General features: G+C 42.0%; 2 protein-coding genes, 3 long non-coding RNA genes and 4 pseudogenes across 42 annotated transcripts, besides 47 other annotated features; 5 read left to right on the top strand and 4 right to left on the bottom strand.

The window, feature by feature from the left end:
- NDUFB4P4 (NADH:ubiquinone oxidoreductase subunit B4 pseudogene 4) lies at positions 34,212 to 34,535 on the top strand (annotated as a pseudogene).
- Positions 42,779 to 42,938: a silencer, noted in NCBI's record as "silent region_11264". NCBI's record gives its function as "represses an Ori minimal core promoter by ATAC-STARR-seq in GM12878 lymphoblastoid cells {active_cell/tissue: GM12878}" and the evidence as "EXISTENCE:reporter gene assay evidence [ECO:0000049][PMID:35858748]".
- ASXL2 (ASXL transcriptional regulator 2) lies at positions 42,958 to 187,692 on the top strand. 3 transcript variants are annotated; one of them, NM_018263.6, is made up of 13 exons: positions 42,958 to 43,279; positions 75,882 to 75,964; positions 85,905 to 85,907; positions 115,108 to 115,216; positions 121,910 to 122,060; positions 149,905 to 150,005; positions 152,577 to 152,703; positions 153,719 to 153,862; positions 161,800 to 161,963; positions 165,331 to 165,427; positions 167,806 to 167,911; positions 171,032 to 171,749; positions 176,969 to 187,692. In NM_018263.6, the coding sequence occupies exons 1-13, from the start codon at positions 43,223 to 43,225 to the stop codon at positions 179,414 to 179,416; spliced, it is 4,308 nt and encodes a 1,435-aa protein (NP_060733.4). In that variant the 5' UTR covers positions 42,958 to 43,222; the 3' UTR covers positions 179,417 to 187,692. The 3 variants fall into 3 exon arrangements, with proteins under 3 accessions (NP_060733.4, NP_001356275.1, NP_001356276.1); NM_001369346.1 differs by lacking the exons at positions 42,958 to 43,279; positions 75,882 to 75,964; positions 85,905 to 85,907 and adding an exon at positions 90,544 to 90,634; NM_001369347.1 differs by lacking the exons at positions 42,958 to 43,279; positions 75,882 to 75,964; positions 85,905 to 85,907; positions 115,108 to 115,216; positions 121,910 to 122,060 and adding exons at positions 126,754 to 126,973; positions 134,485 to 134,550.
- Positions 43,849 to 43,898: an enhancer, noted in NCBI's record as "active region_15466". NCBI's record gives its function as "activates an Ori minimal core promoter by ATAC-STARR-seq in GM12878 lymphoblastoid cells {active_cell/tissue: GM12878}" and the evidence as "EXISTENCE:reporter gene assay evidence [ECO:0000049][PMID:35858748]".
- Positions 60,209 to 60,709: an enhancer, noted in NCBI's record as "H3K27ac hESC enhancer chr2:26083605-26084105 (GRCh37/hg19 assembly coordinates)". NCBI's record gives its function as "activates a minimal SCP1, AML or CMV promoter by ChIP-STARR-seq in naive H9 embryonic stem cells {active_cell/tissue: H9 hESC(naive)}" and the evidence as "EXISTENCE:reporter gene assay evidence [ECO:0000049][PMID:30033119]".
- Positions 91,331 to 91,625: a silencer, noted in NCBI's record as "tiled region #10168; HepG2 Repressive DNase matched - State 5:Enh". NCBI's record gives its function as "represses a minimal TATA promoter and a strong SV40 promoter by Sharpr-MPRA in HepG2 cells {active_cell/tissue: HepG2}" and the evidence as "EXISTENCE:reporter gene assay evidence [ECO:0000049][PMID:27701403]".
- On the bottom strand, positions 98,296 to 99,176 carry PTGES3P2 (prostaglandin E synthase 3 pseudogene 2; annotated as a pseudogene).
- Positions 99,012 to 99,071: an enhancer, noted in NCBI's record as "active region_15465". NCBI's record gives its function as "activates an Ori minimal core promoter by ATAC-STARR-seq in GM12878 lymphoblastoid cells {active_cell/tissue: GM12878}" and the evidence as "EXISTENCE:reporter gene assay evidence [ECO:0000049][PMID:35858748]".
- Positions 103,636 to 103,815: an enhancer, noted in NCBI's record as "active region_15464". NCBI's record gives its function as "activates an Ori minimal core promoter by ATAC-STARR-seq in GM12878 lymphoblastoid cells {active_cell/tissue: GM12878}" and the evidence as "EXISTENCE:reporter gene assay evidence [ECO:0000049][PMID:35858748]".
- TPM3P7 (tropomyosin 3 pseudogene 7) lies at positions 110,718 to 112,757 on the top strand (annotated as a pseudogene).
- Positions 152,257 to 152,425, bottom strand: LOC124906191 (uncharacterized; annotated as a pseudogene).
- Positions 177,272 to 177,772: an enhancer, noted in NCBI's record as "H3K4me1 hESC enhancer chr2:25966542-25967042 (GRCh37/hg19 assembly coordinates)". NCBI's record gives its function as "activates a minimal SCP1, AML or CMV promoter by ChIP-STARR-seq in naive H9 embryonic stem cells {active_cell/tissue: H9 hESC(naive)}" and the evidence as "EXISTENCE:reporter gene assay evidence [ECO:0000049][PMID:30033119]".
- On the top strand, positions 195,918 to 197,369 carry LOC105374332 (uncharacterized). The gene is made up of 3 exons (XR_939849.2): positions 195,918 to 196,027; positions 196,569 to 196,759; positions 197,104 to 197,369. It is a non-coding gene; the product is annotated as an uncharacterized LOC105374332 (long non-coding RNA).
- Positions 198,115 to 198,906: an enhancer, noted in NCBI's record as "NANOG-H3K27ac-H3K4me1 hESC enhancer chr2:25945408-25946199 (GRCh37/hg19 assembly coordinates)". NCBI's record gives its function as "activates a minimal SCP1, AML or CMV promoter by ChIP-STARR-seq in naive H9 embryonic stem cells {active_cell/tissue: H9 hESC(naive)}" and the evidence as "EXISTENCE:reporter gene assay evidence [ECO:0000049][PMID:30033119]".
- Positions 231,071 to 231,365: an enhancer, noted in NCBI's record as "tiled region #10860; K562 Activating non-DNase unmatched - State 21:Repr". NCBI's record gives its function as "activates a minimal TATA promoter and a strong SV40 promoter by Sharpr-MPRA in K562 cells {active_cell/tissue: K562}" and the evidence as "EXISTENCE:reporter gene assay evidence [ECO:0000049][PMID:27701403]".
- Positions 245,473 to 245,682: an enhancer, noted in NCBI's record as "active region_15463". NCBI's record gives its function as "activates an Ori minimal core promoter by ATAC-STARR-seq in GM12878 lymphoblastoid cells {active_cell/tissue: GM12878}" and the evidence as "EXISTENCE:reporter gene assay evidence [ECO:0000049][PMID:35858748]".
- Positions 247,490 to 248,419: a silencer, noted in NCBI's record as "silent region_11263". NCBI's record gives its function as "represses an Ori minimal core promoter by ATAC-STARR-seq in GM12878 lymphoblastoid cells {active_cell/tissue: GM12878}" and the evidence as "EXISTENCE:reporter gene assay evidence [ECO:0000049][PMID:35858748]".
- Positions 247,831 to 248,125: a silencer, noted in NCBI's record as "tiled region #7937; HepG2 Repressive non-DNase unmatched - State 1:Tss". NCBI's record gives its function as "represses a minimal TATA promoter and a strong SV40 promoter by Sharpr-MPRA in HepG2 cells {active_cell/tissue: HepG2}" and the evidence as "EXISTENCE:reporter gene assay evidence [ECO:0000049][PMID:27701403]".
- DTNB (dystrobrevin beta) lies at positions 247,868 to 544,202 on the top strand. Of its 31 annotated transcripts, none has more exons than NR_147180.2 (21): positions 247,868 to 248,059; positions 268,784 to 268,851; positions 282,351 to 282,431; positions 293,061 to 293,274; positions 314,124 to 314,209; positions 325,205 to 325,359; positions 340,619 to 340,724; positions 344,441 to 344,607; positions 389,848 to 389,972; positions 438,572 to 438,649; positions 469,810 to 469,897; positions 487,450 to 487,535; positions 488,446 to 488,559; positions 493,814 to 493,910; positions 501,910 to 501,930; positions 533,084 to 533,243; positions 534,067 to 534,156; positions 535,333 to 535,418; positions 537,556 to 537,609; positions 542,122 to 542,155; positions 543,892 to 544,202. NR_147180.2 is itself a non-coding variant. In NM_021907.5 (21 exons), exons 2-20 carry the CDS (start codon positions 268,785 to 268,787, stop codon positions 542,124 to 542,126), a joined length of 1,884 nt encoding a protein of 627 aa, NP_068707.1. In that variant the 5' UTR covers positions 247,868 to 248,059; position 268,784; the 3' UTR covers positions 542,127 to 542,155; positions 543,892 to 544,202. The 31 variants fall into 31 exon arrangements, 30 of the variants coding, with proteins under 30 accessions (NP_068707.1, NP_001338324.1, NP_001307863.1 ...); NM_021907.5 differs by lacking the exon at positions 535,333 to 535,418 and adding an exon at positions 465,951 to 466,040; NM_001351395.2 differs by lacking the exons at positions 501,910 to 501,930; positions 535,333 to 535,418 and adding exons at positions 440,212 to 441,579; positions 465,951 to 466,040.
- Positions 271,160 to 271,304: an enhancer, noted in NCBI's record as "145 bp 2:25873082 sequence used in MPRA reporter constructs". NCBI's record gives its function as "activates a minimal TATA-containing promoter with rs17047116 allelic activity by MPRAs in C283T melanocytes {active_cell/tissue: C283T}" and the evidence as "EXISTENCE:reporter gene assay evidence [ECO:0000049][PMID:36423637]".
- Position 271,232: a transcriptional cis regulatory region, noted in NCBI's record as "rs17047116 or 2:25873082 MPRA-significant variant associated with a GWAS melanoma risk locus at 2p23.3". NCBI's record gives its function as "allelic transcriptional activity by MPRAs in C283T melanocytes {active_cell/tissue: C283T}" and the evidence as "EXISTENCE:reporter gene assay evidence [ECO:0000049][PMID:36423637]".
- Positions 316,634 to 316,867: a silencer, noted in NCBI's record as "fragment chr2:25827447-25827680 (GRCh37/hg19 assembly coordinates)". NCBI's record gives its function as "represses an EF-1alpha promoter that drives an FKBP-Casp9 reporter gene in an ReSE screen in K562 erythroleukemia cells {active_cell/tissue: K562}" and the evidence as "EXISTENCE:reporter gene assay evidence [ECO:0000049][PMID:32094911]".
- Positions 319,019 to 319,068: an enhancer, noted in NCBI's record as "active region_15462". NCBI's record gives its function as "activates an Ori minimal core promoter by ATAC-STARR-seq in GM12878 lymphoblastoid cells {active_cell/tissue: GM12878}" and the evidence as "EXISTENCE:reporter gene assay evidence [ECO:0000049][PMID:35858748]".
- Positions 319,549 to 319,598: a silencer, noted in NCBI's record as "silent region_11262". NCBI's record gives its function as "represses an Ori minimal core promoter by ATAC-STARR-seq in GM12878 lymphoblastoid cells {active_cell/tissue: GM12878}" and the evidence as "EXISTENCE:reporter gene assay evidence [ECO:0000049][PMID:35858748]".
- Positions 356,825 to 356,969: an enhancer, noted in NCBI's record as "145 bp 2:25787416 sequence used in MPRA reporter constructs". NCBI's record gives its function as "activates a minimal TATA-containing promoter with rs58031038 allelic activity by MPRAs in C283T melanocytes {active_cell/tissue: C283T}" and the evidence as "EXISTENCE:reporter gene assay evidence [ECO:0000049][PMID:36423637]".
- Positions 356,886 to 356,897: a transcriptional cis regulatory region, noted in NCBI's record as "rs58031038 or 2:25787416 MPRA-significant variant associated with a GWAS melanoma risk locus at 2p23.3". NCBI's record gives its function as "allelic transcriptional activity by MPRAs in C283T melanocytes {active_cell/tissue: C283T}" and the evidence as "EXISTENCE:reporter gene assay evidence [ECO:0000049][PMID:36423637]".
- Positions 357,697 to 357,841: an enhancer, noted in NCBI's record as "145 bp 2:25786543 sequence used in MPRA reporter constructs". NCBI's record gives its function as "activates a minimal TATA-containing promoter with rs55982007 allelic activity by MPRAs in UACC903 melanoma cells {active_cell/tissue: UACC903}" and the evidence as "EXISTENCE:reporter gene assay evidence [ECO:0000049][PMID:36423637]".
- Positions 357,769 to 357,770: a transcriptional cis regulatory region, noted in NCBI's record as "rs55982007 or 2:25786543 MPRA-significant variant associated with a GWAS melanoma risk locus at 2p23.3". NCBI's record gives its function as "allelic transcriptional activity by MPRAs in UACC903 melanoma cells {active_cell/tissue: UACC903}" and the evidence as "EXISTENCE:reporter gene assay evidence [ECO:0000049][PMID:36423637]".
- Positions 362,578 to 363,273: an enhancer, noted in NCBI's record as "OCT4-NANOG-H3K27ac hESC enhancer chr2:25781041-25781736 (GRCh37/hg19 assembly coordinates)". NCBI's record gives its function as "activates a minimal SCP1, AML or CMV promoter by ChIP-STARR-seq in primed H9 embryonic stem cells {active_cell/tissue: H9 hESC(primed)}" and the evidence as "EXISTENCE:reporter gene assay evidence [ECO:0000049][PMID:30033119]".
- Positions 383,139 to 383,283: an enhancer, noted in NCBI's record as "145 bp 2:25761103 sequence used in MPRA reporter constructs". NCBI's record gives its function as "activates a minimal TATA-containing promoter with rs61671081 allelic activity by MPRAs in C283T melanocytes {active_cell/tissue: C283T}" and the evidence as "EXISTENCE:reporter gene assay evidence [ECO:0000049][PMID:36423637]".
- Position 383,211: a transcriptional cis regulatory region, noted in NCBI's record as "rs61671081 or 2:25761103 MPRA-significant variant associated with a GWAS melanoma risk locus at 2p23.3". NCBI's record gives its function as "allelic transcriptional activity by MPRAs in C283T melanocytes {active_cell/tissue: C283T}" and the evidence as "EXISTENCE:reporter gene assay evidence [ECO:0000049][PMID:36423637]".
- Positions 385,502 to 386,331: an enhancer, noted in NCBI's record as "H3K27ac hESC enhancer chr2:25757983-25758812 (GRCh37/hg19 assembly coordinates)". NCBI's record gives its function as "activates a minimal SCP1, AML or CMV promoter by ChIP-STARR-seq in naive and primed H9 embryonic stem cells {active_cell/tissue: H9 hESC(naive and primed)}" and the evidence as "EXISTENCE:reporter gene assay evidence [ECO:0000049][PMID:30033119]".
- Positions 394,866 to 395,010: an enhancer, noted in NCBI's record as "145 bp 2:25749376 sequence used in MPRA reporter constructs". NCBI's record gives its function as "activates a minimal TATA-containing promoter with rs6546237 allelic activity by MPRAs in UACC903 melanoma cells {active_cell/tissue: UACC903}" and the evidence as "EXISTENCE:reporter gene assay evidence [ECO:0000049][PMID:36423637]".
- Position 394,938: a transcriptional cis regulatory region, noted in NCBI's record as "rs6546237 or 2:25749376 MPRA-significant variant associated with a GWAS melanoma risk locus at 2p23.3". NCBI's record gives its function as "allelic transcriptional activity by MPRAs in UACC903 melanoma cells {active_cell/tissue: UACC903}" and the evidence as "EXISTENCE:reporter gene assay evidence [ECO:0000049][PMID:36423637]".
- Positions 396,655 to 396,734: an enhancer, noted in NCBI's record as "active region_15461". NCBI's record gives its function as "activates an Ori minimal core promoter by ATAC-STARR-seq in GM12878 lymphoblastoid cells {active_cell/tissue: GM12878}" and the evidence as "EXISTENCE:reporter gene assay evidence [ECO:0000049][PMID:35858748]".
- Positions 399,038 to 399,087: an enhancer, noted in NCBI's record as "active region_15460". NCBI's record gives its function as "activates an Ori minimal core promoter by ATAC-STARR-seq in GM12878 lymphoblastoid cells {active_cell/tissue: GM12878}" and the evidence as "EXISTENCE:reporter gene assay evidence [ECO:0000049][PMID:35858748]".
- Positions 403,172 to 403,316: an enhancer, noted in NCBI's record as "145 bp 2:25741070 sequence used in MPRA reporter constructs". NCBI's record gives its function as "activates a minimal TATA-containing promoter with rs144013880 allelic activity by MPRAs in C283T melanocytes {active_cell/tissue: C283T}" and the evidence as "EXISTENCE:reporter gene assay evidence [ECO:0000049][PMID:36423637]".
- Positions 403,242 to 403,244: a transcriptional cis regulatory region, noted in NCBI's record as "rs144013880 or 2:25741070 MPRA-significant variant associated with a GWAS melanoma risk locus at 2p23.3". NCBI's record gives its function as "allelic transcriptional activity by MPRAs in C283T melanocytes {active_cell/tissue: C283T}" and the evidence as "EXISTENCE:reporter gene assay evidence [ECO:0000049][PMID:36423637]".
- Positions 419,807 to 419,909: a silencer, noted in NCBI's record as "fragment chr2:25724405-25724507 (GRCh37/hg19 assembly coordinates)". NCBI's record gives its function as "represses an EF-1alpha promoter that drives an FKBP-Casp9 reporter gene in an ReSE screen in phorbol 12-myristate 13-acetate-treated (for megakaryocytic differentiation) K562 erythroleukemia cells {active_cell/tissue: K562(+PMA)}" and the evidence as "EXISTENCE:reporter gene assay evidence [ECO:0000049][PMID:32094911]".
- Positions 422,191 to 422,335: an enhancer, noted in NCBI's record as "145 bp 2:25722050 sequence used in MPRA reporter constructs". NCBI's record gives its function as "activates a minimal TATA-containing promoter with rs34793068 allelic activity by MPRAs in C283T melanocytes {active_cell/tissue: C283T}" and the evidence as "EXISTENCE:reporter gene assay evidence [ECO:0000049][PMID:36423637]".
- Positions 422,253 to 422,263: a transcriptional cis regulatory region, noted in NCBI's record as "rs34793068 or 2:25722050 MPRA-significant variant associated with a GWAS melanoma risk locus at 2p23.3". NCBI's record gives its function as "allelic transcriptional activity by MPRAs in C283T melanocytes {active_cell/tissue: C283T}" and the evidence as "EXISTENCE:reporter gene assay evidence [ECO:0000049][PMID:36423637]".
- Positions 423,577 to 423,686: an enhancer, noted in NCBI's record as "active region_15459". NCBI's record gives its function as "activates an Ori minimal core promoter by ATAC-STARR-seq in GM12878 lymphoblastoid cells {active_cell/tissue: GM12878}" and the evidence as "EXISTENCE:reporter gene assay evidence [ECO:0000049][PMID:35858748]".
- Positions 423,707 to 423,786: an enhancer, noted in NCBI's record as "active region_15458". NCBI's record gives its function as "activates an Ori minimal core promoter by ATAC-STARR-seq in GM12878 lymphoblastoid cells {active_cell/tissue: GM12878}" and the evidence as "EXISTENCE:reporter gene assay evidence [ECO:0000049][PMID:35858748]".
- Positions 468,193 to 468,252: an enhancer, noted in NCBI's record as "active region_15457". NCBI's record gives its function as "activates an Ori minimal core promoter by ATAC-STARR-seq in GM12878 lymphoblastoid cells {active_cell/tissue: GM12878}" and the evidence as "EXISTENCE:reporter gene assay evidence [ECO:0000049][PMID:35858748]".
- Positions 479,810 to 488,344, bottom strand: LOC124900608 (uncharacterized). Of its 2 annotated transcripts, XR_007086248.1 has the most exons (3): positions 481,289 to 481,379; positions 481,051 to 481,125; positions 479,810 to 480,960 (listed from the first exon to the last, which is right to left on the bottom strand). It is a non-coding gene; the product is annotated as an uncharacterized LOC124900608 (long non-coding RNA). The 2 variants fall into 2 exon arrangements; XR_007086247.1 differs by having other exon boundaries at positions 481,051 to 488,344.
- DTNB-AS1 (DTNB antisense RNA 1) lies at positions 490,525 to 500,352 on the bottom strand. Of its 5 annotated transcripts, NR_183379.1 has the most exons (4): positions 500,312 to 500,352; positions 497,930 to 498,002; positions 494,730 to 494,859; positions 490,525 to 493,978 (listed from the first exon to the last, which is right to left on the bottom strand). It is a non-coding gene; the product is annotated as a DTNB antisense RNA 1 (long non-coding RNA). The 5 variants fall into 5 exon arrangements; NR_183380.1 differs by lacking the exon at positions 494,730 to 494,859 and having other exon boundaries at positions 490,525 to 494,021; positions 500,222 to 500,352; NR_183382.1 differs by lacking the exon at positions 494,730 to 494,859 and having other exon boundaries at positions 500,222 to 500,352.
- Positions 501,420 to 502,099: an enhancer, noted in NCBI's record as "active region_15456". NCBI's record gives its function as "activates an Ori minimal core promoter by ATAC-STARR-seq in GM12878 lymphoblastoid cells {active_cell/tissue: GM12878}" and the evidence as "EXISTENCE:reporter gene assay evidence [ECO:0000049][PMID:35858748]".
- Positions 503,527 to 503,576: a silencer, noted in NCBI's record as "silent region_11261". NCBI's record gives its function as "represses an Ori minimal core promoter by ATAC-STARR-seq in GM12878 lymphoblastoid cells {active_cell/tissue: GM12878}" and the evidence as "EXISTENCE:reporter gene assay evidence [ECO:0000049][PMID:35858748]".
- Positions 510,916 to 511,035: an enhancer, noted in NCBI's record as "active region_15455". NCBI's record gives its function as "activates an Ori minimal core promoter by ATAC-STARR-seq in GM12878 lymphoblastoid cells {active_cell/tissue: GM12878}" and the evidence as "EXISTENCE:reporter gene assay evidence [ECO:0000049][PMID:35858748]".
- Positions 517,496 to 517,665: an enhancer, noted in NCBI's record as "active region_15454". NCBI's record gives its function as "activates an Ori minimal core promoter by ATAC-STARR-seq in GM12878 lymphoblastoid cells {active_cell/tissue: GM12878}" and the evidence as "EXISTENCE:reporter gene assay evidence [ECO:0000049][PMID:35858748]".
- Positions 519,835 to 519,884: an enhancer, noted in NCBI's record as "active region_15453". NCBI's record gives its function as "activates an Ori minimal core promoter by ATAC-STARR-seq in GM12878 lymphoblastoid cells {active_cell/tissue: GM12878}" and the evidence as "EXISTENCE:reporter gene assay evidence [ECO:0000049][PMID:35858748]".
- Positions 532,819 to 533,028: an enhancer, noted in NCBI's record as "active region_15452". NCBI's record gives its function as "activates an Ori minimal core promoter by ATAC-STARR-seq in GM12878 lymphoblastoid cells {active_cell/tissue: GM12878}" and the evidence as "EXISTENCE:reporter gene assay evidence [ECO:0000049][PMID:35858748]".
- Positions 544,174 to 544,223: an enhancer, noted in NCBI's record as "active region_15451". NCBI's record gives its function as "activates an Ori minimal core promoter by ATAC-STARR-seq in GM12878 lymphoblastoid cells {active_cell/tissue: GM12878}" and the evidence as "EXISTENCE:reporter gene assay evidence [ECO:0000049][PMID:35858748]".
- Positions 544,314 to 544,803: a silencer, noted in NCBI's record as "silent region_11260". NCBI's record gives its function as "represses an Ori minimal core promoter by ATAC-STARR-seq in GM12878 lymphoblastoid cells {active_cell/tissue: GM12878}" and the evidence as "EXISTENCE:reporter gene assay evidence [ECO:0000049][PMID:35858748]".
- Positions 547,733 to 547,877: an enhancer, noted in NCBI's record as "145 bp 2:25596509 sequence used in MPRA reporter constructs". NCBI's record gives its function as "activates a minimal TATA-containing promoter with rs732076 allelic activity by MPRAs in C283T melanocytes {active_cell/tissue: C283T}" and the evidence as "EXISTENCE:reporter gene assay evidence [ECO:0000049][PMID:36423637]".
- Position 547,805: a transcriptional cis regulatory region, noted in NCBI's record as "rs732076 or 2:25596509 MPRA-significant variant associated with a GWAS melanoma risk locus at 2p23.3". NCBI's record gives its function as "allelic transcriptional activity by MPRAs in C283T melanocytes {active_cell/tissue: C283T}" and the evidence as "EXISTENCE:reporter gene assay evidence [ECO:0000049][PMID:36423637]".

The raw sequence follows: 552,283 nt of genomic DNA, 5'->3' as shown, positions 1-552,283 counted from the left end.
CCAGTAGCTGGGAGCCGGGCTAATTTTTGTATATTTTTTTAGCAGAGACAGGGTTTCACAATGTTGGCCAGGCTGGTCTCAAACTTCTGACCTCAAAGTGAACTGTCTGCCTCGGCCTCCCAAAGTGCTGGGATTAAAGGCGTGAGCCACCGCAGCAAGCCCCCACCAGATGATTTCTATGAACACTCACTAATGTGTGAGAATCTCAGTCCCAGCCCTTTGTTATTCACAGCCATCCTCACAGCGGACCTGCTTTTCGACAGGCCCAGCGCTGGGGCCGGCTGTTTGTGTGACACCAGGATTGGGCTCCCGGGTAGTAGAGCACAAAGAGGGCACAAAGCCGCTCTAAGGCACCCCAGTGCTCAGCCACTTTTCCCTTCTTCACAACAGGGTGGGGGAGAGGCGGGGTGCTTCCCTCTTTGGGCTAGGAAACCAAAGTGATGATGATGATGATGATGATGATGATGATTGTTATTAATTTTGAGACAAGGTCTCCCTCTGTCACCCAGGCTGGAGTGCAGTGGAGCGATCATAGCTATAACCTCCAACTCCTGGGCTCAAGCGATCCTCCTACCTCAGCCTCCCAAGTAGCTGGGACTGAGGTGCATGCTACCATGCCCAACTAATTTTTGTATTTTTTGTAGAGATGGGGTCTTGCTATGTTGCTCAGGCTGGTCTCAAACTCCTGGCCTCAAGCAATCTCCCCATCTCAGCCTCCCAAAATGCTGGGGTGACAGGCATGATCTACCATGCTGGCCTAAAGTGATTATTTGTTAATATCCAAAGCTTTTATTTTGCAATAAGGAAAAGTAGGCCAAGAAAAGGAAAGTGATTCTGAAAAGTCACACAAATGGTTAGCAGGCGAGATGGGCCTGGAAGGCATGAGGACTGATGAGTCAGACACACTGTTTATGGTTTTTGTTGTGTGTTTATTTTATTTTACTTTATTGTTATTCTTTCTGAGATGAAGTCTTGCTCTGTTGCCCAGGCTGGAGTGCAATGGCGCAATCTCAGCTCACTGCAATTTCCACCTCCCGGGTTCAAGCGATTCTCCTGCCTCAGCTTCCGGAGTAGTTTAGATTACAGGCTCCTGCCACCACACCCAGCTAATTTTTGTATTTTTAGTAGATACTCGGTTTTACCATATTGGCCAGGCTGGTCTCAAACTCCCGACCTCAGGCAATCCACCCGCCTCGGCCTCCCAAAGTGCTAGGATTCCAGGTGTGAGCCACCACGCCTGGCCGGGTGTTTATTTTTAAAATAATTTAAAACTCACAGAACAGGGCTGGGTGCGGTGGCTCATGCCTGTAATCCCAGCACTTTGGGAGGCTGAGGCGGGCGGATCACAAGGTCAAGAGTTCAAGACCAGCCTGGCCAACATGGTGAAACCCCGTCTCTACTAAGAATACACAAATTAGCTGGGCGTGGTGGCGCGTGCCTGTAATCCCAGCTACTCCGGAGACTGAAGCAGGAGAATCGCTTGAACCTGGAGGCGGAGGTTGCAGTGAGCCAAGATCGTGCCACTGTACTCTAGCCTGGGCGACAGAGTGAGACTCCATTTCAAAAACAAATAAATAAATAAATAAAACTCACAGAACAGTTGCAAGAATCATACTGCACTAAGAACTTGCATATACTCTTCATCTAGAGACCTCATTCAAGTTTTGCCAACTATCCTAAGAATGACCTTTACAGCAAAAGGATCCAACTCAGGATCATAGGTTGCACTTAATTGTCATATCTCTTTAGTCTCCTATATAAAGTTCCGCAATACATTCTTCAGTATTACAGGCTAGTTAACCTGTAGACACTCTTTCAATCCAGGTTTGTCTACTGTCTCCTTATGATTAGATTCAGGTGGTGCACAGAACTAATGCTGTGGTCTTTTCACGGTATCCCATCAGGTGCCCGTGATGACATTGCCTTGAACCATTACTGGCAATGTTAACTTTCAGCACTTGATTAAGATGGTGTATGCCAGGATTCCCTATTATACAGTTACTATTTGTCTCTTTTAATTAATAAGCATTTTGTGAGGAGATACTATGAAACTATGTAAATATCCCCACTCATCCTCTGAATTTCACCCACTAGTTTTAACATTCATTGATGTTTCTTGCATGAATTAATTACTGCTATGATGATTGCCAAATGGTGGCTTTTAAATTCCGTTATTTTTTCTACACGTATTCATCGGCATTAACTTGTGAGAAGCAACTTTTTCTTTTCTTTCGTTTTTTTTTTGAGACACAGCCTCCCTCTGTTGCCCAGGCTGGAGTGTAGTGGCACGATCTCTGCTCACTGCAACCTCCGCCTCCTGGTTCAAGCAATTCTCCTGCCTCAGCCTCCCAACTGGCTGGGACTACAGGCACCAGCCACCACACCTGGCTAAGTTTTGCATTTTTAGTAGAGACGGGGTTTGCCATGTTGGCCAGGCTGGTCTTGAACTCCCGGCCTCAGGTGTTCTGCCCACCTCAGCCTCCCAAAGTGTTGGGATTACAGGCATGAGCCACGGCGCCTGGCAACAACTTTCTCTTCTCCTTATTTGTTAAAGAATTTATGGACTGGGCAGGGTGGCTCACATCTGTAATCCCAGCATTTTGGGAGGCCAAAGTGGGCAGATCACCTGAGGTCAGGAGTTTGACACCAGCCTGGCCAACATGGCAAAACCCTGTCTCTACTAAAAATACAAAAATTAGCCAGGCGTGGTGGTACACACCTGTAATCCCAGCTACTTGGGAGACTGAAACAGGAGAATCGCTTGAACCCGGGAGGCAGAGGTTGCAGTGAACCAAGATCGTGCCACTGTACTCTAATCTGAGCAACAGAGCAAGACTCCATCTCAAAATAATAATAATAATAATTTTTTTTTTGAGACGGTGTTTCACTCTTGTTGCCCAGCCTGGAGTGCAATGGCACGATCTTGGCTCACTGCAACCTCCGCCTCCAAGGTTCAAGCGATTCTCTTGCCTCAGCCTCCCGAGTAGCTGGGATTATAGGCATGAGCCACCATGCCCAGCTAATTTTGTATTTTTAGTAGAGATGGGGTTTCTCATATTGGTCAGGGTGGTCTCGAACTCCCAACCTCAGGTGATCCGCCCGCCTCGGCCTCCCAAAGTGCTGGGATTACAGGCATAAGCCATGGCGCCTGGCAATAATAATTTATATCAGTCGGGTGTGGTGGCTCATACCTGTAATCCCAGCACCCAGCACTTTGGGAGGCCGAGGTTGGTGGATCACCTGAGGTCAGGAGTTCAAGACCAGCGTGGTCAACATGGTGAAACCCCATCTCTACTAAAAATAAAAAAATTAGCTGGCTGTGGTGGCACAGGCCTGATATCCCAGCTACTCAGGAGGCTGAGGTGGGAGGATTGCCTCAGCCCATGAGGCCAAGGCTGCAGCAAGCTGTGATAGCACCACTACACTTTAGCCTGTGCCTTCTAGCCACAGCTGTATGCACTGGCCCTGTTCCTGTTCACAGTGCATGCTCTGTATTCCTTAGGCTCTGGTCTCTTTGCAAAGTCCAAGCGTCTCAGCCAGGAGCAGAGCCAAGGTTTGTGGGACTTGGGGGAAGGGGTAGCAGGGAGGGACTCTCATTAAGCTAAAGGATAAAAATTATGAAACAAAATTAGGCATATAACTGAGAAAAGACATGTTTTGAGAAAAAAAATGTAAGAAATATGCAGGCTGGGCATAGTGGCTCACATCTGTAATCTCAGCACTTTGGGAGGCTGAGGCGGGTAGATCACTTGAGACCAGGAGTTTGAGACCAGCCTGGCCAACATGATGAAACATGGTGTGGCGGCACATTCCTGTGGTCCCAGCTACTCAGGAGGCTGACGTGAGAAGATCACTTAAGACCAGAAGTTCGAGGCATCAGTGAGCTAGGATCAAACCACTGCACTCCAGCCTGGGCAACAGAGCGAGAATCTGGTTGTTTTTGTTGTTGTTTTTGTTTTTGTGATGGAGTCTCGCTCTGTTGCCCAAGCTGGAATGCAGTGGCATGATCTCGGTTCACTGCAACCTCCACTTCCCAGGTTCAAGCAATTGTCCTGCCTCAGCCTCCCAAGTAGCTGGGATCACAGGTGCCCGCCACCACGCCCAGCTAATTTTTTGTATTTTTAGTAGAGATGGGGTTTCTCCATGTCGGCCAGACTGGTCTCGCACTCCTGACCTCAGGTGATCCACCCGCCTCAGCCTCCCAAAGTGCTGAGATTACAGGCATGAGCCACTGCACCTGGCCGAGAACCTGTCTCTTAAAAAAAAAAATATATATATATACATATGTGTGTGTGTATATATATATGTGTGTATATATGTGTATATATATGTGTATATATATATATGTGTATATATGTGTGTGTTTGTATATATATATATATATTTTTTTTTATGTATATATAGAGAGAGGGGGGCATAGGCCAGACATGGTGGCTTATGCCTGTAATCCCAGTACTTCCAGAGGATGAGGTGGGCAAATTGCTTGAGCTCAGGAGTTGGAAACTAGCCTGGGCAAGATGGCAATACCCAGTCTCCACAAAAAATACAAAAATTAGCCAGGTGTGGTCGTGTGTCCGGAATTGGTGGGTTCTTGGTCTCACTGACTTCAAGAATGAAGCCGTGGACCCTCGCGGTGAGTGTTACAGTTCTTAAAGGCGGCGTGTTCGCAGTTTGTTCCTTCTGATGTTCGGATGTGTTCGGAGTTTCTTCCTTCTGGTGGGTTTGTGGTTTCGCTGGCTCAGGAGTGAAGCTGCAGACTTTCGCAGTGAGTGTTACAGCACTTAAAGCCGCGCGTCTGGAGTTGTTCGTTCCTCCGGATGGGTTCGTGGTCTCCCTGGCTTCAGGGGTGAAGCTGCAGACTTTCGCGGTGAGTGTTACAGCTCATAAAGGCAGTGTGGACCCAAAGAGTGAGCAGCAGCAAGATTTATTGCAAAGAGAGAAAGAACAAAGCTTCCACAGCATGGAAGGGGGCCCAAGCACTTGCCACTGCTGGCTTGGGCAGCCTGCTTTTATTCTCTTATCTGGCCCCACCACATCCTGCTGATTGGTAGAGCCAAGTAGTCTGTTTTGACAGGGCGCTGATTGGTGCGTTTACAATCCCTGAGCTAGACACAAAAGTTCTCCATGTCCCCACCAGATTAGCTAGATACAGAGTGTGGACACAAAGGTTCTCCAAGTCCCCACCAGAGTAGCTAGATACAGAGTGTGGATTGGTGCATTCACAAACCCTGAGCTAGACACAGGGTGCTGATTGGTGTGTTTACAAACCTTGAGCTAGATACAGAGTGCCGATTGGTGTATTTACAATCCCTGAGCTAGATTTATGTCTACATAAAGGTTCTCCAAGTCCCCACCAGAGTAACTAGATACAGTGTGGATTGGTGCATTCACAAACTCTGAGCTAGACACAGGGTGCTGATTGGTGTGTTTACAAACCTTGAGCTAGATACAGAGTGCCGACTGGTGTATTTACAATCCCTTAGCTAGACATAAAAGTTCTCCACGTCCCCACCAGACCCAGGAGCCCAGCTGGCTTCACCCAGTGGATCCCCCACGGGGGCTGCAGGTGGAGCTGCCTGCCAGTCCCGCGCCGTGTGCCTGCACTCCTCAGCCCTTGGATGGTCGATGGGACTGGGCGCCGTGGAGCAGGAGGCGGCGCTCATCGGGGAGGCTCGGGCCGCACAGGAGCCCACGGAGTGGCGGGGAGGCTCAGGCATGGTGGGCTGCAGGTCCCGAGCCCTGCCCGGCGGGAAGGCAGCTAAGGCCCGGTGAGAAATTGAGCACAGCAGCTGCTGGCCCAGGTGCTAAGCCTCTCATTGCTCGGGCCGGCAGGGCCAGCCGGCCGGCTGCTCTGAGTGCAGGGTCCGCCGGGGCCACGCCCACCCGGAACTCGCGCTGGCCCGCAAGCACCGCGTACAGCCCCGGTTCCCGCCCGCGCCTCTCCCTCCACACCTCCCCGCAAGCTGAGGGTGCTGGCTCCGGCTTTGGCCAGCCCAGAAAGGGGCTCCCACAGTGCAGTGGCGGGCTGAAGGGCTCCTCAAGTGCCGCCAAAGTGGGAGCCCAGGCAGAGGAGGCGCCGAGAGCGAGCGAGGGCTGCGAGGACTGCCAGCACGCTGTCACCTCTCAGTAGCACCCATCTGTGGTCCCAGCTAATTGGGAGGCTGAGGTGGGAGGATCATTTGAGCCTGGGAGGTCGGGCTACAGTGAATCATGATTGTGCCACTGCACTCTAGCCTGGGAAACAGCTAGACCCTGTCTCAATAATAATAATAATAATAATTGTAAGATATGCCAAGTCAAAAATTTTGAAATTAAAAAAAATATACCTATAAATACTAAAAAATATATTAAAACATAGTAAATTAAACAATACCCAGACAAATAATTTCAATATTTTGATTCGTGTATTTTTGGGACTATTAAGAATGGGTAGGCCAGGCGTGGTGCCTGATACCTGTAATCCCAGCACTTTGGGAGGCTGAGGCAGGTGGATCACTTGAGGTCAGGAGTTCAAGATCGGCCTGGCCAACAAGGTGAAACCCTGTCTCTACCAAAATACAAAAATTAGCTGGGCGTGGTGGCATGCGCCTGTAATCCCAGCTACTCGGGAGACTGAGGCAGGAGAATCGCTTGAACCCAGGAGGCAGAGGTTGCAATGAGCTGAGATTGTGCCATTGCACTCCAGCCTGGACAACAAAGCGAAATTCCATTAAAAAAAAAAAGCATAATGGCTGGGCACAGCTGTAATCCCAGCACTTAGATCACTTGAGGTCAGAAGTTCGAGTCCATCCTGGCCAACATGGTGAAACCCCGTCTCTACTAAAAATACAAAAAATTAGGCCAGGCGCGGTGTCTCACGCCTGTAATCCCAGCACTTTGGGAGGCCGAGGTGGGTGGATCACCTGAGGTCAGGAGGTTGACACCAGCCTGACCAACATGGTGAAACCCCCATCTCTACTAAAAATACAAAAATTAGCCGGGCATGGTGGTGTGCGCCTGTAATTCCAGCTACTCAGGAGACTGAGACAGGAGAATCACTTGAACCCGGGAGGCGGAAGTTGCAGTGAGCTGAGATGGTGCCACTGCACTCCACCCCGGGCGACAGAGCAAGACTCCATCTCAAACAACAACAATAACAACAACAAAAATTAGCTGGGCGTGGTGGTGTGCGCCTAATTCTAGCTACTAGGGAGGCTGAGGTGGGAGAATTGCTTGAACCAGGAAGGTGGAGGTTGAAGTGAGCCGAGATCACACCACTGCACTCCAGCCTGGGCAACAGAGCGAGCGAGACTCCATCTCAAAAAAAAAAAAAAACTTCAGTTGTGCAACTTGGCTAGTTTTATATTGTGCTATTTAAGATATATAACGCATACGTATACAAGGGGGAGAGAGAATAAATGGGTTTGCAGGAAAGCGATAAAGAAAGAAAGACATAAGTGAGAAACCTATCCTGAGACATCACCTAGAAAATGGCATTCCGAGGCCGGGCGCGGTGGCTCACTCCTGTAATCCCAGCACTTTGAGAGGCTGAGGCAGGCGGATCACATGAGCCCAGGAGTTTGAGACCAGCCTGGGCAACACGGTAAGACCCCCATCTCTATAAAAACATTAAAGTAAATTAGCCGGACGTGGTGGCACATGCGCCTGTGGTCCCACAGTACTGGACCACCACACTCCAGCCTGGGCAACAGAGCAAGACCCTGTGAAAGAAAGGAAGAAAGAAAGAAAACAGTATTCAGAAAGGAAATGCGCAGGGAGAAATACAGTGGCTGAGAGAGACTGAGAAGAGGCTCAGCAGGAGGCTCATTACACTCCACAGACCTCCAGGGCCCCGGCAGGAAAGCAAGTTAAAACCGACCTTGGAATCCTCTTGGCTGGTGGAAGGATTTCAGTGTCATCTCTGCAAAGAAAAAAGCAGATTTTCTGCTTTTATTATTGTTTAATTTTTGAAACTTGTGCTAAAACAATGGTTTATTTCCCCAGGGGAATTCTAAACATCTTGCTAGCCTTCCACGAGATGACTTGTGTTTGAAATATTTTCTTCCACACCTAACCAGCATCGTCAGTTGAGCAGTGTGACAGCTTCCTTTGATGTGCAAAAGCAGGCTGCTTGGCTCGTCTTTGTTACTGCAGAGATCAGGGCTGTCATCTGCCACAGTTTTGACAATTTACAGTTGTTTGTGGCCCTTTCCCCTTGTCAAATTAAACACATATGTTGATTGCCTTTGGTTGCAGTAGGGATGAAATACCGTGGAAATAATAAAAACACTTCCCTGAAATAGACTTAAAGGAATAACTTGCTTATAGCCCTCAGTGCCCTAGGAAGAGTTGCTCGTCACTCCCAGCACTCACAATTCACCTCTCCCAGCAACCAGAGCCCCTGGAGACCAACCAACCCCTGCCACCTCCCAAGAGAATTTCCGAGCTCTGGAGCCACCCCCACTCAATTTGCTTTACAAAGGGAAAATAACTCTTAGCAAGCCGTTGGAAACCTGCATTGTATCTGGAAAAAAAGGGAAAGGGTAGGAGTGAAATATTTAATAAGTGAGCTAGAGGGTGGAGGGGAATATTATATCCCAAAAAATTCAAGTAACACAGGCACACCCACCCACCCACACCTATACAAAACCACTGTTACCAACGAGACAATGGAATCCAGTTTGGAGAATAATTGACGATATTCTTCACTTTATCAGTAAAGTGAAGGATTATAATCATGCATTTCAGAAAGGAAGGGGGCTTCATTCATTCATTCATTCATTCAATGACTGTTAGCTGAATACCTACAATGTGCAAGATGTTATGCTAAATGTTGTTCTCATTAGCAAGCCCTCACTGCTGCGGAACCGACCATTTCTCACCATGTCCATTGCTACTTCCCCTCCCCTCATCAAATCTTGCCCAGGATACTGCAAGAGCCTCCTAACTGGTCTCTCAGTTTCTCTGGTTGCTTTCACATACACCCTGCCACCCTCAACACCACCATCCTCCATGGTACACTCTCCACACAATAGCCAGAAAGATATTTTATAGCAAATAATTCATATTTAAAATGTAAAATAAAGCCGGGTGTAGTGGCTCATGCCTGTAATCTCAGCACTTTGGAAGGCCGAGGCGGGCGGATCACTTGAGGTCAGGAGTTGGAAATCAGCCTGGCCAACATGGCGAAATCCCATCTCTGCAAAAAATACAAAACTTGGCCAGTTGGGGTGGGGGGGCCTGTAATCCCAGCTACTCAGGAGGTTGAGGCAGGAGAATCACTTGAACCCGGAAGTAGAGGTTGCAGTGAGCTGAGATCGGGCCACTGAACTCCAGCCTGGGCAACAGAGCAAGACTCCGTTTCAAAAAAAAAAAAAAAAGTAAAATAAGAACACAATGGTTCATGCCTGTAATCTGAGCATTTTGGGAGGCCACGGCAGGAGGATTGCTTGAGCCCAGGAGTTCAAGACCAGCCTGGGCAACATGGCGAGACCCTGTCTCTACAAAAAAATACAAAAAATTAGCCAGGCATGGTGGCATGTGCCTGTAGTCCCAGACACTCAGGAGGCTGTGGTGGGAGGATCACTTGAGCCCAGGAGGTAGAGGCTACAGTGAGCTGTGATTATGCCACCCTACTCCAGCCTGGGCAACAGAGCAAGACCTTGCCTCAAAAATAAATTAATAATAAATAAATAAAATGTAAAATAAGGTCATATGTGTGCCCTGCTTAAAACCCTCCAGTGGTCTTACATTGTACCGTAAAAGCTCAATTCTACCTCTACCTCTACCTCTACCTCTACCCCTACCCCTACCCCTACCCCTACCCCTACCCCTACCTCTAGTCTACGTCTACCGCTACCGCTACCTCTACCTCTACCTCTCCCATGCCGAGCCGAAGCTGGACTGTACTGCTGCCATCTCGGCTCACTGCAACCTCCCTGCCTGATTCTCCTGCCTCAGCCTGCCGAGTGCGTGCAATTGCAGGCGCGCGCCGCCACGCCTGACTGGTTTTCGTATTTTTTTGGTGGAGACGGGGTTTCGCTGTGTTGGCCGGGCTGGTCTCCAGCTCCTAACCGCGAGTGATCCGCCAGCCTCGGCCTCCCGGGGTGCCGGGATTGCAGACGGAGTCTGGTTCACTCAGTGCTCAATGGTGCCCAGGCTGGAGTGCAGTGGCGTGATCTCGGCTCCCTACAACCTCCACCTCCCAGCCGCCTGCCTTGGCCTCCTAAAGTGCCGAGATTGCAGCCTCTGCCCGGCTGCCACCCCGTCTGGGAAGTGAGGAGCGTCTCTGCCTGGCCGCCCATCGTCTGGAACGTGAGGAGCCCCTCTGCCTGGCTGCTCAGTCTGGAAAGTGAGGAGCATCTCTGCCCGGCCGCCATCCCATCTAGGAAGTGACGAGCGCCTCTTCCCGGTCGCCATCCCATCTAGGAAGTGAGGAGCGTCTCTGCCCGGCCGCCCATCGTCTGAGATGCGGGGAGAGCCTCTGCCCCGCTGCCCCGCCTGGGATGTGAGGAGCGCCTCTACCCGGCCGCAACCCCGTCTGGGAGGTGAGGAGCGTCTCTGCCCGGCCGCCATCCCATCTAGGAAGTGACGAGCGCCTCTACCCGGCCGCGACCCCGTCTGGGAGGTGAGGAGCGTCTCTGCCCGGCTGCCCCATCTGAGAAGTGAGGAGACCCTCCGCCTGGCAACCGCCCGTCTGAGAAGTGAGGAGCCCCTCCGCCCGGCAGTCACCCCGTCTGGGAAGTGAGGAGCGTCTCCGCCCAGCAGCCACCCCGTCCGGGAGGGAGGTGGGGGTCAGCCCCCGCCAGGCCAGCCGCCCCGTCCGGGAGGGAGGTGGGGGGGTCAGCCCCCCGCCCGGCCAGCCGCCCCGTCCGGGAGGTGAGGGGCGCCTCTGCCCGGCCGCCCCTACTGGGAAGTGAGGAGCCCCTCTGCCCGGCCAGCCGCCCCGTCCGGGAGGGAGGTGGGGGGGTCAGCCCCCCGCCCGGCCAGCCGCCCCATCCAGGAGGGAGGTGGGGGGATCAGCCCCCTGCCCGGCCAGCCGCCCCGTCCGGGAGGGAGGTGGGGGGGTCAGCCCCCTGCCCGGCCAGCCGCCCCGTCTGGGAGGGAGGTGGGGGGGTCAGCCCCCCGCCCGGCCAGCCACCCCGTCTGGGAGGTGAGGGGCGCCTCTGCCCGGCCGCCCCTACTGGGAAGTGAGGAGCCCCTCTGCCCGGCCAGCCGCCCCGTCTGGGAGGTGTACCCAACAGCTCATTGAGAACGGGCCATGATGACAATGGCGGTTTTGTGGAATAGAAAGGGGGGAAAGGTGGGGAAAAGATTGAGAAATCGGATGGTTGCTGTGTCTGTGTAGAAAGAGGTAGACATGGGAGACTTTTCATTTTGTTCTGTACTAAGAAAAATTCTTATCCTGTTGATCTGTGACCTTACCCCCAACCCTGTGCTCTCTGAATCATGTGCTGTGTCCACTCAGGGTTAAATGGATTAAGGGCGGTGCAAGATGTGCTTTGTTAAACAGATGCTTGAAGGCAGCATGCTCGTTAAGGGTCATCACCACTCCCTAATCTCAAGTACCCAGGGACACAAACACTGCGGAAGGCCGCAGGGTCCTCTGCCTAGGAAAACCAGAGACCTTTGTTCACTTGTTTATCTGCTGACCTTCCCTCCACTATTGTCCTATGACCGTGCCAAATCCCCCTCTGTGAGAAACACCCAAGAATAATCAATAAAAATAAATAAATAAATAAACAAACAAATAAATAAATAAAAAGCTCAATTTTTACAGTGGCCTACAAGATTTTCCACGATCAGATTTCTTTCTACTTTTTTTTTTCTTTTTAGACAGGGTCTCACTCTGTCACCCAGGTTGGAGTGCTGTGGTGCAATGATGGCTCACTGCAGCCCCCAACTCCTGGGCTCAAGGAGGCTCCAGTGATCCTCCTGCCTCAGTCCCCAAGTAGCTGGGACTACAGGCACGTGCCATCATACCCAGCTAATTTTTAAATTTTTCTTTTGTAGAGATGGGGTTGCCTCTCTTGAAGGTTGCAGTGAGCTGAGATCGCGCCATTGCACTCCAGCCTGGGCAACAAGAGTGAAACTCCATCTAAAAGAAAAAAAGAGATGGGAGTCTCTCTATGTTGCCCAGGCTGGCTTCAAACTCCTGGCTTCAAGCAACTCTCCTCCCTTGGCCTCCCAAATTGCTAGGATTACAGGTGTCAGCCACGTACCTGGCCCTTTTCTTTTTCTATGACAATCTTGTGTTACCCTTTGCTCTTCAGAATACGGGGCTGGGCGCAGTGGCTCATGCCTGTAATCCCAGCACTTTGGGAGGCCAAGGCGGATGGATCACCTGAGGTCAGATGTTCGAGAACAGCCTGACCAATGTGGTGAAACCCCATCTCTACTAAAAATACAAAATTAGCTAGGTATGGTGGTACATGCCTGTAATCCCAGCTACTTAGGAGGCTGAGGCAGGAGAATTGCTTGAACCCGGGAGGTAGAGGTTGCAGTGAGCCGAGATTGTACCATTGTACTTCAGCCTGGGCAACAAGAGCGAAACTCCATCTCAAAAACAAAACAAAACAAAGCCTCTGCAGCTGTCCTGGCACTTTGAATGTCTTATTTTGTTTCTTAAATATGCTGTGCTTGTTTTCTGCTTACGGCTTTTGCACTTGCTATGTCCTTTCCTTTTTTTTTTTTTTTTTTTTTTTTTGAGATGGAGTCTCACACTGTTGCCCGGGCTGAAGTACAGTGATGAGATCTCAGCTCACTGCAACCTCTGCCTCCCAGGTTCAAGCAATTCTCCTGCCTCAGCCTCCTGAGTAGCTGGGATTACAGGCACCCGCCACCACGCCCAGCTAATTTTTTGTGTTTTTAGTAGAGATGGGGTTTCACTATGTTGGCCAGGCTGGTCTGGAACTCCTGACCTTGTGATCTGCCTGCCTTGGCCTCCCAAAGTGCTGGGATTACAGGTGTGAGCTACTGCACCCAGTCTTTTTTCTTTCTTTCTTTCTTTTTTTTTTTTTTCCTGAGACAGAGTCTCGCTCTGTCATTCAGGCTGGAGTGCAGTGGCATGATCTCAGCTCACTGCAATCTCTGCCTCCTGGGTTTAAGCGATTCTCCTGCCTCGGCCTCCTGAGTAGCTGGGACTACAGGTGTGCACCACCACGCCCAGCTAATTTTTGTATTTTTAGTAGAGATGGGGTTTTGCCATGTTAGCCAGGCTAGTCTCGAACTCCTGGCCTCAGGGGATCTGCCTGCCTCAGCCTCCCAAAGGGTTGAGATTACAGGCGTGAGCCACCGCACCCGGCCACTTGCTATGTCCTTTTCATAGAATGCCCTTCCCTCAGATTTTTAGGTGGCCTGCTCAGATCAAATGTCGCCTCAGAGAGTCTTTCCCTGGCTACCCGACCTAAAGTAGCTATCCACCACCAGATCACTTCCTATTCTGTTACCCTATTTGATTTTCTGAAAGCATAGCACTTACCTGTGTCTGAAGATATTTTACTTACTTGATTGTTTACCTTAGTAGCTCTCAATGTGTGGTCCTGGGACCAGCAGTATTAGCATCACCTGGGAACTTGTTCTAACTGCATATTCTCAGGCCCTACTCTAGACCTATTGAATCAGAAATTGTGAACATGGGATCCAAAGATCTGTGTGTAACAAATTCTCCACATGATGTTGATGAAAATTAAAGTTTGGCAGCCACTGGCACTCTTAGTCCATTTTATTTTTCTTTTCTTTTTTTTCCTTTTTTTTTTGAGACGGAGTCTTACTCGGTCACCCACGCTGGAGTGCAGTGGCGCGATCTCTCTCCCCGCAACCTCTGCCTCCTGGATTCAAGCTATTCTGCCTCAGTCTCCCGAGTGGCTGGGATTATAGGCACACACCACCACGCCCAGCTAATTTTATTTTTTGGGGGGGACAGAGTCTCACTCTGTCACCCAGGCTGGAGTGTAGTGGCACAATCCCAGCTTACTGAAGCTCCGCCTCCCGGGTTCACGCCATTCTCCTGCCTCAGCCTCCCGAGTAGCTGGAACTACATGGTAGCCACCACCATGCCCAGCTAATTTTTTTGTATTTTTAGTAGAGACGGGGTTTCACTGTGTTAGCCAGGATGGTCTCGATCTCCTGACCTCGTGATCTGCCCACCTCGGCTTCCCAAAGTGCTGGGATTACAGGCGTGAGCCACTGTGCCCAGCCTAATTTTTGTATTTTTAGTAGAGATGGGGTTTCACCATATTGGCCATGGCTGGTTTCAATCTCCTGACCTTGTGATCCGCCCACCTCGGCCTCCCCAAGTGCTAGGATTACAGCCATGAGCCACTCTTAGTCCATTTGCTGCTGTGACATCAGAATACCACAGACTGGGTAATTTATAAAAAATAGATGTTTACGTGGCTCAGTTCTAGAGACTGGGAAGTCTAAAAGCATGGCACTGACATTTGAAGAGGGTCACCCCATGGCAGAAGGCAGAAGGGCAAGTGAACATGTGAAACGGACAGTGCAGAAATTGGGCCACACTTTTCCTTTTTATCAAGAGTCCACTCCCATGATAAGTAACCCGCTTCCTCAATAATAGCATTAATTCATGCATGAGGGGAGAGCACTCCTCACCTGATAATCACCTCTGAAAGGCCCTACCTCTTAATATTGTTACAATAATAATTAAGTTTTCAACACATGAACTTCTGGAGGACACATTCAAACCATAGCAGTGGTTTACAGTGATTATTTCTTCTCTCTCTCATGACTGCCCTAGAATGTAAACTCCAAGAAAATTGAAGTCATCTGTCTTGTTCAGTACAGTCCCTCCAACGCCACACAGCAGGCACTCTAAAAATCGTTGTATGGAGGAAAATTGAGAGACTGATGAATGATCGAGCAACTGCTCTGGGATCTGTGTCAGACAGTCCAATAAAACTGAGTCCCAGGGACCTGTCTACCACCTTTCCACCACAGTCTGGCTATGTTGCCTAGGATGGAGTACAATGGTTATTGACAGGCACAAACAGAGTGCACTATAGCCTCAAACTTGAACTCCTGGGCTCAAGCAATCCTCCCACCTTAGCCTGTGAAATAGCAGAGACTAGGCCAGGCGTGGTGGCTCAGACCTGTAATCCCAGCACTTTGGGAGGCCAAGGTGGGCGAATCACCTGAGGTCAGGAGTTCGAGACCAGCCTGGCCAGCATGGTGAAACCCCATCTCTACCAAACACACAAACATTTGTCAGGTGTGGTGGCTCATGCTGGTAATCCCAGCTACTCAGGAGGCTGAGGCAGGAGAATCGCTTGAACCTGGGAGGTGGTGGTTGCAGTGAGCCAAGATGGCGCAACTGCACTCCAGCCTGGATGACAGAGCAAGACTCTGCCTCAAAAAAAAAAAAAAAAAAATAGCAGAGACTACAGGCATGTGCCACTGGCCCCACCAGAGCTTTTATCTGTGTAACAGATTTTCCAGGCAGATAAAACTGAGGAAGGGGTTCTGATGTAAAAGAAACACTTGAAAACTATGATTTAAACTGTTATTAATTAAAGTTTGGAAACTGCAAGCACATTCCAAGGTCCTCCTCAGAGAACCAGAAGGTTTGTGGATTGTATTCAATTAGAGGATAAGGACAATTTTTTTTTTCTTTTAAATTCTGGACAGCTCTTACTACATTAATACCAGAGTGACTGCTGACTGACAAAGTGGCTTTCTCTTTCTCAGTCTTTCTGCTTTATATCAATCCTGGGATCTTAAAAAAGAAAAAAACAACAACAAAAACACCACCTCTGAACCAATTAATTCTGCCTCCAGTGGCTTCTAAAAGCTTTCAGATTGAAAACATTGGGTCAACTCCCAGCTCAAATAGGAAAAGTGGAGACGACATTATCTTTGCAAAAGACATTGAATTTTAGAAAAGGATAAATCAACACCAAGAACAACATAAGAGGCCGTGGGAGCCCCTCCTTAGAAATAATATGTTGGCTTGAAGCAAATAGTGTGGGCCAGGCACCATGCTAGGTACCTGGGGTTCTCAAAGGCCACAAGAATATGGCTCAAGTCTCCAAGGAGCTCACAATCTGGAGAACAGATAAACATATACACAAATACCCAGCGCAGAGTGCAGAGTGCTAGTGCTGTAGGAATGAGTAACTCCTGAGTTTTGCCAGGGAAAGATTCCTGGAGGAGGTGATACTTGAACAGATCTGGAAGGCTGTGTCTTGTCAGTTAGGCATGAACGGAAGGACAATCTAGGCAGAAGGGATGACAAATTGAAAAGCACAGAGATGTAAAAGGGTAAGGATGGGTTCAAAAAATGGTTAAGAGAAGTGATGAATTTATATACACACATACACACATATATATAGTATATATATATATATCTATATAAATACACATTAGGAAAATTTGAATACTGACTGGCTATTTGATGAGATTAAGGAATTATTGTTAGTTTTAAAAGATATGTTAACGACATTGTGGTTATGTTGTAAGAGTCCTTATCTTTTGGAGATACATACTGAAATATTATTTCTGGGTAAAATGATGATTATCTGGAATTTGCTTCAATATAATATGGAGGGGGGCCAGGCATGGTGGCTCACTCCTGTAATCCCAGCAGTCTGGGAGGCTGAGACGGGCAGATCACCTGAGGTCAGGAATTTGAGACCAGCCTGGCCAACATGGTGAACCCCATCTCTACTAAAAATACAAAATTAGCTGGGCGTGCGCCTGTAATCCCAGCTACTTGAGAGGCTGAGGCAGAGAATCACCTGAGCCTAGGAGGTGGAGGCTGCAGTGAGCTGAGATTGAACCACTGTACTCCACCCTGGGCAACGGAGTGAGACTCCATCTAAAAAAAAAAATATATATATATATATATACGCACACACACACATACATACATATATATAATATAGAGGGGGCAGGAGAGGGCAGAGATAAAAATAAAATCAGGGTGGTCATGAATATATGAATACTTGTTGAAACTGGGTAATGCCCTCCAAGTGTGAAGTGACAGCCTTGTGTGTGATCTTTCTGCCTTCCCCAAGTTTGCATTTTTGACATTAAAGTTTACTTTTTAATTAAAAAAAAAAGAAACTGGGTAATGATATATGGGAAGTCATTATACTTTTTTTTTTTTTTTTTTTTTTTTGAGATGGAGTCTCGCCCTTTTGCCCAGGCTGGAGTGTGGTGGTGCAATCTCAGCTCACTGCAACTTCCACCTCCCAGGTTCAAGCAATTCTCCTGCTTCAGCCTCCCGAGTAGCTAGGACTACAGGCGCATGCCACCACACCTGGCTAATTTTTGTATTTTTAGTAGAGATGGGTTGGCCAGGCTGGTCTTGAACTCCTGACCTCAGGTGATCCACCTGCCTTGACCTCCCAAAGTGGTGGGATTAGAGACGTGAGCCACCATGCTTGGCCCATTATACTACTTTTTATACTTCTGTATGTAGTTGGGAATTTTTTTTTTTTTTTTTTTTGAGACGGAGTCTCACTCTGTTGTCCAGGCTGGAGTGCAGTGGTACAGTCTCGGCCCACTGCAACCTCCACCTCCCGGGTTCAGGTGATTCTCCTGCCTCAGCCTCCTGAGTAGCTGAGATTACAGGCGTGCACCACCATTCCCGGCTAATTTTTGTTATTTTTAGTAGAGATAGGATTTCATCATGTTAGCCAGGCTGGTCTCGAACAGCTGACCTCGTGATCCATCTGCCTTGACCTCCCAAAGTGCTGGCATTATAGGCATGAGCCACCGCGCCTGGCCTATATTTGGAACTTTTAATAAGGAAAGGTTGAGAGAGAGAGAAAGAGAAAGAGAAACACTGCCTAGAACAGTAGCTACCATTATAACAAGCATTCATTTTTTTTTCTGGCTTTCTTTGATGTGTCATTAGATTTGATCACCACACCACTCACAGACACAAGCTGGAGGGAAAAGCTGAGTGAGCCACCTGATGCTTTTCCTAGGCTGAGCCCTGCTTCCTGGTGGGTACTGTGTTACCCACAGTTTGAAGCAAAGACACAAGAGTAGCCTTTCACTATGGATTTGCACGGGAGGGGCTCTTGGCCCCCAAAATGTGCGCCGGTTTATCTCCCAGGAATTCTGAAGGCCAGCCTGACAGATGAGATATACTTGATAAGGGCTGAGCTGTGGCTCCAACCCTTAGACTCACAGAGGGCATAAAATTCAGCCTCCTCAGGGTTGACCTTTCTCTGTCTTAGTCTGTTCCTGCTGCTATAATAAAATACCATCAACTGGGTAATTTACAAATAATAGAAATTACTATTTCTATTAATTTCAGGCAACATGGAAAAACCCTATCTCCACAAAAAAATACAAAAGATTAACTGGGCGTGGTGCCGCGTGTGTCTGTAGTCCCAGTTACTCCAGAAGGTGGCTTGAGCCCAGGAAGCGGAGGTTGCAGTAAGCTGAGATAGCACCACTGCACTCCAGCCTGAGTAACAGAGAACCTGTCTCAAATAATGATGATGATGATGATGATGATGATAATAATAATAATAATAGAAATGTAGGCTGGGCACGGTGGCTCACGCCTGTAATCCCAGCACTTTGAGAGGCAGAGGTGGGCGGATCGCCTGAGGTCAGGAGTTCGAGACCAGGCTGACCAACATGGAGAAATCCCATCTCTACTAAAAACACAGAATTAGCTGGGCGTGGTGACACATGTCTGTAATTCCAGCTACTTGGGAGGCTGAGGCAGGAGAATCGTTTGAACCCGAAGGCAGAGGTTGCAGTGAGCTGAGATCACGCCATTGCACTCCAGCCTGGGCAACAAAAGTGAAAGTCCGTCTCAAAAAAAAAAAAAAAAAAAGAAAAGAAATGTATTGCTCACGGTTCTGGAGGCTGGGAAGTCTAAGATGAAGGCCTCCCAAAGTGTTAGCATTAAAGGCGTGAGCCACCATGCCCAGCCATAATGTCTCTTAAATTTGTGTGACATTTGGAAGTTTACAAAACATTTTCATTTGCCTTATCACATGCAGTCCTCATAACAAGCCTCCACATTAGTGATTAGTATTTTTTTCATTCCTCCCCCACCGACCCACCAAGGTCTAATAGCTACTCTGGGGCTTGAACTTAGGCTTTTTAACTCCCAGAATAAAGTTCCTCCCTAAATGTTTCAGTGAAGTATTGCTGTATGACAGGCTACCCCCAAAACTTTATTAGTTCTTATGGTTCTGTAGGTTGCCTAGGTGGTTCTTGTCTTGTCTGGAGTCACTCAGACAACTGCATTCAGCTACATGCTGGGGTGCCTCGCTTCCCCATGGCCTCTGCCTCTGGCTTGCTTGGACTTCCTCACAGCATGGCGATCTTAGGTTAGCTGGACTTCTTACATAGCAGCAGGCTTCCAAGAATGAAACTGGAAGCTATAGAGCCTTTTAAGACCTGGACGTAGGAGTCTCAGAACATCAATTCCACCATGTTCTGTTGGCTAAACCAATTCACAAGGCCAGCTTATATTTAAGCAGCGAGAAAAACAGATTCTCTTTTGATGAGAGGAGGGCAAGATATATTATAAAGAAGTATGAACACAGGGAGCCATTTTTCTCTCTTTTTAAAAAAACTTTAAGGCTGGGTGTGGTGATGAGGCTGAGCTACTTGGGAGGTTGAGGTGTGAGGATCACTTAAGCCCAGGAGTTTGAGTCTAGCCTGAGCAATATAGTGAGACCCATCTCTTGGGACAAAAAAAAGGATATATATCCTTTATATATATATATATATATATATATATATATAATAAATGTATGTATATGTATATATGTATATATAACATACATATATAAAACAGTTTTAGATATTCAGAACAATTGTGCAGATAGTTCAGAGAGTTCCCATATGCCACATTCAGTCCCCCCATATTAACATCTTATATTAGTATGGTGTATCTGTCGCAATGAATTAACCACATTGTGATTAACTAAAGGCCATACTTTATTCAAATTTCCTTAGATTTTACCTAATGTCTTTTTTGTGTTGCAGGATCCCATTCAGAATATTGCATTCCATATAGTTGGCACGCCTCCTTGGGCTCTTTTTGACTGTCACAGTTTCTCAGACTTTCTTTGTTTTTGATGACCTTCACAGTTTTGAGGGGTACTGGCCAGATATCTTTCTGGCCGGGTGTGGTGGCTCACGCCTATAATCTCAGCACTTTGGGAGGCCGAGGCAGGTGAATCACGAGGTCAGGAGTTTGAGACCAACCTGACCAACATGGTGAAACCCCATTTCTACTAAAAATTAGCCGGGCATGGTGGCAGGCGCCTGTAATCCCAGCTACTCAGGAGGCTGAGGCAGGAGAATTGCTTGAACCCAGGACGCAGAGGTTGCAGTGAACTGATATTGTGCCACTGCACTCTACACTGGGGGACAGAGTGAGACATTGTCTCAAAAAATAAATAAATAAATAAGTTGGGGTATTTACTATACACCAACTCCTTTTAGCTATTGGTGGAAAGTTCCTTCTGAGTACATTAACATCATGGTGATTGCAGTCTGCCTCAAGTGTGGGCTAAATATGTACCTATGGCCGGCTGGGTTCAGTGGCTCATGCCTGTAATCCCAACACTTTGGGAGGCTGAGGCGGGTGGATCACCTGAGGTTGGGAGTTGGAGACCAGCCTGACCAACATGGAGAAACCCCATCTCTACAAAAAAGGAAAATCAGCCGGCCATGGGTGGCCCATGCCTGTAATCCCAGCTACTCAGTAGACTGAGGCAGGAGAATCACAGGAGGCGGAGGTTGTGGTGAACCGAGATTGTGCCATTGCACTCCAGCCTGGGCAACAACAGTAAAACTCTGTCTCAAAAAAAAAAAAAAAGTACTTATGGCCACAGAAAGCCACCAGGCAAAGGATTATAGGTGCTGGCAGGAAAAAGGCATGAGAGTAAGGAGTCCTATGCCAAGGGAAGGTGTGCAGGGTACAATATACCTTGTTCCACTCTGATCTACTTGTATCCCACATTAAGTCCATTATGTTACTGACTCTTCAAGGTGGTAGCCAGTGACAATATCTAAACAAAATTAATAGAGGTGAGTTAATGGAAGTAGTCTCCAGGATGATCTTGTGACTTGCTCTGACCAGTAAAAATGGCAGAAGTGATATTGTAACAGCTTTAGAGCCTGGGCCTTGAGATGCCTTGCAGCCTCCACATAAGGATAATGTGCAGATCGCCACATGAGGAAGCAGGACTAGCCTCGTAAAGGATAAAAGGCAATGTGGAGGAATACCAAAGTGGGCCGGGTGTGGTGGCTCACGCCTGTAATCCCAGCACTTTGGGAGGCCAAGGCGGGAGGATCACTTGAGGCCAGGAGTTCAAGATCAGCCTGGCCAACATGGTAAAACCCCATCTCTACTAAAAATACAAAAATTAGCTGGGTGTGATGGCATGTGTCTATAATCCCAGCTACTTGGGAGGCTGAGGCAGGAGAATCATTTGAACCCTGGAGTTAGAGGTTGCTGTGAGCTGAGATTGTGCCACTGCACTCCAGCCTGGGCAACAGAGCGAGACTCCGCTGAAAAAAAAAGAGTCCCAAGCCAACAGCCAGCGTCAACTGCAAGACATGCGAGCAATACCAGCTTGGACCTCTCAGCATAGCCACTCTGCAGTTGAATGCAGCAGCTCCATGAGTGAGCCAAGACAAGACCAAAGGGGAACCACCCAGCCCACCCACAGAATCATGAGAAATAACAAATCGTTGGTGTCTTAAGCCACAGGATTTTGGAGTGGTTTGTTACCAGCAATAGGCAACTGAAATGCATATATTAATAATATACACCAACTCCAGTCAATCATTGTTTGGCAGTCGCTCCTGGGGACGTGAAAACCCTGGCTTTTCTGGTCTGCCCTGCTCATGAGTCAAGCCTGCTCCAGTGATCAGGGAAAACTCCCAGGCAGAGAGTCCCAGACACTTGCAGGAAGAAGCTGTCAGCATATATAGAAACAGCGAGTGCTGGGCGGATACAACAGGGGACAGCAGCATTTGCTACAACGTCAGAACCTTTTTCTCCGATTTATAAATATTATGTGGGGTGGAGGTGGGGGAGATGGAAAGGAGGTTTTTGTGAGGAAGCAAGAATTTTGGAGTGGATGGTGCCTCTGAGAGGCAATACCACCTAGGGGAAGAGTTTGCAGAACACAGAGGTGGGGCTATCAGAGACTCTGAAATTGGGGGCCTACCTTTTTTTTTTTGAGACTGAGTCTCCCTTTGTCACTCAGGCTGGAATGCAGTGGCACAATCTCAGCTCACTGCAACCTCTGCCTCCTGAGTTCAAGCAATTCTTGTGCCTTAGCCTCCTGAGTAGCCAGGATTACTGGCGTGCACCACCACGTGCGGCTAATTTTTGTATTTTTAGTAGACACAGGGTTTCACCATGTTGGTCAGGCTGGTCTTGAACTCCTGGCCTCAGGTGATGTACCCGCCTCGGCCTCCCAAAGTGCTAGGAATTACAGGCGTAAGCCGCCATGCCCAGTGGGGGCCTTCCTTATTCATCTCAACCTTTGGAACTGTCTAAGCGCTGCTGTCAGACTCTGTGCCTAGAATCCCACACATTGCTTGCTCTCGGGTTCCTCGCCATTGCCTGTTGCCCTCTGGTTGGTGTACCCACTTATCCCTTGCTGAACTCCTCACTAGCCTCCTGCCAACCAGTTGTCATTCTCACCTCTCAGCACCTAGCTGTCTCCCAGCCCCTCTTCCCCAGGTCCCCAGTGATAAAACATCCTATCCTTAAGCCTTTCTCCAGATCCTGTTCTGTTCAACTCTCATTCATTCTGCTTTTCTGCTCCATAAGAAGTGCTTTTCTGATATCACAACTATTAAACCTTAAGGAGGTTCAAAAAGGGGTTTGTCTAAAAAGATCTCATCAGTGAGATGAAATTACAGGAAATCTCAGGTGTGATTTTTTCCATTACTGCATTGTGAAGGAGATTATATTTAAAGTTGTAATAGATGTGATATCCTAGGCTGCAGAGTTGTTCCCAGGTACCAAATGTTGTGAATTAACATTTTAAAACATCTTAGAAGTTTACCAGCAGACATCTTTATTTTGTCTGAGCACTGAAAAAGCTAGAGAAGCACATTTCGTGTATATACTAAAATGAAACAAGTTCCTGTATTTGGAATACAAGGAACTAGTTCTACAAAGGACTGATCAAAGAAATTCACTTCCAAGCTGGGTGCAGTGGCTCATGCCTGTAATCCCAGTACTTTGGGAGGCTGAGGTGGGAGGATTCCTTGAGCTCAGGAATTCAAGGCCAGCCTGGGCAACAAAGTAATGCCTTGTCTCTACAAAAATTATAAAAAATTAAGGCCGGGCACGGTGGCTCACGCCTGTAATCCCACCATTTTGGGAGGCCGAGGCGGGTGGATCACAAGGTCAGGAGTTCGAGACCAGCCTGGCCAATATGGTGAAACCCTGTCTCTACTAAAAATACAAAATTTAGCTTGGCGTGGTAGCGGGCGCCAGTAGTCCCAGCTTCTCGGGATGCTGAGGTAGGAGAATTGCTTGAACACGGGAGGCGGAAGTTGCAGTGAGCTGAGATTGTGCCACTGCACTCTAGCTTGGGAGACAAAGCAAGAGTCTGTCTCAAAAAATATATATAAAAAATTAGCAGGCATGGTGGTGCACGACTGTAGTCCCAACTACTCAGGAGGCTGAAGTGGGAGGATCTCTTGAGATTAGGACTTTGAGGTTGTCGTGAGCCAAGGTTACAACACTGCACTCCAGCCTGGGTGACATAGAGAGATCCTATTTCAAAAAAAAAGAAAAAAAAAAGATACTCACTTCCCGTTTATTAAGACCACAAGAACAAAAATCATAGCATTTTGCATTAAGTATGTAAAAACACCCAGGTTAAAAATATCCAGAAGCAGGCAGGGTGCGGTGGCTCACCCCTGTAGTCCCAGCATTTTGGGAGGCTGAAGTGGGTGGACTGCTTGAGGCCAGGAGTTCAAGACCAGCCTGGCCAACATGACAAAAACCTGTCTCTACTAAAAATACAAAAATTACGGCCAGGCGCGGTGGCTCACGCCTGTAATCCCAGCACTTTGGGAGGCCGAGGTGGGCAGATCACGAGGTCAGGAGATCGAGATCATCCTGGCTAACATGGTGAAACCCTGTCTCTACTAAAAATACAAAAAATAGCCGGGCGTGGTGGCAGGCGCCTGTAGTCCCAGCTACTTGGGAGGCTGAGGCAGGAGACTGGCGTGAACCCGGGAGGCGGAGCTTGCAGTGAGCCGAGATTGCGCCACTGCACTCCAGCCTGGGCGACAGCGAGACTCTGTCTCAAAAACAAACAAACAAACAAACAAAAAAACAAAAATTAAGGCCAGGTACAGTGGCTTATGCCTGTAATCCCAGCACTTTGGGAAGCCGAGGCGGGTGGATTACGAGGTCAGGAGTTCGAGACCAGCATGACCAATATGGTGAAACCCCGTCTCTACTAAAAATAAAAAAATTAGCCGGGCATGGTGGCACGCGCCTGTAGTTTCATCTACTCGGGAGGCTGAGGCAGGAGAATCACTTGAATCCGGGTGGTGGAGGTTGCAGTGAGCCGAGATCACACCACTGCACTCCAGCCTGGGCGACAGAGCAAGACTCTGTCTTCAGAAACAAACAACAACAACAAAAAATTAGGCCGGGCGCGGTGGTTCATGCCTGTAATCCCAGCACTTTGGGAGGCCAAGGCGGGTGGATCACAAGGTCAGGAGTTTGAGACAAGCCTGGCTAACATGGTGGAACCCCGTCTCTACTAAAAATACAAAAATTACCCAGGTGTGGTGGCACGTGCCTGTAATCCCAGCTACTCAGGAGGCTGAGGCAGGAAAATTGCTTGAACCCAGGAGGTTCAAGTGAGTGGAGGTTGCAGTGAGCCGAGATCGCGCCATTGCACTCCAGCGCTCCAGCCTGGGTGACAGAGTAAGACTCTGTCTCAAAAATAAATAAATAAATAAATAAATAAATAAATAAATAAATAAATAAGCTGGGTGTGGCGGCGCGTGCCTGTGGTCCCAACTACTTGGGAGGCTGAGGCATGAGAATTGCTTGAACCCAGGAGGCGGAGGTTGCAGTGAGCTGAGATTGCACCACTGCACTCCAGCCTGGGTGACAGAGCAAGATTCTGTAAAAAAAAATCAATAAAATAAAATAAAAATCCAGAAGCAAAAATCTCACTTTAGAAGAAAAAGTTAGTCTTAAATCTAAGATCAGAACACATAGCGTGTTATCTACCTTTCCTGAGTTGCAAATGGTAGCAAAAATAAATGGGTTGGTTTCCTCTCCTTCATTCTAATATTTTCTACATCTTGTGATAGTTAACATTTTTGAGCATCAGCTATGAATCCAAACCTCCCGTTCATTTTACCTAATCCTCAGAACATCTACTATGCCAATTAGTTCTAGTTTAAATTCAGGACCACACCTCTCAAAAGGACTGTCAACGCTGCCAAGCAGTCCCACTACACTTCCCCAATACATTCTTTCCTCCATTCTCCAAAGCAACTTTTTCACACATTCTCTCTCTCTGCAAATCTCCCACCTCCTCCTCCACTTCCTCAGTCCTGCCTACCTCTCCCACATCTTCCCAGATCCCTCTCCACTTCACTCCATTCTAGATCTTTGTTAGGTTCTGTTGACATTCCAAACTCTCTCCTCTGCCTTATGGCTTTTGAAACTCCCCTTCCCTCTCATTGGAATGCTCCACACCCTGATCCTTAGAGGGCTAGTTGCTTTTTGTCTTCCTTACTTCTGTCTCAGCTCAAATATCAAATTCTCAGAGAGGCTTTTCTTGTCATCTAACAATGCCTCCACCCAGTCATTGTCTTTCACATCAGCTTGTTTTACTGTCTTCCTAGAATTTATAAATATCCCATATTGTCTTGTCTATTTATTTCTCTCTCATCTCTACTTGAATAAAGCTCCATGACAGGCTGGGCACAGTGGCTCATGCCTATAATCCTAGCACTTTGGGAGGCCAAGGTGGGGAGGATCACTTGAGCCCAGGAGTTGGAGACCAGCCTGAGCAACAGGGCAATACCCTGTCTCAAAAAAAAAGAAAAAAAAAAAAGCAAGCTCCGTGACAGCAGGGCCTCCCTTACCCGATTTAATTCTGTATTCTCAACACCCAAGTCTGAGTCTGTCACATAATAGGCATACAAGAATAAAGATTTATTGGCCAGGCATGGTGGCTCATGCCTGTAATCCTAGCGCTCTGGGAAGCTGAAGAAGGCGGATCACCTAAGGTCAGGAGGTGGAAACCAGCCTGGTCAACATGGTGAAACCTCCGTCTCTACTAAAAATACAAAAAGTAGCCAGGCATGGTGGCATGTGTTCGTAGTCCCAGCTACTCTGGAAGCTGAAGCACAAGAATTGCCTGACCCTGGGAGGCAGAGGTTGCAGAGGGCGACTCCATCTCAAAAACAAAAAAAAAAGATTTATTAAGTAAATTATTCCCACACTGAAGATCAGAGAATCCAAATAAATTACATAAGTTCACTCAGCTAGTAAATAACAAAGTTGGAATAAACCTAAGTCTATTTAGGACCAGGCTATATCCCCATTTATATAAAAATGGATTTGGCCTCTGAAGAGTATTTGTGAATGTGAAGAGCATGTAAGACAACTTCAGGATGAATAGTCAAATTCCTCAGGCCAAAAACCAAGGAGATGCTGAGGACATCTGGCAGGACAAAGCCCGCAGTAACTAAGGAGCAGCATGGCCTGGCTGTTCCCAGCTTGCTCCTGGCTGGCCTCCAACTCCTCTGCCTTCCCTCCTGTTTCCTGCAGTCTCTGAACCTTTGGCCACGTGCACTACAGTACAGTTTCAGACAGCCTCTGATTTTCCCTTCATGCCCATCAGGCGAACTAGTTCATGTCTGCCAATAGCATTCAATAAGAATGCAGGAGGCCAGGCGTGGTGGCTCACACCTGTAATCCCTGAGCTTTGTTTGGGAGGCTGAGGCAGGCCAACTGCTTGAGCCCAGGAGTTCGAGATCGGCCTGGGCAACATAAGGAGACAAGATTTTTATAAAAAATACAATAATTAGCCCAGCATAGTGATGCACACCTGTAGTCCCAAGCTACCTGGGAGGCTGAGGTGGAAGGGTTGCTTGAACCTGGGAGGTCAAGGCTGCAGTGAGCCAAGATTGCACCACTGCACTACAGCCTGGGCAACAGAGGGAGACCTTGTTTTTTGTTTTTTTGGTTTTTTTTTTTGGGATGGAGTCTCACTCTTGTCATCCAGGCTGAGGTACAGTGGCATGATCTCAGCTCACTCAACCTCCAATTCCCGGGTTCAAGCGATTCTCCAGCCTTAGCCACCCAAGCTGGGATTACAGGTATGCGCCACCATGCTTGGATAATTTTTGTGTTTTTGGTAGAGAAGAGGTTTTGTCTGCTCTGTCACCCAGGCTGGAGAGACAGATCTCAAAAAAAAAAAAAAAAAAAGCAAGTATCACAAGATGCACTGCAAATACAATAATGAACATGGCAGACACTGTCCCTACACCTACTGCTTTGCAGTCTTTTTTTTTTTTTTTTTGAGATGGAGTCTCACTCTGTTGCCCAGACTGGAGTGCAGTGGTACAATCTTGGTTCACTGCAGCCTGCACTTCCCAGGTTCAAGCCATTCTCCTGCCTCAGCCTCCTGAGTAGCTGGGATTATAGGTGTGTGCCACCATGCCTGGCTAATGTTTGTATTTTTAGTAGAGACAGGGTTTCACCATGTTGGTCAGGCTGGTCTTGAACTCCTGACCTCATGATCCGCCCACCTTGGCCTCCCATAGTGCTAGGATTACAGGTGTGCGCCACCGCACCTGGCCACTGCTTTGCAGTCTTATACTCCTTTCTGGTCTTTGGTATTTGGCTTAAGGTTGAAAGATACTAAATTAATCTGTTTAATTGACTTGATTTGATTATTTCAAGGTCATCGTACTAGTTGGGAGAAATTGTCCCTAAAGGAAATGTTTCTTGAGAAGTTCCTCAATTTTCATGTCCTCATATAAATTGTCTGGTATATGCCAGGTAATCAGGAGTTAATTGCTTTCTTCTCTTTTCCTCTAGGCTTCTGCCGGCCAGGTCACCAAGTAAGCTAAATCTTGTTGCATTTAGTACAAAAATGGCCAGGTTTGGTGGCACATGCCTGTAATCTCAGGTATTCAAGAGGCTGAAGCAGGAGCATACTTGGGCCCAGGGGTTTCAGACCAGTCTGGGCAACATAGCAAGACCCCATCTCTAAAAAAGAAAAAAATTAATACAAAATTAAAGAGTAGAGGAATGATAACAGTTTAGTAGAGAAATGCTGACAGCCAGGTATTCAAACATTCTGCAGGAGGGAGGAAGAGAAGGTCTACTTCTGCCTTCTTTACTGTCCATGTATAATATATAAAATACAATAGCAGGCCAGCCGCAGTAGCTCACGTCTGTAATCCCAGCACTTTGGAAGGCCGAGGCAGGCAGATCACCTGAGGTCAAGAGTTTGAGACCAGCCTGGTCATTATGGCAAAACTCCATCTCTACTAAAAATACAAAAATTAGCTGGGCATGGTGGCACTTGCCTGTAATCCAAGCTACTTGGGAGGCTGAGGAACGACAATTGCTTGAACCCAAGAGGCAGAGGTTGCAGTGAGCCGAGACTGCACCACTGCATTCTAGCCTGGGTGACAGAACGAGACTCTGTCTCAAAAAACAAACAAACAACAGCAACCACAACAAAAATACAATAGCGAACATTTATCAATGGCTTACAATATACCAGGCACTATTCCAAACACTTTACATGTACTACCTCATCCAGACATCATCATAAACTTAGCAGAGGAAACCGAGATTTTTTTTTTTTTTTTTTGCCCAGGCTGGAGTGCAATGGCACGATCTTGGCTCACCGCAACCTCCGCCTCCCAGGTTCAAGCGATTCTCCTTCCTCAGCCTCCCTAGTAGCTGGGATTATAGGTATGTGCCACCAGCCCGGCTAATTTTGTAGTTTTAGTAGAGACGGGGTTTCTCCATGTTGGCCAGGCTGGCCTCGAACTCCGGACCTCAGGTGATCCGCCCGCCTCGGCCTTCCAAAGTGCTGGGATTACAAGCGTGAGCTACCGCGCCTGGCTGGAAACTGAGATTTAAAGAAGTTAGGTAAGGCCACGTGTGGTGGCTCATGCCTGTAACCTCAGTACTTTGGGAGGCCAAAATGGGAGGATCACTTGAGCCCAGGAGTTTGAGACCACCCTGGACAACATGATGAGACCTTGTCTCTACAAAAAATTAAAAAATTAGCCAGGTGTGGTAGCATAAACCTGTGGTCACAGCTACTTGGGAGACTGAAGTGGGAGAATTACTTGAGGCCAGGAGGTCGAGGCTGCAGTAAGCTGTGTTCACACCACAGCACTCCAGCCTGGGCAACAGAGTGAGACCCTGTATAAAATAAAATAAAGGAAGAAAGAAGCGGTTTGCCCAAGTTTTCGTAGGTAGAATATACTCACGTGGAGGAATTCCAGTCCAGGCAGTTGGATTCTAGCACCTCTTACTCTGTGTGGTCACTGCTATTGACCCATGGGAGATCAGATACAAGGACTTTGAATGGGGCCCACCTATAGCCTGTCTCCTGGTCATGACATAACTTAAGGCGGAAATGAGATGGTAAACTGGTCAAAGCTAAAGTCTGTGGCCAGGGCAGAGTTAATGAGGGCCTCAGCAGCCCTGTGCTCTGGCATATTCATACTATGCCACTTAATATTGCTTATTTATTTATTATTAAATAGGAGGCTGGTCTCAAACTTCTGAGCTCAAGCAATTCGTCTGCCTAAACCTCCCAAAGTGCTAAGATTACTGGTGTGAGCCATCGCATCCATCTAAATTGCGTTTTTTTCTTTTTTTTTTTCCGAGATGGAGTCTCCCTCTGTTGCCCAGGCTGGAGTGACGCGATCTCGGCTCACTGCAACCTCTGCCTCCCTGGTTCAAGCGATTCTCCTGCCTCAGCTTCCCAAGTAGCTGGGATTACAGGTGCCTGCCACCAGGCTCGGCTAATTTTTGTATTTTTAGTAGAGACAGGGTTTCGCCTTGCTGGCCAGGCTGGTCTCAAACTCCCGACCTCAGGCGATCCGCCCGCCTCGGCCTCCCAAAGTGCTGAGATTACCGGCTTGAGCCACCACGCCCGTCCAATATCGCATTTTTAAAACAATCAATGTCCCCCTGGAATTGATACTGGTTCTACTATCTGTGAGGGTACAGAATTTTCCTTAAAAAAGAAATTGTCTTTGCAATGCCATGAGACAGAATTGGAGAGAGAAGGGGAGAAAAAACAACATATTGTCTTTTGGTCTGAGCTTATGTTCTTCTAACTTTTATTCTAGCTTGTTGCTGTTAAATGTCTTTCCTTTCCTAAAATTATGAAGATCATAGATAGGAGTCAATTTTTTAAAATGTGTTTACTGGCTAGGTGCTGTAGTTCACACCTATAATCCCAGCACTTTGGGAGGTTGAGGCAGGAGGATCACTTGAGGCCACGATTTTGAGACCAGCCTGGGCAACACAGTGAGACCCCATCTCTACAAAAAAATTAGAAAATTAGCTGGGTGTGGTGACATTCACCTGTAGTCCCAGCTACTCGGGAGGCTGAGGTGGGAGGATGACTTGAGCCCAGAAGTTCGAGGCTTCAGTGAGCTCTGATTGTGTCACTGCATTCCAGTCTGGGTGACAGAGTGAGACCCTGTCTCAAAATGAAACAAACCAAACAAAAAATATGCTTACTTATATGTATAAAGAGTTGAACATCTTATGTCAGTCATCTGTTAAAAAAAATTGTGTTTGTGTGTATTTTTTTTTTTTTTTTTAGAGCCAGAGTCTTGCTATGTTGCCTAGGCTAGAGTGCAGTGGCTATTCACAGCCATGATTATAATGCACTACACCCTCAAACTCCCAGCCCCAAGAGATCCTCCCACCTCAGCCTCCTGAGTAGCTGGGCCTCCAGGCACACATCACTACTACTGACTAAAAAAAAAAAAAAAAAAAAAAAAAAGAATTAATTTGTCCATAACATCCAGAAGTTTGTGGACCACTGTGCCAGGTATTCTTCACTGACCTAAAAAGACAACGGTGAGTAATATAGCATCCTAATCTTGAATGCTGGCAATGGATACCAGCCTTGAATCCAAACGGGAGCCAAACTACAGAATAGGTACTGTGCTTCATCTTGATTGTGAATGTGAGAAAATGGACTTCTATGGGAGCTATGTTGCCCTCACAAAATAGGCTCTAAGACTGCCAAGGTCTCAAGTAAGCATTACTAATCACTGATCAAAAAATTGCTCATGGAATGGAAAATAGAATGATATAAGTTACCACGGGCTGAGGAGAGGGGAAGATGGAAAGTTGTTCTTTAATGGATACAGAGTTTCAGTTTTGCAAAATGAAAAACTTCTGGAGATCTATTGTACAACAATGTGAATATACTTCAGGCTATTGAACTGTATACTTAAAAATGTTTAAAAAGGTTTTTGTTGTTGTCGTTGTTGTTGTTGTTTTCAGATGGAGTTTCACTCCTGTTGCCCAGGCTAGAGTACAATGGCACGATCTCAGCTTACCGCAACCTCTGCCTCCCAGTTCAAGTGATTCTCCTGCCTCAGCCTCACTAGTAGCTAGGATTACAGGCATGTGCCACCACGCCTGGCTAATTTTTTGTATTTTTAGTTGAAATGGGGTTTGTCCATGTTGGTCAGGCTGGTCTCGAACTCCTGACCTCAGGTGATCCGCCCGCCTCGGCCTTCCAAAGTGCTGGGATTACAGGCGTGAGCCACTGCGTCCGGCCTTTAAAAAGTTTTTTTTAAAAAAAACCTTTAATTGTGGTAAAAAAGTATATAACAAAATTGACCATCACTGGCGGGTGTGGTGGCTCATGCCTGTAATCCCAGCACTTTGGGAGGCCAAGGTGGGTGGATCACGAGGTCAGGAGTTCAAGATCAACCTGACCAAGATGGTGAAACCCCGCCTCTACTAAAAATACAAAAAAAATTAGCCAGGCGTGGTGGCATGCGCCTGTAGCCCCAGCTACTCGGGAGGCTGAGGCAGAAGAATCACTTGAACTTGGGAGGTGGAGGTTTCAGTGAGCAGAGATTGTGCAACTGCACTCCAGCCTGGGAGACAGAGTGAGACTCCGTCTCAAAAAAAAATAAAGAAAGAGTCTTCTTTTCATAATTCCAAATTCCAGCCCGACTACCCTTAGATACTTACTTTTAACATTATTTTGTGTATCCTTCCAGAAATTTTATTTGTACCCACCAGCATGGTTGCAGAGTACACTAGCATGTGGGAAGTTCATTAGAGGTGCCTTCAGGATCAACACCTGTGGAGGAAGTGAAGGAAGCAGGATTGAGCAGATGGAGAAGGTGGACTCTGCTACACTTTCAGCAAATGTTTCAGCCAACTCCATGGGAGCTCTGAAGCCAGGCTAGCACCTCAGGGTCATCCTGAGTCAAGGTGAGGTGGCCAGGCCTTTATACCCCAACATATTGGATACAAGCTGCCCTCAGAAGTGATCCTGAGCAGAATGGCTCTCTTCAGCTGAGGAAAGTCTCAGAGAAAATTCCCAACAGCTGGGGGAGTAAGTATTTCAGTCCTGAAGGGGAGGATGGGACGTGAATCCGAGTTTTACATATAGTCCACTTGGAACCACTTATTGTGTGGGTTCTGGGAGCAGCTCTTCCTGGATTCTGGTGGGCCTCTTCCCCTGAGAGAAGTTTATAAGGAGAGGAGAGTGGGGGAAAGACAGCCTCCACCACTGCAGTTGATCGCAAGGTTGCAACTCTACTCATTGTCTCCCTCCTCTACTATCCAAATGCAGATTCCTCTTCCCGTTAGTGCCTCTGCTGGTCTAGGCGGCCTACTTGGTGATACAGCCCAGACTTTCATGCCCAAAGGGTCTAAGCACCTGCTAACAATCATGGAGTGCAGTGGCGCGATCTCGGCTCACTGCAACCTCTGCCTCCTGGGCTCAAGCAATTCTCTTGCCTCAGCCTCCCAACTAGCTGGCGCTCGCCACTACGCCCAGCTAATTTTTGTATTTTAAGTAGAGATGGGGTTTCACTAGGTTGGCCAGGCTGGTCTCGAACTCCTGACCTCAAGCAATCCACCCACCTCAGCCTCCCAAAGTGCTGGGATTACAGGTGTGAGCCACCGTGCCTGGTCAACAATCCTTGTTAAAGCTATGGCTGATGTACCATTTACTAACAAAATTGGGTAAGATAGTACTAAGGGACAGCTAAGAGGATCCCTTCAGGGGATCCCTTCAGGACAGCTAACAGGGTCCTTTCAGCTTCCATGGTGTAACATAATCTGAACTTCCTCTTTTGTTGTTTTTTTGTTTTGTTCTGTATTGAGACAGGGTCTTGCTCTGTTGCCCAGGCGGGAGGGCAGTGGCACAATCTCAGCTCACTGCAACCTCTGCCTCCTGTGCTGAAGTGATCCTCCCACCTCAGCCTCCTGAGTAGCTAGGACTACAGGCATGTATCACCACGCTTGGCTAGTTTTTGTATTTTTGGTAGAGATGGGGTTTCACTATGTTGGCCATGAGGTCTTGAACTCCTGACTTCAAGTGATCTGCCCACCTTGGCCTTCCAAAGTTCTGGGATTACATGGATGAGTCACCATGCATGGCCCCTACTTCCTCCTGATGATCAGGATCAATTACCCCGACAACGTGGTGACTTCTCTTTATGTTGTCTGGTCCTTTGACACAGGAGTCTGAAGTGCTCAGGCAGCAACCGTAAAGTTCAGTGGGACTCTTGCTGTGCCTCTTGGTGGAAACAGTCCCCTTGGAAATCAGAATTTCTAAACTCACAGAGCCCAGAGCTGAGGGGATGGGATGCATAAAGCTGAGCCATTTCTTTTTCCACCCCTTTGTTTCCAGACCCACGTATTCTACCTATTAGGGACATAACACCATAGGTTGGTCATTAATTTAGAGCGGCTAAATGTGTTTTTGAGGGTGGTGTCTGTCCTCACAGGGTACATCTCTGCCCTGGTTTCTCAGTGCGCCATGAGTGGGCCATGGCATTGCTCAATCAGGCCAAAAGTTTCTGCGTAGTTAGGATGACAGTAGACTACTGTAAATTCAATTAGTATCTTCAATAGCTATATGACTTGAAGAATTATATACTTTTTGAAAAATAAAGCCTCTGGGACCAGAAGATCCCAAAGTCATGTGTCCACTGCCATATCTTCTTTGTTATAAAATGGGCTCTTTCCCGGCTGAAATGAGAGTACCTGCTTTCAGTACAACGATCCCAGCCGCCGAGGGGTCATCGAAGATCCTGCCTTGATTCGTTGGACCTATCCAAGATCAGCAAATGTCTATCCAAATTTCAGACCCACTCCTAAAAACTCACTCTTGGGAACTCTGTGTGGATTTAGGCCCCTCTTCTTCTGGTATTACATTTTCAAAACTGACAGAGATAGGAAAGAAAAACTTATCCGGGAAGGAAAATTGGATGGAACATTTAACCTTTCATATTAAGTCTGGCAATGATGACTATATGTATTCCTGCCTTAATAGTCTATTAATCATTAATAAATAAATAAATAAATAAATAAATAAAATGGGCTCTTTATGGCCAGGAGCGGTGGCTCACACCTGTAATCCCAGCACTTTGGGAGGCGGATGCAGGCAGATCACCTGAGGTCAGGAGTTTGAGACCAGCCTGGCCAACATAGTGAAACCCTGTCTCTACTAAAAATACAAAAGATTAGCTGAGGATGGTGGCATGCACCTGTAATCCCAGCTATTAGGGAGGCTGAGGCAGGAGAATCGCTTGAACCTTGGAGGCAGAGGTTGCAGTGAGCCGAGATCGTGCCATTGCACTCCAGCCTGGGCAACAAGAGCAAAACTCCGTCTCAAAAAAAAAAAAAAGGGCTCTTTGTTTTGATGCACTGTTATATGAGATCCCTTATCAATGGAGCAAATATTTTGTAAGCTCTTGAAAGTGGTGCTGGCTGAGCACACTTTGAGGCTCTATTAGTAGGAAAGGCAAACTCATACCTGAAATAGATGCATATTCCAGTTAAAATGAATTGCTGCCCCTTGTAAGGTGAAGGGGTCCACTGTAGGCAACTTACCTCCAAGTGGCTGATTGGTGTACTTGAGGGATGGTGTCAAATCAGGGGGTTGGTTTTCATCTTTCTTGCTGGCAGATTGGACATTCAGTAGCAGTAGTAGGTAAAAGTTCAGTGGTGAGTGGGAACCCACGGTGTTGGGTCCATTTGTAGCCTCCATTCCTGCCACCATGTCTACTATGTTCATAGATGAATTATGTACCACCGCAGTGGTCAATGACAGAGTCTGCCTGATGTTAACTGACTGAGTCATTCTGCCTATTTGTTTGCTTAGTGCTTCATGCTTCTTCTATGCTTTTTTTTTTTTTTGAGACAGGGTCTTACTCTGTCAGCCAGGCTGGAATGCAGTGGTGTGATCATGGCTCACTGCAGCCTCACCCTCCTGGGCTCAACTGATCCTCCTGCCTCAGTTTCCTGAGTAGTGGGGACTACAGGCGCATGCCACCATGCCCAGCTAATTTTTAAAATATTATTTTTGGCTGGGCACAGTGGCTCACACCTGTAATCCCAGCACTTTGGGAGGCTGAGGCGGGCGGATCATGAGGTCAAGAGTTTGAGACCAGCCTGATCAATACAGTGAAACCCCGTCTCTACTAAAAATACAAAAATTAGCCAGGCATGGTGGCATGCACCTATAATCCTAGCTACTCAGGAGGTTGAGGCAGGAGAATCGCTTGAACCCAGGGGGCAGAAGTTGCAGTGAGCCAAAATCACGCCATTGCACTCCAGCTTGGGCGACAGAGCGAGACTCCGTCTCAAAGAAAAAAAAAAAGAAAAAAACCACATTATTTTCTGTAGACACAGGGTCTTGCTATGTTGCCCAAGCTGGTCTTAAACTACTGGCATCAAGTGATCCTCCCACCTCAGCCTTTCAAAGAGCCACCATACTCAGCCAATGTTATTCTACGCTTTCTGGTGAGTATTAATATGAGCATTAAACATGAGATCTTCATATTTTGTGTTCATAGGTTCATCCACATATCTCTATCCCAACCTCATTACCTCTGATCTTATAGTCTTTTTTGTTCCATGACCCCGACCACTTGGCTGAGCTCTTCTCCACCTACCATGAATCCGTTTATATTCTGACCTTGGGCCATTTCTCTTTCCACACAAAGTAGATAATCCAGTACACTGCCTGAACTTCTGCACATTGGAAGGCTGTCCCTTCACTCCTGTTGTTCAAAGCTATTCTTGAATGGGACTGTAAGGCTGGTGAAGTCCATTTTCATCTTGCACCTTGTATTAATCTGTTCTTACAGTGCTATAAAGAAATTCCTGAAACTGGGTCATTTATAAAGAAAATTGGTTTAATTGTCTCGTGGTTCCACAGGCTGTACAGGAAGTATGGCTGGGGAGGCCTCAGGAAACTTACAATCAAGGTGGAAGGTGAAAGGGAAGCAGGCACCTCTTACATGGTTGGAGCAGGAGGAAAAGAGAGTGAAGGGGAAGGTGCTATACACTTTTTAAAAGAAATTTAATTTTTTTTATTACACTTTAAGTTCTGGGATACATGTGCAGAATGTGCAGGTTTGTTAGATAGGTATACACATGCCATGGTGGTTTGCTGCACCCATCAACCTGTCATCTACATTAGGTATTTCTCTTAATGGTATCCCTCCCTTAGCCCCCCACCCCCTGGTACTACCTTTTTTTTTTTTTTTTTTTTTTTTAAGAGACGGAGTCTCACTCTGTCATCCAGGCTGGAGTGCAATGACGAGATCTCGGCTCATTGCACCTCCGCCTCCCAGGTTCAAGCAATTCTCCTGCCTCAGCCTCCCGAGTAGCTGGGATTACAGGTGCCTGCCACCACGCACTGCTAATTTTTGTATTTTTAGTAGAGATGGGATTTCACCATGTTGGCCAGGCTGGTCCCAGATCACTCCTGACCTCAAGTGATCCGCCTGCCTCAGCCACCCAAAGTGCTGGGATTACAGGTGTGAGCCACTGTGCCCGGCCAACTACACACTTTTAAACAACCAGATCTCATGAGAACTCACTCACTATCATGAGAACAGCAAGGGGGAAATCCACCTCCATGATCCAATCACGTCCCACAAGGTCCCTCCTCCAACAGTGGGAATTACAATTCAACATGAGATTTTGGTGGGGACACAAATCCAAACCATATCACACCTACATACCAAGATGACCTATCCATGAATCAAGCTTGGCTTTTCTTCTCCTCTGTTAGTTGGTCATAGGAAAATCTCCCATGCAGCCATAACGTGAGCTGAAGGAGAGGTGTCGAGGTGACAGTGGAGCATGAAATGGGAACTGGATCATCTGTTGATGCAGCTTTCTAGTGCTCTCTGGCCTGCTTGTGCACAGTTCCAGATGTACCACTTCCATCTTACAATGGGTTGCTAGTGAGCCCATCTGACCTTATGATTTGGTGGAGATGACTGACAGAAATAAGCTCATGATACAGTTTTCTAGTTGCATGGTCAAGTGCTCCATCTATACTAGGGCTTAATATTATGCCAGGAGCTATTTTCTCCAAAAGTGTATTATTTTTCACCATATGTGGCAACTGAAATTACTAATGAATTCAATTCGAGGTAGTCTACTGTCATCTTTCAGCATCCACTGGGCTTTTGTAGGGGCAAGATGAATGAATTAAACAGAAACATGGTGAGGACTAGACCCCTGAATACTTTAGGTCTTTAGGGATGCCATTTTCCCTGTGTTGGGATCTTGTTTTGATTTACTCTTTTGGCTGCTGCAGGAGAAATAGTTACCAGGTGGACCCAATTGTGGATTCACTATGAGTCAGAGCTGGACCAGGACTCCATATGACCAACATATGCCCCCACTCTAATAAAGCCATGATGACATACTGGGTTTTCAAGAAGCAGACTCTAAAATGAAGGTCAGTGTACAGGAAACTTACTGGAGAGTTCTCTCAGGAGCAACACTTGTGGGGGAAGGAAAGGAAGTAAATTTGGGCAGAAGGGGAATTTGAGGTCTGATGCAGTATCAACAAAGGCCTCATTCTTCTCCACTAGAGCTCTGAACTGGGATGGCTCACTGTTATTGTCCTACAGCGGGGCAGGGGGGCCAGGCCTTTATAGTCTCCATATCCATCAGTCATTGGACACAGGCTGTCACAGGAATGCAGCATGACCTTGGATAAGGTAGTTTTCTTCAACAGTACCCCTAGAAGCTGGGGAAATAAGTCCTTCAGTCTTGAAAGGGCAGCTAGGTGGCACATCACAGCATCAACTACAGATACACATACACACACGTACACACACACACCCCACTCCCCATATATATTATTCCAGGTACTTAGTTGCTAAAGAAAAAAAGACAGATAAAAGAAACCAATTCTGGCTAATTTAAACAGGCAAAAAAAAATTTTTTTTTTAAATCCTAGATGGCTTAGGCTGGGTGCAGTGGCAGCTCACGCTTGTAATCCCAGCACTTTGGGAGGCCGAGGCAGGTGGATCACCTGAGGTCAGGAGTTCGAGACCTGCCTGGCCAACATGGTGAAACTCCATCTTTACTAAAAATACAAAACAACTAGCCAGGCGTGGTGGTGGATGCCTGTAATCCCAGCTACTCAGGAGGCTGAGGCAGGAGAATCACTTGGACCCGGGAGGCAGAGGGAGCGAAACTCTACCTCAAAACAAACAAGAAAAACAAGATCGCTTACAGAATCTGTAGGATATCTAGTGATCCTAGCCTGGAAATTACCACTAACGGTAATAGTGGCCAAAATACCACTGCAGAGCTGGCCTTTTGAAGACTCTGCAACTCGTATCACTGACATCACTGATCCTGAATATCACTAGTGTCCGATTCAATGTCTAGGGCAGAAATAAATGATTGGTGGAGCCTAGGGCATGTTCCTATGCCCTACCCAAAACGGAGGGTAGGTATTTTCAATTTCTATAGTGGGTGGGAAATTTCCAAATATGGGAAGGGGGCTTGGATACTTGTAGCCAAAAAAAGAAAAAAAAAAAGGCTATCTTACTCCCCCATTTTTTTCATCAGAAGGAACCCTATTATACATGTGATTCTATACATTGCCTTTTTCACTTTAATTAATATTCCTTAGATCTCTTTCCACAACTGAGTAGCAATCCTTGTATACAAGGATTATTTATAATAGCACTGAAATGTTAACTATAGGAGACTAGATAAAATTATTGTACATAATCCAAACAATGGAATGCTATGTAACTATTTAAAATTATGCTATATGTTAGAGTTTGAGGGTGTCAACTTGCCCAAGTTTCAGAAAAAATGGAAAGATATCTACAGGAGACAAGCAGATGGAGATAAAAATATCACATTCATAATAAAACTGTTGAAGATAAAACAGCTTCTGTGTGAGGGCCAAATGGGCTTGCTAGCGCTTCCTGTCCCCAACTTTGCCAAGTCTAGACCTGATGATATCTTATCTGAGTGAAAAGTTTGGTTCTACAGAGGAGACATACTTAACGAGGGGCCATTCATGCTCAACCAAGTTGTGAGGCTGAGGCTAGGTTTTCCTTAGCTTCTTCCCTTCTCTCTCTTTTTTTTTTTTTTTTGAATCAGGGTTTCACTCTATTGCCCAGGCTAGAGTGGGGTGGCGTGATCTCGGCTCACCACAACCTCCACCTCCCAGGTTCCAGTGATTCTCCCACCTCAGCCTCCTAAGTATCTGGGACTACTGCCTTGAGCCACCACGCCCGGCTAATTTTTGTATTTTTTGGTAGAGACCGTGTTTCACCATGTTGGCCAGGCTGGTCTCGAACTCCTGACTTCAAGTGATCTGCCCACCTTGGCCTCCCAAAGTGCTGAGATTACAGGCATGAGACACTGCGCCTGGCCAGCTTCTTCCCTTCTCTATGATGCTTCCCTCACACCGTTACAGGTTTCTTCTGAGAGCACTCCAATATATAACTTGCAGAAGGAGTCAAGGCTCAGTCTCTGCTTCCACAGACAAAACGAATATCTGTAGAATTTTTACAATGAGCAGTTTGGTAAAGATGAAAAAAAAGTTAATTTTATTGTGAAAATAAAAATCTCATGTGGATTCCAAGATAAAGCATTTGAAGGGGTTGGGGCTGAATATCTGTAGTCTAAAAATCCTTGATTTCACTTTCTGCAGTACACTAAGCCAAAGTTTGTCAAAGCAGGTCATTCACTTTACCACAAAAGAGTCAGACCTTGATTTGTAGATGTAAAGCATTGTTACACTTAGTAGGGCAGAGGAGTGGGTGGAAGTTGTGAAAGTAGAGATGGTGAGTGTAGGTTACACATTCAAGATATTTATGGGCAAGAAAGAGAGGAAAAATAATTTGATATGGTAGGGTGGTAGGGTAAAGAGACTTCCTTAAGCTGGAAGTGTCTTGAATATGCTTGTAGAAGGAGGGGGAGGGGTATCAGAACTAGAAAATAATGAAAAAAGTGGAGTAACATTCCAAGGCAGATGAGAAGGGATAGTGTCCTGTATACGGTATATTAGAGGAGGGATTAGGCTATGCTAAGGAGGAGGAGGCAGTTAGAATGCGCGGACTTATGGGTAAATTTAGGGGTTGAAGACAAGGTGAGACTGCAACTGGGGGGCCAATAATTTTTACATGATATATGAAGCAATGTCATTAGTTAAATGAAGAGGCGAAAGTAGAGGTGGGGTCTTCAGGGGAGTGGCAAATGCTGATGGAAGTAACCAGAGATACATCAAAGGATGACTAAGTTGATTATAGAAACTGTATCTGTAAAGCTAAGAAACTGTGACTCAATCAAGAGGATATCTTAGGGAGGATATCTTAGTAGGGTAGTGGGTGGAGTTTTAAGAAGATAGATTTGGCATTCCCTGTAGGATGGGCTTGAGTAGGGTGAGAAAAGAAACAGACTATCTAAGGAAATCCAGAAGGAGGGTGGGGATGATGAGAGAGATGCAAATACACATAACAAATTCAATCAATAGACATGGGGACAAAATACTTTTTGGGGAATTATACTTTTATAATAATAATAAACTATCTGTATCTGTGGAAGATTAAGAAGTAGGAACCACAACATCACAATCCCTACCCTTGAAATTCAAACCTGGGGATAGAGCTCCAGAAATGCAAAGTAAGGACCCTAGTAAGGTCTGAAAACCAGTTGGGGCTCCAGGACCAAACAACAGGACTGGATGATAAGCTGTACTCAGCTCAACAGCCAGGGATGGAGAAGACCTTTTTTTCTCTTCTCTCTTTCTCTTTCTTTCTCTCTGTCTCTCTTTCTTTTTTGAGACAGAGTCTTGCTCTGTTGCCCAGGCTGGAGTGTAATGGCGCGATCTCTGGGCTCACTGCAACCTCTGCCTCCCAGGTTCAAGCGATTCTCCTGCCTCAGCCTCCCAAGTAGCTGGGATTACAGGCGCATGCCACCAGGCCCAGCTAATTTTTGTATTTTTAGTAGAGATGGGGTTTCTCCATGTTGGCCAGGCTTGTCTTGAACTCTTGGCCTCAAGTGATCTGACCACCTCAGCCTCCCAAAATGCTGGGATTACAGGCGTGAGCCACCGCACCTGGCGAGAAGGCCTTCTTAGACTACAGACATAAGCTTTGGAGGGAGGTGGTACATACTACCTGTGTAATGCATAAGGCTATGAATTACCAAAGACATTTGGGAAAATATATCCATATCAATTGCTGAAATAGGCTGTTTGATCCATGACTGAACGGAAATATAAGGAAGTATCTAGATACTTCTAGATGGCCTCTCAAACTCCCTTTAATATCTTTTTCTCTTTTTTTTTTGCACAACAGATCCTTTTTGAAAAATGGAGGAAAAGTTATGAATCCTCTTAAAAAATTCACATATAACACACAAAATATAGTTCATAATTTTAGGGAGTCCATGAATTTCTGAAACGCATCCATAAACTTTAAGTATTGCTCTCACCTGTCTTTCCTCCCAAGAGGCAATCCAATCCTCAGTCCTATTTCACACTATAGTAAGTTTACTGGATTGTTTGGAAGCAGCTTCTGGAAGCAGGTGGATTTGGGAGATCAGCAGTTGTTACTACATTCTTCTTACTTTGCAAGGTATCAAGGTGTAGATGATGTAAGAGAAGATGCCACATTCTGGATCTTTCAGAAAGCTGTTACGGATACTACAAATAATGGTCTCTGACCACAGAAATAGGTGAATCATTCAGCAAATATTTACTGGGCGCCTGATATGTACAGGCACTATGCTAGGGACTGAGCTCACCGAAATAAAGAAGACACCATTTCTGTCATTGATGAGTAGCTTCACATGTAAAAGCATGGATGCAGTTACTGGTGGCCTTAAAAACAAAGTCACCTAAGTTTGAGGCATTCTGGGGAGATGGAAAGGGCTCTGAGCTGGCAATTTGATTTTTGGTTTCTCTACATCCCAGACTTATGAGCTTGGCAAGTCACTCAATCTCAGTTGCTTCGCCTATCGAATGGGGTTAATAGGCAGACGAGAATTGTTGCCTATCTTCAAAAAGATAACCTCTGTAAAAATGCAAATAAATGAGAAAACACAAACGCAGGGCTGATCTAAAGTGATAGTTGGCAGAGCCACCCACTGAGGGAAGAGTTCAGCTCCCCAGGTCTACACAGCCTGTGCAGCGCCTCGCAAGAGGCGGGATCCGCTCAGTAAGCTTTCCCGGATGGCACAGGTTCCGCTTCCGCAGGCAGATATTCGCTGTAGGTGTGAGCGCCAGGCGTCAGACTACAGCTACTGCCGGGGCCTCCTTGGCGCGCATGCTCCTGCGGAGAGGCGGAGACCGGAAGGGCGGGGGCGTGGCGAGGTACCGCAGACCGCCGGCTCGATAGCTCAGCGGCCGGGCTTGGGAGGCGGGGGCGCGCCCGCGCTCGTTCGCGCGGCCGGCTGCGTACAGTAGTGACGGCCGCGCGGGAGCGGTCACATGACCGTAGCGGCAGCCTGTACAGTAAGAACCCAATATGGCAGCGGCGGTAGCAGTGGCAACGGCAGCAAGAGGACCGGCCGCCCCATAGACCCCCCCGCGCACCACCCCCGCCGCTTCCTCTGCTTGGGTGCCCCCCCGGTCTGACTTCCCTTTTCTCCCACCTTTCCCGGCACCGCGGGAAAAGCAGCGCAGGGCAGAGCAGGCAGGGAGGGCGGCCGGAGCCCGGACACGGGAGCCTCCCAGTCAGTTCAAGACCCGACATGAGGGAAAAGGGACGTAGGAAGAAGGGCAGGACCTGGGCGGAGGCCGCCAAGACGGTAAGGGGGAGGGAGCGAAGGGGAAGGCCGGGAGGATTTTGTTCCCTTGTCGCCCGCCAGTCGCAGGGAAAGGGAGGTCACTGGCCCAGGGACCCGGCTGAAGGGGCACAAAACCGCGCGGAGAGGGCGGCGGTTAGTGTCGGGGTTGCGATCCCTGTGGGAATGGAGGCGCCCGGCGGAACGTGATAGCCGCGGGGCCGTGGCGTCCCTCGGCGTCTGCGGCGAGTCCTCTCAGTGTTTTGAGGCTGTCTTTTGGGGTCGAGCCGATATCACCTCCGCTCTGTGGTAGCCCTCGCCCCGGCACGGGGAAGTCTGTGGTGCTTGCACGGTAACCGGTTCTTCTCCCTTGTGCGGCTGGAGAGCCCCCATTGGATGCAGATAGGAGAAGGCTTGTGCGTGCATCCAGCCCCGGAAAGGAGAGGGGAGCGCTGGAGCTGGATAGAATTTACCCGTTACAGCGGACGTGCCTGTGACCCCGGGCCCCCTGTTTGTCTGGCTCCCGGAGCAGACGAGAGATCACGAGGCTTTTGTTTTTGTTTGGTGTTGGAGCCGAAAGTGCAGGAGGTGTTTAGAAACGAAGTAACAGGTGGGACTTGTAGAATTTTTTTTTTTCCTGTTTCCGTAGAGACCTACTCTGAACAAGGCAGCAATGCATGGTGGGACGTGTAGTTTACCCGGCCTTCACGTTACCCTAGCCAAAGGGATGGTGCCCTAATGAAGTTGTAATTAGTGGGCAAAACAATTTTCCCCCTAATTGTGTTATGACGAAATTTAGAGGTAGATTTTAAAAAGTGGAATATTGAGGATTAGTGAGAACTTTTACCATATTTTAAGAAGAAAAAATTAAAAGCATGTTGTATGCAGAAATGAAATGGCAGGAGATAGTGAAGTTCATACATCGTTGAGGGTGCAGCAGAAAAGTAATAGGGCATTAAACGGCAGCATTTTAATAGTGGAAAGTGAGAGGTGTTCACCCCTTTAATGGTGATTAATGCCGGTAATACTTCGACAACGTAGCCCTTCTTAGTGAACCCTTATTAGATGCCATATGGTTTATTTTTTAATGAGTTTTTTAAATATAAAAGTAATGTTCACTGTGGGGAAATTTGGAAAATTATAAAAAAGTATAAAGAAGAACATTTAAAAAAAATCACATTTATTTCACCGCTCGGCTGTATCTGCTAACATTTGGTATATTACCGTCTAGTCTCTTTATTTCCCCAAATCTAGGTCATACTGTTTATTCAGTCTTGTGCATTTGTTTCTAAACTTTGTGCATTTGTTTTGTAAACTTTATGCATTAGGAGGTTGATGAGTTTTCAATTTGTATCTCTCTTAGTTGGAAATGTAAAAAAGTTAAGAAATAATAGCACATTTTACTTACTGGGTGTTTTCACTTACAATATGTCTTTGTATATCTTCCTGTGCTAGTAGTTTCCCTCTAAAAGATAAGACTCCTATACTTTTTTTTGAAGGTGTAGAGGTTGCATCCCCACAGAGGGCTGTTTTACTCTCAGTATACCTCAAGACCTCTTTCTGTTAATAAAAGAAGCATGATAAATTTTAATTATAGGTAAGCAGACCTGGACCCTAATTTATGCTAATTAATTTTAAGTTCCTAGGGTCTTTAAAATTGTTTTTTTAATTAAAAATATTTTGTAGAGACAGGGTCTTTCTATGTTGCCCAGGCTAGGCTAGTCTTGAACTCCTGGGCTGAAGCAGTCCTCCTGCCGTTGGCCTCTCAAAGCACTAATATTACACAAGTTTCTAGAATCTTAGGAGTGTTTTTTGAATTATGATCCCTTTGATAAAATAGTCATTGGGAGATTGCGACAAATAGGAAAAATTAGTCTGCATCTACTTAGCTTTTCCTATGTTAGTATATTTGCTCATTTCATGCCCTAGCTAGCTATGTGAAAAATAGTATTTAAAAGATGGAAAGACTACTTTGATCAGTAGAGTTCCTGAGGGTACCAGTATATTAGTAGCTTGGTATTTTTCTTTGATTCTGGCAAATACATGAAGCCCCAGTCTCAGTGAAAATGTGTTTTAGAAAGAGAATGATGACACTAAAGTTTTTCTAGTAGCCAAAATCTAGAAAACACTCTTAATTTTGGGGGGTTATTTTATTACCTATAAGTGAGGGGATTAAACTAAATCTCGGTGTTCAAAATATTTCTGTTTTTGGGATAAATAGATGAAAATAAAAGAAGGACCGGGCAAAGGTACATTTGTAATATTTCAGACTGTAGAATAATGAAATCAGAAAATTAGTGAGTTGACAAATGAAAGTAACTTTGACCTAAATAAGAATGTTAGTATTTAGATCCAGAGGAATAGGAAAAGAAGTTTTAAGGCTTAAACTTATTTCTTAGGCATTAGGATGTCAAGTGTTCGAGGAACAGTTTCATCAAGGAAGCAGGTGTCTGTTTCTTATTTCATGTGTTTTTGATACCTCCATTGTAGAGCTATCATGTTTTAGAGAGTACTATTAAAATAAGGTTGTTTTCCTGACCAATAATATACCAATAGATATATTCAACACATTAAATGTAGATATGTGATACTGGGATGATACGGGGTGTGTGTGTTTATGTGGGAGAGCTACATGGTTTGATGTAAGGTTATTATAAGCAAAATAATAAGATTCATAATTATTATCATTATTATTATAATTGTATTTATTTATTTAGAATCGTTTTGCTATGCTCTCCAGGCTGGAGTGCAGTGGCTTCACAGGTATGATCGTGGTGCACTAAAGCCTTGAACTTCTGGTCTCAAGTGATCATCCTGTCCTAGCTTCCCAAGTAGCTGGGACTATAGGCATGTGCCACTGTGCTTGGCTTCATAATTATTATATAATAGTAGATTATGCCAAAAGGCTGATAAAATGAACTTAAATATATACACTGGCTCCAGTAACTAAGGACACCAGAGAAAGGTGATGGAGCTGCGATTCACCTGATCTTGAATGTGCATTCACTACACTGGACTGCCTCCCTGTTGATCTTATTTAAATATGCTAGTTATAAAAAGCATTCTAGTATTTAGTTAACAGTTTCACATGTTTTACTTTTTCTTTTTTTGAGACAGGATCTTGCTCTGTCGCCCAAGCTGGAGTGCACTGCCACGATGGCGGCTCATGGCAACTCAGCCAACCCCTCAAGTGATCCTCCTGCCTCAGCCTCCTGAGTAGCTGGGAGTGCAGGTGTGCGCCACCATTCCCAGCTAATTAAAAAATTTTTTTTTGTAGAGAGAGGGTCTCCCTATGTTGCTCAGGCTGGTCTCAAACTCCTGGGCTCAAGTGATCCTCCTGCCTCAGCCTGCCAAAGTGCTGATATTATAGGCGTGGTCCACTATACTCAGCTGCATGTTTTAAATTTTAAGGGCAGTAGTGATGGTGGTAATGAATGATTTGAGCGAGAGACAAATAGTGTAGTGTTTAGTACAATTTAAATTTGAAAACTTGTAGCTAACCGGGGATATTGAGAGCCATTACATTGACTTTATTTTTTGAACCAGGGTCTCACTTTGTCACCAAGGCTAAAGTGCAGTCTTGTGATCGTGGCTCACTGCAACTTCCATCTCCTGGGCTCAAGGGCTCCTCCCTCCTTAGCCTGTGGAGTAGCTAGTACCACACACATGTGCCACCATGCCCAGCTAATTTTTTTGTGTGTGAGACGGGGTCTCACTTGGTTGCCCAGGCTGGAATGCAGTGGCGTGATCTTGGCTCACTGCAACTTCTGCCTGCCAGGCTCAAGCAATCCTCCCAGCTCAGCTTCCCAAGTAGCTGGGACTACAGGCATGCGCTGCCATACCTGGCTGATTTTTTAATTTTTTGTAGAGATGGGGTTTCGCCATGTTGCCCAGGCTGGTCTGAAACACCTGGACTCAAGCGATCTGCCCACCTCTGCCTCCCAGTGTGATGGGATTACAGGCATGAGCCACTGTGCGGGGCCCACAGCTAATCTTTAAACTTTTTTTTATAGAGACGGGGTCTCGCCAAGTTTCCCAGGCTGGTCTTGAACTCCTGGACTCAAGTGATCTGCCTGCCTCAGCCTCTCAAAGTGTTAGGATTACGGATGTGGGCCACTGCACCCTGCCTGCATTGACTTTAGAACTATGTTCAAAATTAGGCTCATTAAAAAGATGAATCATCTAAATATTTGATGACATCCTGAGGATTTTAGCAGTTTTTGCAAAGCAGAACTTTGAAAATAGCAGTCTTATTGATCTTGTTTGCCTTTTGACTTTTCTTTCCTTACCCATGGCTAGAAAAGCATTAAAAGGTGAAAGAGTCCCAAAAGGACAAGTGTGTGTGATTGTAGGTGGAAGGGATAGAGAGGCAGACTTTAGAGATTATACACTTAAGGGACATTGGGTGTTTTTTTGGGAGGAAAATGGTAAAAAAAAAAATATGAGAAACAAGGTGTGGGTGTTAGAGATGAGGAACATAACCTGTAGTGTAGATCTTTGGAATATAATTTGTAGACTGAAGAAGTAGTTTTTTTGTTTTTTTTTTTAATATATAGACTTTATTCATTGGTTAATTATTTTGAATGTACACAAGATTTTAGTTTTTGTCACTTAAAACTTTTGTCACTTTTGTCACTGCTAAAATCCTCAGGATGTCATCACATATTAATCATCTTTATTTAACTTTAGAAAATAAGGTGGAAGATAGAAAATTTCTATTAAAGATAGGCTAATTACTTTGATATAGGAAGTGTAGAAAATGGAAATATTATTATTTTTTGAGACAGAGTCTCACTCTGTCGTCAGTCTGGAGAGCAGTGGTGCAATCTCGGCTCACTGCAACCTCTGCCTCCTGGGTTCAAGTGATTCTTCCGCCTCAGCCTTCATAGTAGTTGAGATTACTGCACCTGGCCAATTTTTATAATACAAATTATAGAAAGTAAAACGGTAGATTTTTGGCTCATGGATTACATAAAAATTAGTGAGAAAGCATTGGCATGGGCTAAAACTTGAGAAACACTGACAGCTAAGCTATGAGGATGCAAAGGAATAAGAACAATGGAATGGACTTTGGGGACTCTGGGTGGGGAAAGGGTGGGAGGGTGATGAGAGATAAAAGACTACACATTGGGTACAGTGTACACCGCTCGGGTGATGGGTGCACCAAAATCTCAGAAATCACCACTAAAGAACTTATCCATGTAACCAAACACCACCTTTTCCCCAAAAACTATTGGGGAAAAAAACAAAAAAAGAACTTACAACCTCCCAAGAGCCAATAAATAGAGACTTCTGGGAAAAAAAAAATTCTCCTGAGAAACCGTCTGGGCTAAGTGCTTTTTGGTGAGCTAATTCCTTGATAGTTTTGTCTATTTATTCTGTGGAACTTAGTTTGCTTAAGCGTCCTCTCTCTACTAGGGTCAATTTTAGTAAACTGTTTTCATTAACAGTTATCCATATAATAGAGATTCTCAAATTTATTTGCCTAAAGCTATGGAAAATAATCTCATAGAATTTAAAATTTTTCCTCTCTATAGTTATTTCTCCCTTATCAATGCTTACTTTGTATATTTGTATTACTATCTTCTTTATTAATTTTGCTAGTGATTTATCTGTTTTGTTGGGTGCTTTTGTTTTCCCCTAAGTAAACAGATTTTGTTTATGAATTGTTTTTCTGTTCTCTGACCTTATTAGTTTTCACTTATACCTTTACAATTTTACTCTTAGACTTTGTTTTGGTTTCTTTTGTTATCTTTCTAGCTATTTGAGTTGGGAATTTATTTAAGTTTTAATTTTTTTTTTCTCCTTGAGACAGGGTCTTGCTGTGTTGCCCAGACTGGAGTGCGGTGGTGCGATCTTAGCTCACTGCAGCTTCTGCCTCCCAGGCTCAAGGGATCCTCTTGCCTCAGCCTCCCAAGTAGCTGGGACCACAAGCACGCACTACCACGCCTGGCTAATTTTTGTATTTTTTGTAGAGATGGGGTTTTGCCATGCTGCCCAGCCTGGTCTCAAATTCTTGGGCTCTCGCAATGGACCCAAAGTGTTGGGATTACAGGCGTGAGCCACTGTGCCCTGCTAATTTTTAATTTATGTAGCTCTTTGGGCTTGTGAATTTTCCTCTGATCTCTGCTTTACATTTATCCCATAGATCTGTTATGCAAAATTTTCACTCATTGTTTTTCTGAAATTCTATAATTTATTTCTCCTTTTCACCCAAGAGTTTAATAAAAAGTTCTTTAATTTTTAAAAAAATTGAGGAACTGCTCTGATGCATAATTTTCAAAACAACTGTGTATTTACATTCGTCAAATTACTTTCTGCAAGTCTGTTAGTACAAGGTGACTTGATGTAACACTTTTTGCTTGACTGATCTTTCCTTCTTGCCATATTATTTAAAGTTCTCCTGCATAAATTTTGTGTTAATTTCAAATTAGCCAGGTGTGGGTGGCGCATGCCTGTAATCTCAGCTACTCAGGAGGCTGAGGCAGGAGAATCACTTGAACCCGGGAGGCGGAGGTTGCGGTGAGCCGAGATCGTGCCATTGCACTCCAGCCTGGGCAACAAGAGTGAAACTCTGTCTCAAAAACCAAAATAAATAAAATTTTGTGTTAATTTCATAATTTTTTCTGACCTGTTTTTATTCCTCTATCCTGAAAGCCCACAAGCCTCCTAGTTTGTTGAAGGAGGGGAAAAAAGCAGATTTTTTTTTGAACACTTAAATTAAAAATTTCTATGAAAGGTGCTGCTGCTGCTGCTACTCCTGCATCTCTTGTAGAATTCTGAAAGGCGTTGAGAAAATAACCTCAGGTTTGCAAAAGTCCTTTCTGCTTCCCCATCCACAGATTCTATCTACTCTTGAGAGGCTGGACAATTTTGCTGTGGGACATTTTTCCCCCCCTCTACGAAAGCTGTCTGGAAGGAGGCCAGTGTGGAAGATATAACTAAACTTGCTATCTTTGTCCTGTTTACAAAAGAACTCTGAATACCCCTCTATTTCTGTATTCTTTCTTTTTACATCTCATAGAGGCCATCCTCATAGTTGATATTTTTAAATTTAGTATTTTTAGTACAGTGTGATTTGTTATGTTTTTACTATTGTTAAAAGGTTATTGAATGAGCTAAATTTTAGAACTCTAAATATGATTTAAAAACTGTTACTTGCTTTAAATTTATTTCCTATTCAAGTTATATAGGCTCATTATGTTTTAAAAAAACAAGAAACAAGTAGAAGTATGTAAAGAGTTAATCCTAGATGAGTCAGTATACTGAAAACAGGAATTAAGTGAAAGTCTGCATACTGAAATATTGAAAATATTTACTTACCATACCGAAATTAACTCTGGTTGATAGTTAAATATGGCTTTCTGGATTTTTTTTTACCTCGTATATACAAACAGGTATACCTTTATTTTACATGAAATTCTATAACTTTATTTTATGAATATCATGGATAGCTTGTCGTGTCATTACTTGTGTATTTAATATCTGCCTTATTCTTTTCTTCTTTTTCTTTTTTGAGGTGGGGTCTTGCTCTGTCACTCAGGCTGGAGTGCAGTGGCATTCAATCACGGCTTACTGAAGCCTTGACCTCCTGGGCTCAAACAATCCTCCTGCCTCAGCTTCCTGAGTAGCCAGGACAACAGGGATGTGCCACCAGGCCAGGTTAATTTTTTGTTTTTAAACGGAGCCTGGCGACAGACTGCAGTGGCGCAATCTTGGCTCACTGCAACCTCCGCCTCCTGGGTTCAAGTGATTCTCCTGCCTCAGTCCTCCCGAGTAGCTGGGACTACAGGCACGCACCACCATGCCCAGCTAATTTTTGTATTTTTAGTAGAGATGGGGTTTCACCATGTTGGCCAGGATGGTCTCAATCTCTTGACCTCTTGATCCATCCACCTTGGCCTCCCAAAGTGCTGGGATTACAGGTGTGAGCCACTGCGCCGGCCACCAGGTTATTAATAAAAATTTTTATTTTTTGTACAGATGGGGGCTGACTATGTTCCCCACCCAGGCTGTATTACATCTTCTGAAGATGCATCTGAGTTGTTAGCTTCCATGGTGAACTGTGGCTTGAGTGGAGATTCTGTAATAAAGACCTTCTATAAGTTAACGAATGCTTCTTTCATCATAAAGACTATGTAGTGCACTACAGCATCAAACTCCTGGGCTTAAGCTATCGTCCACCTCAGCCTCCCAAGTGGCTGGGACCACAGACATGCATCACCACGCCAGGCTAATGCCTTATTCTTTTCAATGTTTCTTTCTTTTTTTTTTTTTAGTATTTCATTGTTACTGGATATACCATCATTAAAAAAAATCGGTCCCTGATTATTTAACATACAGGTAATTTATAATTTTTTTCACTTTTTTTTTTGAAACAGGGTCTTGCTCTGTCGCCCAGGCTGGAGTGCAGTGGCGTAATCTTGGCTCACTGCAGCCTCCAGCTCCCAGGTTCAAGCGATTCTCCTGCCTCAGCCTCCCGAGTAGCTGCACTACAGGCGCACGCCACCATGCCTTGCTAATTTTTGTAATTTTAGTAGAGATGGGTGAATATTGGTCAGGCTGGTCTCGAACTCCTGACCTAAGGTGATCCAACCACCTCGACCTCCCAAAGTTCTGGGATTACAGGCATGAGCCACTGCACCCGGCTGTGAAATACTTTTTTTATTGTGGACAAGAAGAAGGAAATTCTGTCTATGCCAGTAAGACTTTGTGCTCCTTTAAGACAGACTTTCTTTTAAAGTGTTTTTACTTGCAGACCTTAACTGAGTTTCTTACATAGGAATGCTAAATCTTTTTTTTTTTGTACCTTTTTAAAATTGGAGATTAAAGAGAACATTCTTTTTCTTTTCTTTTTTTGGAGACAACGTTTTACTCTGTTGCCCAGGCTGGAGTACAGTGGTGGATCTCAGCTGACTGCAGCCTTGACCTCCCAGGCTCAGGTGATCCTCCCACCCCAGCCTCTGGAGAAGCTTGGGACTACAGGCACATGCCACCATGCCTGGCTAATTTTTTTTTTTTTTTGAGATGAGGTCTCGTTCTTGTCCCCCAGGCTGGAGTGCAATGGCGTGATCTCGGCTTACTGCAACCTCCACCTCCAAGGTTCAAGCGATTCTCCTGCCTCAGCCTCCCGAGTAGCTGGGATTACAGGCGTCTGCCACCATGCCTGGCTAATTTTTGTATTTTTAGTAGAGGTGGGGTTTCACCATGTTGGCCAGGCTGGTCTTGAACTCCTGACCTGAGGTGATCCACCCACCTCAGCTTCCCAAGGTGCTGGGATTACAGACGTGAGCCACTGCACCTGGCCAATGTTTTGTATTTTTTATAGAGATGCGGTTTCAGCATGTTGCTCATGCTGGTCTTGAATTCCTGGGCTCAAGCAGTCCTCTCCTATTGGCCTCCTAAAATGCCGGGATTACAGGTGTGAGCCATTGCTGCCAGCCTGTTCTTACTTTTAAGAGAGGATGATTTGCATAAAGCTAGTCAAATATATTAAGTATTGTTTGCCATGAAAACTGGTTGAGTATCTCTTTCTTTGTGAAAGAAAATTATGCTAAGACACACCAAGATATTTGCCTCCAAAGATTCTTTTGAGTTACATTTGGACCTTGGGAAATATCTGTGATAATTCTTAAGTCTGACCTTGCTTGACAGAACTAAAATTGGTTAACGGTAAATGCGAATGTAGTTAGTTCATCTTGGGCATCAGAGAGCATTGTAAAACTTGCTAATTATAGTATCCTCTGAGTAAGCTGATCCATCTTTTGGCAAAAATTATGTTGTGAGAGACTTTTCATTTGAAAATTTCTTGGCTACTGACTTTAATTAGCAGTTGATACTAGAATGGACTTTCATGGCGTTCACAGCCTGGGATGGCCCACGTCATCTTTAACCTTGAACTCACTGATGTTTGAATTATTCAGTAGCTGGCTTAGCCATATTGAATTTCAAATAAGTGTTCAATGGTGTTAGTTACTTATTTCTAAATGGTACACAACATTTTAAATGTTTTGCTATTGATTTATAGTGACTAGTTTCCTGTCTGATTTGAGAGGTTCTGACAAATTTTTTAAGAAATGGATGTAACCATGAAATCCTAAGTAGAGGACCCAGCTAACCTGTACCCACAATCCTGATACACTTGAGACTGTGAGATAAATTTGTGTTGTTTTATTCTGTATGATAATAAAACTTACAAATAAAATGAATCTGTGTTGTTGAAGCTGCATAATAGCAATCTAATAGTAATACTAAAATTTGGGAGTATGATAGAGCAGGGTTGTCTTAAAGAAGGTTTGACTTGGGTATTCTAGGACGATGGATAAAGTATTTACAAGTGAATGATCGGCAAGGGCATTCCAGGCAGAGGGAAGAGCTGAAAAGAGGAAAGACTGAAAAATGCAGCGTATGTTTGATGCATGGCTAATTAACCTGTGAGTGTTGTGTAGCATAATGGAAGACAAAACCAGAAAAGGTCGGTTGGGCCAAAATGTGGAGGGTTATAGAAGCTGGGCTGACAAGTATTTTCTGGGAGTAATAGAGAATTTTTAGGCAGGAGATAATAATGTATCTGTTTTAAGCAGATTGGGGCATTTGTGGGATTTATTATAGAGGGCAGGAAAGACTGGTGGGAGGAGATAAAACTTTCTTTTGTCGTCTTTCACATTTTTCTCATTGCATACCTTTTTTTACCTATACTTATCCCACTTGCAGCTTTTCAACACCTTTACTTAAGATTTTTTTGTTTTGTTTTTTGTAGAGCCTGTGTTGCCCAGGCTGGTCTCAAACTCCAGGCCTCAATCTATCCTTATTCCTTGGCCTCCCAAAACACTGGGATTACAAGTGTGAGCCTCTGCACCTGGCCTTCTACTTTTCTGCGAGCCTCCTGAAGTTTCCACACATAAAAGAGGTCTTGGAATACTCTGTAGCACAATACAATTCTCATTTTTTTTTAGATAGAACCTGTCTCTACTAAAAATACAAAAATTAGTGCCAGGCGCGGTGGCTCACGCCTGTAATCCCAGCTCTTTGGGAGGCCAAGGCGGGCGGATCACCTGAGGTTGGGAGTTCGAGACCAGCCTGACCAGCATGGAGAAACCCCGTCTCTACTAAAAATACAAAATTAGCCAGGCATGGTGGCACATGCCTGTAATCCCAGCTACTTGGGAGGCTGAGGCAGGAGAATCGCTTGAACCTGGGAGGCGGAGGTTGTGGTGAGCTGAGATTGCACCATTGCACTCCAGCCTGGGCAACAAGAGCAAAACACTGTCTCAAAAAAATAAAAAAAAAATTAGCTGGACGTGGTGGCGCGTGCCTGTAATCCCAGCTACTCAGGACGCTGAGGCAGGAGAATCACTTGAACCTGGGAGGTGGAGGTTGCAATGAGCCGAGATCATACCTGTGCACTCCAGCCTGGGCAACAGAGCAAGACTCTATCTCAGATTCTTTTAAAAAAGTAAATATTGATATATTTATTTCTGACAAAAAATTAAGGATACTTTTGCCAGGTGAAAAGCTGTCTTGTTATTGGTTTGGAATATAAAAGTCATACCTTGAGAACAGATGTGGGGGACAAGAGGGGCAACCATTTCCCAGTCTTAGTATTGGATTGCTTCATATGTATTTCTCAGCTCTGTTTTCTAGCAGATAAAAGGTAGTAAATGACAAAGTTTTAATGAAAATGATTTTTCAAACTAGATTTCTTATAGACCTCCCATAGGGAATTTGCTGATTCTGAAAGTTGTCTATGAAAATTGAAGTTTTGTCAGGCGCAGTGGCTCATGCCTGTAATCCCAGCACTTTGGAGGCCAAGGCGGGCGACTCACGAGGTCAAGAGATGGAGACCATCCTGGCCAACATGGTGAAACCTTGTCTCTACTAAAAATACAAAACTTAGCTGGGCGTGGTGGCATGCACCCGTAGTCCCAGCTACTTGGGAGGCTGAGGCAGGAGAATCGCTTGAACCCAGGAGGCAGAGGTTGCAGTGAGCCAAGATGGCGCCACTGCACTCCAGCCTTGCGACAGAGCGAGACTCCACCTCAAAAAAAAAAAAAAAGAAAAAAGAAAATTGAAGTCTTAAGCTTTAATGACAATCTTAAAAATTGTATATTTTTAACTTCCTGTGTGATTTTGGTATCCATATTTAATGGAGTAGGCAGACAATAGGGAAATGATGCGTTTGTACCAAGTAAAGGTCACAGCTGTCATCATGGTGCATTAATGGAATGAAGGTTTCACCATAGTTTGAATAAGAAAATGTGGTTACACGTGTCCACAGAGCACATCTCAGGTCTCATGCAGTTGGAGTTAAGACCATTGTGATGTAGTTAACAGTCCAGCGTTAGTTTAATTTTTACTTAAAATGGAAGCTCATTGTTTTATATTGGATTTTTTTTTTTTTTTTTTTTTTTTTTTTGAGACGGAGTCTTGCTCTGTCACCCAGGCTGGAGTCCAGTGGCGCGATCTCGGCTCACTGCAAGCTCTGCATCCTGGGTTCACGCCATTCTCCTGCCTCAGCCTCCTAAGTAGCTGGGACTACAGGCGCCCGCCACCATGCCTGGCTAATTTTTTTTTTTTTTGTATTTTTAGTAGAGACAGGGTCTCACCGTGTTAGCCAGGATGGTCTCGATCTCCTGACCTCGTTATCCGCCTACCTTGGCCTCCCAAAGTGCTGGGATTACAGGCGTGAGCCACCACGCCCAGCCTATATTTGGATTTAAAAAAAATTTTTATAACATTTTTATTTTTATTTTGTTTCTGAGACAGAGTCTCGCTCTGTCATCCAGGCTGGAGTGCAGTGGCATGATCTCAGCTCACTGCAATCTCTGCCTCCTGGGTTCAAGCAATTTTTGTGCTTCCACCTCCCAAGTAGCTGGGACTTAAAGGTGCGCGCCACCACACCAGGACAATTTTTTGTATTTTAGTGGAGATGGGGTTTTGCCATGTTGGCCAGGCTGGTCTCAAACTCCTGGCCTCAAGTGAGCCACCCACTTCAGCCTCCCAAAGTGCTGACATTACAAGCGTGAGCCACCATGCCTGGCCTAAATTGGATTTAAATTGTAAATTTTAGCCTGGTGCGGTGGCTCACACCTGTAATCTCAGCACTTTTGTAGGCTGAGGTGGGTGGATCACCTGAGGTCAGGAGTTCGAGACCAAGCTGGCCAACATGGCAAAACCCCTTTTCTAATCAAAATACAAAAAATTAGCTAGGTGCGGTGGCAGGCGCCTGTATTCGGGAGGCTGAGGCAGAAGAATCGCTCGAATCCAGGAGGTGGAGATTGCAGTGAGCTGAGATCGCGCTATTGTACTGCAGCCTGGGCAACGAGAGCGAAACTCCGTCTCAAAAAAAAAAAAAAATTGTAAATTGTAAATATGTTTTATTTTTGTAATTGTGTAAGAGCAATAAGCCTAAGAGATTTATACCTAGTATAATTTAGTATCATTTGTGTGTATGTTCATATAAAATGTAAAATGTTGTAACTTAACCTGGTACAGTGTGACCCCTGAGAATTTTTTTTTTTAAATAGTACTAAAGTTTGAGATATACTACTTTGACTTGATGTTTTCTGTGATTAAGTAAAAGATTACCCTGTGCCCAAAACTAAATATAACTTTTCAAAACATGTTCTTCCTTTTATAGTTCATTTTCCTTTCTTTTATCACAATTTAAAAAGCTAGAGTCATCATCTGTGTTTTTAAGGTCACCTGCCACTAAAAGTCTTAATGGATTTTTGAAATCTCTTTTCTCATTTCCATTTCCAATTCCTGTGCCTTAGTTGCTGTAGTTTGCGAAACTGGATTTCATTACCTGTCTATTAAAGCTCTCTCCAATCCATCTGACCACCCTGTTTTTGTTAGAATAATCTTAAAATGTGAGTCTCGTTGTAATGTTTCTTTCTTAGTTTTTTGCTAACTCCTCACCTGCCAGTAAGGTAAATTGAAGGCGTATCGCCTGGCATTAAGAGTGTTTTCTTATGATCTTGCCCTTGCCTCTGTTCAGTTCTCTTTTACTGTTGCTGCTTTTGTGCCCAGTGCTCCACCGTTAACGAGTGGTTCATGAAACATGCCATTTCTTCTGGACATACCTGTTTTGTTGCTTACTTTTTCTGAAATTCCCACACCTTTCTTCACTTAATTGAGTTCACTTCTATTTTTATTTTATTTTATTGTATTTTTTTTTTTTTTGAGATGGAGTCTCGCTCTGTTACCCAGGCTGGCGTGCAGTGGCGTGATCTCAGCTTACTGCAGCCCCCACCTCCCGGGTTCAAGCAGTTGTCCTGCCTCAGCCTTCCGAGTAGCTGGGATTACAGTCACCTGCCACCATACCCAGCTAATTTTTGTACTTTTAGTAGAGATGGAGTTTCACCATGTTGGCCAGGCTGGTCTCGAACTCCCGACCTCAAGTGATCTGCTTGCTTTGGCCTCCCAAAGTGTTGAGATTACAGGTGTGAGCCACGGCACCCGACCTGTTTTTTTGTTTTGTTTTGTTTTTGTTTTTGAGACAGAGTCTTACTCTGTTCCCGAGGCTGGAGTGCAGTGGCGCGATCTCGGCTCTTTGCAAGCTCCGCCTTCTGGATTCAGGCCATTCTCCTGCCTTAGCCTCCCGAGTAGCTGGGACTACAGGTGCCTGCCACCACGCCTGGCTAATTTTTTGTATATTTTAGTAGAGACAGGGTTTCGCCGTGTTAGCCAGGATGGTCTTGATCTGCTGACCTCATGATCTACCCGCCTCGGCCTCCCAAAGTGCTGGGATTACAGGTGTGAGCCACTGTGCCTGGCCCCTGTTTTTATTTTAAGTTCCAGAGAACTCATGTCCGGATAAGTTAATTACTTCCTGCTGTGAGAATTTTTTTTTTTTTTTGGAGATGGAGTCTCGCTCTGTTGCCAGGCTGGAGTGCAGTGGCGCGATCTTGGCTCACTACAACCTCTGCCTCCTGGGTTCAAGCGATTCTCCTGCCTTAGCCTTCTGAGTAGATGGGACTACAGGGGCGTACCACCACGCCCGGCTAATTTTTTGTATTTTTTAGTAGAGATGGGGTTTTACCGTGTTAGCTAGGATGGTCTCGATCTCCTGACCTTGTGATCCACGTGCTTCGGCCTTCCAGAGTGCTGGGATTAAAGGCGTGAGCCACTGTGCCCGGCTGTGAGCTGCTTTAGTTTGCATTTTAAAATTTGGTTGTATTTAAAAATATTGTATTGTAATGAATTTGTCCATCTGTCTTTCCTACCAAAATAAGAGCTTTTTTGAGGGCAAGAATTAATGTCTTCTAAAAATCTTACGTTTTGGCTGGGCGTGATGGCTCACACCTGTAATCCCAGCACTTTGGGAGGCCGAGGCAGGTGGATCACCTGAGGTCAGGAGTTCAAGACCAGCCTAGCCAACATGGTGAAACCCTATGTCTACTGAAAGTAAAAAAAAAAAAATTAGCAGGGCATGGTGGTTTGTACCTGTAATCCCAGCTACTTGGGAGGCTGAGGCAGGAGAATCACTTGAACCTGAGAGGCAGAGGTTGCAGTGAGCTGAGATCATGCCACTGCACTCCAGCCTGGCCGACAGAGCGGGATTCTGTCTCAAAAAACAAACAAACAAACAAAACCACAAATTATTCTTTATCCTTAACACCTGTTGTGTAGTATGCACACAATAGGCATTTAATAAATACTTGTCAAATTAATTTGAAATGTATTTTTTGACTAATTTTTCCCCTTCTTGTGGAACTGGATATTTAGATCTTGGCCGTCTAATGTATTAAAGATGGATTAAGTGGTTGGAGAATGGAATCAGGAATCATATGTACCATCATACTTTTGTAATTGTTTATATCCTGATACATGCCATTGTAATATAAGTGAAGCTCCTTAGTTTTTCGGTGCCTTAAAACACTGTAATTTCTAAATTTCTTTGTTTGGCTTTGTATCAGTTTTAGGTATTTTCTTAATTATATCCAATCAAACATTTTGTTAGCCCTCCTTATTGATGTCCTAGACATACATAGATTTACTTCACTTTAGTGTTTGTGAAACTTGGTTCTAAGTTAGGATTAATGCATTATTTTTTCACTCTATTAATACTGATATTTAAAATTTAGTTAGGAGAATGTGTAACATAAGTTTCCTCCGTTTCACAAAAGTTAAATGAATTTTTTAAATATAGGAATAATATGACATTAAATTAGCTGGAAAATAGAGGAAAATAATCCCTCATCATTCTACCATCTGATACAGTACAGTACTTTGGAATCTGATCTTCCCCAGTCTGCCTGCTATCATTTACTTTGTTAAGTTTGATTTGTTGGGTTTTGTTGAGGATTTTTGCATCTATGTTCATGAGAGATATGGGTCTGTAGTTTGATTTCTTCTAAAACTGGCCTGATAGAATGAGTTAGTAAGTACAGATGCTTCTTGATTTACATAGGGTTATGTCCCAAGAGGCTTATTGTAAATTGAAGATATCCTAAGTTGAAAATACGTGGCTGACTAGGAGCTTGGTTTTGCTGTTGCTGCCCAGCATCACAAGTATGGTTTCTACTGAATGTGTATGGCTTTTGCAGCAACATAAACTTGAAAAATCAAATCACTGTAATTGGGGACATTTTGTATTCCTTCTGTTTCTGTTTTCTGGAAGATATTGTAGAGAATTGATATAGTTCTTTAAGTATTTTGTGGAGTTCACTAGTAAACCCATCTGGGCCTGAGGCTTTCTGTTTTGAAAGGTTATTAATGATTAATTCAGTTTCTTTGATAGATGATAGGCCTATTCAGATTATCTGTTTTTTCTTGTGTGAGTTTTGTCAGATTGTGTCTTTCAAGGAATTGGCCTTTTCTTCTGTGTTATTAAGTATGTGGGCATAGAATTGTTCAAGATTTCTTTATTTTTTCAATGTTCATGGGAACTGTAGTGATATTTCTTCTTTCATTTGTGGTACTACTAATTTGTTTGTGTCTTCTCTCTTTTTTACTTAGCCTGGCTAGAGGCTTATTGATTTTATTGGTCTTTCCAGGAAGCAGCATTTGGTTTTGTTAGTTTTTTCGTATTGATTTCTTGTTTTCAATTTCATTGTTTTCTGTTATAATTTTTGTTTTCTTATTTGTTACTTTGGATTTAATTTGCTTTTCTAGTTTTTAAAAATGGAAGCTTAAGTTTTGATTTTAGTTCTTTTTGTGTTTTGTTTTTTTGGAGGCAGGGTCTAGCTCTCTGTCGCCCAGGCTGGAGTGCAGTGGTGTGATCTCAGCTCACTGCAACCTCTGCCTCCTGGGCTCAAGCAATCCTCCCACCTCAGCCTCCCAAGTAGCTGGGACTACAAGCATGCACCACCATGCCCAATTAATTTTTGTATTTTTTGTAGGGATGGGATTTCGCCATGTTGCCCAGGCTGGTCTTGAACTCCTGAGCTCAAGTGATCACCAGCCTCGGCCTCCGAAAGTGCTGGGATTACAGGCATGAGCACCACACCCAGCATAGATCTTTTTTTTTTCCTCTGAGATGGAGTCTCTCTCTGTCGCCCAGGCTGGAGTGCAGTGGCATGATCTCGGATCACTGCAACCTCTGCCATCCGGGTTCAAGCAATTCTCTTGCCTCAGCCTCCTGAGTAGCTACCATTACAGGCATGTGCCACCACGCCCGGCATTTTTGTATTTTTAGTAGGTACGGGGTTTCACCATGTTGGCCAGGCTGGTCCGGAACTCCTGACCTCATATCCACCTGCCTTGGCTTCCCAAAGTGCTGGGATTACAGGCGTGAGCCACCGCACCCAGCCAGATCTCTTTTTCTAATACATGCATTCAGTCTTTAAATTTCCCTCTAAGCACTGCTTTTGCTATATCCCACAAGCTTTGATGTTATATATATATTTTTTTGTTTCCATTTTTTTTTATTTTTGAGGCGGAGTTTCGCTCTTGTTGCCCAGGCTGGAGTGCAGTGGCGCGACCTCGGCCCACTGCAACCTCTGCCTCCCGGGTTCAAGTGATTCTCCTGCCTTAGCCTCCGGAGTAGCTGGGATTACAGGCATGCGCCACCATGCCCGGTTAATTTTGTATTTTTAGTAGAGATGGGGTTTCTCCATGTTGGTCAGTACTCCCGACGTCAGGTGATCCGGCCGCCTCGGCCTCCCAAAGTGCTGGGATTACAGGTGTGAGCCACCATGCCTGAGCATTTATTTTATTTTATTTTTAAGAGACAATGTTTTGCTATGTTGCCTAGGCTGGTCTCAAACTCCTGAGCTCAAGCAATCTGCACACCTTGGCCTTCCATAGTGCTGGGATTAGAGGTGAGCCGCTGTGCCCGGCAAAATATTTTAAACTTATTTTGAGATTTCTTATTTGACCCATGTGTTATTTAGAAGTGTGCTGTTTAGTTTCCAAATATTTAGGGGTTTTCCAACTATCTTAATGATTTCTGGTTAAATTCCACTGTAGTCTGAGAACAGACATGTATGATTTGTTTCTTTTAATTTGTTAAGGTGTGTTTTATGGCTCAGAATGTAGTCTATCTTGGTGAATATTCCATGTGAGCTTAAGAAAAGTCTGTTTACTTTGCAGAGTCTTTAGCTCCTCTCTGCGTTTTGTCCAGGTTGTATAGCTACATTCAGTGGGAGTGACAGGGTGGAATATGCTTAGTCCATTTTAAGAATTGGAACTCATCCCTATATTTTGAGGTATTTCTTTCGGAGAGATTGGAAATATGGTTACTTGTAATTTGCTTCTTTGATACGTTGCTTTATTTAAGGTATATACCTATTTGTAATGCCACCAGCAATGTATGAAATCACTAGTTTTGCCACATAAGGGATATATTTTAAGGGTAACACTTTTTGCTTAAAAGTTATAAGACAGCTTGGAAGTTCAGCTATAATTAAATAATATTGCCTTAAATGGTTAGAAAAGTATAAAATATAAGTAATTAAATATATATTTCAGTCTGAGGTTTTTCATGTAAAATTCAGGTTTCTTAGCTGGGTGTGGTGGTGTGTGCCTGCAGTCCCAGCTACTTGGGAGGCTAGGTTAGGAGAATCAACTTGAGCCTAGCAATTCAAGGCCAGTCTGGGCAACATAGCAAAACCCTGTCTCAAAAAGAAAAGGCCAGGCGTGGTGGCTCACACCTGTAATCCCAGCGCTTCAGGAGGCCAAGGCAGGCAGATCACCTGAGGTAAGGAGTTTTGAGACCAGCCTGGCCAACATGGTGAAACCCCGTCTCTACTAAAAATACAAAAATTAGCTGGGTGTGGTGGCAGGCGCCTGTAATCCCAGCTACTCGGGAGGCTGAGACAGGAGAATTGCTTGAACCCAGGAGACGGAGGTTCCAGTGAGCCGAGATCACACCACTGCACTCCAGCCTGGGCAATAAAGAGCGAGACTCCATCTCCAAAAAAAAAAAAAAAATTAGATTTCTACTTACGTTCACTTTATTTGTCACCATTTCTTCCCTTTATCAATTTCCCTCTTTATATTAGGCTTTAAATTTTTTTTTTTTGAGGCGGGGTCTCGCTCTGTCGCCAGGCTGGAGTACAGTGGCGTGATCTCAGCTCACTGCAGCCTCCGCCTCCTGGGTTCAAGCAATTCTCCTGCCTCAGCCTCCTGAGTAGCTGGGAGTACAGGTATGTACTACCACGCCCGGCTAATTTTTGTATTTTTAGTAGAGATGGGGTTTCACCATGTTGGCCAGAATGGTCTCCATCTCTTGACCTCATGATCCGCCCACCTCAGCCTCCCAAAGTGCTGGGATTACAGGCGTGAGCCATTGTGCCTGTCCAAAAAAAAATTTTTTTTTTTTTTTGGAATGTAGACACAATGGAGATGAGGAGGACATGGCTGCTATGGAGTAAAGGAAGGCACCAAACTAATATACCCGGTTTGTGATGGAGAGGCCATTTTGTCATTTTGTTCTGAAACCTTTTCTGGCTTTCGCTATATAGGATAAGGGATTTAGGCAGAGACCAAGGGAAATATTATAAATATTATCAATTTAAAAGAATCAGTTGTTTGTATCTGTAAGCTAATGGAGGGAGCAGTTCTTTGGTAATTGTCTTAGGTTCGCTTAGGGTAGGATCAATTTGCAAACACTAAATCTCAGTGTCATATATGTGGAGATTCATTGTATTCAGCATTGAATGTAGTTAAATATTTATTGAGCACTTACTATATGCCAGGCACTGCTCTAGGATCTGTGGATGTAGCAGTGAACAAATGAGGAAAAATAAAATCCCTGCCTACAGAACTGCTTAAACCCAGGAGATAGAGATTGCAGTGAGTTGAGACCGCGCCACTGCACTCCAGCCTGGGTGACAGAGAGAGACTCTGTCTCAAAAATAAATAAAATAAAATAAAGTAAAATAAAAATCCCTGCCTGCATGGAATTTAACAGATTTGTAGGTAGGGGTGAAAGATGGACAACATGGTAAATAAGTAAATTACAGTATATAGTATGTTAGTGGTAAGTGCTGTGGGGAAAGTGAAAGCTGGATGACTGGGGAATGCTGGGCTGGTTTTGAAGTAGTTCGTGATTTAAATAGGATAGTCAGGGAATGCTTCACTGAGAAGTTGACATTTGACCAAACATATGAAGGCAGTGAAGCTTTGCATACATCCAGGAAAAGAGCGTTCTACATTGGTGGAGTAGATGGTGCAAAGATTCTGAAGCAGGAGAGTGCCTGCCTTAGTCTAGGAATGATGAGGTAGCCAGTGTAGCTCCATGATTAATTGGAAGTTTATTCCACGAATGCAAAGCTACTTTGTTATTAGAAAAATATTGATTCATTAAATTACTAGGTCAATGATGAAAACTATATGCAGAGATGGGTACATATAGGTACAATCCTTGTCCCAGCTACCCAGACAAAGATTTTATTTCCTAGACTCTCTTGTGTCTAGATAGTGCCAAGTGACTATTTTTGCAGTAGAATGTGAGCAGAAGTAATACGTGTCACTTCCTAGCCAAGGTACTCAAGAATAGGGTGTGCTTTTTCTCTGTGTTCTCTTTTGGGGTTGGATACAGAAGAACTCCATGGCTCACCACATGGCTCACCACATGGCTTACCACATATTGGAAAGAGCCTTGTTTTTTGAATTGCTTTATTGAGAAAAGCTGCCCATCTCCCCCCCCCCGCCCCCCCCAAAAATCTAACAGCCAATAACACAATGATGATAAATTGCTAGAGACAAGTATATGAAAAAATTAGACATGTGATGAAGAAACTTGCTATCATTACTGTTATTTGGCATTATTCTAGAACTTGTAGCCTATGTAGTATTAAAAATGAGGTATAGGACACTGTCCCAGCTGCCACCTAGACTCGTCTCCATCGAGGACCCCTTTGACCAGAATGACTGGGCCACTTGGACCTCGTTCCTCTCAGGGGTGGACATCCAGATTGTGGGGGATGACCTGACAGTCACCAACCCCAAGAGGATTGCCCAGTCCTTTGAGAAGAAGGTCTGCAGCTGTCTGCTGCTGAAGGTCAACCAGATCGGCTCGGTGACTGAATCGATCCAGGTATGCAAACTGGCTCACTCTAACGGCTGAGGGTTGATGGTGAGCCACCACTCTGGGGAGACTGAGGACATTTTCATTGCTGACCTTGTGGTGGGGCTCTGCACAGGACAGATCAAGACTGGCGCCCCCTACCCCTTGGAGCGTCTGGCGAAATACAACCAACTCATTTGAGGATTGAGGAGGCTCTTGGGGACAAGGCTGTCTTTGCTGGATACAAGTTCCGTAACCCGAAGGCCAAGTGAGAAGCTGGAGACTCCAGGACTCCACTGGACAGACCCAGGTCTTCCAGACCTGCTTCCTGAAATAAACACTGGTGTCAAAAAAAAAAAAAAAAAAAAAGTATAGGCCAGGTGAGCAGTGGCTCATGCCTGTAATCCCAGCACTTTGGGAGGCTGAGGTGGGCGGATCACCTGAGGTTAGGAGTTTGAGACCAGCCTGGCCGACATGGTGAAACCCCATCTCTAATAAAAATACAAAAATTAGCTGGGCATGGTGGTACAGGCCTGTAGTCCCAGCTACTTGGGAGGCTGAGGCAGGAGAATTGCTTGAACCCAGGAGGCGGAGGTTGCAGTGACCCGAGATTGCACTGCTGCACTCCAGCCTGGCGACAAAGTGAGACTCCGTCTCAAAAAACAAAAAACAAAAATTAGGTATGGTGGTGCATGCCTGTAATCCCAGCTACTCGGGAGGCTGAGGTCAGAGAATTGCTTGAACCCGGGAGACGGAGGCTGTGGTGAGCTGAGATCACGCCACTGCACTGCAGCCTGGCCGACAGAGCGAGACTCTGTCTCTAAATAAATAAATAAATAAATAAATAAATGCATTATCAAGATTGTGTTTCTGTCTCTCTCTCTTTTTTTTTTTTTTGAGACGGAGTCTCGCTCTGTCGCCCAGGCTGGAGTGCAGTGGCACGATCTCGGCTCACTGCAACCTCTGCCTCCCGGGATCAAGCAGTCCACTCAGCCTCTTGAGTAGCTGGGACCACAGGTGTGTGCCAGCATGCTCGGCTAATTTTTATATTTTTATTTATTTATTTGAGACAAGAGTCTCACTCTGTCGCCCAGCCTGGAGTGCAGTGGCATGATCTCAGCTCACTGCAACCTCCACCTCCTGGGTTCAAGTGATTCTCCTGCCTCAGCTTCCCAAGTTGAGATTACAGGCATGCACCACCACACCCAGCTCATTTTTGTGTTTTTAGCAGAGACGGGGTTTTGGCATGTTGGCCAGGCTAGTCTCAAACTCCTGACCTCAGGGAATCTGCCCGCCTTGGCCTTCCAAAGTGCTGAGATTACAGGCATGAGCTTAATTTTTATATTTTTAGTAGGGATAGAGTTTCACCATGTTTCCCAGGCTGGTCTCTAACTCCTGGGCTCAAAGCAATCCACCCACCTCGGCCTCCCAAGAAGTGCTGGGATTACAGATGTGAGCCACTGCGCCTGGCCTGTTACCAAGTTACTATCTATAAAGGTGTATCATTTTACCCTCTCCACTGTTTAGTGTGTATGTGCCTGTCTGATTCAACTCTTGAAGAATTTAATATTACCAGTTTAAAAATCTTTGCTATTTTGTTGAGTGATAGATAAACTTTGAGGTATCTGTCAAAAGGAGTAGGGAAGGTATGTCATATACAGAGCAGCATGAGCGAAGGTGGCATGCTGGCAGTGTGTGAGCGGCACTGTCTGCCAGAGCTGAGGAGGTTCTTGAGGGATATGTGTGTTGCAGGACACTGAAAGTTTCTATTTGGATGTGTTTCTTAATGGCTTGTGCTCTACAGTAAGCCTGTTCTTGACATCAGCTCCTCAAGACAGACACTGGCAGCAGTCTCTTAAAATGGCTTACTATAGAGGATGAGTGGAATAGGTCATAGTCTCTGCTGCAGTAGCTGGTTCCAAGGCCGTATTAATATTCATCATCTCCTTCTGCCACTGCCTAGTCTAGATTTCCGTCACTCATGGCCAGACTGCAGCTGATCAAGGTTGCTTGCCTGAAGCCATCATTCCTGAGGAGTCTAAGCCCCTATTTCTCTTTTCCATATCATGCCTTTGCCATATGCTGTACTTGCCTTTTATCATTAGATGTGGAAGCACTGAGGAGCACCTACTAGGTTAAGCTACAAATTGCTGTCACCTTCAGAGCCACCGAAGTGGTTGGCTCTTCTTTTTGAGGAATTATAACAGGGTTCTGAGAGTTGGATTCTGCTGATGACAAGTTGGACAACTCAGCAGCAGCAGTGGCTCTTTTCATTAATTAGCTGACAAAACCTTAGGCAAGTTATTTAATTTCTCTGCACTTCAGTTTTCACATCTGAAAAAAAATGGGCTGATAGTATCTACCTCATAGGTTTATTGTAAAGGTTAAATAAGCTAATATATCTAAATCACTTAGAATAGTGCTTGGCAGTTAAATGCTAGATAAGTATTAACTGTTAGTGTTATTAACTCTAAAGAGTTTGAAGAGAGTTTGGTTGAGAGCTTTTTTTCTTGAACTAGGGAGTGTGTATAACCTCCAGACTTTTTGGATAATTAAAAGAATCCAAGCTAGGAAAGACTAAACCCAAGTGACTTGATAGAGCTGTTCAGAATTGAGGGACCCCTAGGTAAACTATGCCCATGAGCTTACAATGTCAGCTTCTGTAATCTTCTCTGTATATCTGTAGGTGCCTCTCTGTATAGGTTTCGTATTTAAGTATTCTCAGCTACTTTTACACTCAAGTTTCTGCGCCCAAATCTGTAAATTTATTTGCATTTTCCCTCACCTTTTATCCTTTTTTAAAAAGAGGCATTTTTACTAGTGTCTGAAGCTAATCTTGCCACATATGTTCCTAATTCCATCAGCCAACCATTAAGTGTTTTAGATCTGTCATATAATAGGCACTAGTAATACTAGATGAATAAGGCTGGGCATGGTGGTTCACACTTGTAGTCCTAGCTACTTGGGAGGCTGAGGCAGGAGGATTGCTTGAGCCCAGGAGTTCGAGGCTGCAGTGAGCTATGATCATGTACTCCAGCTATAAAACTGCATGCCACCTTGGGCGACAGAGTGAGTCCCTGTCTCAAAAACAAAAAAACGGTGCACTGTGATAAGCAGTACTGGGGATGTATACGGTGCTGCTATAGGAGCATGGCTATTTTTGAAGCCATGGGAGGATGAAAATGTCCAAGGAGAGTAGACACTGAGGAGAAAAGAACCCTGAAGAAGACCAACATTAAAAGACTGTGGAGAATGAGGAAGTTGCTAGTAGAGAGGTAGAGTAGAGTGAACCACAAGAGTCTAGTGTGACAGAAGCTGAACAGAAAAGTGCATCTCAGGACACAGGTAGTGATCAGTAGATAACTGCTAAACAGCCAGGTAAGGACTTTTTCCCTCTTTCCTCCAAAGGCTCTGTTAGATCACATTTCTGTCTAAATACCATGTGTTCCTTGTTACTCTCATGTGTTGAGCTCCTGAACTCAGGTGAGTGAGTGTATAGTGAGTTTGGTAGCTGAGGGAAACCGCATCCTCTGAATTCATTTTGTTCTTGAGTATCAAATCGGAACTAGTACCTCAAGCTCAGATAATGAGGGATTTGTCAAAAACCGTATGTGAAATTACTTGCCACTCATGGTGGAAAGGGGGAAGATGGGATATGCAGGGATATTTGGGTCTCCCTTATGCTGGTTCAGTGCAACTTCATTTGACAAAACAATTATTCCTCAATTCCACATGTTCTGTTTCCTTTATTGTCCTAGAAAGAGTTGTTTTAATCCCCTATTACTACCTTTAGACTCCCAGTCAGTGCTAAATCCCCTCACATCTGATTTCTTCCCTCCGCATTAAGTGGAATCCGAATTTACAAAGCTAATTAAACATCCCTTTGTTGACAAATACAGGGGATACATTTCTGTTGTTATCTCAGCTTCTAGGCAGCATTTGACATTGTTGACCACCTAAACCTTAGAATACTTTTGTCTTTTCTGAAACAGCAGTGTTTTCTGGTTTTCTTCTCATCTCTCTGGTCATTTAGTTTATTTCCTAGTTTTTCTTCTCTGGCTCTTAAACGTTGATATATTGTTCTATAGCAGAAGCCCTCATCTCTTCTCACTCTATATTGGCTGATCTGATTTACTGGTATGGCACAAGTTACCCTAATTAAAGCTTTTGGGCAGTAAATGAGCCTTTTAACACTGATAGAACTTTATATATAGATCACTGTGTTACTTATTTGGACATTTAAAATGTAGCAGTCATATAGATTATACAAAATTCAGACTCTGCACATCTGTATATCTGGAATGAACTCATAATGTAATAGTAATTGAAATATTCCCGTTATTTAGGCTAGAATCAAACTTGAATCTTAGAGGCAACTCAGTTATTCTCGAGTGTTAGAAAATATAATTTTTAAATCCTTTTTATTAACTGAATTGGGAATCTACAAGCTAAGAAGTAAATATATTAAGCACCCTTTAAAAATCTAGCTTTAAATCTATGTAGTGTTGATTTTAGTTATTCTGAGTGGTTATTCATATTGTCATAAAGTAGTTTCTAAAAATTGTACTTTAAAGTTTCCATGAGCAGTTCAGTGGAATGAGGTTTGTTTGATAAACACTGCCCTCCTGTGGTTAACGTAAGCTAACAGTTTTGCAAAACTACTGTAGTCATTTCCGCTTGTGGAAGATAATGTAATGGTTCATACAGCATGTTTGCTCAGTAATATATGTGGCCAAGAAAGGGTTTTTTTCCCTCATTCTCTCCCTCTTGGTTTTTTCCTAGTGTGTCTGCACATTCTTCTCATTTCTATCCATGCACATTTTCTTTCTTTTTTTGGTGGGGGAGGCAGAGTCTCATTGTGTCACCGAGGCTGGAGTCCAGTGGCACGATCTCGGCTCATGGCAACCCCCACCTCCCAGGCTCAAGCGGTTCTCGTGCCTCAGCCTCCCGAGTAGCTGGGATAACAGGCGTGTGCCACCATACCCAGCTAATTTTTGTATCTTTAGTAGAACCAGGGTTTGGTCATGTTGGCCAGGCTGGTCATGACTGAGCCCGGCCCATGCACTTTTTCTTATGTGAATTATAAGAGTTAAATGTAAACGAATACAGAAAAAGTATTAAGCTATCAAAGGGAGGGAAGCTACATTTAAGTGTAAACATGCTTAAAGAAATAGAAAAGACCAGTCAGTTACAATACATAAAATTAATAAAAACTTTAATGGAAAATCAATAGTGATAAAAAGATGAAGAATAAACTGGAAGAAAGGGTTTGTAGTAAATGTGACAGTAAATGTTTCAATATATTTAATGTAAATTAGAGAGCTCTCACAAATGGTATATAAGTGGACAATAGCCAATGAATAGCCAATTCACAAGTGAGGAAATACAGTAATTAAAGCACAAAAGTATATTTAAATCCATAATGCTGCTTTATAAAATGATACTCATATTAATAGTGGTATTTGAAACAGAAATCAAATCACCTTTGGAGCATGCCAGAAAACCAGCTAATTATTCTGAAAACAGTAAATACAAAAATAAGTTACTTATCCTGCCCTTTTCTTTCTTTCTTTTTTTTTTTTTTTGGAGAAGGAGTTTTGCTCTTGTTGCCCAGGCTGGAGTGCAGTGGCACAATGTTGGCTCATTGCAACTTTCGCCTCCCAGGTTCAAGTGATTCTCCTGCCTCCTGCCTCAGCCTTCGGAGTAGCTGGGATTACAGGCATGCGCCCCCACACCTGGCTAATTTTTGTAGTTTTAGTAGAGATGAGGTTTCACCATGTTGGCCAGGCTGGTCTCAAACTCCTGACCTCAGGTGGTCCACCTGCCTTGGCCTGCTGGGATTACAGGCGTGAGCCACCGCATGCAGCCTTATCCTGCTTTTTTAATATGAATTGTACCTCGGGTAACCAAATAGATAGTGGAAAGCATCTATTTTTAGAAGGACTCTGGCTTATAAATGAAAAAGGAACGATAGACTATCAGCACTTTCCAGCCCCTAAATAAAATGATGGAGATAGTGATCATCGGTGGCTGCTAAAACAATTAGATTGAAATGCTGATGGGAAACTTTATAATAAGTGGATCAGATAGACCACATCTATCCCACTGATATATCTTAGCATCTCAAAAAAGAGATCATAGATGTTTTGTGTGTTCTGATGTGGTGTGGTAGGAAGTATACCATAAGCCTATGAAGTTTTCTTGCTAAAATAAAATCTGAATCTGAGCAAGCCTCTAGATTTCGATTCTAATTTTCAGGAAATGCAAGGGACAGAGGACCATACGATTAGCAAAATACAGAATGTGTGTAACTACAATACAGTTTACTAGTTTTTTCTCTAAGTAAATTGGAAGAAAAAGTGAGAGAAACCCATAGATTAAAAGATACTTCAAGACATGTGTTAGCCAAATGCAGTATATGTGGGTCTATTGATTTGAACAAACCAACTGTTTAAAAAAAGTGGTTTTTCCCTGTAAATTTGGGACATTGACTAAATAATTTGATATTAAGGAATTATAGTCATTTTCTGAGGTGTAAAAAAAAAAATTTAAGTCCTTGTTTTCAGAGATATATACTACAATAATAATGAATGAAATGTCTGAGGCTTGCTTCAGAATAACCCAGTTTGTGGACGGAGGGTGTCTGAAGGTATGGAGGAAACAAGATAGGCCATGTGTTGATAATTGTTGAAAATGGGTGATGGGTATGTGGTGGTTCATTGTAATGTTCTCTCTCATTTGGTGAATTTTTTTTAGATTTCCATAATAAAAAGTTTTAAAAGTGTAATATTTAAGTCTTTAATTGAAAAACATTTTTCTTTCTCCCCAAAACTATAGCTTTAAGTAGTCTGAAAAAATTTAGTATAATACTTTTCTAAATTAAAACTAATTTTAGGCCAGGCATGGTAGCTCACATCTGTAATCCTGGCACTTTGGGAGGCTGAGGCAGGTGGAATGTTGAGCCCAGGAATTTGAGACCAGCCTGGACAACATGGCAAAACCCCATCTCTACAAAAAGTACAAAAACCCAGCAGTTCGAGACCGGCCTGGGCAACATGGCAAAACCCTGTCTCTACAAAAAAATACAAAAATTAGCCAGGTGTGGTGGCATATGCCTATAGTCCTAGCTACTCAGGAGACTGAGACAGGAGGATAGCTTGAGCCTGGGAGGCGGAGGTTGCAGTGAGCTGTGATTGCACCACCGCACTCCAGCCTGGGCAATACAGTGAGACCCTGTCTCAAAAAAGACAACAAAAAACTTTTTTTTTTTTTTTTTTTTTGAGTCAGAGTCTCACTCTTTCATCCAGGCTAGAGTACCGTGGCGCTGTCTCGTCTCACTGTAGCCTCTGCCTCCTGGGTTCAAGTGATTCTTGAATTCTTGAACCAGCCTCCTGAGTAACTGGGATTACAGGCGCCCAGCCACCACCACCCCCAGCTAACTTTTTGTGTGTGTTTTTACCAGAGGCAGGGAATCTCCATGTTGGCCAGGCTGGTCTTGAACTTCTGGCCTCAAGTGATCTGCCTTCCTTGGCCTCCCAAAGTGCTGGGATTACAGGTGTGAGCCACTGTTCCTGGCCTAAAAAAAAACTAATTCTAAATGCCTAGCATTTAAAGGAAACTGTGATAAACATTTTTTTAAAAGAAAATAAATATTCCATATATATATATGTAAATTTTTTTTTTTTTTGAGACGGAGTTTCGCTCTTGTCATCCAGGTTGGAGCGCAATGGTGTGATCTCAGCTCACTGCAACCTCCGCCTCCTGGTCCAAGCGGTTTTCCTGCCTCAGCCTCCGTAGTAGCCGGGACTACAGGCACCTGCCACCATGCCCAGTTAATTTTTGTATTTTTAGTAGAGACGGTGTTTCACCACATTGGCCAGGCTGGTCTTGAACTCTTGACTTCTGGTGATCTGCATGCCTTGGCCTCCCAAAGTACTGGGATTACAGGCCTGAGTCACGGTGCCCGGCCTCCTTAAGTAGTTTTAACCAACTGGTTTACTGTGTTTGATTAAAGTACAGAACATCTTGGAAATCAGTGAAATCCTTACTAAAAAGACATAATTTTTGGTCTCCACTTCTATTTATTTATTTATTTGTTTGTTTATTTTTGAGATGGAGTCTTCCTCTTGTCACCCAGGCTGGAGTGCAGTGGCCCAATCTCGGCTCACTGCAAGCTCCGTCTCCAGGGTTCACGCCATTTCCCTGCCTCAGCCTCCCAAGTAGCAGGGACTACAGGCGTCCGCCACCACGCCCAGCTACTTTTTTTGTATTTTTAGTAGAGACAGGGTTTTACCATGTTAGCCAGGATGGTCTCGATCTCCTGACCTTGTGATCCACCTATCTCGGCCTCCCAAAGTGCTGGGATTACAGGTGTGAGCCACCGCGCCCAGCCGGTCTCCACTTCTAATAGCTTAACATCTTATGATGTTTAAAACCCATTAAAATATTAAAATAACTTAATTCCTTGTTTTGCAGAATATATTAGAAAGTATTAATTTTTACCATTAACATGGATAATATAAATATTTTCAGTTCTGAGTGTGGCTCATTCTGATAATGATTTAATAGTCCCCTTTCAGTTAAGATTTGATATGCCAGAGAAATGACACTCTAGAAATATTTATTAATTTCAGTTTTCTGGCTCCTTGGACAGATGTATGTGTGCATACATAGCCATTTCATGGTGTTTATTATTGCCATGTTTTTGCCATTTAAATTGGCAGGAAAAAACCCACATTAAAATGTATTACATTTGATTGCTAGTAAAGTCAAATAATTGTATTTCATTTGCTTCATAAATTTTTATAGGATATTGAATATGTACACAAAAGTGGACAATAGTATAGTGAATATCTTTGTTTATCATTTACCTTCTATAATTATCAATTTATGGCCAATCTTGCTATATTTAAACCTGCAACTTCTTGTATATTTTTTGAAGTCCCAGACATCATATGATTTCATCCGTAAGTACTTCAGTGTGCAAATGCTTTTTCATATGGTTGTGATCCAGTTATATTAACCCTTTTGTGAACTATTTATCCAGGTCCATGGTGTATTTTTGTTTATTTTCAGTACTTTAATACATTTTTAGTATATAAACAATAAATAAATAGAAGTTTTCTGTATGGGCCTTAACTTGGATGAAGGCAGTAAGTTTAACTTTGGACATCTAAAGTTTGAAATGCATGTGGGATATCCAAGTTTTACAAGTTTTTAATAGTTTTTTAACAGACTGCCGCTTCATCAAAACGTGAGTGGTGAAAGCTTGGTGTGGTTAATGTTATTAAGGGAAATTTTGGTGGAGTGAAAAGTAAAAGGGGTAAATGGATGTTTATAAAATATTTGAGGGATGGGCATAGAAAAAGACATCTACAAAGAAAACTGAGAAAAATATTTTGGGGAAAAAGAAGAGTCTAGGAGGTGATGTCTGCGAAGGGAACAGTTTAATAATGTTAGATGTAGCAGAGAGATCAAGGAAGATGATACACAGAAATATGTGTTGGGTTTTATGACTGACCAAATGAGAAAGTAGTTACAAACACTGGACACAGCATGCTATAGTGGTGCAAGACTTGGATTTGAATTTTGGCGCCACTTATCTTGCTGTATTATGTTTGGAAATATTACTGGTTATTGTATTTTTGTTTCATATATAAATGTAAGTGTAAACAACAAAATAAAACATACATGAAATATACGTATATATCTGTTGAGACTCTTAGCTATTTGTTTCAAGAATATTCACCAGACATCTTGAAGCATAGTTATAATAGCTACTTTTGTCTGATAATTCCAACATCTGTGTCACATTGGGTTTATTGTTGTATATAGCTTGTCTTTTGTCTTGTGAGTTGCTGATTTCCTTACTCTTCCTGTGTTGAGTAAGTTTGAATTGTATATTAGACATTATTTCTATTTTTGAGACAGGCTCTGTTGCCCAGGCTGTAGTGCAGGGGCACAATCTCGGCTTACTGCAACCTCTGCCTGCCAGGTTCAAGCTATTCTCACATCTCGGCCTCCCGAGTAGCTAAAATTATAGGCGAGCACCACCATGCCCTGCTAATTTTTTTTTTTCTTTTTTTGAGATGGAGTCTCGCTCTGTTGCCCAGGATGGAGTGCAGTGGCATGATCCCAGCTCACTGCAACCTCTGTCTCCCAGGTTCAAGTGATTCTCCTGCCTCAGCCTCCTGAGTAGCTGGGATTACAGGCACTCACCACCACGCCTGACTAATTTTTGTATTTTCAGTAGAGATGGGGTTTCACCATATTGGCCAGGCTGGTCTTGAACTCCTGACCTCAAGAGTCATCTGTCCGCCTCGGCCTTCCAAAGTGCCGAGATTACAGGCATGAACCACTGTGCCTGGCCAAGATGAATCATGGGAATTCCTCCCATGCTTGTAGGACCCCTTGCAAGGTTAGCCACTGCTGGTATTACCACAGCTGCTCCCATGCGATTGCCTGGGGCAAGGGCGGAGAAAAAGGAAAGGGGGGAAAAACCCAGATAATTTTCTCTCCCTCTATCCAACCTTTAGAAATGCCCTCTTTACTGTGCCTCAGACCAAAAAATATTTTTCTCTTGGAGCACTTTCTGCCTGCACTTAGTCTGCAGTTCCGGGTTTTGGGCTGCCTTTAAGTCCAGGCTCAGGGGAGCTACCAGAGGGAAACAAAATCAGGAAACTCACTGCTGGACTAGTGTGGTACTGCTAGTTGTGCTTTCCTCCCCAGGCCAGGCCACCTGCTACCATTTTCGGAGTCCTCAAATAGCTGCTTCATGCATTCTGTCCAGGTTTTTAGTTGCATTCAGTGGGAGAGACAGAATGGACTTTGCCTACTATGTCTTTACCAGAACCAGAACACAGATATTACTTTAATTTTATTATAATCATATTGTTTACTTGTTTTGGTTAAGAATTTATTGTGCACCTATGATTTAGTAGGCTTTGCTATACATTTACCAGGAAATGGATAATCTTAATGTGCTTGCAGTAGGTCACAGGTAGTGAAGGGATGTGGGGATGGAGGGAGAAAGTAAACAATTGCATATGTATTAGTAGTGAATAATTGGGTTATTAATTTTAGCTTTTAAGACGTAATTATAAGAAATATATATAGAATTATAATAACTTGAAATAAGAAATAATTTATTATTATATACTTGTTTTTCAGGTCTTAGAAAAATACCCCAATACACCCATGAGTCATAAAGAAATTCTTCAAGTTATCCAGAGAGAAGGACTAAAAGAAATCAGGTGAGTTATTTAAATATTTTTAGTAATAATTATAATACTTGATCAGAGTATTTGGTAGTATATAATAGTATACTTTAGTCCTGAAGATTAATTACTTAATAATAAATGCTTTGTTCTGATCAGATGTCAGATCTTTGGCATTTTTTAAGTCATTACATAGTTTTAAAACCAGAAAGTTTTAAACCAGAAGGTTTTAAAACCAATTCTTAGAGGGTAGCTATCTTTAAGCCCATGCACTTTAATTTTTAGGAAGACCTGGAGCCATCTTCAAGCCTTCATCTGTCTCTTTAGGCTTTTTGATTTAATAAACTTGGTCATTAGTGATAAAAATTACTCTCATACAGGGAGAGTCCTAGAGGTAGACAGATAGTCCCAGAAGAAATAATGCTGGCTAAAAAGGATAAAATGAAAAAGAACTGTAAAGCAGTATATATGTCAAATAATAGTCTTAACATGTTCAAATATAATAGACTTGGGCCATTAGTACAGGATCAAAGATAACACAGACTTTAATTTCTAAGAACCTTATTATATTACAATAGCAGGCCAGGCATGGTGGCTCATGCTTGTGATCGCAGCTGTTTGGGAGGCTGAGGTGGGAGGATTGCTCAAGGCCAGGAGTTTGAGACCAGCCTGGCCAACATAGTGAAACCTCATCTCTACGAAAAATTGTATTAACTAGATGTGGTGGTGTGCTCCTATAGTATTTCAGAGGCTGAGTTGGAGGATTGCTTGAGTCCAGGAGTTCGAGGCTGCAGAGTGCTAAGAAGGTGCTATTGTACCCCAGCCTTGGTGACAGAGCAAGAAGCTGTCTTGTAAAAAAAAAAAAAATTACAGTAATACTTAATAGTCAATGTGTGTGTGTGTTTTTTTTTGTTTTGTTTTTTTTGTTTGTTTTTTTTTTTGAGACGGAGTCTGACTTTGTCACCCAGGCTGGAGTGCAGTGGCACGATCTTGGCTCACTGCAACTCTGCCTCCCGGGTTCAAGCATTTCTCCTGCCTCAGCCTCCTGAGTAGCTGGGATTACAGACACGCACCACCATGCCTAATTTTTGTACTTTTAGTAGAGACAGGGTTTCACCATTTTGCCCAGGCTGTTCTCAGACTCCTGAGCTCAGGCAATCTGCCTGCTTTGTCCTCCCAAAGTGCTAGAATTACAGGCATGAGTCACCATGCCTGGCCAATAGTCAGTGTTCTTAATCAAGACTCTCTATCATCAAGAAATGTTAAAATTATATTAAGTATGCTCTGTATATTAAGACAGAAATTTGGGAGTCTATGTTAGATTTTCATTAAGATAGGAAAAGTTTGCAGTGCTTTCAAACTACTGGTTTTCAACTATAGGTGGCATTGTGTAACACTCTTGGAGAAAGAGTTTAGAATTTTGGGGGGCTGTTTTTGAGTATCACAGTGATTGGGGTAGGGGAACACAATGGCATTTAGTGGGCAGGTAACAGGAATGCTAAATTTGCATTGTGTTGGACGTTGCTTCACATTGAATAGTTTTTCATCTCAGGTGCCAATAGTGTTCCCATTGAGAAACAGTAAGCTATGCCCAAATATTTGTAAATAGACAGTGTATTTCTTGATGAATAGCCATTGCATGTTCTAGATTTTATTTCTCATTTTTTCTTTCTTTCTTTCTTTCTTTTTTTTTTTTTTTTTTAAGAGATGGAGTCTCATTATGTTGCCCAGCCTTGAGTGCAGTGGCTGTTCACAGCCATGATCATGGTGTACTGCAGCCTTCAACTCCTGGCCTTAAGTGATTCTCTCATCTCTGCCTCCTGAAGCTGGGACTATGGGCACTCATTTTCTTTTCTCTGACGTGAAATTCTAGTTGAGTTTTTTTATTTGCTCTCCCTTTCTAAAGCAGTTTAAATTCTTTTTTGATTTATAGTCAAACTTCAGTAGGTTGAAATAAGTTAGGTTTGCTTCATTGGTATGAAAAAGTAAAATATATTAGTTTACCTTACTTTATATAACACATCCCTGAAAAATTGAGTGTAAACATTTTAAAATTAAAACATTAAAATGCATTTGAAGGCCAGGTGCAATGGCTCACGCCTGTAATCCCAGCACTTTGGGAGGCCGAGGCAGGCCGATCACCTGAGGTCGGGAGTTTGAGACCAGCCTGGGCAACATGGTAAAACCCCGTCTCTATTTTTTTTTTTTTTTTTTTGAGACGAAGTCTCTCTGTGTCGCCCAGGCTGGAGTGCAGCGGTTCCATCTTGGCTCACTGCAATCTCCGCCTCCCAGGTTCACCCCATTCTCCTGCCTTAGCCTCCCGAGTAGCTGGGACTACAGGCACCTGCCACCATGCCTGGCTAATGTTTTTTGTATTTTTATTAGAGACGTGGTTTCACCGTGTTAGCCAAGATGGTCTTGATCTCCTGACCTTGTGATCCGCCCGCCTTGGCCTCCCAAAGTGCTGGGATTACAGGCGTGAGCCACCGTGCCCAGCCAAAACCCCGTCTCTATTAAAAAAAAAAAAATTAGCCAGGTGTGGTGACGCTTGCGTGTAATCCCAGCTACTTGGATGGCTGATGCAGGAGAATAGCTGGAACCTGGGAGGTGGAGGTTGCAGTGAGCTGAGATTGCACCAGTGCACTCCAGCCTGGGCAACAGAGCGAGACTCTGTCTCAAAAAACAAACAAACAAACAAAAAAAACATATATATATATATATATACACACACACACACACACACACACGTGCACACACGCACACACATACATACATATATATAGATATATACATCTATCTATCTATCTATCTATATATATATATACACACACTTGAAGAATTAGCTTTTAAAAGTACCTTTTGTGGGCTGGGCGCAGTGGCTCATGCCTGTAATCCCAGCACTTTGGGAGGCCGAGGCAGGCAGATCACTTGAGGCCAGGAGGTCTTAATGTCAGTATCATCCAGCTGTAACATAGTAAGGCTCTGGGACTTTAAACTTACCATGATCATTTCCAGGGAGCAAGCAGGAATAGTAAATAAATAAAGATTATTAAAAACAAACAAAAACAGCAGGAAAAAATGGAAGAGTTTTTTTTCAAAAGGTAGTAAAGTGTGAATCATCAGATAGCTTCTGGTTTACATAGTGACAATTGAAAGTAGCTTTTCCTGGTTAAACTATATTGTGGTAATGCAGTTACAGCACAACAAAGCAGTACATGCTGACCACCCTTAGCAGGGAATGTGCTTTCGCTCACCTATTGGACAGTTAAGTCTTTTAGGTCTCCATTTGGATACCTCTTTTTCAGAGACAATTTTGGTTGACTTACTGGTCTTGATCATATCTTCTTATTTTAGTTTGTTGTAGTGTTCTGTGTTCTTTTCTTTTTTTTTTTTCTTTTTTTTTTGAGACAGAGTTTTGCTCTTGTCGCCCAGGCTGGAGTGCAGTGGCGCGATCTCAGCTCATTGCAACCTCTTTCTCCCGGGTTCAAGTGATTTTCCTGCCTCAGCCTCCCGAGTAGCTGGGTCTATAGGCACGTGCCACCATGCCTGGCTAATTTTTTTTTTTTTTTTGAGACAGAGTCTCGCTCTGTCCTCCAGGCTGGAGTGCAGTGACGCCATCTCAGCTCACTGCAAGCTCTGCCTCCCGGGTTCATGCCATTCTCCTGCCTCAGCCTCCCGAGTAGCTGGGACTACAGGTGCCTGCCACCACACCTGGCTAATTTTTTGTATTTGTAGTAGAGATGGGGTTTCACTGTGTTAGCCAGGATGGTCTCGATCTCCTGACCTCGTGATCCACCCTCCTCGGTCTCCCAAAGCTAATTTTTGTATTTTTAGTAGAGACAGGGTTTCACCAAGTTGGCCAGGCTGGTCTCGAACTCCTGACCTCAAATGATCTGCCCTCCTCGGCCTCCCAAAGTACAGGGATTACAGGCATGAGCTACCGTGCCTGGCATGTTCTGTGTTCTTTATAGCACTAAGGTTTGAAATTATATATGTTTGTGGTGGTAAAAAAACATACAATTTCTCTGTACCTTACGTTAAGGTAGCTCCAGAGGCAGTGACATTATCTTTCCCCACTCCTCAGCATATGATGCATAACAAGTATTTAAAACCTACTTGTTAATGAATATATGAGGTATTATTAGTTGGAAGATCATATTCATATATAATTATAGATTATTCTCTCGCTGCCGTGATGTGTCAAATGGCACTTTTTTCTCTGAGGCAGGGTCTCACTCTGTAACCCAGGCTGGAGTGCAGTGGTGCAATCTCAGCTTAATGCAGCCTTGTCCTTTTGGGATCAAGCAGTCCCATGACCTCAGCCTCCTAAGTAGCTGGGTTGAGAGGTGCATGTGCCACCATGCCCAGCTAATTTTCGTATTTTTTGTAGAGGCAAGGGTTTCGCCATCCAGGCCGGTCTCAAACTCTTGGACTCAGGTGATCCTCCTGCCTTGGCCTCCCAAAGTGCTGGGATAACAGGCGTGAGCCACCATGCCTGGCTGGTAGTCTTATACTCTTAAAAGTTTTTAGAAAGATTACAGAATGAAACACGTACTATGCTTCTTAAAGGTGTGTGACTACTTACTGTTTTATTTTCATTCCTCGGACCTTAATACATGACTTTGAGCTCTACTCCCTTTATATTTTTCCTTTGGCTCCCAGATTTTGAAGAATTTTGCCTAGATTCAATACCATTTTTGTTTGATTTTAAAATTTATTAAAGTGGTAACAACTGAAATATTTATGAACAGATTAATGAATAAACAAAATAAGGTATATGCATACAATGGAATATTATTCAGTCTTAAGAAGATATAAAATTCTGATACATGCTACAGTATGGATGAACCTTGAAAACATTATGCTAAGTGAAGTAAGCCAGACCCAAAAAGACAAATATATGACTCCAGTTACATGAGATACCTAAAATAGGTAAGTTCATAGAGAGAAAGTAGAATAGAGGTTACCACAGACTGGAGTAGTGGGGAATAGTGAGTTTCTATTAAATGAGTACAGAATTTCTGTTAGAGACGTTGAAAACGTTCTAAAGATGGATGATGGTGACAGTTGCACAGCATTGTGAATGTACTTAATGCCACTGATTAAAAACGGTTAAAATGGTAACTTTTATGTTATGTGGGTTTTACCGCAACCAACCAATAAAATATTTAAAAAGAAGTGGTTGGCTCCTAGCTGCGAAAGATTCAGGTACTAGCCCCTTTAAGAAGTTAGGTGGTAAGATTGGAAATCATTTATCCAAAGTATGGAACTCTGAGAATTAATTAGAAACGTGAATTCCTTTTTTATTTTTTTATAAAAGCATTACAATATTTAAATTAAATGCCTGTTTATAACTATAAAGCATAGCAGCATTTTAGAAAATAAGAAAAAGGTCCTTAAATTTTTCCCCTCACGAGGATCTGTGACTTTTTGTATTCCATTATGTTGTTTTTATGCATTAATGCACTAATTTTAAAGATAGTTTAAGCTGGGCATGGTGGCTCATGCCTGTAACCGCAACACTTTGGGAAGCTGAGACGAGAGGATTACTTGAGGCCTGGGGTTTGAGACCAGCGTGAACAAGATAGCGAGACCTTGTCTTTACAAAAAAAAGAAAAAAAAAAAAAAGAAAACATGGTAGTGCAAGCCTATAGTCCCATGAATATATGTCCTATGAATATATGAGGTATTATTAGTACCTCGTATATTAATAATAATCACCTCAGGAAGTGTCAGAGGTGATTCAAACTCCAGCCTCCCAAATATGCTGGGAGGCTGAGGCAGGAGGATCACTTGAGCCCAGGAGGTCAAGGCTGCAATGAGCCGTGATCGTGCCACTGCACTCCAGCCCTGGGCAACAAAGCAAGACCCTGCCTCTTAAAAAAAAAAAAAAAAAAAAAAAGATAGAATTTCCCATAGGAGTAATAGGGAAGAAAAAAGACAGAAGTTTGGATGTTTCAGGTGAAATGGGAGGACATGACTTAGGCCAGGAGAGGTTAAGAACTGTTTCTGTTACACTTAGTAGTCAGAGTCAATAGCAAAGGCATTGTGGAGTTCTTTAAATTAGCTTAGTTCTTTTTGTAACAGTTAAAACAAGAAGACATGAAAAGTTATACTATAGATAAATGCTGTAGCTGTGATATCTGGTCATTTGTAAGTAGAGAAGAGTTAATTCCCATACTGTTTACCAATAAACAGTTATTTCATAAAATCAAAAATAGTAAAAAGAATTTTGTTGAGAGATGTCTCACCTCCTTGTTCAATTTTCTGTGGCTAAAATATAACCTAATTTCTGTTTGTTACATAAATACCAATGATAATGTGGCAGTGGTTTCCTAGGGTTGAGCTCTTCAACACAGAATTGCTTGTTCCAAATTTGAAGTACTGTTAGAACCTTTAAAACAATTTTGTAAGCTTTTACTCATTTGTTTTTCTGTAGACAGTTTGCTTTTTAAAAATCTATATTATTCATTGGGTAGAGATTTTGTTTATTGGGTTTGTTTAAGGAACCCCTATTCTCATTATTACAGCTCATGTGTTGATTCTGGATTATACTGTGCATTTGTATGAATCTAAATATTGAAGGAATGGTTAGGTATTTTGTTTCCCTCCTGAGACACTGGAAATAAAACCAAAGATTCAGAGAGATGTGTCCATTTTTGTGTACATTTTGACGGTATACTTCAGTTACTAAGGGAAACGATTCAGAATTTTATTTTACCTTGAATCAAAGTAACAGTTATGGCAAAATGGTTGTCATTAGCCATCAGTATATAAAATAGCCTTTTTAAAAAAGCGCTTTCCTTTTTGTCTGATGATGCTGATTTTACAGTTTGCAGAGAAACAAAGAGCACCTAGTGCCCCAGTTTAAGTTTCTCCCGACTTGTGCCCATATTTCTTCTTGTCATTACAAACTATTTGTCAGGAGTGTCAGAGGTGATTCAAACTCCAGCCTCCCAAATATGCTCACATGGCTACTCCCACACAGCTTAATGGAACTGTTTCTGGGATTTTGGGCATTGATAAGTTAAGAGTTCTGTGTAAGTCTCTGAGCTATACACTTCTATAGTTCTTATGGTCTGATCAGAAGACCAGAAAGTACACAGTAATTTGAACAGGAAAGTTATTAACTGGAACTTATTAACAGATTAACCAGGGATTAACTATTCAAAGGTAAAAAGAAAGCAGGGCTCTAGTTCAGTGGATGGCAAAGTTCATTGGTGCTGCAGCCTGAGGTGGCCACAGGAAACTGCCTACTAGGTACTAAAAGAGCTTAGCTGAAAAGCCCTCTGCTGGGGAATCTGTCCCACCTTTTGGGGAATAAATATTAGCTACTACATATTTATGTAATACATAAAAATATACAGGTACAGCTGAACACATGAGTGAATGTAACTTCTTTCTTTTTCTTTCTTTCTTTTTGAGATAGTCTCACTGTCACCCAGACTGGAGTGCAGTGGCACGATCATGGCTCACCGCAGCCTTGACTTCCTAAGTAGCTGGGACCACAGGCGTGCGCCACCGTGCTTGGCTAATTTTTTGTGTTTTTTTTTTTTTTTTTTTGTAGAGACAGGGTTTTGCCATGTTGCTCAGGCTGGTCTTGAACTCCTGGACTCAAGTGGTCTGCCTGCTTCGGCCTCCCAAAGTGCTGGGTTTACAGGCATGAGCCACTGCACCTGGCCGCCTCTTGGTTTTGTTTTATTTTGTTTTTTAATCACGGCTCACTGCAGCCTCAACCTCCCAGCCTCAAGTGATTCTCCCACCTCAGCCTCCCTAGTAGCTGGAACCACAGGCACACACCACCATGCCTGGCTAATTTTTAAATTTTTTGTAGAGACAAGGTCTCTGTGTTGCACGGGCTGGTCTCAAACTCCTGGGCTTAAGGGATCCTCCCACCTTGGCCTCCCAAACTGCTGGGATTACAGATGTGAGCCACAGTACCTGGCCTGAAGACGCTTTTTTAAAATATAAATTTTTACTTTTCGAAAATTGTAAAAACAAAAGGATACATCCTCCATCATAAACTATAAATAGTATTTACACCCTGGGCTGTTCTGAAATAAATTGCAGTCATTTTATCACATGAATATGTCACTTTATATCTAACAGATAAGAACTTGAGACTAGTTGTATGCAATTTGGATATTCTGGCTTACAAAAAATAGAACAATTAAATCTACACATTAAGCCTACACACTGTTGACAGAATACACGCCCTGAATATTCTTTGAAACCATGCCTATTAATTCTTTACTGTAACTACTCATTACTACTTCTGTGCTTAGGCTAGATATACAATAGGTTTTTCCCTTCCATCAGCTGTGGCTGCCATTAGTGTTTACAGATGTGCTTTTATAGCATTAAGTGTCGGACTTAATGCCTTCCTTCTGAAGTAGCTATTGCCTTTAGTGCTTCCCACGCCCCCCCCCCCCACCCCCCTTTGGAGTTTCCTTAACCTGCTTTGCTCGTCTTATTAACTGTAATATCTTGACTCTTCTATCAGCTAATAGAGAAATAGAGTTTTTAGGAAAGAAGAGAAAAATAGTAAAATATTCAGTTCTTGAGACCCTATTCTCTGACTAGTTTTTCTTGTCTTTCCATTCATGAATAGAAGAGGGGAAATAAATTAGGAAGATTATTTGTTCGTGAATTTATTGTCCACAAATTTGGCATTTTATGAATTAGACCATTCATGAGTGATCCCAAGGGTTCATGATATATAATTAGTAATTGTGGTGAGTTTGAATCTTTCACACTATAAGATTAGTATAGGTGAGTAAGTTATATAGCTAATGAATGAGTGTGGCCAACTGCCTAGATTGTAAAGAACTCTGGGAACCACCCAGCAAAGATTATGCTCAATAAACATTTTAGAGACTGAGATTTTACCTCTGTCTGGGGGAGTCCTAATGACATCTGATTAGTACTAATTTGTTTATGAAGAAAATAATCTCTTTCATACAGTATTTAAGGTTATATGTTTTAGCTTACTTTATACTAAAAACCAATCAGAGCACCTATTTTTTTTCCCATATCTCTCCACATGCAAAAGTGTATATAGCAAGGGAAATAAAGTCAATATTCTCTACTACTTTTCAGCAGAAATCCTTATCCCTGCAGAGTAGATCATTTGATTATTTGCCAAGCTGAATTGCCTTGAAGTGATTTCATTAGAAAGAGCTTAGTTTTAGAATGAAGAACATTATTTGTATTGATAATATATCTAAGGTTGGAGGATTCCTTTGTGGTTAAGCCTGCATCTTCCTCCTCTTTTTCTTTTTAAACATTTTAAAAATATTTTTTGTAGAGATGAGGTCTCACTATGTTGCTCAGGCTCATCTTGAATTCTTGGGCTCAAGCAATCCTGCTTTGGCCTCGGCATGAGGCACTGTGCCCAGCCATCTTCCCTATCTGTTAGTTGCAATCTGCTTTCAAGCCCACAAACCTGGTAGGGATGTCAAGAAGGATTAGTAATGAAAAAAATGACAACAAAATGCTTGGATATTGACAGAAAAGAGTATTCTTATCCATTGTAATTCAGATCCATAAGAGCTCCATTATGTATCACAGGGAAGCTAATAAACCTTAAGTCCACAGCTGATGGCGTTATGATGGCTCCTTGAAATTGAAATGCATGGGAAGAATATTAAAGAATGGGAAGTATTCATTGTATCCACATTTAAATGCCCTAACAGTTTTACTCTGTTACATAATCAAATTACTGCAACTGTTTTCTGAAGTAGTTTAGACTGTTTAGCTAAATTTGTTTATCTTTAGACATTTTGATATGATATTTTTGGCTAATTTATAAATTTTAATGAAGAAATTAATGAGGGGGTTACTAATTTGGGGAATTGTGGATATTGCTGGGATGGGAAGGGACAGTTTAATTTTTGGTTTTATTGTTGCTTTGTAAGAAAAATTAAAAGCTTTTTTTTTCCTTCTTTCATTTTCCTGCACTGCATTCCAACTCCAGAAGGTAAGAAGTATTACTTTATTCTAAAGAAGTATTATGCAATTATAAAGCACACTTTTATAAATTTAATTGAACTTACCTTTGGATGCATGAGTTTTACTTTATAAAACTAAATAATTAGTCCAGAAACTAAGTAATATCGATATTATTATGTTAGTGTTTATTCGTTAAGTGTGCTTTGTTTGGTTCTTGCAGTTTGTAATTATTGTTTGATCATAAGTTTAGAAATCCGATCTACATTAAGGTTTATTAAAATCAACATTTGACTTATAAAAGCGTTGGGATGCCAAGTATTCTGCAGAGTAATAATGAAAGTATTTAGTAGACTGGAAACATGTATATTAACATTTGCTTTATGGCTGTAAGATTGAAAATGTATGTTTGTGCTCTTAATTTAGATAAAATATTGGTAAATCGGCTGGGCATGGTGGCTCACACCTGGTAATCCCAGCACTTTGAGAGGCCGAGGTGGGTGGATCACTTGAGGTCAGGAGTTCGAGACTAGCCTGACCAATATGGTGAAACTGCATCTCTACTAAAAAATCCAAAAATTAGCTGGGTGTGGTGGCCGGCGCCCGTAATCCCAGCTACTCGGGAGGCTGAGACAGGAGAATTGCTTGAACCCACAAGGTGGAGGTTGCAGTGAGCCGAGATCATGCCACTGCACTCTAGCCTGGGCAACACAGCAAGACTCCGTCTAAAAAAAAAAAAATTGGTAAATCCTTTAGGGGCATGATACTTAAAACCAGGGCAGAATGGGTTAAAAATCAGTCTGGATCCTTTACTGAATTGACTTTTTGTGTGTGGGCATGGCCTTTTAGATTCACCTCCACTATAGCAGTTCCCGTGTTACACGCCTGTGAGACCTGAGGGCAACAGTCGTATTGCCTGTGAGACTTGAGGGCAACAGTCATGCCCATGTATTTTCATGTTACTTGGACATGGCATGCTTGGGTTATAATTAGAGCGTAGTTAGTCTTTTTAACTCTAGTTATATTTGTAGTCCATTAAGTTCATTTGTAAGAACCTGTTTATTGTAAGCAAGAGTTTGTGGATGAAAGCTTAATTAAGGTCTTACAAAGTTAAAATTATAATTAAAAAATAAAATAGGTATATTTTGTTTTGTGTTATGTTTGTTTGAAGGGAGCATGTATTTGATTTGTTCTTATTTATTTATTTATTTTTTTGGAGACAGAGTCTCACTCTGTCACCCAAGCTGGAGTGGAGTGGCATGGTCTCGGCTCACTGCAACCTCTGCCTCCCAGGTTCAAGTGATTCTTCTGTTTCAGCCTCCCTTGTAGCTGGGATTACAGGTGCCTGCCACCAACCCCGGCTACTTTTTGTATTTTTAGTAGAGACGGGGTTTTACCATGCTGGCCAGGCTGGTCTTGACTTCCTGACCTCAAGTGATCTGCCCGCCTTGGCCTCCCAAAGTGCTGGGATTACAAGCGTGAGCCACTGCGCCTGGTCATTGATTGGGTTCTTTAAGTGCAAATGATAGGAACCAAATGTGAATAACTTAAGCAAAACAAGATTTATTTAAAGAATATGGGAGCAGAGGCAAGACTCAGACTCAAAGGCAAGAAACGGGCTCTGAAATTAGGAGAAGGAAGGCAGCTTCAGAGATCAGGTAGATAGAACTAATGCATAGTCTCATCAAGACACTGCAGCTGGGCTAAATTAGTCATTGTCTACTCTGCTCAAGGTTAAACTTTAAGGGAAGAGTGAACTTGGTTGGCCCAGTGCCCAGGGATGGTGAGATATCTTGATGGACAGTCTTACCAAGACTATTTCCAGTAGGGGAGGGCATAGTTCCCCAAAGCAAAATTAAGCTTTTTTTTTTTTGAGACAGGGTCTTGCTCTGTTGCCCAGGCTGGAGTGCAGTGGTGCAATCTCAGCTCACTGCAACCTCTGCCTCCTGAGTTCAAACAATTTTCCTGCCTCAGCCACCTGAGTAACTGAGATTACAGGCGCACGCTACCACGCCCAGCTAATTTTTTGTATTTTTAATAGAGATGGGGTTTCACTGTGTTGGTCAGGCCGATCTCAAACTCCTGGCCTCAAGTGATCTGCCCACCTCAGCCTTCCAAAGTGCTGGGATTACAGGCATGAGCCACCATGCCCAGCCAAAATTGAGCATTCTTTGCAGAAGAAGAGGGAATGGATATTGGCCAGGAATAAACAACAGCTGTCCATTGCTCACTATAGAAAATTAAAGTACAACAGAAAAATGTAAGCCATAAGCAGTTGTAGGAAGTAACCTTTTATGCAGATTCTCCTAATGGTAACATTGTACAAAACCATAGTGCAGTGTCACAGCGAGAATATTGTTTCTGATATAATCCACCTGGTTTTACTGGTACCGGGGTGTGTGTATGTGTGTATAGGGTGCTATGTGGTTTTATCACGTGTATAGATTCATGTACCTACCACCACACAAGATACAGAATACTTTCAACAAATATCCCTTGTGTTCCCCTTTTAAAACCACATGTACTTCCCTAGTACCCCTTGCCCCCCTTCCTTATACTAGTCCGTCCTACATTTCTATAATTTTGTCATTTCAAGTGTTTAATGGAATCATAGAGTATGTAACCATCTGGGATTGGCTCCCCCCGCAGCCCCCATTCATTGTATGTCTCTGGAGAGTCCTCCAAGTTATTGTGTTCATAGTTCATTCTTTTTTATTGCCGAGTAGTATTCTTTGACATGGACGTGCGACCGTTTCTAACTGTTTATCCGTTGCATGATATCTGAATTGTTTCCAGGCTTTGGCTATTAAAAATAAAACTTCTATGAACATTTGTGTAAATGTTTTTGTATGGGCATACATTTTCCATTCTCTGGGATAAATGTACAGAAAGTGCTGTTGCTGGGTTGTGTGGTAAGTGCATGTTTAATTTTAAAGACACCTTGAAACTGTAAATGAATTTCTTGTAAACTGCATAGTTTAGAATTTTTTTTTTTTTGGCCCATGCTGCCAATCCTTGCCTTTTAATTTGTGTGTTTACACCATTTATATTTAAAGTAATTGTTGATAGGTGAGTTTGCCTTTTTGTTTTTTTGTTTTCTGTTTCCTCTATTTCTCATTCCTCTGTTTCTCTTTTCTTGACTTCCTCATGGATCATATTTTAGGATTCTGTCTTGATTTATTTATAGTATTGTATTTCTTTGTATGTCTTTACATGCTTTTCTTAACTGTTTCAACTGGGTATTACAATATATACACGTGATTTATCACAGTCTGCTGATAATCATTTTACCACTCTAAGTGAAGTGTGGAAACCGTACTTCCATTTAGATTCTTGAGTATGAGATGGTATTAACATTTGTGTTCCAGTCATGAAATGTGATTTATAAAATTTATGAGAAGCATAGTCTGTGGTATATACCTATTCCTGTTCTTTCTGTTTTTTCTTCCTGGTGCTACAGGATTGCTTCTTTTATCATTTCCATTCTATTGAATGACTTCCTTTAGTCATTCTTTAAGAATAGTTCTACTTCTCTTAGTAAACTACTTTTAGTTTTACTTAGTCTGAAGCTGTTTCATCAGATATAGAATTCACAATTGACAGTTCTTTTCATTCAGCACTAGTGAAATGTCATGCCACTTCCTTCTGGCCTATGTGGTTTTAGGCGAGAAATCTATTGTCATTTGAATTGGTGTTTCCCTGTAGTAATGTGTTGTTTCTCTCTGCTTTCAGGACTTTTTCTTTGGATTTAGTTTTCAGAAGTTTAATTATGATGTATCTTGGTGGACTTATTTAGATTTATCCTATTTAGATTCACTGAGTTTCTTGAATCTGTAGGTTTATTTCTTCATTTTTCTTTATTACTTTTTCTTTTTCTTTTTAAATCCTGTTACATCTTCAGGTTTTTTGTTTTTTGAGACAGGGTCTCATTTTGTTGCCCAGGCTGGAGTGCAGTGGTGCGATCTCAGCTCACTGCAGCATCAGCCTCCTGGGCTCAAGCAATCCTCCCACCTTAGCCTCCTGAGTAGCTGGGACCACAGGTGTGCACCACCATGCCTATCTAATTTTTGCATTTTTTGTAGAGGCAGGGTTTCATCATGTTGCCCAGCGCAATACCTGAGCTCAAACAGTTTGCCTGCCTTGCCCTCCCAAAGTGCTGGGATTACAGGCCTGTGCCATTGTGCCTGGCCTGTGTTTATTTCTTTAACCAAATAAGAGAAGTTTTCAGCTGTTAATTCTTTGAATACTCTTTTTTTTTTTTTTTTTGAGACGGAGTCTCACTGTGTCACCTAGGCTGGAGTGCAGTGATGTGATCTCTGCTCACTGCAACCTCTGCCTCCCAGGATCCAGCAATTCTCCTGCCTCCCGAGTAGCTGGGATTACAGGTGTGTGCCACCAAGCCAGCTAATTTAGTAGAGACAGGGTTTCACTGCATTGGCCAGGCTGGTCTCGAACTCCTGACCTCAAGTGATTCACCCACCTTGGCCTTCCAGAGTGCTGGGATTACAAATGTGAGCTACCGTGCCTGGCCAATTCTTTGAATACTCTTTCTCCCCTACTCTCTTTCTCTTTTCTTTCTGGAATGCTGATGATATGAATGTTGAATCTTCTGTTGTTATCTCACAATGCCTTGAGATTCTGTTAATTTTTTTGGTGTTATTTTTTCCGTCTCTTCACATTGAGTAAATTGTATTGACCTGTTCTTAAGCTCACTGATTCTGTCCTCTGTTGTCTCCACTCTCTTACTGATTTCATCTGGTGAGTTTTTAAATTTCTTAATGTATTTTTTATTTTTATATTTCTATTTGATTTCTTTTTAAAAGTTCTGTCTTTGCTGATATTTTCTATATGTTTGTTTCAAAAGAATTTTAAGTAGTTCTTGAAGCATTTTTATGAGAGCTATTCCAATTTTTATTTATTTATTAATTTTTTTTTTTTTTTTTGAGGCAGAGTCTTGCTCCGTCGCCCAGGCTGGAGAGCAGTGATGCGATCTCGGCTCACTGCATCCTCCACTTCCTGGGTTCAAGCAATTATCCTGCCTCAGCCTCCCAAGTAGCTGGGACTACAGGCATGCGCCACCATGCCCAGCTACTTTTTGTACTAGAGACGGGGTTTCACCATACTGGTCAGGCTGGCCTCAAACTCCTGACCTCAGGTGATATACCTGTCTCGGCCTCCCAAAGTGCTGGGATTACAGGCGTGAGCCGCTGCATTCGGCCTACTCTGAAATTTTTCTTACAATTTTCACATCTGTCTCAGTGTTGGTGTCCTCTAATTGTCTTCTTTGATTCAGATAGCGATTTTCCATTGAACCCTGGATATTTTGGCTATCATGTTAGGGGATGTCCAGTCTTATTTAAGCTGGCATTCACTGTGCTTACTTAGGTTTACCATGCAGGTCCTGGACTGTTTTAGTGGATTGTGGTTCCAATAACAGTTTAATTTTCAGATCCTTTGCAGTGGTATTTGGGTCTGCTTGTTTTATCTGGTGCCACAGAGGCTCCCATTGACCTCTGCTGCTTCTTATTGATCTCTGTTGCTTCTGTTTGAGGCGGTGGGAATTTTCACAGGCTGGGTTGCCTGATGCCTGTAGATGTGGACAAAAGGGAGTCTTCAGCCTGTGGGGACAGACAGGCTTCCTGGCAGGATCCCCTTTGCTTGAGCTACTTGGCTGCTCAGCATCTTGTGAGAGCGGGAGGTGTTGTAGTCTCAGGCCCACAAGGACAAAGAGGCTTCCTGGGCTGGACTATTTTTGTGATCTTCTCCCACTTGCTTGTGCCATTTGGCCTCCCCTAGTCTAGTCTTTATTTTTGAGACTTGAGGGAACATAAACTTGCAACGAAAGTCATTTAATAATCTCCTAAGATCTACCATAACTAAGTTACTTCTCTTAGTTGGGAAATGCCAGGAATTGGTAAAATTAATGGGTCAACCAACTACTTCAAAACTCTGAATCTCAATATAAATGGCTACATCAGGACTGGTAACTCTGGTTCAAAGTAGAAAATAATTGTAATAAGTAGTGTTAGCTGTTTAGATATCCAAGCTCTGTTTGCTAAATCAACAAGAATACCAAGTAGGACAAAGGTATAAAATTGCGAAATTTCTGTCTTTTGGTTTACTTAATTGAATCTGTTGATTTTTATTCTCTCTCTCCAGCTGAGTTCTTTCAGAACCATGCCCATAGTTTATATTCATTCATAAGTATTTTGTTTTCCTCACTAATACTCCTTTTACCTCAGATGATAAACCCTCGTGTGTGTGTGTGTGTGTGTGTGTATGTGTATGTGTCTCCCTTTCTGTGTTTCTGTCTCTGTCTCTCTGTTTGTCTCAGGCAGGAGTGCAGTGGTGTGATCATAGCTCACTGCAGCCTCGACCTTCTGGGCTCAGGTGATTCTCCCACCATAGCTTCTGTAGTAGGTGGTATTACAGGTGTACACTGCCACATCTGGCCTACTTTTTATTTCCTATTCCTCATAAGATTGAAAAGCCTGATGCTGTAATAAACCAGTAGTGAAATGGCCTTGACTAAGATGGGAGTCCATTCACATGGTCTGTTTAATCTTTAATAAGCCTTGTGAGATCATTATCTCATAGATAAACACATAAAATCAGTGAAAAATTACATATCTAATTAGTGATAGAACTTGAACCCACATCTGTGAGTCTAAAATATAAGTGCTGTTTCTGCTGCACTCAGGAGATTGGACAAGGTTGTTGTTTTTTTTTTTTTTTTTTTTTTTTGAGACACAGTCTCACACTGTTGCCTGGGCTGGAGTGCAATGGTGCGATCTCAGCTCACTGCAACTTCTACCTCCAGGGTTCAAGCAGTTCTCCTCCCTCAGCCTCCCCAGTAGCTGGGATTACAGGTGCCTGCCACCACTCCCGGCTAATTTTTTGTATTTTTAGTAGAGATGGGGTTTCACTATGTTAGCCAAGCTGGTCTCAAACTCCTGACCTCGTGATCTGCCCACCTTGGTCTCCCAAGGTGCTGGGATTACAGGCGTGAGCTACTGTGCCCGGCCTGGACAAGGATCTTTTCTTTTTATTTTTTTTTTTTGAAATGGAGTTTTGCTCTTTGTTGCCCAGGGAGGGAGTGCAATGGTGTGATCTTGGCTCACTGCAACCTCCATCTCCCAGGTTCAAGTGAGTCTCTTGCCTCAGCCTCCCGAGTAACTGGGATTACAGGCATGCGCCACCATGCCTGGCTAATTTTTTGTATTTTTAGTGGAGACGGGGTTTCTCCATGTTGGTCAGGCTGGTCTCGAACTCCTGACTCACGTGATCCACCTGCCTCGGCCTCCCAAAGTGCTGGGATTTCAGGCATGAGCCACCGCACCCAGCTGGCCTGGACAAGGATCTTAATGAGCTGTTTCTTATTTCTCTTTAGGTGAAAAGTTAGATTGTTCTCTAAGGCCCTTCTATACCAAGAGTTTGTAATTATCTAATCTAAATAATATTGAACCTTGTTATTTCATTTGTTTACTTAAAAATAGAACATAGAATTACTGGACTCCTTTTTTTTTTTCATTTGAAACTGTTTTGCCCACTTGTTAATGCTAGTGGACAAAGCCATGCTTTTTAGAAGATGTTAGTGGAAGACAATAATGGGATGATAGAGTGAAGGTTTATAGTTAGGTGTTAACGGTAAGGTAAAGCAAACAACAACAAAAAATTTCCAAGGAATCTTTTATTGCTATGACCTCCCTCTCTAGGCGATTCCTAGATCACTCTCATTTGTTCTGTGCCCATCTGCTGCTCTGTTGACCTAGAACCTCTCATTTTGGGGCCACAACTAGATCTACTTACCCCAAGCTGCTTGTTTAAAAGTTTTCCTACACACCCTTTCCCTTATGTCTTTAGTGCTTTTATTCCCATTTGTTTGATGGTGTATTTTGGGGAGGAAAAGAGTATGAAGAAACAAATTGATTGAAGTGTGGATGAATCAAATGTTTACTTTTTAAATCAAAGTTAAAAGCTACATTTATATTATTTCTTTTTAAAAAGCAGATTAGTTGTTAATCCGAATGAATCAATCATGGTGGAATTGCAGGTAATGTGATCAAGGGAAGGAAAAATGTTTTACTGAAGATGTGTAGGAATACAAAAATTTAAATTTAAATCTAAAATCAACCAAGACTATTTATTAATTCAGTAATTTCTAAATTACCAAACGTAATTTAGAAATTTCCAATGTAAGTGTGCTGTTGAGGTCAGTTTTGTTCTGTGTTTTCTGTTTGTAAAGGCATGTAAGTATGCCATAAAATCTATTTTTGGTCTTAAAGTTATGTAGTATTAAATTTCGAGAGTTCATATGTGAATAATGATTGTGGGTGTGTGTTTACAGATATATGTCTAAGTGGATATCATGTGAATGAAAGATTGTAGATACAATGACTATAAATTTATTATATCTTTATATTTAAAATTGACTTTAGGCCAGGTGTGGTGGCTTATGCCTGTAATCACTTTGGGTGGTGAAGCGGGAGGATCGCTTGAGCCCAGGAGTTTGAGACTAGCTTGGGCAACATAGGGAGACCCTATCTCTACCCAAAAAAAAAAAAAAAAAAAAATTATTAGCTGTTCGTGGTGATGCAGACATGTGGTTCAGCTACTCAAGAGGCTGAGGAGGAAGGAGCATTTGAGCTTAGGAATTCAAGGCTGCAGTATGATTGAGCCAGCCTGGGTTACAGAGCAAGACCCTGTCTCTAAATAAATGAACAAATAAATAAAATAAAATCGACTTGAAGTGAGGGCATTTAAGCATCTGGTCTAGATGACTTTTTTTTTTTTTTTTTTTTTTTTTACCTTGAAAGTCTATTATTTAATCCTATTGAAGTTCAAGGGATTGAGCTTTGAAGGATAAATATAGATTGTGTATAGTTCAGCCAGGAATAGGGAAAATGATTAATCATTGTGGCCTTAAGGCCAAGTTTTGACAACTGTATTTTATAGGAAGGAGTACGGAAAAAATGGACAAGAGATTGGGGATTAAAGTAGGAATTAGGCAGTAACTTGTTATTGCAAGGGAGAATATCTCTAGGATCAAATAAGTTGGATTAGTGATGTCCCTTAAACCTGTTTATCAAAGGTTTGAAATGGGGATAACAAATATTGGCAGACACTGATGAATTTTAAGGATGGACGGTACAAGCTTAATGTATTAAAGATTCTTTGGATTGGGTGCAGCATGGAATGCCAGTGAGGAGACCAAAAATAATCTGGAAAGGAGTAGACTTCAGGATTTCATGAAGTCTTAAAATACTTAAACAACTGTCATTGGAATGATAAAGAAATAATGTCAAACTTTTCCAGCCCACTTTCAAAGATAATTTGTTGCAAAATCAGTTTCAAAATTCAAACATTGCAGAGGAAAACAAAGAGCCCCCCAGATTTTCCCAGCATTATACTACTGATTTCCATCATAAAGGTAGACTTATAAATAGACTTATAGGAAGAGTATTTAGCTTAGCTTAAGAAGGAATTTGTGAATAATTGGAAATGCTTGAGGACATAGTGCCCGCCCACCACGTTGTATGCTTGTATAAGACATTGGGTGATTACCTGTTTAGATACCTTAGACGGGGTACAAGTACCTGTAGGTAAATGGTCTAGGTCACCTATGGAGCTCCCTTGTCAACCGATATCTTATCTGATTTTTGTTAGTAGGTGTTGAAAACAGAGAGAGAGTTGTGTAAACTGAGAATTAAGTAAAGAATGATCAAAAGTTGTAGGATTTTATTTTACCCAGCAATTCCTCTTTTGCCTGTATACGCAAAAGAATCGAAAGCAGAGACTTAACAGATAGTTTTAACACTAGTGTTCATAGCAGCGTGATTCACAGTAGCCAAAGGGAAGAAACAACCCAAATATCCATTGATGGGTGGATGGATGGCTGAACAAAATGTAGCATATATATTCAATGGAATATTCAGCTTTAAAAAGAAAGGAAAATGACACCTGCTGCAGCATGGATGAATCTTGAAGACATTGTGCTAAGTGAAATAAGCCAGACAAAAAATAAAAAATACTGTACGATTCCACTTATATGAGATACCTAGAGTAGTCAGATTCATAGAGACAAAGAGAATGGTGGTTGCCAGGAGCTGGTGGGCAGGGGAAGATGGTTGCTGTTTAGTGGGTGTAGAGTTTCCGTTTTGTAAGATGAAAAGGTTGCTCAACAGGGTGACTGTACTTAACACTACTGAACCTGTACACTTAGGTAAGATGGTAAATTTTATGTATATTTTACCACAATAAAAAAGTTCTAGGATTTTGCATTTATTTGAATGGGGCACAATTTAATCTAATGTAGGAGAAACAGCCATCTTGTTATATTAGTAGGAAATAGAGAACATTTGCCTAAGGTAAAGAGAATGAGCAGAGGTATGCCTTTAACTTTTTCAGGAAGGTTAATGTTCATTTTACCTTGTTAAATTTAAAATCTAGACAGTGATGGGTGGTTAAGAAAGTGAAGGATAAGAATGTGATTTTTATTAACTTCTGCTCACAATGCAATGATTCAGAATTGGTAAAACAAGTAAGTTTTAGAGTTTTGGCAAGAGCCTTTAGAATGAGAAGGATTATAGACAAGACAAAGCAAGCTAAAGCTGAGACTTTTAACTTTGAAAGTTGATGGGCCATGTATACTTAATGACCTTTATTCTGGACTTCATTTACATGTGTCTTTGAGCCCCAGAAAGAAACTAAGAATGAAAGAAAGAATAGTGAAAATGTCATGATGCTCAGTGGGGAAATTAGACATCATTAGTTACCGGAAAAGTTACCAGTTAATTTTGGGAAGAGATCTCTTTTTAAAAAAATACATAATTAGGAAACATTAAGAATCATAATTTTGCTACAAGTGCTACTGCATTTACAGTTGAATATACTGTTATTTGTAAACCACGGGGTTGGAGACTGACAAATTAGAAAACAAGCTCTAAACCTGAGTTTCTGATTTTGTTCGATTCTTGAATTGATAGCAAAATTGCAAATATGGCTAACAGTTTTTAGATAGTGTACATTTTAAACTTCTATCTATTTGCTGAATTTTTCTGGAGGCAAATTGTGTGTGTGTGTGTGTGTGTACGTGCACACTAGTAAAGAGACTGTCATTTGGCTCAGCTCAGCTCCAGTTCAGTTATTTTTACATTAAAATGTAAGAATGAGTACTTCTTTCTTATGGAAACTTCCACTTCATCTTTTATACCACCTGCACATACTACCGTGTTGCTATATGATAGGTCCTTTGTAAATATTAAATGAATGAGAAATCAAGACAGCTTCTTTTCCATATTTTTTTTCCTGAGTTTATGGAGTTTTAGTATTATTATTTGATTTTATATTTGTATTTTTTTCTTTTATATTGAAACCTTTAGTTCAAAACAGCATTATAAATGTATCCTTTCAGTACATAAACATAGTTTCAAATTATTAATTTCAGCATAACTACTAATTATTGCTATATATATTTTAGAGGAGGACAACACATTTAGTTTTATTTCAATCAAATCACAACACTTTCTTTTCCAATTGCTGCAAAGTGCATCTACAATATTCTATTACAGATCCACTTTAAAAAGGTTTCCTATGACATTACAGCAAGCCTCTTTTTTCAAACAGAGAAATAATCCCAAATTTTTCCTCAATTAAAAATAAAAACTCCATTCCAGTAAGTGGTAAATACATAAAAATTACAGTAAGCCAGACACTTAAAAGGACAGCCAAGAAGTCTTCCAACAGTTTATTAGAAAGAATGTGGACATCAAGAAAAATCCCCACTGTCATGAACATAAATTGAGGTTTTAAGCCCTGGTATAAGCTGAAAAAAAAAAAAAGAAAGAAATCCAATACTGTATTAAACGTTTTTCACTCATTTGCCATACTGACAGTGCAGATACAAATCTGGTCTAAATGTACAGACTCTTAAACAAACAACAATGTACAGCTTTCTTCATCTTCCGTGCTAAGAGATGTAAAAACACCTAAGGGTCAAACAATACCAAATATACAGGCTTCAAAAACCATCTAAATTAGGGCATTCTCTAGTTTTAGCTAAGATACATGTGAATACTGACAAGTAATCACTTATATAGAATAATGTGAAGTAAATATTTTGAAAAATAAACTTGGAACAATCCTGAAGGATAACACCAGAGGAATAGCAGGTTACCAGTAAGGTGTCAGCCAATTTGTTCCAGCCATTTTTGAATCCATGTTCTATAATCTAAAATTTAGTTCTCTTTCCGTAAGCTGAGAGCTTCCTATCATGTCAGTATCTATGTTATGAAGAAAAGGAGACTTAGGTGGTGAGATGTTTTTATTTATCACAACTGCTGCATCAATTGCCTAGGACCTCACTCAACAGCTTCATGAAAATCTAGGAAATGTTCATGCATAAGGTTATTGCCTTAGCTGACTTAAAATTGCCCCATACAATGGTACATATCAACCCTTAGTGAAGCCTTTTAAAAAAACAAGCAGGCTGAAAAATGGGTCAAAGTAGGCAAATACAGCATCTGCCTTTAGAGCTGTCAACTTAGGAATTCTCTCAATTGTGAAATCTTGCAGAGAAGTTATTTTTCTTTCCCAAAATCCAGGTGATGACAGTATTCCTTACTCCCGATCTGGCATTTTTTCATCATCGCTGTCTTGTGAATCATCACCTGCTCCATCTACTTCTGGTCAATCTGCATCCTCTTCACCACCCATGTTGTTCATCATCTCAGAGAAACGATCAAAATTAGACCTGTCTTCATCTGAACCATCTTCCCAGTGTTTCCAATTACTGAAGTCCACACTAAGCCAATTGAGTTTTGCCCTTCCTTTTGTTAACCTTGGCTATGACTGGCCAGATTCTCCTTTTCGTAAACAACATACAATTGATCTGTCCGTTTTTTTTATGCTTGGAATCATTAGGATCAATACTGTGAAAAAGATCAACTTCATTTAAATACTTAAAATTATCACTTCCTCTGAGACAACTGAATGTTAAGTTTGGATTTTTCAAAATTTACATGAACATCCTTACTGTGTTCACAGAATTCAGTGAAGACATAGTCCCTTCGATAGTACCACTTTGCAGAAGCAGGCTGCATTGTGAACAGGGCAGGGGGACGGGCGAACAGGTGGGCGGCCCTCTGGCGTCGACTGCTGCTAGGGAGTCGACTTCTCTCCGGTGACGACTCTGCGTTTTCTCCCGGTCGCGGCCTCTTCTCGCTTCCCTCAGGCGATGGCGGCAGCGGCGGGCTCCACCTCGGTCCCCAGAATGCACCGCGCAGAAAGAGCGGCCCCTCCGGTCGGGGAGAAGAGAAAAGTGTAGGAAAAGGGGCCCGAGGACTTACTGTTAAATTTTTATGTAGAGAAAACCTTGCAGAGTAAAGAGTTACTTTTACCTTTTATTATCTACAAGTTTCTTTTACCTTTTATTATCATTTTTGGGCTTTCAAAATTTCTGTGTGAAGGTGGAAGATGAATTCTTCTCGCCAACTCAATTTTTAGTATTAATGTTGATAGGCTTCTTGCCAGTGAGATTCAGTCCATTAAATCTTTAGTTCGCCAGATAACCTGAATTACTTGCAACTCATTGCATCATAAGCAGGAGTTGTTCTAGGAGTGTCAGTGGCATTATTGTACTCTTTACATGGTAGATCAGTTTGTGCCATATTGAATCCATTCATTAGTGTCCGTCCATCATAGTGCAGGTCCAGAAACAGCAGAAAGATGAACACTCTAAATAAAGCAGAGAGACATAAGTTGCCCCAGTGTTTTCATTTTCTTGCTGCTTCTTATTTGATAAGTGGATATTTATGGTGTTTGTTTTGGAATGGTTTTCTTTTCCTTTGGTTAGTCAAGTGATCAAGTGCTTTGTTTTCTGGATACATTTTGTTTTATTTGACCCTGGGACCCTGGGAGAATATATACGTGTTCATAGAAAATATGGGAACAGGCCAGGCAGTGGCTCATGTTTCAACGGTGGTTCACCATGTTGGTCAGGCTGGTTTCCAACTCCTGACCTCGAGTGATCTGCTCGCTGTGGCCTCCCAAAGTGCTGGGATTATAGGCGTGAGCCACCACGCCCAGCCCCGCATATTTTTTTAAAAACAACTTTATTGAGGTGTAGTTTACATGCCATAAACTCCAAATTCCACCTCATTTTCCTTTTTTTTTTTCCCTCCTTTCCTTTCCCTTTCCCCTTTTTCTTTCTTTCCTGACAGGGTCTTGCTCTGTCACCCAGGCTGGAGTGCAGTGGTACAGTCATAGCTCACTGCAGCCTTGAACTCCTGGGCACAAGGGATCCTCTCATCTCAGCTTCTGGAGTAGTTGGGACTATGGGAACACACCACCACACCTGGCTATTTATTTATTTTTTTGATTTTTTCTTTTTGAGACGGAGTCTTGCTCTTGTTGCCCAGACTGGAGTGCAGTGGCGCGATCTTGGCTCACTGCAACCTCCATCTCCCGGGTTCAAGCTGTTCTCCTGCCTCAGCCTCCTGAGTAGCTGGGATTATGGGCATGTGCCTCCATGCCCGGCTAATTTTGTGTTTTTAGTAGAGACGGGGTTTCTCCATGGGATTTCTCCATGTTGGTCAGGCTGGTCTCGAACTCCTGACCTCAGGTGATCCGCCCGCCTAGGCCTCCCAGTGTGCTAGGATTACAGGCGTGAGCCACCGCGCCTGGCCTGATTTCTTAATTTTTACATTTTTTGTAGAGACAAGTTCTCCATATGTTTCCCAGGCTGGTCTCAAATTTCCGGGCTCAAGCGATCCTCCCACCTCAGCCTCCCAAAGTGTTAGGATTTTGGGCCAGTCACCACACCAGGCCAGAAACTCCACCTGTTTTCAGTGCACAGTTCAATGGTTTTAAGTAAATTTACTGAGTTGTGCTATTATCACCATAATCCGGTTTTAGAATGTTTTCATCACTCCAGTGAGATCTCTCATACTGGATACGGGTAATGCTGGCTCCTCCTAACAGCCTGTAATCTACTTTCTGTCTCTGTAAGTTTGGCCATATCTGGACATTCATATAAATGGAATCATATAATATGTAATCATAAACTCCAAATTCCATCATGTTTGTAGCATTGATCAGTACTTCTTTCTTTTCATTGGTCCAAATTGTTGTATAGACTTTTCTCATATACTTACTTTTTTAAAAATCATATACATTTATTTAACTTTATATGGTATATTGCAGACTTAGAAAAGTTGCAAAGGTAGTACAAAGAATTCTTATATAAACTTTATCTGGATTCTCCAGATGTTAACATCTGTCTAATTTGTGTTTCTGAGATGTCTGAGGATAAATTGTAGACATAATGCCCCATTCACTTTTAAATACTTCAGAGTAGGCTTGATGCAGTGGTTCACACCTATAATCTCAGCACTTCGGGAGCTGAGGTGGGAGGATTGCTTGAGTGCAGGAGTTCAAGACCAACCTGGGCAACAAAGCGAGCCCGTCTCTATACAATAATAAAATAAAATAATTAGCCAGGTATCGTGGTGCACACTTGTAGTCCCAACTACTCTAGAGGTGGAGGCAGGAGAATTAAATTTGAGCCCAGGAGTTCAAGGCTGCAGTGAGCTATGATTGCACCACTGCACTCTAGCCTGGGGGACAGAGCAAGATCCTGTCTAAAAATAAATAAATAAATAAATAAGTCAGTCAAGCAAGCAAACTTCAGAATATATTTTCTAAAGGCAAGTACATTCTTTAACTACAGGGTAAAATAGTTAATAGGAAATCTACATTGGCACAATATTATCTAATCAGACTTTATCCAGATTTGGTAATTCTCCCACTGATGTCCTAATCCAGGATCACATGTTGTATTTGCATTTAGTTTTCATGTATCTTTACTCTTCTTTAATCTGGAATTGTACTTCAGTCTTTATCTTTCATGACTAGACATTTTTTTTAGTGCAGGCCAGCTGTTTTGCAGATTGTTTCTCAATTTTTATTTCTGCTGTTTAATTATGATTAGATTTAAGTTGTGCAGTTTTGGCAGGAGTGTCACAGGATCGATAGGACATTTTTACCATAATATATCTGGATTCCATGATTTCAGTGTACCACAGTATTAGTGATGGTAACTGTGATTACTTGGTTTATGCAATGTCTACTGTTTCTTCACTGTAAAGATACCATTTTTCCCCTTTGTAATTAGTAAGTATTTTGGGGTGAAGATACTCTGAGACTCTGTAAACATCTTGTTTCTCATTGTACCTTTGCCCACTAATTTTAGCATGTTATTAATCTATTGCTGCTTAACAATATTATCACAGATTTAGCAGCTTAAAACAGTGCATTTATTATCTCAGTTTCTATGTGTCAGGAGTCTGAGCACGGCTTTACCTGATCCTCGGCAATGCAGCAGAGCGTTGGTCAGGGCTGAGTTTTTACCTGAAGACTTGATTGGGGAATGATCAGCTTCCAAGCTCATGTGGTTGTTGGAAAGATTCAATCCTTGTGGGTTATCAGATTGAGGGTCTGGATTCTTAGCTGGCATTTGGCTAGAGGCTGTCCTGAGTTCTGTGGCCTTCCCCAACATGGCCACATGCTTCCTCAAAGCCAGCAAGGAAGAGTCATCAAGCGAGGACACTGCAGTCATATGTGAAATAGTCACTTATGTGAGACCCTTTACCTTTGTTCTTTTTTGATTATTAGAAGCTGATTACAGGCCCTACCCACACTACAGGGGAAGGAATTATGTAGGGCCATGAGTACACAAAGCAGGGATTACTGGAAGCCTTTTTAGGTCTGTCTACCACAGCATCCACTAATCTTACCTGAAACTTCCTATCACTGTTGCCGCATATGGTGATTTTCTAATTCTGTCAATCTTGGTATATATATATATTTTTTGTTGGAATTTTACTGTGAGGAATTCTCCCCCACTCGTTGATTTGTTCATTTATTCTTAGCATGACCTCATGGATTCTTATTCTTTGGGTTATTTCTGCTATAGTCATTTATTGCTTTAGGGTAAGTAGCAATTTAATTCCTCCAAGAACAGCATTTAGAGAAGTCTTTAGCATGGGTTTCTCTTTTTTTGAGATGAGCTCTCACTCAGTCGCCCAGGCTGGAGTACAGTGGCATGATCTCGGCTTACTGCAACCTCTACCTCCCAGGTTCAAGCAGTTCTCCTGCCTCAGCCTCCCGAGTAGCTGGGATTACAGGTGCCCGCCACCATGCCCAGCTAAGTTTTTTGTATTTTTAGTAGAGACGGGGTTTCGCCATTTTGGCCAGGCTGATCTCGATCTCCTGACATCAAGTGATCCACCTGTCTTGGCCTCCCAAAGTGCTGGAATTACAGGCGTGAGCCACTGCGTGGCCCAGCATGGATTTTTAAACAGGATTTGAGGTATAGTAAGTCATTGGTCAAATATACTCTAAATGAAAGATAAATTTTAACAGGTGAGCCATTCTATCATAGGTTTGCAAAGCCTTTGAAATTCTATTTGAAAATATACTTTGATGTAACAGACTTTCAAGTTACCATCAAAATGCTGAAAATGCTTTTATATTAATGTGTTTTAAGTGAAGAGCTAATTTTTCCCCTAAAAATCATTACCATGTAACTTAAATGATTAAAAGTTTTGGTGATATGATCTAAATATACTCATTCTAAAACCACTAGTTTTCTCAGCTTCATCTTTGGCTTGTCTCTTGATCTTTGAATGTTATGTATAGGCATCCCCTTCTTTGTATTTGTGGGCATCTGGGGTTCTCACTCTCTGTCAGTGTATCATCTTGTACTTGGTGAACAAGTACCTTGCTATTCAGTGTGTCTTTTTAAGTGAAAGTCTTTCATTTCCATCTGTATGCAATTTCCCCTCTTACCTGCTGTTCTAGTTTTTGTTTTGTTTTTAATAGCATGCCCTGTGACAAAGTGATTTTCAAAAAGAGCTCTATTGTCTTTCAGAAGTTTCCTTGTTTTAATAGTTTATTTGTATATTTCCGGACTATTTACTTCAATATTTCTTGTAGAAATGATGCCTGATAACCCCCTACCCAAATTAAATTAATCAGTGAAAAAAATGTACACTGAAGAACATATCCTGAAAAACTTTTAAGTAGGAATAACCATTGTTTATTGCATTTAATTGAAGAGACCAAGAAAGTTACTAGGCTTTAGTTTCTTCACTGTGAGGTAATATTAATTCCTAAATGATCTCTGAAGTTGAGGAAAAACAAAATAGAAAAATTCTGAAAGTGTATTGTCATTTTAAAAATGAAAGTTGAAAAAAGTAGAAAACATTTACGTTTCTTATATGTTACCTAATTGCAAATGTATTCCACTTTTTTCCAAAAAATAGTTTCTCCATTCCTTGTTTACTTTGGTGCATTTCTTTTTGGCTGGATTTCATCATCAGCTAGAATTTTTACATTTATGGATGATCTTTTCCCTGAGTTCTTGCGGGCTTAAGAATTTTTTTTTTTGAGACAGAGTCTTGCTCTGCCAACCAGGCTGGAGTGCAGTGCAATCTTGGCTCACTGCAACCTCCGTCTCCTGGGTTCAAGCAATTCTCATGCCTTAGCCTCCCAAATAGCTGGGATTACAGATGCCTACCACCATGCTTGGATAATTTTTGCATTTTTAGTAGAGACTGGGTTTCACCATGTTGGCCAGGCTGGCCTCGAACATCAGACCTCAGGTGATCCGCCAACCTCGGCCTCCCAAAGTGTTGGGATTACAGGCGTGAGCCACCACACCAAGCCAAGAATGTTTTCTATTGCCTCTTTGTTTGAATGCCATCTAGGCTAGATATAAAATTTTTCATTCATACTCTTAAGAACTTTTTTTGCTGTCTTTTGGCAGTGAGTATTGCTAAGAAAGCAAATGTTTCCTTCATTATATAGTGCTTGCTTTATTGGTCAATATTTTGCTGCATAATCTTAAAATTTCAGTGGCTTATAACAACAAATACTTTTTTTCTTCCTCATGTCTTTAGGTTAACTGGGGCTTAGTTATTGTTAGCTAGACTTTGTTGTAGGCTGTGGATTGTTCTCTCCTTCTGCTGGAATCTGGCTCTCATGTCAATCACAGGAGTCAGCCAAACAGGCAAATTTTAGCCTCTGCTTCCGTCATGTCTCTTATTTCATTGATCAAATCAAGCCTTGTGGCCAAGACGAACATCATTGTGGCAGGGAAATATATTTCACTTACTGTAACGTACTGCAAGGTCACACGATGGTGTGAATGATGAAATGGAAACACTAATTCAAGCTGCCACTTTGGCTTTTAACGCCTGGAACCTGGTTTGATTCTTTCTTTATCCTTGACGCTTAAGATTTAGGAAAATATTAACTTTTTTTTTTTTTTTGAGATGGAGGCTCGCTTTGTCGCACAGGCTGGAGTGCAGTGGCTCACTGAAACCTCCGCCTCTTGGATTCAAGTGATCAGCTCACCTTGGTCTTCCAAAGTGCTGGGATTACAGGTGTGAGCCACCGCACCCAGCCAAGATTTAGGAAAAATTTAGATGTTTCTGAGTATCTGAGTACTTGGGGTTAGTCTGTACAGATTTGGGTAGCATCTTACCTCTTACATTATCATGTAATATACATTATTGATGCATAAGGGTAATCTTTTCTCGTTAACAGAAGAGAGTGGTTTACCTGTGAATATTCTCCTGTGTTGTTGTTCTTTTCCCTTTCCTATCTCTGTAAATTTGATTGCTTTTATGTAGGTGCTTTGTATCTATTAAGATACTTCCAGCTGTAAATGACAGGAAACACGATGTAAACTGGCTTAAACATTGAAGGAATCTCATCATTTAATGCAAGTGAAAAAAACAGGCAAAACTTTATCCAAGTTCTCCAGTCAGTTTCATCAGTATCTCAGCTCTGCTTCCTTCAATTTTGTTCCATTCTCAGTAGGCTCATCCATCATAATTGCAAGATGACTGCTCACAGGCCTTAGAGCTGGATATTTTGGGTTGAATTGTAGAAGAGAAGAAAGATTCTACTTTTCAGAGACATTAAAATCACTCATCACTGAGTCTGGCTCGCTTACAGTTGAGTCAGATTTTTTCCTTTCAGTATATGTAGTTATAAATATGTGTTTCAGAGAAGTATAGGATTTATAGAACATAGAAGTGGCTTATTTTAGCAAGAGACATTAAGGCTAAAATCTGAAAAGTTGAATTGGAGGTTGCTAGGAGAAAAGGAGGTGAGGGTTATCATTGCAAGCAGAAGTGTTGGGCCAAGTAGTCAGAAGAATTTTAAATTACCAAATGAAAAGAAAGGTAGAGTAGGCTGGCAGAGAGGGTGTGTAGCAGAATGGTCAAGGTCAGATTATTTTGGTCAAGGTCAGATTATTTTGATAATTTTGTACTTTATACTAAGAACATTATGATATGGATGAATTTTAAGCTGGACAGGAGGTAGTATGATCATATTTATATTTAAAAGGTTACTCTGGCTTCAGAGTGGAGAATAGTTGTATGTGAGGGTGAGATTCCTATCACTTGAGATGGGGAACACTGGAACACTGCCAGACTAGGGTAGGATAGTAAGTTGGTAAAGTAACTGCTGTAGTTACTGAATCTTGACTCTGTGACATATACTTGGTATGTACATTATCTGTGATCTGTACAATCGAGTTACACAGTAGGCAGTATTACCTCTATTTTGCAGATGAGTAAATTAAGGGTGTTTAAAGTGACTTGCCCAGGCTACAGTCAGGTCTGTATTCAGATTGGTATGAATCATTAAATCTGGCTCTTTACCATGCAGTGATGACTCCTTTCATTAATTGCTATATTTGCTTTATCTAAGCAGTACAATGATTGACTTCTGCTCTCTTAGCCCTACTAGCTACTGCTAGCTTTTATTACAGAGAGAACTAAAAAGGGCCATTGGCAATATGATCAAAGTCACTTTAGTTCTTTGGGCCTTATGTACAAAACATATTAGTATGTTTGCTTACATGCTCACCGCATAAAATTATAGCACTGCACTTGTTCCTTTCCTTGACAGAACCCCTACCTCTTCAACCCCAATCTCTTGAGCATGGACAAGAAAAATTAGAAGCTGACTTGTTGTGTGATAGTTACATAATCTTTAAGGTGGTTCTTACTACAGCTGCTTCGGGTGTTAGTACTTACCCTACTGAATTTACTTGAACTTTTAAGTTGGTATTGATCTCAGTACTATGGTTTTATCACCCATGCAGATGATGTCTTATTTCTTCAAGTCGTTCACTTTTATTTAATTATAGAATTCTGGAGCTCTACCTTCCCATGAGGATATATTCCAGCCATCATGGGTAGTGTGTCCTGTTTTGCTTCTCTGCTATTGCTTTATTATTCATAAAAATAAACTGCCCGGATTCTTTGACTTTTTGTATTTTCCTGAGATCATGCCTAAATTTTGTTTTAAATGGTACTGTGTCCTGTATATCTTGTAGGTTTTTCAAAATTTTGTTTCCTTCAAAGAAAATTATATCCAGATTTGCAAGGAAAATATTATGGCAGTTTGTAGTTATTCTTTTTTTTTTATTTTTTATTTTTTGAGACGGAGTCTCGCTCTGTCGCCCAGGCTGGAGTGCAGTGGCACGATTTTGGCTCACTGCAACCTCCGCCTCCTGGGTTCACGCCATTCTCCTGCCTCAGCCTCCCAAGTAGCTGGGACAACAGGCGCCCGCCATCACGCCCGGCTAATTTTTGGTATTTTTAGTAGAGTCAGGGTTTCACCGTGTTAGCCAGGATGGTCTCGATCTCCTGACCTCATGATCCGCCTGCCTTGGCCTCCCAAAGTGCTGGGATTACAGGCGTGAGCCACTGCGCCCGGCCGACAGTTTGTAGTTATTCTTACCACATCTTTTCACCAGATGTGTGTGCCATTTACTTTCATTTTATAGGTTTCACTTTAATGACTGTTTTGTTGTTATTTGTTGTTGTTACTCTTCTAAGTGCTAAGCCAGACTAGACTGATTTTTTTTCTCTCTGACTTAAAGCACTTTATGTACACACTTTACAGTCTCTTACCCATAATTACAGTATCCGCAGTGGTTGAAAAACTAAGTTTCCTCATACATTTAGCACCAAACTCACTTGACAACAACAGTTCTCTTGAACTGACATGAGACTGTATATAATCTTTATTTATCCATCTTAGTGTGAGTATTCATATGTTTCATTGTGTTTGGTTATGGGATGCTGTCCCTAATCTCCATGGCAGTGTCATATCATTTATGGCATATCATGTTACCTTTTTAAAATCCAAAAAATTCTTATGTCTGAAACATTTGGCCTAAGTGTTTTAGATCAGGGACTGTGGACCTGTGTTTATATTAATAGCACTGGTCACAGTGTGGTGTGGCTGTTTACTCCCTTGCCTATCTTCTCTATTAGATTCTAAGCTAAGAAAGCTTCCCTCTGTGGATCCACTAATCCTAGTTTACTGCCCTAAACAGAGTGGGTACTTAATATTGGAACTGAATACCATTAATTGGGGTAAATTTACCAGGTAGCTTATTGAAAATGTTTTTTTTCTTGGTTTTATGTCCTTTTTAAAGTAATCTCTTTCTAGTTCTGTTTCTCTTTTCCTTCTTGTTACTGGAATCTTGACTTCACCATTTATTGATAATATGATCTTGAACAGCTTATTGAAAACTTATAGTTTCTTCATTTGTAAAAACGGTGTAATAATTTTGCTCACCTCATAGATTGTTGTGAGGACTAAACAAAATGCTTCCTGGAACTTAGCACTCTTTTAGCTGCCAACATGGCTGTTGTTGATTTCTATCCTGTTGGTTACTTTATTATCATAGTCAACATTCTCTTCTTAATGGAGTTTGAGGTCATTTTTCAGTGCTTTGATGCTTTCAATGATGGAGTAAATCCTTGCACATTTGTCCTTAAGTCCTTTGGCCTTGGTTTTGTAGGACAGATTCAAGTGGGATTGTTGCATCAGTGGTCCCAAATATATTTAGTTTTAATGGATATTTCCATATTACTTTCCTAAGGCAGAATTGAGTAATGTGGGAAAAGGCAGCAGTTTTCTGTCCTCTCAACAGTCTGTAAGAGTGCCTATTTGCCCATAACCTTGTCAGCAATGGATTTTATCAATCCATTTTTTGTTATTGTTGTTGTTATTTGGAGATTAATTTTCACTGTTGTTGCCCAGGCTGGAGTGCAATGGCGCGGTCTCGGCTCACTGCAACTTCCACCTCCCAGTTTCAAGAGATTCTCCTGCCTCAGCCTTCCGAGTAGCTGGGATTACAGGCGCCCGCCACCATACCCAGCTAATTTTTTATATTTTTAGTAGAAATGGGGTTTCACCATGTTGGCCAGGCTGGTCTTTAATTCCTGACCTTCAGGTAATCCACCTGCCTCGGCTCCCAAAGTGCTGGGATTATAGACGCGAGCCACTGCGGCCAGCCTTTTTTTTTTTTTGAAATAATTATAGACTCACAGGAAATTGCAAAAATAGTACCTAGGGTCCCATGTACAGTTCATCCAGTTTCCTTTAATGGTAATATCTTATGTAAATATAGTACAATATCAGACCAGGCACAGTGGCTGACACCTGTAATCCCAGCACTTTGGGAGGCTGATGCGTGTGGATCACTTGAGGTCAGGAGGAGTTCAAGACCAGCCTAGCCAACATGGTGAAACCCCATCTACTAAAAATACAAAAATTAGCTGGGTGTGGTGGTGTGTGCCTCTAATCCCAGCTACTCAGGAGGCTGAGGCAGGAGAATCGCTTGAACCCGAGAGGCAGAGGTTACAGTAAGCCAAGATCGCACCACTGTACTCCAGCCTTGCTGACAGAGTGAGACTCCATCTCAAAAAAATATAAATAAATACAAATATAAATATAAATACATATTATATCAAACCAGGAAATTGACATTGGCATAAAACTGTTAACTATGGCTTGGGTCATTTTCTTTCTTTCCATCTGACCAATGGCATCTTGATTTAATTTGCCTTTTTATAACCACTATTAAGTTTGAGCTTCTTATTATACATTTTATTGGTAATTTACATTTATGGTTTATGAATCATTTGTTCACGTCCTTTTTTCCATTTTTTTCTAATGAGCTATTTGTTTTCCTAAAGAATATCTTCTTAGGACTATTAATCTTTTGTCTGCCGTATGTTTTGCAGTTAATTATTCTAGCTTCATATATTTTCTGTAGTTTTGTTGCTTTTATTTTTTTCCTGTGTAGAAATTTTTATTTTATACAGTCAATATGTTTCTTTGGTGGTTTTTGGGTTTTTCTCTTTTGTGGAAAGCTTTCTCTGTCTTCTAGGTTATACTGTTTTCTTTTGTTATTTATTTATTTATTTATTTATTTTTTAAGCCATGGTCTCACTCTGTTGCCCAGGCTAGAGTGCAGTGGTGTGATCATGGCTCACTGCAGCCTCAACTTCCTGGGCTCAGGTGATCTTCCCGCCTCAGCCTCCAAAGTAGCTGGTACTACAGGCGTGTGCCACAATGCATGGCTGATTTTGTGTGTGTGTGTGTGTGTGTGTGTGTGTGTGTGTGTGTGTGTGTATTTTTGTATTTTTTGTAGAGACAGGGGTTGCTCAGACTAGACTCAAGAGATCCACCCGCCTCAGCCTCCCAAAGTGCTTGGATTACAGGCATGAGCCACAGTGCCCAGAAGATTATACTGTTTTCTTTTAATCTTTTATATTTTGCCTTTGGCTTTTAATTCATTTGGAATATGTTTTTGTATATACTGTGTGCACATTCCCCCCAGATGTATGAGATATTCTAGCACTACTAAACTGTTTTATTTAGGACTTTTTCAGCTTCTTGTGACTTAAATCTCAACAAAATTCCAAAGGTAGTACTGGCTCAAGGCAAGACTTGATACACTGGTGAGAAGCAGCTGCAACGCTGAGCAGAGGAGGCAGGATCTGGAGTGTGAGCAGTAGCTGGGTGGGCACCATGGCTGGGATCACCACTATTGAGGCAGTGAAGCACAATATCCAGGTTCTGCAGCAGCAGGCAGATGATGCAGAGGAGAGAGCTGAGCACCTCCAGCGAGAAGCTGAAGGAGAAAGGCGCGCCTGGGAACAGGCTGAGGCTGAGGTGGCCTCCTTGAACCATAGGATCCAGCTGGTTGAAGAGGAGCTGGACTGTGCTCAGGAGCACGTGGCCACTGCCCTGCAAAAGCCGGAAGAAGCGGAAAAAGCTACTGATCAGAGTGAGAGAGATATGAAGGTTGTTAAAAACTGGACCTTAAAAGATGGAATTCCAGGAAATCCAACTCAAAGAAGCTAAACACACTGCAGAATAGGCAGATAGGAAGTATGAAGAGGTGGCTCGTAAGTTGGTGGTCATTGAAAGAGACTTGGAACTCACAGAGGAACGAGCTGAGCTGGCAGTGTCCCATTGCCGAGAGATGGATGAGCAGATGAGACTGATGGACCATAACCTGAAGTGTCTGAGTGATGCTGAAGAAAAGTACTCTCAAAAAGAAGACAAACGTGGAAGAGATCAAGATTCTTACTGATAAACTCAAGGAGGTAGAGACCTGTGCTGAGTTTGCTGAGAGATCGGTAGCCAAGCTGGAAAAGACAACTGATGACTTGGAAGATAAACTGAAAATGTACCAAAGAGGGGCACTCTGTACAAAGGATGCTGGACCAGACTCTGCTTGACCTGAATGAGATGTAGAGCACCTCAGTCTCACCCTGCTGCTGCTCCTCCCTCTGACCCTGATTCCATCTGAGGCCAGCCTACCCAAAGCTGACCTTTATAACTGGAAGGCTGCTTTCTCCTTTCGCTGCCCCCACCTCCCCTGTGTCTTTTTCGCTAAACTGTCTCTGCCTCTTCCCAGAGATTCCAGCTGGGCTAGAGGCTGTGCACCTTTGGGAACAACACTTAAGGGAATGTGAACACAATGCATAATGCCTTTAAAAGCATGTTGTGATGTACACATTTTGTAATACCTTTTTTGTTGTTTTATAGCAACCATTTGTAAAACATTCCAAATAATTCCACAGCTCTGAAGCAGCAATCTATTCCTTTTTCACTTTTGGAAGGTGACTTTTCAGCTTAATGCATATTGCCCTTTCCATAGAGAAGAGGAAAAGGTATAGGCCTGCCTTACTGAGAGCCAAACAGAGCCCAGGGAAAGAATCCATTATGGGAAATTTCACTGCTCTGTAAAAAGTACCCCCCAAACCAGAAAGGTGATTCCAGGAGGAGTTAGCCAAACAACAACAAAAACAAAACAAAAATGTGCTTTTCAGGTTTTCAGCTTTAAGATATCTTTGGACAATGTTATTTCTTTTTTTTTTTTCATTAGAAGTGACCAAATTAAAATGGTAAGACCTCTGAAACTAAATTTTTGTCCCAACTCTGCCCCCTCTCAACTGCCTGCAGAATGGATCATGTGCCCCTTATGTTGCAGTGACCACTTAATTGCTATCCTCCCTCCTTGAAAGATTATGTTTTGCCACTGATTTAGCCATGTGAAACTCATCTCATTATCCTTTTCTGGGTTTGAAGCTGCTCTCTCTAAAAGTGCTATCTCATTGTACTTTGTATCAGAGAAATCTTGAATAGCTTATGTACAAAACTTTTAAAGTTTTTTATTATTTTGAAGCTTTGCTTCTTTGGGTTTGTGGCACCCTGGCCACCCTGTCTGGCTGTGACAGCCTATACAGTGTGTGGGCTGGCAGTTTGCTGATCTTTTAAAGTTTCTTTCCCTACCCAATCCCCATTTTCTGGTAAGGTTTCAATGAGGTCTGTTAGGTGTACATCCTGCAGCTTATTGGCTTAAAATGTACACTCCTTTGATGTGGTCTCTTTGGGGCCAACTGGGAGAAAGACAAATCAATAGTGCAACTCTTTTGATACCAAATATTGACACAAGTGTCTTTTTGAAATAAAGAACAGGTCTCTCCAAAAAACAAAACAAAAAAGGCTTGATACAGGCAAAAGTAATACTACTTTAAAAATTTTGGCCAGGCGCAGTGGCTAACACCTGTAATCCGAGCACTCTGGGAGGCTGAGGTGGGCAGATCACCTGAGGTCAGGAGTTCGAGACCAGCCTGGCCAACATGGTGAAACTCCATCTCTACTGAAAATACAAAAATTACCAGGGTGTGGTGGCAGGCATCTGCAATCCCAGCTACATGGGAGGCTGAGCATGAGAATCTCTTGAACCCAGGAGATGAAGGTTGCAGTGAGCCAAGATTGCACCATTGCACTCCAGCCTGGGGGATAGAGTGAGACTCTGTCTCAAAAACAAAAACAAATTTGCTTCCTGACTTTTCTCAGTTCTGCCCTTTTTGGTGTTGGATTTCTCCTTACGATTCATACTGTGTCACTCCTCAGTCTGTCTTGTATGTTGTGCCATTCTAATTCCAGATTTTTCCTTTGTGGTCACACAATGACTGTGAATGTTTTAGGCCTTGCTTCCTAATACCACACAAGGGAAGAGAAAGGATCCCTTTCTGAAGATTCCGTGGAGAACAAGTTTTGGTTGTTTTTTTTCCCCCCCATATACCCAAGTAAATAGCTCCATAGATTTTTGGCCCTAAGTCATGTATCTGTTCTTTGGGGTGGAGAGTGTGTGTGTGTGTGTGTGTGTGTGTGTGTGTGTGTAAAAGCTGATTAATTTAAACCAATTAGGATTTACCCCCGGGCTGGGCATGGGATTCAGTCCCTCTCAACCACATGACTGAAAGTGAGAAAAGTTGTTTCACAGGAAATTTTTGGGTACTGTCTCCAAAGAAGAGGGAACAGAAGCCAGGTAGTCAAACTACAGGGGACTATGGCATGACCTCATGTTTTTCATACTAAACATAAATGATACCTTTTAAATTATTATCTGTTTCTGCATTTTCTGTTTTCTTCCACCAACAGTCTATGAGGGTATTCATTTGGTGATTTTTTTTCTCTCGGAAACATACTACTTCAATAATAGTGGCTAAGAGTACATGTTAATATCTTTTTAAGCAAGTCTCCCATCATTTTTTTTCTGGAAATTTCTTGGCAATTTTTATATATTTATTTGATACAAACTTTGGGATCCTGATTGGAATTACATTATATACATTTTTAACATGGAAATCCAAATCAGATAAACGTAGCTATGGAAATCAACTTGGAAATGCTCAATAGTTTCTTCTGCAAAAGGCTTTTCTTTCCTTTGTTATTATTCACCAATGTTTTGGGGGGATGAAAACCTTCTCTGTATTTTCGACCCTGGACACTTTCACAGTACCAAGAGACAGTGGACTCATGTCCCAGCTCTTCCCAGCAGATAACTCCTTAGATAGACTAAGAATCCAACAGCCTCTTCTAGTAGGCTTATTTTTGGTTATTGAGTAGCATCAACAGAAAACTGAGAGGGAAAAGAGCTGGAAATGTGGGGTTAAACTGCCTTAAACCTCAGGTATTGTGATCAGTTTTTAAAAACCATTTAAGGATGCCACACATCTCCAGAGACTTCAGACCACGGTTTCCATTTAATTGCTTCCATATGAACTATGTGTTTGCTTGCTACCTAATTTTTTTCTTATGTGAAGTATGATATTTTATCTAATGATTTTGTTATTTTCCTTAGATGTAGAAACATTGTCTTCAAGTATTATAGCACTATTTTAAAATATTTGGTTGGTGCAAAATTAACTGTGGTATAATTATTAATTATATTTTATATTTTTCTATAGATTATTATATACCTGAAATTCTAGTAAAGATGATAAATATATATTAGAATTAATAAACATTTAACCAAGTTGCTACATATAAATATTCAGAAGCCTACTTAATAACTTTTTAAGTGATCTCATGATAGGTTTGAATACAAGAGACAATGGCAATGTGTTAGTTTCACAATTAAGATTCAGTCTGGTGCAGCAGTATACAATGGAATTATTACTGTTTATTTGAATCTGTGTGTGTTTGTGTTCTTTTTTCTCATTTTACCTCTGGACATTTGTAAAGCTTGTGCTAAATAGAATGTTTACAAAATATGTTTGTAATACTTCTGTATTTTTCTTGACTTAAATGTTAGATACTGGATCAGCATTAAGGAATTACTATTTTGTAGATACATGGAAATGATTTTTACATCCATTTTCTCCATGGCAGCCCCTTTCTATATTGGTAGACTTCTTATAGTTTATAAGATATGTTTAAGTCAAAGGAGTATTGACTAATTAATTTTATTTTGAGTGTTACATAGGATATTCAGAGACAGAAATTAATTGTTGTGTTCCTTATCACATCTCTTCTTTGTTTTGCAGTGGGACTTCTCCTCTTGCATGCCTGAATGCAATGCTTCACACAAACTCCAGAGGTGAAGAGGGCATCTTCTATAAGGTTCCAGGTAGAATGGGAGTATATACTTTGAAGGTAAATATTTTGTTGGGGAGTCATTTAGAAAGAAAAAACAGGAAGTGACCACATATAAATATTTGACTCGTAGGGACAGAATTCTGTTCTTGAAGAGCTTATTTTCAGGAAGAGGTAATATTTTGAAACCTCTACCCAATACATTTTTTAAAAACTAATCTATAACTAACTATAGGTAGATCAGAGAAGTAACTTTATTTTTTATTCTTGATGATAATCTTATCTAGAAAGAACGAAATTAAAATGACTTATGGCCAGGCGTGGTGGCTCACGCCTGTAATCCCAACATTTTAGGAGGCCGAGGTGGGCAAATTGCCTGAGCTCAGGAGTTTGCGACCAGCCTGGGCAACACAGTGAAACCCCACCTCTACTAAAATGCAAAAAATTAGCCAGGGCGTAGCGGTGTGTGCCTGTAGTCCCAGCCACTCAGGAGGCTAAGGCAAGAGAATTGCTTGAACCCGGGAGGCGGAGGTTGCAGTGAGCCAAAATCACGCCACCGCACTCCAGCCTGGGCGACAGAGTGAGACTTTGTCTCAAAAAATAAAATAAAATAAAATAAAATAAAAAATAAATAAAATGACTTCTAGTGTTTTAAGGAGCCCCACAACATTTGTATAATAATTGTTTCTTTGGAGCATTCTGCTTAGATGCTTTACATTACATTCTCATTTCATTCTCTCTCACAATTCACAGTTGGGGTGAATACCATTTAATAATTTTTTATTGCTGTTTGTTTTGTTAGATAAGTACAAAAAGACAGGAAAAAGAAATATGATTACAATTAGGAAAATGTATATTTTTCTATAGACTATTATATACCTGAAATTCTAGTAAAAATGATAAATATTCCATTTTTATGATGGAGAGCCCCACAACATTTGTATAATAATTGTTTAAGAAGCCTCACAACATTTGTATAATAATTGTTTCTTTGGAGCATTCTGCCTAGATGCTTTACATTACATTCTCATTTTATTCTCTACCACAATTCACAGTTGTGGTTATTATTCCGTTTTTATAATGGAGAAAGTCAAAGTTCAGAAGATTGGATTTTCTTGCCCAGTGTTGCCCATATAGTATCAGAACCGGTATAGGAACCCAGATCTGACTGAATTCCCAAGCCCATATTCTTTCTAACATAACAAGCTTGCTAATTTCTTTCTTTTCTTTCTTTCTTTCTTTTGACAGTCTCGCTCTGTTGCCCAGGCTGGAGTGCAGTGGCACAGTCTTGGTTCGCTACAACCTCCGCTTCCTGGGTTCAAGCGATTCTCCTGTCTCAGCCTCTCAAGAAGCTGGGATTACAGATGCCCACCACCACGCCCAGCTAATTTTTGTATTTTTAGTAGAGATGGGGTTTCACCATATTGGCCAGGCTGGTCTCAAACTCCTGACCTCAGGTAATCCACCCTCCTCGGCCTCCCAAAGTGCTGGGATTACAGGCGTGAGCCACCGTGCCCGGCCTTCAAGCTTGCCAATTTCAAATTCCTGCACTGAGAAGAGACCTTTACTTATCAATAACTTTTCACTTACGAACAGGAAAACCAACTCAAATGAGTTTGAGTAAGACAATTTATTAGCTTATGTAACTGAAAATTCTAAGGAAACCCAGGCTGGATCCAGGAACTCAGTTGACATCATCAGGGTTTGGTGTCTCCACTTCCTTTTGACTTCGCTCTCAGTCAGAGTTTCTCCTCATCATATATAACTTCAGCCCCAACCTGCACTCTGCAAGCTGTAAATCTGAAGAGAGATAAGAACTAAAGCAGGAGCCTCTGACTTTATTCTGATTTGGCTTAATTGGTTTGGCTTCGCCCACATGAGTATACCTGAATTATCACACTTGTCAAATGATTGGCCAGTTGTAGATGTGGTTGAGATTAAGCTTGCTCAAGCCAGGTGAATTGAGGAGAGAGTTTTCCCCAAAGGAAATTTATCAGCTGAAGGGGAATGAATGCTTGGTAGGCAGTGACTGTGTCCATGCATATATGTGTTACCTTTTAGCTTTGAGCTGCAGTCATCACTGTGCCCAATGGTTGTGTAGAGCCTAACATTAGAAAGATCTAACCTACCTACCCACCTGCCTCCTTTTTATATACTTTGTTGAATTTCCTGGGGTTACAGGGCTCTATTCTCACATGGAACTTTCTGTATTTCTTTTTGGTTTTAGCTGTTCTAGACCTTCCATACTGTTTAAAAAATTTATTAAATGCCTATTCTATTGTAGAGATTGGGGGGAAAAAAAAACCAAAGTGTTTTCCCTATTCTCATACACCGTTAAGTACAATACTTCTAACACCAGATGTGTGGAGGTTTCTCCTCACATACCAAGCAATTCTCCAGCAGACATCAGCTGGATGTCCTTTAACAATTAGAGTTCCAGTCTGTGGCCCGTTAGGAACCCGGCTGCACAGCTGGAGGTGATTGGTGGGCAAGCAAGCATGACTGCCTGAGTTCTGCCTCCTGTCGGATCAGTGGCAGCATGAGATTCTTGTAGGAGTGCGTACTCTATTGTGAACTGCACATTTGAGGGATCTAGGTCATGCACTCTGTATGAGAATCTAATGCCTGATGATCTGAGGTGGAACAGTTTCATCTGAAACCATCCCACTCCCTGACCCTTCAGTGAAAAAAATTGTCTTCCACAGCACCAGTCCCTGATGCAGAAAGGTTGGGGACCACTGCTGTAATTCAACTCCATTCTGATGCTATCTATCTATCTGGAGACAGTGTCAGATTCCACAGGTTGAGGGCTCAGTACCCTCCCATCCCCTTCAGATGCCAACTGTCGCAAGTCCCAGGTTGTGACCTGTACTTCTGACTGTCTGGTTATAATTGGGGTTCCCTCCTTGGGTTTGATTAATTTGCTAGAATGACTCACTGAACTCAGGAAAATGCTTTACTTACATTTACCCATTTATTATAAAGGATATTACAAAAGATACAGATGAATGGCCAGATGGATAAGATGCTTAGTGTGAGGTTTGTAGGAAGGTACACAGAGCTTGTGTGCCCTCTCCAGGCTTGCCACCCTCCAGGAACCTCCATGTGATCAGCTAAATCATTCATTCATTCATTCATTCATTCATTCATTCATTTTGAGATGGAGTCTCGCTCTGTCGCCCAGGCTGGATTGCAGCAGTGCAATTTCAGCTCACTGCAACCTCCGCCTCCCGGGTTCAAGCAGTTCTCCTGCCTCAGCCTCCAGAGTAGCTGGGATTATAGGTGCTTGCCACCTCGCCTAACTAATTTTTTGTATTTTTAGTAGAGACAGGGTTTTACCATGTTGGCCAGGCTGGTCTCGAACCCCTGACCTCAGGTGATCTGCCTGCCTTGGCCTACCAAAGTGCTGGGATTGCAGGCATGAGCCACCGCACCCAGCCGTGATCAGCTAAATCTCAAAGCTCTCAGAACCCAATCCATTGGGTTTTTATGAAAGCTTCAGCACATATGACTGATTAAATTATTGGCCGTTGGTGATCAGCTCCACCTTCAGTCTCCTCCCTCCCTGAGATTGGGGAGTGAGTGAAAGTTCCAACCCTCTAGTCACATAGTTGGTTCCCCTGGAAACTAACCCCCATCCTGAGACTATGCAGTAGCTCACCAAGAGGAAGAAAAGATGCTCCTATCACCCAGGAAATTCCAAGGGACATAGGAGCTGTGTCAGATGCTCCTTTTACTCAGGAAATTGCAGAGGTCTTAGGAGCTCTGTGTTGGAAGCTGGGATCAAGGACCAAATAATAGCAAAAGATTCTACTAGTAACACTATTGCTTAGGAAATTATAACAGCTAAAAAGAGCTCTAGGCCAGGAACTGTAGTCAGGAACCAAATATATATTTCATACTATATCACAATATTACCTCTGTGCTGGACACTATAGAGACTGTAAAGAGGGTTAAGCTGTGGCCCCTGAGCTCTTGAAGCTCACATTATAGTTCCTAAAATAATTGCCTGCTCTCAAAATGTTCTTTGCTTTTAAAAAATGTGATAATATAGAGAAATAAGAATTAATTTTGAATAAAGGAATGTAGCCGTTTTTTGTTGTTGTTAACTTGTAAGATTTGAGCTGGACTTTGTCAGATAAGTAGTAAGAAGAAGGGCCTTCCAGGACATAGGAATAGCTTAAGCAAGGGCACAGTTGGAAAGATTCAGAGTGGACTTGAAAGTAGAGTAAATTGGAGTGATTAGACCATAATCTTTGCGTGGACTTAAGTGGTAAAGATTCCAGTGTGGTAAACGTTAGGTAGAGATCAAACATTGGAGGCCTTTGAAAACCTGACTGAGCAGTTTGTGTATGGGTTGTTGGGTGGTAGATGTCACAGGTTTTTCAGGAGAAAAGCATAATCAAATCCAAGTTTAAGAGAATAACTCAAGTAGGATAGATTTAAGAGTGAAGCAGGAAAATTTGTCAGAAAGGTGGTTATGGTTGTTTGGAAGAAATACTCAGGGCCTGAATTAAGAGACTAGTAAAAGAGATGGAGACAAAGGACATTAGAGGAATAAATAGAATATGTAGCATTTGGAGTGGGTAAAAGGGGCTGAAATGATTCTAGAATTTGGGGCATAGGCAGTTGATCCTGTACGGATCACATATTTTAAGAAAAGAAGATAATTATATTTATATTTCAGATACTTGTTGAACCTATATGACAAGATGTCTGGCTGACAACTAACTCTATAAAAGCTGTCCTGCATTTTGAAGGAAATAATAGAAAAATATAGGGTGTGTATTTTAAGAAAGTGTATAACATAAGAGACGGCTCAGAGAGAAATGGCACTAGGACATAAATTTAAATGAAAAATACCTAACTTAACTAGATCAGAGTTTATAGTCTTGGCTATAATGTCATACGGATGTCAGTTTTATGTAGGAGGGTCACATTTTTGTGTCTGTCAGAATTATTTTTTATCTGATTGTTAAAACGATGTGGGAAAATAAAATATTGGAGGTAAAAAGAACCACTGATAGTTTTATAGCTTAGAAATAACATTCACAGGCTAGGCGCAGTGGCACACGCCTGTAATCCCAGCACTTTGGGAGGCTAAGGCAAGAGGATTGCTTAAGCTCAGGAGTTCAAATCCAGGACCAGCCTGGGCAACATAGTAGGACCCCAGCTTTATAAAAAAATTTAAAAAATTAGCCGGGTATGGTGGCACACACCTGTAGTCCCAGCTGCTCCAGAGGCTGAGGTGGGAAGATTGCTTGCGCCTGGGAGGTCGAGGCTACAGTGAGCTGTGATTGCACTACTGCACTCCAGCCTGGGTGACAGAGTGAGACCCTGTCTCCCAAAATAACAAAAAACCACAAACACTCACTAGTGTGTTTAGCCATACATGTGTATTTTTATATATTATGTAAACACATAGTAGCTGATATTTTTTGACCTCTTATGTTGGGCGTGATTCTAAGCATTTTACATTTATTAGCTCATTTAACTTGAGCTAATTGAAGAATGATCTTTTAAGGTAGGTACTATTATCCCCACCTTATAGATGGGGAAACTGAAGCATGAAAGGTTAAGATTTTAACTGCACAATTAGGAGAGGGTAAAGCCAGGAAGTCTTGTTTTCTAGTCTTTGGTCTTGGAACTATCCTGTTATTATATCTCTCACATGCTAAGCTGACGTAGTTATCCTTTCTGATTAGCATTCTCTCTCAGTGCAGAAACCAAAGAGTTTCATATGATTTGTTAAATGATTTCTTTCTTTTTCTTTTTTTCTGTCAGGAAGAACCTTCATTTAAAAAAAGATTTCTTTTTTATTTAATTCTTGCTACTTACTAACCAATATTCAGGAACCAATTAGATTCAAATAATGCACTATCTCTTACTGTCTAGACTCTTACTCTGTAATTGAATTCAGAGTACATAGTGGTACTTACATACACACATGGACATACATATATTTAATGAAATTATTTTATTTAGTTTTTTGAGACAGGATCTCACTCTGTCACCCATGTTGGAGTGCAGTAGTACGATCACAGCTCACTGCAGCCTCAAACTTCCTGGGTTCAGGTGATCCTCCCAACTCAGCCTCCTAAGTAGCTGGGACCACAGGTGCACACCACTATACCTGGCTAATTTTTGTATTTTTTTTTGTAGAGGTGGGGTTTCACCATGTTGCCCAGGTTGGTCTTGAACTCCTGGGCTTAGTCCTCCCACCTTGGCCTCCCAAGTAGCTGTGACTACAGGAGTGTTCGTTCCACCATGCCCAGCTAATTTTTTTTTTTTTTTTGCATTTTTTTTTTGTAGAGACGGGTTTCACCATGTTGCCCAGGCTGGTCTTGAACTCCTGGTCTCAAACATTCTAACTGCCTTAGCCACCCAAAGTGTTAGCATTACAGGTGTGAACCACCACGCCCAGCCAATAAAATTATTATGTAGTTTTTAAAATGTAAGAGTATTTAATCATTTACCTGGACTCATATCTACCCAATTTTTGTCTAATTTAAGCCTGTGTTGTGCCTGCATATGAATGTTGTATATAATTTTTATCTTCGGATATAGTTGGAAACATTAGCTTATTTGCCTCAAAGAGATGACAGGAATTCAGAAAATATTGCTGGTTCTGCTACTGAATCCTATAGTAACAAAAATTAGTGCAATTAAGTTGCAACATTGCATATCAGAAGTTTTAATTTCTGTTTGCTTAAATGGTAATGATTAATCCTAATTGGATGCCTACATTTTCAGAAAGATGTGCCGGATGGGGTGAAAGAGCTGTCAGAAGGTTCAGAAGAAAGCAGTGATGGTCAGTCAGATTCCCAGAGTTCTGAGAACAGCAGCAGCAGCAGTGATGGTGGCAGCAACAAGGAGGGAAAAAAGAGCAGGTGGAAAAGGAAAGGTAAATCCACCTGATCCTTCAATAAAGTACTAAATGCTGTAGGACAAATGCCCTTGTTAGTAGTTCCTCTTTTCCCAGACTCCAGGTCAGTCAGTCACTTTCCCTTACCCTCTATAACAGTCCTGTCAAGGAGAGTTTTCTGCAATGATGGAGATGTTTATATCTTTACTGTCCAGCACAACACAGTAGCCAGTAGCTACATGGGCCTATTGAATACTTGAAATATGGTTATTATGACCAAGGAATTTAAAAAATAAAAATGCTTTCTTTTTTAGAGCTGTTTCAGGTTCACAATAAAATTGAGAGGAAGGTACAGAGATTTCCCATGTACCCCTCCCCCGCCACATGCACAGCCTTCCCCACTAGCCACATTCTCCACCAGAGTGCTATATTTGTTACAGCTGATGAACCTACATTGGCACATCATCACCCAGAGTCCATGGTTTACGTTAGAATTTACTGTTGGGAGAGTACATCCTATGGCTTTGAACAAATGTATAACGATGTGTATTCACCATTATAGTATCAAACAGAATAGTTTCATTGCCCTCAAATCTTCTGTGCTCCAGCTCTTCATCCCTTCCTGCCTCCTAACCCCTGACAACCACTGACTTTTTTTTGAGACGGAGTTCCACTCTTGTGGCCCTGGCTGGAGTGCAATGGCGTGATCTCAGCTCATTGCAACTTCTGCCTCCTGGGTTCAAGCAATTACCCTGACTCAGCCTCCTAAGTAGCTGGGATTACAGGTGCCTGCCACCAAGCCCAGCTAATTTTTGTATTTTTAGTAGAGATGGGGTTTCACCATGTTGGTCAGGCTGGTCTCGAACCCCTGACCTCAGGTGATCTACCTGCCTCGGCCTCCCAAAATGCTGGGATTACAGGCGTGAGCTACTGTGCCTGGCCTGACAACCATTGATTTTTTAATGTTTCCATAGTTTGACCTTTTCCAAAATGTCATATAGTTGGAACCTTTTCAGATTGGCTTTCCTTAAGTAATATGCATTTAAGGTTCCTCTGTGTCTTCATGGGTTGATAAGTCATTTCTTTCTTTTTTGTTTGAACTTTTAAGTTCAGGGGTACAGGTGCAGGTTTGTTCCGTAAGTAAACTTGTGCCATGGGTGTTTGTTGTGCAGACGATTTCATCACCCAGGAATTAAGCCTAGTACCCACTAGTTATTTTTCCTGATTCTCTCCCTCCTCCCCCACACCACCCTCTGAAAGGCCCCAGTGTGTGTTGTTCCCCTCTGTGTGTCATGTATTCTCATCATTTAGCTCCCACTTATAAGTGAGAACATGCGGTATTTGGTTTTCTGTTCTGGTATTCATTTGCAATAGGTCATTTCTTTCCATTGTCTGGGTGTGCCACAGTTTGTTTATACATTCACCTACTGAAGGACATCTTGGTTGCTTCCAAGTTTTGGCAATTATGAATAAAGCTGCTTTAAACATCTATGTGCAGATTTTGTATGTGCATAAGTTTTCAGCACCTTTGGGTAAATGCTAAGGAGTGTGATTGCTGGATCATATGATTAAGAGTATGTTTGGTTTTATAGAAACTTCCAGTCTACCAAAGTGACTGTATCATTTTGCATTTTGCATTTGCACCAGCAGTGGATGAGAGTTCCTGTTGCTTCATGTCCTCGTCAGCATTTAGTGTGGTTATTGTTGTGGATTTTGGCCTGATAGGTGTGTAGTAGTATCTCGTTGTTTTAATTTGCATTTCCCTAATGACATATGTTGTGGAGCACCTTTTCATTTACTTGTTTGCCATCTACATATCTTCTTTCGTGAGATGTCTCATCAGTTCTTTGACTTATTTTAAAATCAGGTTGTGTGTTTTCTTATTGTTGAGCTTTAAGAGTTCTTTGTATATTTTGAGTAACAATCCTTTATCATATGTCTTTTGCAAATATTTTCTGTGTCTTGTCTTTTTTTGTTTTGAGACATAGTCTCACACTGTTGCCCAGGCTGGAGTACAGTGGAGCGATCTCGGCTCACTGCAACCTCCGCCTTCTGGGTTCAAAGGATTCTCCTGCCTTGGCCTCCCGAGTAGCTGGGATTACAGGCGCCCGCCACCACACCCAACTAATTTTTGTATTTTTAGTAGAGGTGGGGTTTCACCATGTTGGCCAGGCTGGTCTTGAACTCCTGACCTCGTGATCCACCCGCCTTGGCCTCCCAAAGTGCTGGGATTACAGGTGTGAGCCACTGCGCCCATCCAGCCCGCCGCACCTGTCTTGTCTTTGTATTTTCTTGGCAGTTTCTTTCTCAGATCAGAAATGTTTAATGAAGTCTAGTGTATCACATTTTTTCTTTTGTGAACTGTGTCTTTGGTCTTGTATCTAAAAGTCATCATAAAACCCCTAGATTTTCTTCAATGTTATGTTATGTTCTGGGAGTTTTAGAAATTTTCATTTTTGTTTAGGTCTGTGATCCATTTTGAGTTAATTTTTTGTGAAGCGTGTGAGACCTGTATCTGGATTTCTTTTCTTTTTGACATGTGGAGTTCTAGTTAGGAATTTAATTTTGATTTTATTTTAACTTTAAATAGCCACATGAGGATAGTGGCTACCACACCAGACAACATTCTAGGTTTTACCTGGATTTGTTCTTAAGGTCTTAAGTCATCCATAGCCTTTTAGGATGCTTTTATTTTACTTGCCTAAACTTTGAGCACTTAATGCTCTAACAACCCTCCTTAGGAAAAGAATGCTTTTCATTTCTACTAGCAAACACTGAATTTAGTCTGCTGGTCTTTGCTCTTATTCCGTTTGGTGTCTACTTCATAACTCACCTGAAAAGCTTTCGTTAGGGAATAATGTCTGTTGCTGCAGCTTCCCTGGAATGGATTTTCCAGTTAAGGATATGAATTATTGCCTAATTACTGCTAATTATTCTGTAGCTTCTTGTCAGAGTCTATTCAAAGAGGGCAAATCTTGTTTATCCCAATATTTATAATTTAGCTGTACATGGCAAGGCAAATTTTAAACCAACTCTTGATGATTCCTTTACAAGGACTGACATGTTCCAGAGCAAAACAGACATTCAAGATTTTTTCTAGCTTGAATATCCTTTTAGATTTGAGTGATGATAGGTGAGTTGTCTTTGGAGCTAGAAGCTCAGGTTATGTTGGAATACTAGACTCATTCATTTAAGTCCCTTCAGAATGGTTACTATGCCTATATTAGAAAAATAGTTATAATTCACTACCATCCCTCTGTTAATGTTTTTGCTACTCCTGGAGAGAATTGAGATAATTGATGGCCTCATCTGTTCTCTGCTATAGCTACTACATACATAATTTGAGCGAACTTTGTAATCAGAGAATCTTAGCTTTAAGTTGATAACCACTTAGAGAGCTACCCAGACCTCAATTGTTAGGAATAAATGGAATGAAAGCAAGACAAAGAGGGTGCTTCTGACTAGTTAATTGTTGATGTGTGGTTTTAAATTAATCCCTGTCAGTAGTGAAAAGAGGTGTAGTCCAGGGCCCTCCATTCCCTGGGGTCCACTAAGCACGTATTTTTGAAAAAGTGAAGCCAAAAGTGTAAAGGGCTGTCTCTATCCCCTGCTTCTCCTCATTTTATTTTTTTTTATTTTAATTTTTTCGCTTCTTTTCACAAGTGTTGATTCTCCTCATTTTAAGCTTTTCCTTTTAAGTTTGGAATTGTAGATCTAAGATTAGGAGCCAAGCCAGGTCATCAAGTAAGGGAAGCAATTAGCAAGATTCATGTTTTCTGGATGGGATTGGGACAGGGAAATCAATATTAAAGAAAGTCTTGTAAAATGGGAATATACTTGGGGCCCTTGCTTTTCAAGAGCCACATATGCTGCTCTTTGAATAGTGGCTGTTGTATCTGTGTTTCTTTTGCTTATAACTAACGGTTATTAATGGCTGTCTCTAAGAATTTGAGGTGAATGTGTTAAGATGTAGGAAGATCCAAGAATTAACCATAGAACCCTATTGTCAGTAGCCGAATAGGTAGATATGAATAACATAACCTTGCTCCACACTCTGCATAATAATAGAAGACATGAACAATAAGGTAATATCAAATTGAATATTGGGTCCAATTGTTTTTGAGCTGCTTTTCATTTATTCCTTTTCTAGAAATTATTATAATATTGATTATTTGTCCTCAGTTTACAGTAAGATGAGATGCTCTATAAAGCTCTTTTCTGGTTGCAGGTAGTCTATAATAAAGCCTAGAGGAAAATGGGCGGTGTGTGGTATCTAGAAGGTGAGGTGAGAGGTGCGCATGATGTCACATGTGATTCATGTTTAAGCAGCTCTGATATTCTCAAGAAATGAATGCCAAGCTACCAATTATGAAGAATGATTTAGTCTCTCATAGAATATGCATCTGTCTTTCATGGGTCATACATGTGATATAGATACCATATAATTTGTAGGTATATATTATATATTTGTGGATGTTTTTGTAGTCCAGTGCAAATTAAAGTGACAGACATGTAGCCAGCAGTGAGTATACAGCAAAGCAGTTCTAAATCTTAGTTATCAATAAAGGTAAAGCAAGCTAATTGTGCCTATTACTTTTTCTTATTTCGGGCCTTTACTCTCAATCTGACATCACTTTATTTCAAATGCATTGTAAGACAGGAAGAACACTGAGATAGTATCAAAACCCACTTCCTTTTATGTACAAAAATAAAGAGCTCTGACAGCAAAACTGATACTTCTAGTTGAAAATCGATAGAAACTTTCTTGATATATGTATACCTTTCAGCCAAATAGGAACAGAGAATAGAACTTTGAAATTCAGTCCAATATTAAAACTAGTTTATTGATTTCTGTGTAAAGTGGAAGACTTAAAAGTTTGTAGTTTTGGTTGCTAGTTTTCAGACAGGATACACAATGTTCAGAGAAGAGTTTTATGGAATTCCAAATAAAGGTAAGGTGGAATAATAACTTCAGAAAAATGAATACGAAAATCACTATTTATATTGCTTTTTTATGATCATAGCTAAGTGAAGTCTCTGCCTTTTCCCCAAAATAAAATATTGCATTATGAAGCAACTGTAGGACTATTATTTTTATCTTCTGATAGAAAAAGTTTTGTTTAGATTTTGGTCTGCTTTTAAAGTGTCTTAAGAATGAAATTAATTACATAAAGTATACCTTTTCTCTGTAAGGAATCACTGTTTCCTCTAGTGTGAACTAATGTTAATTTTACTGCTTGTTCAGAACTACTTTAAATCAGGAATTTGATATATATTGTGTCTGGAGTTATTTAAAATACCATAAACCTATCTACCTTCTAACATTTACATGTGTGTTAAGTTACTGAATGGGTATGATTATGTCTCCTTTTAAAAGTATACTGGAGGCAAAACTTTTTTTGGCAAGTTAACTTAGATGGAGAGAGACCTTTAGGAGATTTTCTCTTTTCCTCTGAGGTTATTATTGGTGGCTGAATTGGAGGTTTTAGCACTGTGTTGTGTTAAAGATGGCTACACTGTTAGGGCTTTGGATAGTTAGACTACCCAGAAGCAAGGAAAGTGTTGAGGTGTGGCCTTTCCCATTTAGGCCAGGGGACTCTGAATATAATCAGGAAACACCGCCTGCCTAGTTTGGAGTAGATTGCACTTGGTGTTGGAGGAAGGGACTTAGAACTAAAAAGGATCCATTACCTCTAAAGAAAGACCTGTTAGAATAAAAACTCTCCCTCAAGAGAAACATAACTGTTTCTAAAGATCAAAATCATTTCGGAAACTTCGATTATTATCAGTGCTTCAACAATCAATTCTTCAACTATATATAGTTCTTAAGTTTCAATTTTGTTACCAATCCTTCAGTGTCTGATCTCTCCCTAATACTTCATAGGGGCCCATTAAATGTCTTTGGGAGAAAATAAAAATTTAAGTCAGAGATTATTTACTTAAGCTTTTAACTCAAATGCATCTACTATTAATAGTCTGTATCTTTTTGACCTTGTTCGACATTATAATCATCCATTGAAATGGAAAATTCTCAATGCTGTAATAATGTATGTATGTACCTTTTGACTTAAACTCAGTGAGCAGTATGTAAATATCCAGCAACGAGAAGCTACTGCAGTGAACTATGTAAAACTGACTGATAAGCCTCAAGTTCCAAAATTTGTTTTGTTATATTTATTTTATTTATTTTTTGAGACAGAAACTTGCTCTGTCACCCAGGCTGGAGTGCAGTGGCATGATCTCAGATCACTGCAACCTCGCCTCCCGGGTTCAAGCGATTCTCCTGCCACAGCCTCCCCAGTAGCTGGGACTACAGGCGTGCACCACCATACCAGTAGAGCCAGAATTTCTCCATGTTGGGCAGGCTGGTCTCAAACTCCTGGCCTCAAGTGATCTGCCCGCCTCAGCTTCCCAAAGTGCTGGGATTACAGGTGTGAGCCGCCACGCCCGGCCTAAAATTTGTTTTAAATGTTTTTCTGAAAACACTTAATATTAAGCTTTAAAAAAAAAAATTTATCAGCCGAGTGCGGTGGCTCACGCCTGTAATCCCAGTACTTTGGGAAGCCGAGGAGGGCAGATCACGTGAGTTAAGGAGTTCAAGACCAGCCTGGTCAACATGGTGAAACCCCTTCTCTACTAAAAATACAAAAATTAGCTGGGTGTGGTGGCGCACACCTGTAATCCCAGCTACTCGGGAGGCTGAGGCAAGAGAATCACTTGAACCCAGGAGGCCTCGGAGGCTGCAGTGAGCCAAGATCACGCCACTCCACTCTAGCCTGGGCGACAAAGTGAGACACTGTTTCAAGAAAAAAAAAGAAAAAAATTATTTACTAGATTACTCTTTGGGTTTCTTTTATGTAATGATTTTTGTTTTTTTGTTTTTAATCAAATAATAGTAACTCGATCTTTTGATCAGAATTTGTTAATCTTTTATTTCTATATGTTTATGTAGAAGCAAGCATTTTTGTTTCTAATTAGACAAAAAAATGTGTTGTTAAGAATTGTTTTAATCTGTTGAGCAGTCCACATTGGAGGATAAAGTTATAATCCTAAAAAGTGTTGTTTAAGCCATTAGTTTATTGATAACAACCAAAGTAATATCTCCGTTTAAACTACTTGTTAGGCAGGCTGTGGTGGCTCACACCTATAATCCCAGCACTTTGGGAGGCCAAGGTGGGAGGATCACTTGAGCCCAGGAGTTTGAGGCCAGCCTGGGCAATATAGTGAGACTCCTGTCTCTACAAAAAATAAAAAGTAAAATTAGCCGAATGTGGTGGTGTGTGCCTGTAGTCCCAGCTACTTGGTAGACTGAGGCAGGAGGATTGCTTGAGCCCGGGAGTTCAAGGCTACAGTGTTCTATAATGGGACCACTGCATTCCAGCCTAGGTGACAGAGCGAGACCCTGTCTCAAGAAATGAATGAATAAACAAGCAAAGAAACTACTTGTTACACTCATGCCTTCTCCAGTCTGTATTATTTGCCAGGTATTTGGGAAACAAATTTGAATGAGGTGTCAACCCCACCCTTAAAGTTGTCTCAGCATATCTAGAGGGATAGAAAAATAAGTAGATAATTAGCACATGACTTCATAAATCACATGTGTTTATATTTATCATGTTATGACAGCATTAGAGAAGGGATACTAAGTTAACTTTGCCTGGGTTACTAAGTATTAGCTATAAAAGTTCTAAGATACTATTCTTCTCTGGAGAGTTTAATCACTAGGGAAGACAGGATGTGTTATGGAAAGAAAACATATATAAAGGCAAGAAGATGAGAATGTATATAGTGTTTTCAGGAAGCCGTAAGAAGATAAATGTGGCTGGGAGAGGGGATTTGTGGAGGGAAAGAAATTTGGATCATATGGTTAACCTTTAGTGATAGTCTTATTATTTACAAGATATTTGTTGTACAAAGTTCCTTTTTTTTTTTTTTTGAGACGGAGTCTTGCTCTTGTCGCCCAGGCTGGAGTGCAATGGCATGATCTCGGCTCACTGCAACCTCCCCATCGTGGGTTCAAGCTATTCTCCTGCCTCAGCCTCCTGAGTAGCTGGGATTATAGGCGCCCGCCACCACACCTGGCTAATTTTTATATTTTTAGTAGAGACGGGGTTTTGCCATGTTGGCCAGACTGGTCTCGAACTCCTGACCTTGTGATCTGCTTGCCTCGGGCTCCCAAAGGGCTGGGATTACAGGTGTAGGCCTCCACGCCCGGCCTCACAAAGTTTCTTAGGAAAATTAAGGTATAGATAAGAGAGAGAATGGAGACACTGATGACTCTTCCAAATTTTCATAGCCAGACACCAGGAAGATCAAGACTGTTTATAGGCTGGGTGTGGTGGCTCACACCTGTAATCCCATTACTTTGGGAGGCCGAGGCAGGAGTATGACTTGAGCCCCGTAGTTCAAGACCACCTTGGGCAACATGGTGAGACCTTGTCTCTAAATAAAAAACAGCTGGTTTTGGTGGTGCACACCCGTAGTCCCAGCACTTTGGGAGGCCAAGGTGGGAGGATCACTTAAGCCTAGAAGTTTGAGACCACAGTGAGCTATGATGATGCCACTGTATTCCAGCCTGAGTGACAGAGAGAGACCCTGTCTCAAAAAAAAAAAAAAAAAAAAAGACAAAAAACTGTTTATTGACTCTTTTTTTGTTTGTTTCATATTTTTGTTCATTAAGTTTCTGAGTTAATAAACTAGCGTCTTTTGTTTTTCTGCTCACTAGTGTTTAAGTTAGCTCTGTTTCTCATCACTGGTATATAAGCTAAAATTTATTTTTGTTTTGCTTTTGAAAACCATTTGTTGTAGGTAGAATACTTCCTTGGTGTAGGATGACGTTAATTGGTGACATTAATTGGTTTCATTTGAAGTAAAACTGGTAATAGAGAAGTATAAGGGATTATTTTTCTATAAGTACCACTTTGTGAGAAAAGACTATAAACAGGGTCTTGATATAGTTAAAATAAAGCTTTAATTTTTTTCCTTTTTTTATGTTTTTTTTTAACCAAGGTCTTATTTTTAATAGTTCTGTTTTTGTTTTTTTTTTTAAGATGTAGTCCTAGGAAACCTTGCTCATGCGCTTCTCACACCCCCCCCACCCCCACCCCGCAACTGCGACTCATATCACCACCACCTCAGTTAGCTAGTTTATTCTCAAATTATTCATCATCAAGGACCAATTTTTTTCCTCTAGTCCATTGTGGACTCAGAATGACCCAGCAATGTCAAATTTCTATGAAAGTACCTAAATGTTCTTGCTTTCATGCTTATCTTGTCACAGACCAGTCTGTGGACATTTGAACAGCAATAGTTTAGATGATTTTTCAGCTTTACTTTAAAAAAGGGGGAGAGGGTGCCAAATTTTATCTTTAAAGGAGAAACTATATGAAATGATCTTGTCCCTTTTTTAAAAAATTCAGAACAGAAAATAACCCCCATCTCCCTAGTAAATAATTAACTATTACGATGCTTCATCAGCATTGTGAAAACATCCTGTCATCTCCAAATCGCTACTGGTCCTTTCTCAAAAGTAACCACCGTCCTGATTTCTGTCAGTTTGGGTCACTTGCCTATTTTTAAAATTTTAAATTAGATTATAATATATATGGATGAAGTACTATTTCTCTGAAATGCTTGGAACCAGAAGTGTTTTGGAGTTTGGATTTTTTCAGATTTTGAAACATTTGCATTATTTGGGTTGGGCATCCCAAATTCAGAAAGTTCAAAATCCAGAATGCTCCAATGAACATTTCCTTTGAGCATCGTGTTGGCACTCAAAAATTTTCTGATTTTGGGCATTTCATGTTTTCTGATTTGGAATGATCAGCTTGTATTCATTAAAGTACACGTAAGTATACAGCTTGTTGGATTTTCACAAACAGAACAGTACTATGAACTATCAACCAGATTAAGGAGCAAAATATTGCCCTAGTATCTCTCCCTGAGCTCTCTTCTGGTCACACCCATTGCTCCAAAATAACCACTCTAACAACTTCCAATAGCATAAACAAGACATGTCTAGAACAGAATAATGTCCAGAGAAATTTTTAAACTTACATAATCAAGTCATACTTAAATAATTTTTTGCTATTACATTATTTGCATGTGTGTAAGAATCATTCACCTTCTGGTGTGTAGAAATACATCAGATTCTTAAAACTATATAGAGTGGTTATTTTGGGGCAATGGGTATGACCAGAAGGGAGCTCAGAAAAACCCATAGCATTAATAAAAAAAATTGAACTGCAGAAAATGCAGTAATATATTTTTTAAAAAGTCAGTAGAACTAAAATGGATCTATAGATTCAATGGAATCCTAACCAAAATCATAGTAGGTTGATGGGAGAGGGGACATGTGGAAACTGACAAGCTGCTTCTAAAATTTACATGAAGATGAGATCAATCAGAAAAGCCAAGAAAATATTAAAGAACAAAATGGAAAGAATTAAACTATTAAATATCAGGATTAATCATAAAGCTAGGTAATTTTCTAAAGAAAAAAACATACTGGGTACATTAAGAAGTTGCATTCATCAAAACGTAACTTTAAGAGAGTGAAAAGGCAAGCCACAGAGAAGTTATTTGGAATAAATATATGCAACAAAGGAATATATGAGGAACTCCTACAAGTTAGTAAGAAAAAGAGAATTCATAGAAAAATGGGCAAAGACTAGAACAAGCATTGCACAAAGAAGATATCAAAATGATTAATAATGAAAAGGAGTCCAATTCCGTTAGTGACCACAGAAAGGCAACTTATAACCACATGCGATACTATTACACACCCACCAAAGTCCAAAATTAAAAAGACTGATGGTACCAACTGCTAGTGATCATGTGAAATAACGGGATTCTTATACACTGGTGGTAAGAATTTAAACTAGTACAACTAGTACAACTACTTTGGAAAACTGCTTGTCTGTCCATAGTATAGCTAATTCTACTCTGGTGTATATACCCAACAGAAAGGAGTACAAAAAGAAATTTTTTTAAAAAGTAGAATTAATTGTAATAGGCAAAAAATAAAAATAACCTAAATGTTCATCAAAGATAGGATAAATGAATTTGGGTACTGGTGGATGTTTATGCAATGAAAATACTATATACACACAGAGAGGAAACTGTCTTCCTGTATATGCATGTGCGTGTGCACATTTTAATGATAACTTTATTCTTTTATCTTTTACATTTAGATCTATAAACCATGTGGAATTTTTTTGTATTATGTGAGATGAGGATCATCATTTTATTCCTTTCACCCCGTAGGGATATCTTAATTACCTAGCACCCTTTTTTGAAGACTTCTTTCATTTACTTTATTGCAGTGTTCTCTGTCATAAGTCAATTGACCATATAGTTATGGTTTGGTTTCTGGACTTTGCTTTGTTCTGTTGTGTTTTGTCTTTCCTTGTAACAGTACCACCCTGTTTTAATTACTTTAGCTTTATTATTAATCCTGATATCTAATAGTTTAATTCTTTCCATTTTGTTCTTTAATATTTTCTTGGCTTTTCTGACTGATCTCATCTTCATGTAAATTTTAGAAGCAGCTTGTTAGTTTCCACATGTCCCCTCTCCCCTCAACCTGCTATGATTTTGGTTAGGATTGCATTGAATCTATAGATCAGTTTTAGTTCTATTGACTTTTTAAAAACTATATTACTGCATTTTCTGCAGTTCAGTTTTGTTCATTAATGCTATGGATTTTTCTGTCTTACAGGTCTTTGCACACTTCTTATCAGATTTATTCCTTGACATTTTTTATTCTGTTGTGAATGGCTTTAACTTTTTTTACTTTATAATTGTGTGTTGCTGATATATAGAAATACAGTTTTTATAAATTGACTGTGTCTTTGAAGTGTCTAGGATTTTACCTGATTTGTAAGTAAACAAAGCGATTAGCCTCTCATGGATTTTAACAGAAGAAACAAGAATCCTGGGTCATAGAAAAAGTACTGTATTACCCATGATAGAGTAAGCAATATGGCTACCAGCATACTTTTCGTGTCAGCTTTCCCTTACCCCAAGACTCACAGGTGATGAGATACAGGCCCAGGTGTATCCTATTCCTGCAGTGGGTTTGCATCTCAGCCAAGAAACATTAGTTTGAGGGATTCACTGCTTTTAGCAGAAGCAAGCATATTTTGCCTGGGAAGAGACATTGCCTCATCTCATGGTTGCTCTGCAACTGCAAACATAACCCTGAAAGATGGCTCAGGTAAAGAGTGTTCTGGGACTTAAAACATTGTTTGCATTCCTCGTGTGTATACACAACAGCACTCGGGGCCTGTGGTGGATTTCCTCTCTGAATATTGACACTGGATGTAACAACATTGCAAAATTAATTTTTAAAATATATTAGTTTATACATAGTTTTATGATTGTCTACTTATACAAATATGTAATTTATGAATAATGGCAATTTTCTTTTTCTTTTTTTTTTTTGCCATTTTGTACCAGCCAGGACTTACAGAAAATAGTGGAACAGACATGGTACTATCAATTATCCTTTTCATTCTCTACCTTTAAGGTAAAGCTTTTAATATTATAATTTTTGTTTGTTTGTTTTTGAGACAGGGTCTCTCTCTGTCACCTAGGCTGGAGTGCAGTGGTGTGATCTCGGCTCACTGCAACCTCCACCTCCAGGGTTCAAGCAAATTCTCATGCCTTGGCCTCCTGAGTAGCTGCGATTACAGGTGTGTGCCACCACACCCAGCTCATTTTTGTATTTTTAGTAGAGATAGGGTTTCACCATTTTGGTCAGGCTGGTCTCAAACTCCTGGCCTCAAGTGATCCACCTGCCTTAGCCTCTCAAAGTGCTGGGATTACAGGCGTGAGCCACCAATACCCAGCCTTTTAATATTATAATGTTTTAAGAATGATGTGGGCCGGGCGTGGTGGCTCACGCCTGTATTCCCAGCACTTCAGGAGGCCAAGACAGGCGTATCACAAGGTCAGGAGATCGAGACCATCCTGGCTAACACGGTGAAACCACATCTCTACTAAAAATACAAAAATTAGCCGGGCGTGGTGGCATGCGCCTGTAGTCCCAGCTACCTGGGAGGCTGAGGCAGGAGAATCACTTGAACCTGGGAGGCGGAGGTTCCAGTGAGCCAAAATTGCACTACTGCACTCCAGCCTGGTGACAGAGCAAGACTCCATCTCAAAAAAAAAAAAAAAAGAATGATGTGGAGTAGTAGGTTGTTTGTAGATACTTTTTAGTAGATGAAGTTAGTTTCCTTTTATTTGTAATTTGCTAAGAGATTTTCTAATACACAGATGTTGAATTTTATCAGTTGCTTTTCCTTCATGTACATAATTCCTGTAGTGAATTATATTGATTTTACGTATTAAATGTTAAACCAACCTTGTGTTCCTTGGATAAACCAACTTGGTTGTGATATATTATTAATCATCTGTATCATAGATTTTATTTGCTCATAGTTTGCGTTTAACTCTAAGGTTTGCCTGCATGTTTTCCCCATATAATGTCCCTGTTAAAATTTGGTATCATAAAAAAGTTGGTAATTGGTTTTTGGTTCTCTGAAATAATTTGTATAAGATTGTTGTTTTTGTAGGCCAGGTGCAGTGGCTGACACCTATAATCCCAGCACTTTGGGAGGCTGAGGTGGGTGGATCACCTAAGGTTATGAATTTGAGACTCAGCCTGGCCAACATGGTGAAGTCCCATCTCTACTAAAATTACAAAAGTGAGCCAGGCGTGGTGGTGGGCACCTGTAATCCCAGCTACTTGGGAGGCTGAGGCAGGAGAATTGCTTGAACCTGGGAGGTGGAGGTTGCAGTGAGCCAAGATTGCATCATTGCACTCCAGCCAGGGGACGGAATGAGACTCTGTCTCAGAAAAAATAAAGATTGTTTTTCTTCCTTAAAAGGTTTGGGGGGTGGGCACAGTGACTCACTCCTGTAATCCCAGCACTTTGGGAAATGGAGGTGGGCCAATCACTTGAGGTCAGGAGTTTGAGACCAGCCTGGCCACCATGGTGAAACCCCATCTCTACTAAAAATAAAGAAATCGGCCTGACATGGAGGCGGGTGCCTGTAATCCCAGCTACTCCAGAGGCAAGGCACGAGAATCACTTGAAGCTGGGAGGCGCAGGTTGCAGTGAGCTGAGATTGTGCCACTGTCCTCCAGCCAGGGAGACAGAGCGAGACTCTGTCTCAAAAAATAAACAAACAAACAAATAAATAAATAAGTTTGGGAGAATTTCCTGATAGAAACCTGGGCTGAAATGTTCCTTTTTAGGGATATTTTACTTTTAATTAAATTCATCATAAATATGGTAAAACATACAGATCACAAGTCTATAATTCACCTACATGAATGGGAATATGAGTTAGAATAAATGAGAATACTTATAATTCCTTGACTTGGGGAAAAATTCTATTAGCCTGGGCAGCACTATAATAGCTTATATTCAATGAATGACAGTGTTAAGTTCACACCATCTGTATAGCTCTGGAAAATAGGCTAAATAAAAACAAGTGTTATGCTTCAAATTGTGTCCCCTTCAAAAAGATATATTGAAATCATAACCTCTGGTACACCAGAATGTGTGCTTATTGGGAAACAGAGCTGTTGTAGAGTTAATTAGTTAAGATGAAGTCATACTGTAGTAGGGTGGGTCATTAGTCCACTAAGACTAGTGTCTTTATAAGATGGGTCATATGAAGACATGGAGACATGAAGAGAGTGCCGTGTGACGATGGAGACGAGGTTGAAGTGATGCTGCTATAACCCAAGGAATGCCAAAGATTGCTGGATGTTACCAGAAACTAAGAGAAAGGGACGGAATAGCTTATCTCACAGAAGGAACCATCCTTGCTGACACATCAGTTTTGGATTTTCAGCCTCCAGAACTGTGAAGGAATAAGTGTCTTGTTTTATACCACCTAGGTTATGTACTTTTTAAAATGACAGGTCTGGGGAATTAACATAGGGAGTAAAGTTCATTCTTCATTATACAATGTATTCAGTATGTTATATTCCCATGAAATCTTTTAAAATATTGTATAGTCATCATCTCTGCTGCCATAATCTTTCTGTTAACATTTTAATTATCTTCCTTAAGTGAGACTTGCAGCCAAAGCTGAAGGAGGCTTACATATACAAGGGTTTGGTGCCACCTACTTTCTTAATTTCTTTTTTTAGTTGGGAGACAGGGTCTTACTCTGTCACCCAGGCTGGAGGCAGTGGCGTGATCACAACTCAAGTGCAGTCTCAACTTCTTAGGCTCAGGTCATCCTCCTGCCTCAGCCCCCCAAGTAGCTGGGACTACAGCACGCCACCGCACCTGGCTAACTTTATATTTATTTATTTATTTATTTATTTATTTATTTATTTATTTATTTAGAGATGGAGTTTCACTCTTTCGCCCAGGCTGGAGTGCAGTGGTGTGATCTCAGCTCACTGCAACCTCCGCCTTCCGATTTCAAGCAATTTTCCTGCCTCAGCCTCCCAAGTAGCTGGGATTACAGGCATGTGCCACCACGCCCGACTAATTTTTGTATTTGTAGTAGAGTCGGGGTTTCACCATGTTGGCCAGGCTGGTCTTGAACTCTTGACCTCGTGATCCTCCCACCTCAGCCCCACAAAGTGCTGGCATTACAGTCGTGAGCCACCGCACCCGGCCATGTATTTTTTTTTTACATAGACAAGATTTTGCCACGTTGCCCAGGCTGGTCTCGAACTCAAGTGATCCCACCCGCTTTGGCCTCCCAAAGTACTGGGATTACAGGTGTGAGCCACTGTGTCCAGTCTGGAAGGCAGTTTATAATACTGAATACCTCCTGTCAATAAGGACAAACTAAAAGAAGCAAACTACTCTAAAAATTAGAAAAAAAAGAATAATAAAGTAAACTAATAGATAGCTGAAGAAAATAATTTATAATAAAAAAAATGGTGGAAATTACTAAATTAGAAGAGAAAAATGGTAGAAAAGGTTGGTTTTTAAATGAATCAATATAATAGACAAACTTTGTTAACCTCCTTTTTTTTTTTTAAAGGAAAAAACCATGAGTATATAAATTCAGGTTGAAATTTCAAAACAATTAAAAAACCATCAGACTTTTTCACAGTACTTTGTAGATGAAATGGGATACTTTTCTAGGAAAATACAGTACACAAAAATTGAACCCAGTAGAGATAGAAAGTATAAATAGAGTTTCATAGAAGTAGACCTGTGTTAGAACTCCCCTTCAAAAGAACACTGTACCCACATGTTCAGAGAAATTCAATCATATTTTTATTTTTTAATTTTTATTTATTTATTTATTTTGAGACAGAGTCTCATTCTGTCCCCCAGGCTGGAGTGCAGTGGTACGATCTTGGCTCACTGCAGCCTCCGCCTCCTGGATTCAAGCGATTCTCCTGCCTCAGCCTGCCGAGTGGCTGGGATTACAGGTGTGCACCACCATGCCCGGCTAATTTTTTGTATTTTTAGTAGATATGGGGTTTCACCATGTTGGCCAGGTTGGTCTCAAGCTCCTGACCTCAAGTGATCCGCCCACCTTGGCTTCCCAAAGTGCTGGGGTTACAGGCGTGAGCCACCATGCCCAGCCAGAATGCAACCATATGTTTAAAGATAATAATCTTAATGTTTTAAACACTGTTACAGAGCTAGAATAAAAAACATAACTTCTATGCTTGCTGAAAAGGTCTTTGAATAAATTTTATGCTCAATAAAATTGAGAATTGGTGGATTTCTCTTTAACGTTATAACTGAGTTGAGAAACCAGTGTCTTAAGGGGGAACACTAGTGGCTTATCCTTTAGCCAGAATGAGTCAAGAACAAGATGTCCACTATCTCCATTCTTATTTAACATTATGTTAGAGGTGTTTTGTTTTGTTTTGTTTTTTCTGAGATGGAGTCTTCCTCTGTTGCCCAGGCTAGAGAGCAGTGGCACTGTCTCGGCTCACTGCAACCTCCATCTCCTGGGTTCAAGCAATTCTCCTGCCTCAGCTTCCTGAGTAGTTGGGATTACAGGCGCATGTCACCACGCCCGGCTAATTTTCTATATTTTTAGTAGAGATGGGGCTTCACCATGTTGGCCTGGCTGGTCTGAAACTCCTGACCTCAGATGATCCACCCATCTCAGCCTCCCAAAGTGCTGGGATTACAGGCATGAGCCACCGCGCCTGGCCTAGAGTTGTTTATATCAACACAGGTAAGCAAGAGAAAGCAGTTTGAGTAACCGGCGACAAGAATCAGAAAGGATTAGGTAAAACTACTTTGTTTTTTCAGATGATACGATTTTGCGTCTGACAAACACAAAAGAATCAGTGGAGATAAATATTGATTAAAAAGAACTGTTGGCCCATGCTTGTAGTCCCAGCACTTCGGGAGGGTAGGGCAGGAGGATCACTTGAGGCCAGGAGTTTGAGACCAACCTGGACAAACATAGCGAGACTCTGTCTCTACAAAAAAAAAAAAAAAAAAAGAAAAAAGCCCGGGCGGTGGCTCACGCCTGTTATCCTAGCACTTTGGGAGGCCAAAGAGGGCAGATCACGAGGTCAGGAGTTCAAGAACAGCCTGGCCGATATGGCAAAACCCCGTCTCTACTAAAAATAAATAGCTGGGCATGGTGGCACGCGCCTGTAGTCCCAGCTGCTCGGGAGGCTGAAGCAGAAGAATCGCTTGAACCCAGGAGGCGGAGGCTGCGTGAGCCGAGATAGTGCCACTGCACTCCAGCCTAGGCAACAGAGCAATGACTCTGTCTCAAAAAAAAAAAAAAAAGCCAGGTGTGTACCTGTAGTCCCAGCTACTTAGGAGACAGGGGGATACCTTGAGCCCAGGAATTCAAGGCTGGGTGACAGAGTGAGACCCTGTGTCTTAAAAAAAAAAAAAAAAGAATTTGAGATTGTAAATAAATAGATGTAAATAAAATTAATATGTAATAATCAGCCACCATGTACATAAATAATAATGAAAAAGAATATATTTGCGGTAACAACATCAACAACAAAAAAATTCTGAGCATCACTGTTTTTTTTCTTTTCTTTTCTTTTTGAGACAGTTTTGCTCTCGTTGCCCAGGCTGGAGTGCAGTAGCACCATCACGGCTCACTGCAACCTCTGCCTCTCGGGTTCAAACGATTCTCCTCCTGCGACCTCCCAAAGTGTTGGGATTACAGGCGTGAGCCACCGTGCCTGGCCAAGCATTACTTTTTTAAGATATGTGCAAAATGTTGAAACAACTCAATACCCAAAAAGATAAAATTGCATTCATTTCTCACACTCCAGGACAAATTCCAAAGAAATTAAAGTTATAATAAATGTAAAATATGAAACCAAGTACTACAGGAAAACATGGGTGAATTAATTTCTTTTCTTTTTTTTTTTTTTTTTGGAGATGGAGTGCAGTGGCATGATCTCGGCTCACTGTAAGCTCCTCCTTCTGGGTTCACACCATTCTCCTGCCTCAGCTTCCCAAGTAGCTGGGACTACAGGCGTCCGCCACCACCTCAGGCTATTTTGTATTTTTAGTAGAGACGGGGTTTCACCGTGTTAGCTAGGATGGTCTCGATCTCCTGACCTCGTGATCCGCCCACCTCGGCCTCCCAAAGTGCTGGGACTACAGGCATGAGCCACCACGCCCGGCCAAACATGGGTGAATTTCTTTTAAAACCTGAAAATAAAGAATTTTTTTTCTCTGATGCTTCTTGAAGTGTACATGTTTATCTTTTAGTCTGGCAAACTCACTTCTAAGAATTAACCTCAGAGATAAGCTGTCAAAAATACAAAATGGCAGAGATTAAGAACAATGATTCTCAGACTCGAGCTTGCGTCAGAATCACCTACAGGACGTATGGTGCAGATTCCTGGGCCTCACTTCAGAGTATCTGATTCAGTAGATCTGGGCTTCCACCCAATAATTTTCATTTCTAATAGATTTTTAGGTAGTAATGATGTTGTTCTGGGTACCACATCTTAGAACCACTGGTTAAGATGTAGTCATGAGAACAAAAGACCAGAAACAACCCAAAAAAATACCCATCAACAAAATCTGGTGGAAGAAATCACGATCGATATACACAATGGAATTCTATGCAACTATTAAAAGGAATGCAGAAGAGTTCCATGTTCTGTTCTAGGATATCCTCCAGGATGCATTGAGTTTTTTCACTTAAATCAAAGTGGCTCCCGCCTGGGCAACAGAGTAAGACCTTGTCTTAAAAAAAAAAAAAAAATCAAAGTGCTAGACAGTTGGTGGTATATGATCTTTTGTTTAAAGAAATAAGTAAAATTATTAAAATGGGCCAGGCATGTTGGCTCATGCCTGTAATCCCAGCAGTTTGGAAGGCCAGTGTGGGCAAATCACCTGAGATCAGGATGGCCAACATGGTGAAACCCCATCTCTACTAAAAATACAATTAGCTGGGCATGGTGGTGGGCACCTGTAATCCCAGCTACTCAGGAGGCTGAGGCAGGAGAATTGCTTGAACCTGGGAGGCAGAGGTTGCAGCAAGCCAAGATCGTGCCATTGCACTCCAGCCTTGGCAACAAGAACAAAACTGTCTTAAAAAGGAAAAAAAAAGTATTAAAACATATATACTGTTGTATTTTCACAAAATGAAAAATATGAATAAAAATGAAAGGACAAACAAGAACCTATTAAAATGATTTTCTATAGAGTAATATAGTTAAGGAAGAGAGCTAGACTTATATGAAAGTAATATGTTTTGTAACGTTACATAATTTAAAATTTTTAATGTACTTCCTAGAAATAAGAAAGCAAACAAGTATGTCAAATTTGTGGCATAATGACGTAGACAAGTTATTGTGAGATGTAGCTTAGGTATGGGAGACAAGACATAAACCCTTTTCCCCCCTTTTTACAGATGTTGAAGGAGACAAATCTTAAACTGCATTCAGTAGTCTTAATTTCAATAATTATATTGGTATGGTTTCTTTGAAACTATATAGTACTAAGCAAATCAATAATTATAGTAATATTATTAGGAACCAGAAATGTTAGGCGGGAAGAAACGGGATAAAAATACAAAATCAGGCTGGGCATGGTGGCTCATGTCTGTAATCCCAGCACTTTGGGAGGCTGAAGCAGGTGGATTACTTGAGATCTGGAGTTCAAGACCAGCCTGGCCAACATGGCAAAACCTCGTCTCTACTAAAAATACAAAAAATTAGGTAGGCATGGTGGTGGGCGCCTGTAATCCCAGATACTCGGGAGGCTGAGACAGGAGAATTGATTGAACCCAATCAAGTGGAGGCAGAGGTTGCAGTGAGCCAAGATCGCACCACTGCACTCCAGCCTGAGCAACAGGAGGAGACTCCATCTCAAAAAAAAAAAAAAAAAAAAAAATCAGAAAAAAGTGACAGCTCTGTGATCTTCAATTCAAATTTGGTATCCAAGCATGAATTTCATTTTCTCTTTCTAAATGATGACTTCTTTTCTTGTTCTAGCCACTGAAAAGTTCTAGAACTAGTGGTAACCTATTGACAGTGAGCACTCCTAGTGTGGTGTGCACACTGTAGTCTTTTAATACCATTTCCAATTTAAATTTAATTTCCATTTAATATCATTTCCAATTTAAAGATGTCAGAGCTTGTTGGAGAAGTAGTTGATCCAGGTCTGGGCCAAAAGTTATGTAAGATTTGCCTGGGACAACTTTCTGTGACAGGTTGTAAAAAAGCTGTCACATATGGGTGGAGCCATGTTCCCAAGACAGTTTACAACTTGAAGGAGCTCCCACTAGGTCAAAATGGGACGATTTGGGTGCTAAGTATATATTTTTAAAACATTATATGTAGTTTGAGGTACAGTATCAAATCTTTGATAATTGCATTTTATTTAAATATTTCACATATATAAATATCTGTGAGAACTTATTGGTTTTAGGTATTGTATGAGTTTTCTGAAGTTGCAGGTTATCACACAGTGAGCGGCTTAAGCAAACAAATTTATTCTCAGTTCTGAATGCCAGAAGTCTGAAAGCAAGATGTTGGCGTGTCTGCACTCCCTACAGAGGCTCTGGGGGGAATCTGCTCCTTGCTTTCTCTAACCTTTTTCTTGCTGACTTCCTTGCCTTATGAACACATTACTCCAGTCTCTGCCTCTGTCTTCACATTGCCTTCTCATCTGTATCTGTCTTCCCTTATGCATCTCTTATGAAGAGACTTGTCTTTGGCTTTAGGATCCATTTGGATAATCCAGGATGATCTTGTCTGAAGATCCTTAACTGAGTTACACCTACCAAGGCTCTTTTCCCAAATAAAGTAACATTCACAGATTCTGGAGCTTACAATGTGGACATATCTTTTTGGTTGCCACCATTATCAGCCAGCTATAGGTTACCTATTCATTACTCTGAAAATGAAGTTCAAATCTTGGCTGTGCTCCTTACTGGCTATATATCTTTTGGCAAACTAATTAAATTTCCTGATATGTAAAACTTAGATAATACCATCATAATACGCAGATGAAGATGTATCTTTGAAATTTATTTTTGTATATAAATATATATAGCCTTAAAATCTTTGTATTTTTATTTGCATAGAAAAATATCATAAGGATGCCAATCAAACTGTCTTATTTAGTTATTTCTAGAAGTATAATTTGAGGAGTTTAGGTAGGAGTAGAAAGAAAACTACCCTAAGAGAGAGTAATTATGAGAGTTCAATGAACTCCTGTTAAAATGAACTAGTACAGTGTTAGGCACATAGAAGATACTTGTCTGCTGTTATTAATAATAAAATTATATGTCTTTGAAGGTACTCAGTGTAGTCACTAAAAGGAATTATAAGACAGAAGTTTCTCAACAGAGATAAGTTTAAATCTTTAAGTCTCTTTTTTTTTTTATTAAACGATAGGGTCTCATACTGTCACCCCCTAGGCTGGAGTGCAACCTCCCAAGTAGCTGGGACTACAAGTTTATGCCACCATGTCCAGCTAATTAAAAAATTTTTTTTTCTAGAGACAGGGTTTCATTATGTTGCCTAGGCTGGTGTCGAACTCCTGGCCTCAAGTGATCCTCCCACCTCAGACTCCCAAAATGCCGGGATTATAGGTGTGAGCCATGTGCCAGGCCTGTGTTTAAGTCTTATTTGCTGCTTGTAATACTGAGTCTTTAAAAGTTAGAACAAGCCTGGACAACATAGCAAGACCCCATCTTTTAAAAAAAAAACTTAAAAATTACCTGGATGTGATAACACATACCTGTGGTCCCAGCTACTCAGGAGGCGAAGGTAGGAGATTGCTTGAGCCTCGGAGGTCAAGGCTGCAGTGGGGTGCGATCATGTCACTGCACTCCAGCCTGGGCAACAGAGTGAGACCCTGTCTCAAAAATAACATATAATAATTTTAAAAGTTAGAGTAGTAGTTAAGTTTCATAGAGCAGTACTTAGCATTAAGTCAACTCTGGGAAATGTTTATACTGGTGGGTCCTGTAATTTTCATGATTTATTTTGGTTGGCTTAGTTAAATGCTGTGGTTTAATTTGTTAAAAAGGGTGTTTGGCTTAAAGGTAAACATTCTAAGCAGTTTGTCCTGGTAATTGCAGATAGCTTTATTGTCACTTTTCTGGGCTGCAGAGTAGAATTATTATATTTTCTAGTGGAGTTATTCTGGCTTTTTGTTTTCTGTTTGTAATCAGGCAGTATTTGGGGTAGGCGAGGAAATGTATAGTCTTGAGATTTCTGCAAGACGTTGTTAAGAAAATATTAATAGTTTTAACTTTTACTTTTGTCTCTTTAAAAACATTGGCCAAGTAAAAAAGACAGACAATAATAAGCATTGGCAAGGATATAAAGAAAGTGGCCTTGTACATTCCTGGTGGAATTGTAAAAATAGTGCATCCATTTTGGAAAACAGCTTGGCAATTCCTCAAGTTAAACATAGAGTTACAGTAAGACCCAGCAATTCCACTCATAGGAATGAACCCAAGAGACTAAAAGCACATACATAAAACATCTGCACACAAATGTTCTTCATAACATTGTTCATAATAGCCAGAAAGTAGAAACAATCCAAATGTTCATCAGCTGATCTATAGACAAAACGTGACATAAGCATGCAATGGAATATTATTTTACGATAAAGAATAAAGTATTTATACATATTGAAACATGGATGAGCCTTCAAAAGTAAGCACTTTGTTGAAAAAGTCATTCACAAACGAGCACTAATGTATGATTTCATTATATGAAATATCCCTAAGAGGCAAATTTATAGAGACAAAAAGTAGATTACTGGTTACCTAGGACCACGGACATAGATGGGGTAAAAGATGAGTAACGGTTAACATGTATGGTGTTTTTTGAGGGGTGATGATTGTACAACTTGGTGAATATACTGAAAGCCATTGAATTTTATGCTTTTTTCCCCAACATTTTCAAAATAAATTTAATTTTGTTAGCTTACTAGGGAAAATTAAATCACTAGTCACACAACAAATTGACTCTGAATGGATTGCAAAACCAAAGTTTAAACCTAAATCCTGATGCTTTTAAAAGAAAACAGAGAATAACATCTTTGTGGTCTTAAGATAGAGAATGATTCCTTAAATAAAACAAAAGATATTTAATATAGTGGGGAAATAACAAATGAGATTATTTAAATATATTTTAAGTATTTCTCAGACAGAAAGAGGAGGAGACTGAGAGAGGGTGTATTAGGTTGTTTTCACACTGCTATAAATACCTGAGACTGGGTAATTTATAAAGGAAAAAGGTTTAGTTGACTCATAGTTAGTTCCACATGGCTGGGGAGGCCTCAGGAAACAACAATCATGGCAGAAGGCGAAGGGGAAGCAACCAACTTCACATGGTGGCAGGAGAGAGAAGCGAGAAAGAGCAGGGAAAACTGCCTTTAAAAACCATCAGATCTCATGAGAACTCACTATCACGAGAACAACGTGGGGGAAGCTGCCCCCATGATCCAGTCACCTTCCTACTTCAACAAGCGGGTGATTACAGGTCACTCCGCTGACACGTGGGGATTACAATTCAAGATGAGATTTGGGGCCCAGCGAAGTGGCTCGTGCCTGTAATCCCAGCACTTTGGGAGGCTGAGGTGGGTGGATCACCTGAGGTCAGGAGTTTGAGACCAGCCTGGCCAACATGGTGAAACCCCGTCTCTACTAAAAATACAAAAATTAGCTGGGCGTGGTGGTGGGCACCTGTAATCCTAGCTACTCAGGAGGCTGAGGCAGGAGAATCACTTGAACCTGAGAAGCAGAGGTTGCAGTGAGCTGAGATTGTGCCATTGCACTCCAGTCTGGGTGACAAGAGCGAAACTCCATCTCAAAAAAACAAAAAAAAGATGAGATTTGAGTGGGGACACAGAGCCAAACCATATCAGAAGACTAACTAAAAAAGGACATCTATCTAGCATACATAAAAAACTACCACAAGTCAACAAGAAAAAGACAGCTATTAATAAAACCACGAGAAGACAGGCAAAATGAAATAACAGTCTTCAAAATAGAGGTTATTCAGTGACTAAAAAAATGTTAACAAGTGTTCAGCTTTCTTAGCAATCTGAGAAAGCCTGATATAAACACAGCAACCAGGAGATTGAAATGAAAATGACAGAGAATACCAAGTGTTGGCAAGGATGTAGAAAACTTATACACTGCTAGTGGCTTCAAAATTTTGTACAAACATTTTGGAAAACTGGCAGTATCACCTAAAACTGAAGAGATGTAAACATAAAACACAATTCCGCTACTACATATATACCCCCAAATCTTTATGTGTTACCAATGCATTTTCTAGAATTTAGATACTAGTACTATTCCTAATATTCCCAGATGAAAAACACTCACATGTACATAAGCAGTGGAATAATTGTGTGATATTTTCACAACAGAATTCAATGCTATTAAATGATTCACAACATGGAAAACTACATATAAATTCAAAACAGCCTACAGAATGTAAAAAGACATGTACAAAAGAGTTCCTGCTGCACAATATTTATATAAAGTATAAAAGAGGTAAAAGTAACCTCTGCTATTAGATGTCAATGTAGTGCTCATCCTTGAAGATTGTGACCGGCTGGGATCACAAAAAGATAGCTGTGGGCTTAAAATATCCTTTTTTAAAAAATTTAAATATAAAAAGCTTCAGTGTGCTACCCACTTGTGATCTGTGTACATATGTTTAAATATTTTAATTTTTTTAACTTTTGTTTTAGGTTCGGGGTACATGTGCAGGTTGTTTGTATAAGTAAATTATATGTCATGGGGGCTTGGTGTACAGAATACTTTGTCACCCAGGAAATAAGCATAGTACCTAATAGGTAGTTTTTTTATCCTCACCCTCCTTCCACCTCCACCCTCAAGTAGGCCTCAAATTTTATACTTTAGGCAAGATGTATAGTATATGAATTATATATATATATATTATTTTTTCTTCTGTGATGGAGTCTCACTGTGTTGCCCAGGCTAGAGTACAGTGGCGTGATCTCAGCTTACTGCAACCTCCGCCTCCCAGGTTCAAGTGATTCTCCTGCCTCAGCCTCCTGAGTAGCTGTGACTACAGGTGTCTGCCACCACACCCAGCTAATTTTTGTATTTTAGTAGAGGCGGGGTTTCACCATGTTGGCCAGGCTGGTCTTGAACTCCTAACCTCAAGTGTTCCACCTGCCTCGGCTCCCTTTGGGATTATAGGTGTGAGCCGCCGTGCCCAGCTGCATAGTATAAATTTTATCTTAAGCTATTTTTTAAAAATTGGTCAGTATCAAAGTATACTGAGGCTATGATTTTTGTTTTTTTTTTTTTGAGATGGAGTCTCTCTCTGTCGCCCAGGCTGGAGTGCAGTGGCGTAATCTCGGCTCACTGCAAGCTCTGCCTCCCAGGTTCATGCCATTCTCCTGCTTCAGTCTCCTGAGTAGCTGGGACTACAAGCGCCCGCCACCACACCCAGCTAATTTTTTTGTATTTTTAGTAGAGATGGGGTTTCACCGTGTTAGCCAGGATGGTCTCAATCTCCTGACCTTGTGATCCGCCCGCCTTGGCCTCCCAAAGTGCTGGGATTACAGGCGTGAGCCACCGCGCCTGGCCAAGGCTATGATTTCTTTTTGCAGCTGAACTGTCTTGAATTATTCAACTCCATTTTTAAACATCAAGCTTTTTGTACATCAGCTCTTTTCCATATATAAATTATATACTTTTTCATAAAGGTTGGGATACAGAACTAAACTAAGTATGACGATAAGTCAGCATCTTTTTTTTTTTTTGAGATGGACTCTCGCTCTGTCACCCAGGCTGGAGTGCAACGGTGCGATCTCGGCTCACTGCAACCTCCGCCTCCAGGGTTCAAGGGATTCTCCTGCTCAGCCTCCTGAGTGCCTGGGATTACAGGCATGTGCCACCACACCCGGCTAATTTTTGTATTTTTAGTAGAGATGGGGTTTCACCATATTGGTCAGGCTGGTCTTGAACTCCTGACTTCAGTCGATCCGCCTGCCTCAGCCTCCCAAAGTACTGGGATTACAGGCGTTAGCCACCACGCCCGGCCAAGTCATCATCTTAATTGTTTGATGCTATCTTCTTTAAATGCATCTGCTGTGCATTCCTTTCTTAGGACATCTAAGTAAATTGAAATACTATAGTCCAAAACTTGCATACTCCAATGAGCTATGCTTCTACATTTTTATGTCCGGTAGCTAGCTACAGAACGTATGTACCTTTTTTTTTTTTTTTTTTTTTTTTTTTGAGACCAAGTTTCGCTCTTGTTGCCCAGGCTGGAGTGCGGTGGCATGATCTCCTCACCACAACTTCCGCCTCCCAGGTTCAAGCGATTCTCTTCCCTCAGCCTCCTGAGTAGCTGGGATTACAGGCATACACCACCACACCTGGCTAATTTTGTATTTTTAGTAGAGATAGGGTTTCTCCATGTTGGTCAGGCTGTTCTTGAACTCCGACCTCAGGTCATCCACCCACCTTGGCCTCCCAAAGTGCTGGGATTGGAGGCATGAGCCACCGCACACGGTCTTGTGTGTACTTTTATGACATCTTAAAGCTTATTGCCCTTACCATGGGATATCATTTTGCTATTTGGGCCTTTTCAGTCCAACTACTATGAATAGGGGAAGACTTTAGTAAACATTCATTCTTCAAGAGTCATCACTAGCAGTAGTGATTATAATTTTTTTTTAATAAGGGTACTGAATCAGCAATTTCTGTATTTATCGTAAACACTACTCACATATTGTTTAATTTTATAGAACATAAATATCTACTTGCTGTTTAAGAGGTATAGATTCTTAAAGAACCCTTGTTCGCATAAGACCCACTCAGATCTGGCTAAACTCTGCCAGGCAATATAAAACAGCTAGTGATGAAGTAGAGAGTGGTTACATCTTATGCAAATTCAAATTGCTTCCATTAGAGACATCTTAAAATGCCCTCTCACGTTGGTAAGCCTGTAACTGTTGATTTAAAGGATGAAGGAATGTAAGGATTAAAACTGTGGTAGAGTTTTGAGGTCGAATGGCCTTAATGTCTTTATTTTAAACTGCCAACCCAAGGCCCTTCCACTGTATCGTGTTGTCATTAGATTTACTGTGAGACCATAGATACTGTCTTAAAGGCCCTAGAATCTTTCCTAAGTTTTATCTGATTTGATGAGTCATTCTTCAGTCAATTCTATTGAAAAAGTAATAAATGAAAAGTAATGAATACTAACACTCATCCCTTCCCTATCCTATCATCCTTCATTAGAACTTTCTGAGGAAAAAAACTGAAAAGGGAGGCTGTTTGCAGTAAAACTCCAAAAAGTACATCGTTCCCAAAAGTGTTTGGTCATAGTTCTTACTCCAGGTAGCAGCATATGATTGGGGAAGGAATGGTGCTTGGTATCTCTGTTAACAAAAATCTTTTATTGTCACTTTTTTTTCCCTAGTATCGTCGTCCTCCCCGCAGTCAGGCTGCCCATCACCCACCATTCCAGCAGGTAAAGTCATTTCTCCATCACAGAAGCACAGCAAGAAGGCACTAAAGCAGGTAAGCATTGCTAGTCTGTATTTATCAAGTAGAATTTCCTGTATTTAAAACGCACACCTCTGGCAGTCATCGGATATTTTTTGAAAATTTTTTACATTGGGCCCTTGCCAGTGGAACTTTCATGCAGTAGCCCAATGTGGTTTTAGTAATTTATGCACCTCTTTGTAACACATGTTACATACGTTTTTGGTAGATACTTTGTTTTTCTGAGACAGAGTCTCAGTTGCCAGGCTGGAGTACAGTGGGTGCAATCTCAGCTCACTGCAACGTCTGCTTCCCAGGTTCAAGCAATTCTCCTGCCTCAGCCTCCCAAGTAGCTGGGACTACAGGCACCTGCCACCACGCCCAGCTAATTTTTGTATTTTTAGTAGAGACAGGGTTTCACCATGTTGGCCAGGATGGTCTCAATCTCTTGACCTTGTGATCTGCCCACCTTGGCCTCCCAAGGTGCTGGGATTACAGGCGTGTGCCACCGCACCTGGCCGGTAGATACTCTTTTTATCACATTTTTTAAAGTGTCTAATTTGTTCGTAGTTTGCTCAGAATCTTTTGTTTGTTTGTATATGTGTTTTAAAATCATGAATAGGTATTGAATTTTTCAGGTTTGTTTTCTTTGGGATTTATTGAGATGATCACATAGATTTTTCTCTTTTAATCTACTAACACAGAGAATTACACACAGCTAGATTTTCTTTTCTTTCTTTTTGTCTTTTTTGAGACGGAGTTTCGCTCTTGTTGCCTAGTGCAACCTCCGCCTCCCGGGTTCAAGCAATTCTCCTGCCTCAGCCTTCCAAGTAGCTGGGATTACAGGCACCCATCACCACGCCTGGCTAATTTTTGTGTTTTTAGTAGAGACAGGGTTTCACCACGTTGGTCAGGCTGGTCTTGAACTGCTGACCTCAAGTGATTCAACTGCCTCGACCTTCCAAAGTGCTGAGATTACAGGCGTGAGCCACCGCACCTGGCCTAGATTTTTTAATATTACACTGTACATAACTTGGTTGGGTGCAGTGACTCACGCCTGTAATCCTAGCACTTCGGGAGGCCAAGGCAGGCGGATCACCTGAGGTCAGGAGTTCAGAGACCTCCTGTAATCCCAGCTACTTTGGAGGATGAGATGAGAGAATCATTTGAACCCAGGACGTGGAGATTACAGTGAGCCGAGATCGTGCCACTGCACTCCAGCCTGGGCAACAGAGCAAGACCCCGTCTGAAAAAAAAAATTAAATAATAAAAAATAAATGAATGTACATGATCACAGCAGAAATAGATGCAATCAAGTGGTTCTAATAAATTTTACGTTAACCTGAAATTACATGTGTCCTGTGAGGAGCAAGGAATGAATACTGGTGACTGCACTTGCAGGAATTTATGAACATCTTCTGATCTAATTGCAAAGAATGAGAGAATAAGCGATAATCAATGGTCAGTCAATACTGCCATTTTATGTACTTTGTGCTTCTGCCTCACCTATTATAAATGTAGGTGAGGCTAAGCGAGACATAGAGCTCTCTCAGTTGCTTTTCTGCATTGGCAACTTAGAGTGAGGAGATCATTTGTTGCCACTGTGCCTATAGCATAGCCAGAGATACGTGTGAAATGTTAAGCAGGAGGAAACTATTGGGAAAAGAAAATAGGAAACCAGAAGTAGCCAGTTACTCCACACTTTGCTACATGACAGTCTTAAAAGCTTGAAAATGGCAACCTAGCAAAGTCAAACTTCAGTTTTTTTCCTGAAATTACTTTCTTCGTTTCTTTTTCTTTTTTTTTTTTTAAAGAAAACCTTAAGTTAAAAGTTGCCTTCATAATGTTTTTGTGATTAAAATTTGGGTATTTCTTGTTTTTTTCTGTTCATTTTAAATAGCATTATCAAGTATATTTTATAAATTAAGAACCTCATAGAAATCAAAATATTCTGAAGTAGACAGAAGGAACCACACTGTTGTTAGAACCAGTATTGTCTAGTCTTCCCCCTCTGTTTACTGCTTTGCTGTAAATTGCTGAAATTTGATAATTGGGACAAATCTCATTGCTGTCACCCAAGACAACTGATGTAGTTATTTACAAACTTCTGTAAAAATATTGTATCTCTGAAGCCTGCGTAAACTGAATATTTACATTTCTACATAGGTTTGATGCAGATAGGGCTCTTTTTGTTATAAGGCTTAGAATTTCATTTCTAGAAATGATTGAAAACGTACTGTCTCTGCTTTACAAGACTGGGAAGTTTTTGGCTTACCTAGTGATTTTTTTAAGTTCCAAAAAATGCTAATGACTTTTTCACATTTATATAAAGGAATGATACTGGCAAAAACTATCCAAACTCTAAGAATCATTTAGGCCTTGTGTTTAGTTGGCTTAATTTAAATTGATAAGAACAGATACTACACTTGATCTTAGCCAAAAGGCCAAGAAGCGAGAGTTAGCTTAATTTAGGTTTTTGTTTGCTTTGATAGATTTCAAAGAAATTGAACGATCAGCATGCTTCTTGCCATTTAAAAAAGAAGTAATTTATATTATTACTAAAAAACTGATTGGTTTTGTTTCTTATAGTCTGTTTTATCTTTATAGGCGCTAAAGCAGCAACAGCAGAAGAAGCAGCAGCAGCAATGCAGGCCAAGCATATCCATCTCCTCCAACCAGCATCTCTCACTAAAGACTGTCAAAGCAGCCAGTGACTCTGTACCTGCCAAACCTGGTAGGCAGTTTGGGCAGTTTTTCAATGGAAGTTTCTTTTTCCTAGTATTTTTATGTTGGTTTTCCTGATTTGTTTATGACATCATTTATTTTTAAATTATATTTACTTACACAATCCTTGTACTGCCAAAACATCAATATAAATCCAGGATAAATGGGAAAAGTTGTGTGCAAAATAATCATGCAGTTATTAAAAAATAACTCAGAGCCCAGGAGTTCAAGACCAGCCTGGGCAAAATAGTGAGACCCTGTCTCAACAACAACACAGAAAATTAGCCGGGTGTGGTGGGGCACACCTGTAGCCCCAGCTACTCGGGAAGCTGAGGTGGGAGGATTGGTTGAGCTCGGGAAGTCAAGACTGCCATTAGCCCTGATCTCACCACTGCACTGCAGCCTGAATGACAGAGCGAGACACTGTTTCCAAAAAAAAATGTTAGCACTGGGATTTGCATATAAGAAGGAAATAAATGACTGACTTTAAAGATGGTCTAATCTAATAAATATTTGGAAACCTCTAATCAGCAACCTTAAAATCTGATGTTTCCAAGAGGCTCAAACTAAACTCTTAGCCAGTTTTCTGTAAAAATAACAGGGTTTCCTAAGAATACATACAACCTTTGAGTTTCTTTTGGACATGTCTGTAAGGCCTTTGGATCTTTTGTTGTGGTTGCTTGTTTGTTTCTACTCTAAACTTTCTAGACACAGACTCTGTATTGTATTACATAATTCAGTTTGATACCATAAGCTGATTCTATGGGCCTGCCAGACTCAATCTGAATCTTACAGAACTGCATTTTTATGAGAAAGGAAATTTACCACTAGAAGCAAATAGTATGCTGGGAGGAAAAACAGGGTTTTATTTTACTCTTTGACTTTAATTTTCAAACTCAAAACACATTAGGGAGGGTCACATTGCCTCATACATAACTTCATTTAGTGAATGTTGAATGATTGATTAATTGATTCTGTCTATAATCTCAGTGCTACCAGTCTTTATACGTATTTTTTTCTCCTAGCAACATGGGAAGGAAAGCAATCTGATGGACAGACAGGCAGCCCTCAAAACTCAAACTCCAGCTTTTCTTCCTCAGTTAAAGTGGAAAATACTTTACTAGGCTTGGGGAAGAAGTCATTCCAGAGATCTGAGAGACTCCATACCAGTAAGTTTGCTTACAAAGACTTCAGTTTTCATTGCCATGATTTATCAGCTACATGTTTGAAATTCATCAGCTACCTGGCTTAGGTACTTATAACTTAGATTTGAGTTACATAGCAAAGATTAGACATAAGTTTTTTTTGTTGCTAACATAATTACTGTTAAGAAATGAAAAGTAACAGGAACGGAATTGATTTAGTATGTCTTTCTCCTGCTATCCCCTGTTTACCTTTGAGCTCTTGACTATGTTCATGTTCTTCCTGTCTTCCTCTTAACAAACTTTATTTCAGAGAAAGATCTATTATCAGTCATTTTGTGGTTTATTTCCCTTTCTGCCAATAGGTTGCTTTGTCCAGCATTATTCATGTTTTATTTCTGTGTAAAGAAAGATAGAAGGGCGTATGATTAAATATATATGACAGACTGAAATTTCTTCTCTCTATTCCTTTTGAAATCCCACTGAAATGATAATATAGAAATACAAAAGATCAAATCCATACAGGTGAAGAAAACAAGGAGACCACAGCTGGGCAAGAGATGTCAGCAAATTTTGAGAGATGAAAACTGGATAGAATTTTTCACTGAGCTGAAGAGCAGTTGCCAGGGATAAAGCAGCCACATAAGGTTGCAGAACACCGGGAAGGCTCAAGAATTGGAGATACAATGTATTACAGAAGAGAAGGGGGGAATTTTGTTTGAAAGTTAGTAAGAAGCAGTTTGATGCCTTACCCCAGCAGGAGACAGGAGGTTTATTTTGAAGTGAAATTTCAACCAGAGAAACTCCACATTCAGGGATATCAAACATAGCTGGGGGCAGATGAGGAGGCACTGTACTGAAATCTGGAAAATCAAGTAAAATGTAAATACTGTAAATACTGAATAGGGATTCTCCTCCTTGGCTTCCAAAATGCTACTAACAAGGCATATTTCTAACACCACTACTTCCTTCTTCCTCCCATCGTGTTCGAGCTTGAGATTGGTGGATTGGTACCTAAAGACATTGAATAGTCTTAGAAAAAAGTCTGCAGGCAAATGTATAGGTTCCCAGATAAGCAGAGATCATCTTGATAATGTTTCAGTAAAGTTGAAGAAATTTCTTAGAAAAATCTGTCAAAGTTAAAAAGAGGTTCAGTAGGAGAGAAAAAGTAAGAAACTTGGAACACCAATCTAGGTCGTACAATGTCTCACATAGTAGGACTATCAGAAAGGAAGAACAGAGTGTGATAAAAAACAATATAAGAACATTATTTAGAATAAAAAGCCACAGAATTCCAGATTAAAAATGTGTAATAGGCATTAAGAAACATGAGTGAAAAGAAACCTATGCCAAGGCATGTTTTTTTTTAAAGATCTCGAAACATATGGGGTCATGAAAAGGTAACAAAAAGCCTCCAGAAAGAAGAAAAATACTTCACATAGAAAGATTCAAGAATTGGGAGTACAGATATCCTTAGCAGCAACATGGAAACTAAAAGTGCAGCAGTGCTGACACATTCTGAGGGAAATTTATTCTGTATTCATTTACATATTCCAGACTGATCTAATGAGAACAGAATTAACAATAATTTAAACAATGCTTTGTAAAAAATAAAAAATAAAAAAACCTTAGTTTGATTCTAGAGGGGATTGTACATTTTTCTTAATGTAGTATATCACATATTTAAACCGAATGTGCCCTTTGATCATCAGTTTCACTGCTAAGAATAAAAATATTTATTAAATATCTATGGAAGAAATGCTAATAAGCCAAACACAGATTTAGAGTCCTAGGGCTATGATGATGAACAGAGCAATATTTCTTCCTCATGGAGCGCATATTCTACTTAAAATCAGTTAAAATTGAAAATTTTAGTAAATTGCAAAAGAAATGTAGAGGTACAAAATTGAGAAATTATGGACCAGGAATTTTTAACTTTCATGGAAAACTAGGAAAAATTAACCATAAAAAAAGAAAGCACCATTTCCGTTTATTTAAGTTTGACCTAATGGCTGAGAAGTAAGCAGAAGTCCATCTTCTTTCAAGCAAATGAGCGTAAAGGGAAATAGTGTGGAAATTTTTGTAACATAGCCACAATGACTATTTTCTTTTTTTTTTTCTTTTTTTGAGAGGGAGTCGCGCTCTGTTGCCCAGGGAGTGCAGTGGCCCGATCTCGGCTCACTGCAAGCTCTGCCTCCCGTGTTCATGCCATTCTCCTGCCTCAGCCTCCTGGGTAGCTGGGACGACAGGTGCCCGCCACCACGCCCGGCTAATTTTTTTGTATTTTCAGTAGAGACGGGGTTTCACTGTGTTAGCCAGGATGGTCTTGATCTCCTGACCTCGTGATCTGCCCGCCTTGGCCTCCTAAAGTGCTGGGATTACAGGCATGAGCCACCGCCCCCAGCCACACAATGACTATTTTCAAAACACGTGGAAGAAGTTGTGTAAAACATAAATGATAAAACTAAATTAGCTAATTTATATAAAATACTTTCTAGCTGACATTGGTATCATTTTTATTAACTTCAGTAAAATTGATAATAAATATTTTTACATCCCAGATTCAGTCAGAAGACTAAACATACCTCAGATTTCAAGTATAATATAATAGATTAAGTCAACCTAAATTGAAAAAACTTGGGTAAGTCATCTTTACTAAAATTAGAGGACTTAAACTGACCACTTTGAGGCACAAAAGTATCTTCAGGGAACACAGTTCAGTCAGTAGTAGAAAATAATTCACAACTACTTCCCAGTCTTTTAAGAAGTGAACATTTTAACTGAAGTTTGACTGCGATGTGCAGGTACAATGAATGCATAAATAGTAAAAATTTTTCAAGGAAGGTTGACAGTCCAATTCCATTAATTATATGGGAAAAGCAAACAAAGCTGTTGCTTCTCAAAAGTTTATAGAGGCATTGCAACATTGTTTATATTAATACAAATATTGTTTATATTAATACAAACATTGTTTATATTAAACAAAAAACTGGTAGCCACCTACCTTTATCATCAGTGGTATTCCATTTAAATTCATCATGGTATATAGCAAGTTTGCCCAACCCACCACAGGCTGCATGTGGCCCAGGATGGCTTTGAATGCTGCTCAACACAAATTTATAAGCTTTCTTAAAACATTATGAGATTTTTTTTGGTGATTTTTATTTATTTATCTTTTTGTTATAGCTCATTAGTTAGTGTTAGTGTATTTTATGTGTGGCCCACAACAGTTCTTCTCCTTCCAATGTGGCCCAGGGAAGCCAGAAAATTGGACACCCCTGGTGTATACATTGGAATGTGATGCAGCTTTTTTTAAAAGAAAGAAGATGAATTTGTAGGTGGTAATTTGAAAAATGTCCCAAGATATTTAGTGAAATTAAAAACCAAATATGATTAACATGTACATTGTGATTTCATGTTATCCAATTTAAAATGTCATTTCTGGCAGGAAGGTTGGGTTTGAATGTAGAAACCTTTGTTTTTATTTTGTATCTTTAGGTACTATTTGAATTTATAGACAACATTTACCTCTTAGACACTGTTTTTATTATTCACTTTGAAAAGATTTAAAATTTTATTGTAATTTATTCTTTGTCCCAGGAGTTATTTTGAAGTTTTTTTGGTTTGTTGTTGTTAATTTCCAAATATATAGGGATTTTTGTTTATCTTTTTGTTATGAAGCCTCTGGTCAGATATCATGGACTGTGTGATGCTTATGCCTGTGTGGCATTGTGATGAACAACAGACTTGAAAATCAAATCGCCTGGGTTTAAATTCCTACAGTAACTTAATAATGTGACTTGGGCAAGTTATATCTGGGCCTCACTTTCTTCATCTGTGAAATGGGGTGATAATAGTTACCTACTTCATAGGGTTGTGTGAAAAATAAATGAGTGAATATATGTAAATGCTTAGAACAGTGTCTGGCACTTAGGAAGCCCTATGTAAGTTGCTGCTGCTGCTGTTGCTCTTACTGCACTACTATTACTCAAAATTTACTGAGACCTCCTTTTTTTGACCTAATGATACTGAATTTAGAAATATACTCTAGTTGTTCAACACAGAATTCTGTGCTTGTTAGATCAAGCTTGTTAATCTGAAATCAGCTTTTTTTTTTTTTAACATGGAGTCTTGATCTGTCACCCAGGCTGGAGTGCAGTGGCGTGATCTTGGCTCACTGCAACCTCCGCCTCCCAGGTTCAAGCGATTCTCCTGCCTCAGCCTCCTGAGTAGCTGGGATTACAGGCACACGTCACCACTCCTGGCTAATTTTTGTATTTTTAGTAGAGACAGGGTTTCATCATGTTGGTCAGGCTAGTCTCCAACTCCTGACCTCGTGATACCGCCCGCCTCAGCCTCCTAAAGTGCTGAGCTGGGATTACAGGCATGAGCCACTGCGCCCAGCCTGAAATCAGCTTTTTTAGTGAGTGATAGCTCCTTCTGGTTTGCTTGATTTATTAATAATGGAGAGAGATGTGTTGAAATCTCCTATCCAAATGGTGGGTTTGTCCAGTTCTCCCTGTTCTTTCAGTTTTTATTTCACATGTTTTGAAGTTTCTTTATATTGGATGTTTTCATGTTTAAAATCTTTCTGATGGATTGAATATTTATTTACCTTATCGATCATCAAGTCTTTTTACTAAAAGTATCTTTCATTCGATGTTAATAAATGTATAACAGCTCCCCTATGGTTAGTTTTTGCCTGGTGTGTAACTTCATTTCTGTGTCCTTGTGCTTTACATAATCTCTCTCTAAATAGCATATAACTAGCTGAAATTTCTTTGTTTTGGTTTCAACCCAATGACAGGCTCCCATTTGATGAGTTTTATTTATTTACATTTACTGTGTTTGTTAATATTTGGACTTGTTTCTCAGTCATAGTTTTTTATCCTATGGCTGTTTCTTGTTTCCTTCTTATTCTTTTTTTTTTTTTTTTTTTTTTTTCGAGAAAGAGTCTCGCTCTGTCACCCAGGCTGGAGTACAGTGGTGCGATCTCGGGTCACTGCAACCTCTGCCTCCCAGGTTCAAGTGATTCTTCTGCCTCAGCCTCCTGAGTAGCTGGGATTACAGGGACCCGCCACCACGCCCGGCTAATTTTTTACTTTTAGTAGAAATGGGTTTTCACCATGTTGGCCAGGCTGGTCCTGAGCTCCTGCCCTCAAGTGGTTCACCTGCCTTGGCCTCCCAAAGTGCTGGGATTATAGGCATGGGCCACGACTCCCAGCCTCTTTCTTACTCTTCTTTTAAACTTCTGAAAAGGTTTTTTGGCTTTACTGATTTTTTTTTTTTTTTTTTTGGTGTGTTCATATTAATTCTCTTGTAGCCTTTTTTTTCTCTCTACTGAGTTTGGTATGCACTCAATTTCTCTTTTAGTGGTTAGTGATTCCTTAAATGGTACCACACTTCTAAAAAATTGATATATCATACTTCTATATATTTTTTAGTTACATGTGATATGTCTTTAATTCTTAAAAGTAACCATCTTGATTTTCCTCCAGAACAGTGGAAATACAACAATTCAGTGCTAATCTTTTCTATCTAGACTTAAATAAATATTATTGTCTTTTTTTTGTATTTTGTTTTTAACCTCACAAATCAGACACTAGAATACTATTATTTTATATAAATAATGTGGACATATATTTATCTACATGTTTACCTTTCTGTATTGTATTTCAACCCATTCTGCAATGATTTTCTTTCCTGAAGTACAATAAGAACTGTATTTATATCAGGTTTCTGAGTAGTGAACGCCTTCAGTTTTTGTTTATAAATGTCCTTTCCTGTTCATTTTTGAAGGATAGTTTGGTGGACATGCCTTTATAGATTAGTGGTTATTTTCTGTCAGCATTTTACAGATATTATCTACCTTATTCCAAATTTCATTTTAAGAAGTTTACTGCTGTTCTTAAATTCCTTTTTTTTTTTTTTTTTTTTGAGACGGAGTCTGGCTCTGTTGCCCAGGCTGGAGTGCAGTGGTGCGATCTCGGCTCACTGCAAGCTCCGCCTCCCGGGTTCACGCCATTCTCCTGCCTCAGCCTCCCGAGTAGCTGGGATTACAGGCGCGCACCACCAAGCCCGGCTGATTTTTCTATTTTTAGTAGAGACGATGTTTCACCGTGTTAGCCAGGATGGTCTCGATCTCCTGACCTTGTGATCTGCCTGCCTCGGCCTCCCAGAGTGCTGCGATTACAGGCATGAGCCACCTTGCCCAGCCTCTTTCATTCCTTTTTATGTGATCGTTCCCTTCCTCGTGGATGCTTTCAAGTTATTCTCTTTGTCTTTGATAAACACTCTTACTATGCTGGGTCTATGCATGGATTTCTTTCTGTCCTCTTTGGAATACGTTCCACTTCTAGAGCTTTAGTTTTGTAGTTTTCATCAGTTGCTGCAAATGTACAACTGTCAGTTCTTTGAATATTGCCTTTTTTCCATTCTCATCATTTTCTCATTCTTGAGCTTCAGTCAGGTATTTGTTAGACCCTCATTCTGTCATTTATGTTTTTGCTAAACCTCTAAAAATATTTTGTCTTCTCTCTCATATTCTGAGAGTATAAATTGGGTAAATTGAGGGTAAATTGTTTGGCTATATAGTGTAGACCCTCTTTAATATTGTGAAACTACTGTTTAATCGATTTCATCAATTTTTATTCTACATTTCTAGATGTCCCATTTTCTTAAGTCTATTAATTCCTAATTATTTTGTCCTTATTTTTGTAATTACATTATTTCCTTAAACATTTTGTACATAGCAATTCTGTATTCTGTATATCTGATAGCTTCAGTACTTCTAGGTCTCCATCTGTTATTTCTAGTCTCTAATGATTCTCTCTTGTAGTGGCATAACTTCTCATTTGTTGGGTAATCTTTCTGAAGTAGTAATGCCAGATTTTAATTTGTAGGAATCCAGTGGGATTAATTTGAGGGAAATCCTTTCTTTTTGTTTATGCTTCCGCCAGGAGGCAGAGGGTGTACCCACATCAAAGATTGTATAGCTTTGTGAAAGCAATTCAAAATGTAGAATTTCTGGATCCTGTAGTTTTATGTATATTAACATTTTGCTAGATATTGTTAGATTTTCTAAGATTATGCTGATTCAGCCCCATCAGCAGCATTTGAAAGTGCTTTTTGCTTTTTCCCCCTGCATAGTCCCATTACCATATTACAATATTTTGCCATTTTCATAGACAAATATGTTCAGTGGTTTAATTTGCATTTTTAAAAATATTAATATTTTAGCATCTACTTAAGGTTAGTGGACTGAATTACCTTTTAATTTCCTTTGCTCATTTTTCTCTTGGTGGTATTTGTCTTTTTCTTATTGATGTGTAATTGCTGTTTTCATATGAAGAAGAGCAACCTTTTGTCATGGCTTCCAAATATTTTTTCCAGGTTGGTCTTTTATATATATATAAATTTTTATTTACATTTTAATCCTTTGTGTACTCAGTTTTTTGAAAGATTGTAACCTTCTGGTTGTGGACAGATTTCCTGAAACTGCTAGGCTATTAAATCATAATATTTTTAGCCAATGTAAATTAAAATCAGTGAAAAAAAAAGTCATGAGAAGAGGCAAAGGAAGTCAGTATGATTTGTAGATTTGGGTTTTCTTTCTTAGACATTCTTCATATCATTTATCATAAACTTTCTCAGTTTTTTGGGGGAAATAATCTAGTCTCAAACATAAAATGCAGTTTTAGTATGGTAGAAGACCCATTTTTACAGACTTTATTCTATTTATGCAGAGAAGGTAGATACATTGTATTCTTTTATCCTCTATAAATGAACAAAACTTGTTTTGTTAGTCTTAGAAGAAAATTCTAAGATCTTAAGTGTTACCTTCTTCGTAGTGTGATATTTAAATGCTTACAATTGTGGATTTTTTATACTGCACAGAAAGCTACAGTTTATATAGAAACAGGACTTGTGAGGGAGGCCCAAACGATTCTTCTCTGTTTTTGTAGGACAAATGAAAAGAACTAAATGTGCTGACATTGACGTTGAGACACCGGACTCCATTCTGGTTAATACAAATCTGCGAGCACTGATCAACAAGCACACATTTTCAGTCCTTCCTGGAGATTGCCAGCAACGACTGCTTTTACTACTCCCAGAGGTAGATCGACAGGTGCGTCATTGAACTCCTTAAGATTTTAAAAATAGCTGTTTATGTATACTTGTAAAGTGGTATTAATGGTACTAAGTGAGAAGTAAGAATATTTTTACATAAGTTTCTTAATAGGCAGGTTTTTTTAAGGCTTAGGAAAAAAAAATTCTCCTACCAGAATTTCAAGATGACAGAATTATTTTGACTGTATTAGGATGTAAGCATCCATAGAATGAAGGTGAGGAGGAAGCCAGACATGGTGGCTCACACCTGTAATCCCAGCACTTTGGGCAGCCAAGGAGGGCAGATCACCTGAGGTCAGGAGTTCAAGACCAGCCTGGCCAACATGGCAAAACCCTGTCTCTACTAAAAATACAAAAATTAGCCAGGCGTGGTGGTGGGCGCCTGTAATCCCAGCTACTCGGGAGGCTGAGCCAGGAGAATCGCTTGAACCTGGGAGGCAGAGATTGCAGTGAGCCAAGATAGTGCCACTGGACGCCAGCCTGAGTGACAGAGTGAAACTCCATCTCAAAAAAAAAAAGAATACATAAACTTCAGGAGGAAGAGTTGTCTTGGTCCAGTATCAACAGGATGTGGGCCAGTGCTTCAGTGGAGTGGGAAATGTCAGGAATAAGCCAAAAACATGGGTCCAGATAAATAAATAGATCTGGAAAGACAATACAACATGGTATGAACAGTGGTGGACTTGGGAATGTTTGCAGTTTGCATTCTTTTGTTACATTTTGCTAAGAGAAACATTTATTACTTTCATAGTAAAGAACTTAAAACCCAATGTAAATTATACTTAAAAAAAAAAAAAAACAAAAGTAGCAAAAAGAAATGCCAAAGGTTTGGCAAGCGTCAAGGCAGGGACCAGAGAGCTTTAGTGATTTACCTTGGTCAGGAATAAAGAAAAGGTCTGAGACTTTGGCTTTCATCAAGGAAAACAGTGTACCCAGTCACTCCCCCTTCTGATCTTCTGTTTCCTCCCTCTGTAAAAGGAAGATAGAACAATTACAATTTTTTAAGCTTTCTTCACTTCTGAGATTTTTAAAAATCTCAGCTGTGTTCTAAGTAATGTGATAGGTCTCCCCAACCCCCAACTTTTAAGAATGTTTATTAAAATGATGAGAGGGAGATGTTTTCCTTAGTTTACACAGTAAAAGAACTGGTTATACTCTCTTGTTCGTAGTAAGAGGATAACAGAGAATGAGTAAGCTACAGAATTCATTATTAGCTAATTGACTTACTGAAATAAAACTAAATCTTTCTAATTCTGAAAATAATCTTTCTACTAGACTGCATTGATATCAGTTTCATAGTGTTGTGAATCAGAACATGTCAAAGGAGTTCAGAGTCCATTGTCCAGAGAGCCCAAATAAATGAGGTATTCTTACAGCAGTGGGGACAAAGAAGTAAAACCGGTCCTTCTTGGTAACTGCTCTCCCTACATAACTCTTGGAGAAATTATAGCTTTGAGGATGCCAGTTCTTGGTTAGAACAAGTTAGGAGACTGAAGTTTCAGCAGTTTTAAGAGAACCTCTTGGAGATTGCTCTCATCTTTTTTTTTTTTTTTTTTTTGTTAAAGACTCAGGGTTGTTAGGCTGGGAATACTAGTACAGGATGTAACTGAGGGCCTGTTTATGGAATTCTAATGCTGGTTCCTCAGAACTATCTTTTGACTAATGTTCTTTATCAAGTTCTAAATCTGGAGGATTGCCACATACAATTTTAGAATTAAAAGGGATCTTAGAGGTTATCTAGTTCATTTTCCCATAGAGTGCAATCCTGGGGGGTATTCTTTTTTTTTTTTTTTTTTTTTTTTTTTGAGATGGAGTCTCCCTCTGTCGCCTGAGCTGGAGTGCATTGGCTCGATCTCGGCTCACTGCAACCTCCGCCTCCTGGGTTCAAGGAATTCTCCTGCCTCAGCCTCCTGAGTGGCTGGGATTACAGGCGTGTGCCACCATGCCCGGCTAGTTTTTGTGTGTGTGTGTGTGTTTTCTTTTTCTTTCTTTTTTTTTTTTTTTTAGTAGAGACGGGGTTTCACCATGTTAGCCAGGGTGCTTTCGATCTCCTGACCTCGTGATCCACCTGCCTCGGCCTCCCAAAGTGCTGGGATTACAGATGTGAGCCACCGCGCCCAGCCAGGGTATTCTTAATAGGAGGTTACTTGGCTAGTCTTTTCCAGTTGTTAACATGGTTGGAGCCCACAGTAATCTGAGTAACATTGTCCTTATGTGTAGAGAATATAGAATTTCGATTAAGTGGAATACAAACTACTGTCAGATGAAATTTAGAGTGTTTAAAGAATGAAAAGTTGGAAGCCATACTTGACTGTGTGGAGTATCCAGCAATGAGTAGAAAAATATTTAGACCAGAGAAAAACATAGGTTTGGATCAAAACCCTCTCCTTCAATATATTAGAAGGCCCATGATATGGAAGAGGTATACTTTGTTATACAGAAAGCAGATTTGGGGTTAAAAAAGCTTTTTCACAGTTGGAGGATTAAACTGCAGAATAGATTGGCTTATAGTGGAGTAACTTGCTTATCACTGTAATACTCAAGTAGAGACTGGATAAACTGCTCTTATATAGAACACTATTACCCTCGTACCAGTTCTCTAGAGTATGAATCAGCAGTCAGCAAACTACAGCCCACTAGGCAATTTCCAGCTGACTGCCTAATTAATAAAGTTTTGTTGACTTAAAGCCACTCCTGTTAGTTTTCGTATTGTCCGTAACTACTTTTGTGCTACAGTGGCAGAGTTGAGTAGCTGAAATCAAGCCATATGGCCTGCAAAGTTAAAGTATTTGTGGTCTAGCCCTTTACAGAAGGTTTACCAATTTCTGCTGTAGAGCCAGGGGGAAATGATGTCAACCCACATACGTTTGGAAAGTAAAGTGGGTTAAGAAGAGTTCCTCAATCTCAAGGATGTCCAAATCATTTTCTTAATTTTCTTCAAAAAACTGTTTTTGACTTAAAATTTACATTTAGATTTTTAGTCCATCCTTCTTTTTTTTTTTTCTTTTTTTTTTCTTTTTTTTTTTGTCATTATCTGAATCTGGGATTCAGCTTTATTTTCTACTGGGTGGATAGCCAGTTGTTCCAGCACTATATGTGTGGTTCTGTGAGTAGATTTTTAATTATTAGGGAATGGATGTGAATGGAGAGAAAGGAGTGAGGAGAGGTAAACAGGAAAGCAATGTTTTAGAACAAAGTGATATTACATTAAATAACAGAGTTGGATAAGCACATAGTATGAGATAGTTATATTTCTATTAAAATAAATATATATACATTCTTTTATAAAATGAAAGGAAGGTCAAATACGACGTGATACCTTTCACTTTCTTTGTAAGCTTTCCTTGGCTTATTCTTTGACCCAGGTTGGTCCAGATGGTTTAATGAAGTTAAATGGCTCAGCCCTTAACAATGAATTCTTCACTTCAGCAGCCCAAGGCTGGAAGGAAAGACTCTCAGAAGGTAAGTGCTCTACTTAATGTGTCTCCCAGGTGGTGTGTGCACTCAGAGCACCTCTCTTCCTCATCAGGTAATTACGCAGTTTTGGAAGGTAAAGGACAGGATGTTTCCATAGGATAGAATTAACCATCATGTGTGGAACACGTTGTTAAACTTTTATCTAGAGCCTATGTTACCAGGTTAACACCACATGGAATCTAGCAATATGTTTCTTTAATGATATAAAGCTTCCAAGAAATTAAAAAATACAGATTTTTGGGCCCTGCTCCTAAAGATTCTGATTCAGCAATTCTACATTAATGCCTAGGAATTGAAATTGTATTAGGCTCCCTAATAAAAGTATAGAATTAGTCACTTTATGGTGCTCTGCATCCCAGTTTGGTAAGCAGTGAGATAATCTGTTTATTACTGCCTAGCCTCAATAAAACTAACAGTAAAAGCAATCAGTGAGAGCTTTTTAAAAGATCACTTCATTAAGGTATATTTCATATAATATAAAATTCAGCCATTTGAAATGGACAGTTAATTGGCAGTCAGAACATTGTAGTAAGTATGGATCATGACCAAGAATTACTGACTGTGATCACTGGTCTGCCATGTGTGCCATGCTTCTAGTGACTGATTGTGTGTGGGCACTGCATATAGTATCTGTCAGTACTAGCAGTTCTTCACCTCTACAGCTGAAAAACACCTGTGGTGTTTTTAAAAATACTGATGTGCAAACACCAGTGTCAATGATTTTGTTTTTATTGCTCTGGGTTAGTGTCAGAGCTTTATTGGTTTTGTTTGTTTGTTTCAAAGTTTTCCCAAACGATTCTAATATGCAGACATAAGTAAAACCACTGGCTGAATTATTTTTATTACATCTGTTTTTCAGTATACATGGAATAAAAAATAGCACTTGAAAAGTCGTATACCAAAGAATAGCCTAAAACAAGTATGAGAGACTTTAAAATATATACATTTGTAAGGAACGCATTAGGAATGCTCTTCATTGTTTATTTTCTGTCAGATCCCTACCAGTTAAAGTGAACAGCTAATATATAATCTAGATTGTTTCTTGAAATTGTTGACTTTTCCCATCCTCTTCTTTTAGAAGAAATTCTATGTAGAAGGGATCTCTTGCTCTGATTACTTTGTCCTTTCTCTTTCCTACAGATATTTTTGGGCAGAGACCCCTTTTTTTTTTTCTCAGAAAGATTAAAACATACCAGTTCTACCGGTACCTTTCTTTAAGAATAAATTGGTAAAGGATTTACTTCCTCAGCCCCCACTTTTTTGTAACTAGGTACTGTCAGCAATGATACTGCGATTATTATTATCAGTGTTACTTTTTTTTTTAACATGCAAGCAAGTGACTGCTGTACCTATAGTCATGTGATCATATTTTATGAACAACAACTTGGAACACTGTATATATGTGAACAGAGTCCAGTACATTTTATTCCTCATTTTCAGATACACAGTAGACTCAATAGCAGGAGTTCTGGGTTGGATTCTGACAGCCAAATCTCTCTTTTCCCAATCCTTTGCCCACGACTGTGATGTCCACGGTCCTCTAACACTTTTCCTCTCCTTCTTCTCACCCCCAGGAGGTCTTAAACTTCAAATTCTGCCATTTCTACCTCTTATTCCTTGATGTCCTGGGTATTAGAGTATAAAAGAGAGCAGTCTATCTGAGCCACAAGTTTGAAGATGGCCTACCAAGCACATTCACTGTTCTCTGCTGATGGAGTGGGAAGGATTGAGGTGGTTGGTAGTATATGCAAATAAATGGCATATTCAGAGCAGCTGGGTCTTTGGCATGTTGAGTATCTTCTTGCTAGAGCATTAGCCTGGTACAATTTGTGGAACAATTAGAAAACTGACAACTCCAGAATAACTCCCTACCTTTTTACTGGAATCTCGAATGCTAGGGCCATAGCTTTTCTTTATGCAGTTAGAGGTAAAAAGCCTAAAATTAACTTGCCTTGGAGAAACTGATCTTTAAAATAGTAAAAATGCCCAGTGGCATAGTTTATTGAAAGCACATCACTTTTTCTTTTAGTGGAAAATAAATTGGAAGTTCTAGGTAAGAGATAAAATAAATCTGTATGGAGTGTGATGCTTGGAGCGTGAGGAAGGTACCACAGGGAAGCCCAGCGAAAAGGCTTTGTCAGCCTCAGCTGAGTACTGAAAGCTACCTGGAGTGGTGTGCAAACATATTTTTATTTCACCTAATGGCATTTAGGTCCTCCTTTACAGTGAGGAGGTTTGAGGAGTTTCTGTTACTTTCACATGGTAGTATTCCAATTCCTGCGTGAGTCTTTCATGATTTATAAATAGTTACATGTTGCAAATAGCATTTTTCTATTGAATATCCTTTTTTGGGTACATTGCAGGTGAGTTTACACCTGAGATGCAGGTGAGAATTCGACAAGAGATTGAGAAGGAGAAAAAAGTGGAGCCATGGAAAGAACAATTCTTTGAAAGCTACTATGGGCAGAGGTAATATTAGGACAGGTTCTATAAACCAAATGTTAATTCCTACATATAAGTCATGTAGTGCTTTATCTCATTACCTTCTCAGAAAATCTAGGCCCCAGTTTCCTTCTGTTTTGTTTTATTTTGTTTTTTTTTTTGTCTCACTGATTCTTCTTTAGGAAGAAGTTTTTTTCTTATTATGAATCACGGGTTCACAGAATTAGATTACTCATCATACTTTACCCTTAAAACTGTCATTGTAGGTGAAATGGCTTCTTTAAAAACAAATTTTTTAGCTGGGCGCAGTGGCTCACACTATAACCCCAGCACTTTGGGAGGCCGAGGCGAACTCCTGAGGTCAGGAGTTCGAGACCAGCCTGACCAACATGGTGAAACCCCGTCTCTACTTAAAAAAATACAAAATTAGTTGGGCGTGGTGGTGCATGCCTGTGATCCCAGCTACTTGGGAGGCTGAGGCAGGAGAATCGCTTGAACCTGTGAGGCAGAGGTTGTGGTGAGCCAAGATGGTGCCATTGCACTCCAGCCTGGGCAAAAAGAGCAAAATTCCATCTCAAAAAAAAAAAAATACATTTCTAAAAAAACTTTGAATTAAGAGTCCCTTTCTTTGAAAAGATTGGTTTTTCTTCTGGTTACTTTATAAGATAGAAGAATATTGAAGTTCTTTAGTTCTTTTTTTTTTTTTTCTTTTTTTGAGACAGAGTTTCACTCTTGTCGCCCAGGCTGGAGTACAGTGGCGCAATCTCAGACTCACTGCAACCTGTGCCTTCTGGTTTCAAGCAATTCTGCCTCAGCCTCCTGAGTAGCTGGGATTACAGGCGTGTACCACCACACCTGGCAAATTTTGTATTTTTAGTGGAGTTGGGGTTTCACCATGTTGGCCAGGCTGGTCTCGAACTCCTGACTTCAGGTGATCTGCCCTCCTCGGCCTCCCAAAGTGCTGGGATTACAGGTATGAGCCACCACTCCGAGCCAGAATACTGAGGTTCTGTCCACTTTTTATAGTAGTTAATTATCCCAAAATGTAGCTATCCAGAATCACTAAGGAATCTTAGGAATTTTGTAATGTGGACTATTAGAACCAACCTGTAATTAAAGAGCCTCTCCTCTGTAAAAGGCACTCTGGGAGATGTACATAGCTGAATCAAGATATAAATTCTGTTTAAAAGAGGCTGTAGCCTAAATCAGTTTTTCCCCCCCAACAAAAGATCCAACAGTGAAATTATAATGGGACATTTAAATAGATGGTAATGGAGATGTTCTGTTTGAAATAGGATTGAACACTTGGACTCCTACTTGTTAGTCTCCCTTCCTTCCTTCTGCACACCAATGGCAGCCCTTAAGAAGACCCGTAACCACAGCTTGAAAACTAAGTTCTCCTTTTCCTTGTCTCCAAGTAGTATTTATCCATCTCCTTCACAGTCATTTAGGAAATATTCCTATTGAGATTAAGAGTTCCATAAACTGCGGCCAGTTGCGGTGGCTCACACCTGTAATCTCAGTGCTTTGGGAGGCTGAGGTGGGCGGATCACTTGAGCCCAGGAATTCGAGACCAACTTGGGCAACATGGCAAAACCACATCTCTAAAAAAAATACCAAAAAATTAGCTGGGTGTAGTGGTGCGTACCTGTAGACCCAGGCTCAGGTGGAAGAATCGTTTAAACCTGGGAGGCGGAGGTTGCAGTGACCAAGATTACGCCATTGCACTCCAGCCTGGGCGACGAAGTGAGACCTTGTCTCAAAAAAAAAAAGAGTTCTATAAACTGATTTTTCTATATTTTTGGTATGAGCATTGAGCTATAGAAGTGATGTTTGGTACATTTAGACCATTATTGCAGGTAGCAGTAATTCTACAAATATTTGTTCATTCCCTCCTTTTTTTTCTCTTTTTCTTTTTTTTTTTTCAAAGACAGGGTCCCACTCTGTCCCTCAGGCTGGAGTGCAGTGGCACAATCACGGTTCACTGTAGCCTTAATCTCCCGGGCTTAGGCAGTCCTTCCACCTCAGCCTCCTGAGTAGCTGGGACTCCAGGTGCATGCCACCACACCCAGCTAATTATTGTATTTTTTGTAGGAGTGGGGTTTTGCCCTGTTGCACAGGCTGGTTTCAAACCCCTGTGCTCAAGCGATCTGCCCACCTCCCAAAGTGCTGGGATTACAGGCATGAGCCACTGTGCCTGGCCCATTCCCTCCTTCTTAAGCAGATAGAGGATTACAACAGTTCGTGGGTCTTTCTATTTTCAACTATTACTTTTTGTCAGCTTTTATAGAAAGACTGTTTTTGATTATTGCCCAGTTTTGTCCCTAACCATTCCATCTCAGAAGCACAGTACTGACTCTTTGAAGTCACCAAAGAAGGCTCATTGATTTTACATGTTGTACAGTATTCTAAAACATTAAGAAGAGTCACTAATGACCTTTACAGATTAGCCTAGCTTTTAGCCAAGCCACATTATGGATATCTCAATGGAACTATACCCTCAGAATAGCTTAGAGACACTCGATCTCAGAATTTTAGAGCTAAACCAAGTGGGATTTAAATGGGCTTTCCAAAACTCAGCTATAATTCTCAGCCTCTATAGAACATTGACAGCCAGCTGTCTCCTCAGGTCCTCTTAGATTTTTTGGGCCTGGGTTTGCACAGATATTGCAGAGAAGAGTTGACCACAATCACAGGGTGGAAGGGTCTTGGGCTTCCTTCAGTTCCCTTGCAGGTAGTCTGTGATGCATGCGTCCAGACAATGTGGCCCCTCTATAAGCAGAAGTAATAATAACTACTATTACTGAACTTTCATTATGTGTTAGGCAAGTACTTTATATGGATTAACTTAATTATCATAGCAACACTATGAAGTAATTAAACCTAGTGTACAATTGAAGAAACTGAAGTAAAGAAGGCTAGTCATTTACTTAATATCACACGGACGGTAGGTATCAGAGCCAGAATTTGAATCCAGGCACTCTGACTCCAGAACTTTCACTACTACTAATAGTGAAGATAATACATGAATACCTGCTGTGTCAGGGGTTCTCCTAGGCATTGTCATCTTCCATTATCTCTATTAATGAATGCTTTCGCAACATGGGCTATTTTTCAACTGGAATATTTCTTTTTTCCCCTTTTTAGTTCTGGCCTGAGCCTTGAAGATTCTAAGAAATTGACAGCTTCTCCCAGTGATCCCAAAGTAAAGAAAACCCCAGCTGAACAACCAAAATCCATGCCTGTGTCAGAGGCCTCTCTTATCAGAATAGTTCCAGTAGTCTCCCAGTCAGAGTGTAAAGAAGAAGCATTGCAAATGTCATCACCAGGCAGAAAAGAAGAGTGTGAAAGCCAAGGTGAAGTGCAGCCGAACTTCTCCACATCTTCAGAGCCCCTGCTTTCCTCAGCTCTCAATACACATGAGCTTAGCAGCATTCTTCCCATCAAGTGCCCAAAGGATGAGGATCTCTTGGAGCAGAAGCCAGTCACCTCTGCTGAACAGGAATCTGAGAAGAACCATCTCACCACAGCTTCTAATTATAACAAAAGTGAAAGCCAAGAATCTTTAGTTACATCGCCAAGCAAACCCAAGAGTCCTGGGGTTGAAAAACCAATAGTGAAGCCCACAGCAGGAGCGGGTCCACAGGAGACTAATATGAAAGAACCTCTAGCAACTCTTGTTGATCAGAGCCCAGAAAGCCTCAAGAGGAAGTCTTCCCTCACCCAAGAAGAGGCCCCTGTGAGCTGGGAGAAGAGGCCACGTGTCACTGAGAATCGCCAGCACCAGCAGCCATTTCAGGTCTCACCACAGCCCTTTCTCAATAGAGGGGACAGAATCCAGGTGCGAAAAGTACCACCTCTCAAGGTAAGAGAATGGAGAGAATTAGAAAAGCAGAGATCGTCTGAACCCTATGTTTTTGGTCATACCTACTAAATTTCAAGTAAATTGTGGTAGTTCTTAATGCAGAAGCAGTTGGATATATTTGATAAATATGTAACTATGGTCTTACACAAATAAAATGATAGATGGGCATTTAGAACTGCAGTCCTACATACAGGTCTTTACTGATGTTTGCATAAGGAAGGTACCTGGGCATCTAATGTAAACCACCCCTGTGCTCACTACTTGAGCTCAGAGGCACCTGATCTCAGACTCTTAGACCAAATATAATTTAAATGGACTTCCAAAAACTTAGTTATAATTCTCAGCCTCTGTAGAACATTGACAGCCAACTGTCCTACTGTCTCCTCAGGACCTCTTAGATTTTTTGGGCCAGGGTTCACGCAGATATTGCAGAGAAGAGTTGATCACAATCCCAGGGTGGAAGAGTCTTGGGCTTCCTTCGGTTCCCCTACAGGTAGTCTGTAATGCATGCTTCCAGACCATCATGAAAATTATTGACAAAATAAGAAATGTGAGACTAAGCATGAGGAGACTATTGGTGTAATCAAAGGATCCTATCTTTGTACCAAGAGCCATGGTATTTGAGTTTACCCTTTTCTTGCTACCATAACTGACTTGATGTTCTGTGAATCAGGAACTACCTTTAGCTCCCTCCTATTAAAGGAAATATGTGTAGCTGTCTTCTGTCACTACTGGTTACTTGAGGGACACTAGTAACATGGAATAGTCTTGGTAAGCTCTGCTGCTTAGCATGTGATTAACTTCCAGTTAGCCTTGTATTGCTGCATGTCAAATCTTTCAAATTCTTCTAGGTAGTATCTTTGACTGTCTTAATATACAATGCCTTTTAAAACCCAAACACATTTTTACTTCTGATCTTAAAGGTTTATTAATACTTGGGCTTGTGCTTAATATCAGCTTGCAGTTCATTCATTTAATAAATAGTGTTTATTTTTCTTACCAAGGAATTTAAGAGGCAACGCACTGAATATTACTCATTAGGATATAAATGGAAAAATAAGACTAGTAAAAGTACTTTTTCCCCCTTTTTATTTAACTGAGGTGAACCAAAATTAGTTCTGTCAGGAAGTATTCCTTGGAAAGATTCACTTACCAGAACTTGACCCATTCTCATTGTATTTTTTTTTTTTTTAACGGAGTCTCGTTCTGTTGTCCAGGCTGGAGTGCAGTGGCACAATCTTGGCTCACTGCAGTCTCCACCTCCCAGGTTCAAGCGATTCTCCTGCCTCAGCCTCCTGAGTAGCTGGGATTACAGGCATGCACCACCATACCTGGCTAATTTTTGTAATTTTATTTTTTAGTAGAGATGGGGTTTCACCATGTTGGCCAGGCTGGTCCCAAACTCCTGACCTCAAGTCATCTGCCCTCCTCTGCCTCCCAAAGTGCTGGGATTACAGGCGTGGGCCACCGTCTGTACTTCCTATTACTTTTTTATTCATTGCTTGTTTTTTGCCCCCCAAGATGGAGTCTTGCACTGTCGTCCAGGCTGGAATGCAGTGATGCAATCTTGGCTCACTGCAGCCTCCACCTCCCGGATTCAAGGGATTCTCCTGTCTCAGCCTCCCAAGTAGCTAGGATTATAGGCATTAAGCCACGACGCCTGGCTAATTTTTGTATGTTTACAAATAATTATTTGTAAAGGGGTCTCACCGTGTTGGCCAGGCTGGTCTTGAACTCCTGACTTCAAGATCCACCTGCCTCGGCCTCCCAAAGTGCTAGGGTTATAGGTGTGAGCCACCACGCCTGGCCAATTCATTGCTCTTTAAAATTGGTGATTTTAGCACTTACGAATCTATGGGGGTTTTTTCTTATTTTTTTTTCTACCATTAACATGCATCGCCAGAGATTCTGATTTTTATTATAATCACTTTTACTATTCTTTCTTATAAAAATATTAGAAACTTTTCTTCAATGTCATTCACAGCTTATCTCCAGACCTGAGAGCTGAGTAACTGTTTAGGTTTTGCTATAAATGTTGCTAAGACCCATCATTTCTATTTTCTCACCTGTAAACAGGCTGGGTTACATCATATTCTGTCTGCTTTCTGCTAGTCCAAAGGGATTACACAGAAACTTTAATCCACTGTGACCAAGTTAATATAATTTTACTTTTTTCAGTTCTTTTCCTTTCTTCTCCCTCATCTCCCTCAAAAAAGACTTCTCCAGAAGTGTCTTTAGTAACTCTCTTCTCTTAGACCCTATCTCAAATACTGCTTTCTTAGACAAAGTTTAATGTAATTTATAACAGAACAAAACCTTTTAAACAAAATTTAAGTAGAAAACAAAATTCACAATGTAGTAGTAGAAAACAAAATTCACAATGTAGTATAAATGTTATAACTTAGTTACAACTTTTATATATATACAAATGTATATAAAAACTATATATACACACATGCACATTATATGTTTTACATTCCCTATACAGTCAGCCCTCTGTATCAGCAAGTTCCACATCCTCAAGGTTAATGCAGTATTTTCAACCAACCACCTATCGCAATATTTGGAAAAGAAAATTAAATACAAATGTAAAAATACAGTATAACAATTTATATAGCATTTACATTATGTTAGGTGTTATAAATAATCTAGAGATGACTTAAAATATATGGGAAGATATGTGGAGGTTATCTGCAAATACTACGCCATTTTATATAAAGGACTTGAGCATCCTCAGATTTTGATATCCTCTGGGGTCCTAGAACCAATCCCCCATGGATACCAAGGGATGACTGTACACTTAAAAAGAAAAGGATTGAATCTCTCTGCTCTCCCGGGGTAGGGCTTCTCAGTAAATTAAATTGTTATCAATGCCTGGACAGCTTTGGTTTTGTACTTAAAAAGAAATATGATTTATTTTGCATAATCAGGTAATAGGGCTATTTACGTAAGTAACTGAAACTTATTTTTAGGTATCGAAACCTTTCATTTTAACCACTTATAATGGTTGTTCTTATTTGATTTCAACATGTTATTAATGATTGTGTTATTATGATAGATATGATGTATTATGTTAGGTATAGAGTTACTCTCACGAGTATTCTTATGTAAAGTTGTTTGTCCCTATATAAATTCCCCTAAACACCTTTCTTGTATTTACTTTTTTAGTTTTATCTTTTTTTTTTTTTTCATTTTTTCCCCTGCAGTTTCTTTCATATGATATAAATAAGGGACAATAACTGCTTCTTTCTTACTGTAGGCAGCCTCTAAAATGCTATGTGATGAGTAAATATACTATCTAGGCTTGTTCGAATTGGATGTGAAATAGATTTAGCTCTTAGAGAGATTAAATAGGTTTCCTGATGTAAAATATATACTCTGTGACACCTGTTATGAAGTCCCATGGCTCTAACTTCGGAATTAGAGAATCAGTTTTTGAGGACTACTGACCTTTTGAGAAATGAGTATTGCAAATAATGAAAAATGTTTAGTGACTTTATTATTCTTAATTTAAAAACATTAAGAAAAATGGCATGCATTTTCTTAGGGTTTAGTGGGTTAATTTTTTTTTAATTAAATGCTTTAGAACATCTTAACAGTTATTTGCTCCTTTAAACTCAACCAGTTACTAGAAGAGTCCACATCTTGTTGAATTATTAGTAACTCTAATAGCTTTCAAAGTATTGTTCAGGACAGAAGGCAGATTTGTTTCAGACATGATGATTTTATGGTATGAAAATCATTGGTTTCAGCCAGGCGTGGTGGCTCACGCCTGTAATCCCAGCACTTTGGGAGGCCGAGGTGGGTGGATCACTTGAAGTCAGGAGTTCGAGACCATCCTGGCCAACATGGTGAAACCCCATCTTTACTAAAAATACAAAAAAATTAGCTGGGTGTGGTGGCAGGCACCTGTAATCCCAGCTACTCGGGAGGCTGAGCCACAAGAATCACTTGAACCCAGGAGGCAGAGGTTACAGTGAGCTGAGATTCTGCCACTGCACTCCAGCCTGGGTGACAGAGTGAGACTGTCTCAAAAAAAAAAAAAAAAAAAAAAGAAGGAAATCAATGGTTTCAAACCTGATAGACATCAGAATCTCACAAGTAGCTTTTTAGAAACTTTTTTTTTTTTTTTTTTTGAGCTGGAGGCTCCCTCTGGAGTCACTGTGTTGGCCAGGCTTTTTCAGGCTGGGTGCTGTGGCTCATGCCTGTAATCCCAGCACTTTGGGAGGCCGAGGCAGGTATATCACAAGAGGTCAGGAGTTCAAGACTAGCCTAGCCAACATGGTGAAACCCCATCTCTACTAAAAATACAAAAGTTAGCCAGACGTGGTGACCCACACCTGTAATCCCAGCTACTCGGGTGGCAGACGCACAAGAATCACTTGAACCCAGGAGACTGAGGTTGCAGTGAGCCGAGATCACACCACTACACTCCAGCCTGGGAGACAGAGCAAGACCCTATCTAAAAAAAAAAAAAAAGACTTCCTAGGGTCTTGGGGGTTCTGATTTGTAATTTTTTGGGATAGGACCCAGAGCATATATATTTTAAAATTGCGCAAGTAAATATAATACCAGCCAGAGATGAGAATGGCTGGCAAACATTATGTACATACTCCTTTATGTGTATGGGCATGGTGGGGGCTCCTATAGATCACACATTGTCTTCCTTCCAGTGCTGTCTAGAAGCCTGTGTAATTTGAGATAATCCAGCCCAAGTGTGTGTGTGTGTGTGTGTGTGTGTGTGTGTGTGTGTGTGTGTGGAACAGAGAAGAGCAAGTATTTTCCCCTGGACCTTGGTAGTAAAGCTAAGAACTAAAAGACAGTAGTGGTATGGGTGGCTGGCTTGCTTGCTTTTCTCTTCTTTCTCAAACATAAATACACTTTTTAAAAATGCAAATACCATAGAAAACTTTGTATCATAATAAGCACTTGTAATAGTGGCATTAGGAGGGAGTTGAGATAGGAAAAGAGGTGTGGGGATTTGGGGTGAGAGTGGAAGCAGTCGTCTTTGGCACCAATAGAAAAAGTGGATGCAAGGACCCTAGAGACAAACTAGTATTGCTGTCTCCAAGGTTTGGCCTCTCGGCCATAGACCACCCATGTTTGTCACAGGTACTGTAGTGTTCATCTGTTTTTAAAATGTGAGGGCTAATGAAGTTTTGTTATTCTTACAAATGAAAACTAAGCTCTGTTGTTTTTTTCCCCTCTACTTCTTTCAGATCCCGGTCTCCAGAATCTCCCCCATGCCGTTTCATCCATCGCAGGTCTCTCCCAGGGCTCGTTTTCCAGTCTCCATCACTAGTCCTAACAGAACAGGAGCCAGAACTCTTGCAGACATCAAAGCAAAAGCCCAACTGGTCAAAGCACAGAGGGCAGCAGCTGCCGCTGCCGCCGCAGCTGCTGCAGCCGCCTCAGTTGGAGGGACCATTCCAGGACCTGGCCCAGGGGGTGGACAAGGTCCAGGAGAGGGTGGTGAAGGGCAGACTGCTAGAGGAGGCAGTCCAGGCTCAGACAGAGTCAGTGAAACTGGAAAGGGCCCCACACTGGAACTGGCAGGAACTGGAAGCAGGGGAGGTACGAGAGAGCTTTTACCCTGTGGTCCAGAGACTCAGCCCCAGTCTGAGACCAAGACCACCCCAAGCCAGGCACAGCCTCATAGTGTCTCTGGAGCACAACTACAGCAAACCCCCCCAGTGCCTCCAACACCTGCCGTCAGTGGAGCATGCACAAGTGTCCCATCACCAGCCCACATAGAGAAATTGGATAATGAAAAACTGAACCCCACCAGAGCAACAGCCACAGTGGCCTCTGTCAGCCATCCACAAGGGCCCAGTAGTTGCAGACAGGAGAAAGCACCTTCTCCAACAGGTCCTGCTCTAATCTCAGGTGCCTCACCTGTTCATTGTGCAGCTGATGGCACAGTTGAGCTCAAAGCAGGTCCTAGTAAGAATATACCTAACCCTTCAGCCTCATCAAAGACAGATGCTAGTGTGCCAGTGGCTGTAACTCCCTCCCCTTTAACATCTTTATTGACCACAGCCACTTTAGAAAAGCTTCCTGTACCCCAGGTCAGTGCAACTACAGCACCTGCTGGATCAGCTCCACCCTCGAGCACTTTGCCAGCAGCTTCTAGCCTTAAAACCCCAGGAACTTCTTTAAACATGAATGGACCCACTTTAAGACCAACCTCTAGTATCCCTGCTAATAATCCTTTAGTGACTCAGCTGCTTCAAGGCAAAGATGTTCCCATGGAGCAAATTCTGCCTAAACCTCTCACCAAAGTTGAAATGAAAACGGTTCCACTGACTGCAAAAGAGGAAAGGGGGATGGGAGCGCTCATAGCTACCAACACAACAGAAAATAGCACCAGAGAGGAAGTTAATGAGAGACAGTCCCATCCAGCTACGCAGCAGCAGCTGGGCAAAACCTTGCAAAGTAAGCAGCTCCCCCAGGTTCCAAGGCCCCTTCAGCTCTTTTCAGCTAAGGAGCTGAGGGACTCCAGCATTGACACACACCAATACCACGAAGGACTAAGTAAAGCAACCCAAGATCAGATCCTTCAGACTCTCATTCAGAGGGTTCGGAGGCAGAATCTTCTCTCAGTTGTGCCGCCCTCACAGTTCAACTTCGCTCACTCAGGTTTCCAGCTGGAAGACATCTCCACAAGCCAGAGGTTCATGCTGGGTTTTGCTGGCAGAAGGACATCCAAACCTGCAATGGCAGGGCACTACTTACTGAATATTTCTACCTACGGCCGGGGCTCAGAGAGCTTTAGGAGGACCCATTCTGTAAACCCTGAAGATCGTTTTTGTCTAAGCAGCCCCACTGAAGCCTTGAAAATGGGATATACAGACTGTAAAAATGCAACAGGAGAGAGTAGCAGCAGCAAAGAAGATGACACTGATGAGGAAAGTACTGGTGATGAGCAGGAATCTGTCACAGTGAAAGAGGAGCCCCAGGTTTCCCAGAGTGCTGGCAAGGGTGACACAAGTTCAGGACCTCACAGCAGGGAAACTCTATCTACCAGTGATTGCTTAGCTAGCAAGAATGTGAAGGCTGAGATACCATTGAATGAGCAAACCACTTTAAGTAAGGAGAATTACCTGTTCACTAGAGGCCAAACATTTGATGAAAAGACCCTAGCCAGAGATTTAATTCAGGCAGCACAGAAGCAGATGGCTCATGCAGTGAGAGGTAAGGCAATCCGTAGCAGCCCCGAGCTTTTCAGTTCTACTGTTCTTCCTCTGCCTGCAGACAGCCCCACCCACCAGCCCCTACTCCTTCCACCCCTGCAAACCCCGAAGTTGTATGGAAGCCCCACCCAGATAGGGCCAAGCTATAGAGGCATGATCAATGTCTCCACCTCATCTGACATGGACCATAACTCTGCTGTACCAGGTAGCCAGGTATCTAGCAATGTAGGTGATGTCATGTCATTTTCAGTGACTGTCACTACCATCCCTGCTAGCCAAGCTATGAATCCCAGCAGCCATGGCCAGACCATTCCTGTTCAGGCGTTCTCCGAAGAGAACAGCATAGAGGGCACGCCTTCGAAATGTTACTGCCGCTTGAAAGCCATGATCATGTGCAAAGGCTGTGGCGCTTTCTGCCATGATGATTGCATCGGCCCCTCCAAACTGTGCGTCTCCTGCCTTGTCGTTCGGTAATGAGACTAGAAAGAGATACACTGTAAAGGAGGGGGAAGGGAAGGGTTGACCAGTTGGGTTTTTTGCGTCCTTTTGGAATCACAGAAATAAACAAGTAGGTTTCAGTTGTCTTCAGAGACAAATGTTACTTAATCAGGAATACAAAGTACAGATTTTTTACATTTTAGAGGAAGAGCACCTTGTATAGTAAGTCTAAGTCAAGCAAGACTTTGTGAATTTGTGACAAGTTTGCACTTACAAAATCATGTAAATATGTCACATTTTGTTTAACATTATTTTTCCAAGTGTTTAGGTAATAATGTATTACTTTGAATTCAGATTAATGTTCTACTACTTGTGACTGAGAAAAGTTTAATGCCGGCATGGTAAAAGGAAGCTGTCTCCCTTCTGACATTTCCTAGGAAGCTAGGAAAAGGAAAGTGAAGGAATGGTCTAAAGAAATGACCATTCACACTGATTTTGTCTGGACAGTCTGGCCGCAGGTTATTCATAGATTATTCAGCCTTTGCAGGACTTGGATTCAGGGTTTTACTCAGTCCCTTTACCTTAGGTGGAATCTTCTTAAATTGAAATTTTTGGTAAGGAATTCATTTCACAGGTAGTGTTTCAGACTCTGAAAGCCCTGACTTGGTTCTTGGCTTCTACTGTACTAGTTACTAGTTACTGGTACTGTTGCCAAGCAATCTGCTTGGAATTTGTGGATCCCTGCTGTTCCCTAATCCCACCCCCTGCCCTGAGACAGTGAATGTAGTCCGTGAAGGGAGTGCCTCTCTGGGACCCCCTGTGTTGTTACAGGCTGTGCAGTGCAACAATTCCAGCAAAAATACCCTATCCCCGCACTTAGTCATTCGTGGTAACTAACAATTTTGAAATACTCATATAAAATGAACAGGAAAGTGTTAGTGATTGGGTGATTTGAGCTACATCTTGTTGAGCAAGGGGAGTGAAACCACAGAAACTGTTAAATTGAACGTAAATAACTTTGGAAAACAGTTTTGACACTAGAACAAGGTCGCTTCTCTTTTCCTCTTCTCTCCCAACCTGTTAACCTAGTGCTAGATAGTCAGCTGCTGTTGCAGGTAGAAAAGCTCACCAATGCCACATTTGTTCATTCTGTTCAACCTGTTTTGACCTCCCAGGCATCTGAACAGGATGACATCATCTTATTATATCTTACTTTACACATACGTGTATGTACACACACACACACAATACAAGACATTTTTCCTGTTTTAGAAAATATAGCCCTTGTTTGGATTACTGCTGTCTGAGCACTAGAAATTTCTAATGGAAAGAGGCCTCTGAATGGCTAAGGGAACATCTGGAAAGGAAGGAAAATGAGCCCTAAAGGTTTTTTGGTTGCTTGTTTTTGTTTCTTTTTCTTTCTTGTTTCCTTTTTTGTTTTTAAATCCTTCTCTAGTGACTGAAGAAATTGTGAGTACATAATATTTAGGTCATGGTTAAGGAACATTAAAATAAACCTGCAGTTTAACAGAATTTTGTATTAAATGGGGGAGTGTCAATTTGCATCATTTGCATATTGATTTCAAGTCTCCTAATTTGGAATGGGTAAAGTACAAATGTTAATGCAACATAGTACAGTTGTATTTGTCCTTCATATTCAGGATGTGATATTTACAAAATGCAGAACAGTTTAAACTTGTTAAGTCACATTCCAGATTAGGAGAAAATGGGCAATAATCATCTCTGTTTTGCCCCCATTCTACTACCCACCACTGCCCACCCCACCCCCACATCACACACTCTTCGATGCTTTCCCACAGCCCCTGCTCCGCTCCTCTCCGTAAGAAACTCACTTCACTGTTTTTCACTTTTCACTTCTGGCTTTTTTGTGGCCCAAGGCCAATATAGGATTAATATCTGTGTTCCAGCTTCAGCCAGAACGATATGTCTGTCCATCTTTCTCCTTTCTTCCAGCACACACAGCTAAGAGATAAGAAGGCTGCAAGGATTGGGGATAAGGAGTATATTTTCAAGCCAAGAACCAGTAGAAAACAGAAATAATGGTGCTCCCAAATATTCAGTACCTTGGGCAATCCAGGAAGGGTTTAAAGAGACCTGTTGCTGCATAGAACTCTCCCTGCCCTACCCCTTAACTCCACCTTAGTGCCAGGGCCGAGGGCTGGTCTGCATGCTGGAAGAGGTTGAGAGTTTTGGAATTGATTCCATGCTAAATGTCAGTTACCAGTTTGGATTGATGAAAGTGATTTTTCTGCTTTACCTTTTTCCTGTCAGAAAGGTTTTCCTCTGTGCTACCCTTAACTTAGGGATGAACAGACTATAACTAGGAAAGGAGGAAAGGTATCAGGGATTTTTAAGTCCGTTTAGAGAGCAAACCATATTGTGCCTCTTCATCTTGACCCAGGCTCTTATAGATAGGTCCTAAACATTGCTGTTCACTAGATTATCTTAACAAATAATACTCAGCTAAATATTTGCATTTAGGAATACTCCTAAAACAGATATTGCCAACTAGATACACTGCCTCAATCTTGACCAGACAAGAGAACAGTTAAGTTCTCTCAGTTGGGTAGTAACTTGAATACCAGTCTATTTATCAGTTGGTTTCAACACAGAGGTTTCAAGTGGAAAGCCATTCATCTTAAAAGCTGAACAGAAAAATTAAAAAAAAAAAAAACACATTACAATCTGGCCTTTTAGAAAATGAAGCAGTAGAAACAAAACCTTTATTAGTATGGTATTCCAGCAGCACCTTTAAAGCAATCTTTACCTTAGTTTTTTGAGTTGTTTTACCTTTCATCCCAATCTGAAAAGTTTTAATAAATGCTGAGCTTATTCTTAGGGTATGACCTGGCATTATTTCCAGTGACTAGTCAGGCATTATGCCTGATGCATACGCCTCCCGTGCACCCCTATCTAGCCTTCAGATGTCCTCCACTGCAGGTCACCCCAGGAGATAGCATCAATAATATAGTCTCAGTCTTGTTTATAAAGATTCTAAGTTGTCTAGTAAATAAGTCTCCCTGAATCTTAAATAATTTTGGAGAATTAGAATTCTCCATCCTATTAAACAGAAAGTAAAGCCAAATAGCCTGGAGTTGTTTGTCCTACTTGTTCCATAACCCCTATGCTCAAGATACTGAAGCTATCTGTGGTATTTCATGTAACATTTCTAAGAATAAGAGCTGGCAAATGGGAAACTTGGGGTGGAGAGAGCATACTTATTGGGCTGTGAAGGCATACGGATGTACATGTTTTAGAGCTTATCTCAGATTTAAATAGCCAAAGGAAGACCTCATTGCCTTCCAGGTGAAGGTGCAAAGTCATACATATTAATGACCTGACAGTTAACATTCTGTTGTTTATTATTGCCTTTCTCCACCTTAGAGAGCCATAAATAACTCTCTGGTGAAGTGATTTGCTATAATGGGGGTGAGGAGTGGGGAGACTTCTCTGGTCATTACACTGCTATTTATTTCTAGAACTCACTATCAGTGAGCAGTGCCAGAGTGTTTTCTCTTTGACCTAGAGGTTTCACATCATAGCAAGGAGGGAAAAGTCTCCCCATCTCCTTACAACTGTGTGCTAAGTAAGTAACTTGGCCAAGGGTAGTTTTCAGCTCAATTTATAGAATAGTCCAAAGAGACTTTGAGAAACATGGTGATAGGCAGGGGCCTTTCCTACCATGTTTCAATACCTACAAACCTATTGAAAGAGAACAGTAGGTAAAACATTTCCTAAAGTTGAAGCAATAGCTTCGTAGATTCTTGGTTACTTTATTTTTTTTAATGCTTTACATTTGATACAACTATTGAAGATCAATTTTAAAAATAGCTTTCCAGTAATATATTTTAAGTAATATATATTTTAATATCTGTAAAAAGTGACAGTGGAAGACTTTGAATTTCTCATATATGGTATGTTTGATGTAGGACCTCACTGTTAAGGCACAAATTATTTCAAAGGAAGTTACTCTAAAGACACTCAGATTATTTCAGAAAAATGCAATAAGGGGAATAGTTTTGGGGTTTATTTTTTATTTTAAAAGAAAATTGACTTATTTACCACAAGCTATTTTTTTCCCTTCTGGCTGTAAGGTTTGTACAGACTGGTTTGGTAAATGCTAAACTTTTGTGTCTTTTGCCTTTTTAAAGGAATTGTTAACATTGGAATTGAGGGTATGTACAGAGAAGTTGGTGTCAACACCATTTAAAAAGTCATATTTTTTCACAAATATAGAAAATCATTTTACATAAGAATTTTAAGTATTTGCAATAAATATATGTATATAGATTGTATGTATTCCTATATTCTTATTTTTCATTTTATTATTAAGTAAAAGATCATTAAAAGTGAAAATAAAAACCTTGGAGTTTTTTGGTGAATCTTGAGGTTTAACATACATCTGAGAGTGGCGTGGGTAAGAGTCCTCAGTTACTGCCTTATACTCCTATGGGATGGTTCCCACAGATTGTATGGAAGAGAGTAAAATGAGGAACTTGGTGATAAATCAGGGTAGTGTATTTCTTTTGGAATTTAAGTAAAACTGATTAAATTTTCCTTATCTGTCTGTCTCCATGTTTTCTCCCTTAATCTGTTTTGTCTCCTAACCCCCTAACATTACTGGAAAAGTGAAGAAATGCGGTGCAGCCTCTTTATTAATGTGCCCATTGTTTGCTCCTAAATCAAAGAATGGTAAGGAAATATCTCGGGGGAAAAAATAGGTTTTCCTTTCTCCACAGTGGTTGACATTTACTGCCACCACTTTCCAGGCCTTAGGGGAGTGTGAAGAAATAGTTTCTTGAAGATGATAGAAATTTTTTTTTTTCCGTTTCCCAGTTCTCTCAGAAGTGAGTTTCATAGCCAGTCATGTCCTTCCTGCCCGTCTAATCTGGAGAGGTCAAAGAGCAAGGAAAATAATGTGAAGAGAAACACCTGTGCCTTGATTAGGTTCTATTTCAGCATTTGACACTTGAATTTTGAACTCCTCTGGGTCAGGAAGGGTAGCTATGGAAATGAGGTCTGAGCCAGTTGGTAGGAGAGGTTGTCTATGTTCCCATACCGAGATTGCTGTCTAATCCACGAGAACTCATTTTGTGGCTGCAAAGTAAATACTTGATTTTAGGATATGATAGGAGCAAAATGGTGCCTACATCGTCTTTATAAAGAAAAGTATATAGCCCATTTTTTAACAAATGAATAATATATCGAATCATTGATGACCTAAAAGAAAAATTGTTAAGGTCAGATTTTCGAGAGTGTATCTTGATGACCCATAAAACTGACTTTTTATTGTAGTTCACTAGTTCCCATAATTGCCCAGCTGTGGTTACTTTCACTGAAAAGAAAAAATATATTTTGGAAGTTAATGTAAGGATACATTGGCTTTTTTTTTTTTTCTTTACATTGGCTTTTTAAAAGACAGTTTTTATTTTTCAGATACTGGAATGTCAAGTATCTGGGTTGTCCCAAGACGTTGGAGATAATTCAGCCTTCCAAGAGAACAGCAGTCTAGATCTTAGCTGAAAATGTGCTGTTTCTAAAGGAAGCTTCTTAAGTCTCAGGGGACATTAGCATCTTCATAATTTCCATATATAATAAGAATGAAGGTAAAATATTTAAATGTGTATAAACTAATCCATAATGACCATTTACAAAGATTGACTCCCCATTTCTGGTACATATTTATCATTATTTAGATGGGTCTCCTATCTTGTGGGAAGATAAATTTATATTCAGGTGATGACATGGGTGCCTGCAAGTAGAGTTGGTCTGCAGCTGAGGGAGAAGGCAACATACCAGAAGACAAGGCAGCTTCAACCTGGATCCCCAGCTACCCTTTATTTACTTCACTGAGTCAGAAACCCGTGTTCATTGCTTCTGAGACTACTTGACCTCAGCTGGTCTTTAGAAGTCTGGTAACTTTTTATGTACAAATCATGTTATTTACTAATTCAAGTATTTATAGAGCACCTACTGTGCACTAAGCACTAAAGTGCTGGTTATGCAAAGGTAAGCAAAAATAGTCATGTAAGTTGCAGAAAGGTTTTCCTAAAGTAGTGACTATACAGCATGTTTTTAGTTCTAGGCTCAAGGAGTAATACTACCTTTTTCCCAAGATAGGTTGAAAATTTAAATGAGTTATGAAATGGAAGTGTTTGAGACACTGGACACAGTAGTGGCAAATACATGAAGAAAGAAGGTCCCTAGATGAAAAAAGTGTGGAAATGAGGAGCCATATTAATAAAATGCACCTTTTTTGAGAACTATTGTTGGAATAGCTAAAGTTGTCTATAGAAATTTCAAGAAATCTCTTAACATCTAAATTAGAAGCAGGCCAACAGCAATCTCTGTCAGTAGTTAATTTAGGTCAGTAAGTTAGTGTTTTGTTAAACTAACCCTTTCAAACACAGTTGGGTAAATAATGCAGCTTTCCTGTCACTGTTCAAACCTAAAAGAAGCTAAAGGGAATTTTTCTTAAAACATGATTTTCATCTTATAGATGATAAGTAACTGTATCTCTTCATTTGGAATTGTTGCATCCCAGTTTTTCTCCATAATGGATAAAATTACTTTTGTGTCCTTTTCTATTCTAATGTAGAAGTGGCTTTTCCTTTTTTCTCTTGAGTCACAACTTGAATTAAAAAGGGCTTCAGCAGGACTCTAGCGCTTTTTAAAGAAGAATTTGGTGTATTCCACTATGTAACGTAGTCTCTGTCCAGGAACCAGGAGGATGAGTGTCCTCAGTTTTCCTAATACTTGGTAACATTTAATAATAGATTGAGTTTTGCTTTTGTTTTTCATAGAGACTGTATAGACTCTGTACTTCCATGTAACTTTCTGCCTTAACCTAAAAAGGCATTCCCTGGAAGGAGATCTTGTAACAGGAAGAAAAAGCGAAACCAGGAAAAGAGCCAGAAAGGATCAACTTGGAGATGGGCTGTGGCTAAATAGTGGGTTTTCCTGAAAAGTAACTGCAACCTTGCTTTTCGTGCTTCTTCAAACCCAAAAGAACCTAAAGGGAATTTTTAAAAATCCTGATTTTCTTCTTAATTGTAAAACCTAGAGGATGCCTTAGGGAGAAGAAAGATAACCTGGAATTTGGTTTTAAATGGATTTAAGTAAACTTTGAATTAAGTAGCTTATTCCATTTTTGAGAGATTTCTTTTTAAGATTTTAGATTCACTTAATGTAATGTTGAATTGCCATGAATGTAACCTGGAGTTTGATTTGAGACATTCTGTGGGATAAGGAATAGTTTTCTATTGAACTGTGGTGGCTTTTGCCACTAATCAGGATTTAGGGCTGTGCACCTCCATCTGTTAAGTGAAATGGAACTTGGCTTCCTAAACACTATATTAGACCAACTTGAGTCAATACTTTTATTAAGTTTAATCAGGGATTCTCAAAATATTTAGGATTCAAATTAGCCCAATTAGAAAGCAGTGCATTAAATGTTACCAAAATATCTGAAGATACTTTAGAACTATTTTACACAAAGCTTATGTCTTTCCTATGGAAAGTATCATACATAAAATTTTACATTCTTTTAAAAAACAGAATCTAATGTCTTCAGATACCTAGAGCTTGGAAATTATAATAGAGTTGGGCTTTGACCCGAAGTCAGCAGTTCTTTTCATTTTAGATTTTCAGGCAAGTTTCAGTAGTTTGGAGACTTCTTCAGTAGTGACCCCAGCTTAACCTACATATAATCACTTTGCACACATTTTAAGTTAATCAGATGCTTCCAGAGTCTTGGATTTGGTTACCCCTTTGTTAGATAAGGAGACAGATTCTAGGTTGGGACAAACATCTTAATTTATTCTCTAATAATAAAGTACTGATTAAAGAGCAAGTTCTCAGAGAATTCACAAAATTTCTAGAATCCATGAAAGATCTAGAGAACATAACAAATGAAACTCTAGAAATTTGAAAGAAAAAAAAACACTTAGCTGTAAGTGCTTTGACCTATTTTTTTTAAAAAAAAAAAACCTGTCTTAATTCTGTGACTGCATTGCACCCTTCACCAGCACTAAGAGAAGTCGGAATGGAAGAAATTACCGTATGTAATTCTTATTCACTTAAAATCTTTGTGCGCATAGGCCTTAGCACTTTGACAAATAAACTCTGCCTTTTAGCTCCTCACTATTGTCTTCTTTCCTGTCACTTTTAGGCTGTTTCATTGGTCGTATAAAAACAACCTTCTTCGAAGTTGAATGTATGTTTCTGCACATAGACAAACCATATTTTACTGACTCATTCTATGTTGAATAAAGGCATACAGTTTTACCCTAGCGACTATGCCTTTTCTTTTCCAAAGAAAGCAGACACCATGTGGAATGGCTTACCTGCTTGTTATCTAGTCCTCTGTGCACAGCTGTCCCTGGGTCCTAACTAAAGTTGGTATTACAGAGAGTGCTAATCTTGTCAGAAAACAAAGGGGGTTTAAGAACTCAACACGAGCCAGACAGTGTGTATCTTTCAGAAATGAAAAGGAAACCCATACTACAAAGCTGCAGTAATCACAAAGGTGTGGTCCTGGCATAAAGACAGACATATAAACCAATGGAATACAATAGCCCATTAATAACTGCTCACATACATGGTCAAGTGATTTTCAACATGAGCGCCAAGCTCAGTCAATGGGGAAGGGGCAGTCTTCAACAAGTGCTGTTGGGAAAATGTGATATCCACATGAAAAAGAATGAAGTTGGACCCTTACACAATATACAAAAATTAACTCGGGGAAAATTATGAAAGTCTTAGAAGAAAACGGAGAGTTTCACAATTGGATTTGACAATGATTTCTTGAATGTTATGCCAAAAGCATGGACAGCAAAAGAAAAATAAAACGGTTTTTAAATTGTGCTTCAAAGGACATTTCACAGAATGGGAGGATATATATATTTGCAAGTCATTTATCTGATAATATTGAAAATACATAAAGAACTCAAAAACAAAAAATGGGCAAAAGACTGGAATTGCACAAAGGGCCTTGTGCATTGCTGGTGAAAATGTTAAATACAGCCATTTTGGATAACAGTATGGTGGTTAAACCATACTCAAAAAATTAATTATGTGATCCAGCAATTCCATTTCTAGGTATACACCTCAAAGAAGTGGAAGCAGGGACGTGAACACATTTGTATGTCAATGTTTTTAGCATTGTTCACAGTCATAAGGTAGAAGCAACTCAAATGTTCATTGACAAATGGATAAACAAAATGTGAATATTAGCCTTATAAAAAAGAAAATGCTGTCATGCTACAACATGGATAAGCCTTGAAGACATGCTAAGTGAAATAGAGAAAAGGACAAACATTGTATGATTCCATTTATATCAGGTATCTAGCCAAATTCTTGGAGACACTAGAATGCTGGTTATCAGGGGCTGGGGAGTCAGGAAGGATTGGGGAGTTAATGTTTAATGAGTACAGAATTTCCATTGGGAAAGATGAAGAAGTTCTGGAGACGGACAGTGGTGATGGATGCACAACATTGTGAATGTACTTAATGCCACAGACCTGTATGCTTTAAAAATTGTTAATAAGTTTAATGTATATTTTACCACTTTTTTTTTTAAAGAAAACCAAGTGGATAGAGAAAACATTTTCTTCTCTGAACAAGCTGAAAAGGCTAAATTAAAAGCAGTTTGTTTAAGGAAATAACCAGCAGTTAAGAAAAAGTCTAGAGAAACTAGTAGTGATGTAAAAACCAGCCATCTGTCTTCGAAGGAAGCAAGGCTCTTAGAGACCATTTTGCAGTGACTTGGAAAAGTGTCATTGGACCTAAGAAGCTGCAGCCGAAAATGGAACCAACTAGAACATCCAGTACAACCAGGAACCCAGAATGTGGGATCTGACCCACAAGGTGGGATTGTGTGAGACCAGGAGTTCAAGACCAGCCTAGGGAACACAGACCCCATCTCTACAAAAATAAGAAATCATCCAGGCATAGTGGTGCACACCTATAGTCCCAGCTATCTGGGAGGCTAAGGCAGGAAGATCTTTTCAGCCTAGGAATTCAAGGATACAGTGAGCTATCACTGACCCACTGTACTCCAGCCTGGGTGACACAGCAAGACCTTGTCTCCAGTAAAAAAGCCCATTAGCCTACACAAAAGTTATAAAGACATCTAACCCCCTTTCTTTTCCTAAGTGTTCTGTGGTTTAATTTTTAACAGTTAAAAGTGCAATTGATTTTGGCCTGGGCACGGTGGCTCACACCTATAATCTCAGCACTTTGGGAGGCCGAGGCGGGTGGATTACCTGAGGTCAGGAGTTCAAGACCAGCCTGGCCAATACGGTGAAACTCATCTCTACTAAAAGTACAAAAAAATTAGCTAGGTGTGGTGGTGGGCACTGTGATCCCAGCTACTTGGGAGGCTGAGGCAGGAGAATCACTTGAACCTGGGAGGTGGAGGTTGCAGTGCGCTGAGATCACGCCATTGCACTCCAGCTTGGGTGACGAGAGCAACACTCCATTTCAAAAAAGTGTACTTGATTTTGAACAAACTGTACATAAAGTGTACAATATGATAAATATTGCCACGTTTCACCACCACAATCATGATAACATATCCACCACCCGCCGAAGTGTCCTGTTTCCTCCTGACCCTCCCTCACACCATCCCAGGCAGCCATTGATCTCTCTGTCACTATAAGTTTGCATTTTCTAAAATGTTATATAAATGGAATCCTACAGTATGTGCTCTTTTATTGGTTGGAGGGGCTGGCTTCTTTCACTCAGATCAATTACTTTGACATTCATCTGTGTTGTCACATGTATGAATGGTTCATTCCTTTGTGTTGCTGAGTAGTGGTGTATGGATATACCACAGTTCATCTGTTGATGGACACGAGTTATTTCTAGTCGTTCATCATTACAAATAAAGCTGCTTTGCACAAGATTTCGTATGGAAATATGCTTTCATATCTCTTGGTGAAATACCTAAGAGTAGAATGGCTGGATATAGGTAGGTATATGCTTAACTTTTTAGGAAACGGCTAAACTATTTTCCAAAGTTGTACTATTTTACATTCCCACAAACGGTATGGGAGATCCAGTCCTTCCATTTCCTTGTCAACATGGGGGTCAGTGTTTTAGCCACTTTAACGGGACTGTGGTGGTATCTCCTTGGTGACTAATGTTGCTGAACATCTTTTCACGTGCTTATTTGCTATCCATATATCTTCTTTCACGAAGTGTTCATGAGTTTTTGTATATGGTAAGAGAGACAGATCAAAGTTCTTTGCATGTTAATATCCAATTGTTCTATCACATTTAAAAAGACTATGATTTTTCCACTGAATGACTTCCACATCTCTGTTGAAAATCAGTTTTGTATATGTGTGTGTGTCTATTTTTGGACTCTTCTGGTCCACCGATACATTTGTGTATCGTTGTTGTTGTTTTGAGACAGAGTCTCCCTCTGTAACCCAGGCTGGAGTGCAGGGCGCGATCTCAGCTCACTGCAACCTCCACCTCCCAGGTCCCGGTTAAAGCAATTCTCCTGCCTCAGCCTCCCAAATAACGGATTACAGGCACGCGCCACCATGCCTGGCTAATTTTTGTATTTTTAGTAGAGACGGGGTTTCACCATGTTGGCCAGGCTATTCTTGAATTCCTGAACCCGTGATCCGTCCACCTTGGCCTCCCAAAGTGCTGGGATTACAGATGTGAGCCACCACACCGTCCATATTTGTATATCTTTGAACCATCACCACATTGTCTTAATTACTGTAGCTTTATAAATAAATCTTAAAATTAGGTAGTGTTAGTCCTCCAACTTTGTTCTTCATTTACAAAATTGGTTAGGCTATGTTAAGTCTTTGCAGCTTATCAGTCGCTACAAAAATGTAATTTCGATTGGGATTATTTTTACACAATACATCAATTGGGGACAATTGAGATCTGAGCAATATTGTTCAATCCATCCATCTTTGTATATGCTTTAATTTCTCTAAGCAATGTCATAGGTTTCAGTGAATAGGTCTTACACATCTTTTGTGAGATTTAACTCTACATTTTAATATTTTAAATGATGCTATAAAATTTTTTTTAATTTCAATTTTAAAATTTAACACTCATTTTCTGAATGTTAATTGGTATAAACAATCAATTTATATTCTTGTACTTATTTTGTATCCTACTACGTCGCTAAACTCACGTATTGGATTTACTGGCTTCTTTGAACATTCCATTGGATTTTCTACACAGATAACAGTGTCATCTCCAAAGACAGTTTTATTCTGGATAACTTTTCTCCTTCTGCCTTACTGCTCTGGCTATAACCTCCAGTACTATGTTGAAAAGATGTGGAGAGAGTGGGCATCCTTGTTCTGATCTTATGGAGAAAGCATTTAGTATTTCATGTTAAGTGTGATGTTTAGCCGTAGGTTTTTCCTAGATGCCCTTTATCAGGCTGCGGAAGTTTTTGTTCTATTATGTGCTGAGTTTTTTACTGTTTTTTAATCAGGAAGGGATGTTGGATTTTGTCAGCTGCTTTTTCTGCATCTGTTGATACGATATGGTTTACTTTTTCAGTCTGTTACTATGATGAATTACATGGATTGACTTCAGGATATTAAACCAGCTTTGGATTCACTGATTTTCTGTATTGGTTTTCTGTATTGGTTTCCTGTTTTCTGTTCCACTGATTTTCACTCTGATACTCACTGTGTTTCATTTATTTTGCTTACCTTAGGTTTAATTCTTCTTTGTCCAGTGTTTAATTTGGAAGCTGATGTTATTAATTCGAGGCCTTTCTTCTTTTCTAATATAGGTGCTTAGTACTATAAATTTTCCCCCAAGTACTGCTTTCACAGCATCTCAACAATTCTCAGATGCTGTTGCTTCATTTCTTTTCAGTTCAAAATATGTTGTAAGTTCCATTTTAAAATGGTTTATTAGAATAAACATTTTTTTAAAATCTGCTAAATCTCTTTTATTTTTATTTATTTGTTTATTTATTTGAGACGGAGTCTCACTCTGTTGTCCAGGCTGGAGTGCAGTGGCACGATCTCAGCTCACTGCAAGCTCCGCCTCCCGATTTCACGCCATTCTCCTGCCTCAGCCTCCCGAGTAGCTGGGAATACAGGCGCCCACAACCACGCCCGGCTAATTTTTTGTATTTTCAGTAGAGAGAGGGTTTCACCATGTTAGCCAGGATGGTCTTGATCTTCTGACTTCGTGATCCGCCCACCTCAGCCTCCCAAAGTGCTGGGATTACAAGCGTGAGCTACCGCACCCAGCCAAAATGTGCTAAGTCTCAACCCCACTTCCTGTCATTTCTGTATGTATGACAAAATGGGGAGTTCATACATAAAACACTCTCACTGCATATTAAGGTATAGTAACAGAAAAAGTATTTGTGTGATTGAATCATGAGCTGAGCTAGTGCTTTTTTCATGGAACACTGCTTAAGAGAAGGACTGACTATGGTTGTTCAGATTTGGGGATTTCCTGGAAAATGAACAAAGTGAGCCTGTCACTTAAGAACAATTGACTGTCCAGGTGTGGTGGCTCACGCCTGTAATCCCAGCACTTTGGAAGGCCGAGGCAGGTGGATCACCTGAGGTCAGGAGTTCTAGACCAGCCTGGCCAACATGGTGAAACCCCGTTTCTACTAAAAAAATACAAAAAATTAGCTGGGTGTGGTGGCACATGCCTGTAATCCCAGCTACTTGGGAGGCTGAGGTAGGAGAATCACTCGAATCCGGGAGGCAGAGGTTGCAGTGAGCCAAGATCGCACCACTGCACTCCAGCCTGGGCAACAGAGTGAGACTCCGCCTCAAAAAAAAAACAAAACAAAAAAAAACAGCAATTGACAGTATTTGTTGGCAATGTTAAAATTTGAGCTTTAAAGTAAAACATTGGGGGGAACTATATATCCACCACCATGAGCTAGACAGTTTCCCAACACTTTAAGACTTTTTGAGGAATCAAAAATACTGAAATTACAGATACACACACACACACACACACACACACACACACACACACATATATATATTTGATATTGTATCCCGAATCCAAAAACCATTCCCTAGAGAAACAGGCTCAGTAGACACTTAGTCTGCCTTCTTGAGACCAGAAAGTTTGAGAACGCTGCTCTACCCTGCTCTGGATTATAAAGTATTTGATGGGGCTACACTCCAGGCCCACCTGCTGAGGCACCTCTCTCAGCCATTGCTACTCTGTCAGTCCAATACCACAGTTTATCTGAGCCTTGCAATTAGTATCCCCACACTGAGTGTGGGGAATAAGGACACTAGCCTTGATATTCTTGGATCAACCCATACTCATGTGAGTATTTCACTATTGCAGTTTTGACACAGGTCAGCCAAGAGACCTTGCACCTAAATTCCTGCCCTTCTCTTTTTTTGTCCCCAGATCCTTTCCTGTCTGGTGGAAGGGCTTTCTCCTCCATGCGTGGCACAAATCTATGCTTCCTACTCTCTCTGGTTTATTCTTTATTATAAGTCCTCTAAGAGGCTTTATTTCTTCATATGTAGAAACCCAGCTTTAGGGTTTCTAAGAAATAGCTCTATCTTTCTCAAAAAAACCTAGCTTTCAAGACAATTGTCTCACTATGGACTTTAAAAAAGTCTGGTTGACACATGCACACGTATGTTTATTGCGGTACTATTCACAATAGCAAAAACTTGGAACCAACCCAAATGTCCCTCAATGATAGACTGGGATAAGAAAATGTGGCACATATACACCGTGGAATACTATGCAGCCATAAAAAAAGATGAGTTCATGTCCTTTGCAGGGACATGGATGAAGCTGGAAACCATCATTCTCAGCAAACTATCACAAGGACAGAAAACTAAACACTGCATGTTCTCACTCATAGGTGGGAATTGAACAATGAGAACACTTGGACACAGGGCAGGGAACATCACACACCGGGACCTGTTGGGGTCGGGGGCAGAGGGAGGGGTATCATTAGGAGAAATACCTAATGTAAATGATGAGTTAATGGGTGCAGCAAACCAACATGGCACATGTATACCTATATATCAAACCTGCACGTTGTGTACATGTACCCTAGAACTTAAAGTATAATGAAAAGAAAAAAAAAGTCTGGTTGAAGCACGAAGCTGAGCCATAATGTCTTTGTTTTAGCTAATGTCCATCCTCTTTCCTTGGGACAGTAAGCTTCGACCTCATTGTTTGACTGAAAGGTTTGGCAGGGTGCAGGACGAATCACTGAGAAGGAAAAGCACCTTATTACCTCAGCTGGATCGGCAGTGTTAAGGATGTTAAAGGAAATGTTTAAAATGCTGAGAGCCTTGGTAATGAATGCTTCTGAATGTGTATGTTGTCACTGGAGTATTATGACAAGGATGAGTTGGAGGGGAAAACCCATATGTTTCAATCATCTTTTTTTAGTTCTGCATACTAGGGGTTCAGTAAATATATGTCTAATTCAATATAATTCATTTGTAATTTTCAAATTCTTTTTTTTTACATTTGAGGGGTGGGGAAACAGGACAAACAGAATTCAAGAAGGGGAAGGAAGTCATCTCAGAGAGGGAAAAGTTAAATACTTTAATGTCAAATTATATTAAAATGATTAAATTCATAAACTTATAGCTGAGCAGATAAAGGCATATCAATGTTATATTCTTTTAGGCGTTCCTATTGTGAATGAAAAAAATGCTTTTCTAAACATTACCTCTTCTCAATTTATTTGCAAGTATGTACATTTAAACAATTCAGTATACTATTGCTATGGTCTGCATGTGTGCCCCCAAATTCATGTGTTGGAAATGTATTCCCCACTACAACAATGGTTGGGAGGTAGGGGCTTTTAGGGTGTTGTTAGGTTATGAAGGCTCCACCCTTGTGAATGGATAAATGCTGCTTTATTATAAAAATGGGGCCTGGCATGCTGGCTCATGCCTGTAATCCCAGCACTTTAGGAGGCCAAGGTGAGAGAATTGGTTGAGGCCAGGAGTTTGAAACCAGCCGGGGCAACATAGTGAGACCCCATCTCCACACACACACACACACAAAATATTGGAAATGTAGCTGGGGATGGTGGCACACACCTATAGTCCTAGCTACTCCTGAGGCGGAAGCAGGAGGATTGCCTGAGCCCAGAAGTTTGAGGATACAGTGAGCTATGATGGCGCCACTGCACTCCAGTCTGGGTGACAGAGGAAGACCTTGCGTCCTGAAAAAAATAAAAGTTAAAAAGGGTGAGGCTTGTGGGAGGGGGTTTGCTCTCTCTTGCCCTTCTGCTTTCCGCCACGTGAGGACACAGCCGGAAGACCCATACTAGATGGTGGTGCCTTGACCTCGGGCTTCCCAGATCCCAGGAGTGTGAGAAGTAAGTTTCTTTCCTTTATTAATTACCCAGGCTCAGGCATTTTGTTATCGCAGCACAAAATGGACTAACACAACACTGTGTCTCTTCTCTTTGCTGAATCAATACTTCTATTTTAATTGCAAATAGTAATACTGGCAATCACTTTTTTTTTTTTTTTTTTTTTTTTAGCATTAACCATGTGCTTAAGGGTTGGAAACAGTGGTCTCAGGAGGAGGAAGGGAGCGAAGGTGATGGCAGACTCTCCTCTTAAGTGTGACAGAGCCTCACATGTCAAGGTTAAACAGGTACTGGCCCTTTGAGAAGAAGGGGGAAATCTGGGTTTTTCTGTTATTTATGGCAGTCCACCCACATTTATGTCACACAGCTGCAATTCACAAAGCACTTGGCAAAAGTTACCACATTTCATCCGCATTACTCTCCTGTGAGGTAGAGATTATCATGCTTATTGAACATACAAAACACCGAGGTTCAGAGGGGATCGGGGGTCCTCAGTTACACAGCTAGCCAGTGGCAGAGTTGGGGGTTGAACCCCATTTTCTGCATCCTGGACACAAGCTGAGCTGCCCTAGCCCCACCTCCCTCCTGAGAAGGGGAGAGTATGCCCCGCTATGGCTGCGGCCGGCCTGCTTGATATTGTTCTCTTTTGGGCACTACCATCCACCAGGGAGAGATCCAAGGCTCCTCCAGGGGAAAGAAAGCTCTGCAATTAGACTAAATATAGTCTGGGAGAGGCTGCACCTCATTTGGACTAATTATCCTGTCACCCATTAGAAGAACAAAGAGTGAAGAATTTTCAAGCCTCATCATTTCCATTCCTCTCACTAGCTTGGACTTCTATATAATTGACCTGACCCCTCGGGCCTGGAGATAAATGTTAACAGAGCATACATGCTGACTGAGAAACGTCTGAGCTGCTGAGGAAGACCATGGCGATAATTCTCCTTCACTTTCCAGCACAATCCAGACTCCATCAGAATTGGAGGGACACTGGCCTGATGAGAGATTCCTCAGTCCTGGTAATGCTCAGATGAGGGCAGGGAACAAGAAAAGGCCATCGGTGGAAACCCAGTTGACAGTCAGTTGCATAAAGTATTGATATTCCATTTTGCAAAACCCTTCTTGTTGTTCTAACAAACACTGAACACATACTATGTGCAAGGCAGTGGGCAGTTTATTAAATATGTTTGAAGGAAGCCAGGAGAAACTCAATGGATCCCTAAGAGTTGAATTCAAAACCAAAGTTAGAGAAATTCAAGAGAAGGCAAGGTACTTTGGTCAAGATGTGTGCATAGCCGTTAAGGTTTGGGATAAAATGAAATATTGTTTCAGGATGGTTTTATTAAATTCTTGTTTCTTTTAGGGAAGACCTGCAGAACACTTGGCATCAACCAGCAAAAACATTTTTAAAAAGAGTAGTGCTTCATAGAACACAGATAAAATCCTATTAACCACAGATACTACAAATGACTTTTATGAACTTGTGACTTTCCATTGTGGATGATTTTCTTATGCAGGCATAACATCTGTTGATGGCCTCAGAAATCGTTCTATCCCCCTCTCCCCTCTCCCTTGCCGAAGCTGGACGGTACTGCTGCCATCTCAGCTCACTGCAACCTCCCTGCCTGATTCTCCTGCCTCAGCTTGCCGAGTGCCTGCTATTGCAGGCGCGCGCCGCCACGCCTGACTGGTTTTCGTATTTTTTTGGTGGAGACGGGGTTTCGCTGTGTTGGCCGGGCTGGTCTCCAGCTCCTAACCGCGAGTGATCCGCCAGCCTCGGCCTCCCGAGGTGCCGGGATTGCAGACGGAGTCTCGTTCACTCAGTGCTCAATGGTGCCCAGGCTGGAGTGCAGTGGCGTGATCTCGGCTCGCTACAACCTCCACCTCCCAGCAGCCTGCCTTGGCCCCCCAAAGTGCCGAGATTGCAGCCTCTGCCCGGCCGCCACCCCGTCTGGGAAGTGAGGAGCGTCTCCGCCTGGCCGCCCATCGTCCGGGATGTGAGGAGCCCCTCTGCCTGGCTGCCCAGTCTGGAAAGTGAGGAGCGTCTCTGCCCGGCCGCCATCCCATCTAGGAAGTGAGGAGCGCCTCTTCCCGGCCGCCATCACATCTGGGAAGTGAGGAGCCTCTCTGCCCGGTCGCCCATCGTCTGAGATGTGGGGAGCACCTCTGCCCTGCCGCCCCGTCCGGGATGTGAGGAGCGTCTCTGCCCGGCTGCCCCGTCTGAGAAGTGAGGAGACCCTCTGCCTGGCAACCGCCCGGTCTGAGAAGTGAGGAGCGTCTCCGCCCAGCAGCCACCTCGTCCGGGAGGGAGGTGGGGGGGTCAGCCCCCCGCCCGACCAGCTGCCCTGTCCGGCAGGTGAGGGGTGCCTCTGCCCGGCCGCCCCTACTGGGAAGTGAGGAGCCCCTCTGCCCGGCCAGCCGCCCCGTCCAGGAGGGAGGTGGGGGGGTCAGCCCCCCACCCGGCCAGCCGCCCCGTCCGGGAGGTGAGGGGCCCCTCTGCCCGGCCGCCCCTACTGGGAAGTGAGGAGCCCCTCTGCCCGGCCACCACCCCGTCTGGGAGGTGTACCCAACAGCTCAATGAGAACGGGCCAGGATGACAATGGCGGTTTTGTGGAATAGAAAGGGGGGAAAGATTGAGAAATCGGATGGTTGCCGTGTCTGTGTAGAAAGAGGTAGACATGGGAGACTTTTCATTTTGTTCTGTACTAAGAAAAATTCTTCTGCCTTGGGATCCTGTTGATTGGTGACCTTACCCCCAACCCTGTGCTCTCTGAAACATGTGCTGTGTCCACTCAGGGTTGAATGGATTAAGGGCAGTGCAAGATGTGCTTTGTTAAACAGATGCTTGAAGGCAGCATGCTCCTTAAGAGTCATCACCACTCCCTAATCTCAAGTACCCAGGGACACAAACACTGCGGAAGGCCGCAGGGTCCTCTGCCTAGGAAAACCAGAGACCTTTGTTCACTTGTTTATCTGCTGACCTTCCCTCCACTATTGTCCTGTGACCCTGCCAAATCCCCCTCTGCGAGAAACAGCCAAGAATGATCAATTTAAAAAAAAAAAAAATTGTTCTATCTGTAATATAATAAGATTCTGTAATACCACATTTGACATCTGCAACAAGTTCCAAGTAAAAGACTGCAATAGAAAAAAATGTTTTGCACATTTCAGATCAGATGTTGCATATTTAAAAATCAAATCTCATTTCTAAGAAAAGGATGTAGCTTGTTTTGCCAACAGGGCACAAAATAGAGTTCAAAAGGTTCATGTCACAGTTTGAATCACCATCCAACCAAAGTGTGGAGAGACGATTCATACATCTTGTGTCTGGCACTAACTAGTGGCTATCCAAGCTTCATCAACAACAATAACAGTACATATTTGCTGATAATCCCCTATGATAAAGTGAGCATGCCAAAATTATTAGGTTAGTGCAAAAATAATTGTGGTTTTTGCCATTTTTAACGGCAAAAACCGCAATTACTTTTGCACGAACCTAATATCATGAATTTTATATACACCTCCTCGCTTTCCTTCAGAGGGGAATGCTGCTACAAGACAGGATTCTGCTTCAGAACCCAGCTATGAGAGAGGCACTCTCCCACTACCCAGAAGGTAGAAGAGAGGAAGTAGGCTCAAATCCACCGAAGTGCTTCTGGGAAGCGGAGCAGGAGGCAAAGAAGTAAGTCGAGGTGGGGAACCAGGGTGCATGAAGCTGAGCAGAGGACTGGCCATTCTGGTGGTTTTGATTTTTCTGTGTTGGTTAGTTCCCTGCTTCTTTGGTGTCCTCTCTCTCTCTCTCCCTCTCTCTGTGCTACATGCACCCCTTCCTGATGTTGTTCTATTTTGCTTCACTCTTCCTCATCCTCTGCTTTGTCCAAAATCTGATTGCCCTGCTGCACATGTGTGCCCTGAACCCCATTACTCTGAAATCTGGGCTGCCCCAAAGACCAAATTGGATTAATTATGCCCAAGCAAACTTTGAAAACACTTTAAAAAGAAAAGAAAGAAGGCCAAATGAGCTGAAGACAGGTTCAGTGACCTGGAGATGATGTGGTTCATTTGCATATCTTGGTAGGGTTTTCAAAGGGTAAAGAAGGCAAGATCTTTTCCAGGAGCTTTTTGTTTGAACAACTTATTTATATAAGAGAATCAGTTAAATATCACCTTCACCAAAAGAATTATGTTGGAGTGCTGAAAACTCTGAAGCAATCACTCGCAGGTCAATTTTCTCTGCCCTGAGAGGAATGTGTTTCTGAATCCAGAAGTTAGGATAGCTTTGTCCACCCTCTCCTCGAACATGGGCAAGTGTCATGGAACACAGAATATAAAAGCCAGGCTTTCTAAGACTTTAAGAGTAAAAGGTGTTTCTCTGCCTTGGCAGCCAAAAATAAATGACTGTGGACTAAGCACGTACCTTCTAGACCACGGTTTCTCAGCCTTGACACTTGAAACTTTGGGTCAGGTAAGTCTTTGTTGTAGGGGCTGACCTGGGCATTGCAGGATGTTTAGCAGCATCGCTGGCCTCCACTCAACTAGATGCCAGGAGTGCACGTCCACACACACACATATGCAACTTATGACTATAAAAAATGTCTCTAGACATCGCCAAATGTCCCCTGGGAGATGAAAATCAACCCCTCTTGAGAACCACTGCTTTAGAGAAGGGGGTGAAGTATTCTGTTCCAAAACATACATATAAGACCTTAAGTGTTTTCAAGTATTTAGGGAAAAATGGTGTTTTAGAAAAAAATATAGTGATAGCTTAACCTTCACAGGTTCCAGGGCACTGCTCCAAGCTGTGACTTCTGCTAAACTATTGTGCTTCAAAAGAGAAGGAACAATATGTGTCACAGTCACTGCTATGGTTATTACACCCAGTATAGTGCCCAGGGCTCAGTACGTGCTTAAAAACATTTGTGACATTATTACCATTTAATGAGCAAATACTATGTGCTAAGCACTATGACATGTTCATATATCATCCTTAATCTTTACAACAACACTAATAGGATAGGCATTAAAGTAAGACTCTTCAATAAAGCAAATCCAGATAGTCATGCAATTGTTATTTGATTCCCAGTTCCTTGCCTTCCCCCAGCTTCTATGGGAATGAGCTAAAATTTCTACCAACACGAAGGGGGAGGACTGCAACTCACTTTTGGGGAGAGGAGAAGCAGAGTGAGTCCCCATTTCCTCTGCATTTGCTCAGCCACATTTCCCTGGATCCAAAAAACAAGGTGGCAGGTAACTAGGAGATTCCTGGAATAATTCCTCTGCTGTCCTGGGCACTTTAGTCAGCCACAGGACCCATGCTTGTTGCCATCAATATTTAAACTGGAGTAAACAATGCCCAGGTGGCTGTAAACCACAGCTGAGCCTGGGAAGGATTTAACTTGCATAGCCAGAACCCTGGAAACCCAAATCATGACATACATTTCTCACTAATGCACCCTTGCATTTTATAAGATTGACCGCTCCTGCCCACTCATCACGCCATGCTGGAGTTTTACTGTATCATCTCTATGGTACAAATGAGGAAACTGAGGCCCTATGAGGTTGCATGATTTGTTCAAATCACAAAGCTGCTCTATGGTGTCCTGAGATTTGAAACATGCAAGGTTAGGCTGACTCCATAGTCTTTCCACACATATCTTCCAGAGTGGAGCTGGTGATTGCCATTCCTGCATCCCATGTGTCCTAATCCCCTGAATGGTTTTGAGTCGGGGGATCATATTCTCTATTGTGTGGGCTTGGGAGGGGCAGATGAACAGGACCTGGTCCAGAGCCAACAGGCTTCAAGCTCTGCCAAGCAAGTGTGTAGCAGGAATACCAGGACGAATAGCAGGCAGGACTGGACTGGCCAGGTAAGAACAGGCAGAGGCAAAACAGGCAGCCTTTATTATGAGATTGAACAAGATGAGGCAGAACCCATAATCCAGCACTTGCTCACCGCTCCTGCTGTAGACGGGACCACCGAGTGAATCCCTGCCTCCCAGAGAGGCCTGGGCAGGATGCCTGGCATCAGATAAGCCAGAGGTCTTGGCAGACTGCCCAGACCCCACCCAGGGAAGGTGCAGTGTTGGGGAGCATGCATGCTAAATACATACACACACACACACACACACACACACACACACACACACACACAAATGTATGAGGCAGAAGGCTAGCTGGGTATAGGAGTAAGCTGTGTTTTTTACATATATTTATCACGTAGGACTCTTCAATTCTTTAAAAAAGTTTTGCTTTGGGCAGTTGTGTGGTCACCAACCTGGTTGTTGGTGTAAGTCAGTGAGTGCTGCCAGGCAGCACAGACCAGGAGTCCAGCTAGTTAGGAAAGCCAAGCACATAACCATTTCTAGCAGAGATGGTTGAAACCAAGATGCTTTAATTCAAAGAGGAGCCGCGGGGCACAGTGACACCATTTCCCTTAACTGGGAACACCACTACAGGGAGGAAACTAGGTCTGCTGTGGAGGTGTAAGCTGAACAAAAGGAAACAGAACAGAAACAAGGTTCAAATAAGCGGGTGGTGTCAGCACCCCCACAACCCACACCAGGTGTAAGCCTGGGTGGGTGGTTCCTCCTGGACAAGGGAGCTGGCTTACTTGAGGTGAGGAGATCAGGATGGCATCTCACAGAAAGGACATGGGACAGGTTTGCCTCACCCCTCCGTCTAGGTACAACTGTTGTTTAAGAGGTGATACACTGGCCTGCCAAGATGCAAATCTGTGTACTCATAACCTTCATGTCAAATTCTGTTCTTAATTCTGCAGGGAAAATGATAGTGAACAATCGCACCTATGACATCCCTTCCCTTCATCGTGTGAACTCATGTCATACATTGCATATGTTACAGCTTAAAATTATTTTCTATTATTTTGCTAATCAAATTCTATTGATGTAGATGAACTCAAATGCTTGGTCCTTCCTTCTCATTTCTTTTTTAATGCATGGAAAATTAGTTGTATAGTAGTAGTTAGAAAGTTAGTAGCTTATACTTTTTAAAAATGTAGGCCAGGTACAGTGGCTCACTCCTGTAATCCTAGCACTTTGGGAGGCCGAGGTGGGTGTATCACCTGAGCCCAGGAGTTTGAGACCGGCCTCTCTACTAAAAATAGAGAGTAGAGACCCCATCTCTACTAAAAACACACACACAAAAAAAAAACTAGCCAGGTGTGGTGACACACACCTGTAGTCCCAGCTACTAGGGAGGCTGAAGTGGGAGGATCGATTGCTTGAGCCCAGGAAATCGAGCCTGCAGTGAACCGTGATCACGCCACTGCACTCCAGCCTGGGTGACAGGAATGAGACCCTGTCTCAAAAAATAAAAAATAAAAGTGTAGACCAGGCGCAGTGGCTCACGCCTGTAATCCCAGCACTTTGGGAGGCCAAGGCAGGTGGGTCACAAGATCAAGAGATTGAGACCATCCTGGCCAACATGGTGAAACCCTCTCTACTAAAAATCCAAAAAAAAAAAAAAAATTAGCTGGGCGTGGAGGTGCATGCCTGTAAGGGAGGCTGAGGCAGGAGAATTACTTGAACCCGGGGGGCAGAGCTTGCAGTGAGCTGAGATTGCACCACTGCTCTCCAGCCTGATGACAGAGCAAGACTTCATCTCAAATAAAATAAAATAAAATAAAAATGTATTCAGATATTTACTGAACTACTATTTGGCTACTACTAGCACCTAGTAGGCTTTTTCAAGACCCTGGGGGACATAAGACACATATAGTTCCTGCTCTCATGGTGCTGACATTCTGTTGGGGGGGATAATAGTGGGAAAGAAATGTCCATGTAGATAATATAATTCCAAATAGGGATAAGCACATTAACTAAGACAACGCATTATCGTTCCTAAATTATTGCATTTATTGTTCTATGTAACACTCAGAAGCTCACTCCAAGTGATCTTCTCCCTTCTCCTCAGTGTCCTTATAGAGCATGAGCCTATTTGCATGTGTTCCTTCTGTCAGCAGGGGCACTTAGCTCAGCTATTGTTTTCAGTGGGCTAGTATGTGTCATATTTTTTTTTTTTGAGACGGAGTTTCGCTCTGTTGCCCAGGCTGGAGTGCAACGGCGTAATCTCGGCTCACTGCAACCTCCACTTTCTGGGTTCAAGTGATTCTCCCACCTCAGCCTCCCAAGTAGCTGGGATTACAGGTGCATGCCACCACGCCTGGCTAATGTTTTTTTTTTTGTATTTTTAGTAGAGATGGGGTTTTACCATGTTGCCCAGGCTGGTCTTGAACTCCTGGGTGCAAGCGACCCACCTGCCTCAGCCTCCCAAAGCGCTGGGATTACAGGCATGAGCCACTGCGCCCGGCCACCGGCCATGTTTTCATCTAGACTCCACCATAAGACAAGGTATGAATCCTTCTTCTCATTCTGCTTCCATCTCTTCTGTCTAGTTGCTGAGCAGATCTCAAGATGGGAAGCTAGAAAGAATGACAGGACTGTCTAGAGAAGGAAGGTCATGTAAGAATGGAATCTGATCTCCTTTTTTCCTAGATGCTAACATTATATCCTCTGCCTCCTGCCTTATTTTTAAGTCTTTTCTCAAGAAACATAAACAAGAGTCCTGTTTGCTTCCCTATGCTCCCAGTTCAGAGATGCTGCATTGAACTGGACAGGTTAGACTGATCTGGAGAGTCCAGATGGAATAGTCCCAAAACTTATTCCCTAGCAGGCAATTAAGGAATCTGTAAGGAATAAATGAGTCAATGAATCTACAATGAATCTACAAGGGATCCAATCAGTCATCAAGCCTTTATCACGCACCTATAATTTGCCAGGCACTATATTGATATTTGACAGACAAAAATAATTAAGCACACTCCTGACATGGAGGAAAGAAGGCATGTCCACAGTTAATTTTAGAACAATACATAAAATTCCATAACAGCAGGATCAAAAGTACCACAGGAACACAGGGCAGGGATCCAGTCTGACTAGCAGATTGGAGGTGGCTCTGTGTATGAAATATCATCTGATCTGGTCTTTGAAGGAGGTGTGAAAATTTCAGAGAGGAAAGGCTACACGTTTCAGGCAGAGGAGAAAGGGCCTGGCAATGCATTGTTTAGTAGCCTGAGTGCTACATCTTTAATCCCCTTCCTTACCCTACAGTGCCTCTTCCCCTCACATGGCTCCATTAAAAAAGTAACATTGGCTGGGCGCGGTGGCTCACGCCTGTAATCCCAGCACTTTGGGAGGCCGAGGTGGGCAGATCATGAGGTCAGGAGTTCAAGACCAGTCTGGCCAATATGGTGAAACCCTGTTTCTACTAAAAACACAAAAATTAGCCAGCCATGATGGCAGGCACCTGTAATCCAAGCTACTCAGGAGGCTGAGACGGGAGAATCATTTGAACCTGGGAGGCAGAGGTTGCAGTGAGTGAAGATCACACCATTGCACTCCAGCCTGGGTGACAGAGCGAGACTCTGTCTACAATAAATAAATAAATAAATAATTTTTTAAAATAACATTAAGCTTCACAGAGAAAGAACTTGGGTAGGAGCCATGCATAAAGTACAGTGGAAACTAGAAATCAATAATGTATGTTAAGGAACAATGTCCTTCTAAACATAGAATTGCTGGCTTCAAATTAGCTGCCACTCGGCCTTCATTTAGTTCTTCTAGCCACCATTTAAGCCTTATTCCCTGTTAATATACTACCCTATGATAGTTGAACATTTCTCCTCTTTTTTTGGGGTGGGGGACAGAGTCCCCAAAGTGCTGGGATTACAGGCGTGAGCCACCATACCCGGCTGGGGTCTTTCCAGTTTTTTATGCTTCTTTTTTTTTTTTGAAACTGAGTTTCACTCTTGTCGCCCAAGCTGGAGTGCAATAGCGCAATCTCGGCTCACTGCAACCTCTGCCTCCCAGGTTCAAGGGATCCTCCTGTCTCAGCCTCCCAAGTACCTTGGACTACAGATGCACGCCACCATGCCCAGCTAATTTTTGTATTTTTAGTAGAGACAGGGTTTCACCATGTTGGCCAGGCTGGTCTCAAACTCCTGACCTCAAGTGATCCTCCCACCTCGGCCTCCTGAAATGCTGAAATTACAGGCGTGAGCCACCGCTGTTGGTCTATGCTTGTTGACAGAGCTACAGTGAACATGTCACAGAGCTACAGTGAACACATATCACAGTTCTTTCTCCTTTAAAAGGTATGCTGAGTTTTGAACCCTTGTTATATTGCTGCCACATTCCTCTCTGGTTAAAGTGTCACCAGCTGTGCTTCAGGGGTCTATTTTCCCACAGCCCCCCCAAACTGGGTTTTATTTTTATTTATTTTGGCTTGTGTCGTGGTAGCATTAAATGATTTAATTGGTATTTTAAAATTGCTAATGCGGTTTTGTGAGGATTAAATTAGAAAATATATCTACAAAGGCGTGGCACATAGTAAGCTATTATTATTATTATTACTCCTAGCAGTTATTGAATGAAAAGTTAGATACTGTAGTGACCTTATATATTTGTGTTTTGTTCTTATGTTTTTGTGCAGAGGGGCTCTTTCTCTTCATCCACACGGGAGCTCCTGCTCAGTCCTTTCTCTTTTCTATCCTCACTCTGTGAGTGACTTCATTTAGTCTCAAGTCTTTAATGCCATCTGCATGCTGGCAGCACTGAAGTTCATGTCTCTGGTGTGGACCTCTCTGCTGTACTCCAGCATGTTTAACAGCCTGAATTCATGTCTCTGGTGTGGACCTCTCTGCTCTACTCCAGCATATCTAACTGCCTATTCAACTTCTCCGCCTGGAGGTGGCATCTCACACTTAACTGTGCAGACTGAACTTCAATTCCTTGCAGATGTTGCTCCTCCCATTGCCTTTCCCATCTCAGTGAAAACACCTCCTTCCAGGCTCTCAAGCTGAAACCTTTGAGTATTTCTTTTCTTTTTTCTTTTTCTTTTTTTTTTTGGAGACAAGGTCTTGCTCAGGCTGGAGTGCAATGGTGCAACCACAGCTCACTGCAGCCTCAGCATCCCAGGTTCAAGAGATCCTCCCACGTCAGCCTCCCAAGTAGCTGGGACCACAGGTGTGCGCCACCACGCCTGCCTAACTTTTTGTTTGTTTTTAGAAATGGTGTCCCACTATGTTGCCCAGGTTGGTCTCAAACTCATGGACTCAAGTGATCCTCCTGCCTCGGCTTCCCAAAGTGCTAGGATTACAGGTATGAGGCACCACCCCCATCCAGTATTTCTTAACTCATGTTTTTCTCTTACACTCTGCATCCAGCCTCTAAATCCTTTAAACACTTTCTTCAAAATATATACTATACAAAACACTATCTTCGAAATATTCCAGCATCTTCCCACCACCTCCATCTTCACCACGCTGGCCAAGACACCATCTTTCACCTGGATCTCTCACCTGTAAAACCTTCCAACTGGTTTTCCTACCTGTACATATCCATCTTCATGACCTCAGATTTTACCTTGGGTCTCCTCCTGATCATGAGAAGCTACTACAGTCCCAGCTGCAAGGTGAGACGTGACAGTGTGCAGTGGAAGAAGAAGATATCTCTTATGAAGAGGGAGAAAATCATTGCCAGAAGCTCACCAGCAGGGTCCCCTCACTTGCCCATCCCTAAGCCAGTCTTTGGCAAAAGGAAGGTGATTGCCAGGCTGACAGGGTCTAGTCAGGATTACCATTGAGCTAAGGAGGGGGTCATCTTCTCTTGCAAGTAGACTCCTAAGCAAAACTGGAGCTCCATTTATTGGAGAAGAAATGGGGGTAGATTTGGGTAAACATCCAAACAGAATCTGTCACAGACCGGTTGCGGTGGCTCATAGCCTGAGGTCAGAAGTTTGAGACCATCCTGGCCAACGTGGTAAAACCCCATCTCTACTAAAAATACAATTTACCAGAACAAATTACCACTAACGGGTTGGCCTAAGACAGCAGAAATTCATTTTCCCACAGTTCTAGAGGCTGGCAGTCTGAAATCAAGGTGTTGGCAGGGCCACATTCTCTCAAAACTCTAGTGGAGAATTTCTTGCATGCCTTTTCTTAGCTTCTGGTGTTGCTTTTTTTTTTTTTTTTTTTTTTTTTTGAGACAAAGTCTCGCTCTTGTCCCCCAAGCTGGAGTGCAATAGCGTGATCTTAGCTCACTGCAACATCCGCCTCTCGGGCTGAAGTGATTCTCCTGCCTCAGCCTCCTGAGTAGCTGGGACTACAGGCGCCTACCACCAAGCCTGGATAATTTTTGTATTTTTAGTAGAGACGGGGTTTCACCATGTTGGCCAGGCTGGTCTCGAACTCCTGACCTCAGGTGATCCACCCGCCTTGGCCTCTCAAAGTGCTGGGATTATAGGCGTGAGCCACCGCACCTGGCCTGGTGTTGCTCTTTAGTTTGTGGGTGGATCACTCCAATCTCTGCCTCCTTTATCACATGGCATTCTCACTGTATGTCTTCTCCTCTTCTTCTTCTTCTTCTTTTTTTTTTCCTTCTTTTTGAGACAGAGTCTTGCTCTGTCGCCCAGGCTGGAGTACAGTGGCACCATCTCAGCTCACTGCAACCCCCACCTCCTGTGTTCAAGCAATTTTCCTGCCTCAGCCTCTCAAGTAGCTGGGATTACAGGTACCCACCACCACACCCGGCTATTTTTTGTATTCTTAGTAGAGACGGGGTTTCACCATGTTGACCAGGCTGGTCTCCAACTCTTGACCTCAGGTGATCTGGCTGCCTTGGCCTCCCAAAGTGTTGGGATTGCAGGCGTGAGCCACCACGCCTAGCCATCTTCTCCTCTTCTTATAAGGATAGTCATACTGGATTAAGGACCACTCTACTCCCGCATGACCTCATCTTAACTAATTACATCTGCAATGACCCTATTTCCGAATAAGGTCAGAGTCTTAGGTACTGGGGGTTAGGACCTCAGGACTTCAACGTATCTTTTGTGGGACACAGTTCATTCATTCCATAACACCTATATTGAGAATATAATTTAGAATGTAAATTTTCTTGACTTCCTCCTTTCCAATCTGGACGCCTTTTCTTTCATTTTCTTGCCTAACTGCCCCGGCTAGAACTCAGTTCAATATTGAACGGAAGTGGCTAGAACAGACATCCTTGTCTTGTTCCTGATCTTAGCGGGAAAGCATTCCATCTTTCACCATTAAGTCTGATGTTAACTGTGGGTTTTTCACAGATGGCCTTTATCAGCTTGAAAAAGTTCTTTCTTATTTCTAGTTTACCAAGATTTTATCATCAATAATGGATTTTGTATAATACATTTTCTGCATCTATTAAGATGATCATATGGTTTTTGTCTTTTATCTTATTGATATGATGTATTACATTAGTTGATTTTTGGATGTTAAACCAACCTTGTATTAGGAATAAATCCTACTTGGTTGTGGTGTATAATATTGAGGAGAGAAGCCATTTCTCTGACTGTCTCCTGTCTCTGAAGAGGAGGAGGAAGTAAAAGTTGAAAAACAACAGGAATGAAGTCAGTGGCAAGACCAGCCGGTGCCACTGATGACCTGACCTGAGGTTAAAAGATTAACTCCCCCACTCTAACCACATGTGCTCTCAATCAATCACGACCCTTTCACGTGGAACTCCTTAGAGTTGTAAGCCCTTAAAAGGGCCAGGAACTCTGTCTTCAGGGAGCTCGGCTCTTAAACGACGCGAGTCTGCCAACGCTCCTGGCCGAATAAAAAACCTCTTCCTTCTTTAATCCGGTGTCTGAGGAGTTGTGTCTGCGGCTCGTCCTGCTACAATATATGTATTTATTTATATATTTTTGGCTGCTTCTGCAGAGCAGGGCTACTCCCTAGGCAGAGTAGCCTGGTGTATAATCCCTTTAATATGCAGCTGAATTTGGTTTACTAGTACTTTGTGTCCATATGGCTGAGAGATATTGATCTGTATTTCCTTTTTTGTGATACCTTTGTCTGGTTTCAGTATCAAGGTACTACTGGTCTGTTTGCTATTGCTTGGTAGGACTCACCAGGAAAGCTAGCTGGACTTCAGCTTTTCTTTGTGGGGTGTTTTTTTGTTTTTTTGTTTTTTCTGAGACGGAGTCTTGCTTTGTCACCCAGGCTGGAGTGCAGTGGTGCAATCTCGGCTCACTGCAATCTCTGCCTCCCCGGTTCAAGCGATTCTCCTGCCTCAGCCTCCCAAGTAGCTGGGATTACAGGTGCCCACCACCACCCTCGGCTAATTTTTGTATTTTTAGTAGAGATGGGGTTTCACCATGTTGGCCAGGCTGGTCTCGAACTCCTGACCTCAGGTGATCCACCCACCCCAGCCTCCCAAAGTGCACCCAGCCTGTGGGGTGTTTTTTGATTACTAATTAAATCTCAGAGCCAGGTACAGTGGCTCACGCCTGTATTCCCAACATTTTGAGAGGTTGAGGCAGAAGGATCACTTGAGGCCAGGCATTAGAGACCAGCCTGGGCAACATAGGGAGACCCCCGTCTCTACAGAAATAATTAAAACTTGGCCAGATATAGTAGTGCACACCTGTAGTCCCAGATACTCAGGAGGCTAAGGTAGGAGGGTCACTTGAGCCCAGGAGTTTCAGGTTGCAGTGAGCTCTGATCACACCACTGCACTCCAGCCTGGGTGAGAGTGAGACCCTGTCTCAATATATATATATATAATTACTTGTTCTAGGTCTCTTTAGATTTTTATGTGAGTCCATTTTGGTAGTTTTGGTAGTTGTCTTTCTAGGAATCTGTTCCTTTCCTCTCAGTGATCGAATGTGTTGGTGTACGGTTATTCATAGTGTTCCCTATGATCCTTTCTACTTCAGCAAGGTCGGTAGTCATGACCCCTCTTTCATTTCTGAATTTAGTAATTTGAGTCTTGTCTTTTTCTTGGTTATTCTAGCTGAAAGTTTGTTAATTTTGTTCATCTTTTTAAAAAAACAGCTTTTGGTTTCATTGATGTTCTCTGTTATTTTCTTTTCTCTATTTTTTTTTCTATTTTCTTTGTTTGTTTGAGACAGGCTCTCACTCTGTTGCCCAGGCTGGAGTGCAGTGGCACAATCATGGCTCACCGCAGTCTCGAGCTCCTATGCTCGAGTGATCCTCCCCGCTCAGCCTCCCAAGTAGCTGGGACGACAGGCGCACATCACAACACTTGGCTGTTTTGTGGTTTTTTGCTTGTTTGTTTGTTTGTTTTTGAGACAGAGTCTCACTCTGTTGCCCAGGCTAAAGTACAGTGGCACAATCTCGGCTCACTGCAACCTCAGCCTTCCAGGTTCAAGCAATTTTCAGCCTCCTGAGTAGCTGAGATTACAGGTGTATGCCACCACGCCCAGCTAATTTTTTGTATTTTTAGTAGAGACAAGGTTTCACTATGTTGGCCAGGCTGGTCTCCAACTCCTGGCCTCAAGTGATCCGCCTGTCTCAGCCTCCCAAAGTGCTGGGATTACAGGCATGAGCCACTGCACCGGACCACACCTAGCTAATTTTTAATTTTTTTTGTAGAAACAGGATCTCACCATGTTGCCCAGGCTGGTCTCTAATACCTGGACTCAAGCGATCCTCCCACCTTGGCTTCCCAAAGTGTTGCAATTACAGGAACGAGCTACTGCGACTGGCCTTTTTCTACCTTTTTTTTGTTTGTTTGTTTTTGAGATGGAGTCTCGCTCTGTCGCCCAGGCTGGAGTGCTGTGGCGCAATCTCAGCTCACTGCAAGCTCCGCCTCCTGAGTTCAAGCGATTCTCCTGCCTCAGCCTTCCAGAGTAGCTGGGACTACAGGCTCCCCCGCCACCACGCCCGGCTAATTGTTTTGTATTTTTAGTAGAGACGGGGTTTCACCATGTTGGCCAGGATGGTCTCCATCTCCTGACCTCGTGATTCACCCGCCTTGGCCTCCCAAAGTGCTGGGACTACAGGCGTGAGCCACTGCGCCCAGCCCGTTTTTCTATGTTCGATTGCATTAATCTCCATTCTAATCTTTATTTTTTCTTCTGCTGCTTGTTTTAGGTTTACTTCACTCTTCTTTTTTCTCTGTTTTAAGGGGGAAGGTTAAGTTATTGGTTTGAGCTTGTTCTTTTTTAATGGAGGCATTTATAGCTATAAATTTCCATCTAAGCACCGCACTAGCTGCATCTCATATTTTGGTATGTTGTGCTAAATTTTTAAGTAAACTATTGTATGTTAAGTTATTGACTTGCATTTATGTGGGTACTAGTCACTGAAATTTTGAAGATAAAAACGTATAAAATGTATTACTCACCTTTAAGGAGTGAGAGTAACTTACTGAATAATTTCATGAAATAGTAGCTATGGATTAAGAATTACAGCATGTATAGAGTGTAAAGGTATTATGTATTAATTTCCTTCTCTTTTTTTTTTCCTTTTAGTTATTCATAACTAGGTATGTCTTACCATGGAGGCAGCAGGGCCAAATCTTGACCCCATTACATGTTTCCTGTAAGTTACCCGAATCACAGACATTGTGCTTAGGAGGAAACAGCCTTGATAGCCCTTATAAACTGAAGACCTGCTGTGTGAAATTTGCATCTTTCACTTCAGTGCATCACTGGTTCAAGTTTTTTGTTGTTGTTGCTGTTTTTGTTTTTTTGAGACAGAGTCTCGCTCTGTCGCCCAGGCCACAGTGCAATGGCACGATCTCGGCTCACTGCAACCTCTACCTCCCAGGTTCAAGCGATTCTCCTGCCCCAGCCCCCCGAGTAGCTGCAAATACAGGTGTGCGCCACCATGCCTGGCTAATTTTTTATTTTTAGTAGAGACAAGGTTTTGCCATGTTGGCCAGGCCGGTCTCGAACTCCTGACCTCAGGTGATCTTCCTGCCTCAGCCTCCCAAAGTGCTAGGCATGAAACACCACGCCCAGTGTCACTTCTATTTTTACAGAACCATTTTTAAGACCCATGGGTGGGATTAGCTCAATGATAAAGTATGTCCTTACATTTCCTAGGGATTGGAAAAACCAAAGGCTAAAAAGGGAAGCACTACAGTGAGCCTGTACCTCCTATGTTTCCCTCTGAAAAAGATACTTTTCTTTACCTTCTCCCAATTCCTTCTCTTACCGTACCCAACATCATTGTAGTACTAACCTTCTCTCGGTACCCAAGAATTCCCCTGCATTGCATGTTGGTCTCCTCTTTCCAGCAAAATCCTCCAAATTTCTCTTTATGTCTTGGGAGCTGGCACTCCCTCCTACTACCCTCTTCCCCCAAGGGAAGCTGACTTCACTGCCTCATTGAATTCACTGTAGGAAAACTTGACATTCAGGCTAATATTTCTCTGAGTACGTTTCCTTGCATAGCAACACTGCTTACTTACACACTTTTGCCGAGGAGTAGCCAGCCCTGGCATCTCCACCCTGGGGTATTTAGAGGCTGTTATCACAGCTCCCCTGGTTCACAGGCTGTGAAGGGAGTTGGGCACATTTCAGACTCGCTTCTCCCTCCATCCATGTACAGGCAGAGGCTGGAATCTGCCACTGTAGAGCAAAGCACAGGACAAGACACCAATCGATTCAAAGTACAGCTCAACCAGAAACTGTCCACACACCGAGCTGGAGTTTGAGCTATTCACACCCCTTAGCCCTAGTGCCACCCCCTCATCCTGTCCAGCCTGCTGCTTGCACAGCTGCAAAGGGGTTGCTCCTCCTCTCCCATGTCTGCTTCAGGCCATTAGTGAGATGCTTCAGGCCCTGGCTGCTGACAACAGGCCACCTTTGAGCTACCAGCCAGTGTATCTATTGTAGACTTAATTGGGGAACATTTTTTGACCTTTCAAAGTTAGTCATACCTTGAAGAGATTGCAGGTTTGGTTCTAGACCACTGCAATAAAGCAAATATTGCAGTAAAGTGAGTCACACAAATTTTTTGGTTTCCCAGTGCATATAAAAGTTATGCGGCGAGGTGCAGTGGCTCACACCTGTAATCCCAGCACTTTGGGAGGCCGAGGTGGGTGGATCACGAGGTCAGGAGTTCGAGACCAGCCTGGCCAATATGGTAAAACCCCGTCTCTACTGAAAATACAAAAATTAGCTGGGTGTGGTGGCGCGCGCCTGTAGTCCCAGCTGCTGGGGAGGCTGAGGCAGGAGAATCGCTTGAACCCGGGAGGCGGAAGTTGCAGTGAGCCGAGATCACGCCACTACACTCCAGCCTAGGCGACAGAGCAAGACTCTATCTCAAAAAAAAAAAAAAAGTTATGGGCTGGACACGGTGGCTCATGCCTGTAATCCCAGCACTTTGGGAGGCCGAGGCAGGCAGATCACCAGAGATCAGGAGTTTGAGACCAGCCTGGCCAACATGGTAAAACCCCACCTCTACTAAAAATACAAAAATTAGCCAGGTGTGGCGGTGCACCTGTAATCCCAGCTACTCGAGAGGCTGAGGCCTGAGAATTGCTTGAACCTGGGAGGCGGAGGTTGCAGTGAGCCGAGATCATGCCACTGCACTCCAGCCTGGGCAACAGAGCAAGACTCTTGTCGCAAAAAAAAAAAAAAAAAGTTATATTTCCCCACACATACAAAAAGCTGGGCACAGTGGCATGCACCTGTAGTTCCAGCTACTTAGGAGGCTGAGGCAGGAGGATCACTTGAGCCCAGGAGTTCAAGGCCATAGTGTACTTGACTGTGCCTGTGAATAGCTACTGCACTCCCAGCCTGGGCAACATAGTGAGACTTTGTCTCAAAAAAATGTTTTATTGGCTGAGTGCGGTGGCTCACGCCTGTAATCCCAGCACTTTGGGAGGCCGAGTCGGGTGGAACACGAGGTCAGGAGATCAAGATCATCCTGGCTAGCACGGTGAAACCCTGTCTCTACTAAAAATACAAAACATTAGTCGGGCGTGGTGGCGGGTGCCTGTAGTCCCAGCTACTCGGGAGGCTGAGGCAGGAGAATGGTGAGAACCCAGGAGGCGCAGCTTGCAGTGAGCTGAGATTGCGCCACTGTACTCCAGCCTGGGTGACAGAGCAAGACTCTGTCTCAAAAAAAAAAAAAAAAAAAGAACCCTAGGACTTTCAGAACAGTAAATGAGCGTTGGCTTCAACTTTAAGTCACCAGCTGCATTAGTTCCTAACAAGAAAGTCAGCCTGTCCTTTAAAACTTTGAAGCCAAGCGTTGACTTCTCTCTGGCCTTGGAGATACCTAGATGGCATCTTCTTCCAATAGAAGCCTGTTTCATCTATATTAGAAATGTGTTGTTTAGGGTAGCCACCTTCATCAGTTATCTGAGCTAGATCTTCTGAATCAGTTGATACAGCTTCTCCATCAGCACTTGCTGCTTCGCCTTGCACTTTTTTTTTTTTTTAATTGATCATTCTTGGGTGTTTCTCACAGAGGGGGATTTGGCAGGGTCATAGGACAATAGTGGAGGGAAGGTCAGCAGATAAACAAGTGAACAAAGGTCTCTGGTTTTCCTAGGCAGAGGACCCTGCGGCCTTCCGCAGTGTTTGTGTCCCTGGGTACTTGAGATTAGGGAGTGGTGATGACTCTTAAGGAGCATGCTGCCTTCAAGCATCTGTTTAACAAAGCACATCTTGCACTGCCCTTAATCCATTTAACCGTGAGTGGACACAGCACATGTTTCAGAGAGCACCGGGTTGGGGGTAAGGTCATAGATCAATAGCATCCCAAGGCAGAAGAATTTTTCTTAGTACAGAACAAAATGGAGTCTCCCATGTCTACTTCTTTCTACACAGACACAGCAACAATCTGATTTCTCTATCTTTTCCCCACATTTCCCCCTTTTCTATTCGACAAAACCGCCATCGTCATCATGGCCCGTTCTCAATGAGCTGTTGGGTACACCTCCCAGATGGGGTGGCCGCCGGGCAGAGGGGCTCCTCACTTCCCAGAAGGGGCGGCCGGGCCGAGGCGCCCCCCACCTCCCTCCCGGACGGGGCGGCTGCCGGGCGGAGGGGCTCCTCACTTCTCAGACGGGGCGGCTGCAGGGCAGAGGTGCTCCTCACTTCTCAGACGGGGCGGCTGCCGGGCGGAGGGGCTCTTCACTTCTCAGATGGGGCGGCCGGGCAGAGACGCTCCTCACCTCCCAGACAGGGCGGCGGGGCAGAAGCGCTCCCCACATCTCAGACAATGGGCGGCCGGGCAGAGACGCTCCTCACTTCCTAGACGGGATGGCGGCCGGGAAGAGGCGCTCCTCACTTCCCAGACTGGGCGGCCGGGAAGAGGGGCTCCTCACATCCCAGACAATGGGCGGCCAGGCAGAGACGCTCCTCACTTCCCAGACGGGGTGGCGGCCGGGCAGAGGCTGCAATCTCGGCACTTTGGGAGGCCAAGGCAGGCGGCTGGGAGGTGGAGGTTGTAGCGAGCCGAGATCACGCCACTGCACTCCAGCCTGGGCAACATTGAGCACTGAGTGAACGAGACTCCGTCTGCAATCCCGGCACCTCGGGAGGCTGAGGCTGGCAGATCACTCACGGTTAGGAGCTGGAGACCAGCCCGGCCAACACAGCGAAACCCCGTCTCCACCAAAAAAATACGAAAACCAGTCAGGCGTGGCAGCGCGCGCCTGCAATGGCAGGCGCTGGGCAGGCTGAGGCAGGAGAATCAGGCAGGGAGGTTGCAGTGAGTGGAGATGGCAGCAGTACAGTCCAGCTTTGGCTCAGCATCAGAGGGAGACCGTGGGGAGAGGGAGACCGTGGGGAGAGGGAGACCATGGGGAGAGGGAGAGGGAGAGGGAGAGCTTTGCCTTGCACTTTTATGTTATAGAGACGGTTCTTTACTTAAACCTCATGAACCAACCTCTGTTAGCTTCTAGCTTTTCTGCTGGAGCTTCCTTACCTCTGTTAGCCTTCAAAGAATTGAACAGGGTTAGGGCCTTGGTCTGGATTAGGCTTTGGCTAAAGGGAATGCTATGGCTGGTTTGATCTTCTATCTAGACCACTGAAACTTTCTCCATATCAGCAATAAGGCTGTTTTGCTCTCTTATCATTCTGTGTTCACTGGAGCAGCACTTTAAATGTCCTTCAAGAACTTTTCCTGGCCGGGCGCGGTGGCTCACACCTGTAATCCTAGCACTTTAGGCCGAGGCGGGTGGATCACAAGGTCAGGAGTTCGAGAGCAGCCTGGCCAATGTGGTAAAACCCTGTCTCTACTAAAAATACAAAAATTAGCTGGATGTGGGGGCGGGTACCTGTAGTCCCAGCTATTGGGAGGCTGAGGCAGGAGAATCGCTTGAACCCCAGAGGCAGAGGTTGTAGTGAGCTGAGATCGTGCCACTGCACTCCAGCCTGGGCAACAGAGCGAGACTCTGTCTTAAAAAAAAAAAAAAAGGCTGGGCGCAGTGGCTCACACCTGTAATCCCAGCACTTTGGGAGGCCGAGGCAGGCAGATCATGAGGTCAAGAGATCGAAATCATCCTGGCCAACATGGTGAAACCCTGTTTTTACTAAAAATACAAAAATTAGCTGGGCGTGGTGGCAGGCACCTGTAGTCCCAGCTACTTGGGAGGCTAAGGTGGGCGAATTGCTTGAACCCAGAAGGCGGAGTTTGCAGTGAGCCAAAATTGCACCACTGCACTCCAGCCTGGTGACACAGTGAGACTCCGTCTCAAAAAATAAAAAATAAAAAATAAATAAAACTTTTCCTTTGCTTTCACTTGGCTGTTTGGCACAAGAGACCTAGCTTTTGGCCTATCTTGGCATTCACCATGCCTTCCTTGCTAAGCTTAATCACTTCTAGCTTTTGATTTAAAGTGAGAGACCTGTGACTTATTTCACTTGAACACTTAGAAGCTATTGTAGGGTTATTAATTGGCCTAATTTCAATATTGTTGTATGTCAGGGAATAGGGAGGCCCAAGGAGCGGGGAAGAGATGGGGGAACTGTCAGTTGGTGGAGCAGTCAGAACACACACAACATTTATAGTTCCCTGTTTTTTGTGGGCTTTTATGCTCATGACACCTGCAAACAATTATAATAGTAACATCAAAGATTACTGAGCACAGATCACTAAAACAGATATAATGATAATGAAAAAGTTGGAAATATTGCAAGAATTACCAAAATGTGACACAGAGACATGAAGTGAGCCCATGCTGTTGGAAAAATGGCACCAATAGACTTTCCAGACTAACAGGGTTACCACAAACCTTCAATTTGTCAACAATGCAATATCTTTGAAGGACAATAAAGCAAAGTGCTATAAAATGGGCTATAACTATATACAGTTCTGTTATTATAGGTTTCAGTCCTGAGTATGGGTTATTCTGTAATTCAGGGAAGAAAAGAGACAGTAGAAAGATCAATAAGTGTAACACTAACACATTTTTTAACGTTTTTTTTTTTTTTTTTTTCTTGAGATGGAGTTTCACTCTTGTCACCCAGGCTGGAGTGCGGTGGCAGGATCTAAACTCACCACAACCTCCGCTTCCTGGGGTTAAGTGATTCTCCTGCCTCAGCTTCCCAAGTAGCTTGGACTACAGGTGCTTGCCACCATGCCCAGCTAATTTTTGTATTTTTAGTAGAGACAAGGTTTCACCATGTTGGCCAGGCTGGTCTTGAACTCCTGACCTCAAGTGATCCACCCGCCTCAGCCTCCCAAAGTGCTGGGATTACAGGCATGAGCCATCACGACCAGCCTAAAAGTTTTTAAGGAACAAAGATTACTTGACATAATTCTCACAAACATTATTTTTTGGCATATTGCTTTGTCATATTTGTAGATATTTTCTATTCTTGAAAAATATATATTTTTACACTCCTTTCCTGCATGCTGATATAGTTGAAAATATATATTTAATATTATAAATATTTCCCTAAGTTTCTATATAATCTGTATAAGAAATTTAAAGATTTCTTCATTTAAAGAAATGACTGCCTCGTTCATTGAGTCAGCATGTATAACAGATGTCATACCATTTCCTTGTTGCATGTTAAGTTTTTGCTGGCAAAATCATTAGGGTAGAGAGGGTGCCAATGAACACAGTGCTCCAAAGGGGGGTGGTCAGGGTGCCACAGTGCAGGCTGCTGGTGCCCACTGCCAGGTGAGGGCTGGAGTATGATGCTCCACACAAGCCACTCACCTGCCTTATCAGAGACCTACCCTGGTTCTATGTACATCAACTCACGCTTCATCCTCAAGAAAAAAAAAAAAACTCAAGGAAAGAAAAAAATGTTGAGGCTTGTGTCATCTGTAGTATTGGATGAATCAAATGGTGCCCTCCCAGGGTACAAGAGCCAGAGCCCACTGGTCGCCAAATGATGAAACTTCTACTGGGACCCAGGAAGAGCATGGCTGTGGCAGGCGTTTCTGAGAGGGGACTGGGGAGTGGACTGTGCTGGGGACTGACCTGGGTCATGTGATGACCTCCTGCTCCCCCAGTTCTTTATGTCATAGCTGCAGCCACGTGCCCCTGGCATCCCCCTACTGCTGATCACGGGGGAGTTCGTGAGCCTTCAGTCTGTGATTCTCAAACTCCATGTGGTAGGAGCTTCCTTGGGGAGGGGCACTGAAAGTATAGATTCTCAGTCCTGGCCCTTGGATGGGTAGGTCTGGGATGGAGCCAGGACAAATACACCAATTTTCCTGATACAATGATCAAGCAGGTGTGAGACGCTGCCTTGGGACCTAGCTCAGGGACTTGTAACAAGACAATTTTCAGGCTGGAAGCGGCTCCTGAGGTTACAGCTGGGTTTCTACCAGTGGACTCTGCCTAGTTCCCAAGAAATGGGGATCTGCTTAACTCCCTCTGCCCTCCCAAATCCCAGCTGGGCCCAACTGCCGGCTCAGAGACCTCCATGATACCATCTGCTCGAATGTGGGACACAGCCTTGCCACAGAAGCCGTCATTATTCTGCCGGGCCACTGGGGAGCCCACCAGGTGACAGTCACCCATCTGCCTCCTCTTCTATCTTCTAAGCCCCTCTTCCCACCCCCACCCCACACACCCTGAGTCCTGTAGAGGACCTTCTCGCCCCTGCTGGATGCACTCGCGCTGCCTCCTCCATGCTGCCCCCGTGCTTGTCTTACCTCTGCATGCCAATTCCTCTCAGCTGGGCCCACTCTGCCTCTGAGAGAGCTGCTCTCCAGTGAGAACCCAAAACAGCCAGGCCTGGAGCTATAGCGAGGGCCCTGTTTGGCAGCTGCTGGGTCTACTTCCAGCTCCTGTTTTGTCAGCCTTTCTAAGGAACAGCATTGGGGCCTTCATGGATCACCTCCAAAATTACACCTTTCCAGATCTGTGCTTTTTTTTTTTTTTTTTTTTGAGACAGAGTCTCACTCTGTTGCGCAGACTGAAGTGCAGTGGCAGGATCTCGGCTCACTACAGCCTCTGCCTCCTGGCTCAAGTGATCCTCCCACTTCAGCCTCCCGACTAGCTGGGACTACAGGTGCTGGCCACCACGTCCAGCGAGTTGCTTTTTTTGTTTGGTGATGGCGTTTCACCATGTTGCCCAGGCTGGTCTCAAACTCCTGGAATCAAGCGACCTGCCTGCCTCAGCCTCCCAAAGTCTTGGGATTACAGGTGTCAGCTACCGTGCCCACCCTGTGCTTTTTTTTTTTTTTTTTTTAAAGAATCAGGGTCTCACTCTGTCACCCAGGCTGGAGTGCAGTGGTGCAACTATAGCTCACCGAAGTCTCAAACTCCAGGACTCAAGCAATCCTTGCCCCCAGCCTCCTGAGTAGCTAAGACTACAGACAAACCCCCAAACCAGCTAATTAAAAAAAAATTTTTTTGGCTGGGTGTGGTGGCTCATGCCTATAATCCCAGCACTTTGGGAGGCAGAGAGGTGGGTGGATCACCTGAGGTCAGGACTTCAACACCAGCCTGGCCAACATAGTGAAACGCCATCTCTACTGAACATACAGAAATTAGCTGGGTGTGCTGGTGCATGCCTATAGTCCCAGCTTCTCAGGAGGCTGAGGCAGGAGGATCTCTTGAACCTGGGAGACAGAGGTTGCAGTGAGCCAAGATTGTGCCACTGCATTCCAGCCTGGGTGACAGAGCAAGATTCTGTCTCAAAAAAAAAAAATTTTTTTTTTTTTTAGGCAGAGTCTCACTATGTTGCCCAGGATGGTCTCAAACTCGTGCCTCAGCTTCCTGGTGCTCTTGTTTGTGTTCCTGCCCAGGGTATTAGGATATCTCTGGGCTGAAGACATTCAGGCCACACTACCCAGCGGTCTCTTGCTGTCTTCAGTCATCCACCCTTCAACATTTACAAACAGATGAACACTAGGCTAAATATACAGTTAGTGTTACCGTCAGGCAAAGCAAATGAATACCAGCCATTTAATGATGCCTTCTTTTCGTTCTGCTATATGGTATTTAATAAGCTCTAGTTACAGTGATATATTGCTGGTGACTCAGATACTTATTTGTAAATTAGCCCTGACCCCTGATTCATAAACCAATAAAATATGAACTTGTAATTTATTGTATGTACCCGCAGTGAGCCTGTTTCACCACTAGAAGGCAAAGGTGCGGTGTTTCTGCCTTTTTCTTTTTCTGGGTAGTTTAAAGCTAATGCGCCAGTGAGCAGAGGAGTCCCAGGTTCCTGGAGTCTGAAAGGGCATGGGAGGCAAAGAAATGGGCGGTTATTATTCAAGGGATACAACATTTCATCTGCGGATGATGGAAAAGTTCTGGGGATGGATGGTGGTGATGGCTGCACAGCAATATGAATCTAATTCATGCCACTGAACTGCACACATAAAAATGGTTACAATGATAAATTTTATGTATATATATTTTACCACAATTTTTTTTTTTTGAGATGGAGTCTCGCTCTGTCACCCAGGCTGGAGTGCGGTGGCATGATCTCGGCTCACTGCAAGCTCCACCTCCCGGATTCACACCATTCTCCTGCCTCAGCTTCCCGAGTAGCTGGGACTACAGGCGCCCGCCACCACGCCTGGCTAATTTTTTGTATTTTTACTAGAGACGGGGTTTCACCGTGTTAGCCAGGATGGTCTCGATCTCCTGACCTCGTGATCCGCCCACCTCGGCCTCCCAAAGTGCTAGGATTACAGGCGTAAGCCACCGCGCCCGGCCTATTTTACCACAATTTTTAAAAATTAAAGCATATTTATCGCTGAAAATCTCAGCTCCGGGTTGTTAACGTCTTGTCTTTTAAAACAGCTGTCTGCTCACTGATACCCGCCCAAGAAGCCCACTCCCGGGCATAGGGACAGCCCTGCTGTCTGGCTTGGCAAGCAGGAGACCTCAGAAAAGGCTAGCTGTCTCCAGCATGTCCTTGAAAACTCCTAAGAGCCCTCATGTCCCAACCTTCCATTACCGTCACCGTGTGGGTCTCCAGCCTGGATAATCACCATCGTATGCTGCCTCAGCCTGACACCGCCAGCATTGATGGGGAGAAGCAACGTGCCAGCTGGCTCTGCTGTGGCCTCAGTGCTATGGCGCCCAGCAGGGACCTCTCTGTTGCTTGGCGAGCCTATTTTTCCCAGCTCAGGTGGAATCAGTAGCTCATTTTTCACTGTGACTCTTCCAAAGTTTTCTGCTTTAAGCTTTCACTTTTCAATATCCCCATCATGCCCACAGCAAAATATCTCCTTTCCTATTTCTCTTACCTCATCATGTTCTTATCCATCTTGTCTCCATCCACCCTTTTTGTTTTTCTTTGAGCTGATGCCCCAGGGCAACAACAGCCTTCTACAACCCCCTCCATTCCCTATTTCCACTCAGCATCAGTGATGTTATATATTGGGATTCTGAATACAGTTTGTCTGAAAGTTTCTGTTGCTTAAAAACATTTTTTTCATGGTATTGCCTTGGAGCCTCAAGTGTGTGTCTCCTGAGGAAGCTGACTCACCAATGCCCCAGTCCCCTTTCCTGCAAACACTGATTATGTGATGCTGACATAATCTTTATCCACCAACCTCTTACCTGCAAACATACTCAGAGGCACACACCCTAAAAAACACTTCCCTTGATCTTGCTAAGGCATTTAGCTTGCCATCCCAGCTCTCCTCTCCCTATCATCAAACTTAATGAAAAACTGTCCCCACTTTGTGGCTGTGCTCTCAACTCCTTATGCCCTGGCTTCTGCCCCACCCCAAACCTTTCTTCTGAGGACCCGTCCCCACCCCAGCTGCCCTACCCAGCTGCACTCCCTGCACCCCCCACAGCCGACATTCTCTTTGTCCCAGGCTTTAGGGCGCTGGTCTCCTCTGACCCCTGTCACCATCACCGGTTTTGCCAACATTTGTTCTCCTTCTAACACCTGAACATCCTTCTTGAAGTTTCTGCCTTCAGTATTCTTAGACACTTCTACCTTTTCAGCTGCAGCCTGTTCAGTGAATAGCTCCCAAATCTAACCCTGACTGCTCCCCCAAGCTCACGTCTAAACTTCAGCTGCTTGTAGGACATGGTCGCTTGCATTTAACTCACTGCATTCCAAGCCCCTTCCTTCTGGATTTTCTGTTCCCATCGTCAGCATCACTAGTGCTCTGTCTCCCAGGCTTTAAGCCCGGGAAAAGTGAGTTAGTGAATCCTACCGATCCTGCCCCTGCGGTGCTGCTCACGCCTGTCTTTTCCTTTCCGTTCAGCTGCTGAAATCCGAGCCCAATCAAACTCTCATCACTTCTGTGCCTTGCTTCCTGGCCTCATGTCTTCCCTGCTCTGGTTCTTCTTCCTGCTCCTGGTACTGTGCATTATTCTAAAGCACAGCCAGGCAGACCATTCACAGTGTGGGCCCTCCCGGCCCCAGCCTCCCTCTCCTCCTGCGTCTCTTACTGTGCTCTCTGGCTCGGCTCAGCTGAACCGCTCACCACTGCCTAAGTGCACCGTGGCTCTCCCACCTTTGCTTTTTGGCTTACACTGGCTACTCAGCTTGAACTGCCTTCCGCAGGCAGCATCTCTGTCTGACAAAACCCTTCAAGACCCATTGCAAGTGACCCTTCCAGCTGGACATGATCTCTTCCTGCCTTTGGTAGCACTGGTTTCCCACCTTAAATGTCCTGACTTGTAGCATAGCCTCTCTGCCCCTCCCCTCCCACCGAGTTGCAAGCTCCCTGCCGCAACAACCGCATCTTACTCATTTTTGTTATCCTCTTCAGGGTCTTATACAAAGTGGTTGCTCATTAATGTCAACCGGTTTGAATGGAAATGATCTTCACTGTTGATGGGAGGATGAGGTGATATCTCTTTTCTTGGTGCCTCTCTCTGGTTTCCAGCAACAAAAACACTTTGGTCAGGTGTTCTCTGGTCAGCGCAGGTTCCATTTTGTCAGATCTCCTGCCAGAACTATTGTGAGTAAAAGGTGGGTGCCTGAGGGCCTCTGAATTGCCTCGTTACTGTCTCCCTGGCTCCCCTCTGTGATGTGGCTCTGGGTGGCATTAATGACCCTGACTGGGCAGGGACTCCTGGTCAGCCCCTCTTGGTCCCCAGTGGGGCTCTTGGATGCTACCGGAGAGGCTCATGTCTGTGTTGGGGATCCTGCCAGCTTGGGCTCCAGGCCAAGCCCAGACCTGCTGTGCAGTGGTGCTGGGGCTATGGGCAAGGGCTTTCTTATTCTCCCACAGGAACACCTGGTCAGTCACTACAGCGGAAGACACAGAGACGTTAGAGGGTCTTTTGAAAGACTTATTATAGGCTGGTCCAAAGGCAGCTAGTTATCTCAGCTGATTGTTCACAGTCAGTCACGGATCGAAGTCTTTGTTGAACTCTTTCCCTCCTTCTCATTACTGTACTTGACCAGTCTAAAAATAATAAAAAGCCTGGTTGGCTGTGGTGGCTCATCCCTGTAATCCCAGGACTTTGGAAGCTGAAGTGGGAGGGTCGCTTGAAGTCAGGAGTTGGATACCAGCCTCAGCAACATGGCAAGACCCTATCTCTTTAAAAAAAAAAAAAAAAAAAAAAACACTAGCCAGGTGTGGTGGCATGCACCTATAGTCCCAGCTACTTGGGAGGCTGAGGTGGGGGGATCTCTTGAGCCTACGAGTTTTAGGCTGTACTGAGCTATGATCGCTTCACTGCACTCCAGTCTCAATGACAGAGACCCTGTCTCTTAAAACAATAAATTTTAAAAAGCCTTATTATAAGGATAACCTAATAAGAGCCTTAAGGAAAATAATGTGTTTTTAAAAACCCTTCAATATAATCTCATCTCTTTTTTCTTTTTTTTTTTAGACAGAGTCTTACTCTGTCACCCAGGCTGGAGTGCAGTGGCACAATATCAGCTCACTGCAACCTCCACCTCCCAGGTTTTCAAGCAGTTCTCCTGCCTCAGCCTCCTGAGTAGCTGGGACTGCAGGTGTGCACCACCACGTCCAGCTAATTTTTTTTGTATTTTAGTAGAGAAAGGATTTCACCATGTTGGTCAGGCTGGTCTCAAACTCCTGACCTCAGGTGATCCGCCTGCCCTGGCCTTCCGAAGTGCTGGGATTACAGGTGTGAGCCACCGTGCCTGGCCTCAGCTCTTTTATTCAGCTATTTTCATATTTGCATGTTCCCTTCTAACCTTTGCCCCTATGCATTTTCTATTTTCAGATAGGCCTAGAAATAGTATAGGATAATATTTTGCTTTCTTCATTTATTATGAAATCACAAACACTCACCCATGATTTTACAGCTTTCATAATAATCCTTAATGGCTGTATAATATTGCACAGGGGATAATTTATTCTTTTTATTAGACATTTAGATTGTTTCTAATTTTTTACCTTAGAGGTGATGCAGGTAACTTTTATCTTATGTTTTATTACTTCTCTGGGATTACAAAGTCACCAGATGAATGTTTTTATGACTCTTGATTCTTATCCCTACCTGCTTTTTATAGGGTTGTACTGATTTATAGATAATAGTATTTCAGTGCTCCCATTATCCATTGTATTGCTAATGCCTATTCAGATTCAACAAATATTTGATTTCTTATTATGTGGAAGTCACTTTCATATTTAATTGTGCATTAAAATCTTTTTCTAGAACCTAGCTGGGTGTGGTGGCTTACACCTGTACTCCCAGCACTTTGGGAGGTTAAGGCGGAAGGATCGCTAGAGCCTAGGAATTCCAGACCAGCCTAGGCAACATGGTGAGATCCTGTCTCTACAAAAAATGTTTAAAAATTGGGCATGGTGGTGCTCTCCTGTAGTCCCAGCTACTCAGGAGGCTGAGATGGGAGGATTGCTTGAGCCCAGGAGGCTGAGGCTGCAGTGAGCCATGATTGCGCCACTGCACTCCAGGCTGGGTGACAGCATGAGACTCTGTCTCAAACAACCAAACAAAAATAGAATCTTAGGCCGGGCACAATGTCTCATGCCTGCAGTCCCAGCACTTTGGAAGGCCGAGGCTGGTGGATCACTTGAGGTCAGGAGTTCGAGACCAGCCCGGCCAACATGGTGAAATCCCACCTCTACTAAAAATACAAAAATTATCCAGGCATGGTGGCAGGCACCTTAATTCCAGCTAGTCGGGAGGCTGAGGCAGGAGAATTGCTTGAACCTGAGAGGCAGAGGTTGCAGTGAGCTGAGATCACACCATTGCACTCCAGCCTGGGTAACAAGAGTGAGACTCTGCCTCAAAAAAAAAAAAAAAAAAAAATAGAATCTTAGACTGTCAGAATTGAAGGACATCTGCTCATTTTACAAATAAGGTGAGACCCAGATAAATTATGTACTTTATTCATTGTTTGAAAACAATAGCACATATATAGTAAATGTAAATTTCTGGACCTTGAGCCTCGCACTTGCTACCACACTCAGCTGTTACAGTTTTGGTGTTTCTTTATATTCTGTAATATGTGCAGCGAGAATGACAGCACGTGTTTGTCCTCTGGCCAGCACCCCTCTGAGAGTCTCCTCCATGGCATATGTTTGGGCAGTAGAGGTGGAATTGCTCTGGATCTTTTTTTTTGAGACGGAGTCTCGCTCTGTCACCCAGGCTGGAGTGCAGTGGCGCGATCTCAGCTCACTGCAGCCTCCACCTCCCAGGTTCAAGTGATTCTCCTGACTCAGCCTCCCAAGTAGCTGGGATTACAGGTGTGTGCCACCACGCCTGGATAATTTTTGTATTTTTAGTAGAGGCGGGGTTTCACCATGTTGGCCAGGCTGGTCCTGAACTTCTGGCCTCAGGTGATCTGCCTGTCTCGGCCTCCCAAAGTGCTGGGATTCCAGGTATGAGCCACTGTGCCCGGCCTGCTCTGGATCTTTAAGACCCCACGGTTAAGTTAAGACCTCTATTAAATAATGAAAGACTTGGCCAGGCGCTGTGGCTCACACCTATAATCCCAGCACTTTGGGGGGCTGAGGCGGGTGGCTCACCTGAGGTCAGGAGTTCGAGACCAGCCTGACCAACATGGCAAAACCACGTCTCTACTAAAAATACACAAATTAGCTTGGCATGCTGGTGGGTTCTTGTAATCCCAGCTACTCAGGAGGCTGGAGCAGAAGAATCGCTTGAACCCAGGAGGTGGAGGTTGCAGTGAGCCAAGATCGCGCCATTGCACTTAAGCCTGGGTGACAAGAGCGAGACTATGTCTCAAAAAAAAAAAAAAGGAAGACTTAATGGTACTGCCTTCTAAAAGGGGCCATCGCTGTTCCTCCTTGACATAGTCCCTGCAGACTGTCATAAGTGTCAAGTGGCCTCAATGCCGTCTGTCCCCCATGCCTTTTCTTTTCTTTTTTTTTTTTTTTTGAGATGGAGTCTCGCTCTGTCGCCCAGGCTGGAGTGCAGTGGCGCGATCTCAGCTCACTGCAAGCTCCGCCTCCCGGGTTCACACCATTCTCCTGTCTCAGCCTTCCCAGTAGCTGGGACTACAGGCGCCCGCCACCACGCCCGGCTAATTTTTTGTATTTTTAGTAGAGACGGGGTTTCACCGTGTTAGCCAGGATGGTCTCGATCTCCTGACCTCGTGATCCGCCTGCCTCGGCCTCCCAAAGTGCTGGGATTACAGGTGTGAGCCACCACGCCCGGCCCCCCCTTGCCTTTTCTTATGTCTCTACCTTCTCTTGCGATGCCAGGAATGCCCTTTCTCTACCTCCCCGTGTGCTAACCCTCTCTGATCCTTAAGCACTAGCTCCACCAAGAAGGCTTTTTTTGTCTTTTCTTTATTTTTTTTAAACGGGGTCTCACTCTGTTGCCCAGGTTGGAGAGCAGCATACAATCATGGCTCACTGCAGCCTCAGCTTCCCAAGCTCAGGTGATCCTCCCACCTCAGCCTCCCTAGTAGCTGAGACTACAGGAATGTGCCACCATGCTTGGCTAATTTTTGTATTCTTTATAGAATTTGCCATATTGTCCAGGCTGGTCTCAAACTCCTGGGCTCAAGCAATCCACCTACCTCGGCCTCCCAAAGTGCTGGGATTACAGGTGTGAGCCACCGCGCCCAGACAAGAAGGCTTTTTCAGTCTTCCTGTGTATTGGTTATCTATTGCTGTCTAACAAAACCATCCTGAAACTTTTTACCTCACTAACAAGGATCTATAATGATTTATAATTTGATATGATTCTGTGGATTGGCTGAATGTGCCTGAAAACAGTCATTCACCATAGGGTAACCCCATCTAATGGTCCAAGATATCTATCTAGCAGTTGTTGCTGGCTGCCACCAGGGGTACCTCGGTTTTCCTAAATGTGGCATCTCCTCCTCCAGTGGACCAGACTGGCTTACCTTCATGGCAGTCTCAGGACAATGTTCCAAGAGGACAAGACCCACTGTGCAAGTGCTTGCAAGTGTCTGGTTGTGTGATGTGTGCCATTCTCCCTCAGCCAAAGCAAATCACAAGGCCAAGGTCAGATCCATGGGAGAGGCTTATCCATGATTCATTGGACCATTACTCGAACAATCAACTACAGTTCTCCCTGGGTCACAAATGGCTCACATCCCTCCCACATGCTAAACACACTCACTGTTTACAGATCGCTTGTGATCTCATCCAATCATGGCCCCAGGTTCAAAGTGTAGGGTCTCATGATCTGTACCAGGCTCAGATGTGGCCCTGGTGCTCAGGTGCAGTTCCTTAGATGGCTCCTCTTGATCTAAAAGACAAAGCCTGGGTGATAGAGTGAAAGCCTGTCTCAGAAAAAAAGACTACCAGCCGGACGCGGTGGTTCGCGCATGTAATCCCAGGGCTTCAGGAGGCCAACGTGGGCAGATCACAAAGTCAGGAGATCGAGACCATCCTGGCCAACATGGTAAAACTCCATCTCTACTAAAAATACAAAAATTAGCTGGGTGTGGTGGTGCGTGCCTGTAATCCCAGCTACTTGCAAGGCTGAGGCAGGAGAATCGCTTGAACCTGGGGGATCTGACATTGCAGTGAGTTGAGATGGCGCCACTGCACTCCAGCCTGGTGACAGGGAGAGAGTGCATCTCAAAAAAAAAAAAAAAAAAAAGAGTGAAAGTATCCCCTCCCTCATGCACTCAGCACACAATGGTGAGACAGGCATGGGAAAACCTCAGTAAATACTCAACATTCACAACGGGGAGGAATGGGGGTGCATAGGAATTCTGCAAATCTGAAATGAACAGGACTCATTGTCAAGGCCTTCCGCCTTGGAGCTGAGGACTGCTTTTGAGTGACCGCCCTGTTAGCTCCTGGGAAATGATTTCTTAGTCCATTGTTGTCTTTGGCCCTTAGCTTTGCCCTCTGGGCTTTTGGCTCCATCTTCTGAGATGTACTTCCTTTTCTATAAGAATTGGCTTGTGTCAGTAGCAGCTTTCTCAACCTGTTTTCTTTTGCCCTTAGAAAATTTGGGACCCAGATGTCTTTTTCATTTTGAACTGTCTCTGTCCCACAACTCCCTTAACACTTTGTCAGCTTTTTATGTATCAGAAAATAGTCCACTCGGCCAGGCATGGTGGCTCACGCCTGTAATCCCAACACTTTGGGAGACCGCGGTGACCGGATCACTTGAGGTCAGGAGTTCAAGATCAGCCTGGCCAACATGGTGAAACCCCATCTCTACTAAAAAAAAATACAAAAGTAGCTGGGTGTGGTGGTGGGTGCCTGTAATCACAGCTGCTCGGGAGGCGAGGCAGGAGAATTGTTTGAACCTGGGAGGCAGAAGTTGCAGTGAGCTGAGATAGCGCTACCGCACTCCAGCCTGGGCGATGGAGTGAGACTCTGTCTCAGTAAATAAACAAATAAATAAATAAATAAATAAACGAATGAATAAATAAAATAGAAAAGAAAGAAAATAGTCCACTCAATTAGACAAAAGCCATAGCCACGATTATTTTAGAGCTGGTCCTCCCTCTACTTTGGGCAGCATGTCAGACAGCTGTGGGACAATGACTTTAAGATTCTTAGAAACACCTTTTTCTAGCTGATGGGGCTATTTGGCACCATCTTAAATCTCTTTGAGGTCTTAAAGAGTCTTACAGCCTCAAACTTAATTTGATCTTTACCCTAAAGCTATTTCTTTGCAACCGTTTTGTGTAGTAGAGAGACTAGAAATCTGACATTTTATTTTACAACCCAGCACATCCCAGCCCCTCTGTGTGTTTCTTTTAAATTCTGTTTGCAAACTGAATAGTTCCTCCTTTGGAAGCTTATGGTTAAAGCTTCTTAAAAAAGACAATTTACCATTCTACCTGGAAATTTCTTTAGCTGGATTAACAAGTTAATTAGGTATGTTTCCTTATTTATTTATTTATTTTTTTGAGACGGAGTCTCTCTCTATTGCCCAGGCTGGAGTGCAGTGGCACAATCTCACTTCACTGCAACCTCCACTTCCCAGGTTCAAGCAATTCCCCTGCCACCCGAGCAGCTGGGATTATGGCATGCACCACCTCACCCAGCTAATTTTTGTATTTTTAGTAGAGACAGGGTTTCACAGGCTGGTCTCGAACTCCTGACCTCAAGTGATCCGCCCACCTCAGCCTCCCCAAGTGCTGGGATTACAGGTTTGAGCCACGGTGCCAGGCCCACTAGGTATGTTTCCGATCGGTGACTACAGATGACAGTTTTGCAGCACTACTTCCACTACTCCAATTCTCCCCTCCACTCATTGTTTCAGTGCTGCGACACACAACGCTGCGACGCACAAGCCACTGTCCCTCCAGCCTCCGGCAGCCGTTGCCTCCTGGACCCTCTGGACTGCACCAACAACCTCCTTGCCACCCTTCTAGCCTCCGTTTGCCACGTAGTCCAAAGCCAAATCTGCATGCTTTGTTTTATTACAGCACTCTCTTCTCCTGGGTACCAACTGCTGTCTGTAATCTATTGCTGCATAACACATCACCCCAAAACTTTTAGTCTTAAAATAATATCAGTTTATTGTTTCTCTCAATTCCATAGGTCAGCTGGAAGGTCCTCTGCTGGCATCACCAGGGCCCAGAGAAGTGGCTGCAATTAACGATAAGGTCAGCTGGCCTGGAACACCCAAGATGGTCTCATTCCCATGCCTGACAGTAGGTGCTGCCTAGCAGCAGGAGTGCCTCAGTTTCCCTCCACAAGGCCTTTCATATTCCATTAAGCTAGACTGGCTTCCTTACAAGGCAGTCCCAAGGCAGTGTGCCAAGAGAGCAAGCCTTAATGGGTAAGTATTTATCCAGTCTTTGCTTGTGTCGTGTGTGCATTGCTTTAAGTCACATGGCAGAGTCAGAGTCCCTGTGGGAGGGGAACACAGAAGAGCATGCATACCAAGAGGTGTGACTCATTGGGGACCATCACTGTGACAGTCTACCATACCAGGGCTCCACATAGAATGGGTCTTTTCTTCCTTTGGGCTCCCATAACTCTCTGAAGCTCTATTAAAAAGCACTCAACAGTCAGGCATGGTGGCTCACACCTGTAATCCCGCACTCTGGGAGGTAGGGGCAGGAGGATTGCTTGAGCCCAGGAGTTCAAGCCTGGGCAAAACAGTGAGACCCTGTCTATACAAAAAATATTTAACAATTAGCCAGACATGGTGGTGCACACCTGTGATCCCAGCTACATGGGAGGCTGAGGTGACAGAATTGCTTGAACTCAGAAGGTCAAGGCTGCAGTGAACTGTGTTCGCTCCACTGCACTCCAGCCTGGGTGAAGAGTGAGACCCTGTCTCCAAAAAAAAAAAAACAAAAAAAAACATAGTCTCTTGAAAATTATCAGTTCCATATAACTCACTTGCCATCTTTAAGCTGCTGCTTTTTTTTTTTTTTTTGAGACAAGGTCTTGCTCTGTCACCCAGGCTGGAGTACAGTGGCACAATCATGGCTTATTGCAACCTCAAACTCCTAGCTCATGTGATCCTCCTGCCTCATCCTCCCAAGTGGCTGGGACTACAGGCGCATGCAACCGCACCTGGCTAATTTATTTTTATATTTATTTTGTAGAGACAGGGTTTCATCATGTTGCCCATGCTGGTCTCAAACTCCTGGCCTCAAGCGATCTTCCCACCTGAGCCTCCCAAAGTGCTGGGATTGCAGGCGTGAGCCACCATGCCTGGCCTTTAAGCTTCTTTAAGCAGAAATGTCCAGGTCTATTTTTAATCCTATCTTCTATTTCATAGCCTAGTATGGGGCAGATATTCATACAATTTTTTTTTTCTTTTGAGATGGAGTCTTGCTCTGTCACCAGGCTGTGAGTGCAGTGGCGTGATCTCGGCTGACTGCGACCTCCGACTCCCTGGTTCAAGCGATTTTCCTGCCTCAGTCTCCCAAGTAGCTGGGATTACAGGCACACGCCACCACACCCAGCTAATTTTTTTTTTTTTTTTTTTTTTTTGTATTTTTAGTGGAGACAGGGTTTCACCATGCTGGCCAGGCTGGTCTGGAACTCCTGACCTCGTGATCCACCCGTCTCGGCATCCCAAAGTGCTGGGATTACAGGTGTGAGCCACCACGCTCGGCATATTCATTCAATTATCAACTGCTAGTGAAAGAGTACTAGCAACACAGTGCAGGGCATTGGTGTTTGTGTAGGGTTTGCAAGGGGTTCCTTCTTGGTGTTTCTCACCAGATATTCAAAGTACTGCACAGGTTCTGAATCTCCTTGGCTCTATGACTGTCCCAGCTTCCTGAAAAGTCGTGAAAGGCTGGCCGGCTGCGGTGGCTCATGCCTGTAATCCCAGCACTTTGGGAGGCCGAGGTGGGCGGATCACGAGGTCAGGAGATCGAGACCATCCTGGCTAACACGGTGAAACCCCATCTCTACTAAAAATACAAAAAATTAGCTGGGCGAGGCGGCGGGCGCCTGTAGACCCAGCTACTCAGGAGGCTGAGGCAAGAGAATGGAGTGAACCCCAGGGGGCGGAGCCTGCAGTGAGCGGAGATCACGCCACTGCACTCCAGCCTGGGTGACAGCAAGACTCCGTCTCAAAAAAAAAAAAAAAAAGTCGTGAAAGGCTGTTGGCTGGCAGAAATATGGTTTCAGCTATGTTAGTCTACAAGCAGAAAAAGCCTGGTTCATCATAATCACAATTAACACCTGCACTGCAGCCAGGTGCAGACCCTGTAAGGCCCAATCAGAAAGCCCACACCTGCCTCTCATCACTCACAGCCACAGCTCTTCGACTTATTTATGTCTTCTGACCATGATTCCTGGGTTTTGAAGAACTTGAAGTTGTCCAGGCATGGTGGCTTATGCCTGTAATCCCAGGACTTTGGGAGGCCAAGCTGGGAGGATGACCTGAGGTCAAGAGTTCGAGACCAGCCTGACCAACATGGTGAAACCCCATCTCTACTAAAAATACAAAATTAGCCAGGCGTGGTGGTGCATGCCTGTAATCCCAGCTACTTGACGGGGCTGAGGCAGGAGAATCACTTGAACAGGGAGGCGGAGGTTGGAGTGAGCCAAGATGGCACCATTGCACTCCAGCCTGGGCAACAAGAGCAAAACTCCATCTCAAAAAAAAAAAAAAAAAGAGAGAGAGAACTTGAAATCTAGGTCAGGAAACAGAATGGGCATATGTGAAACAACACCAAACTGCTTATGAAGCAACATGACAACAAATGCAAACATCAGTACATCTCAACTATGTCTAAACACAAACGGGATAAAACATAGATGTGATCAGAGTAGAGTGAAGTTAACACTAAGAAAGCTGTCTTCTCTGAGAAGTGATGTTTGAGTTGGGTCTTGAGATGGGTTACGGACAGATATTGAAGGAGACAATAGGTGCTCTAGGTGGAAATGGTGTCTATGGAAGTATGAAGCCAAGTGGGTGAGGCAGGAGATCAACACTTGATGTGTGGAAGGGGGCAAAGCACATCCTAGAGGTAAACAACAAGAAGGGATGAAGCTGGTGGGGACATAAGCAAGGCGACAGAGGAAACAGAATGCCTGGAAAAGTCTTGGCGGACTAAATTGAACTGCACCCAGCGGGTATCTGGGGACCTGAAATGGCCTTTCTACATGAAGCTGCTTTCTTTCTTTCTTTTTTTTTTTTTTAAAGAGACTGGGCCTCTCTCTGTCACCCAGGCCAGAGTGCAGGGATATGATCATAGCTCACAGCAGCCTCGAGCTGCTAGCTTCAGGCAATCCTCCTGCCTCAGCCTCCTGAGTATCTGGGACTATAGGTGCATGCCACCACACCTGGCTAATTTTTATATTTTTTGTAGTGATGGAGTCTCACTATGTTGTCCAGGCTGGTTTCAAACTCCTGGGCTCAAAGGATCCTCCCCAAGTTGGCATCCCAAAGTGTTGGGATTCCAAGCGTGAGCCACCGTGCCTGGCCTGAAGTTTCTTTCTGGAGAGTTCCTCACATTACAGCGAAGTAATTCTGCTTTTTAAGTAGCTGAAGAGCTAGTGTTGTATAAGGGAGCCATATGCCCCAAAAGGAGCCCAGAATGGATGTGGTGTCAGAAAGTTCGCCCAAAGCTGCAGGACATGGGTCTCCCTGTGTGCCGACTGGGAATCTGGACAGGAACTGGTGGCACTTTTCCTTTTTGCAGTCTGGGCTTTTTGATCCTACATCTTTGCAAAAGACAGGAACATTTCAATGGGAGAGAAAGGAGTTTTCTAGACAAACAGTGGCTCTGATGCATATTGGAAGACCTTTCCTATGACATGCAATGAAGCCACAGAGGCCCCTGAGTAGACCTAGGGAAGCACTCCTTTCCCCAGGAACTGGCCTTATGGAGTTTGCCTTAAAAAGGTAATGATTTGGGCATGGTGGCTCACGCCTGTAATCCCAGCACTTTGGAAGGCCGAGGTGGGGGGATCACTTGAGGCCAGGAGTTTGAGACCAGCTGGGCCAACATGGTGAAACCTGATCTTTACTAAAAATACAAAAATTAGCTGAGCGTGGTGGTGCCCGCCTGTAATCCCAGCTGCTCGGGAGGCTGAGGCAGGAGAATCACTTGAACCCAGGAGGTTGCAGTGAGTGAAGATTGCGCCACTGCACTCCAGCTTGAGTGACAGAGTGAGACTCTGTCTTAAAAATAAATAAATAAAAAATAAACCAGCTGAGCCTCCCCTCCCTCCCCCACCACCATGCAGGGGCAGCCTGGACGTATTTCAGACCTCGTGCGCTGAGCCGGCGGAATGGTCTTTGCTTCTATCCCAGCTTGTCTCCAGTGCCCTTTGCCCTCTTCCTACAGCCAGGACCCCTTCAAGTAATTAGCTTTATCAAGTGGAGATGCTCAGTGCTTCTCTACTCCGGCTGCACATTATACCACTTGGGGTCACTTAAAAAAATTCCGGCCAGGCACAGTGGCTCATGCCTGTGATCCTAGTGCTTTGGGAGGCTGAGGCCAGAGGATTTCTTGAGCCTAAGAGTTTGAGGCCGCAATGAGCTATGGTTGTGCCACTGCACTCCAAAGCCTGGGTGACAGAGCAAGACTGTGTCTCTTAAAAAAAAAAATTAGCTCATCTAGATGAACTGTGGGGCCCAGATGTATTTTCTCAAAAGCACACCAGGTGATAGGTATGTGAGAACACCTTGAATGACCCTTGAGCCAGTTTAGAAAGTTTTGTCAACATAGAATTTGTTGACATTTTCAGGTGTCTGACAACACTACATAAATAAATAGCCTTTGGTAAACTAACAAAACCTGTAATACACTCTTCCTTGGATACTCTGGCCTCTGGATTGCCTTTTGGAGTAATTCTTGGGGATATTTTGGGGTGCCATCTAGCCTCTGGCCTCATGAGCTTTGCACGGTGTGGCAGAATGATAGCTACTCACACCTGTGATCCTAGCACCCAGAAAATACTACAATAGAAGTCTCGCTAGCTATCCAGTCCAGTCCAAACTTCAGCTTGACACCTAAGGACGGTTTTATTGAAGAACACAACTGCTGTTCACAAGATAAATCTTAGAAAGTTTTGTCTTGAAAGGTTTTCCATGTGATTTGTCACAGGCTCTCATAATCCACAGGTTAATACAGAGAGTAAAGACCAACACCACCGTCCAGCACTGCCTCTCTTCCCAGCCCTCCGAATCCCACCCAGAGGCCCACGAGCTGGTCTTCTGTGCCATCTTCATTCCACATTTGGACAAGACGGAGGACTCATGTGTCAGCCTCTGGGGGTAAGGATATCCACGTTATCTGCCACGCAAAATAGCAGTTCCTATTCATTTCTTCCAAATCTGCCTCTGTCAACCACTGATGGCGCGCTATCCTGTACTGCTGGTACTGTGAGATTCGGCACCATTGTCTGTGTTCTGACTGTGCACACCTTTGGCGTGTCACGGCCAAGCTCTCACTTTCCGCTGAAGGATGGAGTTTGGTTTTTTTTGCCTCCTGTGAAGGACCCGCTTTCTGCTAATCATTTTAATTACTCTCTCCTGGAGCCCTTCCAGTCCTGTCACGCCATCTGTAAATGGCAGAGAACAGAACGACACACATTATGGTGTCAATTTATAATAATTTGGTACCAAGATGCAATCATGATGTTTTGTTTTTAGTATTGCTATCTGCATGTTCTTGATTTTTTTGGCGGGGTGGGGGTGGGGGTGGGAGGAGGAGGCTGGAAGCCAGGGCAGGCTGGATGGTGGATTTACAACTTTAAGTAATGGTTTTCAGTTCATTAAATTGTTTTCCTTCAGCTGTTATTACCTTCCTCTTGCCCACACTGACACTCAGCGGGCAGGTGTCTGCCCTCCCACGCAGCTCGGTCACATCCCACGCAGCCTCCTTTCTGCCACTCTCAGCTCACTACCTGGCACATGACCTTGGAGATTCCACTGCGCACCTCTTCCCCCAGATCATTTATCACTATGGTAATTAAGACTTAGATGTTCAGACTGTGGAATGAAAATAGAACAGATTCTAGCGCAGATTTTTAAAAATATTTTTCTTCCTGCCTCCAAAAAAGTACATGTTCATTTAAGACAATTTTGAAAATACAAACAAATGCAAAGAAAATTAAAATAATTCTTAATCCTATTACCCAGAGACAACTTCTTCTAATATTTTGGTTTATATTCACCCAGTCTTATTCAAGGAACACAACAAACACACACTCTTTCCCTTTATCTTTGAAAAATATGATATTTGATACATACAAAGAATATATGTAACATTACACCCCCTGCCCCAAAAATCAAAACATTATAAATCATGGCAATAATTGTCATTTACCTATGTGCACCCCTTGGTCTTGCACTTCCTCTCATGGAGTGGGAGTATCATCCTCTTGCCTTATTAAAGTAATTTTAAAAATTGTTTGTGTTTATTTGATTTTAAGCCTTGTAAAAATGGTGACATGCGATGAGTCATATGTTTCTTGCTTTCTTCACTAAGAAAAATGTTGGTTCAATTTATCCATGTTGTGTTATGCAAATGCTCTTTTATTTTTGCTGCTGTTTAATATTTCCGCTGTGGAGATATACACATTTATGCATTCTTTCTTCTCTTGCTGGCCATTTGGATTGTTTTTATAAGTACTAAGAACAGGCTGGGCGTGGTGGCTCACGCCTGTAATCCCAGCACTTTGGGAAGCTGAGGTGGGCAGATTGCCTGAGCTCAGGAGTTCAAGACCAGCCTGGGCAACATGGCAAAACCCTGTCTCTATGAAAAATACAAAAATTAGCCAGGCATGGTGGTGCACACTTGTGATCCCAGCTACCCTGGATGCTGAGGCATAAGAATTGCTTGAACCTGGGAGGCGGAGGTTGCAGTGAGACCAGATTGTGCCACTTCACTCCAGCCTGGGTGACAGAGCAAGACTGTCTCCAAAAAATAAAAATAAATAAATAAATAAGTACCAAGAAGAGTGCAGTGATTGTGTATTCCTCTTGGTGCATGCATGAAGAGTGTCTTTGGGGTTGAATAGCTAGATATAAGGTATATAGAATTTCAACTTTGTTAAGCATTGCCAAAATGGTTGTACTGATTTATACTCTCAGCATTACTGTATAAGAGTTTCCAATTGATTAGGCTTTTTTCCAGCATTTGGAATTGTGAAACTTTAAATCTTGCCATTCTAGTAGGTGTATGACTTTGTAGTATTAATTTGCATTTTCCTGAATACTAATGAATTGAGGATCTTTTTCTATGTTTATTGGCCATGTGTTTTCTCTTCCATAAAATATCTATTTACATGCTTGCCCCTCTTTCTATTGTGTTGTCTCACACTTTTTTTTTTTTTTTAAAGACAAGGTCTCACTCTGTCACCCAGGCTGGAGTGCAATGATGCGATCTTGGCTCACAGCAACCTCCACCTCCGGGGTTCAAGCAATTCTCCTGCCTCAGACTCCTGAGTAGCTGGGACTACAGGCATGCACCACCACGCCCGGCTAATTTTTTTTTTTTTTGTATTTTTAGTAGAGACGGGGTTTTACCATGTTGCCAGGCTGCTCTGGAACTCCTGACCTCTGGTGATCCACCCGCCTCAGCCTTCCAAAATGCTGGGATTACAGATGTGAGCCACTTCTCCCAGCCCTCACATATATTTTTAAACAAAATTTGAGTCACACTACATATACCATTTTACATCATCTAAAACATTCTTTTACAGTGTTATTTTAATGATTTGGGACTCTTCTATCTCATAATTTAATCAGAGCCCTGTAAGTATTTTTTTAATTTTGGTTTTTAGAAATAACTCTTGAAAGATATTTTATTGCATACATTTAATTACACATCACTGAATGTTTTCATACAATAAGTTCTAAGAATTGAGATTTCTGAGCCTGGGAAACATGGTGAAACCCTGTCTCTACAAGAAAATGCAAAAATTAGCTGGGCATAGTGGCATGTACCTGTAGTCTCAGCTACTCGGGAGGCTGAGGTGGGGGGACTATCGGAGCCTAGGGAAGTCCAGGCTGCAGTGAGATATGATTGCACCACTGCACTCCAGCCTTGATGACAGAGCAAGATCCTGTCTCAAAACAAAACAAAACCAAAAAACCCAATAATATATCTTGGAAATGACTACATATCAGTCAGTAAAGATCTTCTTCATTCCTTTTGATGGCTTCCTAGTATCCCATTGTATTTAAGTACCATAATGTATTCAACTAATCTTTTATGTTTGGGTATTTAGGTAGTTTCCTATGCAAATACAAATATTTTTCCAAATTATGGTGCAATGAAGAAACTTACATATGTAAGTATGCCTATGTATTTCGGAGGTATCTTTAGCATAAATTCCTAGAAGTGGGAGTGCTAGGCTGAAATGTAAATGTACAAATCGTTTCATTAAATCTTACCAAATGCTTCTCCATAAGGGCTATACTATTTTTTATTTCTTACAGCAATGTGTTTTTCCATAATCTCACGACAGAGCACAAATATTCAATTGCTCCAACACCATTTTTTTGTTTTCTTTGAGGAGTCTCACTCTGTTTCCCAGGCTGGAGTACAATGGCGGTGATCTTGGCTTACTGCAACCTCCGCCTCCTGGGTTCAAGCGATTCTCCTGCCTCAGCCTCCTGAGTAGCTGGGATTATGGGCGCCCACCACCACGCCCGGCTAATTTTTGTATGTTTTAGTAGAGACAGGGTTTCACCATGTTGGCCAGGCTGGTCTTGAACTCCTAACCTGAAGTGATCTGCCTGCCTCGGCCTCCCAAAGTGCTGGGATTACAGGCATGAGCCACTGCATGCAGACTCCCAACACCATTTATTAAAAAGCCCATCTTTGCCTCAGCCATTTGACTGTTTATTATCTACTGGATTTTCCTAAGCAGTAAGTTAATTTCTGAACTTTCTATTTGATTTCATTGGTCTGCCTATTCATGTGCCAGAACCACACTGTTTTCATTAAAAAAACTATATAGCATGTTTTAATATTTGCTAGGGCTAGTCTCCTCTCATACCTCTTTCTTTTCTGTGTCTTACTAGTTATCCTTGAGTGTTTATTTTTCCACATAAACTTTGATATCAACTTGTATAGCTACAGAAAAAATTGTTTATATTTTTTGGAGAATCATATTAAATTTATAAATTAACATAAGGAGAATTGTTATCTTAATAATGTTAGGATATTTTAAACAAAACCAAGTGATGTCTTGTTCAAGCATACACATACATCTTTGAGGAGGGTTTTATCGTTTTATTTTTTGATAAAAGCAGCTGGTGGCTGGGTGCTGTGGCTCACGCCTGTAATCCCAGCACTTTGGGAGGCCGAGGCAGGCGGATCACGAGGTCAGGAGATCGAGACCATCCTAGCTAACATGGTGAAACCCCGTCTCTACTAAAAATACAAAAAAAATTAGCCGGGCGTGGTGGTGGGCGCCTGTAGTCCCAGCAACTGGGGAGGCTGAGGCAGGAGAATGGCGTGAACCAGGGAGGCGGAGCTTGCAGTCAGCCAAGATCGGGCCACTGCACTCCAGCCTGGGAGACAGAGTGAGACTCCATCTCAAAAAAACAAAAAACAAACAACCAAACAAACAAAAAACAGCTGGCTGGGTGCAGTGGCACATACCTATAATTCCAGCACTTTGGGAGGCCAAGGCGGGAAGATGACTTGGGCCCAGCATTTCAAGATCAGCTTAGACAACATTGTGAGATCTTGTCCCTACAAAAAAAGTAAAAAATTAGCTGGGTGCAGTGGTGCACACCTGTGGTCCCAGCTACTTGGGAGAGAGGCTAAAGTGGGAGGATTGCTTCAACCTGGGAGGTCGAGGCTGCAGTGAGCTGGGTGACACTGTACTCCAGCCTGGGCAACAGAGTAAGACCCTGTCTGAAACAACAACAGCAACAACAACAACAAAGAAAAAAAAAACAACTTTTTTAGATAAAATTTACAAACCTTATAATTCACCCATGTAAAGTTTACAATTAAATGGTTTTTAGTATATTAACAAGAGTTGTGCAACCATCACCACGATCAACTTAAGAACATCCTCATCACTTCCAAAAGCAATCCCATACCCACTGGCAGCTACTCCTCACTCCCTCCAACCTCTCCAGCCCCATGCATCCACTAATATCCTTTCTGTCTCTACAGATTTGCCTATCCTAGACATTTCATAAAATGGAATCAGGCTGGGTGTGGTGGCTCATGCCTGTAATCCCAGAACTTTGGGAGGCCGAGGCGGGCAGATCACGAAGTCAGGAGTTCGAGACCAGTCTGACCAACATAGTGGAAACCCCGTCTCTATTAAAAAAATACAAAAATTAGCTGGGCGTGGTGGTGGGCGCCTGTAATCCCAGCTGCTCGGGAGGCTGAGGCAGAAGAATCGTGTGAACCCAGGAGGCAGAGGTTGCAGTGAGCCAAGATCGTGCCACTGCACTCCATCCTGGGCGACAGAGTGAGACTACATCTCAAAAAATAAATAAAATAAAATAAAATGGAATCATACGATATGTAGTCTTCAGTGACTGGCTTCTTTCACTTAGCATATAATGTTTTCAGGGTTTATCTATGTGGCAGCATGTATCAACACTCCATTCTTTTTTTTATTGTCCAGTAACAGTCATCTGGTGGGATGAAGTGGTATCTCATTGTGTTTTTGATTTGCATATCCCTAATAGTTAATCAAGTCAAGCATCTTTCTGTGTGCTTATTGTTCTTCTGTATATCTTCTTTGGAGAAATGTCTGATCAAATATTTTGCCCATTTTGCAATTGGGTGATTTGTTTTATAATTGTTGTGTCTATTCCTTATATATTTTGGATATAAGTCCCTTATTACATATATTATCTGGAAATATTTTTGCCCATTCTGTTGGCTGTCGTTTCATCTTCTTGACAGTATATTTTGACGTACAAAAGTTTTAAATTTTGATAACGTCTAATGTATTTATATTTTCTTTTGTCATTTGCCTTTACCAGCCCCAAGGTAATGAAGATTTACAGCTCTGTTTTCTTCTAAGAGTTTCTTAGCTTTTACATTTAGGTTGTTGAAGTCCTAATCCCCGGTACCCCAGAATGTAACTATATTTGGAGATAGGATCTTTAAAGAGGTAATTAAGTTACATGAGGTTATTAGAGGTGGGTCCTACTTCAATAGGACTAGCGTCCTTATAAGAAGAGGAGGTAGGCCTGGCGCAGTGGTTCACGCCTGTAATCCCAGCACTTTGGGAGGCCGACACAGGCGGATCACTAGGTCAGGAGATCGAGACCATCCTGGCTAACATGGTGTGAACCTGGGAGGCGGTGCTTGCAGTGAGCCGAGATCACGCCACTGCACTCCAGCCTGGGTGACAGAGCGAGACTCCATCTCAAAAAAAAAAAACCAATTTTTTTTTTTTGCAGTGGCCAGGCATGGTGGCTCACTCCTGTAATCCCAGCACTTTGTGAGGCTGAGGCGGGAGAATCACCCGAGGTCAGGAGTTTGAGACCAACTCCGTCTCTACTAAAAATAAAACAAAAATTAGCCGGGTGAGGTGGCATGCACCTGTAATCCCAGTTACTTGGAAATCGAGGCAGGATAATCGCTTAAACCTGGGAGGCGGAGGTTGCAGTGAGCCGAGATCACACCACTGCACTCCAGCCTGGGTGACAGAGCATGACTGTCTTAAAAAAAGAAAAAAAAAATTTTCTTTTTTTTAGACGTGGGGTCTTACCATGTTGCCCAGCCTGGTCTTGAACTGATAGGCTCAAGCAAACTTTCCTCCTCTGCTTCCCAAAGTGTTGAGATTACAAGCATAAGCCACCATGCCCCACCCTTGCCAACATCTTGACCTAGGACTTGTAGCCTCCAGAACTATGAAAAGATGAATTTCTGTTCTTTAAGCCAACCAGTCTGAATACTTTGTGATGGCAGCTCTAGCAGACTAATACATAAACCCCACTTGGATCATGGTATATTATTTTCTTAAATCATACAGGCCTTGTGTTTTGTGATGTGCTTACTTGATAAATTTATTCCTTTTCGTCTAGTATAGGGGTGGCAAACTGTAGCTCATGGGCCAAATCCAGCTCCAAGTCTGTTTTTGTAAATATAATTTTATTGGAACATAGCCACGCCCACTTATTGACATATCATGTATGGTTGCTTATGTGCTACAGTAGCAGGCTGGTGTAGTTAGACTACCAAACCTAAAATGTTTACTATCAGATGCTTTAGAAAAATTTGCTGACCCTGCTCTACTAGATGCTTAAGATGGGCTTGCATGTGCAGTATTCTTTGAGTTGTGCATTTTGTAAACAGTTCTTTTTTATCGACTAGATGTTTTAAAAACAGCATGAATGGATGGATATAAAATCCTTGGCTTGCATCTTTGTTCCTTAAGTTTCCAGAAAATGCTGAAAATGCTGTATCACTACTGCCTTGCTTGTTTGTTGTTCTTGAGACGGGTGATGCCAACTATTTTGGCTACCAGACTCCATAATAAACCACCTACCCTAAAAAGAATGGCTTCAAGTAAGAACCATTTTAATTATAATTTCACAGTCTTTGGAGTTAGGAATTTGGGTAGGGCTTGGCTGGATGATTCTTCTGTTCCCTGTGGCTTCAACTGAGGTCACTCAGTGGTATTCTGCTGATGTAGGGCTTTCATGACGATTTCACTCATACCAGCAAGAATCAGCTAGGTCCTCTCCTTCTCCATGTAGGACCTTTCTGGGGAGTTACATATTTTACATAGCAGCTTGGGGCTTTAAGAATAAGTGTTCTGGCCAGGCACGGTGGCTCACGCCTGTAATCTCAGCACCTTTGGAGGCTGAGGCGGGTGGCATGAGGTCAGGAGTTCAAGACCAGCCTGGCCAATATGGTGAAACCCCGTCTCTACTAAAAATACAAAAATTAGCCAGGTGTGGTGGTGGGTACCTGTAGTCCCAGCTACTCGGGAGGCGGAGGCAGGAGAATCGCTTGAAACCGGAAGGCAGAGGTTGCAGTGAGCAGAGATCGTGCCACTGCACTCCAGCCTGGGTGAAAGAGTGAAAGTCCATCTCAAAAAAAAAAAAAAAAAAAAAAAAAAAGTGTTCCCAAAGACCAAAGACCCAAACTCAAGTGGACACTTAAAGACTTTTTGTGAACTGGGATTAGAAATCCCAGAATATTGCATGTTCTATTGGCCGAGCAATTCAGTAAGGCCATCCTGGATGGAGAGGAATGATAAAAAAAAAAATTGGCAGCCACGTTTAAAGTCCCGCAGCCCAATTTTCTTTTCTTTCTTTTTTTTTTTTTTTGAGGCAGATTTTCGCTCTTGTTGCCCAAGCTGGAGTGCAATGGCGCAATATCGGCTCACTGCAACCTCCGCCTCCCGGGTTCAAGCGATTCTCCTGCCTCAGCCTCCCGAGTAGCTGGGATCACAGGCGTGCACCACCACACCCGGCTAATTTTGTGCATTTTTAGGAGAAACAGGGTTTCACCATGTTAGCCAGGCTGGTCTCGAACTCCTGACCTCAGGTGATCTGCCCACCTCAGCCTCCCAAAGTGCTGGGATTACAGGTTTGAGCCACCGCACCTGGCCTGCAGTCCAATTTTCTTACCCTTTTAAACAATTTGAACTTTGTACCTGCAGACCTTGAAGATTATTATTATTATCAGTTTAACACTGTAAATAGCATAGCTCTCAGAGTTCAGCCTCTGGCAATTTTCCCAGGTAAATGTAGGCCTTATAGGTTTATATCTTATTTTCAGAAAGATTCTTAGATTATAGCTTCGACATATGTAGCACCCCAGTGACACATATGTTGGATATTCTTTGCTTGTATTCAAATGACATTCCAAAAAGAGACAGAAACAAGCACAAAGGTGTGGAGCCAAGGGGAAGTGGAAACATTCCAGGAGTTTGTATGGTGTGTGTGGAGGAAGCAATAGACGATGGATTGGAGAGAATGGGCAAGGGCTAGATTAAGGGAAGTGCTAGACAGTGACACCAGGGGTGGTAAATTTTTGAAAGCTTTCTCTAATCTGCAGCATGGAAGATGGATTGGAAGCAGCAAGACTGGCAGGGAGACCACATAAAAAGCTGCTGCATGGCCAGGCGCAGTGGCTCACGCCTGTAATCCCAGTACTTTGGGAGGCCAAGGCAGGTGGGGATCACTTGAGGCCAGGAGTTTGAGACCAGGCTGGTCCACATGGTGAAACCCCGTCTCTAACTAAAAATATAAAAATTAGCCAGGCATGATGATGGGCATCTGTAATCCCAGCTACTCAGGAGGCTGAGGCAGGAGAATCGCGTGAACCTGGGAGGCGGAGGTTGCAGTGAGCCAAGATCGTGCCACTGCACTCCAGCCTGGGTGACAGAGCGAGACTCCGTCCCAGAACAAACAAACAAAGCTGCTGCATTAGTTTAGGGGAGGTGGGCTAAGAGGGAAAGATTCTAGTTATTTATTTATGAGGAAGCATCAATGGGACTTAGTGGTTGTTGGGTATGGAGTCAGGGCAGAGGGGTGGTGGGAGAAGAAGGAATCAAGAATGGCCCCCCAGTTTCTGAATTGGTCAACTGGGTGGACAGTAGTTTAGACATGTAGAACGTGGGGTACCTCTAGGACACCCAGGTGGAGAAGTCTGGCGGGCTTTTGTGAATAAGGAACCCAGATGAGTGGCCTGAGCTAGAGAGAGTGCACTTGGGAGTTGCTGATATGCGGTAGATAAAGAAGCGGAGTGGATGGAATGGTCCAGGGAGAATGTGTGGCGTGAGACCAGCTGAGGAGAGAATCTGTGAAACTGAGAAGTGGTCACAGGGGTTAAGACAGGAGTCATGCCATGACACCAAGGGAGTTTCAGAAAGAGTGGGCTACTCTGTTCAATGTCACTGAGAGTTCTAACAATATGAGGACTCAGAGATGGCTTGTGGTATTTAGGATCCAACAAGCCATTCATGACTGAGAGCAATGCAGTGATGTGGTGTGGACAGAAACTACATAGGTTTGAGGAGCTGAGGAGCTGCTGAGGAGGTAGAGATGAGGGTAGATGACTTTCAAGATATTTATGAAGGAAAACTCAGAGAGGGACTAGTAACTGAAGCAGAATCTAGAGGGACAGCGAAAGGGTTTCTTCCTTTTTCTTGAGGACAGGAAAAGCTTAAACATGAATAGATGATGAAGGAAAGAGACAAGTAAAGAGAAGTTGGTAATTTTGGAGTGAGAGGGGGAGAATGATTGAAAGGTGTTTGAAAAGTTTTCTGAGGATGTGGGAGGTGAAGAAATAGAGAACAGAGATGGAGAGATGCCAATACAGTGTCCTTGAAGTATTTAATTCCCTTATGGTTTAGGATTGTCTAGTCCACATATTGAAATTACCTTGGTTTCAATCAATAAACCGAACATATCAAGCGATATTTACACATTTATTTTATATTATTTACACATCTTTTCTCCAAAGAACAGAATCAATGTTTTACCCCTCTCAATGCCTTCCACATAGGGGGTGCTCAAAAAGGGCAAATAAAGAAGCTAGAGGTCTCTTACCTGTATTCTGAGTATCTTAATATGTACAAAACATAGCCAAGACCGTGCCTACAAGAGATAAGTCTCCTCAAGCATGAAAATATTCACACACTTCATATATGTAAGGTAAAAGGTAAAATGTCCATCTTTATTTATTTATTTTGAGACGGAGTCTCACTCTCTTGCCCAGACTTGGAGTACAGTGGTGCGATCTCGACTCACTGCAACCTCTGCCTCCTAGGTTCAGGCGATTCTCCTGCCTCAGCCTCCCAAGTAGCTGGGATTACGGCGTACACCACCACGCCCGGCTAATTTTTGTATTTTTAGTAGAGACAGAGTTTCGCCATGTTGGCCAGGCTGGTCTCGAACCCCTGACCTCAAGTGATCCGTCTGCCTCAGCCTCCCAAAGTGCTGGGATTACAGGCGTGAGCCTCCGCGGCAGGCCAGAAAATGCTCATCTTTTGAGGAACCTATTTGTTCCCATTTAACAAAGTTGGTTATCAGCATTTCCTTCACCATAGGAGTTTAAAAATAAAAAGAGGAGAGGAGGAGGAAGAGGGTGTTCTAAAGGCAGGCAGGCAGGCAGGCAGGCAGCAGCAGGAGGTGGCACGATCTGCCTTACCGTAAGGTGCCAAAAAGCAGTGAAAACCATACTCCCAGCATGCAGGCCTGGGGTCGCTTAGCTCTGGAGCTTACAGCCTTCATCATTGACCAATAGCCCCCAAAGGACGTTGCTGTTTTGAGTCTTAAGTAACGTTGAGAATGACCATTTGAACCATTCAAAAAGTCCTTGCTATATTCTAATTTGGCACCATCTCCTGTATTTCACAGTTTGGAAAGAATTCTATAAAAGATGGATAACAGTAAAACACAAAAAAGCTGGTGCTGAGATGGTAAACCTGGCTGCCCCGGCTCCTTTGCCCAAACTGTTTTCCCAGCCCTAATGTCCTCCCTTTTTCCTCCTAGGACTTCTTTTTCTTCCTTCGAGGTTGACCATAAATGCCGCCTCTAGCCCTCTGCGGCGTCCAAGCAGAAGTCGTCTCTAGCTTCTGTGCCAGCATCGCACCGTGGCTTGGCTCTGCACGGGTCATCGGACTTGGTTGTGTACATGGCTGTTTTCCCCGCTAAGTTTGGGGCGCCTCGAGCCCAGGCGCCGTGACCGTGATCGTGCGCCCACAGGCACCTGGTGCAGCGCGGGGCGCACGCCGCGGCTGGGCTAGCTTGCGGAGTTCACGGGGGTCACTCGGGCACAGGCTTGTGACCCAGGCGCGGAGAATGATTCACGGGGTGGCTCTTTGCATTCTTTGTCGGGTAGTCACGTCGGGCCGGGCACCCCGCCGACGGATACCTGCGGATGGAAAGACACCCGGCCCGACGCCAGCGAGCGGGAGAAGCCTGGATGGAGCCAGCTTCCCGCCTGCCCGGAACCCGCCGGCGACCGGTGGGCGGGGCGCGGCCGCGGGGGCGGGGTGGAGGGGGGTTGCTCGGCCGCTCCCGCCCCCTCCCCGCGCGCGGAAGCCACGCCCCCGGCCGCGCGCTCGCGCTGGGCGCGCGCCCGCCCATCCGCCCTCCGCCCTCCGCCCTCGCGCCCTCGCGCCGGGGGCGGGCGCTGCGCGTGCCGGGCGGAGAAGCGGCGCGAGCCGGGCGCTGCGAACGTTCGCCGCGGGGGTGGCTCCGGGGCCTGAGTAGGCGCTGCCGCTGCCTCAGCCGAGGGGGCTGGGCCGGAGCGTGCGGAGGAGTGAGGCCGCAGGAGACCTTCCCGACGACCCCTGCTCCGGCGGGGAAGTGAGCAAGGTGGGGGTCTGCGGCCGCCGCCGGGGCTGTGGGGAGACGAGCTGGGCTGGAGCCTCGCGCCCGCGAGGTGCGGGACGGCAGCTCGCGCTGCGCCGGGACTGGGGACCCGGGAGCCTGCGGGTGCGGCGCTGCAGGAGTCGGGGAGGGCGCGGGGAGCCGGGGCCGCTGCACCGCGCGCGGCTGCGAGGTGGGACGGCGCGGCTAGCCCCGGAGGGACAGGCAGAGGGGATGCGGCGGATCCCGGGCCGGGAGGGGTATCGGGGTCCGGAACGCGCCGGGGCACGGGCGCGAGCGGGGGCCCGGCGCCGGGCTGATGCTGCCCGAGCCCGGCTCGCCTGGAGGCGGCTCTGCGTTAGGTGCTGAAGGGGCGAGTGAGGCAGGTCCTGGCAGAGGGCAGGTGAGGCGGGCAGGCCCTGGCAGAGGGAAGGGTATTTATTTCAGATCACCCCAAATCACTGTTTCCCGAGGCGCCTAATAGCGAACCTGTCCAGGAGGTCACCCTGGACAGGAAAGAAGTGTCCCGAGACGAGGATGCCGGTGACGAATACTTGCCCTTAAATTCCTGTGCCAGGCCTTGGGATTAGGAAGACCTTCCAGCTACCGTAGGTAGAGACCCGTAGTCAGCACTGGGGCCACGAAATAGTATGGAACACCGTCATGTTATTGAGGTGCTGACAGTGTGGCTGTGAAGATATGCACATGAAATACAAAGGAGCGTCGAATTTTATGTCGCATGCCCTATTTACTTTCGGTCTCTTTTGTCTTTTCCCAGTATTGGGAAATTGGAGCCATAAATTGCGTGGTTTTGGGGATAAAGCAGAAAGGTCAAAAGAAGCCTATGGGAGAAATTTGGGAGAGTTTTGAAGGCTCCTACGGGTAACATTTAAAGGGGGCTCTTAGATGGGGAAAAAAGACGTTTGGAAAGAAAGGAAGTTTCCTTCCTTCCCATCTAGAAATAAGCTCCATGACTATTGACTGCTAAATCTTCAGAATGTTGCCTGGCTCACAGCGGTTGAGCCATAAGTGTCTATTGCATGAATGAATGGACAAGCAAGGTTTGGCCACATTTGCCATGGAGCAGTGTCAGTCACTCTAGTGTTAGGGAAGGTTGCTGGATTTCTCCTGTTCCACAAGTTCTCTCTCTCTGCCTCTTTTTTTTTTTTTTTTTTTTTTTTTTTTTTTGCTATGCGAGGCAACCCCGGTTCTGAGGTCTGGGCACGTTAAAGCAATGGCTAAGGCGGCGAGGTCTTGGTTTCTGTGGCCATGCTACCACTTTCCCATGTGTCTTTCATGTTGGCCTTCAAGAGCTTGCTCCTTGGCCTGTTGCTTGAGATCATCCCATTTTGTTCCTTCTCCCATTGGCTTTTTCTATTACTTGAGAAGGAAGAGGGTAGTGTTGTCTAGAGAACACTTTTTCATTTTGGTCCTGGTTCTTGGGTCTTAGACCTGTAGTGCGAGGCTGTTGGTGCCTCTGCTTTTCTGTAAGGGCTGGAATTCTACCTGTGCTCTGCCTTGGTTGAATCTCTGAACTCTGGAGCTCCAGGCTGCTGTTTCAGTAACCTGGGTTGCAGTGCCTGTTGGGTTACTTTGTCTGCCAAATTAAAACTTGACCTTTTATGAGTTCTCTAAGGATTTTTATCATGCATAAGTGGAATTGCCTTTGAAAGGGGTTGTGCAGTCAAGGTAGTGCTGGCAGAGTTTTTGGATGTCCACTATGCCCGAGAGACAAATTTCTACCTATGGTTAGAAAATTAGACTCAGAACCAAGAGAATTTCAACTTATTGTTTATTTTATGTCTTTATGTTACTCTCTCAGGGCCTTAGTTTCTTCGTGTGAAAAATAAGTAATAATCAAAATCTGGCATTGTATAGGAAGCCTTGAAGAAGTAAATTTATTTCTCCTGTTTCAGGGCTGTACAGCCAGCAGGTCTCTTGTTGAGAGGTGCCTAGGTTCTACAATATTGGGTGCCTTATTCCAGGCTCTCTCAATGATATTTTGTTTATGTATTTATTTTAAAACCAACTTTTTGACGTATAGTTGACAAAATAAAATGCACAGATTTCCCGTGTGCGGTTGGATGAGTTTTGGAAAAATGTGTACAGTAGTCCCCCCATTAGCCTCAGGGATATGTTCCAAGAGCACCAGTGGATGCCTGAAGCCACAGTTAATTCCAAACCCTATATAGACTGTTTTTTCCCTATACTTAAGTATCTATGATAAAGTTTTAACTTATAAATTAGTTGCCATGAGAGATTAATGACTTCTCTTAGGCATATGTTTGGCTTCTCTGTGGCATATCCCAATTGCCAGCATCACTACTCTTGCACTTTATTATTAAGTAAAACAGTGGTCACTTGAACACAAGCACTGTGATACCATGACAGTCAATCTGATCATTGAGACAGCTACTAAGTGAGTAACCAGAAGGTGGCTTATGCAGTGTGGATATGCTGGAGAAAGGGATAGTTCATATCCCAGGTGGGACAGAGTGGGATGGCACAAAATTTCGTCACGCTATTCAGAATGGTACACAACTTAAAACTTACAAATTGTTTATTTCTGAGGGGAGACTGCTGTATACTTTGTAACCACCATTCCAATCAAGAAATTTCCATCACCCCAGAATGTTCCCTTATGCTGGTTTGCAGTCCATTCTCTATCTTCCCTACTCCCTTTTATTGATTTCGAATTACACGAGCATCAGAGCTGTGGCACCTAGTTGTGTAGATTGTATTCTGCCCAGCTTTAGGGAGCACCATTCACATTGGAGTCCTTGTGCCTGGCAGCTGCTGGAGTTGTGTAGTGCACACTCTGTGTGACTGTGTGCTGCAACTCTGCAGGTGGCTCAGAACACACACTCACTTGTCAGATACTCAAACAGTACAGACAGAATAAAGGCCCCCTTGACCTACTCACGGAAACAAGTTATCAGTTTTTGTGGTCTTTCCAGACTATTCTCTATGTATTTTCATGTATATATAGGGAACACAAACTCATCTGATACTCAAAACAGTATAGACAGAATAAAGGCCCCCTTGACCTACTCACAGAAACAGAAGTTATCAGTTTTTGTGGTCTTTCCAGGCTATTCTCTATGTATTTTCATGTATATATAGGTAATACAGAATAAAAAAAGAGCAGAGTTTTTTCTCCTCTGCATTAATGACATCATACCATACACATTGTTCTGCAGTTTTTTCCCCTAACAGAATGATTTTGAGATTTTTTCATGTTGGAACACAGGAATCAACCTGAGTCTTCTTAACTACTACACAATCTCTTATGTAGTATGTATCGTAGTTTATTTAGTATTCTCATTAAGGACCGTTGCTGCAGTGAATGAAAAACTACAGTTGCTGGGTCAGAGGTATGCGTTTTACTTCATAACTGATGGGGCTATAACCATGTTGCTGCTTGTGGATTTAATCCATTTATTTTCAACTGCTTAGTGTATTCAGTTGTAGGCTTTTTTTTTTTTTTGAGATAGGGTCTTCCTCTGTCGCCCAGACTGGAGTGCAGTGGCACTCCAGGGCTCAAGTGATTCTCCCAAGTAGCTGGGACTACACTTGCGTGCCACCATTTAAAATTTTTTGTAGAGATGCAGTCTCGCCATGTTGCTCAGGCTGGCAAGTGATCCTCCCAAAGCGTTGGGATTACAGGCATGAGCCCCTGCACCTGGCCCGGTTGTGGACTTACATCACAGCGCACGTGTCCTTTTACTCACTGAGGAACAGTTGGGTTCCTTTAGATGCTGATTCTTCAGTGGGTCTGTGTGTTGCAAATGCATCCTGCCAGCCCTAGGCTTTTCTTTCCCTTTGTTAACAATGTATTTGGTTGTATATACCATTTAAGTTTAATGTCATATTTATGAAAAATTTCCCTTAAATGGCTTGTCTTTTTTTGGGTGTGTATCTGGTTTAAGAAAATTTTCTGTCTCTCATGGTGTTAATGATATATTCTTAGAGTTTCTTCCAAAAGTTTAAAAAAGTTTTGCTTTCCAGATGGAATTTATTTCTATGTATGGTATAATGAAAAGATACAATTTTTTTTTCAATTTGGATGACCAGTTTTTCAGCACTCTAACTTTTTTTATTATAGTAAAATACACATAACATAAAAATAACAATTTTAACCATTGTAAGTGTACAGTTCTGTAGCATGAAATACATTCACATTGTTGCACAGCCATCACCACTGTCTCCAGAGCTTTTTCATCATCCCCAACTGAAACTCTGTACCCCTTAAACACCAGCTCCCCATTCTTCCCTCAGCGCCTGGCAACCACCATTCTACTTTCTGTCTCTATGAATTCGACTACTCTAGGTACCTCATATGAATGGAATCATTACAATATTTGCCCTTTTGTATCTGGCTGATTTCACTTAGTATAATGTCCTTAAAGTTCATTCATATTGTAGCATGTGTGAAAATTTCCTTTTTAAGGCTGAATAATATTCCATGGTATGAATATACCACATTTTGTTTATTCATTCATTGATGGACATTTGGGTTGTTTCCCCGTTTTGGCCATTACAAGGAGTGCTGCTATGAACATTGGTATCTGTATGTCTGTTTAAGTCTCTGTTTCCATTTCTTTTGTGTATGTACTCAAGTGCAATTGTCAGTAATACAGTTTTTAAAACAATATACATAATGGAATAAAAATAGATTAACACAATTTTGACCAATGTGGCTGAATAGTATGGAGTTTCCATATACCCACTCTTTCCCATATGGTTTCTCCTATTATTAACATCTTGCATTAGTATGCTACATTTATTATAATTGATAAACTAATATTGATACATTGTTGTTAAAGTTCATGATTTAGAGTTCACTCTTTGTATTGTATAGTTCTATGGGTTTTGACAAGTGCGTAATGTCATGTATCATTTACATGGCATGACTGCATGCTACAACCCTGCAAGGGGCTCACTTGTAAAATACTCAACAGTACAGACAGAATAAATGTCATTACATGGCTATAGTTTTACCTTTTCCAGAGTTGGAAATGTCATAGATTTGGAATCATGTAGTATGGAGCCTACTCAGATTGGCTTCTTTTGCTTAGCAGTATGCATTTAAGTTTCCTCTAAGTCTTTTTTGCGACTTGATAGCTCATTTCTTTTTTTTATTTTTATTTTTTGAGACTGAGTCTCACTCTGTGGCCCAGGCTGGAGTGCAGTGGCGCGATCTCGGCTCACTGCGAGCTCTGCCTCCCGGATTCACACCATTCTCCTGCCTCAGCCTCCCGAGTAGCTGGGACTACAGGCGTCCGCCACCATGCCTGGCTAATTTTTTGTATTTTTAGTAGAGACGGGGTTTCACCATGTTAACCAGGATGGTCTCGATCTCCTGACCTCATGATCCGCCTGCCTTGGCCTCCCAAAGTGCTGGGATTACATGCGTGAGCCACCGCGTCCGGCCAGCTCATTTCTTTTTAGCGCCGAATGATAATATTCCTTTTTATGGAAGCACCACAGTTTGTTTATTCGTTCACCTACTGAAGGACATCTTGGTTGCTTCTAGTTTTTGGCAATTTTTGAATAAAACTGCTATAAACATCCGTGTGCAGGTTTTTGTGTAGACATTAAATTTGTAACTCACTTGGGAAAATACCTAGGAGAGTGATTGCTGGGTCGAATGGTAAGAATATATCAAGCTTTGTAGGAAACTATTAAACTATCTTTCAAAGTGACTGTATCATTTGCATTCCCAATAATTTTTAAAATTTATGTCCAAGTACCCTAAATGTACTTATATAATAAGTATGTCAGACTGTTCTGTAAAGTTAAACTTCACCTGGAATAATATTTAGTCATTGGTTTTGTTGGCTGTCTTTCTTGCAGTGTATCTCTTCATGTGTTTTGAAGTACAGACTTTTTTTTTTGAGATGGAGTCTGGCTCTGTCGCCTAGGGTGGAATACAGTGGCATGATCTCAGCTCACTGCAGCCTCTGCCTCTACCTCCCAGGTTCAAGCGATTCTCCTGCCTCAGCCTCCCGAGTAGCTGGGATTATAGGCACCCGCCACCACGCCTGGCTAATTTTTGTATTTTTAGTAGAGACAGGGTTTCACCATGTTGGCCAGGCTGGTCTCAAACTCCTGACCTCAAGTGATTCGCCTGCCACAGCCTCCCAAAGTGTTGGGATTAAAGACGTGAGCCACCACACCCAGCCAAATTACAGACCCATTTTCAGAGTGAGTGCTTTTGATTTTGTTTTCTTTTCTTTTTTTTTTTTTTAATTTTGTTTTCTTCTGTGCCCACTGTCCTCTGTGTGGTGATATTTCAGGTGCTTCAGCTGACCTACTGGGCCTCAGTCTAGAATCAGATATGATAATTGTGGGTCAAGGGTCCTGCCCTTTGAGTTAATTGGGCTATTTTCGATCCTCTCATAGAGTATGGTCCTGAGGCTGTTTATATCTTCCCACTTATCTAAGCCTAGAGTATTAGATAAACTGTAGTTCTAGGCAGAGATTGGCAGCAGTATTTTTTAGCTTCCTTTCAGCTCCAGCATCATTGCTGGCCTTGAGCAGTGGGTCTGGCCCAGATATCTCCGTTTCTTCATCCTCCTTTGCTTTCTGTCATTACTACCTGCAGGAAGTGCACACCTGGTCTAGACTCCGGATCCAGCAAGCCTAGAGCTTCAGTCCTGCTTGCAACTTTGTGTATCTATTCTGTTTCTCCAAATAGAGGTTTATCTTGTTTTTGAGCCTAATTAAAAAAAATTGTTAAAAAATATTTTATCCATTATTGTGTATTTAGAGCAGAGAGGATGCATCAAAGAATGTACTTACTGGCCACTTTCTAGAAGATTTAATTAGCCAAGCTCCTTTCTCAACTTTATACAAAGACTTTTTTCTTTGTTATGGCATTGCCTAGGCCTTCCAGTACAAGAATAAGTATAATAATGGGCATTTTAATCTTTTTCCTGAGTGGTAATGTTTCCAGTGTTTCACTGTTAGATATGATGTTTACTGTTGGTTTTTGGAAGATGTCTTTTGTCAATTTAAGGAAGTTTTCTTCTGTTCTTGGTAAATATTTTTAATTGGGTGTTGAATTTTATGGAGGCCTTTTTTTGGGGCATTTCTTGAAATTATTTTTTCCCTTCTTTAACATGTCAAGAATAGGACAGATCTCTCTGAGTTGTAGGTAACTGAGAGAAACAGATGTATATGATTTACTTGTTAATTCACTTTTAACAAAAAACCTCACAACCTTTAAAGAAAACACATTTTAAACTTGAATTTTTGTATACTAACATTATATATAAGTTAAAATAGGGCTGAAATGCTGTAGTAATCAGGTTTGGACTAAATATCATCGTAACTTCACTATATTTGAATAGTACCTAATAATATCAATAATAGTAGCTAACATTTATTGGGCTCTTACTGGATGCCATTGTGCTAAATGCTTTACATGATATTGATTTAAGAGTTACCACAGCCCCGTGAGGTTATTTAGCTACTCAGAACTCTTTGTTGTAGTGGAGTGCAGTTACTGAATTTTTTTATTGGAACCTAGAGAACTCTCTCAGATTTGTAAAAAGCAAATCTTTAAGGTTTTATGAACATTTATTTTCCCTGGCCTTTTTTTTTTTTTTTTAAATCTGAAAGAGAAGAGAAAAGAAGTATTAAAGGAAGAATATTTGAGAATTTTTCTGAAATAAGCAAGGAAGTTCTCTTTCAATAAAGTTTGGCTTGTTGTAACTAAGTGTTAATGAGAGTCTTAGTCATCACTAACTTTTTTTTTTTTTGAGACGGAGTCTTGCTCTGTCATCCAGGCTGGAGTGCAGTGGCACGATCTCAGCTCATTGTAACCTCTACCTCCTGGGTTCAAGGGATTCTCTTGCCTCAGCCTCCCAAGTAGCTGGGACTATAGGCGCATGTCACCATATCTGGCTATTTTTTTCTATTTTTATTAGAGACTGGGTTTCATTGTGTTAGCCAGGATGGTCTCCATCTCCTGACCTCGTGATCCACCCGCCTCAGCCTCCCAAGGTGCTGGGATTACAGGCATGAGCCACCGCGCCTGGCCCCTCACTGACTTCTTAATTAAATGGACATCCAAAGAAAAACTGACAGGGAGATGGTGGGAGGTGGTGAACTTACATAAGAAATTTCAATACTTGGATGCTTTGACGTAGCTGAGAGCTGGCAGGGTTAAGAAATTAACAAAAAGATGGAAAGGAAATAAAGGCTATTTAACACAAAGGCATGTACAGAGACATCCTGGAGACACTTCCAAAGCCTTCTCTCCTTTTCCTTTAGTCTTTACTGTGGGAGTTACGTAACTTCTGCGTGTAGACGTAGTCCAGGTGTGAAACACTCTATTTTCTATGAATAGAACAGAGTGTAAGAACTAACAAGGATCCAAACTTTTTGCTGCACTCTCTTCAGATCCTACTTAGCTCCATGATTTAAGGTCTGATCCAGCACCACAGTTTTGGGACCTGTGTTCTTTCCTTATTCCTTGAGGCCTCATGTTGCCCTGGAGGGGGCGATGTGACACAATAGAAAGAAAATGGGCTCTAGCGCTTTAGCATCGTCATGGTCAACTCCGCAGATTCCTAGCTTTGCAACTTCAGGCCAAGTTACCTGACCACTTAGACTTTAGTTTCCTCTCTACTTCTAACACCCCTAATCCTGAAAATCTCCTCAAGCTCAGCACGGTCTTGTCTTCTCACCTACTTTTAAAAAGAGCAATAGTCTCCAAAGTGGGAGGTATGTAAAATGATCCTCTAGGCAGGGTGTTACAAGAAAATATGAGCAATCAAGTTTTACCAGTATTTGACCCATAGGTTGACACTTTACTTCATCTGTGTGTCTGATGATGTCTGTCACGTACGGTAAGCTAGGGAACCCCACCGCCTGGAGGGGCTGATACTGTGATCCTCCTTATTTACCTGCTTATATTGTTTTAGCACATGTTTTAGTTCACCTCTGCTGGGTTTAGTGGTCTTTCAGATCATATTACCTGATTTGAATAAAATGAACTTTGCTAAATAGACAGATGGCTCACAAAGATTCCTGCAAAGAAAATGCAGATTGAAGTTTCAGAGTCAGCAGAAGATTGAAGTAATAATACAAATACACGTGAACAGCCAGAAAGAAACAGAGTGGATACTTCTATTTATATTATGAACTTGTCAGTCAAATGCATAATATAAAAACAATGGTGATCTCATCAGATTGATGAAAAAGCAGTAATAAAAAATAGCTTAGAATTACTAAAAATACTATTTAAAATATGGACTTATATACACTGTTGAGTACATTGTACCTGAAGGTATTTACTAATGATATTATGGGCTAATCTTATAAATTGAGATATTTAAAAACTAAATATTCAGAATATAAAGACAGACTTATTGATGTTTTTCAGTGATTGTCAGTCATAATCCAGTACCTTAAAATTTTATTAAGGTTAATAATACATTTTTAGAAGTTCCTTTTGAGGTTTAGGAATAAAAGACAAAAAGTCATAAACTCTTGTTCTTCTTGTTTGGTAACAGTGGCTGAAATGATATATAGATAAATAATTTGAGTTTGGTGTAAAACTGAAAAGTATCCTGTATTAGCAACTGTTGTTGAGATACTGGTAGAACACGTTGCTGAAGATTTTGAAATGATGGCTATTGTACCAAATTTTAGAGTTCATGGGAGTTCATGTATATTTGGATAAAAGTACAGAGCTTATGGTATTTGGTATACTCTGTTTCAATAATAAAATATATGGAAATATATGGAGAACTGTGCTCCCCACCCCCGCTAAAACACTCAGGATAAGACTTACCAGAGAATTTACTAAAAGTAGATGATCTAAAATGTTATAAAGAAATAGTACATATAAAGCATAAAGAATAATATATTGTTCAACCATTGTGGAAGATGGTGTGGGGATTCCTCGAGGATCTAGAACCAGAAATAACGTTTGACCCAGCAATCCCATTACTGGGTATATACCCAAAGGGTTATAAATCATTCTCCTATAAAGACACATGCACATTGTGTTTATTGCAGCACTATTTACAATAGCGAAGACTTGGAACCAACCCAAATGCCCATTAATAATAGAACGGATAAAGAAAATATGGCACATACACACCATCGAATGCTGTGCAGCCATAAAAAAAGAATGAGTTCATGTCCTTGCAGGGACATGGATGAAGCTGGAAGCCATCATTCTCAGCAGACCAACACAGGAACAGAAAACAGAATACCGCATGTTCTCACTCATAAGTGGGAGTTGAACAGTGAGAACACATGGATACAGGGAAGGGAACAACACACACAGGGGCCTGTTGGGGGGTGGGGGCCAAGGGGAGGGAGAGCATTAGGACAAATACCTAATGCATGCAGGGCTTAAAACTTAGATGGCGGGTCAATAGGTGCAGCAGACCACCATGGCACATGTATACCCATGTAACAAGCCTGCACGTTCTGCACATGTATCGCAGAACTTAAAGTAAAATTAAAAAAATATGTTTCCACTTAAGTAAATGGAGCACAAAAAAAGAAGACTATATTGTACCTAGAACCCAGCCTAAGAAAGAAAATATAGCCAGTGGAGTTGGTATACCTCTGCGGTCATAATTCTGTTTCCATCCCCAGAGATACTCTCTTTTCTGAATTTGATGATTACCATTTCCATATACTTCTTTATACTTTTGCTGTGTGTGTGTGTGTGTGTGTGTGTGTTTGTGTGTGTGTGTGTGTGTGTGTGTGTGTATTTGTATATTTGTATGTTATATTCAGGGCCAGGGCCAGGGTGAGATGAGGAGGCACCTAGGTCCCCAATGTAAGGAGCCCCTCAGCCATGGGCTTGCATGACCCCCAGGGTGATGCTTCCTTAAATTTTGTGCCCCAGGTACCTCGTTCACATCACCATAGTCCCAGTCCTGCTTCTGTTAATATGCATGTTTTTAAGCTTTATGGAAATAATATTATTTTTTATGTATTCTCTTGTAACTTTTTTCACTTAATATTGTGAAATTGATCCATCTCGATAAATGTAGCCCTGCTTTATTCTGTTGTGCGATTGACTATACTATAATTTTATTTTCCCATGCTTCTGTTGATGGACATTTAGGTTGTTTCTGATTTTGTGTTTAGAAACAATATCATCATAAGCATTCTTGTATGTGTCTCCTCAGGACATAGTTGTAAAAAGGGAATTTCTGGGTAATTAGATACATCCATTTGTTTTTTTTGTTTTTTTTTTTTTGAGACGGAGTCTCGCTCTGTCACCCAGGCTGGCGTGCAGTGACACAATCTCAGCTCCTTGCAGCCTCCACCTCCTGGGTTCAAGCAGTTCTCCTGCCTCAGCCTCCCGAGTAGCTGGGACTACAGGCGCCCACGACCATGCCCAGCTAATTTTTTGTATTTTTAGTAGAGACGGGGTTTCACCATGTAGGGCAGGCTGGTCTCCAACTCCTGACCTTAGGTAATCCACCTGCCTCAGCCTCCCAAAATACTGGGATTACAGGTGGGAGCCACTGCGCCTGGCCTATATCCATTTTTAATATTACTAGATACTGCTTTTGCTGTTATATTTATGCTTTCACCAGCAATATATGAGAATTCATGTCACCTCATATTTTTGCCAATATAAATGGTATTTTCAGACTCATTTTTTTCATTTGATGTGTGTGATGGGTAAATTATATTTTTGTAAATTTTGTGTTGCAGAATTAAACAGATACTAAAAAAATCATAGCTTAGTGAATTATTGTAGAGCAAACGCTTCTGTCATCTTCACCCAGGTGAAGAAATAGAATTCTGCCAGCCCTATTAGAAGCTCCTCCATGTACCTCATCCCAGTCATAGCCCCTTCCTTTCCCCCCAAAGCAATCGCTGTCCTGATTTGTATAGTAATCCCTTCCTTGGATTCCTTTATGGTTTTCTACCCCAACTGTGGATCCTTAGATATTATAGTTTAGTCTTGAGTTATTATGTGCAACTTTTTATGTATTTGTTTTCCATTTTTGTTGTCTCTTCTGTGAATCGCCTGCTTATATCTTAGGTCAGATTTTCTTACCGGTTTGTACAAATTCTGTGCATATCGTGGATACCAGTTGTTGGTTATAAGCATTGCCGATCTCTTTTCCCAGTTAGTGACTTGTCTTTTCATCTTTCTCATGAGTTTTGATACTTAGATTTAAGTGTAGTTTAACTTAGGCAAACTTTTGCTTAGAAAGTCCTTCCTTATGTTGAGATTAAAAGATATTTTGAGACTACTGTAACAAAAGCTTAATTGCAAAAGACATAAACAGGCACCTCACAGAAAAGGAAACACATATGACCAGTAAACATATTAGAGATGGGTACCTTCATTAGTGATCAAAGAAATACCAATCAAGACCACAATGAGATGATATCATATACCCATGCTGTTGGCAAAATTTGAAAAGCCTGGTGGATCTAGTGTTGGAGAGATTGTGAATTCACAGGATCTCTGATATATCACTGACAGGAATGTACTTTGTTGCACTTTAAAAAACATTTTGGCAATTCCTTTTTTAGATACACACCCAAGATAAACTCTTGACCTTGTGCAGCAAGAGACAGGTACAACGTTTTGTAGCAACACTGTCCACGATAGAAAAAAACAAAACTAGAAACAACTCAGATTTCCATCAGTAGGAGAGTAGATTAAAATGCAGTTTTGGAATTATACAGCGTTAAAAAAAATGAACAACAGGGTGAATCTTAGCAATATAATATTTAGTGAAAACGATTACCTTAGGGTTATGCATAGTAAGATATCTTTTTTCTGTTTAACTTATTTGAGATATAATCCACATACCATATAATTCAACCTACAGTTCAGTGGTTTTTAGTATATTTCTAGAGTTGTGCAACCATCACTATTAATTTCAGAACATTTGCATCATCCCTAAAAAGAACCCTGTACTCATTAGCAGTTACTCCCTATTCACCTTCCCCCGTCAACCCTCCACAAACCCCTGGAAACCAATGATTAATTTTCTGTTGCTATGGATTTACCTATTCTGGACATTTCATAGAACTGGAATCATATAATACATGGTCTTCTATGACTGGCTTCTTTCATTTAGCATAGTGTTTTCAAGGTTCATCCATGTTGTAGCATGCTTCAGTACTTCATTCCTTTTTATGGCTGAACAATATTCCATTGTATGTATATGCCACAATTAGTATGAATATACTGCAGTTTCATTCCAGCACCACTTGTTGAAAAGACTGTCCTTTCTCTCTTGAATTGTCTTGGTACCTGTGTTGAAAATCAGATGACCATAAGTGTAAGGATATATTTCTGGACTCCCAGTCTGTTCCATTGATTCCTATTGCTATCCTTGTGCCAGTACTACACTGTTTTTTTTATTACTGTGGTTTTGTAGTAAGTTTTCATACGTTCATGGACTTCATTTGCTAATATTTCGTTGAAGACTTTTGCAGTGAAAATGAACAATGTTCATGAACATTGGTTGGTAGTTTTCCTTTTTTTCTGCCTTTGTTGGGTTTTGTTATCTAGGTAATGCTGGCTACAAAATGAGTAGGTAAGTGTTTCCTTGTCTTTTGTTTTCTGGAAGGGTTCTTGTAGAATTGGGCTTGCAGATTCCTTTCACAGAAGGTTTTTTTTTAAACTACAAATTCAATCTCTTTAGTAATTATAGGGTTATTCTGGTTATCTGTTTCACCCTGGGCGAGTTCTGGCAATTTGTAGCTTTTGAGGAATTGGTCAGTTTTATCTGAGTTGTTATATGTATAGATTAGAATTGTTCATAATATTTCTATGGTGTTTCTTTTAATGTTCATGTGTTCTGTAGTGATAACTTCCCCTCTTTCATTAGTAATATTGATAATTTATGCCCTCTTTTTTTTGTTGCTCTGTTTTGCTAGAGGTTTATCAATTTTATTGATCTTTTCAAAGAACTAGCTTTTAGTTTCATTGACTTCTCTTTCTTTTAGTGAATTCTAGTTTCAATGCATTATGGTCAGATAACATACTCTGTATGATTTTAATTCTTTTGAATTTGTTACTGTTTGTTTTATGGCCCAAGCTCTGGTCTTTGTTGGTACATGTTTCATGTGCACCTAAAAAGAATGTACATTTCATTATTGTTGGTAGAGTGTTCCATAGATGTCAATTAGCTCTGGTTGGTTGATAGTGTTGCTCAGTCCTTCCACTACCTTATCACTACCTTTTCCCCCACCCTCTTCAGTGAGGTCATTTCATACATATATAATACTGTTGGATTGCTTTATCACATTCTGCTTTTCATTCTGGGATCCTCTGATTTTTTTTTTAATTGCATGCATTAAGGTTCACTCTTTGTGGCTGGTGTGGTGGCTCACTCCTGTAGTCCCGAAACTTAGAGAAGCAGGGGTGGGACGATTGCTTGAGCCCAGGAGTTCGAGACCAGCCTGGACAACAATAATGAGACCCTGTCTGTACAAAATACATAAATAAAAAGTTAAAAGATTAAAAAAATAAAGATTCACTCTTTGTGTTGTAAAGTTCTGTCGGTGTTGACAAACACATAGTGTCATGTTTCCACCATTACAGAATCATACAGAATATTTCTCTGCCCTAAAAATTGCCCCGTGCTTCACCTACTCAGTTCACTGCCTGCTTTCCCCAAACTCTGGCAACCACTGATCATTTTCCTGTTTCTATAGTTCTGTTTTATCTAGAAGGTCATAAAATTGGAGTCATACAGTATGTAGCCTTTTCACACTGGCTTTTTTCACTTAGCATTATGCATTTAAGGTTCCCCCATGTCTTTTGATGGCTTGATACTTTGTTCTTTTTATTGCTGAACAATATTCCATTTATGAAGTATTGCAGTTTATTTATGCATTCACCTATTGAAGGGCATCATCATTGCTTCCAGCTTTTGGCAATCAAGAATAAAGCTGTAAACATTTGGGTGCAGGTTTTGTGTGGACATAAATTTTCAACTCAATTGAGCAAACACCTAGCAGTGCAATTATTGGATCGTATGGTAAGACTGATTAGCTTTATAAGAAACTGCCAGGTTTCTCACATCGTGACTGCTTGTGCATTCCCATCAGCAATGATGAGAGTTCCTGCTGCCTCTGCATCCTTGTTAGCATTTTTTTTTCTTTTTTTTTTTTTTTGAGATGGAGTCTCACTCTGTTGCCCAGGCTGGAGTGCAATGGTGCGATTTCAGCACACTGCAACCTCCGCCTCCCAGGTTCAACCAATTCTCCTGCCTCAGCCTCCTGAGTAGCTGGGACTACAGGTGTGTGCCACCACGCCCAGATCATTTTTGTACTTTTAGTAGAGACAGGGTTTCGCCATGTTAGCCAGGCTGGTCTCGAACTCCTGACCTCAGATGATCCACCCACCTCGGCCTCCCAAAGTGCTGGGATTACGGGTGTGAGCCACTGCACCCGGCCCTTGTCAGCATTTGATGTTGTCAGTTGTTTTTTATTTTAACTATTCTGGTAGGTATGTAGTGTTATTTTGTTGTTTTAATTTGTAATTTCCGAATAGATTTTCCAACAAAAGGTGTTGTTGAACACCTTTTCATATGCTTATTTACCATCTGTGTATCTTCTTTGGTAAGATTTCTGTTCAGAGCTTTTGATTGTTTTTGATTAAGCTGTTGTTTTGTTACTGAGTTTTATGAGTTTTGTTTGTTTGTTTGTTTGAGACAGGGTTTTGCTCCGTCACCCAGGCTGGAGTGCAGTAGTGTGATCACAGTTCACTGCAGCCATGAACTCCTGGGCACAAGCGATCCTTCCCACCTCAGCCTCCTGAGTAGCCAGGAATACAGGTGTGCACCAGCCTGCCTGGCAGTTTTTGTATTTTTCTTGTAGAGATGAGCTTTTGCCATGTTGCCCAGGCTGGTCTTGAACTACTGGGCTGAAGTGATCTGCCCACCTCAGCCTTCCACATCCTGTTGGGATTACAGGTGTGAGTCACCGTGCCCAGTGTTCTTTATATAATTTGTATACAAGTACTTCATCAGATACGTGTTTTGAAAATATTTTCTGTCACTCAGTTGCCTGTCTTTTCATTCACTTAATAGTATCTTTTGTGGGGCAGTTAATTTTGATAAAATCTAACTATTTTTTTTTTTATTTCATGGGTTGTGCTTTCCAAACCCATTCATTTGGTTTTGCTTTGGGCTGAGGATATTAAACAGCCTTTTCTAGGAACTTTCAGTTTCAACCCTTTCATTTATTTATTTTTGAGACGGAGTCTCACTCTGTTACCCAGGCTGGAGTGCAGTGGCATGATCTCGGCTCAGTGCAACCTCTGGCTCCTGAATTTAAAAGATTCACCTGCCTCAGCCTCCCAATTAGCTGGCATTACAGGCATGCACCACCACACCCAGTTAATTTTTTTTGTATTTTAGTAGAGACTGGGTTTCACCATGTTGGCCAGGCTGGTCTTGAACTCCTGACCTCAAGTGATCTGCCTGCCTCGGCCTCCCAACGTGCTGGGATTACAGGCGTGAGCCACTGCACCTGGCCAAGTTTCAACCCTTTTAGATTTAAGAAACTTCTCTTACATTTGCATAGCTAGGACCCTGGTCTTTATAGACTGAAGATGTGTTCTGGTTCTTTAAATTGGGTGAAATGAAGCAGTGATTCGGACCCACTGAAGATCAGAGATGTTTCAATAAACGTGCCTACTGGATTTCTCTGTATGCCCACAGGATGAACCATAGGAAGACAGGGGTGGAGAGTTCTGAGATCACAAGGTCATAGAATTTTATTTGTGCATTAGTGTGGACAAAGATTTTGGCAGTTGAAATGGGAAAAGAGGGTGGATATGAGCGTGATTATGAGGAAGGAAATGGCAGGGTTTGAAATTAGAGTTAGTGTGAAGGTAATGATATTGGTTATCTCTAGATTGTGTGGCTAAGAAAAGGCAGAGTGCTAGGAGTTCAAGTGGAAGGAAGTAGAGAGATGTACTTACATTCATGGTAGCATTGGTCTTCAAGATTATATCAGAATGGCAAGGGTATCTCATCAGCTGTGGTATTGGAGTAGATAATACCCTTCTTAGGTATGGAACTGTTAAAAGCATAATTACAAAGATACAGGCATTAGTGTACTTAAAGCACTGGCATGGAGTCACCTTTGACTGGGCCTAGGGAAATGGTTTATAGTAATCTCAGTTTTTGTGTATCCCATTAATTTGGATTTTATGTACCCTGAATTATAAGATTGCTTGAAATGAAACTACTTAATGCCTTAATTCTCCCAGTAGCTGACTTGTAGACAAGGATTTAAATGCAAGTATTTTATTTTGGAGGTTATCCTTGGAAAAGCCAGTGGGGGAGTGGGAAGTGAGATAGGAGAGGGAAGATAGCAAAGATTGCAAATACGAGATTTGTTTTCAAGCCAGGTACTGATTTTTTTCACAGTATTCCCACTGAGAAACTCCAGGAGCGAATGTAAAACTTGTGTCTTAGAGTTATAGTCCTTCAGGGGAAAGGTAGTTGGAGTATTTATATACCATCTCTTTCAGTTATTGGTTAAGATTGTTTTCAGGAGGTGGTAGATCTACCTGACAGGCGTGTATGTCAGGCGTGCCATGCCGGGAACAAAATGGACTCGAGGTTAGAGAAAGCTCTCAGGTGCTGTCAGGCCAGTGTACCTGGTAGGGGATAGGGGATATACAGACTCTCTTTTGACTCCTTCCTTAATACCTTGCCATGCAGTTCCGGGATTTTCAATTTATTTCCTTTAAGACATCATTGGAAACATTTATTTCCACCTTAAATGAGCCATTCTAGTAGCATGTTAGGACTGGCTCCAGATGCCCTTTTTGGAACATTAAATTGTGAGTCATGGAAGAGTGGCCCATATCAACAGACGTTTCCTTGCCAGTCTTATACTTGACCACCAAGTTCAGTAGTCTCAAGATCCAGGTATGTTCTTCCAGTTCTTGCCAGTACATCTCATCATATCATACTGTGTTGGTGAATCAATGCTTTCATCAAAAGGAAGGCCAGTACCTCCCTATTCTGACAATGCCTGGTTGTTAGCCTAGAAGCAATGAGGGAGGTAGGCACATATCTCCAGGAGGGTAGGCATCTTTGGAGGCATGCATCCCAGCTAAGACCTCTGCATAGTTTTTAGTCAGGGGAGACCGCCCTCTTGTAGTAAGAGGAAGAAAGCCGCTTCTGGCCTAGAAGGTTCAGAAGAATCTTGTCAGGACTGTGAATTCAATCTTTGTAATTTGCCTGCTTTCACAGTCGAAACTTGGGTCTAATTTTTAGCACAGTCTGTCTTCAGGCAAAGAAATGCAGATGCTGGCAACTAGAAACTGGACAGTTAGACCTTAGCGTAGCCTGGTGATAGAATGAAGGCAGGGTCTGCTGCACCTGTTCAGTCAACAGATGATGTCAGTGTTATGGCTCCTGTTGAGTAACAGACTTTTCTTAGCATCAATTTGGTGTGCTGGTCCATTCTAACACTTAGGGAACACTGACTGTGTGCTGGGAACTGTTCTAGGCATTTGCTGTGAGTCCTCACAACAATCCATGAGGAAGGTACTCGTGATCATCACAGTTTTACACATGATGAATCCGAGATTCAGAAGGATTAAGTAATTTTTCCAGGGTCCAAGTGTTGGAGCTAGTGTTTGAAATTTAGTTTAATTCACTAAAACACTCATTCTTTTGTTATTCCACATTGCTTCCCAAAACGTATCCCCATTATGTCCATTTGACAAATGATGAATTTGAGATGCAGAAATTGAGTGACAAGATGAGTTTCAAGGCTAGTTAAAGAAAACTATTGTTAGAATTCAGGATGTCAACTGTTTTGCTGTTGAATATCATATTGAACAAGTGGCTAAATTTAATACTGGCTGTTTTCGAATGTTTACCGTTTTTAAAATTTCGTTACGTGGTCTGTCTCAGGGTTTCTCAGCCTCAGCACTATGGCTGTTTTGGACTGGATGATTCTTTATTGTGAATACTCTCCTGTGCATTGTAGAATGTTTAGCAGTGTCCCTGACCTCTGTTTACTAGATGCCAGTAGCACCCTCCCAGTTGTGACAACCAAAACTGACTGTAGATATTGCTAAATGTCCCATGGGGGCAAAATTGTCCCTGGTTGAGAACCAGGCCAATCTCTAAAGGTGGTTGTGTTATGACAGAGCTCACCTAGAGTAATTCAGAAGTTTGTTTTGTGAGCAGGGAGTTATATTGCTTTAAAGTGGAAGGAGTACAGTGTGGTGGAAAGAACACGAGCTTTGGAATCTCTTGGCCCTGCTGCTTATCAGTCCCTGTAGCCTTGATTAAGTAATTTGTCTTTTTTGAACTTTTGTTTCCTCATTTGTAAAATGGGCATTATATCTACCGGGTAGGGTTTTGGTGATTAAGCTGGAGGATGATACATGTGGAAGGATGAGGGGAAAAAAGGAGAAAAATGATCTGTAGTAGAAGAAAGTGAAGGAAAGATACAGAAGGCAGTTATCAAGAGCGGGAGTAAAAGGCACATTGGGAAGGTCTAAGACAGCAGGTGAACGAACGGCATCTTCCCTCTTCCCACACTCCAGTCCCAGGTCACTGAGTCTGGAAGAAAGCTCTGAACAGGGCTGAGCGTGGTGGCTCATGCCTGTAATCTCAGCACTTTGGGAGGCTGAGGCAGGCAGATCACTTGAGACTGGGAGTTCGAGACCAGCCTGGCTAACATGGTGAAACCCCATCTCTACTAAAAATACAAAAATTAGCCAGGCGTGGTGGTGCGTGCCTGTAATCCCAGCTACTCAGGAGGCTGAGGCACAAGAATTGCTTGAACCCGGGAGTCGGAGGTTGCAGCAAGCTGAGATCGCACCACTGCACTCCAGCCTGGACTACAGAGTGAGACTGTCAAAAAAAAAAAAAAAAAAGAAAGAAAGAAAGAAAGAAAGAAAGAAAGAAAGAAAGCAAGCTCTGAACAGTTTTCTTTTCCTTCTTTCTTTTTTTTTTTTTTAAAAAAAAAACGTTTAATTGGACTTACAGTGCCACATGGCTGAAGAGGCCTCAGAATCATGGTGGGAGGTGAAAGGCACTTTTTACATGGCAGCAGCAAGAGAAAATGTAGAAAAAGCAAAAGCGGAAACCCCTGATAAACCCATCAGATTTCACGAGACTTATTAACTGTCACGAGAATAGCACGGGAAAGACCGGCCCCCATGATTCAATTACCTCTCTCCCACAACACATGGACATTCTGGGAGATACAATTCAAGTTGAGAATTGGATGGGGACACAGCCAAACCGTATCAGGGATTAATACCTGATTTCTTTAATATGAAATTGAATATTCATGTATATTTTATGTATAAGCTAACTGTTCTTATGTCCTTTATTACAGCCTTTCATTACATTTATTTTCTAAATTATATTTAGTAACATGTTTATCCATATAAAACAGTAGAGATATGGGAAGTTACCTCAACTAATCCAGGACTCTGCAGAGAAAATAATCAAAGTTAGAAGTAAGTCAGCCCCATATTTTTAGCACAGTAAGCAAGTGTATGAGCTCATACAAGTATTGATTTACTAATATTTTAGAAGCTATCAAATAAAAGGATGGCAGTTTATCTTTTTCTGAATCAGGCTTCCAGTTTATTTTTACTGATACTGTCTTAAAATGTGCATTTGCAACTTGGTTTCCGGTCCCTCTTCACAATAGAATGATTAGCACTTGATTGAATTGTCGAATTATACAGTGGTTTATTGTATCTTTCTTTGTCTCTAGGATGATTGAGGAAAGTGGGAACAAGCGGAAGACCATGGCAGAGAAGAGGCAGCTGTTCATAGAAATGCGTGAGTCTTGAGTCCTTGTTCATATGTGCGGGAATGTTTGTGTGGTTTTTTTTTTTTTTTTAGATCAAGTCATAGCTTTAATCAGTTACAACTTTTATGTTATAAGCTTTGCAGAGGGAAGAATGGGAGTTAAAGAATCATGGAGTTGAAGGACCCCAAGCCAAAGCATATATTTGAATAGAATTGACTTGCTTTCTTAGACAAGGCCATAAATAAATAGGCAGAAATGTTACCTAGAATGTCTGTGATTTTGTACCATGCCAGTCAATTTAGATCTCTTGCTGTAACTCCATTGTTACCATGAACTTTGCAGGTGGTGACTAATGATTAATACATTATATAAATTACCTTCCACTAGATGACAGTTCTGAGACAGAGAGGACTCAGTGTTAGGGCAACACCTAGAGCTGTTGGAAAACTAAAAAGAGTGAATGTGTATTTTGATATATTTTTAACTTTAAATATTCTGTTAAAATTTACATTGTTGTATACAGTTCAAACAGAGAGAAGAAGATGGCTGAGAGAAGTTGGGTGGTTCCCAATCCTTGCAGGATTGTTTTGCTCTGTGACTACTTGTCTATGTGACCATGACCATGTGACCTTGACCAACTCAAGGTTGCATTTGCTGGACCTCAAATTCCTTTGTCATGAAATACGGGTAATTGGTCTGGACCAGAGATTAGGAAACCTTTCAAAAGTACTGTACTCTTTTTTTCCCCCAGTGAAATCTTACAAGGACCCTTAACATAAGAGTATGATAAGATTGGTAGTGCTTGGTTGAAGCAGGAGAGGGGAGCCAGCCTGGGATAGCCTCTGAGGTCCTTGCAGAATTCTAGAATTCTGCATATCGCAATATGAAAATCAGTGGGTAAAAGTCTCAGAAGACCCAACTCTCGACATATTTGACACCTTTAGGGTCTTGGTAATGGTAAGCAGAGTTTGACTCAGCTCAGCCATGTGTTGTCCTGTCAGTCATAGGCTGGATAACTATTTGTTAGGGGTGATAAAGAAGAAATTTTGGCATTGGATAGGCAGTCCAACTGGGTGATCATTAAGGACTTTTGTAGTTCGGAGCTTCTAATGGCTAGTAATCCAAGCCAGACACCTTGGAGTCACTTCCCTCCACCTCACCTTCTACCTCCAAAGAAATCAGAAGGCATCTGAGTTTTACTATGTACATGAGTTTGAATCTGTTCGTCACGCCACAGCAGCTTTGAGTCCAGCTTTGCAGTTAGACTGCTTAGTTTGGATCTTGGCTGCCTCACTTCCTGACTGAATAACCTTAGGCAAGTTAACTTAATCTCTCTGGGCCTCTGTTTCCTCATCCATAAAGCAGGAATGGCATTGACTTCATAGAATTGTTGTGAAGATTAAATGAGATAATGTGAATAAAGCACTTGGCACAGTGCCTGGCACTCACATACTTAAGTATGAAGTAAGTAGTACATACTTAATATGGATGGTTGTGTTTATTACTAATTTTTTTTAATCACTGGTACTTTTCTGAACCAAAGCAATAATTTCCTGATCCCTTCTTCCAGTCTTGACCCTCTCAAATCTGCTGTCTATGATCAGCTACCAGATTGAACTATTTAAATCTGTGCTACTTATTATTATTATTTTTTTTTTTTTTGAGAGGGAGTCTCACTCAGCCGCCCAGGCGGGAGTGCAGTGGCGCCATCTCGGCTGACTGCAACCTCCACCTCCTGGGTTCAAGTGATTCTCATGCTTCAGCCTCGTGAGTAGCTGGGATTACAGGTGCCTGCCACCGCGCCTGGCTAATTTTTGTATTTTTAGTAGAGATGGGGTTTCACCATGTTGGCCGGGCTGGTCTCAAACTCCTGACCTCAAGTGATCCGCCTGTCTTGGCCTCCCAAAATGCTGGGATTACAGGCCTGAGCCACTGTGCCTGGCCTAAATCTGTGCTACTTCTTTGCTTACATTCCTTTACTTGCTTCTCATCACTTTAATGGGAAAGACCCCACTCCTAAGAATGCCAAACAAGGCCCTTCTGGCCCCTTTTTTGCTCTGCCCACTAGTTCCCAATTTTTCCATCACATGCCTTGCGTGTTACTTCCCAGCAATACTGAATTGGCTTTCCTGCAGATCATGTGGTTTCATGCCTTTCCGCCTTTGCACAATACTGTTGCCTCCACCACCCGTCATACTGCTTCTGCCTACCCTTCAAAACTCAGCATAGGGGTCATCTTTTCCTTTCAACTTTTAGTGCATTTATTGAGGATCTGCTATGCTCCAGGCACTATTCTGGGTGCTAGGGCTACAGAGGAGAACAAAACACAGTCCCTGACTTCACTTCATGAAACTTCCATGTTAGTAAAGGGAAGCAGACAAAATAGGAAACCAAATACACAAACACAGTAATTCCTGATACTAAGAAGAGGCTGGGGTGCCTTAAGTAATACGCATGCAGGCGTTGATGGGGTAGAGATCTGAAGTAGTCCTGCCAAGAACTGGGTTTACTTCTTTGTGAATGTTACTACTCTTACACAGAAACCTCATATGAATTATCATCCTCTGACTTAAGGATAACAGTCAGTCTGGGAGACGTTTGGTAAGTATGACTTCTTGAGTCTCCTATATTTCTTCACAGGAAGAATTGCATGGGTGACTATAGTGTCTGCTGCTGGAAGCCCCACCCCCTCATTTCCAGCAACGTCAACCAGAAACTCCAGCATAACTACTTTCTATGGATGCCAGAATCACCTTTTTCCAGCCATTATTCAGTTGTATCATTTAGTATGTTGATTTTAGTATGTCAGTTTTGAATCCAGTACTCTTTCTCAACTCTTATTAGTCTTAATGGTTATAGATTCCTACTTAGGTAGGTAACTATACAATTTTTTTCTTTTTCTTTGAGACTGTGTCTTGCTCTGTCACTCAGGCTGGAGTGCAGTGGTATGATCACGGCTCACTGCAGACTCAACCTCCAGGGCTCAATTGATCCTCCCGCCTCAGCCTTCTGAGTATCTGGGACTACAGGCGTGTGCCAGCAGGCCTGGCTAATTTTCTTGTTTTTCGTAGTGATGGGTTCACACTATGGTGCCCAGGCTGGCTGGTCTCGAACTCCTGGGCTCAAGTGATCCTCCCACCTCTACCTCCCAAAACGCTGGGATTACAGGTATGAACTACCGTGCCTGGCCAGTAACTATACCATTTTTAAAGAAAGACAATTTTGACTCTTCCTTTTGTAATTGTAATCCTTATACCTTTTTCTTGACCTAGTGTACTGGTTAGGGCCGCAGAGGTTATATTGAAAAGTAGGAAGGATGGCCAGGTGTGGTGGCTCACGCCTATAATGCCAGCACTTTCGGAGGCCAAGGCAGGCGGGTCGTGAGATCAGGAGATTGAGACCATCCTGGCTAACATGGTGAAACCCCGTCTCTACTAAAAATACAAAAAAATTAGCTGGGCGTGCTGGCAGGCACCTGTAGTCCCAGCTACTTGGGAGGCTGAGGCAGGAGAATGGCGTGAACCTGGGAGGCGGAGCTTGCAGTGAGCCAAGATCGCGCCACTGCACTCCAGCCTGGGCGACAGAGCGAGACTCCGTCTCAAAAAAAAAAAAAAAAAAAAAAAAAAAAAGGTAGGAAGGATAGCGTCTTGTTTTTGATTTTCATGGGAATATTTCTAATATTTCTATTCTTTCTATATTTCTAATATTTCACTGTTAAGAGTGATGATTGGTACAGGTTAACCAGATAAAGGTGAAAGAACTGATATGTCCTAATTTGCCAGGAATCATTATCATTATTTTCTTAAGTCATAACTGAATATTGAATTTTATCAGATGTTTTCTGCTTCCCTTGAGATGAATGTCTTTCCTCTTTACTCTGTTAATATAGTGCTGGGGCCAGCCATCTTTTTCTTAAAGAGCCAGAAAGTAAATATTTTAGGATTTGCAGGCTGTATGATGAGGTCTTTGTCACACTACTCAACTCTGCCATTGTAGCATAAAAGCAGTCATAATAATTTAATAATTTAAATAGTTTTTTTTTAACCTTAGTTTTCAGAATATTTCCTTTTGGAGCTCTTTTTAAAAAAATAATTGTAACTTTTAGATTCAGGGGGTACATGTGCAGGTTTGTTACATAGTTTGTATTTTTCAACCTTGTGTTACCTTTACTATTATGACTTTATATAATATCCTTAAGCCTTTATGTTTTTAGACAGTAGTTTTTACATTTTCTGTTATGAACACAGCGATGAAATTAGCTTATTCTTTCTTTGCTTAATATTTTATCTTGTAGACTCTAAGCATTATGAGAATAAGTATCACATCTGTTTATCATGATGGTGCCTCGATAAATATTTATTAAAAGAAGAATGGAATATATTACATAGAAATAAATGGGTAGTTTATGATTCTTACATGATATAAAATCACCAAGAAAAGTGAAAGGTGACAGGTGAGAAGAGTAATCCTCAACTCTGGTGCCAAAATGAAAGCTCTCCAGTTGATTGTACAAAGTGCTTGATACCAGGCCTCCATGCTCAGAGATTCTGATTTTATTTTGTCTTTTCTAAAGTTTGCCAATTTTATTGGACTGACTTTTGGCTTTATTGGTCCTCTTTGTGTATCTTTGTTCTCTGCCTCATTTGTGCTGTGTATTTTCCTCTTCCTATTTAGGCAATTCTGTTATTTTTCTAACAACTTATGTTGGGTTACTAAGGCCATTTGTTTTCAGCCTTTTTTTTCTTATGTAAGCATTTAAGAATAAACTTTCCTGTGATTTTTTTTTTTGCATCCCAAGTGTTCTGATATTTACTATTTTTCATAATCAGTTCTCTATTTCCTCTAATTTTTATTATTAATTACTTAAAAATATCTTTTTATTGATCAGTTGGTTGGTTGATTGGCTGATTGATAGAGACAGGGTATTGCTCTGTTGCCCAGGCTGGTCTTGAACTCCAAGGCTCAAGCGATCCTCCCACCTCGGCTTCCCAAAGTGCTGGGATTACAAGCGTGGGCCACCGCACCTGGCTGGAGTATCTTTTTAAATTTGAAAGTAAATGTTTTAGTTAAAAAAACCTGTATAGCTTAATTGGGTTTTGGGTCAGGAAATGTGAGAAGATCTAGAATCTTTGAATTTGTTAATTTATGTTTTGTGTTTTTCCAAATATTCCATGAGTACTTGAAAATAATGTGTATGATTTATGCATTATTTAGATCAAGCTTTTTGCATATTTCATTAAAATCTTTTTTGTCCTTGGTGATTTGATTGCTTGATCTTAATCACTGAAAGATGTTAAATATTTCTGCTTTGATCAAGAGTATTAATTTTTTCCCTGTACTTCTGTTAGCTTTTAGAACTTTAATTCTTGGATGCATGTACCTTTAAAATGTTATGTCTATCTAGGAAAGTGAATCCTTTGTCATTGTGTAGTTACCCTCTTTTTCTAGTAATGCTTTTGATGCTTTGAAGTCTATTTTGTAGCATATTGATAGAGCTAATGCTGGCTTTCTTTCAGTTAGCATACTTAGTACAGTATGCATCTTTTCATTCTTTTACTTAAATTTCTTAATTCTTATGTTTTTGTCTCTTGTAAGTAGCATAAGCTAGAATATTTAGAAAAAAACTAATATGGCAGTCTTTGCCTTGTCACTGAAGAGTTTATTTTGTCTAGCCTTTTTAATGAATACACATATATTTCATATTTTCTGTTGACAAAAAGAGTCAAATTCTGTAAAATATTTGAAGAGATTTATTCGAAGCTAAATATGAGTGACCATGGCCCGTGACACAGCCCTCAGGAGGTCCTGAGAACATGTGCCCAAGGTAGTCGGGATGCAGCTTGGTTTTATACATCTTAAGGAGGCATGAGACTAAAATCACATACATTTAAGAAACATATTGGTTTGGTCCAGAAAGGCAGAACAACTTGAAGGGATGAGGTGGGGGGCCTTCTAGCTTATAGGTAGATTTAAAAGTATTCTGGTTAAAAATTGATTGAGTTTATCCAAAGACCTGGGATCAATAGAAAGGAATGTCTGGGTTGCAATAAGAGGTTGTGGAGACTAGCGTTTTCTCATACAGATGAAGCCTCCAGGTAGCAGGCTGAAGAGAGAATAGGTTGTAATAAGTTTCTTGTATCTTTTTTTTTTTGAGATGGAGTCTCAGTCTGTCACCCAGGCTGGAGTGCAATGGCATGATCTCGGCTCACTGCAATCTCCGCCTCCCTGGTTCAAGCGATTCTCCTGTCTCAGCCTCCCAAGTAGCTGGGATTACAGGCGCCTGCCACTACGCCTGGCTAATTTTTTTTTAGTAGAGATGGGGTTTCACCATGTTGGTCAGGCTGGTCTCAAACTCCTGACCTCAGGTGATCCGCCCACCTCGACCTCCCAAAGTGTTGGGATTACAGGCGTGAGCCACCATGCCTGGCCAATATGTTTCTTATTAGGCTTAAAGTCTGTGTTGTTATTAATGCCCGAGAGGTACGGTGAGGCATGTTTGATCCCAACTTCCTATCATGGCCTGAAACAGTCTCTCAGGTTAAATTTTAAAAGAGCCCTGGCTGAGAAGGAAGTCCATTCAGATGGTTGGGGGGCCTTAGAGTTATTTTTGGTTTACATTTCCATCATATTTTGTGCTTCAATTTTGTCCTTTCTTTCCCCTTCTTAGAGGAACTGAGCTTGCTTTCTTCCTTCCATCCCATTGTTTCCCTCTACTTGGTTGTGAGTTGTATATTTTTCTTTTCTTTACCCTAGAAATATTAACATCAATTAAAATATAGCTTATCAATATTTGTAACTTTTTTCAAATATGAGGGTATTGGAATATTTTAGGGTACCCCCTTAATGAAATTTATACCATTTTTAGTATTATCTTTTTTTAAGGACCAGGTGCAGTGGCTCATGCCTGTAATTCCAGCACTTTGGGAGGCTGAGGCAGGTGGATTGCTTGAGCCTAGGAGTTTGAGACCAGCCTGGGCAACATGGTGAAACCTTGTCTCTAGAAAAATACAAAAATTAGCCAGGTGTGGTGGCATGTTTTTGTAGTCCCAGCTACTAAGGAGGCTGAGAGGTGGAAGGATTGCTTGAGCCTGGGAAGTCAACGTTACAGTGAGCTGAGATTGTGAAACTGCACTTCAATGCCTGGGTGAGTGAGACCCTGTTAAAAAAAAAATCTCTTTTTTACCCCACAGATTAGATTTTGTTATTATTTTTTGTAATCCAGTCCATTTAGTTATTACTTTCTTTTTTTTTCTTTTTTTTTTTTTGTGATGGAGTCTTGCTCTGTCACCCAGGCTGGAGTGCAATGGCTCAATCTCAGCTCAAGCAGTTCTCATGCCTCACCCTCTCAAGTAGCTGGGATTACAGGCGTGCACCACCACACCCAGCTAATTTTTGTATTTCTAGTAGTGACGGGGTTTTGCCCAGTTGGCCAGCCAGGTCTCAAACTCCTGAACTCAAGTGATCTGCCTGCCTCAGCCTCCCAACGTGCTGGGATTACAGGCATGAGCCACTGCACCCAGCCATTTAGTTACCACTTTCTTTGCTTGCTATTATTCTTATTTTTGTTAAATTCAGATAAATTTAAGTCTAAATCAAGGTGGACAAAGGCTTGTGTCCCCAGCATTTCCCTTTGTGGGATGCTTTCTCTTTTTTTCCTAGTTCACCCACTGAGAGAGTCATCCTTACAGTATTCAGTGGTCTTGGTTGTATTTGTATCTTCCTCTCTGGTGGGACCTCTGGCCTCATCTCTGTCCCCCAGGGTTTTTATTCTTATTGCAAAGAAAAAGATAAGGAAGTCATTTGTGTTAGTTATTTGAACTAATAATCTGTTGAAAAATTTCTTATTTCTCATTTTTTTATTTTTGATGCAGAATCTCGCTTTGTCACCCAGGCTGGAGTGCAGTGGCACAATCTCGGCCCACTGAAGCCTCCGCCTTCGCCTCCAGGGTTCAAGTCATTATCCTGTCTCAGCCTCTGGAGTAGCTGGGATTTCAGGTGCTCACCACCATGCCCAGCTAATTTTTGTATTTTTAGTAGGGATAGGGTTTCACCATGTTGGCCAGGCTGTCTCAAACTCCTGATCAGGTGATTCAGCTGCCTTGGGCTCCCAAAGTGCTGGGATTACAGGCATGAACAACCACACCCAGCCAAAAATTTTTTCAATCATAAATGGTTGTGAAAAATTTCAGACAATTTAGCATTATATTATGCTTACATCTTCTAGCTCTATATCTCTTCTCCCTTCTTCCTTTTTTCCTCCTCTCCCCATTTGCATTGCATTTTAAACACAATACACTTACTTCCTGTATCTTCCATGGGTTTGTTACAGGAAAGGGGTCCCGATCCAGATCCCAAGAGAAGGCTCTTGGATCTCACGCAAGAAAGAATTCTCAGTGCGTCCGTAAAGTGAAAGCAAGCTTATTAAGAAAGTAGAGGAATAAAAGAATGGCTACTCCATAGACAGAGTAGCCACAAGGGCTGCTGGTTGCCCATTTTTATGGTTATTTCTTAATGATATGCTAAACAAGAGGTGGATTATTCATGCCTCCCCTTTTTAGACCATCTAGGGTAACTTCCTGATGTTGTCATGGCATCTGAAAACTGTCATGGCCCTGGTGGGAGTATAGCAGTGAGGACCACCAGAGGTTACTCTTGTCACCATCTTGGTTTTGGTGGGTTTTAGGTGGCTTCTTTACTGCAACCCGTTTTATCAGCAAGGTCTTTATGACCTGTATCTTGGGCTGACCTCCTATCTCATCCTGTGACTTACAATGCCTTAACTGTCTAGGAATGCAGCCCAGTTGGTCTTGGCCTCATTTTACCAAGCCCCTAGGTAGGGTGGGGTTGCTCTGGTTCAAATACCTCTGACAGATTAGATTGGCTGAGCACCTCCCTCAAAACCCATGGCTTCCTGGAACGCAGTGTGGAGTCCTCTGCCCTACTTGAATAATACTAAAAGCATGAGCGTGTAATACACAGAATACTAAAAGGAGGTGGCTTCCCCTCTACTTTGATTGTCCTCCTCTGTCAGCTTTTCTTTGCTAATGTCCAAAATTCTATCTACAGTTTGTCTAACTTTTTGATTTTGTATGTTTTTAGGAGAAAGTAGATCAGAGTTTTTTGCACTAGCAACACAACTTCCCAATTTTAACGTGTTTATTCACTCAATAACTATTTCAGGTGCTAGTTTTATTGTGTTCTAGTTAGCATTGAACAGTGAACAGAAACAACAACAAATGGTCTTTGCCTTCATGTAACTTCGTTTCCTGGAAATGACAGTGCAGTAGGAGCCACATGGGGGAAGCACTGGGGTTCAGAAGGGATCTGGGAGAAGCCATGCCCAGGATGAGTTGGTCTGAGGAGGTGAAGGAAGGGCTGGGGCGGTAGCACTTGTGAAGGCCCCGAGATGAGAGGACTGGGTGCAGTTGGGTGATTCTGTGCAGTCCAGACTGATTGGAGTTGGGTGTGAGGTGAAATTTGAAGAGTGTGCCTGAGCCATACCTTTTAGTTGAGCTGGGTAGTACTGTGTTGTGTTTCTTGAACCTAACTTGATTATAAAACTCTACTGGGGCCGGGCGCGGTGGCTCACACCTGTAATCCCAGCACTTTGCGAGGCTGAGGTGGGCACGATTGCTTGAGGTCAGGAGTTTGAGACCAGCCTGACCAACATGGTGAAACCCCGTCTCTACTAAAAATACAAAATTAGTCAGGCATGGTGGCACACGCCTGTAGTCCCAGCTACTCAGGAGGCTGAGGCAGGAGAATTGCTTGAACCTGGGAGGCAGAAGTTGCAGTGAGCTGAGATCGCGCCACTGCACTCTAGCCTGGGTGACAGAGCGAGACTCTATCTCAAAACAAAAACAAAACCCAAAAACACTCTACTGGGGCACTTGTTAAAAATGAAGATTCCAGGCCAGGCATGGTGGCTCATGCCTATAATCTCAGCACTTTGGAAGGGCAAGGGAGGCAAATCCATTGAGCTCGGGAGTTCAAGACCAGCCTGGGCAACATAGTGAAACCCCATCTCTGTAAAAAATACAAAAAATTAGCTGGGTGTGGTGGCACACACCTGTGGTCCCAGCTACTCAGGAGGCTGAGGTGAATCACCTGAGCCCGAGAGGTCAAGGCTGCAGTGAACCGAGATTGCACCACTGCATTCCAGCTTGGGCAACATAGTGAGACCCTGTCTAAAAAAAAAAAAATAGTGTCCCAGGGTTTCTCACTGGAGATTTTGTTTCAGGAAGTTGATCTGCAGTGGGACCTGGAATTTTATACATTGAGCATAGTGCCAGGCAATGCTTATGATCAGATGATACTAATTAACCCCTGGCATCATATGATCTTCACTGTGATTGGAGTTAGAAGATTTAGCTTCATATCCTGCCTTCTCCTATCAACACACACACATACACATATACACACACACGTGCACAGGCATGCCAAATTGGCTGTTACTTATCTCACTTGTATTATTTATATCTTTTTACTCATAAAAAGACTTTGGGCTGGGTGTGGTGGCTCATGCCTGTAATCCCAGCACTTTGGGAGGCTGAGGCGGGTGGATCATGAGGTCAGGAGATCGAGATCATCCTGGCTAACATGGTGAAACTCTGTCTCTACTAAAAATACAAAAAATTAGTTGGGCGTGGTTGTGGGTGCCTGTTGTCCCAGCTACTCGGGAGGCTGAGGCAGGAGAATGGCGTGAACCCGGGAGGCAGAGCTTGCAGTAAGCCGAGACCGTGCTACTGCACTCCAGCCTGGGTGACAGAGCGAGACTCCGTCCAAACAAACAAAAAAGACTTTGAAGTTGATCTGGCTTCTACATTTGTCATTTTTCTAAAACTCTTCCCTTGTCTGGAAATCAAAGGTGTTTGCAGTGCACTAAAATCTCATCTGAGGTTGCATTTTTCTTCAACATGTTAACAGAGTAGAACTGTATCCTTTTTCACGAAAGCACAGTTACACAAAATATAGGAAGCTGTCAGTGGGAATCAGCTTTGGGCCAATATCTCAAATAAGAAATATTTGGAAGTAGTTGTGGAGTTTTGCAAGGAGTAGTTGCCAGGCATGGTGGGCTTATGCCTGTAATTCCAGCTACTCAGGATGCTGAAGTGGGAGGGTCACTTGAGCTCAGGAGCTTGAGACCATCCTGGGCAAAAAAATAAAATAAAATAAAATATCCTTTGAGGTAATGGATGAGGACTTTCCTTCTAAGAAACCAGGAAAGATGATTGCTCCAGAAAAAGGCAGACATATGGGAGGTTTTAGAATCTGATTAGTAGAATGTTGGCACAATATGATTTTAATAAGATTCTAAGGCTATTGTTTGCATCTAACTCTTTACAAATTATTTTGGGATTTGGAGTGTTATTAGATTTCTAAAATGCTGTTGTGGCACGGCTCCCTAGAGTTTCTGAATTGTGTGCCATCCTACTAATCTCTGTACCCTTTTTCCACTGGGCTTTATGGTGATGCATGTTCATAAGGAACAATGGCAAAGGAAAGCAGAGTGACCCTTGATTCGTGACTGTACCTGAAACTTCAGTGTAGAGATCTCTGGCAAACTTGGCTGGAGCGTATGGAGCTTATCATTTTCCGAAAGTATTATAGTTATCTTTGGACTTTTGTGATACTTGCTGTATTTTATCTTTTGTGGTACCCAAATCTTGGCTCACTGCAAGCTCCGCCTCCCGGGTTCGTGCCATTCTCCTGCCTCAGCCTCCCGAGTAGCTGGGACTACAGGCGCCCACCACCTCACCCGGCTAATTTTTTGTATTTTTAGTAGAGACGGGGTTTCACCATGTTAGTCAGGATGGTCTTGATCTCCTGACCTTGTGATCCGCCCGCCTCAGCCTCCCAAAGTGCTGGGATTACAGGCATGAGCCACCGCGCCTGGCCAAAAAAAGGCTGGTTTTAAACTGCTGGGCTCAACTGATCCTCCTACCTCAGCCCCCCAAAGTACTGAGATTACAGGTGTGAGCTACTGCATCTGGACTTTGAATTATATTTTAATAAAGCTTTTATATTTAAAAAGAGAAAGTGGGACTGTATAATACAGAGAGAGAGAGGGATAAATATTTTGTGAGAACCAGGTATCCCCTGAGGAAATAATTTTAATCATGACATCAGGAGGAAGGTTGATTGAAGTCAGACTAAGATAAACCTTCACTTTTTGTTCAGTATACAAAAACCAAAAACCTGGAAAAATCCTTCCTTTAACCCCCTCCACCCCCCGCCTCCATACCGTGTAATGAAGACAAATGAGAGATGCCTATAAATACTGATACAAGATAATTTGTGCCAGTTCTCTGTCCCCTTATTGAGTCAAAACTTGCTGCCAAATTTTATAAAGGAAGGATAGGTGAAATCTCACATTGGGGGCCAATCCTATCTACAGTGGTCTTAAAATTCAAGGAGACTTCATTTGCAGCAATTAAAATGAGAACAAAATGTGATTTATAGACTCATGTATAATTTTAGGCTTTGTTCTAGTTACTCTGGCCATATATCGCTTACCCCTCAAACAGTCATTCTATTTATGCGTTTTGTGGGTCTAGACTCAGAACAGCGTTCAGTGCTGACATCTTGACTTTGCTTCATGATGCCTGAGGTCTCAGCAGAAGACTCAAAGGCTTAGGGCTTGAATCATTTGAAGGCTCGCTCGCCTGCGCGTTTGGCAGTCGATGCTGGTTTGGTTGGTGGACTCAGTTCTTCTTCGTACGATCTTCTCACTGTGGCCTCTCCACATCAGTCTGGGCTTTCTCACGGTATGGCATCTGGGCTCCCAGCACAAGCATCCCGGAAGAGCAAGAGCAGAGCAAGCTATGCCGTCTGTTATCATCTATCTCCAGAAGTCCCGCACTGTACTTCTGCCGCATTCTGTGCCGCGAGGCCGTCACAGTGTCCTGGTCAGATTCACATGGAAGGAAAGAATCTCTAGACCTTGATGGAGAGGGACAACATACTAGAAGTACATAAAATACTGTTCTGAAAATATTGTTGTGGCTTTTTTTTTTTTTTGGAAAATACAGGCTGCCACAGACTGGAAGGGGACCTTTCAGGCAACCGGTCCGTTCCCTCATTTCCCAAATGAGGACACTTATGTGCAGAGGCACGCCGCATGGCCACAGCCACGGGGCATGGCCACAGTCGTATTCTGTGGTTGGTCAGGCTGGGACAGGAATGCAGCTTTTCTGACTCTAGGCTTGGGTCTTTCTCACGATGCTGCCCTACTCCCCTTTCCTAATCATAGTTCACTCACTCACCTCATAAGTGTTCCTCCCCCTGGAGTTTTCTCCGATGAGCAGACAGGATATCAGGAGCTAGACTAGCAGAGTTCCTGCACATACTGGAGATGCACGTGTTTCCTATCCTTTTCTCCCTCTGTTGTTGTTTTAATTGACCCACCGTTTTTAAGAAGTCCTAGCTGACTGGTATACTATGACAATACAATAGAATGGAGTCATTTCCTAGCGTTTGGAAACTAAATGGTAAATCTAGTTGAGCATTTCTGTTTGCCTTTTTTCAGGTGCTCAGAATTTTGATGTCATACGACTATCAACTTACAGAACAGCCTGCAAATTACGATTTGTACAAAAACGATGCAACCGTGAGTCATTTCTACTCATTTCTGTGATAGCTGGATAGAGTTCTCAATATTAGAAAAGACTTTAACATCTTTTAGTTGTATTGTAATGTTAATTGAATTATTTTTGTCTTAAGTATTTATTAGTATGTAAGCTTTGTAATGGAAGAACTTGTCATTTTACTTCTTTGTCCTTCAAAATGTTTAACAAACTCAGTCATGTAACTAGTTTTGAGGCTGTTGTAGTATTAATGTTCTTTAAATGGGAGAATGGATTTCTCTGTCACTTTTATTAAGGAAATGCTTTATGTAAAATTAATACAATTTATCAGCTGCTGGAGGAAAAGAAAAACAATGTTTTTGATAAAGGTATAATTGGAATTGATTTTCTTCATTAAGCTTAATGTAACATGAATCAACCTTTTCTATAAATAATTGCTACCATGTGGATCATAAAATAAAGTGTGTGTGTGTCTGTATATATGTATATGTATGTCTGTGTGTGTATATACTTAATCTTTCTTCTCTTTATTTCCATGAAGATGAACTAGCTCGTGACAGAATTATTGTACTTTTCTCGTGTTTGTGTGTATCAGTGGAAAAAGTATTTTATACAATGGAAAGAGCATTAACCTTAGAATTGAAAAACCTTGGTTTTAGTTTTTATTTATTTATTTTTTATTATACTTTAAGTTCTAGGGTACATGTGCACAACGTGCAGGTTTGTTACATATGTATACATGTGCCATGTTGGTGTGCTGCACCCATTAACTCGTCATTTACATTAGGTATATCTCCTAATGCTATCCCTCCCCCTCCTGCCATCCCATGACAGGCCCCGGTGTGTGATATTCCCCTTCCTGTGTCCAAGTGTTCTCATTGTTCAATTCCCACCAGTGAGTGAGAACATGTGGTGTTCACTTTTCTGTCCTTGCGATAGTTTGCTGAGAATGATGACTTCCAGCTTCATCCATGTCCCTACAAAGGACATGAACTCATCCTTTTTTATGGCTGCATAGTATTCCATGGTGTATATGTGCCACATTTTCTTAATCCAGTCTATCATTGATGGGCATTTGAGTTGGTTCCAAGTCTTTGCTGTTGTGAATAGTGCTGCAATAAACATACGTGTGCATGTGTCTTTATAGCAGCCTGATTTATAATCCTTTGGGTATATACCCAGTAATGGGATTGCTGGGTCAAATGGTATTTCTAGTTCTAGATCCTTGAGGAATCGCCACACTGTCTTCCACAATGGTTGAACTAGTTTACAGTCCCACCAGCAGCGTAAAAGTGTTCCTATTTCTCCACATCCTCTCCAGCACCTGTTGTTTCCTGACTTTTTAATGATTGCCATTCTAACTGGCATGAGATGGTATCTCATTGTGGTTTTGATTTGCATTTCTCTCATGGCCAGTGATGATGAGCATTTTTTCATGTGTCTGTTGGCTGCATAAATGTTTTCTTTTGAGAAGTGTCTGTTCATATCCTTCGCCCACTTTTTGATGGGGTTGTTTGATTTTTTCTTGTAAATTTGTTTAAGTTCTTTGTAGATTCTGGATATTAGCCCTTTGTCAGATGGGTAGGTGGCAAAAATTTTCTCCCATTCCGTAGATTGCCTGTTCACTCTGATGGTAGCTTCTTTTGCTGTGCAGAAGCTCTTTAGTTTAATTAGATCCCATTTGTCAATTTTGGATTTTGTTGCCATTGCTTTTGGTGTTTTAGACATGAAGTTCTTGCCCATGCCTGTGTCCTGAATGGTATTGCCTAGGTTTTCTTCTAGGGTTTTTATGGTTTTAGGTCTAACATTTAAGTCTTTAATCCATCTTGAATTAATTTTTGTATAAGGTGTAAGGAAGGGATCCAGTTTCAGCTTTTGACATATGGCTAACCAGTTTTCCCAGTACCATTTATTAAATAGGGAATCCTTTCCCCATTTCTTGTTTTCGTCAGGTTTGTCAAAGATCAGATGGTTGTAGATGTGTGCTATTATTTCTGAGGGCTCTGTTAGACCTGGTTTTGCCATTTATTATAAACAAATAATCTTGGGCAAATCACGTTACAGCTGATAAATTCTACTCTACTTTAAGTCTTACTCACAAATCTTAACTTAAAATTCTCTCCGAAGAGTTTATCATGCCATCCTAGATCGAAGTGATGTTTCTTTCTCCAGTGGTTTCTCAAAGCATTATTTTTTACATTGTGAGTTGTTACCCATTAATGCTTCATGAAATCATTTTGATGGGCTGTAGCCAGAATTAAAAACATATAATAGGAAAAAAAAGGAAGAAAAATAAAATATTAGAATGCAACTTATGTGGTAAGGCTAAATGTGTTCTGATATCTGGATGTATCTATGTGTTTGTGTGTGTACATGATGATTTAAATATATTTCTGTGATGATTTAAATATATTTATATATCTAGATATATGTATGTGTTTGTGTGTATATGTGTGTATGTGATGATTTAAATATATTTCTGTGCTCGTGGTCAAAAAGTTCGAAAACCACTGCCTTAGAACAACTCTCGTTTTTATAATTCCTGCCATAATTATTCTTGGGAAACAGTAGTCTACGTGTGGAGTGTTGAGAGCCTGACTAGGCTAGTGGCATTAGTAATATAAAGTAAAAGATGCATTGTTCTAAAGGTTTTATTTTGTTACCTTTCACGTAGGATTCTAGAGTTGATCTGAAAAAAATTTTGAGACTGTACAGGATAAGTAGTAGTCAGTTTTCAAGTTTTTCCATATGTATGTTCAGTTGTTCCTTTACTTTTTGTTGAAAGGGTCAATAAACAGAAGAAAATAAACAATTTTCTTCAATGCTGAAGAGTCTTCTCATGCTTATTCATTGAATATGAATATATTCATGAATCTGTACAAGTTTTTCCATATGTATTTTCAGTTGTTCCTTCACTTTTTATTGAAAGGGTCACTAAACAGTCAATAAACAGAAGAAAATAAACAATTTTCTTTACTGCTAAAGAGTCTTCCCATATTCATTCATTGAATATGAACATATTCATGAATCTGTACAAGAATGTTCATGGCAGTGTCCATATATGAGAAGGTCTGCTTTTTGACCCTCTTGTGTTCCCTGGTCTGTTTGTCTATCCTTCTACCAATACCAGACTGTTCTAATACTGCACTTTCTTGTAGCAGTAACCACTATTAGAATTTAGTAAATCTAGATGTCAGGCAAGGCAAGTCTTCCTACTTTGCTCGGCTTTTCTTTTTAAGATTCTCTGGGACAGTCTTGTCTTTTTAACATTCATTTTCATATAAACTTTAGAATCTGCTTGCCAATTTCTACTAAAACCAACAAAACAACTCTCCTGTGTTTTTTTTATTCATTTCTTTTTTCAAGTATAATTTACACACAGTAAAATTCCTCTTTTACTGTACAGTCCTGCAGAGATTTTGATTGGGATTCTGTTGAATCTGTAAATCAAGTTGGGGAGAATTGACATATTGCCAATGTTGAGATTTCCTCCTGTGAACGTGGTATATGGTCATCCCTAGAACTATTTAGGTCTTTAATTTCTTTGTAGAGATGTTGCACATCCTTCATTGGATGTTTTTTATTTTTTAAATTTTTATTTATTTATGTTTTGAATCAGAGTCGCTCTATCGCTCAGGCTGGAGTGCAGTGGCGCAATCTTGGCTCACTGCAACCTCCGCCTCCTAGGTTTGATTCTCCTGCCCCAGCTTCCCCAGTAGCTGGAACTACAGGCGCCCGCCACCATACCCAGCTAACTTTTGTATTTTTAGTAGAGACAGTTTCGCCATGTTGTCCAGGCTGGTCTCGAACTCCTGGCCTCAAGTGATCCACCTGTCTTGGCCTCCCAAAGTGCTGGGATTACAGATGTGAGCCACCACTCCCAGCCTCTTCATTGGATTTATTCCTAGGTCTTCAGTGACATGATACTATTATTTTAAAATTTCTTTTTTTTTTTTTCTTTTTTTATTTTTTTATTTTTTTTTATTGATCATTCTTGGGTGTTTCTCGCAGAGGGGGATTTGGCAGGGTCATAGGACAATAGTGGAGGGAAGGTCAGCAGATAAACAAGTGAACAAAGGTCTCTGGTTTTCCTAGGCAGAGGACCCTGCGGCCTTCCGCAGTGTTTGTGTCCCGGGGTACTTGAGATTAGGGAGTGGTGATGACTTTTAACGAGCATGCTGCCTTCAAGCATCTGTTTAACAAAGCACATCTTGCACCGCCCTTAATCCATTTAACCCTGAGTGGACACAGCACATGTTTCAGAGAGCACAGGGTTGGGGGTAAGGTCACCAATCAACAGGATCCCAAGGCAGAATAATTTTTCATAGTACAGAACAAAATGAGAAGTCTCCCATGTCTACCTCTTTCTACACAGACACGGCAACCATCCAACCTCTCAATCTTTTCCCCACCTTTCCCCCCTTTCTATTCCACAAAACCGCCATTGTCATCCTGGCCCGTTCTCAATGAGCTGCTGGGCACACCTCCCAGACGGGGTGGTGGCCGGGCAGAGGGGCTCCTCACTTCCCAGTAGGGGCAGCCGGGCAGAGGCGCCCCTCACCTCCCCGACGGGGCGACTGGCCGGGCGGGGGGCTGACCCCCCCACCTCCCTCCCGGACGGGGCGGGTGGCCGGGCGGGGGGGCTGACCCCCCCACCTCCCTCCCGGACGGGGCGGCTGGCCGGGCGGGGGGCTGACCCCCCCACCTCCCTCCCGGACGGGGCGGCTGGCCGGGCGGGGGGCTGACCCCCCCACCTCCCTCCCGGACGGGGCGGCTGGCCGGGCGGGGGGCTGACCCCCCCACCTCCCTCCCGGACAGGGCGGCTGGCCGGGCAGAGGGGCCCCTCACTTCCCAGTAGGGGCGGCCGGGCAGAGGCGCCCTTCACCTCCCGGATGGGGCGGCTGGCCGGGCAGGGGGCTGACTCGCCCACCTCCCTCCCGGACGGGGCGGCTGGCTGACCCCCCCACCTCCCTCCTGGCTGCCGGGCGTAGACGCTCCTAACTTCCCAGACGGGGTGGCTGCCGGGCGGAGGGGCTCCTCACTTCTCTGACGGGGCGGCTGCCGGGTGGAGGGGCTCCTCACTTCTCAGACGGGGCGGTTGCCAGGCGGAGGGTCTCCTCACTTCTCAGACGGTGCGGCCGGGCAGAGACGCTCCTCACCTCCCAGACGGGGTCGCGGCCGGGTAGAGGCGCTCCTCACATCCCAGACGGGGTGGCGGGGCAGAGGCGCTCCCCACATCTCAGACGATGAGCGGCCGGGCAGAGACGCTCCTCACTTCCTCACTTCCTAGATGGGATGGCGGTCGGGAAGAGGCGCTCCTCACTTCCTAGATGGGATAGCGGCCGGGCAGAGACGCTCCTCATTTTCCAGACTGGGCAGCCAGGCAGAGGGGCTCCTCACATCCCAGACGATGGGCGGCTAGGCAGAGACGCTCCTCACTTCCCAGACGGGGTGGCGGCCGGGCAGAGGCTGCAATCTTGGCACTTTGGGGGGCCAAGGCAGGCGGCTGGGAGGTGGAGGTTGTAGCGAGCCGAGATCACGCCACTGCACTCCAGCCTGGGCACCATTGAGCGCTGAGTGAACCAGACTCCGTCTGCAATCCCGGCACCTCGAGAGGCCGAGGCTGGCGGATCACTCGCGGTTAGGAGCTGGAGACCAGCCCGGCCAACACAGCGAAACCCCGTCTCCACCAAAAAAATACGAAAACCAGTCAGGCGTGGCGGCGCGCGCCTGCAATGGCAGGCGCTGGGCAGGCTGAGGCAGGAGAATCAGGCAGGGAGGTTGCAGTGAGCCGAGATGGCAGCAGTACAGTCCAGCTTCGGCTCGGCATCAGAGGGAGACCGTGGAAAGAGAGGGAGAGGGAGAGGGAGAGGGAGAGCTATTTTAAAATTTCATTGTTATGTTGCTGATGTACAGAAATACAGTGATCTTGATCTTGATCTTATTTCTAGCAATTGTTCTCGACTCATATTAATTTATCTGTAGAATCTTTGATTTCTATGTACATAGTTTTGTTATTTCTGAATAATGACAGTTTCAGTTACTCATTTCCAATACACTGATTATTTCTTTATCTGAATATTTGTATTGGTTTGGCCTCAAGTACTACAGAAATGATGATAGTGGGCATTTTTTATCTCATTCCCATTATCAGAGCAAAACCTTTCATTTTACTATTAAGTAATATGTTTGTGGCAAGTCCTTTGTAGATAACATTTGTCTTAGCCTGTTTTCTGTTGCTTATAAGAGAGTACCTGAAACTGGGTGATTTAAAAAGAAAGGAATTTATTTTGTACAGATACGGAGGCTGGGAAGTCTAAGATTGAGGGGCCATATATGTTGAAAACCATCTTGCTGCTGGGGACTCTCTGCAGAGTCTGGAGGCCATGCACACCATCCCATGGTGAGGAGGCTGAGTGTGCTAGTGCAGGTCTCTCTTCCTCTTTTTATAAAGCCACCAGTCCTACTCCCATGATAACTCATTAATTAGTCCGTTAATCCATGGGTGGATGAAGGCAGAGCCCTCATGACTCAATGACCTCTTAAAGCCCACCTCTCAGTACTGCCACACTGGGGATTAGATTACATTTCAACATCATTTTTGCAGAGGACAAATATTCAAACCATGACAACCTTAATCAGATTAAGAAAGTTTCCTGATAGTGTATTTCTTCATTTCTAAAAATAAGGTTTCCTTTAAAAGTTGTCTTTTGATTATGATTTCTAACTTAATTTCATTTTGATCAGAGAGCATGGTTCATATGATTTTAATCCTTTAACATTTATTGAGATTTGCTTTATGGCTCAGGATATGGTCAATTTCTTTTTTTTTTTTTTTTTTTTTGAGACAGAGTCACGTTCTGTGGCCCAGGCTGGAGTGCAGGGCTGAGATTTCAGCTTACTGCACTTCGCCTCCCAGGTTCAAGCGATTCTCCTGTCTTGGCCTCCCGAGTAGTTGTGATTAGAGGTATGAGCCACCACACCTGGCTAATTTTTGTATTTTTAGTAGAGATGGGGTTTCACCATGTTGGCCAGGCTGGTCTTGAACTCCTGACCTCAAGTGATCCACCCACCTCGGCCTCCCAAAGTGCTGGGATTACAGGCTTGAGCCACTGTGCCCGGCCAAGGATGTGGTCAATTTTTATATGTATCTTTGCGTACTTGAAAATAAAACATATTCTCTCATCAGTGGAGGCTGTACTTTATATAGTGCTCATTATGCCTACTTTGTTAGTTGTGAAGTTTAATTGTCTGTATCTGTACTTTTTGAGTGTGTATTTGCACTATCACTTATTAAGAGAGGTGAGTTAATATCTCCCACTAAGCTTCTGAATTCCTTTGTGTCCCTTTGAGGTTATGTTTATTTTTGTTTTATATGTTTTGAGACTATTCTGTTAGATGTAAATAAATATAAAGTTCCTGTATCTTTCTTTATTTTCTTTTTTCTTTCTTTTTTTTTTTTTGACCACAGGGTCTCACTTCGTCACTCAGGTTGAAGTGCAGTGACACAATCATAGCTAAATGCAGCCTTCAACTCCTGGGCTTAGGCAATCCTCCTGCTGTAGCCTCCCCAATAGCTAAGACTACAGGGATGTGTCACTATGCCTAGCTAATTAAAAAAAATTTTTTGTGGAGATGGGATTCCACTATGTTCTCCAGGCTGGTCATGAACTCCTGGCTTCAAGCTAAGCCAGGAGTGGGATTACAGACATGAGCCGCTGCACCAAGCCTCTGATATCTTTCTTATGAATTAAAACTTTTATCATTATTCGCTGACCCTCTTTAACAATATGTTTTGTCCCACCATTAAAAATTACATAAAATTCATATACTATAAAATTCACCCTTTTAGAGTGTACAGTCTTTTCACTGATTTTTAGTATATCCACAAAGTCGTACAACCATCATCATTATCTAATTCTAGAACATCTTCATCACCCCAGAAACAAACCACATACCCATTAACAGTCACTCCACATTCCCTTCATCTCCCAGCTCTGGCAGCTACTAATATACTTTTTTTTAATGGATTTGCCTATGTGGACATTTCATATATATAGAACCTTAGAATATTTGGTATCTTTTATTTTTAACTGTCTGGTATCTTTTACTTAGAATAATGTTTTAAGGGTTTATCCATATTGCAGAATGCATCAGCACTTCATCCCCTTTTTTTTTTTTTTTTTTTTTTTGGGACGGAGTTTCACTCTTGTTGCCCAGGCTGGAGTGCAGTGGTGTAATCTTGGCTCACTGCAAGCTCCGCCTCCCAGGTTTAAGCGATTTTCCTGCCTCAGCCTCCTGAGTAGCTGGGATTACAGGCGTGTGCCACCACACCTGGCTAATTTTGTATTTTTAGTAGAGATGGGGTTTCTCCATGTTGGCCAGGCTGGTCTCGAACTCCCAACCTCAAGTGATCCACCCGCCTCGGCCTCCCAAAGTGCTGGGATTACAGGCATGAGCCACCGTCACCGTGCCTGGCCACTTCATCCCTTTTTTTGGTCAAATAGTATTCCATTATATGCATATGCCACATTTTATTTATCCGTGTATCTATATTGATGGACATTTGGGTTGTTTTCACTTTTGGCTTTTATGAATAATGCACCTATGAACATTTGTACAAGATTTTGTGTAGACATATGTTTTCAATTCTGTAGGAGTGGAATTGCTGGGTCGTATGGGACCTGTGTGTAACTTCTTAAGGAACTCCTAAATTGTTTTCCAAAGCAGCTGCATGCTTTTGCATTTGCACCAGCAGTTTATGAGAATTTCAACTTCTCTACATCCTCGCTGACCCTTGTTTTCCATTTAAATAAAAAGTCTAGCTATTCTGGCTGGTGTGAAGTGGTATGTTATCGTAGTTTTCTTTTGCATTTCCCTAAATGACTAATGATGTTGAGCATCTTTTCATGTGCTTGTTGGCCATTTGTATATCTTCTTTGGATAAATATCTATTTAAATTATTTTCCCATTTTTAAATTGGGTTATCTTTTTTTAATTGTTGAATTGTAAGAGTTTTTATGTGTCTGGATCCCAGACCCTTAATGGATGCATGGTTTACAAATATTTTTTTCCATTCTTTGGGTTGCCTTTTCACTTTCTTGATAGTATCCTTTGAAACACAGACTTTTAAAATTTAAATAAAATGCAGCGTATCTCTTTTTTGCTGCCTGTACTTGAAGTGTCTTGTTCCTGATCTTGAGGGGAGAGCTTTCAGTCTTCCCTGATTAAGTATGATGTTGGCATTGGGATTTGTTGTAGATGCCCTTTATCAGGTTGAGGAAGTTTTCTTCTGTTTTTAGTTTGTTGTGTTTTTATTATGAAAGGGTATTTGATTTTTCCAAATGCTACTTCTATGTCTATTGAGTTGATCATATGGTTTTCCAAGCTCCGCCCTCCCCCCTTTTTTTCCTGTTACGAATAAAGTTACATCACCTTTGTTTTGGTTGAAAATTGTCATCCACTTATATTTAAATCTTTTTTATGTCCTTTTGTTTTAGACATATCCCTTACAAACAGCGTATAATTTGGTTATTTAAAAAATTGTGAATTTGTCAGTCTTTGTCTTGTAAGTGGTACGTTAGTGTGTTTATAGTCACTGCAGTTAACTGACATATTTGGGTCCGCACCAGCCATCTTTTCTTGTGCTATTTTTGCTGCTTGTTCTGTGTTTCTTGCCTTCTTTTGAATAGTTGTGTTTTCCTAATTTCAGTTCTTCCCCTAGTTTTTCAGCGTTGGAAAGTATACTTTCAGATTTCCTTTACTTGAAAATGTCTTTATTGAACCTTTTTTCTTGAAAGTTTTTTTATACTAGGTGTAGAATTTTGTTGGTGGTTTTGATTTCTTTTCAACACATTAAAATTATTTTGCAGTCTTCTGCTTCCTTTGTTGCTTGAAGTCAGGCATCATTCTTAATTATTTTTCTTTCAAGGAAATGTCTCTTTTCTGTGTAGTTGAGTATTGTTTACTTTTTTTGTGCACTTAAGAAGTTTTTATATTCCATCCAGGAATTTTTGTCGTTTTCAAGAAGAGTGTAGACCCAGCTACCGCGCCTACTTTATTACTGGAAATGGAATTTAAAAGAAAGTCAGCCTCTTAAATAATGGAGGAAATATGCAGTAGATAAATTTATTTTTGGCTGAGCTATGAGTTGTTCAGAGCTCTGAGTAGCCTCTAAAGCATATTAATATTTTACTTAATGCAGTTGTATTTGTCTCTCTCTTTAGGGTCATACAGTAAAGTTTCAGTTGTAAAATGTTGCTTTAGTTGCTCGGCTAAAGTAATACAGTAAAGCTGACTCAAGGTAATACAGCAAATTTTCAAAAAGACTAGAAGTTCTTAGGAGTAGTTCTTGATCTTTTTATCAAGTTATCCATTGTTAGGAATTGCATGGGTCACTATTTGCAGAGACGTGAAATACTCGCTATTTAAATGTGAAGGCTGGAAGTAGTCCTTCCCATACCGCTGTGGTGGCTCCTTGATGTTGTCTGGGACTGATGTTCTTTATTTGACCACAGAATGTTTTCCTCATTGTTGGCTAAAGAGTTTCTTCTCTTTAAACTTAAGAACTAGTTGATAAATTTTAGATTCCTATTGTGAAGGGTAGTACCACACTTTAAAATTGTTGACAGTTTATTTTCTTTGTCTTTTAGTTCATCTTGTTGATATCTGGAACATGATTGAAGCCTTCCGAGACAATGGCCTTAATACACTGGACCATACCACCGAGATCAGTGTGTCCCGCCTCGAAACTGTCATCTCCTCCATCTACTATCAGTTGAACAAGCGCCTTCCTTCTACTCACCAAATTAGTGTGGAACAATCTATCAGCCTCCTCCTCAACTTTATGATTGCTGCATATGACAGGCTAGTAGTACCTTACCTTACACGCTTACTTCATTTTAAGAACACCTGTCTCTGAATCATTCTTCTTCCATACTGCCGTGCTAAGTTGCCTTGCTAAGCTGGCAACTTAGAATCATGATTAAAAGGGAAATTATTGGCTGGGCACGGTAGCTCACAGCTGTAGTCCCAGCACTTTGGGAGGCCAAGGAGGGCAAATCACAAGGTCAGGAGATGGAGACCATCCCGGCTAACACGGTGAAACCCCGTCTCTACTAAAAATACAAAAAATTAGCCGGGCGTGGTGGTGGGCGCCTGTAGTCTCAGCTACTTAGGAGGCTGAGGCAGGAGAATTGCTTGAACCCAGGAGGCAGAGGTTGCAGTGAGCAGAGATTGCACCACTGCACTCCAGCCTGGGCGACAGAGCGAGACATTGTCTTAAAAAAAAAAAAAAAAAAGGAAAATTATTCGGTGTAAGCCCCTCTAGAAACTGGTTCACAGTGACTTACTGTCCTAGAGTATGTCATATATTAAACTCTGGAATATTGTGGAGAATCACATTTGAGATGTATTGTTTGGGAAAATTATAGATACCTTAATACAGCTGTCCTCCAGCTCATGAAAAACACTAAGTTTTGAATTTGATTATGGGGCTTTCTATTTGACTTCTAAGTCTCCTCTTTCTTTTTTCTTCTATGCCTAGTTTGTTCAGAAGGCTAATCTTTACTCTGTAACATCAAATATTGGACTATAGTAACTGATTTTCTCTCTTTTTTTTTTGAGATGGAGTTTCTCTCTTGTTGCCCAGGCTGGAGTGCAATGGTGTGCAAGCTCGGCTCACCACTACCTCCACCCCCCGGGTTCAAGCGATTCTCCTGCCTCAGCCTTCCAAGTAGCTGGGATTACAGACATGCGCCACCACGCCCAGCTAATTTTGTATTTTTAGTAGAGACAGGGTTTCTCCATGTTGGTCAGGCTGGTCTCAAACTCCCGACCTCAGGTGATCCGCCCACCTTGGCTTCCCAAACTGCTGGGATTACAGGTGTGAGCCACCACACCTGGCCAAACAGATTTTCTCTTTATGTCTAGGAACCTATTTTAAATTTTTTCATTGCAGAACATAGTTTAGTAGATCTTGAAACAAAAGAAGAAAACTATTTAAATGTACTCCAATTAAAACGGAAATGATTTGCTGCACTTATATTCGTAGAGAATTGAGTTGGTATTGTAAAGAATGAAACAACAAAATTGTAAAGCACAGATTTATGATTGTGGAAGTACAGAGGTTAAATGGTGATGTTCTGTGAACCAAGAGTTCCAGTTTCTGCTATACTCTTGGCCATCTGATTTGAATGGATTGTCTCTGCTTCATTTTTTGCTGTCTGTAGACCTTCTTTGAGTTCATACATTTGTAAAATGCTATTAGTTATATCTTATAATAGGGAGGAGTCTGTGAATTAGTGGTAACACTATGGAAATGTCAAAGCCAAGTCATAATTTAAGCACTCACTAAATTCACACCATTTTTATAAGCCGTTATCAGATTAGACATTGTATCCGTTTAATAGAAAATTATTAAAGAAATTTACTTATTTTTTTGAGATGGGGTCTTGCTGTGTTTCCCAGGCTGGTCTAACTACTGGGCTCAAACAGTCTTCCCTCCCCAGCCTCTCTAGTAGCTGGCATTACAGGTGTGTACCACTGTGCCCGGCAGAAATCTGAATTTTAAAAATAAGAGTGTGTAAGTGTCATAAGTCCCAGAATTCTAATGCCATTTTTTAGTAATTTTAGTTAGTGACTCCATAGGTTAATTTTTTCCTGCTCAGGAACTGTCTTTTTGTTTCAAAACCCTTAGTAAAAATTGTTATTCTGTAATAAGTAAGCAGCACCTTATCATGACACTGACTCACTCAGTAAACCAATTCATGGGTCACACAACACAAATTAACTCAAGAAACAATATTTTTTAAAGTCAGAAATTAAAACCATCTTACTGTCTAAAAATGGTCAAGCAGAGATTAAAATCTTGGATTCCATAATCATGTCAAGTAAGTTAAATACTATGGCGCTTTAGTCTACTGGGCTGCTCTAACAAAATGCCATGAACTGGACTCTCTATAAACAACACAGATTTATTTCTTACAATTCTGGAGGCTGGGAAGTTCAAGATCAAGGTAGATTCTGTGTGTGGGGAGGGCCTCCTTTCTGGCTCCTAGACGGCACCTTTTTGTGGTATCCTCACATGACAAAGGGGCAAAGGAGTTCTCGGGAACCTCTTTTATAAGGGCACTAATCCCGTTCATGAGGACCCCCTCGTGACCTAATTATCTTCAGAAGGTCCCACCTTCTAATACCGTACCTTGGGGGTTAGGATTTCAACATGTGAATTTTGGGGAACACAGGCATTCAGGTTATAGCATATGGCTAAAGAAGGGAGAGGAAGGAAGAGGGCAGAGATGGCAAAAGGGAGAATGGGAGGACCAAACTCAGAAGCAGAAGGTACAAGGATATCCTGGGCCATATTCCGAGAAAGCTAGACACATACAGAGAGACGAGAATAAGTGGACAGTGAATCAGTTGAAGGCAGATGTGTAGAAACACACACCGAAAATAACTAGCAAAAAAAAAAAAAAAAAAAAAAAATGAGTGAGTTAAGAAGAGTAAGGGGTATAGTATGTTATTAGTGAGTTGGGTAATTTTTACTTTGATGTGTTTAAAACATAGACCATGGTATCAGAATAAATGATCACATCTTTACTAACTTTGATACCTTTATATAATAGAGCTTATTTGGCTATCTGGAAGCTTAAAATTGACCTTCTTGTGTTGGAAAAAAAGAAAGAATCTGGTTATCAGAATGTTAATTTTGAAAACCAGGGCATTTTGTCGTTAAATACTTCAAATGTTAGTCTTTTTATTGATTGGCCGCTTTATTACTTAGGCTGGAGAGTTCCTTTTATACATAGACAACCTAGTTATTTATTTTAATTGAGGCTTCCAGCCTTTGTATTTCATAATTCCATAAGGTTAAAGTTTGAAAGCAAAAATTATTTAATCTTCTCTCACCTCCAAATTTATAGTCCCTGTGTTTGGCCAGATGATTTCTGATCATTATAATAAGAGAGTATAAGACCCTACAACAACGGTCAGGAACAAATAGGATCTAAGACTTTTCCTTAAGTATTTTCTTAAGACCTAATTTTTTTTAATACTGAGAGTTCTGAATATGTTATATTTTGATAATTAAAAACATTGAAAAGCACAGAGACCAATATTCACAAAACACCTGGGTGTAGAATCTTAGTGAAAGCCACAAGGAGTTGTGAAAACACTGATAGCTGCATTTTTTTCCTCTCAGTTTCTCCGGTACAATGTTATTGGTAGTCATACAGTCTGGTGCAAAGGTACAACAAAGGTGCTTTAACCAATATAATAACGATATCCAAATTCCCAGCATGAGATAGAGGAGGTCTTCCTTACTCTTCTATAGCTGAGCCAGTTTCACACTTTAAGGTTTGTTACTTAAAAATCCCCTTTCTATTTCCAACCTTTGTGTTAGTCCAGTGTCTTTAGCTGTAAAAAGCCTACCCACATGGCCTTTTCATAACAACATGTGTATAGGCTGACAAACTGAGGGGTCCAGAGGCAGGCCAGCCCCTCATCTTGGTTGCATCAGAGCTCTGGCTTTATTTCTTTGCGCGGCTTTGCCCCCTTCTTGTATCAGCTCCATCCTTAGGCTGACTTCACAAAATCCCTGTGAGCAGCTTCTACTAAATGCCTCCTCTTTGAAGTTGAGGTTAAGGAAGAGTTGGCTTCTTTGAACACCGAGCAGAAGTACCCATCTTTTAGACACCCATGACACAGCCTCAGGAGGTCCTGACAATGTGTGCCCAAGGTGGTCAGAGCACAGCTTGCTTTTATACATTTTAGGAAGACATGAGACATCAATCAGATACGCTTAAGATTTACATTGGTTTGATCTGGAAGGGTGGGACAACTTGAAGAGGGACAGGGAGCTTCCAGGTCATAGGTAGATTTAAACATATTCTGATTGGCAGTTGGTTGAAAGAGTTATGATAAAGAGTTGTGGAGAGCTAGGTTTTATCACACAGATGAAGCCTGCAAATAGTAGGCTCTAGAGAGAATAGACTGTAGATGTTTCTTCTCAGACTTAAGGTCTGTGTTGATGTTAACACTGGAGGGTATCATGAGGCATGTCCATCCCCAGCTTCCCATCATGGCCTTAACCAGTCTTTCTGGTTAAATTTCAGAGTGCCCTGGCCCAGGAGGGAGTCCACTCAGATGGTTGCAGGGGGCCTTTGAATTTTATTTTTGGTTTACACTTACAATCTAATATCTAGATTTCCTGTGGTTCTTTTTGTACTGTTTGTTGTTTCTGGTTTTCATTAATGATGTTTTATTTCCTATTTGCTTTGTTATTTTTTATTATAGGCTGAACATTATATAGCAAAATTATTTTTATTATATACCAAACATTATATTGCAGAATTATTTGCAGGGATAATTTGAGGCCTAGGATGATGTTTTCTTCAAGAAAGGATGTGTGTTTGCTTCTTCCAGGTGCCTGGAGACCTTAACAATCCAGGATCACGTCAATTCAGTTTCTTAATCAGTACATGTGAGGACCTGTTTACTTCTGGACACGATTACCTTTAGGTGAAGCCTTTGGGCTCTGAGCCCAAACTAATAGGAGAGTAGGGTAAGCAGGACCACGTGTCCTGCCAAGGGACCCCTTCTGCCTTGGCAAGTCCAAGCCTCCATGTCTTTCTCCTTGTCCCCAGTACCATCAAAAAGTTACTCTATACTTCAGCAATTTTGCTTCCCCCTCTGGAATCAAATCACTTACATGGAAAAAGTGATTTCATCCATTGCACTCACCTCCCTGGACATCCAGCCTCTCCTGCATTTGGTAACTTCAGTTGTTAGTTCTCAACAATTTATATTCAAGGAGATTTTTTAAAACTTTCCCCATCTTTTCTTTTTTGCTCAGAGGAAGAGTTGATCAGAATCACCTAGGGTGCTATTACCAGAAGCTCATTATTTCTTCAAATATTTCCTCTGTTTTTGTTTTCTCGTTTTCTGATTGTTGGCATTTCTACTTCTTTCCTCTTTATCTATTAGTGTTCCTCACATATGGTTTAATTTCTTTAACTTTGTTTCCTTTTGGAAGAGTTTATTGATCTGCCTTTCTGCTCATTAATTTGTTCTTCCTCTGGAGCCATCCTACTGTTTATTCCATCTGTTATTTCTTTAGCTATTATATTTTCTATATGTAATATATCTGATTTTTCTTTTTTGGGATTTGTGGTTCTTGTTTCGTATTGTCTTTTTAAACATGTTTATTCTTAGTTTTAAATTCTTGGTCCATTTGTTCTAGGACTTATGCTTCCAAACCTGGTGTATGTTGTTCTGTTTTGTTTTGTTTTTCTAAGTAGTTGTATCCCTGTGTCTAAGGACTAGCCAAGGAGTGGATGTTTGCTGAGAATGTGGGCAGAACTTGGACATGTGGGCTAGAGTGTTCACATGCATGCATAGTCCTTTCAAGCATGGGATGTGCTGGAGGTGGGAAGAAAAGGGGATCAGGTTCTTCCCACGTAGGAGTATGGGGTGCCTTACAGTTCTAAATTTGAACATGACATTTCTGGCCATTATAAAGGTATGTTAGTCAAGGTACAAAGATGGAAATAAATACATATATTTATTTATTTTTCTGTCGTCCAGGCTCTAGTGCAGTGGCACAATCTTGGCTCACTGCAACCTCCACCTCCTGGATTCAAGCGATTCTCATGCCTCATCCTCCTATTTGGGACTACAGGCATACGCCACCACGCCTGGCTAATTTTTATATGTTCAGTAGAGACGGGGTTTTGCCATGTTGGCTAGGCTGGTCTCAAACTCCTGGCCTCAAGTGATCCACCCGACTTGGCCTCCCAAAGTGCTGGGATTGAATACAGCCATAAGCCACTGCACCCGGCCAGATTGCTCTTATACTTTATTTCTGACTGTTGAATCTTATTTTTTCCTCTGATATATTTCATCCATTTATGTTTTACAAATGAGTCTGTGGCCTTTACCAAAAGTGTTGGTTCAGAAATAGAATGAAATTTCACCTTAAAAATGGAATAAACTGGTAAAAAAAAAAAATGATGTATCTAATGAAACTAGTTTGGACAAAGTCTGTAAAATACATCTAAATCTTAAAAAATACAAAATACGGTATTGAACACATCATTTAAAGGCCTAGGGTTATTGTTTACCATCTACAATAACACTCAGTAGAAAACATTCTTGCTAATTTGAACAATCGAAAGATTCCTTTGGTGTAAAGATACTTATATAATTTATAATAGAGTTATATGAAAAAATTCCTGTGTAGTTTGCAAATGTGGCTAACAACCATTTAAAAATGTTGGTTTAGGCTGGGTGCAGTGGCTCATGCCTGTAATCCCAGCACTTTGGGAGGCTGAGACAGGCGGATCACCTGAGGTCGGGAGTTCAAGACCAGCCTGACTAACATGGAGAAACCCCATCTCTACTAAAAAAAAAAAAAAAAAAAAAAAAAAATTAGCCAGGCATGGTGGTGGTGCATGCCTGTAATCCTAGGGAGGCTGAGGCAGGAGAATCGCTTGAACCCGGGAGGCGGAAGTTGCGGTGAGCTGAGATCACACCACTGCACTTCAGCCTGGGCAATAAGAGCAAAACTCCGTCTCAAAAAAAAAAAAAAAAAGTTGATTTAGCAGTTTAATTTGAATCCATTTAAAAAGTTATATTGTTCCCCCTTAATACTGAATGTTTAAAACAAAACAATACAAAACAAAGCAGAAACAAACCAGTCCATTTCAAATAAAAGCAAATGTCTTCCATAAATTCTTAATCTGCCCAGCCTAGCATGTTATGGAATGGATGTTGCTGATAAAAGATAATATTAGGTTACAGTCTTCTTCATTAGTGATTTTTAAACAAAACTGTAATTTCCTGGGAGGCACAGACATTTCATATGTTGGTGTACAGTATTTATTTACATCCCTGCTTGTTTTTAGAAGGATTCAGGATCATAAGAAAAAAGCCAGCCAAGTAAGATCAGAGTCCTATGCTGAGTGGGAAGATTTTCCACCGTTGTAGCACATTTAAATTTTCTTTTTTTTAAGAGACAAGGTCTTGCTCTGCTGCCCAGGCTGGAGTGCAGTGGCATGATCATAGCTCACTGCAACTTTGAACTCCTGGGCTCAAGCAGTTCTCCTGCTTCAGCCTCCGGAGTGGCTGGGACTGTTGGGTGCGTGCCATCATGCCTGGCTATTTTCTTTTGCTTTTTAAAATTTCAGAGCTGTTTCTCAGTGTGAACAGGCTATTTATTTTATTTTTTATTTTTTGTAGAGACAGGGTTTTGCTTTGTTGCCCAGAGTGGTCTTGAACTCTTGGCTTCAAGGGATTCTCCAGCCTCGGCCTTCCAGAGTCTTGGCTTACAAGCATGAGCCACCACACCTGGCCATCCATCACTTACTTACTCTTTATCTTGTAGCTTTTCTTCCAACAGAAGTCATGAGTTTGTGCTAATTTACAAATAAGAATCTTCTGAATTCAGAATATGCAGACTTGCAAAGGGTTTTACCATTAACTAATCTTTCAGAAAATTTTTTTTGTTTATTCTTTTGTGCTTTTCATTTATTTTTTTAAAAGAAAGGGCAGGAGGAATGCTTTATTCTGAGTGTGTTTCTTTTTCCTTGCCTTTGTTTTCTTCTGAAACAGAGAGAAGTAGTAACAAGTCCAGAGAGACTTCTCCTGTCCATTCAGTACCTCACTTCGAAATTAATCTGATCAAGACACTGTTTCATCATGTAACTTCCCACTTCAGAAACCTTCAGAGAATCCCTGTGGTTTTGAATTAAGCTCACACTCCTCCGTTGGTTTAATGATAACACTGCTTACCTCCCTGCCCACACCAACCTCTAATTACGCTCCTGGAGACGCTCTTCTTTTCCAATATGACATGCTCATTTTCCCCAGACAGATGCCATGCGTTTTGTTCCCCCTCAGCTCCCACATCTGTCTGGGATTACCCAGTCTCCTTTTGTTCTGTCCAAATCTTTTCTATTTCTGAGAATTCAACCCAGATTTTTTTTTTATTATTTTTTTTGAGACAGAGTCTCACTCTGTCGCCCAGGCTGGAGTGCAGTGGCGCGATCTCAGCTCACTGCAACCTCCGCCTCCCGGGTTCAAGTGATTCTTCTGCCTCAGCCTCCTGAGTAGCTGGGATTACAGGTGTGTACCACCACGCCTGGCTAATTTTTGTATTTTTAGTAGAGATGGGGTTTCACCATGTTGGTCAGGCTGGTCTCAAACTCCTGACCTCCTGATCTGCCCACCTCGGCCTCTCAAAGTGCTAGGATTACAGGCTTGAGCCACTGCACCCGGCCTCAACCCAAGTTTTTACCTACCATGTAGCCTGCCTTATTATCACCAATCCCATTTTCATCCTTTTGATGACTTACAGTTCTTGTTTATATTATTATTTTGGCCTTTAATTACATAAGGTTGTAAACTGCTTCATAAGTGTTCAAAATGGAATGGATGTCCGTGAGAGCAGAGATTCTGCTTTATATTTCTTTCATTCCTCAATTAGTATAATGCTAGATTATTTATAAATGTTTATAAGATTGAAATGAAAAGCAGCAGGCATTCTGATTGTGATAAAATTGAATAATATTCTAAGTTGATTTTACTTGATTAAAGCTGTTTGACATTTGCCAAATGGATTCTTGATTTGCAGTTGATTATTGCAACATCCATTCACTGTGAAGTTTTGTAAATTAAGATTAATTGGCAGAATGCGAGTTTTTGAAAATCAAAGAGAGATGCTCTTATTACGTTTAGCTACATATGATAATCGGACTGGTAATAGTGTTTCTGAAGTTGAAGTTTGTTTCCGTGTGAGAAATTTGTGGTTGGCAGCATCCACAATCATTTGCTAAAGAGATAGAAACAGCTTGTGTTAAGTACAAAATACTACCCGTAGTCTTGTTTTCAAAAGTATTAATTTGAATAGCAAACTCCTACTAGATAGTGTAAAGCTAGAAACGTCATCCAGATTTGGTTAGTTTTAAATATTGAAAGACAGAATTTGAGACCTTATTGAACTGAAACGAATGATTTCCCATCCACAGGGAACAGGTGGGGACTTCAGAGGCTTCAGAAGGTACCTGCATGTTAAAACATAACAGCGTTTATTCAGGGTGACTCATTGTCTGCTTAGCTTGGCACAGAGCTAATAATGGTGTTTTCTCAGTGTTGGATAATAACTCTTTTTAGAAGTCATATGCATAGTTTATTGTCAGACTGTAAAATGATAGGGCTATGGAAATGAATCATGCAGAGAAGGCTGAGAAAGGGATCATCATGTCCCTTACTGAAGGAGGACATTCCCTGGAGGGCTTCTATTTGAGTGGGGTTAAAATCACAAGTTTCTTCTGTCTTATCATCTCAACAAATATTACCTGTTTATCTTTTCATCTTAGTGTCTTGATAGAGGGGTTCGTATTCACTGTTAATGGCGTTATATTTCAAATGTTGACCTACCAATCAACTCTGTAGCTATCATAGGCCAGATTTGAAGTGAGTAACATTATTTGTGATGAAACCAGGTTAAATATCATTTCCAAATCTTGTTTGAAGAGAATTGATTCTGGTATAAACTTGGACTTTACATTGGAAGTAGTGAAAACATGGACATTGGTGAGGACATGTGCTGTGGCCACTGGCAGCTAATTATTCAGTTTCAACTTGACCAGTGTATACAGAATAATTTCAGATGTCTCGTGGGAAGGATCAAGAATGAGTTCTTCCAAGAAGAAGGAATCAGTTAGATAAAGAACAAAGTCGGGCGGTATCAGGGTGCTGAGGAGCTGCAGTTTTCTCTCTGCTTGCCTCTAGTTGTAGAGGAAGAATGCTGGGGCTCTAAAGAAACATTAGAAAAGCAAAAGTAATGCTTCCTCTTGGCCTTGTTTAGAGGCAGTTGTAGGAAGTTAGGCTTAAAGTAGACTGAGGGGTTTCAGTGCCAAGAAAAGCATTCTGTGCAGAGGAGTCACTGCTGATGTTTGGCCTGCAAAGCAAACAATTGAGAGAAAAGAGCTAAGTTTTTTTTCTTTTTGAAGGGAAAAATATAAGTAACGTGATTTGTGGAAGTAAGGATGTTGAGACTACCCCTTCATTAATTTTATCGGATAACTATTTCTTTATGCCAAGTTATACTGGAATTTTAAAGTAGGTATCTTTAATAAGTTTCTTTTTAAATTTTTTATTGAGACAGGGTCTTGCTCTGTTGCCCATGCCAAAGAGCAGTGGCGTGATCTTGGCTCACTGCAACCTCCACCTCATGGGTTCAAGCGATTCTCCTACCTCAGCCTCCCATGTAGCTGGAACTACAGGCGCGTATCACCACACCTGGCTAATTTTTGTATTTTTATTAATACAGTTTGAGGCTGGTCTCAAACTCTTGGTCTCAAGTGATCCACCTGCATTAGCCTCCCAAAGTGCTGGGATTGCAGGCGTGAACCACGACGCCTGGCTTCTTTAATAAGTTTCTATAACTGTATTTAAATATACAATTATAACTTTTGTGTATATTTTTGTTTATATTAATATTTCCTTTTGAAGAGTGTATAAACCTTTTGATAGCACTAACTGTGAACCTAAAGTGGTAAATGAAAAGTGATTTGAATGGGGAAGAAGGGTTAATAATTAACACCTCGAGCCCACTGCCCCATTCTCAGGATGCATACTTAACTTATGAATGTATTCTTAAACATAAAGGTTCACTAAGTATTTTCGCCAAATCTCTCCTGTCTGTAAATTCATCCCGCTCACATTTACTATGATCCTTAATCTCAGATTCCTCTACTTTTACCTGAACTTAAAACTCCTTCCACTGTGCTTATACAGTCTGTTTATCCTGTTGAGTTACAGATTGACACTTTGGTGCATATCCCCTGACCCTTAATAAAGCCTGTGATGTTAAGCACGCATACATTTGTTCACCTGAAAGTGCATACAGGTGGAGGGAAGAGAAGATTCGTAGTTTGTTGGGTGGGAGATTATGTGTGGAGATTTCTACGTGGCTGTTGTGAATAAGAAAAATGGTTAAACAGTGGATCTCAGAGATGGTATGTTAAGGGACCACACATTACTGGCAATACTTAATTGAGGGGTTAATGAGTCTTTTTTTTCCTTTTTTTTTTTTTTTTTTTTTGAGACGGGGTCTTGCTCTGTCGCCCAGGCTGGAGTGCAGTGGCGCGATCTCGGCTCACTGCAAGCTCCGCCTCCTGGGTTCACGCCATTCTCCTGCCTCAGCCTCCTGAGTAGCTGGGACTACAGGCCCCTGCCACCACGCCCGGCTAATTTTTTGTATTTTTAGTAGAGATGGGGTTTCACCGTGTTAGCCAGGATGGTCTCGATCTCTTGACCTCGTGATCCACCAGCTTTGGCCTCCCAAAGTGCTGGGATTAGAGGCATGAGCCACTGCGCCCGGCCAAGTCTTTTTTTTTTTTTTTACTATAAATAGCCTGATCTAGATTATTCTGTAAATTAACAGATTCTTTCATCGGAGACCAGCCATTGAGACTAATAATAATCTTAATGAATGGAAAAATACAAGTGTTTTAGTGCTGATCCAGGTTAATTGAGAATTATATCTGTTATTCTGTATTTGAATATGAGAGTCTCTGAATCTAGGACTAATATTTACAACAGGGTTGAGTCAAAGGATATTTTGAATAAGGATGCAAAGTGTTGTAAAATATTAGTGTTTCTAAAAACATTTTGAAGATTAAGAAAATGTTGTACAAGTGCTAATTATTATAATATATAGAAGTAAAGATATCATAGTACCCATGAAGATCCATTGTGTAATGTTTATGGATGGGTATTAATGAGGTAAGTCTCTTCTCAGGAAGAGTTGCAAGTGTGACCTGGCTCTCTTGCTAGTGTGCTGGACTCTGCCACACTTTCCTGTCTGTCTGCATAGATAGCAACAGTTTCTTTTCTGCAGCAAGGAATAGATACAGTTTTGTCTCTTTGAAGGAGGAGAGATTTGGAGCCAGAAAGATTTACACAACTGCAGTGTGATTAATTTTCTGTAATCTTTTATTATGTCCTTTGATTTATCACTGCCAACAAAATAAAAGCTAAAGTCTTACTCTTGCATTCAAAGCTCTATGTTGGTGGTTCTCAGCTCTGGATGCATATGAAAATAGCACAAGGGACTTTTTCAACATAAGAACAGGATGGGGTTTAGGCATCTGAATAGTATCTTTATTCTCATACCTTATTGAGGATTTGTATGGGTTTAGAACTCTAAAAATACACAAGAAATGATCCTGTTGATTTCTACGGAAATACCCTTTTGTGAATTCAATTGGGATTTGCGAAATAATAAGAAATATACATGTTGGTCTGCCCTCAGTCCCTGGCACAGAGCCCCTGAGACCCTTGTAATTTCCTGAGTGATAGGGGTTGTAGGAGAATCTTTTGTTCTAACGTTTGATCGCTGCCCGGGTTCCTGAGACAGAGCTCCTGATACCCCCTTGTAGATAGGTGGTAGAATCTTTTGTTCTAGTATTTGGACTTTGACCGCAGTTCTTTACACTGAACTCCTAATACCTTTGTAACTTCCTGAGTGATAGGAGCATCTTTTGTCCTAAGGAGGCCACTCTTAGGATATAGACTGTTTGCCAGGGGAGCTAATCATGTGATTGATTAGAGAGTTGGGACTTTAAGCCCCACTCCTTAACCTCCAAGAAGGAAGAGGGGCTGAAGGCAGATCACCAGTGGCCAAAGATATAATCAGTCACCCCTAGGTAATGAAGCCTCTATTAAAAACCCAAAAGGACTAGGTTTGGAGAGCTTCCAGATAGCTGAGCAGGTGGAAGTTCCTGGAGTGTAGCACACCTCGGGAAGGCATGGAAGCTGTGTGCCCCTTCCCGTAAAACACACCCTATGCATCTCCTCCATCTGACTGTTCATCTGTATCTTTTATAATATCCTTCATAAATAAGTGGTTAAATATAGGTGTTTTCCTGAGTTCTGTGAGCCAGTCTAGCAAACTAATCAGTCCAAGGAAGGGTCATGGGAACCGCAATTTTATAGTTCGTTGGTCAGAAGTATAGGTGACAGCCTACTACTTGCTACTGATATCTGAAGTGGGGAGCAGTCTTGCGGGAATGAGCCCTCAGCCTGTGGGATCTGATGCTATCTCCAGGTAAATGGTGTCGGACTTGAATCAGATTATAGACATCCAGCTGTTATCTGCTGGAGAATTGCTTGCTTGGTGTGTGGGGAAATAACTCCCGAGGCATCTGGTGTCAGAGTGAATTGCTGTGTAAGAGAGTAGGAAAAACAGTTTTGTTTTGTTTTGTTTTTCCCCGCCTCCATCTCCTTAGAGGATTGCATTGAATCGCAACGGGATTCTGAGCAGTTTAGAGAAAATTGGCATTTAAATTACACTGAACCTTCCATTTTATGAACATAGTATATCTCTCTAAATCTTTTTTGATTTCTTTCATTTGTATTTTGTAGTTTTCAGCATACAGATCTTGAACATGCTTTTAAAAAATATTATTTAATTATTTATATTTTTGTTGCTGTTGTATTTCCAATAGTCTTCTGCTAGTTTAGAGAAATAAAATTGAATTTTTTATGTTGACCTTACATTCTGCAATGTTGTTAAACTCACTTATTATAGTGTTGTTAGTAGTTCTATAGCTTTCTACATATGATCATATTGCCTGGAATGGACACAGTTTTATTTCTTTACTTCTAATGTGTTTTTTGTTTATTTTTCTTGTCTTATTTCACCAGCTGGGTTCTGCAGTGTGAGGTTGACAAGGAGTGGTGGGAGCAGTCCTCTTGATTTGTTCTTAATCTTAGGGGACAAGCACTCAGTCTTTCTTCACTGAGTATGATGGTCACCATGATTATTTTTAAAGATGCCCATTGTCACATGGAAGAAATTCTCTTTTTTTCCTGAGTTTTCTGAGAGTGTCAGGAATTGATGTTGAATTTTGTCATCTCTGCATCTATTCAAATGGTCGTATCGCCTTTCTCTCTTTTTGGTCTGTTGAGATAGTGAATTATATTGATTGGTTTTCATATGTCAAAATAGCCTTATATTCTTGGGATAAAGCTCCCTGGGTTGTGATTTTTGTCCTTATTTATTTATTTATTTAGAGACGGAGTCTTGCTGTGTCGCCCAGGCTGGAGTGCAGTGGCATGATCTCAGCTCACTGCAACCTCCACTTCCTGGGTTCAAGCAATTCTCCTGCCTCAGCCTCCTGAGTAGCCGGGATTACTGGTGAGCGCCACCACGCCCGGCTAATTTTTGTATTTTTAGTAGAGACAAGGTTTCACCATGTTGGCCAGGATAGTCTCAAACGCCTGACCTCATGATCCGCCCACCTTGGCCTCCCAACGTGTTGCGATTACAGGCGTGAGCCACTGCACCCGGCCTGTCCCTTTTTTTTTTTTTCCTACATTTGATTTGCTCATTTTGTTCAAGATTTTTGTAACTATGTTCATTAGAGATACTGACTTGTTGTCTTTTATTGTAATGTCTTTGTTTTTAGTGTCAGAATAATGCTGGCCTTACCCTTATCCTAAACAAATTAATGCAGGAACAGAAAACCAAATACCGACATGTTCTCATTTATAAGTGGGAGCTAAACATAGGGTACTCATGGACATAAACATGGGAACAGTAGACACAGGGGACTGCTAGAGTGGGGACAGAGGGAGGGGGCAAGGGTTGAAAAACTAACTGTTGAGTACTGTGCTCACTACCTGGGTGATAGGATTATTCATACCCCAAACCTCAGCATCACGCAATATACGCATGTAATAAACCTGCACGTGTATTCCCTCAATCTAAAATAAAAATTGGTCTGGGCATAGTGGCTCATGCCTGTAATCCAAGCACTTTGGGAGGCTAGAGCAGGAGGACCACTTGAGTTTAGGAGTTCGAGACCAGCCTGGGCAACATTATGGGGCCCTGTCTCTACAAATAAATAAATAAATGAATAAAATAAAAGTTGAAATTATTAAAAAAAGAATAATACTGACCTTATAAAAAGAGTTGGGAAGTGTTTCTTCCCTTTTTTTATTACCTGGAAGAGTGAGTAGAAATGCAGTTTTTCTTCTTTAAATGTTTAGAGATCTCCAGTACAGCCTTCAGAATGAGGAGCTTTCTTTTTTGGAAGACTTTAAAATGTAGATTCAATTTGTAATGGATATGGGTCTATTCAGTTTATCTGTTTCTCTTGAGTGAGCTTTGGTGGTTTGTGTTTTTCAAGGAGTAGTCTGTATATATCTAGTTCATTCAAGTTGTTGAATTCATGGACATAAAGGTTTTTAAATAATCTTTATTATTTCTGCAATGTCTGTAGAACCTGTGGTGATATCCCCTCTTAATATTGGTAATTTGTGTCTTCTTTTTTTTCTTAGTCAGTCTGGCAAGAGATTTCTATTGTTATTGATCCATTCAAAGAAGCAGCTTTTGGTTTTATTGATATTTTTCTCTATTTTTCTGTTTTCAGCATCATTAATTTCTGCTCTTATTTATAGTATTTTTCACCTTTTTCTTGTTTTGAGTTTAATTTTCTGTTCTTTTTCTAGTGTCTTAAGTTGGAGGGTTAGATTTGAGAACCTTCTTCTTTTCTAGTATAAGCATTTTTAATACTTACAATGTGAAATTACCCACCATTTCATTCCTCTCTCTAGGCTGTCTTCTTCCCACCCTGGCGGCAACCAGTGTTGTTATTTTCTCAATATCCTGTCACATATAGTTTATACATATGCAAACAAATATATTATTTTTCTCTCTCTTTTTTAACATAGTTGTTAGATAACCTTCTAACAATTATTTTGTTCTATACCTTGCTTTTTTCCCCTTAGTCTGCCTTGCATATGATTCTGTCTTTCATATATAATTTCTTATTCTTTTTGTGATAGCAGTCTTCACTATTAATGGACATTTTGGTTATTTCCAGTCTTTTGCCATTAGAAACATGCTGCAAAAAATGACTATGAATATGCACATTCAAAAACATCATTTTAGGCTTCTCGAGTGTGTAAATTCCATGTGAAAAGAATGGAACAGTTTTCTACCCCCTTTATTTCTCTCCTTTTTCTGTGTTTAGATAATGTGCTGTCTCTTGATAAAGGGCCTACTTGGTATAGAGAGAAAGAAAGAATTACATTAATTCTTCTGCTTGGTCTATCCAAATAACTCCAGGGATATTCAGACTTATTTTCTTAATAATTCCTTTATTAAGTATTAGACCAACATTAATCACTTTATTTTAGTGTATTATTTTTCTATTTAGAGATGAGGTCTGACTGTATTGCCCAGGCTGGTCCCAAACCCCTGGACTTAAGTGATCCTCCTGCTTCAGCCTCCTGAGTAGCTGGTACTACAGGCATGCGCCACAGTTCCCAGATATAATCACTTTAGAAGTCGATAGGATCCTAAGGACGGACTTCTTCTTGAAGGCATTTCCAAGGTGCTGTGCTTTTCCCTCTAGATTATTTTCAAACTCCTCAGCATTGCCAGTACCCTTGGCCCTCTGTATCTGCAGATTCCCATGTGTGGATTCAGACACCCATGGATATGGAGGGCCAACTCTAGAGGGGACTTGAATATCCGTGGATTTTGGTATCTGCAGGGGTCCTGGAAACAATTGCCCATGAATACTGAGGGCTGATTGTATATAATCCTTAGAATGTTATCAGTTCTTGTGCCACTGGTTTCACTTTTACCCACAAGCAGCTTTTTTTTCTTTCTTTTAGTAAGGAATATCAATAAGTCAACAAGTATTTATTTGTACCTATAGTATAGGCAGTGACTCATGTTTTGTTTGTCCTGCTCATCGAATAGTTTAAAATATAGAGTTTGAAAATATCCCTCAGTAAGAGAATGGATAAAATGCAGTATATTCATACAACAGAATGCTGCATAGCAGGATGAACTAATATATGTAACAACATAAAAAATCTTGTAGATATTTTGTTGAGTGAAAGAAGCCAGACACAAAAGAGTGCATACTGTAAGATTCCATTTGTATGAAGTTCAATTGCTGCCAAATCTGACCTATGATACTAGAAGTCAGGATAGATGTTACTGGGCTGGGTGCAGTGGCTCACGCCTGCAATCCCAGCACTTTGGGAGGCCGAGGTGGGTGGATCACCTGAAGTCAGGAGTTCTAAACCAGCCTGGCCAACATCGTGAAACCCTGTATCTACTAAAAATAAAAAGATTATCTGGGCATGGTGGTGTGCACCTGTAATCCCAGCTACTCGGGAGGCTAAGGCACGAGAATCACTTGAACCCAAGAGGTGGAAGTTACAGTGAGCCAAGATCACACCACTGCACTCCAGCCTGGGCAACAGAGAGAGATTCTGTCTCAAAAAAAAAAAAGGATAGAAGTTACCACGGTGGGAAGTGGGTTTAGGAAAGAGGTGCTTCTGGGTGCTAGTAATGTTCTGTCTTTTGACCTGAGTGCTGGTTAGTTACCTGGGTATTTATTTTGTGAAAGTTCATTCAGTGAACTTTAAATGTTCATGAGGGAACATTTTGTGAAAGTTCATTCATGAATTATGCACTTTTCTATAGGTTCATTATACTTTAATGAAAAGTTAAAAAGGATACCATACAGAATTAACTAAAGGCATAATCGTTGATCATGGTTAGAGCTTAAAATTATATAAAACCAGAGAGATTACTTACTTTTTCCTGGCACATATACTCTCTCTCTCTTTAAAGTGATCATTTAAAAAGTAATCAATTATGAAAGTGATAAATATTACATTACAAAATAAAAGGAAGTGTAGCTAAACTATTTCTTTAAAAATCTTTCAAGCCAGGTGTGGTGGCATGTGCCTGTGGTCCCAGCTACTCAGGAGGCGAAGGTGGGAGGATTGTTTGAGCCCAGGAGGTTGAGGCTGCAGTGTGCTGTGATCACGCCACTGTATTTCAGCCTGGGCGACAGAGGGAGACCCTGTCTCAAAACAAAACAAGACAACAACAAAAAAAATATAGTTCACCTAAGTCAGACTTCACACTGCTTAGACTGAGGACAGTCTTTGGAAACAGTAACTTATGACATCTACAAAATTTATCTCATTATTTTTGAGATTTCTGTTCCTTTTATTATTAATTAAGGTCAGTGTCTTTTCATGCACTTAATAGTCATTTGTATTTCTTCCATGTCTATTTTGTGTATGTGAATGCAGCTTCCCTTTTTCTCTTGTGTCTTTTTTTCTTTTCTTTTTATAAAGTTGATTTGTTTTGGGTCAGTGGTTCTCAATTCTGGCTGTTTTGAATCACTTGGGGAACTCCTAAGAATTACCAGTGTCAACGCCCCACCCTAGGCCAAATAATTAGGATCTCTAAGGGTTGGGCCTAAGCCTTGGTATTTTTAATTTTGTGTGTGTGTGTGTGTGTGTGTGTGTGTGTGTGTGTGTGTGTGTGTGTGTACATTCTATTATGGAAATGTTTATGCATAGCAACATATATAACAAGTTTTTTTTTTTTTTTTGAAAGAGTTTCGCTCTTGTTGCCCAGGCAACAAGAGATGATGCTATCTCAGCTCACTGCAACCTCCGCCTCCTGGGTTCAAGCAATTTTCCTGCCTCAGCCTTCTGAGTAGCTGGGATTACAGGCATGCGCCACCACACCTGGCTAATTTTGTATTTTTAGTAGAGACGGAGTTTCTTCATGTTGGTCAGGCTGGTCTTGAACTCCCGACCTCAGGTGATCTGCCTGCCTCGGCCTCCCAAAGTGCTGGGATTACAGGCGTGAGCCACTGTACCCGGCCCATCAGGCATTCTTAATCCCACTCTGGACTTCAGCAATAGTTTCTTTTGTTGCTTCATCTTTGTGGGCCACTTTACTTCAGGTTAGAAGCTGTATCCATCAGAGTTCTTAGTTGTAAGTAATAGATACCATCTCTGGCTAATTAATTAAAAGGGTGACCCACAGATTCTGTAAGTAGGTTGGGAAAGTAGGCTTGAAAACTACACTGCTAGGAACATAGTGCAAAATGATTGCACAGAACTCTCATGAAGACACCTCTCTGGCCACAGACCTTGCTGCTTGTGCTCCAAACACCACTGATGCTGGGCTCTGGGTGCTGCCCCAAGAATCATTATCTCTGCTGCCCCAGAACACTGAATGTAGCTGCCCCTACTGCTGCCATCCCCACTAGGTGGATTCTTCTGGAGTTCCTGCTTCTCCAAGTTAATATTTACCCCCTTGAAATCTAGCATAGTGCATTTTATTGGTGGAGCTCTGTTATGTGCCCCTATCCTAGTTTCAGAGAAAGATGAGAAAGCAAATATATGTTTTTTTTTCCTTCTTTGTACTTTAGTAGTGGAAAGTCTACTTGTCCCATAAGGTAGGGTGTGCTTAAATGTAGACTCAGCTTTCAAGTGCTTGGTGTCAAAAAAGAAAGTCCACTGTAAAAGCTCTGTATCAGTCTTAGAAACCCATTCCTTTTAACCTAATGATCTATCTTATAACCACTAGCTTTTCTTACATAATGCAGTAGATATTTGATGCAGGAATATGCCTTATTTATGGGTGCCATATTGCTTTGTACATGGAGCTGTATCTTTATTTCTGAAGAACAATATATTTTAAAAACCCCATTCTAATTTTAGCTAGTTGCAGTCATTCCTATTTTGTTTTATGAATAAACTCAAGGAGATGTTATAGTTAAAAGCTCAACTGTAACAAATATTGATATTTCCTGGTGGTGTTTTCACAGATAATTTTCTAGCGTATAGGCTATTTGCCTTTTTTCAGGTGTGATCTTTCTGTATATAAAGACAGTGTGGAAAATGGGAAACACTGTATTAGAACCATTGTGGATATAAATAGGATGATACATTCTTTTTCTAAACAAAGAAGGTATAGCTCTCATTATTGCAAAAGTGTTTTACTCTAAGTTACAATGAAACATTGTGAACACAAGCTTTTAAAAATTAACACAAAAAGCACATTCTTGGCTTACCTGTGATAACTTTAACAACCAACTAGTGAAGTTTTTATCTGCTGTGAAACCAGGGCATAGTTGAGTGAATGAAGCCGTGGACACTTTGGGTCAGGGGCCTCGGTGATATTGTCTTGGTTCTGCTGGTGGTGTGCAGCATTACCTTAGGTGATTCATTTATGTTCTTCTACATTTCGTCTTTCCAGTTCCTAAAGAAGAATTAATGTTACTATCCCTTCCTCTTCACTTTTCTTACAGTGGTGTATTAGAAGATCTGAGACAGGTGTGATTGAGCTTCTTAGAATAAACACGTGGTAACATAAAGGTTGTTACAGTAAAAACAAAGATGAATGTACTATAAAATCTTCATAGTAAGATGCACCCTGTTGTTTAGTATGTAACAAGAAACCATTGTTGTAATATCCTGATGTAAGGTTATGTTTCTGAATTATATTCAAACCAGGTGGCCCCTCAGTTTTGAATACTTAAGAACTACAGCTGTGGATTTAATGGGTTTAATTAATAGGAAATTCACTTCAGGTTCATCCATTTGACCTCTGCTACATAGCCAACAGAAATTACATAGAATGTTTCTAAAACTTCCAGAAAATTCAGGCTAGCTTTAGCATTCTTCACCTAGCATAGGTGAAGTCTTAATTCTACAAATGAAAAAAAAAAAATCCAGGGTTTCTAAATGTGGTAAAATTGTAACAGACAAGGTCAGGAATCAACTTACTGGGTTGCTCAGTATTTAGTGATACATTCGAGTCCTTTTGTGGTTTCAGATAGCAATTATTTCTAATATAATTTATTTTGCAGTGAGGGCCGAGGCAAGTTGACGGTATTTTCAGTTAAAGCTATGTTAGCAACCATGTGTGGTGGAAAAATGCTGGACAAATTGAGATGTAAGTATTTTCATATTATTTGAAAAATGCCATTTTCAAATTAGGACTTTTAAATGAATATTGTCAGAATTTTGAATGATGTTATATTGAGCTTTTAAAAAAATTACCATGTCACTCACGCTGCAGCAGCTGGCTCACAGTAGGTGAGTTATGCCACCTACTGTTCAGATGGAAAAGTTGGTTAATTTAATTTATTGTTAGTCCTTTTTAGTGAGAAAATGGAAAAGACTCAGAATCATAATGCTGACATTTAAAAACTTATTTTAGAAATGTTTTCCACATTATTAAAATTATGCTTGAAAATGATTATATTGAGAACTTTTAGTTAAAGTAAATTTGATTGCTTTTACTGAGTTCGGTCTGGTTTAGCTCTTAATAACTCCATTCTTCATCAGGTGATGTTTGCTGTGATTACATTATTCCTTACTACTCTAGAGTCAGCCACAGTTATTTAGAAGCTGATGACCTGTTTTTTTAAAAAAATTCCTGTTATCTTTGCTAATTTTTTTTTAACCATTAGTCATTTTGGCATTTTACCATTCATTAGATACTATAAGAAGGTGATTAGATGAAATCAAAAGAGATGAAATTCACAACTATTTAATTTTGCTGCTTATGGTTTTTATTTATTCAGTTATTAGTTATTAACTCCCTAAGATATGCCAAGAATTGTGCTAGGTGCTTTACATGTATTTTCTCATGGAATCCTTAAAATTCCTTTGAGCAGCAGGTGATATTTTCTTCATTTTATCGATGAGTTAACCAAGGGGGCAAAGCTGGGGTTTTAACTCAGATGTCAGAGCCCTGTTCTGAGCTATGTGATTGTGCTCCCCTGTGCTAGTGCTGTAGCAGGAGACACACGTGTAATTTCAGTACAGTGTTCAGAGTGCCATAAAGCAGTAGCCACAGAGTAGGAAACTGGATGCCAGCTTTCAAGGGATGAGACTGAAGTCTTAATGAGGTAGTGTGGTAGTGTGGTACCCTGTGAGCCCGGATTTGGATGACTGAGTCCTTGCAATATTCCTCCATGCCCTTTTTTTTTTTAAATTGAAAGATACAGAGGTTTGATCAGATTCAAGTATTAATACAAGTTTTTCGGCAAGATTACTTCATAGGTGTATTTGTTTTTTGTGCTTTTTCTTACTTTACCATGACACTGAAAGTTGGAAAGCTAGATGGCCCATTAGATATAGATTTAGATATTCCAAAGAAAGATCTTAATGTATTTGGTCAACTGTTATCCAGTTTATCTTCATTTCAAAGTTAGCTGCAATATAGAACATGTTTTTGGTAATAAGAATTATGGTTTTATTTAAATATTCTTCTGAGGTTTTTCACATGGTATATCCCAAAATATTCTTTGGGCTGAAATTCCTTTTATATTTTTGTAAAATATAAAAATATGTTTTTCTGAGGAAGATAATATGTATGAAAGTATATTTCATCAAACACAAAGAAAAGTTGTAGTCTTGTCTAATTTTTAATGATGCTGATACCAGATAAAGAATATATATACCATCTTTATTAATATTGGGGAGACTGGTTGAAAAATACAGTAGTAGAAAAATACATTAGCAGAAAATTAACTGTATTCTAGATGACTCTGGAATCTTTAAATTTCTTTAAAGTCTACTATATTTACATAGAGCCAGCTCACCTGGCATATGGTAAATACTTAAAATTTTGTCAAATGTAAATTGTTGATTGAATAATAAAATTACTCCAGTTCTGCGTTATAACTGTTAGTGAAAAGGCGCAAATTCTAGTTCTCGGTTTGGAAGGGATCCAGGTGATAGCAGTTTTTTTGATGTGGCTTCTGAACTTTTTGGAGGAACACGAAGTGACCAAGATTGAAGTGGTGCAAAAGCCCACGGGCCAAGCCAAAGGTGACATGTCAGCATGCTCAGGACCCCAAGTCATTGCAATAGTGTTTGGATGGCTGTGATACAGACTGTGCTGGGTTACCAATCACTGTGTTTATCTGATTCAAGTAGATTTCAAGTGTGGTTTATCTTTTCCTTGCTAAAAATTATAGTTTCTCTGCTAGTTGTAGGTCTGTTTCATTATTTTTGTTGTACTGTAATTATCTTGGCTTGGGCTTGAGATGTTCAACATAAGTAAAATACTTGGGTAGGGAAGCCTATCTCTACTTTTTAATCTTCCAAGGTGGAAAACACTTTAAAATGTGGCTTGCCCCTTCCATTTTAAACAGAACTTGGCTGGGTGCAGTGGCTCATGCCTGTCATCCCAGCACTTTGGGAGGCTGAGGTGGGAGGATCACTTGAGGCCAGGAGTTTGAGACCAGCCTGGGCAACGTAGTGAGACTGTGTATCTATAAAAGCAATTTTAAGGCCGGGTGCAGTGGCTCCCGCCTGTAATCCCAGCACTTTGGGAGGTTGGGGTGGATCACCTGAGGCCAGGAGTTTGAGACCAGCCTGGCCAACATGGTGAAACCTTGTCTCTACTAAAAATACAAAAATTAGCTGGGCATGGTGGCACATGCCTATAATCCCAGCTACTCGGGAGGCTGAGGCAGAATTGCTTGAGCCCAGGAGATGGAGGTTGTAGTGAGCCAAGAGCATGCCACTGCACTCTAGCCTGGCCGACGGAGTGAGACTGTCTCAAAAAAATAAATAAATAAAAATAAAAGTAATTTAAAAAGTTAGTTTGGCATGGCAGTACATACCTGAGGTCCCAGCTCCTCAGGAAGCTGAGCCAGGAGGATCACTTGAGGCTAGAAGTTCGAGGCTGCAGTGAGCTATGGTCATGTCACTGCACTGCAGCCTGGGTAGTGGAGTGAGACTGTCTCAAGAAAAGAAAGAGAGAGAGAGAGAGAAAGAAGGGAGAGAGAGAAAAAAAAGAAAAGAAAGAAACGAGAACTCACTGATTATACTTTTAACATTTTCATCTCTTAAGGATGCCATTTTCTGATGCATTTAGGATTTAGGGCTGATTGTGAAGCTTGGTTTGTCTACTCCTCCTATTTTGAGACTATTATGCTTTTTCAGTTCTTGAGTTTTTTGTTGTTGTTGGTGGTGGTGGTGGTGGTGGCGGCAGTGGTTTGTGTATGTCCTTTATCACTGGCAAATATGATGTTATGTGTTTTTGGTGCTCCACTCTCTGGAAATCTCTCCTTGCTTCTGACTTACTACTTTTAATATGCTACGGACAGAGAAGTAATAACCAAACCTCTTAGCATTCTATTTAAAATAAGGATTTAAAGTGATTGTTATGAGAGAAGCACTTGAGCTTGTGTAGTATGATTGTTAGCTTTGGCTATTTTCAGAACCTTTCCCTCCTTGTTTTCTGGTTCTCAGCAATGTCCTACTTAGTTGAGGTGGCTGAATAATTGTGCAGCCAAAAGAGAGAAGTAACACTGTATTGTAACAGCAAATGATCTTTGATTGTTTATTCACTTTCTCATACCTAATTATTCCATTGTTTTGGTTCTTCTTGTTTGCTCCAACCTCCTTCTACTGACTGGACTCTCTGTTGTTACCTCTATTAATGCTCCTGTTATATTAAGTTTTCTCATTTATGGAATGTTTTAGCATTTCTACTTTTTTTTTTCTGCTTTGATCTTCCTGCTTTTTACTTTCTTAGAATTTTTCCTATGATTTTCTCCTCTCTACCTTTTTTATTTGACATGGGGTTTTTGGTTTTAGTATCAAGATAGCATTTGAATGACTGAACAAATATTTGTACTTTCTGTTTAAAACATTTCTTAGATTTTTCAGATTTGTCTTAAGAGAGTTTCTGTCTCCAGGTAGCATTCATTTACAGAGATGGTTCATTGTTGTGGCCATTAGAGACTATGTCCTAGATTCGGAGGTAACTTTTATCAGGATTCTAAATACCAATGATTTATAATCGGAATATGGACTTTAATTAAAAGCACAATCAAAATTCAGTAATGTCAGAAACCCAAAATATAACTCAAGGAAACAAAATTTGTAGACTGTAAAGCCCATTATGTATTAAAACATGCTTAATTATCAATTAATTTGACTGTGCAATTTATTTACTTTAATTCTGCTATTTGTTTTCGAAGAAATTTAGTCTCCTTATTCAAATTGCATCTGGTTGCACTAAAAGGAGCAAAAGATTCATAAATTTATTTTAAAATTCGTTAAAAAGCTGGTGCTACTATTTTGAAAGGCAGTTCAACAATATGTATCAGGAAGGCTTTAAAAAGATTCATATTCATTCACTCAGTCTACTTCTTGAGTTTATCCTAAGGAATTAATCAGAAGTGTACCCCAAGTTTTTTGTATATTGCAACACTTATATGAAAACTGGAAACATCTTTAGTGTCCAAAAGTGAGAACTCAGTTAAATTTTGGGACACCCACATGATTGAATATAATGCCTTTAAAAATAGGTTTTAGATCAAAATGCATAAGTGTAATGTAGTTTTAAACAAAAATTTGCTGTGCACATAGAAAATAAGAAATATACCAAAATAATAACAGGGGTTTTTCTCTGGGTTCTAACACAATGGTTTTATAATAATAATTTATATTATTTATCTTTTTGCATGTTTTTGATAGACCACACTATCAGCAGTCAGAGAAAAGATGACCTGAGATTCTTTCTGTTTTGGTCAGAATTGACTATTCCTACTGATGTTTCAACTGTTTGCTTCCTTCATGTTTCATTAGCAGACTGTAGAAGGGCCTCCCTTTGAAGTTACAGTTAAACAGTTTCACCTGTTCAGATTTTAGACTCCTCTGCTGTAGTTTTTTAACCACCCATGGCTGCATAATTATCCTCACTGGTTTCTGTTAACCATCCCTTCTCCTCAGTAGATGGAAGTGACTGTTTAATCTAAATGAGTGATGGCTAGATTTACATTTTTCAGATAACCAAAATGTTTTAGAAATGGAAGGAAGTAAAAGATAAGCCTTAAATATGTATTTTATGAATAAGGGGAAAAAAAGAAGAAAAAGGAAAACAAAAACCAAAGGAGGTCTGGAGCCTTGTCTCAGGTGGTTCCTGGCTGAGTCAACACCAGAAGCCCAAGGCATGCAGACTCCCACCCTCCAGCCTCATTGCAGCTTAATGATGTGGCATATTAATAAGTTTCTTTTTTTTTTCTTTTTTCTTTTTCTTTTGAGATGGAGTCTTGCTCTGTTGCCCAGGCTGGAGTGCAGTGGTGTGATCTCGGCTCACCGCAGCTTCCACCTCCCGGGTTCAAGTGATTCTCCTGCCTCAGCTTCCCAAGTAGCTGGGACTACAGGCGTGTGCCACCATGCCTGACTAATTTTTGTATTTTCAGTAGAGGCCGGGTTTCCCCATGTTGGACAGGCTGGTCTTGAACTCCTGACCTCAGGTGATCCACCTGCCTTGGCCTCCCCAAGTGTTAGAATTACAGGCATGAGCCACCGCACCCCGCCAGTGGCATATTAATGAGTTTCGAACTACAGTATGCACTCGGGCCTAGTTGTGTTTAGGTATTTATCAACATACAGATGTGTGTGCATGGTTTTGTGGGTTAGGTTGCTGAGCTGGTAGAAAGATGACAGGCGATGAGAGTCATTTGCCAGGGAAAGCAAACATGTAAAAGAAAATGGCTTTCTGTTTATAGACTCATTTCTTCAGTCTAAACAGCCCTTTCATCTGCAAAAAAAATAGGTGGCTAGTCATGTGGGGATGAAAGGGGAGTTGAAATAGATGGATAGATCCAGCCAGTAAAACTAGGGTCATTATCACCAGGAAAAAATCAAGACATATGTGATGATGGTGGCTCACTAGCATTTTTTTGCTTATTACACAAAAGATATTATAGAATATTTTAAAAATTGCATACACATGTACATTTAAGGGCTTGATTGTGGGTTTTTCACAAGGGAGAAAGCTTCCTTTTTAGCTGGAAATAACTGTTAGGGAATTAGCATACTTTCAGAGGTGTATAAATAGAAAGAGAATTACTTGGGAAATTAACTGGGGATGTGGGAAGTAATTTAGTCCCTTAATACCAGGAGGGTTTAGGGCTTTATTTAATTAGAGTACTAGTTTAATTTTTAAAATATTTTCATTAAATTTTATTATTTTATTCACTTCTTTGATAAGATCCTTTTATATGTACATAGGTAAATCACAATAACTTAGGTTGATTGTTAAACTTCATTTAAGATTTAAGAATTAGCAATCATTTTTAAATTGTTTTTCTTAGAGATAAAAGCCTATTCACAAAAAAATTGTTTTAAACCCATAACTCAAGAAGTAATGAATTATTTCACTGTGCCTTCAGTTTTGGGGTCTAGCAGTATGTCTCATTAAAGCAAATAGACATGTTTCCACTTCTCTTATTGTAATATAGGCCTGTTATAGTTTCTTATGAATAAAAAATTTTGTATTACTTTGAATCTATTCATATGACGTAGTAACTAAGTATAACTGAAATAATACTTTTTTGTGGGAGTGGTTAGTCATTTTACTATCCAGTCACTCCTTTTTATTACTCTGAATGAGTTAGGTATAGATTCGTTGGTGTGGGTGTATACCTACACATTTTTGTGATTGTGAAGCTATACATATATATATTAATGTACTTGAAAGCTAAAGTCACTGGTCCTGAATATTTCCACCACTAGTGGCCACAGGTTAATTACTCATTAGTTAATTAGTTATGAATACACAGAGTGGCGATAGAAAACTTGACTGAGAGTGGCTTAAGCAGATTGGGATTTATTTTTCTCATGTAAAAATAAGTCCAAACGCTGAGAAGTTCAAAGTTGGTACCCTGACTTATGGCTGTCCTCACAGACTTCACTTCTTCCCGTCTTTCTTCTGCCATATGGCCTTCGTCCTTAGGATCAAAAGATGTTTGCCATATCCCAGGCCTCTGTACTTACTCCAGGCAGAAGGAAGAAAGAGTTGCCTCTATGAAGAAAGCAAAGGGTTTTCCAGACATCTACTCCAGCATTGCAATGTGCAAAGGAGGCTGAGAAGTCATTCGTTAAGTGGCACATAGTCATTCCCAGCAGTCGGGCTCAGCTAGTGAGCGAGAAGGGGAAGAAGATACTGAGGCACCTGGCAGTGTCTGCCACCTCCCATGTTGACCCTTTGTTTTCATTCAGATTCAATGAACGATTATTTTCCTCCTTGTAAGACTAGCAGCTATTTATTTATTTTTGAGATAGGGTCTTGCTCTGTTACCCAGGCTGGAGTGTAGTGGTATGATCAGAGCTCACTGCAGCCCCCAACTTCTGCACTCAAGCGGTCCTCCCCCTTCAGTCTCCTGAGTAGCTGGGAGTACAGGCACCTGCCACCATGCCTAGCTAATTTTTTTTATTTTTTGTAGAGACAAGGTCCTGCTATCTTGCCCAGGCTGGCCTTGAACTCCTGGGCTCAAGCGATTCTCCTCTGCCTGGGCCTCCCAAAGTTCTGGGATTACAGGTGTGAGCCACCACGCCTGACCAGCAGCCAGCTATTTAAAGGTTAAATCATTTATGTTCTTCCCTCCTTTGAAGAGCATCATTTATTCATATCATTGGTAACATTTTCAAAGTTCTCTATCTGCAGTCTAGAACTGTGGTCAAATATTGTTTCTAACTGTCTGCATGGTAGTTCCACTTAAAAATTTGCTAGTTTGGGCCAGACACTGTGGCTCACACTTGTAATCCCAGCACTTTGGGAAGCCGAGGCGTGCATCACGAGATCAGGAGATTGAGACCATCCTGGCTAACACGGTGAAACCCCGTCTCTACTAAAAATACAAAAAATTAGCTGGGCATGGTGGCGGGCGCCTGTAGTCCCAGCTACTCAGGAGGCTGAGGCAGGAGAATGGTGTGAACCCAGGAGGTGGAGCTTGCAGTGAGCCAAGATCACACCACTGCACTCCAGCCTGGGCAACAAAGTGAGACCCCGTCTAAAAAAAAAAAAAATTGCTAGTTAGTTCAAACAGTAATGTTCAAAGCTAAGTGTAATATCTTTATCTTTGATTTGCTTATGTCAATCAGGATTTGTCATCATTTCCCCAAACTAGAAACTTAAAATAATCCTAACTTTTAAACTTCCTTTATTCCGTAATCTAGTTTGCCATCAACTGCAGTTCCTTGCATTGAAATGCCTTGGACTTGGCCTCCCCTGTCCCCGCACACACTGTCACTGCTGTAATCCAGGCTCCCCCACAACCTCCTTTGTGCATTGTTTACAAGGTTTCCTAGCTGGTGTCTCCAATTCCATTCTTTTTCTTTTATTCATTGTGTGCCGGTCATTAACAGTCTAATTGCCTTGAAACCTAGCTTTCTAAAAATTTGATCTCTACTTAAAAGTTTTTAAGCTAAATCCAGATTGCTTCCCTCTTTCATCGTTTTCTTTTATAACAGAAATACTCTTCCTATTCAGTCTTTATTTTTCTTTTTTTCTCACTATAAATTGGCTGTTGTAGAATTTTTTCTTCAATACCCTGTTTCCTGCTTATCACCGGTAAGAGATACAGGCTGCATGCTCCTGTCATAGACTTTTATCCTACTCTTCTTTAGTGCCCCCCAGTCCCTATCCTCAACCTGTTTTGACCCCATCATTCCAGATCCTCTCTTTCAAGGCCTAGCTTCCAAATGTCTTTATTTTAGAACTTGACAATTCCTGCTTATGTGTTTTTGTATCTATTCTAAATTATATTTTGAAGGAGTGTGGTGTAATGGTATTTATTTTGGAGTCAGATAGGTGTGGTTTTAAACTTGATTTGGCCTCTGAACTTTTTGACCTTAAGCAAGTTAACCTTTCTAAGCTGTAATAGTAGAGTAATGCTTAGTGTTAGAGTTTGTTGCATGAGAGCAAAAACCCGGAATAACAGTATCGTAAACAAAGTTGAGGTTTAATTTTCTCTCACATAAAAGAAGTCCAGAGGTGGGTAGTCCAGGGCCAGTATGGTAACTTCATGTTCATCTGGGATTCACACTTTGTCTTTTTTTTCCCCTACCATTCTAGAGTGATTTCTATATCAAGATTGAGATTACCACATAGTGCAAGATGGCAGCTGGAGCTCCAGCTATCATAGCTGCACTCCAGGTAGAAGAAGGAGGAAGGGAATAAGGAACAAGTGGCCTGCTTTTTTGGCTCAGTTAGGTTTGTTTACCTAGTCTTCTGGAAGTCCCCTACAACCCTTCTGCTTACAAGCTCATTTTAGCTAGAAGTTAGTCACATGACCGCTACTTGCTGGGAACTTGCAACTTGTTAGTTGGTACATTACTGCACAAAATAAAATTAGTGTTCTGTTACTAAGGAAGAAGAGGATAATGTGGCTACTGGCAGCTCAGCATAGTTAACTGAAGTGGCGCCTAGCACATGGTGGGGCTTATCATGTATCTTTTTGCCTCTGTTTTTTCTGTTGTCAGCTCAAATTCTTCTCTGTTTCATGTGTATCTTATTTTTCCAGCTACATTGAAAGTTTCTTGGGGGATAAGGACCATTTGTCATCTTTCTCTGTTATGGTTCTAAACACCTAACAGAGCGCTTGCACTTGGACCACATAATAGGAACTTAATATGTATTTGTTAATTAATTTATTTTACTTTCTACTAGGGTCATCTTTTAGTCTCTTGCTGGATTTTTTCCCCCATATGGGTATTTAATACTTTTCCATCAACTGTAAACTAGCAGCTGTCATGAGAGGACACACTGAAGATTTTCATTCCTTTGGTAATTTCTTCTTTTCTAATGCCTTAAAAATTGCCCTGTGGATCAATAACCTAACATTTTATCTTTCTTTAATTAGTGTATTCAGAAATTTTTTTTGACCTGATGCTTCAGTATAAATTCCCCAAAATTGAATCCAAAAAGTAATGCATGTATGTATATTACATATGTCTGTTAAATAGGTATAGATCTCTACTATACCTCTTCACTGTGAATATATAGAATATGAATTTTCTTTTCTTTTTTTTTTTGGAGACAAGGTCTCACTCTGTCACCCAGGCTGGAGTGCAGTGGTGTGATCATGGCATCACGGCTCACTGTAGTCTTGACCTCCTGGGCTCAAGCAGTCCTCCCACCCCAGCCTCCCAAGTAGCTGGGAGTACAGGTGCACACCACTATGCCTGGCTAATTTTTAAATTTCTTTTGTAGGGATGAGGTCTCACTATGTTGCCCAGGCTGGATGAATCTTCAAAATGCTATGTTTGAAAAGTCCTCAGGAAATGATTTTTCTGTGCATATTTGACTTACTAATGTTTGTAAGGAAGTTCAACAGATTGAAAAACTGCCTACGTCACATTTCTTTGTTAAATTCTTTTGACTTCTGGTTTTCTTTTACTCCCCAACTGTGGATGAGAAGAGAGGAATGATTGGAGACAGGAACTCCCTGCAAGCAGATAAAGTTGGAGTAATATTACTGGAAGATTCTTTCTCATCTGCTTGACCTGACTTAATATAAAAATAGGGTCTTACAGTATCAAAGTGTCTTGGAATAGAAGACTTTAGATGAGTTACTTTTATTCTGCTTTGGAACTCATTAGATAAATATTTTAAATATGCTCTATGGCTCCTTCAGATGTGTTCTTTCACAGGCATGCATTACATCATCAGTATAGAATATACAAGTATAATACAATTTCTTTCATACCCTATCACCAAGATGCTAATGTATTTATATACTCAATCATGCATATGTCTTATATAAACACATGTGGAGATACTAAGAGATAAAGATATGCTGCTGCAAATTCTTCTTGGAACAAAGTGAGGTATAAATAAATAAAAGTTATATATCATCTAGTTTTAAACACTCAAAAGTAGGATAGTCACACATGAATGGTTATTTGATGTTTAAGTAGAATATTAAGTGAGTGGAAGAGAGGGGCCTCATCTGCAGGGTAGCCACACAGTGTTAATAAGGATGAGAATAGTTTTAATATTAACTAAAAGTCACAATAATTTTATGATACTTTTTTAATGATACTTTTTGTTTGGTATACAAATGACATAGAGCCATTTATAAAAAGCTGATATTTCCTTATAGCTTGACTTTATTTGGTTTTGTTCTCATAGATGTTTTCTCCCAGATGTCAGATTCCAATGGCTTAATGATATTTAGCAAGTTTGACCAGTTTCTGAAGGAAGTTCTGAAGCTCCCAACAGCTGTCTTTGAAGGGCCATCTTTTGGTTACACAGAGCACTCAGTCCGCACCTGTTTTCCACAGCAGGTAAGGACAGTTTTATAGAATCTAGGGCTAGAAGAGCGCTCTTCCCTCCCTTCACCTTCTAACAGATTTTGCCAGATTGCTTCCAGTCTAGTAAGGTCTTGAGTAGGGGAGGAAAAAAGCTTTAAAGGTGGTGGGGAGTGGATGAATAAAAGCGGGGGGTAAAAATTCACCTGAAAACTCTTACGGGGGAACTGGGGGTGGGGGGGTGGTGTCTTTGGAAAAAAATGAAATATTTTAAAGAAAAATGTTTAAGAACAAGTGTGTACATTTTTGCTACAGGACATATATTACTTTTTCAAATGAGTTCTTGAAACCATGAGATGAGGGAATTTTGATATAAAACTGTAACAATACTGCATTGTTTCCTGAGTGCTGGAGACAGGGAACGCTGTATAGCTCTCACTCGCCAGCATAAAATCCCTCAAGGGTACACTACCATTTTCATATTAGAAAAAGATGGATTTGATTTCCTTCTGGTGGTCTTGACAGAGAGGCTGGAATGAGTGTGTTTCTGAGATCTTAACCATGCTTCAGAGAACCGTCTACACCTAACAAATGGTTGCTACAGCCAGCGTCCATGCCTCAGCCACAGGATAGACACTGGCTGCAGCGTCCATTTGTTAACGTAGAGATTAGATAAAAGAAGCTTAATGTTAAACTTACCTAGAAAGTTCTGTAAAGGAATTAAAAAACGTTTTGCTAAAACTAATAGGTAAAAAATTAATGGAAACAGGATATTGACATATTCTAAAAGTATCTCCCCATAAGATATTTATTAATTACAAAAAGAACATAGTAAATTTACAATGGAGAAACTGATCAGATATCACTTTACCAAGTGATCAAAATCCCTATCACCACTAAAGGGATAAACTGATACCGCCTGCCTCCTGATAGGACGCATTGAGAAGTACTCAATATCACTTCTCCGGTAACTCCTGCCAAGAAAGCATAACCTGAATCTCATCCCAAGGAAACATCAGACAAACTCCAATGAAGGAATTTCTACAACCTAACTGAACTTTACACTTCAAAAGTGTCAATAATATGAAAGATTAAAAAAGATGAAATGTTCTAGGTTAAAAGAGTTTAAAGAGACATGAAAAGCTGAATGAACTCACAAGCCAGGATTTTCTGTTGCTATAACGGACGTTATTGGGACAATTGGAAAAATCTGAATAAAGTTTATAGACTGGATCATAGTATTATGTCAATGAATGTTAACTTCCTGATTTTGATATTTGTACGTAATTATTTAAGAGCATGTCCTGTTTTTTAAAACAATTGAACTATTTAAGGATAAAGGAGCATCCTTCTGCAGTGTTAACATTTGAGGAATCTTGGTTAAGGGAAAATGGGAATTTTTTGGTAATCTTAGAACCTTTTTGTAAGTCTGAAAATTATTTAAAGATAAAAAGGTAAACTATAAAAGGAACACATCTAAAAGTTTGAGAACTGAAAGGATGTTGTAAACTAGATTCTCCTGACCTGTGATACTCTGATTCAAAAACGAATGAAAAACACATGCACACATGGCCCCTCCCCACCTACATACTTCTTTACATTTAAAGTTAAGAATTCATGGTTATTTGAATTCAGACTTTCAAATAGTATTTAGTTTGTTTAGAGGTTATTCAGCTTTAGCACTGAAGGTGGTACCCATGATAATGGAGAATTATTTTTAGTAACATCTGAGGAGATATTCTTCCCAAATTTGTGCACACTTTGCCTGACTGGTTTTGTGCAGATTTGCCTCTATGCACTATTTATTTTTTCTTTCAGCATAAATGGCAATCAGCATCAGCTTTTAGCATATTAAAAATATCTCCATGCTTCGTTCTAATGAAACATAGTTCACATTTTCCCCCCCGAATATGCATTTTCAAATGATGTGAGGTTGTCTGAACATAATCCTGGTACAAGAGTGTCCTTCAGGTGTTAACGTGCCCTTCAGGGACGTAAGTGAAGATGAGTATGATGAAGTCACAGCTCTTCTGCATTTTTTATCTGGAGCCCGTCTCACTGCTGCTCCTGCTGCTGCCTTGGAGGTATCATCACCTTCCATGGTGGCCCACACAATACTCTGGGGTAATCTTGTGTATGGTGTATACATGGCTTTTCACACAAGATGCTTCCTGGAGGTCAGGCTAAAAATGGATCAAGTTCTGGAATGGTACTCTTAAGCAAAATGGTATTGGAATGGGGAAGGGAATTTGTACAAAGAACTCTCAGTGATGAACACTGAGAAATGGATGACAGTTATGTGGGGTATAAACCTAATCTTTAATTTAATTGCAACGTTAGTATTCCGATGAGAATCTGGTGTTGGAATAACAGTTTAAAATGTTGAAGAAATTTTTAAAAGTGCAGTTGTTAATTCTAAGAATGCTATCTAGGATTCTGCAAATTAACCTTATGACATACATAATTGTGAGGGCTTTGAACTCACAACCTGATCATTACTTTTTACCTGCTTCATTCATATTCCTGTAAAAAAAAATCAATCTGCATTTTTGTATATGTCAAATTTGGAAAAGAGAAGTTTATCTCAGTCCATGAAAATGTTAAAAAAGAAAAAACCCTCAGGGGAAATAGAAATCACTCATAGAATATACTGATATATTGACCAAGAAGTGAGACAGCTTGGACAAAGTTTCATGCTGCAAGAGTTAAATTCAATGAGTTTTGCGTTTCTTTTTGAAAATGGGCTTTTCTCATGGTTTGTTTTGCTTCAGTATGTGTTTCCTTAATGAGAATCAGCTCTTACGTCATCAGATAGAAAACAATGTTGATGCAAATTAGAAATTGCATTGTTTTTTCATATGCACTTTCCCCCAGCATTTTGATGTTCTGGGCTGAACAAAAAAGCGATCACAATTAAAGAGAAAGTATGACTATTTTAAGAAAGAAGCTGAAAATCCTGCAGTACCTTCCTTTAGGGAGAGAAGTGACTGGTTTCAAGGACCCATGAGCTGCTTCACTTTCTGCAGTGCTGTGATGATGAAGCTGCAGCTGAGTGAAGAGGCTGTGAAGACGTTTTGCCTCCTGTGCTCACATGATCGATGGACAGAATTAAGCTTTCCCCTGGATCCGATATCTAGTTTTGATGAAACCGATCTATTTTGGAAGTTGTATGCTCGTCTCATGAAGAAGGAAATCAGTGGCTCAGGATTGAAGGCTGAAAGACACCATCCGACAGTGATACCAGTGCATGCACCTGGAGGGATTTAGTTTGGCTGATTATTTCGTTTGTCCTCTATTTACAAAGCCATGTAGATTCTTAGTGGTTGTTCCAACTCTGTTTTCCTCATATACCTTATGATTTTTAAGTCCACAGTGTTGTACTCTGCGCACCTTTCCATTATAGCATTTTGATGTAAAGAAATTTCAGCTTCTTTCTTAATGTAACACATTACAGCAGAAATGCTTTTTTTTAATGATATGAAGAGAATTACACATTGGTTTATTTTAATATAGTTTTAATTCTTTTTTAAAACACATTTTTTTTTTTGCCTGGGAAACTAACCCAAAATAAGGTCTGTGGATTATGTAGTTTAGTTGTTTTTAAAACACAAGAGAAATTAGATGCGTTTATAAGTTAATTCAGCAGAACCCATCTATTAGGATAGCTAAAATTAAATACTGACTTCGAATACTGGTAAAGATATTTGGAGTATCCAGTACTCTTTACAAACTGCAAGAAGCCCTGGTGGTTTCTTAATAAAACTAATCTGACACCTCCTCATGACCTAGCAATTAAATTAAAACCTAATCCTAGGTTTTAAGACTTTTCAGGAGTGCTCTTATCAACTATATTCATACTAGCCCCAAACCAGAAGCATCCTGGATGTCCATTATTAAAAAAAATTGGGGAAAAGCTAATTTAAGAGATGGTATGTCTGGAGTTTGCCCCAAAATAATGAAGGCTGGAGGGAAAGCGAAAGCAAAAATGAAACCAAATTAGTCATATGTTAAGAACTGTTGAAGCTGGGTAGGCATATTTTTTTTTTTTTTTTTTTTTTTTTGAGATGGAGTCTCACTCTATCACCCAGGCTGGAGTACATTGGTGCAATCTTGGCTCACTGCAACCTCTGCCTCCCCGGTTCAAGCGATTCTCCTGCCTCAGCCTCCCAAGTAGCTGGGATTACAGGTGCCTGCCACCATGCCTGGCTAATTTTTGTATTTGTAGTAGAGATGGGGTTTCACCATGTTGGCCAGGCTGATCTCGACCTCCTGATCTCAGGTGATCCTCCTGCCTCAGCCACCCAAAGTGCTGGGATTACAGGTGTGAGCCAGTGCACCTGGCCGGGATGGGCATATTATACTATTCTCTCTACTTTGATATATTTTTAAGAATTTTAATAATAGAAAAATTGTCCTTGCAAATTTGTGATTGTGATTATTGTCTGAACATAGTAGAGTATTGTTATAGCACCCCAAGACTAATACTTTGGTGAGTAGCCCAGATATATTAACATTCTTCAGAGTTTACAAACTAACTGACTTTCGACGCTTAAAAGTTGTTTAAAATAAGTAGTAAATGTATTTAAATTTCTCCCCAAATTTTCCAAACTTTAGAGTTTTGGAAAATGCAATATTTCTCCTTAGAAAGGAGATGCTATTTGTTATTTATTAGGTCTTCATATTAATGGCATCTGTGTCCCATCTAGAACAGCCACTGCCACGATGCTGGCTGCACTGGGGGAGGCGTGGCTGGGGCTGCATGCTCCATAGAGCTGGTGGGAGCCAGGAACAGGCAGAAGCTCCACCCTATTCTCAGTTGACAGGGTGGGAGCTTCGCCTTCCCTGGGCGCAGCTGCAGCCGGTCAAGCCATGGCTGCAGACCAGGCATCTCTGCACTGTCAGGGGCCTGGGAAGGCTGCCCTTGCCCCTGCAGGCTTGGAGGTGTCTGCTCCCGCTGCCTGGCATCTCCCTGCTCCCGCTGCCTGGCGTCTCCCTGCTCCCAACACCTGCTCCAGTGTCAGAGCGAGGCTGAGGCCGAGCTCGGGCACTGTTGCAGCCTGGCCAGGTGTGCACACGCTCGGGGCAGCACTGACATGCCAGCCCCCTGCCACCTCAGCACCCCCGGACTTTGGGCACTGATGAGCATGGGAGGAAGGCCACGGGCCTGAGGGCAGCTTGGCACTGGCCTGCAGGTGCCCCTTGGCACGAACACCTGGGTGCCATGAACAGCAGTAGGAGGCAGACAGGCCCCTGGGTGGAAGGGCGTGGGTCCCCGGTGAAGCCCCACCTTCAAGACAGGGAGGGCCTGAAGCCTGGGGGTCGGGCTGCTAGTCCCATGGACTGGAGTGGGAACTTGTGGTGCTTTTTCCAAGCCTACCCATGGCCACCCATGAACCTGTCAGCATGCGCTTCCTCCCCTTTAAGACCCACAAAAGCCCTAAACTCAGCCAAACTCGAACAAATGATTACCAGCTGTGGAGAGGAGCTACCCACCCCAGAGTCTCCTGTCTGCTAAGAGCTGAAGAGATGATGGGACAACCAGCTGCAGAGAGGAGCTACCCTGCCAGGGTCTTCTCTCTGCTGAGAGCTGAAGAGACATCAGGACGATCAGCTGCAGAGAGAAGCTACCCACTCCAGAGTCTCCTCTATGCTGAGAGCTGAACACTTGTCAGGACACCCTGGCTGTGGAGAGGAGCTACCCATTGCGAGTCTCCTCCGAACTGTTCTATTGCTCAATAAAGTTCCTCTTTGCCTTGCTTACCCTCCACTTTTCCACATACCTCAGTCTTCCTGGGTACGGGACAGGAACTCGGGACCCAAAAAATGGCAAGTCTAAAAGAGCTATAACGTAAACAGGGCTGAAATATGCCCCTTGCTTGCCATGTTGTGGGCAACAAGAAGAAGAAAGAAGGAGAAAAGAGCTGTACCCCTCTGGGGAGCCCAGATGTAGGAGCTCCCCAGGCCGGGGCTGTAATACCCTCCTTGGGGCTCTGTGGTTCCTGGCATCTCCAAGCTTCTGGGTGCCACCGTGTTTGCTGGTGCCAGCTGTGGAAGCAGCTTGCAGTATGCCTGGTCCAGTGCAACCTCACAGAGAGCCAGGGCCCGTGCTGGTGCCTGGAGCTGCCTGCCCCACTGCAGCTGGCATGCCTGGCTGTGCATAGTGGCCGGACCCCACACTCCTTCACACTCGCTTCACTGCTCTGCACATGGCTCGCCCTTGGTAGGCATGGGATCCAGGCTGGTAGCGTGAGCCGAGTGCAGCCTGCCAGGCCGAGTGGGTGGAACGAGTCCAGTGGGCCCAAGCAAAACTCCGGCAAAGGTGCCACTGGCCACAAAGGAAAAGCATCACCCCAGGAATCCTGTAACAATATTGACTTTAGTTCGAAGAGTTCAACCCACCTTGCACGGAATTTTTAATTTGATGCCTATCTTTATGAAAAGGAAACCTGAGGCTGGGCATGGTGGCTCACGCCTGTAATCCCAGCAGGCCGAGGTGGGTGGATCACCTGAGGTCAGGAGTTCAAGACAGCCTGGCCGACGTGGTGAAACCTCGTCTCTACTAAAAATACAAAAATTAGCCAGGCGTGGTGGCGGGCGCCTGTAGTCCCAGCTACTCAGGAGGCTGAGATAGGAGAATTGCTTGAACCCAGGAGGCAGAGGTTGCAGTGAGCCGAGATGGCACCACAGCACTCCAGCCTGGGCGACAGAGTGAGACTCCATCTCAAAAAAAAAAAAAAAAAAAAAAAAAAAAAAAGAAAAGAAAAAGAAACCTGAATAAGCAAAGAATGGAGAGAAAGGGAGAAGTGAGCAGATAGGAAAGTAGACACACTCTTACAATCAGTGTATGCAGGAGATACTGTTGATAACACTTTATTGGGCACCATGCCACATTTCCCTTGATTCACGGAGGCAGTGGCAATTGTATAAAAATGGGATTATACTATTGCTGGTTAATTTTAAGAATAACAACAATATTTCATGCCTGGAGGTGTCCTCCGATTGCATTTGACAAAATATTCTCTCCAGCTATGTAGCGAAATGATTTTTCTCCTCACTTTGAAGTGAGATGTCTTTTGGATGTTCTGACTTTGTTTTCCTGGACATTGAATAGAGTTTGGCAAGCATTGCCTGGCAGGTGTATCTATATTTGTTATTTCATAGGTATTCTAATTAAGGAGATTTTATAATCTCCGTTAGCAACCCTTTGCTACTGTGTACTTTGGTGTGGATTAGTAGTGTTTCATTGATTTGAAGACACTTTTTCATATCTTAATATTTCTGATGTTGAGATATATAGCCAATGATACCTCACAATTGCAGTTGGTTAGGCAGTGGTTATGATGGGCTGTCATTTCCTGCACATGTGTGAACTTGATCATAGCTGATCATTTGTTGTCACTTCAACTGAGTTGTATCCACTTTTGGCACTACATGTGTTGTCATTTAAAATGTCCTCAGAGGCCAGGCACAGTGGCTCACGCCTGTACTCCCAGCACTTTGGGAGGCCGAAGCAGGTGGATTATGGAGTCAAGAGATCGAGACTATCCTGGCCAACATGGTGAAACCCCGTCACTACTAAAAATACAAAAATTAGCTGCGCGTGGTGCGTGCGCCTGTAGTCCCAGCTACTTGGGAGGCTGAGGCCAGAGAATCGCTTGAACCTGGGAGTCAGAGGTTGCAGTGAGCCGAGATCATGCCACTGCACTCCAGCCTGGCAATAGAGGGAGACTCCGTCTCAAAAAAAAAAAAAAAGTTCTCGGAAGAGAGTATACTGTGATTTGGCATTAAAGACAATGTTGTTATAAATGCAGAAAGGTGTGGACAGAATAGAGGGGAATACACTGGATGTTAGTAAAACAAATATTCAGCATTGGAGGAATTCCATATTATTTTGCAAAGCAACAACCAGGTGCTTTTTAGAGCCTTTTTTTTTTTAAGGAGGCTTTATAGAGCCTTTTTAAAAAAGAGGATATCCCCAAATAGATGAAGCTGTATTTTTTTATTACTGAGATATAACCAAAATAATTTATTGTCACACTAAAGCATTGCATCTGAAGGTAGACCAAACTGCCAAGTTCCCCTGAATAGATGAAAGGAATTTCAGTTCATCAAGAGGCTGGTGTGACCAATTCACATGTCACGAAGGATTATGCTTAATTAAGTCATTGAGTTAGTTAAATTGGCTGAGTGCTTTTCTTTCTTAGGGGTAGAAAAAAAAATAATGGTGTGTCTTACAAGTGATCTTATAAGTGCATCTTAGATGGGATGAAATGCAGGGTGTAGAATGGGTTTTATTATGATCAGGTCTCTATAGTAATGAGGCCTGTCTCACTAGCATACTTAGATTGAACAAAATTGTAGAGACCTAGAAGTGAGATTTTATTCTAGTTGGGCCTGTGAAGGAGAGAGTGTCTTACTAAATGAATCCTTACATAGAAATGACAAGTGGCTTCAAGATTGTTTTCTTTTTAGAAAAGGATTTTTGTTAGCAGTACTTGCTGTCCACATGCTCTAGGAAAGCACCCCTTCCCCCCGCTTCCCCACTGATGATTCATGAGCTGAAAGAAGTTCCCCAGCCTGTGGGGTGTGGGGCTGTCGGTCCAGGTCATTCTTGGTGTTCATTGGTGGCACAGTCCAGTGTGCAGTCCCATTCTGGACTTCCAGTGTCCCCTCTGCCTTACTGCTTTATGTATGACTAACTAGTATTCAAGTAAAGCAGAAAAATTCATCACCCAAAAAACGAAGGACCCTGGTCTTCTCGTCACTTTATTCAGTGGCTCAATGGCAGCCTAAGGAAGAGGAGTGTGCTTTCTCAGATGTTGGTTTTATTATTCCTTTTAATCATAAGCAAATTTGAGTTTAAATCATCATTTTGCAATACAGTTCTGTTGATGTCCTTATTTTTCATAAAAAACTCGACTCACTCCTCATTGCCTGCTGGATAAGCTGCTTAGCATGACGTTGTGGCTCTCAGCAGTCGAACCACAGTCTACCTTTTCACCGCCATTCCTGATTGCTCCCGCTCTACCCCATCCCTCTCCTGTTCCTACCCTTAGCATACCATGGGATCTTTTTAGCTGTTGCCACAGGGCCATGGGGTTGCACTGTTTACATCCCCCTCAGTGTTGTGCGAGAGCATCTGTGTCTCCACAGCCTTGCCAGCAGCACATGTTCCCACACTTGAATTTTTGCCAATCTGATGGGTGAGAAATGTTATCTCAGTGTAGTTTTGATTTGCATTTCTCTTGTTTTGAGTAACCTGTTTTGAGTGAGTCAAAGCAGTCAAACTTTTTGTCTTTGTTTATATTCTTAGTTCTCACTGAAATGCCAGTAACCCCTGACTTTCTGTCTCTCCTCCAAAAAAGGCTTCAGATTCCACATCCTAGCAAAAATATGCCTTCTTCTTTGATGTTTTTAATCTTTCATCTTAGGATTGTGTCCTCTTCTCTACTTCCATGACATGTTACCTACAGCTCAGTTATGCCCTGAAGGGAGGGACCTTGCTCTCCTTCAGCTTTCCATCCCCAGTGACTGACAGTGTCTGGAAAACGATCGATACTATTTCCTGGATTAATTGAATGATTTTTTAAACTTTTTTTTTTTTTTTTTTTGGAGACAGAGTCATGCTCTGTCGCCCAGGCTGGAGTGCAGTGGCGCAATCTCGACTCACTGCAACCTCCACCTCCTGAGTTCAAGCAATTCTCCTGCCTCAGCCTCCCGAGTAGCTGGGATTACAGGTGCCCACCACCGCACCTGGCGAATTTTTGTATTTTTAGTGAGATGGGGTTTCACCATGTTGGCCAAGCTGGTTTCAAACTCCTGACCTCAAGTGATCCGCCTGCCTCAGCCTCCCAAAGTGTTGGGATTATAGGTGTGAGCCACCGCACCTGGCCGCCCGTGCTTAATGAAGCATTTTAAGTTAAGTATGACATGAGAAAATTAGTAATTTTGGTTTGAATTCTAATGAAAGCTTAAACTTCATAATGTATTTGCATCCTCGTTTTCACTGATATTATTCCATGATTTTTTCAAAGGAAATAATCTTTGCAATGAGAGAAATATAGTATTTCAGAATATTTGAAGTTTTTCTAATCTTTCCTTTATCCATAACAAATAAAAATATCTCTAAGAAAAAGCAGAGTAACATTATATTATTTTGTCATTATAAATTACTCTTATTTTCAAAGTCCAAAATAAATCTGTGATGTGGGGAAATTCAGTGTGAAAATAATTGAAAGACTGCCCCTTTCAGTTACAACAACTCTGTAACTCTGATTAATGTATGTTTGCCCTTGTCAGATAAAATATCTCTGTAACTATACTCAGAAGTTTGCATAAAAATGTTTTAACCTGAAAACTTTAGAAGTGTCCCTTTCAAGACAGTTAACTAAATGTCATACATCATTTAAATGATAAGGCAATGGGTAAATATTTCTATGTTGCACATTATAGGAGTTTTTGTTGGAAATGATGAAGTTGGAGACTGTAGCAATGATGATCTATAGCTAAATTATTTTATTTTCTCATGTTATTTTATTGATACTGGATTTTTCATTTTTAAGGGGTTACTCCTCTCCCCTTTTAAAAATGGGAAGAGGTAGTCAAGGGTGGAGGAAGGGAAGTGAGAATGGCATGTAGGGTAATAGTTGTCAGTCTAGATTAGAATAACAAAGAGCAACAAACAAACGCTTGTTTCTAAGAAAAAATATGAGACTGCATACAGTGATAAAAGCAGTCTCAGTGTTTTATAGAGGGAGGCATAAATCATGGTGGTTTCGCTCAGTGGATCAGGCAGCTGTTAAAAGGATTAGAAATGAAGAATTTGTACAAAACAAGATGTTTAATAGAACGTTAAGTGAAAAAACAGATGATGTATTCATATCTATTCTGTTCACAAGTATGTAGAAATATATATACATCTGGAGGGAAATAGAGAAAAATGAGAATTGTGGGAATGCATGATTTGCATTTTATTATAGTTCATATTAATATTAAGCTCTTAAAAATAAGGAGAAATGCAAAGAATGTGTTCAACTCAAGAGCAAAAACAAAATAAAAAGATAGGGGACAAAAAGAGCCAACCTGCCTTTCATAAAATTATTTATTGAGTCATGGAATTTTAGAGATGGGAAGCCTCTCCTAACAGGTCTCAAAATTTTTGGTCTCAGGACTTCATTATACTGTAAAAATTATTGAGGACCCCAAAGAGCTTTTATTTATATGGGTTAAGTCTGTCAGTATTTCCATATTAGAAGTTAAAATTGAGGCTGGGCATGGTGGCTCACGCCTGTAATCCCATCACTCTGGGAGGCCGAGGCAGGTGGATCACGTGAGGTCAGGAGTTCAACACCAGCCTGGCCAACATGGTGAAACCCCGTCTCTACTAAAAATACAAAAATTAGCTGGCCATGGTGGCACACGCCTGTAGTCCCAGATACTTAGGAGGCTGAGGCAGGACAATTGCTTGAACCTGGGAGGTGGAGGTTGCAGTGAGTCAAAATCGAGCCACTGCACTCCAGGCTGGGCAAAAGAGTGAGACTCTGTCTCAAAAAAAAAAAAGTAAAATTGAGAAATAAAAGAAAACTAAGTCACTTAAAAATAATGATGAACCTATTATATGTTAACATAAATAACATTTTTATGACAAATAACTATTTCAAAACAAAAATTTAATGAGAAGAGTGCCATGGTTTTGTATTTTTGCTTATCTTTAATATTTGCCTCTATAGAAGACACATGGATTCCCATGTTTGCTTATCCATTCAATCTGTTGTGATATGCTCTTTTGGTTAAAATTTGGAAGAAAATTTGGCCCCGGACAGCTATATAGTTGGGAAAGGGAGAGTCTTTTAGTAGCCTTTTTAGATAATTGTGGCTTCGTCACATTGTCTCTGGAAAACCCCACTGTACACTCTTCAGAGAATTAGATTGAAAAAGACCAATAATGTCTTAGTATTATTATGAAATATTCCAAAGCTCCGTGAAACTCCATGAAAATGTTTAAATACCTTCCAGGGGTTCCCTGATGACACTGAGAACTGCTATTTTAGCCCTTGAAAGATGAGAAAACTGAAACTCAGAGATGTTCAGTGATTTTCTCCAGATCACGTGGTTGGTGGAAGACAGAGTGCTTGGACATGGCTCTGCTAGTTTCATTCCTCATGTTTTTGGAAAACGTCATATATGGTGTGACTTTAGGACAATTTTTGGAGATTGATCCTAAGTTTATTTATGAGGGTCTTCAGAGATATCAAAATCTAATTCTACCTTGTCATCTTGAAGATTAAAAAAAAAAAACTCCATGATTGGGTGCAGTGGTTCACGCCTGTAATCCCAGCACTTTGGGAGGCTGAGGTGGGTGGATCATGAGGTTAGGAGATCGAGACCATCCTGGCCAACATGGTGAAATCCCATCTTACTAAAAATACAAAAATTAGCTGGGCGTGGTGGCGCATGCCTGTAATCCCAGCTACTCGGGAGGCTGAGGCAGAAGAATTGCTTGAACCAGGGAGTCGGAGGTTGCAGTGAGCCAAGGTTGCGCCACTGCACTGCACTCCAGCCTGGCAACAGAGCGAGACTCTGTCTCAAAAAACAACAACAACAAAAAAAAAACACAAAAACTCCATGGTAGGCAAATCAAAACTTTTTAGAGAAAGTAGTATTAGAATTATAAGTGGATTATAAAAATGTAATTTTTAACACAAGCTATAGAAATATTAAACTTTTAATTTATGACAAAGGATATGATACATTTAATTTTGTTCGCTACTTTTTACTAGCTAAAAATTTTCTAGCATCTTCTATCAGTAATTTTATTTTATATACATGTGTATGTGTGTGTATATATATATATATATATTTTTTTTTTTTTTTTTGAGACGGAATCTCACTGCATCACTCAGGCTGGAGTGCAGTGGTGATATCTTGGCTCACTGCAACCTTTGCTTCCTGGGTTCAAGCCATTATCCTGTCTCAGCCTCCCAAGTAGCTGGGATTACAGGCACCCGCCACCACACCCAGATCATTTTTGTATTTTTAGTAGAGATGGGGTTTCACTATGTTGGCCAGGCTGGTCTCAAACCATCTGCCCGCCTTGGCCTCCCAAAGTGCTGGGATTACAGGTGTGAGTTGCCACGCCCAGCCAATCTCAATAATTTTGAATAGACACTTTTGACTTTATCTTGGTTTGTTGGTTATTTGCATGTCCATAGAGGCATTTTCCATATCTGTTCCTGCATTCAAATATTAGGTGGCTTTATGGTTTTTAATGTTATTCACTGGTTCCTCCCAGATCCCACCAAGGTCTCAAACAATAGTATTCTTGGATCCTGAGATGGAAAACACTTAGGGTAACCTTTATTTAGCCTATTTGGGTAGGTACTTCTCATGCTTCACCATCAGTGCTCATGATGTGTAGAGGCCCTTTGAATGACAGCTCCATACCGCCAATCATTCTGTCAGCCCTTTTGCGTAGTTCTCAGCTCCTCCCGCCCCCCAGTAGTTCCATATTAGAAGTTAAATTGAGGAACTGTCCAATTACTTAACTACTTCCTGCCGGCCTGCAGGCTTTCTGGAGATGAGATTGTCCCTCAGCTTTCTTCATCTTTTCCAGATTTTTATTGCACAGCTTCTTTCCTGCTGTGCCTTCTACTCTACCTCCCTTTTCTATTCCCCATTAAGCAGTTTCTTATTTTAAATATTATTCTCAATAAGATGACCTCCAATTTACGTATACTGGAATCAAGATTCTCCCAGTCGCTAGAAAGATGCAGAGGAATAAGTCTGTCTAGTCTTGAGCCTTATGAGACAGGAACTCTTGTTGGGAGGTTCCGGTGGTTGGTCTGATGGCATCCCTGGGGGCCTCCGTCCTTCAGGCCAAGCATCACAGTGTCTTCACTCCTCGCTTCCGGTTTGTGTTAAATATATATATTTTTAGTGGTAAAAATCAGAGTTATTTTGTAATCAGCCAGCAATATCTTTAGGTCAGCCCTAACCAATTTTATCTTTTCTACCTTTTTTCCCCCCTTGAAATAAATGATTTAAACATTTTATGGGGAAACACCTATATTTTTTATATCCTGTTCTTCACATTAAGAAAGTGGTGGGACTGAGAACAGTTACTTGGGAGAGACCAAGGTGAAATTCTGGGTGTGCTTTTGGCTTCGCCCCAGCCACCACCCTGCCTCTGAATGGTGGGATCAGGACATGGAGGAGGCAGCCGACGGCCATGCACCTCCTGAGTGTGTGCCCTGTTGTCTGGGCTCTTCTTTTGGAACAATTTGAAGTGAGATTTTCATGTCCAGGTTACAATCACGGAACTATCTTGTTGAGTTGTGTGACCTGGACTTTCAGCTCCTTTTTCCTTTTCTTTGGAGCTGGAAAGGTGTCATGTGGGCTGGAGAAAATAAAAAGAAAGTTCATTAATTTGAAATATTGTGGAGAATTTGTTCTCTCTATATCATATAACTCTATTTCTATCTTATCTTTCTAGACTGCTTTCTAATTTGGTGTCTAAGTGGGACATACTCTTTCAGTGTTTCATATACAGTGGAAGCTTACTATATATTTGTTAAAAAGAGAAATAAAGATAGAACAGAAAAATGCAGTCTAGCTAGGGAGATGGTATAACAGGAGCATTGTGATGGGCATTTGGACATGTAGGTTCCAATCTCATCCTTATCGTAACTATCTCTATGATGTTGTCAAATTATTTAAACTACTTTAAGCTTCTGTTTTCTCTTCTGTCAATGAGAAAGTTGTTAAATGATGTCTAGGTGTTTGCCCTTTAAATTATTATTATTATCTTTTCAATAGTTACTTAAGTGCATCTTGTGTGCCAGGCACTGTTAGGAGAGCTGGAAATATGGTAGACAACCAGCCACAGTCCCTGCTCTTATACTTGGGTGTGGGGTGTCTTCTCTTCCCCACTGGAAAGCGGAAATGGTGACTTGAAGGACAGTCTTGGGTTTGTGTCTGATTTGGGCCAGGCCACTACAAAACTTTTAAATGGTTTATTTGCTTATCTGTAAAGTGAATATAGTAATGTCTAACCTAGTTTACCTTATACAGTTGACTAAAATAAAATAATGTATATGGGAATACATTTGAATATACTAATAGTAGTAGTGTAAAGTACAGCATGTAGTAGTGTCTGTAGTAATGTAAAATATTTTATTTTGCTATAAAATTTACCGTGTAATTCACTAAAGTTTGGATGGGAAAAATCCTAAATTAAACTTGGAGTTTGGAGATTCCTAAAAAACTTAAAGTATGTTTGTTTTTCTTCTCTTTACAGAGAAAGATAATGCTAAATATGTTTTTAGACACAATGATGGCTGACCCTCCTCCCCAGTGCCTTGTCTGGCTACCTCTCATGCACAGGCTTGCCCATGTTGAGAATGGTAAGCAGAACTTTTATTGTTCAATTCCGCATGCTATAGAAAGTATAGGAACTGATTATTTGCAATGTCCTTAGCTATTAATATCATTGAAAATTACAGTTGACATTTGCTGTCATTCTGTCATTTCATTTTGTGGTTTTGGCTTTCAGAAGAATTTTTTTTTAAAAAAGGGAGGGTACTTATTACTTTTTTTTTTTTTTGAGACAGAGTCTCACTCTGTTGCCCAGGCTGGAGTGCTGTGGTGCAATCCTGGCTCACTGCAACCTCTACCTTCCGAGTTCAAGCAATTCTGTCACCTCAGCCTCCCGAGTAGCTGGGATTACAGGTGCCGGCCACCACACCTGGTTAATTTTTATCTTTTTAGTAGAGATGGGGTTTCACTATGCTGGCCAGGCTGATCTCGCAGAGACTTATTACTTTAAAAAGGATACCAAGAAGTAGGCTGGGCATGGTGGCTCACACCTGTAATTCCAGCACTTTGGGAGGCCGAAGCGGGTGGATCACTTGTGATCAGGAGTTCCAGCCAGCCTGGCAAACATGGCAAAACCCTGTTTCTACTAAAAATACAAAAATTAGCTGGGCGTGGTTGTGGGTGCCTGCAATCCCAGCTACTTGGGAGGCTGAGGCAGGAGAATTGCTTGAACCTGGGAGGTGGAGGCTGCAATGAGTTGAGATCGCACCACTGCATCCAGCCTGGGTGACAGAGTGAGACTCTGTCTCAAAAAAAAAAAAAAAAAAAAAAAAGAAAGGATACTATAGTAGTCATATCAGATCATACAACTTCAGCTATAGGCTTTTCCTCCCTAAGATTCCAGATGATTGTTTCTTGTTTGAGCCCAACTGATTTTTAGCCATGACTTCCTGCTTCCTCTTTGATTTATCAAACTCATATCTCTAAAAAACTGTATATATGCTATATCAACTGCTAAAACTATAATTATTTTGGAATGATTTAAAGAAAAATAGCCAAGATATAATTTAACAGTGGGTTCCCTTTTTTTTTCCTCATTTTTTTTCCTTCACCATTTTGCCTTGAAACTATTCTTGGTGTCCCTCCCAGTAATTTGACATAAATCTTTGTTTTGCTTTGAGTTAAAATGGTACTTATCTCTTAGTGACTTCTTAATTTTTCCTGTTCTTGCCATCAGTTTATCTCCTCCTTTAGGTTGTTGGAGTTTGTTAAGGGGAAGGCCATTGTGTTTCTAGTAACCTTCCCTCTCTCCAGGCTCTTGCCTTTCTTCATTCCTCAAAAGAGAACGAGGAAGAGCCAAGAGTCCACTTTTATCCCCCCGGAAGAATAAAATAAACATCCATACTGTTTTTATTTTCTCGCTTTCCTATCCATACTTCAGAATAAAATTTTCTCAGCCTTTTACCCAACTATGGCTTTAGTTCACAAGTACCTCAGATTAAGGATTCATTTCTTAAAGGACCAGAATCTCTCTAGACTAAAACAGCAAAATTTTTAAAACAGGATTCTTGGATAGATTTAAATTTTGGAGAGCAATGCTTTTATAGCCTTAAGTGTTTTAGTAGTTTTATGTCCAATTGATTTTCATAAGATCATTTTGTATTTGCTATACCAAGTAGAAAGAGCCTCACTTGTCAAGATGTATTATTATCCATATGCATATCAACATTTTTTTGTGACTTTTATAAAGTGTATAATTTATTGATTACATTCTTAATGTATATGGTTTGTAATATTTTTATCAGAGACAGAAATGTTATAAAATCATTAAAATATCTAGAAATAAAATATGTTACCTATCACACTAATATTTTTCTGTATGTCTTAATTTTAATGGTGAGAAACAAATTATAAAATTATGGTATTTATGGTTTTTTTTTGGTTTGGGCTCTATGAAGTTCATCATGAATTATATTGACATTACTATGCATAAGGAGAAATATTCACTTAAGCAAAAGTTGCACTTTTTAAATTGATTTACTAATCCAAGTGTAGGTATATAACAAGGTAACTAAGTGATGCACTTTACCAAAATAATACTTATACCAGAACCTGAACAGTCCTTCTCTTTCTTATTTATAATTGACCCAACACACTTGTTAATTTTTTCATCATTCTGGTTCTCTGCTTTTCCACCTGTCACCCATTCCACTGACTAAGGATTGGCTCTTGAGTGGTTTGGAAGAGAAGGTAGGAGAATCACATAGACATATATGTTCAACCAAAATTATCAGAATGTATTTGGTAATTTAATACTAACATACATATATCTTTTAATATTAACCTAAATTACTTAGAATTATAAATATTGGCTGCACAGATGTTGACCTCATTGACATTTGCTGAGATTGAGGGAGTCCTGTTCTCTGGAGGAACTATACTAGGTTGTATAGTTAATTTGGAGCACATGCTCTTAATTAGCATTTCCAGCATTCCATAGAAATACCTTGATGGCAAAAAACTGAATTTCTTAGAAGTAATATCCTTTGGATTTCTCATTACTGAGTTTAGTTTTCTTTTAGTCCCTAGTGATCATGCTATATAATCTTGTTATATTGTTTTTATCACCTCATACTCAATTTTTTTTGAGTCTTGATTCACTAGTTAATATATATTTTTGGAAGCAAGTCTAGAAGTCCCTATAATTGAAGTAAGATTGTGGTCTTATATATATAATGCTAGAAAGAGTTGTTCAATGAAGATTTGAATATTCTATCCCTCTTTTCGTTTTCTTTTTCTGTTTGTTTTTGAGATGGAGTTTCACCCTTGTTGCCCAGGCTGGAGTGCAATGGTGCGATCTTGGCTCACTGCAACCTCCGCCTCCCAGGTTCAAGCGATTCTCCAGCCTCAGCCTCCCAAGTAGCTGGGATTACAGGCATGCGCCACCACGCTCAGCTAATTTTATATTTTTAGTAGAGACGGGGTTTCTCCATGTTGGTCAGGCTGGTCTCGAACTCCTGACCTCGTGATCTGCCCGCCTCGGCCTCCCAAAGTGCTAGGATTACAGGCGTGAGCCACCATGCCTGGCCTATCCCTCTTTTCTATTAACTTCCTTTTCTTGTGTTCAGAGTTGAATTGTCAGAGGAAATAATTATGCTACCAACATTTAAAAGTATAAATAGTGATCTGTAACATACAGTTGTGTATTGCCCTTGATAGTACATTGGAATGATTAGATTAGAATCATTAGTCTGTGTTGAATTTTTTTTTCTGATGTATTAAATCTTTTTTTTTTTTCTAGTAAATGGCTAGTTAGACTAGCAGACAATTTAGATTCTTTAGTTCTAATTTTGTTTTGTTTTGTTTTGTTTTTGAGACAGAATCTTGCTCTGTCGCCCAGGCTGGAATGCAGTGGCATGATCTCCACTCACTGCAGCCTCTGCTTCCTGGTTTCAAATGATTCTTGTGCCTCAGCCTCCTGAGTAACTGAGATTACAGGCATGTGCCATCATGCGCAGCCAATTTTTTTGTAATTTTAGTAGAGACAGGGTTTTGCCATGTTGTCCAGGCTGGTCTCAAACTCCTGGTCTCAAGTGATCTGCCCACCTCAGCCTCCCATAGTGCTGGGATTACAAGGGCAAGCCACCGCATCCGGCTCTACTTTTATTTTTACCTTTGTTTTTATATTAGTTTTGGTATTCCTCTGTATTGACTTCATTCTCCAAGTGAAATTTTATTCTTTCTTCTTTTATTCTATCCCTTCCCTCCTGCCCTTTTTTCTCCCCTTTTCTCTCCTGTCCACAAGTCTTCCATCCCGTGGAGTGCTCCTACTGCCGATGTGAGAGTATGATGGGTTTCCGGTACCGATGCCAGCAGTGCCACAACTATCAGCTCTGCCAGAATTGCTTTTGGCGTGGCCATGCCGGCGGCCCTCACAGCAACCAGCACCAGATGAAGGAGCATTCCTCTTGGGTAACTGCTTTGTGTTTCATCTGTGTCCCTGAGTGTTAATCTGTTTGATCAGTAACAGCACCTGGGCCAGTTTCCTCATGGATGCCTACCAAATAAGGGTGTGATATAGTAAAATCTTAACACTAACATTTATGCCAGGATTGCAAAAATGTTGTGCTTCCTCACTTGATTTTAAAAGCAGAATTTTTAAAAATTCCAGGAAACAAAGATAGTACATTTGAAATGGTCTCTTTTATTCAGTAAAATGGAATGTTGCAGTGCTCTCTTTTCAAAGCAAAAAGTGAGTTTCTTTTTATTTTAAAACTGTACAGGCTGGGCACGATGGCTCACACCTGTAATCCCAGCACTTTGGGAGGCCGAGGCAGGCGGATCACGAGGTCAGGAGATCGAGATCATCCTGGCTGACACAGTGAAACCCCGTCTCTACTAAAAATACAAAAAAAAATTATCCGGGCGTGGTGGCAGGCACCTGTAGTCCCAGCTACTCGGGAGGCTGAGGCAGGAGAATGGCGTGAACCCGGGAGGTGGAGCTTGCAGTGAGCCGAGATTGCGCCACTGCACTCCAGCCTGGGCAACAGAGTAAGACTCTGTCTCAAAAAAAAAAAAAAAAAAAAAACAAAACTGTTCAAGGGGATTCCGCCCCCCCATGCTTATTCTTTTGAGCTCTAAGTAAGACTTAAAGTTCTTTTTGCAAGCAAAATTTCCTCACTTTTATAGGGTTTAAATGTGCAAGGAAAGTTGCAGAAAATAAAGGAGTTAAGTATTTATGCCTGTAAAGTTGGAAAAAACATTGTATTTTACAACCATTGCCACATTGGTGTCTTTACCTTCAAAAGTAGTTTTTAAAATAGTAATATCTTGGCGGAAGTCAATATCTGATTTTTCTGTGGTTCTTATAAATTATGTAACATGGTTATCATCAATTATTTTCCTTCCTTTCTCTCAGTTTATTTCCAGAGTCCTAAAAATGCCATATTTTCCCTCCAAAAAGTTGCTACAGCCTTTGTTTTAAAATCTTTCCTCTAGTTTTTGTTTGTTGGTTGGTGGTTTGCTAAACAGTAGAAAAACATGTAAGGTCAGAAGTATAATTCAGGATCTAGGTTCTTTAGCCTGGTTATCCTATTGGCCTTCAAGTATTAGAAAGCTTTAATAACCAGTTTTTATTTTCCCTTTGGTTGTCTTAAAACTCAACCAAGAAAAAGCAAATAAACTCACTTCAGGAATTAAAGAAAAAAGGAAAACAAACTTCAACCCACATCTACACTTAACTCTAGTTCCTTCATCTCTGAAAATCTGTTAAAGATCCTTTTTTTTTCCTAGATAGGTTTCTGTTATAATTAATGATAAAATTTTGTTAAACTGAATATCCTATCCTGGGTCTTGTTGTGTTGTGAATTCCATTTTTTTTGGTGGTGGTGGTTGTGAAGAGCCACTTTTAAAATCCAAAAAAAGGAAAAAAACACAGTAGTTTCTTTTCTTTTTCATTGAATAAAGAAAATTTACAGATTTTCAAATTGTTTCTTTTTGCTTTCTTAAAGTACAAGTACTTCACTATGTTAATTGTTAATGTTTTTTCCACTGGTTTTTTTTTTTTGTGTGTGTGTGTGTAGAGTCTAATTCTTTACACTGGGATAGTTTTTGCTGTTTTACCTTTCATGATGACTGAGTTTGCTGGTATATTTCTACTGAAAATTCTTATTCCGGATGTTGGGGCTAAGAGAATTGGGAACTTCTTATTCCCCCTGGTTTGAATTTCCTCATTTGGCTAACCTATAACTCTTTTAAAAATGGGGGTTTTGTATTTGTTTAGAGACAAGTGACTGATACTGCTTTATGATTTGCATGTTTTCATCTACTCTTGAATTTTTTCATTGAGTTATAAGATACATACAGAAAAGTATACAAATCACAAATGAATTCTTACATTTCTGTTTGACCCTCACAGCACTATTGTGAACTAAGTCTTATTTGCATATGTTGTTATTCTTATTTCAGCTTGTTTTATGAATTCCTTTATTTTTGTTAAAGAGACTTAAATTTTTTTAAAAATAAGCATTGTTATCCTGCATAATTTTGAAGCTAGTGTGATAAACGTATTAGTTCTGAATTTTGATGGATGTATGCCTTGTGTATGGTAGATGCATACTGGTAAGGCTGAGTAAAGAGGTTTCCAGCTAACAAAAAGATGTGCTATCAATTTAATAGTAATTTCTTTGAGATTGTCGGCTGTGTTTATACTAACGTTTTGAACAAATGTTTCTATATGCTCATACGTGAGTTTAAGTGTGTGTTTAACCAGCTAGTATAAGAATTTTCATTGTAGATGTGACATATGAGTTTTAAGTAGTACCTGGAAGTTTATTTTGATTTTTCCAAAAATTTCTGTTGAATGTTTTATCTCAGTAGCTATGCAGTATAATTCATTCTTTTAGTCTTTGGTCCATTTTGTTTGCCTTTATTACAAAGAAAATGCCGTATGGTACCATATCTGAGATTTATCCTGTCTGTTCATTCTTTCATTCAAAATTTATTTTTTAAACACCTACTGTGTGCCAGGTCCTGTAAGAGGTATTTGGGATACATCTATGAACAAACCGGACAAAGACTCCTGCCCTGTGGAGCTTAAGTTTTAATGAGTGTGAAAGAGACTGCTGGAGCTTGTCAGCATTACTTTTTTCCTATTCTTGTTGGCACATGTCTAGACTACACTTTTCAGCCTTCGTGTAGCTAAATGGAACCATGTGAGTAGTTCTTGCCAGTGGAATGCGAACAGAATGATAGGTGTCTTTCCAGAAGAAGACAGTTAATAAATAGCAGGGTGCCTTCTGTACCCTCTCTGCTATCTTGGTGGAAAGAACGTCATTAGGACTCCGCGGAGGGTGAAACCATTAAGCGAAAGGTAACTGGGTCCTTGAATGATGGATGGAGAAGAATATCCAGCAACCCACTTGACTGTGATGGAGGCATGATAAGAACTTTGCGTTAAGTCACTGAAATTTTAGTACTAGAAGTAGAGTTCTGTTAAAATCTTAAGATGTGTGTTATTGTCTTAGCAGTCACGTGGCACACTTGATGAGGAAACTGACATTGGAGAGGGAAAGTCAGAAACCCATGTTATATAGTGGTAACCAATTTGGTAAATGTGTCATCTGTGATAATTTGGAAGGCACGCCTCACACCCACCGGGCTCTAGGTCAAGTGTTGGAAAAGATCAGAATGTGAGACTGTTAATGGTAAGGTGACATAGGATAGAGATGAGCTTAGAAAGAATTGGCTAGTGTACAAGCAATAAATGAAAGGGAACAGAGAAAGCTCTGACTCTTGGGGCAGTGAAAGGAAAAACAGACTGCTTCCAGACCCTAGAGAGAAAGCCTTAAGAGTTGAGAAAGGCTTTAAGCCACAAAGTCCTAGTAGACCTTCTCAGTTGAAAAAGGTGACCCAGTCCTGTGGTAAAGATCAGATGAAGGGTATGGTCTCTTTTTCTTGGCTGATTATCAGAATCCCCTTTGGTTCTGCCTGCAGAGATTCTGATTTATTGGTCTGAGGTACATGAAACCCTGGATATAAACAGTTTTTAAAAGTTCCCCAAGTGGGCCGGGCATGGTGGCTCACTCCTGTAATCCGAGCAGTTTGGGAGGCCAAGGCGGGCAGATATCTGAGGTCAGGAGTTTGAGACCAGCCTGGCCAACATGGTAAAACCCTGTCTCTACTAAAATTACAAAAAATTAGCTGGGTGTGGTGGCGGGTGCCTGTAATCCCAGCTACTTGGAGGCTGAGGCAGGAGAATCGCTTGAACCTGGGAGGCGGAGGTTGAGGTTGCAGTGAGCCGAGATCGTGCCATTGCACTCCAGCCTGGGCAAAAAGAGTGAAACTCCATCTCAAAAAAAAAAAGTTCCCCAAGTGATTCTATCATACAGCCAAAGCCAGAAGCAACTGACCTTGTTCATATGGCCTCCAGGTGGCTTCTGTTAGTTGAAAGCAAGTGGCAAAGAACTACATTAGTCTTAGGAAAGAACTTTTTGTGTGTGGTTACTGGCACATGGAATCAACTGGAAACAAATAGATCAAAGGCCTACTAAGTTTCTGAGGGAATTACATTGGCAAAGAAATTATGAGCCTGAACTGAACAAGCCCTTAAATATTTGAGCTATAAAACTACTATTTAAAAAAAAAAAAACAAAAAACCTCTGAGAACTTGGTCTGGCAGGGTAGGTTGATGGGTTGTGAAGGTTGTGCAGCCCCTCTGGAGGGTATGCCAGAGCCCACCTGGCCCAGAAGGATATCGGATAAGGAAGAAACTCCTGCTCCGGCTCCACCGTTGTATATTGGGAGCAGGAAGGGACGGTGCAGATAGTTTTTTTTTTTTTTTTGGCGATGGAGTCTCGCTTTGTCGCCCAGGCTGGAGTGCAGTGGCGCGATCTCGGCTAACTGCAAGCTCCGCCTCCTGGGTTCACGCCATTCTCCTGCCTCAGCCTCCTGAGTTGCTAGGACTGCAGGTGCCCACCACCACGCCTGGCTAATTTTTTGTATTTTTAGTAGAGACAGGGTTTCACCGTGTTAGCTAGGATGGTCTTGATCTCCTGACCTCGTGATCCACCTGCCTCGGCCTCCCAAAGTGCTGGGATTACAGGCGTGAGCCACCGCGCCCGGCCTGGTGCAGATAGTTTGCCTTTTTAGTTCATAGATTGCATCTTAAGGAGTTCTGTATGATCCTTATGAAGAAGACTGTGCCATATCCAGAGATCCTGGATGCACCGACTGAATTGGACTGCACGTGTTCTGCCTGGGCATGTGTGGCATGGTGGGAGGAGGCAAGGGTGCTCTGTGCATAAGAAAAGGGAACAAAAAGGTACCTGAAGATTGAAGTTTCAGTAGTATCCACGGTTTCCTTTGCTTAAATTCCACTGGAGAGAACTAGTCATATAGGCCCATCTGGCCACAAGGAGGGTATGTTGTATATTATATATATATATATCGCTTCTCAGCCAAGGCAGTTTGAAGCAGGTGTGCCTCTGTCTTTACCCCCCACTGCCGATATACATTGACCAAATAGAATGGTCTCCAAAGGAACTGGCTGAGGCAGAAGTCCTCAGATGGAGGAGGCTGGGCACCTGCATGGATGGAGCACAGCCCTTCTGCCAACCTGCATGGGACTCTAACATGAGCAGAGTAGCAAGTGGAGTCAGGAACTTAGGGCTGGGGAGATTGGAGGTTGAATAGGGAAGTCATATAGGCCTTGTTGAGAAAATGAGATTTGAGCACTCTTAGAAGTTTACCAGCAGAGATCTGGGGAAGAGAAGAGGTAGTGTTCAGGGTAGGGGTATACCTGTAAATCCAGGGAAAGAAGCCAGCATGGCCAGAATGCAATGAGCAGGGGAGGATTGTAGGAGACAAGGTGAAAACATTAATGTGGGCCCATTGACCATTGTAAGGACTTTTACTCTGAGTGAAATGAGGAGTCTTTATAGGGTTTTGAATAGAAGAATAACATGATATGATTTATATTTTTAAATGGTCAGTCTAGATGCCATGTAAAGAGTAGACAGTAGAAAAGAAAGAGAGGAGCAGAGAGACCATTTAGGAGAAATTCTAATGATAATTAAAACAAGATATGGTCGGACAGTAGTAAAGGTTGTAAAAAGGATTGAATTACAATATGTTGTATACATCAGCCTAATGGGTTGGATGTGGCTTGTGAGAGCGGAGGAGTCAAGGAAAAGTCTAAGATTTTGTCCTGAGCATAGAAGGATGGAATTGCCATAGACTGAGATGGGGAATGCTGTGGATGGAGAGCATTTAGATGTTAGGATCAAGGATGAACCTTGATTCACCGTTTGTTCCGGACATGTTGAACTTAAGTTGCTTATTAGATATCCGTCCATATGGAGTTGTTGAGGTCATTGTATATTATGAGTCTAGAGTTTAAGAGAGAAGTCTGAGATAGAAGTATAAATCTGGGAGTCAATGGCGTATATTTAAAATAGCCATGAGACTGGGTGATACCACTTACACCATGAAGAGAATGAGTGAAGATAGAGCAGGAAAAAGAGGAGTAAGAACTGACCCTTGAAGCTCTTCAATATGAGGACATCTGGGAGAAGAGGAAGATCCTGCCTCCAGTGAGGTGGGATGAAAGCCAGGAGAGTGTGTGTTCTGGAAAACAAGTGAAGAATGTGTTTTGAGGAGGAGGAAGTGATCAACTGTGTCAAATGCTGCCAACAGTCAAGTAAGGAATAAGAACTGACCCTTTGTCTAACAATGTGGAGATTGTCTGGAGAACAGTTTCTGTGGAGTGATGGGGGCAAAAACCGATTAAAGTAGGTTTAAGAAAGATGGAGACAGCTAGAATAGCTAAGTCTCCTAATGAATAAATGAATATCTATTTCTAACCCATTTTTTTTTCTTCTTTTTTTTTTTTTTTTTTTTTTTTTGAGACAGGAAACCACTCTATTGTCCATCTGGAGTGCAGTGGCGTGATCATGGATCACTACAGCCTTGACCTCCTGGGCTCAAGCAGTCCTCCCACCTCACCCTCCTGAGTAGCTGGGACTACAGTCGTGTGCCACCATTCCCAGATAATTTTTGTAGAGACAGTGTTTTGCTAGTTTTGCCCAGACTGGTCTCAGACTCCTGAGCTGAGCACAAGTGATCTGCCCACCTCTACCTTCCTGTGCTGGGATTACAGGCATAAGCCATGGAGCCCAGCCCTCCAACACCATTTCCTTTTTTTTTTTTTTTTTCCAGATGCAGTCTTGCTTTGTTGCCTAGGCTGGAATGCAGGGGCACGATCTCGGCTCACTGCAACCTCCCCTTCCCAGGTTCAAGTGATTCTCCTGCCTCAGCCTCCTGAGTAGCTGGGATTACAGGCGCCCGCCACCACGCTCGGCTGATTTTTGTATTTTTAGTAGAGACAGGGTTTCACCATGTTGGCCAGGCTGGTCTCAAACTCCTGACCTCAGGTGATCTGCCCGCCTCGGCCTTCCAAAGTGCTGGGATTACAGTCTGAGCCACCACGCCCGGCCACCATTTCTAATAGTAGTTCCTATTGGAATTTTAGAAGACTCATTAGTTGCACTTCACTTTTCCTCCCCACAAGATGACAGCCAGGAGTTAGGCAAATGGCAGTCTGTTTGAGAAAGTAGTTTTAATTGTGGGGAAACTGTGGACTTGCCAGTAGCCCCCGAATCAAATATACCCCCACCCAACTGCTGGCATTTCCAGCAGGGAGCAGATCCTGAACATTTATGGATCTGGGTGGAGAGGAGAATTCGTGCTCTCTGCGGAGTGTGCAGATCCCAAGAAAAAAGGGAGAGGAAGGGGTTGATCTAGGCATGTTCATTTCCTTCTCTAAAACCAACCAGTCTGATTAGGAGAGGAGTGAGTGAGGGTCAGAGAGTCCCTCTACCTGGAAATAAGAGAGTGGACAGTAACTAAATATTAATTTTTGTATTCAAACATGCAAGGTTATATCAGTCTTCTTCTTTGAGACGCTTGATAAATATTTGAGTAACCTTGCCATCAGTACTGTGGTGTTCCAGTGACTCTTGCTGCATAATAAGCAGCAAAAGTTAGTGACATTAAACACCAATCATTTGATTACACCTGCAGATTTGGATGGGGTAGAGGGTTGGCTTTTTTCTGCTCCATGCCATCTGGGGCCTTCGCTGGGGTGACTGAAATACCAGGGTTGGAGGATGTGGCTTGAGTGACTGGAGGGTTCTTCCCTCCTGTGTCTGAATGCCCTGGGATGGGGAAGGCCGGGATCTGCTGGAACAGACACTGGGGCCACCTATGTGTGTTCTCTTAATGTGGCTTGTGCTTCTCACCTCTTGGCCGCTGTGTCTTAAGAGACAGCATCCCTAGAGGAGGCATCCAGACAGCAGTTGTCCAGGAGAGCATGGCCGAGGCACAGGCCTTTCACCCCAGGCGGTGGGAGGAGTGCAGCCTCACTTCTGCTGCGTTCTGCCTTATGTGAAGAGTCACTGAGGCCAGCCCAGAATGAAGGGGAGGAGAACGGGACTCCACTCATGGTGCCGGTGATGGTTGTGGGAGGGTCACATTGCAAAGGTGCCTGTGTGGTGGAGACATTGTCGCAGTGATCTTCTACCCAGTATCTGTTTGGAAATTACACTCTGTCCCACATGGGATAAAGCCTTGTAATCAGAACAAGGGTTCCCACATAAGTGGTTAATTTAACCATAGTGATTATTATGTTTTCCTACTAAATTATACTTTTTGAAGGAAGACTTTATTAAAACAACTAACTATAATATTTACTAGGATTTTTATTACCATATTTAAATAGGTTAGTTTTTTTTAAGTAAAGTATTTTGGGTATATAATTGTGTGTGTTTTTTTTTAAATCACTATTAAATGGTCTTTAGCCTTAACCTTCCTTTTCCTTGATCTGGGCATACGTGCTTTTCTGATTCACTTTAAACCAAACTCCCTCCATGCCTGCGTACTTCCTTCCCTCCCTCCCAAGCTCCTATTAATTGTGTGGTAAAATATATGTAATATAACATTTACCATCTTAACCATTTTTAAGTGTATAGTTCAGTGGCATTAAGGACATTCACATTGTTGTGCGGCCATCACCAGCATCCATCTCCAGACCTTTTTCATTTTTCCCAACTGAAACTCTTCAACCTTTCTTTTCTTTTCCTCTTTTTTTTTTTTTTGAGACGGAGTCTCCCTGTGTCGCCAGGCTGGAGTGCAGTGGCGTGATCTTGGCTCACTGCAACCTCTACTTCCCAGGTTCAAGCGATTCTCCTGCTTCAGCCTCCCAAGTAGCTGGGACTACAGGCGCGTACCACCATGCCAGCTAATTTTTGTGTTTTTAGTAGAGATGCGGTTTCACCATGTTGGCCAGGATGGTCTCGATCTCTTGACCTCATGATCTGCCCACCGTGGCCTCCCAAAGTGCTGGGATTACAGGCGTCAGCCACCGCGCCCAGCCTTCATTCAGCCTTTCTTGATATGCAAGGAAGGCTCATAGCAAATATGCCTCCTTCTCTGCCTTCCATTCAGATCTCTGCTTCCTTGGTTTCACTTTACCAAGATAGATCTGATTCCCATCTAGTTACTCCTTGGCAGGAAGTCTCTCACTCTGTATGTCCATTGATACAAAATACGCCTGTACCACAGATACAGTTAGTAGAGGGCCTTCATGGAGGGTAGTTATGTAACTGACTGGTTGATAGTATGGAAATTTCACCTTTCTTCCCAGCAGATGGCAGAGTCCACCTCTGAACAAAGTTACTTATTGTGTTCTTCAAAATCTTCTATAAATGAGGAAGTATTTTGGATTTCTTTAACAATCTCTGTTAAATAAATATTGCTTTACTTAAAAAAATGTTGATGGACAGCTTATATATGTGCAGCATAGTTGTTTGGGCATTAGTGATAGCAAAAGTAAGCCATTCAGGGAGTCAGAGCAAATTTTCTCGTGACAGACCTGGATCAATTGAGATTGTTGACTTATCTTGGTCAGAAGCAGTGTTCAATTTCCATGTGACTGGTGTCCCTCTCCTCACATCTCTTGAATTATGAAAGATAATATGTATTCATGGGAAAAAGGTGTGCTTACTGAGCATGCTCCTGACCAGTTTTAAATAGCCACGTGTCATAATTAAACAATTAACTTTGTGCAAAGTACAAAACTAGACAATTTTTTTTTAACTTATAAGACAATATCCCCACTTGTGGCAAGCAAGAGCTAAGACATACACATGGAGAAATTAAAAACAGAATATACAAAATCAAGTCCTTTAACCCAATGGCCACCTCTTCTCAAAGAAACTGCTGAGGCTGGGTCTGCCATGCCCCCTGTCTCTGCTTCTATCAGTCAGTGTCCTTGTTTAAGCTGTCTGACCTCTTGTCTTGGGTGACACCAGCATTTTATCATGGTCTGTACTTCCTGCCTCAGCCCAGCTTTCTCATAAGTCAGTCCTCCACAGCTCACTTCCCTTTAGCACCGCTGGTCCTTGGCCAGCAAGCTGCCTTCACTTTCAACTGCTTCTCTGCACATTTCTTCCACCCCCTGTCTCCATTGAAATTTGGCTGTCCTGGAAGAACGCCACTTCCCTGCAACCCTTTCAGGTGGTTATTTATTCTCTCACATCCCATGCATTGACTATTAGGGTCAATTGACTATCGACTATTAGGGATTGACTATTAGGGTGACTGTTGACTATTAGGGATTGACTATTAGGGTGACCATGTAATTTATCATCAAAACCAGACCCACTTGAGTGTGAAAGGAGACACTATTAATTATGCAGGGACAACATGCATAAACTGTGATTATCTTGGACAAACCAGGACTTGTGCTTACTGTTTTAACTTTGTTTTTGCATTAAAAAATTACTACAAATTTAACTGCTTAAAATAGTGGAAACTTATTGTCTCCGTTTTTGTAAGTCAGAAGTCCAGGCTGTCTACTCCAGGTGTCACTGAGCTGAAATCGAAGTGTCAGTTGAGGCTGTAGTTATCACCTAGGGCTTAGAGGGCCTCCTGCTGGCTCCCTGTTCGCACAATTTGTTTAGTTGCACCTGTGGTGCTGAGGTCCCCATTTTCCTGCTGGCGGCCAGCTGAGGATGAGTCTCAGCTCCCAGAGGCTGCCTACAGTTTCTTTTCATGTGGCCCCCCATAGGCAGTTTGCAACACGAACATTTGCTTTCTTCTCGGCCAGCTAGAATGCATCTCTCTGATTTTCTTTCCTGCAACCAGCCAGAGAAATATGGCTTTTACGGGGTTCATGTGATTAGACCAGGCCCACCCAGTGTAATCTCCCTTTTGCCTTATAACATAATGTAATCGAAGGAATGATAGCTTATCATATTTATAGCTTCCACCCACACTCAAAGGGGAAGAGATCATACAAGGACAGGGTTCGCTGAAGGTAAACAGAATTCTGCCTACACTAGTCACCCTGATTATTTTTCTACCTGTTTTCCAATTAGCTACTTCTAGACTATTACGTCTTGAATCTCTTAGTTTTTTTAAAAAAAGTAATATTAGCAAACCAAATTTGGAAGAACATACAAAGGACTATACAACATGAGCAAGTGAGAATTACCCCTGAAATGCAAAAGTTGGTTTGCATGCAAAAATCAGTATAATATACCTTGTTAACAGACTAAAGGATGAAAAATAAGATCATCTCAATAAATATGAAAAAGGAATTTGACAAAACCCAAAATTCTGTCACGATAAAAAAAAAATGCAATAAACTGGGAATAGAAGAGAACTTTCTCAACCTGAAAAAGGACATCTATGAAAAACCCACAGTGGTCAGTCAGAGTGGCTCACACCTTTAATCCCTTCGAGAGACTCAGGAGGGAGAATCACTTGAAGCCAGGAATTCGAGACCAGCCTGAGCAACATAGTGAAACGCTATCTCTACCAAAATAATAACAATAATGAAAAAAAAATAGCTGGGCTTGGTGGTGTACACTTGTAGTCCTGCCTACTCAGGAGGCTGAGGTGGGAGGATCACTTGAGCCTGGGAGGTTGAGGCTGCAGTAAGTTATGATTGCATCACTGGCACTCCAGCCTGGGTGACAGAGTGAGACCCTGTCTCTTAAGAAAGAAAAACCCACAGTTAACATCATACTTAATAGTGAAAGACTGAAAGCTTTTCCCCTAAAACCAGGAAAAAGACAAGGATATCCACTCCTGCCATTTTTATTCAACATTGTACTGAAGGTCCTAGCCAGGGTACTTAAGCAAGAAAGCAAGCAAAATGCATCCATATTGAAAAGGAAGAAGTAAAACTACCTCTCTTCACAGATGACATGATCTTGTATATAGAAAATCCTAACACACACAAAAAACCATTATAGATAATAAATTTACCAAGTTTATAAGATACAAAATCAATACAAAAATATTAGATTGGTGCAAAAGTAATTGTGGTTTCCCCGTTACTTTTAATGGCAAAAACTGCAATTACTTTTGTACCAACCTACTTCAAAAAATGCAAAAATTAGTTATATTTCTCTATATTGACAATGAACAATCTGAAAATGAAATTAAGAAAACAGGTTCATTTACAGTAGCATCAAAAAGAACAAAATAGGATTATATTTAATCAAAGAAGTACTAAACTTGTGCACTAAAAAGTGGAAAACATGGCTGAAAGAAATAGGCCGAGTGTGGTGGCTCATGCCCATAATCCCAGCACTTTGGGAGGCTCAGGTGGGTGGGTCACTTGAGGTCAGGAGTTTGAAACCAGCCTGGCCAACATGGTGAAACCCCATCTCTATTAAAAATACAAAAAAAAAAAATTAGCCAGGTGTGGTGGCGCGTGCCTGTAGTCCCAGCTACTTGGGAGGCTGAGGCAGGAGAACTGCTTGAACCTGGAAGGTGGAGGTTGCAGTTAGCCAAGATCGCACCACTGTGCTCCATCGTGGGTGACAGAGAGAGACTCCATCTCAAAAAAAATAACAAAAAGAAGAAATTAAGACCTAAGGAAATAGACATGCTGTGTTCATGGGTTAGAAGACTTAACATTTAAAATGACAGTACTCCCCAATTCATCTACAGATTCAGTGCAGTCTCTATGAAAATCTCAACTGCTTTTCTGCATAACCCCATAAACTGATCCTAAAATTCATATAGAAATACAAGAGATCCAAAATGGTCAAAGCAGTCTTCAAAAAGAGAAGCAAATTTGGAGGCTGAGGCAGGTGGATCACAAGGTCAGGAGATCGAGACCATCCTGGCTAACACGGTGAAACCCCATCTCTACTAAAAATACAAAAAATTAGCCGGGCGTGGTAGCAGGTGCCTGTAGTCCCAGCTACTCAGGAGGCTGAGGTAGGAGAATGGCGTGAACCTGGGAGGCGGAGCTTGCAGTAAGCTGAGATCGCACGCACCACTGCACTCCAGCCTGCAGCCTGGGCGACAGAGTGAGACTCCGTCTCAAAAAAAGAAAAAAGAAAAAAAAAGAATAGCAAATTTGGAAGACTCACACTTCCTGATTTTAAGACTTACTTCAAAGCAATAGTAATCAAGACGGTGATACTGGCATGAAGATAGAATTGAGACTCCAGAAATAAACCCTTGTATTTGTTGTTGTCGATTTTTCAATGAGGGTGATGACCATCCAATGGAGGAAAGAATAGTCTTTTCAAAATATGGTGCTGAGACAACAACTGGATATTCACAGGCAAAAGAATGAATTTGGATCCCTGCCTTATACCATATGAAACACGAATTCAAAATGGATTATAGACCCCTTAATGTAAGAGCTACAACTATAAAACTCTTAGAAAAAGAGATTAGATGTAAGTCTTTATGACCTTGAGTTAGTGCCTTCTTAAATATACTACCAAAAGCTCAAGCAACAAAAGAAAAATAGACAAATTGGACTTCAACAAAATTAAAGATTTTGGTGCTTCAAAGGGTGCCATCAAGAAAGTAAAAAGATAACCCACTGAGTAGAAAATATTTACAAATCATGTATCTGATAAGGGACTTGTATCCAGAATTATAAAGAACTCTTAAAACTCAGCAACAACAAAAACAACACCCCAACTAACCCAGTTTTAAAATGGGTAAAGGGCAAAATAGAATGGTCGTTATCAGTTGGGAGGAGAAAATGGGAAATTATTGTTTCATCAGTATAGAGTTTCAGATTTGCACGATGAAAAAGTTATGGCAACGTGAACATACTTAACACTACTACTGTACTATACACTTAAAAATGGTTAAGGTGGTAAATTTTATGTTGTGTGATTTTACCAGTGAAATATGTAGATTAGGCTGGGCATGGTGGCTCATGCCTGTAATCCCAGCACTTCGGGAGGCTGAGGCAGATGGATTGCTTGACTCCAGGAGTTTGAGACCAGCCTGCCCAACACAGTGAAACCCCATCTCTACACAAAATACAAAAATTAGCCAGGTGTGGTGGTGGGTGCCTGTAATCCCAGCTACTCTGGAGGCCGCAGGAGGATCACTTGAGCCTGGGAGGTGGAGGTTGCAGTGAGCTGAGATTGTGCCACTGCACTGCAGCGTGGGTGACAGAGTGAGACTCCATCTCAAAAAAAAGAAAAAAAAGTAAATTGGGGGAAAAAATGGGGAAAGGATCTGAATGGGTGTTTCTCCAAAGAAGATATACCAATGGTTGAGATGCACATGAAAAGATGTTTAACATAATCATGAGGGAAACACAAATCAAAAACACAGTGAGGTGCTATTTCGTACCCAGTAGGACAGCTAAATAAAAAAGACTGACCATAACAGTGTTGACAAGGATGTAGAAAAATCAGAACCCTTATACTTCGTTGGTGGGAATATAAAATGGTATAGCCACATTGGAAAACAGTTTAACAGTTTCTTAGAATGTTAAACATAGACTCACCATGTGATCCAACAATCTGCTCCTAGGTATACACCCTTGAGAACTGAAAATACATGTCTCCACAAAAACTTGTATGTGAATGGTCATGGCAACATTATTCCAAAGAGCTAAAAAGTGGAAATAACCCAAATGTCCATCAACTGGTGACTGGACAAAGTGTAGTTTATCAATACAATGGAGTACTATTAGGTAAGCAAAAGAAATGAGGTACTGATACACACTAAAACATAGGTGAACATTGAAAACATGCTAAGTGAAAAAGTCAGACACAAAATGTCACATATTGTGTTACTCCATTTATGTGATATGTACAGAATGGGCAAATGCATAGAGACAGAATGAAATATACAGAATAGGCAAATGAACAGAATGTACATTAGTAGTTTCCGGGGGCTGGGGAGAGGGAGGAATGGGAAGTGGCTGCTGAGTATTGGGTTTCTTTTTTAGAGTGATGAAAATGTGCTGAAATTAGATATTAGTTATGGTTGTACAACTCTTTGAATATATTAAAAACCACTGAATTTTACAGTGGGTGAATTTTATGGCATATGAATAGTATCTCAATGTATTCTTTTTTTGCATTACTATAAAGGAATACCTGAGACTGGGTAATTTATAAAGAAAACAAATTTAATTGGTTCATGGTTCTGCAGGCTGTGCAAGCATGGCACCAATGTCTGCTCAGCATCTGGTGAGGGCCTCAGGAAGTTTACAATCATGGTGGAAGGCATAGCAGAAGCAGGCAGATCACAGGACGAGAGCAGGGGCAAGAGGGGGAGAGGAGGAGGAGCCAGCTCCTTTAAACAGCCAGCTCTCCTGTGGACTGAGAACTCACTCATCACCAAGGGAATGGCACTAAACCATTCTTGAGGGATCCGCCCCCATAATGCAGTCACCTCCCACCACGCCCCACCTCTAACACTGGGAATCACATTTCAACATGAGATTTGGAGGGGACCCACATCCAAACCATATCACTCAATAAAGCTATTATTTTGTATTTTAAATTGGATGGCTAGGGAAAGCCTTTCTGAGGTAGTGACATTTAAACTGACATTGGAATGACTAACTTGAGGTTGGTAGTTGTGAATTCAGCTTCAGACCAGTCAGCATAGCTGTGTATTTCACTCCCACCACACATTGTGTGGGTGAAGGCAGAGAGTGGATAGGGTTGGGTTTTGATAGAAAAGTATGACGAAGGAAGAGAAGTGGCAAGGAGGGGGGTGTTGAGTGTGTGCAAAGAAAATATAATATCAAATGTAGACATGGAGCTTGGTTCAAGAGAGAAATTAGGCCGTGAGGGAGACAAGATAAAGATGGTAGGCTCAATGTAGTATAGGTTCAGTGGGTTGAAGTATTTTTCTAGGCAGACTACTAGAAGGAATGTGCTAGAAAGACAGAAGTTGGTGAGAGTAGGTGCTTGAAACTGAGATTTCAGGTAATGTACAGTAACTGGCAATAAAATGTTGTAGGTAGGAGGTGACTAGAAATGGCAGCCAACATAGGGTGGGAGAACAGTTGCTGAAGAAGAATTCAGAGAGGACATATGTATTAACAGATATATTAGCTTCCTGTGGAGGCCATAACAAACTACCACCAACCTGGGGTCCTAAACCCTCTCACAGTGCTGGACACAAGTTTGAAATCGAAGTGTCAGCAGAGCCACACTCTCTCTGCAAGCTCTAGGAAAGTATCTCTTTGTATTAGGATTCTCTAGAGAAACAGACTCAATAGGGTGGGCACGCGCATGTCTGTGAGATTTATTGTAAGGAAATGGCTTATGCAGTTATGGAGGATGACAAGTCCCAAGATCTGCGGGGTGAGTTGGCAAGTTGGAGACCCAGGAGAACTGATGATATAGGTCCAATCCTGGTCTGAAGGCCTGAGAACCAGGAGAACCAATGGTGGGTAGTTCCAGCAGGCTCCAGACCTAGAAAGAGTTGATCTTTCAGTTTGGGTCCAAAGGCAGACGTTTGAAGACAAGAGGACTTTTTTCTTATTCAGGGCTGGGTCAGCCTTTTTGTTGTATTCAGGCCTTCAAATGATTGGGTGAGGGTCATCCACACTAGGGAAGGCCATCTCTTTTACACAGTCTACCAATATAAATGTTAATCTCATGCAAAACACCCTAAAAGGAACACCCAGAAGAGCATTTCACCAAATATCTGAGCTTCTCATAGCCCAGTCAAATTGACACATAAAATTTATTTTATTTTATTATTTCTTTGAGACGGAGTCTCACTTTGTCACCCAGGCTGGAGTGCAGAGGCACAATCTCAGCTCACCGCAACCTCCCAGGTTCAAGCTATTCTCTTGCCTCAGCCTCCCGAGTAGCTGGGATTACAGGCATGCGCCAACATGCCTAGCTAATTTTTGTATTTTTAGTAGACATGGGGTTTCGCCGTGTTGGCCAGGCTGGTCTTGAACTCCTGGCCTCAGGTGATCCACCCGCCTTGGCCTCTCAAAGTGTTGGGATTACAGGCGTGAGCCACCCACCACGCCCGGCCCCTTGACACGTACATTGAACATCACACTGTTCTTTCCCTCTTCCAGCTTCTAGCTGCAGTTGGCGTTCTTTGACTTTGTGGCTGTGTCACTTCAGTCTCTGCCTCCTGGGTTACATTGCCTTCTTCTCATCTGTCTCTTCTCCTCTGTGTATCTGTCTTATATGAAAATACATTTGATTGCATTTTGGGCCCAACCAGGTAATCCAGGGTAAATGCTTCCTCTCCCATCTAGATTCTTAAGTTAATTTTGTCATAGAAGGTAATATTCACTCTTCTGCCATATAAGGTAATGCAGGTTCCAGAGATTAGGATGTGGACATATCTTTTGGGGGGCCGTCATTCATCCCACTACGATCAGTGCATTGGAAAGATCAACTGTAAATGTTGAAATCAACAAGAATTATGACAGTAGTAATGTTGGACTCCGCGAAGGAGGGACAACTTGGGTTTTGGTCTGATTATACGACATTCAAAATCGGAGTTTTAAGGAAAAGGGAAAATGATCTGAGAGTGGCAGTGTGGTTCTAGGAGGACTTCTCCTCCACCTGGAGGTCTAGTTGTTTGAGGGGTGTGAGAAAGAAAGCAGCTGCCACTTGAAATGGCTGCAGGGAAGCTGAGCCTTCAGGGAATGCCAGGTTTCCTCCTAGAGCCGTAGGTGAAAGCAACATTCAGAGAAGAGGTTGATGCGTAAGCCTCGGACAGAGGAGGGATTTTGCCGATGCTGGACTATGAAGACAAGGAGAAGGGTTTTGAGAGTTGAGGATTGGGGTCGCGTGAGGGGATGTACTGAGCCTCACAGGAATAAAAACCAGGTGAGAGTCTTGGATTTCTTATTTTTAAAAAGTATAACCTGATATAAAGGTCGTGCTGGAATTAACCCCAGATAGGCAGATCATGGCACTGTGGCAATGTGTTAGTTGAGAGGGTGTTGGTTGCCAGGAACATGCAGGGCTCTGGGTTCATCTTTTTACTCTTGTTGATGGTGTTATGGAGGCCTGGGGAGAAGTGCTCTGAAACTCTCCCATTCGACAGCTGACTTAGAGCTAAAGTGACTGCTTCGTTGACCAGAGGCCTCCCTTTGAAATTCTGGACTTTCTAGAGCCCCCCAAGGGTTAGGGGGAATAGTCTGGGATATCCTGATAACCTTTATCCGCATTTTCAGTAGGTTGCTTGGGATGTTTTAGATATTGCTCCTTTCAATCATCTGAACGTTGCCCAATTCTACTGTGTTGTTTGCATGCACGATTTATTCATAAAACCACTTACAGCTGCAAAAATGCTAAGTTTAAAACGAGAACATTCAAAATGGACCCAGCTGTTTAAAAAGATGGATGCGATCAAATAAAGAATTGGTGTGTAGTTTATGAAACAATAAGGCATTTTTTCAACTGTAGCCTGATTATTCTTAGAGCGATGACAAGGAGGTTTTTCCATTACAAAGAAGTGTATGACTTAGCTTAAACCAAGCAGTTCTTCAAATGAGCAATTTCCTGTGGCAGTCATCACTTAGCCACAGCCCTTTTGTCAACTTTAGATCTTTTTTTTGTTCTTGCAGATGGCCACCAGAGCTGCACTGGAGAGTGCATCTTCTGCTTCCATGTGTGGGAAGATCACTGTGTTCTCTGTGACCCAGTAGTGTGAATTGCTTATCTGTTTCTGCATTAACTCAAATTTATCAGTGATTATTGCCTGAATACCTCATGCTTTCTGAGATCTACAGGTACAGATTTAGGGTTGAACTCTTTCTCTAAATAAATTTAATCCATGTGTGTTATATGTTGTATATCTTCATTTAGTGACTACGAAATGTCTAGCTATGAAATGTGCATGTTAATTACTCATTAAGCCTTTGGATCGCCTTTGATGAGCCAGATCCTGTGCTCCCCGGCATTCTCTTGCACACCTTCTTTCTGAATGTTTTCTCACAGTTCCGGCTTTTACATGCCCCTCACTCCACCCCAGACGCTAATAAATTTCTGCAGTTCTTAGTTCCAGCTCGTTCTTCTTGTTTAGGTTAAGACTCCTACATTCAGAGATCTCATGGACATTTCTGTCTTGAAGTCTCACTGGTTCTTCTGTCAATATGTGGTTCTAATAATTTTTCAGTTCCTTTTCTTGGACTTCCAAGTAGATAATTACATCATCTGTAGGAAGCAGCAACTGAATCACTTTCTGATAGTTTTACCCCTGTCTCAATTTTTTACCTCTTTGTGTTAGTAAGAACTTCTAATTTGTGGGGAAGCAGTGCTTCCCAGAATTCCCTGGAAAGAATCACCTGGGCTGTTTGTTAAATATACAAAGTCCCAGGCCTTCACCCTTGGGAATATTAGTAGGTCTGGGTTGAGGCTGAGGAATCTGCTTTGTTTTATTTTTTAAACAAAGGCCCTGGACATTTTTTATCTTGAGAAAACTTTGGAAAACACTGTTTTAGAGCAGTGCTAAATAATAGTTGTGATAGTCTTTTGTTGCTGCTTTTAGTGTGTCTGTACCATGTGTGATGTCAGTGGACTGCTGGCTCTCCTCCTATTTTGACCTGTGGTAGCACTTGTGACAGCTTTGGAACTGTGATGTGTCCGGTGTAGCGATACAATGGGCTGTCTAAACAGGGCAGCGAGCTTTCTGTCCTGGTATTCATTCAGTGACATCTCAGTTCCAGGCCCTGGAGAGTGCCACCATACACAGAAGCACATGGGAAGACCTCTTAGTCTTCCAACTCTCATACTCCCTCTAACTCCAGTCTGCCTTTCTTGGGATCCTGGCTGCCTGTGGATCTACTTCCATAGTATTTGTGTGCTCTGCTTTTTTTGGTTTTAGCTGACTAGAACTTTTGTTTACCTAAACCTGAAATATTGGTCACACTCCTTCCTACTTCAGTTCTGCCATGGAACCCATTACTGCATTTGAGTGCCAGAGAACTGTCTGCTGTCTGTATTCGAGAAGCAACTTCTAATACAAAGATGACTTATAACACATGAAAGTTTTTTCTTACAGAGTAATGTTTTGAAAGCTTTTACAGTTATGTCTTTGGTCTGAGACTCTTATTTATGTCTTCCACTCACAGGCAGCACTATGACAGTGTTAAACTATTTGCAGTTGCCTAATACACTATATTTTCTTAGTTTTATGTTTTTGAATCTGCGATTCTAGTTTCCTTTATCTCCTCTTCTCCCCATCCTCCCAGCTTTCCCTTACCAACCTCTGTATATCCTTTAATTAGCTCAGGTATCACTACTTTTTCTGATTCTCCGAGTGGTTTGATGTGTCTCTTCATGGCCCGCTATATCACACTGAATACCTCTTTTAAAGCACTTTTCACACTGTTATAATCATCTTCATAGAATCTGCTTATTTGTCTATATATTTCATTAGATTGTAAGTCCTCAGTTTATTTTCAGCCTTTGCATCCCAATTACCTGCTACACATAATCAACGTTTATTGAAGAACTTTATGAAAGTTGGCATTTTCCACTTGTTCCAGTTTTAAATTACTTTCGATTTTGGAAATGTTCATTTTATGCCCAGCCAACTTGCAAAAAATGTAGGAGATTGATAATATTCAGTTTTGGCAAGGGTGTACAGAGGAGAACTCTTGAAGATTCTTGGTAGGAGTATGAATAGATAAATGCAGGTGACAGAATTTAAATGCATGTAACCTTTGACCTAACAGTTCCTCATATAGGAATTCTCCCAGAAAAAACACTTGTACCAAGTATACTAGGATTTTTGTAGGAGAGTATCATAGAGTATCATGGCAGCGTTATTTGTGATGGCAAAAAAAAAAAAAAAAAAAAAGAGAGATGGCCAAAACACCAAAACATCCATTAGTAGTGAAATGATTAAGTTTATTATGGTATGTACTTACTATGGGATTCTGTGTGGTAGTCATAATAAGTGAAATAGATCTGGAAAGATCTATTTTATTTTATTTATTTTTATATTTTTTGAGACTTAATCTCACTCTGTTGCTCAAGCTGGAGCGCAATGGCACAATCTGAGCTCACTGGAACCTCCGCCTCCTGGGTTCAAGTGATTCTCCTGCCTTAGCCTCCCAAGTAGCTGGGATTACAGGCACACGCCACCATGCCCTGCTAATTCTTTTTTGTATTTTTAGTAGAGATGGGGTTTCACCATGTTGGCCAGGCTGGTCTTGAATTCCTGATCTCAGGTGATCCACCTGCCTCAGCCTCCCAAAGGACTGGGATTACAGGAGTGAGCCACTGTACCCAGCCAGGAAAGATCTATTTCATATTAAATAGGTAGTCATAATAAGTGGAATCGATGTGGAAAGAGGTTCATATTGAATGAGAAAAGCAAGTTACATAGCAGTATATATAATGATCTCAGTTTTGTAAGAATAGATTTGATTTTGTGTGTGTTTATTATTTTTCTTATTTATGCATAGGAAATTGTCTAGAATAGTATGCAAAGGAAAAAAGCCCTGTTTATCAAGTTATGCTATTTAAATTACTTGATTTTTTTCAATGATGTGTAATATTCAGTATTCATTTAATTTGTCTTCCTCTGGAATGTCTGAGTTATCCTTTTTTGAACTAGCAAGTAATATATAATTTCTTATTATGAAATATATCAAGCATATAGAAAAGACTTTATTGGCTTTTTAACATTTTGCTGGATTTGCTTCAGACCTTTTTGTTTTTTTTTTTTTTTTTTGGAGACGGAGTCTTGCTCTGTCGCCCAGGCTGGAGTGCAGTGGCCCGATCTTCGTTCACTGCAAGCTCCGCCTCCTGGGTTCATGTCATTCTCCTGCCTCAGCCTCCCAGGTAGCTGGGACTACAGGCACCCGCCACCACACCCAGCTAATTTATTTTTAGTAGAGACAGGGTTTCATCGTGTTAGCCAGGATGGTCTCGATCTCCTGACTTCGTGATCCGCCCACCTCGGCCTCCCAAAGTGCTGGGATTACAGGCATGAGCCACTGTACCTCGCCCAGATCTTTTTTTAAAAAAAAGAAAGAAAACATTACAGAGAAATTTGAAGCTCTCCATATCCTCCAAACCCATTTTCCTCCTTCCTCAGAGATAACCTCTATTTTAAATTTGGTGTTTAGTATTTTCATTTATATTTTTGTTTTTTATTACTCATATGTATGTGACCATTCATAATTTATGGTGTTGTATCTCATGTTTTTAAACTTCATCAAAATAGCATCATGGTGCATGTACCCTACAACAGTTTCCTTTTTTAACCTGCATTCTTTTTCAAATGATCTCCATGTTGATGTGGTTATTTTCAGTGCCATATAGAATCCACACCTGTTATCCTCCTATTGATTGACATTTAGCTTGTTTCTAATTTTCTACTTTTCCAAACACAGCTTCAGTGGATTTTCTGGTACAAGTCTTCTGGTGCAGCGTGGAGAGTTTCTCTTGTTTTTAGGAGTGGAATCCTTGGGACGAGAGGAGTGTGCATTTTCAGTTTTATTCGATATTGCTAAATTACTCTCCAAGCTGGCTTTACTATTTTACACTCCTACCAGCAATATATGAGCTTTACTTATGGGTAATATATTACCTTTAATTCTCTTGTAAAGCAGTAAAATTCTCAATAAATTTTTTGAAAAAAAAAATGAGACTATGAACTGCTGGTTAAAACTATATAGAGAAAATAAATTCTGTCCATGATATTAAACTAATGTTTAATAGAAAAGCCAATACTCAGTGCAACATTTTTCCCTGTTGTGTGTACTCACCTCATCCCCCTGTCTCCATTTGAATGCTTCCCACCCAGGCTAAATTGATGACAGCCCAATTAGGAGCAAAGCTTGGCCTTGAACTTTGGTCAAAAGCTTTGTTTTTCCCTATACACATTCACAGCTTTTTCAGTTTTAAAAGTATTAGCATTTCATGTAGCAGTTATTCGTATTTCAAGGATACCCTTCTTAGCCCCAGGGTTGGTGTGTATGGAACCATAAATTTATATTGGCTATCATGACAGATCTAGTAATGTGTCAGTCTACTGATGTTGAATTCTAGCAAATCTTTGTATTTTTTTTCTCGAAAGGGAAGCCAAAGCTATTTGCCGCTGAGCACAAGATGCAGCTGTCCTTATGTAGCTCCCTCCTTGGCTGTTGTTGAACCAGTTGGAATAACAGTGGCTTCTTTTTCGTGGGTTAAGGGGTTTTTGTAATCTATAAGCATGTTTCAGATATGTGAACAAATTACATTTTATTCTACCTAGCCTTTTTTTTTTTTTTTTTTTTTGAGAAGGAGTTTTCGCTCTTGTTGTCCAGGCTGGAGTGCAGTGGCGCCATCTCAGCTCACTGCAACCTCCGCCTCCCAGGTTCAAGTGATTCTCCTGCCTTAGCCTCCTGAGTAGCTGGGATTACAGGCGCCTGCCACCACACCCGGCTAATTTTTTTGTATTTTTAGTAGAGATGGGGTTTCACCATGTTGGCCAGGCTGGTCTCAAACTCCTGACCTCAGGTGATCTACCTGCCTCAGCCTCCCTAAGTGCTAGGATTACAAGCATGAGCCACCGCACCCAGCCCTACCTAGCCGTATTTTTATTACTGTGAGCTAAAACTCCTAAGTCTTGGAAGATTAACAAAAATTACATGGATTATATTTCTCTCATATGTTAATCAAAATTATAGCTTACCAGTTAAACTGGAGCTTAGCAATTCTAATTTTTCACTTTTTATTGCAGTTATTTTGAAGCCTTTTATAAAATAACATATTGGTTGAGTGATGTGTCACATGCCTATGACTATAGGCATACTCCCAGCTACTCGGGAGGCTAAGGTGGGAGGATTGCTAGAGCCCAGAAGTTTGAGACCAGCCTGGGCAACATAGTGAGATCCCATCTCTTAAAAAAATATCAACTGGGAGGCCGAGGCGGGTGGATCATGAGGTCAGGAGATCGAGACCATCCTGGCTAACAAGGTGAAACCCCGTCTCTACTAAAAATACAAAAAATTAGCCGGGCGTGGTGGCGGGCGCCTGTAGTCCCAGCTACTCGGGAGGCTGAGGCAGGAGAATGGCGTGAACCCGGGAAGCGGAGCTTGCAGTGAGCCGAGATTGCGCCACTGCAGTCCGCAGTCCGACCTGGGCGACAGAGCGAGACTCCGTCTCAAAAAAAAAAAAAAAAAAAAAAAAAAAAAATCAAAAAGAGAAATTATATAATTTTCAAAATAAATTTTTATGAACTTTAATTGTATAAAAAGAAATGGGAATTTCAAAGTGGTAGACGGAGGGCACCTTACTTCTGAGGCTTAGATAGATTAGAATTTTTAAAGTAATCTGTAAGTACAATGGGCAGGGCAGGCGGAAGGAAAGGAAACCCTTAGTAGGCCTCAGGCTCTGAAGAATCTCTGTGAAAAGTAGATGAGATCTGTTTGCAAAAGGAAACCTGAGTCCAGAACCAGGGCAGGCGAGCATTGCTGCTAATGATGGGGATAGTGTCGTCAGTGTTCTTGCTTGGAAGTAGTTGCTGCGGGGAGCTGTGAGGGGCCCAGGGCCAGTGACAGGGCAATGCTGGAAGTGTAGCATGGTGATGGAGGTGTCTCAGGCAGGTGTAGAGTATATAGGAGCTTGGATTGCAGAGACAAGGTAGGGTTCCAGGTGCTGGATGGATTCTAGGAAAACAGGAAGCTACCTTGCTAAGAAGACTAGCTATAAAGCTTTTCAATGAGGTGGCACCTTCCATCCCTCTTTCACTCTCACTGAAAACAACTCCCATTCCTGCCCTCCAGGCAGGCAGCACACAGAGTAGATGTCTGAACAGGAAGTCTTGACTACAAAACTGAGCACTTAGTTAAAAATCACCCCAAATGAGAGGAACACAACTGGAGAAGATAACTGAGGAGGTAACAAAAGAATTTATCTTAGAAATAGAATTAATAGAATAAGCAGAACTAGATTTTGCAGCAACTATAGTTAATTCCTCAGAGAGATATGAGCAGTTATGTTTTCTACCAAAAATAATTAAGTAGTGATCCTGGAAATTAAATGTTTGATTGTTAAAATAAGAAATTAAATAGATGAGCTGATTAACAGGGTTTATAGCTGAAGAACAAATTTGTGAGCTGGAAGCTAGAACAGAGAAGTATTCCTTAGTACATTACTATTATTATAAAGTAAAAGAAAACAAAGTGTAGAGGATGGATTGAGGAGTTCCTTCTAATAAGAGTTCCAGATAGAGGCTAAAGAAAATGCAGAGAGATGATACTTAAGCAATAGATCCAGTTTCAAGATGGTTGACCAAGCACATCCTGACCTTGTCCTGTTTCTACACCAAATCCATAGAAATGGTAAGACATTAAGTTAGATTAATAAATTCCCTTTCCAGATTAAAAATAAGAAATGTTCCATACCCAAAGCTGTAAGATATCTTTAAGTGAAGGTGGTATGTGTTAAAATGAGAAGTTGCAGAAGGGAACCGCTAACACTGCCTGGAGGAAGTTCTCAGTACTGCTGGGACCCTGAAGCTGCTCAGCCAACTCCTTCAGAACAGATTCAGCCAAGGATCCCCAGCCGGGAGGCCACTGTTGACTCACATTGCAAGTGGTCAGTCCTGGAGGATGTTTGCATGGCCAACAACCATGAAAATCCAGGGGAAGCCTAGCACAACAATATAAAATATGAACATATGAAATATCAAAAGCAGATTTATACCCTAGGAAGCAGAGCAATCAGGAAACTTTAAATATAGGTAAATATAATTTCCTTAGAAGACCAAGGATAGACTTTCATGCGCATTAAAACAAGCAGAAATCATAATAAACAGGCAGTCGTGAAAATGAAAAATATAGTTGTTAAAGTAAACTCATTGGATGGGCTACATAGCAAATTGGATGTAGCTAAAGAACAAATGAGTTAACTAAAAGATCAGGGTGAGAAGAAGTTCTTCCAAAACTCAGCATCAAGAGATAAGAAATAGAGTATGAAGGAAAAGTTGAGGCATTTGGGACAGTGTGGAAGTTCCATTATTTATCTAATAGGAGCTGTCAGTGAAGAAAATTGACCAGAGACAATGTTTGAAAAATTGAGGTCTCAGCTGGGTGCTGTGGCTCACGCCTATAATCCCAGCACTTTGGGAGGCCGAGGTGGGCAGATTGCTTGAATTCAGGAGTTTGAGACCAGCGTGGCCAAAATGGTGAAACCCCATCTCTACTAAAAATACAAAGATTAGCCGGGTGTGGTGGCACGTGCCTGTGGTTCCAGCTACTCAGGAGGCTGAGGCAGGGGAATTGCTTGAATACAGGAGGCGGAGGTTGCAGTGAGCCAAGATCACGCCATTGCACTCCAGCCTGAGTAAAAAAGAAAAGAAAAATTGAGGTCTGAAAATATTCTAGAATGTCTGAAAATTATTTCAGAACATCTGAAAATATTCTAGAATTTCCAGTACTGAAAAGGTATAAGCCCTCAAATATTAAATAGAATAGGCATCATTGTGATAATGATGAAGAGAAATTCTTAGGAAACACTGGAGAGAAAAGACTGATGGTCTTCAAAAGAATTGAAATTCAAGTGCTAGATGTCATCACTGGTTTTAAGAAAACAATAGCACCGTGTTTTTTTTTGTTTGTTTGTTTTGTTTTTGTTTTTGTTTTTGAGACAGAGTCTCGCTCTTTCACCCAGGCTGGAGTGCAGTGGCGCGATCTCGGCTCACTGCAAGCTCCGCCTCCCGGGTTCACGCCATTCTCTTGCCTCAGCCTCCCGAGTAGCTGGGACTACAGGCACCTGCCACCACGCCTGGCTTATTTTTTGTATTTTTAGTAGACACGGGGTTTCACCGTGTTAGCCAGGATGGTCTCGATCTCCTGACCTCGTGATCCGCCCACCTTGGCCTCCCAAAGTGCTGGGATTACAGGCGTGAGCCACCGCGCCCGGCCAACAATAGCATAGCGTCTTTAAGCTGCTGAGAGAAGTAACTCTGAACTAAAATTCTATCCCATCCATACTAGCTTTCAGCAGCAAGTGTACCACAGTAGCATTCTCAGACTTTAAGGACTTTGCTGGAAAAACTGTTTAAAGATATACTGGCTGGGCACAGTGGCTCACACCTGTAATCCCAGCACTTTGGGAGGGTGAGGCAGGAGGATCACTTGAGCTCAGGAGTTCGCAACCAGCCTGGGCAATGTGGTGAAACCCCATCTCTACAAAAAATACAAAAATTAGCCGGGTGTGGTTGTGCATGCCTGTAGTCCCAGCTACTTGGCAGGCTGAGGTGGGAGGATTGCTTGAGCTCAGGAGGTCAAGGCTGCAGTGAGCCATGATTACTCCACTGCAGTAAGAAAGAAAATGAACCCAGAAGGTAATAATGGGATCCAAGAAAAAAGAAGGAAGCAAATAAATCAGGAAAACAACAATGGTCCATCTAAGCAAATGTTGGTTGTAAAATATAAGATGATTTTTAATAAGTTGCAATTTAGGTCAACAAAGTTAGCAACAAGGAATTTTATGGGTAGGTGGAGCAAAAAGGGAAATAAAAACATGCCAAAGAATTCAAGAGGACTATATAAAATGTAACTCCAACTTGTAAGAAAATATTATTTTAAGTATGCATTAAAAATTTAAGGGTGACTACTAGACAAGTTAGATATAAAATATAAACTTTAAACCTATTATAAGATAACAGTAGCAAAAACAACCTTGACCAATCCAAGAGAAGACAGGAAAGTAGGAGAAAAGAAAGTCATGAAAAATAGAAGATACAAAATAAGTCCTATGATTAAATTTAAATGTATATATTGATATATGTATATTCATAATCAAATATATATTACTGATATATATATCAGTAATCAAAATAAATGGAAAAACTAAACTCATCTACTTACAAGATAAAAACTCAGATTTAAGAAAACAACAAAAACCACTTAGGTGCTATGTTAGAGGATACAGTTAACAATAAATATTATTACATATATTATAATTTTACAAAATATTAACATGAGACAAAACAACTCAAAGCAGGCAACATTGGGATGGACCGAGGGAGACTTCAAATGCTAGAAAGTGAAATTTGTCAAGAATTGGTGTCAGCACAAGCCTGTTTATCCTGCTCTTAGTAACATTGCATGTTTGTGGGTGTATGTATTTATGTGTATGTAAACATATACATAAGTAATTATTACAGAGGCTTTCTGAGTGATGTCCCCGGTTCTGCCCTTTTCCCTTCAGTCTGTTCTAAATATAGCAGCCAGAATGGTTCTGCTAAAAGCATCAGATCCTTATCTGCTGGATGCACTCCAAGAGCTTGTCACCTCATTCAGGGTAAAAGCCACAGTCCTTACAGTGGCATAGAAGGCACTAGCCCACCTGACCCCCTTACCTCTCAGCTCATCTTCTGCCCTACTCCCCCTTACTCCACTCCAGGCTGACTGCGCTCACATCTTGCCATTCTTTCAACACACCAGGCAAACTTGCATTTTAGGGCCTCGCACTTGCTCTTCCTTTTGCTTGGAGAGCCCATTCCCCAGATGTCCATGTGCTTCCCTCCCTCACCTCCTTCTGTTCTTAGGAAGAAGCCTCCCTGACCACAATGCAGTAAAATTGGAAATTAACAACAGAAAGGAAAAAAAAAAAACCTTAACACACATCTTGAATTTTAAAAGAATATAAACTTCTAACTTTATGGAATGACAAGAATTCATAATCAAAATTAACAAAATTAAATGACTGGAAAAGCACAATGTACCTAAACCTATGCTTTACATCTCAAATGATACTTGATGAAAAATCATAACCTTACATGTACTTTCTAGGAAAGAAAAGATTGAAAATAGAGGAACCTAGATTTCAGTACTCTGAAACTGAAAGAAGTACTGATAAATCTGAAGTAGAAGAGTAATAAAAATGAACCTAAAAATTATTGAAATAAGAAACTTGATCACGATAACAAAAAGATGGCTATTTGAAAAAATTAGTAAAATAGGTCTAATTTATTGACTAATTTCTTTAAAGTACAAACATAATTTCAGAAATGAAAACTGATATGGGGTACAGACAGTTTTGCTTTCTGTAATTATAAGAAAATACTATGAACAACTTTATGCTGATAAATCGGAAGACCTAAATGCAATATACAATTTTCTAAGAAAATAGGTATTACCAAATTTGGTAAAAGAAGTAGAAAATCTTTAATAGTCAATAAGCAAGTTAAAAATATTAGAATGAGAATCAAAGATCTACATTCCAAAGAAAGCATCAAGCCTCGACTATTTCACAGGTGAGTTCTTTCAAAACTTCAAGAAACAGATAATTTTCATTTGATATATACCATTCCAGAGTACAAAATTGGAATGTATCCAACCAATTTTACTAGGCCAGCATAACCTTCATCCCCAAACAGGCAAGGACAACACCAAAAGAGAAAATTATAAGCTGTCTTCCCATAAGGATACAGGTGCATATTTGGGAGGCCAAGGCGGGTGGATCAGCTGACGTCAGGAGTTCAAGACCAGCTTGACCCAACGTGGTGAAACCTCGTCTCCACTAAAACACAAAAATGGGCTGGACATGGTGGTGGGTGCCTGTAATCCCAGCTACTCCGGAGGCTGAGGCAGGAGAATTCCTTGAATCGGGAGGCGGAGGTTGCAGTGAGCCGAGATTGTGCCATTGCACTCCAGCCTGGGCAACAAGAGTGAAACTCCATCTTAAAAAAAAAAAAAAAAAAGGAAAGAAAGAATACAGGTGCATGACTCTTAGTGGTAGATTAAAAAAAAAAAGAAGTATACAGGTATAAAATTTCTACATTAAAAAATTAGTAAATTTATTTGAGCATTATCAAGTAGCACTTATCCTGGAAATGCAAGAATAATTCAACTTGCATTTAAAATAATTGAAAGTCTGGCCAGGTGTGGTGGCTCATTGCTATAATCCCAGCACTCTGGCAGGTCAAGGCGGGAGGATCACTTGAGGCCAGAAGTTTAAGACCAGCCTGGGCAATGTAGCAAGACCCTGTCTCTACAACAACAACAAAAGAATTAACTTAGCACAGTGGTGTATGCCTTTCGTCCTAGCTACTCAGAAGGCTGAGGTGGGAGGATTACTTGAGGCCAAGAGATCAAGGCTATGGTGAGCGCTGATTGCACCACCTGCACTCCAGCATGGGCAACAGAGCAGGATTCTGTCTCCAAAAAGAAAAAAAAAAAAAGAATAGAAGATCTATCCTATCTTGTTGCACCAACCTAATTGCTGACTCCAGCAACATGGCAAACTAAGCTAATTGTAATCTCCTTTCTCCAATGACAGAGACATGCACGCTGGATTAAACATAACAACAACAATTGAAATGTAGAATTTAGCTTGATTAAAAGTCAGAGAAAGCCCTGGCTATCAGAATTAAACCTAACACTGTGGTGTTCCAGGGGTCTATCAGATTGGATACTGGATTTAGCCCCAGAGGTTAGGGTTTAGTGCCCCCATGAAGTAGGAAATCTGTCTTGGGTTCACGAAACAAGGTAAGTGGAACTAATATTTCTGTAAAGGCCAGGACTTTAGAAGAGCTGCCTCCTTAAAACAAAGAGGGGCTAGAAAAACTCCAGTGGCCCAGAGAAGGTACAAAAAATATCCAGCAGCCAGGCTCTGGGAAAAAAGAAAACTTACAAAATCTACCAGTTTTCTGAAAAGTTTAGAGGAAAAAGATTTTATTCTAGTGAACAGTTTGCACACTGGGGAGATGCAGCCTTTGGCACAAAATGAAGCCTTTGGCACAAAACCTTGTGAGAGAACCAAGAGAGGGTTGTCTATTATAGGGAAAGGTCCTGTCCAGGTTCCCACCCTGGTCCACTTATGCAAAGGACGGTTGCAGACTTGCCTAGTTCTGATTGGTTGATGTTTGCTGAGTTCTGATTGGTTGATGCAAGTCACAGTCTATTGCCTGAGGTAGGAACAGACAGTTATGAAAGTCCCAATGTTAAATAAACATAGGGTTTGCTGGGAAGGCAGAGTATGTGTGTGACCTCTAGCCAGCAAATGGCTGCTTGGCTGTATTTGAATTTAGGCCATTTGCCACTCAGGATTCATCTGGAAGGATTGACTCTTTCAGGGTTCGCAAGTTAAAAATTAAGTTTCTAAGCCGGGCACGGTGGCTCATGCCTGTAATCCCAGCACTTTGGGGGGCCAAGGCAGGCCCATCACTTGGGGTCAGTAGTTTGAGACCAGCCTGGCCAGCATGGTGAAACCCCATCTCTACTAAAAATACAGAAATTAGCCAGGCATGGTGGCACACACCTGTAGTCCCAGCTACTCAGGAGGCTGAGGCAGGAGAATTGCTTGAACCCGGGAGGCGGAGGCTGCAGTGAGCCAAGATCGTACCACTGCACTCCAGCCTGGGTGACTCTGTCTCAAAAATAAACAATAAAGTTCCTCAGGCCCAGTAGCAGCATTTCTAGTGTTCAGTAACCACACGGGGCTAGTGGCTTCCATATTGGATAATGCAGGTATAGCAAGTCTTCATCATCCCTTAAAGTTCTGTTGGATAATAGCACTGCTCTGAAGTACCTGCCAGAAGAAGACAAAAAAAATCCCTCTGTAGCCATACACTTCCACAGCTCAGTTCAAATGGGACTCCTATGCAGAAAACAACCCCTGCTAAGGGTGAGCTTATTACCAAAAATTGCAAACCCAATCACAAAACAATCTACTGTGAGGGAAAATCAGCAAACAAACACAACAGATAGGTTTAGCATGCCAAGAACTTTAGAAATGGCACATTCAAAAAGTTAAAGAAATGAAATTGGGAATAGTGGCATTGTTAAAAGGGACAAGTTGAATGAAAAAAGGCCAAATTTAACTTTCAGAAATCAAAAATATTAAAGTTAAGCTCAATGGAGGGGTTAAATAGAAAGTTAGAGACTGTTCAAGTGAAAATTAGGGTATGGGAATTAGATGTGATGAGATTAATCAGAATACAGAGTGCTGAACACAGATAAAAGGAGATGGAAAGTGTGAAAGGTGAGTAAAGGATATAAAGGGTGGAACAAAAAGATCAATCCAGATTTCTCTACCCAGCTAATCTATTCAAGAGCAAAGAAGAAATAAAGGTATTTTTCAAAAAAGTCTCAAGGAGTTTGTCACCAACAAAACATTGCTGAAAGAATTAATAAAGGATATACTTTGAGCAAAAAATAATTTGAGGCAAGAAGGAAGAAATAGTGCAAAGTGGAATTGATAAATGTGGATGACTTTAAGCACCAGGTATAAATAATAATTACTAATTTTGGTGAGCTTATAATAAGGTGCAGCTGAAGTACTAAACTATGGCATGAAATTGGTTGAGGCATGATTAAAGGACTGAAGTTACTAGGTGAGGTTACAGATGTTGATTAAGATTGTGGTAAGTGTTCATGTTAAAATAGAGAAAGTTGTTGACTTGTCTGAGGCTTTAGCAGGCTTTGTACCAAGAGTCTGCCACTGGGGGATATTTTTCTGCTTAGATCCCCTCAGATGGTGTGGCTTGGAGTTCAGGATGATGTGCTCAGAAAGAGAGAGTAATTGGAAGTGAAAATGACAGGAATGGCCTCAAAGTCACCAATCCTGAGCTTTTTCCATTAGGCTGTTATGTTCCCAATGTCAGGGCCTGTCAGCGTATACCCTGAGCTGAAGATTGTGCTGTGCAAGGAATTAGCTTGAGGCTGATTGAAAACACAGTAATCTGAGCTCAAGAAAAAGTTTTGCAGAGTATCGCAGTGCCTGGTTCATGGTTATCCGAGGAAAACAAGTCTCAGCCCTGGCACAGGAGCACACATGAAACCATTGCAGTGAGTCGCCTGCTGCCCACTTTGGAATCTGTCCCTCAGTTGGACACCGTGTCCCCACCCCTGACTCACCTTCATGACCCAACCCGCGAGCCCTGAGGGTGGTACTCCACATCCCCCACGCTGGGCTGCGGGTGCCTGTTTCTTTCTAAGAAATAGAATGCCTCACTGCCGTGGCTGTCCCTCCTAGTTGCCAGCGGTTCTTTCTCTTGAGTAATTTTACCTGTTGAGGGGCTGTTTGTACCACAAAAAGAGTGACAGACCTGGTTATATGAGCCTTAATTTTTACACTGAGTGTTAATTTCTGTGCCTATATGTTAACATCTAATTCATAAAACTATTTTGAGAGTTAAAAGCACCCATTAAGTCCCTGACAGTAAGTTCTCAATAAATGTTACTTTAACAACAGCAACAACAAAAGTAGCTGCTAGAAGAGTAAACTCAAAGAGCAAATTTCCAAAAGAGGAAAATAAAATAAGAAAATAAAACCTGAAAAGGACAAATAGGAAAAAGACGAAACAAGTAATGACATAATAAGCCATAAAAATGAATAAAAATATATTACTAATCAGTAAATTCATTAAATTTTCTAGATAAAAAGCAACAGTTGTCAAATATTTTTAAGAATCTGTCTCAGCCAGGCGCAGTGGCTCATGCCTATAATCCCAGCACTTTAGGTGGCCGAAGTGGGCAGATCACTTGAGGTCAGGAGTTCCTGACCAGCCTGGCCAACATGGTGAAACCTGTCTCTATTAAAAATACAAAAATTAGCTGGGCGTGGTGGCGCGCACCTCTAATCCCAGTTACTCGGGAAGCTAAGGCAGAGAATCACTTGAACCCGGGAGGCAGAGGTTGCAGTGAGTCGAGATCGTGCCACTGCACTCCAGCCTGGGCGACAGAGCAAGACTGTGTCTCAAAAAAAAAACAAAAAACAAAACAAAAAAAACCTGTCTCTATGCTGTTTACAAGAGACAGCCAAAAAATAAGGACACAGAGAACTTGTAAGTTAAGAATAAAAAAGACATACCAGGCCAAGTACTAATCAAAACAAATTTGTTGAAAGTATATTAGTCTTAGAAAAAGGATTTTAAGGCAAAAATCTTTACCAGAGAGGTTAGAATGGTAAACTTTAGACTTTGTATATTTTTATCATATTTAAAAAGTCTTTACCAGAGATGGTTTATCAAAGATAAAAAGACAAAATTAACAATTCTACAGATATATAAATTAAAAGTTAACAGGAACACAGTGAGATTGAGAAATACATTTTCAAACTGGATAATTTTAACATATCCAGCAATGAATGATTGCACATTTTTTTTTCAAATACACAAAAATTGACCACATAAAGGAAGCCTCAAAAAAGAATTAGTATAATATCATATAGACTGTATTCTCTGGGAAATCAAGGATAAAAAGATAAGAAAAGAACTGTACATTTGGTTATTAAAAGCTAAGTTGAAATTAACAAATTTCTAAAACAGCGTTGCTTACCAAAACCGATTCAAGATGGAATAGAACACCCAAATAATAACATAATTATTAAAGAAATTGAATTTGCTCAATATATTTACACAAAGGAAACAACCAGGCCTGAGTGACTTTTTGTGAATTTCAGCAAACATTCAAATAAAAGAATAATTGCAGTATTATACAAAATTTCCCAGATTCTGTAGGAAGTAATGAGCATGCCCAGTTTCATTTTTGAGGCTAGAGGGAATAACATTGGTACCAAAGTCTTAAAAATCAGCAAGAAAAGGAAAATTACAAGCCATTCTCTTCTTACAAATATAAATGAAAACATGAAGAAGATAGTAGAAAACTCAATTCAGCAGTGGTTAGGAAAAATAATATATCATGACCACACTGGTTTTATTCAGCAATTAAGGGTGTATTCTTATAATTTACCACATTCATAGATTGATGGATTAAATCCTTATAATTATCTCAAAAGACTCATATAAAATATTTACTAAACCCAACATCTAAGCTGGGCACGGTGAGGCTGAGGCAGAAGAACTGGTTGAACCCAGGAGGTGGAGGTTGCAGCGAGCCAAGATCGCGCCACTGCACTCCAGCCTGGGTGACAGAGTGAGACTCAGTCTCAAAACAAAAACCAAAAAACCCAACATCTATTGACTAAACACACACAGAACAACAACAAAAACCTTAGTAATCCATGGGTAGGAGAAACTCCCTTAACCTAATGTAAAGTATTTGTAAAATCTGATAGCATCTCTTACATTTACTGGCAAAATGTTGAAAAGGTTTAAGATTGAAAACAAAACGAGAAGGCTTGTTATCTCCACTTTTATTCAACATTTTATTGGCGACCCTAAGAAATCGTAACCATTGTGAACTATTGGTGGAATTCAAAATGGTGCAACTTTTGTGGAAAGTAGTATGGTGGTTCCTCAAAAAGTTAAAAGCAAAACTACCATATAATCCAGCAATTCCACTTATGGGTATATAACCAAAAGAATTGAAAGCAGGGTCTCAAAGAGATGTTTGTACACTCATGTTCATAGCAACGCTATTCATGATAACCAAGGGACAGAAGCATCCTACATGTCCATTGGCAGTTTTCAGGGGCTGGAGGGAGGGGGCAAAGGGCATTTTTCAAATACTTCCGGCTCTATGAGATGAAGCGTTCCTGAGATTGGTTGCGCAACAACATGAATATACGTGAATATACTTCACCCTACTGAACTGTACTTGTTTATTTATTTATTTTTATTTATGTATTTATTTATTTTTTTGAGACGGAGTCTTGCCGTCACCCAGGCTGGAGTGCGGTGGTGTGATCTCAGCTCACTGCAACTTCCGTCTCCCGGGTTCAAGTGATTCTCCTGCCTCAGCCTCCCAAGTAGCTGGGATTACAGGTGCGCCCACCACCACGCCCAGCTAATTTTTTGTATTTTTAGTAGAGACAGCGTTTCACCATGTTGACCAGGCTGGTCTTGGACTCCTGACCTCAGGTGATCCACCCACCTCTGCCTCCCAAAGTGCTGGGGTTACAGGCGTGAGCCACTGTGCCTGGCCTGAACTGTATATATATATATTTTTATGACAATAAAAGCAGTGAACTTTATTCTTGCTGTAGAACTTGCCTCAACCTTGTTAGTACCTACATTATTTTCTATACCATGAATATTCTATATCATCTAGCTTTTCTTTTTTTTTTTTGTTTTCTTTTTTTTTTTAATTGATCATTCTTGGGTGTTTCTCGCAGAGGGAGATTTGGCAGGGTCATAGGACAATAGTGGAGGGAAGGTCAGCAGACAAGTGAACAAAGGTCTCTGGTTTTCCTAGGCAGAGGACCCTGAGGCCTTCCGCAGTGTTTGTGTCCCTGGGTACTTGAGATTAGGGAGTGGTGATGACTCTTAACGAGCATGCTGCCTTCAAGCATCTGTTTAACAAAGCACATCTTGCACCGCCCTTAATCCATTTAACCCTGAGTGGACACAGCATATGTTTCAGAGAGCACAGGGTTGGGGGTAAGGTCATAGATCAACAGGATCCCAAGGCAGAAGAATTTTTCTTAGTACAGAACAAAATGAAAAGTCTCCCATGTCTACTTCTTTCTACACAGACACAGCAACCATCCGATTTCTCAGTCTTTTCCCCACCTTTCCCCCTTTTCTATTCTACAAAACCGCCATTGTCATCATGGCCCTGAACTGTACATTTTTAAATGATTGAGCGTTGCACTCCAGCCTGGGCAACAGCGAGACCCTGTCTCTAAAATAATAATAATAATAATAAAATGATTGCGATGGTGAATTTTATGCTATGTATGTTTTATCACAACTTATAAAAAAAGAGCAGGGCTGCTGTATACAAAATATGTTTATAAAATAACTAGGAATAAGAACAGACATATAAATCCTTTATGGAGAAGAATATGAAACTTTATTGAAAGACATTAAAGAAGATTTAAATACATGGGGAAATGAACGCAGTTATGGAAAGGAATGGTCAGTATGCAAAGATGTCACTTCTCTCCAGAATTATCTATAGATTTGATCAGTTCCCATGAAAATCCCAACAGGATTTTTTGGGTGGTAAATGACAAACTGATTCTAAAACTTAAGTGGAAAGTGCAAAGGGCCGAAGATAGTGAACACAACCCTAAAGAAGAATGTAGGTCTGGGGCACTTGCACTTCCTGAAAAGACAGGAGGAAGCTGTAGTCATAAAATCACTGGTGTTGTTATAGGAGCAAAAATAGAATATATATCCAGCAGGAATATATGTAATAATAGTCCATTTATTAAATAATGGACTATTAAATGATAAATGTAAGTAGTAAATGTAGGACAAAATTGGATTATTTCCTGATGCCTATCAAGACATTATTTCTAAGTAGATTCAGATTTAAATATGAAAAGTGAAGAGTATAAAACGTTTTAGACGGTAATTTGGAAGTATACCTTATGGCCTCAGGAAGGGAAATATTTCTTAAGGTACAAAAAGAACAGAATATAAAGGAAAAAATTACTACATTGGGACCACTGATATTTAAAGATGTTCATCAAAAACATAGCAGAGTGAGAAACAAGCCTCATAATAGGAGTTGTTTGTAAGATACAACTTTCCTAGGGTTAAAATACAAAAAGTATAAAGAACTCTTACAAATGAGTTAAAAAAAAAAAAAAAAAAGGCAATCCAGTGCAACCCTATGACAAAGACAGGAACAGGCATTTCACAGAAGAAGAAACACAAATGGCCCATAAACATAGGAAAAGAGGCTCAATCTTTTTAATAACCAGGGAATTGCAAATTAAAACCACAGTACCATTCATCACCCACCAGCTTGGCAAATGTTAACATGTCTGGCAATAACAGTTGGCCAGAATGTGAAGTTTAAGGAACTCTCACACAGCTGATGAGAGTGGAAATTAATGTTACCACTTTGTAAAAACAAATTGGCAGTGCTTAGTAAAATTGAATGCGCGTAACACTATGAGCCAGTAATTCCACTCTTACAAAATTCTTATACATGGCCACTAAGAGACACGGACAGGAAAGTTACAACAGCATTGTGAATGAATGGAAAACATGGAAACACCCCAAATGTTTGTCAGCAGTGGAATGGATATATAAATTACAGTGTAATTAACCAATGAAATACCATCAAGCAGTGAAAAAAATGAATGAATTGCAATTACATCCATCAGAATGGATAAATTGTAACATAACTGAGTGAAAGAAGCAAGTCGCAGAAGACTATATAGAGAACTATACAGGTTTTATACATATCTAAACAATGTATTATGCATAATTGCTAAAATAATAAAGTCAAAGAAATGATTAATACAAAATCCAGGATAGTGATTATCAGGAGAGGAGGAGGCAGAGTGGGAGTGGGGTATAGTGTTAGGATGAGGGTCTGTAAGGAGTCTTCAGAGTGACTAATGTTCTATTTCACAGGCAGAATAGTGGGTAGGTAGGTATTTGTTTTATAACTTTTAAAACTGTACTGTACAGTTGGGTGTGGTGGCTCATGCCTGTAATCCCAGCACTTTGGGAGGCTGAGGTGGGTGGTTCAACTGAGGTCAGGAGTTTGAGACCAGCCTGACCAACATGGTGAAACCCCGTCTCTACTAAAAATACAAAAATTAGCCAGGTGTGGTGGCATATGCCTGTAGTCCCAGCTGCTAGGGAGGCTGAGGCAGGAAAATCACTTGAACCCAGGAGGCAGAGGATGCAGTGAGCCGAGATCACGCCATTGCACTCCAGACTGGGCAGCAAGAGCAAAACTCTGTCTAAAAAAAAGAAAACTGTACAAACACATTTTATACTCTTTGGTGTGTGTATATATATGTAGATTTAGAGACAGGGTCTCACTCTGTCACCTAGGCTGGAATACAGTGGCACTATTGTAGTTCACTGCAACCTCAAACTCCTGGACTCAAGCGATCCTCTCACCTCAGCCTCCTGAGTGGCTAGGACTACAGGCATGTGTCATCACACCTGGCTAATGTTTGGATATATATATATTTTTTGTTGTTGTTGTTTTTGAGATGGAGTCTTGCTGTGTTGCCCAGGCTGATCACGAACTCCTGGCCTCAAGTGATCCTCCCACCTTGACCTCCCAAAGTGCTGGCATTATAGGCATGAGCCACCATGCCCAGCCTGATATATTTTAAAAATATAACCTGTAGTATTTTTAAGAGAGGATAGGAAATGTTTTGAAATTAGGTAAAGGGGATTACGGTATTTAAAATCATTGCCTAAGAGTATTTAGAGAATATTTCACTTTCTACGTTAAGACCTCTCCATTAAATCAGTTTTAGAGTGCAAGTTGGGAGAAAGTACAGAGACCTTAAAGAGCATCTCTGATATAGGAGCTTAAATGAAGTGAAGGAGACTCTGGGTCCCGCACCTGTAGTGTTCTTCTTCTGTCCTCGCTCCCTCTTTGCTTCCTTAAATTTTTAGTCATCCACTCTCAAGTCTGGGGCCTTGTCCTAGGGGCTGACTGGACAGAAGAGCTAATGCCCCTGTCATGACACAGCATTTTTCAAACTCTTGCTTAGAGACTTTGTTATAGTAGCCTCCTAAACTAACTCATTATCAAAATTCACTTCAGGTCCAAGTCATAATCTGAGATCTTTTAAGGAAATCCCTTATTCATGTGTTTAGACAACCTAATTGGATACATAGTTTTAAAATTTTTAGGGTAATCTCTTTTTTGGTTTCTCCTAGGCCTTAGTTAATACTCTAATTACATGTCTTTATTTCAGTCTTTTTTCCTTCCCATACATACCAAGCTGCCCTTGATGTGCCTTAATTATTTGGAATTCATCTTGATGTATTGATTTTACCTTTCTATTTCATGGCTATTATTTTTAGGATGGAGCTAAAGTAGTCTGTGTGATAATGCATTTCACATACATTGCATGAATTAATGGCAGATATAGCAAAAAATCATGAAATTAATACATGGATGACAGATGCAGTGTTTCATTATAAAGGTAAAAGTAAGGTGTTCTCTTTGATGTCCTCTGATTGCATCTACTTGTAATCCTCAAAAAAAAAAAGATTTATATGGTTTTACTAGGTAGGTAAAAGCAATCTGGAAAATTCATCTAGGTAAATAATTTGTTCAAATACAAAGATGAATAAGATGTAGATCCTACCCCTCAGAAGCAGCAGTATAACAGAGATGGACAAACAAATTAAAAATTGCAGTATGGGGCCAGGCACGGTGGCTCATGCCTGTAATCCCAGCACTTTGGGAGGCTGAGGCAGGTGGTTCACGAGGTCAGGAGATTGAGACCATCCTGGCCAACCAGGTGAAACCCCGTATCTACTAAAAATACAAAAATTAGCCAGGCATGGTGGCACGCGCCTGTAGTCCCAGCAACTCAGGAGGCTGAGGCAGGAGAATTGCTTGAACCCGGGAGGCGCTGGTTGCAGTGAGCCGAGATCACCCCACTGCACTCCAGCCTGGTGACAGATAAATAAATAAAAGCTCTCCCTCTCCCCTCTCCCGTCTCCCATCTCCCCTCTCGCTCTCGCTCTCTGTCTCCCTCTTTCTACCGTCTCCCTCTCTTGCGGAGCCTGGACTGTACTGCCATGATCTCGGCTCGCTGCAACCTCCCTGCCTCGGGCTCCGGTGATTCTCTTGCCTCGGCCTGCTGAGTGCCTGGGATTCCAGGCACACGCCGCCACTCCTTAGGGGTTTTTGTGTTTTTGGTGGAGACGGGGTTTCGCCGTGTTGACCGGGCTGGTCTCCAGCTCCTGGCCTCGGGTGATCTGCCCGCCTCGGCCTCCCGAGGTGCTGGGATTGCAGACGGAGTTTCACTCACTCATTGCTCAATGTTGCCCAGGCTGGAGTGCAGTGGCGTGATCTCGGCTCGCTACAACCTCCACCTCCCAGCTGCCTGCCTTGGCCTCCCAAGGTGCTAAGATTACAGCCTCTGCCCGCCCGCCACCCCGTGTAGGAAGTGAGCAGCATCTCTGCCTGGCCGCCCATTGTCTGGGATGTGAGGAGCCCCTCTGCCCGGCCGCCCCGTCTGGGAGGTGAGGAGTGCCTCTGCCCGGCCGCCACCCCATCTAGGAAGTGAGGAGCATCTCTGCGTGGCCGCCCATCGTCTGGGATGTGAGGAGTGCCTCTGCCCGGCCGCCCCGTCTGGGAAGTGAGGAGCGCCTCGGCCCAGCCGCCCCGTCTGGGAGGAAGTGGGGAGCACCTCTGCCCGGCTGCCCCGAATGGGAGGTGAGGAGCGCCTCTGCCTGGCCGCCCCCTCTGGGAGGTGAGGAGCGCCTCTGCCCGGCTGCCCCATCTGGGAGGAAGTGAGAAGCGCCTCTGCCTGGCTGTCCCGAATGGGAGGTGAGGAGCACCTCTGCCTGGCCGCCCCCTCTGGGAGGTGAGGAGCGCCTCTGCCCGGCCGCCCCGTTTGGGAGGAAGTGAGGAGCACCTCTGCCCGGCTGCCCTGAATGGGAAGTGAGGAGTGCCTCTGCCTGGCCACCCCCGTCTGGGAAGTGAGGAGCGCCTCTGCCCGGCAGCCACCCCGTCTAGGAAGTGAGGAGCGCCTCTGCCTGGCCGCCCATTGTCTGGGATGTGAGGAGCCCCTCTGCCCGGCCGCCCTGTCTGGGAGGTGAGGAGCGCCTCTGCCCAGCTGCCACCCCGTCTAGGAAGTGAGGAGCATCTCTGCGTGGCCGCCCATCGTCTGGGATGTGAGGAGCGCCTCTGCCCGGCCGCCCCGTCTGGGAAGTGAAGAGCGCCTCTGCCCAGCAACCCTGTCTGGGAGGAAGTGGGGAGCGCCTCTGCCTGGCTGCCCCGAATGGGAGGTGAGGAGCGCCTCTGCCTGGCCGCCCCCTCTGGGAGGTGAGGAGCACCTCTGCGCGGCCTCCCCGTCTGGGAGGAAGTGAGGAGCGCCTCTGCCCGGCTGCCCCGAATGGGAGGTGAGGAGCACCTCTGCCTGGCCACCCCCGTCTGGGAAGTGAGGAGCGCCTCTGCCTGGCTGCCACTCCGTCTAGGAAGTGAGGAGCGTCTCTGCCTGGCCACCCATAGTCTGGGATGTGAGGAGTGCCTCTGCCCGGCTGCCCCGTCTGGGAGGAAGTGAGGAGTACCTCTGCCCGGTTGCCCCGAATGGGAAGTGAGGAGCACCTCTGCCCGGCTGCCCCGTCTGGGAAGTGAGGAGCACCTCTGCACGGCCACCCCGTCTGGGAGGTGAGGAGCGCCTCTGCCCGGCCGCTCTTCGTCTGGGAGGTGAGGAGCGCCTCTGCCCGGCCGCTCTTCGTCTGGGAGGTGAGGAGCACCTCATTGTCTGGGCGGTAAGGAGCGCCTCTGCCCACCCGCTCTTCATCTGGGAGGTGGGGAGTGCCTCTGCCCGGCCGCCCCGTCTGGGAAGTGAGGAGCGCCTCTGCCCAGCCGCCCCATCTGGGAAGTGGAGGGCACCTCTGCCCGGCCGCTCTTCGTCTGGGAGGTGGGGAGTACCTCTGCCCGGCCACCCTGTCTGGGAGGTGAGGAGCGCCTCTGCCCGGCCGCCCATCGTCTGGAATGTGAGGAACGCCTCTGCCCACCCGCCACCCTGTCTGGGAGGTGAGGAGTGCCTCTGTCCGGCCGCCACCCCGTCTGGGAGGTGAGGAGCACCTCTGCCCGGCCGCCCCGACTGGGAAGTGAGGAGTGCCTCTGCCCAGCCGCCCCGTCTGGGAAGTGAAGGAGCGCCTCTGCCAGGCCGCCCCATCTGGGAAGTGTACCCAGCAGCTCCGAAGAGACAGCGACCACTGAGAACAGGCCATGACGACGATGGCGGTTTTGTCGAAAAGAAAAGGGGGAAATGTGGGGAAAAGAAACAGAAATCAGATTGTTACTGTGTCTGTGTAGAAAGAGATAGACATAGGAGACTCCATTTTGTTCTGTACTAAGAAAAATTCTTCTGCCTTGGGATGCGTTAATCTATAACCTTACCCCCAACCCCCTGCTCTCTGAAACATGTGCTGTGTCCACTCAGGGTTAAATGGATTAAGGGCGGTGCAAGATGTGCTTTGTTAAACAGATGCTTGAAGGCAGCATGCTCCTTAAGAGTCATCACCACTCCCTAATCTCAAGTACCCAGGGACACAAACAGGGCCGAAGGCCAAAGGCCGCAGGGACCTCTGCCTAGGAAAACCAGAGACCTTTGTTCTCGTGTTTATCTGCTGACCTCTCCACTATTATCCTATGACCCTGCCACATCCCCCTCTCTGAGAAACACCCAAGAATGATCAATAAATACTTAAAAAAAAATTAAAAAAAAAATAAACGCTGCATTTCCAAAAAATAAATAAATAAATAAATAAATAAATAAAAATAAAAATAAAAATTGCAGTGTAGCAGCAGTATAGCATGGTGAGTGCAACAGTGGAAACAGGTACAGGTAAATGGGTAGCCTGGAAAGGCACTTGCTGTCGTATGGAGCAGTGAGGAAAGTCTTCACAGAGGAAAGGATGCTGACCAGCAGGCTTGAGAGATGAGAAAAAAATGTACAGAAAGATAGATTGGGAAAGGGAGACCTGGGAAAGGCACATGCCAAGATACAGAGACCTAAAAGAACACAGTGTATTTTGAGTCAACTGTGAGCAGCTTATCACTTAACGTGAGTGGGAAGTAGAAAGAGAGAGAGGCAGGAGTCAGGTGTGAAAGCTTTTGTATGGAAAATGAAGGCATTTATTTAGATCTCATTCTGTAAGTGACTATCAGCCTTTGATGGATGTTAAGCAGAAGAGTGACATGATCTCTGGGGGCAGTGCAGAAACGGTTTTAATAGGGGAAGAATCAGCGTCACATCACGACTTGTTGGGCAAAAGGAAAATGGAAAGAAGTTAGGGGAGAAGTTGAGAATTTCTATGTTTCGTTTTATATACTTTCAGGAAATTAGGTTACATCTAGACTTTTCCCAGAATGTTTTTCTTTTCTTTTCTTTGAGATGGGGTCTCACTCTGTCGCCCAGGGTGGGGTGTAGTTGGCACAATCTCAGCTCACTGCAGCCTCGTCGGCCCGGGCTGAAGCGATCCTCCCACCTCAGCTTCCCGAGTCACTGGGATTATAGGCACATGCCACCGCACCAGCTAATTTTTTTGATACTTTTTGTAGAGACCGGGTTTCGCCACGTTGCTTAGGCTGATCTCAAACTCCTGGGCTCAAGAGATGCACCCGCCTCTGCCTCCCAAAGTGCTGGGATTATAGGAGTGTGCCACTGTGCCTGACCAAGTTTTCCCAGAATTTAGTATGTTGACGGGAATAGTAGAAGGTGATTTGGAGCCAATATACGAAGTTTCTGAAGAAATTGTATTATTTAGTCTTTATTATAAAGTATTCATTAACTGTGCCTATATGGTCTTTCAGGCAAACAGATTTTTACTTTGTGTTAAAATACTACAACAAGCAGCATATAGAAGTCTATTGGGGACGTGGCATTGATGAGGCAGACAGCTGCAGCCATGTTTTATTTTCCAATTAAAGTGGCACATATGATAATAAACTGCAGAGGCAGCAGAATGAAATATTTAAACTTTTTTACAGTTAATATCCTGCCAAGAAAATCTCAGATAACAGTGTTATTTTAGGGGAATTGGGTGGACGGTATAATCTGTATAAAAGGAGCCTCCTTTAAATATGAGTTTTAGAAGTGAATGTTCTGTGTAACCTAATTGTGGCATGTTGCTTACTTTTGTGCTTATTTATGATTAAATCTTAGACTTGGTAGTCTTTGGTGGATATTATTCTACCTTCCAGAAGAATGTATTGGTATGCCAACTTATTTTTGTAATATAGAGTCCTGGGTCTGGTGCTGCCTGTGTATTGTGAATGTACTCTGTATCTGTATCTGACTGCATAACCAGACCCCTAATATCAAATGTTCTGCCTCATGTTTATTTGGGAATATCCTAACATCTTGGGGATGTGACTTACTTAGCTAATTTGCTAACATCCATAAGCTGTGTGCTCTTAGCCTTTTAGTATCGTAGCCCATCAAAAAGTTCTTTTTTTTTTTTTTTTTTTTTGAGACAGAGTTTTGCTCTTGTTGCCTAGGCTGAAGTGCAATGGCGTGATCTTGGCTCACTGCAACCTCCGCCTCCCAGGTTCAAGCAATTCTTCTGCCTCAGTTCCCATGTAGCACGGATTACAGGCATGCACCACCATGCCTGGTTAATTTTGTATTTTTAGTAGAGACATGGTTTCAACATGTTGGTTGGGCTAGTCTCAAACTCCCAACCTCAGGTGATCCACCTACCTTGGCCTTCCAAAGAGCTGGGATTATAGGTATGAGCCACCGTGCCTGGCCTCCATCAAAAAGTTCCGACTCTGATCAGGAAATTAATGTTAACATCTTAGCAAAAAGGATCCAGAAGCATCAAAGGAGGGAGTTCTTGCCAAGAGTACATAGAGATGTCCAGAAGGAAAGTTGACATTACTTGATAGTGTGACTTTATAGTAAACATGAGGGAGGAACTGCAGAAATGAAGGACCACAGATGACCTTGGAACAACTGGAGGTTCCTTTCTGAAAGGCCCAATGATATTGATGTAATGAAACTTGATTTGTATTTGAAAAGATGTTTTTACACTCTTGTCACAAAGTTTTTTTCTTTTTTGAAGTTCCTTTCATTCTTTTGAAGGGTTAATTCCTTACTATTTTCTGCTTTGACACAGAAATCTCCTGCAAAGAAGCTGAGCCATGCAATTAGTAAATCTTTGGGGTGTGTACCCACGAGAGAACCCCCGCATCCTGTTTTTCCTGAGCAACCAGAGAAACCACTTGACCTTGCACATATAGTGTAAGTATACCCCTGGATGTGCATGTGGATCACACTGAAATGGGGGCCTTGTGAAATTCCTGTGGATCAAAACCAGGGATCACTTAACATGACCATTCAACTTCTCAGGTTTTTACTTTCTTTTGTGGGAACTTAAGACTTCAAGCTTTCTTCTCTGTAAATCACCGTTAAGTGTCCACATGGAAATCTAGCTCCTGATTGCTGAAGCCTGAGTAATATGGCAGCCTCCAGAAACATGAGCCCATTGAAGAGCCATTATTGTTCTGGTTTTAGCTGGGCTGCCTTTTGTGATTTTGGGTTCATTCCTTAAATCAGTGGCAGAGATCTTTTTCTCTATAGCAGTAATGCCCATAGGGACTTAAATTAATGTAGACAACATGGAAATGAAAATCAACTTAATTTGCTGTTTTTTGTATTGAGGGAAAATTAGGAAACATAAGACTATATTCTACAAATAAAACTGGTATTTTGTATGTATTTATTTATATGTATTTAGTTGAATATTCATGCTAGTAAAGCAAAGCTAGAGGAGAACAATAAAGTTGAGAAATAGAGAAAGAACAAAGTAGGGAGGAAGAGAAACAGTGAAGGGTAAGATTCAGCCTGTAAACTGCTTTCTTCACTCTGAATTAAATGATGATACTATGCTTCCCTGATGAATAAATTTGGTAGAGTTTTGGATCACGAATCTTTATCAGGTGTCAGAAGTTTTTCTGTTGGAGTGGGCATTCATTTTCTTTCACCTCCCTGATGGAAGGTAGTTTGACTAAATGAGCTCTAGAGAATCTTGATCTTTTTTCCTTTTTTCTTTCAATTATTTAGATACCTGTTTATATTTATTAAAATAATCCATGCATGTGAATTACAAATTCATTCATCCATAAGAGCTTATAATGAATGCAACATACCCTCCCACACTTCGCTGTCCTTTGGGTTTTAAATCTACTAATAGTTATCTCTGTATTTCTAAATAATATGTTTGGAGCACCATTTCTTGACTTATCAGTTTTAGACATTATTATCATTATTATTTTTTGAGACAGGGTCTCGCTTTGTCACCTAGTCTGGAGTGCAGTGGTGTGATCTCGGCTCACTGCAGCCTCCACCTCCCAGGTTCAAGTGATCCTCCCACTTCAGCCTCACAAGTAGCTGGGACTATAGGTGCAGGCCACCATGCTCAGCTAATTTTTTTTAATTTTTAGTAGAGACGGTGTTTTGCCATGTTGCCTAGGTTGGTCTTGAACTCTGGGTTCAAGTGATCCACCTGCCTCAGCCTCCCAAAGTGCTGCGATTACAGGCATGAGCCACTGCGCCCAGCCAGTTTTAGACATTATTGACTTACTTTTGTGGTGTAATGAATCAGCCTCATCTCTAACTCTACATACCAACCCATCCCTGTTTTTCATAATTATATCACCATTTTTAAGTTGGTTACCTTTTTAATTTTAAATAATATTTTAAAAACTCTATTTCTTAATAACTTCTTTTTGACTTCCACTTTGTAAACAGAAAATTAGCACCTTCTGTCTACTTTTCCTTTGCCTCCTAACGTCTGCCATCTGTGCCCTTATTTTTATGTTGTCAAAGCTGAGAATGTTTCTATTCTCTTCGATAACCATAACTAAGTCTTCTGAGATTGATCAAGGGTTAAATCTAATAAAGCCAAATAATGGCATTTACAGTTAGTATCCTTCATTACACAGTCACATAGTGTGCTGCAATTCTGTGGATCCTTTTGTGCAGTTACTGTCTCATTGGAGTTCACTGGGCTCTTCTTTCTTACCTACCATTGATTACCGAAAATCATTCCTATTGAATTTTTAACTGGATTGATTTTCTTGTACAGTTGTTGTTTTTCCTGCGGTTTCTCATTGCTTTCTTCTTCTTGGGAAAAAAGATGTCTCCCACCCCTACACAGTGTTCCATAGCACAGTTTATCTGTTCCCCATAATGCAATTTTTTTTTTTGTTAAATCTGTTAACCTTTTTCCCTTTTGGGTCGTGTTTTTCCTTGCCTGCCTCTCAACATTATAGTGGTTTTCTCCTTACTTTTTTCTTTAGGTTTTAAAGATGGCCCTTTCACATATGTCTTTAATTCATTTGGAATGGATTTTTGTGTGTGATGTGATGTAGAATATCCAGTTCTCTTCCCCAGCCGCTCGCTTTCTGCATTTGAATAATAACTTGTCTCAGGGTCATTCATTAGATAATTCAACATTTCCCCACTGACTACAATGCCACCATTGTCAAAAATGAAGTTTCCAAATACGCACAGGCTGGCTTCTGGTTTCTTTATTCTGCTCCTTTGGTCAAATTGTCCATCCCTATGCCAATATCTCACTGTCTTAATTACCATAAGGAACTAAGTAATCTACTTTTTCTGGAGTGTCTTGTCTATTATTAGCTCTTTGCTCTTTCATATAAAGTTTAGACTCATCTTATTGAGTTCCTCATAACATTTTGTTGAGATTTTTGATCAGAGATTCACTGAATCTAAAGATCAAATTGGGGAGAATTGACATCCTTCTGGTATTAAAGCTTTCATTCCATGAATGTGTCTTTGCATTTATTTAAATATCTTTTTATACCTTTAAGTAAAGTTTTATAATTGTTCCCCAGGAAAGTCTTTATATATTAGGTTAACTCTCATGTCACTTGACATTTGTAATTGCTGTTACAAAAAGTATCAGTAGTGTCCTTTTTCCTACAGCTATTTAAGATATACTTTACATGCAATAAAATACACCTACTTTAAGTGTACAATTCGATGTGTTTTGGTAAGCGTATGCTGTTATGCAAATGGAATATTTTCTGAATTATATTTCTTAACAGTTTGTTACTAGTGTATGGAAATGCAAATAGTTTTTGTATTTTAGTCCACTGTCTATGTAGTTATCTTGCTTAAATTGTTCGTTAATTCTGGTACCTTATACTCAGATTCTTTTGAATTTTCTATAAATAATTATATAATCGGCAAATAATGACTGCTTTGTGTCTTCCCTTCTGTACCTTATACTTTTGAAAATTAATCATACTTTTTGCAGGGCTAGCAGCATACTATGCTGGCTAGCCCCTCCGGTGCAATACTGAATAGAAGTGGTTTAGAAGGCATTTTTGTGTTATTACTAATCCCACAGAGAATGCTTTCAGCATTCATTTAGTATGTTATTTGATGTAGGTTTTGTAGAAACTATTTATCGGGTTTAAGAGGTTCCCTTTTATTTCTAGTTTGCTAGAAATAAAAATGCTTTCTTTTTGTCATGAATGGATGCTGAATTTTATCAAAGAGTTTTTCTGTATTGAGATGATTATATGATTTTCTCTATTGATGATCAAAGACTTTTTCTTTATTCTGTTATTGTAGTGAATTACATTAATTGTTTTTTAGCATCATCTTTACCTTCCCAGAATAAATCTGAGTTGGCCATTGTTTGAATACACTGCTAGGTTTTGTTTGCTAATATTTTGTTTAGATTTTGGCTATGTTTTTGAGTGAAACTGGCCTGTAACTTCCCTAGATTTGGGGGTTATTTTTATTTTGTTGTTTTTATCACCCAGTGTGTGATTCTTGCAAAATGGGGGAGCATTCTCTCTTTTCATATTTTTGGAAGAGCTTGTTCAAGATTTGGAAGGGTTATTTTCTTTGTAAATTTTTTATGAAACTCACTAATGGAGCCATCTAAGCCTGAAGATTTCTTTGTGGGAAGATTTTTAACTGGTAATTCCATTTTTAAAAAACAATTAGACTATTTTTATTGTTTATTTATTTTTGAAGTTACCTTGGAGTATTTTGTATTGGTAGGAATTTATTAATTTTCTCTCAATTTTAAAGGTTATTGATACAACGTTCATAATATTTTATTGTCTTTGTAAGTCCACAGTATGTGTGCTAATGGGCCTTTTTTATTTCCACTCTCGTGTATTTATGGCATTTTTTCTTTCTCTTTTTTTTTTGAGACAGAGTCTCAGTCTGTCGCCAGGCTGGAGTGCAGTGGCAATCTCAGCTCACTGCAACCTCCCCCTCCCGGGTTCAAGTGATTCTTCTGCCTCAGCCTCCTGAGTAGCTGGGACTACAGGCATGCGCTAGCACGCCCAGCTAATTTTTGTAATTTTGGTAGAGACGGGGTTTCACCATGTTGGCCAGAATAGTCTTGATCTCTTGACCTCTTGATCCACCCCCTTTTGGCCTCCCAAAGTGCTGGGATTACAGGCGTGAACCACCGTGCCCAGACTCCTTTTCTAATTTCTTTAAAGGCATGGTTAGCTTACTCATTTCAGGTTTTTTAATTTTTTTATTTTTTCCCCCTAGTAGAAGCATTTAAGGCTGTAAATGTATCTGAACCCTATCTGGGTATTACCCAAGTTTTACTGTATAATATTTTTTGTTGTTTACTTCTAAATATTTCCCAAGTTATGTTAGGATTCTTCTTTGAGAAGTATACTTTCTTAATTTCCAAACATATAGAGGTTTTCTAGTTGCCTTTTTGTTATTAATTTATAACTTACTTTTAGTCTGGAAAATGGTCTGTATTTTTCAGTTTTTTAAAATTGGTTAAGACATTTGTTATTAACATCATTACTATGATATGTGGACTTTTTCCACCATTTTATTTGTGCTATTTATCATATTTTTTAAAATTCCCCTTTATGGAAATGTCCCACTCGAGTCACCTTTTCCCCTATAGATAACCATTCTAATGTGCTCGTCGTGTATGTTTTTGTTAGCATACGTTCTTAAAAAGTATTGTTCTGTATGTCCCTTTAAGATATTTATTTATGGCTGGGCATGGTGGCTTACACCTGTAATCCCAGCACTTTGGGAGGCCAAGGTGGGTGGATCATCTGAGGTCAGGAGTTTGAGACCAGCCTGACCAACATGGTGAAATCCTGTCTCTACTGAAAATACTAAAATTAGCCAGGCGTGGCGGCCAGTGCCTGTAATCCCGGCTACTCGGGAGGCTGAGGCAGAAGACTCACTTGAACTTGAGAGGCAGAGGTTGCAGTGAGCTGAGATCGCGCCATTGCACTCCACCCTGGGTGACAAGGGTGAAACTCTGTCTCAATTAAAAAAAAAAAAATATATATATATATATATATATATATATATATATTTATATATATTTATAAGTGCTATTGTGAACAGCATTTTACCTGTCCGTTCTCCCTGAGGTGGACACGTTGGTTGCTTTTAGACCTCTGCCTCCACATATAATGCCACAGTGTATGGCATGTTTCCCCCATGGAGCTGCATGAGAGTTTCTATGTATTAATATCTAGGATACAGTTCTGGGGTCAAAAGTTCTGTGAATCCTGACCAGGAGAAGTATGTTGGAGAATCCAGTAGTTTTAGCATAGAATTTCACTTAATCTCTTCGTTTTCATTCAGGCTCCATACCCCTGCCTCCACCTGGGGCTCCTGAGCTCAGGGGCTTTCTGCTTAGTTTGACTTGAGAGTAACCTCTGGTTTCCTGGTGGGCCTAGAAAGGAGTAGTCATCTGGCAATGTGGTGTTGGGAGTGTGGCTGGAGGTGGTGGGGATTGGGTGGGAATTTGCTGCTTCTTATCCATTCTTTCAACCAGTCCTCTTATCTTAATGCAACCTCTCACCCCTCCTTCAGAGGTTCCAGGCCTTTCTGTGGCTCCACTTCCCTGTCTTTGGGTGAACCTGACTTCACGTTTCTTCTATTTAAAAAGCCCTCCCCATATCGAGTTTTCTGTTAGAAATTTAAGTAAAAATGCAGCTGGGACTGAGAGCTAAGAATTAGAACTTGGATTTTTCCTTATTAATTCTTATTTTATTCTATATATTTGCCTTGGATTTTTTTTTCTTTTTTTTTTGAGACGGAATTTCGCTCTTGTTGCCGAGGCTGGAGTGCAATGGAGCGATCTTGGCTCACTGCAACTTCCACCTCCTGGGTTCAAGCGATTCTCCTGCCTCAGCCTCCCGAGTAGCTGGGATTACAGGCATGTGCCACCACCCCCAGCTAATTTTATATTTTTGGTAGAGGTGGGGTTTCACAATGTTGGCCAGGCTGGTCTTGAACTTCTGACCTCAGGTGATCCACCTGCCTCAGCCTCCTAGGATTACAGGTGTGAGCCACTGCGCCCAGCTTGGATCTTTTTTAAAAAATGAATAAAACATTGTAGATAAAACTGTGGTCTCCTGTGTCCCTCTTCCTCATCTAATCACGCTTTCCTTTTCCCAAAGGGTAGCCACTATCATTTGTTTGGTATTCATGATTTTATACTTTTTAAACTACTTTTATTAGATATTTATACATCTATAAAAATCAGATATGTTAAAACTGTATATAAATGGTCATGCTCTACATGTCGTTCTGTAAGTTTATTACTTTATTAAGTAATATGTTTTTGAAATTTATCCAAAATCTCCAATGGTATTCCATTGAATGACTTTACCACGAGTAATTCATTCTTCATTGCTGGACATTATTTCCGATTTTTCACTATAGCCTACAGTGCTGCTTTGAGCATTCTTGTATGGAGAAATCCTGTAAGGTAGGAGGCTAACTACTGGGTCCTGGGATATGAATATTACATATTCAGGATAGCACGAGTAATAATATAGTAGCAGATTAACCACCAGATCTCAGTGGTTCAGCTCATAAATGTTTGTTTGTTACTCACACCCAGTCCGTTGTGGACTGGAATGACTGGAGCAGCCAACCTGGGCAGTGGTTCGATGGTGTAGGCTGCTTTACTCTTGTGGCTCCACCATCTTCACACGAGCCCTCCTCATTGCTGCAGCAGGGGAAGAAAGCGTAGGGACAGCTCAGAGCCATTCTTCTGTGCTTTGGTTCAGAAATGACACATACCACCTGCCTCACAGCCCCACCTAATTTCAAGCCTGAATAGCCTTCTGTGTACCTAGGGAGGAGAGGAGAACCAGATACTGGTCAGCTGTAGTAACTTGTTCTACAAATGTCTTCAACTCTACAAGATACTACCTAGAATTCAGATTTTATAGTTTAACTATTTATCAGTCCGAATTACTCCCAAGCCAAGAATATAGTCAGCAGACCACCCCCCCCACCAAAAAAAAAAAAAAAAAAGCTCTGGTAGATTCTCTTTCAGATTTAGATGAGATGTTGAGCAGTTAATCCTATTTAGTTTGACTAGATAACTTTTGAGGATCCTTTCAACTTTGAGTTTCTATGTCTTACAGATTTTTTTTTCTGTATTCAATACGTGTTAATGGTTCCCAAACTTGGCTGATACCAAGATCAATCAGAAGGCCTTAAAAAGTACAGAAGGGCCGGGCACGGTGGCTCATGCCTGTGATCCCAGCACTTTGGGAGGCTGAGGCAGGCGGATCACCTGAGGTCCGGAGCTCAAGACCAGCCTGGCCAACATGGAGAAACCTCATCTCTACTAAAAATACAAAATTAGCTGGGTGTGGTGGTGCATGCCTGTAATCCCAGCTACTCGGGAGGCTGAGGCAGGAGAATTGCTTGAACCTGGGAGGTGGAGGTTGCGGTGAGCCAAGATCACGCCATTGCACTCCAGCTTGGGCAAGAAGAGGGAAACTCTGTCTCAAAAAAAAAAAAAAAAAAAAAGTACAGATGACCAAGTTACTTCCATTCTAGGTCAACTTAACCATAATTCTGGAAGTGGCCTAAGAATCCACCTTTTGAAAAAGTTCCCTAATACATCTGATCAGTTTACAGAACCACTGCATTAGGAGGACATAAAGAGTTTTAGTTATATGAAAGCAAACTAAAAATTCAACACTAAGTATTAAGAAATGTTCAGAGTGCAATGCAGAGTACAAATACAAACATATGAGTAGCAGTTCTTTTTTTTTTTTTTTTTGGAGACAGAGTCTTGCTCTGTCGCCCAGGCTGGAGTGCACTGGTGTGATCTCAGCTCACTGCAACCTCCGCTTCCCAGGCTCATGCAATTCTCATGCCTCAGCCTCCTGAGTAGCTAGGACTACAAGTGCGTGCCACCATGCCTGGCTAACTTTTTGTATTTTTTGTAGAGATGGGGTTTCGCCGTGTTGGCCTAGCTGGTCTCGAACTCCTGACCTCAAGCAATCTGCCTGCCTTGGCCACCCAAAGTGCTGAGATAACAGGCGTGAGCCACTGCACCCAGCCATGAATAGCAATTCTTAACGCTTGCTAAGATTCTTAATTATTCATTAATTCAGCAAATACTTATTGAGGACCTTCTAGCTACTCTGCAAGGTGCTAACAGTGTTCACATAGTACTTTGTGCATTTGCAAATAGGTTTGAGTGTTTGCAAATAGGTTTGAGTGAGAGTGAAGAAGCCAGTTTTATATAGTTGCAGTAGGCTAACCAGAATTTAGTTCATGAGATCCTTTTAATTGAAGGTTAATGCTGTTGATAGACTTTTCTGATAGGCTCACCAATATTTCCTTTTGTGTGTAGCCAGCAAAATAATAAATTAGTACAAATCGAAGTCTGACTCTTTAGAAAATGTGTGGACTCCAGGCCTGGTGCGGTGGCTCATGTCTGTAATCCCAGCACTTTGGGAGGCCAAGGTGGGTGGATCACCTGAGGTCAGGAGTTCAAGACTAACTTAACCAATATGGTGAAACCCCGTCTCTACTAAAAATACAAAAATTAACTGGGCGTCGTGGTAGGCCCCTGTAATCCCAGCTACTTGGGAGGCTGAGGCAGGAGAATTGCTTGAACCCAGGAGGTAGAGGTTGCAGCGAGCCGAGATTGCACCACTGCACTCTATCCTGGGCGACAGAGCAAGACTCCATCTCAAAAAAAAAAAAAAAAAGACCTCAGTTTGCCTTTCTGTAAAATGGTGTTAATAAAACCTGTCTTAATTGTCTCAGGATTTTTTTAAGATAATGTATGAGAAAGTGCTTTTAAGTGGCTAGAAGGCTATAAACTTTTAAAGTCTTTTCCTTCAAATAAAGTTAATCATGTCACAAAAATGTAAACTCCACAAAGGCTGGACTTTATCTTGTTCTCCGCCGAATTCCTATTACCTGAAATACTGCTTGGTGCGTGGTAGGCACCTAAAATGTATTGAGTGAATGAATTATACCCAACACAATTTATATACACAGGCATCTGACTCCTCCCCACCATTTATGTTTTTGCGTTTTGTTTTGGTTTTGGTTTTCTTTCAGAAAGTAATACAAGTCATGTACCTACAGTTTCCCAAAGCCACCACTAGATGTCAGGCATATTTCTTTGTGTTCCTTTCTGGGGGGTGGTGAGAATATTGAGTAAACAAGGTTTTTCAAATAAATTGCAAGACGTGTATTCAAAACAAAGCCAATTCACGTATCAGCACTCTAGCAACTTCTCTTACTTCCAGGTCTCTGAGAGAAATGAGTTGCTTCTTTTGGCAAAAACATATTTATACCACGTCTACCTCTGGATGCCTCTAACAGGCTTCCTGTGATCCGAATTCAAGCAATTTGCTCTTGCTAATTTTCTAACCACAGAGTTCTTAAGCCTAATCTCTTTAATTAGTGGTTAGTCACCATTGCATTTCAGTTTGTGTAGATTTATTTCTGAGGGGAAGCAAAACTTCACGTGTTGGCTTAGTGTGTCTATTACCCTGAATTCTAGCGAGAAAGAGCCCAGTGTCTTCCGCTGCACACACCTGGGATTCATCTTAATAGGGGTGGGCAAACTATAGCCTGCAGGCTAAGGCCAACCTGTCCCTCATGATCTAACAAGACCTTTACATTTTTAAATGTTTGAAGAGAAATAAGAATATTTTGTAAAGTGAAACTTACATGAAAATCACGTCAGTGTCCGTAAGTAAAGTTTTATTGGGACTGGCCTCAGTGGCTCACCCAGCATTTTGGGAGGCCAAGGGGAGTGGATCACTTGAGTTGGGAGTGGATCACAGGAGTTCAAGACCACCATGGCCAACATAGCGAAACCCCGTCTCTCCTAAAAAAATAAAAATTAGGCGGGTACAGTTGCATGCACCTGTAATCTCAGCTACTCAGGAGGCTGAGGCACGAGGATTGCTTGAGCCTGGGAGGCAGAGGTTGCAGTGAGCCGAGATTGTGCCTTTCCATCCTGGGTGACATAGCAAGACTCTGTCTTAAAAAAAAAAAAAAAAAAAATTATTGGGACACAGCCATACTCACTCATTTTTATGTTGTTTATGGATGCTTTCGAGCTCCAGTGGCAGAATTGAGTCATTAACGACTGAGACCAAATGGCCCTTAGAGCTTATATTATTTACTATCTGGCCCTGAAAAAGTTTGCCAACCCCTGCTCTCAAAGAAGGGTGTCTAAAAACTGCAAATTTAGGGCACTTTGTGCTTCTTTAGACTCTTTTTTCTGAATGATCATCATCTTTGGTTTGATGGCCCAAGTTGTTTTTTCACGCAGCGGTGAAGATAACACCTTTTGCTGAAGGACTCAGATAAAATTTGTTACCTAGAAACCAGACTGCCTCTTACTGACAGAAAGTCTTTTATTTGTTTCTTGCATCCTTTGCATACATAAATATATAGCATGTTTGAACAGCTAAGCCAACCAATTTTCTCCGCACATTGCATCAAAACAGAATTAACCTAGATAATTAAAAAATACTGTTATACTGTTATTTAAATTATACTGTAATTATAAAACTGTAATTACAGTAATACTTTAATGTGGCTCTAATTTGTTCTATTTTAACTGCTCTTCTGTTTAATACTGACTTAGACTCTGTGTATACATTACTTTGATATGAACTTAAAAAATCTGTTCTCTTTGTTGTTTTTTTCCTATACCTCATAAATCTTCTTTTTGAACTTTAGACAATTATGCTTTAAGTATCGGTGCTATCAGTGCTTATGAACTTTTTGGTAAAACACAAATATGCTTGTTTTCTACTTATTCATAACAACTTTAAATATATCAGCAGAATTCACCAGACCAGGAATAATATAAGACCATTTGTAACCCTGTGAAAGAACAAGTCTAACTTCTTGTTTATGTTGTTTAATTATTAAAGCACATTTTTGTGACACTTCTTTTAAAATGATGGATGAGTCTGGAGTTAAAAATGGCTTTTGTGACAAGGGCACTTATGGTGAATTGCCTTGCTGTTTACAGCCATTTTTAATTGTTTTGTTTGTTTGTTTGTTTGAGACGGAGTCTTGCTCTGTCGCCCAGGCTGGAGTACGGTGGCAGAATCTCGGCTCACTGCAACTTCCACCTCCCGGATTCAAACAGTTCTCCTGCCTCAGTCACCCAAGTAGCTGGGTCACACACCACGCCTGGCTAATTTTTGTATGTTTAGTAGAGACGGGGTTTCACCATGTTGTCCGGGCTGGTCTCAAACTCCTGACCTCGTCATCCACCCGCCTCGGTCTCCCAAAGTGCTGGGATTACAGGCGAGAGCCACTGCCCCTAGCCTACAACTTTAATAAGCCAATTTTTTTTTTCTGAAGAGAGTTATTAATTGGTTTTATTGTATTCTCCAATTATCGGGTGTTACAGAATTCATAATATTGATAAGTTAGTCTGGGTTGAAACACTGTCTTCCACAGTATTTATTGAGTGTGTATTGTGAGTTGGGCTTTCTTCTTTTGATGGGAGACTAGAGTCTTATTTGAGGAAACTGACAAGATGATACTTTTTTCTTAGACCTCTAGGTGAATCTGATGTTCCAATTGCTTGAAAGGAGTATCAGATTCATTCTAGGTATCTTGATCTCCTGAGACTGAACCTGTTTGGAAGATTGTAATCTTGAACCATTTCTGACAGGTAAATATGCAGGTTGAGCATCTCAAATCTGAAAATTCAAAATCTGGAATGCTCCAAAATCCGAAACTTTTTGAGTGCCGACGTGACAGTCCAAGGAAATGCTCACTGGTGCATCTCAGACTGTAGATTTTTGGAATTCGCATGGTCAACCAGGGTAAATAGAATGCAAATATTCCAAAATCCAAAATATGAAACACTCTGGTCCCAAGCATTTTGGATAAGGGATTCTCAACTTGTACTTTGATTCCTAGATCATAGCTCATCTGATATTAATTGTCTTGCATTTTGCTGTAATGATTTTTTGGGTTATTTGTTTTTTAGAGACAGGGTCAGCACCATAAGACAGAGTGAGAAAACAAAAGTAAAAAAAAAAAAAAAAAAAAGTAGAAACAGGGTCTTGATCTGTCACCGAGGCTAAAGTTCAGTGACATGATCACAGCTCATTGTAACCTCAAAACTCCTGGGCTCAAGAGATCCTCCTGTCTCAGCCTCCCAAGTAGCTAGGACTACAGGCACATGTCACCACGCCTGGCTAATTTTTATATTTTTTTGAAGTGATGGGGTCTTGCTATGTTGCCCACGCTAGTCTTGAACTCCTGGCCTCAAGAAGTCCTCACACCTCAGCCTCCCATAGCACTGGATTATAGACATGAGCCACTGTGCCTGGCCTGCTGTAATGATTTTGAAAAACTTACCGTTGGTGACATGATTTTGCTTACCAGTGGGCCATTAGGCACCTTGGGGTCTATTCAATTTGTCTTTTTGGTAAAAGAAGAGTTGCTTTTTGTTCTCCTGTATATATAGCCTAGAATGTGAAGGCCATTAGGTCACAGCTCATCTGATACTCTTTCTGGCTTGCATTTTGCTGGGATGAATTTGAAAACCTAGAAGGTGAGGAATACAGGGTTGTCTTAGGGCCTTGAGCTTCACTATGTCCTGGTATGAATGTTACCTGTTTTGCTCCGTTTCAGGCTGAAAGTCCCAGAATCATTCTTCTGAGCTTAAGGTTGCTTACTAGCCCTGGAATTATACCTCTCCAAAAAGGAAAGAAAGAGCAAAGAGGGCTATGCATCATCTAAGACAGTCCTAGAAATAGGATAACGTTTTTGCCTGAACCTCAGTATGTATGTGTGTGTGCATGTGTGTGTGTACGTGAGTGTGAGTGTGTGTGTGTTGGGGTGAGGGAGACGGGAACTTGCACTCACAAACTCACACATGTGCATATATATGTGTGGTACCTCTGTGTGTGTGTGTGAGAGACAGAGGGATGCTTATGTGAACAGTAAATGTGATGAGTATGGTGCAGTGAGGAGAAACAGCATTATGTAATACAACAAAACTCAGAACCATCAAGCTTTAGTCCAAGGAGGGTGATTATTTACAAGTGGCTATGACTTTGTTCTGCTGAGTTTCACTCTGCCCTTGAGATTTTCTCACCCTGTTTGCCATTATCCTACTATAAAGCTCTCTGCTTTTAAACTCAAAATCTCACAAAACTTCACAAATCATCATCCCTTAGTATTCTTTTTTTTTATTGTGGATAAAAAAATAATATAAAATTAACTATCTTAATTCTTTTAAGTGTACGGTTTTTAAGCGTACAGTTCAGTAATGGCAAGTGTAATCGTGTTGTTGTTAAACAGATCTTCAGAACTTTTTCCATACCCGTTAAACAGCAATGCCCTTTCCCTCCACCCCCTGTGACCACCGTTCTACTTTATGTTTCTATTAATTTGACTGCTTTACATACCTCATGTGAGTGGAATCATATGGTATTTGTCTTTTTGTGACTGGCTTATTTCACTTAGTATAATGCCCTCAAGGTTCTGTGTTGCAGTATCTGTGTTGCAGCGTGTGACAGGATTTCCTTCCTTTCTAAGGCTGAATGATATTCATTGTATGTAGATACCATATTTTGCTCATCCATTCATCCACCGTTGGTAAGATGTGGTACCTACATACAATGGAATATTATTTTGGGTGGCTTTCACCTCTGGGCTATTGTGAATAGTGCTGTTATGAACATGGATCTCTTGGAAACCCTGCTTTCAGTTCTTTTGTATGTATTCCTGGTAGTGGGATTGCTGGATCATATGTTCAATTTTTAATTGTTTGAGGATTCGAGGAACCCTCATATTGTTTTTTACAGAGATTGCACCATTTTATAATCTCACTAGTACTGCAAAAGAGTTCCAACTTTGCACATCCTTGCCAACACTTGTTATTCTATGTTGATTTGTTTTTATAGTAGCCATCGTAATGGGTATGGAGTAATATCTCATTGTGATTTTGATTTGTCTTTTTTTTTGAGGTGTAATTTATGTTCTGTAAATTTCACCCACTGTGACAGTTAAATTATTTTCAGTTAATTTATACAATTTTGCAACCATTGCCACCATCCTGTTTAAGAATATTTCCATCATCCAAAAAGTTCCCTCCTATCCATTTGTAGTCAATCCCAGCTCCCACTTCCAGCCCTAAGGCAATCACCAAACTACTTCCTGCTTTTTCTAGAAATTACACATAAACAGAATCGTACAATATGTAGTCTTTTGTTTCTGACTTATTTCATTTAGCATAATATTTTTGGGGTTTATCCATTTGTTTCAAGAATAAATAGGTCATTCTTTTTAATGTTGAAAATATCCTTTGCATGAATAGATCACATTTTGTTATCCATTCACCAGTTGATGAACATTGGTCTCATTTTTAGTTTTTGACTCTTATGAATAACGCTGCTATGAACATTCATGTCTTTCTGTAGACATATGTTTTCATTTGTCTTTAGTACATATCTGGGAGTAGAACTGCTGAGTCATGCAGTGCAAGCATATATTTAACTTTTTTATTTTTTTTTTGGATACAGGGTTTTGCTGTTGTTGCCCAGGCTGGAGTGCAATGGCACGGTCTTTGGCTCATTGTAACTTCTGTCTCCTGGGTTCAAGTGATTCTCCTTCCTCAGCCTACCAGATAGCTGGGATTACAGGCGCCCACCACCACGCCCAGCTAATTTTTGTATTTTTAGTAGAGACGGGGTTTCACCATGTTGGCCAGGCTGGTCTCGAACTCCTGACCTCAGGTGATCTGCTTGCCTCAGCCTCCCAAAGTGCTGGGATTACAGGCGTGAGCCACCATGCCCAGCCAAGGGTATGTTGAATATTTTAAGAAACTGCCAAACTGTTTTCTAAAGTGATGGGAGGCCGGGCACGGTGGCTCACACCTGTAATCCCAGCACTTTGGGAGTCTGGGGTGGGAGGATTGCTTGAGGCCAGGAGTTCGAGACCAACATGGGCAACATGGCAAAACCCCGTCTCTACTTAAAAAAGATACAAAAAAATTAGCGGGGTGGGGTGATGCATGCCTGTGGTCCCAGCTACTCAGGTGGCTGAGGTAGAAGGATGACTTGAGCCTGGGAGGTTGAGGCTGCAGTGAGCCAGGATTATACCACTGCACTCCAGCCTGGATGACAGAGTGAAACCCTGTCTCAACAAAGAAAGAAAGAAAGTGACAGGACTATTTTACAGTCCCACCAGCAATACTTAAGAGTTCCAGTCTCTCCACATTCTCATCAGCACTTGGTATATTGTCATTCTTTGGACTATAGCCATCCTAGTTAGTGAGTGGTAGGATCTTACTGTAGTTTTAATTCGTATTTCCCTAATGACTAATGATATTGAGTACCTTATCATGTACATATTAACCATCCACATATCTTCTTTGGTACAATTGTCTATTTAGATATTTTGCCTACTTAAAAATATTTACATAAACTTTTTATTTTAGTTTTAGATTTACAGAAGTTTCATAAATAGGACAGAGTTTCTGTACACCCTGCACTTAGTTTCCCCTGTTGTTAACATCTTAGAAATGAAGCAGCCAGGCGCAGTGGCTCATGCCTGTAATCCCAGCACTTTGGGAGGCCGAGGCAGGTGGATCAGCTGAGGTCAGGAGTTCGAGACCAGCCTGGCCAACATGGTGAAACCCCATCTCTACTAAAAATACAAAAAATTAGCCGGGCATGGTGGCGGGCTCCTGTAATCCCAGCTACTCAGGAGGCTTAGGCAGGAGAATTGCTCGGGAGGTTGTAGTGAGCCGAGATTGCGCCATTGCACTCTAGCCTGAGCAAGAAGAACAAGACTCAGTCTTAAATAAATAAATAAATAAATAAATAAATAAATGCATGGATATCCACTTGTCTAAGCACCAGTTGTTGAAAAGACCATTCCTTGCACCATTGAGTTGTCTTGCCATCTTTGTCAAAATCAACCGACTATAAATATGAGTTTATTTCTCAATTCTGTCCCATTGACCTATGTGTGTATCTGTCCTTATAGCTGTACCATATGATCTTGGTTACTATAACTTAACAGTAAGTTTTGAAATTGGGTAGTGTAAGTTCTCTTCTTTTTCAAAATTGTTTTGGGTATTTTAATCCTTTGCATTTCCACACACATTTTAGTCTATACCTGTCAATTTTAACAAAAGATTTTGATAGGGATTCTATTAAATCTGTTGAGCAATTCTCCTCTTCTTCCTTCTCATACTCTACCTTTCTTCTCCCTTGTTTTTTTTCGGTGTGTTTGTTCTGCTTTTTGTTTTTCTTGCCTTCTGTGTTTGCATTGAGTCCTGTATAGGGCACAGTCATCTTCTATGTATAACAAATCCTTAGCAGTAGCCACAACTGTGGATATATTCCCTTTGATTCAACCCACTTTTATATCCTGCTTAATGATAATAATGTCAATGAAAAATCCTTTTAAGATTTTTCAGCTGGGCGCGGTGACTCACGCCTGTAATCCCAGCACTTTGGGAGGCCAAGGCAGGCGGATCAGTTTAGGTCAGGAGTTGGAGACCAGCCTGGCCAACACGGTGAAACCTCATCTCTACTAAAAATACAAAAATTAGCCAGGCGTGGAGGTGGGGCCTGCAATCCCAGCTACTCAGGAGGCTGAGGCACAAGAATCGCTTGAATTCGGGAGGTGGAGGTTTCAGTAGCCGAGAGCCACTGCACTCCAGCGTGGGTGACAGAGCAAGACTCTGTCCCCACCAAAAAAAAAAAAAAAAAAAAAGATTTTTTTCAAAGATGTTTCTTTTTATGTGAACTTACAATACAAATCATCTGTTCCTAAAAGGGTGTTAGATGTATGCAAAGAAAATTCAGAGATGAAAATTCAGATCTAGTAAATTCGTTTAGCACTACAATATATTTGTCCTATGACATAACCCAGCACATGTCTTTTTTTGTTTTTGTGGGGGGTGGGGGGGCTTTTATCCCTTCAGTGACTTCCCCTTACACTTAAAAGCCGAAGTCTATACAATGGTCTACAAGGCCCCATAAAATCTGGTTCCTGGCAACCTCTCTAACTTTATTTCCTGCCACTTTCCCATTGCTCTATCCTCCTTTGTTATTCTGGTTTTGTTCCTTGCAAATACCAAGTGTGCGTCCACCTCAGGGCCTTTGCAACTACTGGTTCCTTTGCCTGATGTGCCCCTCATCCTCATACTCACATGGCTTATTTGTTTATGTTATTCAGATCTCTCCTTAAATGTTAGCTTCTCAGAGATACTTTCTGTAACTTTTTTATCTAAAATAGCACCATCAGTCACTCTGTTTCCTCTTACCTTGTTTCAGTTTCTGCATGACACTTGCCATTATATGACATTTTAAAAATTCATTTTTGTATTTGTTTATAATCTCTACCCTATTAGACTGTAAGTTCTTTGAAAGCAAGGCTTTTTTTTTTTTTTTCCCCACCAAACTCATTTTACTGCCAGAGACAAGGACTTTATTTTACTTCCTGCTCTATCTCCCTATCTGGCGTGGGTCTGGCAGATAGTAGATCTTAAATACTTACAGAATGCATAACTGCATGTGTATCTATATGTGTTCATGACTTACTAATAGTAGTGATATTCATGAGGCATTCAGGTTATTAAATGATATCAGTGTGTCAGAATGAGGCAGGCTTTATTTCTTGTGGGGTTTTTTTTTTTTTTTTGGTTGTTTTGTTTTGTTTTTTCTTTGAGATGGAGTTTTGCTCTGTCACCCAGGCTGGATGAAGTGCAGTGGTGTGATCTCGGGTTACTGCAACCTCCACCTCCTGGGTTCAAGCAGTTCTCCTGCCTCAGCCTTCCAAGTAGCTAGGACTACGGACACCCGCAGCCATGCCCAGCTAATTTTTTTGTATTTTTAGTAGAGACGGGGTTTCACCATGTTGGCCGGCTAGTTTCAAACTGCCGACCCCAAGTGATCGCCTGCCTCGGCCTCCCAAAGTGCTAGGATTACAGGCGTGAGCCACCAAGCCCGACCTATTTCCTGTGTTTTTACAGTGCTAGACCAATAATTCAAAAATTGAAGTTGAAAGCAATGGTTCTCTAGTTCATTATGATTGTTTTAAAAATCCTTAAAAAGTAATCATTCATAGTATTGGAGAAATTTGCTTCTCTTTGACATTTATTTCTTCCCTATCTAAACCTAAGTTATACCTGTAATATAATTTCATGCAGACATTGAGCCTCAGGATTGTATTTCATTTGAATGGAATTTCTTAATAGGATTTGTATACTGACTGCAATTTAGAATAATTTGAATATTTCTCCGCACCTTTGCAAGTCTTCACATTGCCCACTTTTGACTGGTGCCTGAGTTTAGAACCTGCTGTGTTAGCTCTCTTTCATTCTTCTCAAAACTCTGATCTGTCTACATATTTCTAACAAATTAATCTTCTTGAGTCACTGCCTTTGTCATATTACTTCCCTATTTAAAAATCTACAAAACCTCACTGCCTGTAGAATGAAGGAGGCACTCCTCGTGCTGGAATTCAAGGCCTGTGTAATCGGGACCCACCTTACTTTTGGAATCTTATCTTCTACTACTAATTTATGGAGGACAAAGCCTCTGCTCTGCCAGACCTGCTGCCTTCCTACCCTTTAAAACTTTATTGCCCTTTCCACCAAGCTAGCTCATGATGTCCCAGCCCGGCTACCTGCTTTCCTGAATGTCCTACTTGTCTCTTTCAGATTTACAGGTTTTCTATATCCTGGAGTCCAGTTTAAATCCTGGTATGTCCATGCAACCTTCCTTAAACCCTCCAAGTAGCTAACTCATATGGATCTCTTCTTTGCATTCCTAAATTCCTTGAGCTCTTATTGTTTTATCAGTCATTTGATCATCCAATAAAATGCTATCTCTTTCCTTAAGGATTTCTTGAGTATGTATTAAACCAGGACTTCTTGAAGATTGTAAGCACTTTCTTTGCACCTTCAACTTTTTAAGGGCTGGGATTGTACATCTTTAGTGCCTGGCAGATTCCATGTGTTTGTGGGACTGAACTTTATACTGATTTGTGTTTCTAGAGGATGGAGCACAATTGTAAATTCTAGTTGAATTAGGTTAAATTCAGCAACTTTCTTGTAGTCCCTCTGTTCAAGGTCACATTATAGGACCTTGCTTGTTGATTTGGTATGCTTTTGCTGGTCCTACTGACGCTTTGGAAGGCAACCAAAGAGTAGTTACTCAAACTGTAAAAATCTGTATTTTTTATGAGTTTTTGGAGAGAAGTTTGTCTTTTACTACCAGAAATAATCCTGGAAGTCAAGATAAGGTTGGAATAAGGCATCTCCTTTGGTGTAAAGTGGCCCTTTTCTTTTGTCTCGCTTTTTCCCCTTTGGATCATGTTAATGGAATAATCCTAAGGGTAAAACTGGAGACTTTGGCTCCAAGCATGAATTTAAAGAAATGTTCAGTTAAATTGTATTGAATAATCTACATCCTTGGTTTTTCACTTTTTTAAATAGAATTGTTTTGGAATTTAAGGGACTTCTTTTTTCCCTTTAGTTATTTCTTCTAAGCTGTGACCACCTCATGTTTAATTCTATATAAATCCAGCTGTTATTTTTCACTCATTTCCTGTGTCCAGTTTATCACAAGGAAAACATTCTTGTGAAGAGCTTCTCCATAGAGTTTATTGAGATGAATTTTTAAAGTCTTCATTTTGAGAAATTGATTAAACTGCTACTGATGTTATCTGAGTGAGCTCAGCCCTATTGAAAGCTTAAAATCTAAAACTGATACTGTATGAAGTATCAGTTCCATATGGAAGCATTAAAAAAGTAACCCGATTGGGCGCGGTGGCTCACGCCTCTAATCCCAGCACTTTGGGAGGCCGAGGCAGGTGGATCACCTGAGGTCAGGAGTTCGAGACCAGCCTGACCAATATGATGAAACCCCATCTCTACTAAAAATAGAAAAATTAGCTGGGCATGGTGGTAGGCGCCTGTAATCCCAGCTACTTGGGAGGCTGATATAGGAGTATCGTTTTAACCCAGGAGGTGGAGGTTGCAGTGAGTCAAGATCGCGCATTGCACTCCAGCCTGGCCAGCAAGAACGAAACTCCATCTCAAAAAAAAAGTAACCTTAAATTTGAACCAACGTGAATTTAGGGTATGAAACTGATTTATATTGACATAATCTATGCATTTCTCACATAAATGAAGTGAATAAATACAAATAAATGGTACGATGCTGAACAAAAGAATACCTTTTAAGAAAATCTTTTGTGTTTCCATATAGGTTTAGGACATTAATATGTATTGTTCATCTGGTTGTGTGGGCACTCTAATTTATAAGCTGATCACCTCAAATTCCCTCTCACATTTACCAAGTTGTCAGGTAGGAAACATAAACATTTTATTCCTGCCCCTTTGAGAAAATCAGCGTAGAAGCATGTTATAATTTATAATTACAAAGAACAAAGGCCTAAAAGAGAAATTCCTAACCACAGGCCCACTTTCACATGGGTTTGAAACCAGAATTTATACCATATTTTTAGCCCCCAAATCCCAACTCAGGAATTTAATTAAATTTAAAGCTTCTCTATTTGGGTGGTGCTCCCAGAAACCTGTCAGAAGCAAACATAAATTCTCTTTGTAGAAAGGCACTTAAGCTGGGCGTGGTGGCTCACGCCTGTAATCCCAGCACTTTGGGAGGCCAAGGCAGGCAGATCACTTGAGGTCAGGAGTTCGAGACCAGCCTGGCCAACATGGTGAAACCCTGTCTTTACTAAAAATACAAAAATTAGCTGGGTGTGGTGGCGGGTGCCTGTAATCCCAGCTACATGGGAGGCTGAGGCAGGAGAATTGCTTGAATCTGGGAGGTGGAGGTTGCAGTGAGCCGAGATCGCATCACTGTACTCCATTCTGGGCAATAGAGCGAGACTCCATCTCAAAAAAAAAAAAGAAGAAGAAAGGCACTTAAAAACCTCAGCCTTGAGTAATCTCCACAGATAAGTTCCAAGGAACTTGAACTCACGTAAGAAAAAAATAAGCTGGCCTGTGTAAGAATTAACAGGAACAATACATTAAAGTCCTACAAAGAGTGTGAACTATCAAATACAGCATATAAAGTAAATATTTTTTTAAAAAAGGAGTATGTTAAAAGTATAAAGTATGGAGAAACAAAAGAATATAAAAATTACCAGAAAATCTGAAAAGGAATCAAATAAAACTAGGAATTAAAAAAAAAATAGAAACCTCAATTAGATAAGGTAAATATCAGATTAGATTTAGAGATTATAAACCTACAGATAATTGGAATTCCAGAAGGACAAAATAAAAAAAATTCTTGGTAAGGCCAAAAGATAATGAATGGAAATTGTCCCAAGTTCATAGCAGTGGTCAACAAATCTTAATTAAGAATCTAGGCCGGGCATGGTGGCTCATGCCTGTAATCCCAGCACTTTGAGAGGTCAAGGTGGGCAGATCACTTGAGGTCAGGCGTTCGAGACCAGGCTGGCCAACATGGTGAAGCCCCATCTCTACTAAAAATACAAAAATTAGCCAGGTGTGGTGATGCGTGCCTGTAGTCCCAGCTACTTGGGAGACTGAAGCACAAGAATCACTTGAACCCAAGAGATGGAGGTTGCAATTGAGCTGAGATCGCACCACTGCACTCCAGCCTAGGCGACAGAGCAACACTCTGTCTCAAAAAAAAAAAAAAAAAAAAAGAATCTAAAAGAAAATTCATACCTACACACATCATAGTAAAGCTAGAGGACCCCAGAGACAAAGAAAAGATACTAAAAACAAATAGAAGATTATTTACAAAGAATTGACAATTTCACAGAGAGCTGACTTCTGAAGAGCAACATTAGAAACCAAAGGAGAGTGGAATACGATCTTCCAAGAACTGAGAGGAAAATAATAATCCTAAAATTGTATACCCAGTGAGAAAATACCTGTCAAGAAAGGCAAAGACAAAAACATTTGCAGATGAATAAAAATGCTCACTACTAAAGGAACCTCGCTAAAGGAATTTGTAAAGGGTATGTTTCGAGGAGAAGGAAAATGATCTTAGGCATTTGACAAAATTCAACCCTCAATTCACATTTTTAAAAACTCTCAGAAAGTTAGGAATAGAGGGTACCTTCTCAATCTGAAAATGCACATCTATGAAAAACCTACCTAGCTACCATCATACTTAATGTTAAAAGACTGAACATTTTACCTTAATATTGGGAACAATGCAAGAATGTCACTCTTAGTGCATCTATTCAGCATTTTACTAGTGATCCTAGCTAGTGCAGTAATACGAGAAAAAGAAATTAAAGGCATTCAGATCGAAAAGGAAATATTAAAATTTTCTTTATTCATAGATGACGTGATTGTGTACATAGAAAATGCTAAGGAATCTACAAAGCAAAGTACTAGAACTAACAAAGTTAGCAGTATTGCAGGACATAGATCACTTTAAAAAAATCAGTGGCATTTCTGTATATTAGCAGCAATTAGGAAATGAAATTTTAAAAAGCAATACCATTTATAATAGCATTGAGAAACATAACGTAGGAATACATATAATGAAATATGTGCAAGATGTGTAAACTAAATACTACAAAGTATTGCTGAAAGAAATTTTAGGGCCGGGTGCAGTGGCTCACGCCTATAATCCCAGCACTTTGGGAGGCTGAGGTGGGTGGATCACCCGAAGTTGGGAGTTTGAGACCAGCCTGACCAACATGGAGAAACCCTGTCTCTACTAAAAATAAAAAATTAGCCCGGCGTGGTGGTGCACACCTGTAATCCCAGTTTCTCGGCAGGCTGAGGTGGGAGTATCGCTTGAACCCGGGAGGCGGAGGTTGTGGTGAGCCAAGATCATGACGTTGCACTCCAGTGTGGGCAACAAGAGCGAAACTCCATCTCAAAAAAATAAAAAACAAAGAGCGAAACTCCATCTCAAAAAAAAAAAAACAAACAAAAAAGAAATGTTAAAAGCCCTAAATAAATGAAGAGGTATACCATATTTATAAATTGGAAGGCCAGTGGTATACCTAGCATATTTGACATTCAGAATGGATCATATTTAACAGCCCTTTCCTTTATATGTCAAAATTGTTAGTAATTATCATGAAATGAAACAGATAATTACTGATTCCTGCTTTTGTCTTATTATTCCTTTCGTTATCTTCAGATTTTCTCTGTTTATCAGTCATTCAGCAAATATTTATTGGGCACTTAATATGTTCCAGGCCTCACTTAAAGAAAAACAGACAAAACAATCTTTGCTCTCATGAAGCTTGTTTTTTAGTGGTGGGAAACAGGCAAAAATCTTAATAAATAAATAAATTATATATTAGAAGGTAATAAGTGCTATATAGAACAGCAAAATAGGGAAAGAGGGATGGGCAGTATTGGAGGTCTAGTGGGTTGCCATTTTTAATAATTGCTTTAGGCCTTAATGAAAAGTGACATTTGAACATCAGCTTGAAGGAGGTGATGGAGTTACCCTTTTGGGTATCTGGAGGAAGAGCATTCCTTGCCAAAGGAACAGGCTGGGCAAAGGCCCTGCAGCCAAAGCATACCTAGCATGTTTAAGGAACATCAAAAAGCTGGTAGAGGGGGAGTTAAATTAGCAAGAGGGAAATGAAATCAAAGATATTATGAGGGCTAGATGGTAGAGGGTCTTATATGCCATTGTAAGGACTAAGTGACAAGAGGATGTGTTTGGATTGCTTTGACTGATCTGACTTCCATTTTAAAAGGATGTTCTTTCTGGCCGCTGTAGAGAATAGACTAAAGCAGAGTCAGGATGGAAGGAAGGAGTCAGCTTTTGAAAAAGGTGAGAGGAAGACTTGGGTGGACGAGGTGGATAACAGTAGAGGTAATAAGAGGTGATAAGATACACGAACATTGGATGTACTTAGGGCAACAGTATTTGCTGACAAATACTGGAGAGTGAGAAGGAGAGGTCAGTTTGGCCTGCACAGCTGGAAGGATGGTGATGAGGATTACTATAGGTAGAACAAGCTTGGGTAGGGTAAGAGCTCCATTTTGGATGTGTTGAGTCCTTTTTGACATCCAAATGGAGGTGTCAGATAGGGAGTTTGTATGTCTGGAGTGGGGGTGTGTAACTTGACCATGTAAACCTTTAGGATTCTAAATACATCAAGCCACATGTCTTATTGATGTGGGTATACTGGAGAAAGTTACAAATGAAAAAGTACTAAAGTACTGCTGGATCCAAAAGTTTACCATCTTCAAAATGAAAAGCATTATAGACTGCTTCTAACACATCAAGTGCACTTTCAGGGATATGTGTGGTTTGGAAATACAAATTTGGGAATTGTCAACTTACAGATAATATTTAGACAAGAGAAAACATGTAAGGATCAAACCATGTTACTAATTTCTTATTTCTTAACATGGTTATTCAGTTAATTCTTTTTTTAAAATTCTTTTTTTCTAATATGCATGGATCCAATTGTAAAGTTAAGGCAATTTCTAAAATTTCTAAACACATGAGACTTTTTTGTATTCTTTGATGCTTTGTGTTAATTATTGAATTTTGGTGAGAGATGATATTCTGTATGATAATGATTCTTTGGTAGAGTTGAGATTTCTTTTAGGGCCTAGCATCTAAACAATTTTCCTAAAAAATTGTGCTTAAAAAATTCCTCAAATTGTTGGGTGCAGGTTTCCCCATATTCTCATTTTATCAAGCTTATTATGTGTGCAGAAAACATTAAATTTAATTTTTAACAATTCTTATTGATACATAATATTTGTACATTTTTATGGAATACATGTGATATTTTGCTAAGTGCATAGAATGTGCGGTGATCAAGTCAGGGTATTTCCTCATGTTCTCACTTATAACTGGGAGCTGAATGCTGAGAACACATGGACACATAGAGGGAAACAACACACACCAGTGTCTGTTGGAGAGTGGAGGGTGGGAGGAAGGAGAGGATCAGGAAAAATAACTAATGGATACCAAGCTTAATACCTGGGTGATGAAATCATCTGTACAACAAACCCCCATGAAACATGTTTACCTGTATGACAAACCCACACATCCTGCACGTGTACTCATGAACTTAAAAGTTAAAAAAAAAACAACTCGGTATTTAGGGTATCCGTCACCTTGAATATTTATCATTGCTGTGTGTTGGGAACATTTCAAGTTCTCTTTTCTATTTTGAAATATACAATACATTATTGTTAACTATAGTCACCCCCCTGCTCTGCTGTTGAACATTGGAACTTGTTCCTCCCATCTAACTCTGTGTTTGTACCCATTAACCAACCTCTCTTCATCCTTCCCCACCCTCACACACCCTTCTCAGCCTCTGGGTGACCATCATTCTACTCTCTACCTGTATGGGATCAACATTTTTAGCTCCCACCTATGACTGAGAATATGTGATATTTGTCTGTGTCTGGCTTATTTCAGTTAACATATAATCTTCAGTTCCATCCATGTTGCTTCAAATGCCAGGATTTCATTCTTTTTACCACCAAGTAGTATACCACATTGTCTTTCCATTGAGGGCATACAGAGAAATTATTTCTAAATAATTGATATAGAAGTAAAGATGATGTCCTGTGGAGAACTGTGTGCTGACTCAGAACCTTTGACTCAGAACCTTTAGCGATGATGAAGACATTGACGTCAAAGATGCATTTAAAGACTTTGGATGAAATTGAGTCATGAAACTGAAATAAAGCTGTATTTCTAAATTTTTGTGCTTTTAAATTTTATCAGTAGTTGTAGGAGGAAAGAGAGAAATAAGGTTTAGTAGGAGAAGTACAAGTGACAGCAAGCTTTTGATGTTTTTTTTAATGGAGCAAGCAAACCCCAAATATAAGTTGATCTTTCCCAAGAAAGGATCTCTAAAAACTAACTCAACCATGTAAACCTTTAGAATTCTAAATAAATCAAGACATATATCTTGTTGATGTGGGTACAAATGAAAAAGTACTAAAATGCTGCTGGATGCAAAAGTTTACCACCTTCAAAATGAAAAATACCCTAGACTCCTTCTAACACGTCATCAAGTTAGAAGGAGTTTGATGACTCCTTCTAACACGTCATCAAGTTCAGCTCTGTCTACAGTGGCATTCTTCAGCTTCCTGTGAAGGCATCCATTTATCATTGTCCCCAACCTTTGTATGGACATGTGAGAGAAATCGTGACAGAGGAGGCCTTGAGTGGAGAGGCTGGAAGAGTGTCATTGTCAGCTGTACTTCCACCTGGGGTACTCCAATGCAGACAGGTGGGGTGTGGAGTGAGCTCATAGCAGTGACGTGGATGCCAGTTTGGATAGTTACTTAGAGAGGATCCATGATCTATCAGTCAATCATTATACAGTATTTAGGCTTAGAAACTTTTTCAAAGCCAATCATTTCAGATATCAATTATGAATTATTTGTCACTGGAGAGAGTAATGGGCAATTTATGAATATCTCTGAACCTTTGGACCTGAAGCAAACTAACCCACTTTGAAAGTTAGTAGTAAGTTTGAAATTGGAAAGTTTGTGTCTCTAAATTTGTTCTTCTTTTGGAAGACGCTTTTTGGGCTATGTCTGTTGCGTTTCCATGTGCATTTAGAGTCAGCTCATCAAGTTTTGCAAAAAGGTATTTTGTGATTTTGTTAGGAATTGTACTGAATCAATAGATCTATTTGGGGAATATTGCTATCTTAGCAATATGAAATCTATGAACATGTGAAATCTTTCCATTTATTTAGGTGTTCTTTCTTTCAATGATGTTTTATAATTTTCAGTATACAAGCTTCACACTTTGGTTAAATTTCTTTCTTTCTTTTCCTTCCTTTCTTCCTTCCTTCCTTCCATCTTTTCCTTCCTTCCTTTCCTTCTTTCTCTTTCTTTTCTTTTCTTTCTTTCTTTCTTTCTTTCTGCCTTGCCTTCTTTCTTGCCTTTCCTTCTTTCCTTCTTTCTTGCCTTTCCTTCTTTCCTTCTTTCTTGTCTTTCCTTCTTTCCTTCCTTCCTTCCTTCCTTTCTTTCCTTCTCTCTTTCCTTCTTTCTTTCCTTCTTTCTTTTCTTTCTTTCCTTCCTTCCTTCTTTCCTTCTTTCTTTCCTTCTCTCCCTCCCTCCTTCCTTCCTCCTTCCTTCCTTCCTTCTTTCTTTCTTCCCTTCTTTCTTTCTTTCCTTCTTTCTTTCCTTCCTTCCATCTGTCCATCCGTCCGTCCTTCCTTTCTCTCTGTCACCCAGGCTAGAGTGTAGTGGTGCGATCTTGGCTCAATGCAAACTCTGCCTGCCGGGTTCAAGCAATTCTTGTGCTTCAGCCTCCCAGGTAGCTAGGATTACAGGCATGTGCCACTGCTCCCAGCTAATTTTTGTATTTTTAGTAGAGACAGGGTTTCACCATGTTGGCCAGACTGGTCTCGAATTCCCAACCTCAGGTGATCTGCCCACTTCGGCCTCCCAGAGTGCTGGGATTACAGGCGTGAGCCACTGCGCCCAGCCAGGCTAAATTTATTTCTACATATTTTTTATGCTATTGTAAATAAAACTGTTTTTTTTTTTCTTTTTTTTGAGACAGAGTCTTGCTGTGTCGCCCAGGCTGGAGCTCAGTGGTGCCATCTCAGCTCACTGCAAGCTCCACCTCCAGGGTTCACGTCATTCTCCTGCCTCAGCCTCCCCAGTAGCTGGGACTACAGGTGCCCGCCACCACGCCCAGCTAATTTTTTGTATTGTTTTTAGTAGAGATGGGGTTTCACCGTGTTAGCCAGGATGGTCTCGATCTCCTGACCTCGTGATCCGCCCACCTCAGCCTCCCAAAGTGCTAGGATTACAGGCGTGAGCCACTGTGCCCGGCCTCTTTTCTTAATTTCATTTTCAGATCACTGTTAATATCTAGAAATACAATTGAATTTTGTAATATTGATCTTGTGTCCTGCAGCTTTGCTGAACTTGTCTATTAACTCTAATAGTTTTGCTTGGTTGGTTGTTTTGTTTAGAGACAGGGTCTTGCTCTGTCACTTTGGCTGGAGTGCAGTGACACAATCATAACTCACTGCAGCATTGAACTCCTGGGCTCAAGTGATCCTCCCACCTCAGCCTCCTGAGTAGTAGGACCACAGGCACGCACTACCACACCTGTCTAATTTTTAAAATTTTTTTTTTGGAGGGAGAGAGTCTCTCTATGTTGTCCAGTGTGGTCTCAAACTCTGGCTTCAAGTGATCCTCCTGTCTCAACCTACCAAAGTGTTGGGATTACAGGCGTGAGCCACTGCACCTGACTCTAATAGCTTCCTTTGTGTGGACTCTTTAGAGTTTTCTGTGTATGAGATCATGTCATCGGCAAATAGAGATAATTTGACTTCTTGACTTCTTCCTTCGTAGCTTCACAGTCTGGACTTTTTTTTTTTTTTTTTTTTTTTTTTTTTTTTTTTTTTGAGATAGGGTCTTGCTCTGTCACTCTGGCTGGAATGCAGAGGCACAATCATGGCTCACTGCAGCCTTGCCCTCCCGGGCTCAGGTGATCTTCCCACTTCAGCATCCCAAGTAGCTGGGACCATAGGCTCATGCCACCACACCCTGCTGATTTTTTTTTTTTTTTTTTTTTTTTAGACAGTTGCTCTGTCAACCAGGCTGGAGTGCAGTGGTGCAATCTCAGCTCACTGCAAACTCTGCGTCCTGGGTTCATGCCATTCTCCTGCCTCAGCCTCCCGAGTAGCTGAGACTACAGGCGCTGGCCACCATGTCCGGCTAATTTTTTGGGTTTTTCTTAGTAGAGACAGGGTTTCAACGTGTTAGCCAGGATGGTCTCCATCTCCTGACTTCATGATCCACCCACCTTGGCTGCCCAAAGTGCTGGGATTACAGGCATGAGCCACCGTGCCTGGCTGCTCTGCTGATTTTTATACTTTTTTAGAGATGGGGTTTCGCCATGTTGCCCAGGCTGGTCTTCACCTCCTGGGCTCAAGTGATCCTCGCGATCTTCCTGCCTCAGCCTACCAAAGTGTTAGGATTACAGGAGTGAGCCACTGTGCCAAGCCCCAGTCTGGACATCTTTTATTTCTTTTTCTTGTCTAATGGTTGTGGTGCACCCACTTAGTCTTAAATGATGGTTTCACTGGGTTTAGAGTCCAGCCAAAGTTGTTTTCTCTTCATTGCTTGAAGGTATCGCTCCTCTATTATAATCAGTTTTGCTGATGGCAATCTGATTCTCCTTCCTTTTTGTCGAATGTCTCATTTTGCTGGTAAACTTTTAGGATTTTTTTTGTTTTTTGTTTTGTTGTTGTTGTTGTTGTTATTTTGTTTTGAGACAGGTTCTCACTCAGTCGCTCAGGTTGGAGTGCAGTGGTGCAATCACGGCTCACTGCAGACTCCACCTCCCTGGGCTTAAGCAATCCTCCCACCTCAGCCCCACAAATAGCTGAGACCACAGGTGTACACCACCATGCCCAGCTAATTTTTTATTTTTGTAGAAACAGCATCTCACTATGTTATCCAGTCTTGTCTTGAACTCCTGACCTCAAGTGATCCTCCTACTTTGGTCTCTCAAAGTGCTGGGATTACATGCATGAGCCTCTGCATTTGGCCAGGATTTTTTTTAATACTTTAATAAATCTGAAGTTTTACTATAACCTGTCTGTATATAAGCTTTTTGAGTTTCTATTTAATTTAATTTAATACTCAGGATTCTTAGTTTCTGAAGACTCATGCCTTAAATCTGAAAAATTTTCAGCCATTGTCTGTTTAGATACTATCGCCTCTCCTTCATTCTCTTTAGTTTGTCTGAACCCTAAAATATAGACTTTAAAACTTTTGGATTGCTGGGCACAGTGGCTCATGCCTGTAATCCCAGCACTTTGGGAGGCCAAGGCTGATCTCTTGAGGTCAGAAGTTCAAGAGCAGCCTGGCCAACATGGTGAAACTCTGTCTGAAACCCAACAAAAATTAGCTGGGCATGGTGGCTCACACCTGTAATCCCAGCTACTCAGGAGGCTAAGGCAGGAGAATCGTTTAAGCCTGGGAGGTGGAGATTGCGGTGAGCTGAGATCTGACTACTGCATCCTAGCCTGGGCGACAGAGCGAGTCTCCATCTCAAACAAACAAAAAATTAGCTGGGCATGGTGGCATGTGTCTGTAGTCCCGGCTAGTTGGAAAGCTGAGAGGCAGGAGGATCCTTTGAGCTGAGGAGTTCGAGGTTGCAGTGGCAGCTATGATCCTGCCACTGCACTCAAGCCTAGGTGACAGAGTGAGACCCTGTTTCAAAAGAGAAAAGAAAAAAAAAAACTTCTAGATCTAGCTTTTACATTTAACTTATTTTTTATGTTCATCAATCTTTAGCTGTATTCAGTTTTGTTTTGTTTTTTGTCTCAATAACTATGGTTTTCATTTTTAAAGCCTCTAATTGGTTATTTTTCAGAACATTTGATGGATGCTGTTTTATCCTTTAGGGGCCTGAGGATCTTAGGTATTTGAAGACCTTTTTGGATGCTCTGTTTTCTCTGCTTTTCGGGGGGCCCCATGGGGGTCAGAACCTAGGTTCTTCCAGCCTCCTCAAAAGTGGCCAGCAGTCCTTGTGTGTGTGGCTCATGGCCGCTGAGAAGCAGCCCTTGCTCACCACTATGATTCTTCATTTTCTTCCTTAGAGGATACTTTTTCATTTTGTTTAGGCATTAAACAGAGTTTCCTTTTTTGTTTTGGTCCTAGCTATACATGCATTAATTATGCATTAATTTATGTTTATATCTTTAAGTCATTTTTTTTTTGGCACAGGAGGGTGAGCTCTCCGCATGTGCTCACTCTACTACCTTGTACTGGAAGTCCCTGGACTACTTCTGCAGCTGATTTATAGTTCACTGGCAAAGCACTGTCTCCCAAGGTCTCTGTGTGGTCTTTTCAGCAGAGACTTAGATACACATTTTAATGAAATGGTAGGTGGTTTTTCTTTCCCTTGGCAAATTCTCTAATGTCTTGGGGCATTTTACATTTCTTTTAGGTTCTTTTGGTCCAGAAATGAGATGCTAAGAATGATTGAACAGCGTAGTTGGCCTGATGTGTTTAGTACGCATGAGGAGCGCTGCTGCCTCTGTTGGGTGTGTGCCTGTTTAGGCCTCATTACTCCTCCCACTCACAGATTTTTGCTATCCCAAATGGCTTATCTACCAGCCTTCTTTGAATTCCTTGTCTGGATATCTTTTCCATTTAAAATTCATGTCAGTTGAGCACCCGACCAATTGACACTTTTGGGTTTCAGCCAATACATTGCTTAAGGTAGATTAGAATGGTAAGTAGATGGCCTGGCACAGTGGCTCACTCCTGTAGTACCAGCACTTTGGGAGGCTGAGGCAGGAGGATTGCTGAGGCCAGAAGTTCAAGACCAGCCCTGGCCACAGAGTGAGATCCCATGTCTACAGAAATATAAAAATAAAAAAAATTAACTGGATATGGTGGTGCACCTGTAATCCAAGTTACTTGGGAGGCTGAGGCAAGAGGATCCCTTCAGCTCAGGAGTTTGAGGTTGTAGTGAGCTATAATCATGCCAGCGTACTCCAGCCTGAGTGAAAGAGCAAGACCCTGTCTCAAAACAAAACCAAAAAAAAGAATGGTAAGTAGAATTATAAAAGCTCAGCTATAAGAGAGTCATTCATAATTGAACTAATATTTGTTGAGCAACCAGTGTGTTCCAATTGTGGTTTTCAGTACACATTGTGAATGCAATGAAGACAGAGATGAAACAAGTACTAGGGTCCCTGCTCTCGCAAAGTTTACAAGCTCATAAGTGAAACCAACCAACAAATAAAAACTAATTACATATAATAGCAAATTATGATAAGTATTATTTAAAAAGAAGAGGATACTATGAGAGAATATAGCAGGGACTTCTAATTTAAATTTTGTAGTCAGGAAAGGGGTTTTCAAACTTTTTAAAAAAGCAGTAGAACATTTTATTCCTATGAAATGTTATGTGGAATAGAAGTGGAGCTACCCTTATTGGAACAAGATTGGGGCCTAACATCCTTCGTCTGTTCCCCTTGCTGTTCATCATGGTCACTGAAGCACCATGTGGCATCCTCAGATCCCCAGAGCACAGCATGTGAAAATCAGTGCTCTAGAACCAGCCCCTGTCATTTCACAGACCAGTTAGCTGAGACACACAGGGCTTCATTGTCCAAAGTCATGCAGGTCACATAATCCACTTAGTATCAGAGTTGGAGCCAGAACCAATTTTCCCAAACTTTTTCCCACTCTCCACTGCCCCCCTTTCCTTCCTGATATGGTTGTTTTTGTTTTTGTTTGTTTGGTTTTTTTTTTTGCAATGACACGATCTCGACTGAGTGCGTCCTCCGCCTCCCCGGTTCAAGCGATTCTCCTGCCTCAGCCTCCCGAGTAGCTGGGATTACAGGCACCCTGCCACCATGCCTGGCTAATTTTCCTATTTTTAGTAGAGACAGTGTTTCACCATGTTGGCTAGGCTGGTCTCAAACTCCTGACCTCAGGTGATCCACCCGCCTTGGCCTCCTAAAGTACTGGGATTACAGGAGTGAGCCACCATGCCTGACCTTGATATGTTTTCATTATAAAATTATGGTATTTCAATCTCATAATCTCAAACATTCTATAGATCTTTTTTTTTTTTTTTTTTTTTTGAGACAGGGTTTCATTCTGTTGCACAGACTGGAGTGTGATGGCATGATCATGGCTCCCTGCAGCCTCAACCTCCCAGGCTCAAGCAATCCTCCCACCTCAGCCTCCTGAATAGCTGGAACCACAAGAATGCACCACCACACCTGGCTAATTTTTGTATTTCTTTTGTAGAGATGAGGTTTCACCATGTTGCCCAGGCTGGTCTCAAACTCTTGGGCTCAAGCAGTCCACCCGCCTCAGCCTCCCAGAGTGCTCCCAGTGAGCCACTGCACTCGGTCTGTAGTTTTTTCCTGTAATTAATTTTACCCATTATTGTTCACATTGCCCTTCACATTCTGCACTGTGTCCCTCATCTATATCCTTAGAGTTTGTAGCCTTGAAAGATGATATCCCACTGTTATTTTGTTTTTATTATATTTCTGATATGAATCAGCTCTTTCATCTTCTGCTCAGTAGTCTAACACATGCACCCATTTTATTTTAGGCTCTTAGTTTGGATATCTGAGTGTGTGTAGTAACAGTCACACTAGTTGGTTTGTCTGATTTGTTGGCTTGGCTTTTCTCACTTCTTCATTTATCTAAGTAAATAATAGAATTATTTCCCGGGCACTGAGGTATTTAGTAAGGGTTTCATTTTGACTACCTCTACTTTTAGTGTAAATACTTGTGTAGTTTTTGTCATTTTGTTTTGTTTTTGTTTTATTGTGCCAGAAAATTTCCAGACCTGTGTTTGAACAGTGTAGGAAGGGGGAGAAGTGGTGACAATGAGGAGGCCCTGGGAGACTGAGGCTGTGCTGTCTGGGCAGTGCCTGCACAGACAAAGAGTTTTGTTCTAATTTGGGAGACTAGTAGAGAATTGATGATTTGGGGTAGAATGGTGACATGATGAGAGCGGTGCTTAGGAAAGTGATTTTAGCTGTGAGAAATCAGATAAGTAACAATAGAAAGGTTCCCTGGACACCCATGAACCAGTAGAAAACCTAGAATATTTAAGTAACATTAGCCAAATGAGGGCTGAAATGTGATGGTGGCAGTGGGGATAGAAACCAGGAACACAGTTTTAGGAGCTATTGACTACATGAAATAAATAAGAGGCCACAGAATGACTCTGACTGGCAGAGACAATCTCATGATGGGACTACCCTGTCAGAGACATCCATCAGAGCCTGCTCAGCAGCTCACACTGGATAGCCCTTTTGTTTCAACTGCCCTCGTATAAGCTGCCTTTATGAATTAAGGAGCTGTCTGCATCAAAGCGGTAGACAGACACCATCGTCCTATTTTTTCACCCTGCTTGCATTCCCATTAACTCCTCTTCAGCAAAACAAAAAACTCAAGCCTTACTGGTTCTCCCTACCTCCTGATAGCTACCTACCTAGACTGCTTGGCAGACACAGTTCTGTAGGCTACTTTCTTATCAAGAGTTGGCAATTAGAAGAGGCCCTTGGAGAGGAGGTGGGAGTGCTCCTTAAAGTCCTCATCGGAATGGAATTGCTGACCGGGTTCATTAGGCTATGGATTTGCAGCAAGACTTGGATTCTATTGCAAGTAGGTGTGTTTCATTTTTAAGCTTCCAATGAGCAGTACCTACACTGTGTGCTACCTCTGTCTTCCTGTCCTGTCATTTGACTGCTTTGTGGACTTGCTGGTGGAAGGCAGATGTGTGTTTGCCTTCTAATGAGTTGTCCTCTTGAGCCTCCTCTTTCCCAAAATGCTCTGTGGGGAAGACTACCTTGTAGAGAAGACCCTTCGTCATGTGATTGTTCTGTTTCCTTAGAGACAACAGCAGCGTAATGCATTAGAAGCCAGATCTGTAGAGAAAGAAGAAGGCTTTGCTACAGAGTGTGAAGGTTTAATAGTTATTCTTCGCCTTTATATTTTTGCCACCTTAAGCACTGGGCTAATGATGATTGTGTTTATTTTTGGCAAGATGCTAGAGCCCCTAGAACTTCCCAGGGAGTTTCTATTAAATGGGCAGCCCACTATTATCTTTTTTTTTTTTTTTTTGAAACAGAGTCTCACTCTGTCACCCAGGCTGGAGTGCAGTGGTGCAATCTCAGCTCATTGCAACATCGGCCTCCCGGGTTCAAGCGATTCTCCAGCCTTAGCCTCCCAAGTAGCTGGGATTACAGGCACCCACCACCATGCCTGGCTAATTTTTGTATTTTTAGTAGAGATAGGGCTTTACATGTTGGCCACGCTCGTCTTGAACTTTTGACCTCAGGTGATCCGCCTGCCTCAGCCTCCCAAAGTGCTGAGATTACAGGTGTGAGCCACTGCGCCCAGCCCCACTATATCTCTTCTTGTTTGGTAAAAATATGTGAGAGTCAGCCTGTCATCTATAGCAGTGAATTCATTTCCATTTTTGAAAACAGATTTCAGTTGATGACCATGTGAACAGGTCGGGAAATGACTTTGCATCATGCATTTTGTTGACCCCTCTATGAGCAGTAACTTGTTAAAGCATTTAAGATGCCATCCTTTCTCATTTTTCTTAAATACAGGACTTAGCATCTACATAAAGTAGGAACAACTTCCTAAGTTTAATGAACAAGGAGAACAAGGAAGGAGGGATTCATCATGGAAAGGTTTTTAAAAATAAAAAAATACATTTCTGTTGATTTGATGATCCGGTTTATAAGACTCTCGACTGCTTTTTCAACATAATGATGATAAATTGAGCAATACTGTTAAATAGTTAATTTGTTATAGTTAATAACTATTGTCTCATTTTACAATTCTGTCCCTTTCTAGAGCTAGAGAGATATTTGGCTTCCTCTCCATGTCTCTAGACACTATCTAGTGGTGAAAGTGTAAGAATGGATTTGTGGTAAACTTTTCCTTCCTGAGAAATAGTTCATTAAACAAGTCTGATACCACAAATGGCTATGCTAAATTGCTACGAATATAAATTGAGGCATATATGTCTGCTGATAGGGGAGTTTTTTATATTAACCAATTGGTTAATTAATTGTAAATGATCAGTAAACTTAAATGCACTTCCCGGAAGTCAGAAACCTCATTGTAGGTATGTAACATGATATTTATGCTACACTTACAGTACCAGATGCTTATTTTTTTAACATCATGGTTTTCCAAAAGGTGTTTTTGCTTGTTTGTTTAACTTCCTTGCTTTGGCAGATAACCATAGAACCCCGTGAGGTAACAAGAAATGGTTGGTCCATTACATAGAGATAGACAAAGAGCATGCTACTCAAGGAGATCAAGAATGATCCACACTATCCACACGAGAATCATTGCAATGAAAGGGCTTTTAGAACCTGGGCTCCTTAATATTTCACCAGAGCTGCAGCTTACCAGCATTATAGATCAATGTAATCCCTTATGTCCTCTTCATCATAATGGAATAATAAGAAAACTGGTTTTCTTTCTAGACAATATATTGTTTTCACTTAAGGGTCCACGAATAGGTCTCTAACCACAAATTTTTGAAGAGTAGTAGTAACTAAAAAGAGAGAGAGAAGGCTGGGCACAATGGCTCATGCCTGTAATCCTAGCACTTTGGGAGGCCAAAGCAGATGGATCACTTGAGCCCAGGAGTTCGAGACCAGCCTGGGCAGCATGACACAACCCCCAACTCTATGAAAAATACAGAAATTAGCTGGTGTGGTGGCATGTGCCTGTAGTCACAGCTACTTGGGAGGCCGAAGCAAGAGAATCACTTGAGCCTGGGAGGTGGAGGTTGCAGTGGGCCAAGATTGCACCGCTGCACTCCAGCCTGGGTGACAGAACGAGACCCTGACTCAAAAAAAAAAAGAGAAATACCACCTTCATTCTGACGCATTGTGCAGCAGAGATGCTGAAGTGCCTGCACCCTGAGCACTGTCATTTGACACTTTTCTTTGGAAGAAAGTTAATCTTTAAGTAAGTGAACATTTTTTTGTTGTAGATTTGTTCTGCAGCCTCCCTTTTTTTTTTTTCTGGCAACAGTGCTCTCTCCTTAGAGATCTGTTCCCCTCCTAGCGCTAACTGTGATGTTCCGGGAGGAATACCAGTCATAGCATGGGGCCTGCTGAATGCCAGAGTAGGCAAGTGACTCAGGGCAGGCCAGAGGCTTTGCTGGGGATTTTCAAATTGGGATAAAGGAAGAGGTTTTATTCTCCAGTGGTAAAGCTGTGAGATTCTGGGCAGAAACTCTTTCTTCCTAAGCATAAAAAGCTGTGGGCCATGTGTAAAGCCTGACTCAAAATGAGATCTAAGCAAAGGTAACAGTAAACGTCCTAATGACATTCCAACATCCTGGAAGCCAGCTGCACCCCTGCCTTCGTGAGGTTGGTTATGAATTTAGTTAGTATTTAGTTATGGTGCCCAATAAGTTCCTCTCCCAACCACCCCCGCACTCCCCCCTCCTCCCCCCACCCCCCTTACCACTTAAACTACTTCAAGTTAGATTTGAGGCTAGTAGTCCTGAATTGGGGCAGTGTTTCTCAAACTTGAAAATTTATTGTTCCCTGAGAACTCTAATCTGAAAAATTCATTTGGATAATACAGAGATGCCTGAAATAAAAGAGTGTTTGTGGATTTGATCTATTCAGTGGCTTTAGAAGCAGATACAAGTAGTGTCCAATACTGATTCCATCATGTGACCTTGAACCCATTATCTTCCTTGACTTTTATTTCTTTATTTGCAAAATAGAAATACCACCATGAGTAGTAGTGAGAATTCACGTAATGTTTCTGAGGGGCCTGGCTCAGTGCTGATGCATTTCACACTCAGCAAATGCTTAGGCACTGTCTTCCCCCCACAACCTCCCCAATGCTGCAAAAGTAAAGAAATGTATGCAAAATACACAGCAAATCCTGTAACTGTTAACTTCATAGGATTTTTTCATATTATTTTGTTGTACTGGTTTTTGTTTATATCAAATGAAATAATTAAGTTGTCTTTGTTACAAATAGTCTTACATGTATTTGGTTATAAATTATCATCATATAGGATTTGATCTAAATATTGTAATATGTTAAGCTAAAGCTTAAGTATCTGTTGTTGCTATGACTGATGATTATGAGGACTGATTATAAACTTCTTGTGGGCAGGGACAGTCTTCAACTTGTTTTATTTTGTCCCGAAACCCCTAACAGTGCTAGGCATGAATAGGCCGTGGATTTTTGTTTGTTTGCATACTATGGCCAATGTTTATTTAAATGGAGCTTGTAACTAGAAAGGTTTTCTAGAGCTATTGAAATTTCAGGAGCTGTTTTTCTGATAAGAGAAGTGAGAAATTGTGTAACTTTGGCCAATCTATGAAGGACATTCCAGGATAAGTAGGTGGGAAAAGAGGTGAAAGCAGGGGCTTAGAAGAAGCAAAAGAACAACAACTTGATGGAGAGAGATGGGAGACTGAAGTGGTTTGATAGAGAAAAGAATGAGGTAGTCTATAGGGTGGGTTTTACATTTGTTTTAAAGTATGGTGAAATCTGCTGCATCATTTAAAAGAAGAAAAAGGTCTGATTCAAGTGAGTAGGGAAGATAATTTCAGAAGTAACATAGGTATCTAGGATTGAGGGCAAAATAGCTGGCTACAAAATATTAATAAGAGATTAAATGTATTTAAAATGGTTACCTCCTTTGTAAAGCATTATTATGGGGAATACAAAAAAAGAAGTCGAGCAAATGAAAGCATTAGGGCATAATAAATTCTTTCCCCCTTTCACACCAATAGTAATAAACAGACACCCAAAAAATCTGCTCAAGATTCCCAAATGCATGGCTAGCAGACAGCTGTCTATGTAAAAGAGAATTGCAGGACACTGATCTTAACCTCCACAGCTAAAAGAAATGTTCTGTGGGAAAGAGCTAATGCGCCAATAAATTTAAAAGTGAAGGGCAGGGGTAAGTACGTGGCTGTCTGCATGACTTCCTACAGAAGAGGCTCTGTCAAAGGGCCTGGGGAAAAGGGACAGCTCTGACAGGTGCCCCAAATCTCACTTGTCCTCCAGGCTTCAGCTGACTTTATTCATTTCCTCCTTTTTTTTTTGGAGACAAGGTCTCACTTTGTCACCCACTCTGGAGTGCAGTGATGTGATGTCGGCTCACTACAGCCTCAGTCTCCCAGGCTCAAGCAGTCCTCCCCTGAGCAGCCTCCTGAGTACCTGGGACTACAGGTGTGCACCACCAAAACCAGCTAATGTTTGATTTTTAGTAGTGATGGAGTCAGGCTGGTCTCAAATTCCTGGATGCAAGCGATTCTCCTGCCTCGGCCTCCCAAAGTGGTGGGATTACAGGTGTGAGCCACTGCACCCAGCCTACTCCTTCATCTTTAAAACTTTGCAATTTTAAGTAGAAATTTTGTCTACACGACATCAGTACTGTACTTTCACATCCTTGGTTAGAGACTCCTATCCAGACATTGTTTACCCCTGGATCTAAGTTAATTCAGAAAGCCAAAATGAGTCATAACACTCAGTGTTGATTTTAAGCCCATTGTTAAACTTTTTTTTTAGTCAACAGTCTGGTTTATATAATAGATAATTTGCTCATTAAATGTATGTATTTTGCTAGGCTGAGATTAGGAACCTAAAAGATCTTTGAAATGAAGATTAGATTTTAAAGTTAATCCTGTTAAGCTCTCAAGCCAGATGGTTTACGTTCAGAGAGCCATTTAGGACACAGAGTTCTAATAATATGATGGGGAAAGGGTAAATCACTCCAAAACTATACTTTGTAACTATTACTATCTTATCTTCCTATAGAAACAACAGGAACTATGATCTAACGTCATGCTGTTGGCTTTTTTTATATAGAGTAAATATCCTTAAGTGTTTTCCTGAAAGTGCAGCCGTGAAAGATAGTAGACAGTACACTCGAATGACTGAGCACACACACTCAGAGCCACACTGCCTCGGTTCAAATCCTCTTGCTCCCACGATTTGGCTCTGTGACCTCAAAAACATTACTTTTCTCCATGCCTCAGTTTTTTTTTTTTCCATCTGTAAAATAAAGATAATGGTATCTACTTCATTGGCTTGGTGTAAGGTTAAATGAGTGAATCCATGGAAAATGTTCAAACTTAGTCTGCCGTATAGGAAGCACTCAATAAATATTGCTATTATTAGTAAAGACACTCTCCACTCTGCTGATTCTATTCCTAAGTCATAGATGGTAGAAGAAAAAAAATAACAGACCAAGCAGTAGACATTAATAGAGTTAAGTAGAAAAGAATATACCACTGTTCCCAGTGAAGGGGAAAAAGAGTCTGCTATCGCTGCAGACGCTACAAATATATCCACCAAATATAACAGCGAATAATGTCATCCCATTTTTGGAGAATAGTCTCACCACATCTAAATATAATAGATTACTTCTTACCCACTCACCATTCCTGTTATATTCCGCAACATGGTGCTGACTCATGGGCAACAAATATTTACGGAGTACCTACTCTGTGCCTCATACTATGCCAGACACTTGAAATATAATAGTAAAAATATCACAGATTTCTTACAGTGTAGTAGAGGAGATCATCTAGACTGGTCTAAGATGTTTTCTTTATTCTCATTTTTGAGGAGTGGTGGTGGTAATGATGTTGGGAAGTTGTGGAACTTTGGATCTACTCAAACCATTTCACAGGTTTTCTACTGAAAGTCTCAAACTTCTACACCATAGTTTCTCCTCCCTCGTTCCCTCCCCCTGCCTCTTCCTCCCTCTCTCTCTCCCTCTGTGTGTGTGTCTGTGTGTGTGTGTGTGTGTGCTCATATAACACTTCCCTTCTCAGTTTGCTTTCTTAATAACAAAAATAATATAGGTTCACTTTAGAAATTTGATTCTTTTTTTTTTTACATTAAGCATCTTTTTCTCTTAGAATCAGGAAAAATTAAACTGAAAAGGTTGGAGAAGTGTTGGAAAGTATACTTTCCCATAATTCCCATAATTCCCATAATTCCACTTATCTTAACATTTGACCATATTGCCTCCAGATGTTTCATTTTATGCTTATGATGTAGTTGAGTGTGCTGTGTGTATGTATAAATAATTGTATACGACTATTGTGAAGACAGCATAAATAATGTATTTAAAGCTCTAAAGTGTCTGATAGATATCAAACACTCAGTAGTTGTTAGCTATCATCATCATCTTGCCCTTCTTTGTTATCTTCTATATGCTGAGCATTTTTCCAAGTAATCAAAAAGTCTTCATAAGCATTATTATTTAATGACAGCATAATATCCTATAATTATGGATATACCATGGTTTACTTTTCCTTTCCTTATATTTGAACACTTAGGATAATTTCAAAATTATCCTACCATAAATAACACTTCCTGAATATTTGTTAATATAAATCTCTTTGTGCATTTCTAATTAGTCTTTTGAATTGATTCCTAGAAGGAGAACTACTGAGCCACAGTGTTTGAATGTTTTCTAAGATCTTTGATGGACATATTGCCAAATCACTTTCTAGAAATTTGGCTTAACTTTTTACTTTCACTCTTGACTAGTAGTAAATTAAGGACCTGTGTCAGAAAACCGTCTCCACTCTTAAGGATTGCCTTTTTAAAAAGATCATTATTTTTCCCAGAGAAAGTGGTCTATAATTCCCCCTGCCCGCCACCGAGACAGGATCTCACTCTGTCACCCAGGCTGAAGTGCAGTGGTTTGATCTTGGCTGACTACAACCTTTAACTCCTAGGCTCAAGCAGTCCTCTCACCTCAGCCTCCTGAGTAGCTGAGACCATAGGCATATGCCACCACACCTAGCTGATTTTTTAATTTTTTGTAGAGATGGGGTCTTGCCATGTTGCTCAGGCTGGTCTCGAACTCCTGGGCTCAAGCGATCCTCCTGCCTTGGCTTCCCAGAGTGCTGGGATTACAGGCATGAGCCACTGTGCACAGCCTGTAATTTTTAATTAAATTTCTTTTGAGTCATTTGTATTTCTTCTTTTTAAACATGTATTTTTACTTTACCCATTTATCTAATTGGAATCCCTATAGTTTTCTTTTAAGTTTGTGTGAATCCTTTATGTATTAAGGCATTTAATTTTTGCTGTGTCACATTTGTTCAGGTAGTTCCTCAAATTTTTTTTTCTTTTCTGATGGTTTTAACAATTCAAATTAACTGGTGTTTTTCTAATTTTTCCATTGCTTTTGAGCTAAGAAAATCCTCTCTATTCATAGACCTATATTTTTTCTCTTAATTTATATAAACATTTATATTTAACTCTTCTTTTTTCTTTAAGAGACGGAGTCTTGGCTGTGTTACCCAGGCTGGCCTCAAAATACTGGGCTCGAATGATCCTCCCACCTCAGCCTCCTGCATAACTGGGACTGTAGGTGGGTTCCATCATGCCTGGCTTATATTTAACTCTTTAACACCCTAGAAATATGTTTTTCTTTATGGGATGAGATAATCTCAGTATTTTCCCATGCATATAGCAGTTTTTCTTACTTCTATTAAGTATTTGCTACATTATAATTATTTTTTCTAAATTTTTCTTCTTTGTAAGACTTCAGTTTTCATCTTTTTAATTTTTATTCCCAGAAGCTAGCACAGTGCCTGTCACATTATAGGCAAATATCTGATAAATGAAAGAAATATACAGTTGTATATAATCTGTCCTGAAACATTTTTAAAGGTACAAGTTATTTATCTATTCCTACAGATGATTTTAAAACCCTTAAGAGAGATTTTGTAGGAATTTTAATTTCTAGTTAGTCTGTATTTCAGAGCATCACCAGAATGAACTGGAGTGGTCTGGCCGCAAGGGAACTGCATGAAAATTATTTCTACCAGTAAGCTCAATTTGTGCTTTGTAATAGGAGATGTGTCTCCCCAATAACCAGAACCTCTGTTCCTGTTATCTAAGCCACCCTCTTACTGCATAGGTCCCCAAACCTCTCCTACCCCGCCTAAAAACAATAAATATAAATGTACGTTTTCGGCCAGACTTGGTGGCTCACGCCTGTAACCCCAGCACTTTGGGAGGCTGTGGCAGATGGATCACCTGAGGTCAGGAGTTCAAGACCAGCCTGGCCAACATGGCGAAACCCCGTCTCTACAAAAAATACAAAAATTAGCCGGGCATGATGGCGGATGCCTGTAATCCCAGCTACTCGGGAGGGTGAGGGGGGAATCGCTTGAACCTGGGAGGTGGAGGTTACAGTGAGCTGAGATTGCCCCATTGCACTTCAGCCTGGGCAACAGAGTGAGAGACTCCATCTCAAAACAATAAATAAATAAGTAAATGCACGTTTTTAGTGTTCAGAATACTGAAATGACCAGGTACTGTTTAATGACACTCATGTATTTTCAAACTTGACATTTCATCTGAGTTCTGTTCTCCTATTTTCAACTGCTTTCTAGACATCCACTTACCTGTACTTCAATGGTATCAATGGTACTTCAAACCCAACAATTTCAAAACTCAAATCCTATTCACTCTTATCTTCCTGCTCATTCTGTCTACCCATCCCTCCTCCTTTCCAACCTCAGATCTTGTTTCCTACTCTGTGTTTTCTAGTTTGGATATTTTACCACCCAGTAGTCAAGGTAAAAATCTCTTATTCTTTATTCCCTAACCCTGCGTACTTAATCAGTCACCCTCTCTTACTGGTTTTGTCTTCACAATAGCTTTCCTTTTCTCTTGCCCCCATCTTGACTACCACTGTCCATCTTCATAGTCACTGATCTGGGCAACTGCCATAACCTCTTACCTGGCCTCCTAGCTTCCATTCCCCTGCTTCCCAATATATCCTACATGATATATTTATATATTATGTGGGGCAAAGATTCCCCTCACCCCTAGAAGTTCAGAGTCACTGAACTGAGGGTAGGGCTTGGGTATCTTATCTTACAGAAAGCTTTTCAGAGGATTCCCATGCACGCTTTTGATAAAAGACCAGCATCTGCAAGATTCTGGAGTGAGCTTTTAAAATGATGTGATGGTCACATTGGTGTTTGTCTTACATTCAGTGCTTCTCCTGCTGCCTGCAATATAAAGTTCAGATCTCTCACCTTGTGCTAGGACAAGCTCCTTTCACATCCTGCCTCTCCTCTACCTTTCCACATGCGTTTCCAGCTACTCCCTTTCAGATGCCTTTGGTCAAACAAATAAATTAGACCCAGTTTCTCATGTATTTTTGGATTTCTATGCCATTTTACATACTATTTCTATCTAGGGTTCTCTTAATTCTTTTTCTGTATCTGGAAAACTGTTCTCAACGATGCCTCCTCTCTGAGGCCTTCCATGACGATTCTTGCCCCTTGTTCCTCCAGGCAGAAGTACCTCCAGGCAGAAGTACCTGATCTTCATCTGTGACTCTCAGCACTTGGTCTGTCAGTTGTCTCTCAGTATCCCTGGGGGTTGGTTCCAGGAGCCCCCACAGATATGGAAACCCAAGGATGCTCAAGTCCCTGAAATAAAACAGAATAGTATTTGCATATAACCTATGCGCATACTCCCATATACTTTAAGTCCTCTCTAGAGTACTTGTAATACCTAACACAATGCCTACACATCACGTCCTTTGCAAGGATTCAGTGTATTACTCAGCATATGGTGAATTCAAGTTTTACTTTTTGGAACTTTGTGGAACTTTTTCTCTGAATAGTTTCCATCTGCAGTTGGTTGAACCCACAGACATGGAGGACTGACCATACTTCATTGCTGCACTCATTACATGGCATTGTGATGATTTGCTTGCATGTTTGTCTCCATCTATATACAGTTAGGTCATTGAAATAAAGATAATCTTTTATCAGTAGGTACCCAGTAACAGTGATGCTTTCCCTTTAATTAAGAAGTACCAAATTCTTGCCAAGTCTTTAAAAACTACCTCTACTGACTACCAGATACTTTCTACCTATATCATCATCTTATTCTATCCCATCGAAAAAATGGTATATCTTATTAACAAAGAAGGAACCTCCCAAATTTCTGGACCAAGCGATAGATGGTGGCCATTTCAGTATCATGAAACTCAATAGTGCCTATACCTTGCTGAGATCTGTACCAAAGGAAGATACAGAACATCTGGTGCTCAAGGTATTCAACTGGTTTTACATGTTAAAGATCAACAAAACCAATCTAATGTTGTGCCAATTCTGTTTTTTTAAGTTTCTATAATTTGTAGCATTAATGTCTGCTTTACACCTGGAAATACTCTTTTCAGTTATGTCTTACAAGAACCATGAAGGTTTTGTATGTTTGTTTGAGCCAGAAGTCATTTTTAGTGTATTACCTTTTTTTTTTTTTTTTTGAGACAGGGTCTTGCTCTGTCGCCCAAGCTGGAGTGCAGTGGTGCAATCACAGCTCACTGCAGCCTTAACCTCCTAGGCTCAAATGATCCTCCCACCTCTGCCTCCTGAGTAGCTAGGACTACAGCACGTGCAACCATGCCAGACTCATTTTTATTTTTTATTTTTTTGAGACAGGATCTCACTTGTCACCCAGCCTGAAGTGCAGTGGCACAATGTCAGTTTCACTGAAACCTCAACCTCCCTGTGCTCAGGTGATCCTCCCACCCCAGCCTCCTGAGTAGCTGGGACTGCGAGCATGCGCCGCCACACCCAGCTAATCTTTGTATTTTTTTGTAGAGACGGGGTTTCGCTATGTTGCCCAGGCTGGTCTCAAACTCCCAGGCTCAAGCCATCTGCCTGCCTTGGCCTCCCAAAGTGCTAGTTTTATAGACGTGAGCCACTGTGCCCAGCCAGCAGGCTAATCTTTTTTATTTTTTTATTTTATTTTATTTTATTTTATTTTATTTTTTTGAGATGGAGTCTTGCTCTATCACCCAGGCTAGAGTGCAGTGGCGTGATCTTGGCTCACTGCAACCTCCGCCTCCCGGGTTCAAGCTATTCTCCTGCCTCAACCTCCCAAGTAGCTGGGATTACAGGCACCCGCCACCACACCCAGCTAATTTTTATATTTTTAGTAGAGATGGGGTTTCAACATCTTGGCCAGGCTGGTCTTGAACTCCTGACCTTGTGATCCACCCACCTCAGCTTCCCAAAGTGCTGAGATTACAGGCATGAGCCACTGCGCCTGGCCAGCAGGCTAATTTTTTTTTTTTAATTTTTGTGAAGACAGGGTCTCACTACGTTCCCCAGGCCATGTTATGCCTTCTAAGAATGCATCTGAGCTGTTGGCTTTCATGGTGAGTCGTGGCTCTAGTGAAGGTTCTGTAGTAAAGACCTCCTTTAAGTTTGCAAGTGCTTCTTTCATTTTAAACTGCAGACATATACCTGTCTTTCTAGCAAAGCATGTTAGGAGTTCAGAAAGGCTATGACATTTGGGGGTCAGTTATGATTAGTTTATAGTTTACAATATAGCCATTACTGTCTGGTTTTGAATATTAGAGAAGAAGCTTTGATATTTGTGCTATAATGGTTGAACATGATATATACCAAGAGATATTGATTATAAAGATGTTTGTGGTATCAGACCAAATTGTTACAAATCATGAAATTTTATTGCATGGATTTATGTTCTAGGAATTTGAATTTTTTATTCTCATTTTTCCTCTGAGAATACCAAAAAGGAAATTGAATGCAGTGATATCTTTAATATTGAAATATAGCAGGTGGCCGGGAATGGTGGCTCACACCTGTAATCCTAGCATTTTGGGAGGTGGAGGTGGGAGGATACCTGAACTCAGGAGTTCAAGACCAGCCTAGGCAACATAGTGAGACCTTGTCTCTATTATTTATTAAAAATTAAAAAATATATATATAGCAGGTAACTGTATTAGTTCTGAAAGCAATGTGAAAATGTCTTTATCTTCTTTTGGAAATAGATTGCTAATAATAATACATTAAAGAATAGCCCATTCTATTTCCAGGACCAGAAAGCTGTTGTGCTGGATTTGGTTCTTTCATAGGGATTGTCTCCTTGTTTCAGTTGGACAATTGATATAAGAGAACTAGAGGCAAAAATATAAATTTAGGACTAAATACAAGCTAATCTCTGTGTTCACTTCGATCATTAGTCAACCTAAAACAACTGATTAATTGACTATAACTCAGCACAGCCACTAGCATTAATAGTCTTGAAAGTTTGGGACATAATTGGATATCTGTCTGAAGACAGGTAGTCAGATAAATAACTTGGAATTGACTTCTAGCCTAGAGAGGCATATTTCAATTCTAAATGTCTTACTTAGAGACATGTCACACAAAGGGAGGAATGTAGAACAATAAGCATAGTACTATGGCTTAAAAATCAAGAGACCAAAATCAGTTCCCTGCAAATTACTTTCCATCTCGGATCCTCTCCATTAAATGGAAAAATCATTTTTAAAAATCCCTATACAGAAATGCAGTTGGTTTAAGAAGAAAAAAAAGTGCATAGATAGATGGAGAAAGAGATCCTTCTTTAACATCTGGGTTCCTTGGCCCTCCCTGAAATATTTCCCCTTGAGCTTTTATTTGAGTGTACTATGAAACCTGCAAAACAATAAAGCCTGTGATCCCTTAATATTCACAAAGAATTGCTAAGTATAACCTCTCCAGAAACATTTTACATAATTAACTCTGTCCTTAAACGGAAGGAGAAACCAGAAGGTAGTTAGTTCCCAAGCACCTAAATATGAGAGAAGGACTTTCAGCTTCAGTTTTATGCTTTTGATAGACAAATATGAGAAGTATAATCATGCATAACTTAACAATGGGGGATGCATTCTGAGAAATGCTTTGTTAGACAATTTTGTGTTGTGTTAACATCAGAGAGTGTACTTACACAAACCTAGGTGGTTTCGCCTGCTTCATACCTAGGCCATATGGTGTAGCCTAGGCCGTATGGTGTAGCCTAGGCTATATGGTGTAGCCTAGGTTTGCAGCAGGCAAAACCATCCAAGTATGTGTAAGTACACTCTATGTATGTAGCCTCCAAGCTACAAACCTGTACAACATGGGACTGTACTAAATACTGGAGGCAACTGTTACACAAGGGTATTTATGTATCTAAACATAGAAAAGGTACAGTAAAAATACAGTATTATAATCTGTTATAATGTATGTGGTTTGTCATTGACCTAAACATCATTGTGTGGCACATGACTGTACTTCTTCCAGTTTAAAAGAGGAAGTGAGAAATTTTCCAGTTTAAGTATTTAGCAATAGTCATGTGGTTCCAGATGCAAGACAGAACCCTTTTGTAGCTGAACCTGGTAGGGAGGGAGAGGGGTTGAAGAATGGCTGGAAGGCAAGATACCTGGCACCTTTTTGAGAAGCTTGAATTCATTCCTTCAGGACTTTCACAAGAAGGAGAAATGGACCTGAGTCTAGAAAACCTGCAGCTAAAGACAAGTTACCAAAAATGCTAACCTTGAAGTTTAAATTTGGATTAGGGGTTATCAAAGACAACATTCTAATTAGGGTATAGGTGTAAAATTTGGATTTGTTGTTCAGATTCTAGTAGAGAATTAATCAAAGTTTGTTCCAGAGTCTTTATTTTTGAACGTGGTATTTAACAGTCTGTTCTGGTTAAAAGTTTACAAACTAAGTCTGAGGGAAACCAGTGAGCTCTAACCAAATCTCAGGAACAGCATGCACCTCGATGTTGTGACCTTTGTAATATACAATGAATGCCAGACACCTAGTAATCTTGTACGTAAAATGTAGAGAAATTCACTAAGGGGCAGAATTTAAATTCTTATGTACTAAAACTACAAAGCAAAAGCCACCAAAGTTACGTCCTGCAGTAGTGTGCTTATAATCAGTTGCATCTCTGGTACCCACAGCTCAGTGGCCCTGTGGCTTTGTGAGGGAGAACCTCTTGCTGAATTTACTTAGGCTTGAAGTATCGATTTCTACCCCCCTCCCCAAGGGTTCCCCCCCTCCATGGGTCCCCACCTCCCCATGGGCCTCCCCTTCCCCATGGGTCCCCCCCCTCCCCATGGGTCCGTCTGTGCTTACCGCGAATGATGATTGGTCCCTTTGCTCTTACCATGCTTATCGTCGTTTCCCTTGTTTCCCCTAGTTGGTCATTATTAATATAAGGTAAATGTCTTTTCTTTCAGTCCTCCTCGCCCTCTGACTAATATGAATGACACCATGGTTAGCCACATGTCCTCTGGAGTGCCCACTCCCACCAAGAGGTACGTATGTCTTGTGCCTTCGACTTGGGTGTTGGCCTCTGCTACTGATTTGCGATGCCCCTGCCAGAAATGAGGCCTGAAAAGCAGGTTGTTCCACAGGGCAGAAAGGACTGGTTTGCTTTCTCTTCCTTTGACCGTCTTTTAGTCTTAATTTCTACTTTTTATTTTCCTTTTTTCCCCCACCGACTCACAAATATAGCAACTGAAGTTTGGCTTTCAGTGGTGCCTCAGGTGGAAACTTCATTTGTGACAAGCAGTGGTGGCAGTGTCAGAGCAGATTAGGCACGTTTCAGATCCGTTTTTTTAACCTTAAACAATATTTTGGTAGTCGTGAGTTTCAACAGTTTTGCCTTTGAATTCTTTGTCAAAGATCATTTTTGCTCTTTGATTAGACTGTGTAAATTGAATTAATCCCTTATAAAATTTTCTCCTGAATCATTCTGTGTATGATTTATAAACATTTAAGTTGGAAAGCCTGAGTCTCTCTCTTTTGGTTATGCAAGGAGTTTGCTTTAGGGGCCTTCAAGGAATGAGAACTGTGTACTTCTTTCTCCTCTTTATTTAATTTGCTCTTCTCCAAAAATTCTCTCAGGCAGGACTTAAAAGAACTATATAAAATGGCTTTCTATTTGGTATAAGCTGTTCCATGACCCAGAGCAATGCAAAAACTCCCTCAAGGGCATGGCCATTAAAGAATTCTTTCTAACAGTCATCACTCAGAAACAAGAAAACCACAAAGACATTCCAGCCCACCCCCTAGTCCTTCCTGGAAAAAAATACATTTTGTGCCATATGTACCGATTGCTTTGGATTAATTCAGCTATAGAAATGCTATAGAAATTTTGACTATATAATACATAGTGCTTAAGACAATGATGTTTGTTCCCATTGGCTAAAACTCCTACGTCAGTGTTTATCAAACCTGACTGATGAGAAGAATCACCTGGGTCACTTGTTGAAAACAGATTTCTGGGACAACATCAGACCCAGTGAACTGGAATTTCTGAAGATAGGATCTTGAGAAGCTACATTTTTATTCCAGCTGATTCTTATCATCAAGCAAGTTTGGGCAATAGCCTGACAAGGAAGCTAACGAGTAAAGTGTAGGACTACCCTGAAGAGAGAAGTTAGGGACTTAATAAATCAGAGTGGCCTGATAACACATTACCCGCATGGAGACTCAGGACCTGACCAGGTAAGAGTACTTGCCTTTAGCCTTGCTAGGGCACTTTCCAGCAGCAAGAGAGTCAGGCCACTGCTTCTGGACAGAGCTGAGTGGTACAGGGCACCAGAGCATGGACTCTTGAGCCAGACTCTTTCTGAGTTGGAATCTGGCTCTTTGCTTACCTTGAAATGTTCTTGTCTTCATTTTTTTTTTTTTTTTAAATTTGGAGACACTGTCTCTGTCTGTCACCCAGGCTGGAGTGCAGTGGCCCAATCTTAGCTCACTGCAACCTCCACCTCCCAGGTTCAAGCGATTCTCCTGCCTCAGCCTCCCGACTAGCTGGAATTACAGGCACCTGCCACCATACCTAGCTAATTTTTGTATTTTTTTTTTTCAGTAGAGATTGGGTTTCACCATGTTGGCCAAGCTGGTCTCAAACTCCTGATCTCAAGTGATCCAACTGCCTCAGACTCCCAAAGTGCTGGATTACGGGCACGAGCCACCATACCTGGCCTTGTTTTCAATTTTTTATCTCTAAAATGGGGACAAAAATAATATCTACCTTTTGGGGTTTATGTGAGAATTTAATGTATTATTTTTATGACTTAGGAAATAAACTGGAATGTGAGAATAAGTGAGGAAGAGACAGAATAATTTACCAGCAATGCCCTCTCAAGCAGGAAAGGAATTTTTATGGACGAATACAAAGCAATTAAGCCTGTCCCACCTACCTAGATATTACGATAACCCTTGCTGTCCTTGGACTTCAGTTTTTTATGTTTAACACCCATAGCATTCAAACCCAGACTCCAGATCAAAGATGTTTCCGTTTCAAAACCAGGCAGATAAGGTGGCCGATTCAAAGAATTCAGGTCATAGTTTTCCTGTTAATTATAAGAATACCATCTCATTCAGTAGCATTTCCCATCTGAATTCTTCTCATCATTTACTAGTTCTGTCACGCTAAGTCACCCGAGTACATGAGGGCGACCACAGCTGAATGTGGCTGCTAGAGGCTATTAGAAGGAGCATGGCTTTCTGGACAGTGTTTTATTGCTTGAAAAAACTAAAAGAAGGGAGCAGTAATAATCATAGCCACCTCTGTAGAGGCCTACCCCTCAGGCTTGCTGTGTTACACCTGCAGGCTTTATTGTAAGTAGCCAGCTGTGATTGCCAGTCACAAAATGATACCTGTCATTTTTGAAAGCTGCTTCAGATAATCTATAGCCTGGATTAAGATTTCATCTTAAAGTCAGTGTTTAGCCACTCTTTCTGGTGGAATTAGCCCACCCTAGAGGTGGTTATCGTAAACTTTGCAAGGGCTGACCAGCAGACCAAAGGCAGCCAGAGGGCAGACCAGAGAAGAAGGTTGAGCTCCGATTGATTAAGAAGCACAATTACTTGAGTAGCGGCTCCATAGGAACAAAATGCTCCTACCCTACCATTACAGCCCCCAGGATTTTAGGGGATTCCATTTATATTCAGTATGAGATTGTGATATACCATGTGGATACTAATTACCTAATTCATAGACTTGGCTTTTCATGGCCCCAGTAATCAAATAGTATAAATTTCCAGGTAGTATTCTACTTGTTTCCTTAATGACTCCTCAGCTTTTCTTCCCTCCTCTGAATGTGGACAGACCTGTGTGGCCAGAGAGTCTAACGGAAGCCAGGAGCCCAGCACGTCTTGCCAGCCACAGAGCCTTACTCTGCCCAGACAGGAATGCTCGCGGAGATAGAGCAGCTACTCTCCAGAATAAGAGGTTTCTTTTAGAACTCATCCTAAGACGTCAATCACTGAATGAGACAACAACATGCACAGTGATAAAAATGCAGGAAAAATTTTAAGTGCTCTAGTTCCTACCTTTTTAATAGGCAGTGCATATAAAAATAGTGATAATCACAGTGGCCAAAAGTAATGCTGTTAGTCCAAATAAAAGATGATCTGAATGTAAGCTTTACTTTTCACAGAAGACCTTATAAATGGCAGAGATGATGACTGTCATGTGAGATAACCATAAATTATGTTCCCGAGAGGTTCTACTGTAGGGATTTGCCCTCCCTAATAATCTTTTAATATCCCTAAATTGATATCTTATAACTGAAAAGAAATTTTGTCTGCCTTAGGCTAAATACTTCCTTGAAATTTACTTTCTTTTAAAAGCGTCCACATAGTACATTTAAAAGCAAACAAGAAAAAACTTTTCAAGGCTTTAAAACATAGGCTTAAAATACCCCTCCCCTGTCCAATTTCCTAGGAGGCCCGCGTCTAGACCTCTTTTTCCCCAAGGTTCAGAATGTGAATTGTGTTCTTATGCTGCGTACTGTTCTGTTATTTTAAGTCAACTTATATTCAGACAAATATGGAAAATGATGCTAATTTTTTTTATTTTTAAATGTCTTCTAAAGCTTTAGCTGTGTTTATGGATACTTAAAGCTTAACAATTCTGTGGGAATTTCATAGAACTGTGGAAGTAACAAAAGCCTTCAGTATGCAACTTTGTGCTTTGTGCGTTCAGTTGGTATATTAATATTATGTCTCCTTTAGTTCCAAGTATTAAAATCGAACCTTAAAAGGCAAAACCCACAAAGCAAAGGCAAAAAGCAGAAAGGGAAGGGCAGAAGAGTACACAGATCACAAAAGCAGCTGGAATGCCCCCAGGCGGCCCTCCTTCTCCGAGCTGCCTCTCTCCGTGTGCCATCTTCGCTCCCCGCCACTGCAGAACAGCTGCTCCCAAGCTGCCGATGGTTGCAGACACACACCTCCCTACAGCCTTGCCCCTCCAGGGGTTGTGCTTTTCCTCCTTTGGATTAGAAAAACGCAAGGAAGGATTCTTGTGTCCTGGATTGCGTTGCTGTCCATCCTTGTGTGTATGTGAGGGACCATGCCCGTTAGACCTATGGCATCAGAGCAGAGGAAGAAGCATTTCCCCCAAAGAAGAGTATACTGCCAAGAAAAGAAGAGAGAGAGGAGGCTGAGGTAGGAGGATCGCTTGATCCCAGGAATTTGAGGCTGCAGTGAGCTATGATCATGCCGTGAATAGCCACTGCACTCCAGCCTCAGCAACATAGCGAGACTCTGTCTCTAAAAAAAAAAGAAGAAGAAGAAGAGAGAGAGATCCTGGGAAAGAAAAATAACTGAGACTGTTAGCAGACCATGGTTTTCCTACCTAGCACATAGCTGTGTGCACACATGCACACACACAAGCCTTCCCGTACACATTTCCACGTCCAGAATTTTCCTTCTTCACATAAGGCAGCCATCCATGTACAACTGCCGACGCTCTCGCACTTTTCCCAGGAGTCTTAGCCACCTCCTGTGAAAGGGACGAGGTCCAGGGTATCCAATTTATACCCAGTCATCTGGACCAGGCCTGGGTATCTCCTTTTGTGATTCATTAACCCATTAAACCATGAACCAAATGATGCATTTTAAACACTCACACACACAGTATACAAAAGTAAAGATCTCCAAATAGGATAATTGCAATTTAGAGACTTAGGGAAAAGGAAAGTAACAGATAGCATGGCATATTAAGTCACATTTGCCTGTTTCGTCCTGAAACACCACTAAAATGACAGCCAAGAGGTTTCTTTTTTTTTTTTTTTTTAAAGTAAAAACTCACAAGAACAAAGAAAAAGAAGAGAAACAATAGCAACAAAATTTTGGTAGCAGCCAAGCAAATGGATGAGTGGTAACGAACTTAACAGAGAAAAACTAAAACGTAGGCTAAAAGTAAGACAAGCCCAGAAGAAAGCCAACCCTAGGAATTAGAACGCTCTGGAAACGCAGATTCAGAATGATTGGCTCATAGTCCCTGGAAAAGGTAGAGGTACTCAGGAATTACAGCTATGGGCTTCTCTTTTGGGTGGCTTCTGAAAAAAACTGTGTTATGTATTATATCACACCTCCTTTTGCATAGATGTGTTTTAGAAGAGGTCTTTTTTCCCTAACACTTCACTTTTATTTCTCCCAACAAATAATATTCTCTCAAAAATAGAAATAATTATTTCTATTCTGTTTTGTTCAGTTGTTGATGATGTATTGACTTGGGACATAATACCATCTTTGGATGGGAAATGGTAAATATTAGAGCCTATAATCCTGAGTAGTCCTAATTGCTAGCACTTTTAGGTAAAGGCGAGATTTTATCATAGCATATTTACTTTAATTTATACTTCATAAAAAAGAAAAGCAGTTTTTGAAGATCAGAAGATGCCACAGTATAAATATTATTTCTGAACTGTAAAAACATGGCCAAATTAAGAGATGAGTTAATATAATAGTACACGCATACCTCAGAGACACGGCAGGTTTGGTCCCAGACCACCGCAATAAAGTGTATATTGTAATCAAGTGACTTATACAAACTTTTAAATTTCCCAGTACATATAAAAGTTTTGCTTACACTATACTATAGCCTCATAAGTGTGCAATAGCAGTATATATTTTAAAAGTATGTACCTTAATTTTAAAATTATCTAATTGCTAAAAAATGCTAATGATCATCTGAGACTTCAGCAAGTTCTAGTCTTTTTGCTGGTAGAGAGTCTTGCCTCAATGCTGATGGCTGCTGACTAAGCAGGATGGTGGTTGCTGAAGACTGGGATAGCTGTAGCAAATTCTTAAAATAAGACAACAATGAAGTTTGCCCCCTTAATGGACTCTCCCATTTGTGGAAGATTTCTCTGTGGCATGTGATGCTGTTTGATAGCATTTTACCCACAGTAGAACTTCTTTCAAAACTGTAGTCAGTCCTCTCATACCCTGCCACTGCTTTGTCAACTAAGTTTATATAATATTCTAAATCCTTGTCATTTCAGTGATGTTCACAGCATCTTAACCAGTAGATTCCATCTCAAGAAACCCCTTTCTTTGCTTATCCGTAAGAAGCAACTCCTTACCTTTTCAAGTTTTATTATGAGATTGCAGCAATTCAGTCACACCTTCAGGCTTCACACCTAATTCTAGTTCTCTTGTTTTTTTCTACCACATCTTCAGTTACTTCCTCTACTGAAGTCTTGAACCCCTAGAATTCCATGAGGGTTGGAATCAATTTCTTCCAAACTCCCATTAATGTTTGTTTTAACCTCCTCCCATGAATCACAAATGTTTTTAATAGCATCTAGAATGATGAATCCATTACAGAGGTTTTCAATTTACTTTGTCCAGACTCCATCAGAGGAACCACTCTATCTATGGCAGCTATAGTCTTACAAAATGTATTTCTTACATAATAAGACTTGAAAGTCAAAATTATTTCTTGGCTGGGTGTGGTGGCCTATAACCCCAGCACTTTGGGAGGCCGAGGCAGGTGGATCACCTGAGGTCAGGAGTTCCAGACCAGCCTGGCCAACATGGTGAAACCCTGCCTCTACTAAAACTACAAAAATTAGCTTGGCATGGTGGCACCTGCCTGTAATCCCAGCCACTTGGGAGGCTGAGGCAGGAGAATTACTTGAACCCGGGAGGTGGAGGTTGCAGTGAGCCGAGATTGTGCCATTGCACTCCAGCCTAGGTGACAAGAGCGAAACTACTTCTCAAAAAAAAAAAAAAAAAAAATTACTTCTTGATCCAGGGGCTGCAGGATGGATGTTGTGTTAGCAGGTGTGAAAGCAACATTCATCTCCTTGTACATCTTCTTCAGAGCTCTTAGGAGCCACATGCATTGTCAATGAATGAGCAGTACTGTTTTGAAAGCAATCTTTTTTTCTGAACAGTAGGTCTCAACAGTAGGCTTAAAATATTCATTAAACCGTGCTGTAAACAGATGTGCTGTCATCCGGGCTTTATTCTTCCTTTTATGGAGTGCAGGCAAGGTAAATTTAGCATAATTCTGAAAGGCCCTAAAATTTTCAGAATGGTAAATGAGCATTGGCTTCAAGTTAAAGTCACCAGCTGCATTAGCCCCAGCAAGAGAATCAGCCTGTCCTTTTGAAGCTTTAAAGCCAGGCATTGACTTCTTCTCTCTAGCTATGAAAGCCCTAGATGGCATCTTCTTCCGATAGAAGCCGGTTTCATCTCATCAAAAATCTGCAGTTTTTGTGTAGCTGCTTTCGTCAATGATCTGAGCTAGATCTTCTGGACAACTTGCTGCAGCTTCTCCATCAGCACTTGCTGCTTCACCTCACACCTGCATGTTATGGAGATGGTTCTTTCCTTAAACCTCATGAACCAACCTCTGTTAGCTTCCAGCTCTTCTTCTGCAACTTGCTCACCTCTCTCAGCCTTCATAGAATTGAAGAGAGTTAGGGCCTTCCTGGATGAGACTTTGGCTTAAGGGAATGTTGCGGCTGATTTGATCTTCTATCCAGACCACTAAAACTACATCAGCAATGAGGCTGTTTTGCTTTCTTCTCATTTCTGTGTACAGTGGAGTACCACTTTTAATTTCCTTCAAGAGCTTTCCTTTGCATTCATAGCTTGACTGTTTGGCACAAGAGGCCTTGCTGTCAGCCTGTGTTGGCTTTCGACATGCTTTCCTCACTAAGCTTAATCATTTGTAGCTTTTGATTTAAAATAAGAGATATGCAACTCTTCCTTTCACTTGAGCACTTAGACATCATAATAGGGTTATGAACTGGCCTAATTTCAATATTTTTATGTCTTAGGGAATAGGGAGGCCTGAGAAGAGAGAGAGAGAGATGGTCAGTGAAACGGTCAGAACACATATTGATTGATTAAGTTGGCTATCTTATGTGGGCATGGTTTGTGGCACTCCAAAACAATTACAATAGTAACACCAAAGATGACTGATCACAGATCACCATAACCGATATGATGATAATAATGGAGAAGTTTGAAGCATTGCCAGAATTACCAAAATGTGGCACAGAGACACCAAGTGAGCACATGCTGTTGGAAAAAATGGCACCAGTGGCCTTGCTCAACTCAGGGTTGCCACAAATGTTCAATTTGTAAAAAGCACAGTATCTGTGAAGCATGATAAAGCAAAGCACAATAAAACAATGTGTGCCTGTATTAAAATGGCTTTCTGACTGGGTGACAAGGTAAAGAGTTTATCTTATTATCTATAGAATATAGCAGAATGACAAAAATCACTATGTTTTTGTTTTTTTAAGACCAAGGACAATAGAGATGTTGGGGGAAACTAAGAAAAGGAATAAAACAAAAGTGATCAAGTCAGAAACTATCCATATGTGGACTCAGTGCATGGATTCTCTTCCCACCTGTGAAATGAGAAAAATAGAGTTTGTTTGAAAAGCAAGAATTAATGATAGTTTCAGGAAACAACTAGCATGTATGAAGTCTTTGTGAGAATTTCACCAAGTCAACACAAGAATAGTTTTTTCTCCAGCGTTTTTTTTTTTTTTAAGACAGAAAAGCAGAGTAATTGAAAATTAACACATAATCTTAGAGAACTGCAGGGTCCTTAGTGTTGGCAGGTGTCCAGAGCCTGTCTGACAGCCTGGGCAGACCGCCAGTTTTCAGCTGCTTCTGGGTTGGGATTAGATTCCATTTCCACTCAAGCATTTAAGGTAAGCCTTTCACCAGTTCTAACTCAGATTAGTACAAACAGAAAGTTTGAGTATTTCCAAGTCCATACTTAAATACCTTAGTTTGAAAAATAGAAGCTGACAGAAGCATAATAACTAATAGTTTGTTTCTTCTTCGCGTTGGACTGAGGCTTGAGGTCCTGAGCGTGACCAAGCGTCACATCCGTCATAGACCATCGGCAGAGCCGACTGGAAGGAGCAAGTTTGGGGAAAAAGATCTCAAGTGCAATGTTGTCGTGTTCAGATTGAGATGCTTGTGGGATGCTGGGAGTGAAGACAAGCTTTGTAAATTTTGGATGTGGGTGGGGCGAGGAAAAGTGAGGATCGTTTTCAGATTTCTCCCTGGCTTGAATTAAGGTCCCTTTGGTCAAAACACTGGAGGAAGATTTGTGCCAGAAGAACAAGGTTGGGAACCAGACCATCGTTTTTGTCATCCAGATTCTTCCAGCGAATCTCACACCAGCAAAGGAGATACAAATACTTAGAGCCAACAAATGACCAGTAGAACCTGACATGCATACATGCGCACACACCCCTTTTCTCTCTAGCAGCCCCCACACATACTCTCTTCCTCTCTTACTATGTAATGTCTCTGTCTGTCTCTCTTTCTGATACACACATGAACACACACATGCTTTTAAAAAACACATTTTTACACACACATGCTTTGGGGCTTTTCACTGAAATATGTTTTGACCTTATCTCCTAAGAAGCTGACTCATTGTAGTTGCTTCCATCAAGTGATGGTGATGGGCCATAGCCTGGCACACAGAACAAACATTTCCAAATGCTGAAATTCCCGTGCTGATCCAGCCTAGACCTACTATGTTTAACCAGAGATTTTTTTTCACTCCTCTTAATACCAAACTAGTAAAATATTTCAGCTCACTTCAGCTAGTAAAGCAAACACTTAAAGCAAATCAGTGCTGTGGTACAGTTCTCAACTTTTTCATGGATCTTATTGGGGAATCTCCAGTCTACTCCCCACTTTACCCCCAATTTAGTCTTTTCTTTGCAGCTGCAGGGGTTTTTCTGAAATGCGAATCTGATTATGTTATTCTTCCGATTGAAACTTGCCAGTGGATCTTCTTTGCTGCAGCACTGTCTGGTAGCGTGGAAGTGTTCTGTGCTAACCAGTATGGGAGCCAACTAGCCACATGTGTCTGTCGAGTACTTGAGATGTGACAGAGAAAATGAATTGTTAATTATTTATTTATTTATTTAGGGATGGAGTTTCACTCTTGTCACCCAGGCGCTAGGGTGCAGTGGCACAATCTTGGCTCACTGCAACCTCTGCTTCCTGGGTTCAAGCAATTCTCCTGCCTCATCCTCCTGAGTAGCTGTGACTACAGGCGTGTGCCACCACACCCAGCTAATTTTTCTATTTTTAGTAGAGATGGGGTTTTACCATGTTGGCCAGGGTGGTCTTGAACTCCTGACCTCAGGTGATCTACCTACCTCGGCCTCCAAAAGTGCTGGGATTACAGGCATGAGCCACTGCACCCGGCCTAATTTTATTTAATTGGAGTGAATTGGAATTTAAAATAGCCATAGGTAGCTGATGGCCACACAGTTCTACAAGCTAAAACCCCCATTCTTCAGTGTGGCTTACAAGGCCCTTGTTTCTGAGCTGACCCTTGCCAGCCCTTCCAGCCCTACCTCGTCCCACTCTCTCTTCTCAGCATCCATACTCAGAAGCACTTGGACCTCTCACAATGCCCCAGGCAGGTGGCTGCATATGCCACTTCTCCCTGAAGGACCTCCCCATCCTTTTCACCTTTGTTCTCTCTTCTTTGTCATCTAATTCTTCCTTCTCATCTTAGCTTTGACTCCTCCAATAAGCCTTCCGTAACACCCTAAAACTATATTATGTGATCTTCTGTGAGCCGCAGCGTCTGGTACATATCATAGTATCGTAGTAGCTGTGTGTTCGATGCCTTTCTAGACTACAAGCTCTTTGAGGGTGTAGACTCCCCAGGCTTGGGCCAAAAACAAATTCCGTCTCTCAAAATCTTCTTGCTGCTGCTTGCCCCTTAATTAGTACTTCCTCTGCTAGGAAAGGGATTTTCTTTTTCAGTTATTTCAAATAAATCACATAGTACTGCCTGCTTATTCCATTCAGAGCAGGGAAATTAAAAAGAAAGGTATTATTCCTCTATTTTATACATATTATGTGTAAATATAATATTACATTGCGTTTCACATGACTAACTAGTAGGAAGGTTAACCGATTACTAGAATTTTATGTACATTAAACCCAAGCATTGATTGATAGCGGGTCCTTAACCTCATTGAGCTTATTTACTCAGGAGAAAACATAAATGGGGGGGTGGGGAGGGAAGAAAGTGGAAGGACTAGATATGTTTTCTTGTTCAATATGACATTTATTTGGTAAAGATTTTTGATGCAGGCCAGATGCGGTGGCTCACGCCTGTAATCCCAGCACTTTGGGAGGTCGAGGCAGGTGGATCTGGATTGCTTGAGGCCAGAAGTTTGAGACCAACCTGGCCAACATAGCGAAACCCTGTCTCAACGAAAAATACAAAAATTAGCCGGGCTTTGTGGTGCACACCTGTAGTCCCAGCTACTCAGGAGGCTGAGGTAGGAGAATTGCTTGAACCTGGGAGACGGAGGTTTCAGTGAGCAATTGAGATTGGGCCGCTGCACTCCAGCCTGAGCAACAGAGTGAGTGAGACTCCGTCTCGGGAAAAAAAAAAAAAAAAGATTTTTCATGCACTTCGTGTTGGGAAAGAGGTCATTTGACAAATTTAGATAGCATCACGACTGCTACTTCATCAAGACGAGACCCCGCTGGGTAGATAAGCACAGGAAAGGTGAGTAGTGGTGAACAGTTCTTAGAGAGCCCCATGTCACTCCAGGTCCTTCATTCTGTCCATAACCTGGCTGTGCCAGAGAACCTATAGAGCCTGGCATGTCATTGGGCTTGTTTGTCTCTCTCACACGCCCTCATGGGACAGTACTATTTTTTCTCATTAGCTTGTAATACAGCGAAGGCACACACTATTTTCTTTCCCCTAAACAGAGTTGATTGCATCAAGCCACAACCTATGAGACAGTGAGCTGTTGGAAGGATGTTGTACTTCCTTGCCCTTTGTGGCTAAAGTCCTTTGAGGAGAGATAATCCAGATGGGGAGTGTCCTTACATTCTATAAATCCATCTCTTCCACGCTAGTGCCTTGACATTGTGTATTTTTTTTTAGTGACAGAGGAGAAAAGGAACTTAATTTGCTGAGAATTATTTATGGTGTGCTGAAGGATCACATTAGAGAAGAGTAACATTGCTTGCCCCATGGATCTGAGAGTCTCAGTCAGGCATTTAGAGTACTGTTATACTGATATAACAGCAGGCATGTGTTTACATTGCTATAACAGGACACAGCTTTACATACTGTGATCCAAAATTGTTGTCTTCAGGCCGGGTGCAGTGGCTCACACCTGTAATCCTGGCACTTTGGGAGGCCAAGGCGGGTGGATCACCTGAGGTCAGGAGTTCAAGACTGGCCTGTCCAAAATGGTGAAACCCCATCTCTACTAAAAATACAAAAAATTAGCTGGGTGTGGTGGTGGATGCCTGTAATCCCAGCTACTTGGGAGACCGAGGCAGGAGAATTGCCTGAACCTGGGAGGCAGAGGTTGCAGTGAGCTGAGATCACACCACTGCACTCCAGCCTGGGCACAACAGAGCAAGTCTCTGTCTCAAAAAAAAAAAAAAAAAAAAAATTGTCGTGTAAGAATCTACTCTGAAATGTGCTACTTTCAGTGCTAATCCCTAGCCTGCATCCACTTACCTAGGGTTTCCTTACTAAAGTCACTGATTATTCTGGGTGTTCGGGTTTTCACTGGAATATTTTTTTGTACGTCTTCCTCCTGCTTTGGTGGTTCCTACAGATTTCTCCCATCATGACAGAACTACTGATATTTCTTCACACTTCAGGACTTTCCAGAGTCAGAGAATTGTCTTACAATTTACTGTTAGAATCAGCTGGCCTTGTGCATTTATTGTGGAGGACACAGAAATGCTTTTCTGAGCTTCTCACTCAGCATTTCTCATAGAGCTTCCATGTAGGATCTTTCTTGGGGCGATCTGGTCTCTTTGAAGTTGTGGAGGCCAGGCTATGTGAAAGGTGACAGTGGTCGTTTCTTCTCCTAGCCTTAAATTTTAGCAGATGATATTGCACGGCCTCCTCACTGAGTTTCTTGCCTTCTCTTTTGCCTCACTCTGGTCTGCTTTTTACACTGCAGGTAGTCATTTCTCCAAAGCACTGTCTAATCATGACAGTCCCCTGCTTAAAACTCAGGAGCATCTCATTGTGCCTTAGAGAAACACCAGTTCTTTAACATGGCTTGGGACTGGGCGCAGTGGCTCACACCTGTAATGCCAGCACTTTGGGAGGCCAGACAGATCACTTGAGGTCAGGAGTTTGAGACCAGCCTGGCCAACATGATGAAAGCCCATCTGTACTAAAAATAGGAAAAATCAGCTGGGCGTGGTGGTAAGTGCCTATAGTCCCAGCTCCTCAGGATGCTGAGGCACAAGAATCACTTGAACCCAGGAGGCGGAGGTTGCAGTGAGCTGAGATCACACCACTGCACTCCAGCCTGTGTGACAAGAGTGAGACTCCATCTCAAATAAGTAAGTGAATGAATGAATGAATGAATAGGCTTGGGCAACCCTTCATGGTGCCCAGCCTGTCTCCCCAGCCTCATTTTCCAATGCTCTCCCCTACTCTTCAAGCTGGGACTCTTCAGTACCTGGAGTATGCTGTAAATTCTCTCACCTGCACTTTTGCACATACCCTTCCCTCTGCCCGGCACCCTCTTTATCCAACATCTTCACCTAGCCAACCCTGTTTATCACCCAAGTTTCAACTTTGATGTCACTTTCTGAGGGAGGACTTTTCTGATCTCCTGGACTAGGTCAAATATTCTATATATGATCTCCGCAAACATCCTTTTATAACATTCCCTACCCTTATAAATACTTGATTAATGTCAGTATTTCAGTATTCCTCTCAAGGCTGGGCACTTCACAAGGATGGAGCTACATTTGTTTATCACCGTAGTTCCAGTACTGATGTAGATCTGGCACATAGATACTCGGTAAATATATTGAAAACTCAGTACAACTAAATATTTACTATTTGGCCACTCTGTGTCATGCAATTCAGTTTTGTCCCCCAATCACAATTCCAACTGTGACTACATTGAACTTGATGCATTTATAGCTTATATTTGTAGGATAAGTCATTATCCTATTTTCTGACCTTATAGGTAAACACTTTAGAGTTTATATCTGTTTTCTAAAATAACCACATATTAGGGACCCTGTCATTGACCAAGAACACACAAAAAGTGCTTTCATGAGCCCCGAAGACAGAAGGCAAGGCAAGAGCATTGTTCCGAAACAGATTTCTAGTGTTCATGTCTAGCAGCTTCTTTATTTTGCACTTGACCCTGATTTAACTTGTTACTCCTGGCTTATTTCTTAAACTTGGCTTTATAAACTCGTGTTGACCCCTTGTCAGACTCCAAAGGGGCCAGTTTCTTGCTGTGGTTCTCTTTGGACTCCCGTCCTTGCGCTTTGGCCCTCGGTCGTTTTGTAGACTTACATACTACCTTCAAACTCAGACCCAGTGGAGGAGCAGCTGAAATCCATGTGGCCACTGTTCCAACATGGACAGTTCAGACAAGCATATTGCAGCCTGGAATGGTCCTGTTAGATTAGGAGCACCCTGGAGTTGATCCTGGGCTGGAAGGTTTGCCAGGAAGCAAAGTATGTTTGTTCCAGAGTTGCTTTTCCTGGGAGCTTCATCCTGTTATGACAACTTGGAATGGTGCAGCTATCTTCCTTAGTTTCTCACCTTCATAGCAATGAATCCCTAGGCTACCTAAAACTTACCTAAGGCATAGTAGGGTTCGAGAGCCACTTTGGAATCAAAACAGACTTATGGTTGTAAGCCACTTTAGTTCCTAACATCCAACTAAATTCAAGAATATAAGACAAAGACTCCCGAACTCCTCTCAGATATTGGCATGTGCACAGGTATATAACTGACCTCAGAACACTTCCCAGCCACCACATGGTACACACAAGGGCAGCGGTTGGCAAACTACAGCTTGTGCCAACTCCTGCCCTTGTGTATACCATGTGTATACTTGTTTTGTAAATAAAGTTTTATTGGAACATACTTGTTTATATATTGGCTATAGCTGCTTCCCCTACCATGGCAGACTGAGTAGCTGCAACAGAAACCTTATGGCCTACAAAGCCTAAAATATTTACTATCGGACCCTTTGAGAACAATAAGCATTTCATCTTGTCTTGGATTTAGAATAAGGATGTTAAAAAGAAGAGATGCAGCTCTATATACAATTTTTTTTTATTACTTAGACTCAGAATTTCAGAGCTGATAAAAGGTACTTTATAAGTCAGCATGTTGTGGTCCATTACTGGACTCAACATAGGTAATGAAATATGATTACAAGGCTGGGCGCTAGTGGCTCACACCTCTAATCCCAGCACTTTGGGAGGTCAGGGTGGGAGGATCACTTGAGGCTAGGAGTTCAAGACCAGTATGGGCAACACAGCAAGACCACATATTTACAAAGAATTTTTTTCTTTACCTGTCTGGGCCTGATGTTACCCGCCTGTAGTCCCAGCTACTCTAGAGACTGAGGTGCAAGGATTGCTTGAGCCCAGGAGTTTGAGGCTGCAGTGAGTTGTGATCATACCACTGCACTCCAGCCTAGGTGACAGAGTGAGACTCTGTCTCAAAAAAAAAAAAAAAAAGAAAGAAAGAAAACAAAGATTACATCAAATTTAGTAGGCCTTTACATCTTCTTCATTCGTAGTATAGTAGCAGTAGTCAAAGGTACAAATGTTGGCCCCTTTGAAATTTAGAATAACAAATATGGAGATGAATCTCTATTCTCTCACTTCAACTTGCCCAAGGGCTTGATTATTGGGAAGATGAATGTGGCTTAGTGTTTGAGTTCCCATGAAATTAAAAGAGTATAATACACTTATTCAGAGAGGAGCTGGTAATTAGTAACTGGTAGAAGGACTATCTCCATCAAGGAAGATAATATTAGTAAATAATTGTCCTACCAACACTCAACCAGTACATTAGAGATCACTTTGACGGAACTCTTTCACGCTTTTAACCTTCTTCAGAGATGACTTCCTTAAAGGTCTAACACTTTGAAACATGGTCGCCAGAATTACTCTCATTGTTTGAGGAGAAACAACAGCGTTCGGAAAAAAATTATCTTAAAATCCATTATAACAACTCTTTGTAATATTCCCCAAATTCTGTATTTTCACCTACGTTACATATATAAAAATTTAGGTGCCATAAGAAAATGTCACTGAACTCTGCCTGTCAATTCAAGAACAGAAATTCAATCTAAACTTCTGCCCCAAATTGTGTATTTCCCAAATGTGGATCAACTCCCTGGTCACAAACACACTGTAACTGCTCTTGCAATGACAGCCACCTCAGCGCAGCACTCGCCTGGCTGAGTGACTCGGCCACAGGAGCTCCCCTGCGTTCTCTAACACGGCACTTGGTGTTTACTCCTGCCCTTTGCTGCTGTCAACTCCATTTCACTTTAAGCTTGGTGTGGCAGAGAGAGTATGAGCTCTGAAGTCACCTAGGCCTGGGTTCAGGGTCAAGCTTTGTCACTTACCTGTTGACAGAATTATTGAGTTAACTCTTTACACTTAAGTACTTCTTTCTTTTTGTTTGTTTGTTTGAGACATAGTCTTGCTCTGTTGCCCAGGCTGGAGTACAGTGGCACAATCTCGCCTCACTGCAAACTCTGCCTCCCAGGTTCAAGCGATTCTCTGCCTCAGCTTCCCAAGTAGCTGGGATTACAGGCACGCACCACTACGCCCAGCTAATTTTTGTATTTTTTAGTAGAGACAGGGTTTCACTATATGTTGGCCAGGCTGATCTCGAACTCCTGACCTCAGGTGGTCTACTCCTTAGCCTCCCAAAGTGCTGGGATTACAAGCGTGAGCCACCACACCCGGCCTTAAGTACTTCTTTAGAAGTAACTGATTATTTCATCTTTAGGCTAATTCATTAGTTCAGCAAATATTTGCTGAGCACCTGATATGTGCGAGGCACTGTTTCAGGAGGTGCCTGGTGATTTAGCTGTGTAAAAATAGGTCTCTGCTTTTATGTAGCTGCTGTTCTAGCAAAGAAGACAGAAAAATATTGTTTTATAATATAATAAAGAATAGTGGTAAATGCTGTGCAGAAAAATAGAGAGTGAATGGGGCAGAGAGTTTCAGGTTTTAGATTGGATGATCAGGGAAGGACCCTCCGGAGAGACGACTTTGATCAGGAATCTGAATGATGTGAGGAGGAAAGAGGGCCATGCCGGCATCTCAGGGAAGATTGTTCCAGGCAGAGGGAATGGGGAGGATAAAGGTCCCATGGTGGGAAGGTACTGGGTGTTTTCTGGAATAGTGGAAAGGTCAGCACGGCTGAAGCGCGGTGAGCAGAGGGCCGAGCGTAGAAAACCAGCTGGAGAGGCAGCAAGGGGCCAGATCACACAGGGGAGATGGGATTTGATTTTTAAAAAGCATTTTTAATAAGATTTATTATAGAATAGTTTTAGGCTTAAAGAAAAGTTGCAAAAGTAGTACAGTAAGTTCCCATATACATACCCCTTCCTTTGTTTCTTTTCTTTCTTTTTTTTTTTTTGAGACGGAGTCTCGCTCTGTCGCCCAGGCTGGAATGCAGTGGCTCGATCTCAGCTCACTGCAAGCTCTGCCTCCCAGGTTCACCCCATTCTCCTGCCTCAGCCTCCTGAGTAGCTGGGACTACAGGCGCCCGCCACCACGCCCGGCTAATTTTTTGTGTTTTTAGTAGAGACAGGGTTTCACTGTGTTAGCCAGGATGGTCTCAAACTCCTGACCTCAGGTGATCCACCTGCCTGGGTCTCCCAAAGTGCTGGGATTACAGGTATGAGCCACCGCACCCGGCCCTGTTTCTTCTAATATTGCTAACTTATGTTGCCTGGGTGCATGTGTCACAACTAAGAAATAATACCCATACACTACTGTGAATTAAGTTCCAGACTTTATTCCTGTTTCACTAGTTTATCCACTCATGCCCTTTCTCTGTTCTGGGATGCCACATCTCATTTAGTCATCCTGTCTCCCTGGCTCCTTCTGTTCTGTGAGTTTCTTAGTCTTCCCTTATTTTTCATGACCTTGGCAGTTTTGAGGAGTACTGGTCAGATATTTTGCAGAATGTCCTTCATGGTTTTCTCATGATTACACTGTGATTATGGGTTTAGGGGAAGAAGAACACAGAGGCAAGTGCCCTTCTCACTGCATCATAGAGAACCTGCTGTCAGCATGACTTCTCGCTGCTGATGGGAATCTTGGTCTCCTGTCCAAAGCATCATTGACAAGGTTTCTCACTCTTTTCCTACTCTGTTCTTTGGAAATCCCTAAGCATGGTTCATACTCAAGGGCAGGGGTGAGGAATTAAGCTCTACTCGCCTGGAGAGGGAAGTATCTACACCCTCTGTATATCTCCCATTTGTTGATTTAATCATTTATTTATATCAGTGTGGACTCATGGATGTTTATTTTATGCTTTGGGTTATAACCCAATACTGTTTAATACATTATTTATTTTGTTGCTCAAATTGTTCCAACTCTGGCTAGTGGGAGCTCTTTCTGGTTGGGTCCTGTGTCCCTTTGACATGCTGCCTTTTGTTTTTTAAGCACTTACTTAGGTTGTGGCATTACAACATGCTCCAGGCTCATCTTGTATTCCCTGCCCCAGCCCTAGAATTGCATTTTCCTAGGGAGCCCTGGCTCCTTTATTAGAGAATGGTATTAGAAATCAGTGTGTACAGGCTGGGCACGATAGCTCATGCCTGTAATCCCAACACTTTGGGAGGCCAAGGCGGGCAGATCACCTGAGGTCAGGAGTTCGAGACCAGCCTGGCCAACATGGCGAAACCCCAACTCTACTAAAAATTATTTAAAAATTAGCTGGGCTTGGTGGTGCGCACCTGTAGTCCCAGCTACTTGGGAGGCTGAGGCACGAGAATCGTTTTAACCGAGGAGGCAGAGGTTGCAGTGAGCCGAGATTGCGCCACTGCACTCCAGTGCAGCCTGGGCAACAGAGCCCAGGCTCTGTTGAGGAGGAAAAAATAAAAGAAATCAGTATGCGTATATGCACATGCCTGTAATTATTTCTCTATCCATCTGTATCTGCATTAAGGTATTTGTGAGTTACGCTGAAGTATCTGACTCTAATCCAGTACCACGGGGTTTCCTCTAGCTGTCCCCACCTTGGTTGTCTGTAACTTCCCTCTCCAGGGGTGAGACACCTGGCTCCCATCATCTACCATCCATTGACTTATTCGTTCCGTGCCTGCAGCACGTGTAGCAGTTTCAGAATTATTAGTTAGGACCCTTGATTTGTTTTTTAAACAGATTTATTGAGATATAACTCACACACTGTACAATTCATCCATTCAAGATGTACAATTCAGTGGTTTTTAGTGTATGCACTGAGTTGTGCAGCCACTACTGAAATCAGTTTTAGAACATTTTCATCACCCCAAACTGACAAGGCCACTCATTGCAGCGTGGAGAATCAACTGTAGAGTGTATGAGCAGAAGAGTGCACAGTCAAGAGGCTATTGGGGCAGTGTAAGCGAGAACTCCTAAGAAGTTGCTCAGGAGAAGTCATGGCGGCAGTGGAGGTGATGAGAAAATAAGAGCCATCAGGACTTGCAGTGGATTGGATGTGTGTTCAAGGAAAAGAGAGAAATTAAAAAGACCCCTCTGGTTTTGGCCTGATGGCTGGGTATAGTGATGCCATTTATTTAAGCTGGTCAGTCTGGGGAAGAGCAGGTGAGGAGGTGGGGTGGAAAGAATCAAGAGTTCTATTTTGAGCATATTAGGTTTGAAATGCCCATTGGGCACCCAAGGGGAGGTGTTGAGTAGACCATCAATTACATGATTCTGGAGCTCGAGGGAGAGGTCAGGGCTGGAAATGTAAAATCATGAGTGTTACCATAATCCCTTTCTTGTAAGAGTGTTCTGAGTAGGCCGGGCGCGGTGGCTCACGCCTGTAATCCCAGCACTTTGGGAGGCCGAGGCGGGTGGATCACGAGGTCAGCAGATCGAGACCATCCCGGCTAAAATGGTGAAACCCCGTCTCTACTAAAAATACAAAAAATTAGCCGGGCGTGGTGGCGGGCGCCTGTAGTCCCAGCTACTTGGGAGGCTGAGGCAGGAGAATGGCGTGAACCCGGGAGGCGGAGCTTGCAGTGAGCCGAGATCCCGCCACTGCACTCCAGTCTGGGCGACAGAGCGAGACTCCGTCTCAAAAAAAAAAAAAGAGTGTTCTGAGTATAAACAAGAGAAGATATATAAGAGTATCTGATAGGTCACAAGTACCTTGTTGCTAATGACTATGACAACATATGTGCCAGATGCTTTTTGACATTATTTTATCCAATCTTCCCAACAGTCTACAAAATAAATATCTTATGAGGTAGATTTTATATTATTATTATTTTACAGATGAGGGGACTAAGCATAGAGAAGTTATTGTCCAACTGGATTAAAAACCAAAGCCCATGCTCTCAATTGCTGTATTCCACTGCCTCCTGCTTGGTACATAATTGTTACCATTGGCTCCAGGCTGCTCCTCTACACCCAGCCTCAGGACAAGGTCAGGGGCTTGTCCTGCCTCTGACCTTGTCCCGCTATTGCTCACTCTTCATCCCCACTTCCCCCATTTCAGTCCCGTCCCCTTGCTCCCTGTCCCTACAGATGTGCCTCCTGATGGCTTGCCTGCTACCACTAGAAATTCTGCTGACATCACGAGATATTATCACCATCTCTTAGAGAGCAGTTCTCACACTGGAATGCAGCTAGCGCACCTGCAAACTTGTTCTAAATGCAGATTCCCAGGCTGCGTTCCCCGATTGATTGAGCAGAAGCCTGGGAGTTCTAAAGGAGGTAGTCAGGGGAAACATATCTTTAGAAATGCTGCTTTAGACTCTACCAGTCCCATTCAAGACCCTCTGTCCTCAGCTCTGGTCATCATTAGCATTGGCTTAGAGCTAGGGGATGCCTTGGGAATGTGCCGATCACGGAGCCTCACGGAGTGTTCATCTTATTGTCACTCCTCATTTTAGCTCTGTGGTCGTTGTACTGACCTTTGCTTTTGCTGATCTCCCTGATTGGATAAAATTGTATTGTGTCCTCTCAGAGGAGGACAGTGTCCCCGCTCATCAAAACACTTACTACATTTGCAAGTTTACGTTTATTGGTGTGGTCATTTCTTTTCCTACTGGAGTGTTGTTAGCAGCAGCCATGTCTGGGTTTTGTTTACTGTGGTGTCTTCATCACTGGATACCTAGTAGGTGCTCCGTACATTGTTTCAGGTGCTCAATTTCCATCAGTAATGCTGTTAGAACTATTGGGTATTTAGGCATCACCTCGTTTTATGGATTGAATTGACATTTGACAGTTTAGGAATTCTTGTTTTTATAGGAAAAAAATCTGAATTGTAAACTATTGACTCTGCTTTGGAAAAACAAATTTCTGAAACAAACCTTGTTTGTTAGTTGGGGGTTATATATATGTTGCATATTTATGTATATATGTATATTTATATTTTATCAAAAAGGAAAGAGTTTAAATTTTCTTAATCTGGTAAACTAGGTACAACTTTGAATGGGGGAAGAACATTACACCCCACACCCCAAACAAAATTATCAGAAAATTCATGGTCATTTAACTTCCTTATCTAACTACTAAGAATGCTTTTCATTGTGTTCCAGATCTCTAATTATATGACAAACAATACTGGTTCTGAATAGAAGTCTTCCTATAGGCCAGGCCTGGTGGCTCACGCCTGTAATCCCAACACTTTGGGAGACCAAGGCGGGCGGATCACCTAAGGTCGGGAGTACAAGACCAGCCTGGCCAACATGGCAAAACCCCATCTCTACTAAAAATACAAAAATTAGCTGGGCGTGGTGGCACACACCTGTAGTCCCAGCTGCTCAGGAGGCTGAGGCAAGAGAATTGCTTGAACCCAGGAGGCAGAGGTTGTAGTGAGCCTCTGCAGTGATCACACCACTGCAATGCAGCCTGGGTGACAGAGTGAGACTCCGTCTCAAAAAAAAAAAAACAAAAAACCTTTCTTGGCCTCAGTTCCCTTTCTAGGTACCCTCTATATCTCTCCTTCCCATTTCAGAAAAACTTCTTTAAAGGGTTATCTGTAGAAAGAAACTTCAATTTCTGTTCTGCCATTTCCTTTCAAACACACCCAGTCAGACTTTCACCTCCTGTTATTTTGCCAAAACTATTTATGTCAAGCACACTGGTGACTTCTAAACCACAGAATCCAGTGGTCAGTTTTCAGTAGTTAACCTTACTTGATCTGTCAGTAGCGTTTGACATAGATCTCTCCTTTCTACTTGAAACGCCTGTTGCACGTGGCCTCCGGATATCATGCTCTCCTAGTTTTTCTCATTTCTTCTTGGCCTCCTTTGCAAGTTTTTCCACACTCCTTTGAAATCCGAATGGTAGTGTGTGACAGGGACCACTTCTCTTTTCTGTCTTCACTCACTGGTAGTAGGCAGCTGTAGCCAGACTCATACTTTTTATAACACTGATAATATTGGTGACTTCTAAATGTATTTTTCTGGCCACAGCTTTTCCCTGAGCCCTTACCTCGTATATCCACCTCCTGATGAGTACCTTCGCTTGGATATTTAATACATATCTCATAATTAGCATGTTCCAAACTGAGTTCTCTATCATCCCCCACCAGACCTACTTCTCCCTTAGCCTTCCCCATCAGTTCATGACAATCCCATTTTCCCAGTTGCTCATTCAGAACCCTTGATTCCTCTCATTCCCTTACATCCATCTCCACTTCCTGACTATGAGATCAACTGTATACAAAAACACCATGGAAATTTGTTCAAGATTCTGTTATTTCTTACGACCTCTGTTAAATGCTGTTTTCCTAGCCCACTCTTGTCTCTCACCTGGAAGATTGCAGTTGTTTTCTAATTGACTGCATCTTCCCCTGTTCTCTAGCAGTTTACTTTCTAGAGAGGAAATATCTTTTAATTTTTTTTAGAAACGAGGGTCTTGCTATGTTGCCCAAGCTGTTCTCTTAACTCCTGGGCTCAAGTGATCCTCCCACCTCGTCCTCCCAACGTGCTGGGATTACAGACATAAGCCACCACACCCGGCCTAATGATCTTATTAAAATATAAATAATATCAGGGCCGGGTGCGGTGATTCACACCTGTAATCCCAGCACTTTGGGAGGCCTAGGTGGGTGGATCACTTGAAGTCAGGAGTTCAAGACCATCCTGGCCACCATGGCAAAACCCTGTCTCTACTAAAAATACAAAAATTAGCTGGGCATGGTGGTACACGCCTGTAATCCCAGTTACTCAGGAGGCTGAGGCAGGAGAATCACTTGAACCCAGGAGGCTGAGGTTGCAGTGAGCCAAGGTCACGCCACTGCGCTCCAGCCTGGGCAACAGAGCGAGACTCCATCTCAAGAAATAAAATAAATAAAATAAAACCATATGTCACCTCTCAATAGCTTCTCATATCAGAGTAAAAGCTAAAATACTTATAATGGCCTACAAGAGAGTTGAAAGGGATAACGTCCGAAATGAAAAATTCAATGGATGGACTTACACTGAACTTAAAGACACGGTAATACTAATTACCCAGAGTGGAGCACCGAGAGGAAAATGACTGAAAACGAACTGAGCCTCTGGGACCTGTGGGATAATGTCAGGCAGTCTAACAGACGAGAGGGAGAAAAAATATTTAAGAAACATTTTTTCCCAACTTTTCAAAGAAATTTTTACATATTCATTAAAAACTATAAACCTACAAATACTTATAAACACAACAAACTGTATGCCAGGATAAACAAAGAGAAAACTATACCAAGGCACATCAGAATCAAATTGCTGAAAATCAGTGATGAATAAAACATTTAAAAAGCAGCTAGAGAAAAAAAAAAAAGACATATTACATACCTGAACCCAAGAGTTCAAGAACAGCCTGGGCAACAAAGTGAGACCCTGTCTCTACAAAAGATTTAAAAATTAGAGCTGGGCATGGTGGCTCATGCCTGTAATCCCAGCACTTTGGGAGGCCGAGGCAGGCGGATCACGAGGTCGGGAGATCGAGACCATCCTGGCTAACACGGTGAAACCCCGTCTCTACTAAAAATACAAAAAAGTTGGCCAGCCTTGGTGGCGGGCACCTGTAGTCCCAGTTAATCAGGAGGCTGAGGCAGGAGAATGGCGTGAACCCGGGAGGTAGAGCTTGCAGTGAACAGAGATTGCACCACTGCACTCCAGCCTGGGCGACAGAGCAAGACTCCATCTCAAAAATAAATAAATAAATAAATAAATATTAGCCGGGTGTGGGGGTACACACCTGTAGCCCCAGCTACTCTGGAGACTGAGGCAGGAGGATTGCTTCAGCCCAGGAGGTTGAGGCTGCATTGATCCATGATTGCACCATGGCACTCCAGCCTGGGTGACAGAGCAAGACCCTGCCTAAAAAAAAGACATGTTACGTACCAGGAAACAAAGATAAGAACAACTGTTGATTTCTCTCTCTCTTTTTTTTTTTTTAACTGTTGATTTCTCATTAACCCTTTTCCCATTTAGAAAAAAAGTACGGCTCGCTGCCAGTGCTCCTTTAATTTTACATAAACACGCTCTTTAAGGCTGAAGCAAAGCTGACTGATTTTCAATGTGAAAATAAAATACACAAACTGTTTTTGTAGTTATTTCTAAACAGAACTAACATCAGAATCATCTGAGTCATCAGAATCATCTATTTCGGAAAAAATTGATTCATTAAATGAATCTTCAGCCAGCCGTTTGAGAACGATGTTAATAATTAACATCAGCCAGGCATGGTGGCTCACACCTGTAATCCCAGCACTTTGGGAGGCAGAGGTGGGTGGATCACAAGGTCAAGAGATCGAGACCATCCTGGCCAACATGGTGAAACCTCATCTCTACTAAAAATACAAAAAATTAGCTGAGCATGGTGGCGTGCACCTGTAGTTCCAGCTACTTGGGAGGCTGAGGCAGGAGGATGGCTTGAACCCGGGAGGCAGAGGTTGCAGTGAGCTGAGATCACGCCACTGCACTCTAGCCTGGTGACAGAGTAATACTCTGTCTCAAAAAATAATAATAATAATTAACATCATGCACAGGAATGCTACGCTTTCTAAGCTTTGGCATTTTCAGCAATCAAGAATTACAGTATTTTGTAAATGGAAATACCACTACTAAGAATAGAATGCTATAAATAGAATGATGTCTTTTCTTTCCAAAGTCCGTGTACTAGAGTGATGAGAGAATAATAATAAAAGCGAGATATTTCATGGGAAAGTTATCTCAGGGTAAATGCTGTATCTGCAAGCGCTGCCAGTGAGTATTCTCGGGACAAATGGGAAAAGGATTAAAAGCAATGCAAGCCAGAAGAAAATGGAACGGTACCTTGAAAGCACTGAGAGGACTTATTTTTCTTCATTCTAAAATATACAGATTTTCTAGCTTTTTCCACTGAGAAGGCCTAGAATCGGTGAGCCTAGAACAGTGGGCACCCTAGCATCCTGACTGCAGTCTCTAAATACTCTTTGCCAGTAAACGGAACGAGGGATCCTTAGAAGGATGGTTCATTCCAAGTCTGGGACAGGATATATAACAAACAAAACTACAGGGCCAGGCACAGTGGCTCACACCTGTATTCTCAGCACACTGGGAGGCCAAGGTGGGTGGATCACCTGAGGTCAGGAGTTCGAGACCATCCTGGCCAACATGGTGAAACCCCGTCTCTACTAAAAATACAAAAATTAGCTGGGCGTGGTGGCGCACGCCTATAATCCCAGCTACACAGGAGACTGAGGCAGGAGAATCACTTGAACTTGGGAGGCGGAGGTTTCAGTGAGCTGAGATTGCACCACTGCACTCCAGCCTGGGTGACAGAGTGATACTCCGTCTCAAAAAAAGAAAAAAAAGAAAAAAAACTAGAGCATTTTATTGTGCTAGAAAGCAGGAAAGCTAATAAGGTCTAATGGTTATATCAAAAGAACACAAGAGCCTATTACAGGAGCTCCCACTGGCCAAAGGTAGGAGAGTTTGAGCTTCAGAAAGGTGACTGGGGCCGGGCGCAGTGGCTCACACCTGTAATCCCAGCACTTTGAGAAGCTGAGGCAGGGAGATCACTTGAGGTCAGGAGTTCAAGACCAGCCTGGCCAACAGAGGCGAAAACCCGTCTCTACTAAAAATACAAAAATTAGCTGGTGGTGCACGCCTGTAATCCCAGCTACTTGGGAGGCTGAGACAGGAGAATCGCTTGAACCCAGGAGGCAGAGGTTGCAGTGACCCGAGATCATGCCATTGCACTCTAGCCTGGGAGACAAAGCGAGACTCTGTCTCAAAAAAACAAAAAAACAAAAACAAAAAAAAACCCAGAAATGTATCAGTCACATACAAACATAAAAGAAACCTACCAGCCATTTGCAAAGTGGGGACTTTGTTTGGATCTTGACTTTAATTGTAAATGGACATTTTTTAAGATTTGAGGAAATTGGCAGATGGACTGGGATACTAAAATATTTTTGTCTGTGTTTTTAGGTGTGATAATGGTGTTAGGTTGTGTGAAATGTTTTTACTATCTGATAGATGTACAGGCTCAAGTATTCCCAGGTGAAATAATTGCCTGGGGTTTGCTTTTAGCCACTCGTCCCTGCACAAAATGTTGGAGGAATGAAAATTCGATTAGATAACATTGACAAAATGTTGACATTCATTCAAGTTTTGCTATGGGTACCTGAGGGGTAGTCATTAGATTACTCTATTTTATGCAAGTTTTAATATTTCTGTAGTAAAAAGTTAGAAGACCATGTGCTTAAGGACCTTTCATGTATCTATAAGAGAGAGCCTCACTCAGAGTATATAGTGTTGCCTTATAATTAGGCGCAGTTCTAATGAGTTTGGGATGGGTACCAGTTTTATGGGAGAAATAGACTGATGCTAAAGGCAGTATCCTTATAGAAATAAAAATGTTTAACTGGCAACATGAAGTAACACTGAAAATTCTTAGATGTACACAAAAGCTTATAAAAGCATAGCGCTAGGGGGTCATGTAGTGATATTTAGTAGATTGGCTGTGCCTCAGTTGTCTTGCCAGAAGGCATCTTCTAAAAAGTGCATCATCACAGAGCGCAGCACCCGAACAAAAGTGGTACATGCGGCTCCCCTGCCGACTCAACAGGTTCTTCCCAAGGGCTGTCATGTCAGTGGGCCAGCGCCACTCCTGAAGGACTGCTTTTGTTTAAAGGATTTGAGAGATGGATTCCTGAGGATCTAACACCATATTCCATTATGCATTGTGGGTTTTTTATTGTTTTCCTTATCATGATTTATTATTTTTTAAATTTTTCTTTGAAGTTTGCTCATTTTAATCCATGTTCATTTCTCCCTCTGTATGTGTTTGTGTCACGCTTGCTGTCTTTGCCTCCATTGTTCCTAGGTTACAGTATAGCCAGGATATACCCAGTCACTTGGCCGATGAGCATGCGCTGATAGCCTCCTATGTGGCCCGTCTGCAGCACTGTGCACGGTCAGTGGTGGTGCAGCAGCAGTGGGTAGCCACGGGTGATCAGAGGGAGGGAGAGCTTTGCTACCTGGGGTTGTCAGCTGGAAAAAAAACTGCATGTCAGGTTTTTCTTGAGCAGCTACCAGCTATGTTTGGCAGAGTTAAAATAGTTGCTAAGCATTAGCTTCTACAAGAGAGGGAGGCTTGCCAAGCCTGGGCGCTGACCTAAACATGGAGTCAGACATTCTCCTTTAAAGTGGGGTTCACTTCCTTCAGCTTACACTCAAAAAATATATAAACCTATGAGGGATCGCAGTACTCACAGAGGTATCTGATGCAACCTCTTCCTGTTCATTCTTACCTAACTAATGAAATCTTTCTATTGACATTCCAAGTTTAGAGTTGATCAACCCACAGATATCCCACTTTGTCTTATCTGGGGACTTTGATACTGTCACCCTATTACATCTTTACCACCCTTTATCTGTTAGCAGGAATCTGTCAGTGTTGATTATTTAAACCGGTGATTCCCAACAATGGTATTGGGTCACTGTCACCTGAGGGTCTTTTTCCAAATTATGTAGACCCTCTCATATTATAATAGTTACATGTATTATAATAGCTCCACATTCCCCTTACCCTGAAAACTACTGCGGTAGTGACTCACTGTTAATAAGAGAATGTGTCTGATTCTTCAGTGGTTTGGGATGGAAAAACGTTTGATAACTGCTAACTATAGCAAAGTTAATCCTTTTTTTAAAAGATTTAATACCGAAAAAAGTGGTATTACTTTCAGGTAGGTCCAAAGTCTCCTGCTCACTCCATGCCCACACCCACCACCATTCTTCAAGTAGGATGACAGGTAAAGTTTAAGCAATCTAAAGCCATCCTTCCCCTACATAACAGCAAAGAAGAATCACAGTGCCAAACAACTTGGAAAGCCATGCTTTGAGATTCTTGTTCTTAGAGAGAAAACCATAATTTATAAGCTGTACACATAACAGAGGCTGAAGCTTTAAATTTTGATCTTAGTTTTGCTTATAGCATGCCATGGCTCCTTGGGAGGGTCATCTGACCTTGCTGCTACTTCCCCTAATAACAGAAGAATAAATTAATAGTCAGTTGGGAAATATACATATGAAAAAGACTTTTAAATATTATACTTTATACCGTTTTCCATAGTTTTCCTGATATGACTAAATAGCATCACTATTCTGGGGTATTTATGTATCTCTAAAGCTTGGAGAAGTAGAGTTTTCTTTTCTTTTTTTTTTTTTTTGAGACAGAGTCTCACTGTGTCGTCCAGGTTGGAGCGCAGTGGTGCCATCTCAGCTCACTGCAAGCTCTGCCTCCCGGCTTCATGCCATTCTCCTGCCTCAACCTCCCGAGTAGCTGGGACCACAGGCGCTCATCACCACACCCAGCTAATTTTTTTGTATATTTTTAGTAGAGACGGGGTCTCACTGTGTTAGCCAGGATGGTCCCGATCTCCTGACCTCGTGATCCGCCGGCCTCAGCCTCCCAAAGTGCTGGGATTACAGGCATGAGCCACTACGCCCGGCTGAGAAGTAGGGTTTTCTAAGCTTCTAAATATGTTTAATAGGCTTACCCTCTAGGAGGGAAGGAAGGGCCTGATAATTGTGTGCACTGCATCACAGAGTGTCTCCTCATCCAACAGATGATTTCTTTGCACACTGTCCCAGCCTCTTGGTCTCTAGGAACAGAGTTGTTTCACCCTAGGCAAGACAAATTCTTTATTATCACTAAAGGCAATTGTCCAGAGTGAGCAAAAGTTTCCATGGTAAAAATAGCAGCAGAATGTTTGACAAGAGACTGTTACCTAGTAATTTAGCCCAATAAGATTTATGGTAGGTTTAGCTAAGGCCCTGAAGTCTCACCTTGGCTCCCTGAACAAAAATTGGTGGCTGGTAGCCCTGGGAGAACATGATGAGTGAGTGAGTACTACATGACTTCTTGATTAGTAATCTAAGAAGCTGAGCTTCATACTTCTTCCGAGAAGTCAGAACTTTTCTGGCTAACTAATTCTGAAAATGAAAGTCAATTCAAACAGAAGAATAAGGATCCTTTCTAATCATTGACCTTAAAACCTCTCATCAACACAAGCTTCTAGTTTCTGGCTAGAAAACATAGCCAATTAAAGCAGTCTGTCATCCACACTCATGTATAAATGACAAATAGGATCAACCTTCCTAAGGAGATAGAATGTGATTGAGAAAAAGGAGCTCTTTTGCACAGAAGAACCTATTGTATCCCTTGCCAGATAACAGAGGTCAGCCACTTTAGGCCCCACTTCTTCGGCTACCAATCCCTCCATAATATGATCCACTTGTATCGTTAAGCATTCATTTTTATTGTTTTTTTTTTAATTTAAAAGATAGTTCTCTTATTTCAGACAAATACCTTTAAAGCACAAATATTATAGTTTATCTCTCACCTTGGGGCCTTGACCCTAAAATATTAAAGCCGCCTAATAGTAGTCTGTTCTTATTACAAGATCATTTTTGAGAGGGTGATCATCCTGAAGATGGATATTTGCATGCTTAAAATTATAAAGTGTTGACAAATGTCATAGGCGAAGACTCGAAGCACTTAAAAAAAAATCCCAGAAGAAAGACTAAGTTAAGCTTAAAGACTTAGCCAAAGAGATAGAAAGATTAAAAAAAAAAAAACTAGAAAAAATATAGTTGATTCTACACATGAAAAGTTCAGACAGGTCTTTATTGATTTAGCCACACCCTTCCCAGATTCCCCTCAGTAATTATAACAAACTTCGATGAGTATTGAAGTCATGTCTTTAAATTTTTCTGTATGACTTGTCATACTGCCAAACTCTGATCAAGGGTTTTTGGAAACCCAAGAACATAGGGCCAAAGTGGAGGTAAGCCACAACAGCCACCTCTGGTCATTTAGTCAACATCATCACTGTCGTCTTAAAGCATCTGCCAGTCCTAAACAGAGAATTATATAGCCACAGTCCCTATTAATCTAGGACTGTCTTGATAAGGATAAATAGCATTTGGTATACTAAAGAAGTCATGTATTTCAGAATCAGAAGTTCCATATCAGCATCCCATATGCAGAGCCAGCCTATTACTCAAGAACCCTTCCCTCATCCAGATACCACATTGTCTGATAGCCTGTCTGAATGGGTCCTTAGATTTTTAGAGTATTGGTACTCTTGTTGAAAAGTAATGCATTAAACTAATTAACTCCAAGATGGGGCTATAGATGTAGAATGAGCATAGTAAAGGAAGAGAAAGGGGCATGAAAAGGGGAATATTTGATGTCATGGAATCTTTCCAGCTTTACAGTGTGTTTGGCCTGCCCTGGCAAGGCCAAACTTTTGCTTAGCCAGTGTTAAGTATATTTTTTCTCAGCCCTCTGTTTTTCATGATGCTTTAGTTTTCTCTTGGTCTTTTTGAATTTGAGATCAAGGTCTAAAAAGTCATCAGTTTTAAACATTTGGTTAGAAATCCCTGCCTCAGACTTTGTGGGTGCCCTGTGTTTTCTCAGGCCTTGCATTCAAAATGAAGTGCCCCTTTGATGGTGGAGGAGCAGCGGGGATGTGCTGCCAGTGAGGAATGACAAATGTGGCCTCCTCATTTCTCTAAATCCCCTTTTTTTCAGAAGACCATTAGTATCTATGACCCAGGCCTCTAGTTCTTTTATTACCATTCTTTTATGAGCTTTTCTTCCATCTGTTCTTTCTGAGAATGGAACAAGAATAAGGGATGTTTAATAGACACTTGTTGCATTTTTATTTCCTTGGCAGTGTTCTGGACAGTCCTAGCCGACTGGATGAGGAACACCGTCTTATAGCTCGCTATGCTGCCCGGCTGGCTGCAGAAGCAGGAAACGTGGTAAGTTAATGGAGGATCCCAGGAGAGTAGCAGAAATTAGCATTACTTTAATATGCAAATGGAAAGGGAATAGTAGACATGAAATTTAGGAGAACAGGTACCTCGGGGACACTTTCCACTTTTCCACATGCTAAGAGTAGAAGGAAACTTCCTCACCCTGATAAAGAACACCTACAAAAACCTACAGTTAAGATCACACCTACAGTTTAAATTTTGAAATATTTCCCCCTAATATTGGGAACAATTCAGAGATATCCACTTTCACCACCTCTATTCTAAATTATACTGGAGGACCTAATTAATGCAACAAGACAAGAAGAAAGGGGTATAAATATTGGAAAGACAGAAGTAAAGCAGTCTTTATTTGAAGATGACATGATTGTGCATATGAAGTCCTAAGAAATCTAAAAAAACACTAGTAGAACAGATAAGTAAATTTTATAGTATTGCTACAAGATATAAAGTGTATATCCCAGCACCTTGGGAGGCTGAGGCGGGCAGATCACTTGAGCTCAGGAGTTTGAGACCACCCTCTGGCAGCATAGTGAAATGCTGTCTCTATAAAAAATACAAAAATTAGCCAGGTGTGGTAGCACGCACCTGTAGTCCCAGATGCTGGGAAGGCTGAGGTGGGAAGATTAGTTGAGCCCGGGGAGGTCAAGGCTGCAGTGAGCCATGATTGTTCCACTGCACTCCAGCCTGGGCAACAGAGCAAGACCCTGTCTCACAAAAAGAAAAATACTATTTACTGTAGCATTAAAAATACCAAATACTTATGGATAAATTTAATGGAAGATGTTCAAGTCTGAAAACTGTAAAACATTGCTAAAAGAAATTAAAGAAAACCTAAATAAATGAAGAGGTATGCCATATTGATGGATTAAAAGATTTAATATTGTTAGGATGGCAGATTTTCCTAAATTGATCTATAGATTTAATACCAATTCAAATCTCAACAGGCTTTTTTATAGAAATTAGCAAACTGTTTTTAAAATGTATTTGGAGAACCAAAGGACCTAGAATAACCATAACAGTCTTGAAAAAGAAAAACAAAGTTGGCAGACTTAATCCTACTTGACATTAAGACTTACTATAAAGCTATAGTAATCAAGAAAGTAAGATACTGGCAAAAGGATGAACAAATAAATCAAAGGAACAGAATAGAGTATCCATAAAAGACACTCATGTGTAAGGTCAAATGACTTTCAACAAAGGTAAGAAGCAAATCAGTCAGAAAAGGAAACTCTTTCTATTTTTAACAAATGCTGTTGGAACAACTGGATATCTACACAGGGAAGAAAAGAATCTCAACCCCTGCCTCATACCATACAAATAAATCAATTTGAAATGTATCATAAACTTAAACATAAAAGCTAAAACCATAAAGCTACTAAAAGTATAGGAGAATAATTCTTCATTCTCTTAGGAAGAATAAAAATTCATTAGAGTTTATAGGGATCACAAACCATTTTAAAAATTGATAAATTAGACCCTATCAAATGTAAAATCTTTTGCTCATTAGAAGATACTATTCAAGGCAGGCGGGTCACAAGGTCAGGAGATCGAGACTATCCTGGCTAACACGGTGAAACCCCATATCTACTAAAAATACAAAAAATTAGCCGGGCGTGGCAGTGTGCGCCTGTAGTCCCAGCTACTTGGGAGGCTAAGGCAGGAGGATGGCATGAACCTGGGAGGTGGAGCTTGCAGTGAGCCAAGATCACGCCACTGTACTCCACCCTGGGTGACAGAGCGAGACTCTGTCAAAAAAAAAAAAAAGAAAAAGAAAAACAGACAAACCACTATCTGAAAGAAAATATTTGCAAAACATGTCTGACAAAGGACAGAATATATAAAGAATTCCTGCACCTCAGCAATAAAAAGACAAGCCTTTTTTAAAAAATGAGCAAAAGACTTGAACAGATATTCCACAAAGAAGATATGCCAGTGGCCAATAAGCACATGAAAATGTGCTTGATATCATTAATCATCAGGAAAATGCCAATGATACCACTGTATACCCACCAGAATGGCTACAATGAAAAAGTTGGATGATACCAAATGTTGGAGAGGATGTGGAGCAACCAGAAATCTCACCCTGTTGTTGGCGGGCCTATAAAATCATACAGCTACTTTGGAAAACTATTTGGCAGTTTCTTAAAGAAGCAAAATTTATACTATGACCCAGCAATTCTACTCTTAGATATTTATCCAAGAGAAATGAAAACATGTTCACAAAAAGCGTTGTACAAGAATGTTCATAGCAGTTCAATTCATAATAGCTGGAATAGCCCACGTAGTTATCAACAGAATAGATAAACAAGATGTGTTATATTCATACAATAGAATTGTCTCAACACAAAAAGGAATAACATTGATACATGCAACGACATTGGTGAATATCAAAAATATTATGAGTAGTAAAAGAAGCCAGACAAAAAAAGTACGTACTGTTTTTTTCTATGTGAAATTCTAGAATAGGCAAACTAACTTATCCTTTGCCATAAGTTAATCATCAACTCCTAATCATAATCAGATAAGAGGCTGTTTCTAGAAATGGAAATATTGAAGAGAGACGAGGAAACTTTCTGACTTGATAGAAATATTCCACATTTCAATAGGGGTGTGGGTTGCAGGAGTGTACATTTGTCAAAACGGATTAAATGAAATACTTTTTTTTTTTTTTTTTTTTGAGATGGAATCTTGCTCTGTCGCCCAGGTTGGAGTGCAATGTGGCACGATCTCAGCTCACTGCAAGCTCTGCCTCCTGGGTTCACACCATTCTCCTGCCTCAGCCTCCTGAGTAGCTGGGACTACAGGTGCCCGCCACCACGCCCGGCTAATTTTTTGTATTTTTAGTAGAGATGGGGTTTCACCGTGTTAGCCAGGATGGTCTCGATCTCCTGACCTCATGATCCGCCTGCCTCGGCCTCCCAAAGTGCTGGGATTACAGGCGTGAGCCACCGCGCCCGTCAATGGAATACTTAAGATCTAAGTATTATATCTCAATTAAAACAAAAAGGAACCAAGAATGTTGAATAAGGGTTTGATTGAAATAGGAAGTGGCTCCCCAGGGATTTGCAGTGTGTTTCCTGCAATTTTGAAATATTCATAATAAAATGTTTTCTCTTTTCCTTCTCCTTTTTCAATTCTTTACTTTCTTTGAGGAGTTATGTTCACATTAATATTCACCCACCCCCAACCAGCCACACACACTCATTTTATTCATTCAGCAAATACTTCTTTTGTTGCTGTACTGTGCCAGATTGGATACTATGGTGGACAAATGATTCCTGCCCTCATGGAACTAACAGTGTAGTGACAGAGACAAACATTAAACAAATAATCACACTACTAAACATAACTACAAATTATTATGTGCAGTGGAGGAAAAATGCAGGGAGCTGTGGAAGTGTAGAGCAGGTGCCTGATCTATTCTGGAGAGTAAGGGATAGCTTCTGTGAGAAAGTGTTACTTGAGTTGGGATCTGAAAATAAGTAGAAGAGAATTCAATTTCCTAGGAATTGAAAAGTAACTGAAAACCAAAGCAGGCCAAGAGCTACTGTTGCTGTCACTACTACTGCCACCCCTGCCCTGTGCTTGAATGTCAATTGTCAGGAATTTGTGTGGCAAAACCTCGGTTACGTGCAAAGTGAAGAGTTGGAAATGAGGTTCTCACATTAAGGTAGGCCCTTGAAGCATTATACCCTTGGTGAATATGTTGTATAAAAGATAACTAGGCCGGGCATGGTGGCTCACTCCTGTAATCCCAGGACTTTGGGAGGCCGAGGTGGGTGGATCACCTGAGGTAAGGAGTTCAAGACCAGCCTGGGCAACATGGTGAAACCCCGTCTCTACTAAAAATACAAAAAAAAATTAGCCAGGTGTGGTGGCATACGCCTGTAATCCCAGCTTCTTGGGAAACTGAGGCAGGAGAATCACTTGAGCCCAGGAGGCAGAGGTTGCAGTGAGCTGAGATCGCACCACTGTACTCCAGCCTGGGCAACAGAGCAAGACTCTTGTCTCAAAAAAAAAAAAAAAAAAAAAAGATAACTAGCTGCCAGCACACAGAAAAAGAAAGCTTATAGGTCTCCTGTTGCAGTGGAAGAAGTCGTCTCCTCTGGAAATTCAAAACCTTAGGCCTGTCTATACTTACTTTGGGTACATTTACATTACGTTATAGTTTGAGAATCACCAAGGTGAAATTTTAACATTAAAACTAACCCCAAGGCACCTGGTAGAAGCAGCACAGTATAAATTTCTGCTTACATTCTCAATTGAGACCTAACAGTGCTCCCACTGAAAGAGTCCAACTAAACTTGAACCCCTGTGCTGACTTTGCAAAATGAGACCCTCAATGGCTTTAGATATTAGAGTTATTGGCTATAAAATAGCTATGTTTAAGATTTCTAAAGACCTAAAAGAAGGAATTAAAAACCTGACAAAATACTGTCTTAAAAGAACAAAGTTGAAAACAAATCACATAGAAATTACAGATTTTTAAAACAAAAGTTATTGAAATTTAAAACTTGGTGGATGGGTTAAATGTCAGATTAGACACATGAATAGAGAATTAGTGAACTAGAAAATATATTTAAGAAAATTTTCCAAAACACAACACAGAAAGATGAAAAATCTGAAACAAGGTCTTCAGATATGGGAGATAGAGAACCAACAGTCATGTAACTGGAATTCCAAAAAAGAAAATAGAATTAGGGTTAAAAAATGTTTGAAGAATTAATGGCTAAGTTTCCAAAATGTGTTCAAGACATTCATTCTCAGATGAATATATCGCAATGAGTCCCCAGATACATAAATAAAAATAATTCTACAACTAGACATATCATAGTGAAACTACAGAATACAAAGATAGAATCCTCAGAAAGCAAACACATAAGACGTTACTTTATCTACAAGGGATTCACTACTAGATTTCTCCCCAGAAACAATACAACAATTTATAAAGGAAAAAAAAAATCCCTTTAAAAACAAAGCCAGATACAGTGGCTCACACCTGTAATCCCAGCACTTTGGGAGGCCAAGGTGGGCAGATTGCTTGAGCCCAGGAGTTCAAGACCAGTCTCAGCAACATAGTGAGACCTCGTCTCTACTAAAAGATGAAAAGTTAGAAAAAAAAAACAAAAATAGCCAGGTGTGGTGGCATGTGCCTGTAGTCACAGCTGCTTGGGAGGCTGACGTGGGAGAATTGCTTGAGCCCAGAAGTTCAAGGTTGCAGTGAACTGTGATCATGCCACTACACTCCAGGCTGGGCAACACAGCAAGACCCTGTCTCAAAAATTAAATAAAACAGTCGATTACATCCAATGTTACCAGTGTTTGTGAAAAAACCTTAAGAATTTTCCTTATAAAAACAGACGGTTGAATAGTATACCAAAAGGAACTAGATGAACTGTCAAAAGGAGAAATAAAGACCCTTTCTCACAAGGACAGAGAGGTCACAGTAAGATTCATCCTAAAAGAGTAATACTAATAGCTAGTATTTATTGAATATTTACTTTGTGCCAGTCATTATTCTAAGTGCTTTGCATGTATTAGCTAGTTTATTATTCAAAACGTTCTTGTTGAGGAAACTAAGCTTCAGAGAGATTAAAAAAAAAAAAAAAAAACTACCCAGGGTCACATGGTGTGCTAAGTGGCCAAGCTGGGACAGGGATACTGTCCTGTCTCCTAACTACTAAGATTTAACTACCGGAGGTTATAATTCGGGAGATAAGGAATTAAACCTAGATGCAAAGAGTGAGATGGAAGGAGGAATGAGCTGAAGCCAAAACAACAGAGTGTCCAAGCATTAACCAGGTAAAGAGAATGAAGTGTATGCCCAGCGGGGTATTTCAGCATATGTAAAGGCCCTGAGGCTGGAGGTCGCATGACCTGAAAGTTGACATTGTGGCTAGAATGCAGAGAACAATGCTGGAATGAAGTCAGACAGGCGGGCTCATGCAGGACCATATTAAACAAACCAGTACGTCCATTTTGGAAATGCGTACCAATTTATGTTTTATCTTCATAGGGAAATAGAGTTACGAAAGCTGCAAATGGGAATTCTTGCTTTGTTTCTCCCCCAAAAAGTAACTTATCCCTTTGAGTTTGTTTAGATTTCAAAATCCTTTCCTTGAAAATCTAATGTCAGCTCACGTATCTGACTCTAACATTACAACTCTAAAGGTTAGTTAGTGAAATGGAACAGAATAGAAGAAAAAGCCTGAGAAAGAAACAGAAAAGTGCTATTTGGTTAGTTAAACCTCAGACATGCCCTCAGTCAGTCACAACTGCTCTAGGTATTTTAGACATTAAAATGTATAAATAAACTTGTTGAGATGGGCCGTGCTATGGTTGGATTTTAAAAATTAAGTATATTTTATGCCGTTATATAGTCTTACTGAGTTTACATAGTACTTTTAAAATGTTGTCAATAAAAGCTCCAAAGCCATTTGACCTTGAAAAGATTTCAGTACTCCCTTACTGCAAACAAGATAAGTCTCTTTACACCTGATAGTTTCTGATGCCAATTCTTTAATTCTTCTGGAAATGATCGTTGTTAGAATGAATACTGATATGTTTGGGCCCTTTCATCTTGGGTTTATTTTGCAGAGTGTAGTTATCTTATAACTATTGAGCCACTCAGGAAGGATTCTTCTTGACTAGAGTTCTGTTATACAGAAACTCCTAATCCTCTAATCTCACATTGATACAAGTGCTTTGCATAAAGTGGGTGTAGTGCTCGAAAGAATTTATTTATAACCTGCCAGATAGGTTTGTATTGATTTTTTTCAAAGACCTTCTTCCACATTGTTAAATAATTTGAGCAGCCAGCAGTGCGCCCTGTAGCATGCTTCAGCGTCCGTGCCATAACTTCTCCCTAGATGGGGAGCGGGGCTGCAGAAACCTCTGTGGGCTGACCTTTGAAGAAAGACATTTCACGTTGCTTATATGAGCCAGGAGAGAGAATTTGTTTTCCTGAAGTGCCTACATTTCTTTTTTTTTTTTTTTTTGAGATGGAGTCTCACTCTGTTGCCCAGGCTGGAGTGCAGTGGCCCAATCTCGGCTTACTGCAACCTCCTCCTCCCAGGTTCAAGAAATTCTCCTGCCTCAGCTTCCTCCCAAGTAGCTGGGATTACAGGCACCTGCCACCACACCCGGCTAATTTTTTGTATGTTTTTAATAGAGACAGGGTTTCACCATGTTGGCCAGGCTGGTCTTGAACTCCTGACGTCAGGTGATCCACCTGCCTCAGCCTCCCAAAGTGCTGGGATTACAGGTGTGAGCCACCGCGCCCGGTCCTAAATTCCTTTTTTAAAAACAAAACTATAATGTGTGGTAAATTGTAGTCGTAATAGCAAATTCTTAAAGTGTCATCACAAACGTCACCAAGATGTAATCAGATGTTTTGTTTACCTTTAAGGGTTTTTTTTCCCTTATAAAAAAATTTAAAATTCATTATGGAAAACTTGGAAGAAAGGTGAAAGAAAGGGGAAACTATCACCCATTGTCATGCTACCTCACACTTAAAATATTTCTGAGCAGCTTTCTTTCAGATCCCAGGCTGCACAGCCCCCATCTCCTTGTCAGCTGCTCCAGGCATGCAGCATTCAGAAATACCCTCATGGCCCATTATAATTAAAGATCGACAGTCTCCTATGATGTTTCGCACACATGTAATGGCTCCAAACCTCCCTACATGTTGTAATCATGTATGAAGTATTTTAAAAATATATAGATCCTTGGCTTTGCCTCAGACCTTCTGAATCAGAATCTCTGGATTTAGGGCCCATCCATTTTTATTGGAAAAAAGAAAACTCCCAGCCTTCTGATTTACGGTGAGCTTGGGAATCACTGCCTTCAACAGCAGATTGGATTTTTGAGAGAGGGTGACAATCCACAGCCCTCTGGGTAGTCTAGGGCAGCTTAGGTGATGGGCAGGCTGCCCCTGGAATATAAAGAAAGCCTAGCTGATACCAGGTGCATCTCTTTGGAACTCATCTTGCCACATTCATACAGATAGGAGTCTCCGAGCTCTTTTTAGGAGGCTCCAGAAATGCATGCTACTGGATTACCGTTTGCTGACTGTGTCGGCATCCCTTGGTTTTATAACATTTGCCCAGTTTGACTCAAAGGGGTCTTATTTATTATCCTGTATTTTTCAGATGTGTCTCCTCTCATTAAGATGATGGAGCTCTGTGAGTCCACCTGAACCTGAGAGAATGCTCCTGTGACAGGAAGTTAGAGGCACCTTGTCCTTCCAAGGACTAAAGGGACCTCAACACCTTATTTGCATGTAATAGTAAATGGATCCCAGTCTGGAGCCTTCATTCTTAAATACAGAGCTTTAACTTTTATAATATGATCCTCTGATCCCTTTTTTGCCTTTCATTGCTCTGGCCTTAACGCCTCCATCCATTCAACCTAACAGTTGCATTCATTGTTAGGTCTTTGATTATTGTTTAATTTTTAGATGATCTCTCACCTTTTGTCTCCTAAACTCATTCAGCTTATATGTTTGTGGCATTTGAGAAGTCTTTTTCCTCCAGATGTTACCCTGCCTGACTGCTTTGACCTAATAACAGAATGAGAAATAACAGCTACCATTTCGAGAGCCATCTGTATTTATAACCCTGTGCTGGATATTTTAGAACTATTACCTCTGGTTCTAACAGCAACTCTGAAGGATAGTTGATTCCCAATGTGACTTTACAAAAAAGGAAACCGAGGCAGAACAAGGTTAAATCATCTTGCCCAAGGTTCCTCAGCTAGATTTGAGATTCAAACACAGGGTTATGTGACTTTAGTTGTGAATGTGGTACCCTTTAAATACCCTTCTGGGATCACTTTCCATTCTTACAGTCAGATATACACTACCAGTGTTTTTTACTTACATAACCAATGTTTTTGGTATTTGGTGCTAAGTAAATTGGTTTTTTTCTTAAAACAACAAAAATGTGCAGGAGTTGTTCTACAATGACCCAGTTCTGTCTGTTTTGACAAGAACTCTGATTCTTAGAGCAGCGCATCGACCTTGGATGCACATTGAAATCACCCGAGAAGTTTTTGAAACTACTGCTGCCTAAGCCCAGTTCCAGACATCAATTTAATTGGTCTTGGATGATACAACCTGAGCACTGGGGGTTTAAAAATCCCTCTAGGTGACTGGAGTGCATGGCCAAGTTTGATAACCACTGACCAAGAGAAACGTTTCTGGACTAGGGATAAGCCAGAGTCACCTGCCATGTTAGATGTGACCCTTAGTTGAAAACCATTAGTTTTGGATAGAGTGCACAAGGCAATAATTTTAGTTTCTCTGTTAATCTATCAGATTCCTCTCTGTAATCTGCCTCTTGGCAAAGGACCAGTACTTTACTCTTTCAGGCCATGTTTTGCACTTTATTAGGCCCTAATTAGCTCAACGTTGAACTAGAAAAGACTAGATGTTGTTGACACTTTAGGCGAACTTGCCAAATATGAGCCAAATCTCTGGGCTTATTAAAAGTTCAAAAATCTGAACCCTGAAGTTTTCTTGTTTTTTGAAACCTGTTTGGTCTGGAATAAGTTAAGAGGAAAAAAAAAATCTGTTTAGGGAAAAGTTGAAAAGGTGCATGTCATCATCTTCCTAGCCAGAATGCAGATTAAATACCATCTCTATCCTAACTTTCTAGGAAACCTTCTTTTCATTTCACAACTTAGGAATGCCTATGATGCCTGAGTGTCTTTGAAAAAAAAAATTTCTGGTTCTTCCTTAGGATTCAGGTTTCCCTGATTGAAAACAACCCTGGCTTTGAATTTGATACAGATTTGGAACTTTTCAGTTTGTAAGTTTTTGTTAAGACCCTGTTAAGTGTTTTGTTTATTACTTCAGAGGTGATCAAGAAACTTCTTGAAAGAGCAAATTCTGCTTAATGGCATGAGAGCTCCATGAAGGAATTTATTAGATACACCCTGATTCTCCACTGCCCTAACACACGATACTGAGTTGCTAATGTCCACATTCAGCACCAGGGGAAATTCGTGCATCACATGACATCGCCTCATTAAAGCTGTCAGCATAACTTTACCAAACAAGTTATATAACAACCAAGAAGCCACTGGTACAGGATAATATTCAGAATGTGACATGTAAAAATTGCAATAAGTAGAATATATTTTTTATGTTGTTGAACAAAAGAAAATTGAAAGAATTAAAGCAATCCAAGGGCCTAGAAGCAAGTGAATTCTCTGATACCTGTGAGTAAGGCTACTTTAGGACAGCCCATGAATCCATTCCTCGGGTTGTTCTGAGCTCCTTGAGAAATGGCCCCAACTGGGTTTTTGGAGTGAACCTGGTTCAATACAGATTGCCTTAGGATGTTCACTGAAAGTTTCGGCTTGCTCTGGACTCCCAGAAAACGTTCAAAGAATCGGGTTGTTACACAGGTGGTTTCATTGTAAGGATGAAAGGAATAGGTTTGGGGAAGTAAATCACTGAGTTGAAGCTTCAGAGATGTCCTTCCACGTGAACCAGGAACCACTCAGGATCCAGGAATCAGTTTATTTGCCTTGAGGTCTTCTGGGTTGAAGCAAAGAGAGGGGAAAGGTAGGCCTGTAGGTGAATGACTTGGTACCCAGTAGGAGTCCTGTTACCTGTACCACAGGTTGGTCAGCAATCAAAAGCTGGCTTAAAATATTTCTGCAGATGTCTGCTGACGTCTGTAGGGGTGATTGTTTTCAAGAATTTGCATTAAAATACTTGAGAGAGAAATAAAATATGGGATAGATGAAGCAAATGTGTCAAAAATCTTTGTAACTGTTTAACCTAGTTTGAGTATATGGAAATACATTATTTTCTCTCCTTTTGCCTATGTTAAAAATACTGTTACTACATTTTTAAATAAGTTAAAATAGGGAACCACAAAAATGATACCTATATACTTGAACATTTCTCTGCATGTCCTCATGTATATTTGGATGTAGGACCAAGCCCATTCACTGAGTGTAGGTCCTCTGGAGCTCCAGGTTGTCTCCTTTGCACAAAATGTTCTCACATGTTGCAAGTTCAGCTTCCTTTTTCAGTCCTTTACAATGAAATGAGAACTTACTAACTTACGATGCAAGAGTACAAAATTTCTCTTTATAATTTTTCCAAATCTTTACAGCTGTCTTACCTTCAGCTAAGTCAGTGCCATTTTATTCTAGAAGCCCATCTCTATGGAGTCTCCAACTCATTCAACTTGGTTTTCCTAGAAATAGAAACCCTCTTTTCATCCTCGTATCTCACTGGTTTATTTGTTATTTAATTAGATGACATAATTGCAAGTGCATTTGTTCCAGTGAGGAACAGACGAGTCTTGTTAAGCACGCAAGCTGTGTTTTCCACAGGAAGCCGAGACCCTTCCAGTATACCTGCTATGCTCACTAAGTAGAGATCAATTAAGAGGCCTTCAGCTTTAGTTTTTTTTCTGGGCATCTTTTGCTCTAGATGCTACAACCCCCGAGTTGCTCACTGGACCTGGGAACTTCCTTGAGTTTTAGTGGTGTGAACATAATGCTTTGACTACCAAGATTCTAGAATTTTATTAAACCCCAGAACCATGTGTCCTCCTTATGAGTAAGCTTTGCAGTGTTTATCTTCAGTTTAAGAGTTCTGCCTTTGCTACTTGCTGGATTTACACATAAGAGGTGTATAATAAGTTTATTAGATACAATTTTATTTTGAGTTATAATTATCAGCATTTGTAGAGCATTGTGCTGCCTCCTACATTATATCATTAAATCCTCTCCACATCACTTTCACTAAATATTCCCATTTTATAGACAAGAAAATAAAGGTATAGTAAAATAACTCAATGTGGCACAGCCAGAAAGTAGCAAAGCTAGGATTACTAATTCGTCTCCCTACTTTCATTCCTCTCCTACTACACTAAATTCTCCACCGAGTAGCCAAAGCAATGTTTATTTTTTAAACCTTATTTTAAAAGTTTTAGATTTACAGAAAAATTTCAAAGATAGTACAGAGAGTTCTCTATAATCTACACCCAGTTTCCCCTATTATTATTTTGAGACGGGGTCTCACTCTGTCACTCAGACTGGAGTGCAGTGGTGTGATCTCAGCTCACTGCAGCCTCAACCTCCCAGGCTTAAGCAATCCTCCCACCTCAGCCCCCTAGTAGCTGGGACTACAGGCACGCGCCACCAAGCCTGGTTAATTTTTTTTGTATTTTTTGTAGAGTAGGGGTTTTGCCGTGTTGACCAGGCTGGTCTCGAACTCCTGGCCTCAAATGACCTCCCACCTCTGTCTCCCAGAGTGCTGGGATTACAGGAGTGAGCAACCCAGCCAAGTTTCCCCTGTTATTAACATCTTGAATTAGTATGGTACATTCATTGCAATTAGTGAAGCAATATTGATACATTATTATTAACTAAAGTCCATACTTTATTCATATTTTCTAAGTTTTTACCTAATGTCCTTCTTCTGTTCCATCCAGGATACATTACATTTAGTTGTCATGTCATCTTAGGCTCCTCTTAGCTGTGACAGTTTCTCTGACTTTCCTTGTTTTTGATGACCATGACAATTTTTAGGAGTACTAGTCAGATATAGACTGTCTAATAACTGTAATTTGTCCGATGTTTATCTCTTGATTAGAACTGGGGTTATGGGTTTGGGAAAGGAAAAGGTAAAGTGCCATTTTCATCATGGCGTATCAAGAGGTACCTACTATCAACATGAGTTGTCACTGTTGATGCTGACCTTGATCACCTGGCTGTGGCAGTGTTCGTCAGGTTTCTCCAACATAAAGTTATTCCTTTTCCTTTCCACACAGACTCTTCGGAAGGAAGTCACTATGCACAGGCTTCTCTTAAGGAATGGGGAGTTAGGCTTCACCTCCTTGAGGGCAGAGTATGTCCATACCTTATTTGGAATTCTTCTGTATGGGAAATTTGTCTGTTCTTCCCCATGTATTAAATTACTCAGCCACTTATTTATGTAAATGTAGAACAGTGTTTTTAACACATATAATCAAATTTCATATTCCCCTGCCCAGAATCCTACAGTGGCTTCACACCACATTCAGAATGAAATGGAAACTCCTCTCCATGGCTCAGAGGCCCTGTATGGTCTAGACCAAGCTTGTCCAACCCATGGCCTGTGGGCTGCATGCAGCCCAGGATGGCTTTGAATGTGGCCCAACAAAAATTCATACATTTTCTTAAAACATTATGAGATTTTTTTGTGATTTGTGTATTTATTTATTTATTTATTTTTAGCTCATCAGCTATCATTAGTTTTTTTGTGTGTGGCCCAAGACACAGTTCTTCCAGTGTGGCCCAGGGAAGCCAAAAGATTGGATACCCCTGGTCTAGACCCTTCATCTCCCCGTGCCTCGCTCTTACCACAGCTTCCTTCCCTCCGTCAGCACTGATCTGAACACCCCAAGCCCAAGCAGCTGCAGGGCCTTGCATTTGCCCTTCTTTCTGCCCAGCAGGCCTTCCCTCAGACCTTCACCTGGTTGGCTTCCTCACTTCATTGAGTCTCTGAGAGCCCTTTCATCACCACCTCATTTAAAAAGAATTTTCTGTCCCGGTTCACTGTTTCCTTACCCTGCATTTCTTTATTGCATTATCCCTGCTGATGTCTATATTTATTTTTTGGGTTTCTTATTTTTCTCCCAGTGTAATCTGAGCTCCATGGGGGTGGGGCTATTCACCAGAACATCCCTAACTGGTAGAGCAGTGCCTGGCACATAGTAGGAGCTCAGGAAGTATCTGTTGAATAAATGTGTGAACTACTTATTTTTTGAAAGAAATCATCTTCATGTCTCTCTGGCCAAAGCATCCTATGTCTTTATGAACTGGATCAACAAAGTCTCCTATGTTGTTATGAAATCATTCCCGTCTTTTTCCCTTCAGTGTCCTGAAGGCATTTTAGGAAGAGACTTGGCTTTTTTCTTCTTCTTCTTCTTAATGAGCACTATGGTGTTTAAGATTGTAAATAAAAGCTGAGTGCGGTGGCTCATGCCTGTAACCCCAGCACTCGGGAAGGCCGAGGTGAGCAGATCACTTGAGGTCAGGAGTTTGAGACCAGCCTAGCCAACATGGTGAAACCCTGTCCCTACTTAAAACACAAAAATTAGCCAGGCATGGTGGCACATGCTGATAATCCCAGCTACTCAGGAGGCTGAGGCAGGAAAATCGCTTGAACCCAGGAGGCGGAGGCTGCAGTGAACCGAGATCATGCCACTGCACTCCAGCTTGGGCGACACAGCAAGATTCTGTCTCAAAAAAAAAAAAAAGTACATAGATAAAAGTTCTAAGTTTCTGTTATTTGATGTATACTTGACTGTATTTAAAGTTTGATTGAGTGAGATAAGCCATCACTGGACACTCATCACTGAGGAGTCCTGCCGGGACACCAGCTGCCCCTAGGGGAACTGCTGCCTCAGGATTGGAACCTTCCTCCACCCCTACTTCTTTATATTTGCATTACAGTGCTTCTTGGAGCCAACCAGTCTTACCTGATTAGGAATCTCTGTTGATAATGACTTGATTCCTATATTAACCTCCTCTGTGGAAGATCCCTTGGCTTTGCAGTTACTCAAAACCAGAAAGCTTCTCTAGATACTTCCAGAGAAGTGCCACAGGGCTTCTTTTCATCATCATATGAAGCAAATTTCTTTCAGAGCTTACCTCCTGACCCATAATTTTCCCTCGTCTCACTCTATTAAGCAGCTGTTACTTTTAGCTCCAGTTTTCAGGAATTGCAAACCTGTTCTTCACAGCCAGCCTCAGTCTCAAGCAAGCTACTTTTCTGAGACTCAACTCAGGCTCTCACAAGACTGACTACAATATAGAAAATTTACTCAGTAGGCTGCCAGTCCATGCTTCTCTGGAGGAAGAAAAATCATCTTGGTTTTTTTTTTCTTTTAAAAAAGAAAAACACTTGATAATTTGGTAAAAAGCCTCTTACCCAGATTTGCTATGCTGTTTTGCCCTTGTTTATTTAGAAACTGCCACATGAAAAGACTTACTGAATCTTCATGCTCTAGACAGGAAACAAGGTCTTCATGGTACAACATGTTTCAGGCAGAGCCAAGAGTGTACAGAGTGAAGCAGGGTCATCGTGGAGCCCTCAGTGAGAGCTGCCTTTCTGGTTAATCAATAAAAGGGAGCCACCACCTACTCATGTTCATTGGCTACCATATTCTTTTTTTTTTCTTTTTTCCCCAGATGGAGTCTCGCTCTGTCACCCAGGCTGGAGTGCAGTGGCACAATCTCAGCTCACTATAACCACCACCTCCCAGGTTCAAGCAATTCTTCTGCCTCAGCCTCCCAAGTAGCTGAGATTACAGGCGCCCACCACCACACCTGGCTAATTTTTGTATTTTTACTAGAGACAAGGTTTCACCATGTTGGCCATGCTGGTCTTGAACTCCTGACCTCATGATCCTCCTGCCTCGGCTTCCCGAAGTGCTGGATTACAAGTGTGAGCCACCGCACCTGCTGGCTACCATATTCTTAAAGGAGTTAACAAGGGTCAGAAATATCAGTGGATATGCAAATCACAATCACATAATTTCTCCACAAAACATATACAAATGGCCAGTAAGCACATGAAAGTACGCTCAACATACTAGTCATTGGGGAAATACGAATTGCCTTACAATGAGATACCACTTCACACCCATTAGGATGATGTGGAAAAAATAGAACCTTGATACATTGCTGGCAGGAATGTAAAATAATACAGTCACTTTTGAAAACAGTTTGGCAGTTTCTCAAAAGGCAGTTACCATATGACCCAGTAATTCCATTCCTAGGTACGTACACAAGAGAAATAATAACATAACTCAACATACATGCTCAAAGCAGCACTATTCAAAACAGCTGAAAAGTGGTAACAACCCAAATGTTCATCAGCTGATGAATGGGTAAACAAATAGTGGTATATCCATGTAATGGAATATTATTCAGCTGTAAAAGGGAATGAAGTACTGATATGTGGTACAACATGGGTGAACTTTAAAAACATTTTGCTAAGTGAAAAAAGATAGACATAAAAGGTCAATATTGTATGGCTCCATTTATATGAAATATCCAGAATAGGCAAATTCATAGAGATGGATAATGGAGGTCAAGGGCGAGGGAAGGGGGATGGGGAATGACTACTTAATGGGTATGCTGTTTCTTTTTGGGGTGGTGGCTTCACAACCTCATGAATACATTAAAACTACTGAATTCGGCCAAGCCTGATGGCTCACACCTGTAATCCCAGGACTTTGGGAGGCCAAGGTGGGTGGATTATTTGAGGTCAGGAGTTTGAGACCAGCCTCGCCAATATGGTGAAACCCTGTCTCTACTAAAAATACAAACAATGAGCTGAGCATGGTGGTGCACACCTGTAGTCCCAGCTACCCGGGAGGCTGAGGCAGGAGAATTGCTTGAACTCGGGAGGCAGAGGTTGCAGTGAACTAAGATCATGCCGTTGCAGTCCAGCCTGGTGACAGAGTGAGACTCTGTCTCAAAAAGGAAAAAAAATTACTGAATTATATGCTTTTTAAAAGTGGATTTTATGGTAGGAAAATTATATCTTAATTTTTAAAAAATTTACTATTGAGAACTTGATACCTACTAGGATGGTTAAAAGAAAAAAGTAGTAAGTAAATAAAAAATAAAAAGTAAATAAAACAACAGGTGTTGGTGAAGATGTAGAGAAATTGGAAATCTCATTTATTATTAATGCAATTGTAAAATGGTACAGCCACTTTAGAAAGCAGTTTGGGAGTTCCTCAGATGTTAATTATAGTTATCATATAATTCAGCAATTTTACTCCTAGGTGTCTACCCAAGAGAAATGAAAACATACATAGACAAATACTTGTGAATGAAAGTTCATAGCATCTTCATTTGTAATAACCAAAAGCTGGAAACAATAGATAATAACCAAAAGCTGGAAACAATAGAATACTATACAGCAATAAAAAAGAAGGGACTACTAGGCCAGGCACGGTGGCATGTGCCTTTAGTCCCATCTACTCAGAGGCCAAGGTGAGAGCCCAGGAGTTCAAGAGTGCAGTGAGCTGTGATCATGCCACTGCATCCTGCATACCAGCCTGTGTGATAGAGCAAGACCTTATCTCAAAAAAAAAAAAAAAAAAAAAAGACTAGTTCATGGAAAAACATGAATTAACCCCAAAAACATTATGCCAAGTGGAAGCCAGAAACCAAAGACTATGTGTTTATATGAAGTTTCTAGAAAAGGCAGAACTATAGACAGAAAGCAGACGCATGGCTGCCTGAGGTTGGGGGTGGGAGTGGCGACTGGTGACAAACTGGCATGAGGGAATTTTTTGCGGTGATGGAAAATGTTCTAAAACTGGACTGTGGTGATTGGTTGCACAACTGTTTAAATTTACTAAGACTCATTGAATTGTATACTTAAAACGGGTGGATTTATGATATGTAAATTATATGTCAAAAATCTTTTTTAAAAATCAGTCAATCTAGAACTCTGGGTATATTTGGATCAGAAAAAAAAAAACTTTCTCCCGACTTCCCCACTTTAGACTCGTCCTCCCACTGACTTGAGCTTTAACTTTGATGCCAACAAACAACAAAGACAGCTTATTGCAGAACTGGAAAACAAAAACAGGTAAGAACGCAGAGGCTGAGCCCACTTCCAGAGTCCAGGATTATCACGTGCGTATCTGATTCTCATTTTCCTTGGATACTAGGTGGCTTTTGACCGCCAAGGAAGACCTTGCCTCAGTGAACCTAGGCTAGCCCAAGTCCAGGGAATGCCCTGGACGCTGATTTGTGTCTGTCTGCATGCTGTTGATTCTGGTAGTCCACAGCTCTGCTCACCTGCCCTCGGGGGATTCCTTTTAGCAGGGCCTCCTCCCACCCATCCGTGTGACCCCCTCTCACAATTGCGTTTTCCACTCTGCTTCCCAGCAACATTTTGCTGTATCTAGTCATCTTGTCCTGACCCATTATGCTATGTAGGACTGTCTGGTCTCTCCTTAAAAAAAAAAAAAAATTAATGCCATTTAACGGCACAGAGAGCAGACAGCACACCATTATGTACTGAAAGGTAGAAGCCAGGATGTGGAGACCCGACCTAAGGTAACAGGCATAGATAGAAGCAACATAGCTGTCTACTGGGGCATCGGGGACAGAGGGAAGGAAGGGGCAGGGAAGGATTAAGGGAAGTCAGCACAGGACCTGCATTAGGAGGTTGCAAGGAGTTCCCTTTTCCTCCTGCCTGAGTGGAACGGAGTAAATAAAGTATTCTGGCTGTAATTTTCCTTTCTTGGAGATTTTTCAGGTCCTTGAGAAGAGTATTTTTATGACTTTTTCCACCACAAAGGATTGCTTTGTTGAGGAAATGTCAGGTGAAGCAGTATTGAGAAGGTGTCCATTTCACCTCTTGGCCATTTGGAAGCAATCAAAACAAGATTGGTAGAGGAGGCACTGCTAGAGTTGAAAAGTTGTAATAGGGAAAGAGGGAGCGTGAGTGAGAAGCACTGTGCAGCCCCTTTCCGTTCACCCATCCTCTCTAGAGAGATCCTGCAGGAGATTCAGCGTCTCCGCCTGGAACACGAGCAGGCCTCCCAGCCCACCCCTGAGAAGGCACAGCAGAACCCCACGCTGCTGGCAGAGCTGCGGCTGCTGAGGTGAGTAGGGACACTCTACCACTTGCCACATGTAATCTACTATGGATGGAACTTATCTGAGGAAACCAAAGGAGTGGGGTAGAATCTGTTGTTCAGTATAAACAATCCTGTGAGCGCAGACCACTGAAGAGTTCACCCATTCTGTTGCTGCTTCAGATGTCTGGGTTCCATTAGAGATCACTCTAAGAATGTCAGCCATTATCACAGAACTTGGTAAATACCAGTCTCCCAGCTCCAGGACCAGCAGGGCACTGTTTATACTTCTGTGATTGCTTTAAGAAGACCACTGTGCTGCAGTCTGTCTCTTAACTTGCTAATTTGTCTGACTTTAGAGACACTTGGCGGGAAGAATGCTTTGCCTTTGCTGTGAGTATATTCTCCTGGCACTTTACAGTCAATGCAGGGCTCTGCCGAAGGAGAAGGATGCTTCCTGTGCGCATCTCTGAGACATGAAACCCTTGCACCATGGCTTCTAAACAAAGTGTCTCAAGAATCAGGAAACTAAGGACATAGGATGAGAATGGGAATAGAGAGCAGCGTCACCACCATGTTTGATGGTGTTTTGGAGGGAATGGGGAAGTCTTCACAGAAGTGATCTGATCCATTGTTAGGGTCTTATTGCCTATGAGCCTTAGAAAGGGGTGTGTGTGTGTGTGTGTGTGTGTGTGTGTGTGTGTGTACGCACTCTTCTGTAAGTTAAGACATTATGGAAACTACATTTAGTGACTTCTCACCAGATTTCTAGATTTTCAAATAGTGGATTCTTTCTGTTTAGGTTGATTTTTAATTTGCTATCATCTAGGATTCTGTGTAGCCTCTTGTTTCTTTTCCCAGAGAATGGAGATTATTGTTTTCTGTAGATGTTCTACTGTTTAGATTTATATCATCAATAAAAGTTGTCATAGTAGAGTCATAAAGAATTTAAACTGTGCAGGTGAAAAAAAATCATTAGATGTATAGAGATTTTCGTTCTCTTAAAAACTTATTTTAGTTTCTCAATGTAGTTAGGCTGAGATTTGGGTGGCTCTGTGGTTTACTGCTGCAAGTCTGTGGTGTTAGTACAGCTGGTGTCGTACTAGGGAGGATGGGAACACAAATGCTGCTGACTTGGGCAGAGTGTAAGTCTAGGCTGTTGGCGTAAGATGCACCTGTTGTCTAGTGCCTGGTTTTATATCTAGAAAAGCAAAAAGGCCTGTCATCCTGAGTCTAACTGTTGCTGAAACTGGATTGCTGAAAGTGCTCAGTTAAGCCGGAAGGATCTGAAAAATATCTTAGATGTAGTAGCAGGGCTGAGTCCAGGAATGTCACATAGGATAGCAAGAAGCAGAAATGTAAATCTGAGACCAATGAGGGTCTGAAGTTGGAGTAATCAGAAAGTATTTAACCTCAAAAGCAGTTCCTATATCACTGAAGAAAGGAGGGACTATTTTAAAGTGTGCTGGGACAGTTTTCTATGCCTATGTACAAAACATACTGGTCTTCTACTTCACACTAATTACAAAAACCGACACCAGATGGATTCAACATGAATACAGAACTTTAAAACTTCTAGAAGACTCGGGAGGCTGAGGCAGGAGAATTGCTTGAACCTGGGAGGCGGAGGTTGCGGTGAGCCAAGATCATGCCATTGCACTCCAGCCTGGGCAACAAGAGCAAAACTCCATCTCAAAAAAAAAAAAATTCTAGAAGAAAGTAGGAGAATGTCCTCAGGATTTTGGAATAGAAAGTAGTATCTCAGAATTACCATGAAAGAAGAAGTTGGTAAATCCATTTATATTAATATTAAGAACTTTTGCTTATCAAAAGACACATAAAGGGCTGGATTCACTTGTAGGTATCTGACATCTGTCTGGTTTTGATCAGTATATATGAGGCCAGGGACTGCCAGCACCCAGCTAGTATAATAAAACAAGGTAGACAACTTCACCCATAGGGTGAGTGGCTATGAGCCTTGACCACCAGGGATGCCTTTTCTTCCTTTATTATTATTTTTAATGGTACGTTGCTTACAATAAAATGTATGACGAATGTGTGTGCGACAAACGTATATGAAGCGTAATAGTCAAATGAATACTTATAAACCCACATCCTATTTGAGAACTCATAATATGACTAAAACAATGCCATCCATAGAAGTACCTCTCCCTTACCCCATTTCCTTGCCTCCACCTTCCCCACTGGGTGAACGCCTATCCAGAATTTGGTTTATCATTACCTTGTGTTTAAAACAATATTGTCGCATTATCACTATCCTATGTAATAAGCTGTTTAGTTTTGCTTTTTGTTTTCTAAGCTTAATAGAAATATTATACTAATATGGTGGGGATAGTCCCAGAGGACTTCCCTCTCCACCCCCTACCCCCACCATATTAGCCTTTAGGATCGTTCTCTGTGGTTGGATGTAGCTGTAGCTCATTCATGTTCAGCTTATACCGTAATTGTTTGGTCACACACAGTACAGATAAAGAATATCACACCCAGGCTCAGGAGTTCAGAGGAAGAAGTCTTCCTAGAACATTGAATGAGTAGATCCTTCTTATCGAGGGTCTACTGCACTGGAAATGTAGAGAGTATGAAGACTAGAAGACAATGAGTCCTTCCTAAAAACTTATAATCTGGTTTTGGAACAAAACATAAAATAATTTGATAGTTAAAAAATATTGTGCAATGTCAATAAACAGTATGGATAAGAAATCTGTGTAGGGAAATATATATAATATAATGTATGTATACACACAAGATTTTACATATATAATACCTATATAATATAGGTATTATATCTATATTTATTCCCTACCACCTTTGTGTGTCTAATTTTCCTCTGGAAGCATTTGGAACCATGGAGGTGGTAGAAGTTGAGCTAGACCATGAAAAGTAGATAATGATTTGGATGGAGTGTAGGACAAAACATTTCAGATTGGAAGTGCACTTGGGGTTCAGCATGATTCCCCCCAAATAATTATGGCACATTTCAGAAAAGGGAAAGAGTCTTGGAACTAAGAATTTCTTTTCAATCATTCATTACATCAATCTTCAGAGTGCCAGTGATAGGAGATATAATTAGCCAGGCAATTGAGATCAGATTCTAGAAAGTCTTAATTGTTAGGTCATTGGAAACCCTTGGAGAGTTTCAAATCATGATTTTGGTAAGTTCAGTAGATGTTAATTAGGTGATACTGGATGCATGATATTTTCTTAATCCTTCAATACATGCAAGGATGAGTAAGGCCCATCCCCTGACCTCAAGGATTTTGCATCATGGTAGGAATGGCAGCAGTAAAGTAAATTAAGTACCACTGAGGAGCACTAATTACTGTAGTGCTTAATCAAGCAGTCCCTGCTGAAGTGATCAGGAGCAGCTTCCCGACAGTGATGTTGGGTCAGACATTACGGAATGAATAAGATTTGGAAGAGAGGTGAGTTATAAAATGATGGAGCCCACTTAGGAAAAATGAACCGTAAGCTGGAGGTCCAGACACAAAGGGCATAAGATAGGAGGTGTGGTACTAAGGACAGGAATGTAGATGGGATCTAGAGCCGCACTCGCCGATAGAAATGCAGGCCACGCACATAATCAAAACATTTCTAACAGCCTCATTGAAAAACCAAAAAGTAATAGGCGTCATTAATTTTAATAGTATATCTTACTTAACCTGATATTTTCAAAATATTGTCCTTTCAACATGTAATCAGTATTAAAACATGATCCAGATACTTTGCTGTTTCCTGCACTAAGTCTTTGAATTCCAGTGTGTATGTTACAATTGCCGTGCATCTCAGTTCAGCCTAGCCCTGTTTCAGGGGCTCGGTAGTCACGCGTGGCTAGCGGCTGCTGTGATAGACAGCGTAGGTCTCGATTGCACAGGCAAGGGTCAGTGATGCTAGAAAGTCTGTTGAGATCATTATGGGATGATGAAATGAACATAGCTTTGTTTTGAGCGGCAGTTTAAAGTTCGTAGAACACTCTCATATTTATTACCTTATATGATCCTCAGAATATTGTTGCTGTTACTAGTCCCCTTTTAGAAGAGAGAAAACTGAGGCTAAGTGACTTGTCTAAGGTTGCATATTTGGTAAATACTGGTGCTGATACTCAACTTTGAGGCCATTGACTTCTATTTCACTGCTTTTTCCTCACCATAAAAGATGAAAGAGCCAGGTGCGGTGGCTCACGACTGTAATCCCAGCACTTTGGGAGGCTGAGGCAGGTGGATCACTTGAGGTCAGGAGTTCGAGACCAGCCTGGCCAACATGGTGAAACTCCATCTCTACTAAAAATACAAAAATTAACTGGGCATGGTGGCGATGCCTGTAATCCCAGCTATTTAGGAGGCTGAGGCAGGAGAATCACTTGAACTGGGGAAGCGGAGGTTGCAGTTGAGACAAGATGGCACCACTGCACTCCAGCCTGGGCGACAGAGTGAGACTCCGTCACAAAAAAAAAAAAAAAGAAAGCAGGATTAATCACATAAGGAGACTGTTTCATGCTTGAGGTAAGGAGTGCTTAGATAAAGTGAGAGAAATGGGAATAGAAAGATAGGCACATACATTTTCCAAGAAAGAATGATCTGAATTGAGTTATTGATTGAATACAGGATATAAAGAAGAAAGTAACAAAGAGGACTGAGTTTTTCAACCATGACACCTGGAAGGAAAAATAGCAGAGACAGGGAAAAGAGACAGAGACAAGGAAAAAAAAAGAGACAGAGACAAGAAAACCATTTAGGGAATAAAGTCTTAAGTCTGGTTTTGGACATATTGAGCTGGAGTAGATGGCATAAAATCTATCCTCAAGGAAAAGTGACTGTTCTTGAACACAGGGAGCCGTCCTGATCTGTCATCCTTCTTGAATCTGTCTAGTGCTGAAAGTACTTACTACTGGACCCTGTTTTCTCTGAGCAGTTTAATATGGTTTCTTTACTATTAATCTAAATTTGGGCTAATTTTATATATTTTTCAAAAGGCATTGATTTTCTAAAGAGTTTTTTAATCATTAATTCACTCTGGTAATATAAGTAATACCTTTATATAGTCATCTAAACTTTCCAAAGCACTTTTACCTATTATTCTCAGAACAGTCCAGGAAGTAGGCAAAACAGACATTATCACCATTTTATGAGGTATTGGATGCTAAATGACTTGCTCAGCGTCTCATAACTGGTAAGTAGCAGGATCAGGTCTGAAATCCATTTCACCTGGCCTTAGATCCATCTTTGAGGGTCTCTTTATCTGATAGGCTTCTCGTCTTGGATAGGCAAAGGAAGGATGAACTGGAGCAGAGGATGTCGGCCCTGCAGGAGAGCAGGCGGGAGCTGATGGTCCAGCTGGAAGAGCTGATGAAGTTGCTGAAGGTAAGAGCCCGTGGCCCACGCTCAGTTCTTGTCATTCTTCTCCCACCACAGCCTCAGCTGCTGCCTCCCTGTGATGTCAGAATAGGATGAGGCCAAAGGCTTGACTTTAGCCTAGAATCAGTTTTCAGATAAATTTAGCCTAATTGGGTATAAAAGTCATCTAAATTAGTGCAAAGCCAGATTATTAAAAAATTAGTAACTGGAAATAGGATAATGTCTCGAGCAGTTGCTTTTATGAATAAATAAGAATGTTTATAAATAGGATATTAGCTATGTAAAAATGAATAATATTTCTCAACTACTTAAAGTAGTGTGTGTGTGTGTGTGTGTGTGTGTGTGTGTGTGTGTGTGTGTTTTGAGATGGAGTCTCGCTGTGTCACCCAGGCTGGAGTGCAGTGGCACAATGTTGGCTCACTGGAACCTCCGCCTCCCAGGTTCAAGTGATTCTCCTGCCTCAGCCTCCCGAGTAGCTGGGATTACAGGCGCCCACCACCACGCCCAGCTAATTTTTTTGTATTTTTGGTAGAGATGGGGTTTTGCCATGTTGGCCAGGCTGGTCTCAAACTCCTGACCTCAGGTGATCCACCCACTTCAGCCTCCCAAATTGCTGGGATTACAGGCATGAGCCATTGCTCCTGGCCTTAAAGTTTCTGTTAAGACAAGTTTTCAAATATTCCACTTAAATACTTAACAAATATTAAGTGTCCTATTTCAATAAGTAGTACAGAGACAACTGTATTAGGGTTCTGCAGAAAAATTGGACCAGTAGAATGTATATAAAGATATCTAAGAGGGGATTTATTATGGAAATTGTCTCACACAGTCATGGAGGTAAAGGAGTCTCATGTTAATGCCATCTGCATCCTGGAGAACCAAGAAAGCTGGTGGTGTAATTCAGTCTGTCTCTGAAGGGTTGAGAACCAGGAGAACTGACGGTGTGATTCCGAATCTGGGAGGTGGGTTGGGAGATGGGTGGTGTTGGGTTGCTGGTTTAAGTCCCAGAGTCCAAAGGCCCAAGAACCTGGGGAGCTCACATGTCTGAGGGCATTGACTATTCACAACAGTCAAACATTGGAACTAATCCAAATGATCATCAGCAGTAGAATGGATTATGAAGTTATAGCCTATTTATACCATGAAATTGTATAATAATTAAATTGTACAAACTAGAGCTACACCCAAGCGATTTCTTCTATCCAAGTCCTCAGTGGATTGGATGATGCTGCTCATGTTGGTGAAGGCAGATCTTTTTTCAGTCTAATGATTCAAATGCCAATCTCTTTTGGAAACACCCTCACAGACACACCCAGAAATTATGTTTTACCAGCTATCTGACTATCCTTTAATCTGGTAAAGTTGACACATAAAAATAACCATCACACAAACCAACCTAATTAAACCATTCTAATCAGTAACTTCACTATATTAAGAGTAAGATAGCATATTAGCTGTAGGTTTGGGATACTGGGGAACTAAATACATGCATAATAAGTCAGGTCTATCTTGTGGCGTGATCATAGCTCACTGTAACCTTGCTTGAGCTGGGTCCAAGGGATCCTCCTTCCTCAGCCTCCTGAGTGGCTAGGACTACAGGCATATGAAGTCTATCTATTGTTGTTGAAAGTTATATTACAACCCCTGTACCCCTGAGCAAAGAAAGGCATGGTTGGCATTTGAATGCCCTCCCCCTGGACAATTTTATTGGCATCGAACAGAAATATCTACCTGGTTACATAGCAGCAATACCAGGATACTTGCTCCTGCTATTACTTTCTCAGGTCCTGCCCAGCGATGCTGAGAACTCCCTGCATTTTGTAGTATGATATCGAGTTAACAGCCAGAGAAAATCACAAAGTGTGGAGTGCCCCCAAAGCCAGATGACAGGAGTGAATTTAATCTTGTGATAAAGTGGAGTCATTGGAGGTTTTAAAAATAACAGTTTAGGAAAATGCGCAGGGCAAGTTAGAGTGGGAAGAAACTAAAGGATAATAGGAGACTAATTTCATCCTCCAGGCCCGAAGTGACAAGGATCTTAACCCCAGGAGTGGTAGCCCAGGAGAATATCAGTTTAGAGACTTTCTCCAACTTCTGCATTCTAAGTCAGTCTCTTAGTAATGAAGCTAGTGGGCATTAGCAACTTGGATAAATGTAGCATTTGTGTTTTAAACTGAATTTTGACTTGCTCAAGACAATTACTGTTTTGTTATGAGCTGAGTTGTTGGTGGTGTTGGTGGTGGTGGTGGTTGTTGTTTTTTCCCCCTAGCTTTGGCCCTGAGTATTTGGGTTGTTTTGCATAGATATGTTTCTACATTAACCCTGTTAGCAGGATTTTTCCTCAGAAATATTTTATGTCTAAATGGGTCTTATTTAAAGAAAATCTTATGTAAAAATGTGGCCTAAATCCCTCTTAATAGTTGTCAGATACCCAGCTAAGCAACCTAGCCCCTCATCTAAACAGCAGGGATGTACTTAAACATACATGGCCTGTGTAACATCTGCAGCCTCGTGGGGCTTTAAAAGCCCTGCTGCCATGGAGTTAGTACACCTGTGGGATGGGAGATAATAGGGTATCCAGTCGGGCGCAGTGGCTAACACCTGTAATACCAGCACTTTGGGAGGCCAAGATGGGTGGATCACTTGAGGCCAGGAGTTCAGCCTGGCTGACATGGCAAAACCCCATCTCTACTAAAAACACAAAAATTAGCCGGGCACGGTGGCACGTGCCTATAATCCCAGCTACTCAGGAGGCTGAGGTGGGAGGATCGCTTAAGCCCAGGAGGTGGAGGCTGCAGTGAGCAGAGATTACACCACTGCACTCCAGCCAGGGTCAGAGAGTAAGACTCAGTCTCAAAAAAAAAAAAAATAGGGGATCCACTCACCTCTTCCCTGTGTCACATCTCCCTTTTCAGAAAGATGTTCTCAAATATTACCCAAGCATAGATGGGAAAGTCCCAGTGCCCCAGTGTGATTTTTGTAAAAGGCAAAAGGTTTATGTAAACTGCAGGGAAGCCAGAGTGTATCTCCCCTAAGTAACCTTGTACCATTGCCTTTCAGTTGGATTGTCTTAGTGATCCCCAGAACTACTGACCCCAAGCCCCATGCATGCCACTGTGGCCTTCTAGTGTACCGCTGATGCTTGTATTCAAGGGCTAAGCAGAACGAGCTAATGCCCGCAACTCTGATCCCAAACCCTGAGTTTCTTTATATTTGCAGCAGTAATTTCAGAAAAATAAGCAGGACACTGCTGCCCCTGTAGGATCCCCTGCCAGGTTCTTAAATATCATTTACCCGTCTGACAGGCTAAGGCTGTTCAGACTGGGAGGAAGAATTTGCAAACACAAATCTAGGAATGTTGCCTTTCTATCCATTGGCTAGAATTCACAGTCGAAAATCTCATGCCTTTAGTGTCCAGCTTCCTAAAAGAATTACCACGTAATCTTAATTTTTGTATTATATGCATACCTGAAAGGTCATACACAGGAATTACTGACTTCTGTTAAAATTTCAGTGTTTTCCTACTATTAGAAATATATATTCATCAACCCATAAAAGTACCCTTTAGAATCCTAATTTTAGGCCAGGTACAGTGACTCACACCTGCAATCCCAGCACTTTGGAAGGCCAAGGTGGGTGGATCACCTGAGGTCAGGAGTTTGAGACCAGCCTGGCCAAAGTGGTGAAGCCCCATCTCTACCAAAAATACAAAAGTTACCTGAGCGTGGTGGTGCGCGCCTGTAATCCCAGCTACTTGGGAGGCTGAGACAGGAGAATCGCTTGAACCCAGGAGGTGGAGGTTGCAGTGAGCCGAGATCACACCACTGCACCCCAGCCTGGGCAACAGAGCAAGAAAAAAAAAAAAGAAAAGAAAATCCTAATTTTAATTTAAAAGGGGTTGTCTGCTTTTATTGATGTTCAGTATGCTAGCATTTAATTCTCTCATAAAATAGTCGGAAGCAGTTAGTCAGATGGACAATCAAGCCACATGGTCTGAGATACTCATAAATTAAAATACATCTCACAGTAAATTTTCATGCCACAGAGAGTTCTTTCATTCTGCTGCTTCAGGAAACTATTATGTACTTTATCTTCTATCTGAAATGATAATTTAAAGAAGCATACATAAGAAGTGACATCACTGTTAATTCATTCAACAAAAATCTTAATCCTTTTTTGGAATAAAGCAGGGTTAAAATTAATTTTTTTGTTTCTTTAACAAAAATCTATTGAGTTCCTAAGTGTCACATTAGTTATTTGGCATATCATGGTGACTAGACTCAATCCCTGATCAATCAAGGAGTATCAAGGACCCTCCTTCTTTGTTTTTTTGTTTTTTTGTCTGAGATGGAGTCTCACTCTGTTGCCCAGGCTGGGGTGCAGTGGCACAATCTTGGCTCCCTGCAACCTCTGCCTCCCGGATTCAAGTGAGTCTCCTGCCTCCTGCCTCAGTCTCCTGAGTAGTTGGGATTACAGGCACCCGCCACCACAACCAGCTGATTTTTGTATTTTTAGTAGACGGGTTTCACCATGTTGGCCAGGCTGGTCTCGAACTCCTGAGCTCAGGTGATCCACCCACCTTGGTCTCCCAAAGTGCTGGGATTACAGGCGTGAGCCACCCTTTATTCTTTTTAATGACATAATGTAGACTGACACTCAGGCATTCATGTTTCTCTACATATCTTTCCCTTATACTTTTTACCTGATTAATGAGTATTAATTAATTACTGACCTCAAAAAAACTTCCTATTTAATCTAGAAGTGTTTATGTGTTGGTGTTTCTAATCCATGTTCTACTTCATTTTCCATTTGTCTGATATTGCTTTTGAAACTCATTTTACCAGGCCAGGCGTGGTGGCTCATGCCTATAATCCCAACACTTTGGGAGGCCGAGGCAGGTGGATCACCTGAGGTCAAGACCAGCCTGGCCAATATGGTGAAATCCCACCTCTACTAAAAATACAAAAATTAGCCAGATGTGGTGGTGCATGCCTATAATCCCAGGTACTCAGGAGGCTGAGGCAGGGGAATCACTTGAACCCAGGAGGCGGAGGTCACACTGAGCCGAGATCGCGCCATTGCACTCCAGCCTGGGCGACACAGTGAGACTCCATCTCAAAAAAAAAAAAAAAAAAAAAAAAAAAAGAAGAGAAAAGGAAACTCATTTACATTTACCAGATGAATTCTGCAGTTTTGAATTTCAACCTCATTTGCAAATGCTTATCTAGTTTGAGTGTAAATTTTTATGTAAATGACTACAGTGGCTATGTCATTGCTTTGGCCACCTTGCCAGACCTCATTCATGTGGAAGAGACTCACATGTTTTTAGGTGACATAAGCAGTTCTAAGTTTACACTTTATAATTAAGGTATTACCCCCTTTTAAATCACGTTGGCTCTATCCCTTGTCATCAGTCAATATTTAGTGACCCCACCTGACTAGTTGATAACACAGAGGTTCTCAGACCTGGGATCTGACCTGTTTACTGTGTTGACAGAGCCTTAAGGGCTTTATCTGAATAAGTTTTGTGAGTTTAAATTATACAACACTATCCTAAATAACACTTTGCCAAAGTCCATTCTCTCCCCAGTACCAGGCCACATGGAAGGCCTGTAAGTCCTGGAAGCGCTGCCCTGCCCACTGTCCCCAGCCTAACCTGATATATCTACTGCAAATTACGGTTTCTCTTCTGACAAACTTAAATTGCAATCACCAGATGTCCAAGTATGAAACATTGCTTTCTGAATTTCCCTATTCTGTTGAGCCACAGCAGTGTTCTCTTTAATACCAAACCTGGAGAAAACTGTGGAAGTAGGGAGATGTCTTAGAAACAGTTCTAAGAAATTACATACTGGTCTTTTGACCTCGGATACAATTTCAGCCTGTTAGGATTGCCCCATCCCTCCCCAACCATCGCACTTTCCACTTCAACACAGTGCCAGCAATGAAAACACATTTTATAATTGTTTAATAACTGTCCTATGACTGTTTGCCTTGCCTCAAGAATATAAGAAAAGTGTCCTGCCCCAAAGGGAAGTCTGGCAAGGAAGAGAGCTTGCTTCCTAACTGCAAAGCAGGTGCAAAAGCAGAAGCGCTCTAATTCCTTCCCGCTGCCAGAGCCAGTGTTCAGCGCTCTGTGCCTAGGCTCCTGTGAGTTTGGCTTTGGTCAGGCATCCAGCATCTGGCTTTGATTGTGAAGAGCACCTTCCCATGCTGAGTTGGGAGTCTCCTTAAGAGATTTCTCGGTGCCCATTTATTTCTAGTCCCTGTCTGTCCCTTGCAGTAATAAAAATTATGTTCTCCAAGTGTTTACTCACCCTCTCCCTTTCGTAATTCCTTTGCTTTACTGAGGTCTTTCTCACCATTGCACCCAGGTCTGTAGACTGTGTGGGAGCAGGAGCACTTACCCATTCCTGAGACTTCCTAGGCACGTACATGTTCAGTAAAGACTGGCTGCATGAATTGTTCCAATTTAAATAGAACCATTGCACAGCTTTTAGATTTACATACTAGGCCAAAGAGCTGAGTCTCCCTGACCACAGTGACCCATGGTGAGGCACAGAAGGAGGAAGTGGAAGAGGCCCATTAAAAGACAGAGTAGATGAGTAGCAAAGAACTGAAGAAAGAGAAACTTGAAAGTGTTCTCTTTATCCTTTTTCCTGCAGTGTCTGATAGTGCATTCATTTGGGCAGTCAGCTAATAGCCAGCAAGTGCCTGCTCTGTGTTCCATCACCATAAGGTTCTAAAAGACAGAGACCGGCCAGGTGCAGTGGCTCACACCTGTAATCCCAACACTTTGGGAGGCCAAGGTAGGCGGATCACCTGAGGTCAGGAGTTAGAGACCAGCCTGACCAACATGGTGAAACCCCATCTCTACTAAAAATACAAAATTAGCCGGGCATGGTGACACATGCCTGTAATCCCAGCTACTCCAGAGGTGGAGGTTGCAGTGAGCCCATATCGCACCATTGCACTCCATCCTGGGCAACAAGAGCGAAACTCTGTCGATAGACAGACAGATAGATAGATAGATAGATAGATAGATAGATAGATAGATAGATAGATAGATAGATTGATTTAGATGACAGAGACCATTTCTTTGTTTCCAGTGCTTTCTGCATAAGAGGACTAAATAAACCTGTATTGAATTAATGAAAAACTGAGGTCAAGAATTCTTTTTTGAATGACCTTTCAGGGTCTCCAAACAGTTTCCAGTTTACTGGGGGAAGTTGTGTATGTATGGGACTCACTGAAAAAAAAAAAAAAAAAAAAAAAAAAGACTGTGCCTGAAAGCAAGTAGACGGGGATACAGTTCCAACATGTTTAGTGTGGAGAGGGGACCAAATAAGAAAAGAACCTGTAGTGGGCAGAATTGCTAGTTGGGAAGTGATGAGGGCAGTGGGTCTCAGACTTGTATGCACCAGAATCAGAGACAAGATTGAACGCATTGCTGTGGCCCACCCCTAGAGCTTCGGTTTGGTGGGGATAGGGTGAGGCACAAAGTTTACATCTCTGACAAGTTCCCAGGTGATGCCGATGCTGCTGGTCTGTGTTCCATGCATCAAAAACCACTTGCCTCGATAAATGTACCTAAACACATGTGAATATCGTGAATGATGAATATAGAATTATTATTACAATTTCAAGTCATGGTTGCACTTCCTCTTTCAGATTCCCCTAAATAGCTATGTGAACCTTAGGCAGGTCAGGCCCTCTAGGCCTGTTTGATCTATAGTAAGAATGTTGGCGAGGTGGTTTCTAAGGTTCTTTCCTTCTAGCTCTAGGAGTTAGCATTGAATCACTCACCGGGCCGAGGCCTGCTGCTTGCTTCGTCCTCTGATGCTCCTGTGGGGGATGGGGCCTTTGATCTCAGCACCTGTGGGCCTGGCCTGGTTTGCCTGATTTTTCTATCATTTCTGACCAATGTTTGTGGTGATGGGCATTAATGGGCATTAATTTCTCTCCTTTTTTCCTCTGCCTTTTTTTTTCATCTTCAACACTCCAGGAGGAAGAGCAAAAGCAGGCAGTAAGTGAACTTCGGAATTTCCCGCCGGACTCTCGCTCCTTTGCACGTTCTTCCTTTCCTCATATAAATGTTTCTCCTCTTCTCCCCGCACATCATCTCTGAAGAGGGTTTTATGTGTAAAACCCCCAGCGGTTCTCCCCATGGTGTTGTAAAATGGCCTAAAAGTTCAAGGCATGTTTACCCAGTAGAGCATGTTCTTACTTAAAACCAGAGCTTGTAAGTACCCATCTGTTGTGCGCATTGAAGTGTGCATGATTAGCCAGGCTACCATTGCATTTTCCTGCTCTTTCATTCTCTGTTGTTGTGTGTCTGGAGTGATTTTAATTGCTTGAAACAACTTTCAGGGTGCTGGGGTGACCTCATGTCATGAATGAATGTGCATGAAAATGAGGACTTCTTTTGCTAACTATAGATGTCCTGCAGTCTCGACTAGGCTTCTGGATGCTGGGGCTGTGCCAGCCTCCTTAACAAAATTACTGACGACGACTGAGACACTGACTCCACTTGCAATGATTTCCTGTTCAGAACCTACTCCAGACGGAGCTCGGGTTTTTCTGAGCTGTGTGGCTATTGCATGGTGTTTGGGGGAGGTTTATGTTTGTTTCTGTTTATCCTGATAGCCACTGACCCACACAAGAAAGTCAATTGCAGGCTTATCTACAATATTAGCACCATATGTTTATATAACATAGTAAGATTTCAAAGCATACATTTTTTAAGCTGAAGCTGAGTTTTCGTTTACCTTGGAGCTTTTTTATCCTTTGGGAGATAAATACAAAACGTTTAATTTTTAAAATTTGCCTTTTTTTTTTTTTTGAGACGGTGTCTCGCTCTGTCTCCCAGGCCAGAGTACAGTGGCATGATCTCGGCTCACTGCAACCTCCGCCTCCCAAGTTCAAGTAATTCTCCTGCCTCAGCCTCCTGAGTAGCTGGGACTACAGTCACGCACCACCACACCCAGCTAATTTTTGTATTTTTAGTAGAGACAGGGTTTCACCATATTGGCCAGGCTGGTCTCGAACTCCTGACCTCATGATCCGCCTGCCTCAGCCTCCCAAAGTGCTGGGATTACAGGCGTGAGCCACCACGCCCAGCCTACCCATTTTTTTAAAAAACACAAATGTATACATGTTTTAGGTTAGGAATATAAAACATTATACTTATAATTTCTAGCTAGGAGAGCAATGGGACCATAGAGTAAAGGCGAGAGGAAAGGAAAGAAGAGATCAGTAGTGAGGGGAGGAGGTGAGAAGAGGGTACGGAGGAGACAGACTGTCAGGGGGAAAGAAGATGGCACATGGCATCAAGAGTGGCCGACAACCCAGAAATCTGATGGCTTTCGTGGAACCAAAGTGCACTTGTTTTGGTTTTTCCTAGGTTTGGTTTTGCTTTTTTCTTTATTCACACAGAGTTTATTGCTTCCATCTCTGGCGTTTCTGCATCAGTAGGTACACTTACATGGGCAAAGCTGAACAGGATGCAAATCAAGCCCAGCCATTACATGCTTCTTCCAGGAAGTGACACGCATCACTTCCTCTCCATTTCATTGGCCAGAGCAAATCACATGACCACACTTCACCTCAAGGGGGCTGGGAAGTCTAATCCTCCAGTTTATCTAGAAGTCCCAGAGAAGCAGATGTTGGAAATACCTCCCCCAAGTAGACAAATGAGTGAGACTGTTGGAGGGAGAGGAAGGAGACTACTTATCCTTCCAGCTCCTGATGGTCTCATCCCCTTGTTATGAAGTATTCCCTTCCTGATGATCCAGGGTGTCACTTCACCTGTTGTTGCTGACCACTAGCATCCCCTCCTTCTCTTCAGCCCTCCATACCCCAGAGATGCACTTTGCAGCTGCAGCTACTTGCTGCAAACCTACTTCCAACAGTCTGCCCAGACTAACAGCATCTTCTGATCTCTCTCTGCGTGTGCCAGCTCCAAGTGAGCACAGACTGGAAACACCCGACACCTCACCTGAAAACTCTTTCAGAAGAGGGCAGGCATTGTGGATATTGGTCTTAGTCGTAGCAGTAGAGCTTCCAGTAGACATTTAATTTTTAAAATTTTTATGGATTACCATGTAATCCAAGAAACAGGAATTGCCACTGCTGTGATATTAGTTCTCAGGTCAATTTAAAGCTAGCCTTGAGCAGACAGGGGATTAAATAACGTGTCCATTTCAGTGACCTTTCATTCTGTGTGAGATCACCATCCCCTTGAAGTTGGCAAAATGAGAACCTAGACTGCTGAAGCCTGCCTCTAATGAGCCACTGTAGGTATATCTTGGGAGTTCTCCATGGCCAGGGACCTGAGCTCATGTCCAAGTCCTTACAGTCTTATAGGACTGTCCATAGCGTGAATTGGTACAATTTGTTTTTTCCTCAGCTTTCCCCACCATGGTATGAGGTAAGAAGTGCTGCTCTGTTGACTTAGATAGAAATATCCTTCTGTCCACTTCACAGGTTTAAACTGGACCCATGTAAGTTCAGCTCTGAGGCTCAAATTTGGACTGAATGACTTTACGTAATTCAATGTTTTTCAGATGTACAACTGAAGAGACTATAAAGCTTTAGAACTAGCTTCTGTTTAATCCCCACCATTATTGAGTGACAGGCCAAAACATAGGCGTATTTAACACAGAACTATGATATAACCCTAACCCAACCACCCTTCCTTCCTTCCTTCCTTCCTTCCTTCCTTCCTTCCTTCCTTCGTTCCTTCCTTCCTTCCTTCCAGGTTCTGGCTGGTGTAGTTTAATTTCTTTCCTATCAAAATGTCTTACCCTAAATGGGTAAGAAAATAATTGTATAACTTGTTAGCTTGCAGGTAGGGAAAATTTTTTTCTTTTTTCTGAGACAGAGTCTTGCTCTGTCACCCAGGCTGGAGTACAGTGGTGCGACCTTGGCTCACTGCAACCTCCGCCTCCTGGGTTCAGGTGATTCTCTTGCCTTAGCCTCCCGAGTAGCTAGTATTACAGGCGCCCACACTGGGCTAATTTTTGTATTTTTAGTAGAGATGGGGTTTTGCCATGTTGTCCACACTGGTCTCGGACTCCTGACCTCAGTTGATCCGCCCGCATTGGCCTCCCAAAGTGTTGGGATTACAGGCGTGAGCCATCACGCCCGGCCAAAATTTTAAAAAGAAAAGAATTGTAAAACACTTTTAAAATGAAGAGTTTATTAGATGTGCTTCCCAAAACTGGCTCTGTAAATCCATTATAGAGAACTTTTGATAGTGTCCACCTTCTTGCTTCATTCCCCTTAGGGATTTACTGCTTACTACTACCAGGATCTCTTTCTACCCAGATAACACTCTGACACCAAATGTGTAGGTTTCTTACACCAAAAAATTCAGTTCTCTGCAGACACCAGCTGGGTGTCCTACGATTTAATTCAATTCTGACACTACCTGGAGTTAGGGCAGAGCCCACAGGTTAAGGGCTCTGTCCCACAGGAGTGCCTCACACTTCAGACACCAATCACAAGTAGTGGTTCTTCAGATTACCCACACTTCTGTCCAACTTGGCTACAAATCAGGGCTCCCACAACCCCTTCCTCAGGCTCAATAATTTGCTGTAATGGTTCATGAAACTCTGAGAAGCACTTTACTCACTATTACTAGTGATTTTAAAGGTTATTATAAGGGCACAGGTGACCATCCAAGGTGACGATGTACATAGGGCAAGTTCCAGAAGGGTCCAGGAGCTTCAGTCCCCATGGAGTTGGGGTATATACCACCTCCTGGCATATAGACATGCTCACCAACCGGAAGCTCTCTGAACCCCTCAGTTAGGGTCTTTATGGGGGTTCCATTATGTATGCATGATTGATTCATTCATTGGCCATTGGTGATTAACTCAATCTTTAGCCCCTCTCCCCTCCCCAAGGCCTGGTGGAAGGGGCTGAAACTTTCAACCCTCTAATAATGCCGTGGTCTTTCTGGCAACCAGTCCCCATCCTGAAGCTATCCAAGATTCCCGAAGCCCGGTCATCTCATTAGCATGCAAAAGACACGCATATCACTCTGGAGATTCCACGGGTTTTAGAAACTCTGGTCCAGCCTGGCCAACATAGTGAAACCCCATCTCTATTAAAAATACAAAAATTAGCCAGGCATGGTAGCATGCACCCGTAGTCCCAGCTACTCGGGAGGCTGAGGCAGGAGAATCGCTTGAACCTGGGAGGTGGATGTTGCAGTGAGCCAAGATCACGCCACTGCACTCCAGCCTGAGCAACGGAGCGAGACTCTGTCTCAAAAAAAAAAAAAAAAAAAAGAAGCTCTTATGCCAGGAACCTGGAATGGAGACCAAATATATATTGGTTATATCATAGTATCACAGGGTTACTTTGGCATTTGGGAAACTTGAGAGAAATGGGCAATAACTGTTACTTTAAAAGCTTGGGTGCTGTGATTCTGCCTTCAGCCTCAGCCACTTTTGTGGTGCTTTGCGTGGCATCAGTACCTCCACTGATTCTTCTGTCTTTCCTCTCTCTCTTCCCCCCTCTTTCCCTTCTGTTTTTCTCAGATCTAAGGGTTATAATGGAGGGGCAAACTGCCTGGCTATTTCAGATAAGACTTCACTGAGTGACTGTTCAGCCCATGATTTACCCTGCAGTTTAACAGGCTCAGGAATTAGGTCGCATCAGTTGAGCGCGGGTCACTTAGGCCTATAATCATCATCAGACGGCAATTAAAGGACCATTTCTGCCTTTTTCACTATTACATCCCCCGCCTGTAGCCCAGCCTGCCATACAGTAGATACTCAATAAATATTTGCTGAATGATAACCAATATTAACCAATTTTATAAGATTTTGACTTATACTCTGTATGAATTAATAATTGTATTAATTATAAGGGACATAACTAGTTGACGTACCTATAGCAGTGATTTTGCTCAAGGCACTCCCAGATAGATCCATTCAGGAGATCCACTCAGAAATATCCTTTATCAAAAAGAATCTGGGCCAGGCATGGTGGCTCATGCCTGTAATCCCAGCACTTTGGGAGGCCAAGGCAGGTGAATCACGAGGTCAGGAGATCGAGACCATCCTGGCTAACACGGTGAAACCCTGTCTCTACTAAAAATACAAAAAATTAGCCGGGCGTGGTTGTGCACCTGTAGTCCCAGCTACTCAGGAGGCTGAGGCAGGAGAATGGCGTGAACCCAGGAGGCGGAGCTCACAGTGAGCCGAGATCGCACCACTGCACTCCGCACTTCAGCCGACAGAGCGAGACTCTGTCTCCAAAAACAAACAAACAAAAAAAAACTACCATCAGAGTGAACAGGCAACCTACAGAATGGGAGAAAATTTTTGCAATCTACTCATCTGACAAAGGGCTAATATCCAGAATCTACAAAGAACTCAAACAAATTTACAGGAAAAAAAATAACCCCATCAAAAAGTGGGCAAAGGATCTGAACAGACACTTCTCTAAAGAAGACATTTATGCAGCCAACAGATACATGAAAAAATGCTCGTCATCACTGGCCATCAGAGAAATGCAAATCAAAACCACAATGAGATACCATCTCACACCAGTTAGAATGGCGATCATTAAAAAGTCAGGAAACAACAGGTGCTGGAGAGGATGTGGAGAAATAGGAACACTTTTACACTGTTGGTGGGACTGTAAACTAGTTCAACCATTGTGGAAGACGGTGTGGCAATTCCTCAAGGATCTATAACTAGAAATACCATTTGACCCAGCCATCCCATTACTGGGTATATACCCAAAGGATTATAAATCATGCTGCTATAAAGACACATGCACACGTATGTGTGTTGTGGCAATATTCACAATAGCAAAGACTTGGAACCAACCCAAATGTCCAAAGACTTGGAACCAACAATGATAGACTGGATTAAGAAAATGTGGCACATATACACGATGGAATACTATGCAGCCATAAAAAAGGATGGGTTTGTGTCCTTTGTAGGGACATGGATGAAGCTGGAAACCGTCATTCTCAGCAAACTATCGCAAGAACAAAAAACCAAACACCGCATGTTCTCACTCATAGGTGGGAATTGAACAGTGAGAACACTTGGACACAGGAAGGGGAACATCACACACCGGGGCCTGTCGTGGGGTGGGGGGAGGGGGGAGGGATAGCATTAGGAGATACACCTAATGTAAATGACGAGTTAGTGGGTGCAGCACACCAACATGGCAGATGTATACATATGTAACAAACCTGCACGTTGTGCACATGTACCCTAGAACTTAAAGTATTAAAAAAAAAAGGTGTCTGATTTCCCAAGAAAGCAAATAATGAAAATAATTTTTTTAAAAAGGAATCTGAAAAAAATTTGTTACCAAAAAAATACAAACACCAAGCTGATTAGTATTATTATTAATTATTAATGTTGTTATTTCTAGCTAAAGAAAATATACTGATACATGGCATAAAAATCACCTTGTCTTTTAAAGATAATAATCTATAAAATGCAGGATATCTATAGTTATTTGCATCGTTTGAAAATATTTTAAATATTGCTCAGTAAAAGCCCAGTGCTTACAGTCAGAAATACGGTTGTAGGATTCATCAGCATGTTACAGAGGGACACTAGGGTCACCAGAGACTGATGAAGTCCCTACTGGCAATGGTGTTTATGACCATTGGTGCATTTGAGCTATGGGCCTCTCTGGCCTCAATCAAACAATATCCCAATCCTAGTCTGGAAACAGTTCAGATGTACAAGTTCATCTAGGAACATTTTAGGGTTCCATTTTTCCCAGTGACTCAGTGCACCATAAAATTTCACTGCTGGATCTCTAATACCACATTCACTGAGCTATCCAAGGAAAGGGGTTCTGTTTATTCATGAAGGATTTGTTTCCTCCAACATTTATCTGATCTCTCCTATTAGAAGTTAATTATCTAATAATGATCATCTGGCTTAAAGACTTAAAAAGACTTTATATATGTTTAATAGAACATTTTATATAATGATCATCAGGCTTAAAGACTGTAACTTTAGACAGTAAAAGTTATGTAAGGATAGGAAGCTCCTTCAGGGTGGCCTTGGCCCAGCTTAGGTAGTGGGGCAGTGGGCCAAAGGATAATATACCTGGCACTCTGAAAATAATGTGATTAGTGGAATCTTGGGGAATTGGCCAAGAGAACTTTGCCACACTTGGGACCTTTCCTTTTACTTCAGTGAGTTTGGCTATCACGTGGGATCTTGCCATCATGCCCTATCTGATTTCCAAGACCCAGACAAATACCCACCTACAGCTATACCAAAGAGAGCATGGTTTGGCCTGGCTCCAGGAAGCCCCCCTTTCTGATCACAGCTCTACCAAATATACCTCAAAGGAAGGGCACTTAATGTTTAGTTAGCAATGGTCGACCCACAAGGGCTCACATAAACCTCATGAATACTAACTTTGTAAGTTTAAGAGAAAGTACTTTCAGAAAAACAAACCTATGCAACAAGAAAAAGAAACCTCCTCTTTGGCCATTAAAGAGATTGTTGGTGAACCCCTTGATGTTAGCATGCCTCATGGGTCACGTTCCCTTCTTAGCCTTTGGATACAGTCTCACTGGGAAGCGATTCAGATTCACATGCTTCTGCAATCTTCTGGGCTCCGTGGCTCTTAATCTTCCGAAATAGAAGCCTGAGTCTACTTCCCAAAAGGCAAAGGATTGCCATTCATTTATTTATTTAGCGGTGTTTTACTATATATGTTCAAGACAGTGAGCCTGGCCTTTTGGAGGATAAAAAGAGAAATCGTACACAAATACCACCATCAAATAGTCTGAAAGTTATTTCATGGTTGACATGATACCCTAAATGCAGAAACACAAGCCGGGCCAGTGGTATCCCGGGCCTCAGGCACCACTGCGGCCCTCCTAAGTTGGCAAATGGTACAGATGTCTGTTGGTAAATGAGGATCGCTGTGCTATACGTAGGACTCTCCCACAAACCTTTATCCTGGGTCGCAGTCCCAGGATATGTGCATAGACTGTCTGCTACTGCTGGCTCCCTCCCACACATGGCCTTGCAAGAGTTGGCAGGGTGTATTCATCGGTCTTGGCACCTGTACTCACCGTAGGGACCTGGCAGTTTGTTGTTATTTTTTTTCCAAAAAGAGGAAATATCACTATAATACTAAAAATAGGTTTGGTTTTTCTTTTCTTTTTTTTTTTTGAAACGGAGTTTCACTCTTCTTGCCTAGTCTGGAGTACAATGGCATGATCTCAGCTCACTGCAACCTCTGCATCCCGGGTTCAAGTGACTCTCCTGCCTCAGCCTACCAAGTAGCTGGGATTACAGGCGCACGCCACCACGCCCAGCTAATCTTTGTATTTTTAGTAGAGATGGGGTTTTGCCATGTTGGCCAGGCTGGTCTCAAACTCCTGACCTCAGGTGATCTGCCTGCCTCGACCTCCCAAAGTGCTGGGGTTACAGCCATGAGCCACCGCGCCCAGCTATGGTTTTTCTTTATGGTTAAGTATAAGTCTATTTGAGCCCAAAGCTTGAGGATGGCCCCCCAGGAGCAAAGATTCAAATTGCCCTGAATATACATTCTGATTAGCAGCAGTTACAGTGGGTTTAAAAAAAAAAAAAAAAAAGAAAAGGCAGTTCCTAAGTTGTTTACCAAGAACTTACATTAAAGTAACATAAGCAGGGCATGTGTTCTCAGGATCTCCTGAGGGTTGTGTCACAGGCCAGATACGTTTTAAAAAAATAATAACATAAGCTATTGATTATCTATACATTGTTCTTTTTATCGCACATTCCAGGAACATGAAGCTAATGAGTGAAGCAGCTAGTCAGTAACAAAATGCCTTTAAACCATTGCCCCCCCGCCTCGTCATGGCAGGGTGGCGTGACTGAAGCCCCATACCTGTGTCTCTGGGGACCTGATAAAGTTTGAATACCTCATATAATTCAGACTTCCCCGAGTTATTTTTGTTCTCATTTCCCCTCTTTTCATCAAGATCCTTCTGGGAAAGCATCATAGATGAACAAAAATGGTTTTGGTTTCTTTTATGTTCAGGAACTTACTCTTGCATACCCAGAAGGTTCATTTCCAGATGGTCCTGTCTTGCGTGGTGGGGATGGGGGATGGGTGTTTGTATTTCACTCCCCCAAAACTCCCTGAGCACCTAACAAGAGTCCGAGGATACAAGAGAAAAGTAGCTTTGGGGTGTGTGCCACACCCCCCAATATTTTTCATCACTCATCAATGTCAGGCTGAGAGATTTCCTTACCTACTTCCTAAATTTCCCTCCTGTACTATATTTCTGTCTTTTCCTCTCCTGACCAGAATGCACACAGCATATGAAAACCATCCTTCAGGGCCTCCAAAAACATTATCTCCTCAGCCAACTGGAGAAATTCTTCCACTGGAAGAATATTGAATTCCTAGGACACACTGCCTCCCCCAGAATACTACAGACTGAATCTCAGCAAAGCATTAACAGAAAAGGATGAAGAAAAAATGATTTGTAGGCTTGGAGCCTAAGAATCTAGGGAAATGATGGGTGTCATTTACTGAACAAGTGAAAATAGAGACATGATCTGGGTTAGGAGGGGACTTTGATCTGATTTTGGACATGCTATTATGTCCCATAGCCAGGCAGTCAAGCAAAAAGACCTGCTAGGTATTTGGACATGCGCAACTGAAATTTCAATGGGAAAACAGGGCTAGCAATGTAGACTTGGAACCCTTCAACACAAAATGAGGATTGAAACCATAAACGTGAGCCTTAGGGAAAACCCACAGTAGACAAAAAGAAGAAAAAGGAGGCAGGAGAAGGACCGTCGGTTCTCTTGGAAGCCCAGATAGTTGCAAGAAGGAGGAAGTTAGTGAGACAATAAGACAAGGAAGCCCATGAATTTGACAATAAGGAAGTTATCAGCAACTTAGGAAAGAAAATGTTCAATAGAGTAGTAAAGTGTACCCAACTCTGAAAAGTGGGCTTTGTCCTGTCCAACCTCCTCAGCACCACCTCCTGTCAAATAATGTCACTCCACTGAACAAAGATGTAAATCTTAAATCTGTGAATTACACATGAATGGACTGCCCTTCTCACTAATCGAGTCTTGCCAGCTAAATCCCATTTCTTTTTCATCTAAACAAGCACGTAACCTTTACAAACCTCATTTTCCTCATCAGTAAACTTCCAGCTCCACAGTTTTTGGATCCTTTCATCATTGTACCAGTTGGTACTCTGGAGAAAGGCTATAAACCTAGAAGGGTCTATAGAGATCTATTTGGGTCCTGGCCTATAGAGGAATGAATGAGTGAATGAATGAATGAATGAATGAATGAAATCCAGTTGGGTTTATTTCACTGATTTCTCCTTTCCTGACTTTGAAATCCTGTGGCCCTTACTTCATTGTCTGGGTTTTCTTTCAATAACTTCTTCCCCAGGGTTTATTCATGCCAGCCTCCCACCTGCCACTTTTCCAGACAGAAGAAAATATCCTAAGAAAACATCAGCTGCATCCCTGATGCCCTTCTCCTGTGGCTCACCTGCGTGATTCTTGGCCATGTCTCCAGCAGGACAGGTTTCCCTGGCATTCTTCCTCTCTGTTGTGCCTCACCTCAGCATCTTCTTTCAGCATGGGATTGTTTCCATAACTTCACTCTGAGAGCATCTGGAGGCATTTCGTCAAATCATGAAGCTGTACCAGTCTCTAGGGTAACAGGTTTTATAGCTGACCCTCAGGTTGGTTCTGATGTTCCATAGTAACGATAGTGCTAAGGTTTGGAGCGTCCTTCATGGAAAAGAACATCTGCTTAGTTTCAGCTAAAAGATGCATGTTATAACAAGTTCCATAGACTCTTACACTCTTCTCCATTTACTCCTAATCATACTTTGGCAGTATGCATTTGGAGCTGCAATATAGATGCCCTGATGTTTAAAAAAAGAAAAGTAGAAGGCTATTTTATAAAATTATAGGCAATGAAGTTAACTGCAGCTAAAGTGGTGCTTTTTTTTTTTTTTTTTTTTTTTTTGAGATGGAGTCTCACTCTGGTGTCCAGGCTGGAGTGCAGTGGTGTGATCTTGGCTCACTGCAACCTCCACCTCCTGGGTTCCAGCGATTCTCCTGCCTCAGCCTCCTGAGTAGCTGGGACTACAGGTGCACGTCACCACACCCAACTAATTTTTGTTGGTTTTTTGGGGGAGGTAGAGATGGGATTTCATTATGTTGGCCAAGCTGGTCTCGAACTCTTTTTTTTTTTGGAGACAGAGTCTCGCTCTTGTTGCCCAGGCTGGAGTGCAATGGCACGATCTCGGCTCACCGCAGCCTCCACCTCCCAGGTTCAAGTAATTCTCCTGCCTCAGCCTCCCAAGTAACTGGAATTACAGGCATGCACCACTACACCCGGCTAATTTTTTTTGTATTTTCAGTAGAGACGGGGTTTCTCTACGTTGGTCAGGCTAGTCTCGAACTCCTGACCTCAGGTGATCCACCCACCTCAGCCTCCCAAAGTGCTGGGATTACAGGTATGAGCCACAGCACCTGCCCAGTCTCAAACTCTTGACTTCAAGTGATCAGCCTGCCTCAGCCTCCCAAAGTGTTGCTACCGTGCCCAGTCAAGTGGTACTTTGTTAAATATTTTTTTTATTACAACAGCTTTTGGGGTACAAGTGGTTTTTGGTTACATGGATGAGTGATTTAGTGGTGAATTCTGACATTTTGGTGCACCCGTCACCCAACTAGTGTACATTGCACCCAATATGTAGTTTTTTATCCTTCACGCCCCTCCCAACCTCTCCCTTCTGAGGCTCCATAGTCCATTATATCACTCTGTGTGTTTTTACATACTCATAGCTTAGCTCCCACTTATAAGTGAGAACACACAGCATTTGGTTTTCTATTCTTGAGCTACCCCACTTAGAAAAGTAGCCTCCAGGTCCATTCAGGTTGCTGCAAAAGATATTCCATTCCTTTTTATAGCTGAGTAGTATTCCATGGTGTATATATACTACCACGTTTTCTTTATTCACTCATTGGTTGATGGGCACTTAGGTTGGTTCTGTATCTTTGCAGTTGTGAACTGGGCTGCAGTAAACATATGTGTGCGTGTGTCTTTTTCATATAATGACTTCTTTTCCTTTGGGTAGATACCCGGTAGTGGGATTGCTGGATCAAATGGTAGGTCTACTTTTGGTTCTTCAAAGAATCTCCATCCTATTTTCCATAGTGGTTGTACTAATTTACTTTCCCACCAGCAGTGTATAAGCATTCCCTTTTCACCACATCCATGCCAAAGTATATTGTTTTTGGATATTTCAATAATGACGATTCTTGCAGGGGTAAGGTGGTATCTCATTGTGGTTTTGATTTGCATTTCCCTGATGGTTAGTGATGTTGAGCATTTTTTCATATGTTTGTTGGCCATTTGTATATCTTCTTTTGAGAAATGTCATGTCATTTGCTAAAGTGGCACTTTTATTATAATAAGGATCCATGCCAGCTCACCAGCTCTGCACAGATGGCTAACCATAAACCCTTCAGTACTTTTATTATTATGTATTATTAATTTAAATGTATATATAATTTTCTGTTAATTGCTTTCACATTGGAAATTTCAACTCCAATTTTTAACCTGCTCAGACCTCAGAAAATCAAGAGAGATTCTAGGAGACTCTCAGATCTGTAGCCACCCCAGGACATCCCAAGTGTGCAGAAGATACGGCAGTCTATTCTTGGGCCCTTTGAAGGTCTAACTAACCTGAGGATGCTGGCTGCCTACCCTTCTTTCCACAGCAGCTCACCACCCAGGAAAATAGCCCTGGGCAGACCATCCTCTGTAGGACCTCATGACTAAGTCACCCTCAGCCATCCTTCTCATTCTCAGCATTAGTGACATTCGGGGCCAGTTAACTCTCTTTTTGCAAGTAGTTGTTGTATGTGTTATAGAAAAACATATGTGTTTTTTTGGTAGAGATGGGATTTCACTATGTTGGCCAATGTTGGCCAAGCTGGTCTCGAATTTTTTTTTTTTTTTTTGAGACGGAGTTTCACTCTTGTTTCCCAGGCTGGAGTGCAATGGCACGATCTCGGCTCACCGCAACCTCCGCCTCCCAGGTTCAAGCGATTCTCCTGCCTCAGCCTCCCAAGCAGCTGGAATTACAGGCATGCACCACCACACCTGGCTAATTTTTTTTGTATTTTTAGTAGAGACAGGGTTTCTCCATGTTGGTCAGGCTGTTAAGGATGTTTAGCAGCATCCTTAACTTTACCCACTAAGCACCAGTAGTAGCCTCTACTCTCAGGGCCCTAGCAGGTAAAATTGCCCCCTTGTTAATTGGAAGCCCTGCTCTGAGTCCAGAGAACCTTTCCCTGTGATACAAATATGCGCCTCCACGGCATTCTCAGAACCCCTTATTCTGAGGTTTGGCTATCGGAAGGGTGGGCCCCACAGATCCCTCCTCTGCACGTATTTCCTGCTTCTGCTGATGCCGTTATCAGCACCCACCATATCCCTGCCAGCCATCGCCAGCCTCCTGCTCTTCCCTCTCAGTTGCCAACTTCAAGTCCATTTTTTCTCCCAAAAGTTGCTCTCCCTCTTTCTATTCCTATACCCCATTCCAGCCTCCATTATCTGTCACCGGGTTTTGGAAAAGCCACTTTATTGATAGAACCCCTGTCTCCTGTCTCTCGTTTCTCAGTCCCTCTGTGCCATTGCCCAGAGCTTGATTCCTGAGCACAGACCAGACTGGCCACATCCCTCCCCTCCTTAGAAACCTTCACCGGCTCCTCTTGCCTTTGCCTGTAGCAGGAGTCAGCAGGCATTTTCTTAAAAGATTAGACAGTAAATATTTCAGGCTTTCCAGGCCAAACCAGATATTATGTAGGTACTATATAACCATTTAAAATGTAACCATTAAAAAATGTAAAAATCATTCTTGGCTCATGGTCTGTTGAAAAAAAAAACAACAACAAAACAAAAAGCAAAACTGGTGGTGGAAAAAAAATAGAACATTTTATTTATTTATTTATTTAGAGATGGAGTCTTGTTCTGTCACCCAGGGTGGAGTGCAGTGGCACAATCTTGGCTCTCTACAACCTCCGTTTCCCAGTTCAAGTGATTCTCCTGCCTCAGCCCCCCGAGTAGCTGGGATTACAGGTGCCCGCAGCCACAACCAGCTAATTTTTGTATTTTTAGTAGAGACGGGGTTTCACCATGTTGGTCAGGCTGGTCTTGAACTCCTGACCTCAAGTGATCTGCCCGCCTCAGCCTCCCAAAGTGCCAGAATTACAGGCGTGAGCCACCACACCCCGCCAGAACATTTTATTTTTAATGGTGGTTAGTCGGGCCAGGCATGGTAGCTCACGCCTATAATCCCAGCACTTTGAGAAGCCGAGGCAGATGGATCACTTGAGCCCAGGCATTTGAAATCAGCCTGGGCAACATGGCAAAATTTCATCTCTACAAAAAATACAGTAATTAGCCAGGCATGGTGTCAGCTACCCAGGAGGCTGAGGTGGGAGGATTACTTGAGCCCAGGAGGTCAAGGCTGTGGTGAGCCATGATCTTGCCACTGCACTCCAGCCTGAGTGCACTCCAGACAGAGCAAAACTCTTGTCTCAAAAAATAAGAAACAAAAAAAATAATAATGGTGGCGAGTTGGATTTTCCACGGGTTGTGTAGTTTTCCTATCTGTGGCCTATTATTTTTTAGTTTTTGAGACAGAGTTTCACTCTTGTCACCCAGGCTGGAGTGCAATGGCACGATCTCGGCTCACTGCAACCTCTGTCTCCCAGGTTCAAGCGATTCTCCTGCCTCAGCCTCCCGAGTAGCTGGGATTACAGTCGCGTGCCACCACGCCTGGCTAATTTTTGTATTTTTAGTAGAGATGGGGTTTCACCATGTTGGCCAGGCTGGTCTTGAACTCCTGACTGCAGGTGATCCACCCACCTCAGCCTCCCAAAGTGTTAGGATTACAGGTGTGACCCACCGTGCCCAGCCCTTATCTGTGGCCTATTAAATAAACTCTGCAGCTGCTCATTTACATCTCTGGCTGCTCACCGCCGACACTTCTCCTTTCCTGCTACAGGTCTTCCCTGCTCCCCACACTCCAGCTTCACCGCCCCGTCTCACCCCCAGTACAGCCTCCTCTCCAGCCCAGTGCCTCAGTCATGCACTTTCCCCCGCCTGGTTTGCCCTTCCCAAGCCTCTTCTGCCCATTGCAGTTGTACCCGTCGAGATACTCTCAGCTGCCACCTCTTCTACCAAACTTAACCCTGTTCCATAACGTCAGGCCAGGCTGCTTTTCCTCTGTTTCTCTGCTGTGGCACCTGTTACATCCCGTTTGGTGTGCTGGTTGCATACGTACCTGACTCCCTCGGGATAGGCCTGCTGAGAGTGGAGATATTGCCTCAGCTGCATAGCCCCCTACCCCTAACACCTTTCAAAGTAGAAGAACAACAGGTGTCACTCTATGGAGCCAAGTGTGGGGGGTGTTTCATGATCATCCTCACCAACCTGTGAGGTAGATATTGTTATCCCCACTGTACATATGAAGAACCTTAGGTGCAGAGAGGTTAGGTAAGTTGCCCAAGATCACACAGCTAGTAAATGGCAGCTGGAATCCAAACTAGGTTCCTCTAGGCTGGGCACAGTGGCACACGCCTGTACTCCCAGCTACAAGGGAGGCTGATGTGGGAGGATTGCTTGAGGCCAGGAGTTTAAGACCAACCCTGGCAACATAGCAAGACCCTATCTCAAAAAACAAACAAACAAACTAGGTTTATCCAACTGCAAAGCCTGGACTCTAACCACTATGTTACATATAACAGGGACTTAACAAAGTGCAGAGTGTCATTGTTGAATAAGGGTGCCATACCTCACCACACAAATTTGGCTTACCCATAAGTAACATTTAAATTAGACTCATAGAATTTTAAAACCCCACTGATAGGTCCCAGCTGGCTTCCTGCTAATAGATTTAGCTGTCTGAATAAGGACCACATCCTCCTGAGAACCTAGCCTAGTTTCTGTTTCTAGTATGCTATCTGAGTGTTCAGCATTCATTGTATAGGTATTTTTCTCTTGGTTGGTGAGGTCTCTCATCATTTTGCAGAGAACTGGCTTTGAAATCTTGCAGTGAAGACTAGTGGGATACGGGCCAGGCACAGTGGCTCATGCCTGTAATCCCAGCACTTTAGGAGGCCGAGGCAGGTGGATCACTTGAGGTCAGGAGTTCGAGACCACCCTGGCCAACATGGCGGAACCCCATCTCTACTAAAAATACAAAAATTAGCGGGGTGTGGTGGCGGGCGCCCGTAATCCCAGCTATTCTGGAGGCTGAGGCACAAGAATCGCTTGAACCCAGGAGGCGGAGGTTGCAGTGAGCCGAGATTGCGCCACTGCGCTCCAGCCTGGGTGACAGAGCAAGACTCTGTCTCAAAAAAAAAGACTACTGGGATACCATTTTCAAATAGGGCTAGGCAAACTGGGAGAAACAAACAGAAAGGAGGTAATTCTAGTCTTGGAATTTATGAGTTTCTCTATCTAAAAGTTTACTTTCCAATTTTCTTTTTATCTACAGATTTATCTTGAGTTTTAATAGGTTGTTCTTTGTCCCAGAAATTTAATACACCTTCTTCCTTCTACTAAGAAAGATAATTGTACACCTTGCCCTCACTCTTTAATTCTTAGCATAAGCTTTGTCTTCTATATAATTTAGTGTAACTTGAATAGGGACAGAATCATGAAGATTGAGAACCCTAACTTTCTGCCATTGGCAACACCGTGATCACAAATCATCCAGCAGTCCTAGAATAGCTGCTTCCTGTCTTACCGCAGCTTGCCTCACCAGCCATCACAGTGAGTGACAGGTTATGCATGAGCCCTGAGGTTTCTGACATGATATGGAAACAAACAGGTGTCACCCCTCTGCAGAGAGACCCCATGGCAGACTTTCTGGTGGCCTCATCCTTCCAACAGACACATAATAGGTAAATGTGTGTTAGCGGTGGTGAGAGACTTCATAAAACTCTTTAGCCCCTCTCTCCAGTGTCTAGAAGCCAAGTTCATCTTTAAAAGACTCCACTTTCATGCTGACCAAGGGTGTTGAAAAAAATAGAAAATAAGAATAAATAAAAGACTCCGCAGCACTTAAGCTTGCAGGTGGGCGCCTCTGCTAAGCAGGGAAGGTGTCCAGGCACATTCATTGCCTGCTTCCTTGCTCACGGCCATTGGGTTGCCTCTCTCCTTCACCCTCATTCTCCATTCTCTGAGCACTTCCATTGCCAGTCCTAACTCCCAATAGTCTTAACTCTTGTCGTGTGAGGCGGTTATTTCCAACTCTCACAGCAGGACAGACAGTGCAGCATCAGATAGCCCCATCACCTCTCCCTCGTTTCACGTCCACTTTGATGAGACAGCTGCATCTTCCTAGCATGGTCACCACCAGCACCAGCTCAAAATAGTTATGTGGGGTTTTTAACTTTTTCTTGAAGAGAAAAATGGACAAAGGCTGTTCTCTACATATCCCAGTTCTCTATACATTCACGGTTGCCTAAATTTCAGACTTGCAGCAACTCTCTCCCATCATTGTTTTTTGTTTCTCTGAGAGGGCCTCTGAAAATCGGCAGCAAAGAGACCACTTTGTTTAATTTAAATACACGGCAGCAAAATGAAGGTAATTGTCCACACAGGCCATCTGCTACCTGGCAGGTGTCCATGAGTCAGGGAGATAGAAATGGAGACTAAAGTGTCTTCCATTCTGTTACCATGATAACAGCTTAGCTCCAAGTTGTAGTTGCGTGTGCGTGTGGAGGGGGATGCAGTTATGAATGCTCTGCAGAGGGCATTAACTCTTAAAGTCAGGCCTTTTGCCACAAGTCTCTCTGGCCTTGTTTACCTGACTATAATGTGTGCCAGGAGGATTAAAAATTCTTCCCTATTCCATGAGGAAAAAGAAAGAAGGGAAGTCCTATTTTTGGAGCCCCTACTAAGTGCCAGGCATCATGCTGGGGCCACCCAAGCATGGCCAAGAACAGTGCAGTATCATTTTCCTACTAAAGACACTGCCTTTCTCTCCGTGCAGCTGGTCTCCTGGCCAGTTCTCTCTGCCACAGCATGTGCGTCCCTGCCTCTGTGCTCAGATGCAGAGCTGGTGAAGGATCCCCGTGTCCTCAGGGCACCTTCTCTGGCATTTTCTATACCTGTTTTGGCTCCAACAAGAGATTGTTTTTATACATAAGAGATTTTCATAATCCCTGTATTCTCCTTTCTCACATTTCCTTACTGGGAATGAAATTGACTGTCCCCTGGAAAATCACGGTTAGTGTCAGTCATCAGAAGTCTTGACTGATCCATGTTCCTTTTAGTCTCAGAAACATTGTGCTGTGATCCCAATATGCTTAGTTTTCCGCCAGCAGTTTGAGGCAATTAGCAGACCCAGGGACCAGTCCTAGCCTGTCTACTGATTTTGTGTGTGACCTTGTGACCTCTCTTGACCTCAGCCTCCTCAAATGAAAAATGAATGTTGGACTAAAACAAGCTAGTTTGCTGGGGTCATGAACCCTCTGATTTTGTAATTTCTGAACACTTTTCTTGGAACATGATGCAGAGCTTTCTCGGGTTCTCAGGGTCTTTGCTGATTTGAAAATGAAGAGCCAGCAGTCTAGAGAGCTTATCAGATTGTAATGTTTCACTGGCTCTACATTTGCAACAGAATTGTTTCCAACTGTTATACAAGGGACCTCTGTATTGAGAGAACCTGAGTCACAGGGCATTTATTGTGTTTAGTTATTGGTTAGACCCATGATTGGCCTGTGCTGGACTCAAGCCTTTGTTACAGCTTGTACTACAACAAGATTCCACTCCTTATATCAGGAAACCTTAAAACACTGAGTAGCACATTGCAGAGCTTCCCTTGCTTCTCCAGGCGAATTGCCCTCTCCTGGCAGCTGAAACCCAGAGGCACAAGAGTCTTTTGTGCCTATCATTGGACAACATATCCCCATCCTTGGAGCCACCTGACTAGTTGCTCTACCTTTGCAGATTTCTAGGTGTTTCTCAGGTTTCCTGTAATCTCAGGGTGCCAACTGTGATGCCTCCCCCTCCCCAAGTCTCCCACTGTGCCGCGTATTCTAGACTGGTTCGCGTTGAGCGGAGTGTTCAGCAGTCTCCATGGAGAAGGGCCTGCCTCTCTGAACATAAAGCCCATCTGTGCTTTTGAGACGAGGTGCATTTGCACAGTGCGGTGCTCCATCTTGATTTTTAGTGTGTTCTGTCTGGCCTGTGCCTATCAAGTAAACAGAAGGAACAAACTCCAGCCAGATTCAGAGGTGATTGTCAGCATGTCAGGAATGTTGCTGTGCACAGAAGGTTTCTCAGACTGCATGTGCGCCACACACTCCAGTTTGTACTTATTTAGTTAGAAGGACCTTATTTCAGACTCTTTCCTGAGATAGTTCCATCTTATACAGAGTATCCTGCTCCCTACACCTCCTCATCAGCATCATCTGTACAAGGCCTACGTGGCCAGCAGCTGTGGTACGGACTCCACTTGTGAGAAAGGAAAGTTAGAAGCAGAATATGCCATGACGTGACCGAGATGCTGCTGGGACCCCAGAAGAGCATTCCTCACTGACAGAATGGTCAGAACTGAAGCAAAGTGTTGGTTCTTGCCATGTCTGAGACGAGGTTAACTTAGCGAAGATCATAGGTCACAGAATTTTATATCTGAAAAATACAGTTTTTATCCCAGACAAGTGATATCCCACTTGTCTGATTCATTAGCAGCGAGTCACTAGGCCTAGCCCACATTGAAGGGGAGGAGACTCCACCCGGATATGAATGCAGGGGAGGGTCCCTTGGGGCCATCTCAGAGGTCTGGTGACCACATTTGCTTATCTAGTTAAAGTATCTCACATAAAGATTCACTGGTTGGCTGGGCCCAGCACTCCTGTAATCACAGCACTTTGGGAGGCTGAGGTGGGCAGATCACATGAGAACAGGAGTTCAAGACCAGCCTGGCCAACATGGCAAAACTCCATCTCTACTAAAAATACAAAAATTAGCCAGATGTGGTGGTGCATGTCTGTAATCCCAGCTACTCAGGAAGCTGAGGCACGAGAATCACTTGAACCCAGGAGGTGGAGGTTGCAGTGAGCCAAGATCACACCACTGTGCTCTAGCCTGGGAAACAGCAAGATCCTGTCTAAAAAAAAAAAAAAGGTCAGGGGCGATGGCTCACGCCTGTAATCCCAGCACTTTGGGAAGCCAAGCGAGGCAGGTGGATCATGAGGCCAAGAGATTGAGACTATCCTGGCCAACATGGTGAAACCCCATCTCTACTAAAAATACAAAAATTAGCTGGGCATGGTGGTGCACGCCTGTAGTCCCAGCTACTCAGGAGGCTGAGGCAGGAGAATCATTTGAACCCAGGAGGCAGAGGTTGCAGTGAGCCGAGATCGCGCCACTGCACTCCAGCCTGGTGACAGAGAGATTCCGTCTCAAAAAAGAAAAGATTCACTGACGACTGATAGATGTATTACTTCCTGGAGATTACTACCTGCTCCAGCACTTTTCCTGCTCTTTTCCACTTTTCATTACAGAAGAAAAAGGGCCAAAAATGTGATGCACTTCATTGTCATTTAACAAGTATTTATTAAGAATTTACCTGTGCTGAGCACAGGGATTCAGAGGATGGAATTTAAGAAGTGAGATAGTGCTGTGATGGAGACACACAAGATTCCGTGGGAGTATCTCAGAAAGACATTGTCTCATCCTAGAGGAGATAGTAGTGAGACTGATGCCCAGGGGACCAGCAGGAGCCAATCAGACAGCATGGGGGAGAGTAGTGCTCCCAGCAGAGGGAGTGGCAAGAGAGAGCAGAGTCCCATCAACAGAGTCAAGTGTGGATGGGCCCACACTTTTGCTTTTTTGTCAAAACCACCAAGGAACAGAGTTGGTTGACATCCCTTGCGTGATGTATATCTCATCCAAGATCGGCTCCGGTCTCCAGGCTTCCTGAACCCTTAGCCTCAGGCCTGGCGAAAGCCCATGCATATTGGTGAGCTATCACTTGTGCCTCTGACCCACCCAGGATTGCAAACTGGTATTACCCTACACAAACCAGAATTCACGGAGGGCCCTGACAGCTCTGTCCTGGCTTCATTTTCATCCAGTGTGATCCTAACGCCAAGGGCTGGGGCATAAGACCCATGGAGAAATAACACCTGCCCAGGAGTCGTAGCTTTTCTCTTTCAACTGCTCTGAACAAACACAACTTCTAGAATCTGGTTTTTATCTTCCTCAGAAGGCATGCCCTAGGTAATGATCCCAGGAAGAGGGTCTGATTATTTCCAGGCTGATGGTGGGCAGGAGGTTTCACTTCCAGATACTAGAGCTTTAGACACATGTGGCTGGCCACCCTGCCTACCCCTCTTGTCTCATCCCCCATCATCATTTCAATATCAAAGTATTTGCAAAGGTTCAGTGTCATGCTGTTATGAAGCAGCCTGGATGTTCACCTGGGTCCTATGACTCTGATGTGCGGTCCTCAGGCCATGGTGCCTGGCCCAGATCATGCAGAGGGAGATTCCTGAGTCCTCGCCATATGTTTAATGCTGGCTGGGCCATCTGTCTTACAGTGAAGTGTGTTAGCATTTCAGAGGTCATTCTTTTTTTTTTTTTTTTTTTTTTTTGAGACAGTCTTGCTCTGTCACCCAGGCTGGAGGGCAGTGGCAGGATTTTGGCTCACTGCAAGCTCCACCTCCTGGGTTCAAGCGATTCTCCTGCGTCAGCCTTCTGAGTAGCTGGGATTATAGGCATGCGCCACCATGCCCAGCTAATTTTTGTATGTTTAGTAGAGACAGGGTTTCGCCATGTTGGCCAGGCTGGTCTCAAACTCCTCACCTTAGGTGATGCACCTACCTCGGCCTCCCAAAGTGCTGGGATTACAGGCATGAGCCACCGGGCCCGGCCCATTTTTGTTCTTTAAGTGGATTTAATTTCCATCTTGAGTTCCTACGCTGTCTGAACTGGTCACTTAATCTAGGCATTTCCAGGCAAACTCGAAACCAGCCCTCAGAGATTCTTATCCTGCTTCCTGTGCCCTGAGATTTGCCTATTCTGGACATTTTATATAAATGGGATCATACGATATGTGGTCTTCTGTGACTGGCTTCTGTGACTGGCTTCTTGCACGTAGCATACTGTTTTCTTTCTTTTTTTTTTTTTTTTTTGAGACAGAGTCTCTTTCTGTCATCCAGGCTGGAGTGCAGTGGCGCTATCTCAGCTCACTGCAGCCTCTGCCTCCCAGATTCAAGCAATTCTTCTCCCTTGGCCTCCTGAATTGATGGACATTTGAATTGTTTTTACTTTTTGGCTATGTCGAATAACGCTGCTATGAACATTTGGGTTCAGATTTTTGTGTGGACATGTTTTCATGTCTCATGGATATATACCTAGGAATGGAATTGCTGCCAGTCTGTCCAAAGCAGCTGCACTATTTTACTTTTTTTTGGGTGGGGGAGGTGGGGGTGTGGGGGTGGTATTTGGTCTTTATTCCGTAGATGGCTTAAAGAAATTCAGTTATCTAAAATCTCAGGACAAATTTATCCCTTTTATCTTATATTCAATTCAGAAATTGTTGAGATTTTCCTAGAATCACAGTCTGCAAATACATGACAGTGAAGGATTGGAAGGTGGTAATAGGAAAAGTAGCTGGGGAGACAAAACAGTGCCCAGACTGAGGTTTTAATGTTAGGAAAAAAGAACATTAATGATACTGCAGAATGGTCACAAGAGCTATCCCTAGCACCAGTCTTTTTTTTTTTTTTTTTTTTTTTAGTTCCTTTTATTAATTTCAATAGGTTTTGGGGGAACATGGCGGGAGGGGCAGATTTGGTTACATGGATAAGTTCTTTAGTGATTTCTGAGGTTTTGGTGCCCCCGTCACCCAAGCAGTGTACACTGTACCCAATGTGTAGTCTTTTATCCCTCACCCCCCTCCCACCCTTTCCCTCAAGTCCCAAAAGTCCAGTGTATCATTCTTTTTTTTTTTCCTCCTGAGACAGTGTCTTGCTCTGTTGCCTAGGCTGGAGTGCAGTGACACAATCTCAGTTCACTGCACCCTCCGCCTCCTGGGTTCAAGGGATTCTCCTGCCTCAGCCTCCCAAGTAGCTGGTATTACAGACATGAACCACCACATCTGGCTAATTTTTGTATTTTTAGTAGAGATGGAGTTTCACCATGTTGGCCAGGCTGGTCTCGAACTCCTGTCCTCAAGTGATCCGCCCATCTTGGCCTCCCAAAGTGCTGGGATTGCAGACCAGTGTATCATTCTTACACCTTTGCATTCTCATAGCTTAGCTCCCACTTATGGATAAGAACAACGATGTTTGGTTTTCCATTCCTGAGTCACTTCACTTAGAATAATGGTCTCCAGTTCCATCCAGGTTGCTGTGAATGCCATTGTTTTGTTCCTTTTTATGACTGAATAGTATTCCATGGTATGCATTTACCACATTTTCTTTATCCACTCGTTGATTGATGGGCATTTGGGCTGGTTCCATATTTTTGCAATTGTGAATTGTCCTAGCACCAGTCTTCAGGAGGGAGGGAGGGAATATTTAATTACAGCTCCTTATATGTAATTCTGGGCTACATTTTTTAACTTGTCTATTAATCCTTTTATAATATTCCATATTATGTAAGAGAAAACTAAGATTCAGTAGGATTAATTTATTTACTCAAAGAAAATGTTGAAATAAGAATGCAAATTCCATCTCTAGTGCTTTCTTCACAACATAAATTTTTATCTAGCTTCCTTGCTCACTGGAAGTACCTTTATCAATTACATGAGAAATACCTACAAATCAGTTGCAATGATTTATTCATGTATTAATTTGTTTAATCATGATTTTGTCACATAGATTTTGAATATTTGCTATTGCTAGAAACTGATGCTGATGTGGTTAGAGAGATGTATGTAAATATTTAAATATACATAAATATATATTTATATTTATATTTATGTATATATTGTGATTTATATATTTATGTACATAAATATACATGTATATTATGTAATTGGTATATTTATGTGTATTTATGTATTTACAAATATGTATACTGTGATTTATATATTTATGTATACATATTATGTGATACATAAACTTTTAAATTTTTTAATTTTTTTATTTCAATAGGTTTTTGGGGAACAGGTAGTATTTGATTACATGAATAAGTTTGTTAGTGGTGATTTCTGAGATTTTGGTGTACCCATCATCCAAGCAGTGTACACTGTACCCCATGTGTAGTCTTTTATCCTTTTCCACACCCCACCCTTTCCCCGAGTCCCCAAAGTCCAATATATCATTCTTAGGCCTTTGTGTCCTCATAGCTAAGCTCCCACATATGAGTGAGAATGTACAATGTTTGGTTTTCCATTCCTGAGTTACTTCACTTAGAAAAATAGTCTCCAATTCCATCCAGGTGGCTGTGAATGCCATTATTTCATTCTTTTTTATAGCTGAGTAGTATTCCATGGTGTATCTATCCCATTTGTTTTACCCACTCATTGATTGATGGGCATTTGGGCTGGTTCCATATTTTTGCAATTGCAAATTGTGCTGCTATAAACATGCGTATGCAAGTATCTTTTTTGTATAATGACTTACTTCCCTGTAGGTAGATACCTAGTAATGGGATTGCTGGATCAAACAGTAGATCTACTTTTAGTTCTTTAAGGAATCACCACACTGTTTTTCATAGTAGTTGTACTAGTTTACATTCCCACCAACAGTGTAAAAGTGTTCCTTTTTCACTGCATTCACACCGACATCTATTATTTTTTGAGCTTTTTATTGCCATTCTTGTAAGAGTAAGGTGGTATTGCATTGTAATTTTGATTTGCATTTCCCTGATAATTAGTAATTTGAGCATTTTTCCATATACTTGTTGGCCATTTGTATACCATCTTTTGAGAATTTTCTATTCATGTCCTTAGCCCACTTTTTTATGGGATTATTTTTTTCTTGCTGATTTGTTTTCTTTGTAGATTCTGAATATTAGTCCTGTGTCAGATGTATAGTTTGTGAAGATTTTCTTCCACTCTGTGGGTTGTTTGTTAACTTTGCTGATTATTTCTTTTGCTGTGCAGAAGCTATTTAGTTTAATTAAGTCCCATCTATTTATCTTTGTTTGTTGCATTTGCTTTTGGGTTCTCGGTCATGGAGTCTTTGCCTAAGCCAATGTCTAGAAGGGTTTTTCCAATGTTATCTTCTAGAATCTTTATGGTTTCAGGTCTTAGATTTAAGTCTTTGATCCAACCTGAGTTGATTTTTGTATAAGGTGAGAGATGAGGATCCAGTTTCATTCTTCTATGTGTCTTGCCAGTTATCTCAGCATCATTTGTTAAGTAGGGTGTCCTTTCCCCATTTTTTGTTTTTGTTTGCTTTGTCAAAGATCAGTTGGGTGTAAGTATTTGGCTTTATTTCTGGGTTCCCTATTGTGTTCCATTGGTGTATGTGCCTATTTTTATACCAGTACCATGCTGTTTTGATGACTGAGGCCTTATAGCATAGTTTGAAGTTGAGTAATGTGATGCCTCCAGATTTATTCTTTTTGCTTAGTCTTGCTGTGGCTATGTGGGCTCTTTTTTGGTTCCATATGAATTTAAGGGTTGTTTTTTCTAGTCCTGTGAGGAATGATGGTGGTATTTTGATGGGAATTGCATTGAATTTGTAGATTGCTTTTGGCAGTATGATTATTTTCACAATATTGACTCTACCCATCCATGAGCATGGGATGTGTTTCCATTTGTTCATGTCATCTATGATTTCTTTCAGCAGTGTTTTATAGTTTTCCTTATAGAGGTCTTTCATATCCTTAGTTAGGTATATTCCTAAGTATTTTATTTTATTTTATTTTATTTTTTGCAGGTATTCTGAAAGGGGTTGAGTTCTTGATTTGATTCTCAGCTTGGTCGCTGTTGATATATAGCAGAGCTACTGATTTGTGTACAATAATTTTGTATCCTGAAACTTTGCTGAATTCATTTACCAGTTCTAGGAGCTTTTTGGATGAGTCTTTAGAATTTTCTAGGTATACAATCATATAATCAGCAAACAGTGACAGTTTGACTTCCTCTTTACCGATTTGGATGCCCTTTCTTTCTTTCTCTTGTCTGATTGCTCTGGCTAGGACTTCCAGTACTATGTTGAATAGAAGTGGTGAAAGTGAGCATCCTTGTCTTGTTCCAGTTCTCAGGGGGAATGCTCTCAACTTTTCCCTGTTCAGTATAATATTGGCTCTGGGTTTGTCATAGATGGCTTTTATTACATTAAGGTATGTCCCTTCTATGCCAGTTTTGCTGAGGGTTTTAGTCATAAAGCGATGCTGGATTTTGTCTAATGCTTTTTCTGCATTTATTGGATCATGTGATTTTTGTTTTTAATTCTGTTTATGTGGTATATCACATTTATTGACTTACGTATGTTAAACCATCCCTGTGTCCCTGGTATGAAACCCACTTGATCATGGTGGATTATCTTTTTGATATGCTGTTGGATTTGGTTCACTAGTATTTTTTTGAGGATTTGTGCATCAGGGATATTGGTCTGTAGCTTTCTTGTTTTGTTATGTCCTTCCCTGGTTTTGGTATTAGGGTTATACTGGCTTCGTAGAATGATTTACGCAGGATTCCCTCTTTTTCTATCTTTTGCAATAGTGTCAGTAGGATTGGTACCAATTCTTCTTTGAATGTCTGATGGAGTTCAGCTGTGAATCCATCTGGTCCTGGACTGTTTTTTGTTGGCAATTTTTTTTATTACCATTTCAATCTCACTGCTTGTTATTGGTCTATTCAGATATTCTGTATCTTCCTGGTTTAATCTAGGAGGATTGTATATTTCCAGGAATTTATCCATTTCCTCTAGGTTTTCTAGTTTATGCATGTAAAGGTGTTCATGGTAACTTTAAATCTTTTGTATTTCTGTGGTATCAGTAGTAGTAGCTCTCGTTTCGTTTCTATTTGAGCTTATTTGGATCTTCTCTCTTCTTTTCTTGGTTAATCTTGCTAATGGTCTATCAATTTTATTTATCTTTTGAAAGAACCAGCTTTTGGTTTCATTCACTCACTCATTCATTCATTCATTCATTCATTTTTGAGATGGAGTCTCACTCTGTTGCCCAGGCTGGTGTACAGTGGTGTGATCTCAGCTCACTGCAGCCTCCACCTCCCGGGTTCAAGAGATTCTCCTGCCTCAGCCTCCCGAGTAGCTGGGATTACAGGTGCGTGCCACCACACCCTGTTAATTTTTGTTTTTTTCAGTGGAGATGGGGTTTCACCATGTTGCCCAGGCTGGTCTCGAACTCCTGACCTCAAGTGATCCACCCACCTTGGCCTCCCAAAGTGCTGGGATTACAGGCGTGAGCCACCGTGCCTGGCCTGTTTCATTTATCTTTTGTATTGTTTTGTGTGTATGTGTTTCAGTTTCATTTAGTTCTGCTCTGATCTTCGTTATTTCTCTTCTGCTGGGTTTGGGCTTGGATTGTTCTTGTTTCTCCAGTTCTGTGAGGTGTGACCTTAGATTGTCTGTGCTCTTTCAGACTTTTTGATGTAGGCATTTAATGCTATGAACTTTCCTCTTAGCATCACTTTTTCCGTATCCCAAAGGTTTTGATAGATTCTGTCACTATTATTCAGTTCAAAGAATTTTTAAATTTCCATCTTGATTTCATTGTTGATCCAACCATCATTCAGGAGCAGATTATTTAATTTCCATGTATTTGCATGGTTTTGAGGGTTCCTTTTGGAGTTGCTTTCCAATTTTATTCTAATGTCGTCTGATAGAGTGCTTGATATGATTTTGGTTTTCTTAAATTTACTGAGACTTGTTTTGTGGCCTATCCTATGGCCATTTTACATTTCTATCAGCAGTATATTAGGGTTCTAATTTCTCCACATCCTTGCCAACACTTGTTATTACCTGTCTTTTTTATTATAGTCATCCTTGTGGGTGTGCGGTGATGTCTCATTGTAGTTTTGATTTGCATTTCCCTAATAATGCTGAGCATCTTTCCATGTACTTACTGGATATTTATATATCTTTGGAGGAATGTCTATTCAGATCCTTTGCCCATTTTAAAATATTATTTGTCCTTTTATTATTGAGTTGTAAGAGTTCTTTATATATTTTATATATAGATCATGTATCATATATAGTTTGCAAACATTTTCTCCCTTTCTGGGGGTTGACTTTCACTTTCTTGATGGTATTCTTCAAAGCACAAAAGTTTTACTTTTGATAATATTCAATGTATCTAGTTTTTCTTTCATAGCTTGGGCTTTTGATGTCATATCTAAAAAGTCATTGCCTAGGCCAGGCGCGGTGGCTCACACCTGTAATCCCAGCACTTTGGGAGGCCGAGGCAGGTGGATCACGAGGTCAGGAGATCGAGACCATCCTGGCTAACATGGTGAAACCCTGTCTCTACGAAAAATACAAAAAATTAGCCGGGAGTGGTGACGGGCACCTGTAGTCCCAGCTAGTCAAGAGGCTGAGGCAGGAGAATGGTGTGAACCCGGGAGGCGGAGCTTGTGGTGAGCCGAGATTGCACCACTGCACTCCAGCCTGGGCAACAGAGCAAGACTCCGTCTCAAAAAAAAAAAAAAAAAAAGTCATTACCTAATCCAAGATTATAAAGCCTTCCCCCTATGTTTTCTCTAAGAATGTTATAATTTCAGCTCCTATGTTTAAGTTATTGACTAATTCTGAATTGATTTGTTCATATGTTTTTTAATGATATCTTTTGAAAAGCAGAAGTTTGGTCGGGCTCAGTGGCTCACACCTGTAATCCTAGCACTTTGGGAGGCCGAGGCGGGTGGATCACCTGAGGTCAGGAGTTTGAAGCCAGCCTGGCCAAGATGGCGAAACCCCATCTCTACTAAAAATATAAGAAAAGCCAGGCATGGTGGCACACACGCACCTGTAATCCCATCTACTTTGGAGGCTGAGGCAGGAGAATTGGTTGAACCCAGGGGACGGAGGTTGCACTGAGCCAAAATCGCACCACTTCACTCCAGCCTGGGTGAAAGAGTGAAACTCCATCTCAAAAAAAAAAAAGAGAAGACGAAAAGAAAAAGAAAAGAAAAAGTTTAAAATTTCAATGAAAGCCAGTTTATCTGTTTGGTTTTGTTTTTACATATCATGGTTTGGGTGTTTTCTTAGAGAAATTTTATAGTTTTAGCCCTTATAGTTACTATGATCCATTTTAGTTTTAGCTCTTATAGTTACTATGATCCATTTTGATTTAGTTCATATTTATTTGTATCATGGAAAGATCTCAGAAAGCATGCTAAGTGATTAAAGCAAATTGCAAAGTGATATGAGCAGTACAATACCATTCATGCAAAATTTAAAAGCGTGAAATACCATCTATTATTCATAGCTATACATGCACATATAGGTTAAAAGTTTCACAGCAGAATTTTGATAGGGGTTGCCTCTGAAGGGAGGAGAGGAAAGAACTGGAACAGGAAAGAACTGGTGGACAAAAATATTGCAAATTTTTCTGCAATATTTTTAGGTTGAAATACATTTGACACAATATGAAGTTACCAATTTGGGGTGGTTAATTATGTTGTACTTTTTAGTTTTCTGTATTTTTTTTAACTTCTCAAAATACACATACACACACACACACACACACACACACACACACACACAAATGATTCAAAGTAAGAACCACAGAAAACAATCCATTTCTGTTGAGTTTGGTGGCCACACGGTTGAAGCACTGCGGTGGGGTGTCGTGCGTCCAGCCTGTCCACCTGTTCAGGGCCAATTCTGTTTGTATATGGGGTTTCTAGCTGAGAAAGCTAGAAGAAGGATAACTGTCTTCATTTGAATTCACTCTCACACTTTGGCTTCTATTTTTTCCAGTTTTGCTTCCACAGAAAACCCTAGTCCACCTTCCACACTCAGTTCCCGTTGTGCTGAAGAGCTACAGAGCCCACATCTCAGTGAGCGGCCCTTGATTAGTTTTCTCCTTTTATTTATTTTATCCCATTGCTCCAAACTTTCTCCACAACTATACCAGGGCCTCCCAAGGAAAGCTTGGTTTCTGTTTACCATGTGTCCTTTCTCACCTCGTCCCCGCGGGGTGGCCCCGGACAGCCTTGCTGTACATGTGCAGTGCATGTGGCATGACTGGCCCCATGGCCCCGCTTGCAGCCTGCAGCCGAGCTCCGCACATGCTCAGAGCATGCCCTGCAGGAAGTGGGGTCACAACCTGCAGAGTGCACACTGCCACCCTTGGAGTCAAGGGGTTGTTCCCATGCCTCCCACTGGCAAGCTGTGTGGCCTGACACAACGTCTCTTTCCATTCTTCTTCTTCTATAAAATGGACATAAAAATATATACCCTGGCTTGGTATGGTGGCTCACACCTGTAATCCTAGCACTTTGGGAGGCGAAGGCGAGCAGATTGCATGAGCTCAGGAGTTAAAGACCAACCTGGACAACGTGTTGAAACCCCGTATCTACTAAAAATACAAAAAATTAGCCCAGCGTGGTGGCGCACACCTGTAGTCCCAGCTACTCGGGAGGCTGAAGCAGGAGAATCTCTTGAACCTGGGAGGCGGAGGTTACAGTGAGCTGAGATCGTGCCACTGCACTCCACCTGGGCAACAAAGCAAGACTCTGTCTCCAAAAAAGATATATACGTATATAAATATATACATACACACACACACACACACACACACACGTATGTCCTTTCCACTCACAGGTTGCCGGCAGCAGCGGGGGGAGGGGTCCAAATGAGAACATGTACATGAATGTGTTTGCAAACAAAATGAAAGCTGTTTGCATGTTACTTCCTGCCCTGCAAGCCAAGCCCTTCTAGAGCCCTGGCCCAGTCACGCAGCTCACTCTGTCTCCACCACTCTGTGCCAGCCTCTTCTTTCCCTCCCATTCTTGGTCTTGTTCTTAGGATGTTCTCTCTCTCTGCCCTGCACGCCCCCTTCCTTTTTTCCTTTTCTTCCTCTCTCCAGTCTTGGAAGCAGCCTAACTCCTTCCTTTCAAGTATGATCTTGTACCACTGAACTGAGGCCCACTGGCTGGCTCTGGTTGATGGAGAAAAAGTACTTTCTTCCTTCCTCAAAGAGGTCAGGTACTTGAGATAACGTATTTTCTGTCTTTGAATCTCCAGGCTCAGGCCACAGGGTCACCACATACATCGCCCACCCATGGAGGCGGCCGGCCAATGCCCATGCCAGTGCGCTCCACGTCTGCCGGCTCCACCCCCACCCACTGTCCGCAGGACTCGCTGAGCGGAGTCGGGGGAGACGTGCAGGAGGCCTTCGCACAAGGTGAGTTTCTGGAGCAGAGTTCAGCGGGGAGCTGAAGGGATGTGCAAACACGGACAAGATTCCTGCTGAGGTTTTTTCCATTTCTGTTTTGTGCTCTTTGCTTGGAATGATCAGATTTTGACAGACAGTGTAAATAAGTCAGGTGCTGGCCCCTTCTCATGAGACGGGCTGGTCTCCAGCGGGAGGGCTGCAGGCTTCCTATGTGTGCCAAGAACAGGCCTCCTGGGGTTCTCTGCCCTTTTTTCTGGATTATTGGAAGTGCTTTGTCCTTTGGGCTTTGTCTCCTCCAGAGGAATTGGATGGAATAATTCCCTGGCCTAGAAGGGACTGTAACAGGCACTGTAACTGGGACCGTGCTGAAAGCACAGTATGCACGCCATTGTCACAGTCATCGGGGGAGCTGGTGACCAGCAGTATTAAGTAGTTGGGTGGGGATTCAGAGGGAAGTCCTGCTGGGGCTGGAGGTGAGAAGGGGAGGTGGTAGTGGTGGTTGTGGAGAGTACAGCCCCACCCCCACAAGGCTGAGGAAGACCTCGGTGGAATGCTTATTCTGGAACCCAGCTCTGGATTGTGTGGTGGCGGCAAAGCGTGGAGTTGACAGGATGCTGCTCCCTAGGTAGAGAGGGCAGAGGGAGAGGGACCAGTGGGCTGGTGCCTCCTGCCCCCGGTGTGCCTGGGAATGGGTGGAGCTGCTGTGGCCCCATCTCCCCTTAGGTGTTCCACACCTGTGTTCTCGGGCCTGGCAGAACTGAGGCATTTGCTCAGCCGTCTCTTCTCCACGCTCACCCACCCTGGCATCCCCATCTGCTCTGCCTCTCCTCAGGTACGAGGAGAAACCTCCGCAATGACCTGCTGGTGGCAGCTGACTCCATCACCAACACCATGTCATCCCTGGTGAAGGAGCTCCATTCAGGTGAAACCCAGAGCTCCCAGCCAGCTTCCTGGCCTCCCCTGCCTTGCCCGCGCCCTTCTCACTTCCTTGCCAGCACCGGCAGAACCTCACCACCCAGCTTGCACCACCCCATTTCATCACCTAACTTTGCCTTCTAGGAACACACTGGATGTCTCCACCCAGAGAGCCTCTGTCACACAGGATCGCGTAGGGGCGGTTTCACATTCAGGCCTATCTCAGGAGTGCATCTTGTGGAGCAAGCTGAATGTAGAGAAATTCAGACCTTTCAGTGCAGGCAGGCCCCTTCCTCACTTACCTCGTCTTCCATCTGTACTTTGTCCACAGCCGCTCTCTCCCTAGGCCTGACCGACCACCTCATTCTGAAACTTCCCTGGAGGTCTGGAGCGGAATCAGCCAGGAAAGCTCTGGACCTTCCCCTGCTGCCTTTCTGCTCTCTCCTGTTTGATTTGTTTTTGAAACCTATTCCCTCCTTTTGTCCGTGACCAGGCTCTGATTTCACCTGAAGTTCATGACCTGAGTCTGTCGCCTCTTCTGCTCCTTGTGTTCAGCTCATCTGTGACTTCTTTCTCAGTCTCTCCATCACCTCACCAATTCAGTGACTTCCCAAAGACCTTTACCTCGTGGCATTTCACCTTACATAAAACCCAGGAAAGAGAGAGAAAATAAAAGGCCATTCACGTATCCTCCTATCTCCAGGAATCCCCATGACTCTACCAGTTACGTAGGGGCCAGAGAGTCACTAACGATTTCACAGCGGTGGGGTCTCCATGTTTTGTGTTAAACTAATGGTTTCCCTCCCTAAGCGCTGTAGGTCACTCACACTGATGGCTCTCTTTTGTTTCTTTCCACCTAATGTAGTGCTTTTAAATACCTTGAAGTAGCTTAACAGGATTATTAAATAAAAAGATAAAGCAGTTTTTCCACGGACGATTCAAACACATACACTTATTCAAACACTCTTAGGGAAGGCAAGCCTTGGGTATTTTTCAGCCCTTCGTAGGAGAAAGCTCACATGTTTAGGGTTGTCATGGGACTGGACAGAGCCCCCAGCTCTGCTCTCAAGTCTGCCTGTTTTCATACAGACCAAAGTGAGTGTATAGCCCAGCTTCGTCTTTCCAGTCAGTTAAGGTCAGACGCTGCCTCTCTTGTTTGATGGTGCCACCCTCTCCATTCTAGCACTGTTTCTCAACCCCCATCAGAAGCACGGCCCCGCTCTGTACACATAAACAGAAGAGGCGACAGCCTTCAGGATGACCTCACAGGTGATTAGAAGGCGCTTTCCCTAATGCAGCTCCCCACAGATGTCAGAAATCCCACTTTTAGAGGAAATTTCTCAGGGAATTTCGGGCCATGGGAATTAACTACACTTGTACTTCATGGCCACTTATTAGAGTTTATGCAAAATAAGTGGCTTCTGCGTTCATCGTGCTAGGGTGAGAGGTCATTAAATACCATTAAGTGGAAAGCACATAGAGACCAAATAGCTTCACAAAAATGTAAAGCTTATAGGAATCCTCAGCAGTGTCTCATAGTAAGAAAGGATGGTTTCAACAAAATTATGTAGTGTAATTTGGAAGGTGCCTTAGAGAGCACATTGTCCAGTCCCTTACTTTAGAGATGTAGCCTGTGCTTATCAGAAAAGTGGTCTGCCTAAGGTCGTGCAGCTTGAAGGGGGAAAGCTGGTCCTAGAACCTGGGTCTTCAGAGCATCAAGCCAGAGATCTTACTCCCCTCCAGGACAAGATAGCAAACCCAGAGTCCCAGAGGCCCCTTTCCCTGATGCTGTCCTCTCAGTCACTGAAGCCTGTAGGTAGACGTGGACCAAAGCCACACATGGCACGGTATCCCTCTAACATGCAGACATAAACTCCCTTTACATGTGAGGGTGCCAATTTCTCAGTGAATGGAATAGCTTCACCCATCACCAACATGTTTTTACTGTCTCCTTGACAGTGACTTGACAGGTTTTTGTTCCAATGAGAGGACATACTCAGATTATCTTTACATATATTCTATACAGTGTATACATACTGTATATACATAGCTTGTAGTCCTCATCTTTATAAAGTTTTTTCACAGATAATCGAATCCTAGAATTGGAAAGGATCGAGGCCACAGGCACAGTGGCTCACACCTGTAATCCCAGCACTTTGGGAGGCTGAGGCAGGTGGATCACCTAAGGTCAGGAGTTTAAGACCAGCCTGACCAACATGATGAAACCCCGTCTCTACTAAAAATACAAAATTAGCCTGGCATGGTGGTGCATGTCTGTAATCCCAGCTACTCGGGAGGCTGAGGCAGGAGAATCGCTTGAACCTGGGATGCAGAGATTGCAGTGAGCCAAGATCGCGCCGCTGTAGTCCAGCCTGGGCAATGAGCAAAACTCCATCTCAAAAAAAAAAAAAGAAAAGAAAAGAAAAAAATTGTAAAGGATGTTAGAAGTCATTTAATCCAACTCGCCACCCAATAAAACAGTCCTCTGAATATTTCCAGCGAGCTCATTCATGATCAACTCTAATCACTGGAAACTTCTTCCTCAGTGGGGAGCCAAAATCTCACTTTCTGTAACTGATTTATCCCTGTCCTCTCAAGCTACCCAGGATAAGCTCAGTCCCTCCTCTGCAGGCTCGCCTTTCACGGGTTGGATGGCAAATGACAACCCTTCCTAGTTTTCTCCTCTGTAGACTGCTACACCCAATTCCTTCAACCTTTCCAAACGTGACATGGTTTTCTCTTACCAGCCTGCTTGACCATACCAGGATGTGGCCATTTTCCAAGGCTCCTATTCAAAGTACATGCCCAGGGCCCAGCACCCTGCTCTCCATCACAGGGGATCTTGTCCCTGCAGAGCACAAGGCATCTGTGACCCTCTTGAGTGTCCCCTGGAAAAGCACCTTAGACGGCATTAGCACTTCCCACATAGCCACTTTGCACTGTGCGGTCATTTTAAGTTTATCATCAGCTAAAACATACGGAATTTTTTTTTTTTAACAGAACCCCGTGTTAATCTAGGTATTCCCCCACCATATATTGTATGGTCACTTTCTTAAACCTGAATGCAAGACATTAGATGTCTCCCTGGTCATCACCACCTGAGGGCAGACAGGCATAGAACAGAGGCACGCAACCCCACACTGCACGCCCCCAGCCCTGGTCAGGAAAGTGAGCGATGTGACCGCACTGCTCCCTTTGGGCTGTGGTCTTACGGGCTCCTATTCAGCAGTGCTGGGGCGTGGGCCGCACAAGTGCAGACTGGTGAGCTGAAGCACCCTCAGAGGCCTGCAGCCAGGAGCTGTTAGCTAGAGTTTCCTCCCAAGCCTCAGCAGTTGCTTTGTTCACCCTCCTTCTGTACTTGTCCTGTGCCGAAGGGTCACTGGCCTCCTTGGACTTGTTTTCACAGCAGAGGAAGGTGCAGAGGAAGAAGAAGAGAAGATGCAGAATGGGAAAGACAGAGGTAAAGGCAGCTCAGCAGGACTGCTCGTTTAAATGGGGAGCCCGAGCTCATGGATCAGCCGCCCCCCACTTTGTTTCTGCATTCCTCCCTGCCACCACCTTTCCCAGAGCTTTCGGACCCGAGGTCCCTGTACCTACTTTTCCCATCTGACAGTCAGGTTTTACCTTCCAGGTGACAAGGTCAGTCGATCACCAAGAGCTTCCTCATTTCCTGATCCTGGGATAGGTAGTTGGGATACAGGAAGTAGATACAAGTAGAACACAAAAGATGACCCTTTGACTGGAGAAGTTTATGATCTAGTTAATAAAGCAAGACCAGGCCAGGTGCGGTGGCTCACGCCTGTAATCCCAGCACTTTGGGAGGCTGAGGCGGGTGGATCACAAGGTCAGGAGTTCAAGACCAGCAGGCTGGCCAACATAGTGAAACCTCATCTCTACTAAAAATACAAAAAATTAGCCAGGTGTGGTGGCAGGCGCCTGTAGTCCCAGCTACTTGGGGAGAATGAGGCAGGAGAATCACTTGAACCTGGGAGGCAGAGATTGCAGTGAGCCGAGATCACACCACTGCACTCCGTCCTGGGCAACAAGAGTGAAACTCCATCTCCAAAAAAAAAAAAAAAAAAGACCAAAAATGCAAAATAAATAGATCAAATGAAGTGGCAGAAAAAGCTAATCATAAAACTTTCAGCATATAAGTATAATAAGGGTTTCTGAAAAGGAAGAGATTGTTGTGGACTAGAATAGCCAAATGGTTTTGTGGCTTCATGGAAGAATAAAACCAAGAAGGGAAGGTGTCAGCAAAGGACAGTAGTGCCTTCCTAGTTTCATTATATATCGAACCTGCTTAACACATGACATCTGGGAAGAGCTGCAGGGAATGATTTTCACGTATGATGATCTCATCTAATCCTTAACACTGTGAGACAGATTCGAATATCCCCATTTTACCCATGAGGAAATAGGCTCAGAGAGATGTTGTTCATGTAGCTGTTAAACGGCAGAGATTTAGGCCAGACGTGGTGGCTCACACCTGTAATCCCAGCACTTTGGAAGGCCGAGGCGGGCGGATCACTTGAGGCCAGGAATTCGAGAGCAGCCTGGCCAACATGGTGAAACCCTGTCTCTACTAAAAATACAAAAATAAGCCAGGTGTGGTGGTGCATGCCTGTAATCGCAGCTACTCGGGAGGCTGAAGCAGGAGAATCCCTTGAACTCAGGAGGCAGAGGTTGCAGTGAGCCAAGATCACGCAACTGCACTCCAGCCTGGGCAACAAAGAGAGACTCTGTCTCAAAAAAAAAAAAAAAAAAAAAAAAAAAGGCAGAGAACTGGGTCTTTCTGACTCCAAACTTCGTGCTCTTAATCTTCATCCTTCTATGTTATACTGAACAGAAAACAAAATTTTCTTTGGACATTTGAGGGTGAGCTGTTCTTTCTGTTGTGCATTAATGTGTTAGTTGCTGGATTCCTCCTAAACATCAGCTCCTCAAGGCAGAGATTTTAGTCTGTTTTGTTCATGTTGTGTTCCAGTGCCTGGTGCTTAGTAGGAGGTCAATAAATGAACAAATCAAAGGAAATAAATGGGGTGATGAGATAGAGAGTACCTTATCGGGGAGAGAAATGCAATGGCTGGTCACCCCAAGGAGGTGAAGGTAGGGAGAGCAGGAAGCATGAGGAGGAGCCAGCAGCAGCCCTCCCAGGGAGGAATTCTGAACAAGGCTCGGGGGAGTGAAAGAACCTGCCAGCTGATAAATGGCACAGCCTGAGTTCAACTCCAATGCCCATGGTTTAGTCTGAGCTGAACTGGTAGACTAAGGGAAGTGGAGTGGTCTTACTTAAGGAAGGGTAGAAGCCAAGTGGGAGATACAGGTAAGGAAGCTGTGACAAGAAAGGGAAACCTACAGGACAGTGGGTCTGGAGCATTCTTGGCCCATAGGGGCTGGAGTGGCTAAGACAGGGTCGTCTTTGGAGTCTCACGGGGCAAGGAATTTGTCAGCAAGGACCCTGAAATTGCTGAGGAAGAAACTGGGAGAAGAGGAAGAAGATTCTGCAGATTCTGAAATCGTCTAGTGAGTCTGAGCTAGGCCTGGGAGGAAGTGGACAGCAGCGCCAACGAGTTGATGAGAATGACATATGTGGCACGGACACCAAAAGGTCAGACTAGGCTGGGCATGGTGGCTTACACCTGTAATCCCAGCACTTTAGGAGGCTGAGGCAGGGGGATCACTTGATGCCAGGAGTTTGAGACCAGCATAGGCAACATAGCAAGACCCCATCTCTACAAAAAATAAATTAGCCGGATGTGGTAGTGCACACCTGTAGTCCCAGCTGCTTTGGAGGCAGAGGCAGGAGGACTGCTTGAGCCCAGGAGTTTAAGGCTGCAGTGAGCTATAGTCACGCCACTGCATTCCAGCCTGGATAACAGAGCAAAGCCCTATCTAAAAAATAAAAATAAAAGGTCACATTAGAGAGCAGTAGTGTTTCAGACATCCAGGAATGCTTCATAGAAATGTAGAAACAATTGACTTACCCACACAGACAAGAAAGAAGGCAGGAGGGCAAAAGGTGAAGAGATACACAGATAAATTTACACTGGTGTAAACACATGCTGCAAACACGCGCACACACACGCACACGCACATGCACATGCACATGCCAACCAAATCCTAGCATTCATGTGGAATGTTCCTGGCTGAAGACATAACAGCTGCATCTCTGGCCTCCCTTCACCTGCCCCTCCCTTCCCCAGTAGCTTTTTCCCATGGCCTCTCCTCAGTCCTTTTCACTCCACCAAAGCAAACCTAGGACTGCCCCAGCCACTGAGGCCTTGCCCTGGCCACGAACTCTAGCCCTTATCCTGGTTCGAGTCTGAGTGTGGGCCATGCCTCACATGGGAATCAGACTGGGTTTCCCTTGCCCAGCCCTCCAGGCCCCAGGGTGCTGTCTCTGCACCTGCACTCCCCTGTCCACATCAAACTGGGTTTCCCTTGCCCGGGCCTCCAGGTCCCAAGGTGCTGTCTTTGCACCTGCACTCCACTGTCCACATCAGACTGGGTTTCCCTCGCCCGGGCCTCCAGGCCCCAGGGCACTGTCTCTGCACGTGCACTGCCCTGTTCGCATCAGACTGGGTTTCCCTTTCCCGGCACTCCAGGCCCCAGGGCACTGTCTTTACACCTGCACTGCCCTGTCTGCATCTCTTCTGTCTTTCTGTGCCTCTTGCCCTTAGAGCTCCTTGTCTGTCTTTCAGTGCATATACCAGAATGTCTGTATGTCTATGTGAAATCTTTTTGTGGGAATGCCTGAATTTTTACGTATGTGACTTTCTGGTGTCATCCCTAAGGCCAAGAGTGTTAAGAGTTGGGGTGAGAGATGGTAGAGTTTTTTATGTTTGGCTCTCCACATTATATAGGTTCTAGGATATGTCCCTGAAACTACAACGTAGCTCATACATGGGCATTTTTATAAGACTAAGTGTTTTTATGGGTGGACCTCCTGATTCTCTGCCATGAGCTAGGCCTGAGATTTTACAGACCTAGGACTAACTGCAGTCACCTGGACACCAGAGATCTGTAACTGTCAACCGTAAAGAGAGAGAGTATATTTGCTTCTTTGGGGTTGAAACCATACTGACGTAATATAAACAGAATTTGGTCAGCACCATCAGGCAAACATAGTCTGCTCGATAAGGAAACTGTGAGAGTCAAATGGAACTTTTGAAGAATCTAGACCAAGCTGAACTTCCCTGCCATATTCACCCCTGCCTCACGCCTCTCCCTGTTCACCCCTGGCTGGCTGGCTGCATCCTGGGGAATGCTTCTGCTCCATCGGGGTACCCTTCCTCCTCTGCATCTCCTCAAGAGAAGTGTAACCAAGACACATAGAAGAAGCACAGACTAACACACCTTCCCCCATAGTACATCATCTCCACCCTCCACAGCCTCATGTTATGCTCCTGTGTCCTTCACAGTCTCCCCTCCCATACCCTGCCATCCCGGTGTGGGGGCTGTAAATCCAGTTTGCATCCATAAAGAGCCCTGGTGCAAGGCTGGACAGCAATGGCCCTCAGAGAACAGAACAGGCTCAGGAGGGGCCAGGCAGTGCTCGAGCCTCGGGTGAGCAAGCGCAGGGCTTTTCAAAGCAGACCATCTGCAGGAGGGGGACCGCCCTCACTCAAGGCGCAGTCATGTTCCCTTGGGGAACTTTCAGAGCTGAGTGGGCTTTGCCCCCCTCATGTAACTGCTCCCTGGATTTAAGGAGTTTTGATTCCATTTTTTAATGACTTTCCTTCTCCTGAGAAGCATCTGTCTCCATGGCTGCCTCGGGTTGGCTACAGTAGTAGAAAGTATGACTCTACCCTGCTGTCATACCTGGGTGGGAAAAGTCAACAAACGAGTAACGGGAGAAGCAAGGAAGCCCCTGGGGTGGGTTGGTCAGGGAAGCCCCTTTGAGATAGTCTGGGGCATGAGAAGACCTGGCCGTGACCTCAGTGTGTTGTTTCTGCCCATGCTGCCACAGGTTAGCAGAGGAGCCGGACACAGAGGAAGCTCAGGTGAGTACAAAGAGTCCTCTGCCTCCCCACGGCCCCTCCCTCCTTCCTCAGCATCTTCCCTTCCCCTCCCTTCCTGCAGTCACAGGTCCCTAGCCAGGGCAGTCCTAACAGGTGAAGATGCAAGAGCCCAACTGTCCCTTCCCTTTGCCCACCCCAGCCATGTGCCCTCCTTGCCCTGTTTCTAGGCTGTGTCCTGTCTTGCACAGCACTGTCTGCAGGCCTGGTCCTTGGGCATGGCCTGGTGTCCTCTGTGTTGGGATGGCATTGGCAGACCCGACACTGCTGGCTGAAACAGGGTGTGCTGAGCAAGGCCACCTCCCTGGGGAGCACTGCCTCCCATGCTCCTTTCCCACAGCCACTGCCCACTTCCTTCCTGGGATCCAAACCACAGCCAGTGCGTCCCTGGATTCTGTCACCCAGCACTGCACCGAATCACAGTCCCTGACCCACAGACATGTGATTCATGCAGGATCACACTGACTACAGGGCTGACCAAGCCGCTTCCCATGGTGCCCGGCCAAGCTGCACCTTCTCACTTCCTGAAGAAGCAATGCAGAAAAGTACGGACTGCTCCAGTGGCAGATGCTCATTGCCTTTAGGAATTAGTCATTCCCATTTTCCAGCTCAACACCTTAATTCTTTCTAGTCCCAGCACCAAGATATCAGACTTCTCCATTTTAAAATCTTGTCTTCCCTCCCCTCCTCCCACCCCCCCACCTCTTATATTTAAAAATTAGGCATCTTCCTCGAATAAAGAAGTCAGGGCCCTAGCTGCACAATCCAGAAAAGGGGTTTTTTCAGACCCTCCCAAGTCGTGTCATCCTGGAATAGCCTCTGGCCCTCTCTGCCCAACCGCGCCAGGCCATTGAAGGCCTCTGCCCGCTCCCCCGGGGCCCCTGCAGCCTCGGCCTGCGCTGACTCTGGATTGTGCGAGCTGAGGAGAGGGCAGCACCTGGGCCACGCACATTCTCTCGCTGCCCTGGAAATCACAGCGCCCCAGGGGCTTGGAGAGAGGCTTCTCCCTAAACTCACTGTGCACATTCAGGCAAGGCCCTTTCCCAAGCAAGCCTAGGCCGTGGCAGCCGAGGAGGGAAATCAGGAACTGACTCGCCCTGCAGGAGCCTGCCAGAGCCCCTCTCTCCCCGGGGCAGAAGGAACTGGGGTGCAAGGGAACGTGGCAGAGCCATGTGCCCCCACCGCCTTGTTGCACATGGAGGAAACCAATGCCCCACACCAGAAGCTCCATGCCAGAAGCAGAATTGGAGCCGGGTCTTCTGCCTCCTAATCCTGCGCTCTCTGACCCACATCAGGGGTGATGAGAAACACCAACAGCCGAGAGTTAAACTAAGAGTATAAAACTTGGGTGCCGCGGATTCATGGATGCCCAGGCCTGCGCTCTGCTGGCCGGGGGCTGAGGCTTCCTCCCTTTCCTCTTAGTATTCATCGGCACACCTCAGTCCTCCCTGCCCTTCTCCTGGGCCACAATTCTCCCCAAGAAATCACCCCATTCAAACCTTGCATTGTGAACCCAATTCTTTCTTCCACGGAAACACTTCCTGACCCTTAGGAATGATGGCAGAGGACCCTAGGTACCACCCTTCAGCCCAACGCTTGAAAGGCGCCCAGCATCCTAGCAGCCCCTCCCTGCAGGGCCTCCTGTTCACAGTAGATGTTAGCAGCTTTTGTCCTGAACCCTCAACAGTGCCCGTGACTAACGGTGAGTGTGTCTTGCGCAGGCACAGAGGACGAGGAGCAAGCTGGCGCCGACATGGCGAAGGCAAGGTCTTCCCCCAGAGGCACATTCCTCTCCATCTTTCCACCGCACACCTGGACCAGGCTTGCAGGCTGCCAGACGTCACTCCACCCGCCAGGGAGAGGGGAGCCAGAGCCGGTGGGAAGCGGGGAGGGGCTGCGTGGCACAGCTAGTGGGCCTCCCCCTGCACAGCCCTGCATGTACTAGCACCTTCATCACTCCCCTCAGGGCATGGTCTCATCTCCGCATCAGGAATTCACCTGGAGGTTGAAAAGAGAAAAGAAAAAGCACCAAGCTCTTGTGTGTTTGTGACCTGATGAAACACTTCCTGGCGTCTGGCCAGCACGTGGGGTGCTCCTGAACGTGGGGGCACAAGTTTCCTTATCTTTGACCTTTAAAAACCAACAGGTTTCTTCCAGCGTGCAAAGAAAGCGTCAGGCCTTGCTCGGCTCTGTAGACATTCACACCCTGGCCACGGTGCTAAAAATAGTCTCACACTGGTTAGGCTTCCGCCCGCCCCGTGTGATGCCGCCGCCTGCAGCCCGGGAGGGAGGGGCGGAGACCCAGCCGCGCGCCGCAGCCGGGCTGAGCCTCCTCGGAGAGGGCGGGAGGGTCTCTGCGCCGCGGACTCCGTGGCCGCCAGGGGGCGCGCCGCCGGGGGCGCTGCTCGCAGCCTCTCGCCTTAGGGGTCGATTGGGCTCGGGCACACGTGATCAAGTCCCGTTCCCGGTGATTTTCATTTATTTTTTCCTCCTCCCTGGGCTCCAGGATGTTATTTTTAGCAGAAGAACTGCTATAAATATTTATAAAGGGCAGTGACTGTAATGAAGCGAGAAGCCCCACAGCTGGCTCCCCAGCATCCCTCACCCACCTCTGCAGACCCCTGCCCTTGGCTTTGAGGAGGTCTGTGCAGAGACGGTGGGATCAACTCCTGGCCGCACACGGATGGAGTCCCAGGCAAGCCTGCCAAGGCCCAGTCAGGGTAAAATAGAAGGGGTGGGTGTTCACACCTTCCGTCCTTTCCTCTCTGTCTCTTCTCCCCCATAGCTCATCTTCCCATTGGTTGGCACTGTGTCCCCACGAGCTTTCCACGGAGTTGCGCTCACCGTGGCCCCTCTCTGGCTCTTCAGGCAAGCAGAGCTCCCTGTTTCCAAGGGCGTGGGGCCCTCTTCTCTGCCCAAGCCCCTGCTGACTCTCTGTGTTTTCAGCTCTGAGGCCAGCACTCAGGTACCGGGTGCACTCTGGTGATACCCGTTCTTGCTGAGGTTGATTTCTCGTAGAGCTAGAAAACCCGCCATTACCTAAGCCCCGAGCTCCCTCATGACTGTTGGCGTCTGCTTTAGGACCCACATGCCTGTCAGACCTTTGGAACTGGGTCCCTTTCCTCAATCCTGGCGAGGAACACAGGTGGTCATCACGGAAGGAAGATGGGCACTTCCATCTTAATTGCTCTGTGACCACTGAGCAGGCTAATTTAACCTAGGTAGACGGTTTTTTGAGAAACTGCAGCATCACTGACTCCTGGGTGAGCCAGGCTGCCGTGCAGCACCACAGCCTGGGCTGGCGCTGTTTTGCAGTGCTGGAGGACCCCGGGAGGGCTACCAAATGCATCGTGGGTCTTGAGGAAGCAACAGCTCCACCGAGTTCTTGTCCATAAGTCCCAGCCACCCTGAGCTTCCTCTTCCCTTCGCAGCCCCTCTCATCTGCTGGTGAGGCTTCAACCACTGGCAGACGTGCTCCTCTTCGGGCTGCTTACTGTGCTCCTGCAGCCCATAAGCGCTTCGGAGGGGTGCAGTTGCTATGGCAATGCCTACAGCCATCTGAATTCCTGCTGCACCTTCTGGGAGAAAAGAGCTCATGAAGAGGCATTCGGTGGATTCCCAGTCTGGCCTCTGGCCTCTGCACTGTCAGGAGTCAGCTGATGGGTTACATGCCGGACACGTGGGAGGTAGGTAGCCTGCCTTCCTTGGGAAGACACACTCTGTACCCGCAAGCCTCATGCGCCCGGACGGGTTCTCCTTGTGTGGATCAGAAAACTAAATGAAGTGTCCTACTCAGGGCTCCTAGGTAATATACTGCACCAGTGGTTCTCAGACTTAAGCATGCCCGTGAATCCCCTGGAGTGCTTGTTAAAATACAGATAGCATGGCCATGCCTCCAGAGTCTCGGATTCAGCAGGTCTTGGGTAGAACCAGAGAATTTGCAGTCAACAAGCTCACAGGTGACGGTGGTGCCGTTGGTCCAAAGACCACACTCTGAGATTCACAGGACAACACTTGGATGAAGAAGAAAACAAAGCAGTGCAGGAAGCCATCGCCCATCAGTGAAGAAGGGCCAGAGTCAGCCGTCTATTTTAAAGGAAGAAAGGGCCCTGGGCATGGGTGCTGGAACTGGGATCCCTAGTCTAAGTTGGTTTTGGTCCCCAGCAATCAATGAAGACTCTCCCAGACATGAAGGTGGGCAGCACTGAGGCAAGGCCTGTAAGGTACAGAAGACCGACATCATGGAGGCCCAGCGACAGGGAGTTACTTCTCAGTCTATAGTCTCAGTGGTAGGGAGTGCTGAAGGCCTGCCTGGCTCAGGAGGGATGACAGGGGAGAGGGGGTGTTGCAGGCACCTAACCCCCACAGCCAGAGCCTGGACACCAAGATGCTTTCCCCAGGATGCAAATACCATCTTCCACACGAAACAACATCCAGGCCCAGATGGGCTGCTTCAGGCTACCGGAAGCTCCATCTCCTATGGGCATTGAATTCTTTTCAGAGGGAAAATGATTACTAGAGAACCTAGTAATTCGATGTTACTTACAGGTCTCCCCAGTTAAAGTAGCAGATCCCAGGGACTCTGGTGCCTTCTCTGCACTTAACCTTACTTGAGAAGCCAGGACTCTGTAGGTAGTGGGCTTGGAGTCTCTCCTGCCTCCTGCACAGGCGCGTCTGCAAACAGGTGGAGGACACTGGCTCCGTCTTCCCTCTGCTTCCTACTTCCAAGGGGGGACAGCTGGGGTAGGACCATGGCATAAAAGAAATGGGCATCAAATCCTTTCACCAGTTCCAAAAAGCAATATGAGTCTACTAGTTCTGTGACAGTTTGAATGGGTTGTGACTGCTTTCATGTTGAAAATTTAAAATCTCTAAGGGAGGTCATGAGAACTAGAACTTGCTGGGAATGGAGTTGGGAGGCAGGTGTTGAAGACAAAAACACCAGGTAGCCATCCTTGTATTTCTGAAGTAAATGGAGCCTGTCATTGCTAAAGGTGGAGATTCAGAAGGGACTTATAGGCTAGAGGTGGGACTGTTGTTTATTCAGGCAGATGCTTCACGGGCACCAACTGTGTGCTGGGCACGAAGCCCCTTCCTCAGGCCTTCAGGCCTCACTGGCTCCAGGGTCTTAGAGCTTAAGGTTGGAATCTGGTCTGGGTTCGAAACTGTATAGTGAAGGGTGGGCTTGGAGGAACGGGCTGCCCTATGAACACGTCAGACTCAGGACAGTGGGTGCAAAGTGAGGCCACCCTGGGGAGGAAAAGGCTGTGGTTCCCTACTCAGTGTCTGTTCTAGGTGCTGAGAAGGATGGGTCCTTGGGCTCAGGGGTGGGATGGGAGACTGGGAGGAGTGGGACCCGAGGAACCCAGGGGTGTGTCCTTGAGTTCAAGAGTCACGGCAAACATACAGAGGCCTTACAGCCCCCTGGGACCCAGCTCACTGCTGGCTCAAAACGAGTCCGTTACCACGCAGTCAGTGATGGCCTCAGTCAGCCCCAGCAAGTCCTCAACCAGGTGGCAGAAACACCTGTCCAAAGCTTGGCCTACAGCCATGGCCACACTGCCAGGCAGAGTTCATAGGCCTGACGCCAGGGGTAGTGGCACGGGCAGATAATCTCACCCCATTTTGGCAAGGTGCACAGAGAGTCCTCAGAGCACAAGCGTGGCTGCGGGCACACCCTGGCGGGGCCCCTGGCTTAAACGGTACAGGCCGAAGGTGCTGCCGTTCTCCCCAGGAGAGCAGCCTGTGCTGGAGCCCGGGAAACAAGGCCTCTGGCTCAGTGCCTGACTCAGGACTGGGGCAGCTGTCCGCCCCGCCCCCCACCTTCCGGCCTGAAGGGCACCTGTACCCATCAGGCTTTTTGTTCAGGCCTCAGCGCGTGAGCCACACTGTCTCCACCACCATGGCGTGGTCCCAAGACCTTAGTCACTTTGTCTCTTTCCCTCCCTGCCTGGAAAGGCCTCCTGTGCCAGGCACCCATGGCCCTCACTGAGGAGATTCAGCCTGGGCTCCACGTCTGAAGCGTCTGGAAGTCCTCCCCACAGCTCCTCCCAATCCCAGGCCTGTTTCCTTTCCTTCAGACGAGGCCCCGTGGCTCCTCCTTCCTCCTCCACAAAACCTATTGGCCATGGGTGCCGACAAGAAGCAGCAGGTCCTCTGCTTCCCAGCCAGAAACAGCAGGGAGCTGCCCTGGTGAGGACCCTGCCCTCCTTGGCCTTGCTCGTGTGCCCTCCTAGGGCTGCCCTGATGGGCTGGTCTTTTGGAAAAAGGAATATGCCCTGGGCCTGCTGAGAAGGAGGCCACGCAGCGAGGAGGCAGGCGGCCCAGGAATCGCTCTGGCCCAAGGGCCTGGCACAAATGTTGGCTGTGAGGGAGCCAGGCGGGAGATCCTGCAGAGATGTTCGAGCTTCCTTCTGGACCAGCTCCTGGGGATGAGCCAGGCTGGGGACAGTGGGGCTGAGGGTTAACAAGGAGGTCTCCTGGCTGGGCTGGGACGCAGTCCCCTCCTCCGTGGGCTCCTCTTTTCTCCTGACTGCTGGTTGGTGTTTGTCCTACTTTCCTCATTGCCTAGGCAACCATTTCAGGTTCACCCTTTGCCACCCAGCCTACCCCCGGGAGCCCAGAGCCCAGCTCTTCCCACTCCCGGAGGAGGAGAACAAAGAAACGAGGCACACCGAGAACAGCAGGGTGACGCCAGGGACACGTGGGCTGAAGAGCCAGGGGCAAGGAGAGGGAAAGAGAACGAAGGGGATGAGAAGAGAGGCAGAGCTGGAGCTGACGGGGAGCCATGGACACTGGGATACGGTGGCCGCACGGCAGGCCTGAGGCCAGGGAAGGTGGAGGAAGGAAGCCAGGAAGGGCCCTGGGGGAGAAAAGCTGACAAGGAGGCCGATTTGAGGTGGACTCTCCGAGCCGCATCCTGGGCTTGTGGGAATCGTTCCTTTGTCCCATTGTTGCCACAGCTCATTAGCCCTGGATTTTACCCTAATTAGATCCCCACTTGCTTTCCACCAGGATATCCCATTAGCCAGGGCTGCAGATGACCTTCCGCTGGGATCCTGCCCCTAGCCCGGCCCCTGCCCCACGCGCAGGCCCTGACCTCACTGCCTGCCTCCTCTACCCCAGGAGGCTCTTATCTCCCCAGCCCCGCCCTTCTCCCCACATCCCACCCTTACCCCAGCCCGGTCTACAGTGCTCAAGGCGGGTGATGGAATTTCCCTGGGGGGTGTCGGCTTCAAGGAGTCCAGCTTATCTTCCTGCCTTCCGCCATCACTGTTGAGTCGAGAGGAATGAGATTGGGGTCACTGGGAGGCCTCTGGAGCCGAACTGCAAACCATGGGGTTTAAAGCCAGGGTGGAGCTGGGAGAGGCCCTTGTTCAACTCTGTTTACTGAGGCCCCTACCCTGACGGCCCACGCCCCCTCGCCTAACTGCTCTTTACCTGCCCCCATTTTATGATAGAGCCTGGGTCTTTATTCTTCCGCATGCTGTGTTAAGGGGAGACTAGGCTCCCTGGACTAGGTCACTCCCTGGCTGTGTTGTGCACGCACAGTTCCCCGCAAAAAAAAAAAAAAAAAAAAAAAAAAAAATGACTTTCGACTCAGCACACTCAGGCACACCCAAGGCAGGAACTCACTTCCAGCAGGGGTCTGGGGGATCTTAGAAGCTCAGAAACCACAGCCAGCCCCAACCACTGCTAGAGAGCACCATCCAGGCATGTGGAGAGGTACCGAGAAAATGGAACTCTGCTTGGGGAAACCAGAGAGCAGAGCTGCTTAAAGACACCTAGGAGGGGGTGAATAAAGGAAAACACTAGAACCGAAAGAATAGCGAGATCATGACACACAGGATCGCGTGTGACCGTTCTGTAAGCTGCACGCACGTTGGGCTTCTGAGTCACTGGTGACCAGATCCAGGTGGGTTTCTTCAAGAGGGCTTGGCTCTAAAGGGAAGGGAACAAGTGCATGTGAAGTGCCTACTGTGTGCCGGGTGTGCTCACCTATGTGATCTTAGTGTCATCTGCTCAGCAAAACTGTGATGTGATATTATCGATTCCCAGGGGAACAGGGCCTGAAGAGGTCGGGCGTCCTCATGTAGTTAGAAAGGAGAAACCCCATCTGTCTGTTGGGCTCTGATGCTCCATCACTTCCCACTGTCGACGAAAAGAGTTGAACTCTGTGAAATATTTGAAGAGATTTATTCTGAGCCAAATATGAGAGATCATGACCCGTGACACAGCCCTTAGGAGGTCCTGAGAACATGCGCCCAAGGTGGTCAGGGCGCAGCTTGGTTTTATACATTTTAGAGAGGCACGAGACATCAATGAAATACATTTAAGAAATACATTGGTTTGGTCCAGAAAGGCGGGACAACTCAAAGGTGGGGGAGGGGGAAGGGGTGGAGGGGGTGGTTCCAGGCTGTAGGTGAATTTAAACATTTTCTGGTTGACAATTGGTTGAGTTTGTCTAAAGACCTGGGATTCATAGAAAGGGAATGTTCAGGTTAAGGTAAAGATTGTGGAAAAAGTTCTTTTGAAGTCTAATAGTGGCTGCCCTTAGAGACAATAGATGACAAAAGTTTCCTATTCAGATCTTAGTTCATCTCTTTAGGATTGGGAGGGTCAGGAAGAAAAAGATCTAGCTACGATAATAGACATTCTTTACAGATGCAAATTTTCCCCCCACAAAAAACAGCTTTGTGCAGGGCCTTTTCAAAATATGGCAAAGAAACATGTTTTGGGGTAAAATATTTTTATTTTCTTCCTTGTCTCATAACGTTATGCCAGCCAGAGTCAGGCTGGAAAGTAAGTCACAATATATAGGGTTAAATGAAACCTATCTGATGAGAATTTATGATTTGTAGGGCATGACTCTCCAGACCCCTTAGATAGGAATTTGGGCAAGATAAAAAAAATCAGAGTTTAGTCCTCACCACAGTGTCAACTTGCTAATGTGATGGAATGGCAGCAAGATTTCAAAGAAGATTTTGGGGGAGAGAGCAGGGAGTGGCTCAGGGAAAGAAGTGGAGTGTTGAGTCAGTTGGCTTAATGGGAACCTGGTTTGCCCATTTTGAAAACCACAACGGAGAAATAATCACCCAGATCTACTATTTTTTCACCTTAAAACATCCTGGGGCCCGTCATCTTGCACCCTGGCTCTGCAGGGCAGGATTGGAAGGTCTCTGGGGGGCCCCGCTCCTCTGAAGGATCACCTGCCCCACCTGTCACATTCCTCCCTGGCCAGGCCTCACACTAAAGAGACTCGCCTGGCTCCACCAACACCCACTCCAGACTCTGTAGGGGGGTATCAGCAGAAATTGAATCTTTAGCCCCACAGAGAGGCTGTGACATTCCCACTGCCACTTAAGGGTTAGGGCTAGTCAGAGAATCATAGAACGTTAAAGTGTGAAGGAACCATCAGGACAGCTCAAGAAGCCGAAACCAAGCAAATCAGATGGCCCAGGGCCACACAGGGAAGGAGTGGAGGGGTCCCTGCGGGAGTGCTGCCCCTTCCAGGCCTCCTCTGTCACCAGAGGAGCTGGTCCTGCTGCTTAGAGTCATATTAAACCTTTGGATGGGGTATGTAAGGACACTTTCCCCTGGAAAAATGCTACGTCACTCACTTTATATCCTGGCCTTAGGCCAACTGAGCCTTCACCCCACCCTCCCTGCCTAAGTCACCTCACCAAGCATCCTCTGGTACTGACGACGATGCTTTTGGCCTGGTTACCAAGCTTTCCTGACCACCTGATGGTAGGGCCCCTCCACATGGGCTATTCATCCTCCCAGAAGCAGGTCCTCCAGTGACTGATCTGCACTAATGTGGGCAAACAGAGGGCATCCTCCTCCTCTCTCTGCTTCTTTTCTTTGCAAAATTAGTGGGACAAATAGGTACAAGTTGCATGAAAATGAGATACAGTTCTTCATTTGCCATCCACACCAGGAGCACCAGGTCCCGGAGCCCAGCTGTGCATTAGATGTTGTCTCTGCAGCACAAGGTAGGAGGCTGCAGGATGTACCTGAGAAACGCAATCGCACAAAGCAATTGTTCAGCACCAAATATGGGGGACAGAAGAGTGCTAAGGGGAGAAGACTCCAACCATAAATAAATAAAAT

The sequence above is a fragment of the Homo sapiens genome, chromosome 2 (assembly GCF_000001405.40).
Source record: "Homo sapiens chromosome 2, GRCh38.p14 Primary Assembly".
Taxonomy (NCBI): domain Eukaryota; kingdom Metazoa; phylum Chordata; class Mammalia; order Primates; family Hominidae; genus Homo; species Homo sapiens.
Note: the sequence above shows the minus strand (reverse complement) of the source record. Positions and strands in the feature narration are given on the sequence as shown.

What these genes read in the sequence shown, in the direction of transcription:
- ASXL2 (NM_018263.6), top strand. Translation starts at nt 43,223, where the DNA reads ATGAGGGAAAAGGGACGTAGGAAGAAGGGCAGGACCTGGGCGGAGGCC. An exon ending in GGGCGGAGGCCGCCAAGACG is followed by an intron (nt 43,280 to 75,881) that starts GTAAGGGGGAGG and finishes CTTGTTTTTCAG; the next exon opens with GTCTTAGAAAAATACCCCAA. An exon ending in GCAAGAAGGCACTAAAGCAG is followed by an intron (nt 150,006 to 152,576) that starts GTAAGCATTGCT and finishes TTATCTTTATAG; the next exon opens with GCGCTAAAGCAGCAACAGCA.
- DTNB (NM_021907.5), top strand. Translation starts at nt 268,785, where the DNA reads ATGATTGAGGAAAGTGGGAACAAGCGGAAGACCATGGCAGAGAAGAGG. An exon ending in GTGCCCACTCCCACCAAGAG is followed by an intron (nt 438,650 to 465,950) that starts GTACGTATGTCT and finishes CATTGTTCCTAG; the next exon opens with GTTACAGTATAGCCAGGATA. An exon ending in CGTCTGCAGCACTGTGCACG is followed by an intron (nt 466,041 to 469,809) that starts GTCAGTGGTGGT and finishes TTTCCTTGGCAG; the next exon opens with TGTTCTGGACAGTCCTAGCC.